The sequence below is a fragment of the Phoxinus phoxinus genome, assembly GCF_949152265.1.
Source record: "Phoxinus phoxinus genome assembly, chromosome: 13".
Taxonomy (NCBI): domain Eukaryota; kingdom Metazoa; phylum Chordata; class Actinopteri; order Cypriniformes; family Leuciscidae; genus Phoxinus; species Phoxinus phoxinus.
In genome coordinates this window covers 14162780-14649674 of record NC_136888.1, presented here as the reverse complement: position 1 = coordinate 14649674, position 486895 = coordinate 14162780, and the positions used below count along the sequence as shown (strand labels likewise).

General features: G+C 37.8%; 23 protein-coding genes across 56 annotated transcripts; 14 read left to right on the top strand and 9 right to left on the bottom strand.

The window, feature by feature from the left end:
* Window positions 1–1336: 1336 nt before the first annotated feature.
* pln2 (phospholamban 2) lies at window positions 1337–5554 on the bottom strand. Its single transcript, XM_079632093.1, has 2 exons — window positions 5092–5554; window positions 1337–2377 (listed from the first exon to the last, which is right to left on the bottom strand). Exon 2 carries the CDS (start codon window positions 2303–2305, stop codon window positions 2147–2149), a length of 159 nt encoding a protein of 52 aa, XP_079488219.1. The 5' UTR covers window positions 2306–2377; window positions 5092–5554; the 3' UTR covers window positions 1337–2146.
* Window positions 5555–6952: 1398 nt separating this feature from the next.
* ros1 (c-ros oncogene 1, receptor tyrosine kinase) lies at window positions 6953–29394 on the top strand (the record flags this gene model as incomplete). Its single annotated transcript, XM_079632151.1, has 31 exons — window positions 6953–7045; window positions 7404–7530; window positions 13036–13153; window positions 13302–13350; window positions 13437–13482; window positions 13597–13742; window positions 14365–14500; window positions 14593–14797; window positions 15443–15519; window positions 16958–17083; window positions 17888–18072; window positions 18660–18757; window positions 19287–19792; window positions 19947–20150; window positions 20229–20339; window positions 22860–23035; window positions 23148–23342; window positions 24192–24292; window positions 24431–24645; window positions 24729–24901; window positions 25045–25201; window positions 25365–25460; window positions 26693–26822; window positions 26912–27077; window positions 27224–27288; window positions 27484–27613; window positions 27690–27787; window positions 27982–28185; window positions 28271–28405; window positions 28543–28703; window positions 28873–29394. The coding sequence occupies 31 exons, from the start codon at window positions 6953–6955 to the stop codon at window positions 29025–29027; spliced, it is 4584 nt and encodes a 1527-aa protein (XP_079488277.1). The 3' UTR covers window positions 29028–29394.
* Window positions 29395–29814: 420 nt separating this feature from the next.
* Window positions 29815–38379, top strand: styx (serine/threonine/tyrosine interacting protein). 2 transcript variants are annotated; one of them, XM_079632129.1, is made up of 11 exons: window positions 29815–30087; window positions 30898–30930; window positions 31186–31239; window positions 31325–31422; window positions 31531–31591; window positions 31680–31716; window positions 31847–31886; window positions 32041–32091; window positions 32616–32688; window positions 32802–32895; window positions 37321–38379. In XM_079632129.1, exons 1-11 carry the CDS (start codon window positions 30028–30030, stop codon window positions 37392–37394), a joined length of 675 nt encoding a protein of 224 aa, XP_079488255.1. In that variant the 5' UTR covers window positions 29815–30027; the 3' UTR covers window positions 37395–38379. The 2 variants fall into 2 exon arrangements, with proteins under 2 accessions (XP_079488255.1, XP_079488256.1); XM_079632130.1 differs by lacking the exon at window positions 37321–38379 and adding an exon at window positions 34645–34730 and having other exon boundaries at window positions 29865–30087.
* A 397-nt stretch (window positions 38380–38776) lies between these two features.
* On the bottom strand, window positions 38777–49724 carry gnpnat1 (glucosamine-phosphate N-acetyltransferase 1). The gene is made up of 7 exons (XM_079632131.1): window positions 49699–49724; window positions 42075–42448; window positions 40010–40173; window positions 39866–39928; window positions 39321–39448; window positions 39174–39235; window positions 38777–39049 (listed from the first exon to the last, which is right to left on the bottom strand). The coding sequence occupies exons 2-7, from the start codon at window positions 42080–42082 to the stop codon at window positions 38902–38904; spliced, it is 573 nt and encodes a 190-aa protein (XP_079488257.1). The 5' UTR covers window positions 42083–42448; window positions 49699–49724; the 3' UTR covers window positions 38777–38901.
* Window positions 42452–74871, top strand: wdhd1 (WD repeat and HMG-box DNA binding protein 1). Of its 4 annotated transcripts, none has more exons than XM_079632107.1 (28): window positions 42452–42578; window positions 43110–43217; window positions 47770–47813; window positions 55731–55848; window positions 55954–56065; window positions 56236–56387; window positions 57373–57484; window positions 59271–59321; window positions 59439–59534; window positions 59741–59833; window positions 60048–60154; window positions 62068–62209; window positions 63068–63272; window positions 63362–63534; window positions 64573–64757; window positions 65633–65874; window positions 66299–66436; window positions 66902–67058; window positions 67517–67631; window positions 68026–68157; window positions 68411–68613; window positions 69435–69583; window positions 69824–69880; window positions 70170–70201; window positions 70327–70494; window positions 71420–71559; window positions 73352–73487; window positions 74316–74871. In XM_079632107.1, exons 2-28 carry the CDS (start codon window positions 43198–43200, stop codon window positions 74481–74483), a joined length of 3447 nt encoding a protein of 1148 aa, XP_079488233.1. In that variant the 5' UTR covers window positions 42452–42578; window positions 43110–43197; the 3' UTR covers window positions 74484–74871. The 4 variants fall into 4 exon arrangements, with proteins under 4 accessions (XP_079488233.1, XP_079488232.1, XP_079488235.1 ...); XM_079632106.1 differs by having other exon boundaries at window positions 55728–55848; XM_079632109.1 differs by lacking the exons at window positions 42452–42578; window positions 43110–43217; window positions 47770–47813 and adding an exon at window positions 54835–54951 and having other exon boundaries at window positions 55728–55848.
* On the top strand, window positions 50945–53778 carry socs4 (suppressor of cytokine signaling 4). Its single transcript, XM_079632136.1, is given in 3 exon segments — window positions 50945–51159; window positions 51162–51179; window positions 52054–53778. Coding segments are annotated over 3 exon segments (1272 nt in total). The 5' UTR covers window positions 50945–51062; the 3' UTR covers window positions 53211–53778.
* A 473-nt stretch (window positions 74872–75344) lies between the features above and the next one.
* gch1 (GTP cyclohydrolase 1) lies at window positions 75345–91278 on the top strand. Its single transcript, XM_079633861.1, has 6 exons — window positions 75345–75869; window positions 80322–80431; window positions 82330–82385; window positions 88297–88328; window positions 88439–88523; window positions 88601–91278. The coding sequence occupies exons 1-6, from the start codon at window positions 75524–75526 to the stop codon at window positions 88725–88727; spliced, it is 756 nt and encodes a 251-aa protein (XP_079489987.1). The 5' UTR covers window positions 75345–75523; the 3' UTR covers window positions 88728–91278.
* Window positions 90242–138775, bottom strand: samd4a (sterile alpha motif domain containing 4A). Of its 3 annotated transcripts, none has more exons than XM_079633859.1 (13): window positions 138036–138775; window positions 135766–136349; window positions 109770–110294; window positions 106890–107144; window positions 106557–106666; window positions 105663–105749; window positions 104795–105026; window positions 104397–104482; window positions 103310–103422; window positions 100688–100883; window positions 99665–99791; window positions 97637–97720; window positions 90242–95381 (listed from the first exon to the last, which is right to left on the bottom strand). In XM_079633859.1, the coding sequence occupies exons 2-13, from the start codon at window positions 135959–135961 to the stop codon at window positions 95353–95355; spliced, it is 2040 nt and encodes a 679-aa protein (XP_079489985.1). In that variant the 5' UTR covers window positions 135962–136349; window positions 138036–138775; the 3' UTR covers window positions 90242–95352. The 3 variants fall into 3 exon arrangements, with proteins under 3 accessions (XP_079489985.1, XP_079489984.1, XP_079489986.1); XM_079633858.1 differs by having other exon boundaries at window positions 100688–100886; window positions 138036–138773; XM_079633860.1 differs by lacking the exons at window positions 135766–136349; window positions 138036–138775 and adding an exon at window positions 129085–129132 and having other exon boundaries at window positions 100688–100886.
* Window positions 138776–139414: 639 nt separating this feature from the next.
* Window positions 139415–146831, top strand: ero1a (endoplasmic reticulum oxidoreductase 1 alpha). The gene is made up of 15 exons (XM_079633857.1): window positions 139415–139640; window positions 140420–140539; window positions 140618–140701; window positions 140785–140823; window positions 140894–140970; window positions 141076–141149; window positions 141298–141418; window positions 142526–142601; window positions 142842–142863; window positions 143266–143358; window positions 143438–143684; window positions 144753–144822; window positions 144920–145006; window positions 145081–145217; window positions 145302–146831. The coding sequence occupies exons 1-15, from the start codon at window positions 139554–139556 to the stop codon at window positions 145363–145365; spliced, it is 1398 nt and encodes a 465-aa protein (XP_079489983.1). The 5' UTR covers window positions 139415–139553; the 3' UTR covers window positions 145366–146831.
* On the bottom strand, window positions 146790–173401 carry gpr137c (G protein-coupled receptor 137c). 2 transcript variants are annotated; one of them, XM_079633855.1, is made up of 7 exons: window positions 172539–173401; window positions 158485–158534; window positions 154193–154421; window positions 153796–153945; window positions 150952–151077; window positions 150598–150722; window positions 146790–148747 (listed from the first exon to the last, which is right to left on the bottom strand). In XM_079633855.1, exons 1-7 carry the CDS (start codon window positions 173010–173012, stop codon window positions 148522–148524), a joined length of 1380 nt encoding a protein of 459 aa, XP_079489981.1. In that variant the 5' UTR covers window positions 173013–173401; the 3' UTR covers window positions 146790–148521. The 2 variants fall into 2 exon arrangements, with proteins under 2 accessions (XP_079489981.1, XP_079489982.1); XM_079633856.1 differs by having other exon boundaries at window positions 146790–148744; window positions 172539–173213.
* txndc16 (thioredoxin domain containing 16) lies at window positions 173372–194363 on the top strand. Of its 5 annotated transcripts, none has more exons than XM_079633852.1 (20): window positions 173372–173430; window positions 176360–176458; window positions 176632–176714; window positions 176876–176949; window positions 177528–177602; window positions 177717–177838; window positions 177930–178020; window positions 178552–178708; window positions 178839–179005; window positions 180052–180112; window positions 180184–180304; window positions 180396–180542; window positions 180623–180682; window positions 181513–181681; window positions 182059–182195; window positions 183568–183652; window positions 183809–183947; window positions 184786–184955; window positions 185051–185241; window positions 192971–194108. In XM_079633852.1, exons 2-20 carry the CDS (start codon window positions 176407–176409, stop codon window positions 193180–193182), a joined length of 2313 nt encoding a protein of 770 aa, XP_079489978.1. In that variant the 5' UTR covers window positions 173372–173430; window positions 176360–176406; the 3' UTR covers window positions 193183–194108. The 5 variants fall into 5 exon arrangements, with proteins under 5 accessions (XP_079489978.1, XP_079489979.1, XP_079489980.1 ...); XM_079633853.1 differs by lacking the exon at window positions 173372–173430 and adding an exon at window positions 173552–173588; XM_079633854.1 differs by lacking the exon at window positions 173372–173430 and adding an exon at window positions 175953–176281 and having other exon boundaries at window positions 176387–176458.
* A 16986-nt stretch (window positions 194364–211349) lies between these two features.
* On the bottom strand, window positions 211350–217579 carry ptger2a (prostaglandin E receptor 2a (subtype EP2)). Its single transcript, XM_079632746.1, has 2 exons — window positions 216424–217579; window positions 211350–213615 (listed from the first exon to the last, which is right to left on the bottom strand). The coding sequence occupies exons 1-2, from the start codon at window positions 217228–217230 to the stop codon at window positions 213322–213324; spliced, it is 1101 nt and encodes a 366-aa protein (XP_079488872.1). The 5' UTR covers window positions 217231–217579; the 3' UTR covers window positions 211350–213321.
* Window positions 217580–220895: 3316 nt separating this feature from the next.
* Window positions 220896–260571, top strand: nid2a (nidogen 2a (osteonidogen); the record flags this gene model as incomplete). Of its 3 annotated transcripts, XM_079632744.1 has the most annotated exons (25): window positions 220930–221211; window positions 222216–222518; window positions 227464–227705; window positions 228376–228857; window positions 229696–229845; window positions 231133–231378; window positions 231785–231985; window positions 233507–233734; window positions 240502–240648; window positions 242997–243125; window positions 244632–244757; window positions 245572–245799; window positions 246638–246865; window positions 248198–248425; window positions 250099–250326; window positions 250640–250867; window positions 252549–252776; window positions 254427–254657; window positions 254899–255068; window positions 255154–255283; window positions 255358–255529; window positions 257466–257623; window positions 257802–257925; window positions 258308–258417; window positions 260391–260529. In XM_079632744.1, exons 1-24 carry the CDS (start codon window positions 221008–221010, stop codon window positions 258414–258416), a joined length of 4920 nt encoding a protein of 1639 aa, XP_079488870.1. In that variant the 5' UTR covers window positions 220930–221007. The 3 variants fall into 3 exon arrangements, with proteins under 3 accessions (XP_079488871.1, XP_079488869.1, XP_079488870.1); XM_079632743.1 differs by lacking the exon at window positions 258308–258417 and having other exon boundaries at window positions 220898–221211; window positions 260391–260571; XM_079632745.1 differs by lacking the exons at window positions 250640–250867; window positions 252549–252776; window positions 258308–258417 and having other exon boundaries at window positions 220896–221211; window positions 260391–260571.
* Window positions 260572–260825: 254 nt separating this feature from the next.
* rtraf (RNA transcription, translation and transport factor) lies at window positions 260826–265540 on the bottom strand. The gene is made up of 8 exons (XM_079632747.1): window positions 265235–265540; window positions 264933–265057; window positions 264707–264806; window positions 262737–262817; window positions 262198–262286; window positions 262039–262107; window positions 261516–261564; window positions 260826–261425 (listed from the first exon to the last, which is right to left on the bottom strand). The coding sequence occupies exons 1-8, from the start codon at window positions 265293–265295 to the stop codon at window positions 261271–261273; spliced, it is 729 nt and encodes a 242-aa protein (XP_079488873.1). The 5' UTR covers window positions 265296–265540; the 3' UTR covers window positions 260826–261270.
* Window positions 265541–267683: 2143 nt separating this feature from the next.
* On the top strand, window positions 267684–311311 carry LOC307008852 (zinc finger MYM-type protein 4). Of its 4 annotated transcripts, none has more exons than XM_079632104.1 (31): window positions 267684–268393; window positions 268663–268801; window positions 269341–269427; window positions 275029–275077; window positions 275416–275628; window positions 275859–275960; window positions 276128–276183; window positions 276506–276670; window positions 276752–276827; window positions 289677–290085; window positions 290568–290730; window positions 291563–291769; window positions 291891–292038; window positions 292674–292789; window positions 293314–293655; window positions 293846–293996; window positions 294866–295038; window positions 295246–295390; window positions 297762–297878; window positions 297966–298009; window positions 298808–298964; window positions 299081–299211; window positions 299291–299423; window positions 299517–299708; window positions 302507–302601; window positions 306540–306684; window positions 306855–307006; window positions 307146–307260; window positions 309102–309350; window positions 309467–309590; window positions 310773–311311. In XM_079632104.1, exons 1-31 carry the CDS (start codon window positions 268329–268331, stop codon window positions 310981–310983), a joined length of 4671 nt encoding a protein of 1556 aa, XP_079488230.1. In that variant the 5' UTR covers window positions 267684–268328; the 3' UTR covers window positions 310984–311311. The 4 variants fall into 4 exon arrangements, with proteins under 4 accessions (XP_079488230.1, XP_079488229.1, XP_079488231.1 ...); XM_079632103.1 differs by having other exon boundaries at window positions 267688–268393; window positions 269341–269442; XM_079632102.1 differs by lacking the exons at window positions 267684–268393; window positions 268663–268801; window positions 269341–269427 and adding exons at window positions 270733–270895; window positions 273210–273867.
* Window positions 311312–319051: 7740 nt separating this feature from the next.
* Window positions 319052–327331, bottom strand: gjb9a (gap junction protein beta 9a). Its single transcript, XM_079633474.1, has 2 exons — window positions 327171–327331; window positions 319052–320558 (listed from the first exon to the last, which is right to left on the bottom strand). The coding sequence occupies exon 2, from the start codon at window positions 320536–320538 to the stop codon at window positions 319783–319785; it is 756 nt and encodes a 251-aa protein (XP_079489600.1). The 5' UTR covers window positions 320539–320558; window positions 327171–327331; the 3' UTR covers window positions 319052–319782.
* A 656-nt stretch (window positions 327332–327987) lies between these two features.
* Window positions 327988–331731, top strand: ptp4a2a (protein tyrosine phosphatase 4A2a). 4 transcript variants are annotated; one of them, XM_079632133.1, is made up of 8 exons: window positions 327988–328128; window positions 329242–329318; window positions 329603–329870; window positions 330043–330204; window positions 330297–330389; window positions 330493–330623; window positions 330854–330928; window positions 331017–331731. In XM_079632133.1, exons 4-8 carry the CDS (start codon window positions 330109–330111, stop codon window positions 331126–331128), a joined length of 507 nt encoding a protein of 168 aa, XP_079488259.1. In that variant the 5' UTR covers window positions 327988–328128; window positions 329242–329318; window positions 329603–329870; window positions 330043–330108; the 3' UTR covers window positions 331129–331731. The 4 variants fall into 4 exon arrangements, with proteins under 4 accessions (XP_079488259.1, XP_079488258.1, XP_079488261.1 ...); XM_079632132.1 differs by having other exon boundaries at window positions 329973–330204; XM_079632135.1 differs by having other exon boundaries at window positions 328005–328132.
* Window positions 331732–335058: 3327 nt separating this feature from the next.
* On the top strand, window positions 335059–375618 carry ppp1r13ba (protein phosphatase 1, regulatory subunit 13Ba). Of its 10 annotated transcripts, none has more exons than XM_079632113.1 (18): window positions 335106–335298; window positions 347880–348027; window positions 350176–350295; window positions 353122–353189; window positions 364549–364650; window positions 366367–366541; window positions 368365–368561; window positions 369159–369299; window positions 369605–369797; window positions 370486–370617; window positions 371624–371733; window positions 371826–372258; window positions 372369–373114; window positions 373402–373539; window positions 373655–373788; window positions 373945–374111; window positions 374221–374420; window positions 374585–375618. In XM_079632113.1, exons 1-18 carry the CDS (start codon window positions 335290–335292, stop codon window positions 374624–374626), a joined length of 3255 nt encoding a protein of 1084 aa, XP_079488239.1. In that variant the 5' UTR covers window positions 335106–335289; the 3' UTR covers window positions 374627–375618. The 10 variants fall into 10 exon arrangements, with proteins under 10 accessions (XP_079488244.1, XP_079488243.1, XP_079488239.1 ...); XM_079632114.1 differs by lacking the exon at window positions 335106–335298 and adding an exon at window positions 341836–341946 and having other exon boundaries at window positions 353119–353189; XM_079632110.1 differs by lacking the exon at window positions 335106–335298 and adding an exon at window positions 344462–344716 and having other exon boundaries at window positions 353119–353189.
* A 259-nt stretch (window positions 375619–375877) lies between these two features.
* On the top strand, window positions 375878–378976 carry sdsl (serine dehydratase-like). Of its 2 annotated transcripts, none has more exons than XM_079632127.1 (8): window positions 375878–376094; window positions 376302–376469; window positions 376720–376762; window positions 376859–376998; window positions 377116–377204; window positions 377324–377551; window positions 377638–377762; window positions 377847–378976. In XM_079632127.1, exons 2-8 carry the CDS (start codon window positions 376317–376319, stop codon window positions 378035–378037), a joined length of 969 nt encoding a protein of 322 aa, XP_079488253.1. In that variant the 5' UTR covers window positions 375878–376094; window positions 376302–376316; the 3' UTR covers window positions 378038–378976. The 2 variants fall into 2 exon arrangements, with proteins under 2 accessions (XP_079488253.1, XP_079488254.1); XM_079632128.1 differs by having other exon boundaries at window positions 375965–376094; window positions 377834–377966.
* Window positions 378977–384029: 5053 nt separating this feature from the next.
* On the top strand, window positions 384030–442315 carry daam1a (dishevelled associated activator of morphogenesis 1a). Of its 5 annotated transcripts, none has more exons than XM_079633190.1 (26): window positions 388661–388781; window positions 416134–416367; window positions 419515–419604; window positions 421753–421824; window positions 422160–422254; window positions 425500–425833; window positions 426077–426187; window positions 426274–426377; window positions 426468–426534; window positions 426620–426737; window positions 427506–427644; window positions 428561–428619; window positions 428807–428994; window positions 429553–429831; window positions 429974–430081; window positions 430309–430335; window positions 433135–433232; window positions 434868–434952; window positions 435798–435904; window positions 437242–437330; window positions 437657–437825; window positions 437914–438021; window positions 439035–439095; window positions 439431–439562; window positions 441067–441237; window positions 441826–442315. In XM_079633190.1, exons 2-26 carry the CDS (start codon window positions 416182–416184, stop codon window positions 442033–442035), a joined length of 3207 nt encoding a protein of 1068 aa, XP_079489316.1. In that variant the 5' UTR covers window positions 388661–388781; window positions 416134–416181; the 3' UTR covers window positions 442036–442315. The 5 variants fall into 5 exon arrangements, with proteins under 5 accessions (XP_079489319.1, XP_079489318.1, XP_079489316.1 ...); XM_079633191.1 differs by lacking the exon at window positions 388661–388781 and adding an exon at window positions 399259–399596; XM_079633193.1 differs by lacking the exons at window positions 388661–388781; window positions 430309–430335 and adding an exon at window positions 384030–384233.
* Window positions 442316–443331: 1016 nt separating this feature from the next.
* On the bottom strand, window positions 443332–448620 carry gpr135 (G protein-coupled receptor 135). The gene has a single exon (XM_079633195.1). It carries the CDS (start codon window positions 448464–448466, stop codon window positions 447135–447137), a length of 1332 nt encoding a protein of 443 aa, XP_079489321.1. The 5' UTR covers window positions 448467–448620; the 3' UTR covers window positions 443332–447134.
* Window positions 448621–451217: 2597 nt separating this feature from the next.
* jkamp (jnk1/mapk8 associated membrane protein) lies at window positions 451218–456570 on the top strand. The gene is made up of 7 exons (XM_079633751.1): window positions 451218–451427; window positions 451598–451677; window positions 453147–453301; window positions 453440–453646; window positions 454806–454987; window positions 455076–455152; window positions 455264–456570. The coding sequence occupies exons 1-7, from the start codon at window positions 451424–451426 to the stop codon at window positions 455480–455482; spliced, it is 924 nt and encodes a 307-aa protein (XP_079489877.1). The 5' UTR covers window positions 451218–451423; the 3' UTR covers window positions 455483–456570.
* Window positions 456563–472184, bottom strand: ccdc175 (coiled-coil domain containing 175). The gene is made up of 19 exons (XM_079633750.1): window positions 472020–472184; window positions 471735–471820; window positions 470992–471103; window positions 470728–470863; window positions 468971–469199; window positions 468770–468892; window positions 468574–468683; window positions 468408–468489; window positions 466531–466667; window positions 466331–466441; window positions 466171–466242; window positions 464905–465040; window positions 464697–464825; window positions 464427–464565; window positions 463956–464035; window positions 457704–457856; window positions 457513–457615; window positions 457378–457421; window positions 456563–457063 (listed from the first exon to the last, which is right to left on the bottom strand). Exons 1-19 carry the CDS (start codon window positions 472084–472086, stop codon window positions 456914–456916), a joined length of 2199 nt encoding a protein of 732 aa, XP_079489876.1. The 5' UTR covers window positions 472087–472184; the 3' UTR covers window positions 456563–456913.
* Between the last annotated feature and the right edge of the window lie 14711 nt (window positions 472185–486895).

Genomic DNA, 486895 nt, shown 5'->3' with positions numbered 1-486895 from the left:
TTCGAACCCGAATGAAGAAGACGTTTAAAAGAACGTCCCATCTGCTTTGATGTTGTTGATCTACTAGCCTCTGGTATCTGAGTCTCCAACGAGTTTTTACAATAGTGTTGCCAAATATCTTTTCCGAAGCTGTAGGGGGAGATCTATAGAGAAACCTGCGGGCAAAAAGCCAGAGTACAGCGAAGAAATTGCCAAAACTGCATAGCTCCGCTTTAAACAATTTTGCTGTAGATCATTAAACTGTTACGCTGCCTCAGAAGTTTGTCCGAAATCAGTTTCACGAGGAACCTTTGTGCGCAGACGCTGCCTGCAAAGTCATTGCCTGATAGAGCAGCGAGGCAGCAAGTCTGTTTTGATTATTGTGCTGAATCCAAACCAGACGTAGTCTTTGACAAAAACGACATTTTCTCAAGTTTTGATCAAAAAAAAGAATGAAGCTTGAATAAAATGTTTTGTTCGTTTGTTCACCTTTTTCCCCGCCTGCGTTTAAAAAAAAAGTTAGCATTTTTGATAATTTTCATTTAATGAAAATCATGGCCTGGTTTCTGGTTTCATGGCCCCCAGAATATTTTGTTGTATTAGTATCTGACCACGCAATATATCAAAAGAAAGAACAGACCCTCTGCTTTTAAACAAACAAACAAAAAAAAAGTTTTATTCTCGCTTCACACATTCTTTTTTTATCAACACTTGAATGTGGGTAAGTCTGGGTAAGCAACGATTTGAACAAAAAGCTGAGAAAATATGCGCATAAGCAATGCTTTTATCGCTTGTTTCTGATTATTTTTGACCTGTTTTGATACAGAGAATTCTGTACTTTTTCAGAAGATGCCTAATAGCGCCTCCTACCGTATAACAGTGAAAACACAGAAAGCTGGAAAATTTCGTCATTGGCAGGTAAAGAGTTAAAAGCAGAGGCTCCGTTCTTTAGATATGTTGGATGTTCAAATATTCATATGACAAAATATCCTGGGGGTGATGAAAAGTTTGTGAAAATAATCAAAATGCTGGTGCTGGCTGGCAACTTTTTTTCACAACAACAACAAAGTTTTGCCAGGAAAAGAGTTAATGGATAGTTTACCAAAAAATAACGTATTTATCTTTATAATTTTCTTTTTCTTTTTTCTATACCAGCATTGTTCATGGTGACAGACTGTCAAATAGGCCAAAATTCATAATATTTGCATTGTATTTCAAGTCTTCTAAAGTTATGGGAACAGATTAACTATCTGTGCATTGGGAAACGTTTTTTTTTTAACTCTTTTTTTGTGTGTTCGTGTGTGTCTCAAGTCATTTAGTCAAGTCACAGGTTTGTAAGGAGGGAGAGTATAAAGACTTAAATCATTTTATTGTGTAGGTGAACTATCCGTTTAAATGCACTTTAAATACTTTATACATCCCTTTTTATGGTTTTCCACTGTACTTTCAGTGACTTCAACATGGCTTATTTCTCACAACTTTTGTTTAAAAAATTCAGTCAGTTAGAACATTTAAAACAAACATCCTCTTTATTGGTTGTCCACATTTAAAAACATCCTTAAAATACCCCTTTTTATCTCTCTCTCTCTCTCTCTCTCTCTCTCTCTCTCTCTCTATCTCTCTATCTCTCTCTCTCTCTCAGATCATGTTCACAGGAAGTGTAAACAAACAGAGCGTTTAAGTGTAATTTACCTCGGTGCCAACATGCTCTCTGCATGTGAATAATATATGATTTTCTGGGACTGACCTATAAATGTTGCATTTCAACACAACGATTACGAAAATTTTGTTTTTTTATGGGGATATTTACATAAATGACTGAGGAGTTGCTGTCCTCTTGTAGCCCACCATTGGGAACAACTTAAGCCAGTAAATTCTTTGTGTCTTCTTGAACAGTTCAGATAACTGCTTCCTTATGGGAGGTCTACATTCATGTACAAAACATGAATCTGAATTTACCTAATTTTGTATTGGTCAAATATATGCTTATTGATGTAGGAAGAATGCAACAAACATAAATGGAAAGAAAAAAAAGACAAGTGCCCTCATATCATCAGGAAATTGACATGCGTTGCATCGTCATCGGTAGGACATTTTCAATTCCCTAAAATCGTCCCAAGATCTTGTACAGCTCATCTCGTGATTGGCCGGTTGTCATCTTTTGGTGTCACATGAGCAAGACGATGATGTAGATGAGCAGCAGGCAGATGAGGATGAGGGAGAAGTTGATGATGAGATCTTGTAGGTTGCGCTTGGTCTGCGGGTTCACTTCGATGTTGGACGCCCTCCGAATCGCTGAGCGCGTCATGTGCTGCACCCTCTCCATCCTGATGTAAAGACGGCAGAGTAGTGGAAGATGGACGGATGGAGATGGTGGCGCTGTGGGGTTCTTGTGGTGCTTTATGGGAAAAGAAAGAAATTCTATTTTGAGAGGATGATACACGTTATAAAAATAACAATATAACAGCTGATTAGACTTGTGAGTGTTATCTGTGTCCTAATGGGAGGCTCAATCTTTATTTAATCTTCTGATGCTTGATGTTCACTACAGTGGACATCACAAGCTTTTTGTAACCTTTCAGGTTGTGTTATACAATTCTATATCACTATCCAAATACTTTTTGTATTTTAAACCCTCATCCTCTCCTCGGGTCATTTTGTCCCGAAATGAAATAAAAATAAAAATAATGTTAATAGAGTGTTCATCGCAGTGGTCCAAGACACCTCACACGCTTTTTGTAACCTTTCAGGTTGTGATGTTACATAATTCTGTATCACTGTCCTCATGCTTTTTGTATTTTTTACCCTCTTCCTCCCCTCGGGTCCCGAAATGATTTTTTTTTTTTTTTAAATAGTGTTCATTGGAGTGGTCCAAGACCATAGGACTTTTGTCACACTTTTTTTGTAAAAAAAAATTCTGCTACAATCCAGAACAAACACACATACAAATGAAGGCACGAAACTATAAAACATCTCCATTGCAGAACACACTCGCATGCACACACAGACACACGTACATACACACACATACAATCAAAATGGCTGATGAAAGTGATGCATCATATATTTACTGCTATTTTTTGTGCAACTATTTTAAATACATAATTTTGGGGAAATACAGGGGAAACAATACTTTTATATAAAAACATGCATAAAATAAATAATCTTTCTGTATTTATTTATATAAGCATTAAGCTATTTTAAGATTAAAATACATATTTTTGGGAAGATAAAATCAAATTTATTTATCAAATAAAATTATTATTACATTTTTATCTTTATTAAATTATATTATAATAAATTTCATTTATTTATTTGTATAGAATTGTACTTTATTTATTTAAAACATCAAGGAATGTATTCCTATAATATCAAAATATATTTTTTAGCAAGAGAAAAGTAATATATATATAATTATTAAATAAACATACTGTAGCCTTTTATTTATTTTTCAAAACATAAAGCAATTATTTTTCCTTTTTATTTTCCTTCCTAATTTAACAATTCATAATTCATGTATGAGGGGGTAATGTAATTGATCTACAAATATATTAAAACTATTTTTTATTATATATGAAATATATTTTTAATAAATTAAAAATGCCATGTAGATGCCACAAATATATCTTTATTTATAAGGGATTCTTTAATAACAATAACAGTGGTAACCTTACAATCAGATTATGTAATTGTTTTTATTCAGATTTGTCTTGCATATTTGCCTGCAGTGATCTGATTAGCATGAACACTCGAAGTTTAAAGAGCATTCACTGCTGTACTCTTATACCCTCTTTAGGGCACTCGTGTTAAAAGCTGTGAAGGACATGTATCCGTCAGTGACAGCCACTTGTCTAACAGCTAACACTATTCTCTTATCGACTGTCTCCAGATAAATGTGCTCAATGATTACAAAATGCACTTGCTCTGGACTTCGCCAAAAGATCACATACAGTCAATCGCGTCACTTTAAATGTTGACACTTCTTTTAAATGATATTACAGTCAACCATTGATTCTTTCGGGTTCTCTTTCTCATTTACTGATGTACGGGCTGATTATATTCCAAGTAAAACAGTCCTGAATCATTTTCCAGGAACAACATTCCTATTAAAAAAGTTAATTGACCATTAAAAAGACAAGGTTGTCTTTCTCTATCTGCCTCTCTATATCCAGCCTCGGGGGGGGGGGAAAGCATTTCAGATGGAAAATTAGGATTGAACACAGGGACCCTGTATCAACATTGAGCCCTCAAGTGCAGTTCTTTGGAGAAACAACCATTACGATTCAAATATAAATATCACAACAAAAGCAGAGTGGGTCAAGAAGACTTAACTTGATCTCATTTTAAAGGCACCAAAAGTCAGTATTTATCAGGGGAGGGCTTGCATGCCAGTCCTGTGATCCAGAGACTATTATAACTGCTTAGCTGTAAAGTAAACACTGGCGCCTGTGATCTGACTGTATTGAAGTTGAATAAAAAGCAAATATTTATTAAATTTTAAAAGACTATACAAAAGTATACTGGTTGCGCATGTAAAATACATGTAAAAACGCACATTTGTATTCCCGTGAACCTACACTCTTTAAAACAAAGGTTATTTTTTGGCATCGATGGTTCCATAAAGACACTTTCATAAAAATGGTACCTTTCCACAAACGGTTCTTTATAGTGGAAAAAGATTCTTTAGATTATTAAAATGTTCTTCAGTTCACACTAATTAAAAACTGTTCACTGAGAGATTCTTTGGAGAATCAAAACGATTCTTCTATCCTTAAGGATCCTTTATTTTTAAGGGCGTATATTACAGTTATTGTTTGACTTTGACCGACTGTTTTCTGTTTACTGATTTGCATGCAAGCAAATTTTATGGAAGTGGTATATTCCAGTACAGGATGCAAATGTGTTCGGTGTTCTTGCTAGACGGATCATATGTCCTTCAGCATTGATCTTTTTCATCTCTTCCGCTATTTTCCGATGTTAACCACATGCAATGACTAGCAAATCTTCAGAATCTTAATATTTTAAATTTATACCTAATTTTTTTATATTATTTTAGCTGTGATATTGAATGGTTCAAGGGAAGATGTACTTGATTTAAAGTGTTTTTCTTACCCGTTAAATGGCAGCCAAAGGAAGAAGCAGTCCTTTTCAAATATAAGGAAAAGTGTGAACCAGCAGGAAAATGTTGGATGTCGAAACACAGGCTCTCAGGACACGCTCCAAAGTTTATAGGAGGAACTGAAAGGGGTGGGGAAAACAAACGGGAGGGCGGTAGATCTCAAGATCACAGGACGGGCCTGTTTGTAGCTCCATCCACTGTTTGTTGTGATGACACACGACTGATGAAGGAAGTCAATGCTGGACCTTCCAAACTCTAGTTTATAGTAAATAGAGAGGAGGGATTGAGCGGGACTCTTATATTTGGCTGTGAAACAAATAAAAATGTATATGTAATAAAACAGAATGACTAATATGACTAATACAAAGGTCATTTTAAGGCTCAAAGCTTTATCACTGTCTATAATAACATAAATATAAAAAAAATGATTTCTCCAAAAGTGCCTCTACTATGCTAATATTCCCCATTTCCTGCAGTGTGTAATACAGCTGTTCGTGAATGTCAAATGTCTGCAGTTTTAAAGATCAAAGTGCACCATAAATAAAGTTATTGTCTCCTAAAGGAAAGAATCGATTCTGAACTGCTGAAATGAGTTGTCATTAATTCCAGTCTCACTTCCTGTTACAAATCTACATAATACTGTAACAAATTTGCATAATGCCTGCCTGGTCTTCATTGGCTGCACGTGAACAACATACTTTGACCCTCAAACCTTGCAGCTGAGACGGGAAGAGTTTGGTTTCAGGTTGTCGACATGTTGAGAAGACGCTGTTTTCAGTCCTGTGAAGCCATTTGCAGGCACTTCTAAAGGATGAAGACTCGTGCTGGAATTGATACGGTAAAACCGACGCCATCATTCGTATCACTGTGTATCAAGCACTGAGGAAGCCTCCGGAGCTGAAATTCAGATATGGTAACGGGCTTTTCATTTCCGACATTTGGCGGTAGAATAATCACAACAGACTGGGTCATCTGACCAATCAGAGCAGAGTAGCTCTCAGAAAGGAGGGACTTAGAGAGACTGAATCTTCAAACAAACCGTTTTTTGGAATGATAAATGGGGTGATGTGAAATGAATATTAAAGTGTATTTAGATTTTTAATGCATGTAAATCAATTGTAGGAGATCTTCGAAACAAAATTAGGAACCTTTAAAATACCATAATAGGGGCACTTTAATTAATTTACTAATATATTTATTTATTTACTTATTCATCAAGTAATGAATTGAGCCAATTTTAGAAAATCTTAATCAATAAATTATTTAGATAATCAGTAACTTTGCTTAGTTTATACAGTGTGATCATAATGATATAACATCCTGAAAAAAATATTTTCATCACTAACTTACATAAACTATATATATATATATATATATATATATATATATATATATATATATATATATATTCCTTTTAGCCTATTTAGTGGTCCTCATATGAATATATTATATAACAATACTAACAAGAGGGGAAAATGATCCTACCACCCAAAGAAACAATGTAAATGTTATGTAACAAAAGTGTAAGTGCATAACATGCAAATGTAAAGAAAGTTCCTCATATGTAAATGATAATGTTTGTTCACATTTACTCTGGGTTTCAATGCTGTTTGCTCGAGTTATTTTATGCAAAACCTTTGGGGCTAATGTACCAATTTCAACAGCAAATATATTTATAAAATTGCCGTAGGGGATACGAAACTAAGATTGTTGATGCTGAAGAATAAAACAACAACAATAGGGCCGTCCGGAGACTCCTTTGTGTTGAGGAGCTTTACAGGCTTTGGAGAACCTAAATCAAGCATAAATATTTGAATACTGCTCTTATCTAACAGCCGAGGGATGCGTACAGGAATGTGTGCTGGTTGTGTTTTCCCTGGACTTGACTTTGCTGTCTTTGGCATGCCTCCACGTCTCCTGCTGCCCATCAGCTATGCCGGGGCACAAGTGTGCGATTCCACCGCGTAAGCCCTGCTAGCACCGCGGCCTCTTCTACAATAAAACTACGGTAATGAACGAGGAGGTGTCAGTGCAATGATGAGTCATCACAGATGGATGAATTAAGCTCAGGATAAGGCCGACTTTTATCCCATACTGCGTAACGCACTATAAAACCCGAAACACCTCTAGAGTATTTATCAATCACTCTCGGTGGATTTACTTGAAGCTTGCTTTAAATTTAGGGAATGATTGGCGGTTAAACATAGTTTTAAAAAGGAACAGGGCGCAGGATGCGCAAGAGATCATGGTACTTGTTGTTTGTTTTTGCTCTCGATTTTTCAAAGCTTCATCTGTTTTCTCACAGCTGCAGAGAGCAGAAAGTGTGTCAGTCGACAGTGAAGATGCAGAGGACCCATCATCATCCAGCGCTGTCAACACCTCTTGGTTATGGCAGATGGATGGCTCTGAACAGAAATGTCAGGTCAAGGAAGGTGCAGCTTTTCCACCGGATAAGGGATGAGGCCTGCGTCGCATGTCTGACACGTAGCAATGACATTCTGCAAAGGTGGCGTCTGAAGAGGCCAAAAGATTAAGTTCTGGGTGTTTACACGGGTTATTTCAATAGGGGTCTGAAGCAAAAATGCTGAAGTGCTGATTTATTAGAGCTTTGTTGGTATTAAAAACCCATGTTTAAGACTAATGCTTTGCTTCAGGTTCTAGAATTTATACAAAAGCTAAAACAAACTTCATATATTTAATTATAACTTATTTTGCTTCAAATTTTCCAACCCATTATGACCCAAAAAATGATATTATAGTACTATATGCACTGTTCACACGTTTTAAGAAATTCATATTTTTATTTAGCATGCAAGGGTGTTAAATTGTTCAATAGATATTTATAATGTTACAAAATTGTATATATAATTGCTGTTCTTTTCAACTTTCTATTCATTAAAGAATCTTGAAAAAAAAGATTAATCCATGGTTTCTACAAAAACATTAAGCAGCAAGATTGTTTTCATCGTTGATAATAATAATAAGAAATGTTTATTTTTAAATGTTTCACTGGTACTGAAGAATGGAGTAATAGCTTGTGAAACCTGGCTTGGTTACACTTTATTTCGATGGTCCACATTAGATATTCTCCTAACTACCAGTAACTACATGTCAACTAACTCTCTTTAGAGTAGCAGAGTAGACTGTTCGGTTAGGGTTAGGCGTTACGTTTCGGGTTAACAGTTATTTAAAATTGTAATACATTTTCGACAGTATTGCTGTTTTTACTGTATTTTGCATGAAAAACATCTTACCCCAAACTTTTGAACCATATAATATAATACTTCATGTTTTCTTCATCATAGTGTTGTTATTTTTAACTTTACAGTTTGAATCTCACATTGTGGGACCCATTTAAGGATTCAAGTTGTATTAATATGGCCATAAACTGATCCAAATTATGAACATAAACTGATCCAAATTATGAACATAACGTCTGAACAGAAACATTTAGCTTTTTTGGTTACACTTTATTTTTAGGTGACAGTACTTACTCAAGTAATATTAATTAACGTTACGGTTAGTTTGGTTTAGAGTTAGCTACTTGTAATTATGCATAATTTACTGTTACTATAGTAAGTACATATCATGTAATACGACATCTTAAAATAAACTGTTACACAGTTTTTTAAGGTTTTTAAAAAGATGTTTTTAAATGTAATTCTTGTCCTCCGCAAGTCCATAATTTAATGCATACAAGTCATTTGAAACCATGTTTATTCTCGCTGCAAGTGAATGTCTGAGTCATTTCCTGTTTTATTATGTTTATGGATTTTAAGAATGAACCTTCTACCACGTAAAATGGTATGATGATGTTTAACTAAAATAGATGCACAGCCTTTGTTATAAACATCAGAAGATATGGGAAGCGTGTTCTCGTCCCTTTTAAAAAATTGATGAGCCTATTTATTTTCCATCGCTATACATAATAATGTGATTTGTTTCATTTTATTATTTGCATTTAGCGTTGTTTTTCCCCCTGCCGTTTCATCCTGTAGTGGCACTAGAAAGTGAATTATTATATCCAGGCCGAAATTGGAATAGGATGAGATATGTGATGAACACGAAGAAGTGAATATCTTTATGGGTTTTCAGGGACACAAGCAGACAGATTAACACACCAATCAACTGAAGACAGGCGCTTCCCTCAGCTCTGTAAATTAAAAAGCTCTCGGGAGGGATTTGGAGTGAATGGAGAATGCCTTGAACTATTTTTATACACATGCACATTCACGTCTGCCCTTATATGAGCTGAGACACAGCTGGACACAATATTTTACTAACCAAGAGATTGCAAAAAAGCATTTCTTCATGATTATATTGCTCTACTTATTGCTTACTTTTAATCAGTTGCGGTAAGATGTTTGTCAAAGCCCCGTGAGTCATATTCTAGGGATTTTCTTCGACCGCATGTTGGATGTTGCAAACAAGGGTCTCCCAGAATAAACTTCCTTTGTTCCCACAAATCCTCCGCGCTCTAAATAAAACTTGCACAGCGATCTTAGCATGGTTGTGGTGGGCTGATCCTGGGAGAATCTCCCTAACCAAACTTTCACTGCGGTCCCACAGCTCTGCAAGCACTCCCAGTCTTACGTGTTAAAGCAGGTGTGAGGGATTCTCTAACATTTGCAGAAGCATGACAGACCTAGCTTTAAACGTGTTTAGAAAATGACCTCACGGATACATGATTACAACAACTTCCGTGAAAGTGTTTGTTGCCAGTACATTTTTGTTACATCAAAATATGATTATAAGGATGGCCTGTCAAAAAGCAGGGCCCTGTGATGATAGGAATGTATAGTATACACTTCTCATGTGCCACTCATAAAGATGTTTTCCCCAGGCCTGTGAAACACTGTGGAATGAGTGTCATGCTGAAGGGATTGGCCTTGGCTCAGAGTAAATCCAGATTATTAATCCATTGATACTCGGTCTGGACAGTGCTGTCGTCGTCCTGTCTTGGATTGTATATAGTTTAGAGTCAGTAAAAAAAAGGGAAAAAAAGAATCTATACTTTTATTTAGCATGGCCGCATTAAATAAATCAAAAGTGTTTTATTTTTCTATTTTAAATAAATGTTGATCTTTTGAACTTTCTATTCATCAAATAATCAAATATAAAAAGTGTATCATGTTTTCCACAGAAATATTAATCAGTTTTCAATATTGATAATAATTGGAAATGTATCTTGAGCTGTAAATCTGGGATATTAGAATGATTTCTGAAAATTTAGCTTTGGATCACAGTAACAAATTACATTTTAAAATATATTTCAGAAAACAGCTATTTTAAATTGTAATATTTTACAAAATTACTGTTTTTATGGTATTTTATCAAAGAAATGCAACCTTGGTGAGCTTAAGAGACTTCTTTCAAACATTAAGAAATCTTATATATATATATATTTAAGTTAACGTGAAACAGCATTCACAACCTATATCACTTTCATAATTCAATATGTTTATGAAAATATGCGAGGAACTTGATTTTATCCATCTGCATTGGGAATTGATTGGATTATAAAAAGTAGGTCTTACATAAAATGAAGTCGAATATGACTGCAAGTTTGACTATTGTGGACAATTAAAAAAAGCTTGACTAATATTTAATTTTATTTTACTATAGGTGACATCAGATAAAAACGAAAGTTCGTATTAAAAGGTAAATGGGGTCAATTCTTATTGACTTCTCATGCTCAGCTACGTACATCTATATGCATAAATCTTACCTGTAATTGACACCAAATGCATAAATGGCATAATATAGCATCATTGGGGTCTCAAATACCAAATATACAGTACATCACAATAACTCTAATATTCATGCTCTGCTCTTTTGATCTGCCCGTGTGATATTTTAAGCCTGGCGAGGAGACAACTTGGACAAAGACAGTGGAAAAACATTTCTGCTATTTATAAGGTCTGATTAAGGTTCAGTGCTTCTCATGTGATAAATACATAAACAAGTACATCTAGTTCATTGTCACATCACAGGGTCAGTCGCAGGGGGCTTTGTGGATTTAAAGAGCAGCCCCTTCTTAATTAGACACATCACTGAAAGTCCTCTTGTTTTCAGACATCGTGGTCCTCCTGCCTCATGTTTTGCATGCTGCATGCATTAACCCACAAAAGGCAAATCATCAAAACCACGGTCTCTATAATCAACATGAAGGGAGTCCTGGTCCTCAGAAAATGTCAGCTTGTTTTTTATAGATTATATAAGCAAATCTCTTCTGTAAACATGCAGCGTTTTTGAATCGGTAATGTTCTTTAAAATGGAGCTTGAGAAAAATGAGTAAAAGGAAAGTTTACCCAAAAATGAGGGACATAAAAGAAGATATTTTAGGATTGTTTTTCTTCAATGATGACCAGAACTGTTTGGTTAGCATTCTTCCAAATATCTTCTTTTGTGTTCCGCAGAAGGGGAAATGACGGCATAAGTTTTTTTGGGTGCGCTTTCCCTTTAAATAATGCCTAAAACACACAACTGAGGCTTCATCTGATATCGCATACTATCTTGGTACTTATTTTGAATAAGTAATTACTTCGCAGCCACTAAAAAAGTGTGTAAAAAGAATGTAAATACTACATCTGCCATGCTGCCATTATCATGTGATACAAGTGTCAGTTGCTTCGCTTCACTGCCATTCACAAATCCTCTCCCGTGGCCTCATGGGATAGTAAAGTGCATGCACACTTCAGAATCTTGCAGGAAGTAGCAGGTCATCCAGGTACTTTTTGCCTATACTTTTTACTAGTACTGTGAATTCGGACATACTTCCTTTGTCTTATACTTTTTTTCATACAGGGAAGTATGTGATTTTGGAAGAAAAAGTGTAAAACAAATTATATGATCAATAAGTCATGACAACATATGTTTTTACATTGCTTTAACTCTTCAAAATAAGTTAAGCAATTTTAAACTTTTGATAAGTTATACAAGATTCAGTTTATTCAAGAAGTCAGTTTAATGTAATTTAAGTTGAAATGGCCCAAACATCCAAGTTGATTATACTTAAAAATTTAAGGCAGCAACTTTTTTTACAATGTAGATCAGAGAGACATTTTTTCTTATTTATCTCCATTCTGGATGAGACTAGGAATATATACTTACTAAAAACAGATATATGTGTTGTTGGGACACAGGAAAGACTGTATTATCAGCATGTGTGGTGTTTAAGACAACAGTTTTTTACAATAAATGTACTGAGAAACTGACTTATGCATGTAAGCTTTAGCAAACTACAATTACAAGGGGTACTACTAATACTATAAAGATTGATGTATATGTCTTATAATGCATACAATTATTATATAATAACACACATGATATCTCTGACTTTAGTTAAAGCAAAGGTTTTGTGAAGCATCACCACCTAGAGGGAAAGTCAGGTAAAACACGGAATAGCTGAATGAAAAACATGCAGTTTGATAGCACTGAAAATCATTTAAACTACTTTAGTTTGTGAATATCATACTGTAAATGTGATTTTTGTTTGGTTTATAACTTGTTTTCAGCATTATGTCACAATGGTGTCGATAAACCCATTGCTTTAAGCTGAATAAACCTCATGCTGTAGAGTACAACCATTACTATTCTCAATATATATAAGTGGTTCTATACATTATCTTAGATATGGTAAACTGGCACTAAATACCTATAACTACAGTGAGTAAGACACCTAGTGTACTTTGTTATTGATCAAATTCACACTTTTCCTTCATTTGGATCTGATGGCAATTACACTTTAACCATTAAATAAACACTTCCTTGAATCCATCAACAACAACTGTAAAGATAAGAACTTCTATACTTTACAGCCAAGTGACCTTCAGTCTGCTTAATCTGTCTGCATGGTTATCCGCCAATGATATATGACTCATACTTCTTCGACGGTATTCTTACGAAACACCTGTTTCCGTCTGCTTTCTTGTTAGACACACCTGTGCCACACGGACCAGGTGACCACAAACTTGGAGGGACTGTTAAAGGGCCAGTGTCCAGCCATGATTGCGTGTTACTGATCGATATTTTAGGTTTTGGGAATACAGTCATGTGAACATTTAAGCTGTAGCTCCATGCAGGCTGTGTTTTGATTCCAGAAGTTCGGTGCATGTGAAATGGAAAAGATTTGTGGCAAAAGGAAGGAAATTACAGGTTTAAAGTTTGTTTCAAGACTACTATTTCTACTTATTTGTCTTAGAGCCTCATCATGTGATGAATGGCTTCTTGATGCCTCAGTTCACCCAAAGGTAAGATTCTTAAGATTTCTTCATAAGTAGTCTGGGCCAGTATTATTATTATTTTTTTGCTAATGTCTGAAATATTGTAATTGTAGACAGCCACAAGTGGCTTCAAACAGTGTACGGATGCCATTTGCCGAAGTGAGTAGGACTACTGCCAAGTTTTTGTAACCAGTTTACAACTTATTTGCTTCTTTCACTTCGGTTTCTGCTTACTTATTATTGGTTTACAAACATTTACATATTCCTGTCCAGATGTGTGTCAGCTCGCAGCTCCTTATTCAACCTGGATTGGATCTCATAACATAACTGTGAGCTGGGAGTCCCTGAATCAGTCTGATGTGGTGCAAATTCTTCAGTGGACCGGTCCTAGTCTGTCTGGGATTTGGGCACAAGCAGAGGTAATGAATGATTTTATGTTTACATGTGTAATATTGATGTCTAATAATTATTTGTTGCATTTGTACATCATACATTATTATTGAGTGAAATACAGCATCATACATTTGGATACAAAGAATATTCAGATTATATTTAATTTTAGAAACTAAAAGGAAAAAAACAAACATATTTTTGCATCTAGAAAATAAAGGCTATGTTATGACCATTAAGATATTTTACATTGTGACATTATTTTAATGACAATTTCTCCCAAATCTGCCCTTACTTATATATATACAACTAAAAAAAATGGTTTGGGCTCAGTAAGATTTGTATAATTTATCTTCATGGTCATAAAACAAAGTTGCTGCCTTCAATTTTTAAGTACTATCAACTCAGATGTTTACGTCATTTCAACTTAAATTACATTAAACTGACTTAAAACATTGTTGAATCTTGTACAACTCATAAAAAAAGTTGAGAATTGCTTAACTTATTTTGATGAGTTAAAGCAATGTAAAAAAAACATGTTGTCATAACTTATTGATCAGAACTTGGCATGAAATATCACCTATACTTTTCTTTACAGTTTGTTTGCATGATGAATCATTTTGGCAATGCTTTGTTTTTTTTCCCTCATAGAATGTGACAGAATCAACATACACCGTCAAACAGTTGGAACCTTTTACCTACTATAAGTTCAGGGTTTGGGCCGTGATAGCAGAAATACACGCGTGTTCTCCAGCAAGCCCTTGGTACCAAACAAAACCTTTTGGACGTAGGTTAAATCAACACTTGATTAAGTGTCTTTTTGCATTATGTTTCAAAATCAGTTGTTGGAAGCCATTTAAAATGTTTCTCTTCCAAAAGTGCCCTCCAGCCCGTCCATTGAGAGTATAGAGAGCGTGTCTGGACAGAGTGTGGAGGTTCGCTGGTCTCCACCTGAGAAACCAGGAGGACCCATCTTGGGCTTCAACCTCAATCTCACATCCAAGGAACACGTCATCAGTGTCGCAACGGGAGGAAATGTATTCTTCAACACATTCTACCCAACGATCCATAACACTACATATAGGTAGTGTGCATACACAGTCTCCTCATTTTTATAGTTATGATTTTTTTTACTTTAATGCAACATAGAATGCAATATACAATGCATTTAAAGGGTTAGTTCACCCAACCATGGAAATTCTGTAATTATACTCACCCTCATGTCGTTCCAAACCCATAAGACTTCGGTTCAAAATAATCTCCAAACGCGCATTCGTGCGTCAAATCACGTGTTGTGTTGACTCGAGAGCAGACGTTGTTGCGTGAACTCGCTAATAATTAGTAAATTATGTTTTTGTTTTTGCGCAAAAAAGCACTTGCGTCACTTCATAACAGTGTGGTTAAACCACTGGAGTCACGGTTACTTTAATGAAGTCTTCGCTAACCTTTCTGGGGCTTGGAAGAGGTAGTTGCGTATAGCTTTCAACGGAGGGACAGAAAGCTCTCAGATTTCATTAAAAAGATCTTCATTTGTGTTCCGAAGATGATCGAATGTCTTACGGGTTCGTAACAACATGAGGGTGAACTATCCCTTTGGGTAGGCCAATACATTTTTACATTTCTGTGCACCCTTTGGATTCCAAACCATGGGCTTGGTATTACTTGCAGTTTGATGTTATTATTTTTTGTTGATATAAAATCATACTTGTACTTACTGTGTCTTACACAGGATCTCAATAGCTGCTGTAAATCAAGACGGCCAGGGTTCAGTTGCTGAAGGCAGCATAACAACACCAGCAAAAGTTGGTTAGTTTTAAGCTTCCTGCAAAGATGACCCTAATCTTGCCAAGTATATGATGCTTTCTTGGATAAAATAAATAAATAAATAAAAGGTCCTGGAGCAACATTCCTTTTGCTAAAATTGTAAAAAATATATATATTCTAAAATATTTAGTGATATTTTTATTTCTACAATTTCTATAAATAATAATTATTAAAAAATAATAATTCATATATTCATTTATAATAAAGTATTATTTCACTGTAAATATACATTACCATTAAAAAGTTTGGGGACAGTACATTTTGTTTTAAAGAAATTAATACTTTTAATCAAAAGTGACAGTAGAGACCATTTATAATGTTACAACAGATTTCTGTTTCTAATACATCTTTTTGAACTTTCTATTCAACAAAGGATTTTTAAAAATCCGTTTTCCACAAAAATATAAGACAACACACTGTTTTCAACACTGATAATAATAAGAAATGTTTCCTGAGCAGCAAATCAGTACCATATTATTATATTATGTTATTATATTACTGTATATTATTACCTATATTAGCATGATCATGGTCATCAAGGATCATGTGACACTGAAGACTGGAGTAATGATGCTGAAAATACAGCTTTGTTTGCCATTTCAGGAATAAATTAAAATTTAAAATATATTAAAATAAAAACTGTTATTATTTAAAAATGTAGCAATATTTTACATTGTTAATCTTTAATGTATATTTGATCAAATAAATGCAGCCTTGGTAAGCATATTCTGCCATAATCATGTTTTTGGGGAACTATACTCAGAAGGTGAAGCACTGCTTCTGCGGAGTGATTTGCTTGCAGCGCCTGAGAAGCCCCGTGGTGAGGAGCAGAGAGTTCGCTCAGAGTGTTGCGCTAATCACTCCGCCCAAGTAGCAGTGCTTCGCCTTCTGAGAATATAGTTTACAGTATGTATACGGTTAGAAGATGGCTGTGTCTCATGTGACCTTGTTATTTGTACACGCTGTGACTATACAAATCACAACATGTAAATAGGAAAATGTTGGCGTTATTTTGTCACTTATTGGGAGCAGTATGCTAGCTGGAGCCGTTTACCTCCAGTCTTTGTGCTAAGCTAGGCTAGCGGTGGGTGCATCAAACAGAGTTACGGCACGCACGGAGACGAAAAGGGCATGTATACTATGGACTTATCTAACTCTGGGGGATACGGTGAATAAGCTGAAGTCCCAAAAAGTCGGTGTGTTCCTTTAAATATTGCCACCAACATTGAAAAAGCATATCAATTTCCTTTAAACCAAATTTAAAATCTGAGGATGTTAATCCAAGAACTAACTTGGCGAAATCACGGAAAGCTTCATGCAGCCGAAATACTTCAACTCTTCTGCTAATGTTTCTCAATGCATCGTGTTGGCAATGACTTGAAATAAACAATCTTATCGCTTCATCTGTGATGCTTTTCAGAGCAGAATGGAGGCCGCTGGGTCTTTGCGTCCAGATGGAACTCTCTAAGGATGAGAGAAGAGGATGCAGATTTCTTCACGACAGCACTGTGTCTCTCAGATAGTCTAATCCAGAGCAACATCACAGGTCCATTCCTCCTCATATCACATTTGATACACAGTTGATATTAAAGGGGTGGTTGAATATGATTTCACTTTTTTAACTTTAGTTAGTGTGTAATACTGCTGTTTGAGCTTAAACAACATCTGCAAGTTACAAAGTTCAAAGCAAAGGGAGATATTTGCTTTTAAAGAAATCGCTTTTTAAGGACTATAACAAACAGCTAGGGACTACACGACATTCCTCCTGGGTTAGTGACATCACTAACCCTAGAATTTACATAAACCCCGCCCCCAGAACACGATTTATAGATTTTCAAGACAGAATACGCTAATCAATGACTAGAAGATAACTACACAAAAGCTACATAAACTCACCAACTAACCATTCAGAAGTGTTGTCTACATGTTGTCACTTCTTCTTGAGTCTCTCCATCTTTCTGACATCGGTTTGAACAATTTTCAGTGCATGCCTGTGTGTGAGGTAAAAGGACACAAGCGGTTGAAGCTCCGCCCCCTGTGCTGAGAGCAGCAGTTCATTTGCATTTAAAGGGACAGACACAAAAACAGTGCGTTTTTGCTCACCCTCAAAAAGTGACAACTTTAACATGGTATATAAAAATATCTGTGGGATATTTTGAGCTAAAACTTCAAATATACACTCTGGGGACATCACAGACTTATTTTACATCTTGTGAAAAGGGCATTATACCACCCCTTTAAAATTGAAAGTAGCTTTGGAATAGCAACCTTTAAGGAATAAGATTTTCCTTTAGATAGATGGCTCTGGCTTCTCACTGTTTTTTTTTGTTTTGTTTTTTTTGTTTTACAGGGGTGGCAGTGCACTACACTTCCAACCATGTCTACTTCTCTGAAGGGACTCGTATCTGGTCGAAAGGGGCTGTAAATCTGACTGACCCCTCAGATCTCAAACTTCTGCACTCTGCCCCGCTGGAGGTCACAGCACTGACTGTAGACTGGCTTTATCAGAGGATTTACTATGTTTCCAGTGGAAGGGTGTGTATTTATTGTTAATTCTGGAATATATGATGATTTAAACAACTTTAAATTGTGTTTTCAAATCATTTGTTTTTGTACCAAATAATTAATATCAGCATGCACATTAAAAACAAGATTTAAATATTCTGGAACTCCTTGCCCTATATACTTCCATTGTAATAACATTAATGTAAACACTTTACTATGTTTCTAATTGTAGGGTGCATTTCCCTAAATTAGGGACCAAAATGACAACTTTAAATATGATATGTTTTTGTACTGAATAATTAATATGAGCACTTTAAATACAATTTTTAAATGTTCTTGACTGGAACATCTTACCCCATAGACTCCCATTGTGCATTACAATTTGTACATTGTGTGTATTTACCTTTAAATAGGGGCTAAAATGACAACTTTAAAGATTAAATATTATAAAATATTTTTTTTTTGTACAAAAAACCCTACTAAAAGCATATGATTTTACTTGTGTTTACAAACTGAAGGGCAGTTCGAAATGTAACAGATGCCATACAGAGAGATGAAATTGGCATTTTATTTAAATACTGTCATCATACTTTATTTCCCACAAAAATAAAATGCAGGTCTACTATTGTGGATTGGATGACTGTTCCTTTCCAGTGGATATAAATCTCAACCTTTCCAGTGACATTGTAAATATAATTGCAGATCCATATAATGGGTGAGAATCATAAACATTATTAAATACTGTTTGTTCAGTTTGAATGTAAAGCAATGTCTCTGCTTAATATAAAGCTATAAAACATTGTATAAACCCTCTGCATTATAGTATTTTTTTTATCATATCCATTAGAGACGAGATTTTAGTTTATTATTTCGTTGGTTTAATAGGGATAATTCATCCAAAAATGAACAATCTGTCATCATTTACTCACCCTCAGGTTGCTCCACGCCTGTATGAAGTTATTTCTTCTGTTGAACACAAAAGAAGATATTTTGAAGAATGTCGGTAACCAAACTGACTTACATTGTATTTTTTTTCCATACAGTGGAAGTCAATGGGGCCCGATCAACTGTTTGGTTACCCATATTCTACAAAATATCTTATTTTGTGCTCAACAGAAGAAAGAAACTCATACAGGTTTGAAACAACTTGAGAGTGAGTAAATTATGACAGAATTTTAATTTTTGGGTGAACTATCCCTTTAAGTAAAGAGTAATTTAATAAAATTTGAAAATTGTATTGTCAGATGGCTGTTCTTGTTGCTGAGCAGTGGAATATACCGTTGCCCTCTTCCAGACGCCTCTGGCCAACAACATGAGATAAGTCACATCGTTAAAACACATTCGGTCTCCAACTTTGTGGTCAGTTTCCCCAATAAGATACTGGTTTATCACGACAAAAGTGATCAAACGCTCAACGCCACATCTATGGATGGATCATTTCACATTACGCTGTACAAAAACATTAACTTTGAAGCAAACAGCATTGTTTATGAGGATGATTTCTTCATGCTCACCAATGGATATGCACTTTATAAACAAGTTGGCCAGAGTCAAGTGGCCACCTTCAATGAATTCCCTATGGACTGTGATGTCATCCATAGTCAAAATTATGGATTTGGTAATCTCTGTGATTTAAGCGCATCTGCGCAACCCTATCCTGTGCCACGAAAGCCAAGACATTTACAAGTCCTGTTTGGATCAGATAAAGCCAATGTCTATTGGGATCAACCTGAAAATATGATTGGAGCAAGTGAGTGATACCAAGACTATTAAAAAAAAAAAAAAAAAAAAAAAATCATATATATTTTTCATTCAGTTATTAAAGCCAGGTTTATTGGTTTAGATTTCATTGAGCTAAACCATAAAATTACTGTTGTCCATTAAATAATGTTTGTTCCACACAGGTCCATCTGCCTGGCAAAATTGGACTTATGCTATAAACTGCTCTATGAATGGTTTGGTCGTGATGAGATTTAGTGGGAAAACTGGCACACATGTTACCGTCCCAGATCTGCAGAGCTCACAGCAGTACAGCGTCACAGTCACGGCTTGTTCTCCTGCTGGATGCTCCAGATCAGTCTCATATGAAGGAACAACCCTTCAGCCTGGTGATTATATTGATGCACTTTACCATTCACTTTAATGTTTTTAAAATGGCCACTATATAAAAGTCATCTCTTTTTCAGCCGATGAGCTCCCATATATTGCTGCTGCAAGTGATGATGAAATATGGAAGCAAGATTTGGAGAGCATTGAATTAATGGAACCAATAGTGTCTCATATTGGAGATGTGAAAGGTAAGAAACCAGACAAATCATATATAGACCATAACTGTGGACCGAAAAGGTATTTGGACTCTTTTGAACAACTAAGTCACAGTTAAAACATTTTAATTTTCATGATCCTCTCAGATCTAACTTCACTTTCTGAGGCACTTTTTCCTATTATTTTTTTAACCTGTTGGTCCCACACAAGTGTGTTAGCAGAATAACCAGAGGTGTGTAGTTCATTATATTAACCATAAACGTTCCATAAACAGTGTTGGGGGCAACACATTACACATTCAGTAATGCAAATTGCCTTCTCAGATTACTTTTTTCAAGTAACTAGTAAAGTAACTTTTTCAAATAAGTAACTCAAGTTCAACCATATAAATAAGCAAAGATGACATTAGATAAAGTAAAGAGTGCTAACTTTCTTCTCCTGCATCTTATTCTTCTGCAATCCAGATCAGCCGCGCAACTAAAAGTTTAGTTTGAACGTTCAATTACAATGAAAAAATCAAAAGTAGTTTATTTTGTTTTTGTTTTTATTTATTTGGGCCAGATGAGGGGCTATGGAGCCCCTAAAGGGACAAAAAATATGAGATGGGAAGAAAACGTATCTTTCAATGCTTTTGCGTTCTCTCGCAAATGTTTTGTGTTCCTCCGAGAAACTTTGCTATTGATTGCAAAACTTTTCAGTTCTTTGCGAGCGAACTCAAAGTTTCTCGGGTGAACGCAACACAAAACTTTACTGATAGATTGCAAAAACATTGACATTTTTTTTCTCCCATTTCATATTTTTTCTATCACCATGTCTCTTTAGGGGCTCCGTAGGGGTCTGACTGTTTAAAGGAAATTGAAAATGGAAAGGGATGTTTGTAGTGTTTTATTGTGCTATTTTCTATTTCTTCAAATAAAAACACTTAAAGGGTTAGTTCACTCAAAAATGTGAAAATTCTGTCGGTAATTACTCACCCTCATGTTGTTCCAACCCCTTAAGACTTTCGTTCATCTTCGGATCACAAATTAAGATATTTTTTATGAAATCTGTGAGCTGGATCACTCCTCCTTTAGTGGCCCAGAAAAGTTATTAAAGACAATGTTTAAAGTAGTCCAAGTGACTACAGTGGCTCAATCTTAAGTTTATCAAGCGACGAGAATACTTTTTGTGCGCAAAAACAAACAAAAATAACGACTTAATTCAACTATTAATTTTCTTCTGTGTGGCTCTCTGTGGAGTAACAGTGTAACAGCGCAGCGCTTCTGTGTTGTACGTCGGCACGTAGGCTCACTATTGGCCGACGCTGGTCATGCGTGTGATGCATGTGACGTAGAACACAGAAGCGCTTCGCTGTTACAATCCATAGACAGTACTCGAGGCCCTTTTTTGAGGACTATTTTAACAATGTCTTTAATAACTTTTCTGGGCCGGTGTTGTGCCGAATAAGTTTCAATCCCATGGAAGCCTATGGAGGAGTGATCTATAGCTCTCAGATTTCATAAAAAATATGTGTTCCGAAGATGAATGAAAGTCTTACGGGGTTGGAACAACATGAGGGTGAGTAATTAACGTTACTGACTTTTCATTTTTTCAGAATTTAAAATTTTTGGGTAAACTAACCCTTTAAAGTGACCCCACATTACCTATTCTACCTGTTGTTTTTTTACATAGCAAGTAGCCTACGTTATGATATGTGATCTGAAATCTGAAAAATTCTGGGTGATCCAATCCAATTTTGCTTTGAAAAATTGGCACAAAAGTAATGGATTACCTTATCCTGGATAGAAATAATATGGGATTTCCAAATCCAGACAATTCTGATCCAGATTAAATTTTTTAACATCTGCACCCTGGTGTAAAGAGCCTTTACATTTGCCAAAAATAGAACTTTGTTGAGTTTTTTTATTTCATTTTTGTTTTTTAATGTTAATGTTTTAATGAGCCTTGTTGTTTTTTAAAACCAACAAGGCTCGAGCCCAGCCCAGGTGAGAAACGCAATACGCAAATGCTTTAGGGAGTAACTCAATTTTGTAATGCAATTTTAAAAGTTACTTTCCCCAACACTATCCATAAAGTTTGGCAATCAAAATGTGTCCAAGACCTTTTGCCTTCTTTTTAAACAATATATTTAATGTTTAATATTTTGAAACCTAACAAACATTTTGTTAAGAGTTCTTATTGATAAGTTGTGATACACTGCCGTTCAAAAGTCTGTAAATTTTAAGTCTCATGCATTTTTTGATATAACAAAATACAGTTACATTGTGAAATATTATCACAATTTAAAATAATTGTTTTCTATTTAATATATTTAAAATGTAATTATGTAAAAAGTTACTTAAAATAAAAATCTTTTGAAACATTATAAATGTCTTTACAGTCACTTTTGATCGATTTAATAGAGTATTTATTTAAAATACATTCCACGTTTTATATTGTACTTATATAATGCATTAAAAGCACTATAGAACATCATTATGCATCCCATATTTCACAATGCAACTCCCAAAAAAAACAAGGTCAATAGCATGTTCTTCTTTCGTGATGCGCAGACATGGATTGGTATAGCTCCACAATCTACTGGACTAACAATTCGGGCCACATTAACTGGATTGAACTGGGTAATGAGTCTCTGAGTGTGATGACAATGCCATCACCCATGAATGCTGAAGCGCTGGCCTTTGATTGGCTGGGACAGTATCTATACTGGAGCTGCAACTCAAATCAGGTATGCTTTTAAATGAAGTCATTCTTGAATAAGTGAAATATTGAAGACATAATAAGCAGAAGCTACTAATCCTTTATTGATTTTATATGAACTAATTGTGAGCTCTTATCAGATATGCCGAGGGTCTCCTACATCTGGTCATGGGGTTGAGATATTTCTTCAAGCAGAGCAGAAGATTCTCAGTTTGGTGATTGATTCATTGAATGCTGCCATCTACTGGACCACTGAAACATCAGTAGAAGGCTGTAGACTGGATGGAGAAGACTACCAACTCCTGGATAAACTGAGTGTGTTCTCAGGGAAGGAGGTGAGGACCTAATATATACACTGCTAATACACCATTCACAAGTTTAGGGTCTTTAAGATTTTTATTTTATTTTATTTTTTAATGATCTATTATTCTACCCGGGATATAGTGAAACTATATAATAGGAAACTAATAATATTTTGAAAGATTATTACAATTTAAAAAGCACTGGTATCTATTTAAAAAAGGTATTTATGCCTGTGATGGCAAAATTGAATTTTCCAGCATCATCACTCCAGTCTTCAGTGTCACATGATCCTTCAGAAATCATTCTAATATGATGATCTGCTGCTTAAGAAACATTTATTATTATTATCAATGTTGAAAACGGTTGTGCTGCTTAATATGTCTGTGAAAACCATGAAACAGTTTCTTCTGGATTATTTTATAAATAGAAACAGTTACACTTTGAAACCAAAGCCTAACATTGGTTACTAACATCGGTTACACTTTGTCTTTGTATTTATACTGTGTAATATTAATTAACTACATGTACTTACTATAGGGTTAGGATTAGGGTTTGGCTTGGTTTGGGGTTAGTTGTATGTGATTATGCATAATTTACTGTTATTACTTTAGTAACTGTAACATATCAATGACACTGTAAAATAAAGTGTTACCAAAAGTTTAAAAGAACAGCATTTATTTTGAAATAGAAATATTTTGTATTTAGTCTTTACTGTCTTTTTTCTAATCAATTTAATGTATAATTGCTGAACAAAAGTAATAATTTCTTCATCTTTTTATTAAAATCATACTGACCCCAAACTTTTGAACGCTAGTGTACCCATTTCACATACTGTACACACCCTGTAGACTCTTGAGTTCAGCAAAATCTCTAAATTATAGGTCGCTGGCATCACTTTGAATGTGATTGAAGGAAATCTGTATTGGTTGGTACAGGACGGCTCCCTGTTGAATCTTTACAGAGTCAACATCAGTCCTCTCAGGTTGGTACATATACAAATGTTAAACAGCTAGATATCATTAATGAATGACCAATTTGTCTCATAATAATATTTTCTTATTGAATAAATGTAGTTTATTAATGATTTGCATAAATTCATCCATTTGCTGCCACTTTAAAGGATGCAGAAGTCTAAAGTGGTGGAATTTGCAAGATGGACCACATCTCAAATCTCATATCATCAAGTGGGCTCCTATAGCGGGCGACTTGTTTGGTTGGATGAGAACAAACAGCTCAGGATTCAGGAGTTGAACCAAAACAACAGTGTCCTTATGTCTTCCAGCAAAACACTGACCGCTTTTTCTGTTGTACAGCAAATGCTGAAACCTCTACCAGGTCAGCACTGTGTGAACATATATATGTCATATTGCTGTATGTGATCATTATAATCATTCTGTGTATTTGTATTTGTATCCCAGATGGATTTGTATCTCCTCCTTTAGTTATTCCACCTGCAGTTTCCAAAATTGTTCTTGAAGGGAATGACACATTTTTTCAGATACACTGGGAACCCAGCAGTGTTGACTACGGGACAGTGATTTATTGTGTAGTGTCTAAGGAACTGTGGAAAAATGTGGAACAGCTTCAAAATGTACTACACCAAATTTTGTTTATTATTGTAAACTAGATATTGTAAATCCACCCCAAGTACTTTAAAAGGAAAACAATGTTTTATGTAACCATTATATTTGTGTATAATGTATTGATGATGTATTTCCACATGCATTTCTGCAGAAAGACCCCACCAGATATTGTCACCCTGCTAATACGTTTTCCGAAGCAGTCATAAATGTCACACGATTCAAACCAGGAACCAAATTTAACATCACCATTACCCCCTTTTCATATTGGGGTAAAGGGGAATCAACACAAACAACTTTCATTACTCCAGGTAAGAATGCTGCATCATTGAATATATATATATATATATAAGCAGATGATTAAGAAAAAACATATTGCATACCTTACATTTGAATGAAAGTTTTGCTTTCTGTGTATTTTATTGTGCTACCTAATACAAAAAAGCCATTTTAAATGCACTGTTGTCATCGCAGGTACTTCATTAGACACTGACATGACGTTGATTATTGTGATCGTATCAGTCGCTGCTGGTTTTACACTGATTATTCTCATCGTCGTCGCAGCAGTCAGTAAGTACACACATGACGCAATTCCCTTTTATAAAAGACTGTTTCATTCCTGTAAGACTGGAAAAAATGGAAGAACTGGAAGAGGGCTACACTTTGAAAACAAAGGAAATTAACATATAAACTCTCTCTTGAGAAACTAGCTTCCCTACAGAGAAACTAGCTTCATCCATAACCTCTGGTTATAGTTTGGGCTCTAACTAAGTTGTTAGATAGGCGAATGTATGGGGACTACAAGGTACCTTTTAATAATAGCAAGCGTGGGCGGCATTGTTAAATTGCTTTAGCCATAACCTCTGGTTATTGATCAGACTGGTGCGTTTTGTGATCGTGGGGCCGCATAAAATTAATGGCCGGTGTGAGGACCCTGTGCGACCTTGTCATCCGAGTGAACGAGGATAAGACTTAAATCAGAATAATCAAATGTGCTGCTAAACTATATGACCAAAAACCAATGGGCATTCCAACCTAAAAGACAGTACACGCAGTCAAGTCATCTTCATTTATATAGTGCTTTAACAATATAGATTGTTTCAAAGCAGCTTTACAGTGATAATGGGAAATTAAAGTAACAGAGATTGTTTTTGCTTTACAGCAGTTATTGTCCGGCTAAAGTTAGATTTGATCGATTCACTTCCGTCGCAACGATCATTAGTTATTAACTTAGGGTCCGCTAACACGACACTGCTCTAACAGAAAACCCTCAATGCGATCCGGCCGCTCATTTGCACAAAGCAGTGCCTGGTGGCTCGAAAACGCAAATAGGTTCCAAGGTACGAGCCTTGAAAAATTTATAATACCGAATTTTTTTGCGCTTCCGCGTAGCCACATGAACTGGAATTATCCCGACAACGTTTTATCTGTATAGAGGTAAAGGGAAGGAGGCCTTCACAGGGAGAGACTAGTTGACACTTCAGGACTGCGTTGTCGTCGTGTCCAGACGCAGGTCCTTTATCAGATCTGGATACGGCCTGGATACGGCGGATTGCGGTAAACCTCGGGATAAACAGAAAGACTAATATTAGCGTAGACGCCATCCTTCTTATGATGTAACAAGTACATCAGGATTTATGGGAAGTGTTCCCGCAGTAAACCTTCACCCACTTATCGGAAACTGACGTTGGACCGATTGAGCAGGCATATCAAAATGAATGATAGAATATGAAAGTACAACATTTACTTCTGTTTTGATGTAGATCTGTGCAACATTTGCTTCCCCTGCTGTTTTGATGTAGTTTGGTACAGACACCATAAGAAAAAGGATCATGGGACTGTAACACAAACGGGTGTGCACATCCATCCAGATGCGGAGTTGGAGTATATTCGAGGTTTAGTTGGTCTTGGGAACGCCTGCTTTGCCATCAGGTACTTACAAACTAAAACTTCATTTTAATATGATTTTGTTGCATCTACAAACCACAAAAGTGTGTTAATATTTGAACAACTTTCCCCAGTGCCATACCCGCCCAGGGAGAGATTGAGTCACTTCCTGTGTTTCCTAGAGAATGTCTGAAGCTCCAGAGGTTGTTGGGTAGTGGTGCTTTTGGAGAAGTTTATGAAGGCGTGACATTTGGCAACCAAATCACTGGAGTTGTGCCAGAGAGGAGAGTGGCTGTCAAGGTACATTTGGGTTAAACTGTTTAAATGTTCCACTTTACATAACATATATATATATACATACATGCATGCATACATACAGGTAGGTTGTTTCAGTGAATAGCCTACCAATGGCAATCATGATGTCTGACAAATCGATCTCTTCACAGACACTGAGGAAAGATGCCAGTGACTATGAGAAAAATGAATTCTTAAAAGAAGCTCATTTGATGAGGTAAAAGAAAAGTTTGCTCAAAGCATCACACTCAAAATATGATTATAATTGGGTACAATGGTGAGAAATATATGATGATGATGATGACGATGATGATGAGGCACCCTGGCCTAGAGAAAATGGCAATGGTATTGTGTTTATCCAATTATTTGGAGGACATTTATCATGCATGGTTTTGTGTTTGTGGCTCTCCAGCCAGTTTAATCATCCTAACATCCTGCGCTTGCTCGGAGTGTGTCTGCTAAACGGCCCACATTACCTCATCCTGGAGCTGATGGAAGGAGGAGACCTTCGCTCTTACCTGAGAGGAGCTCGTCCTACCAATGTCAGGCTTTGTTTTCAAATATACTGAATGAGATGCTTATTTACTGACAGGACTAACATGTTCTTATGTCTCATAGACCCACAAAGAGCTCCTAAACCTCACCAGTCTTCTGGACATCAGTTTGGATGCTGCCACTGGATGTGCTTATTTAGAAAGGATGCACTTTGTTCATAGGTAAAGATGTGCTCATATACTGCTAATGCATTCCTGTCAATGCCAAGGTCATGGGTTCAATTCCCAAGGAATGCATGAACACACACAATGTACACTTTGAATGCAATGCAAGTCACTTTGGATGAAAGTGCCTATACCAAATGCATAAAAGTAAACATATTTTAATGAAACTATATTCAATGCTTTATGTACAGGGATATTGCCGCAAGGAACTGTTTAGTGTCAGTAAGAAGCTACACAGACCCAGAAAGGGTCGTTAAAATTGGAGACTTCGGATTGGCCCGTGATGTGTATAAGAACGACTACTACAGGAAGAAGGGTGAAGGTCTGCTTCCTGTTCGCTGGATGTCACCAGAGAGTTTAACCGATGGCATTTTCAATAAATATTCTGATGTCTGGTCAGTATCTTGAGTATTAATGTTGCCTTATCTAGTAACATGCATATTCCAATAAATATGTTGTCCTATAATTTGCTTTTTCCAGGGCATTTGGTGTGCTCTTATGGGAGATTATGACTTTAGGAAAGCTACCGTATCCCACGTACACCAACCATGAAGTCTTAAGTTTTATCAGTACAGGTGGACGACTGCCTTCACCAGCAGGATGTCCTCAGAGATTGTAAGTGTTATTAGTAGATGATTTCTACAAATACATGTTATAAATTGGTTGAATGCGAAGACAAAGATATGACGTGCTTTGAATGAATATGGTAAAAAGCAAAGATTACATTTCCATTTTAATACTGCTTTTTGTAGGCATAATCTGATGATGGGCTGTTGGAGTAAAGAACCAACTGAGAGGCCAAACTTCCAGTACCTTGAGAAAACCCTGAGTAAATTGAGAGATTATGAGGAGGATAAAAGAGCAAACCAGAATGGAGCTGAAGGTCACGTGAACCAAGCCTACCAGGAAGACGGTGTGATTTTATATCAATATAAATATCAATATAATCAAAAATATTAGCTTTATTTCATCATATAAAAAGGAATCAATGTTATGAATCTGATTAATTTACTCAGTTACATCTTAATCAGATGTGCACAGATTTGTGACTCATTACATGTACCTCTTGCTGGTTTCTCCAGAGGAGGAGGTCTGCACTGGTGTCGATGAAGATGAAGTTCTGGAAACTGGACTGTCTCCTGTGCTCAGCAACGAAGGACTGAATTACTTGATGTATCGAGCTGAGAGCCCAGACAGTGTGCGAACAGACACATCGACACCCACTGAAGATAGATAAGACTATAATTGCCAATGTGCTTTTGAAGTCACTGGCACCTCAAGTTTGCACAAAGACCTGTGAGCTGGACCTCACTTTTGTAATCTTATTTCTTGTAAATACTGTTTTATAATAATACTAAATATTGTATTGTTTAATTTATAATGTTGAATGATTAATAAACTGATATCAATATTCTGCAAAACAGTTAGATCTGTATTTGCTTAAAGAAATACCAGTACTTGAAACTTTGCAACTGATTAAATTATCTGGTTAAGGTATGCAAACAGAATTTTTTTTGCAACTGATTAAATTGTTAAATTATGCAAACAGCAAATTAATAGTAATGATAATTGTATGCATAATGTATAAAGTGAATGAACAATAAAAAGGCATTATATCAACACTATAAAGAACGACTAGATTTGTATTTCCTAAAAAAGAAAAACTGGCAAAAACTTTTCATCCATCTGTCAATTTGGGGCATTTGGGTTTTCCCTAAAGTGTTTTTTTCAGACTAGTAGAAAGAAAACATCCAAAATACACTTTTAAGACCCTCTCACCTTTGACTAATATGTAAAAAAAAATTTGAACCTGGCTTTATTCAATGTTCAGATTTTTGTCCTAGAAATGTATGCAAATTAGTGCATATTAGATAATTATTAACATAATTAGATTTCTCATTTGCATATTTAAACATTTCCGAATATATATATATAAATGTTAATCTGTTGACATAAAAAAATATAATATTTATAATACATATATATATATATATATATATATATATATATATATATTTTTTTTTATGTCAACAGATTAACATTTAATTCACGACGCCGCCCCTTTCCGGCGTGTATGGTGCTCGCGTGTCACGTGACCGCCGTCGGTGGAAGCAGCATGGCGTGCGTGAGCGCGGAGCTCCTCCAAAAACTCTACTTTATTTGCACTTAGTTGGTCTTTATATTCAATCTATCAAAGGCGACGTGAACGTATTGAAAGCTGGAATAACACTCGCAGCATGGACGAAGGGAATAAACTCCAGTTCCCGTCCCTGCCCGCCGCCAAAGAAGAGCAGCTGGTATGTTATGAACATTAGCGCAGTGCTAACAACTGCTGGATCACAGTCACTCTTCAATATGTCTTTTTTTAAAGCATTGCCTGTCTTACTAGTATGTGACAATGCATGAATAAATACAGAGGTCTTTGCTGACATTTTAATGGATAATATAGCTCTTTAACTAACTATTTGCGGTGAGCGGTTAGCATGTACATCCAGTGGCAGTGTAACAGTTGCAAGAATAACAACAACTCAGAAATCTAGTCTACTCAGAAAGTCATATACTGCAACATATCTCATTAAAAATGACGGCCTGTGTAGTATTTATTATGATACGCTGAACAATGTGTGAATAATCCGATTAATGAAATGCATTACCTTTTATTTATACGTTAAAACCTACCAACCAAATTATTTGTCACTTATCTCCATTACGAGACTAATATTGAGTAGTCAACAACAACCAAAATTAACTGGCATTTTTAGTTATATAGTTATATATATTTATAGATTACCAATATATTTAATGAATCATATTTAATTGGCAATATAGCAAGCTTACTTCTAATACTTGTAGCTTACCTTTAAAAAAAATAAGTCTTCTGTGGAAGCATATTCTATGCAAACACAAAGACTTGGTCAATGCATTGCAAAGTATGATCCCTATTGTATGCACACTTAAAGTGCTTCCATGCTTTATTTAAATCTAACTTGAGAAATAAACCAGTGTAAACATGGTGCTGTGTTTATAGTGATACATTTTCTGTGTTTTATTACTGTAAGAATGCTTGTAAAAACTGATAATCTGATTTTTCAATCCCATTTCTGCAGGACTGGGCGTATCCAATGAGAAGAGAGATGCAGGTGATCATGAAAATAGACTTTGCACATGATTGTATATCATTATGTATTGTTATGGCTTTTGTACAGTACAGGATATTATATACACTTTTTATATATAATTTTTTTTTTCGTCTTGTGTCTTTACTGTCAGCACTCAGCACCTTCAATCTAATTGTTTTTTGTATATTTTGCGAGTCACAGTGTAAAATATGTTTCATATCTCATTCTCATCAAATGATCACTTTTACTGAAACTAAATCCGATGTAATGATTTAGGAAATCCTCCCAGGCTTGTTTCTTGGGCCCTATTCAGCTGCTATGAAGAGTAAGGTACTGTAGAGATGATCGGTTCTCATGCATCATGATGAAAATAATCTGTGCCTGGTTTCCTGTAATAATTCATCCTCTCTTTCAGCTCTCAATGCTGGAGAAGCAGGGCATTACTCACGTCGTGTGTGTCAGACAAGACATTGAGGCCAACTTTATAAAGCCAAACTTTCCCCATAAATTTAGGTATTTCGATTTCTGGTAGTCTTTTGTTCTATGCACATATGCAAGTTGTACTCCATATAAAGGTCTACTATTTCTAACAGCTGGTTTACTTTAATTCTTTGTTTGTAGGTACCTTGTTTTAGATATAGCAGATAACCCTGTGGAAAATATAATTAGATATTTCCCAATGGTAAGAAGGCCTTTCTTTATATATTTAGTTATAAATGCCTTTTATTTGGTGTGTGTCTAATTATGATTACCTGATTTTCTCTCTGTAGACTAAAGAATTTATTGATGGATGTTTAGAGACGGGGGGTAATGAATGTTTTTCCATATTAATCTTGTGTAGTAATGGCAGCATTGATACGAGTACAAACTTTATACTAAATAAATATACATTCAATACTAGATTTTCTCATCCATCTTGCACATTTTTGTGTTGCAGGAAAGGTACTTGTTCATGGAAATGCAGGGATATCAAGAAGGTATTTCATGATTATTAAACATTTTTTAATTTCTTTTGACTGTCTGTTTTTTGGATTTTTTAAAATAATTACTTTTGGGGATGTGGTTTGATTTTACTTAATACATCTAATATTGTATCTATATTATTATTAATTTTGTTATGTGTTTTTTCAGTGCTGCCTTAGTTATTGCCTACCTTATGGAGACATTTGGTGTAAAATACAGGTAATAGAATTTATTTTCATAAAATATTAATACATATTAAGCCAATTGTGGATGCACCGATATGAACATTTTGGCCAATACCGATAATTCTTAATATTTGAAAGCCGATAACTGATATATTGCCAGATAAATCAAAATTGTATATAATTTTTTCTGATTACAAAAACAAGTCTCATCATTAAATCCATATCCCAAGCACACAATTCTAATGATGATCTCATTATAATTTTATGTAGCCTATATGACAGACTTTCCCTGTACATGTTGCAATTAACTGTATTTTCCTTTTTGAAGTGATTTCAATCATATTTCAAGCAATTCAAAACCATCATGGTGAACAGTGCACATCTGAAGTGTCTCAGCTGAAGGAAATAATCCATTATTTATCGGCTTTAATATATTGGCCAAATTTTCTGATCGGGCAGATAACGATAATATTAAAAATGAGAATTTATCGGCCGATACCAATATGGTGGCCAATATATCATGCATCTCTAATTGTCATATTTTTTTTATCTTTACAGGGATGCCTTTAGTCATGTACAGGAGAGACGGTTTTGTATTAATCCCAATGTTGGCTTTGTTCATCAGCTACAGGTATGAGTTTAAAGTAATCTCAGCGTTAATAATTAATTCAACATTAAGTGCTATATAGCTGTTTTATATACATACATGCATAATAAATGGATGTTCTCTCTGTTTTCATCAAGGAATATGAAGCAATATATCTTGCAAAGCTAACCATCAAGATGATGTCACCCATTCAGTTGGGCAGGTCTTTCTCCATCCAAGCTGGGATGCCAGGTAAGAGAACAATATTTGATGGCCCAGTGGTCAGTTTGTAATAGTTGAATTATTTCTACTAGTGATGCATAGTATAACGGTACCGTATCCAGTCCCTCTAGGATTTAGCATTTCTGCGATCGCAGAATTAAACGCAAAATCAAGCAAAAAAAAATTGTCTAGCATGTTTCTAAATTGCTGCAGATTTTCGGCCTAGGCACGTCGTGTGACGCCATCATAGCGCACATTCAGCCGAAGCCCACTTCGAAGTAGGCTACATGCGTTAAATCGTTAAACTTCTGTTTGTGCCGTTGCTTTGGCAATGCATCTGTCACTACCAGTCAGTCAACCACTACAATAAGTGTTCACTCACTCACTCACTCACTCACTCACTCACTCACTCACTCACTCACTCACTCACTCACTCACACACACACACACACGCTCTGAGTGACATCGTTTCCATCAATCAGTTCAGTTTATGAACAGTGCTTGTATGCTGCATAAAAGTGTCTCGTGCACTCTGTAAACAACCCCAAAATGTAACGAGTGAGGGACACGCTGAATGAAAATGTAAATTCCCTCTCTGACAGTAGGTGGCGCTTATGGAGCAGCAGTAATATAGCGGTTTCCAGAATACTTAAAAGGATAGTTCACCCAAAATTGAATATTAGCCCATGATTTACTCACCCTGAAGCCATCCTAGGTGTACATGACATTCTTCTTTCAGACGAATACAATCGGAGTTATATAAAAAAATGTCCTGGCTCTTCCAAGCGTTATAATGGGGAGTCAATGGGTATATTTTTTTGGAAGTCCTTCAGAGCTTATCCATCCGTGATAAAAAGTGCTCAAAACTGCTCTGGGGGGTTAATGAAGGCCTTCTGAAGTGAAGCGATGCGTTCGTGTAAGAAAAATATCCATATTTAAAACTTTATCGACTAAAATAACTAGCTTCCGTCAGACGGCCGTACGCAAGCCGAGTTACGCTAAAAGAGTAACCCGTGACGCATGTAGGATTTGAGTCGATAAAGGTTTAAATATGGATATTTTTCTTATACAAATTTTTCCAGAAAAATTGCAATTAGATTCCCCCCCCCCCCCCCCCCCCTCCCCCAAATCGTGCAGCTCTAATCGGGTTGAAACATTTGTTTACTTTATACATTTAGTGTATTCTTCAAAAGTAGGCTACTGTTATGTTTAAGGTCCTTTTTGTTATATTATAAAATAGTAACATAACCTTGTAAAGCCTGAAATATTTTTTGTTATTTTTATTTTTTTACTTTTAGACAAAATATAAAAAAAAAAATTTTTTGCATGTTTTGTTTTGTCATATATTTGATACATCAGACTTTTATGGTCTGAATATAGTGAGAATATAGAGGGGGCAAACAGTTATATTGATTTTATTCAGAGGCCAAAACTGAGCAAAAATAGCGATTTGGTGCAGTTATTTAAATGGCCAAAAATGTAAATTTATGAGATCTTTAACAGTATAGTAGACTACTTGCATAAAATGCATATACATATAATTTGTCACTCTACATATCCTAATAATATGTCTTAGTAAGATTATATTTAAATTCTTAGTTTTACACATTTATAATTTTGCACTCTATAATTCTTATTGTGAAGGGCAAAACATAATGCAATAGGACTACAAGGACAAATTGAGAGATGAGCAAATAAACGTTGCTCAAAAGCCTGTTGTCTCACATTTGATACATAATATATACAAAATTGATTGATAATATACAACATTTTCTAAAGGGAGAGCAGTGTCCCCAGACCCCCCTAAAAAAAGATGCCAGCATCATTATTTTATTTTCACACAGAGATGAGGTAGGTGTATTAGTTCAATCTGTTTATCCAACAGTGAAAGTTTAAAAATGGGAAAAAGCACTTCTAGTGTTTTTTGCCCCAAGTTTGCATGCCTGTTACATTAAAACATATATCTTAATATTCTTTTAGAGTCTGGTTCTTAATAAACATTTATCTTGGTATCTTCATTTTAAAGGCCCTTTATGCTACAATGCCAGAGATATGGAGATCTTGGTAACACTTTACAATAAGGTTCATTAGTTAATGTATTAACTAACATGAACTAACCATGAGCAATACATTTGTTACTGTATTTGTTAATCTTTGTTAACGTTACTTAATAGAAATACAGCTGTTCATTGTGTGTTTATGTTAGTTCACACTGCATGAACTAATGTGCACAAGATTTTAATAAAGTATTAGTAAATGTTGAAATTAACATTAACAAAGATTAATAAATTCTGTATATGTGCAATTCATTATTAGTTCATGTTAACTAATGTAGTTAACTAATGTTAACTAACGAACCTTATTGTAAAGTGTTACCGAGATCTTAAAGGGATACTTTAAAATTAAAATTCTGTCATCATTTACTCACCCTCAAGTTGTTTCAAACCTGTATTCATTTATTTCTTCTGCTGAACACAAAGGAAGATATTTTGAAGAATGTCGGTAACCAAACAGTAGTCTGTACCCATTGACTTCCATAGTAGGAAGAAAAAAATACTATGGAAGTCAATGGGTACAGACTACTGTTTGGTTACCGACATTCTTCAAAATATCTTCCTTTGTGTTCAGCAGAAGAAATAAATGAATACAGGTTTGAAACAACTTGAGGGTGAGTAAATGATGACAGAATTTTAATTTTAATGTGAACTGTCCCTTTAATGTGGCTCCATGAGTAAATTGGTCAATTGCACACATTTTCAGTGTTCAAAAACAAAATGTGGGTCACTTTACATTGTTTTTTTAATTTATTTTTATTTTTTTAAGAGGAATATCTGAACAACAAATAATGTTGAAACTAGAAATGTATCAAGTCCCCCTGTGGTGTAAATCAAGCTTTCAATGTTGTTTATATGTCTGTGTTTTTTTTAATATGCTTTAAGACAAACCATGTGCAAATTTATGAGTCAACATCATTGCAGAGTATTTGCTCCTTAAAACTGCGGTGACAGTCTCAAAAATGCAGTTTGAAATCGCTGGTGTTGTCATGTCACAAACTACCTTGTAACCAATCACGTCACTGGGTGGATCTTTGAGCTGGTGTGAGTGGAGGCGGGGCTAATTAGCATATTTATAGAACCACGTATACTTAATGAGGCAAGGATGTAGAGTTACATTCAAGCTATTTAAGTCATGATGGATTTTTTTTTAAGGAAAAAACTTATAAATGTGTCGTTTTGGGGATCAAGGATGAGTTTTAAGGTATAAAATGATCGACTACATGGGGATTTTAACACAATTGCATATAATACCTGTCTGAGTGCCATAAATATATATATATATTTTTTTTCAAAGTTTGCATGCATGTAACTCAAAGTATTAAAGAGATCTCAATATCCTTCTAGGTTCTAATTCTTAATAAACTTTTATTTTGGTCTCTTCATATTTAAGGTCCTATAGGGTTCAATCACAGAGATATTATAAGTAAAGAGTGGCAAAAAAATGTTTCTGAAGTTTACATGTCTGTAACTTGAATTATATTAAGATAAATTTTTTAGATTCGTACTCCTTTGAAACTTTTCCTTTGGAATCTTTATTTGTAAGGCCCTATATGGTTCAATCCCAGAGATATTGGGATCGCTGTGTAATTGAACCCTTTAGGTAGCTTCAGAAGCTGTTTAAATGAACAACATCCTTTCTTTCAAATATCCCTAAAACTGATTCAAATATAGATTCTTATAAATGCATGTTTGAGAGCCAGTTAATGTGCCTTAACCATTTTTGGAACTCAGAGAGGCATGTTGTATGCAATTGTTTTGATAGAGGGGAACAAGACACATTTCTAGTTTCAACATTATTTATTCTTCAGACATTCCCCTTTAAATGCAACGGGTATCAGGTGTATGGTTTTTGACCATTGAAACTGTAAAATACAACAAATTCCACATTGAGATATATTTTTGAGCTGCATTGAGATCCCCATGTCTATGGGATTGAACCATAAAGGACCTTAAAAATGAAGAATTTAAAAGAAAAGTTTAAGCACCAGAATCTAAAATCATATTGAGATATCTTTAATACTTTTTGAGTGACAGGCACATCAACTTTGGAAGAAGAATATTTATGGAACTCAGGTTTGTTCTATACAATTGTGATAGATTGATGGTATATTTCTAGTTTCAACATCATTTGGTGTTCCGATATTTCTCTTTAACAGAAAAAAAATATCAACTGTTTGCAAACTGACCCATATTCATATTACTAATAAAATAATGATGCTGCCATCTATCTAAAAATATTAGCAAAATAAATAGAGCTGGTTTATTTGACACTGAATGACCCAATTATATTCCACAGCTCTATTAATTTGTACATATTCGTGATATATGAAACTACATTATTCTTAAATGCATTTGTTCACACTGACTGCCTATTATCTTTTTTTTTTTTTTCCTGCAGGAAGCTTAAAACGAACATTAGAAGAGGATGAAGATTTTGGGAGTATGCAAGTTACAGCAGCACAAAATGGATAGGCTTTACTAAAGTGCTTTACCACAGTGGACTTTTCTTTTTACATTTTTATTGGGATTAAAAATGTAAATATTTGTACAGAGGTTGGGAGGGAGAGACTGCTCCTCGTGACCCTTGGAGCTGGGGATGGTTTGATATTTTTTTTCTTCTTTTTCTTTTTTTGAGCTGTATGCACTGAAATTTTTTGCAGTTTTATAGTATTTAAAGCATTTTGCATTTGCAGCGGGACAGTATTGCAATAATGCACTTTTGATACTTGAATTACTGTTATGTTTATGGACAGATTTGGGTTGGGGAGAGGGGGTATCAAAGGAAAGCGACTCACTGCCATAGAAATGAAATGGTAGGATGAATCCGTCGTTGTGTAAGGAATGAATAAGGAAAGACATTTTGCCATAGAATTAACATCCCACTGCTCAATAAAAGATGGCTACTTACACCATGAGTTTTCAATGTTATAATTCCCTGGTGGAAAGATATGTGACTGCTTATGATACAAATGTTGGGTGTGGATAGATTTCAAATGATAATTCAACTTCATTGAAATGCAATATAAACTTCATATTTTATTGTTTCTAACCCTTCACCCACTTGTCATTCAATGGTTTGACATCAATTATAAAAGGAAATACAACATCACTGCCACATATTTAGTTGTTGACCGACAGATGACAAAGTATTTAGATGCCCTTTATTTGTCGGCTTTTAGTGCAAGTACAAAAATAAAGGCATTTAGCGTACAAAGATGTGCTTTCATTATATCAGGATATATTTCTAAATAATTTATTTACGTTTGACACAACTAATGATTCGGCATCACCAGAGGCTAAGACAAGCAAAAACTGAGAAAATACATGAGCATAATAAATAAATGTAAACCATTTTTTTATATTAACGATCTTTACGTTGAAGATGAGTACCTGCAAGAGAAATTGAAATAAGATCAAATAAATTCAATACCGGACTCACTCCTTGCATGAAAACTGTGATTTGAGTTTTTTTTTTTTTTTTTTAAAGCATAAAGCACAAACAGCAGCATTAGCATGAAGTAAAAGAGGGAAATATGCCTTAAACGGTTTTGTAAATTGTTTGAAACCGTTTCTGTAATTAAAAATGCTTTCCCTCTAACAAAAACACATGTATAGAAATCTTTACATTAGAAAATATTCAAGTACATAAGCCCTTCTTCTTTAAAACAAAACACCGTGTAAACCACATATTCTGTATATGATCAGATCTATAGCTTTCTCTACAAGTGCTTGATGTTGACTTTTAGAAAGAACGTTCATGAATATGCTCATTGTTCTGTCTTGTAGTGAATTCAAAATGCTTTTTTCACAATATTTTGTTATTGTTACTTGTCACCAAATCATCAAGTTTAATGTTTTTCTTTTTTTTTGCTGGCTAAAAGTGAAATCTTGGAGGTAGTCTGATCTAAGATTCTCATAGAATAGAAAAGATCAAGAGTTCTAAAGCAAACATTCTGTTATGTTCAAGATTCTTTTGGATTCAGTCAAAGAACCGGCACTGCATGTAAGCCTCATCTGAAGAGGAGTAGCCAAACTTTTTATAAAATTCCACATTTTTCGGCGCACACTCCAGTGTTACTTTGTAGCACTGCAATTTTTTGCTGAGGAGAGTCAATGTTGATACCAACCTACAAAACAAACAAAATACGATATTCAAACATTCACTTTTCATACAGATGAGTTGAAAAAATACAGTATTCCTTAATCATGCAAAATTAGTGTTGTAATAGTGTTTTTAAAACCCAAACTCACAGTTTTCCCAGCTGTTTTCCTCTGCACACGTCACTCACAACCACTTCTTCCACACGACCCCTCTGCCAGGACAAAAAAAAACTAAATTATATGTGTTCTATGAATATATGCACTCTGAAAATACAAATTTATAATGTATTAAAGTACCTTTGCACAAGCATGGATGAATTTGTGCTCTATGATAAGTGTTGCTGTGGCAACAATTTGTCCAAGATTCGTGTCTTCCACCACTATGACATAATAGTCTCCAGATTTCTTCATATGTTCAAAATTTGCTGAAATGTTTTTAGAAAGTGAGTTTTTATAATTTATAAAAAAAAACAAAAAAACATATAGACCTTATGTAGCCCGCCCGCTTTTCAGTACTGCGCTCGTTGTGTTCTGTCTTCCGGTTCATATTCCCACAGTATGAAGGTAAGATCTTACGGATTTATGAATGAACCGCTCATTTTAAAATCTTCCCGGTCTACTGACTCTTCAAACATAACAATGCTCATGATAACTTTTGTTAACTCTACAATACGTAAATGCACTCTTCGACAGTGATGCCATAGAAATATACAGAGCTACAGCAAAAACGGACGTTCAAACAACCAAAAAAAAAAAGATGCTTAAGCTTAACGCTTGTTTCTCTGGCATATAAGGTCTGTATGAAGAACTGTGAGATGTTTAGAGTTAGAAACTTGCAGAACCTTTGAACTGTTCTTCTGTGACATCCCCAGCCACTGTGAGCTGTGATAAGACCTTGTAGAAGCCTAAAAAAAGGCATAAAAGACAAACATATAACATGATAGTTTGTGTACTAAAGTACTAAACATGAGTGGGCAGACCAGTACCTCTGTCTAGGTCAGCAGTACAGAGAGGACGGAGGACCAGACCTTCTCCAGGCTGAGACGGAGAAATGGGAGGCGAGAAGGACACGGTGTTGCTGCTCCAGTCCAGCTCTTGGATTAGAGAAGGATCGAACAGGGGCGTCTCGTCAAGCAACATTCCAGACGCCCTATAATATAATGACATGTTAGACAAATTTATCACGGATCAGGACTCCCTGTCAATAAACGTGTTACTGGTAACATTTTATTTGGACTTTGATCATCCAAACATTTACAATCCAAAGTCAAACTTGTGTACAGCTGCAGGTGCCCGTGTATGAAATCATTTTGTAATAAAATGGAGTTGACTAAAACCATAAATAATAAATGTGTGTTACTTTTTAAATAACGTTCACTAAAATAGTCATTTAAATAAATCAATATCATAATCAATAAAATAAGATTTAATTTTAAGATCCTAGTTGCCAAAGGAAACAATTCTCATTTAGTTGAACTTGAACTGAAATAATTAAAATGAAACTATAAATAAATATAACAAAAACGCTAAAGATTAATTTTAAACTTTAAAATTAAAACGGAAAATATAAAAATAAACACTCAAAATCATTAATCAAAACTATGATAGTATCTGAATGGTAAGAAGATACCTTATCTCGATCTTTCTTTTAGAAGTGTGTTGTGTAAAGTGTTTGAGTAAATATAATTACTGTACTTAAAGGCTTAGTTCACCTAAAAATAAAAATTCTGACATCATTTACTCACCCTGAAGTTGTTCCAAACCTGTATGAGTTTCTTTCTTCTGCTGAACACAAAGAAGATATTTTGAAGAATGTTGGTAATCAAACAATTAATGGTAGCCATTGACTTAAATAGTATGGACCAAAAAAAAAAAAAACACACTATGGAAGTCAATGGGGCCCATTAACTGTCTGGTTACTGGCATTCTTCAAAATATCCTCTTTTGTGTTCAGCAGAAGAAAGAAACTCATATAGGTTTGGAACAATTTCAGGGTGAATAAATGATGACAGAATTTTCATTTTTAGGCGAACTATCCCTTTAAAAAATCCAGACCAGTGAAATTATGGCATCGTGAACTATCCGTTTAACTGAAACTTGAGAGTCTGTAAGAGGCTGTTGTGTCGACCTTGAATTATTACAATATTGAGGCGTTCAGTTTTATTTCGATTTTAGAAAATAAACGTGATTGCTCTCGTCCTCTCAAATCAAGTTTCTTGTTTTTCACTGGCATGTCTCTTAGGTGTTCAGTGTTAATCATCTTTAAACCTACATTCATTACGAGTACAACACTTAAGTACTGTTAAAATCAAATACTCTAACCTCTACTCTATACTCTAAGTCTTAAATCTAATCCCAGACAAAAATGCCTGTTTTAGCTGTTTTAACTGAAAGCAACTGATATCTTAAAATATGTCAGTGCCATTGTTTTGTCTCAAGATACACGAGTAATTTTTTAAGGCACGTTTATAAAAGCTATTTAAATGTCCTAATTAAATCTTAATCTAAGCCATGAAACCAGGTCAATAAGACTTTTTTTTGGAATTGGTCACATGTAACTTGTAATGGTGTCATTTTGTCTGTAAGGTACCTGAACTTTTACTCAAGTATAGTTTTCAGGTACACTTTACACCTGTTACAAACCAAAAATCTATGTCATCTTGTACAACATCCTTAAGTCTGTAGTCTAAGTTGTGTTCTCTTCATTTTCAAGAAAAGACAATATTTCAAGTAATGAACCAAAATAATAATCTCAAAGCAGTTTATGGCAGCCCCTAATAAATTAACATTTAAATGACAAAGGTCACAATTCAGTGTTGAATAGAAAGTATTACGTCCAGGAAGTGATCAGATTAATTTCATATGCCTTTCATTAAAAAAAAAAAAAACCCTACTGTTTTCTGGGGACGAAATCATCCCACATTCCCAATCTGTAACCAATATGTTCTGATGGTACCTGTAATACCATCCATGTTCAATTAAATGATAAAAGAGCTCGCGATCAAACTGCTTTAGATTCGTGTATCTGACCTCGATTTGTCATTTACTTACGGAGACATTCGGATATTGACAGCTTTTGCTTTTCTAAAATGTTTGAATGAATCCTGGCACCTCGATTCCAGTTACAGTGATCCTCAATGTTCCAGCATGACATACACTTCCTCCTGCGTTATTATTTTCCCCCACACGTATTCTAACGAGCCCCGCTTGTCACCCAATCACTGTTTGCTGTGGTTGGTCCGGTTTATAATCGACTTCTCAATTGTCCAATCGCAAACTTGCTGCAAGTACATCTGACCAATCATCGCAAATACTGATCAGATAAAGGGCGGGACCTGTGCGTCTCACTCCCTCTGTCTGCGTGCGTGGAAAATGACGTGGCGCGGGGTTGAACGAGGGCGTGGTGCAATGACGTTCATATCCGTCTAGGAAAAAAAAGAAAGATGTTTAGCAGGATAAACGTAAAGTGTATAAACTGGTTCTGTGAACTTAGACGTGTTGAAAATGAAAACTGACACCGTCTGGTTCGACAAGACTCAAGATTGAAATGAAAAGGTTTAACGTTATGTATTTACTACCCACCGTGTAACCCGTGTTCGAACGAACATCTACAAATATTACTGTGGTAACGTTAGATAATTTTAAGTTATGGCCTAAATACCTCACGGTGAATACCGACACACTGATTTAGTTATGTAATACATGCTCTTTACAGTGTGATATTGACTATAGTATAATGACATTGTCAATTTATATGTTACTTGCATAAATATTATTCCAGTCAGAATACACAGCTAATTTTGAATGGTTTTCAGTTGGAAAGAATGCAGAATGGTCTAACGTTATAAGTAGTTTTAAATGACTGCTTTGTTGTAATATATATCTACCATCTAAGCTGTGCTAACCAGCACAACGTGTCTTTGACCCCTGGCCTGCCCTAGGTCTTGTCTTGACTTCTAAGGACAGGCTGTGTAAACTGCATACTCAGCAGCAGTTACTGGAATTCATCTCTCTTCCTTCGCTTATTGATTTTCTCAAGTGTCTAAACAAAAATAAATATTAATCATCTTTTCAAATGTTTTAAAGCAGATATCTTCTGTTGGATGCGACTGTACAGAAAGGACCAACCTGAAATTTGAGAAGGAAACACCTACCATTGATCGCAAATCCTTCCATGTGCCTGCACTATGTAAGGTATAATATCAAAACAGACCACAAAGCAATCAATAATTCTAATAATTTGCCTCAGTATTCCTTATGAAGGATATTTAAAAAATGTAATACCTATAAACCAACCATTCTGCTCATTTAATATTTGGAAATTCCATTTTTTCCAATCCAAAAAAAAATGTATCCATTCTTGCAATACCATATCGAACATTTTAAAAATATTTTTCAAAGAAATTAGCAAATAAGGCTTAATGGTGTGGCTTGTCAATATGGTGCACACATTTAATGAAATAATGATGGTACAGATATAGACAAAGCACTTGTGACAACAGTGATTCCATAATGCGTCTCCAATTACTGCTTAAAAATGCTGCAGGCATACTTAATAAGCTCAATAACTTGCATGAAAAGGGAAGCCGAGAGACAGCAGGTATTGAATGAACCTTGCGGGAAATAGGGAGGCTGAGAGCACAAAAAATGCTTGCAGAAAGCTGATATACTAGTTCACATGACTATACCATGGATCATTACATTGAGTGAGATACAAATCATTGAAATACAGTCTGTTTGTCTTTAACCCCTTATCAAGCGCCCCTATTTTTGAGAATTTTCTGAAAACGGCATACCCAAATACAAATGTCTGTAGCTCTTAAACCCTATGGTCCACATTCATAATTCTTGTCTTTTTTAAAACTAGACAATTGAAACTTTGTTACCCAAGAGTCAATTTTAACTCAAAGTTGAATAGGAAAAGAGTAAAACAAGGTAAATTGACATGAAAGTGACTTACGATTTCTTTGAATGAACTTAACTTAGGGAAAAATTGATCAGACTTTTATGTCAAAGGCATGAAAACACCATAAAGATAAAATTGAATGTCTGGACATGTTTTGAGTCAAATTTGAGATTGATACTGCCAAAAATGTAGTTTCTGTAAGCTTTTATTGATGAAAAGTATAGGCGTCCTTTCCAAAAACCTATTTGGAGACTCCAATAGACACCTGATAACCAAATGACATAAGAGTAAACAGTACATACTACATGCATGTATATCAATTCAAGACTGTTTTGCCCATCAAACCACACAATAAAAAACTATTTCAGCAAAACATTTTAACATTTTAACAAAATACCCTTTATTTTGATCAATTCTAATAGCAAAAACAGTGAAATAAAACGTCTATCATTAAATGTATAGCCTAGACATTCCAGAAGTGACCGTTTTCCAACTAATGTATAATATATATATATATATATAAAAAATAGTTTTAGAACATTTGTAATTAGAACAGTGTTTTTTACTCAAATAAATTACAGTAAACGGATTATTATAATGGATATCCTATTACTTTCTGCTGCTCTTCGTCGCTTCTCCTCTCCACCTTCTTCAAAACACCACCAAAGTATTCTGTAGTCGACGATCAATGGTAGAGATGTTCAGATATAAGCTTTGGATTAAATCCGTGTGTTTATATACTGTCTATGGTTTATTCGAACTCCGTGGGCAAAACAATGCTATGTGTGTGTATGTGTCGGCGCACTATGTGTGTGCGCTCTTGCGTGTGGAATGGCGAAAGCGCACGTGTGAATGAAAAGTTTGCGCTTTGTTCTTGTATTACACGTTTCATGCAAGCAGATTCGTCAATCACTGCATCGATGTTGGTTGGTCAATACTCCCATCAATCAAAACTTTGCTGACTAGACATTGGCTGGCTTTATCCAGGCTTTTATCCAGTTGAAAACCGAGGAGCGCGATTGACAGTTCGCGCATCCGGTAAAATGCTCTCTTTTTGTTTCAGTCAATAACAAAGCCTGTGATTGAAGGATAGACACGAGGGAGGGCTCAATTTACCCGGAAGATTCCAAACTACGGGGGAGATATGGCTTTTGAACGTTGGAATCGATATTTCATTGAAAATGAACATGATGGATTACTCTAACTCAAAACGCTCATGTAAACAAAGGAGGATATTTCGTTTTTTTCCCTATTTTGTTGTTGTTTTGGATTAAACAGTGGGATGCATTTTGAAGAGTAGACCCTTACATTGAAATGTATGCTGGTGTTTCTTGGATTCGTCCGAACTGATCTGAACCATACGCGATCAAAGATAAGTATTGCCGTTCATTGTGTTCATGTTTACAAGGTCAGTCAGTCAGCATTTAATTTAACCCTTTCCTCTCTGGTGTATTGATTGCAAAAACAAGCTCAGAACATGATTCTTGAGTGTTTTAGCTTTCAAATGATGCATAGTTTATGATAGTTGATTGAATATTTGTTATAAAACAAAGCCGATAAAAAGTAATAAAAGTTTAGCCACGCCCCTTCGGCCCGCCCGCGGGCCGGTGCTTGATAAGGAGTTAATGCCTGTACATGGCCAACAAAAATTATATTTTGTATGTGATTTATTAAAACAGAACAATGTAACATTGTCACCCTATTTATTGTGTGTACATAAAATAATTTATGATGATATATTAGTAAATCTTATAGTAATTTTGGTCACACTTTAGATTGGGATACAATTCTCACTATTCACCAACTATTAACAATAACATTTGCCTCAATTAACTCCTAATTACTGCTTATTAATAGAGGTAGTTTAGGTAAGGTAGTTTAAGTCTAGGTATTGGGTAAGAAGTAGGGATGTAGAATATGGTCATGCAGAATAAAGCATTAATATTTGCTTTATAAGAACTAATATACAGCCAATATCCAAGGAATATGCATGCTAATAAGCAACTATTGATCCTAAACTAAAGTGTTACCAGAATTGTCTGTTCACTCTTGTAATATGACCATATGAGTAAAATGCAATTTTTATAGACAAACTTCTGGTGAAACTTATAATAACTGTATATTTTAAATTAATTATAGAATTATATTATGCCCCCAAAATTTATATCAAACTAATTCAGTAGATAAAAAGGACCCTGGTAAGTTATTTAATGCATTTACAAGTGCAAAAGTAACCTTGAAATAAAAATGGATAATTCTAGCTTTTAATGGATTATTAAAACTCACACAAGATCGACCAATAGAAAACAACAACCATCCAACTAATTCCTACATTTTTTCTAGTTTGAGAAGCCGTTTCACTCAGATATTTGTCACAATAGGGAAGAAAAACAACTTTCCATTTCCAGCCGACTTTAATCAGTTGTTATGCAAAGCAGTTGCTGAGTTGTTTTGTTTGGATGTTTTTAATGTGTTGCTATGTGATTGCTAACTGGTTCGAATCAAACGTGCAAAAATCTCTATTATATTTAAGTACTAACAATGTTTGTCTTTAAACAGGTTTTCCAAACACATCGCCATCTGCTATTGGTCGGTCAAATAGATAATCCTGTCCTCAAACTCACGCCACTGGTTGAGTCAGCGTTGCCATTTTGGGCTTGTCGGAATGCTTAAACAAATACATCAAAGTTTTATAGCGCCAAAGAGACAAATCCATCTGCAGATGCTTTACTTTCTTGTATCTGCATATTAGAAAGTATTTTAATACGAAAAAACACACACTTTGTTTTTAAAATAGCATCAGACAATTAGATTTTTCTCAAAGCACCTTTGCTAGCCCATAACACAGACACCCAGAGCACCTCAGCCGTTACAGAAGCCGTCCAGATACTGATACAGATCAATGGAGAGAACATGAACACAAGAGCCATGGAGCCAGAGACTTCCCGCTGATTTAATTACAGACTTTCCATCACTCAAAGAGCCACCGTTCTGAAGCAACATCAGTAGCATCTACACTTGAATGATGGTCATGCGATATTATCGGCCAGACATGTTGTGAACCGGTGCAGACAACGGAATCATTATGACTGCAGGAGTCTTTTACTGAGAGCCTTAAACTTCCTTATTACCATAAACAAGTCTTGGGGGAGGTGTTAAGACTGTACACTGAAAAAAAAGTGCTCATAAAATGAGGGTAAGGCTTGTATGGCTTATGTCTTACAGTTTGACAACACAATCAAATGAAAAATTCATGATGTCCATGGTTGCTCTGCTGTGCATCAGATCGATAGCACAGTAATAGCTGGCATATCTGAGACTTGCTGGGCAAGATTCCCTCTCTTTGATAAACTGTGCCATGTTAATGGGCATACTGAGTTACTGTCCTCTTTGTGCAGGGAGATGATTTTTCACTAGCATACAGATAAAGAGTACAGATTTGTGCACATTTGTGATACAGGAGCTTGTTCTCCCAGTTGTCTGATCCTGTTACTTCTTCCAGCTAAACATGCTTCACTTCTGCATTGTGCGGTCTGGTGGGAATCCAAATTTAGTCCAAGTATTTGATAAAGCAGTAACATTCTTGTAATTCATGGGGCAGGAGGTTTAGAGGTGAATAAATGATGCTGCTCAACAATTTATGATTCAAAATTCACTATAAGAATACATTTTGATAATGATAATTTAAAATAGTAGTTAATGCTAAAAAAAAAAAAAAAGTAAATTATTTATTATAGTTTTCTGGAATGAAACTAATGCATCTCATCGCAGCCTTTTATTCTAACATACTGTTTTGTTTGTTTGTTTGTTTGTTTGTTTGTTTGTTTGTTTGTTTTTTAGGTCAAGCCATCAACGGCAGATAAACTTCTCATCAGTAGCCTACTGTAAGTTTATTTTATTTTTTTGCTCAAATGGGCTTACAAATGGTTTTGTAATCCTTTTCATCCGCTTCCCAGCATGCATTGGGGCATGAATAATTATGGTTGTATTGTTTAACAGTTTTCCAGGCTATTTTGTTGTCATCTTGTGTTACCTATTAGTATTGTGATTACTTTAAAAAAATTATAAGTTAGGTTATTGTTAAGGCCCTTTCAAACCTGGAACGATAACTATAAAGATAACTTTAAAGGAACACTCCACTTTTTTGGAAATAGGCTCATTTTCCAACTCCGCTAGAGTTAAACAGTTGAGTTTTACTGTTTTCGAATCCATTCACCCGATCTCCGGGTCTGGTAGTAGCACTTTTAGCATAGCTTAGCATAGATCATTGAATCTGATTAGACCGTTTGCATCTCTCTCAAAAAAATGACCAAAGAAAGAGTGTTGATATTTTCCTATTCAAAACGTGACTCTTCAGTAGTTACATCGTGTACTAAGACAGAAAAGTACAGAAAATGAAAAGTTGCGATTTTCTAGACCAATATGACTAGGAACTATACTCTCATTCCTGCGTAATAATCAAGGAACTGTGCTGCCGTACCAGCAGGCCCAATGATATTACAAACTTTGTGCCGGTCACGTTGGAAGTTTCCTAGCTGGGGACTATTTTCAGGCGCTGTGTAATATCATTGCGCCTGCTGCACCCATGGTACGTTCTGGGCGGTAACACGGATGTGCGGCCATTATGGAGGCACTCGGATGTAAACAACAGCATGGATTCCACTGTTATGTACTACTGAACACATTGTTACACTAATAAACCACGGAAAAAACATGTGGAAGCTACAAAATCATAGAAGGACTTAGTAAGCAGGAAAGAGCGTGAAATTTTGACAAACTAAAGTTAATATGTGGTAAAGATCTGAACGAGCTAGCTTCTCTAGGCCTTACTGCAATTCCTCCTTCTAGTTATTATCCCGACATAGGCTACGTTCAGATTGTCAGTCCAAAAAAGCAGATGAAATCTGTTTCAAGCTACATCCATATGTGGTTTGAAATCCTATTCAAATCACATATCAGCACATCAGCTTCAGTCTGAACGCTTTGATCGGATTTTCCGTGGTATGTGACTCTCACGCCACGTAAAATGTAAACGTCAGACGTTGTTATAGGAAACATGCTGAAAGTCGCTGCCGAAACAATGCTGTGTTGTTGCAAAGTGCCGGACAAGCAGAATTTTTTTTTTTTTTAACCGGCGCAGACAAGAGCGTGGAAAAAAAGCTGTACACAACAGCCTCCTACAGTTCTGCCGCAGGCTTAAGACGCAGCAGTTCAGCGTGGCGGCTACACATTTCCATGTTGTAAAATTTGAATAAGACAACATGTCTATTGCAAATGCAAACCCCTCCATCAACTCAACGTCATGGCCATATTCCAAAGAGCTGCATGGACACACAAATCGGATCTGAACAGTTGCGATACACAGTGTGGACATCATTTTAGATCAGATTCCAATCGGATACAAAGATAATCGGATTTGGACTGACGTTGTGAATGTAGCCATAGTTAACTACGTCAATATTTTAGCCATAGTCAACACTACACATGTGGCTGATGATGTACCTCTCTCAACCACAAACTCCTTCTTTCATCAGTTTTTTGCACTCTTCTCTTTAACTTTTGACAGTCTATAGAACTCGAAATGTTTTTTCCCGATGCGACTGATTAGTACAGACCAAAACTCGACCATTTTTCAGCAGCAATAATCAGCCAAATTTCCGAGTCCATTCAGTTCAGTGGCATTGTTTACGTTCAGTGCCTCCAAAATGGCCGACTTCCGGATTGATGACATGTAGTGAAAACCCTCTATTAGCATCCTCACCAACGTACAATATTGTTCTGTTTATTCTGAGCGCGCTGCAGTTCTGTCGACTGCCGCTTTAAATGCTCGAGCTCTTTAAAGCAGCATGGATTCTGATTGGCTCGTTCATCAGCTGGAAAATATTATTTCAACATTTATAATTCTCATTAGAAGTTTTTATTTATCCCTTAAGACTGAACAAATTAAACATGTAAATAAACAGAACAATTTACATACATCTCCTAAATTCATATTCACTTAAAATTAAAAAATACTTTCATAACATCTACTCGCACTGTAAAAATACATGCAAAATGTTGCCTTTATTTTTTAAGTTCTACAACCAGAAGGGAAAATAATATTATAAGAGAAAGGACCGAACGCATAACAGTTCTTCCTTGTTCTTACATGTGTAAGATATGAAGAGCCTCTACACATTGATCTGATCAACATCTTTTAACAGATCACAAGAGAATTCATCACTCCATCTCTTGCGTGCCGTCCTGCTGGCCTCACACGTGTGTGTGTGTGTGTGTGTGTGTGTGTAGAGTGAAAAAGAGAGAGACAGATTACAGTGAAAATGAATGAAAACAAGATGCACAGGATGCTCTGCTGAATAATTCATTGCTACAGTAGCCTGCCTGTGATATTAAACAAAAGAGAGTAAAATATTTTAATACTTGAGAAATGACATCATCTAATGACTTCACGGCCATAATGAATTATTGAATTTATTTTGTAATCCATTTAGCAGGCCGGAACTGCATGCCTCTGATATTACTCTTGATATTTGATACTTTCGGGGTGGATGTGGACCCCTGGCCTGACCACCATCTGAAATGGGTGTCAAAAATTGCTTTTGCGCCAGGCAAATGTTTGCCGGATGTTCCCAAATTAAAGCAGGGCACATATCAATCAATAAATCAATGAAGTAGAGCTCTCAGTGTCTGTTAGGAAATTTCCCATTTCCTTCCTAACAAGGTTGCTCTCGTAAATAGACGTCCATTATTATTGACTAATTACATTTAGCTCATTGATTCATTGATGGTCAGTCAAAGTTCATGCTAAGAAGAACTAATACATATTAAAATATTTGAATGTTGTGGGATTGTGGCTTATTTAAGAGATAGACATGTTTCTGCCTATGATAATATAGCAGGTATTATATATATATATATATAATGGAATATTATATATGATAGTTTAAAACTGATATTGATTATACATCCTATTGCCTACTCATTTAAAATTCTCAATGTCATTTCTTCAGGACAGCGTATTCATCGTTGTATATGATAGGTTAACTGTCCATTGACAAAAGTACCTCTTCCGTCCAGTGAAGGGCAAGTATGCCTCTGAGGAATTGATACTTGAGAGGTTTTAAATAGGAGGGATGCACTTCCTCCCTTCAGTTCATGCCGAGCTCTCACTGCACGAACTTCAGGCATGGAAAAATTCATCACTCCTCTGTGAGGACATACGATTTTCCAGCCTGCATTTTATTCTGAAGGTAGGATTTGATTTAGATTTTTTTTTTCATTTTAAAGATACCGGTTGAACAGGTTAAAGTTTTCAGTTATTAGTTGTATGAGCGTATGTTACTTGTATGTATGTTATATGCATATATATGTATAAAATAACACATATCCTGAGTGGAGATGATCTTTATATGATGTAGGCTTTTTCATGTTTTTTAAATTAATGTAGGAATGATAAAATGTTGGAGACTTAAACTGCTTTACGGTGCCCATTACAGTTTTCCAAAAATATGTCATTTATTTTATCAAATGTAAAAAAAAACTTTTTTATAACAAATTAAAGATATAAAAAGATATATTATTTTAAATTAATTAATAATTACATAATAATAGCATGTATATATATATATATATGTGTGTGTGTATAATGTATTTCATGTTTTGTAAGTTAATGTATAATGATAAAACTGCTTTAAAGTGCCCGAAAACATTTAATAGTTTTCCTAAATATATATATAAAAAAAGTTAAATATTGTTTTTAAACTATGTAAAATAGTTTTTATCTAAATGTTTAAAAAATATATATTTAAAAATTATATTCTATTATTTCTATAATATGAATTATTATGTCTATTATTTTAAGTGTTTTTATATAAATGTGAATAGAATCCTGTTTATTTTCTGATAACTCACCACAAAAAAAGTTATTTGGGACTGTAGTTGGATATGAATCATGTGTCTGTGCATAAATATACAGTGCATTCATTAATCTCGTAATATTTTATGCCTTTCAGTATGGACACCTTAAATTAGATTATTAGCCTCGTAGTTGTAGCATTATTCCTCATATTTTTCTTTGCCAATCGTAATTGATTTTCAAATTCTGTGCAGCACTTTTCTGAAAAGGGCCTGCAGCAATGTCAGAGAGGAAGCCCAAAAACTCGGACACGCGTCCCAAGAACCTGCGGAGCTGGAGTGCTGATAGTTACATCCGCAGCATTAAAAAACGCTCCCGAGGGTCACGCCATGAGACAGCGCCCAGAGGGGAAGATGGGGAAGGAACAGACGACCAGGGCGTACGCTCTGCCTCCTGTCCTCGGAGACGCCGAGAGCGAAAGTGCAGCTGCACGATCCCTGGAGAACCAGATTCAGACTCCCCTTGCAGGAAAGGTCTGTCCCGTCGTTCCCTGAGGCAGAAGTTTCAGGATGCCGTTGGCCAGTGCCTTCCTCTTCGCATCCACCACCACCACCACCATCATCACCAGTCCGGGTCCTCACGCCCCTTCTCTGTCCTCCTTTGGTCCAAACGGAAGATTCATGTGTCCGAGCTCATGGAGGACAAGTGTCCGTTCTCTCCGAAATCCGAACTGGCTCAGTGTTGGCATCTGATCAAGAGACACGGCGGTCACACCAAACCCGCTTTAAGTATCGAAACCGAACCCAAGGGTCCCTTGTTATCCTCCTCACCTCCAGCGCTCATTTCCTGGGAGGAGATCAACTCATCCGGGGCTTCTAGTCTGGATGACTGGGATCCGTCTTTTGCACACAGGGGCGCCCAGTGCTGCGCCCACACTGACTACATCCTGGTTCCAGATCTGCTTCAGATCAACAACAGCCCCTGTTATTGGGGGGTCCTGGATCGCTTCGAAGCCGAGCAGCTTTTGGAAGGGCAACCAGAAGGAACCTTTCTGCTACGAGACTCTGCCCAGGACGAATACCTCTTCTCGGTTAGCTTCAGGCGCTATAGCCGCTCCCTCCACGCTCGGATAGAGCAAAACGGGAAGCGCTTTAGCTTTGATGGCCGTGACCCTTGTATGTACAGAGATTCCAGCGTCACGGGCCTACTAAAGCACTACAGTGACCCTGCCAGCTGCCTGTTTTTCGAGCCTCTTCTCTCTCGCCCTCTACCTAGGAACTTTCCGTTCTCTCTGCAGCACATGTGCAGGGCGGTCATCTGTAGCTGTACAACGTATCAGGGCATCGATGCTTTGCCATTACCCTACACTTTGAGACACTTCCTTAGGGAATACCACTATCGGTGCAATGGAGCTTGTGCTGTTTAAAAACGGACAGAAATGGGACGAAACTACATGTTGCTTGATTTGACGGATTGAAAGGCACAGTAAATGTATTCAACACAGCATGGTGGACGTAGTTACCATGCAGCACAAAAAAAACTGTTCATGTTTCTAATGAAATCTTGTGCAAACCAAAGATATGCAGGACATTGGTTCACATATTAAGTATATTTTGCAGGTTTTCTACTATATAAATTTAATTTCCTTCTTGTTTATCATCTGTTATCATCATTTACTTTTTGTATGCAGTTTTGTACCCTAGATCTTCATGATAAAACATGAAATGAATCACTTTTGTTTCATTTATTGGACGTTTTTCCTATTGTAGTACTTACCAGATTCCACTAGATGGCAGACTTGTTAAACTGACTTGACAATTTCTGACTACTACTACTACTACTATCTATTCATCTTGTATTTTAGAACTAAACAGGGCCTAAACCATATTTGTTTGAGTTGCAAAACCATGTCAGTATATTATTTGCTAAATATGTCCCGTATAACCACAGTCTTGAAGCAATTGTAGCTAGACATTTTCAATAAAACAAGCAATAGAATCAACAAATAAATTAAGACTGTTTTGTTTCGCTGTGCTATGGTTTACATCAAATCTCCTTTCAGATTATGTTTTATCATACAAGATTTCACTGGGTAGTTCATATGTGAAATTAACTGCTATTTATGAATCTGGGTGCATTGATGTAGGCTACAGGGAGAAAACCAGAAAGCTGAGGGGCTTATATTGATGAAAAGATCAATAATATTCTCACTTTTTACAAAATGTGATATAATTTTCTCTTAGAAAACTGATTCACTCATGATCTGCCAAACTCATTCATGTTAAATATTTATGTTCCTCAGATTATGAAATCTATTAATTTAAAGTGAAGGATCTTTATCATGAACTCATACCTTTATAGCTCATATATACCATTGTGAAATATGAGAAGAACCGCTATACAGACAAAACAACAAATGTTGCATTCATAATTAGGAAAATAGTACAGACACAATTCTCTACTTTTAACTTCATTGTAGGAGGATATTTGCTGATCACCATTTTTAAATGTCTCAAAGATCCTTCTGGGTACAATTGGTCTTTAAATTGTAGGAAAATGCGGACACATGACCACAAACAAAAAAGACAGGAACTAAATCATGCAGAAATGACATGCCCTAATGTGACCATTAATCTTATCATAATATTTGGTATTGCATTTCATTCTACAAGCAGATACAAGAGCTGCTTCCTGGAGTATCAAATTATTCAACAAACAGACAATGAGGATAATTTGTCTATTCTCTTGAAGAGGATTAAACGTTCAACCCTAGGCTGTATTACATTATTGATGCTTAAGCCTTATACCAGACAGTTTTGCTGCAGGCAGATCCCATTGCTGTTTGCCTGTCTTTCTTTGTTCTAAGAACGATGACATTGTTTTTACATGCAGCTCAGGCATTTTAAAATAATAGTAACTACGAGAAATGATTGACTGATTCATTTATAACAATAAATAATTATTTTTTTAAATACTTTTAATGTAGAACTAATATATCTGGAACGTCACTAAACGTCACACTTTGGGTGGGGTCAATATTCTGATTCAGCCAATGACATTTGGTAAAAATCAACGGCCCGTCCCACTTTTACACGTCACTGGTGTCAGCGCGGGAGATGTGAGCGAGTGTGGCGCTGAATACTGAGAATTACCGCCAAGCTAAAGCTGTAAGTACTGCGTGTTGTTTAAAACATTTATGCAGCATATATATCGATGTATTGTTATTCGATCATAGTCGTTTACTTTGACACGTCCATTCTTTCAGGATATTTTGGTTTTATTCCGCGTTTGTTGATCATTTTGTATGTAAAGTGTCTTAGTGGCACATTTGCACTTCTTTGTTTTCCAAAAGAATATGTTTTTTTGTCTAAACTTGAGAAAAAAAATTAACTTTCTTTTAGTAAAGGCTGTTTATGTTTGCATCTCAAGACATCTGCTGTCTTGTCAAATGACATTATTTCAATTTGTGATTTGTATATGTGATCGTAGTCAGTCTGTGTTCCTAGAGAGATCAAGTAGGGAAGTTAAATTAATACAAACAATATAATTTGTCACAAGTGCCAGCAGTTACAGATAATAGAAAAAAAGTTAATTAAGTACATATTTGATTATAGAAGTAAGTTAGTATGCTGTAAGTATTAGTATATCTGTTATATAAGCAAAAGTGTGTATCAATGTGTGCAAGTTACATTAGACTATATAAGACTTGACACAGAGTATCAATGTATTGCATGAGCATTGAGGATAAATTAAATTATGCATTATTTCTGTATATGAAATGCTTAATTCCAAATATAAAATGATGTATGTGTATATACATATATATATGTGTGTGTATATATATATATATATATATATATATATATATATATATATATATATATATATATATATATATATGAATATATGTAATACTAATATATATTATAACACATATTACCAGCAGACATTGCCTGTCCTGTATCTGATTGTCCTCCTGAGAGCATCATGCCGTGTGAAAGGAAGCCCATGCGTTACGGTCACTCAGAAGGCCACACTGATGTCTGCTTTGATGATGAGGGAAAGTAAGTAACATATTTTGTAATCGCTCAAACTATGTACATTTGATTTCAGACTTAACAAATTGGCAATTTTAAGATGCCTGTAATCCACTATATGATCTTTCCCAGGTGTATTGTGACTTGTGGGAGTGATGGTGATGTCCGCATATGGGAAAGTCTAGATGACGACGATCCCAAGTCTATAAATGTCGGGGAGAAGGTCTATTCTGTAGCCTTGAAGGTAAGTTAACATTTGTTTTGGTGTGTTCTTTCACAGTTTATTCTAAAAGCATAATTACATTAATAATGCTACGGAGGCTTTTCTCGTAAAACACCTGAAAACGGTCTATTAAATTTGAATCCTGTTCATTTTACTGCTATTTAAATGTCAGTGTTTATTTTTCCCTACAGAATGGAAAGCTGGTTACAGCAGTTTCCAACAACACGGTTCAGATTCACACTTTCCCAGAGGGAGATCCAGATGGCATACTCACTCGATTCACCACCAACGCAAACCACGTCGCCTTCAACGCCAGCGGGTCAAGAGTGGCTGCCGGCTCAAGGTACGAGTTGCTTTCATTCCTTTACATGATACATACATGTTCTTAAAGGGATAATTCACCCCAAAATTTTAATTGGCAAGTCAACAATTACTCACCCTCATGTTTTTAAACCCATAAGACTTTCGTTAATCTTCGTAACGCAACTGAAGAACTTTTTAATGAAATCTGAGAGATTTCTTTGTCTCCTTTGAAAGTCTATTTACCCAAAACTTAGACGGTTTAAAATGTTCATAAAGCGATTGTAAAAGAAATCAATGAACAGCTCAACAGTATTTGCTTGACAGTCTAGAAAAAAACTTGGTTCTTGTGCAGCAAGCAAACATGTTTGAGCTTCTGTTTACCAAAATTAAATCTGTTCATCATATAAAGCGATCGTGTCTCTTCAGAAGGCTTGGATTAAACTGCCTGATTTATAGGGATTTACTTTCTTCGAAAGACTTACGGGTTTGGAGGTTGATTAAATGATGACCGTATTAACATTTTTGGGTGAACTATCCCTTTAAGCATGTTTGTCTTACTTCCATGTTTTGTTTTATATGTATTTTTAGTAGCAGTTCTATGTTTTAGTTCAAATTGGTGAAATAAAAATCATTCAAATCTCATGGGTCATTTAATATTTGAGTTCTCCCATCTCCGTGCTTTTGTGGAGAGGAAACCACTTCGATTGTTGTATGATTAGTTACAAATGGCCGTTTGCCGGACATATGGATTGGTTTAAGTGGCTGCATCACGGATGAAGGCAGAGAGCATGTCACAGCATTGATTGAGCGGTTTTATCCCGCTGCCGATGCTTGAATATTGATGTACGGGCAGCTGAGCTCCAAACAGGTTATTTGATTTTTTTTTTTCTTCCTATAGAGGTCGGAAATGAGTTTTCATTTATTTCCCCACTTCAGATCAAAAGATCTACAGTGCCAATATGAGTCTCTGTTGAGCTGAAAATGGTGGAGGATGAAGGGGCTAATTTTGGCGTTCTGTTTTCCAGCGACTTCCTGGTGAAGATAGTGGAGGTGGCGGACAGCAGTCAGCAGAAGACCCTACGTGGGCATGACGCTCCCGTCCTCAGTGTGGCTCTTGATCCTTCTGATGAGTTCCTTGTGAGTGTTGAGAGTGCCTTTTTTAATGGTCAACAGTGTTATTTTTTAAATGTGCCTAATTTAAGAATGACTCGTGAATCAGTTATCACTGTCATGTTTGTCGCATACATTACTGTTGAAAAGTTTGGGGTCAGTAAGATGTAGAATTTTTTTTTTTTTTTTGAAAGAATGCATTAAATTGATAAAAATAGTAAAGACATTAATAATATTACTAAATATTTATATTTCAAATAAATGCTGTTCTTTTGATCTTTCTATTCAAAGAATCCTGAAAAAAAGTCATGGTTTTCTTTCCACAAAATATGAAGCAGCACAACTGGTTTCAACATTGATGCACCGATTGATCGACTGGTGACCGGAATTGGCCGATTTTCACGTGATCGGCCATGACCGGCAACCGGCTGGTCAGTCTGACATATGCCGATTTTATGCCGGTCAAATGCACTCGGGCGCCGCATGATTAACCTTGTGAGCAGTACAGTCCCATATATAGGATTATTATTTCTGTGCCCCTGAGAGTACGGTCACGGTGCCACATATGGGATTTAGAATGTTCAGTGACGTCGCATAGATTCAAACTGCTTTCGTGCGTGTCTGGCGCTGAGCCGGAGTCGGGCGCGCTCAGCGCTGTCATATATCACAATTTTGCAGTGTTTTCAACCACATAATGTTTATTTTAGGTTTCAGACATTTAAATACACATAAGCACGAGTAAAACAATACATTTGGAGTTTGTAAAATACACACTGATGTCTGTGGAAGCAGCAATAACAATCTATTCAAATATAATTTGCCGACGTGTTATTAATTTCAGACAAACATTGTGGAAATAACTATAAAGTTTACTCCATTCTTCTCACAGTTCACCGGCAAATGTATTGCATGTATTTCGGGAGAAATTGTTGAATTCACGTGCTGTAAATCCGACTGACAGGACAACATGGCGGCGCCCATCTCGCGTTATAGATCAAGATTATTTATAAAGGTTTTTAAACGACCAAACACACTCACTTGCACGTATTTGAGAATCGAATATCAGATAGTTGATGACAAGGTAAGCAAGTTTGTGAATATTTTGAATAAAAAAAGAAAAACTAAATAAAAGCGACACATCTGTCATACAGTTTTATGGCTGCGGTGTGATGCGTCGCCATGGAAATATTAAAGGGAACGTTCTAAAATAACGGTCGCCTTGAAAAAACTCGCTCTGGGGGGTCAGTTGTTAGAATAATTTAAACTTACGCGTGAAAGGGTTAAAAAAAAAGAAAATAAATATTTGTGTGTGCTGTAAAGTGGTTAGAAAAAAACAAAATCAGAATCGGCTAAAATAGGTATCGGCAGGTCAAACTCAATGAAAAATTGGAAATCGGCCTAGAAAATTGTAATCGGTGCATCTAATAATAAATGTTTTATGAGCAGCAAAACAGCATATTAAAATAATTTCTAAAGGATCATGTGACACTGAAGACTGGAGTAATGATGCCTAAAATTCAGCTTTGCCATCACAAAAAGAAATAACAGTTTAAATTTTAAATATTTGAAAATGTAATTGTAATTGTAATAAAATGACATAGTAATTAATTTTTTATTAAATTCATTTAAAAAAAAAACTGCTTTGGTGAGCATAAGAGACACTTTCAAAAGCATTAAAAATCTTACCGATCCCAGGCTTGTGAACTGTCCTGTGTGTTGTTTGTGAAATTGAACATGTTCTGATGAGTATTTATGTATTAAAAATGACTGTTGGGCCAGTATTGGTAATTTTGCTGTGCTGATGTAACTACAGGCTTCCTCCAGCTGTGATGGATCAGTCACTGTGTGGTCTATTGAGTCACAGGTGAGGCCCTATCAGCTCTTCATACAACGACATGCATGTACAACAGATCTCAGTTTGGATCTCATTCTGGACCCTTCTGTATTTTGATGTAAAGCTAATCCCTGTTGTGTGTTTTAGACTCAAGTAGCTCAATGGAAAGTTCTCCAGAAGTCAAGTGATGTTAGCAATGCCAAGTCTCTCTGTAGACTTGCTTGGCAGCCTCGTTCTGGAAAGGTATTGAAAATGTCACGTTTATATAAGCTTTTTTAAAATTCACTTAACATTTTCAGGATTCTCTCTTCGGTGGCTTCATATATAACTGTTTGATGAGCACATCAGTCAATCTGTCACTCTTGTAAACGACTCCTATTACCAGTTTCTTACAACAGTTGTGACATTAAGACACATTTTCTTTTTTTCATTGTTGTATGTACTTGCAGCTGCTTGCCGTACCGGTGGACTTGACCATTCAGCTGTATGACAAAAACACATGGACGAACGTTAGCACGCTATCTGATGAACTCATCACGCAGGTCAGTAGAAAACCATCCAGTAGTTTACAGTGGAACAGTTACATATGAGAGGAATATAATTAGAAAAGGTCATTTGTGGGTGGTGGAAACCTTTATTAGCGTTACAATTGCGTATTAACCTTTCCCTTACTGTATCAGATGTTGTGTGTTATATTGCAATGCATTTTAATGTTGTCATGACATTAAATTCTTTCCAATTCGTTCTCCTCCCCAGGTTTTTAATGTTGTGGTCTGGTCGCCGTGTGGGAAGTTTCTGGCTGCAGGAACGGTTGGCGGAAACCTGTTGATTTGGGATGTAGAGGCCAAACTGTGTATCGAGAGGTTATAGTCATATCGATCTTAATATTATTGATAATTTTGGATGTTGAAACCCAGTGTTGGAGGTAATGCTTTACAAGTAATGTGAGTTACGCAATCAGATTACTTTTTTCCCCAAGGAATTAGTGAAGCAACGCAATACTTTTAAATGAAAAAAGTTCTTTAAAAGTACCATAATGCATTTCTTTATATAAAAAGTAATTAAGTAGCGTTACTTTTTAAGGGAGTAACACAATGTTGTAACGCATTACTTTTAGAGCCCGACCGATAAAGGATTTTGAAGGCCGATACCGATACAAATATTTGTTGGTTTTAAAATCCGATATTCCGATATATCGGCTGATATTTTTTTTTTTTTTTTTTTTTATATGAAACGCGCAACAAAACATTAACAGATTTCCCTAACATTAGTTAGTAGTAGTTGCAGTTTCTTACCCCATTGGCAGATAATTTTGCTTGTTTTAAGCAAAAAATACTTAAATTACTTTCTTTTTATCTTAAAACAAAATAGAATTTCTTATGTCATTTTACTTCTCTAGTAAATGCTTCTTGATTTAATAATTTTTAGATATTTGGACTGGAAACAAAACAAAAATACTAAGTAAGAAAAGCATTTTCAATCATCAGTTGCTGCCTGCCTTCTAAAACCTACTATTTAGCGATCTAAATCCATTGTGACTCGTTAATGCTGCGGCTGAATGACAGTCTGCAACGCACACTTGGCGTTATTGGATTTCACACACGTGTAAAAGAAAAGCTAACTTTTATGCACAAGCTACGTTTGATACTTTTTCTCTGTCTAAATGTTCACTCCTCGCAAGTCTATAACTTACATTTTACAATGCAGGGACTGTAACTAGAGATATGCTAGTTATAAATACATTAATCATTACTTTATTTAGGCAGAATAAGTTTGTTGTGGTTTCCAAGCTCGTAACGTTAGCGGTCTTCCACTGATAGTGGCATTGATTAGCTAGTCTATGATGAGCCATAATTTAGCAATGGATAACGTCATACTGCAAATTGTAAAACATACATTTTCAATATAACAGGCCAAGGAGAGATGATACGTCTCATTGCTATAACTGTCACGCTATTAAAGAAATACTTCAGTCACATTGTCAAAAGTTAAAAGGACAGTCAGTCAACTACACTGTAACAACGTAACGTTACTAGCTAATTCCGCTTCACTCTCGGCTTATTTAACAGCAGCAAAACTGGACATGATAGTCACAAATTTTGTCATGCTTATTTGAGTTAAGACAACTGATGGTGATGTTATTTTAATTGTTATTCAAGCAATGAATGTATATGTTTCGTGACCAACTCACCACGAACTCAGTAATAACCAGTGCCGCTGCTCCCACCACGCGCATCACGCGCTGTCCGTAAGGCATCAATAGCTGAGGGAGCACCAAAAAAATTGCCTCCCGGAAGTTCTGGGACTCTCCCGCATATTGATAGCGGCTCACTGATGCCCGCGAATTAGTTAAAATCTCCGGAATCTAGAGCGAGCGCGCCCGCGAGACAGAGACTGTGCTTCCAAACCGTGTAGCGCGTGCACGGCAGAGAGGGAGAGAGAGCAAGAGACCGCGCGCGTGTGTGCCTGTAATATCCCTGAAGCCTGTTTCGTCCGTTTTTTTTTTTTTTTTTTTTTTTTTTTGAAATATTCATTTATCGGCCATTATAAATGCCGATACCGATAGTTTGGAAAATGCCTAATATCGGCCGATAATATCGGCCTGCCGATATATCGGTCGGGCTCTAATTACTTTTAAAAGTAACTTTCCCCAACACTGTTGAACTGACAGTGTAAATATTGTATTGACCTTGCATTGAATATAACTGTACACAATATTGGTTGTATTTGGATGTTTCTAGTGGTGATGGTGTTTGTTAATCTTGTACCATTGCAGACAGAAACACGAGAAAGGGTTCACTGTGTGTGGGATGGCGTGGCATCCCTCAGGGGGCCGGATCGCTTACACGGACACAGAGGGCTGCCTCGGGCTCCTGGAAGACGTGTCCTCCGCTTCCTCTACTATCCAGAACACCAAGGTCAGCTGTACCCTCAGGCTCTCGCCTTTTTTCCCTGAACGTACTGCATCAGAAATAGCATCGCCAAAGTAAAGTCATGCTGAGTGTTTAATAAGGGTTTAACAATACATTGTTATATCAAGATATAGCCATATAAAAATGCGACTCTATGCATCATTGATGTAAACGATATGACTCCCGATACAGAGTTAGTTTTATCCAAGACTCGGCTTACTGTATTTGTATAGTATAATTCACCAAATAATGTTCATTCTGTCATGTACTCACCCTTATGTCGTTTCAAACATAGGATTTTCGTACAACTTCCAAACACAAATGAAGATATTTCTGTCCCTCCATTTAAAGTAATTCCTTTAAAACTTCTAAAAAAGTTTTTAAGATCTAAAAAAACATAAATGCATCGTAAAAATAATCAATTGAGTGGTCTTATTCATATCTGAGTCTTCTGAAGAGACAGGATGACTTTGTATGATGGACAGATTTACAACTCACATACTGTAGTAAACACGGACGTTCGAATGCTGGGTCCATTTATAGTTTGGGAATATCATTTTGTCACGCTTTCTTGTGATTAGATCTGTCATTGATCATCTGAAGAGCATATGCTCCTCGAAGTGAAAGCATAATTTAACTTGTGTGTTTTTTGTTTCGGTAGTATGGTGATGCAAAGGATTTTAGATTGTTTATTATTATTACATCAGTTCATGTAGTTAGAAATGTTAACACATTTTCATATTCATACTGAAATATGCATGAAGTACTGATTATATAATGTCTGTACATAAATGTTAATTTAAACGTGCTCCTTTTTTAACTCATGTAAATGAATGTATAATGTTTTTTTACACTGATATTTAGGCCACTGCAGTTAAAGAAACCAATGACTACGATGACCTGTTTGATGAGGATGATGACCGGATGCTGGACGAGGGCACGACTGACTCGCGGTCTCCAGTGAAGAAACCCATCATGGATGACGACGACGACGATGATGACCTCATGCCTGCCACGGGCAGACCGCGGAACAGAGGGTCCTTCTTGGATGACGATGACAATTCTCAAGGTATGAGACATCACCGCAAAGCAAACAGTGTAGGAAGATGCTTCGAGTAAAGCGCTTTAATTAAAGGTCTGATGTTTTGGCATCTCAAGATCCAGGCTCTGTAAAACTGGATGGACTTCCAGAGGAGGATGGCAGCAGTGCTGTTCTTCCTGCGGTGGGTCCTGCAGTGTCCCGTCCCATGTACGAGGGTCCCATGCCATCACAACCCCAAAGGGCTTTCCAGCCGGGATCTACCCCAGTGCATCTCATGCATCGCTTTATGGTGAGGAGAAATCATACCCGTTTTCAACTCGAATAGAGATTGATTGAGACGGTTTTGTGACCATGGAAATTATTTCCTGATTTGCAGAGAGTTTTTCATTTTGGGTTTTGAACACAATGACATCATTATTAGACAACAATTAGGGCTGGGTCGAGAAACGGACAAATACACATGAGATTATGTCAAAATATCCTTATAAACACAGTTGGTTTTGTCTTAGGAGAATGTAAACAAAAGAAAACATGTGTACAGTAATTTGCATTAGGTCTTAAAGTGACAGCACCCTAATAAACCTGCAGCCATCTGTGTCGTCAATTTGAAGGACAAAAGAAAAAAAAAAAATAATAATTTTGGGGAAAAACTGCCCTTGACTGAATAACTTTTAAGGATTAATCTATATTTTATTTATAATATAAAACTATGCAGTGTTATTTTACATTTGATTTAAATTTCCATACCTGAACTTTGTTCCGTGGTATTTATTTGTGCTATTGCTAATTTGTTTATTTGTTCTTATTTTGTCACTGACTGTTTACTTGTCTTTAATAATGTCTGAAATTTATATTAGTTAAGTCTAGTTGTTTTTGCTGTGGTGTTTTTGTTAAAATCATAGGCAAAAGTTCCTAGTGTAAGTGTTCTTTAGGCTACTGATTTTTGTTCATGGTTTTCAGCTGCAACAGAATGTTTTGCAAAAAGACACAGATTAAATGTGTATATCTAAATGTTTGACTTAAATATTTTTTTTTACCTTGGAATTGGAATTGAAACTGGGAATCGATAAGAATTGGAATCGCTAAAATTCAAGCGATACGGTACCGGCCCTTACTACAACAGCATAAACATACAGTAATATGCATTACAAATATTTAATAATAATAATTCATTATTTTAAAAACACAATGTGCAAACAACAAACACCGTACAACAACTTTAAGTGATTATGCTGATTTACTGTTAAATCAAATGTAGTGAAAGTAAACATTTTTGTTTTTATTTAAAATGAGAAGATCTTTTAAAGCTCCCTATGTTCCTTCTCAGATGTGGAACTCCGTGGGCATCGTCCGTGGCTATAATGATGATCAGGACAACGCCATTGATGTGGAGTTTCACGATACTGCGATCCATCATGCCATGCATCTCACCAACTCCCTGGGCCACACCATGGCTGATCTTTCCCAGGAGGCCGTGCTGCTGGCCTGTGAGGGAACTGATGAGCTCGCCAGGTACAAGATCTTAGTAATCATAGTTGACTCGATTTCTTTAAGTTTAGACATTAAGGCTTTCATCTCTTTAATTTAGACATTTGCTGAATTGAATTTGGAGTTCTTTTTTTATCCAACAGGTCAGCTATTACAGTAAGTTAGATTACAGTCAGGAGAAGCTGGTGTGAACCTTGCTCTGTAGACCCATTTCCCCTTTGTCCTTAATTGCTTGTCCATGTTTGCGAAGCAAATTTGCACTTTGCCTCCATTTTTATTTGCATAACTTCTAATCCAGTAGAAATCTGGTAGTGAATTATCTGTCGGTGAATTGCAAACTACTGCCTATCTGTGAAATGCACTTTTTAAATGAATAATTAATTGCAAGTGTTCGAGTGGAACGGGTTACACATTATTTTAAGATGTTTTTGTTAGTGTAATTATACATTTAAGTACTGAGTAATATTAAGAACATATACTTGAAATAGCATAAGGGTTATGATTAAGGCTTGGTTTAGGGTTAGTTGCATTTAATTATGCATAATTTACTGTTATTATTACATTAATTGTATTTAACAAATCTAACAAGGACACTCACTGTAAGATAGTGTTACTGGAAAATGTAACAATGGTACCAGTGCTGTAACATAATCGTGCTGTAACATAATCATACCCTGAAACTCCTTAAACATAATGACAGAAAGATATTTACATGTAAAAAGAATATGAAAACTGATATATATATACATAGAGAGAGTAAACATTTTGGTATAAAGAACAAGTAACATCATAGGAAACAATAGATATTATGTCATAAATATTTTAATAGAAAATCTGCATCTTTTCGTTCATTTTTCAAATGTCTAATTTTCACTATATTTCTCTCTCTTTCTCAACAGTAAGATCCAGTGTTTGCACTTCTCGTGCTGGGACACTCAAAAGGACTGGATGGTGGATCTTCCTAAAGGCGAGGACGTGCGTGCCTTGTGTTTGGGTCAGGGCTGGGCGGCAGTGGCCACCAGTGCTCTGATGGTCAGGCTGTTCTCCATCGGTGGTGTGCAGAAGGAGATCTTCAGTCTGCCAGGAGCTGTGGTCTGCATGGCAGGACACGGAGAGCAGCTCCTCGTAGTGTATCACAGAGGTACTTATGCATATCGCCTGGTTCAAATAAGTGAGCAAGTGACAAATATGTGTATCGGCCAATAGTTGTTTGTTAAAATCTGTATTGCATTGGCACAAAAAAAAATCCTAATTGTGTATCCCTAATGCTAGTGTTTGTTATTTATGTCTGAATTGCAAACAAACTGGTTCCTTTTAATGATTAATTTAAAATGTTTGGCACAGCAGTTGTAAATTAGAATTTTTTTAATTTACTCAAAAAGAAAGTAGTAATTTGTGAAATGCCACATCTGCAATTGACTCAAATGGAATAAATCCTTTCTTTAACCATTAAATTAACAATATGAATTTGGAGAATCCGAACAGATTCTCCAAAAATGAATCTGACTTTGCTTGTGCTTTGTGTCTTCAAATTGGTTGAGCTTGATTGTCATGTATGCCGTCAGGTACTGGGTTTGATGGAGACCAGGCCCTTGGCGTACAGCTGCTCCAGCTCGGGCGGAAGAGAAGGCAGGTCATCCACGGAGAACCGTTGCCTCTCTCACGGAAGTCCTACCTGGCATGGATGGGCTTCACTGGAGAGGGTGAGTCACCTTCTCCGGTTGAGCAGGAGTACACACACACACACACACACACACACATATTTGCTTAAGCTCTATTGTATTCACTTCCTGCTGTTTGAATTATTTTCTTTAAGGAAATTGAGAAAAATAAACAACTGCCTAGAGAATTATGTAATCTTGACTTTAGCTTCAATTTCCTGATAGTTGTCACATGCTATGCACAATACCCTTCAAAAGTAAAGTGTAATAATATTTCTCAATTTTATTGTTTTTGCTGTATTTTGATCAAATAAATGCAGCCTTGGTGAGCATAAGAGACTTTTCAAAAACATAAAAAAAATTACAGACCCCCAACTTTTGAACAGTAGTGTATGCATACAGAGCCTCAATCAAATGGACTAAAAGCCACAAAACTGATTTAAAGGGGTTCTGTGGTTTCTTTAGTTTACCTATTTGAGGAGTGAATGATCATAACTCTTTTTGCAGGAACCCCGTGCTGTATTGACTCGGAGGGTGTTGCACGTATGCTGAACCGGACCCTGGGGAACACCTGGGCTCCTGTCTGCAACACCAGAGACACCTGCAAGAGCAAATCAGACCATTGTTGGGTTGTTGGGGTTCATGAGAATCCACAGCAGATCAGGTGCGTCATTTTCCTTTATTCACAAATGTCAGATCTATATGGAAGCTTGTTTCGACCACAAAATAAAGCATTTTAAAAGATAATTGCAACTTTTTATCTCAGGATTGTGTGATATAAAATCGCGATTGCGTGATATAGCATCAGAATTGTATGATATTAAATCTCAATTGCGTGATTTAAAGTCAGAAAAACTTGCTATTCTGACTTTAAGAATTGCAATTGTGAATTTATATCAGGCAATTGCGACTATATCATGAAATTCTGACTTTATTTCTTGCAATTGCAAGCTTATATAATGTAATTCTAAAGTTATATCTCACAATCCTGAGATTTGCGAGATGGAAACTCACAATTGTGGGGGACAAAGTCAGAATTATGAGATAAACAAGCTTCCTTAGATCTGTGACCCACTGTGTCCATAGTGAGTGAAACTGGGAATCCTCCTCATTTTGTCTCAGGTGTATCCCATGTAAAGGCTCACGTTTCCCACCCACCCTGCCCCGCCCTGCTGTGGCCGTCCTGCCCTTTAACCTGCCTTATTGCCAGACCACTACAGAGAAAGGCCAAATGGAGGTATGGCCTAAAATTGAGTCTTGTCAAATTCATTTTAACTATAGTGTCATGTAGAGGTCTCTACTTATATTTGTTTTATTTATTTATACATTTTAAATTGTTGGTCTGACATCATGTTCAGAATGATGTCTTAGCAGTGTTTCTTGCTGTTTTTTGCTCCAGAATTTTGTGAAATGAATGTGTCTTTATAAAATAGGTCAGCTTATAAAAACATACATTGTTTCATTCTATTTTTATGTTTATTTTATTTTATTTCCAGTGTTGCTGACCTGGACTAAAAGTCAGTTGTAGCCATCCCTGTCTTGCTAGTGCATTACTTATCTGACACTTAATGTGGATCCTGAAATATACAATATGTTTTTTTTTTTAAACTGTGTATTTGTTTGTTTTCTAGGAGCAGTACTGGCGGTCTATGCTCTTTCATAACCACTTTGGCTTTCTGTCATCCAATGATTATGAAATTGACAGCGAGGGTCAGTCTCAGGCTGAGAAAGAGCAGCAGGAACTGCTTATGAAGATGTTCGCTGTAAGTCATTCATGTGGCCAGAACAGGAAGTTAAAGCCTGGTTAAATTCAATTGCTTATGCCTGGATTGAATTTCACTGTGATTTCTGTAAAACAATTGTGGAATGTCATAAATCAGAACTCTGCTTTGACATGTGTATGTCTTATTTTCAGGCTTGGCTTGCACATTTGATCAGATTTGTTTTAACGGTCCTTCCAGACATCTCACCATGTTTTATGCTGTTTGTTGTCTGTTTGTGTGTGTGCCCGGGCAGCTGTCGTGTAAACTGGAGCGTGAGTTCCGGTGTGTGGAGCTGGCTGAGCTGATGACTCACAGCGTTGTGACGCTCGCCATCCGTTACGCATCTCGTTCCAGACGCATGGCCCTGGCACAGAGACTCAGTGAACTCGCCCTGGAAAAGGCCAATCAGCTGCAGGAGGAGGAGCAGGAAGAAGATGATGAGCCGGCCTATCAGAGGTTAGCACGGAAATCCGGTTGTTATATTTATATTAATTCAAATTCTTTCAGTTCTACTCCTGGAGATTAGAACTGGAAATTGTTGGGTTGGTTGCAGTTTCTTAGAAACTAGTATTTCTTCTTGTTTTTAAGCAGGAAAATGTTAATGAACTGTGGGATCAGTATTATGCCTATTATCTTATTGATTCTCTTCTTAAGTTCATAAAACCTAGAAACAACCTAAGAAAATTTTGTTTGTTTGTTTGTTTCCAGGCCTAGAAAAGTTTTTAAAAAGTGATATTTCTACAGTGAATACTTTTTGTAGTCATGTTTAGCTCAGTTGCGATAGTCTTTTCTTCCATATTGTGACGTATATCCGAGTAAAACGGCTTCTTGAACAAGAAAAAATGTTGGGCGTGGCTTGATTTTGTTCATGGGGAATGGATTGGGTGGTTGTCGTTTGCTAATGCTGTGATCTCATGTGAGTGACAGGTTGTCCCGCTTTTGCGCTAGTAAACACTTCATCGAAGAAGAGGAGATGTCGTTCATCATTTATCATTTATCACTTATAATAAATACTGCATGTTCCATAATAAGATGAAATGGGATTAGAATTGTCAATTTGGATTTCATGGTGATTTACGTAATCTGATTTACGAAATACATAATCTGCTTTGTGAGTGCAATGTCTTCAAAATGATTTAAAAATTACTTTCTGTAGTCCCTTTCAATAGACATAGTAGGAATTGACCAAAAATGTTGGAAACTCTGAATCAAATAACTTAAAAATAGTTGAAAATTGTGATGCTGTCATGCCAAATGTTTTGTTTCTGTGTATTTAGACACACCAGTAGAGAATATAGAGGATCCAATAAGATGAGCAGCAGACAAGCAGAAGTTGAGAATGGCTGTGAGGAGGAGGAAGAGCAGGAAGAATATCCACAGGAAGAGCAAATGGATGCAGAGGAATCAACAGAGACCAGGAAACCATGTAAATATGCAGTTTTTTCTCCATACACATCTGAAAAGTAGTATATTAAACCAAATGCCCCATGCATTTCAGCTGTGTGTTTCTTGATGTTTGAAATGGAGGCTTTCTTGATCATTCACATGACTTGTTTCAGCACGAGTCTCAAATACTGCAGTAGACAGCTTTAAGATTAAGAAATGCCTTGTTCTTTTTTAACCTGATTTAATTGGTTTTTGACATGAAGACATTTTGACTTGCCAGGTTTGAATCCATTCAAAAAAGGAGGAAAATCACCTGAAAGGCCCTCTCCCAAACCAGGTGAGTAGAATATTAAACCATTTCTATAAATGGAAATTACTCAAATGAATATGTAAAGTAGTTAAAAACTGAGCATTTATTTCGGATTAACTGTCAACTGCCAAATTCAACATTTTATTTTCAGTGTAGAAATACACTTTTTTTATTTTCAAATTGCTACTTTTTTCTACATGAAATCTTTATCTTTCTAATTGATTTAACAATTTTTCAAATGACTTTGAGTGGCATAAATGGCTGCCATGAGAGATGAGTGTCTGGTGACAATAAAAATTGTGCTTGTGTGTCACAGTGAGCAGAGAAGGACGCGTGAACCCTTTCAAGGTAAGACGTGCACATTGTTAGTGAAAGTAAGCAAGCTCCATATAAGTGTTGTGTTTCAAGAACACTTGACGTGCATTTTTACATTTGCAGTATATATATTTAAAAAAATACATTTAAACTTAAAGGTGTCTGGTGCAGAAAAGTCCTCAAGTTCTCCAGCTGGTCAGCCCAGAACGACTAATGTTTTGGACAGCATGACGATGGCCAGCAGAAAACCTGCAACTCTCAGCGGAACATCAAAACAGGGCAAAGCCCCAGTCCTGAAGCCCCTGGCACCCAAACCAAAGTCCAAGGTACAGTGTATTGCTCAAATACAAATGTTCTCCATCCCCGTGGGGTCACACAACCTGTCTGACCCCATAAAACTCACTCTTAGCTCTGTCTGCAAGGGATGACCTGGTTATCTTTTCCTCTAACAAATGTTCTGCTATCAGAACTAAACAATCTTAGAGTAAAATGTCAGAGGTGTTTCAATTGGAATATAAGCAACATTATGATATTTTTGTCAATATACTGGACACAAAAATCTCATCTTGTTCAAAAATTATCTTTAGATAACAAAGGCGACACACAGTACACTGTCATATGGAAGTAAACACAGCTGAATTGAAAGCATGGGGGATTATTATTAGGAGGCCGAGATTGATAAAGGCCAATGGAGGGAATTCGGCCAGGACACCACGATTACACCCTTACTCTTTACAAGATTTGCCATGGGATTTTTAACGACCACAGAGAGTCAGGACCTCAGTGCAACGTCAAGTCAAATCAAGTCACCTTTATTTATGTAGCGCTTTTTACAATGCAGATTGTTTCAAAGCAGCTTTGAACGTCTCATCCGTAGGACTAGTATATGAGTAAAACCTCTCACTATCCCTCCACTGACTAACTTTGCTGCCAACTTTCATGCTCAATGAGTGACCAAAGAACTACCAGAATGTAAAATCTTTGGAGTGACTACCATCAGCGCAGAATTGTGACGAATATTGATCTAGAGTGCCGTAAAAGTCACATGAGTTCTGATGATGACTGAGGTCACATTACAAAACATCAGACCTGTATCTGATTTAGGACCACATATAGAAGTGGCTCAAATCAGAAAGGAAAATATCAGATTCCATGTGGTTTGTGCTGTTCACACTGTTATGGAACACTTTTTTTTCTTTTTTCTTTCTGCTGTCTGAATGTAACTGGGTTTTTTTTCTCCTTCTTTTTAAGACCCAGGCCACACTGCTGCAGATGAGTGCCTCTAAAGCAAGCCGGAAGAAACAGGAGGACAGCCAATCAGGAGCAGAGAAAATAAAACCAGTTCCTGCGGCTACACCTCCAGTATCAGCGGAGAATATCGAAAACAGAAAGTAAGAGCAGCACCTTTAATTGTAATGATCCAAGGACAACCTCTGTTTTTTGGAAAAAAAAATTGCTTTACATTTTTGAAAGTAAAAGTATTCTTGGGCAGTGTTGGGTATAGTTACTTTGGAAAGTAGTTAATTAGGTTACAACGTTACCATCAATTAAAAGTAATCAGTTACGTTACTGCGTTATCTATTCATAAAAGTAACGCGTTAGAGTACTCATGCGTTACCAAAAATTAAAAGCCGTTTGCAGCGCCTCACACATGCTGCAGCTTAATTGACAGACACGGCCCCCTTTAAATGCACCTAGAAGTCGTGACTCCTGGCAATGAATAACGTCAGTCATCCGACTAAATTAACACTGCAGGATAACAATAACAGGAAAGACAGTCATAGGCTATTCCACATAGCGTTTTATTTATTTATTATCACAGAACATATTAATCAAAATTCACACCTTCCCAGCCCGGGTAATAGAGATGCGCGGATGGGCTATTATTTCAATAAAAAAATCAATAATTATAATGGCGATATTATTTCAGTATAGAAATGCAGACATCCCAAGTCTATCGGAAATTCCGGGAGTCTCCCGCATATTGATAGCGGCTCACTGATGCCCGCGAATTAGTTAAAATCTCCCGGAATCTAGAGCGAGCGCGCCCGCGAGACAGAGACTGTGCTCCAAACCGCGCAGCGCGTGCATGGCAGAGCGGGAGAGAGAGAGAGCAAGAGACCGTGCGCGTGTGCCTTAATGAAGCTGGAGGGTGGTGGGGTATTGAAGCGCAGAAACACTGTCTTGATCCTGGGGAATTTTTTTTATTCGGGATTTTCCTTTCCTTAAAATAACGGATTACTTTTTAAAAAAAATAACGAAGTTACTGATTACTTAACGCACAAAACTAACGCGTTAAGTTACACATTTCACGAAAAAGGTAATTAGAGTACTCTAACGCGTTACTTTATAACGCGTTACCCACAACACTGTTCTTGGGCAACAATGACATCTGACATAGAATACTTTTACTTTCATTATTAAAAGATAATTTTAATTTAATAGCAAACTCTTCATCTATGCCAGATTCTGAAGGTTCTTATATTTTATACTATACAGGATTTAAATTTAGACTGGCACACGGTACCTTTTATAATTATTTTTATGGCTGTTAAAATGTGAGGGCAAGGGCAATAGTGTAAATCTGTTTTTAAAGATAAAAGGTGCCGTGTGCCAGTCTAAATTTAAATCCTGTATAGTATAAAATATAAGAACCTTCAGAATCTGGCATAGATGAAGATTTTGCTATTAAATTAAAATTTTCTATTAATAAAAAAAACCCATGATATCGTGTTCCAATATTAGTTCAATCAGATTGATGCAGATAATTAACACTGTTGATTGTGGTTGATCGATATTTAATTTCAGTAATTGTATACATTTTATTTGCTTTTGTGTGTGTGTGTGTGTGTGTGTGTGTGTGTGTGTGTGTGTAAATGTATTTACATCCCACAATTGCTCAAATGAAATTATAGTAAGTCATATGTCATTATTACTTATAATCAGTATTCATTTTAATTTCTTTTTTCTTAAATAACAAATCAATCGATATTGTTATCTGATGTCGAAAATCGCAAAATATTTCCAGATGAATCAGCCTTTCGCTATTTGTTTTGTCTTGACACCAGTGTGTTCATCTGTATGCTGTGCTTCCCTAATCAAGTAGCAGATGATTGATTAAGGAACTGTCAGTCCTTTTTAGTGCTTTGTTTACACTTGTCTGTAACCATTTACTTTCTTTAGGCCAAAAACCGGCTTTCAGTTGTGGCTTGAGGAGAATAGGAAGAGCATTCTCACAGACAATCCTGACTTTGAAGAAATGGATATTATCAAAGAAGGCATGGGGCGTTTTCGCATTCTCTCAGCAGAGGAAAGACTGGTAAGACATTTCATGCATGGGACATGTATTTTATCCAAAAACGGTTTATTAATTTCTCAAGCAAATCCTTCAACCTGTTCAATTAAATCCAGGAAGGTTACTTGGGAATTTCCCTGTTTAATTTTCCTTGCATGTGTCCTTGTTATTATGTAACACAGATTTCATTCATGCACTCGTGTATTTTTTTTTTTTTCTAGTTCAATTTCCTCCCAATTTTTTTAATGCTCTAACTCAATTTATCCATGACAACACTGTTCATTAGCAAGCATCCTCCTGTTTTCTGATCTCCACTTACCTGTGTATATGTGTGGGCTTTCCAAACACTCATGCTCTCCGCCTGTATGAACAATCTGTTCGTGACCCCGCACCCACAGGGCCACTCAGTGCAGGACCGAATGACTCTTCACACACTCCAGCCTGGAGGGCGAATGGTTGGTATGCCTGTTGCTCTGGAAACTCAGGCTGGGGGTGTGTGTGTCTTACTCATTGATCTTATGTTAATGACATGAGGGTGGCATTAGGCGGTGAAAGAGTGCGTTACAATGGTGAATGGCGTACATTGGGAGGGGGAAGGGGAGGGAACGTGCAGAAAGAGTCCCGGTGCTCATATGTGAAATGGGTCCGGTGATTCATCACGGTCATCTGTAAACGTTCACTGCCTTTGTTTACACCAACCGTGAACAAATGTGTCTGGGTTGGCAGTGGTGTTTCAGTCATTTTTAATTACAATCACTGAGGCTTATTTGAACGATGCAGTTTATTGCTTGTGTGATTGCATATCAAATATTATATGATTGCATATAAAAATCCTGTATATTTTTCCTTCAGAACTGGACGGAGAGAGCAAAGGGCGACTCGGACCCCAAGAAAAGAAAGCGCGAAGATGAAGCAGGACAAGTAGATGAACGTATGGAGTCAGATGAGGGCAGTGCTAAAAAGAAAAAGCCACTGGATGCTTCTGCTAAACTTTCTGCATTTGCATTTAACAAAGAATAGTACTTAACATAATTTAGTTTAATGCTTATATATTTTTACATTTATATTTTAATATTGATTTGGGGGACTTTTAAACGTTTTTTTTTTTCATTGCTTACTGTGATTCTCTGTCCTCTCATTTTGTCTAATAGATTAGCTGCTCATTTGTGATCCACTTGTTCTCCATAAATTTTCTCAAGTTGGAGCTCTTTTGAAAGCAGTACACGTCTCTTCATTTGCATTTGAAATGAAGCAAAGGCTCTTTGTTAAACAATTTGCAAGGTGGTTGATAACTGAATGCTGTGGTCTCCTACTTTATTTTTGGCTGCTTTGTACATAAGTTTTTGTGTGTGAAATTTTGTACTGTATGTAAAACAATCATAATAAAAGCTAAAATGTTTGTATTTTGATTCTTGTCTGCTGTATTTTCTTTATTCTAAAGGTTCTCTTGGCAAATCTGTAAGTTGAAAGTACATAATGTTGCTTGTTGCACACCAGTGATGTAATGACGGGCATCCTTTAGATGTGAAATGATGGTTTTCTGATGTTCATCTGAGCTCACTGAACTTTGATTTTGCAACCAGACTGACATGAAATGAAACTGATCTGAACTGACATGTTACCAGCAGTACAACCTCTTGTTTGCCTAATGCATTTCACTTTAAAAACACTGATTTTATTTGTATTCATAAGAACAACCTCACCCAAAGGTCTAGTCAATCCCCTTAGGTGGTTTGATCTGCCCCAAGACATCACTTTAATGTGTAGAAGAGATCTCATCCTCTTACTAGATACAGGTGGCCTGACGCAAGCACGCCTCTCGGCCAATAGGAATCAGGCTCCCTGACGCAGTCTCTCCTGTGGACCAATAGGAACGCGTACGGATTAGCTCATGTTAATAAAACCCCCGCTGCCTCTGCAAGAGCACCGAGTTTGACAAGAGTATAATAACCGTTGAACTTCACTCAAGTTTTTTCCGTTAGACCTTAAGCAGTGTTTTAAAAACAGATAGTAGCATTAAACCGACTTTGAGGCACCCAAGCTGTTACTTTCAGGTAATCATGGAGCGCCCCAAACAGAAACAAATGAATAAAAGTGAAAATGAAACAGATGCCGCGATCAATGGACACTTTGACAGCCGGGTGAAGATGCCCGGATGGAGCGCCGGTGGTGCCGCCGGGGACCCGAGCACCGTGTCGTCTCCCAGCGTGATGGAGAGCTGGCGGGAAGAGCGCACTCGCAGTCTGGAAGACAACGAAATGAGCCTGCCGAGCATCGCCGCAGCTTACACCACCATCCTCAGGGGTCTCGGGGAAGACCCGCAGCGACAGGGGCTGCTCAAAACTCCGTGGAGAGCCGCCACAGCCATGCAGTTCTTCACCAAGGGGTATCAGGAAAAAATCATTGGTGAGTTGCGAAAATGACTGACAGATGAAAAGCCGTGTTTTTCACTTTATTTGTGTACACTTTTTGTGGTTTACATTTGTTTGTAAGCACAATTCCTTTTATTTTCTGAAGTTGAGATATTCTGAAGTGTCAGGGTGTTTTATTTTATTATTGAAGAGAAATAAACATGATAAAACGTTAACATATAAGTTAACATTCTGTTTTACAGTAGGCAACTTTACTTTTTTTTATTACACTGACTAAGGTTCACAGATGCGTTCTTGGATTCAAAACCAACTTAGACAGAGCGCGAGACAATCGGGACAACAGGGGTTTAAAAGTTGTTTTTACAAATGTTTACAAGTAGTCAAGTTCATTGAGTCAGATTCTTATTAATAAATCAGTTGATTTAGTTAAAAAAATGGTCTGAACTTACTCAATGTAGATCTGGTCATGGTTAACATCACACTGGAGGTTAAGAATGTTAGTGGATATTTTCAGTAAAAACTTAATTTAAAATTAAAAAGTTACTCATATAAAATTATCATATGGCATCAGAAGAATTGGAATATAATGCACAAGTCATATGGACCACTTTTATGGTGTTTTGAGAACTTTTTGAGACATCATACTCATTTTATGGAAAACATCTGCCAGTGTATTCTTCAAAATCATGTCATTTTCATAATGAAATACGTATTTTCAACACAATTTCATGGCAGTTTTTGTCATATTTTGGAATTGGTGGCTATGTACAAACTCATTTCGTACATGTCATTGACGGTTAGGTTCCAAGTGGACCTTCATGCTTATGTTTTTACAAATTCATACGAAATTTACCTCCTAAAAAAGTTTTTTTTTTAAATGAGATGCTTTCACCTAATTATGATACAGAGAGTTTTATAGCCCACAGACAATTTTTTTTTAGACCACTTTACAGACTCAAGCAGTGTCAAGCATTTCCGGTTAAAAGTATTTCCTCAAACACTTCCATGTGTCATCAATATAAATAACTGGCTCAACAGGTACTCCAACTCAAAGCAAAGGTTTATCTTGCGTAATTGTTCACTGGTCACTCTCAGGCTGTTGTTTAAGTGGTTGAGCCAGGGTGCTGCCCACCGTCACAACACCAATAACATCCCCACATAGAAAACAGCACATCTGGAGATGGTTTGTGTAGCATTTTTAGGGCCCATGCATATGGAATATATTAATGTTGCTTTTTTACCTAAAAAAAACTCCCCGTTAAATCGGACTGCCCTCAATGACCTCAAATTTACTTACATATGCATTGCTTGAAGATGGTCCAGTTCATAGATGGTAGAACATGCAATGTCACGGTGAATCGTGCATTTGGTAAGACATTTCTAGAGGAATGTCTTCGTCTTCGATGAGATTGGCTAAAGTTTGCACCACCCCTACCCCGCTTCTTGAATTGTTCTGGAGTAGTTATTTTTGTTTCCAACAGAAAGTCATTTGCATTGTTGGGACAGCTTTGAGGCAGAAAACTAGCGAGCTCAGTGGGTTTGTGTGAGGCTGTGTTGCATTTTCATGTTTTTTGGGTGGTGGTGGGTGACTCATGAGTTAATGCTCTGAGAAAAGGAAGCTGTTGGTGCTTGAATGTTTTTAAGGAAAATAAGGGATGCGCGATATATCGGCCACCATATCGGTATCGGCCGATATATGTACATTTTTAATGTTATCTTTATAATGTTATCATTATAATTGTGTGCTTCGGACATGGCTTTTAATGGTGAGACTTTTGTTTTTGTAATCAGGCTTTTAAAAATTATATAAAAAATTTGGATTTAGATTTATCTGGCAATAATATATCGGTTATCAACTTTCAAATATAAAGAAATCGGTTATCGTTATCGGCAATTTTTTTTTATATCGGTGCATCCCTAAAAAACTTAATTTTTGTTAAGCCATTTGTCGATATGCAATGTATCACATTCTCAATGTTTTCAATCATTTCGACCCTAACAGCCATTGTAGACAAATAGGTTCAAAATGTTAAATGTAAGCAGTAAAATACAAATAAATCTAGTGTAAAATAACTTTTTTATATGTAAAAAAAATATTTATATAATAATATAATAATTTATACACAAATATATATAAATATAAAAAACAAACATCAATGTTTACATATATTTTTACTCAAACATTTTAATATATAAGATGTAATAATGCCACACCTATAAACATTTTTATGATTAATATGAATAGTTGAATCCTTTTTGAGCACCATTTTGCTTCTTGAATTTATATCAGATTGCAATAAAATAAGCTGGAACTAACGATTATTTTTCCTATCAATTATTTTTCCGATTAATCGGATTATTTAACGAGAACGAGGTAGTATGCTACATTTGAGCCTACTATAAATATTTTGATGATGGAAATTAATAGTTGAATCCATTTTGAGTACATTTTGCAACTTAAATTTATATTAGTCGGCAATAAAATAGGGCTGGAACTAACATATTCTTTTTTCGATTAATCGAGTCTCGCACCCACGGCAGCTCGTATAAAACTGAATGCTGTATAAATGCAGCCGCATTAAGCACAAAATATAGGACTGACATCCATATTCTAGTGCTGTGTAAAAATTCACTGTACTAGTCCAAATACTTACGCTGCCGTCTCGTCGTTTTGAGGTAGGAGAGCTCTGGGGTGTTTTCTTTTCAGATGCGTTTACATAGAAGTTGTGCTGCTGTTGTTTGCCATTTCAGTTTAACAGAGCGTGCAGAGCACCATTTTATTCGGTCTCTGTTAAAAAAAATTCCACACTTCATATCTGTATAATAACGGTTGATTTTCAGCATGCCCGGGAGCCGCCATCATTGGGGAACATGCGTGACGAATCGACGCATTCAAAATTACTAATTTACTTAATCGAAGTAATCGGTTACGTTGACACGTCGTTCCAGCCCTACAATAAAACATATCTGTCGTTATGCTACTCATGAGTCACAGACAAAAAGGAAGGAAGGATTGTGAAATGAAGGAATTATTATGGCATTATTATTATGCATTATGTGATTATGTTTCCTTACAGTTTATGGTTTTGTCATGGTCTCATGTCCCATAAAACCATTAAAGGTCATAGAGACGAGTGATATTGCTCTATTTACAGCGGTTACGCAGCTCAGTACGGTTTCTTTCCTGCATTACCCATCATTATGCTGCGTTGTCCCCTGCCCCCACTGGCTGGACGGATGCCTGTCTCTTATCTCGAGACTCAACAGCACTAACATTACCCATAACCACTAACCAGAGCTCTGCTTGTTGACATCTTCACAATTTCAATGGGTTTCTATGGTTACTTATTGTATTTCAAGTGTATGTTTGCTTAGTGTGTAAGCAAGTTTGTGTTTAATTGAGTGTGTGTGTGACGGTGGCAGCGAGGCTGAAAGATGACTTCGATGAGATGCTGATTTGATTTCCTGTTCTTTTTTCCGGTGCCACCACCGTCATATGTGAGACCTTTCCGTGTGTTGTGCCTGTGCATTTGATAGCAGGTGTTTGTTTAGGACGAGCCTGATGACAGTTCTCTCTCGTAACAGCTGCTGCCCCCAGGTTAAATTCAACAGAGATGCTCAGATCAGCTACAACCTTTACACAACACCGCATGCGTATACGCTCGCTTTCTGTAAAGCAGGCTGGTTAGTGGTGACCAGAATCAGTTTAAATATTAACAAAAGTTCTGGGAACCATGAAACAACATGGAAATAACTTGTTCAACCACTTTTATGAGGGATACTATCAGTTTGTCAGTGGTGGTTGCATAACTATTATTACTACTGCTCATTATCAGTTTTTTCCACCCTACAGACATTAATGTTACCTCAAATCATGCAGCTTTCTATGTGATCTGACTTGTGATTTTGGGAAATCTGTCAAATAATTCCCAGGAGCTTAAATTTAAAGGAACTTAGTCACATCTAGTCACCAGAATATCACAGATGCTCTTTTGAGACCCATAACACCCTTGGCAACACCCTAACAACCAGCCACAACATGATGACGGGTTTTGTACGAGCGAGCAATGCTCATTTTTTTCATAAAATGTACAAATATTTGTTAGATTTAAGTAGTCATACCTGTCCTGTGGTCATAAACAGCCTGAAAAATGATTGCTTTCTGCCGTTTTCAATCACACAGTGACTGCACAAAAGTGGCAACAAAATATGGGAGTCACATCTCAACAAAAGCCTGAAGCTTCGCCATCAGTTTGCCACGTTTCCACGGAAACCTTCCCCTAGATAGGCAGCCAGGAAATTAAAAAGCCCCACAGGAAAAGACAGTGCATTCTCAATAGATAAAATGGGATATGTTTGAACAATGATTGAAGCTAAGAGAAATGACACAGGGCCGCAACAGGAAGAGCGCATGGGGTGAGATATAAGGATTTCATGATGTCATATCGCTCACCTCATCTTGATTTGTTGTTGTACCTTCTTGTAGATGTCCTGAATGACGCAATCTTTGATGAAGACCACGACGAGATGGTGATCGTGAAGGACATCGACATGTTTTCCATGTGTGAACACCATTTAGTTCCCATTTTTGGCCGGGTAAGACTAATCATTTCCCTTTTACCTTCATTAGCATATGTCACCCTTGCAGTGCAGTTTTTATGACCATAATTGAACATTTGCACTGAAAATGTAGTTTAAAAAAATAATTTGTCACACCTCTATCCTACAAGGCTTTTAGGATAAGCTATTTAAGGACTTTATTTAATCTTTTTCAATTCAAATGTTATTTTATGATCAATTTATTCAAGTAAAATGTTTAATTTTTAATATATTGTAAAAAATATTTTTATTTGATTTATTTATTATTATTACTTTTTTGCTTTTATTATTTATTTTTCATTATTTATTTAATATACAGGTCATATTCCACCCCATAATCAAAAGAATAAAATATAGAAATGATAGAATTATATAAATTATTATTAAGAATTTATATTTTGGCAAAGAAATGAATATATTTGGAACTATTGATTTTTTGCATTATGACACTATTTTCATAAAGCTTATTGTAAGTCAAAAAATAGCATTCTCATTACTGTAATGTGGAATCAATACTAATATATTATTAAAATGGTTAAGTATATTGAGAAGCACCGTTGCTCAAGGAAGTAGTGTTGTAAGTCCATTTATGCTGACTGAAAATCAGAATGATTTTTATTAAACTTTGCATTGCAATGAATTGCAATGAGAATTTGGTGGCAAATGTGCTTAATTATCATGACAATAAAATATATTTTTTGTGTGTAATTGTGGGGTGAAATATGATCTGGACTTTTTTTGAGAGTGATTCACCCAGTTGAAGGCAGAAACAGTTTTTTTTTTTTTTATGTACCTGAAAAAACCGTGATGTGTAATCTGCCAATAACCAAGTTAATTAGCTATAATTAAATCTGGAAGCAGGTAACGAGAACAAGCTGAAATATCAGATCTGAGTTCCACTGAAAAACAATGGCCACTTTTTATCCTCCAGGTTTGACATTTAGTACCTCCCTCCAGCTCACAGCACCGCAGGTGTCTGCCATTTAAGACAAAAGAGACGCCGTCGATCCTGTCACGCCACAAATGGCTACTGATGATAGACCGAGCCATTGATCAAGCGCACTGAACGCTTTTTTTTTTTTTTTCCACCACTTGCAATTTTGTTTGTCAGATGCTGTTGTAGGGCCGTGGTTTCCGCTGCGTCCCCCCCGCTGATAGCTCCCTATTCCTTCTCATCTATTTACCTCGCCTCTCTCTCCGCATCTGCAACAAGATAATGACTCACCAATTTCTTTCAAAGAGGCGTGCGCCCGTTCTCTTTCATTTTTGGCCCTCTTGCTTGCGCTTCAGCGTCCTCCATCTCCATGATTGTCCTCACAACACTCTTAGTGTCCATCAAGAACACCGAGCCGATCAAGTGCGCTCTCTTACACTAGAAACATATCCGCCGTACAGCCGCCACATGTCTTACCTGTTGGTCTAAAGTGGATTTCGCCACAAAAAGCGCGTTGCTCATCTCTCAGGTGCTCTGTGGTTGTTGGTAAAGTTCGATTGATGCATTTCAGAGGAAGTCGAGAGGAGTCAAGGCCAAGAGGTTTCAGTGACGCGCGGGATTATCGCATCAGAGAAGAAAAAAGAGAAAATTCTTGCATGTCTGTTGATGCTGCCCTTTCTCTGGGCCGCTTCGTCAAATTGTTGGTGACATTTGAGTTTGATGGCGGAGAGGAGGTTAGGAAGGGGGGGTGCACAGATACGGCTCTCTCCAGCCACTGTTTTACTGTCCGCATGTTTTACTTTTCGTCTGATTCTGTGACATGTTGCTTGCTAGTGCCAACATACAGTTTTGCAACAGGTAATCATGTAAAAAAAAACTTGTTCTGGAAGAATTGTGTATATCTCCCATGTTTTGCAGTTATATCTTTCTGTTGTCAGTTAATGTGTTGTGTTTTTCACAGGTGCATATAGGTTACCTTCCAAACAAGAGGGTTCTTGGTCTGAGTAAATTAGCACGGTAGGTCAGATACTCCCAGTGGCCGGTTGCATAAACTGCTTAGACTAGTCTCAAGTTAGCCATAAAAATTTTTTCTTTCAAGACGTGTCAGTTACTTGAAATGGTAGATTGGACTCATAACTCATTTGAATCCGAAAAGTAAGACTGATTAGCCCAAACTATTTGCTAGTTGGTCAGACTAGTTCTTGAGACTGAGTTAGCGGGTATGTTTATGCAACTGGCCCCAGGTTTCTCACACAAAATGAATGTAAAATCTGTTTTAGAGTCGCCATGAAATCCAAATTGACCATTCTTTTTTTTTTTTAATGAAACATTTGTTTATTACAAATGTTTCATCTGTGCACATTATTATTTTTAATCAAACTAACTTCCTCTCGACATCTGTTCACTGGCACGAGGGCGGGACAACCTGTCACTCACATGACATCACAGATATAGCAAACCACAACCATCCAATCAATTTCCAGTGGACAAAATCAAGCTCCGCCCTAAATTGTTTCTTGTTCGAGAAGCAATTTCACTCTGATATACATCACAATAGAGAAGAAAAGACATAACTTCCGTTTCATGCCTACTTTAATGATTTTTTAAAATGTTTTGCTCGTTTACATTCTCAGTTTGTGTTTTTTCTCAAACGGTGGACTCAAAAAGTATTTGGACTCTTAAGCCACTTCCATCTTCCACCAGTCATTGCATTAGATAACAAAATACAGTCCTCGCAGACTAACCACAAGTGTAGGTTATTACTTTTAACTCTGGATATGTTCTACTAATGTTTGACAACCAGAAAGTATTATAAATAATTAATTATTTTTGCCTTTATTTTTTTGAACAATAAAGTTTTCAAATAATTATTAATTATATTATTATTTACACATTATGTACACATTATTAATATCAACAATTATATGACCCCTAACTTTTGACCAGTAGTATGTGTATATAATATATACAGGGGCGCTCTGCAGCTTCTGTTTTCACAGGTTTATAAACGCAATTAAACTCTTTTAATCTTACATAATTTACCCTCTCAAAATGGGAATAGTCTATTATTTTATTTCTCATGGATCTTGATTGACGCAAACCAGAGTGAAATTAACAGGGCCTTGTGGCAAAAATGCCTCCAAAATTAACAAAAATGCCCCTGAAAATTTGTGGGGGGAAAAATGCCCCAATAAATATTTCCTGTTTTCATATTTATAACAATGTAGTTAATAACAATAAGTTAATATTAAGTAATTAACATTTTAGCCACATATTGTCTATTTTTGCTCCTTCAACGAGTTTCAAACAAAGCCACATCAGAACCGTTGCACGCGTCCTGCAACCCGTTTCGTTCCTGAAAGAATCAGTGTTTTTAATCGAATTGATTTGAATGAATGATTCAATGACTCATTAAGACAGTAATTTGGCGCCACCTACTGTCGGGTTTCTATGGGATTAATATCCTGCCATGATTCAAAACTGAAAATAAAGTTCTGAAAGGTTGAAACTAAGTGTTCGAAAACTCAAAATCTTAAAAAAAAAAGTTTTGCAAGATCGAAAAATAAGATTTACAAGCTTGCAAAATGTAAAAAAATAAGAATATCTCTGCAAACATTATGTTGTTTTTGAGATTTCCTTCTTCAGAACTGCAAAACATTTTTTACGATGTTGCGCAATTTTTTTTCCAGAGTTTCAGATTTGTCAGTGTTCTCCCACTGTATAGTTTGTTTTCCAGATTTGAAACCTTGAAACCCGTGATCTGAAAACGGGTGTGCGAATAGGTGAAAAAAAGTTTTGAAACTCTGAAAACTGAGGTTCGAAAGGGCGAAACTTATTACATTACATTAAATTTGCGCTCCTTTGCAGACTATTTTTTCAGAGCTGAGTTTACAACACCCACTTTGCGGAGATACGCGCACACAGTTGCGAGCTTGCGACTCGCGTGATTGTTGGCAGCGTTGTCACGCAGCTCTGCTCTGAAACTCTGAAACTCTGACTGAGCGCAAATGAAGCTTCACAACCTCGCAACTTAAAAAAAAAGCCTGGAGGGAGGGCCTTTCTGCTCTTGGCCAATGCTTTTCTGTCTGCTGACGTACAGTCCAATCACAAGTCGTATTTACTGGAAAGGTGGCTTCTGCACTGGTTCTTTGCATGCGTCCGGCAGATTGACCGTGACGATTGCTTCTGTAAAGAGTGCAAATCCTTCCTCTCATTACCATGATTTACCTTTTTCTAGTATGATTTATCATGATTTACCATGACTTACCATGTTCCAGTATGATTTACCATGATTCTAGTATGATTTACCATGTACTAGGATGGTTTACCATGATTTACCACGTTCTAGTACAATTTACCACAGTTGACCATACATTTAGCATGATTTACCATAGTTTACCATTATTTATCAAAGTTTACCATGATTTACCCTGTTCTATATGATGTATAATTATTTATTATGTTCTAGTATATGATTCACCATGATTTACCATGAATCTAGCATGATTTACCATAGTTTACCATGATATACCAAGTTCTAGTATGATTCAGCATGTTACAAGTCTGAAAGCTGATAAAAAGATTACAAATATAATCCTGCTGCTCTTAAATGGATTTTTTTTTACTTTCAGTTTTAGGATTCCCATTTCTCAATGTGACACAATTGTCAATAGTAATACTCCAATAGATGAATTTTGACAAAATGTGATTGTAAATGTTAAAATAATGATTTTATAAAGTCTAAATATGAATTATATAACAATATTAGGGAGTGGTATGATGAAGAGACAGCAGGGGGCAGTATAATACCACTTAAAATACTGGTAAAAATCAAGACTTGTAAAAATGAAAGTGAGCCAATAAGTGGTCTTCTACTGCCCTCTGCTGGACAATCTACAATTTAATAGTCTTTTCACATGTGCTTTTGCATTCATATATTTAGACACTAAAAATTCCTTACATAACAATTACTATTATAACACAATCATATTTTGTCAGAGTTTATCACTTCATTTGTTCTGATGCGTCACATAATTGCTATCATGGTAAATAACGCTAGAAACATGGTAAATCATAGTAAATAAGGTGAATCATGCTAGAATCCTGGTAAATTATTCTAGAATGTGGTATATCATGGTAAATCATCCTGTAACATGGCAAATCAAGGTAAACTAAGATAAATCATGGTAAACTATGGTAAATCATGCTAGAATCATATTAAATTATACTAGAATGTGTTCAATTGTTGTAAACCATGCTAGAACAGGGTAAAGCATGCTGAATCATACTAGAACTTGGTATATCATGGTAAACTATGGTAAATCATGCTAGATTCATGGTAAATCATACTGGAACATGGTAAGTCATGGTAAATCATGGTGAATCATACTAGAACATAGTAAATAATTATACATCATCCTAGAAAAAGGTAAATCATGGTAATGAGAGGAAGCAATCGTCACGGTCAATCTGCCGGACGCATGCAAAGAACCAGTGCAGAAGCCACCTTTCCAGTAAATACGACTTGTGATTGGACTGTACGTCAGCAGACAGAAAAGCATTGGCCAAGAGCAGAAAGGCCCTCCCTCCAGGCTTTTTTTTAAGTTGCGAGGTTGCGAAGCTTCATTTGCGCTCAGTCAGAGTTTCAGAGTTTCAGAGCTGCGTGACAACGCTGCCAACAATCACGCGAGTCGCAAGCTCGCAACTGTGTGCGCGTATCTCCGCAAAGTGGGTGTTGTAAACTCAGCTCTGAAAAAATAGTCTGCAAAGGAGCTCAAATTTAATGTAATGTAATAAGTTTCGCCCTTTCGAACCTCAGTTTTCAGAGTTTCAAAACTTTTTTTCACCTATTCGCACACCCGTTTTCAGATCACGGGTTTCAAGGTTTCAAATCTGGAAAACAAACTATACAGTGGGAGAACACTGACAAATCTGAAACTCTGGAAAAAAAATTGCGCAACATCGTAAAAAATGTTTTGCAGTTCTGAAGAAGGAAATCTCAAAAACAACATAATGTTTGCAGAGATATTCTTATTTTTTTTACATTTTGCAAGCTTGTAAATCTTATTTTTCGATCTTGCAAAACTTTTTTTTTTAAGATTTTGAGTTTTCGAACACTTAGTTTCAACCTTTCAGAACTTTATTTTCAGTTTTGAATCATGGCAGGATATTAATCCCATTGGTTTCTGCCGCACAAGTTTAGGAGGCTCGTATATTACCTGCAGAAATACCTCAGTAGCCCGTTCTCAGGGATTGCTTGTTATGCTTCGTGGCATCGACAAGTTTAATTATATCTTTATATACTATTTCTATATACTTTTCTCCCAATCCCACCACCCCCCTTTCAGCACTCCCAACCCAAAACATCTCCCCACGTCCCATATATGTATTTGTGTGTGTGTTTATATATATTATATATTTATTTGAAACTTGTTATCCTTCTTTAAAATATATGTTATATTTTGTTATATTACACATTCTCTTGGGCCCATAATTTGCAGGTGAATTTATGTTTTTCTGGTGCAGTATTGAATCTTAATGGATCCCTTCAGGAGTATGCAAATTAGTCCGGCCACAATGCAGTGTTTTTCAGTGAAATCAGCAGCATTCGCTCGAGTGAAGGAGATTAGTGGCTCTTTTCGCCTCAGGAATGTTGTACGTCTGTGAAATCAAGATGCACGTGCGTGTGTGTGTTTGTGTTTGAAGCAGTGAGAGTGTAAGTGTCTGTAAGAGGATTAGACACAATGTGTGAGTGACAAAGAGAAGCTTGATCCAATTTGACCCCAATACCTGTGGCTTATCCATCTCACGATGTACCAACCGTAATACTACACTCCACTAATGAAGACACGTCAACAGCAGTCATATAACTCTTAGCAGTACCACACACACACTTAATCACACACGCAGTCACGCGCACACACACACACAGTTGCATTTCTGATTTCTAAAAGTGGTTATTGTTTCATTTTTATGGCTGTGGCTTGTAGACTTTTCCATTTGCCTTGTAGTTGTTTAACGGATCACTGCTGATCAAATGGTCAAAGATGAAACAGAGTTTTCGATATTAAGTTATATTTGAGATTACGTTCCAGCTGGAAAAAATATTTTGATTGTGTTTGTTCTACTCATTAGTATTAAATAGTTATATTTAAATGTACTAAAAAATTTGACGTGTTTGGTGTCGCCGCTACGATTTTTTAAATCGTTTTTGAAAGTCTCTTATGCTCACCAAAGCTGCATTTATTTGATAAAAAAAAAGAAAACAGTGAAATATTTACAATACTATTTACAAATTATTTAATTTTATTCTATTATTTCAATTATGTTCTATTTTAAAATTAAATCAGCATCATTACTCGAGTCTTCAGTGTCACATGATCCTTCAGAAATCATTCTAATATCCTGATTTGCTGCTTAAGAAACATTTATTATCATTATCAATGTTGAAAACAGTTGTGTTGCTTCATATTTTTGTGGAAATTTTTATTTTTAAATATTCCTTTGAATAGAAGGTTCAAAAGGACAACATGTATTTGAAACAATTAATAATGTTACAAATATTTTTGATCGGTTTAAAAATATGCAATTTTGAACGGTAATGTATTATTATGTTACAAATGTATATATTACAATTATGTATATTTATATGAATACAAATGTTTTAATTAAGAACTTCAATTAACTTGCTTAAGTGTCTAAATTGAGTTCATTGTTAGTTTACATTGTGTTTGAATAAAAACATACTTAAAAACATACTAAAAATCCACCTATCCCCAGGTCTTATTATTATATCATTACCACAACAAGTGAAATCTCTGAGCAATAAAGTTCATGTAATCAAACCACGATTACATTCAATGGTGGTATATTGTGTATAAATGCCGCTTAATTATTAACTATGTTTATGCTTTTTGTTTTTCACCAGGATTGTTGAGATATACAGCAGGAGATTGCAAGGTAATGCTCTCCCCCCCTCCAAACAAATAATTCTACTATGGAATATTATTCATACACCTTCCAAATCCTTGTTTGTTTCACTAAGTTCACATTGACATTTGTTATTTCAGTTCAAGAGCGTCTAACTAAACAGATTGCGGTCGCCATCACTGAAGCTTTACAGCCTGCTGGTGTCGGAGTGGTTGTTGAAGCCACGTATGTGAAACTTTATTTTACAATGCTATGCCTGACTATAAACTCGAGATTCATTTCCTCTCCTCTCTGTTCTCCAGTCACATGTGTATGGTTATGCGAGGCGTCCAGAAGATGAACAGCAAGACCGTGACCAGCACCATGCTGGGCGTTTTCCGCGAGGACCCCAAGACACGGGACGAGTTCCTGACCCTGATCCGGAGCTGATCTCTCCACTGCCAAAGCTCAGACCAGCCCTCTTCTCAAACGCCTCCGGACGAGGCCCTGCTGCTGTGTGACATAGTGTCCCACCCGCCTCGGTAACACCGTCTCTTCTCTATCGCCTGTGTGTGTGTGTGTGTGTGTTTCATTGATTAAGGTTTAGCCAGTCGAGCTGCGGGAGCCTCTGTTGACGGGACTGTGGCTGTTGCTGTTACATGGAAGCATTGTGTTTTGAAGGACGTTCTAGATTAGCACAATTTAACCTCTCTAAACTAACAAGCACCAAACCCACCAAAATTTGTTTACGTCTCTTTCCGGTCGGGTCACTTTTGCGCTCTATTAAACGCAATTGAGTTGCCAGACATACACAACAAAGCAGTTTTATTTTCACGCTTTTGAACAGGGAGGTACGTGCCGTTCCGAATACTCAATTTTACTGATATAAAAAGCACTGTCGATGTACAGTAATGGTAATGGAAATCACCATGGTACTAAATTATTACCAAAATTCCTATTCCTTGATATTTACAAGGTACTTGATTAGACCAGGTAAAGATTATCTTGGTATTATAATGGTACATGTCCCAAAAAACATAGTATTACAATAGCACCACTTTTTTTTATGAATAATCCCAGACAGGTTGTATTGTTGTTTTACTATGTGCTGAAAATATATTATGTCTACGCTGTCTTATAATGTAATATTTAATATAATGTGTCCTGTGCATCAGTCAATATTTGTGCCCAAACCCAAAGAAAAAAAAAACTTCTGTTCTTAAAGGGATAGTTTAAGAAAATAAAAAATAAAACTTATATCCTCTTTTACTCACACTTATTTTGTCTTAACCCCTTAAAGCCTGACATTTGAAAGAGTGGTACAAAAATAGCACTAAACTAATTTTTTTTCCAATGGAACCGTTTTTTAGACAAAAATCGAAAGGACATCTAAAAAAAATTATTAAAAGTTTGTATATGTTGAGCATCCTATTTGATATTAATAGGCTTTATTGGCTCATATACACTAGTATGATATAGTAAGAATATGAAACTCAGACTCAAGGAGGGGAAAAAACCCTACATTAGTCAAAAATGAGCAAAAGTTTGCAATTTAATGCAGTTTCTGATTTTTATATGGCCAAAAAGAAGATAAGATTCTGATAGGTTGTAATGTAAATCAGTGAGATCTTTATAACAGTATAACAAAACATAAATGCATATAAATATAACTTATAATGGGCACATCAGGATATCCATGCTAAAACGATATATCGTGCAGCCCTATAGTTTAAAACTGATGATTGAATGATGACAGAAGTTTCATTTTTGGGGTGAACTATCCCTTTAAGTGTTCATTATTGCTAGTATTTACAGGTTTCGTGCAACACTATTATTTTTCTGTTTCAAATCAACTGTTGAGTCTGATGTGTTGAAGTGATAACCAGGTCCAGCCTTTTGAATATCCTATCTGTATGGCCATCGATGTTGTTTACACTCTGAAGGTTGTTTTTTATTTCTTGGGGTGGAGGGAAAAGACCAAAGGTGAAAGGTCCAGTGGAGGTCAACATAGTATCTGATTTTGCACATTGTGGGATTCATGGAAAATACCGAACATACCTGTACTGATAAATGTGATCTTTGTAATTAAAATATGATTTAAAAAAAATATGGAAACCAACTAAAAGATATTTTAAGATTCTACATTTGTAGAACATATTTTGTACATTTACTCTGATGCATGTTTACCTGTCCTTGGGTATGTGTAATGTGTTTTGAGCATTATTGTTAGGATTTCAATTATATACTATGTATCATTGTAGAACATTATATTAACCTCAAAAACGACAGATGCTGTGGATTTACTGACACTGTTGTATTGCCTGTGACTTTCTTTGAGTGATGTTCTGCATTTATGAGCTCGGATGAAATTCGGAGTCGTGATGCTTCTGAAGACGCTATGAGATGTTCAATGTCACATCAGTGGAGTCATTAAGAAAATGAGAACTAGTGTTATTCATGTGGCCTTCTCTAAACGAAAGACTGTCTTTCAAATAATTTACTATTGATGTTCATCATAATTTTCAGCTTAAAATAATAAATCTTATGTAAAATATGTTAGGATGTTCTTGTTATTTGTAAAAGTTTTTTTTTTATATGAATTTTTATTTTTTTTATGGGTTAGATTTATTATTATTATTTTTCCTTGAATGAATTTGGACTTCTGGGCACAGGAAAAGTGTGCATATCGTGAGGCGACTGCATAATAACTAAATGCAAATAAAAAAATAATGTAGATAAGGCTTTATTTCATTTAGGCATAATATCCTATCTTGTATCATTTCCCCCCTTTTTGATGTGAAAATAAATACCATTTTCTTCTGCCCTAAAAGTAGTCAAGTCCAGTAGCCTACTGAGTGATTTGTACAAAGTTAAGATTTTCAGTATTTTTATTTCATCTATGTATTAAAACAGCCAATTTTACTTTCTAATCGTTCAACATGGTTTGTGTGACCAGCACTGCCCACCCATGTGACCCTTTCATTTGCACATCATAAATGAGTTCATAATAAAGCTGAGAGTGACTCAGTCTTTTTCACAGAAAGCCCCGCCTCTTGGCAATATAAACCCGTCTCGAGCTCTCTGATTGGTTGAGATCGAGGAGGCAGTAAATTCCTCACAGACTCGTGGTTATGCTGCCCTTAATATGAGCAAACTCAAAGCAAATCATAACATAAACCAGCTTGTTTGAAATCAGAGAAACACGTGAAGTCCTTTTCAAAGGTTACTCTTTAATACTTTTCGTCTGTGGTTATTACAAAAATGTCAAGCATTTAACACAGACCCAATGATACACATTCAGTTGGCGGACAGAACATTACACATACACACAGTATAGTCTCCCATTAACACACAAGGCCACGAACCAAAGAGGGAAAGATATTTCCAAAATCCCAATTTTTTTTTCTTGACTGAAGTCGTTAATTTCAGTAAAGATGTAAAGTAAAGTGTGTGCTGCGCTGTGACGCCTCACAGGTAAGTGGTGGAACAAACACCTTCCGATGATGTCATCCACGTTATGACGCAACATTTTCTAAGAGGGTATGTACAAAAAAAATTACAAGACAATCCGGTTTCTCACCTGGATACACAGTGTCACACTCGCACAAGTACAAACAAAAATATATACACATCTGCGTGTTGTACAGACAGATATAATTCATAACTTCATAACAGCACTGAAGTACCTAAAGCATACAGATTTCCAGCACGCTCCTTCTGAGCCTCATGGAAACGAGAATCAGCTTGTATGGACTTTGTATGATTTAAAGTTTCCACCATCAATGCGTCTGGCTTATCTCTATATTTTAGAGCCATATAAAATCATTTACATTTGGGGGTAAATGTCTGAATACAAAAAAAAAAAAAAAAAAGGCACTGCCATTTGTTATTCTAGATATGACTTCCCAGCCTCTTGCATGCATCTCTAAAATATAAATTACATTTTTTGTTCGTTTTTTTTTCGCACTTTTTTTTATTTGGTTTTACCTTTTCATAAACATAAGAATCTTTTAAAATATATATTTTATATATATATATATACGCATATGTACGTCAGCCTGCAGTCAATACAGGACATCGGCTCTTGAACATAACGAAAACAGAATAAACAACGGAAAAAGAGCGTAGTAAAGCAAAAAAAAAAAAATACTCGTTTCAGAATAAATGCAACACAAAAATTATAATAATAATAAAAAATAAAATCAGCATTAGATACGTTCTAATTTACTAACGCGCCCAAACCAAACAATGAAGGCTTCGTCAACGTAATACCAAGGTAGCATGTAAAATGTTTTAACACCGTTACAGCATCTGCAATTCTGCTGCATCATCGCACTGAAGAAACCAATTTTCTTCCAGCTCGTCGCGTGATGAACATTTTTTAACAAATCAGAGTAGAATTCGCGCCATACTCCGCTATCCAATCGCGAGCGAGCAGCATTCTTCGTAAACAACTACGCAATGACGCTACACATTTAAACACTGTAACAGCCGAGGTGAAAATCAGCAACAGAATAACGGTGAAAAATAAAACAACTAAAACCAAAAAACGATTCTTATGAAAAAAATATTTAACCACATTTTAAAGAAAGAAAAACTGGCTCTTTGTTTACGACGTGACAATAACACTTTCTTTAAAATACACCATCCGGGAAGGGTTAGCAAAATAGAAGCATTTAGAGATACTCACAAGAAAGGAAAAATAAAAGAAAAAATCAATATTTAAAAAAAAGAAAAAAAGCCATGACTATCACTTAGCCTGTGTTTTTTTTTAGATAAAAAAACGCAAATTGGGAAAACAAAACGTCCAAAAGAAAAATAACTAGGTTGTTATTTGAGATGTACTTATGGTTACCAGCCATAGCAAAAGTTAATACACAAGATATCTTAAATAATACATCTAATGAATACAATAACCTCTGCATCAATAATAGAAAAGAATAAATAATCATTTGAATCTGCTAATTGTTTTCAAATGGCAGTGATGAGTGGCTTAATACACACAAACAAATGCACCTCTATAAACAAGATGCACAAGATGCCACATGATGGTTTGCTAACATGCTTTGTAAAACACTGGCTACCATTTTGTTTAAGGCATTTCATGCACTTTAAAAGCTCTAGTTTGGAGGCACCAAGTCTCTTATGAAGCTGAAACACTGCATAGTCAACATTCTCTCTTTTAGGCAGCTTTAGAACCGCGTCGGATGTGAAAGTGCCTCTTTACTGTGTTTACTGTCATGATCCGTTTCTTTGGATGAGCCGAAAAGCATTTAACACTTGAGGTGTGGGTAGGTGCATCAGGTTGCAGGCCGGCGACACGCGCACAACAGGGTACAACAGTCCTGTGGTGTGGGAATTGGGGGGATTTGGCGGGAGGGCGATGCGAATCCAGTTCTTCCCCCCCCCCCCCGCTGCCCTTGATTCACACCGTGTTGCTGATGAGAGTCTATTGCACATTTTTGCAAATTCACTTTTGACGGTTTCAGCAAGGATTCACAGCACCAACGGCACGAAAAGCAAAGTTATTATAGCAAAAACTCAAAATAATATACATTAACAATCACTGAACACCCTCATAAAGGGACTTTAATGTCCTGGATTACAACAGTTAAAGCAACAACAACAAAAAGACCCTTCCCATGCAGAAAATCTTCACTTGTAAGAGTCCAAAACTAAAAGCTCATTTCTTATTGTAAACTTTCTACTTTTTATACCTGGCATGATTAACTAATGGCTGATATTAAGACAATACTGTAAAAAAAAAGAAAAAAGAAAGCCTCATTTATTGGTAACTATTGCACAGTGTCACCACAAGGCGGCGCTCTGTACTAATAACTGGTGCATTAGTGTTATTTCCTTATACATTTCAATGTGACATATCTCTCCCTGTTGCTCCAACAGTCTATGTCCTGCTGACCAAGTGTACCACGCATGTGATATCCCAAATACACAGACACAAGATCAAAAAGATCACTACACGTCACTCCACGGCTGTGCATTTACAGAAAAGAATTCAATGCATAAAACTGATCTGTAAAAATGTGAATATATCTCTAGGCCCAGACAGAATCTGAACAAACATCATTCATGAAGTACACATCTCCCAAGTCTAGCGTTTATGCTTTAAGCCACCAATAAAAGGTATATTATATAAAAATATAACATATATCAAATATTTCTGCCCGGACCTGTACACCTCTGACCTACATGTTCACCTGCTCCACTTCAACCTTTCCATCTACTTGCATTTGCTGGCATTTCTCCCATATTCCCCTCCTCTGACCTCCTGATCTCCCTCAACCTCTGTCCCTCATGTCAGAATCCCCCGCTCCCTCCACAGACATCACTTCCTGTTTCCTTTCACACGTTCCCTCTCTTTCTTCGGAGTACCATCCGTAGCTCTGACTGTCTTTGTAGTGCTGTAAATCAGCTTTCCTGCTGGCACATAAGAAAACTAGAACAACGTTCAGTAAATGCGAACACAATTGTAAACTATGAAGCCGTTTAGGAACCTAAAGCTGTACACCCGTCCTCGGATTTGAACAGTTACTGTTTTGATATCCTTGACAGTATTATGTGTAAACATACTGTGACGTAATATTCGTAGCATCTGCACAGAGGTGCAGAAATCTAATGTTACTACATGTCATCTGGTTTCGTCTGCTGGTTGGGTTTGGATTTTGTGACGTCCCAGACAGCCACCTGAACGCTTCCGGTTGTCTCCGTTGCTTTACGGACCCCCTCTAGTGGCCTGCCTTCACGAAGACCCTTTGCTGCGTTCTTCTATGGAAGTGTTGAAGATGTGATTTTCTCCCAGAATCGAATGTAAACACGCTGAAGTAGTCATGGTGACAGAACTTGCTTGTGTTAAGCCTTTCAGTAAACGGTGAATGGCACTGTGTAGGCCACGCCCCCACCTCTCCTATTGGCTATTGAGTTGGTAGGTGAGCAGGTGGAGAGGGGGGAGTTTATAGACAGAGGGGCTCGTGACCTCTTGATGACCTTTCCCCCGCCGCCAGGCATGCCGTCTCCCCGTGCGCCGCCGTCTCCCCGTGCGCCCTCGTCTCTTCTCTCAGATGGTTGAGGTTCGATCAACGCCATCTATGGAAACAAGTGACATCACAGTTTTTTGAATACTAGCACAGTGCAACTGACAAACACTTCTGGAAACGTTCACTCAAAAATATGTGACATCATCTTTTATTCAATCACACGTTCCATTCAAAAGATTGGGATTTTTAATGCTTTAACAGAGGTCTTTTATGCTCACCAAGGCTGCATTTATTTAATGAAAAATACAGTGAAAACAGTGACATGTTATTACAATTTCAACAAACTGTTTTCTATTTGAATATATTTTAAAATGTTATTTATTTCTGTGATGCGAATCTGAATTTTCAGCATCATTACTCCAGTCTTCAGTGTCACATGATCCTTCAGAAACTATTATGCTGATTTGCTGCTCATGAAAAATGTCTTATTATTATCAATGTTGAAAACAGTTGTGCTGCTTCATATACTTTTGAGGAAACTGTGATACATTTTTTCAGGATTCTTTGACGAATAGAAAGTGCAAAAGAACAGCATTTATTTCAAATAGAAATCTTTTGTGACAGTCACTTTTGATCAATTTGATGCATCCTTGCTGAATAAAAGTAACAATTTCTTCCTAAAACAACTTTTGAACGGTAGTGTAAATGATATAACTAAGAAAATATGAAGCACGGGACTTCTGGGAATCCACTCCGAGTGACTCAAATGACTCAATGAATCAGTTTCATCTAAACTGAACTGGACTTTCACCCAGCCGTGCAGTTTCACAGAGCAAGCAGTGTCATTCTGCGTAATGAGGGCACCAAAAACTCCCAGGCAGGGTGCTGACCAGAGGAGCTGGAGGTCCTGAGGGGGGGGGGAGTCGAGGGGTACGCTGCCACATGAACACTACGGGCTCTGTTGGCAGCTGTGGAGCGAGCGGGGCATTCCTGAGCTCACCGCATGCGCTGCCCACTGCTTCTGCCCGTCTCCCTGATTCAGCCTGTCTGCCTCTCTCCTGTCTGTCTCCCTGCACTCCCCCAACACAAAGCTGTGCTTGTCCAGCGCCAAGCCCACTGCACTGAAAGCCTCTGTGTCAGCTCTGAGAGAAAAAACTCTCTTTATGCAAAGAAAACCTCCACTTCACACGGGAATGCTCACTGCATTGATCCCGCGACGTGTGGATACAAAGTAACGCTCCTTCCCGTCTGGGACTGATAGTCACAATATTATACAAGATTGTTGTGTCTGATGCGTCTTCGCCCACAGGAACACCTCAAAAAGTTCAATTAAATGTCGTGGAGAAGAAAAAAACACTTCCACTTGAACATTTTCAAAGGGAAAAAGAGCACTTGGGTTTACTTCAGAAGGGTTTTTGACCTTTTAAATGAGTGTCAGAGGGGATGATCCCGACAGAAACGTTTTCCTGTGGGGTTTCGTGATACTGTCGTAGTCAGCATGGACCCAATCCGTTTCCTCAAATTCCATTCTCATGGATTAAATCAGAGACTAATGTCACACGGATTGGTAAACAAACATTATGAAGTATAAATAACATCCTTATTCATAAGCTTGCACCAAAAGACGAGTAAATATCTTTAAAAAAAACATACCGACAGACTGCTTAGCTACTACTAGACAAGTACTTCCTGCTTTCAGAGATGGATATGTCAATATCTTAACAAGTAGACAAGTAGTTCAAGGTTTTTTTAAAGGTGGATATGTCAATGTCATTAAAGAAATGGTAAAAAAATATATATATATAAACTATTGTTACGTTTTCGAACTGCTAACTTGTTCAAATCCATTGTCATTTATTGAAGATATTAACAAAAATAATCTCTGATAACATGTTTATTGTAGGATATCTGCATGCCCAACTCTTAAGATGTTAAACTACACCATGGGTATCTCTTATATCTCAATATCTCTTAGTCTCTTAAGCTCACAAAGGCTGCATTTACTTGACAAAATACACTAAAAAACGTAATATTGTGATATATTATTACAATTGAAAATAAAGTTTGTTTTAATATATTTTAAAATGTAATTTATTCTTGTCCTGGCAAAGCTGCTTTTGTGAAAATCAGTAAAGTAAAAAACAACAACAACAAAAAACAGCATTTATTAAAAAAATTAACATTATAATGTCACTTCAACTTTTTATCAAATTGTCCTTCCTAAATAAAAGTATTAATTTCCTTCCCCCAAAAAATAAAAACTGATCTTACGGACCTAAAAATGAATGGCAGTGTAATTGTCATTTTGACGAACTATTACTTTAAGTGCAGTATTTGTAAACTGAACAAGAAGTGGACACGTACCTCCCAGAGCGTGTTCGGTCATGCTGAGACACAGAGACTCCAAACGATTATTGATGTCTGGCTCAGTCACAGGCACATGTAAATCTGCAAAACCATAAACAAACTGTGTAAACTTTAACAAACTACAACAATAAACAACACATTACAAGCCAAGTGAGGTCTCCATGACACAGACTGATGTCTTGACATAACATGTATAGAAAAAGTGGTTATTTGTGCTTTTTGCCACATGTTAAAGACAGGAAGATAAGGAACAGAACAGATAGAAAATCAGTAAATAGCTTCGGCACACAATGCAGGTCAGATTTGAAACTTCATCCATGCAAAAGCATCACAGATCATTTTTATCAGACACTTTCCACTTACAGTACATTTAGTACATGAAGTGTTGCCCTTGCATCAAACAAGGGTTAAGTGTTTTGCTCAAAAGCACAATAGATTCAGGTCACCCCTTGTCAAATTCAAACCTTTAACCTTGAAGTTATTAGCCCAGACCTTAGACCATAAGTTTAAGATAAAGCTAAAGCATAGATGAAAACAGGCTCTAATAATCTGACCAATATTTCATTCTTTCTTTTGTACGATTAACCCACTCAGACCTTTACCAGCAAGAGAAAAAAAGCCAAACAAAGGTCTATTTCAAACTTCTCAAAGTGTCCTATTCACATTCTAGTCATTATGCCTCCTACAATTGATCAATAGCTCCAAATTGCGACCTCAATTTTCTAAATTCACAGCCATTATGCTTGCAAATTGCACTGAACTGACTGTGAACCGATTGTGTTCATAGTTCCCTCTGTAGTACACTGGACTATACTGGGATCTCTGTTGTAAAAGAGTTGATTCAGTCTCGATGGGGCGGACTCTGGTTGCTCAGGACTCCTGCAGCGCTGCTTGGCTTGGCCTGGCCTTTACAGTGCTCGTCTTTAGCTGAGTCAACAGCAAACGGGCCTTTGAAAATCCCTTGTGGGAAGGAAGAGCTGAGTTAGGCAACCACTGGCTGGACGGAACAGGCAACCTGCTATTTTTAAGCATTAAATCCTGTAACGCCCCTCAAGTCTCTCTCACAGTGCTCCCGCTTTGATGCCTTTGAATGAATCAAGGCGTTAATATGAACACATTGGGATGGGCGGCAATGAGACAGAGAAGGGGAAGAGTCAGAGAGAGAAAGTGTTAGGCACAAAGAAAGTCATTGTAGCGTGCAACCTAGCACACGAAAAACACTGTACACACTCCCGTGCACAGCCCCTCTTTCTTCTTCGAGTATTTCTGCAAATCCACGAGAACGGAGCAAAAGGAAGTGAGTTTCAGCTGCAGTCGGAGTGGAGCCACGGGCAGAGAGGAGGATCTGTCTGCTCTGAATGTGTGTCAGTGGAGCACACAGCACAACGCTTGCGAGGATGGAGCCGATGTGTGAAGAACATGGAAAACCTTCCCTTTAAATGTGATGCGGTTTCAGTCAGAAGAAAGAAACTCTGATCACTAGCAAATATTTGATAATATTTTTTACTAGACAAGAGCCTTATTTTAGATACAGAAATGTACAAAATGTATTTATTTATATATTTATATATATATATACTGTATGTATATATATAAATATATAAATACCGTAAATACATTTTGTTCATTTCTGTTTGTAATATCTTTATTTATTTTAGCTTTTTGATCATATTAATTAGTTAGCACAAAAATGTAGTCTAGAAACAATGATGATGCCTTCACACAGACTTTTTAAATACAGCACAGAGTAATGCACACTTGAAAGTTGATTATTAATTTTCATGCACAGCCAAAAAGAAAAAAGAAGCAGCAGCAGCAGAATGACCAATCGAAGAGGCAATGGTTAAAATGGCTCGGTTGGCACTTCATTTACAAGCTTTTTTTAACCTCAGAGCTCCTTAAGTGGAGGCAAACTATTTCAAACTGTTGCCTCTCTTAAGTCATCTGGGTTTTTTGTGTCAGAGATGAAGGAACTCCAGACTGTGAGTTGCACATGATCAGTGTGTTTGAGTTCCTGTCTCTTACCTGTTTGCTGGAACATGGCCATGGTGTGTGGGTTGGTGTGGACGGGTAGTGACCGAGTCCTCTGAACTGAGCTGTGTGTGCGGCTGGGCATGCTGTTACTGCCCCCTGGGTTGGCAAACCACAAACCCTATCAAAACAACAACAACAACAACAACACACGTCAATTCCCATCATACTACAATCTGTGCTCATGTGAATGTTGGGACTGACATAACAGACTTGGAGAATAATAACAAATGTAACGGAATCAGAATAATACATGAAAAACAGTTTCACCAATTATAAAGCCTTTTATTGTTCTGAACATAAAGTGTCTAGTTATAAAAGCACATCCTTTCTCATTCATTCAGTGTGAAACATAGGAACAAATTTAATGTCACACTGGGTAAATATAGGGTAAAATAGTATTTCTTCTGATTTTGGGATGAAATTTGTAACTGATTGTCTTGTAAGATTCATCCATTCATGGAGTGATTTGAAGTGAATAAGCCTTTCTAACCGGCCTATCCTACTTTCATTCACTCTCTCACTCCCTTCATTTGACTCCCTCTCCCCCCTTTCCTGGCCCTCCCGTTCAGAGGAGCAGGGAAAAACAGGAAATGCCTGTGCACTGTTCTCACTGCCTCTGACTAGCTCACTCTCTCTTTCTTTTTCTCCTCTCCTCTTCTTTTCTCCCCTCCCTCCAGTCGCACTTCTCCCCACACATGACTCATCGCTATTTCGCGCACCTAACCCCACCGTCCACAGACTCTAAGCAGGGAGGGCAGTTGGAACTTCCTCCCATTGTAAGCGTGCCTAGAAAAATGTTTGAGCAGACACGCAAGAATGCCAGGTTATCGCTACGCTTCCAAAACCCAATCCTCAGTTGTTCCATTCAACAGTGATGTTGGAATTCTGGAATGCTGTAAATTGCCTCCAGCTCCATCCACTTCAAAAACTAGTGCTCCCTTCAGTTCGAAGTGGTAATAGAGTCGTTTACGCTTTGGGTTTGGTGTTGTTGAAAGCCACTGTGAAATGACAAACCTGTCTGCCCTGTTTCAGGCCGGTAGGGGTGCTGCTGCTGCTCCGGGGGGTTGGTCCGAACAGGCCGGTGGTACCCAAAAGGCCAGGTCTTATACCAGGCAAACTCCGCATCTGATACTGGCGCAAGTTTCTCCGTGTGGGAACGCCGCTGCCTACACAGCCCGTGGTTGGGAGGGAGTTGGACTGACCGTAGCGGCTGCTGGAATGAAACAGGCAGACAGCGTCGTAAATATATAGAAAAATTATATATATAAAAACAGAAAATTATATATAAAAATATTTAAAACAAATTGAATATTAAAATATTATACATTATTAATATATACACATGTATGTGTGTGTACATATATATATATATATATATATATATATATATATATATATGTGTGTATATATTAAGATATACATCTTAATAATAATAATATTTTATCAATTTTAAAAAGAAACGTCCTGTCATTTTCAGCTGCTTTTTTCCCTAGCAATTATTTTAACGTGTAAACATTTGTATAAACATAAAAAGATTTAACAACCGAGACATAAACTGACCAATTATCACAGGCATCTGATGAACAGAAATGGAATAATGAGTCCCTGAACAGAGCTGAGGTCAATATCAAAAGTAGCCGTCAGTATGTGGTGTGTCCACCAGCTGCACTACTGTACATCTCATCCTCATGGACCGCAGCAGATTTGCTAGTCCTTGTTACTCCACCCTTCACTTTTTAAAGCTCTCGAACACGTCCGAGGGGACATGTGGTCACCGTGCTTTGACACTGCAGGGATGACCAGCTGTCCTTCCTGTCTCCCTGTAACACTGTCTTAGGTGTCTTACATTACAGACATTGCAGTTTATTGCTCTGGCCACATCTGCAGTCCTCATGCCTCCTGCAGCAGGACTATGGCATGTTCAGCAAGGACCCTGGGCATCTTTCTTCTGGTCAGTAGAGTCAGTAGAAAGGTCTCTTTAATGTCCTACATTATTGGAAATGTAACAATTTACAGGCAGTAGACAATTAATGTCAGTGTCTTAAGGTCTGTTCCAGAGGTGCATGTGCAATAATTGTTTATAGTTCACTGAACAAGCATGAAAAACATTGTTTAAATTGTTTAAGAGAGAGAGAGAGAGAGAGAGAGAGAGAGAGAGAGAGAGAGAGAGAGAGAGAGAGAGAATTAAATAATAATAATATAAAAAAATATTAAAATATTATAAAAAATACTTATATTTGTTTACAATGCTTTAAAAGGAACAAAATTTACACACACAATGTATATACATATATATATATATATATATATATAATGATATGTTATGCAATGATATGTTAATTTTAAGGCACCGTAAACAAATAAAAAGAGTTTGTACACTGCACTTAAAAAAAAAAAAAAAAGAGTGTACAGTTTAATTGATTCATTACTTTAATGTATTTGACTGTCCTACTTTGTATTAAAAAAGACTGAAAACAAGCGAGTGTTTTTGGTATAATTTAGATTTTGGCAGAATTACAAGACGAAAAACCAGAGTCTGTGTAGGAGGGCCTTCCAGTACTAACTTTGACAATGGGGACCATAAAGTTACAAAGGTTGTGAACCACTAATGTAGAAGTCTGTAATGCTTCACACTGAGACATAAAATCGGAGATTCATAAGCTCTATTTTCAGACCCTGATGCAATCCAGTAGGGAGTGACGGCATACCGTGACTCATAGTCCCAAACACTTCTGTGTGGTTTGTGGTATCCGATCATCATTAAAGTCTTAGTCCAATAAATAAAAACACAGATGTCAATTCTGCCCTAAATCAATCAACAAATCTGACAGGGTAAACCTCAAAAGTACTGTTCTTGGCTAAAGTCTGCTCTCAGTCTCTGTATGATATCATTTGGTAAAACTTGAGCAACAAAACTGTTTTTTAATCAGATGACAGATGTCATGATCAAAATCTTCCACTGAAATGTACTCAATCATATCAAGTCACTGATAATGTACAGTTAACCTTTCAGTTTATTACAATAATGATGGTGCAATAATGATCTGCTTAAAGGGAAAGTTCATATCCTTCAAAATATCTTCTTTTGTGTTCAGCAGAAGAAATAAGTTCATACAGGTTTGAAACAACTTGAGGGTGAGTATATGATGACGACATTTTCATATTTGGGTGAACTATCCCTTTAAGACACAGCTACTTACCAAATTAAATTGCCCAAAAATATTTAATGAAAACTGACAATTTCCACATCTAAAATATCCTCAATTTATTTTGTCCTCCAGAGAGGCATTTAAACATCCGATGGATTTTTACATGCTAAAACTATCTGGTAGATGTAGAAGTACCCGTTTATTTTATTTGTATTTGTTTTATTGTATTTTTCCACAGCATGTTTTGGCTTGGGTCAAACTAACCCCAAATGAAAATCCTGAATAACAATGACTTTTTGAAGGGTTCATTTTAGGATACAACAGAGGGTTAAAACTTCAGTAATGTCAGTCTAAAGGGTTTTAATATGTCGGAGGGACATGACGCTTTTCAGTATCAGGGTTTCTAGGACCCCAGACAGAAGGAAAGAAAATCTCAAGAGAAACAAAAGGTTAAAATGCGTGCCATGACCCCCAAAATTCACTCTACCTTCGTCTCTGTCCTGTTAAGTCCAGTAAAGTTTTCCGTGAAATTGACCGGAACTGCACCTGCACCTGCTGTTTCCATGACAACAACCTCTTCTTCTGCGTCTCTGTGAAGGCCTGCGAGGGGTGCGAGACGTCAGAGCAGTGAGGCGTGGGACAGAGAGACTCAACACTGCTCACTATGAACATTACACCTCATAACTCCAAAACCGTGCCTAATGGGACTATGTCTGCTTATTCTTTAATTGTTTGTAATTTGTTCAGTAGCTTCAATGATAAGAATAATACAAACCAATAAAAAGAACTGTATGCTCACCATTTGCTGACCATGACAGTCTTACACAAGAAACTAAAGCAGTTTTGTATTTTGATTTGGATAAATACACCTAATATGTAAATGCCTTAAACAACATGAAAATGAAATTGTTTATTGACTTTAAGATCATGTTTATTAGCTTTGACACCTAAAAAAATTATATTTTTTATCAGATTAATTATTCTGCAGTCTTCCTGATAAGACCATAAATATTGATGAAAATATAAAAATTGTATCCAATCAAACGCTCTCTAGAATGATAATGTCCCATGCCATCTGTCTAAATCAGAGAAGCAAATCATGATTTTAATTATTTAAAATTAGATTTTAAAATTAAGAATTAGATTTTATTTTTCATATCATGTTCTTTTGTCTTTTTTATTAGTTTTAAAAAAATATATAGCTTTAATTAATTTTTTATTTCTGTTTAAGTCATTTTAATGTTTCAACTTAAACTTATTTCAGTTAGTTGCCAAGGCAACACATTTTTATCTATTCAAATTTTTTATAATTTTTTTGTATTTTTTGTAAACATTTAATTATTTTTATTTAATTTAAGATTTTTATTTAATTTAATATTTATTTTACTTTATTTTTTATTTTATTTCATTTTTAGCTCAACTTTAATTGCAGATTTTTTTTTGTGTAATATTTTCAGCACTGGTTACCTAACCATTTTACTAAATAACGTGACATATTGAATAATAAAAAAACGGATTAATATTTCACAATAAGACCCAAAACTTTCATATTTTAAGAAATAAATGTTGCTTACCTCATGAATTAGGCACTTATCAATAAGCTGTAGGTAGGAACTAATGTTCTCCTCATCCGACCCGGAGACGAGGAGTTGTGTGCAAACTGTCATAAAGAAAGACAAAAAGAGTCACATATTTATTCAAAATAAAAATAAAATCTTTTTCCATGATGCCAAAACTGCTGCTGCTATGTTTCAGTATGAGTTTAATCTGACTTTCAGTCTCATTTGTTTATGGAAAGCTTAGCAAAAGTTAAGGAAAGTAAATTACATCATCTCTGTCTGACAACCTCTGACCCATTTTTCTGTCTGTGAGATAAAGACGTGTGGAAATGGAAAGTAATGGATATGATTTAAACAATCCTAAAAGCCTGAAATGATTCTCAGATTACAGGAAGGAAGAACTATGCGTGAACCTTTGCCCATGACGCGAGTGAACTGAGCAGGGATGTCTCCCTCGGCTATGAGCGTGGAGTTTCCCTCCGTCTCTCCTCCGCCCAGGTGTGAGCTGGCGATGCTGCTCTTCCCCTCTGCGCTCAGCAGGTGGCGCTGCGAGGAATCCTCTGTGCTGCTGGTTTTAATGGGCGTCTGGATGATCTGGTGAAGCTCTTGCAAAGGAGCACGTAGATTCCCTCCCTCCAAAATATCCTGAAAGAGAAAGCGAGAGAGAGAGATGACAAATGAATGGATGCAAGTTATTCAAGGTTGCGGTGCAGCATTATTTTGGACACTTCCATAAATTCAATACGGGCAACTGTCAGGTGTCGGGATATTTCAGACATGTAATGAGGCGGAAAATGACATGTGAGGACAAAATAAAGGTCTACCAAAAATACGTGCGTGTTTGTTTCCCCGTCGCACGGTGCGACTCTAACAGGGCCGACACATGCGGGACATTAAAACTTTAAATGGATCCGGCTATCAGGAGGAGGTGTCTTATTTCTGATGCTACAAATGCTCCGAGATGGAAAGCTCGACGAAAAGGTTGCTCTGAAATTAGACATATGGCTCCTTCCTGTCTCTTGTTGTTTCAAATATTGTCCTTGAATTAAATAGATGATAATTAACACATATAAAAACTGCATGTGAAAATGATATTAGCAGAGGTTTGGGATCCAGAGTTATTGTGACACTGCAGTTAAAGATCAAGGCTGGAAACTGAAAGATTGAAGGTGGAAGCTAAAAGTGTCTGATGTACAAATGAATGCAAATGTGAAGTTTGTGATCAATAGAACAAAGTTTCTGGGTTGAAATAAACCGAGATGGGAAAAGAGAGGCTCTGACCTTCTCCAAACAGCGCAGCATGTTATGTCTGTCTTTCAGCTTCTGAATACTGATGATGATCTTGTGCCGTGCCCCTTTAGTGACTTGCTATATCAGAGGAAAACAATGTTTAAAACACAATCTGACATCCTACATGACATAAAAACAGATTGGTTTTATCTTGCCTGATACTATGCAACAATGCTACAACATATACAATTTACAAAGCTATAAATGTAGGTACAAGATGGACACATTATATAAGATTCACCTACAATAATAGCCAATCAATAGCCAAATTTCACACACAAAAACATACAATTTCCATTAAGGTCCCATATGTGTTATTCCACAAGCGATGTCTTTATATGTTTTGTATGCATTGTTACCACAGTAACTAACTGTGCCAAAAATACAGTAGGCTACAACTAGTTGTGGGCACAAAGTATTTGGAGCTAAATGCACAACATTGCTAGCTAAATCAAGATACTATAATTGTGAGTCTCTCCTGTATCACATAAATGACAAGTAATTAAGTCTTGTGTTTGGCTCAGCATGTCACGATCTTGTACATGCTAGAACCTCTCTGGCCATGTTACTTTGTAACTTTAAACTATTAAACCGTTTGGAGGTGATCTGCAGTATTTTTGACTTATTTTCCGATATAAATACCTAAACATTATTAAAACAAGATACATTTAGTTGAGAAAGAAAATGTAATTATATATGAAGTCTGCTTTTAGAGATTATAAAAAAGTGAGATTTATGCTTAAATTGGAAAAAAAGTGCCAATGGGGTAAGAAATATAAATTGAAAGGCAAAACAAATGTGTATATATATACATTGGAAAATAAGACAAAAATTAAGAAAACTATTTTTTTAAGAGTAACAATGAAGAGCAATGAAAGCACCAACCTGAGCTTCCAGCTGATGCTCCGACAGTGACATCATCTCATCATATGTCATGGTGGAGAAGAGCCCAGCGTACTTATGTAGACGTAGACTCTTCAGCCATGCCGGCACATCTGAGAGTGACATCACATTATTTCAGATGAAAAGCAATGCAACAGCAATGTGAAAAGCAATGTGAGTGACCTTCATTTTTAAAGGTCTGGGCTCATCTTAATGACTCATTAGACCAATTATTTGTTTCCAAGATCTGTTTACTTGTACAAAAAAATGGGTTTAACGCAGTTAGTCACATCCCTGTTTCTTTAATAAATTTGCATGAACACATTTGTGGCTCACCCCTCATTCCGCTGCCGTCCTCATGGAATGTACTTCGGACAGCGGCGTGTTCCTCCAGGTGCTCGCTGCCGCCGCTGCCCGAGGACGCCACGCTGCTCTGGGGAGAGATGGGGGCGTGGTCGGGGGCCGGCCCGCGGGGACGCAGGTCCTCCTGAGAGAGCCATCCGTGCCCCAGAGGCTGGTTAGATCCGCCGCTCATCGGAGGGGTCAGAGACACAGAACGCCTCAGAGGACTGTGCTGCCCACCCGACAGGACTGCGAGAAGAAAGAAAGAAAATAGACATGCGCCGTGAGATCGTGAACAAGTCAGGACCGTTATATTTACAGAAACTTCTATCAAAAGCTTCAAATTTACAAGCTACGTTTAGTAGCTCAGCTGTTACCAAGCAGACATAAGGATTAACTTTTTAAAACACACTTTTGTGTCTAGTCAGTGTGGACAATCTGAGGGTCAAATAGTACAGGGGCTTTCAGTTGCTTTAAGTATGCAAAATTATTTTGGACTGCAATGAATATGAGCAACAGGATATGATTTCATGCTCCAGAGGTATTCTGAATAATTAATTAATAATAATGAATTCAAAATATAACAATGTACCATCTACTCCATATTCCTGTGACACTGCACACCTTATTTTAAACTGAAACTTTTTTTATGTGACCAAAACACCAAAATAAGAGTTTCTTAAGTGTTTAATTATTACATTAAATACAATACATTAGAATTGGATTTTATACATTCCAGTTTCATTTTAATTTTAAGGTTAAGTTTTTGTCATTTTAATAAAAAATTTGTATTCATTTATATTTATTTCAGTTTTAGTTTTACTAATATTAGTACTTGAAATTAAATGTTTATTTTTCTTAAATTTAGGCTTTTCATCTAATTAAATTATATATATGTATATATAAATTCAGCTTTATTTCAATTAATTATTTTTTATATAGTTTTCGATTTAGTTATCAATAACACTATCAATAACTTTGTTGAGGCGCATAAAACTATATATTAAATCACAATACTATGCTCATTTGTTCTTTTTTTACAACTTACTACTGACCAACATCATAATATGCAACTTTAATGACATGTTATGAACATGCAGTTAGTAACTACACTGATTTAAGTCTCACAACATAACATAAGAAGTTGTAAAGGGTTAAGTATGTATGTTTTTGATTCAATGAAAAAAACAACTCATAAGAGTAATTCATTTGGGAATCAGATTACACTGTTTTTGATTCACTGAAAAGAACCGACTCATAAGAGTCTGAAAGATTTAGAACCTGTTCTAAATAAAAGTTTCCTTTCCCTAAAGACGGGCAAATTATATGTTATCAATAACGGATAATCAACTCAAATTACAGTAGGTACACATGAACCGTACCCCAGACCCCATTTTCGAGCAGACTTGTGTGCGTTTCACTCCAACCAAACAAACCTAAATCTGATGTCAAAGAGATTCAGATTTACAGCACAAATCTGAGACAAGTCTGACTAACAGCTTCTGTAGCACTGCATTGCTTTAGCCAGAACAACCAACACAAGTTTATTTGTTTCCTCCGAGGGGGGAAAACCTGGCAAACCGAACAAGCTGCGAGTCTTTTCCATTGCACCTACTAAACAGGTGAGCCTGTCTTCTTCTTCTGGAACATTCAACCCCGTCACGGGTGAGGGGAAAGAGGAAACAAACAGAGACTGAGATGGAGAAGATACGTTATATGCCGTGTGGAGCCCGTCCTCTCCTCCTATATGCGGCTGTAAATGTTTGGACTATGTATAGGTCTTCGCGGGCTGGTTTAAAATAGGTGCCCAGCTAACATTTCAAGTTCCAGTCCCTAAATATTAGCCATTTTCCCTAAATACAAACCTCCACAAAGGATACCTTACAAGGAAAGAGCTGGGATGGTATGTGGTACTTAGTTGGGGAGGTGAGAGGGTGTTTGTGTGTGTGAAGGAGGACACAGGATGCTCTTCTAATTCAATTTACCAATGTTCCATGGTGATTATGAGGAGAACATTGACAATGTTTAAAAAGGGTCTTACATATGGTTACATTTTATTCTTTGTCAAGGTGACAGTGATGTTTTTTTACTCTTACTTCACAATAATAACTAAGGTAAATTTTCACCTAAAAAGTAAATTTGCACCCATTTCACTTTGTTGACCTGATACTCTACATGACTGAAACAGTCATTATAAAGTATTATATTTTATAATATTACTAAAGTATGTAGATAAAGCAGTAATTTTGTGCCTGTGTCACTTTTGGTTGACATACACGGACCAAAATCATGATGACTTTATGTTTTAAAAGCCTACATCCTGAGGTTGCTGGAGAAGAGTTGTGAAACCAGTCCTTTGTGCTGTTGAAACTAAGTAGTCAAAAAATAAAGAGGATCTGGTAGAGCAGTGCTTTAAATGTGCCCTTATTTATATCCTCAGCTGTCTCCTTCATCAGAAAAAAAGACCCTAGCATTCTTAGCTGGAAATATCATGCTCTGACCACAGATATGTTCAATCTGAATATCTTTGTTACGCCCATAGCACGGCAGTGCCGCATGTACACATTTTTGCTCTCGTTTTGTGGGCCTCTGACGTTGCTGGGCTATCGTAGTTCTGAATGCTCCTACATGCGAGATCAAATTGAAGTCTTAAGTACAGCATCTGAATTGTCCAGGAGGAAATGGGTAAGGATTTTAGAGGGTCCCTCACAATATTGTCATTTTTGAAAGAGTCTGCAGCTGTTTTAATCTAACTTGTTAAAGACAAAATAGCAGATAGCTTATATGAAAAACACCTGTGGTTATAGACAGACTAAGCAACAGGAGACAAAGAGTGTCCCGGGCTAAGCCAAAAGTGAAGAATAGCCCACTCACTTGTGTTGGTCCCACTGCCTGTTCCTACAGCATTGATAGTGGAGGGCACAGAGGATGCTGGGTACAGTGAGAGGTGGCCGTTTTCACAGCCCTGTTGCTGATGCTGCTGCCAACTCCCGAGCCCAGAGTCCCTCGAGCTCTGCCAGCCATTGAGACGGTCATCCGACCCGTAGCGCTGGTGGTGGGGGTAGAGGTGCGGAGGCTGCCCGTGGTGAGATGAAGACACACGCTCAAGGGAGTCTCCTGCTCCTCGGGCAGCCGCCCGCTCCTCCAGGTGGTTGAGCCAGAGGGCGAGGTTGGCCCGGTCCTCGAGGGAGGTTGCAGGGTGAATGAGGGCGTAGGACAGAAGCTGCCTGCTTTCCTCCAAGTGCCGGCCATGTTCGATAGTGTGACTCAAGATCTTTGGCAGGAGACTCATGTACTCCACCTTGGCCTCGACGTTGCCTGGTTTAAGGAGAGGCAGGTGGGTCAGAACCAGAGAGATGACCCGTTCCTTCGTCTCACTCTGCCACTGACTGATCAATACTGCAAAACAAAAAAAGAGAGTAAATAGCATTAAGTTAGGAAAAGGTTAGCATGAGTTAACAGAAAAGGCAGTTTAAAATAAAGAATGAATTCAAAGGAATTCAAAGAATAGGATAAGTTTACACCTTAATAAAATTAAATAAAAATGTTTACAGAGCAACATATATATATATATATATATATATATATATATATATATATATATATATACACACACACACACACACATATATACAGATTTTAATAAATATAATTTAAAAAGCTAAATGAGTTTAGCACAAGTTCACATAAAAGGGCACATTAAAAATAAGAAATAAAATAAAACTAATTCAAGGTTAATAAAATAAAATATGAGATTAACTTGAGGATATTCATCCCTGTTTTTCACTCTTCCTTTAAAATAGCTGCCACATTTTAAATATTTTTTTGAGAGCACTACTCATAACCAGGGCCACGCAGCCTATTTTAACATGCCTCAGAATCTAAAGGAACTATAGATATTTAGAGGTCACGACAGAGGCTTTTGTCCACCACCAATAATAGAGAACGTTGACCACGGAGTGAACTTCTGGCCGCTTCCAGATCAGGTCTATGACTCATTTATTCTCTTGGTCTGCCTTTTATGTATAGCCACAAATGGGATCCAGGAATGTCTTCTTGTATGATCACAATCTCATGAAAGCTGTCAAGAACATGTCTCACTCACATTTTTAGGATGACTAGGATTGTTTTTCATAACCATATTTTTATGTAAATTAAAAAAGAATTATCATTACCATAATGCGAGAAAATAATGATATATATTATTTAAATTATAAAATAATGAAACATCATTGTAGTATGTGCTACTACCTTTAATGCGGACTTAAAGAAATCATTATTTTAAATTGTGAGTCACAACTGAAAATAATGGGAATTACAAAAAGTAACTTTATAAGATGATGATCTACACTCAAATACTCTTTAACTTGCCTTTATTAAATAGTTTCAGTGGGACATAAAAATATAATTCTTCCTCAGTGTACAAAATAATTACAAAAATGATCACATCCGGATACATTATGGTAATGAGAATTTGCGCTTAGTCCCAAAAAAGTTCTAAAAATAAGTCATATTTGTTATGCAAAACTTTTCCCTGTTTGATTTTGGGACAAAATGAGAACCTGACACGTTTGGACCAGTATGTAAATATAGAAAATAATCATTACCATACGATCAAGAGACATGTTTTGCACTTCAAAAAGACAACAATGATTGTAGCGTTAATGAAACAGGATCATAAATGACTGTCTCATCAGTGTGTGCATGAGTAGAGATGTTTCAGAGGTCTTCTGTCATGTTTAGCAGGGAGCTATTTGACACACAGACTTGAGGACAACTGGGGACCAATGATTAAGTGTCTCTCTGGAAGTCTTTTTCAGGCACTTCCATTTTTACTGATGGGCCAACGGGCTTCCAGAGGGCAAGGAGACAAACCCAGTTCGCACCTCCTGGTGGTCCTTTATCTGAGACTTTTAAAGCTGCAGTCGGCAAGTCTGGCAGATTGAGGGGACTTAGCCAAAATGTTGAATGTTTACAACTCTCGTGCCCCTCCCCCGTTACCACCGAGCACGCGAGCTCGTCTCTGCGTGTGCACTTTTTCTCTCCGCCATCACGCTTCGTACAATCCAACACACCTGCGAACTTTAGGCGTGTGTATGTGATATTGTAACGTGCGCGAGGGGGGAGGGGGAATCTGTGGCGTGTGTACGAACTGTGATTGACAGTCAGATCTGTGCTGATTGGACCAGAAGAACCGGGAGCGGTGGATTTTTGCAAACCTCCAGAATCTGTTATTAGCCTGGAGGTAGAAGCGCAGGTTTTTTTCTAAAACCGGCTGATTAATGTTGTTCTGTCGGAGCATAGTGTCGGTTTCAGTGAATATGATCAAAAAAATCTTGCCGACTTCAGCTTTGAGCAACATTCAGTATTCAAACCCGCAACTTATCAGTTACTAAGCCAGACTTTAAGGCAAAACCCATTTGTTATATAAAACACAAAACAAAAAGTGTTTGATGGAAACATTTAGTTAAGTTCATGTATTCAGTACTAAATAAGACCATGTGTGTGCAACCGCAATCACAAACCACTAAAAACATGTCATGTTAAGGGGTGACTTTTGCAAGATGTGACAATGTAAAAAAAGAAAGATTGTAAAATCAACATTAGACAAAAGCGCCAATTCAGAAACAGAGGAAAATCCAATGTGTGGTGAGAGAAGGTTATTCGTCCACCACAACGTGTCACCACTCAGCCCGGTTCAGTTTGTGCTTGCCAAAGGTTGTGATGAGTTTATCTGGTAATAAAGTCCTCATGACCCTCAGTAACACTCCTCTACTAAAATTAGAGCCCAGCATTCAACTTGGCCAGCGTCCTGCTCTACCTCAGTGGTTGCCAGCTCCTCTATGGCTCCCACACTCCTCCATCATTACACAGTTCTTCTTCCTTCGCTCCACCCATCCAGCTGGATATAGAGGGAGTGCTGCTGCTAAAACAATGCAACCTACTCATCTCAAGGATTCTGACTTCCTCTGCCACCATCCCCCCGTTCACTTCCTTCAGGATCCGATCACAGAGCTTCCAGAGAGATGGTAGCCCTCTTTCTCACACGCTCCCTTTTCCATGCGTCTCACTGTTCTTGCAAAATCTCCAATGCAGGATTCAGCAGACTCACCAGATATAGTAAAACCCATCTCATGTGTGAGCTATACATGTAAGTTTAATAAATAATCTGAGTTCAGTCAGTTTTTTGCATACTTGCATTACGTTCTGACACATTTCTGGAACAGAACACATACCGATAGGCCGTTCATTAGTAACCAATAAATTGTTTATATTAAAATTCTATATTATCAAGTTATATTATTATAGTATTTTGAATTAGCTTTTTTTTATGTGCTTTTGTAATTTGTATTAGTTTTTTTATTTCTATATAGCTTTGATTTATTTTTATTTCAGTTTTCATTATAGTAATTTTAGTACTACAACTTATTTCAACTTCATTCAGTTGCCAAAGCAACATTTATTTTGTTCAACATGTCATTTTAATTTTTCATGTAATGTTGATATTTTATTTCAGCTTTATTTGAATTACTGAAAATTAATTTTAATAGTTTTAGTTAACAATAACACTGCTTCTCAATAAAATAAAAATAACTAAACTAAAAAATAAACACTAAAATATTTTCGTACTACTAGCTACATGTAAATGTAGGTATCACAACATTATAATATAGCCTACAGTATGACACATGGTTATGCATTTTGAGATTAGCTAGAGATTACATCTTATTAAATAATTTTTTATACTGTTCTTAAAGATTAACTTTAGGCGAGCATTAGATGATATTCAAAGGTAATCTAAATGTAAAATTATCCAATATTAAAGGTATAGCGGAGGATTTTCTTTTTCCGGGTGGGTAGTCTATACTATTGGTCCACCTAGTTGTCAATCATTCTGGTGATATGTTTACGTAAGGCAGTCGTACGTGCTCGTCTCCTCGTCCCTATGTAGTTTTCGCTTTCTGCGCATGCGCACTTTCAGGTGTATTATGTGTGATGAGTTACGGTTTCAGCCATTCCTTTGAAAATGGCTTAGGTTCGAAAGAGAAAAAATGTATACGAAGTGTATGATAAGAAGAGAAAGGCCGCAGAATATAGAAATAAGACCAGAGTGATTTTGGGTGAATATTCCACACGCTGGCGTGCGCTAAAAGCACAGGTTGGGCTTCCCATTGATGCCGCAGTTGCGAAGATTCTACTAGACAGGTAAAGTTTGTCATGCTATTTGGAGAAATCCATTTAAAATCACTGCTAGTAAAAGTTAATGTAAGCTATGATTAGCGATGCTAGCCCTGCCTCTCGGGAGCAAATAGAGTGTTGCGCATGTGCATTTTTAAAAAAATTGGAGAGGGCGGGTCTTTTCTAAAATTAGGAAAGATCCTCCGCTATACCTTTAATAAATATAAATTCATAGTGACTACTATGGTACAGTGAATCTCTAACTTATAGATATAAAAGACAAATTTATCATAAACCCTGAGATTATAACAGAAAAGTAAATGCTTTTGTAGACACCATGAGCAGGGGCGTCGGACAGGGAACTGATAGTGGAACTGAGTAACAGGGGCCCTTGGCGAGGGGGGTCCCACAAAGATATATTGATAATCCATAATATTAAAATGACAAAATCACGTTATAATACGCTATTGGTAGGAATAAGATTCACAAGACTCAATTTTCCATCCACAGAACTGAGAAATGTTCTTTATTTGCCTAGCAGCTTGTGCCCTCCCATGTTAGCGATCCCCCTATCAAAAGCAGAAATGGTTTGGTCTTGTAGTCCAGCGGTTAAATTCAGCTTGTGGCATGGAAAGGAGCCTCGCACTACAAAAAGCTCAAAATATTTGAAGGCTATATTTTTTTTAATGTAGCTATTATTTACATTTATTATTAATGTTATTAATTCACTTATTTAATAATTTTTTTGTTTTATAATAAATAAAAAAGTTAAATAGTTCAAATTAGTCTGTTTTAAAATTTCTTGTTATAGAGGGTTTTCACTACATGTCATCAATCCGGAAGTCGGCCATTTTGGAGGCACTGAATGTAAACAATGCCACTGAACTGAATGGACTCGGAAATTTGGCTGATTATTGCTGCTGAAAAATGGTCGAGTTTTGGTCTGTACTAATCAGTCGCATCGGGAAAAAACATTTCGAGTTCTATAGACTGTCAAAAGTTAAAGAGAAGAGTGCAAAAAACTGATGAAAGAAGGAGCTTGTGGTTGAGAGAGGTACAGCATCAGCCACATGTGTAAGTAGTGTTGACTATGGCTAAAATATTGACGTAGTTAACTATGGCTATATTCACAACGTCAGTCCAAATCCGATTATCTTTGTATCCGATTGGAATCTGATCTAAAATGATGTCCACACTGTGTATCGCAACTGTTCAGATCCGATTTGTGTGTCCATGCAGCTCTTTGGCAATATGGCCATGACGTTGAGTTGATGGAGGGGTTTGCATTTGCAATAGACATGTTGTCTTATTCAAATTTTACAACATGGAAATGTGTAGCCGCCGTGCTGGACTACTGCGTCTTAAGCCTGCGGCAGAACTGTAGGAGGCTGTTGTGTACAGCTTTTTTTCTGCGCTCTTGTCTGCACCGGTTTAAAAAATAATAATTTTCTGCTTGTCCGGCACTTTGCAACAACACAGCATTGTTTCGGCAGCGACTTTCAGCATGTTTCCTATAACAACGTCTGACGTTTACATTTTACGTGGCGTGAGAGTCACATACCACGCGAAATCCGATCAAAGCGTTCAGACTGAAGCTGTTGTGCTGATATGTGATTTGAATAGGATTTCAAACCACATATGGATGTAGCTTGAAACAGATTTCATCTGCTTTTTTGGACTGACAATCTGAACGTAGCCAATGTCGGGATAAGAACTAGAAGGAAGAATTGCAGTAAGGCCTAGAGAAGCTAGCTCGTTCAGATCTTTACCACATATTAACTTTAGTTTGTCAAAATTTTGCGCTCTTTCCTGCTTACTAAGTCCTACTCTATATGATTTCGCAGCTTCCACGTGTTTTTTCCGTGGTTTATTCGTGTAACAATGTGTTCAGTAGTACATAACAGTGGAATCCATGCTGTTGTTTACATCCGAGTGCCTCCATAATGGCTGCGCATCCGGGTTACCGCCCAGAACGTGACGTTGGTGAAAACCCTCTATGTTATTGCAATTGGTACTCTGAATTTAACCTTGTGAAAATAAAAAAAAAGTTTTAAATAATAGTTAAAATAAAGAAGTGTTGGGTGTTGTAAGGGGCCCATTCCTTGGTTCTGTGACCGAGGCCCAACATTTGGTGCTAGGCCCCTGGCCATGAGTTATACGATTTTAATTTAACTGGTTTAAGATTTATTTTGGTCTTCCAGGCCAACCAACTTGGCCGGTTGCATAAACCGCCAAGACTAGTCTTACAAGTAAGACATAACTTTTTTTCTTAGACTGTTCATAACTTTTTAAAATTAGTTACAATTTTTTTTAGATTGGCCTGTTCTGGTACCGAAAAGTAAGACTGGCTGCCCCTTGACAGTTAGTGGGTCATACAAGATCTTAAGACACTGTCTTAACATAATGGCTGTGTTTATGCAACTGGCCCAATGTTTATGTTTATGCAACTGAAAAATGTTGGCAAAATGGTCTAGTGACTTAGCCAGCAGTTAAATTCCCAAAAAAACTTTAAAACCAGCTTGACCAGGCTAGGAGAGCACACACAGGACGAGCAAACCTGGATTAAGCTTTTTTGATCTGTAATCCAGTGAAAGGTACTTAAAACATACTAATTCATATCTCATAGCTAAGTAGTCGGTTCATAGTTATTGTGGAACGTAACCCTCACAGGAATGCGTTTCTCTCTGACTCTCCTTCTGTGCCCACAACTCTCTCCTTTTTTAAACTCTTCTTTTGACTTATCCACCAAACTGCCCTCATTTTACATTATTTAAAGTGTTTACAACTATAAACTAAAGCATTGGAACGAAAAAGTCGGATGTGACTCAAAGAAAGAGAGAGAAAGAGGCCGAAACGGAGTGAAAGCAACATTGTGGAGGGAGTCTGTGAATCACAGTTGATTCACAGCGGTCAGTCTGAGGAAAGCCCTTCTTTAAGGCTTCACTGAGTCATTTTTAGACAGTAAAACAATGTGTTCCAGTGAACTCCACGTGGCGCCCGCTCTCAGGGAACTGAGCTTCCAAACATCCCTGAGTTCGGCCGTAATTTGTTTTTTTCACCACCCCTTGCACTTAACCTTCCAATTGGCTTAAATTAGAAGCTGCTCTTCAATGGCACAATGTTCGAGTGCACAAGCTACTCTAGAGGAGCAAGGCCAGAGCAAAAACACTGACTGAAACTATTCCTTTTGAGTGAGCCTCACTAAACACATTATGAGCAGGTCAATGAATCATTCAACCAACTGATTTGTTCAAGAACGAAACGACTGACTGGCTGAATTTGGGATATCATGCTCATTCTACTCCTAATTTTAACATACAAAGGTCTGACAGATATAGTAAGGGTAGCAATTCAAATTCAGCCACTGTGTTTATGAGTGAGACAATCATAAATCGACTTCAGAACCAATCACAGACATATCCGATGAGTGCGTGAACACAATGGTCAATCAGGTGTTTACGATTCCGCTCAACAGCACTCAAAGCGTCACAATTAAAAGATTTCAATACCGACTTGGTACCGAAGTTGATACTTACTTGGTACTTTTTGACAACTCTATTCAGGAATAAAACAAGACTGCTGAATTTGGAATGTGATACAATCATCCTACTTCTAATTTTACATATAAAATATGAAATAGAAAAAAATATAGTATGCTACTAGTATGCTTTTTTGAATTCAGCCATTGTTTTTATGAGAGTCTGAATCATTAATTTAACATTACCGATTCAATCTCATACACACAATAATACTAATAATCAATGTCAATATCGAAGTGTATCTCCTGGCATAGGGTGTCAGAGAGATATTAGTCGCTATGTTGCACATGAAGCAAAGTAGCCAGTGTGATGAAGACTGTACATCGACAGACCTTTAACAAACAAACAAACAGAACTTAGACAGACATGCTGTTCACCAGACGGAGAAGGGTGGTTAAACCCAAGCGGTGCACATTAGAGACCATTCAGCCGACCGTACGCAGACAGACATTTTCTCCTTTTAATTAGATGAACTTTGAGTCACTTATAATGAGAGACTGAATATAAACCCCCTGCAGGCCGGTCACAGCATCAGTGCCCCTCCTGAACCTGGATAGATACACGCCTGGATATCATGCAACCCCCTCATCATATGTCATCAGATGCTCCATTAACACCAGGGACACAATTGGCGGCTGATAAAAACACATGCACAGTCATACAAACAGTCACGCACATGCCTACGTCTGCATGGGAGGAGATGTGTTTGTCAGACACATGATTCTCTCAAGCTAAAAATAGGATGGCCACAACACCGAATCCAAACACCAGGGGACTGGTGATAACACCCTATTTATACGAGACCATCAGAGACGGCATCAACTGAAACCACACACACCATGTGCTGACACACTGCACACAGTAAGAAGGTCACTGAAATGTGGTTTTGTGACCTCATTTTCACCTTTGTCTCTTAAAAAAAAAAGTACTATGGTATCAGATTTCCATAGTAAACCCATAGGCCTAGTACAGTCTTACATTTCTAATATAAATATACACTCACTAGCCACTTTATTTGGTACACTTTAATACCGGGTTGGACCCCCTTTTGCCTTCAGAACTGCCTTAATTCTTCGTTGCACATATTCAACAAGGTGCTCAGTGTGGCAAGAAAATATACCCGAGACCATTACACCACCAACAGCCTGAACCATTGATACAAGGCAGGATGGATCCATGCTTCATGTTGTTTAATGACAAATTCTGACCCAACCATCTGAATGACACAACAGAAAATCGAGACTCATCAGACCAAGCAACCCTTTTTCAATCTTCTATTGTCCAATTTTGGTCAGCCCATGCCAATTGTAGCCACAGTTTCCTGTTATTAGCTGACAGGATTGGCACCCGGTGTGATCCTCTGCTGCTGTGGCCCATCTGCTTTAAGCTTTGACGTGATGTGCATGCAGAGATGCTCTTCTGCAGACCTCGGTTGTAACTAGTGGTAATTTGAGTTACTGTTGCTTTTCTATCAGCTCGAACCAGTCTGGCCATTCTCCTCTAACCTCTGGCATCAACAAGACATTTTTGCCCAAAGAACTGCTACTCACTGGATATTTCCTCTTTTTCAGACAATTATCGGTAAACCCTAGAGATGATTGTGCGTGAAAATCCCAGTAGATCAGCAGTTTCTGAAATACTCAGACCAGCCCGTCTGGCACCAACAATCATGCCATGTTCAAAGTCACTTAAATCACCTTTCTTCCCCATTCTGATGCTTAGTTTGAACTTCAGCAGATCGTCCTGACCATGTCTACATGCCTAAAAGCATTGAGTTGCTGCCATTCATTTCATTGGCTGATCTTTCTGAGCCCAAACTTTTGTACATACTAAAAGGTACTTCAACAGCACCAATAAAAGAAAACAGTAATAAAAAAAAACATTAGGGTAATACAATTCATAATGTGGCTGCATCCACGGTGATCCTGGGCTCAACTATTGTCCAATATTTGTCTTGTTAGCACAACAAACACAGCAAGAGTTGGTTTAGAACAGGATCATTCCTTTTTTTATAGTTGTTGAGTCAACAACGTAAGGACACAATGTGTTCCTGGGAGGATGATGCACCACTTTTTAATCTCTTCGGAGGGAGACAGTGGACACACAACCTCAGGTTCAGGAATAATGCCAATACACACCAGACGCAGCTGTAAAATAACCAAACCTGCTGTATAACACATCAGAAGATCTAAAAATTAGGTCTGTCTGTACTTTTTTTTTTTCCACTTATGAGGGAAAAAACAACAACACTGGAATTGGTCTGTGGACACAGTACGAACTTGCAACGAGGAGATTTTTCCAATAGGGAAAGAGGGGAAAGGAAAAATGGCCTATTTGGAAAAAGTGGCGAGCGAGAGAGAGAGAGAGAGAGAGCGGAGAGAGAGAGTGCGAGCGAGGATGCCCCACCCATCCCTCTGGCTGCTTGCTCCAGCTCAGCAGTGCGGAATGTTCTGGCATACCACAGGTCTAACAGAAGAATGCACAGTTTCCGACTGGGGTGCGTTGCATCCGAAAGGACGCTGGTTAGACACATACCTTCTTTTTGAGATCATCCCCCTCAACGCTACTTTAGCAAACACTTCCTTAAACGGGCTCCCCAAGATCTAATGCATTCACCAGAGTTGTCTGTGGAGAGAAATATGGAGCATCATTGATATAGAGAAAGGAAAGGGAGGGAAAGAGAAAGAAAAAAAAGTAAGGAGAATTACCGTATGGCTAAACCAAACACCATTCCACCTAATGACCAGTGGAAACACTTCCATGTGAAGGACAGAGGCCCATTGAAAAGATTCCCAGGAGTCCGGAATAAGACACTCCTGTGAGTGGGAAGGCTGGGAGGAAAGCCTCAGATGACACTCCAAGAAGTAACAGAGGAAAGAATGAAAAAAATGACAGAATCGATGTGTGGTATCCTGAAATGACACCCACGGGGAGTGTGCGTGAAGCTCTGGAGAGGCTGACGCTTTAGTTGGCAGAGAAAGAAAGAATGTAAAAGAGGCCCCTGTTGAACTTTAGTGGCCCCACCTTTCTTCAACAGCAGTTTTAACAGGCAATGGCTCGATCTCTACAGGTCTCCACAGGCCCGGACCCCACCGGCACCCTGTCTGGGCCTTATAGTGCACCTAAATTTCAGTATGTACAGTAGCTGGGCCAAGCCATACAGATAACAAATTGGCACTGCCCATTGGGAATGAAATCGGTTTCTGTGAATATATTACAAGTTCTTGATGGCACAAATTTATTGCATTCTCAAAACTGGGAATAAACTTGTATGCAAAGACCATGTTTGTTTGTGGGCATGTTATGTTGTAACAGTCAGTTACGCCATTATTCAGCTCTCAGGCGAGTTGAATTTGTGAAGGTTTGCCAACCATATTTGATTGAAATAAGGCATGGCCATCTTCCTCTGTCTGCCTCAAAGGTCCTGACCTTCTGACTCCTACACAGACAGAGTTGCCCTTGGTCAGCTGAATTAATTACCCAGAGGGTGTAAACATGCAACTTCAGGTCATCCGCCCCCTCAGTTCCTCTTCGCGCACAAATCGCCAAATGTTACGTCTGCTGTAGAAATTAGAGAATGAGGCCGACAGTTCTAATTTTGGCTTGGCAGGCGCATTGTACTGAGAGTTTGTCTGTACTCGCGCATACACTTTCTTCCTCTCTTCCTTTGAGCCAGTGATATTTATGGCCGCTAATCCTGTTCGATGTTGGAAATAGCAGCTCAGGCTAACTAACCATTGAGCTCAGCTGGACAGACAACAAAGTGGGAAACACCTGCCTCTGTCAGTAGACACAGCAGTCACAGTGGCTCCGAGTCATCTGTGCGTGTCTCTATTGTTCAGAACGGATGATGAGCTCTCGCTCTCAAATGCAGGAAGCTCGTCACGTCCCACATGTGAACCCCATTCACTGACCCCGAAGCGTTTTTTTCTATCTGATCTTTAAGATGTTGAATGAAAGCCCCGACAAGCTTCCAACCTGTGCAAATGAGTAATGCTGTTTTCATCTTGATCCAAATGTGCTGCAGTGCAAAAACAGGTTTGGCCTGATCCTAAAAAAAGGGACATTCCGATATTTTGATTATCTGTGATAATCGCTGAAACGACAACCGCAAAAATATGTTGACTATGAACGATTCCTCCATAATCACAATAATGAATGGCCTAGTCGTTGCATTTTTCTTTTGATATGAAGGATTATGATTGTTTTGCTAAAGAGTGCTAATATTTCTCCTCATCAGCAGTCAGTGAGGAAAATATGAGCCCTCAGACTTTGGCCCCAAAAACCTGCTCCATTCATACCCCCCCCCCCCCCCCCCCCCCCCCATACCACAGAAGTGTAGTCCGAGCCTTGTGCTTTGTTCGAGCCATTTTGAAGACGATTGCTTTACCAACTTAAATGCAATCAAACTTGGATTCGCGAGTCGGCTGATATTGAAGGAAGGTTCAGTTCCAAGTGTATTTGCATCAGCTTCCTCCTCCGTATCACAACCTGTAAGTGTTATTATTAATAATTTTTGCTTTTATATTTTATGTAGCATGCTTAATAATTATTTTGTTTGTTGTGTAAGCACCGTTTAGCTTCTAGGTCTTCAATGGCAATTGTATTGAGATATGTGAAGTGTTTGTCGTTGTTTTCGGAGTTGTCTTAAAGAATAGAATAATACCTCGTAGTAACGTAACTGCATTTTTTTTGTGTAAAAACGTTTTGTTTATGCATCGGGCTAATGCAAACAAAGACTGATTGTGCTTTTACAATATGAACTCTGGGCTATGCTCGCTAACATAACATTAAATTCTTTATCTTATTTTTCGTTTTTTTACTACAAACTATAAAGCAGTGGACTATAATCATTATTATAACACAATTTAATTGATAAAAGCATCATTGTACTCCGTGTTAAAAATAAGTATTATCTCTGTAAACACTGCTGGGTCATCTGACCAATCGCAGATTAGCGTCGCGCAGAGGAGGGGTTTGGGAAAACGAGTCGTTGAACGAATCATTTGGGAGTCGGTGAGCAAATCAGGAAAAATAAATGCATATTATACGACAACAAAAGTGTTTTTTGTCATTGCATGCATGTAAAACTGTTGTTGGGGACTCCCTAAACAACATTAGGAACATTTTAAATGTCATAATAGGTGCCCTTTAACAATTGTCATTTGACTTTAAAGTCCCTTCATGTAATTTGTATTATCTAAATACATTGAAAAGCTAGAATAATTTTGGTTAGAATAACAGAAATAAGAGTGTCAGACACCTCAGAATTGTAAAATGTAAATGAATAATAATGATAACATGATTGATGAATGGTGGATAACTACAAATCCTATTCCTTTTTATGAAAAAGTAACTAAAATCTGCTTAAAAATTGTAGTACTTATGACAATTTCCATATAAAATAAAACAATTGTATACTTCAAGAAAGAACTTAAAAATAATAAATGCCTACCGGTAAATTGTTGCTGTTCATCAATAAATGGATGATGTTAAAATAGTATATTTAAGTAAATTTGAAGTAAATTACAAATCAAAATAAAAAATAAAAAACTTTTTAATGAACAGTCTCAAAAATGGGAAATCATTTTCTAAAGATTAAACTGTTTTATCAAATTATTGGTGTTTTTAAAGATTAGCGTTAGATGACAACAAAGGTTTTGTACTTTTTTTTTTAAATAAAGAAAATGGGCATGCACAATTAATACCATGCACAAATGGTGAAATTGTTCAGCAAAAATCTAAAATTATATTTAAAAAAATTATACCTTTAAAGGGGAGGTTTACTGCTTTTTTTCTTTGCATGATTGTGTTTATGGGGTGCAATATAACATGTCTTCGTTTTTTTTTTTTTTTTAAGCCTTGTTTTTCATAAATTTCATCTTTATTGTAAGCCGCTTTCTCCTCTGTCATTTGAACGTCCGGTTGACTTCCTGATTCTATGAAACCACTCCCTCAGAAACAGGCAATGGGCTCAGATTGGTTAGTTGGGCCGGTGTGTTGTAATTGGCTAAACTGCGTAGTGCACGTTGTCCGGAAACTTCACGCCCATCACCTTTACGGGCGAAAGTCGCATATGCTCCGGTCAAATGTAAATAAAGTTTTCAATACTGCCGTCAGTTTGAGCCAGAATCAGACCCAGAAAGCAGCAATGAAGAGAGTCAAGCAGAACCTCCCCAAACACGGCTCTTACAAAACGTTTCTGAATGGTAATTTTTTTATATATTATTATTCTATTCTATTCTATAATAATTTCGATACTTGAAAATCGAAAATGCCACTGCTGTTTTTTAGCTTTTGAGATACGGTTTTCTCCTGATTCAACATTTAATATAACTGAATAAATGATTGAGTAATACCGCAGCTGAAGTTTGCTGTTGCGATTACATATAATTTTTTAAACTTTATACACGTGTGTCTTATACACACAAAATAGCATCGAACTAACTGGCTAGTGGCTACTATAAACAAACTAGCGTTGGCATTGGTTTACGTTCTTGATCAAATCGAAAAATTACGTCATAAAGTATACATGGAAAATACATTTACAAAATTAGTACATAATTACAAATTCAGGTCCAAAATGTTTGTACAAGTTTGTCAGACACACGAAATTGCGGCTACTAACGCCAGCGCTGGCATTTGTTTACGTCCCTGATAAAACTAAAACATTACGTCTGAAATTATACATCCAAATAAATTTAAAATGATTAAGTCTTACTTACAGGTTGTGGTCCAACAACGGATGCCTCTGGTTTTAAAGTTGGAACTGCATGCTTCATGTTTTAGTAACAGTTTTTTGTTTAATCCGGCATTGAATTTGTGGAGATTCTGGAAGCTGTCTTCCGTAAAATGCGCAGCACAGAGAGCTAAATTACGATTGTAATTTTCAGGAACATAATCAAACATAAATTTTAGCCATTCTTGACGAACTACAGCGTCCGTAGGAAGCCCAAACACAGAAGACCTGACTAAAAAGAACAAACTTTAGACGGCATGGCTACAGCTCTCCAATATGACTCTTCCTCTTCGACAAAGCCGCAGAAATATGGCCATGCCCCTTTTTTTTTCCATATTCCGTAGGGAGGGTTGATGTAAATGTATGGGTTAGTTACGTATAAAACCCGGGAAGTATCTCGTTGTAGTCCCATTCGAGTCGTTTTTGTAGGCATTAAACTTCCTGATTTTTAAAAGATGATATCTCTGCTTATGTTGAACTTTCAGCGCAGCAACTTTGCAGATACTGTTCATTTACTAACAGCAACATTACACACTATTTAAAATGAAAAAGTGAAATCGCAATCAACCACCCCTTTAATTATCAAGTTAAAACAGATTTTGTTTTGTCAAATAATAAAAATACAACTTTTGAGCAAGTCCCAAGTCAAACCTGATGTGTTCCTATAAAGATTGAACATAAAATAAATAAATAAATAAAAATCAGGCTTTATAGATTTTTTTTTTCTCAAGGAAATTTTGGGGACAAACTCTGGCACAATGCGCCACTGTAACCAGATGGATGTAACATCTATAAAAGCCTTGACTGATGGAACATCAATTTAGTCTACCTGTAGACGTTCCAGGGGTTTGTGTGTGTGTGTTCGTGTGGCGCAGAATGTCACAGCTGGAGCTATTCCTGGAATGTGAGCCTCAAGTCTGCGGATTTGAGCTCGGAGAGCTCTATTTAAGGAAATGTCTGGGCCTCTGTGCTACTTGAACCCCCTCCTCATTCACCGATCATTATTTTCCTATTCGGAAGAAATCTTTATTTCCGTACCTGCAGGAGAGAGAACAGAGCTTCTTTTGCGAGCTGATCTGTTCCATTTAGGGCAACTGAAAAGAACACATCCTCAAACTCAAATACAAACTGGGAGCTGAACGGAGGAGTGGTGGGAGGGGGAGAGTCTCAGCCTGACCTCTTAAAAGCGCAATCAGCACTTTTGAACAAAGTCTGCATTGTGGCACCGCGATGCAGCTGCCTGCACTATGTATTGCAGCTGCAGAATAACGCATACTAAACAGTAGCCACAAAGAGACATGACACCAGCCTCACCAAAGACACACTCAAGACCGAGTAAAGCAAAGAGAACTACTAGGTATGTGAAGAGCGAGTGTCTCGATGCATTGTTCTCTGCTGCAGTCAAGCGTGCACTGACAGCTCAACCGAAGTGTGGCACGAGCTACAGAACCGGTCGGACGGTGCGGGAGACATGACCGAGAGAAGCATGAGGCAGGACACAGGAGGTGGAGAGGAGACCAGTAGAGAACCTCGCCAGTAGATTTCACCATCTTTTCAGCAAAGACACATTCAATTCATCAAAAGTGACAGTAAATACATTTAGGCTATAAAGTATTTCAAATAAATGCTGTTTTTTAACATTCTAATCATCAAGGAATCCTAAAAAAAAGTGTATCACAGTTTCTACAATAATATTAAGCAGCACAACAGTTTTTAACATTGATGATATTAAGAAATGTTTCTTGTGGAGCAAATCAGCATATCAGAATGATTTCTGGAGGATCACGTGACACTGAAGACTGGAGTAATGATGCTGAAAATTCAGCTTTGCATTTACCGGAAGACATTACTTAATTTTAAAATATATTAAAATATAAAACTGTTATTTTAAATTATAATAATATTTCACAATATTACTGTTTTTTTATTATCAAAGCCTAAATATTTTTTTTAACAGTAGTGCATATTATATCAAAGTATACACATTTACAACACAGTTACAACTAACTACATTAGTTAACATGAAATAATGAAAAATACTTGCAAAAAAAAGCATTTAGTAATCTTAGTTAATATTAATTTCAACATTTATTAATACATTATTAAAATTTAAAGTTGTATTGGTTAATATTATTTAATAGACCTGAGCTAACATGAAATAACAACAAACAGTTAACTAACATTAAGATGAAAAAATATTGTAAACAAATGTATTGCTCATTGTTAAGTATGGGATAATGTATAGTGAGGCGGTTGTTATAGCGAATACAACCCCGACAGTCTGATGTCTTGAATCAGCCTGAAGGGGTTGTATTCGCTATAACAACCGCCTCGCTCTACATTATCGCGCTTATTACATGGCTACCTACCTAATTTGACACAAAATATTGATTTAAAAAGGAGTTTATTGATTTAAAAATGATTGTATTGCTTCCGTTAAAGAACACCGTGTCCATGGCAACGCACTGTTTTTCATGGCAACGGTGTGTTATCAAGAAATAACGGACCGCATTCTACATTAGAATTTAACCAAGCCATGTAATAATGTTATTTAATGCATTAACATAACAAATGGAACCTTTTTGTAAGGTGTTAGCCACATTTTCATAGAAAATTAGTTTTAAAACAACTACTAAAAAAATCAGTCGTATTGTCTTATATCATCATCATCTTATTTATATGTTTTATCTAAACAGACATATTCATTGCAATACATTAAAATTGCAATTTTATCCATAAATAAATTACTTAAAAATAATAAACTACTTGTTTCATCGGTACCAGCTCAACATTTTTTTTTTAATGCAAGCAATGCATGTCTATGTCTAATGGTATATCATATAAAACAGGTATATCGCTCAACTCTCCTGGCCTGGCCATGGTAAAAATGAATAATTGGATGTGTTATAGCCGAATCATCATTATGTCCTGGGAAGACTCAAGATCAAACTCAAGACAACATAAGACACAAGAATCTCCCAAATGACAAAATGCCACATGCGTGAAAACGGCCTGTAACCAACATAAAAGAGGACTAAACTATTCCTGTCTCTAATCAAACCGATTTGCAGTTGAGCACAATAGACAAAACCGCAAATAAAACACAGTCTCCTTCAACAGCAGCAGAGATGCCATAAGGAAAGCAACTGTACTCAGTAAGGAGAAAGGGTGATATATCTTATGCCTTTCAAGTACCTGCATGTCATCCATTCCTTTTCGCTGAGATGAGCATATTTTGCCGTTCATTAAGATGAGAAACAGGTGATGTGTAAGTTATCACCCAGACTGACTCGAGTGCTGATGTCATCCAAGCTCAGCATTTTTCTGAGACACCTTAACAAAGTTAACATCGGCGCCACGATTTACACAACTTTAAACGTGAAAAACGAGAAGTGGTAACAAAGAAAAGTGTGTCTGAGAGGGCAAAGTTAATGCTAATTACACTACATTGAGCTTCTCCTGAAAGATTTTCAGTTCAATTTTGATATTTTTTTGGCAAATGTTCAAGGTCTTCTGTATACAACACATTAATAGCTAGCTAATGTTTTATATTCAATTAAAAAAAATGCTAATACATAAATACATGGTTTTGCCAAAAAAGTTCGTTGAATGGCTTTGTACGATGTAAAATTTGGGTAAACTATCCCTTTAAGTAGGCTATTTTGTGTTTTACTAGCAACAAGTCATAAAATCACTATAGAGCCAAAAAAGACCTGCTGAACAAGAAGAAGAGAGTCTTCAGGTCTGGAGATTGAGAGAGATAAAGCAAGTGCAGGTATTGCAAAAAAAAGACAACTCTACTATATAAGGGGAAACCAGTCCAGCAGAATAATGTGAGAGAGATGGTATATTGATGTTTTATCCAAAGCAACATACAGCACACTTAATCAAAGAAAATTTGACATCTTACTCAAGGGCTCATTTGGACAACATGTGGATGATGGTTTAATTTTACACTCCAAGCTGACGTCAAAGAACTACTGTATAGCAAAGCTGAAAGCTTACTGTTGTTGCCTCTCATCGGCTGCGTCTCGGCCAAAAAGCTGCGCTTGAACACACCAAAAGGACTAAAGGCGACAGTCAACTAGCATGTCCGTTCTGCACCTTTGTATAAGTAAATACCTGTATACCCCTGTGAAGGCTTTCTTCCCTTTACCTCTATTCAGATAAAACGTTGTCGGGATAATTCCGGTTCGCGTGGCTACGCAGATGCGACAAAAGTTTCTGAATTATACATTTTTAAGGCCTAACAAGTAGTTTGTTGAGGGTTGATTTGTGAAGGACTACACGCCTGCGCACATATATATATTCAAACGCGCATACGACCGAACACCTGATGCGCATGTTTGCGTTTTTTGAGGTTTGCGCAGAGAAAACGGATAATTGCTTGCACCTTCGAACATATTTCAGGGAGTGCGTTCTCGAGACACCAGGCATTTTTTGTGCGGATGGGCGGCCGGAGCGCGTTAAGGGTTTTCTGTTAGAACGGTGTCGTGTTAGCGGACCCTAAGTTAATGACTAATGATCTTCGCAACTTCACTGTTACACTCCTTTCTATTATCACTGTAAAGCTCCTTTGAAACAATCCATACTGTTAAAAGCGCTATATAAATGAAGGTGACTTGACTTGTATATCAGCAGGTATCAATAGTCTATTTTTGTCATTCAAAAAGGGAAACCAATAACTAGGACTACAGATAAACAAACCGTAAACAAAGTAGCGCTTGCTTACCATTTTGAATATCAATCATGGTCACATTCTTCATTCCAGTCGGCTCATGTTATTGCATTCGAAAGCTCAAGTAAGATGACGTAAAATTATAACAGCCTTCTGTCTGTACCGTCTTGACTTCTTTGCTTGCTTTCATAACTCGTTTGCTAATCAGAGATCTCTCTCTCACATTCGGCTCAAAATGCAAAATCGGCCCAAAAACTCCGGCGTAGGACTAGAGACTTGGTGTGCCCCTGTCTTTACACCAGCAATATTGGTGATACTGGGACTATTAGTGACTCCAACAGACCAGTAATCTGATAGTGCTGGAGAACTTCCCAGGAAATTGCCCTAGTATCCTTTCTGTTCTACATGACAGACAACATCAGCTCACATGAAGTGTACTGTATGTCCTACCTATCAACGTCACCACTTTAAAATGGTTAAGCCAACACAGAAGACAAGGGGAGGACTTTCACACTGACTCAACTCATCTCATACTTTCAAAAAGGGCTGACACTATAAAAAAGGAGAGTTTGATTCAGAGCAAAAAGGAATATTTTGGCAGGTTCTCCATGGCTCTCCCTAGGGTTGCGTATGAGTTCACGGAACACACCGAGGGCCAGAAATAAACTGTTTGCTCATGCGTGGGTGCGATGTAACAGTTCGACACCCAAACCAGAAACAAGCACTCTTTCTTTTCCAAGCAGCTCATTGACGTTCTCCGAAAGGCAGAAGAGGAAAACAAAAACAAAAAAAACAGGCCGGACAGGAGAAGGGTCTGGACACTGGTCACTAGGGGAGGTGCGTCTCAAGGTCAGTGGATGAAGGCAGTCAAGCACACAAACTCACAATCATAGAGCAGCATTATTCTCAATGTAGCCTAATTATCTTCCTTCCCAAATGTAATACTTACTCGTAATGTGTTCAGTTCCACTTTTAAGAAAAGAATCAAAATCAAATGTAAAAAGAAGCTGTAGAAAACTCATACACTAAAGTAAAAATAGTTTTAAATATATTAGTAATGTTAGAAAAGACAGCATTTCTTTTTTTAAAATCTTTTTTAAAAACATTTGAAGGTATAATTAGCAGTCCTAAATTAACTATTATACTTTCAAACCTGTATGGCATTGCTGTCTATTGTACAGCAATAGAAAAAGCTACATTTTAAACATTGCAAATAAGTCTACATTTTCTGTTGTGTGCATGTTTCCAAATAAAATAAAATAATACAATTTTGCCTCTTTCCTTAAAGGGGTCATGACATGAGATATCAAATTTGCCTTGATCTTTTGACATATAAGAGGGCTTTGTACAATTAAATCATCCTGCAAGTTTCAGAGCTTAAAACGTTCTCCAGATTATAAACAAAGCATTTATTTAATCAAGCTCCAAAAGTGGCTCGCTTGGATGTTGGGGGACTTTTGATGTCACACGGGCAAAAGCATTTGCATATGCCTGCCTCCAGAGCAAGACATCGACCAATAGTTTTACATCACACCTGTTAAAACAGCTCATTTGCGTCTCTGTACAGACTTGCAGGAACAAGTGGACAGTTTATTTTTAATGGCGTCCTGGATCGCGTTGGAGGATTATAGACCTTATGTAGCCCCACCCCTTTTCAGAGCTGCGCTTGTTTTGTTCTGTCTTCCGGTTGGTATTCCCACAGCATGAAGGTAAGGTCTTACGAATGAACCGCTCGTTTTAAAATCTTCTGTCTACTGGCACGCATGACGTGGGAGGAAGTGCCGACCCAGTGTTTACAAAGCGAACGTGCAGAGAGTAAGTCAAACACCCTTTACAAAAAAAAGGTAAAACGATGGCGGACGATTTTGATGTTGAAGGAGAAAATTAAATAGAGTTTTCCGCCCTATTCCTCGGCTGGGATCGTGTAGAGCCATTAGAAGCAGCATTGAAAATGCAATTTGGACCCTCAACCCATTGGTCCCCATTGAAGTCCACTATATGGAGAAAAATACTGGAATGTTTTCCACAAAAACCTTAATTTCTTTTCGACTGAAGGAAGAAAGACATTGACATCTTGGATGATGTGGGGGTGAGTAAATTATCAGGAAATGTTTAATTCTAGATGGAACTAATCCTTTAAGACTGACCATTACATTACACATTACATTAAAAATGAAATGTCCTGTACCTCAAACTGTAAAGCATAGTGCCAAGTTACAACAGCAAGGTCATGGGTACGATTCCCATTAAATGCATTAACTGATAAACAAAAATCTACACATTCAATGCAATGTAAGTTGCTTTGAATAAAGGTGTCTGTGAAATCAAATTAATGCATAATTGTCAAATTAACCATATTCAGGGTACCCCCAGGATCCTCCAGCTTAAATTCAAGGCTTTTTAAGACCTTTTTAATACCATTTCAAATGAAATTCAATGCCAACTTCGTACCGATTCCAACATAAGTATGAGGGGAAAATGTCAAATCTGTATAAATTTTAAACCCTAGAAAATAATTATGTACATGTAGGCTACTTGAATTAAATAAAACATTTTATTTAAATGATCAGTCATATTTAATACATACGCAACACCGTTGTAGTGAGCACGTGTGTGTAGGCCAGTGTTAATTTTGGCAGCCATTCTTGATTCAGTAAGTCTTCATCTTCAGACGAAAATGCTTATTAATGCAAACTTTTAGTCATTACTTTTAGTCAAACTGCAGTTACTTTAGGTAGCTATTTTATATGTAGTCTTTAGACAGAAAATGTCATAATTATTCTCTCTAGGCCATTCAATTAAGCTTATGAGAAATTGACACTGCACTCTTTAGCAGTAGCACTTGTGCAATTCTACACATCCCTTTTCCTAAGTTCCGTGGTTCTCTTATGTTTTTTAGTGCCGTACCCCCTGGTACCCCCTCTCTTCCACTTAGACTGCAGTCACACCTTTTCCATTAAGGGACAATATTTGCCCCCTTTAATACATTTTTCCATTAAATTTTTAACCTTTATAATACCCTTTAAACATAAATAATGCTTTAAATAAAACAATGTTCAATAAATATGCAATGTTAAAAAACGTTTAATATTAATAAAAATAGTATATTAAAATAGCCAGTAGGTGGCGGTAACTCACTGTCTTTATGAGCGAGTCATCGAGTCGTTCATTCATTGAATCTCACGATTCGTTCAAAGCCACAGATTTCGTTGCAAAATAGAGCAATACGCCTGACTACTGTTTTATGCAGTAAATCACTTAATGTTACCCTTTTGTTGTTTTTTAACTGTTGTATAAAATCAATGTCACATTTGAAATCGTGTGGATATTCGGGAAACATTGCATTCTTGCTCGTATAATATGATCTACATTAAAAACACTTTTGATCGCAGATTTAGTCGCACAAACAGCGCAAGCGGCTCGTGACAGAACACAGACCGACTGAATGACACTTTAATTTAAGTAGAAAATCTCAAATAAAGATCGCAGAACTCCAGCTTGTCTGTGTTTTCAGATAATCCGCGCTTCTTCAGCAGTAGAGCGCGTGCGCGCGCATGGTTGCCAGATACTATTGAAAAGACCGTGTAGAAAATATGTTCTTTTAACAGAAAAGCTCTGATTTGGGGTTTGAATGAATAGTATCTGGCAACCATGCGCGCGCTCTACACTGCTGAAGAAGCGCGGATGAAGGTGCACTCAACGCTGCATTAATTTTTAATTAGCCTACATTAGTAACAGTTAATTTTGTTACGGTATGAACTTAATCGTAGGAAAAGCAAAAAAATATAAGACCTTTGTAACGAAATCCAAGACTTTGTTTACCAAATTCAAGGCTTTTAAGGCCTTAATTTGAGATGATCAAATTTAAGACTTTTTCAATGCTTTTAAGACCCCGCGGGTACCCTGCATATTATGCTATGATTATGAGTACTTGCCAATGTCTAGGCTATATCTATAGGGCCCCAACCATCACTGGTTAATCAATTATTCACAGACAAATACCAAAGCAAAACCAAAAGACACATAAACAAACTGATTTATGGGACAGGGACATTGAAAACCCGTAACATTTCAGCTCTAACTGTAGATTCGCTACATACCATAGTTCAACAGTGTGAATGGAGGACAACGTTCATTTAGAAATATCAGTGTGTCAACACAAATACTCTCCAGTCACATTACCCGTCACAATGGGGAATGTCACTTCAGTCCAGCTGCTTTGGTTAATACAGTATATACTGTATGGGTGTTTGACATTTCCGAAGGTACATTGCAGCATCTCAGAGAGGCCACCATGTTGGAAAAACAACTCCGACAGCCTTCATCATCTCACACACACACACGCGCACACGCGCGCACACACACACACACACACACGTATGAAGTCGGTCATTCATAACAACAGTGCCCCTCCTGTCCGGGCTCTACTCTGCCTCTGGGCTGTGAGGTGGAGGGGTGGAAAAAGGGCCAAGGGTTAAACACCAGCTCAGACAGGAATAATATTCCGACAAACATGTACCCTCTCTTGTTTACGCACATGGATTTACACACACTCTCTGTTTTATCTGACGTCCACACTGGATGGAACGGTCGAAAAATTCAAACAACAACAAAACCTAGGCCAGGGCTGTGTAGCTTTGTGTGTTTTGGCTTCATAGATACTTAATTGCACATATGCCAAGTTAAACCACTGTACTGATGGTGTCTAAGTCTAATATAACTAGATGAAGGTATCGTGACCAAGTAAATGTAAACTCTACTCCACAAAAACAGCCTTTTTAGCATTTAAAGTGTAAGATATGAAACTGAATACAACATATGCAATTTTACCTGTGACTAACACACAAAACACACATGCATTTTGTTAATGTGTACGATACGGAGATGAGAGGCAAATAAGTTGCATCATTTGGGTCAGGGGAACAAGGCAGCTCCTTCACAGAGGGAAATAAGTAGGTCATTGTGGATTCCTCTCATTGGCACAGTTCTTTCCAAATAGTTGCATCTTTCCACTCAACTTCCAGCTGGGAGTTAACTCCGAATACACCATTCTAATTAACAGGGATGTCTTAAAGTGGTCATTTACAGGTTTGTAAAAAAGAAAGAAAGAAAATTGGACTTTGATTTGAGGATAGATGAGAATAAAATTCAACATGACTAATCAAAATTACAATTTATATGTAATAGTAATATAATTATATGTAAGTATATATATATGTGTGTGTGTGTGTATATTATATGAACAAAAAACATTTATGTTATATGCGATTATTTGACACAGCACTAATATATTGTTAACAGATTGATTAATGATCTAATAAAATTATTTAAAAAAAAAAAAAATATATATATATATATATATAATATACACACGTATATGTATATATGTATATATACATAACATATACGGTCAAATTTACTATAATTATTTAATATGCCGACTATATTATATAGAAATCGTATACCGGTATATATTATATATTTCTGCATAGATAATAAATTAATATTAAAAAATTATTAATGTTTATTAATCAATTTTTATCAGTCACGTTTCTAATTTGCCATCTTAAATACAATATATTTTCTGCGCACTTTATTTTAAAAATCCTTTAATAACCAAGTAGATTAAAAACCACACCCAAGTCAGAAAATTAAAAAACTCTGTAAATTATCAACGTTCAAATTTTGCTGATCTAAACAAGTCAAAACATAACCTTCATACAGGAAAACAGACAACTAAACCGTCTGAAGTGAGATAGTTAATGAGGGCCCAGGCTAAACCAGACGTCTGCTTGAATGAAAGAAAATATGCTGATTAACTAAAGAATCCCTGCCGTCTGGTGAGTAATAGGAAGCTGACATGAGCTTTGGGCTGACATAGGCAGGACTGCGTAATACTGCCCTTAGGTGAATCGCACAGGTACAGTAGGCATGCACAGACAGTCACATTTGGAGTGCGTTCATTCAAAAGGTCACCACCACATACAGTAAAAGCATGCAAATCCACCATCTGCAATAACAAACCAGAAACTCATCATCAACGTATATGATTCCAACAGCATACACCAGAAATACACCATCCAGAAGAGTTTCAGATGGGCTGCACCCCGTCAGCTGGTTTTAATGTCAGTGGACACACCAGGGTGAGGACCACTTTAAAAACTTCATGAGTTTGATGTCTTCATCTTGAAGTTTTAGAATAACAATGACAGAGCTGCACTAAAATCCCTCATATAAAATACAACACGCACCACTGCAAGGAGGCTCTTTATGAGCCTCAGCCCACTATAAACTCTGATGGGAATCCCATGTTTGAGTTTTAGAGCATGTATGTGTGCAAGAAAGAAAATATACAATAGTTCTTTCTTACGGTACATTTGTCTTTACGTATGAAATACCCTCAGGTCATGCCTTCAGCTCAGCATGTTGGTCTTGTGCATAAATGAATGTGCTCTTTCGTCATTTGGCAATTTTCCATGGTCACATGCACACGTCCTCAAATTTAGCCTAACACTATGGATACAAAATCACATATTAAGCTTTTTAAATACAGATTGGAGATTACACGAATCTGGAAGTTGTACCAATGTCTAATGGGTAGGTTAAAGACACCAAGAAACCTCTACATGAACCAAAAGACCTGGGTGCACCTGTTCTTAACAGGTACAGCTCAACACCACGCGCTCGCATACGGTTAGCAGTACTGGCAGAAAAGGTGGTAGCTTCTGTACTGACCTGGATTATTGGCCTCCCTTTCCAGAACATGCAGCTCAGTGCAGTCAGCCAAGGAATGCTCCAGACAGAGCTGAAGGAAGCGTGCTTGGGTCCGACTGACCCGCTTGAGGAGAGATAGTAACGCCACTGTCTGTTCGCACTCGTTCCAACCCTTAAACCAGCCGGCGAGGACTCCCACCTGGTCACGAAACATCATGATCTGGTGGGCAGGCTCACAGTACCAAGAATTGGAAATCGGGTTCGTCGAGAGGGGGAGAGAGAGATGGCCACGACCCAATGATGTTGCTTTGCTCACCACACAAAAACACACTTGCTTTTGCCCTCACTTGAGGTTTGACAGAGAATAGCCCTTTGAGATTTGATTTGCTAGTGGGTACCAACGTATTGCATCTTTGTTCTTGGGTTTTGGGAGTTAGGCTTGGTGGTAGGAAATCCCTGTTTGAAGCTTTTGATGTGGTATTCGTCAGAGCTCTCCTGCCCTCTGGGCACTTCGGGCTTACAAAACGTTCCTCAGCTTTCCTCCAGCATACAGTGACTGTCCAGCTTTAGTCTTGATGGCATTTTCCACAGAGAACATCTCCTTTCTGTAAAAGTAAAGAGTAGAGATTGTACAGTCTATACTTCTGAAGAAAAACATACACAAAAAGGCAAGCCCTGGTAAAAAAAAATGTCATCTTTAAGCTGGGAATTGTATTTTGGAAGCTACTTTATAAACCAAGCTGGTCTTTTAGCTGTTCAACCAGTTCCAAAAAAAGCATGACTACCTTATGCTGGTTTGGCCAGATGATAGTCTACTTGCTATTAGTCTACCAGCTATTAGTCTACCAGCTATTAGTCTACCATTGCTGGTTTCCGAACCGTTTGGAATCTGTTGGTTGACTCTTTCAGACTGACAATGACATGTACATAAAATTTCTTCCAAGAAACACAAACAGGGTAACCATTTATAACAAGTTGGCAAATATCAATGGTTTCAGTCCATGAAACAACACTACTTTCCTTTCCAGTCATTTAAGAGAATGAATAATGTGTTCATTTCAATGCACAGACTTCTAGTTTTCTGACTATAGTACACGAAATTAGCATTAGTTCATTAACTAAATGAAAAAAGAAAAGAAGAACAAGAACAACAGCAACGGCATCTCGTTCACGAACGAAAGGAATAAACAAGCGTTTTTGATCGTTAAATTCTGCACGTCACAATTACAAAAAGGACAGAAAAGAGGAGAAAAAAAAAGATCTTTCACAAATTAAGAATAATGAATAAATGTCATACTACTTAGGCCTATTCTATGGGGACAAATGTCTATATTAAAAATACCTTTTTCTGTGGATTAAATTACACAGATTAATTGTTCACCACAAGATATATGTGCTAACTAAGTTAATACAGCCTATTCAATTTTTATGAATGCAGACTTAAACACACTTATGTTAGCAAAAACCTGTTTTGGACTAAGCGACTGCCTTTTAATGAATCATTTGACGATTCAATGACTCAATCACACAAAAGAGACTCGCTGATCGCCACCTACTGGCATAACGATGGATCCTGCAAAGAGAACAAATCCTTTTTAGTGATAAGATTCGAGTCTGAGGCGAGATTAATTCAAATTTAAGTATTTCTGAGGGGCTAGTTGACACAATAGCGGTCGCGAGCGAGTTTATAAAAATGCTGTTATTTTGTGAGCATCTATTAAAAGCACACGCTGACGACGTTACACACAGATGAACTGTAAAAGGGAACTCCGCAAGAATAATGCAGCCTCAATATCTTTTCTGAGTCCTGTATGGTAACCTAAATTACACACTCCAAAAGCCTCACATGTGGACAAATAAAAATAAACAGGCTTTCAGTTTCTATTCGCGTCCATGCGGTATAGGCTACTCAAGCGATCGTCTAGTTTAGCTTTAACGAACTGAATCGCAGACTGTCCAGAACATTCCCAAAAATTGTTGCTCGACTGTCCCTACTGTAAGTCTGTACAGCCCTCATTTTCACAACTCTTTACATCCGAAGCAATTCCCCACTCTTAAATCAGCAGTGTGGTTGGTTACCCTGCCTAAACCTCTTTATTAAGTATAATTAATGAACAATCCAAAACTTTTAATAAAACAGACGCGTTGTGATTTCCATTTTTCATACCCAAAGAGTTCCCATAGAAAGCTACTGTTGTAGCAAAAAGAGCTGGGACGAGAGATGTTGCAACCCAAGTTTATACAGTAAAAGGCTTGATATGCTCTAGTAAAAACCCTCAGAAGTGGCTTACCTAAAGGCGCAGTTGCATTGGTGCTGGTCGCAGGACGGGACGGGGAGCGGTGCCCCTTCACTCTGGGTCAGTGTGTTTGTCCATCTTGACGAGGTTTTTCTCCCCGCAGTCAGTCGCTCTTGTTTAAGCAGCAGAGGAGAGTCTCGGCATCGCTTCCCACATGCTAATAATTAACACGGAGCATTACGTCAGGGGCTTGGCAGCACAAGGAAGCACAAAAATAGAGAATGGAGTTAGGGAGCAGATCGTATTGCTTATCCTACAGGAGACGACTGACCGGGAATCAGTTTTTTTTTTTTTTTTTTTTTTTTTTAGGGAAAAAAGTGTCCGAGAGGTGTCCGCATCAAACTGGACGATGTTACAGCAGGAGTGGAAGTTTTGTTTGAACTGTTTAGAGGGGAGGGGTAGCTAGATAAAAAGTTCTGTTCGTCGAAGTCTGAGGACGTTTGTTTTAGAATGGAATTTTGTAAATTTGACCTACTGTGACGCGCTGAATGTGGGTTACAAAGTGTCGAAAAAGGAAACTTGGACACATTCGATTCCGCCCTTGAATTCTTCAACTACAGCGAGGCTCGTTGCAGTAGCGGATTCCGTCCATGAGATGGCGCTGCTCTACCACAGTTTGAAATCAGGAGATAGATAGATAGATAGATAGATAGATAGATAGATAGATAGATAGATAGATAGATAGATAGATAGATAGATAGATAGATAGATAGATAGATAGATAGAAACTTTACAAAAATGTAGTAGGCTTAAATGGTAGGCTATAAATCAAATAAATAAATAAATAATATTTTAAGAAAAGATATATATCTGATTAATTAAATTCATATTATAATATATAATTGATAAATGTAATATTACAAGAAAATAAATATAGCGGCTGAAATAAATAAATAAATCTAAAACATGTTGCTGCATTACACTTGAAAAAAAAAGTTTCTTGATTTTTAACAGAATTATAAAAATATGTACTGTAAGTTCTGCCTGTTTAAGAGGAGAACATCACTACAAGATACATTAAAGGAAACTGGATTTAAGCATACTTACATTTCACCATCAGAAAATATCTGATTCTGTACAGTTGACAGACTGTAACACCGGCTAATACTGAACTTAGTATTTGGCGACATCATGTGGAGAACTGCATGTCGTGCAATTTTCATCCAAAGGAAGGCGTTCCTAGTTCAGTCCAACGATATTAGAAGAGCTGGTTTTACAGTTCAACCCGACAGATTTACTGAGACAGTTATATGAGAATAAAATAAAGCATATTTTACGATACAATGCTGTGTGAATGCGCGTTAGCTCCAATCATTCATTGTATCGGGTGTCGTGTCGCAGCCTGGTCGCAGCAGTAGTCGTTAGGTCACGTACTTCACGTAGCGGCTGATTCAATCGGAAGTGAACGTGTCTTTACGTGTTATTTACTTGAACTACGCATTACACAAACACCGTAGCGAGTGAGCAGCAGTGTGAAGAAGACCCGTTTATGCCGAACTCGGTTCAGTGACAATGAAATCTTTCATTCGGTTGGCGGTTTTACTCACTAGCGTTCACGTGACGACAGCTGGATCCGCTGCTCACAGGTGCTTCTGTCAGGTGAGACGCACAATATACAACATCACTGATGTTGTTTCATCGCTTTGGAAACAGATTTGAATTAAGTATCGAATATGTGTCAGTAACCTAAAAAAATACAATAGTGTTGGTTTATTTTATCTGAAACGTACCATATGGTAGGCTAATCACTCACCGTGTTCCCACTGTCATGTACGGTAGGCTACTATAGATTCGATTCATATTTTGTTGTATTAGGCTATATTTTATATTTTCCGTCTTGATTTTAATTTTAGTAAAAATATTAGTAATTGTGTTGTGTGTTTTCTTTTTTTTATTTCAGCTTCATTTATTTTAGTTAAATGAGACAATATGGCATTGGCAACTAGTTGAAAATATTGTACTTTATTTCAGTTCATTTATTTTGTTTTAAGTAAACATATTTTTTTATGGTTTTAGTCTTAGTGAACTATAATACTCCTGTTTTGAAATTGTGATTTAGTGGCCTAAAAAGTCATTTATATATATATTTTTGTAATTATAATCAGCTCACGATTAATAGCTCTTTGTGGTGTGTGATTAAATAATTTTATTTTGAAATGTCCATATACAGTTATCCACAAACATCTTGGATGAAAAGGTGTAGTGATATATAAAGTACTATAGTACTACAATTTGCAACCATCACCACACCATGGTACCATCACAGTACTTTTATTTGTAAAGCGTGTTCTGTCATTTTGCAAATAAACCTAATATTAACCAATTAATGTCGAAATGTGTCACTTTTGATTGATTAACTGGTTGCATTTTGGTTGTAGGTCACTGGGGACCTTGATGATTGTGCTTGTGATGTTGAGACCATCGACAGTTTCAACAACAAAGAAATCTTTCCCAAACTACAGAAACTACTATCATCTGATTATTTCCGGTTTTACCAGGTGCATTTATTGTTGACAATACACAGTGAAAATATCTATTCATTGTTCATCTCTAATATTCAATAGTCTGCTCCTCAGGTCAATCTGAACAACCCCTGTCCGTTCTGGACAGACCACAGCCAGTGTGGACTCAAATCCTGTGCTGTGAAACCGTGCGCACCGGTGAGCTTTGCAAAGTTCATTCAGATGATTTTGTCTCGAGGGATTTTGTGAAATTTAAAGACTCCTTGTGTCTTTCTGAGCAGGGTGAAGTACCAGAGGGCCTTAAATCCAGCAGTTATAAGGTATTAGAAAGTCATATAGTTTATATCACGCATATTGGTGTTGTTGAATGTTAATCATTTTTCCCTGTAGTATTCAGAAGAAGCTAGTCAGGATATAGAGAAATGTGAGAAGGTAGAGAAACTTGGAGCTGTCAACAGTTCTCTAAGGTTTGTTTAAAAAGTGTCGCACCTTCTGAGAGTCAAGAATACCCAAGATTTCTTAACTTTTTGACCTTGTTTGTGTGAGTTCTCACTCAGTGTTTCTCTGTGTAGTGATGAGACACTTCGGGCTCTTCAAGAGTGGAAGAAACACGATGATGAATCAGATCGTTTCTGCATGTTGGATGGTAGTTTGTTAGTTTGATCAAGTAACCTGCTTTTTATTTGAGGTGCCTGATAATATGCCAGCTCACATTGGGCTACAAGACCAGCATGCTTTACAGCTTTAGTCATCCTCCACAGGCTGCATCATTGATTTATTTTCTCTTTTCTCAGATGAGGACTCACCTGAATCAAAGTATGTCGATCTCCTGCTCAACCCAGAGCGTTTCACCGGCTATAAAGGACCAGAGGCCTGGCGGATCTGGAACAGCATATATGAGGAGAACTGCTTCAAGTAAAGAGTCCACTTTATTCTGATCAGTGTGCACACTATTCAGTTGACCTTCAGGAGCTCAACTTTCTAAAGGAAGTCTCACGCTTCCAAATGGACCTTTTATAAGAATATTAAGCCCAAAGTATACTTTGGCCGTTTGTGTCCCACGGCGGTCCACAGACTGTCCGGTTGGCGTAATTTTCGTCATCAGGAGGGTCTGCGCACACTGTCCGCGTGCAGCCCAATATTTGTGTCTGTGTGGACAGTGCGCCGTACAACAGTGTGAGTGCTTGAAAGTCCACTAGATAGAGCGCTTGCACCAAACGTGTCTTTCCACGCTCATGGCCAAAGGAGTATACTTTGAAAGGCTCGCATGCTCAACTGTGTTGATCAAAAGTGACAGTAAAGACATTTATAATGATGCAAAATAAATTACATTTTGAAACATAATAAAATAGAAAACAGTTATTTTAAATTGTAATCATATTTCACAATATTACTGCTTTTACTGTATATAATAATAAATGAAACCTTGGTGAACATACGACTTCTTGTTAAAAACGTCAAAAATGTTTTACCGACCTTTACTTTACACATACCTTTTGTATGATAGTGGATACTTATTGTAATAAAAAGAATACATACTTTTAAGACCCCCTTTCAAAAGGTTCATGCCTTAATAAGTTGATTCATGCCTGCAGAACCCACCCATAATGTTTACCCTAAATCTGATTTGAATATTTTTATTGACTATTTTTGAGTACTGTTGGAAATCTCAGAAGTGAAGACCAGGAGACTTGGTTGAATCTTCAGCAGGATTCTTTATTGAGAACACGATCTGTTGGTAGCTGCAGTCATCAAGTCCCACTAGTGTACATTGTAGTTTATATATATTTTAGGGGGCAGGGGAGACAAAGCAAATGGGTGACGACCTTAAACAAAGCAAGCAAATAAAGTATCCAGGTATAGGAACCCCCCCATACAATAAAGAGAAAAGGGCTGGCAGAAACCTCTTGCTAGAAACTATGTCAAGACAGGATCAGCAGATCTTAAAATATTCTTAAATTTGTAATGCCACAGTACTCATAATGTTGTAACAACTGCCATCCTTTTCTGTTACTTTTTCAGACCGTATTCAGTTAAGCGACCGCTGAACCCTTTGGTGTCTAACAGTGGTGAGCATTTATTGCAAATGCATTGTTTTGTGTTTTCAAGTCTAAAATGTGTCAGTTTTAAAGCACATAGATTTTTCAGTACACCGAGTAGATCAAATAGTGATGCTCATTACCTATAATCCTCTCTCTCTCTCTCTCTCTCTCTCTCTCTCTCTCTCTCTCTCTCTCTTTCCACTTTAGGAGATGATGGTAAGGTCATGTTCTTCAGATACATTTAACCCAATTTGATTATCTAGATAATGACAAGTCTATTTCTTATTAAAGGTCAGGGGTTCTATCGCTGGCTGGAGGGTAAGTGGCTCTTAAAGGGAAAGTTCAGCCAAAACTGAAAATTCAGTTACTCGCCCTCAAGTTGTTTCAAACCTGTATGAATTTCTTTCTTCTGCTGAACACAAAATAAGATATTTGGAAGAATGTCGGTGGATGGACCCCATTGACTTCATAGTATGTTTTTTTCCCCTCCATACTATGGAAGTCAATGGGGCCCATCAACTGTTTGGTTACCGACATTCTTCAAAATATCATCTTTTGTGTTCAGCAGAAGAAAAAAATTCATACAGGTTTGGAACAACTTAAGGATGATTAAATGATGACAAATGTATTTTTCTGGGTGAAATATCCCCTTATCTTATAAGTACTTCTGTATATTTAAATTGACATTTTCCTTACATGTTCCTCTTGTTGTTTCCCCAGGCTTGTGTGTGGAGAAACGAGCTTTCTTCAGGCTGATCTCAGGCCTGCATTGCAGTATAAACATACACCTGAGTGCCAGGTACCTCCTCAATGGTGAGTACTAGCTGTTTGTTTCTTTATAATTATTAACATTATCTGGCACTCTTTAAACTTCTCTGATTTGATTGGTCAGAAAACTGGTTCGAAATGAAGTGGGGTCACAATGTGTCCGAGTTCCAGCTGAGGTTTGACGAGGTGCTGACAGAAGGGGAGGGGCCAAAGAGGCTACGCAACCTCTACTTCCTGTACCTCATTGAGCTGCGTGCTCTGGCCAAAATTCTACCGTATTTTGAACGTCACACCTTCCATTTGTACACCGGCCAGCCGACACAAGACACCGAGAACAAGAAACTGCTTTTAGAGCTCCTCCATGTGGCCAAGTAAGATCATTGCAGTGGTTGCATCAAAAATGTAACCAACCCATTTAGAGTGGTTAAAATATTGGGTTATTAACATTTTTATGTAGCTGAAGGCTTGATTTTTGCTCAGATCTGCTCTGATTTGCAGAAGAAGAGTAGGCAATAGTTGCCAAAAGTCAGAGCAAGCCTGCAGATTTTAGGCAGTCAGTTGACTTGAAATTGCGTAGTGTATAAACAAATTTATTTTTATTAGGATAAACCCCTTGAGATGCATCATCTCGTTTTCAAGGGGGTCCTAAAAGGGGTGTATGATGGTCACTTATTTTTTTTTTTTTTAGCTTCAGACTATGATTCCATACAATCGGATGATACAAACATGTTTGAAAATTTGAGCCGATGGACCCTTTTCACATTCTCAGAAGCGGAAGTCGTCATAGTCGGGTAAACTTCTCTAGCTGTGAATGGGAGACGACAGCAAATATCATTTTTGTATTTCCATTTGCTCCAATAGAAAAAGAAAAAATCCATGATTGAGTTTCCATGTCTTTCCAAAAGAGGTTGATAACAGTAACAGCAGTCAGAAGAGAGAATGACGTGAAATTTGCCGTCACTCCATCAGCTGTTGTATTATTTAGAAACGCCCTTTGTTTTTTCTCATTGACTGAAACGGTAATTTAACACAAAGTATAGCATTATAAATGTGTATTCAATTATTTTTAAAATGAAAATATGAATAGCTACTAGATTTGCAATGTTAACTGGAAACGTGTCATCAGTCTGTGAAAAGGGTCCATTTAAGAACACATTATTTTGTCATTTGTCAATTTTTATTATAAAAAAAAATGAGTACATTTAACAGTACATTATTATAGTGACTACAATATATATACTGTAATAATGTAACTTACAGTAATAGAAAATAATTTTAGATTTAGAATATTAATTTTATAAATTGGGTGTTTATAAAAGAAAGATGCCTGCATTTTAAGATGGGGTCCCTCACACAAGGATGATGATATGTGGGGGTCCGTGGGAAACTTCTGGTGTAGTGTATTCCAGCCGTAATATAACTTAATTCTTTATTTGCAGATCCTTTCCATTGCATTTTGATGAGACTGCTCTGTTTGCTGGAAATAAGAAGGAAGCCATGAAACTAAAGGCCAGTGGCTCTTTTCCAAGTTTGCTATAACAACAATGTTACAGAAATGTAAGTTTTTAGAGAAATAATACATAAATTGGTTCTTCCCTGACTATAGGAAGACTTCAAGCTCACCTTTAAGAACATCTCGCGTATCATGGATTGTGTTGAATGCTTTAAATGCAGACTTTGGGGCAAATTGCAGGTAATACAACAAAGATTATGACGGGTAATCAGATGATGTGTTGATACGTGAAATTCAATAAATGTCTCTCACAGACCCAGGGCCTGGGAACCGCACTGAAAATCCTGTTCTCAGAAAGGCAAATCGAGGCCATGCCCAACACAAGCAACACCAATCCATCATTTCAGCTCAGCCGGCAGGAAATTGTGTCTTTGTTCAATGCTTTTGGAAGGCAAGTCATTCAAAAGAAATTTCTATATCTATTTATGTCCAAATATCTTTAGTTGAAATGGGTGTTAATTTTTTTTTTTTTCAGGATCTCAACAAGTGTTAGAGAGTTGAAGAACTTCCGGTCGCTGTTGTCAAAGCTCAAACAGTGACAAAGTGCAATTGGCAACAGTCAAGACCTTGATGTCTATAATCACATGAAATGACAAAATTATATCCTTTTGGGTTGATAAATTACCGTTTTCAGAATGATGTTTTATACCAGCTGTTGATAAATACAGTTTAACAGCTCTGCACTGTTTCAACCCATAAGAACTGAGAACTTTAGTCTCAAAACTGTAATGTTAGGGCTAATTTTGCACTATTAAGTGTTTTTGTATTACAAGTGACAATGGAAACTCAATGGAAATACAAAAATTTACTTTTTTTTTGTAAATGTAACTTACAAGAGGGACATATTTTGCATAATATGAAGTCAAGGAGGCATTTATTTATAGGTGAAGAAGGGGAAGGGGGAGGGGTGACAATATTATTATTTTTTTTTTGGGGGGGGGGGGTGCCATTCAAAGCAGTGGTAATAATTATTGTGTAGTCATTTTTGAATATATGCACCTTAGCACCTGGATTTTGTGAGCATATTGACTACATTTAAAAAGATCAATGTTTTATTGTGAACATTGTTCTTTTTAATTTTGAGTTAAGCAAGCACATGTGCTTTCCCTTTATTTTGTGATGAATGTTAATGTGCCTCTTGGGGAGGTTTAAATATGTTTTATACATTTGCATTTCATTTGACACTTCAGTGCATTCAATGTGTAGACTTGATCAATATATAGGTTCCTTGGCAATCAAACCCTTGATATTATTAGTTCCATGATCTTCCAGATGAGCTACAAGATAACATGTAATGTCAGTTGCATTACATGACTGCTGAATATGCAAAGTGCTGAATCAAACACTGAATACACGGCTGGTGATCTTAGAGGTGGACCCGAGATTCGCAGGCTCCTAATTTAAGCTGTACCGTGAGACTCAGAGAGATCTAACCACTACAAATTCAATTGTGGCCTGCAGTTCAGCCAAGAAATGAAAACACAATTATGTTAGACATTTATCAAGAGAAATGAATGCTACTATTTTGAATGGAAAACACTGAGGGTAAGAAAGAAACACTTTAGATCTGGAGTTGAAAAACATGTATGCATATATATACACTCCTGGGCAAATAAAAAGAAAAGAAAACAGGCCAAGCCAAAAATGGCTGAACACCAAGTTTTTAATTGCCTTATACAAATTATTTAATAATTTACAAATTAGCAAAATGTTAGCAAATTCACTACTTGAAAAACATATTGCTGCCTCAGAAAAACATCAAAGACAGAATTAAGTTTTTGGTAGAATATGAGAAATTGACCAGTGTTTCGTGATTAAAATGGTTAAAACCATAAAAAGGCATTTTTGGCTTGGTCCTTTTTCTCTCTCTCTCTCTCTTTTTTTGCCCAGGATTGTGCAATAGACAACACATTAATTCTCTGTAATCTTCTTTACACCAAATGACCCAGACTTCACACCAAACCTGCTTTTAAAACAGTGCAATAAAACTTTTATTTTTTTATGGTAGTGCTTGTGTACATCTTTAATGATCTATGAACATGGGTAAACAAGTTACATTCATTGGCCTCAAACAAAAAAATAAAAGGCTTTACTTGCTCTTTTGCTAGATTCAAGAGTTGATAAGACAGATTTCACAGTAACATTTTACAGACCAGACTCACATTTATAAATTAATCAAAAATAAAAACAAACCTACAACTCATACACGTCCCCATCCTTTCTGTGGTTTGTCAGGAAATGAACTCGATCAGCATTCAATTTAACGCTCAACCTTTCCATCAATTAACGCTCATGTTCGCTAATATGTGAAAAGCTTTGCTACACGTCAGCTGGCAGAAAGCGAGGAAGCAGGCCGACTTAAAATGTCCAAATCAATGAAAATCATCCACTTGTTTAGTACAGCATATTTTTTTTGTACAGCATACAAAAAAAAATTGCGAGATGCAATTTAAAATAACACATTTTAAAAATAAATCCAATAGAGCAGGTGGGAATGGCGTTTCAACCATACAGCTGCACATTCATCATATTTACACCACATTCGGTGATTGCTTCAGACAAATGATTGTTGATATCTTATACACAGCTCGTTACATACGCAGCAGCAAATTAGGGGATAAAAAAATAAGCTTCATTTTTTTTTGCTAAAACACAAAACAATTACATTTCAGGGAAATGGAAAGGGCCGCTTCATTTAAGCTGGATATGGGGGCACTGATAGCTGGCCAATCACGCTCCTGAAATACAATTATACAGGAATGATGATATAAAGCTTATGAAACATGTTCAATACAAACGTTAAATTTGTGCAACAAGTTTTCGTCTAGGAAAACCATACGACGGCACCATTTCTGGCTTCCCTGGAGAATGATATACTAGATTTCGACTACTGATATACGCGGGTAAATTCACCCACAAGCCCTCAGAGTGTCCTTCAGAAGCCAAGTACCCAAAAAATTAGAGGATGTAAGTAGAGTTAGTCACACTTGGTACATATGAATACACTAGAGCTCAATCGTCGTTCTAGGGATTGTGGGAATCGGGTGTCTTTTTGTCTTTGGGAAGCATGGAAATCTACTACCGTAGAGGCTCAGGGGTCAAGCCTGGATTTAAGCACGGGCTCTTTGGCAACAGAATAAAAACGTTTAAGGAAATCAAGAAAGAGACACGTGGATTTCATGAATGACCGTGCACGTTTGGTCCTAGTACCAACGGGCCCAGATTCCTCTTTCACTCGCATGTCTCGGATGGACTAGGGGGTCGTGCTGTTTCTCAAGAGACGAAGAAATATAAAAAGTATACTCCCCAAAAATGTAAATCCTCACCACCATCACATTCTGGCCTACACCTATTCCAACTGATCCCAATATGAAATGTAGGCCCACAGTAAGTGCAAAAAATACATCCCAACTCACAGAGGGGAGTCCATGTGCTGAAGTCTCCTAAGAGTTAATTGTGACAACATTCTGAACCCAAGGAAAGGTGATGGGATGAATGGTTTTCGGAAATGAGAACATCGAAGAAAGAAGAAAATTTGGTCCAAATAAAGCCCCCCCCCAATCACCTTTGAATTGTCCCTTTAAATTTTCTGCCACATGGATGTGAGCAGATAAATCGACTGAGGGGGAAGACAACCATAAAACACTGCTCAGTGATGTCCTGGCTGAGCCAAACCTCACACTATCGATCCCACATTAGTTCTGAGGGGTGGTGTAGTGTGTCTGAGAGGTTGAGTAGTAGTTTTGAGGGGTGGAATAGTAATTGTGGTGTTGGTTGGTCTGATTGTTGCCATAGGCAAAGAGAAGAGGTGCGGTTGATGTTTGGCCGTTCAGCAGATGAGGGATCGGCGTAAGGCTACCATTCCTCTGGATAGAGCCGTACCAACTTGGGCCCGTCTGTGGCGTGGACGACAGGATACTGCTGGAAAACAGAACCGTAAGATGTAAGGCCCGTTCACACTAAGGATGATAACTATACTATAACAATAGAGATATCGTTCTAAATATAAAAGAATAGCAGAGTCCACACATCACAACTATAATGAAGACATCACAGAGAAACAATATTGTTGAAATAACTTGCAGAACGATTATTTTCCAGCTAATGAACGATAAAAACATTGACAGCCAATCAGAATCCACCTTTTTTTACAGAGCTCAAACTGCAGCGCACGCTCAGAATAAACAGAACAATATCATCAACATTAAAAACCATATACGGTAAATCAAAACTGCCTAATGTTATTGAATGAAATGTCGACCCAGGACGAGCTATAATATAACCATGCAAGCTTTGGAAGTTCAAGTTTTGTCTTTGACAAAAACTTTATTTTCTCAGCTTTTTTTTGCTCAAAATGTTGCTTTTTTAAATTAAACTTACCAACATACAAGTGTTAATAAAAGAATAATGCATTGATTTCTTTTGATTTATTGCATGTTCAGATATTCATACAACAAAATATTCTGGGGACTATGACATTTTTGGGGCAAATTATCAAAAAATGTTGGCGGTGGCTGGCATCTTTTTTCAAAAACGCTGGCGGGGAAAGAGTAAAAAGAATAGTTAACTAAAAACAGAAAGTCATAGAGGTTTGGAAAGACGTGAAGGTGCGTCGGGGCCCCAAGACTGAAACTAAAATGGTCGCAAATGCAACAAAAAAACAAAAACATTTGCGAGTCATCATTGCTGTTCGCAAACAAATGACTTATGAACTGGTTCGGTTACACTTTATTTTAAGGTGTCCTTGTTACAGTGTAATTATTACTGAGTAATATTAATTAAACATGTAGAGTACTTACTATAGGGTTATGGTTAGGAGGATTAGGATTTGGTTTAGGGTTAGTTACATGTAACTATTATAACTAGTAGTTACCAATAGTAACTACATGTAACAAGAACACTAAAATAAAGTGTAACCACTGGTCATGAGTTATTCATGAAACCGCCTTGAACTCGCTCATGAGTCAGAGGTTCAAAAGTTTGGGGTCAGTAAAAATTATTAGTTTTCGTTTTTAGAAATTAACACTTTTATTTAGCAAGGAATTAAATTGATGAAAAGTAACAGTAAAGTTATATTAAATAAATGCTGTTCTTTCTATTAATCAAAGAATTCTGGAAAAAAAATGCATCATGGTTTCCACAGTAATATTAAGCAGCACAACCGTTTTCAACTGATAATAATAAGAAATATTTCTTGAGCACCAAATTGGCATATTTGACACTGTAATTGTTGCTGATAACCAAGCTTTGCCATCACAGGAATAAATGACATTTTAAAATATATGAACATACTGTACAAAACAGTCATTTTAAATTATAATATTTCACAATATAACCGCTATACTGTATTTTTTATCAAATAAATGCAGTCTTGGTTTAAAAAATAAAACACATTTTGTTTTATAAAGTCTCTATGCTCACCAACCCCTAACTTTAAACGGCAGTGTATGTCAGATTCAAAAACGCTTTAGGTCTGTGAGACTTGCATTAATCTATCTTACTGACCACTTGTTATTAAAAGCTATATAAGACACTTTCAATGCACTTAGTGAAGCACTTCTGAACAACAATGTTTATTAAGAAATTCTGTAAACTCAGTCAAAAAAAAGAAAAGCCATTTGGTTTATAAATGTTTCATTTCAGGGGCCGATGGCTCCCGTACTGTGCAAATACTTTTTAGATGAACCTTCCTTTAATAGCGTCATAACCCTTAACTGCAAGTAACTATAACACTCCTATCTTTTTAAAAGATAAAATTTGACTAAACACACCTGCATCTCTCTCCTCTGGAAGTTGAGTTTCTAGACAGATCATCGTCACTATCATAGCGCCGTGGGTTGTCAAAGAAATACGCCCTGGAACTAAAGCTGTGACTGTTGATCATGCCGCCCGGTGTCTGCGGAAACAATGTATACAAAATATAAATAAAACCATATGATCAGCAGCAATGCAGCATGTGATGTTGTTTTCAGTGGGGCAGACGTATGAGTGATTAATTCTCTCTGACAGGAAAACAGCTCTCCATTGGGGCTTAAAAAGCCAATGTTGGGCTCTCGTCATTGAGTAAGTGTCCAGCTGTGATATTGACAGACGGATTTAGAAGTGAGACAGGATTAGACTTTCACCAGGTTCTGATTGGGCCGCTGCACTCTGAAGAACAACACCATCAGACTGGTGGGCAGCAACTCCCAGAAGAACAGGATGATCCCAAAGACCACATAGGCTTCCCCATTGATCTTCTCTGCATCCGCCTGGAGACACAAACACAATGCAAGACAAATTTAAACACTGAGAACCATATTGATGTATTGATACACTGTAAAGGCCAATAGACCTTAGTCAGAGTCGACACTGGGGTTGTTCTTGCTAGCTAAAATTTAAAGTTTTCCTACACTGGAATTAAGAAATAAAATAAAATATAAATATTAGATGGAAAAATTCCTAATGTTGGCTTGGCAACTAACTTAAATAAAATAAGTTTAATATTAAATAAAAAAAAATGACTAGCACTAAAATAAATATTAAATTAAAATAACTAAATTGCTAAAACTAGACAAACAAAAATATATATGCTATTGTGTTTCTAAGCAATCTGACTTATACCAATTTTTATTTTTTTATGTATTTTTATTTTTACAAAAACAACATTATCAAGATGTGTTTTCTTGTTCGAGCTAACCAGTTATGAATCAGAACTGAACAAATTATAATGTACATTTGTGAACGCAACATCTTCCCAAACTTGTAATGACAAGTGTCAACAAAAAGAGCTTCCTGTGGTTTTGCGTCAAAATAAAAGTTTTTTTTTTTTTTGCTTTTTTTTTTCAAATATTTTTTTTTGCTTTCTTTCTTCTTCTCTTTCCTTACTGTCTTGTCGATATATTTAGCTGTATTGTCCCTATTTTTTTTGTGTGATGTTGTTGGGCTGTGTATGTAATATGTGCTAAATTGTGAATAAAAAAAATAAAATAAAAGCTCAATGTTTTACGTAGAAATTAAGAAAGCCATACATTTTAGCACTGCAATTTTACATTTGTACTTAAAATAAATTATTAGTATTATTATATTTTTCTTAAATACTTAAATCTTTATGATTATAACATAATAATAATTATTAAGTATTTAATATCAACATTTTTGGCCATATCGTGCAGCCCATCAAACAAGCACAGCATTTTAAATCTGAATCGTAATTTATATCAGAAAAATCGCAGTCCGGTTTTCCCCAAAAAGCGTGCCAACCTAGAAGAGATTCCCCTTGCACATACTCCACTACCATTAAAAATGACAACAACACGGCACAGCTAGTGGCCTACAAAAAAAAACAAAAGCACAAACATCATGGACCCAAATATCTGCAAAAAAACAACAGGATGTATACAATCCCAGAATTAGATGCCTAACAGCGAAAAACAAATCCTGACAACAGCTTTGCATGGGACAGACAAAGTGGCTTCATGAAGAATAAGCAAGCAGACAGCCACCCAAACATATGCAGCTGAGTCAGAGAAGGGGAACCTCGGCCTCCTGTCGGCCCGTCTCAGAGGTGAACCCAAACTAGGTCACCAGCAGGCAGCAGTCCTTTCTGCACAGCAGCCTTGCCCGGGCTATTTATAGCAAAACAAAGACCTTTCCCCCACAGAGCCCATATCCGTCTAAATCCCCTCAAATGGATTGTTTCTGCAGTGCGCAAAGAAGCATAATCCATGTTGAATTACTTTATTTTGAATGAATGAAGACATCTCTTTTATAAAACACCAAATCTGCATTTGTAAATATGCAACAAAAAGCATTATCTCCAATTCATTACGCAGCGTGTATTGTACTTCAAATCTACCACACGCACAACAGACTGACTTGAACCCTTGAAGGATACAGTACTAAATCAGGACACACAAGAATTAGCAACCATGACAGACATAAACGCATAACAACTTAATCAATGTAGTTTTCACCTTAATATGAGATTTATGATTAACTCAAACAGCTGAGCAGCAGGGAGCTCTCTGAGACTTGTTTATCTGGGACAGTTAAAGTTCAATGAGGGTTTATCAGTGTTATGCTTTCTACATACACTTCCGTTCAAAAGTTTGGGGTCGGTAAGGTTTTAGAAAAAATATTTTATGCTCACCAACTTTCATCGATTTATTAGATGAAAAATACAGTAAAAACAGTAATTTTGTGAAATATTATTAATTTTTTTCTATTTTAATGCATTTTAAAAATGCCATTTATTCCTTTGATGGCAGTCTTCAGTGTCACATGATCCTTCAGAAATCATTCTAATATGATGATTTGCTGATCAAGAAACAGTTCTTATTATTATCAATGCTGCAAACAGTTGTGCTGCTTAATATTTTTGTGGAAACTTTTTTTTTAATTATTCTTAGATGATTAGAAAGTTAAAAATAACAGCATTTTTAAAAATAGAAATATTTTCTAACAATATAAATGTCTTTACTGTCACTTTTGATCAATTTAATGCATCCTTGCTGAATAGAAGAAAACATGCTGACCCCAGTACAAACTTTTGAACAGCAGTGTATAAGTGAAGAGGCACAATTTGCATTCTTTAGTTTATAACTATTAAAGGGTTCATTTCATACATTGTTTTTATCCTTCTTTTTTTTTCAATAAATATACACTAAAATGTTGGCCTCTGTATCACCATCTGTTTAAAACATGTCACTTGAAGAGTAGTTATTTTACAGCTGTTCTTTGTATGAATCTGATACTGTGATGAATCTGCATGGTTATCAGTAATCATAATAGAGCGGTTGCAACTGCATCAAGACCCACAGATAGTAAGAATATCTATCTATCCATCTATCTATCTATCATGGAATTTCTTTCATTTTTAAGCTTTAACAGTCATAATTGAGTTTATCCCCCCCCCCCCCCCCTCCCCCTCCCTCCTCACTCTGACCCTTGGAATTAAAAATAATAATATACAGTTATGTTGAATGTACCTGGTCAGATACATTGTACCAGCCGTAATTGAACGGGCTGGGCCGATCTTCAGGAGAAAGAGCCACCACAACCAGGTTATAACAGGCTCTGGAAGTGTAGAGGAGTATAACTGCCGCCCCGATGGCTGTGGCCTGGCATACTGACGTCCCCTAGATCGCAATCACAAAAGATCACCGCATTTATACAGAACAGTAAATACTTTTTCAACACCGTTCGTAAGCAATCGGCTGTTATTGCGCTGAAAACACTGCACTGTTGTTCTGAACCCCAATCGCATACTTCTAAGTATAAGTACGTACTAACAACATGTTTTAAGTATGAAGCAAGCCATTATCCAAATACAAAAACACGTTTGATATGAATCTCAAAAACCAACAGCATCCCTTGTTCACGTACCTTTGACTCCAGGTAGACGTTTGCAGAAGACATTTTAGCGATCTTGAAGATGCATACGGCGAGTGAGATCGCACAGAGAACGAAGAGGCTGTCGTTAACCAGCACGCGTGCCAGAACGGCATCCTTCACCTGACCCTCAGCCGCATCACCCTGAACCAGCATGGCACACGTCATGTTCACCACCAAGAAGAAAACACCGGCCAGCAGAAATCCTAGACACAGGGGCACCCTATTGAGAGTGGAGGGAAAAAGTATTTTACAGAAAGAAAGAACTAAAAAAAAAAACATGTCTTGAACAACCTAAGCATCTCAATTTTATTAGATTTAAATGAATTCATTTTGTCCTGACTAAACAACATCCCTACTCACATTGGACACAATTCATCAGTGCACTTTATCCTAAAGAATTTATTTTTGATAATCGAATCAAAATGTAATGCATTACTTTCATCTTTTTTTTTGTTTACATGGAAAAATAACATTAAGATACTAATATTATTAATAATTCAATTCACCCTCTTATGTGGAATAAAATCAAGCCCCGACCTATAATTCTTCATGCTCAATATTTTGCTTCCCTCAAAAAAATACAAAATACAAGGTGAAAGCTCAAAGACATTAACGTGATGAGCGCAGTCAAGCCGTTGCTTAGCTCAGTCTGGGCCATGTGTCAATCCTCTCCTCCACCACATGCCTCTGGGACGGGACAAGGTGGGAGGATTTGATCTCCAAGCTTTTCACTCGGCATCAGACTCGAATCACCTGATCAAAGCCCCATTTGTACAGATCAGATTAATGCTCCAAAAGAAAAAAAAAGAAAAAACGAAAGTCTGTTTAAAGTTGGCTCAAACTTCTTTAAGTCTTTTGATATTTTCAACCAAAGAAAAAAGGCTTCTAAGTCCTTCTAATTTCACCCCCAAAAAATAAACGTTCACTTTTCTGTGGTTCCAAAGCTGTGTGATTTATTTTCTTGTGTGGAAGATGAGTAAATAAGTAGTGGGGCTGTCAAAATAAACAAAAAAGGCTACATAAAAAGTACCATCAAATATCTTATTATTTGCTTTATTCCAAAACATCTGAAGCCATATGATTAGAATCAGTGTAAATAAAAAGAAACACTTCACCCTTAACCTGTTTGTTGAAATTAAAAGTGACAGTAAAAACAATTAGGCAACACTTTACAAATGTCTCATTTGTTAACATTAACAGATGCTCGTATAGATTTGTACATCAATTACTAACCATTGTTAATGTTCATGTTAATTCACAGTGCATTTACTAATGTAAATGTCAAATTTCGGCTATAAATTTCATTGTGAATTTGAAGCTTGACAGGCTCAGTATTCCTTCATTGTATGGAAAATATAAACATGAATATTCTGCTAATGTTCCACAGAAGAAATCATACAGGTTTGAAATGGGTGATAAATTATTATTATTATATATATTTTTTAACTATCTCTTTAAATTAATGTAGTGTATAGACAACAGTTTGCCAGTAGAGTGGTGCAGGGATGACGTACTTTTGTAGGCCAAAACCGGAAACGAGTTATCATTTTAGCAAGTCTGGTTCCATAATCTCCGTTCCTTTTTTTAATGGGTTTTTGGTTAAAGGTAGGGTAGGTAGGATTTATATAAAAACTTTTTACCAAATTTGATTAAACTTTCTATATATATCAATGCATAATTAAAATGTAAGTACTCTGATAAAAAGAGTATAAAAATCGAGTGACTCTAGACCGTTTAATCTTCATTAAACACAGCTCATTATTTCCTTTCGGGACGAATCACAGGATTGGCTTGCGCGACTGTCACTCTCCGTCGCCATGACTACCGCCGTTATTACTGGCTCTGCCCACGTGCGCGCAGTCGCGCACCCGTTTTTAGGTGGGAGTGAATGGAATTAATGAGCTATGTTTATTGAAGATTAAATACACTAGAGTCACTCGGTTTTTTATACTCTCTATTTCAGAGTACTTGCATTTTAATTATGCATTGGTATATAAAGACAGTTTAAACAAATTTGAATAAAATTATTTTTTAGACAATTCTGACCTACCCTACCTTTAAATGCCTGAAATAAGGTCTGTGGTTATCACAAGTTCAAGATGTTTTATTCTATGACATAAAATGCATTTTATGTACACAAATACACTATTGTGATTTTTTTAAAAGCTTTTACTCTGTCTTTTAAAAGGCAGTTGCTAACATGTGGCATGTAACATGTAAGAGGGACTTACAGAGGTTGTCGGGGACATTAAACATCATCAGCCGAACAGTTAAATGAATTTACTTTGACAACTCTTTTAGTCTTTGTTTAAAAACATTTCCCCTGAAAGTTTGAGTTCAAACTGTTTGCAAGAGTGTGATTATAAACCTTATAAAATTCAAAGGCTTAATGATAGTGATGACGCTGAAGTCGAGCGACTGCGATGTAGTTCGTTTATAGCCTACCTTTAGCTTTTGACTTTGGCCGATTGTATTCAGGCTTCAAAATTCATAAAAGTTGTGTTCATTTGTGAAGATTGTCATGATGAATAAAATGAATAAGAATCATAGGGCCAGATTTACCAAACAGGGCAAATTAGCGTGTGAGCGCAATTCCAAAATAGCGCCAATGGGAGTGGAAAGTTCTGCGCGTGATCTACTGACGACGCGCAAATTAAAGATCACAGACACAGCCGGATCATTTCCACGATGACCAACATAATCGATCAAGAGCAGCACAAATTACCGTCTGGTGTAAGACGTCTGGTTGGTATGCTTTTTTTAGCATTAAATAATGGCGCAAATACCAGTAAACCGACTAGCGCAAACCTTAGTAAACCACCTTGTTGATTCATTTAAAGGGGTCATGACATGAGAAACCAAATTTGCCTTGATCTTTTGGTATATAAGAGGTCTTTGTACCATTAAAACGTCCTGCAAGTTTCATAGCTTAAGATGTCCTCCACATTATAAACGAATCATTTATTTAATCAAGCTCTAAATACAGCTCGTTCTGGATCCATGGTAAGAAGTGACGTCACGGTACGAAGTGACGTACCAGCGTTTGCATATGACCGCCTCCAGCACAAGACAACTCCGCTTTAAGCGCAAAGGCACTACGCTCATTTCGTATCATTGTCGCGCCCGCGCGCTCGCTGCGTGCCTCACAAGTGTTCAGTCGACGCCGGACAGCGAGTGGGTCTGTCTGTGTACAGGGAAATTACGATGCCACGCAGATGTGCTGTTCCTGGCTGTGGACAAACAACATCTTTGAATACGCTGCGAAAGATCCAGACATCAGGGAGAAATGGATGCACTTTATTTTTTGCGGACGTCTCAGTCACGGCGGTGTTAATTTAAGCGTTTGTTCTATACATTTGAAGGATGACTGTTTTGAGAAAAAATCCCAAAATGATGTTGGCTTTGCCAGAAAACTGTTGCTCAAAGACCGACTATTCTGGGCTCAACAACGACGACGCAAACTGTAAGTAATGTATTTAAAACTTTAAACTACTTTTTAAATACACTGAATCCGCAAATCCTCTGGCTGGGGGCGTTAATAATTGATGCATAGGCACTGACGTTAGCCAATCATAACAGTGGGCGTTAACACTGAACTCTTAAAGGGGAAACACCCCCAAAACAGACTGTTTGAATCAGAGGATGAGAAACAGGGTGGGAAAAGGTCATAAATCACTACATTTTAAAAGTTTTTTGTAAAAAAAACTATAGTAATACTATAATTGCACCTAAGGGAACATAATAATAAAATAAAAAAACCCATGTCATGACCCCTTTAAATACTCTCCTCCCATAAATTGTGTGTCTGAAAGGGAAACTCTTATATATGCAATAAGGTGAGCCGCGAAAATTCCTTTTCAACGCTAATTTTTCACTCTGCGTCTTTATTAAATTGTGACGGTACTTTTTTAACGCCAAAAGAGGGTTTGCGCAAGCTGTTAGTAATCAACCCATCAACTTTTGTTAGTCACAGAGCTTATTTCTGCAATAATCCAAAAGCCAATGGAAAAATCCTTTTGGGTTTTTGTTGAGGCAACCAGAGTGATGTAATATCCGTGTTGGCCTAGAAATATACGTAATTCCTAAACCGCTCTATACTAAACAGCACTCTATAATAATAATAAAAAAAACTGAGTGAAAGTTGTGTGCAAGATTTCAGGGGTGACAACAGTTTAAAAAGCACTTGAAAATGTAAATAAAGAGCATACTGTTCATACGGGTGCTTTCTCACTAAGCAACCAATTGATTCACAGCACTTACAGCTAAGAAAGAAAGTCTCTTACTTGTACTTGTTGAGTTCTGGGGAATACTTCGCTTTGGCTTTGAAAATCACCTGTGGAAGAGGACATAGTAAGATTTTATTACATGACCAGGGCAAACTCTAGCTTAGATCTTTGGTTATTTGAGGAGAGATATGATCAGTACAAAACTTGCTTTCACCAAGAAACTTCTGCCATCTACTTCAAGCCTGCTCACAGGCCAAGTGACGACTAGGTTGTGCTAAAGCACAGATAAGGGTGACCAGGCTGTACAACAGAAACATCTCCTGGTTAAGCAAACATCCTCATAGCTCAATAACCACTGAAAGTTATTGGTTTTATCTAAGGTCTTTGCAACTCGAACTCTAATGTCAACCCAAGGCAAGCACAACTAGGCTTGCACAACCTTCATTGATAAGTGTTCACGGACAGTTTTCACTCTGACCTGGCCTTCATGTATTTCACAATAAGTGTTTTTTCCCGTTATGACAATTCATGACACTATCCAAAAACAACCATGGCACCCCATGTAGTCGAATAGTTGACTCAACTACTGCTGCTATCAGCACTCCAAAGATTTAAATATAGATCTGTAAGATTCTGGATGAATTGAGAAATCACCATTTTGATTTTTTTTTTAAGTTTAAATAGAGATCACGATTCTCCCACAATTCTGAACAGACAACTTAAAATAAATGTATATTATTATGAGAGGTTCTGACAAAATGTTAATTGCAGCAGTCTATTTGAAAATATTACGTCTGTGATGACTGAATTATTAAGAAAGAAATGATACGGTGTGGTTGAAAAGACTGTTTGTGAAGCTTTTCCATTCCTATACATGACAACTGCTCTCTCTGGATCAGCAGCAGCGTCCAACACAGATCTAATTGTTCGCTGTGATCGTACTTGTCAAAGGTTTAATCGAATCGTTGTTATTTGGGAATAAGATCGAGATTGCGATCTTTTAACGATTTATTGTGCAGCTCTAGTTGAATATAATTACCCATTAAAGTCGAAATGAAAAGGAAGTTGCGGTAAACTTTTCCTCCCTATTGTGACGTTTATCAGAGTGAAACGGCAAACTCGAACAAGAAAACATATTTAAAGGAACACTCCGACTTTTTGGGACTTTAGCCTATTCAACTTATCCCCCAGAGTTAGATAAATCCATACATACCTTTTTCATCTCCGTGCGTGCTATAAGTCTGTTTGACGCACCCACCGCTAGCCTAGCTTAGCACAAAGACTGGATGTAAATGGTTGCAGCTAGCATACTAATCCAAATAAGTGACAAAATAACGCAAACATTTTCCTATTTACATGTTGTGATTTGTATAGTCACAGAGTGTACAAAAAACAAAGTCATATGAGACACAGACATATTTTAACCGTATAAATACTGGGAACTATATTCTCTGAAGGCGAAGCACTGCTACTTGGGCGGAGTAATAACCGCAGCACCTGAGACGCGCCGTGGTGAGGAGCAGAGAGTTCGTTCAGAGCGCGTCTCAGGTGCTGCGGTTATCACTCCGCCCTATATTCAGGGGATATAGTTCCCAGTATTTATACGGTTAAAATATGTCTGTGTCTCATGTGACTTTGTTTTTTGTACACTCTGTGACTATACAAATCACAACATGTAAATAGGAAAATGTTTGCGTTATTTTGTCACTTATTTGGATTAGTATGCTAGCTGCAACCATTTACATCCAGTCTTTGTGCTAAGCTAGGCTAGCGGTGGGTGCGTCAAACAGACTTATAGCACGCACGGAGATGAAAAAGGTATGTATGGACTTATCTAACACTGGGGGATAAGGTGAATAGCCTAAAGTCCCAAAAAGTCGGAGTGTTCCTTTAACATATTTACAAGAACATATTTACAAATCTCACTTTGCTTTAAATCATTACAAAGACTCCACTCAAGATGGTGACCTGTACACTTCTGTGATTTACAATCTATGGCACTTTCACAAAACATTCGAAGAAGAAATGCTTCCAATTGGGTCATAAAATGTTTATATTTGTGACACAAAACACAAGTACCATGCTTGGAATGATCTTGGACAGGACACGGTGACAATAAGGCAAGGGATAATGGGAATTTACTAGGTTCCTTCATTTAAGAAACAACAGTGAAAACTCACACGTCATGTCTACATTCCTGATCACACACATGTAGGATCCAAGTCCTGACTCCCCTCTTCTCTAGAAGATACATGACTGATGAACATGCAACAAAGGAATCACAGATTGTAGACCAGATTGAGAAGGACAAGTGCCAAATGATCTCAGATTGTAGACCACAATGAGTGCCAAATTATCTCTGTAAAATCCCTGAAGTCTTACGGCAAACCAGCAAGAGTTACAGAATTTTTTTTTTTTTTAAAGGATGTCTGTGTAACCAAAGCAGCATTGCTCATTACTATCAAGAGAAGTCGGGTGTAAAACAGCTGAACACACCAGGACAGTGCAAACGCCTCCATTCACTGGACTACGACACCCGTCCGACAGGCTGCGCTTGACACCCATCAGTGGCACATGAGCAAATCGAGAACAGATGCGGTGTTGTTTGTATATGCACAACTGCAATGACTTAGAATGAATTTGAAGGTTTCATGAAGAAATAATAAACTTACTACAAAATTAATAATATATTCAATCATTACCACTGAATTAAAATGTACAAATATCCTATTAAAATGGAAGTCAAATTAAAAGGGGCAAAAGTAAACAAGATTTCCCTACTCTTTTAAAATAAAAGTACTATTCAGACTTGCTAATGTTCATATCGCAAAGCTCCCACTCGCTCCCTTCCACCTATATAATTTAGCTACAGAAATGGGTCATTCAGAAATCATGGTTACGTCATCACAACAATAAAGCACATTAACATCTGGACGTCCACTTTTACATATCTACATCTTTTTATAGTTTTTAGCAACTATCCTGTGTGAAACACGCTGGTGCAGAGGTTTAAAAGTTTGGGGTCAGTAAGATTTTTTAATGTTTTTAAGGCTCTTATTTTATCAAAAATAGTGAAAATAATAATATAAAAATATGATTACATTAAATAACTTAACATATTAATTAATTTTAATATATTTTAAAATGTAATTTATTTCTGTGATGGCAAAGCTGGATTTTCAGCATCATTACTCCAGTCTTCAGTGATCACATGATCCCTCAGAAATCATAATAATATGACATTTTTCTGCTCAAGTATTTCTGACTATCAATGTTGAAAATAGTTGTGCTGCTTAATATTTTTGTGGAAACCATTAGGCTATTCATATTTGAAATAGAAATCTTTTGTAACTTTTATTGCTGAATAAAAGTATTATTTATTTATTTTTTAACGCTAGTGTAAATCTTAAACGTACAGTATCAAAAACAGCCAAAGAGGGTGGAAAATGTCACAATTTAGGGTTTAAGCTTTAAATTTTGACTGACCTTCATAAAAAAAAATTAAAAATAAAATGCTCAAAGTGCAAAATATGACTAATTTAACAAAGAAATCAGAAGAGACTAAAGTTGCAGTAGTCAATACTTGTGTTGTGTATGAATTGTGCATGTTGATGCGTGTCATCCTCGTGTCTCCCTGACAGCAGACGCACCGCAGACTCCACAGCACAGCATGATTCTGAGATAGAAGAAAGACTTCCAAAAATAAACACACAAACTGCACCTCATGTTTCGTCATCTCACGAGAGAGCGATAGGCTCAAGGGACCCGTGTTGCCCCGAGCGCAGTGCTTTCACAGAGAAAAGGCAGCATTAAAAGCTCCTATCTTTCTGCTCTCAGCACCCCACCCCAAAGCACAGTCTTACATGCAAAAACAAGGTCAGCACACTCCGCACTGCCTGCAAAGTGCAAACAGATTTGATATTGCAATTTGTTTGTCACAAGGTGGAGTAAGGTACAAGTCATGAAAAAAATAATAACTAAAACAAGTAGATTTTTTACATTCTCAGAAAGAAAATCCAGTGTAAAAGTAATAATCACAATGCCCCAATATTGCAATGCAGTTGCTAGGGTGATTAAGTGGTTGTTAATGTGCTGCTATGGGTTGCTAAGATGTTGCTGGATGGTTGCCAGTTAATTGCTTATTTATGGGGTTAGAATTGTTGCATTACTCCAAATAAATAAAGAATTAAGATTCACAAACATAATGTAAAGAGATTCACAGAAATTCATTTAATTTACAAATAAACAGATTAAGATCCACAAATGAATGTAAAGAGTTTCACACAACAATTATAAAATTCACAAATAAATAAAATGAGATTTGCCAATGAAATAAAATGTTTACAAATGTGCTTTGTCAAAAACATAACTCTCCCTGGCATTCATTTGTGGATCCCTGCAAGAATTTGTGGATTTTGAAACACAAAAATCCATTAATAAGTGGACTCTGCCCACGGTTTACAGTTTACTCAAGCCAATCAGATAACGGCCACATTGTGCTGACCAATCATGGCACGTTCTTGCTACAACCAATCACGATTTGCTTTACAATCAGATTCACAGGAACAGATTCATTTTGCACCCCTGAAAGGCTACAAAATATATAGGACATAATATCATGTATAATACCAAATATGAGGCCAAATGACCATCAGTGATGTAACCGTATACGAGTATACATCTTTGCATTTATTTTGGATGCTGTCAGGAACTTACAGTAAATTATTAAGTCTGATTCATATGTAATATTTGTGAGATCAAAGGTTTTAATCGAAAAAAGAATTAAGCATATATATATATATATATATATATATATATATATATATATATATATCTTCTCTACAAACAAAGGGAATCGTATTACACGTACAGTATTTCATGTTTAAAATGTATAATGCTCTAAATTGTTAGATCCACGGAGCAGGTCATGGGCTCACATGCGTCATTAAAACTGCTTAAATGCAGAAGTGGGAAGCGCTGTTGTATAGGACAGTAATTTCACCTATTACACAAACTCACATGTTCATCATGAGGTTGAATCCAGTTATTCATTAGTCAGCTACTTATTGATGCTTTTCTGTTCTATCTTGAATAATGTGACGCTTCCATAACACGTTGTTGCCATAACACAGATGTAAAGCACTCATAGGCTCATAAAATATAATACTGCGGCTTGGCTTGATACACAGTCTAATGGTCTAACGAAACCCAAACTTTTACTGTACCAATTTTATGGGCCTTAATATGCCAGGCTGAGTTGTGTTTGTGACATTAAACACATTTGTAGAAAAAAAAAAAACGCATTTGCAAATCTAATTTTATTTATTTGTGATTTTTTTTGTGTGTGTGTGAGAAACTCTTTACATGTATTCTTAATCTATCTATTTATTTGTGAATTTGATTAATTTTGGCAACATGTAGGGCCAGTATTCACTCTCATTTTATTTATTTATTACAAAAACAGTCACTGGGGCAGTACCCTTTCAAAAGGAACACCTTTGTACCTTATTTAACCCTTAAGGGTGAATATTAGTAGGCTACCTAAAATAACAATTATGTACCTAAAGCGTACATTTTACGTGCACATTTTAGTACCTAAATTAGCTTGGTACTTTTTGAAAGCGTAATGCCCCAGCGATAGCTTTTGTACTTTTTTTTCCCCTTAGAGTGTTCTGTTCAATAAAAGATTTTTATAATGATTTCTATTATTTATTAAAATAAAATTGTAAAAAAAGTTGAACAAAAAAGTGAAAAAGTAAAGTAAGGGAGCAAACAAATAAGGATAGGCCTGTATTCTGAGCTAAGACAGACATGTTTTGTTTGGTATAAAATGTGAACTCATGACTTCTAAGCACATGCACACACACGGCAGCGACATTCGGCCAGTCACATAAAAAGGAAAACAAAAAAAGGAAGCAGGCAGTCTTCTCAGAGGACTGATATTTAAGCCCTTTTTGTGACCCACAAGCAGACATTTGTCAGTTCCTTAAATGTATTTTTACCATGAGACGTCCACATCAGACTGAGTCATGCTTTTGAACATGCATAATGCTGCGGTTCGGTGTCATGAGACTTTGTGACTTCTTCCTCTTACTTTTACTGATGGTGTGAAATGTCATCGCTACGCATGATGCTTCAGAAGTAAAAGCAAGATTTAATCCACAATTAAGCAAACTTTTCTAGGCAAGAATACAGTACACTTTATAATGTATTATCCAACATAAAATTAACAAGTAAAAATAGCTTGCTTTAAGAATAATATTAAATGTCCTTTTTTCATTTTATACATTTTTATATTTAATTTTGATATTTATTTCTGAGCCTATTGCTCCAAAAATCAATCAATCAATCACACACACACACACACGCACACGCACACGCACACAAAGAGAATGAAAAATTTCATCTCAATGGACACTGAGGACGTCTGACATGTTTACATGTTCGAACACATAATTTCCTGTTTTCCTCCTCAGTAATCAGAACACAACCCTGCAAACACACACTTTCCCCTTCAGGCTCATGTCAAGAGGGCCCCGAGGAAGTTTAAAACCAGTGATTCATCCACCTACACTGGGAAACAAATCAGGAACGCTCCCCTCTGATCCGTTTAATGCTTGTTTTTGTACAAGATTGCTACGTAGAGCCCTCACTGAGCACATGAGAGTGATGGAGGTTCTATATCCTGTGCAAAGTCAAAGCGGGTCAAAATAAATAAATAGCCTAGGCCTACACACTCAGACTCATCGGGATGGTTAATAGTCAACCAAACTAATCCATTCAGTATCAACAATTTCTGAGCCAGGCTGGATAAGTTCAGGATCGTGCCAGGAAAAAGTAGGTTTTTAAGCTGCTACAAGTCAAGGACTGCTTCTGAAAAATAACTATCATTATCATATATTATCAAAATTTAAAGATATTCAAAAGCTTTATTTGAAACATTTAGCAACAACAAGTAATAATAATAATAATAATAATAATAATAATTCATTACATTTATATAGCGCTTTTCTGGACACCCAAAGCGCTTTACATAGAAGGGGGGAATCTCCTCAACCACCACCAATGTGCAGCATCCACCTGGATGATGCGACGGCAGCCATATTGCGCCAGAACGCCCACCACACACCAGCTTACTGGTGGAGAGGAGACAGTGATGAAGCCAATTAGTATAGGAGGATTATTAGGAGGCCATGATGGACAGAGGCCACTGGGCAAATTTGGCCAGGATGCCGGGGTTACACCCCTACTCTTTCGAAAGACATCCTGGGATTTTTAGTGACCACAGAGAGTCAAGGCCTCGGTTTAACGCCTCATCCGAAAGACGGCGCTCTTTTGGCAGTATAGTGTCCCCATCACTACACTGGGGCGTTAGGACCCACACAGACCACAGGGTGAGCGCCCCCTGCTGGCCACACTAACACCTCTACCAGCAGCAACCTGGTTTTCTCAGGAGGTCTCCCATCCAAGTACTAACCAGGCTCAACCCTGCTTAGCTTCAGTGGGAAACCAGTCTTGGGCTACAGGGTGATATGCCTGCTGGTAAATGTTCTACTCTCAGAGTTATGTCCAATTTCTATGGAAAGCAATTATGTACATACATAATAATGACATAAGTCAAAATTATGAGATAGGCCTACTAAGTCATAACTATGACATAAAAACCAGACATTGATTTGTGTAATAATTACTTTTTGTGATAAATCCGACTTAAGTAATAATCAATCATGATTTACCAATGCATTTTATTGTCTTTAGATTTTCCCATCCTGTGATGGCGAACTGTATAGCTGGCCACTTTCAACGTCAGACAGCCTTTAAGTGGGACCAGATACGCTGACAGTCAAACTTCAGGCTACAGGACAACAGAAGTGCAAACAGCTTTCAGGTTAAGGCACGCCAACTTCATTTCCAGACTGCACATGCATGCTTTACCAATGCACACCCAATACCACAATAAAAGCAGCACAAAACCACTGGACTTATTGAACAGCATGACCACACTCAAGCCCAGATAATAACACAAAAACACTATGGACCTTCAAATCAGTCTTACAGAATCCTGTTTGGCAACCCTTGGGACAATCATTCCCCCCTATCTATTTGATTCTGATTAGCTTGCGACCGTTCAAGCGGGAAAGTGCGTGTTTGGGGAGCAGAAATGATGCGAGTTTGAAGCCCATGCCAAGTGAGTCATACTTTACATGTCCAGAACACAAACCCTTGTATAACATCTGTACCCAGCAAACACACACTTTCACAGAAAAAGCAAAAAGTGTGAACAACAATGCTGTGGTAACTGAAATCATAAGGGTTACGCTAGCACGTGATTTCATGCTAGCTTTGTCAACACAAGGCAAAAAAAATATTCAGAATAACTTGATAATAGCTATACTGTTATAACACCACATGAAATAAAAAAAGGAGTTTTGTACCTTGTAATCCCTGAATAGCTTTCAGGTTATTTAATATGCTAATGTCGTTCTAAAATGTACATTTTATTCATTTAGCGGACCATGTTGCCCAGAATGACATACAAATGTGAGATTGCACTACTGTTCAAACGTTTGGGGTGAGGATGTTTTATTTTATTTATTAATACTCTTTTTAGGATGCATTAAATTACTTTTTTAAATTCCTATTCAAATCATTTTTAAAAATGCATCACAAAACAAATGAATCAGCATAACTGTTTAACATAATAAGAAATGTTTCTTGAGCATCAAATCAGCATATTAGATTGATTTCTGAAGGATCATGTGACACCCTTTTAAAAATATTGAAATAGAAAAAAAGTTTGTTTAAATCATCATGAAATTTCACAATACTTCTGCATTTTTTTATCAAACAAATGCAGCACTGGTGGGCATAAGAGACTCCTAAAAATGTATCCAACCCCAAACTGTTGCATGGTAGTGTACATAAATAGTTGTGCAAAAAGAAGTTAACTTTGTTACAACAAGACACCTTGGCTAACTAGTGGGCGTCAGGGAAAAACACTGCAAAAAGTACGACATGGCCCCTTTAAGATACTGACTAATATAAGAGTCAAATTCAGCCCACTTATGTAGACACACAACAACTGTATTTATCAGGAACAAACAAGCGGCTAATTTAGGGAGCAGGAGGATTAAACGACTGTTTTACTTCAACGCTCTTGTGGACTGTCCTCGCCATCCACATCTTCCCTTTACAAGACAAGCAGGTCTACAGAAAAGATCCCTGCCAAAGAAACTGTGGCCTAGTTACAGATTAACAACAGCCGTCCTAAACCTCTCCTGACACAACAGCACAACTGCTAAAATCATTAGGGGAAAACAAATTCCAGCATAAACCTCTCCAAGTCAGCTGTCAAAGGGCAAAATGTGATTCATTCCAATGAGGAGCAGCCAATGAACAACTCAAACAGGTGCTTAAGTTTGTTGAACAAATAATGTGGCACGGTTCTGTTACCGATCCCGATCACGTGACTTCATCCCAAACATGAGTTTAAAGAAGCACTGGAGGAGTGTACACAGCAGTCCGCCTAATATCATAATGATCTATACCAAACTTGCATATCTAGGGATGGTTTACAAGGACAAAGAGGGTGTGTGGGGAATAAGAAAACAACATTCCAGTAAGCTGTAATGGAGCTGCGCGGGGGCGATGCCAACATTTGGCTGACCATTATAAAGATTCCTTAGCAAACTGAATTAATAAGACTCTCCGGGATGATACGGCTGCAGAAACAGGCCGTCAATAAGTGGTTTGACGTGATAAATGTCATGCTTTAACAACTTGTATGGTCAAGAGATGACAGACAGATATTGAGTAAGGTCTGACATTAGCAACGGCAAGGATAAGACATTCTTTCAAAACTGGATTGGTTTGGAAAATTGGATTAAATCAGCAAACTTATGCAATTGTATTAAAAACATTGCACTGTTTTATAACTACTTTTTTTGTTTTAGTTGTGACTGAAATATACTGTATAGCCGTGTGTGTATATATATATAATCACAATAATCATTTTAAGTAATCAGTGTTGAGTACTACAATAAGGTTAACCCTGCCTGGTTTAAATGTTTGAAAATGATTAACAGTTGAAAACATCCGTTAGAAATTTAGAAAAGATATCAAAAAAGTAATCAGTTATATAACTTTAATAAAGTACTTGAAATGGGCCTAGTTACACTATTATTACATTTTAAATAGGGTAACTTGTAATCTGTAACCCATTACTTTTCCAAAGTATCTTTCCCAACACTATACACATATTGCATCAAATAAAAGCAGCCTTGGTGAGCATAAAACATTTCTTTCAAAAGAGCCAATTTTTTTTGACTGATTGCATATAGAAAAATCAGCGTTCAGAAGTGTTAATGCCAGAAGTGCTATTATTAAATAGAAAAACTAAGATATGTGCTTAAAACAAAACTACAGGCTGCACATTTCTGTTTTTAAATCCTCCAGGATGCCTTGACCCATATACTTTTATTGTCTCTCAAGGGCATTACCCTCAACAGGACTTTTGGTCATTTTTATAAAACGAGGGACAAGTCAAAATTATTGTCTCAAGTAATCGAAAGCATGTCACAGATACAGATGTCAATTGTCCTTTTTCTTTACCTGGAACATTCTTGTGAAATAATGTTTAAAATAACACCCGGGCAGCACCAAAAACTGCCGACAGTGTGCCACCAACTGCATCAACAGCAAAAAACATACAAGGGTGACAAATGGGCCCATCTCTTCTCTTTTGCAGAGCTTTGCTGATGAGGTCTCATGTGATGCATTACTCTCACACACCTACATGCGGAAATCACACATGCTTTTCACGAGGGAGTTTCTGCTTCAAGTAAACAGTTGGTGTTGACGGCACACACGCCTTTAATGCGTTTCCTCCACGCACGAGAGTTGCTGAAAGTGTAATTTGAAAAATTTAATTGGTCATCACATTGGTACCACCTCAGGGGAACAGGATGACAGAGGAAGAACAGAAGTGAAAACTGTGAAATATCACAATACTTGCAAAGGATATCATGCATTATTTACAGTGTTGCAATTTTTAAGTCCCCTAAAGAGCTCGCATTTTCTCTACATTCTGGCTGTGAAAAACAACTGCCGACATTGAGTTCCAGCACACTTTTTTTTTTTTTTAAACATATGTTTGCAAATACGTGTATCAAATGGGTCAATGTGATTTCACCAAGTCAAACATGTTTCCTGGAACAACATCCTTGTTGATCCTGGAACAACATTCTAATCAACCAATCAGATTTGAGGGATAGGTTTACAGTTTCTGTCAAGTTTAGGCTTACAGCCATGGTTAAGGGCTTATACACCATTCGCATTCACCTTTCATTTCCGTCTGATTTTAGGGATAAGTTATGAGTAGGGTTAGCTTTACACTAACCTAACACTAACGGAAAAAAAAAGGTAAACAAATGCTGTCACTGGGGCAGTACCTTTTCAAAAGGTACACTTGTGTACCTATATTATAAGGGTGCATATTGGTACCTAAAAGGAACAAAAGGGTTCTGCCCCAGTGACAGCTTTTGTACTTTTTTTTCTGAGAGTGAGGCAGGGATATGGTTAAGGACTATGTTTTTAAACCGGAATGTCGTTCCAGGATTAACAAAAGATGTTGATCCAGGATGTCTTACTTGGCAAAATCACGGTGACCATATGAAATTACTGTTTTTTTTCACAGCACCGATATACAGTATAATATACTGTAATGCTGCATTTCCCTTCCAAATCAGTGATTGAATGAGGTAACCTTCCAATTGCATACAGCTAACCCGTTTTTGCAGCGACTAACATCAAATCGCACTATAGTGACCACTAATAGTGGTCATTAGGTCATTGCCGTGTCTGTCGTGCACAAACTACCCACTCGGACACGTACCCCGTGCGGGGTACAGTACCCCACTGATGGGATTTTTTGTTTTTGGGAGACATTTGGAAGTCAGGGTGCTTGCCGTCTTTGTCTGTGCGTTGGCTGTTCTTAGAGCAGAATGCTGCACACCCCTTTTGTTGTGCCTGGAATAGCACAGGATTGAGCAGGGTGATGTAATGCTCTTGCAGCAGGTGCCTTCTGATTGGCTCGCACCTTCAAATGCCAACTCGCAGCGTTCAGGCAGTGTCTGTACGATGCCCACATCTCAAATAGCTCCCGAGTAATACGCACAAAGGCCAGCTCTCTCAAGCAACCCTCTGCAACTTAATGTGGGTGTAAGGGGAAAGGCTGCAGACACGCATAAATGGTGGTTGCATAAAACAAAGCTGTCAATAAATCTAACGGGACTGCAGGGCTTGTCAGTCAGGTTTGATTGTGCCACCGCTCTTTGTGCTGACTACGGGTGAAATAAAATGCAATATAAGCAAGGTTAGATTCATATCAGCCGGGGTCATGTCGGACAGAACGGAAAGGGCAAAGCACGCTTTTGTTGAGTTTGGGACATGAATAATAATGAGAATCCAATATACACCTTGCAAATTAGAGTAAAACAAATATTTCACCATAACAGGGCTGTTTCTGTGTCAAAGAGTGCTTTACCAGAATTTTGATTTGCACAGAGGAAAAAATTAATACAAAAATTAGAAGGTGATTTAATTCCTTCAAAGGGCGTATTAATAACATTCTCAGACATATTAAATAAACTTTCAGCCTTGATCTTTTAAAGTGAAACGAGACCTCCAGAGCACTTTATAAAAACGTACCTCTGCTTCATGAGATAGGCTATTTAAAGGGATAGTTCACCCAATAATGAAAATTGTGTCATCATTTACTCATGAGATTCTCGATGAGTTTCTTTTTTCTGTTGGTTTCCGACATTCTTCAAAATACCATCTTTTGTGTTTCAGCAGAAGAAATAAACTCATGCAGGTTTGGAACAACGATATTTTACATGAACAATAATTTCATTTTTGGGTGAACTATCCCTTTAAATTACTGTATTTTAAAGGAACAGTTCACCTTCAAGTAATTCCAAAACTGCTTCTTATTTTCACGGGGAGAAAAAGGAGAAGTTTAACAGAATGACACTTCTCTTTTTCATAAATAGAAAATGAAGGAAAAACACAATAAAATCACCATAAATGTATTTAATACAACTTGTATGCAAGTCTCAGTCACATTTGTGCCTATTCAAATACGGTGCTTCAAGACATCTCATGTCTGATTTTGAAAAATCTCGAGATTTGAGAGATAAAGCGGAGGATAAATATTTAGTATAAAACGGACTTAAATTTATATTTATGCATTTGGCAGACACTTATCGAAAGCTGGTCTGTTTCTATCATAAATCCATCATATGCCATCAGAAGACTTGAGATATAGCACGCACGCTGTACTCATACTGACTGACGTCACCATTCAATTTCTCTGTATGGAAAAGAGCAGTGTGGACACACTTCTAAACATCTCTTTTTGTGGTCTACAGAATAAAAAAAACATAATAAAAACAGCTTTGGACTGACATGAAGATGCAAATTATGAATAGTGTTAGTGTAATTGTTGTGTGAACCAAGTAGTTGTTATTTTTCCAGCATAGAATAAGGACCTGTAATGTTCTGTCCTCCAGTGCACAAAGCTTCGGAGAGGAGATGAACAATATTTCATCCCCTGCGTGATAAGGTTATGCATTCACAGACGGCCAAGACTTCACAAAGGGTGGAAGGATGGACCAAAAGTGGCAATAATAGACCTCATTCAGAGTGTCCTGTGAACTGCTCTGTTGTGGCCAAGCAGAGGGACTTGAACAGAAACTGATGACCTCCAGCTGCGCTCTTGTCCCAGTATCATGAACATGATGAATGTCTCTGATTTTTTTTTTTTATACCATAATATGCCTGTATGACAGTATGACGATGCTTTCAATCGCAACAGCATGAAGTCAGTCAGATGAAGTAAACACATTTGGTGGGAGGGACCCACTTAGATGTGAGTTGCATGGAAATTGCATTCAACATGAATGCAAAAGGATTCATATCATCTCTGTATAACAGATTACATTGATGTATATGCTAATTAGATCATCAGCCCACATAAAGACGCATTTAAATGTTGTGTAATACATTGCAAAACAACAGTTCAATGGGAAACGGTAAAAAGTAGGACTTACCTGAGCAAAATAAAGGTTGAGCAGACACAATGTGAAGAACTGCAGGCAGACTGGAAAACAATACAGGAGCCAGAACGGCAAAGGCTGAAGCTGGTTTGCTTGAACAACATTTTTAAAGTAGAAAGAGAAGAGTGTCGTCCTCAAAGCCGACCAGAGCAAACACAGAAAGAGAAAAACACTCTGGTAGCTGAAGCGCTTGTATCCGTAGCGCAGAATCAACCAGAGCTGCAGGTAAACAAACACGAAGAGCAGCGAATACAAAACTGTGTAAAGAACCGTGAGACCGAGCTCCACGGACGGGGGAACCGCAGCCTGGATAAGCTCGGCGGAGGAGGATGATGATGAAGAGGAGGAGGAGGATGAGTCCGTCCAAACACTGACACTGACCTGGTTTTCTAGTAAAAACAACATATCGCCTGGATGCTCGCTATCACGCCGACTTATCCAAAACGTGCTACCGTTTTCCTTTTCCATGAAACTTTTCGTGCAGACGTTTAGAAATCATAAGAAATTTAAAAACGTCAAACTTAATTACAAATGACATATAAGCTGACAATGAAAAACTAGAGACTGCCCTGAGTTGTTAACCTATGGAATAAACTTTAGCGTAAATTCTTGGATGTTCACAAGCAAGATGTGGAAAACAAATTATTTAAAAAAACGGCAGAGTCCCCCAATCTCTGCAAAGCAGCTCCCTCCGAGCTAAGAAAAGCAAACTCTAGAGCTAGAAAAAAGCGATCAGCTGGCTAGCGTTGCAGCTCGGGCCCCGCCTACTGACCAATGGGAAAGAACTAGAATCTGACGCACTTATGTCGCCATGTTGGCTCTCAGTTGAATTGAGCTGAATGGAAAATTTCTGTCGCATTCGAGCCAAAATGACTTGACTTTTCTAGTACGTTGGCCAAAGAGCGATTAGCGCTCCGCCTATTTTTTTTTGAGAAACCAATCATTTGTCTTTTCAGGTGTCCTGCCTCTGGTCCTCTAACGTTCTTAATTTTCTAAGTATCGACGTTATTATTTTCAGTACCATCAATTTGCTTGGACGTTTGCGTATGTTGCTTTTAATGTCTACAGTAATAATGAATTTGTAAGACTGGATTGAATTTGTAATCGGTAACGTAAAATGTAAAATAATTGCATACTTTATTTTTCATTGATGGATGTACAATCTGTTAAGCTGTGGATTATGCATGCAATATATTATTGGACGTTTTGTAAGCATGGTATGGAAAAAATAGTATAATATATATTTTTTTAAATCTCTGCAAGGCAGCTCCCTCCAAGCTAAGAAAAACAACTCGATTATCAAATGTAGGGAGCGATCACGCTCGGGCCCCACCTTCTGGAAACTCACGCGCTTAGTCGCCATGTTGGATCTCATTAGAATAGAGCATCACAGTCCCGCCCACAGCCCGAGAGAGCTCTGGTGCCGGAAGTAAATTTCCCATTCATTTCTCCCATTGACTTTTGGAAAAATCCGTATCTAAAGAGTTTTAGAGCATGTCTGAGGATAACCAGCGATGGCTGAACTCATAAGCATACAACATATCATTTCGAGTGAAAAAACGAAGAGAAAATCCAAAAAAAGGCAAAGGTACAAGACTGTGTACATATTTTCATTTCCGAGCGGAGGAACTACTCATCCCATAAACCACCGCGCCTCACTGAAGTCGACTGAAGCCAACCGCGAAAGAGCCTTTTGAGTGAATTTTATATAGTAAATGTGTCGTTAATAGCAGTTCTTTCAGTAATAATCGTGTAAATAAAAATAATAATATATTGTGTGCGTGTGTGAAAGCGGTTAACCAAAACGTTAGCAACATAGTGCAGCTCAGTCATCAACACACGTGTGTTCAGTCAGTGTGTAACGTTAGTTTGTGTGTTTATTTCAGAGCCCTTTATGACACAGGACACTCTGCTGACAGGACAGGTTGAGGTCCATGCTCATTTTCATGATGTTATAGTTAATTCTTAATTGTAATAACATTTAATGTATTTTCTTAATATCCACAACAAGTGAAAATTAAAAAGTGATGGTCAGCAAACCAGAAAGTGCACAGCGCCACCGGTCTGATGCATGGACCGGTGCATGGTCTGCTCTTGAACATTATTCAGTTTATTAACTTGCCATGAATTATTACACAAATGTTCAGTAAATGCATGAAGAGGTATGCCTAGGCTTAATATTGTTTTGACAGTGGCATCATAAAATGCTTGATATGACTCATACCATATGAAGGCTACAGTAGCCTATCTAAAGTGAACGATAAGTAATGGATAATGTAAAGGTTGTTATAGCGAATACAACTCGCGAAAGGCTGATTATGAGCCCCCCGAAGCCTGAAGGGAGTTGTATTCGCTATAACAACCAACTCGCTATACATTATCCCGCTTATTACATGGCTACCTACCAAATAAATAAATAATTTGACACAAAATATTAATTTAAAAAGGAATGTATTGATTTAAAAACTATTTATATGGCTTCCGCTAAAGAAAACAGTCCGTTCAGATACTGTTAGAATCCTGCTTCCATGGCAACGCTCTCCGGACCTTCGCGGGGTTTACACGACATCCACCAATCAGATGCATCACTGTGGGATTGTGGGATTGTTTAGGATTGTGGGTAATGAAGTACTTATCCAAGACATCGCGAATAAAAGGCATTTATCTCAAATCAAGGTTAGTGCCCCATGAACTTTTGGCGTTTATATGAGCATATACAATCGCTTAGTACAGCCGTTGCTGGTTTTAAGTCTACCATGTATGGTTACGTTTTTATGGCTTATACCCCAAATGTCTATGGAGAAATTGTATTGAATTTTTACTTCCGGCACCGGCTGTGGGCGGGACTGTGATGCTCTATAGTGGTGTATTGAAAATACTGTTCGTTCGAGCCAAAATGACTTCTTCTTCTTTGTCGGTTTTATGGCAGGTAGCACCAACATTAAGGTGCATTATCGCCACCTACTGTATTGGAGTGTGGTCCAGAGTTTAAAATAAATAAAACAACTAAAATATAAAACCATAATACTTCTCTATATTCTCTTAATCAGCTCTGTTCTCTTAAGATATAAAAATAAGCTCTCTAATCCATACGTAATTAAATGTTTAAGCTTTACTTCTTCCCTTCGCTTCATTTTAAGTTCATTTTTCATTAATTCTCTCTCATTTATATACTTTTGACAATCACAAATAACATGTTCTACTGATTCCTCCTCCCCACAATACTCACATAATCCTGTTGGATGTTTATTTATTATTTTTAATGTTTTATTCAGCATCGTATGTCCCACCCTTATTCTTGTTAAAATGAGCCAAAATGACATTCACCGATGATCCATGATATATCCGCCTACTTCATTCTCATTGGTTTTCTCATTGGTATTATGAGCCTTCTGATTGGTGTTCAACACACCGTTAAACCCTCCCCAAACATTTGATTGGACAACATTTGCGCATGTTGTTGTTGCAGTCAGTTACAGTTGTGTTTTGAGGATGTACGCTTGCCTTCCCCTTGCAGTGGTTAAGTTTTGTTAACAATGGCCCGGAATCATTAACCTAAAGGATTTGCAAAAGGGTCATATCGTTTTTTTTTATAGGTTGACCTTAAACGTGCAATATAAACTATGAATGATGCATTCAGTTGCAGCACCGGCGAGTTGTTTTGATTGGATATGGATTCTTTGAGTACCAGTTGTTATTGATGGGTTCATCCCTAATATGAACTAATGTAAATAGATGTAAGTTAGAGGTCCATAAAGTGGAAAAGGGCACCATGTGCATCTTCTATTTGTTTGCGTTTCTGTTTGGCCTGACAGCAGAACAATGTTCCTCCGAACTGATAGAAGATTCCAGCCAGAGCTTCATGGAGAGGATGCACACAGGGAAGACTTCCTTTATATACTTTGGAAATCATGGTGAGACTTTGTTTACTGGTTTGAAAATGAATGAAGAGCAGTTGTCATCATTTGTCAGATCAGCACTTTAGCGTATTTCAATGAATTTGAGGTGTCAAAACAATGTTAAAGGTACATTTTAAAGTAAAAAAAAAACACATAGGTAATTACATAAGCTCTATTTTTACTTGCAGTCAATCCAACCATCAAATTGTTCATGGAGCAGCTCGAGATGTCAGCAGATGCCCTAGAGGACTATGGGATATCTGTTGTAAAGGTGAGAAAAATCTCATTTGATCTCACCAGACCAGAGAGATGCATCAGAATGTAAGCACAAGCAGCTTTGGTGTGTAGTTATGTTATGTTAGTATAACTTGGTAAATTAAATTGGCTATGCTGCAATAAAGCGAGACCGCTTGAATATAACTGTTTTTACAGGTGAACTGTTCAAAAGATTCTATAGAAAATTACTGCACTGGAGAAAAGCTCATGACCAAGGCATACTTGTTCAGGTACAGGTTTATATAATTTACCCTCATCTAATTATATAAATCATTTTGTTTAAAAGTTTGGGGTAAGTAAAATTTAAGGCTGTTTCAAAGAAAGCAAGGGTATATTCAATTGACAGCAAAGTGACAATACAGACATTTATACTGTTAAAAACGATATATATATTTATATATATTCCGAAGGATCATGCTGAAAATTCAGCTTTGATCACAGGAACAAATTGCATTTTAAAATATTATAATACAAAACTGTTATTTTAATTTGTTAATGTATGTTACGATATTACTGTTTATACTGTATTTTTGATCAAATGTAGCATTGGTGAGCATAAGAGACTTATTTCAGAGAAAATCTTACTGACCCCAAACCTTTGAACGGCAGTGTATAGAGTAGACCCATATGATTTGTTTTATCCATGGAACACAGAAGGATATGTCTGCCATACCATGAAGGTGAATGAGTTCAGCATAAAAAATGATAAGAAAGTGCTGTAAAAATTGTCAATATTGTTGAATATTGCAAGTCATGCAGGTCTAGAAACAACATTAATCCCAGTTTTTTTTGTCTTTTATCATTCCAGAGGCTCTGAGGTCCTTAGAAGTTTTGACATCGATACCGTATTTGACGTCAACGCGATAGTTTCTCATGTCCTTTTGTGAGTTCTTATTTAAAACGTACAGTAGCAACATAGATCTTTAAAGATCTTCATATTTTGCCTGATGGAACTACAGTGACTGCCTTTGAATGTGTCCTTTTATCGTCCTTCCAGCTCGGTCCTCTTCAATGAAGTCCGTTACGTGCACACGCCTGCTGAGCTGCTGCGCGTGGAGAGTGCGGCCAAACAAAACACTGACGTTGTGGTCGGTCACATACCGGTACTTGGCCTTCCAGGTATTAGCTATTCTCTATGTATTTTGCTTTTAGAGGCTGTTTTCTTGATTGGAATGAAGCAATAACATCTCTTGTTTATTTGTCCGAACAGAGCACCGAGCTTTGATGGAGTCAGCATTTGTGTATGGAACCAAGTACCAGTTTGTCCAGACAACTGGCTCTTTAGTCCTGAAACACATGGGGTGAGCTTAACATTACTCTAAAGAGTGATATACTTTACAGCCCTCTTGAAGTATTGAAAAAATGGCACAATGTCGTTCTAAAGCTCTCATCAGATGTTTGCATATCCAACAACCATAATATAGTCAGCTAACATTTTAATAAAATGCCCCTATTATGCTTTTTTTGTATATTACCCGTCATATAGTGTGTAATATAGCTGTATATGAATGGAAAAGGTCTCCAAAGTTTCAAAGAGTTACTGTCTCTGGAGCTAAAATTCAGATACGGTAATAGGCATTTTGTTTCCGACATGTGCTGTAACCGGTAGACCAATCAAAACAGACTGGGGCATCTGACCAATCAGAGCAGAGTAGCTCTCAGAGAGGAGAGATTTAGAGAGACTGAATCCTCAATCAAACTTGAGAATGAGAAATGAAGAGATGTGTATTATGAGAAAGTCTAGTAACTAGTAACCTTTAAAATAGCATAATGGGGCATTTTAATAGATATTGCTTCTTTAGTGTCCCTCAAATGTATCTTGTTCTGCACAGGGTCGTCGATTCCTCTTCCTCACAAGCACGACTGTGGTTTTTGCACTGTAAAGGTGTGTCCAGCCAGTCTGATCCATGCCCCAGCATTCCCATGAGGAAACCACTCAAAACCATCCACATACACACCTTCCTCCAGCTGATGGAGGTACCTCTAGTGGTGAGTAAGCATCTTCTACTTCCTGACATTTATGCCATTTATGATGAAAAGGAGTTTTTCTGATTCTCAAGTCTCTTGCACAAGTTCATTATCCATTCTGTTTTGATCCGATTCTGGACTTTTCTGGCAGACAGAGGCCGAGGTGGACCCCTCTGAGGTAGATGTGGTTCATATCCACCTCGGTGTGCCCGTGCTGTTTCTGTTCTCTCAGACCCAAACCCAGCACCTGGACCGGGCCACCGCTCAAACTCTCGCCCTGCAGCTCCGCGGGGAGGTTGGCGTAGTGCTCATTTCCAGGTACTGATGATGACAATAAAAACAATAGGGCAATTCATACAACTTCAATATTTATATAACAAGATTCTAATGGCCAACACTTTACAATAAGTAATAAGCTAATGCATTAAATATCATGAACTAACAATATTTTTTACAGTGTTTTAATATTGTCTTGGTTAATGATTATATATATATATATAATATTTAATGTATTATTTTAAATAAGTACAAAGTTTATAAAAATCCTATAATATCTTATAATCTTGTATTTTAAAATGTTATTTATTCCCGTGATGGCAAAGCTGAAGCATTATTACTCCAGTCTTCAGTGTCACATGATCCTTCAGAAATCATTCTAATATGATGATTTGATGATAATAATAAATGTTTCTTGAGCAGCAATGTTGTGCTGCTTAATATTTTTGCTATCTTGTTTTATAGGTTCAAAACCATTCTAAAAAAAAAATTAAGGATTCTTTGCTGAATAGAAAGTTCAAAAGATCAGCATTTTATTTGAAATGTAAACGTCTTTACTATCACTTGATTAATTTAATGCATCTTTGCTGAATAAAAACATGCATTTCTGTCCAGAAAAAATCTTACTAATTATAAAATAATCGCAAAATAATTGATCGATGTTTTAATATTTACTAATTGTTTATGTTAACAATGCATTAGTGTACACAAAAATAAGCATTATCCAAGATTACTAATAATAAAAGTATTATTTATTGTTAGACATGTTAACTATCACATTAACTACATTAATGTGATATACATCTTATTTTATGTTGGTTTTATCTGTCTGGATTTGAGGAATATGATATAATTGGTCATATAAATCAGCTAAAAACACAAGTTGGAAGCATAGAAAGTTCTTAGATTTTGGTGAATATTATGATAAACGTTTCTTGGCATAGGATGTACAAATGAATCATGCACAATAAGAGTAAAAGGAAACGGGGCCAGTTTTGTTATATCCATACAGCATCCAAATACACATCTCCAAATCACCTTCTTCAGATCTTATTTTCTAGTCAACACGGTCTCTTTTCATTTTTCAGGGAAAGTCCAAACGTGAAAACTCCACTGAAATATAACGCTGCTTACAGACTCCCACAGGAGGTCAGTTTAACCTTTGAATGTGGCTGTGATTATCTGAAAAATCTGTTTCTAACAAGAACTTTTGTCAACAGGATGTGAAATATTTTACCCTGAATAGTGCAGAGGAGGTTATGAAACTTTTCAAAGAAGAACTTTTGCAAGAACACAAGATTGAAGATGAAGAGGGAGATGAGGAACAGTGGCCAGATCTCGGTAGGATGCCACATATGCGGTCATTGCTGACTAGTTCCAGGTCTTAGAATGGTTTTAAACTGGTTCTAAAGATCTTGTTGACTTCATCCAGATATCCTTGATGACGAGGTGTCAGAGTCTGTGTACAGAGACCGTGATCATATGCCGGATTTGGAGTCTGTTGCTGAACTCACATCAGACACTTTTCAAACTACAGTCACGCAGAATGATATCACGGTGGTGCTGTTCTATTTAAAATGTAAGTTTTAATATTTGTCTCACTATATTTGCTGTATTAGAGGAATCTATGAACCTGATGTATCCACTTTTGTCCTCTAGGGGACGCTGTCTGTATGGCTTTCATTCAGTCATATATAGAAGTGGCGGATGCACTTGAAGGTAAAAGCATTTCAATGATGAACACAATTGCCAGAGTAGCAGAATGTAGAAATGCTGTAAATTGAGTTATGTCTTTGTTTTTTTTGTTTTTTAAAGATTAATTTGATGGAATCCATTTTCAGCCAATGTTAAAGAAAAATCATTCTCTGATCTCCACATAATAAATAGTTTTGCTTTTACAGTGGCCTCAAAAACTATTTGGACATTTAAGTCATTGCATTAGATAATAAAATAACAACCAAAGTGGAATCTGCGAACAAATAATGTTGAACTTTTTCCTCAGAACCGACATCCCTTTTCTGAGCATTTTCGTAATGATTTTTAACCGACTGGTCTGTGATTTTAGTTGATCTATGCAGTTATTTACTTAATTTTTTTATTTCATCATCTTTCTTGAAATAATTTGATTTAATACAACTCAATAAAATCCTGTCATGATTTACTCTCGTCATTTAATACTTGTATGACTTTCTCTCTTTTGTGTAATGAAAAAATAATGCATTTTGGGGTCCAAACAATATTAGAATTTTATTGATTCAAATTGTATCATATTGTTGTATAGACAAAAACAGACATTTATCAAAATATTATCTTTTGTGTTCCACTTAAAGTCATACAGGTTTGGATCAACATACACATATGTATGTACCCCATATACACATATATATGGGGCAAATACTTTTTCACACCTGAAGATTGCATAATTCAAACATCAAGGGATTTAAAGATGCACCATATTTGTGTCCATTTTATCAAATGACACCACATGCTATGTTAAAAAAATTCCACTAATGTTAGTTAGTATTCACTAGATGCATTATCATGTTCAGGTATGAGCGGGGTGGAGTTGGCAGCTGTAGACTGTGGAGAATTGACTGATATTTGCAGTGATCAGAACGTCACTTCCTTCCCCACCGTTATGATCTACCGCCCCATGGCTCCTGCTCAGCCGTACAGAGGCATGCTGGGAACCACGAGCCTACACAAGTTCATACTACTGTGAGTTTCACGTCCTCTTTCTCACACAAGTCCGATCCTCTGGGTGTGATTTAGTCTGTCACTCAGGATTACCCTGAAAGCGGGCGTCTTTTTTATACTAGCGGCCTGATGATTGTGTGCAAGAGTCGAGTGCATTTGCAGTTTGCCTTCTATTATATGTTCTTATATGTTTGAGCTGATAATGGCAATTGTGGTGTCTTATCTGTAGAGCACCATCAAAAATCAATTAATAGTTAATCCCAAGACAACAGTGCAGTGATAGTAAATGCACTGCCTACATTCCGACCCGAAAAACCAATAGTCTTTAATAAAGACATCGCAGTTGAACATTGCACACCTCAGTAATGTTTATTAATGAGTTAATTTTGTTCTTGCAGGAGTCTGGTCTCCAGTCCTTCCCATCTATCCTCCTCTGCTGAGGTGACGTCATTCTTAGAGGGAGATTTGTACAGTAAACATGTATATTTGTCCGCTGTCAGAGTGCTGGGCCTCTTCAGTTCAACGCAAGACACCGGTAAGCTCTCTTTTCCCAGGAATCACTGCTATGTGATAGATACAGGATAGATATACTGTGGAGAATTAAAGAATTAGTTCACCTAAAGTCCAGCCAATAATAAAGAAAAAACATTCTCTGATCTCCAAATGATAAATTGTTTTACTTTTACAGTACATGATTTGGACATTTAAGTCATTGCATTAGATCAAATCACAAAGTGGAATCAACATCCCTTTTCTGTGCTTTTTTTTTGTAATGATTTTTAACCGACTGGTCTGTGATTTTAGTTGCTGTATGCATCATTTCCTCTTTCCTTTATTTCGTCATCTTTCAAAGTGATTTATTTAATTTTCTAAAAAGTTGTTTGTTGCCAGTAAGATTATTTTATTGCAGGTAGGGTAGGCAATTTCAGAGAGGCTAGCAATAGCAAGCTAGCTTTGAAATCATTTTATGCATTTATGAATGCATAAAAAAAATACTTGACAAATGCATTCACAACCTTGCAACTATGTTATTGTTATTGTCAATGTTTGGCCCGCAACAATAGAATAATATATATATTTTAAATAGTTCAGCTTTTAACACCTTTTACATGACACTATTTCTTTTCATGGCCATAGGTTAAAATAGAATAAAACATCTACTACACTATTTCAGTAAAAAACTATTTAAATTTTATATAAGTGCATTCTGCTTTACACGGATCCCGACCGAAACGAAAACACTGGAATTTTCTCTGTAAATCATCTGTGAATTTACATTTGGGCTTTTTTTTACGCTGTTAGCTACATACATCTTATCTCGCACTTGACCGTAAACTGAAGCGTCGAGTCACGCTGCTAAAATTCTGTGAACATAAAGTCCGCCTACTTTGATTTGATTTTTCATTTAAAATATTCTGACATTGACGAGCAGTGACAGGTCAATGAGGCTGAGATGAACACACACACACACACACACACACACACACACACACACACAGGCCTCTGTTTTCTGACGCAATCTCTGCTTGTCACTGCGGATTGAGGAACGTGCTGATTATAACAAGACGGGCCGAAGCCGGTTTCATGTTTTGTGTGCAAAGCCAAGCGCCAGTCAATTTAAAGTATACGCTTAATGGTCCCATGAAAAACAGTGAAAACCGGACATTTTCATAAATATATATATTTTTTAAAACGGATGCCCCGGACAGTACGTAAAAAGTGGACATGTCCGGGCAAAAGAGGACGTTTGGTCACCATAACCAACCTCTTAAAATGTTATTCTACTTGTATGTTGCATTCTTCATTTTATATCATGGCAACCAAAAAAGTATTTTATTGGGTGCAGCATGTATTGCATAACTTGATATGCCCATGAATCTCTCAATCAGGTGCTCTTTATGTTTCAGGTGTGACCTCATTTGAAGAAGCTGCAAGACTCCTCAGAGGAGAGACAATTCTTGGGCTATTTGCCAACAAAGAGGCGGAGCAATGGTATCTGACAGTTTTACTGCAACTATTTTAATGATGTAATCAACTTTAGATTATATCTTTCAAAAGATGTTAAGCGCCTTAACAAGATGATACATGTGTGGACCTTTCTTTGTAGTGTAAGAAAACATTCCAGCTGACTGCTCTGTATTTGATCAGGGTAGAGGGACTGTCAGTGAACCTGCCTGCTTTACTGGTATCCCGCGGCCCTGGAGTTCCTCATGAAGTCTATTCTATCCCATCATCATCACCAACGGAGCAGGTCTTACTCATAAAACGAGTGGAACTGGATCATTTTGTAAGTTGTTTTGGTAGCATAGTTGCAAATTCACTCTAGTCTCTAAATATGCTTAACAGTTGCTCAATGGTACGTTATATTGAAATCACATGTGTTTTAGTGGAATTTAAGTCATTTGAATTGACTGTCTCTCCCCATTGGCGTAGTTAAAGGAACACTCCACTTTTTTTGGAAATAGGCTCATTTTCCAACTTTTACCAATTTTCCGTTTTCGAATCCATTCAGCCGATCTCCGGGTCTGGCGGTAGCACTTTTAGCATAGCTTAGCATAGATCATTGAATCTGATTAGACCGTTAGCATCTCTCTAAAAAAAATTACCAAAGAGTCATATTTAAAACTTGACTCTTCTGTAGTTACATTGTGTACTAAGACCAACAGAAAATTAAAAGTTGTGATTTTCTAGGCCAATATGACTAGGAACTATACTCTCATTCCTGCGTAATAATCAAGGATCTGTGCTTCCGTACCAGCAGGCGCAATGATATTGCAAAGTTAGTGCCGGTCACGTTGGAAGTTACCGAGCTGGGGACTATTTTCAGGCGCTGTGTAATATCATTGCGCCTGCTGGTACCTAAATATCGAAACTCTTTGGTCATTTTTTTTGAGAGAGATGCTAACGGTCTAATCAGATTCAATGATCTATGCTAAGCTATGCTAAAAGTGCTACCGCCAGACCCGGAGATCGGCTGAATGGATTCGAAAATGGTAAAACTCAACTGTTTAACTCTAGGGGAGTTGGAAAATAAGCCTATTTCCAAAAAAGTGGTTCCTTTAACAGTGCTTTTATTACTAAACTAAAAACTCACTAACAAGATGAAAATATCTTTTGCATTAAAGCCTGAACTGACAGTGGAGAATCTTCCCTGGTATTTGGATCTTGGGAAACCTTTGCTGCTGCTTTTTATCGGAAAGGAGGACGGTACAGAGAGTACGAAGTCTTTAGCAGAGATAAAGCGTCCACTGAGCTCTGGACAGCTGGATTCCTTCCTGCCATGTTGGATCCATCTGTAAGCAACATGATCTGTTAGACTCATTAATCAAAATGCATTCACTTTAAGCAAACCCTTTGTTAGTTGTCAACAATGTGGTTTCATTGTTCTAGGGGTCGGACACCTGTTGGCAGGTCCGTCCTGGAGACGTATCTTGGCTTTGTACCTCCACTTCCTGCTTTGGTGATTTCAAAGTTAAGAACTGGAGGAGAGGTGTTCCTTTTTCCCCGAGAGCGCCCCCTAATGGCTAAGAACATCCTGCAGTGGATTCATGATGTGGAAAACGGACAGGAACAACCAGCAGGTGAATTTTATGCATTTATTTCAAGGATAGCCCCTTGAGATGAACCATCTAATTTTCGAGGGAGTCCTTACAGTACAAAGAAACCAACACCATAATAGAAAATCATAATTAAAGTAAATACAACACAGGACTATAACAAACATTTAGATACATTGACATTCACATTCATACACATGCACCTGTATGTTTATACACACATTCATACACATGCAGGTGAGTCCCTGTATCTTTTAATTAAAGGTTTTTAATAATAAAAAACCTGCAAAATATGATTGAGCAGTTCTAACGCATAAATCTCATTTTTATCTTATTTAATGGCATCTATATGTACACTGTCTGTGACTTTGTCAGTAGTTCACTTTCATTCATGATAGAAACACTACTCGTAATTGGCTTTGCCTTTTTGCCAAAATTGAGGAGATTTTGCACAAATTTCACAAGAATATTAGTGTGGAAACATGAAGGATATGAATGCCTTCACACCTCCTCTTTAGCTGCTGTTCACATTACTTAATATTTGATGTCTTCAAATGTGTGTCCTTGTATGGTTATCGATGTCAGTTACATGCCCTCGGTTCCAGGAATCGGTCATTGTACGGCCCTGAAAAGGCTGGCACAAAGTAAAGATGTTTATGAGATCACACCCTGTCCATTCAGAACTTCATCAACACTTTTCCCCGAATACAATCACTATTGTTGCCGGTGGTAAAAAAACAAACCCAATCACTCAGATCCAGCACTCAGCTCTGTTGATGCCCTTCCAAAATGTGCTCTCACTCGGATGTCCCCAAAGACACGCCACTCCATTCCTGCTGATGGTCTCAGAGCGGGTCTTGCTTTTGTCAGCGTCAAAACCTGGACTGGTTTTATACCCACATCTCAGCATCTCCCATCTGCTTCCTACGAAGCTGAGAGGAAACTGTATCCCTTAATTGTGTCTGATTGTTACAAGTTATTTCCCTGAAACCTTCTGCAGGACTCCTGGGGCCTGGGGACTTTTTTGGCAGCTTTTTGCACTTGGCTTCATCCGTCTGTCGGTTAAAATGTGTGTTTTATGAGGATGGATGAAGCACTTTATCCATCGGAAGATATTTATTAAATTTCATATGCCAGTCAGATGCAGAGCAAATACAATTGTCTACACATCATCTGAATTTTATCCTTGAAGCATTAGTGTAATTATAATGAAATGTCCTTTGTATTGCTGTTAAAAGAACCACAGTATACGTGCCTGTTTTGTGACTCTTGGTAGTTGGGAAAACAATAGTTGTTTCCTTTCTGCTTTATGGCCCAATAGATTTTATTAGGCTGTTTGTATTTTGTCTCACTGCGGATGACTGTAATGTAAGTGTTTTAGCTTCTTATACTGCGAGTGTGACTGGGTGGTAGTGTGATCTTTCCCGTTACACATTCATGGGTTTGTCCTTCTATGAGCACAAGCAAGATTCTTTTTTTATTTTCGCATAGAAACTTCCTCAATAACAGTCTGTATCATCAACACATTCAAGTTACACTAGTTTAGATGCGCCAAGACTTACCTCCATTGCGTTCAGGGGAGGCGACAAGAGTTTGAATTCTGGTTTATAGATATGGCTTGTGTCCCTCTATGGCTGTTTTATAGTCCACCTGTCGAATCATAAGTTGGATTCAAAGGATAAGTAATATGACGCCTTTTCTCAACAAACTGTATTATTTGAGGTATGGGAAAAATCTCTAACTGTAAGTATGAGCAATTTTAATAGTGACGCTTGTCTTAGAAAAAAAAACACACCAAAAATGTGTTTGGAATCAATATCATTTTGCCAACAGCCAACATTTTGTTTGGTCGGTTACTATGCATTTCGCGAGAGCGGTAAAACATTTGCGCTGGCTGATTAATCCCACCGCACCACAGACATTAGTGATAGCTGGAGAGTCATGAGCAGAGGAGTCATACTGATAGTCCGTCAATCTCCTGATATGTAGAAGCATGGCGGTCGTCCAGCATTTTACGGTAGAAACCACCACATCTGTTGATCCATGTCCACAGAGTGTGATGAGTGCTGATGTTCTGGCTCAAAAATCCTGCAGTTCTAGTTCTTATCCAAGTTGAATATACTCCAACGTTCAAAAGAAATCACATTTTCCTTGATCTTTTGACATATAAGATGGCATTGTACTATAAATAATATCCTGAAAGTCAAAACCTCCTTAGTCCAAAAACAGCTTTAAATGAAACCAAGCTCAGAAAACGACTAATTTCGGATTGTCACATTATTATGTCATTATAGTGTGACAAAAGACCATCTCTGCAGAAGAAGATCGACGTCTACTTGTACAACATTGCTTCTTTAGTAGTAAATAGTGGTGTAAGAAAATATCGATACACGTGAATATCACAATATTATGTGTGGCGATTCTGTATCGATTCTGAAAAACACTGTATCTTGAATGCGGCACGCCCATCAAAACAGTGTGTTTGAAAGAGAGGGTCAAAAACAAGATAGAAAATAGCTTATTACTTCTAAATGAGGATGTTTTTTGATGTAGAAATCTTGATAACATTATACGGTAAGTGGACCTCACCTCATTGAACATTATTTTTAAAAATGCGTCAAGTCATCTTCATTTATATAGCGCTTTTAACAATGTAGATTGTTTCAAAGAAGCTTTACATAGATAAACATATAATTTAAGGTAACAGAGATTGTTTTGGCTTCATAGCGGTTCTTGAATAATGTTATTTTCCAGCTAAAGTTAGTTTTGATTGATTCACTTCCGTCGAAATGATAATTTGTTATTAAATTAGGCGCCGCTAAGACGACACCATTCTCTCTACACAGACTTTAAACGCGTGAGAAACGCTGATGGCGCTCACGTGCGCATCAAGAATTAATTCTAGTTATGTGCGTTTGAATATATGTGCGCAGGTTTGTAATTCCCTACAAACCATGCCTAAACAAAATACTTGTCTTGCCTATAAATTTTGATACAAATTTTTTATTTTTTTATTTTATCTCTTAAGGGTAGGTACACGAACCGAATTTTCCACAATGCTTTATCTGTAGACTGGTAAAGGGATCCTCCATAGGGAGAGGCTAGTTGGCACTTCAGCACTGCGTTGTCATCAGGTCCAGGCGAAGGTCCTTCGTCAGATCTGGATACGGCCTGGATCCGGCAGGCTGTGGGAAAACCTTGGGATAAACAAAGACACTAAAATTAGCGTAGATGCCATTCTACGAACACACCCAGGTTCCTAACCGACAAAGAAGACTTAACAGAGCAGCCATCAAGTGTTAGACAGTACTCTAGGTTATTACGTGTGGAAATTTTTTGTCCAATAATTAGAATCTCTGTTTTTTCAGAATTTAGTAGGAGGAAATTATTAGTCATCCAATTTTTTATATCAGCTATGCATTCCATTAATTTTGTGATTTGGTAGGTTTCGTAAGAAATATACAGCTGAGTATCGTCGGCATAACAGTGAAAGCTAATTTCCATGTTTTCTAATGATATCTCCTAATGGTAGCATGTACAGAGTGAACAGCAGCGGTCCCAGTACTGAGCATTGTGGTACGCCATACTGAACTTGTGATCGATAAGACATCTCTTCATTTAGAAACTGATAACGGTCAGATAAGTATGATTTAAACCATGCTAGTGCAATTCCACTCATGCCAAAATAGTTTTCGAGTCTATTTAAAATAATGTTGTGGTCAATAGTGTCAAATGCAGCATTAAGATCGAGTAACACTAAAAGAGAGATACAACCACAATCGGATGATAAGAGCAAATCATTTGTGACTCTAACGAGAGCTGTTTCTTTCAGTAGCTTAGTCGGTATAGGGTCTAACATACAAGCTGTCGATTTAGATGAATTAACGAATTTGCAAAATTCTTCCTCTCCTATAGCAACAAATGAATAAAAATTTTCCTCAGGGAGACTACAATGCTCTCGCTGATGCGATACTGTAGTAGACGGTTGCATAGTTATATTTTTGTCCCTGATATTATCGATCTTATAAGTGAAGAAGTTCATAAAGTCATTACTTCTGTGTTGCTTGGAAACTTCTGGGCTTGAAGCTTTCTTTTTCATTAGTTTAGCCACTGTTTCAAATAAATACCTAGGATTATGTTTATTTTCTTCTAATAGGGTTGAAAAATAAGCAGATCTAGCAGCTTTTAAAGCCTCTCTGTAAGCAATCGAGCTCTCCTTCCATGAAATCCGAAATACCTCTAGTTTTGTTTTCTTCCAGTTGCACTCCATTTTTCTGGCTGCTCTCTTAAGGGCCTGGGTGGACTATTTTCTTTAATCTTCTTTAAGTGCAACGAGAGAGAGTTAAAAGTTGCTGTTGCAATATCAAGTTCTTCTAAGCTATCTGGGATGCTGAGATGATGAAACTGATTAGAAAGATTATTGATAAAGCAATCTTTAGTGGCAGAAGTGATAGGTCTAACATATTTATAACACGGAGTCGGCTTTGCAGCCTTGGCTAAATGTAATTTACATGAGACTAGATAATGATCTGTAATGATGTCATCACTCTGCTGCAGTATTTCAACGGCATCAACATCTATTCCATGTGATAGTATTAGATCTAGAGTATGATTACGACAATGAGTAGGTCCTGACACGTGTTGTCTAACTCCAATTGAGTTTACAATGTATTTAAATGCCAATCCCAATGCATCTTTTTCATTATCTATGTGTATATTAAAATAAAGTCTGTATGGTGCCCTGGTGGCCTGTATACAGTAGCCAGCAGAATTCTCAAACGTGATTTATCGTTTACACTATATATTTTTACATTAAGTACCAACACTTCAAAATAAGTATATTTAAAACTAGATTTCTTAGTGGTTTTGAAAATATTACTATAAATTACAGCAACACCTCCTTTGCGTTTCAGACGAGGTTCATGTTTATAACCGTAATCTTGTGGGGTTGATCATTTAAAGCAATGTAATCGTTTGATTTTAGCCAGGTTTCTGTCAAACACAGCACATCTAGGTTATAATCTGAAATCATATCATTAACTATTAGTGCTTTTGAAGTAAGGGATTGAATATTCAGCAACCCAAGCTTTATCATTTGCTCATCTGTATTATATCTGTTTTGTATTTGTTGAACAGCAATTACATTTTTAACCTTAGATGGGTTTGGACTTTTTTTGGATTTCAAAATTCGGGGAACAGACATAGTCTCTATATGATGATATCTAGGTGAAAGAGGCTCTATGTGATGGGATTTATCTGACCTTGGTGCAGAGGCCGCTAGCAGACGGTCGGTTAAGCCAGTCTGTCTGCTTCTTGACCTGGTGTCCAATTTGTCATGTTTTATCTCTAAGACTATGAGCCAAATTACTAGAGAGAAGAGCAGCACCATCCCAGGAGGGATGAATACCATCTCTTTTCAACAGGTCAGGTTTGCCCTAAAAACTTTTCCAATTGTCTATGAATTCTATATTATTAAGCGGACACCACTTCGACAGCCAGCCATTGAGTGAACACAATCTTCTAACTATCTCATCACTCCGGCGAACAGGAAGGGGGCCAGAGCAAATTACAGTGCTAGACATCGTACTTGCGAGTTCACACTCCTCTTTAATATTCATTTTGGTGATCTCCGACTGGCGGAGTCGAACATCAATAGTGCCGACATGAATAATGATCTTAGAGAATTTACGATTAGCATTAGCCAGCACTTTTAAATTTGCTTTGATGTCAGGCGCTCTGGCTCCCGGCAAACATGTGACTATGGTGGCTGGTGTCTCTATTTTCACGTTCCGTGTGATTGAATCACTAATTACCCAGGCACAATCAACAGAATTCTCATTGGGTATTTCACTGAGCGCGGCAAATCGGTTTGTTATGGTAATCGGAACGGGAAAACGTTTTTTTGATCCGCGACTAGAGCGATCCCTCACTGTCACCCATTTGCCCTGCTGCACGGGCTCTACTTCAGCCGGAACCGAATCATGTAAAGAGTTCATGCTAGGCGCATCCAAAATAGTAGCTATCTAAAGCTCTAGTACTCTTACTATTCTCAATTAAAGTTTGGATGCGTCTCTAGTTCTGAAATCTTCTCCGTCAGCCTGACTGTCTGCTTGCATTTATCACATATAAATCCGATGTTGCCGACAGAGAAGGCTATGCTAAACATGTGCCATGAAGTGCAGGTGATAATAACAGGACAAGACATTACTCACTGTGTTTGTTGACTGATTCTTACTCACCTGGGCTTTTTATGAACTCAAAGGCGCGGGCGCGCGAGAGAAAAATAAATAAATAAATAACTGAGCGCACGGGTGTCAGAAAAGACATTTATAATTTTACAAAAGATTCCTATTTAAAATAAATGTTGTTCTTTTGTACTTTCTGTTCATCAAAGAATCCTGCAAAATTAGACAACTGTTATTTTAAATTATAATAATATTTCACAATATTACGGTATTTGGTGAGCTTAGAGTCTTCTTTCAAAAAACATTTAAAAAATCTTACTAACCCCAAACTTGTAAACGACGGTGTACACATTTATTTATTCGGCAGTTGTTTTGATCCAAAATGACTCAAACACTCTTCCAGTTATGCTTGTTCTGGGTGTCAGGGGTGCACAGGTTTTTAATCAGTGTGCTGAAAAAATGTTTGCAAAGTAATATCCATGAAATAGCCTGCAATTATTTCTTTTGGATGGAAGGAAATACTAAGGTCTACACATATTTTCCACGTCTTCAGTGTTGTCTATGCGCCCATTTCAGTGGAGACAGCAAAGGCAATGTTTGGTCTTCCAGTTTGCCGTGTGTCAGATTGTTTTAGCATCTCCATGACACTGTAAAACTATTTTGAATTTGAATTACCTGTGAACGCATGACTTATAATTCAAGGAACCCTTTTCTGTAGAAATTAACAGTAAATTTCAAAAGTTAGTGGTTCCAAAAGATTTTATTTTTTTAAATATTCAACAAGGCTGCATTTATTTGATCAAAAATACAGTTCAAACTGAAATTGTTATAATATTTCACAATATATAAGTGTTTTCTATTTTAATATGTTAAGCTGAAATTTTCAGCATCATTAGCCTTCAGTGTCACACAATCCTTAAGAAATGAGGATCACAAAACATCTCATTATGTTAAAAACAACTGTTTTGCTTAATGTTTTTGTGGAAATACTGTTTATCAATTTAATCCATCATTGCTGAATAAAAGTATTACTATTTTTTTATTTTTTAAATCTTACTGACTCCAAACTTTTAAACAGTGCTATTATTTTGACCAATATTAAGTTTAGAGAACATTTTGATCTAAACGTTTGGTCGATTTAATTGGCTCTTTTTGGATTGTGTAAATTCAGATGAGTTAATTTCACAAATACTAAGAATAAACTGCCTAACCCCCAGTATTTAGTGATTTGCATTGATTTATAAATAGTTTTATTTCAGTCTGTCATAGCATGCAGGCAGCTATGTTTTCACAGGGATTGTAGTAGATCAGTTTACATTTACATAGTTTCCACACCAAGACATCTGGAAACAGTTGTCACTCTCCATTAGTAAACTCCTCCACTTCAGATTTCCAGGTATCAAGCATCATTTACTCCCTAAGTGCTGTTTTGTTGTCACAAGTAGCGTGTGCGCAGAGTAGTTAGTGTTAAGTTACGCTAGCTGTTCTTCATCAACATTCATGAAACAATGAGTTTGACAGACGTCACCAACAACAACAATCTGTTTTTTTTCTCTGTTGTTTTTTAGGCTTGATCCCAGATGGGAAATGGGGCCCTCCTGTACCGTTCTTTGACTTTTTGGCAATAATGGACCAAGAAGCACCAACTTACGCAACCCAGAGGGGTCCTAAAATGAAGAATGGGGGCAGGGAAGGCAACAGAGAGCAGAAGCCTAACCAAAAGCAAACTCCACATTCATCACCAAACCCCCAAGCACCCCGTCAGCACTCTGAACTATAAAGTCAAGTCCTCTCATGGCACAGAGGGTTATGTAAACATTTCACATGACTGTTTGACATCTGCCAGATTTCACGTTGCGTGTGCTGTTAATGTCTTCAGTGCTATTAGCAGAAATGTTTCTCAGAATGTTAGGATTGCACATTTTCCAACTTTTTTTTTTTTTAAATCAAATGGACTTTTCCAGAAATTAAATCAAGCACTCGCAAGATAGTTTACATTTTAGTGCTGTAACTTTATCTATAAAGAATGAGGTATTTAAAGTCTACGACACTATTTATCAAAAGCATTAATGTAAAACATTTTGGGAAAAATGTATTATTCTTATTCTTACTGTATGTGCCTGTTTGATAATGCTTTTATACAAATACAGAGCTTCACATGTGGATGACATTTGCGATTTGTACACTGCACATTGTTTCAGTCACGGAAGAACAGCAACTGTTTTTTTGTTTTGTTTTTTTAACCATACCGTGCTTCTTCCATGATGGAAAGACTAACGTCAAACCGGAAAGTGGGTGCGTCTTTGGTTGATTGCATTGTTAAAGTAAATTAGCATCACATTTTACAAGGGAAGAACTACTTTTTAATTCAAACCAAAGTTACCAAACAAGCTCCCTATCTTTTGTGAGTGTTGCTGGAATACGAGTCCAGTATTTAAACCCTAATGCAGATGTTTTCGGGAACATCTTAAATACCATTTTTGGGAAATGCAATGTGATCCAATGTGTGGTTGCATGCACATGTGATGTTCATAATGTACACATAGCCATGTGAAGGTCATTATACAGTATAAGTCTGCATGGAAACTCCATAAGCACAGTTATTTAGACCTCTGTTTATCTGTACTACGTCTCATGAGCTCCCTGACTTCTCTAATGGACATTGTTTCAACAGTTAACAGTATTAAAAGTTGAGTCTTAATTGTTTATCTTTTTTCCAAAACCTATAGATCCATCTTGCTGTCTAACAAATGTAATACTCTTAATAATAGGCAAAAACAAATACATACTATACACAAATATTGACTTATTTGATGCAGGGGCGTACCTACCCAGTGCCAGAGGGGTATGCAGCAAAATGTTTGGTGCCCCCACCCAAAAATCATTATGTAATGAGCGAGTAGGAACGAGAGAGAGTTGACAGAATACATAAGTACAAAATTATCATGTATTAATACGAGCGAAAAAAAAAAAAAAGCTATAAGCTGCATTGGCATAGCAATACCAGACAGTGTTTCTCACAGGATTTTTTGGTAAAGCTGTGGTGAGTGGACCTCTGTCCCTCTAGGGGGGTTTGGGCAATGATCTAGGACAAATTCACATGAGCATTAGAGACCATGTGGATATCTAACATCGCATATGGATCATTTAAGGCAAAACTCCTGACTAAGTCACTCAGATTTTGGATCAGAGCTCATATGTTTATCCACAGCTAAATTAACTAAAATCGATGAACTCTGCAGAGTTTAAATGGAAAATCTTGGTGTTAAATATGACTATTTAAAGAAACCCTTCAAAATTGTGTAAACCTATAATGAACCACTACTATTTGTGTATACAATACCATTCAAAAGTCTGGGGTCAGTAAGTTTGAAAGAAGTCTCTACACTCACCAAGAACAGCAATATGGTGAAATATTATTACAATTTAAGATAATTATTTTATTTAAATAGTATTTATATAAAATTACAGTTTTCTATTTTTAAATGTATTCTTGTGTTGTCAAAGCTGAATTTTCAGCATCATTACTTCACAAATCATTCTAATATGCTTTTTGTGCTCAAGAAACATTTCTGACCCTAAACTTTTTATCAGTAGTGTGCATTCTTGAAATCATTGGTTTTGGTTGTGCCCCGTTTCTTGCAGTCCCATTATGGTAAAATCTTAAAGGTTGAACTATACTCATTATGACATCATGATAGCCATTAGTGGAATGGTCTTGCAGTGTCTGGTAAGAAAGGACCGCAGACGTTAGCTGGCAGTGCAGTTACTAACGAAATGCACTAGGGACCAATCATATCATTTTATTGATTTTGACTTGAAGCTCTTATTCTCCTATCGATCTTAAGACAAATTCTTCGGAACTAAGATGAAATCCACACTAAGCAACTTATTATTAGATTTCCAGATAGTCACATGGTCTTGGCGTAATTTTGATTTTAAAAATCAATGGGAAGCTTTTATGGAGTTCATGGAGGTTTTGTGAGGTAAAGCTGGGTGTTGGTTATGACATGGAGGGTTTATGTTTTATTCATTTACTCTGGTCTAGAACACATGTACCTTTTAAAGAGTCCGGAGGATGTGATGCATCTCTTATTTAGCCCTCTGACCTCATGAGAGAAAATGTGTACAAAAAGCATGTTTTTGAGATCGATAAATATGAAAGGGTTTACCGAATTTCCTGAAAATATAGAGTAGTGGCTCTGTAATGGTTCTACTGTGGTCTGCACAGTAAATTATAAAACAGATGGTAAGTTTCGATTGCTAATAGATGCTTTTTTGGTTTTGAATTCTGACTTGAGATGCCTGGTGGGGATATAGTATTGGTAAGATTTTATGCCTAAAGTATTTGCATGTTTACATCTGGGGATTTTTGCTGAAATACAGATCTGTAGACACAAATATTTCCTGTGCCTGAAATCGCAAAGGCCCGATATACTTGTCTGATGTAATTTCAGACAAACTCAGGCCAAAACAAAGTTGGAGTTTGTTTCAGGTGTTCAAACAACTTGCCAAATCAAACTTTGCATACGTCACAGCAGTCTCAGGACAATCCTTTTCAAAGATTTCAATAAATAAGTTGAGGAGCTACATCATACGGCGGGTCAGAGGTCACCCTTCCGCCGGAACTTGACAACAGGCTTACGTTGTCGTAGCCGTTGCCGTAAGCCAGTGATTATAGTTTATAGACGAGGTTAGACGATCGGCAGCTCCACCCTAACTTCCGGTCTGAGGCTGCTGGCCTGGCGCTGCTGTTCTGAAACTGCTGTCACGTACACTACAGCTCTAGGGTTCTGCAGTTAGACATATCTCAAAGTTTGCTCAGGCTGGCAAACACCTTCATTCCACAATTGGTCCATGGTGATTATGTAATAGGAAGTCGTGGCTCCGCCTTCTTTGACGTGGAAATCATCTCCGGTTAATTTCTTCTGTTTGGTCCTTCGAGTACAGACTTCAGCAAGGAAAAACATGATCACAACACTGACACGGTTCCTTCATGTTTAATACTGTAAAGCTGCTTGATTTAATGCAATACATTGTATGAAATGCTAAATAAATAAACGTTATGTGACTTGACTGCAGTGCTGAATTGCAGAGCTGGTGCAAACATATCCACATTGCTATGATCAGATGCTTTCATAACTGCTGTTTTCTCACCGCTGTCATTTTTGTGGTGTGTTTAATTTGTTGTTTGCAGCACATATTTTGACATATTCACCTAACCGTTGCTCTCAGCCGCGTAGGTGGCATCAGGATGTCCGCTAGCAGTATACTTCTGCTCGCGTATTTAGGTCTTTTCATACCTGAGCAAAGAACGAAAAAGAACTTTGCCTTGAGCACATCTGGGCTTTAAGAGTATGTATTTACTACTGACCTTATTATTGACTTTTGACCCTTATGTTCTTCAACCTGTGATGGACCAAGATGGACTGCAAAACTTACTTAGTACCTTAGTAGCCTACCTACTTGAACCATTTTGGATTTTGTTTTTTATTCTTGAATCTGACTGCTCCATTGTCCTCAAGCCTGTTTAATGATATAGTTGGAGTGGCAGGGATTAAATGCCAAAGCTAATCAGCCAAACCTTGACCCTCAAGGTGGTGCTGGTGATGTCTTTTCACAAGCCAAGAAAATTATTCTCATTTATATTTGTGTCATTCAGCTGTATTCTTGCATTAGCCTTATCATAACATCTGACCCCAAAAGGTTGCATTCTCTCAGTTTTAAAAGTTGCTTCTGCAGATTCATTTCTACCCACATGAGGCCACCAAGTAGGTTGAGTTTCAGAATGACTGCTAGTTTATCATTTTATCAGTTTATTAAGACTTTGAACTTATTCATGCAGGTTTCTTGAAATGAGCGAAGCTCGACTAAACTTGGGTAGCTCTAGGTAAGAAATGCGCGTGCATGATCGTTTTTTTTTTTCATGATGCACGAAACGGGAGGGAGGGGCGAGTTAACTTGGTTTGTTTGGGATCTTGCTTCGGAGTTCGAAACAGCTTGCCAAATCAAACTTTCTGGAAAAGTTGGCTGATACATACTTTTGTTCCTTAATTGGTCCACGGTGATTATGCAGGTAGTTGTGGTCTGAGGCTCCGCCTTCTTTGTCATCATATAGCATATAATTATAATTGTTCTTATTTACATACTCAAAAGTTTGTTAAGATCAACTCAAAGAGTTGATAAGATAGTGATTTTGAAAGAAATCTCCTATACTCACCAAAGATGCATTTATTTGATAAAAATACAATAAAACCAGTAATATTTTGAAATAATACAATTTAAAGTAACTTTTTTAATTTAATATTTAAAAAAAAGTTAAAAAATAATTAATGTGATGTCAAAGCTGAATTTTCAGCATGTATTTCAGTGTCACATGATCCTTCAGAATCATTCTAATATGACGATTTACTGCTCAAGAAATATGTCTTATGAATATCAATGTTGAGAACAGTTGCGCTGCCTGATATTTTTGAGCTATACTTAATTATTTTTTCAGGATAGTTTGATGAATAGAAAGTTCAAAAGAACAGCATTTATTTGTGACAGAAATCTTTTATGACATTATAAATGTCTTTTCTCTCACTTTTGACCAATTGAATGTGTCCTATAACAAAAAAAAAAACCTTTAGCCTACAAAATCATAAACTTTTGAATGGTAGTATATGTAGCTGTGCAGTCTATTTAAAAAAGGAGATATTTTGTTGAATAAGCATTATATATAGGCCTAGATTCCCGTCTGTTTTATTGATTTAGTAATTAAACAGGACACCAAATTAATAAATTGCCATTTCTGACACCTCCGATTAGCCTGAAGGACAGACACAGACATTTTATCGACAAAATACCCTCTAAGTATTTATAATGAATTTGACATTTAACATTTTGTAATCAACTCTCAGCGCTTCTGCCTCAAGCAGCCAATTTGATTTAACGTAAGGTGTGATTGATTGCTGTCACGCTTTCAACAAAATGATCACTTTTTTTAAAGGTGGAAGTTCCACCACAGTTCCACTTTTGCTCGTTTATAGGACAATGTTACATTTGCATTTACAAACTAAAGTTCAGACAATGAATATTCTTTGTGATATGCATATATCCAGTCCAGTGAGTATGTAACCACTAAAGCCATTTATTTACAAAGAGTACAAATGAACCAAACGTGTATTATTTGATGAGGTACAGGAAAGTACTTCACGTTAATGAGATGTTAAGTGTGAAATTAATTCATGTATGGCGAGTCACAACAGAATGAGGATATTCATTCTTGCAACAGGATTCATGTACAATACTTTGATTTCAGTGAGCTATGTGATTAAGTAAAATTTAAAGGGACAGTTCACCCTAAAATAAAAATGTCTGTTATTTTCTAGCCATTAAATCACGCAAGAATCTTGTCCTTGTATAACTAAACTTGGCAAGTTCAGAAAATCTTTCTTTTGAAACACAAAAGATGTTTTTTTTTTCATATAATGAAAGTGAATGGAGACTGGGGTTTTAGAGGAACAAAACAGCAACATAATGGCTTAAATGTCAATCTTTTCCTCATGCAAAGCTATCATGTGGTTTCAAAAGTCTTGAAGCAATAGTGCATGAGTGTGAATACATATGGACCACGTTTATCATGCATTTAGGGTGTTTTTTTTAGAGCTTGGCAGCTCCAGTCCCCATTCACTTTCATTAAATGGAAAAAAAAAACATCCTAGATATTCTCAAAAAAAAAGACACAAAGAAAGAAGAAGTCGTCATACAGGTTTGAAACAAATTGAGGGTGAATAAACAATGAGAGAGTAGTATTCATTTTTGGGTGAACTAATTTTTTTAAGCAACACGCCATTTCTAAAACTGACAGGTAGAACGACGGGAACCATGCATGATTTTTAAGTGGACGCAAGTAAAAACATGTATGAACTCTTCTCTAGACACATGCTGAAGAGAGATCTTTTTTTTTTTTATTACAGCCAGGTGTGTGTTCCACAACAAAGCCCTTAATCTTTAACCCACGGCTCATTACAAAACATTAAGCTTGTCATCAATATTGAATTGATATTCGCTAACTCAATTTGCGTGTTGACGTTATTAAAAAATGATACTTTGAACTAATACGATCAGAGAGGAAGGGTGCACAGCAGATGAGTAACAGAATGCCATAATCACTTCACAATAAATATAAATGCATGCAGGGAAATGCAGATGTGCTAATCAATAACAGTAATTAGACGGTAAGCTTCTGTTATGTGATCAGTTGCTAAATAGATAAAAAAAAACATTAAGAATGGCTTAGCGTACGTTTTGCATGGGCAAACAACTCATATTTTCTTCAGAAAACGTTAAAATCTCTTAAAAATTGTGCTCTGCAGTCACTGAATGAATTTATCGGAGAGATCTGTTGATATTTCAATCATTTTTGGCCCTGCATAAACATGCACATCTCAGACATAAAACTGCACGTACGTCCTTGAGCAATACTCTTCAGCTAGCAGATAAAATCCTATAAATAAGCCAGTGGATAAATTAACTTGGCCCAACTTTTGATTGTATCTTCTGCTGAATGTTAGCCCACATCCATCACAGATGAAATATAGGCCCGATATGCTGCATTGAAGGTGATGCTATAGGCATTAATCTCCAGATCTTTCTAGTATGGGCAATTGACTCCGATTGGCCATTTACGTATAGCCTAGTTTATGCTTGGCTGTGTGTGTTTTGTTGCAGCACAAGCTGTAACCTGATCCACTTCTTGTTAACTGGATGACATACAAGTGATTATTAAAGTGATATATTTGGTCCCAAAAAGTTTGGATGCTCTGTTTATAACCCAAGTAATTGATTTTGAGTTCAATATATCTTTCTGAATCACTAAATCTATTTAGTAGTTAGGAATATTTACTTAAAAATGGTTCATATATTCAGAATCAGGTTCATACAATTTTAATTCAAATCCTTTTGCTTTGAGAAAATAATAAAAACTGGAAAAACCTGACAATTTATAATAATTTATTCACTTTTTTTTCCTTTTTTTTATTTACATATGCACTATGATTAAAAAGTTTAGGGTCGGTAAGATTTCTGTCTCACCAAGTCTACCAAGACTACTCACCGAGGCTGCATTTTATTTAACCAAAAATACAGTAAAATAGTTTATTATTGTGAAGTATTATTACCATTTAAAATAACAGTTTTCTATTTTTTATATATTTTAAAATATATAGATTTATATAGAACTTTCAACGTGATTACGTAATGTGTGGCGCATCACAGCTAGTGGAGCATCTGTGGTTAAAAAGTTATTTTTAGAAAATGGCCGATCGTTTGACTAGATAAGACCCGTATTCCTCGGCTGGGGTCGTGTAGAGCCCTTAGAAGCTGCATTGAAACTGCAATTTGAACCTTCAACCCGTGGAAGTAATATAACTATGGAGAAAAATCCTGGAATGTTTCCCTCCCAATACCTTCATTTCTTTTCGACTGAAGAGAGAAAGACGTGAACCTCGTGGATGACGTGGGGGTGAGTAAATTATCAGGACATTTTATTTCTGAAGTGAATCCTTTAATGGAGTGATGTCTAACCTTTATGTCTATCTGGCATAAGCCGGCTTCAGGTGGTAGGTCTTTCTTCCCAACAAACAAACATTGTCTGGTCCATGATCGGAGTATACTGGGTGAAGAGTTACATCCACTTTCTGAGACCCCTCGGGGAAAGGAAGAAAGCAGTTTTCAAAGAACAGAACAAAACAAACAAAAGCATGCGCCCTGCAACACTTCCTCCATGTGCACGCAACTGGCTGTTTCTGCTCGGCTGTCGCCATCCCTGGAGACCAATGAAAGGGAGGTATTTACAAGGCCTGAGAGACTGTTCCTGATGTCTAAGTCAAATGTGAACATATTCCGCATGGGAAATGTGTCGTGACTTTCAAAGCTAACCAATATAAGAGACAGTGACTGACATTTACGATTAACTTTAAACAAAAAAAGCAGATGAGGCTAATAGTAAATGTCAATCACTGTCTCCATTTGTTAGGCATGAACATTTGTTAGGACACATTTGTCATACTAAGTAGGTTTGCATTTTGATGTTGTCATAGTCTTGCATCGCTAAGTGGTTGTAGGTTTTACTTTTTCATATAAAAAACAATCATATAAAGTGATCGTCTCTCTTCAAGACTTGGATTAAACTACTCGATTCATATGCATTTATTTCACGATCTCTTTATGAACATTCTGAAGTGTCAAGAGTTTGAACAGACTTTCAATGGAGAGACAGAAAAAAATATCTTTGTTTGTGTTTCCAAGATGAACAAAAGTCTTATGGGTTTGGAACAACATGAGAGTAAGTAAATGATGACAAAGCTTGTTAGCTTGTTGAGGACCGCTCAGCAAACTGAATGTTTTTTTTCTGTTTCAGGATGTGTGAAGAGAGACATTCCCCGTTTATCCATGAGGTTACATTTCATTCAGTAGCTGGTAGACGCTTCAGACTTCAAGCCAACAGTGTACAGAAGCCAGTGTGCCATCAGGCCTTTCAGAGTTTTAGCCCATGGTCCAATTCTATCTTACTGCACAAAGGTCACAGACTGTTAAAAATAACAATGGGTTGTGTATTATTATCAGACACATGACGCCCATAGTGATAGAAGAAGGGTCATCCTACATATGTTGTTCACAGCAACAGTTGGAGTCTTGACGTATTGTTTAGACACTTGACACTACACAGGCAGTTGTTGACGTGCCCAGAGGAAATTCAGTGTAAGTTGGTTTAATATTCTTGCATCTGTGAAGTAACAGGAATTTAGTGAGCTAAAAGGACCTGTCTCTTTTTCATATGAGAACGATTATAGTTAAACATGCCAGAAAGAACTAAAACGATGTAATATTCCAATATAACAATGCACAAAATCCCCCTCTCTACTCTTTGGGAATATAAAGTATTGGGACTTCCATTTAAAAGATTTGAGGTGAGATTGTATAAACATTTTTTGAAAGAGATTAATACTTTTCTTCAACAAAGGTGCATTAAATTTATCAACAACTAAAAAAACATTTATGATGTTACAAAAGATTTCAAACAGTTATTTAAAATGTATTTTGATCAAATAAATACAGCCTTGGTAAGAGACTATTTTTATTGTTTTTGAAAAAAGTCTCTTATGCTCACCAAGCCTGCATTTATTTGATCAAGATACAGGAAAATATTTATTTATGCAGGACAAGTGCAGGACTTGCTATGCCAATACATACACACTGGTGTGAACAAGTTAGATGCTGCTGCTGCTGCTGTTGCTGCTGCCCAAAATGGAGTACATTTACCCGTAGCAGATCTATACAGGTGGAGCTGGGGAAGGTGGAGGGTTTCTGAAAGCACGCTGCACTGCAACTGTAAATGCTAACCAAGTATTTGAAGGTTGAGCATGCAAGCTCATTGACTGCTGATACAGCAGGAACCAATCAGCCTGCGCCATCTAGAATTTCGTGACAGAATTTTGTTATTACAATACTTCATACAAATGGAGTTCATTCCCTCATAAAGGATTTCAATACCCAATCTTGTACTTTTTTATCCAATTTTATAATGTTCTTTAGTGTCATATAGAAGTTTATAATGTTGTGATTCATCTTGGAGCTTGTTTATTTGGTTCATGGGTTTTATTTTAATGAGAAAAAAACGTCCAAATCCTAGGCCACAGAAAAATAGTGGTCCATCAATGTTGTGCACAGTAAGCACTGATCTTCGTTGGAATGCACTGCACACGAAGAAGATGTTATTTCAGCTCCACTCCTGCTGCTTCAGATTGTAAAAACAAATCACGTTAATCAGTCCAAGCAGACTTAAAGTGCTTCCATCTTGAATTAACAACGGTGCTATAGGTTTATTGTTTTCATTACCTTTGCTAGTAGTTCCTTTGGAGTAAATGATTAGCCTACTTAAGCTTGGCTGTAAATTATTTAACATGAAACCGTTGATAGAATCCCTGGTTTTTAAGTGGAAGCCAGGCCTCTCAGTGAAAACTGTATAAGAACATAATTCTGAGTAATCATCTTTTAGAATCATTCTGTCACGTAGTTCATGGTCCTCCGCCAATCGTATCTCAGCAGAGGTTCTCATGAACATTGAGGCTGAGCTGTTCTCTCCTGAGGTTTCTGTCATATGGCCCATCCCAGAAAGTAATATATAAATTATTTTTGGGCTGGGAAGTCCACGCCATCGGTTACATGCTTGGCCGAGCCCTTCGGAAGCGAGGATGACCAGTGCGATGAGATTACGTGTTTTCCCGTATGCCCAACCCCTGGCATCCACCATAGACGGGACATGAATGTTATGCCTAATTAGTCCAGCCTCAGTTCTACTAATCAAAAGCAGAGGGGCAAATAAAAACCATCCAAATGCATGAGCTAGTTAATAATTGCCTGTTCTGAGAGTTTTCTTCATAACGGAAAGCACACTTTCTTGTGTGGAGGATATTGTGGCTATGACATGAACTTAAAAAAATAAGATCATTGTGTGGTTGCCTCTCAGACCAAAAAAATAATCATTTCTGCAGTCAGTGTTGCCAAGTCCGTGGTTTTCCCGTGGAATTGGGCTACGTTTACACTGTTGCCACGGGTTGTTTTATAAGTCTGCGGGTTGAAGTGATTTTACCCCCTTTAACACGTTTTCTACTGGGGCACGTGTCTGTTTTGGTTTAATTTTCACTGTGTTCCTTTCCTGTTTTACCTGCCTGAGTTTCTAGTTAGTTTCCTTGATTGTTAAGTAGTCCCTCACACCTGTTTCTCTTCAGTTTGATTACCCTCTCGATGTATTTAAGCCCTGACTTTCATTCTGTTCCTTTATCCGGAATCGTTTATGGTTATGTGGTTGTTATATTCTCCTTGTGAGAATATAACTCCTGCGCATTGCTTGAGTTTTGATTATTGAATTACAGGTTTTTTTCAGCTGCTTACACATAAATTCCTTGTCACACAATTTCTGAAACCTGACACTCAAACACCAGAACCACACACCAAATTTGCAAAACCATAAACTAATTCCCGGCTTTCGACTCAGTTTTCAATTTCATAAAACACTTTTTGCAAACCACAACACACAATTCTCTATGTAACACACAAAAATCTAACAGGAAGTATCTTGATTTCCTTGATTACTTTACTTAGCACCAACCAATCATGGCTTTAGAATAGGCCAAAGGTCAAGTTATAGTTTTTTTCAGACTGTGTAATACTGTATTCACAACCACAAATGCTTACTGTAAAAAAATTAATAGTTTGGTTTCAATCTTGCTTTCGTGTTTACCGTGAATTTTTCAACATCTCTCTGCCAATTACTTTCAATGTTGAACAGAAATGTACAGAGGAGCTCATGAAAGATAAGCTTTAGGTTTTGAATAACTGTATGCATATATCCAAAAATATTATATTATGGCAAAGACGTTTGCGACGTAAGATAAATGTTTGCTTTTGAGTGTTTGTGATATTTTGAATGTAGTGCTTAATTTTGCAAGAAATGTGAGGCATTTTGTGTGTATTTCTTGGATTTGTGTTTTAAGTTTTGAAAAAAAAGAGGCAAAGTTTTGAAAATGTGTGCAGTTGAAAAAAACTGTAACGTCTGTTTTTTGTTATCTCCGATCGTCGTGCACACATTACAGCTATACGTGACACCTAGTATGCGGTTGGGATAGTTTCGGCCGTGATTGGGCGGGTTTTGAATAGCAATTGTTTTGTTACCCAAACCTGGCAACCCTGTCTGCACTGTTTTTTTATTATTTCCCATTGGGACCAAGTGATCACATTAAGTAAAAACATTGGTCATGCATTCCATGTCTAGAGTCTTATATTATTAAATTTATTGGACAAATCAAGTAAGGCTGAAATCCATCAACAAAATCCTTTTTTTAAATCTGCTTTATGAAATATTGATTTTTCGAGACCCTAAGAAATTAAAAATGGTGTCTTATGGAAGTGGGTCCATATCTTTTAGCTGTATGACCACATTTTATATATATATAGCCTGTAATCAAAAGGAAATACGTACCAACAATACTGGTTATTAAATTGTGTTTTACAATCTACCTGTGTTTCATAGTGTCTTGCTGTTGTCCTTGTTTTAAAAGCATAATGTCTCAATCAAAGCACTAGCCTTGTGTAGGCTACAGCATTTCAGTAAATGCGTTGAACGGAAATGAGTGTTTCTTTTCCAAGTAGAGCAATTTAACAGATGCCAAAAGAAGCAAAAATATTTGAAGGAATAATTCTCCCCATTGGATCCCATTTTCACTGTATGAAAAAAAAAAAAAAAAAAAACCTGAATGCTGGCTTGGAAATTGAGTAAATGATGGAAGAATGTTTATTTTTTGGTGAACTATCCTTTTATGGTCTAAGGTTATCAAGCAAGGCTGTTGAGCCCAGCAAATAGCTTTATTTCACACCACATAAAACTTCACAGAGGAGCACCAGTAATGACAGGACCGGTATTGACCACTTTTCCCAGAGTGAGAAATGTAGGAATGAGTGTTCGGGGGACTGAGAAAAATAAAAGTGAGATGAAAAGGGAGGGAAATGTATGAGCCATGTTCATTACAGAGTCTTGTGATGTCAGTGTGTGCTTGTAATCCATGATGATGGGTCTCCACAGATGTGTGGCATCGACTATCTCCCAAGAGATGAGCAGCTGTTTCCTGCTGTTTCCTGCTAGTCATCCGCTGGTGCTCTGGCCGGGGCTCGTAGATAACCTCACAGATCATTGCAGTCAACAGAGATGCGTCCTCCCTTTGCCTCAGAAAACAAATAAGCATTTAAACACAGTTAGATCAGCTTTATGTGATTACAATGAAAGCTTCCATGAGATTAAACAGGCCACTGCGCCACACAGTCCTTCATGAGTCTCCAATCTCCATTACCATCGTTGACGCTAATTGGATGGCATTCATTAGCATTGGTGTAATTGGGTAAATCTCATGGCAACATTTCCAGCTCACATTTCAACCCAAAATCAAAAGAAAAAAAATAAGACATTGCATTTTTCATAACTAAATTGAGCCTATTTTAGAACCATTAATGAGATTATGTTTAGGACCTTTTAATTTTGAGGTTTAGTGTAATTCTGATTAAGAATGGTGTTTTCTTTTTATTTGATTCTCACTACTCTCATTATTATTTTTATAAATAATAATTTTATAATAAATTATAGTTTATTTTAGGTTATGTAAATATGTACAGTGTGTGTATGTATATATATTATAGTAAATATTATAATTATAAAGTATAAAAATAAATATATTTGATTTGATTATAATTAAAATGTGTATTATGTAGCCTACACTATATTGCCAGACATATTGGGACACCCCTCCAAATCATTGAATTCAGGTGTTCCAATCACTTCCATGGCCACAGTTGTATAAAATCAAGCACATAGGCATGCAGACTGCTTCTACAAACGTTTGTGAAAGAATGGGTGGCTCTCAGGAGCTCAGTGAATTCAAGCGTGGTGCTTTTAGTAGTGAAATTTCCTCACTACTAAATATTCCACGGTCAACAGTTAGTGGTATTATATCAAAGTGGAAGCAATTGGGAACAACAGCAGCTCAGCCACGTAGAGGTAGGCCACGTAAAATCACAGAGCAGGGTCAGCGCATGCTGTTCGTGTGGCCTTCAGATTAGCTCAAGTGCGTAGAGAGCTTCGTGGAATGGGTTTCCTTGGCTGAGCAGCTGTATCCAAGCCAAGTGCAATGCAAAGTGTCGGATGCAGTGTTGTAAAGCACGCCGCCACTGGACTCTAGAGCAGACGTGTTCTCTGGAGTGACGAATCGCACTTCTCTCTCTGGCAATCCGATGGATGAGTCTGGGTTTGGCGGTTGCCAGGAGAACGGTACTTGCCTGACTGCATTGTGCCAAGTGTAAAGTTTGGTGGAGGGGGGATTATGGTGTGGGGTTGTTTTTCAGGGGTTGGGCTTGGCCCTTCGTTCCAGTGAAAGGAACTCTTAAAGGGTTAGTTCACCCAAAAATGAAAATTAAGTCAGTAATTACTCGCCCTCATGTTGTTCCAACCATGTAAGTCTTTCATTCGTGAGACTGCCTTCAGATTTCATCAAAAATATCTTAATTTGTGATCCGAAGATGAACGAAAGACTTACATGGTTGGAACAACATGAGGGTGAGTAATTACTGACAGAATTTTCATTTTTGGGTGAACTAACCCTTTAATGCTCCAGCATACCAAAGACATTTTGGATGGCCCCTTCCTGTTCTAACATGACTGCACACCTGTGCACAAAACAAGGCCCATAAATACATGGATGAGCAAGTTTGGTGTGGAGGTACTTGACAGGCCTGCACAGAGTCCTGACCTCAACCCGATAGAACACCTTTGGGATGAATTAGAGCAGAGAATGCGAGCCGGGCCCTCTCGTCCAACATCAGTGCCTGACCTCACAAATGCGCTTCTAGAAGAATGGTCAAAAATTCCCATACACACACTCCTAAACCTTGTGGAAAGCCTTCCCAGAAGAGTTGACACTGTTATAGCTGCAAATGGTTGTCACAGGTGGAATAATGGTGAAGCGATGATTCAAGTGCGAGAAATGAAGAATCTTTAATTAATAATAAAAAGGAAACAAAAGCTCCCCGTAGGGGAAACCAAGACAGGCATCTGGTGTAACAGGAAACACAAGGGAACATAGAACAACAAACCAGCACAGGACTGGAAACACAGGGAGACTAACTGGAAGCAAACAAAAGAGAATAACGAGGAAGGCAGGCGGGGCAAATTAATCAATAATCAGGTAACAAGATGGGAGGGGTCAGACAATTGACAGCAGAGCACATGAACAACGAATTACAAGACAAGCCATGTGCTCACAACAAACCAGACTAACACAAACACTTGACAAACCAGGAAATGTCAGAGCGTCACCAAACCATACCTAGAAACCTGACAGAAACCTGACAGAACCCTGACAAGGGTGGGCCAACTCCATATTAAACCCTACGGATTAAGAATGGGATGTCATTAAAGTTCATGTGCATGTAAAGGCAGACGTCCCAAAACTTTTGACAATATAGTTTATATATATTGTTATATATTTATACATTGTGAAATAAAAAAATGTTTTGACAGGTTGTGTATACAATTAAGACTCAACAGTCTTTTTGTTTCAGTCGTAAACTGATGTTTAACATGCTATTATCTTAAAATACATAATGGACAATTAATCATGACCAGACACTTATGCAAATTGTTGTGTAAATGGTTGACTACACACTGACACTACACAGGTATAATAAACAAGCCGAAGCGGCTCATGTAGCGATTTTAATGAGATCTTAAGTCTGTGAATTCATATATCATTCTGAATCAATGGGCTGAATCAATAGATTTTCACACAATGGTGTAAAGACCCTGCAGAGGCGGGAGACAAAGGCATCAGGCATCATGGGAATCACTTAAAGGTATTTTACAACAAATCAAGTTGACACTTCATTGCCTCTGTATACAGAGAATCAAAAAGTGGTTGAGGACTGATAAATCAAATTTTATCTCATCAGCGACGCAGTAAATGTTCTGACCACTTTTATGAATTCTCACGTGTAGAATTAACCACAGGAAATTCTAGCTCTCGAGACAGCCTCAGGCACCTGAGATGTGGTTTGCTATAGAAACGTTACCATGACGTCTGAGGCGAGGTTTGCTTGAGCTGAAGGGAAGCGACCAAGATCTGACTGTGTCCTTCTTCCCACACTCCCCATGGGTGCACCGTGTCACGAGCATCAGACCCCGCGCTGTTATCTAAATATTCGCATATTTTCACATTTGTCTTGTGAAAAACTCAAGTTCCCACAACCAGGCTGAAGCTAAGTCATTTCAACTTTTAGTAACTGAAATGATCTTTCAGATAAAATAAACAGAATTATTTTTGTGAGGTTGATCTCTGATATCCATATCCTCATCTGCCGAAAGATTAATAGACTTATGGGGCGCTCTGTTCCACTTATCAGATGTGTAAACTGCAGGGGTTTTTCCTTTGAGCCATGAGAACTGATTATGACTGCAGATGCCTTTGTGCTGAATTCACACTAATCTACTTAACCTGCAATCTAGTTCATGTAAATTGGGCTATTACATATTTAATTTTGCCAAAAATGTGCCTACGACTGCCTACGTCAAAAATGTTTGGTACAACCAATGTTGCACTTTTTCTGCCCACAGAATTAACTGGCATATTTTTGTATTGATTTGCCCACCAGTCAGTTTGTACAATTAATTCATAGTGAATTTCCTCTACTCAAATGCTTTGAATCCATTGATTTTAAATACATTCATTTTTTTTTTATTCAATATTTATTATAAATGATTTGCTGACAATCATGATGACATGCTCATCATTCTTTTTTTTATAAATTCGTGTGACCTGGTAATCCTTCAAATCAAAATAACTTCCCCTTCCTATTACAGCGACATCTCTTCTCTGATGATGTGTTCACTGACTCAAGGGCGGAGCAACCTGTCACTCACATGACATCACAGCTATAGCAAACAACAACCATCCAATCAATTCCCAATGGACAAAATCGAGAGCAGCCCTACATTTTTTATTGTTCGAGATGGCATTCACTCGGACATATGTCAGGGAAGAAAAGTCTATCGCAAATTCTGTTTCATGTCAACTTTAATAAGTAGGCTATGGTTTGAGTTTATGAGAAGTTGTCCGTTATGCCTGGCACAGATTTATGTTTCTGCTGGTGGATGCTCACACTGATACGCAACAAATGTCCCTTAAAATATTTTAACATGAAATCACTCAATACTTGTTATCAATACTTGGTGTTAGTTTTTTTTTTCTTTCAAAGAGTACAATCTTTATCTCCATGCGATGGTGCACTTGATGAATTCATTACACAAAAGATATTCGTGTCTTGCAAAGAATTTGCGTACAATTCGTGAACCAACCAAACATAAACAGTGCTGTTGTGAGTCACTCACTAGCTGATATGATCATTTTGCATTGAATTACTTAAAAAGCCATTTATCAAAGTGCAAAAAGCAGAAAGCTTTTATGTCAGGTTGTCATGTCCTACCGCTATATGGTAAAAGTAGACCTGTGTGTGCATTACCACCCTCCGGGACAAGATGTGCTATCCACCAATCAGAGAGGCTCCTGAATTTCAATAGATTTTTTGATTGGAGAATATCTGGCATTTTTCCATGGTTGCTTGAGCCCCTATGATGCCAGAGATTCCCAAACTTTTTTTTGTCAGCTGAACCCCTTTGACCTCAAATATTTACTTGAATACACCTTGAGATTTGAGAAGTTAATATTTCAATAATTAAACAGTACATTTGCATGTTCTCAGTTATTGGTAAATGGTCACTTGACATGCAGGCAAACAAATAAAATAGTAAGTTTTTTCATTATTTTTATTAAAAAATTGTTTACATTTTCATGATTTAATTAATTGTTAGTTTTTCACTTCCTGCAGTTCCCTCACAAACCGACAAGTGTTTGCAACCCCTGGTTTAGGAAACTCAGCATTATGCGAGCAGAACGTGACGCAGGCATCTGAAAATGTTGATTTCAAACTGGCATGGCTCCTTTCACACCTTCAAACACGTAAGACATTCCTGTCTGTCAGAGAGTTCTCTATAGGCAGCCCAAGGCTTAAAACGCAAACTTTAGCTTCACATATTTTCACGCATAATTGCATTCAGAAATAAATCATTGCAATGTTTTTTTCTTTCTATAGTCAGTTCAGGCCAGTTACTGTCATGGCAGAGCAGCAGTTTGTGCTAAGCAAGTTAGTTAAAGTTTGTTAAACATGCCGAGGAACTACTTGGAATAAAACACATGGCAAGGCTATCCCCCCCTTGAGTCACATGGTTTATCACAGCACTGTAATGCAAGAACATTAAATATGTACAACATGACCATGTGCAAGCAATGCGCTCGACACGTTTTTGAGTGTTCGCATACTTATTTATGGCCTCAGGGAAAGTATGCATGCTTTATTTATTTCTTTGTAAAGAGACATGAGTCCTGAGCAGGTTTGGGCAAAAATTCATGATTGAAAAATGGTCTCCCTTTTTATTCACGAGTTGGAATTAAAACATTGTTTTCTCTGTCCATACGGCCTTTAAACCTTCAAGCGTAAAGGCTTTTTCAACTACACACAACAAGATTTTGTCTTGACATACTTTTCTTGTTGAAAATGACAGATACTTCCTTACATTCAAATTCAAAAATGCATCTCTTATCTTATCAGTCTCTTATTGATTTGCTATGTTTTGAAGTGCATCTCAATATAGCTATGACTTGCTTAGAATATGTTACATTTAACTGACAATTTCACAACACTTCAACATAAATTACATGCATACGTAGATAACACATTATTTCACAAGTACATTCAAGACCTTCAAAGGCACAGAAAAACAAGTATCTTGACACAAAGTACAGGTCTGTAGCTACTGAACGGCACCACGCATGTTGTCATGCTTACAGTATATACATATACTATAATTATGTACAATTATGTACAATCGGAATCTCTCACATGAAAGAAATGACTGATTCATGTCAGCCGATACACATGAAGACACATATATGTCATTGACTTGTAGTTGTATTACCGTAACATAAATTAAAGCACAATAAATATGTTGAGATTATAAATACAAGACAGCTTTCATATGTAACATTTGAAGAACTGAAATACTTGAAATGCAAACTACGTCATATAAGTCACTTGACAACAAACGTGTCCAAAGTGACAGACTGCGTAGGAGAACGTGACGTTTTTCCCTTTAAGCTGGAATGCACAAGCCTGTTTTGGATGAGTAATGGCATGGAATGACAGTTTCTCTGTTTTCAAACAGTCCAATCACAGAATATCCCCGGCAAAACTGTAAAAATCCTCCATGATTGAACTCCCACTGAACATGCCTTAAATATTTTTCAAGTTCTTCAGGTGATTGCAGTTAACAGGGCTCCTGGTCTCAAAACGATTAGTGGTTGAGGGAACATAACGTATCCCTTTGACCTCACATTTGGCGTTATCTCACTCAGTTTCTGAATCTCTTTTTAGATCAACAAACAAACCAGATCGTCATTAGCCTGGGAAAATCCAGACCACTTCCGGCAAATTTAGATTTGCTCTGCAAGTGGGTCTGGGAAAGAGCCCATTGAAACCCATTTCCAATCCGTCGAAATCGCGGCACCAATCAGAAACGTTGGGGCGGGCTTTACGCGATGACGACAGAGCAGAGACGGTGATGCAGATTTTGTACATTACAAAGATGGATGCCGCCGTGGAACATCACAACATCACTCGTTCGAATCAGCTATCGCGTCTGTTTCAAGCGATTTCAAATTAACACGAACAGAGAATTGCTGAGAGTCTCGAGATGTTTCTCCGTCGCTCTGCATACGTCATACCTGTGGAAATTAATTGTCTATGGAGCTTTGCCAGACCCTAACTCAGTTACAACTGAGAGTGGTCTGGGTTTTCCCAGGCTAGATCGTCATTGGAATGGCATGACAAATCAGTTAAGGATGGATGGATGGATGGATGGATGGATGGATGGATGGATGGATGGATGGATGGATGGATGGATGGATGGATAGATAGATAGATAGATAGATAGATAGATAGATAGATAGATAGATAGATAGATAGATAGATAGATAGATAGATAGATAGATCAGTTATGTGGAATTGTCAAGTTCACATAACTTAATTTTTTCAAGTACACGTGAAGTTTATTCACTTAATAATTTTAAGGCAACGGTTTTCCTCAATTTGTTTAAGTTGTCAACGATCCTGGAATTTTGAAATACTATCAAAGAACTTTAAACCTCGATGAGCCTTGCCTTCCAAATCATACAGATTTTTAGATGGAATCATCCAGTCCATCGCCATTGTCCTCATCACTTCAGATCATCTGAACAGACTTGTTGAGGTGTGTGGTCTCCACACAGGTGGAGCTGGGTTGGTACAGCTCGATTTGGCCTGCTGGATTCTTGGAAATGGACGTTTTGAACAAGGAGTTCCTGGAGGGCATTAAGGTGGTCTTACACAGCGCCCCCCAGAGGAAGCGCAGAACCGAGGGGCTGAGGATGATGAACACCCACGGGTCAATGATGGAGTTGACCGAGAGGAACCGCAGAGCTATTAGATCAGTCTGGCTTTTTTCAGGGTTGAATATGGAGTTGATGTACACACGGATCTAGAGAGAAGAAGGTAATGCAGAGATGTTACTGAACATTAACCACAGATGATGATGTCAGGAAACAATTATTTATTACGAGCACAACACTGTGAGACTTACCAAAGAAACCAAGCATGAAGATGCATATCTATTTTCAAAAATACTGTATCAAATGTCAAGAACCAAGAATCTATCAATATCAATCAATCTATCTATCTATCTATCTATCTATCTATCTATCTATCTATCTATCTATCTATCTATCTATCTATCTATCTATCTATCTATCTATCTATCTATCTATCTATCATCTATCTATCTATCTATCTATCTATCTATCTATCTATCTATCTATCTAATAAAAAAATAGACTCAATGTATTCATAATTAATCACAGTTGGTTACATATCACCATGTAAATTTAGCATGTAGTGTGTCAGCTGCTAGCAATAGTTGTAATGAAAGCATTGTGGTGAGATATGCGGAGCCACTGTACACTGTCTGGTCCAAAGTATAATTTAGCATTTTATGGTTTTAATAATTCATGTTACTTTTCCACATCCCACAAATTATATCTAATCCGGAGAAACCATTATCATTGTTGACAAGCTTATAAGACACCAGCTCGTTGATCAATATTAATGACGACGACGTGGATGTGTTTCATCTCACGCACAAGATAATGCGCTTAAATAGCTTTACTTTCATCAGCGTCCACGTTAACATGTTATTACTCTAAAATTACAGATAGGAATTTAAAAGGCAAGAGGCTTATCAGTCATTTTCCCCATTGATTCATATGTAAGGAGCTTTTGCTTTGACTGGGATTTCAGCAAACACAGAAGGTCTTGTAAGATTTTGTGCATAAAACAACTCAAAAATATAAACATATGCAAGGCACAGTGTCAAAACTTTGCTCTTTCTGTCACCCATAGCAGTTATGTAAAAATATAATCCCCTCTCTATGTCTTCATCCTGGAGTTCCCATCAATGACTCACAAGATCACTGTAAAAACTTCATTTCACAATTTGATCTCCTAAACAGAGCAAAATAGAAAAAATTATTTTCCTATGTTTGCTTACCTCTGCTCATAGTTTGTATTGTTACATAAGCCTTTGTTTTGTTTTTCCTTTATCACACACAAAAGCAATGATACACATAGAAGTTATATTTTTCCTAAAAGGATTGTTTGGTCTTGAGAATTATTTTTTCACAGACCATGAAGTATGATGAAAGTAGGCTATTACGAAATTCTCATGCACTGCATTTCATCAAACTGGAGTCTTAAAATAAAGTGGGTCATCTCTTTGTATGTTAAAATACTTTCTTTCTATCTATCCCATTTTAATATGCAGAAACCATGCCATTCATATATGTTATTTTCCCCGACAAGTGTAAACCAATGGAGGTTTACACCTCCAATCATTTCAAAATTGCGTATTTGGTGGTGACTAATGGTTTGAAAAGATCCACAAGTTTATCAGTGCAAATATACATTTAAAAATCATGTTTTTACTAAACATTTCTATGGATCAAGTAAAAGATTCCTTGTTGTTATGAAATCTAATGGTTCTGGTTATGCATGATCATTCCCCAGACAGGAGCCCATCATTACATTTACCTAGTCGCCCATCCCACAAATTTAGTCGGGTTGCTGGGATCTCAAATTATATTACTTGTAATTTATGCTGAAATTCAGTTGTCCTTAATAAACTCAATTCAAACCAGTGAATCAGCAATATGTTTGCAGAAGGAGCCACAAATACTAAACTGTAATACTTTAATGTCATTTCACCCACTGTTAATATAGTTTTTAAATAATTAGCATTGTTCCAGGTGACTGAAGAGCTGGATTCGCTTTTCACAAGAATGAATAATACACTCCAAGAAAAAATAAGCTCCAGCTATCTAAATATCATACTGTCAGTTATATTATTGTCGGTACAAAAGCTCTGATGGAGGTGAGATGATTTTGAAAGTAGCTCCATAACATGATCTTGGGTTTGATCAAGATCTCAGTAAGCCGTCCTTCTACTAGAAATACTAAATGCTTTCATGCACTTATGTTTCCGTGGCAATACCAGCTTCTCCAAGACAGGTCAAAACCTTTTCCATTTTTCTAACCATTCCTTTCGGTCAATAAATCAGCAAGAAAATATGTGGTTACTTAGAAACCATAACATCCCCATGCCCAGTAACCTGAACTATAATATGGAAGCATCCGTCCATGAAACCATGTTGTTTGCTTTTAAATTACTTTGTCCAAATCTAACCAGACTTAATCTGCAAAAGACAGTTAAGTGATAATGTATCTTTTCTATAACCTCAAATCGAGTGAAAGAAACATTGAATATAAATGACAGCTACATTATAAATGAAGACAAGAAAAAAAATACTTCTTCAACTTCAAAAAAAAAAAAAAAAAATCATGATAGTGTAATTTATCTCCAAATGAATGTCTCTGTAGTACATAAGCAAGACCGTTTGCAGTTATATTATATTATATTATACCATATTTTTATATCTATTAATATAGTTTCTTATTCATCTTGTCTCTTTTGAAACTTCTGATATTGTTGTTAATATGAATCTCTAGGGATAAGTAAGAAGGTTTCCAATTTCATTAATATTAATATTATTATTTTATTTTTTTAAATCTGTTTTACCCTCTTTTTTACATCATATATTTTAAAAATAACATGTGTTTAATTTTTCTTCTCTTTATAAAGTAGTTTATTGATGCCTGAAGGACTTTTTAAGAAATATTTTAGAGAATTTACAACAAATCACTTTCCTTCACCCTAATAAGATACTGTAAGTCTTACCATTAATGGCATGGAACAAATGACGAATATGACTGTCATGAAGATCAGAAGAATGAGATGTTCCATCTCCTCTGCCCATGAGAAGTGCCTCCTGTCTCTTTTACTCCGGGTGTGCACCGATCCTCGGTTCATTTTGCGCCTCCGGTACATCAACACCAGATGATAAACTACAAAACAGTTGCATGCCACTATAACTACAACAATAAGCAGCAACACGGTGGCATAAACGTTGGCATAAGCCTGGTCCTCGGGCTTCTCTGGATCCATGGCAATAAAACACCACGTCCCTGGACAGTATTGCACGTATTCCCCGAAGCCTGCAAACGGCATCAAGCAGAATAGAAAGCAGACTAGATAAATGCAAGGGATGGTGATGTATCCACAGCGCTTGGTGACGTGCCTCCCATAGTGGTACGGGTACCCGATGGAGATGCACCTCTCCAGTGCCATGGCGAGGAGGATGGAATGTGTCGCCAGACTGAAGAAAGTCATTGCGAATCCAAAATATTGACACACCGCAGAAGACTCGGTCATCCCAACTAGTGTGGTATTAGTTAAGTATGCAATCTGCACTAGGGGACTGATCAAGCAGGTGCCCATTAGATCCGTAATGACCAACGTGGTCACCAACAAATGGAACAGAGATTGCCGCTGCCGGTTCCTCTCTTTCCTCCTGCGGAACTCCAGGAGAACCAGCGCAACCAGGTTCCCGAGCACTCCAGCTGCGAACATCATCGCGCTGATGGCCGGGCCCCCGTTCTCCTCCACGCTCAGACTGTCACGACAGGTATTGTTCTCTTTGTCCATTCCTGCAGTGGATATACCAGACTCTCCTCTTGTAGATCTTCTTGGAACCTCAAAGTTCTTCAAGTGAAAAGCTTCCTTGAATTAGTTCAGGTTGGCATGTTTGAGAGGACCCCAACTTTACTTCAGAAAAACCGCATTCAATTTAGAATCTCAAGCGCTTAAAGCATGGTAAAAGCATGGAGTTCATCAATCTAAGCATGGTGTGCACCACATTGCAGAACCATAGCCGTATTTCAATGCCTCTGGAGTCAGACAGACTCGCCTCTTTGTCTGCCCCATGCTCTCGAAGGCAAAGAGGCAGTGGTGGGAGAATGTAGTGTGAGCCATGAGTTCCTCTGCTGAGTGAGCTGTTGACTGGTGAAACAACGTCACTTTCTTGACTCCACCCTCAACACACACACACACACACACACACACACACACACACACACACACACACACACACACACACACACACACACACACACACACTGGTCCAGACACAGGACTGAGAAATTCAAGCTTCCTTAAAACCTCATGTGCCGTTGAGACTCTACTTCCTGACAGTTTTGGGTCCCAAAGAGCCCTGTGCTGTATTTTTACAAATAATAATAAACAAATAGCTATTCTAGATTTTTTTTTAAATGGCCTTGAAAGAGTCTCTTGTTAAGGGTTACAATCGATTAAAGCTACTAAATGTGCCTTTAGGAAAGAATGATTGTCAAAATTACCACTGATTAAATAATGGCTATCCTTGAAATTACAACGAAACATCATACCACCAAAGACTAGATGACAAGAAGGGTCCTTAAAATAACTGGTGTATAAATTTGACAGATTTGTTAAAGATGTACGACAATAAATGAAATAAAACAAACAAATAAATACATTTGTCCTCCAAATTGCTAAGTGCTCGTTGGATCTTATTCTAGAATCGACCTGTTTAAAACCTTTTGAAAACGCCCCGAAACATTAATCGTTGGACCCAGAAACAGTTCAATTGGCTTCTTTTCCAACAATAATCTCTTTTCTTTATTTTCAGATAATTAAATCTACTTTCTCTAGAAGATAACCAAATGTTTATAAATGCTGAGAGATGTTACAGAACCTTCCGTGGCTTTAAGGTTGGGCTGTACAGACCTGAGCTCACTCAACGTGCTGCTACGTGTTTAATTGTCTTGCCAGAAGGAATTTTTGTACTCTTTTTACTTTAGGGCTTCCTGGTATTTTTTTTCTTAATTTTATGTTTTATGTTGTAATAAAACAACATTTACACATTTCCCATTACAATTGTATGTATACTGCTGTGTTTTAAAATGTTTTGTTCATATTATTAGCTGTAGGCATATATCCAAGAAACAAAACACTTTTTTGGTAACACTTTATTTTGCAGTGTCTCTGTTACACATTTTACATGTAGTTATTACTACAGTATTAACAGTCAATTATGCATAGGCTATAGTTACATGCTACTAACCCTAACCCCAATTATGTGCATGTAGTTAATTAATCTACTAGCCTACTAATTACACTGTAACAAAGGCCCCTTAAATTAAAGTGTAACCCTTTTCTTTTTCTTTCTTTTTTTACCTTAAATGTGGATCTTGAATTTGTGTTAGGCAATGATGTTTGGATTCGCAGAGCTCTTCTCATGTCTGGCCATCATAATGCTTGTTGTTGCCCACACACTGCATGTGTTACAGTACAAATAGCTCGGGTTATGCTCGTGTTGACAAACCAAACACAGTTATGAACAAAGCACACTGTCCTGAAACTTGAAACGTCTGGATCAGATCCAGTGAAAACGGGGAACATCTCACGTACATCAGGAGACGATCAAATTTCACTTAGCCAACGTTAAGCAGACAAAAGACACACGTCACTAAAATAATAGAGGCCTAAAGGAAACCTTATTGTGCAATTTATGATTGTTGTAGGATGAATAAATGAGCCAAAGTAGGCTAATGTAAAACCAATAATAAATTAATTTGCGTTGTTGAGGTGTGATAACACAAGTTTATTTGCAACACAAAAATCTAAAATCGTTTAACATGTTTACAGGTTACAACTTACAAGCCAATTCAGCGTTAGGTTTAGTGTTTTTGTTTTCATTTGGCGCCCTCTACAGGCTAATATATAAGGTAAGGCTAAAAAAATGTATGGTTACTAAAATAAACGATTTTTTAAAATAAAGATAACAATACTTTTATTCAGCAAGGACGAATTAAACGTATCAAAAGTGAAAAGTAAAGACATTTATAATGTTACTAAAGATTTCTATTTCAAATAGAGGCTGTTCTTTTGCTGTTCATCAAAAAAAAAAAAAAAAAAAAAAAAATTCCTCATCCTAGTGTATCAAATCAAATTCAAATTTGACCTCAAATCTTTTGTCAGTTCTTGCAATGACACATGGAACAGGACGGGTTCTCAGTATTTAGAAAACAAACAGGTGTTTAGGAAAATGCTGTGGCCATTCACCCTGAGGGGCCTTTTGCCCTGTTGGACACTAAAGATCTATTAATAGATAATCAAGTTTGTGTCCTTGTATACGATCAGAACTAAATGCAAACCTTTTTATTGGTTTGAAGACACAGATAAAACAAATATAAGACCGTAATCAACATTGCATGGTTTAATTTAACTTTGTTGTGACTTACAAAACTCTGACCTGTGCTACAGTCAATGAGTGATCATTTCTCTAAGCAGCAAAAAGTCATTCAGTTACATTTCATTTTCATGCGTTGTAAACACATTTTGTTTACAGACGAAGTTGTTACTACGAGACAAGAAAAAAGTTCAAGCCACGGCACAAATCAAAAACATGATCTTGTTCTAGACATTATGGTTTGTGCCATAGTCCTGCAAAATTACTATTTCTTATTTTTTGTCCCATTTCCAGCTTTGATGTGTCCCCACTCTCCAATAGTGTCTAGTATTTCAATAGGAATGGCCACTAGATGGCATCAAAAACAAAGAAGACATGATCAGTTCTCAAGATGAATGAACAGCACAAGCACAATACAAGAACATTTTAAATACAAATACAGCACTGTTGTCACACATAAATAAAAAATTTTTTTACACAATATGTGCAATATACGGAAATGACAGAAAGTATGTATTGTGTATTATTCACAATGCAAATACAAACATGATAGTAACAGAACGTCACTGTCATACTGCAGTCTTTGATGAGCCTCAGCCGTGATTAGATTAGTGACACTCATCCATTTGTTATTGATATACACTCCTTAAGTTGATTAAAGACTCTTTCAGATTGAATAATTGGATTAAAGCAGTCTTAATGCAATTATCATTAAACTCTCAGGTAAAAGCGTAGGTAAAAGAGGGGAACAAACACATGAGAGGTTATGAAAAAGCTGGATATTTAACATAATAAAATATATTATTATATAATTTCACTAGAAAATAAAAAAGTTATATAATGCATTAACATTTAGATATAGTTATTATTATTTTTTAATGCTAATATTATTATATTTTATAATATAATAGAAATAATTATTTAAGAAGACCATACATTAAAAAAAATATTTCTAATAAATTTTACCTTTCCCCAGTCTCTTTTCTTGTAAATGTAATGAAATGCAGACGGTGTCCCGAGTGTCACCCGTTAGCCAATCAACGTCCGCGTGACCTCCCACAATCCCTCCCGTCCCGTGGAGTGCCTGTCGCCTGGATCACTAACTTCCCACCTTCATGCCCAACATCATCATCAGCGCGCACTCAAACTCATTCAATCTGAGTGTGCCGCATGTGTACTAGCTGTTCTTTAAAATGACGTGGGGCAAAACAACGCTGTTCTTTTTACAACTTTTCTGGACAGTTCACCATGTCACAGCTGTCCACAGACATGACATCTATCCATATGGGATGTTTTACGGCGATGTAACTCTGCAAGAGGGGGACGATGAGACTTCTGAAGTGATCACGCTAACCAAACCCATGTACTTCTATGAGGCGTCGTTCAATATCTTATATGTGAGTAACGTTACATCAAACGTATGATAATGTGTTGTTGTTGTTGTTGTTGTTGTTGTTGTCTTGCCTAAAGAATTAGCGTATCTCGTACTGTAACAAGTAGCCTATAGGCTATAATATATACATATCAATAGATCAGGCTTTGATTTTGATTAAGCAAAGTCTAAGATTTCCAAAAATCTAAAAATAATAATAAAAATGATTATGCTGTAATATTAAAAAGATTTGTTGTTATTTTGAGATGAGCATGTCCCTGGCCTGTAGACTGTAAAACAATTTTATCATTATGTTACATGACATTTTTATTTCTATCTGTACTTATCACAATAATGTTTGTAATTTCTTCTCAGTTTAAAAAAAAATGTTTTCAGAACTAAATGTTTTTAAAAGCTTTGGTAACACTTTATTTTAAGGTGACTTAATTACACGTTACTACATGTACTACTTACTATAGTAATAACAGCAAATTATGCATAATTAACCCTAACCCTAAACCAAACCCTAACCATAACTCTATAGTAAGTTAATTAATATTACTCAGTACTTACTTGAGTAATTACAATGTAACTACGTCACCTTAAAATAAAGGGTTAACACTTTATTTTAAGGTGTCATTGTTACAGTGTAATTATATATTTAAGTACTGAGTAAATATTAATTAACATGTACTTACTATAGAGTTACAGTTATGGTTTGGTTTAGGGTTAGTTATTTGTAATTGTACATCATTTGCTGTTATTACTATGGTAAGTACAGTACATGTAACATGTAACACGGACACTGTAAAATAAAGTGTTACCAAATAAACTGTAACAAAAGTTTTGTTTTATTGAAAACTTTACCATTTTATAGTAATTTTTAAATTTAAATCCAAAGTGGTTCAAAATGACCATATCACTGTATGATTTTACTCCAAAAATTATAATAAGAAGAACATGACCCCAGAATAAGATCATCATGTTCAGTTTTCATTTTGTTTTGTGTCTTTAAATGTCTCGTTCCAGGTGGCCACCAATGGAATCATCTCAACCCAGGATCTTCCCATGGAGAAGCAGTACGTGGATGACGGCTTCCCCACCGACTTCCCTGTCATCGCCCCCTTCCTGGCTGACATTGACACCAGCAAAGGAAAAGGATCCATCTTCTACCGGCAGACGGAGTCTCCTACCGTGCTGAAGCGGGCGGAAGCGGATGTCAGGAGAGGCTTTCCAGACGCCACGTTCACCCCTACCCATGCCTTCATCGCCACCTGGGAGAACGTCTCAGCGTATGAGGAGCTCACCCGCAGCTCCGGCCCATCCAATCGGGTAAGAGACCTGCTTAAAGTGGTGCTTCACCTGAGCTCCTTTTAGGCAGAGGTTATCAAAGCTGGTCATCTGTCCTAATCTCAGGCCTAGAGGGGGGGCTGCGCACACAATAGCGTCTCTCAGGACCCGCTAATCTATCCCAGAGCCCTTCAGCCTTTCATTTTACCTGCAATTCACTGGAACAATTGGTGGGATTGAATTGCTCCTAATTGTCCCCGTCGCTTCAGTGATTAGGTCTTATCAACACCTCGCATACCACAGAAATGCTGAGTAATGACTTGGAAGGTTTTAGATTGTCAGAGCCACATTGTTTCTCAGGGGGTCTGACGGGCTTATTAAAGCTACACTGTGTAGGAATTTCTTAGCCTGGCTCCGCCCTCCTACGTAGTTCTGCTCAATTTTCATTTTCCTTCAGAACTACGTCTGGGATTGTGGTGTATTCTTGGGTTTTCTCCAGTCAATTTTTTACCTGTCCAATCAGCGAACAGAGGGAGTGGCTGAGAACGATGACGTTGAGGTCGTGCGCTAGTTTGAGTCGTTATACGTCACGATCAAACGTTAGTGATTGGTTATGGCAGATCCAGAGTGACTCCAGGCAGATCCAATAGTTTTAAACTTCAACAGAGGACCCGCCTTCAAGGAAGTCAACGCTTGTCAATGGAGAGAGGCCTGACTCTCTGTACAAATGAAATGTACGAGAGTCTGGTAGAACCAGGCTAGGAATTACTCCCATCTAGCGGTGAAATTGTATATGACTACCAACTGAATAGGCTAGAAAGTAAGGTAATACTTTCTAACCCCTCCCATTCCGAGGGCGTTTTCACTCTTATGGTGGCCGTATTATTTAAAATCTGTCGGCAGTCGCGAGTAATCTCCCACTCGCATTCGTCACGGTGCCACTGAGTGTAAAAACGCGAAAGGCTAAGCTTGTATTTTCAGGTATGTCCCTCTTTGGCTAATGTATTTTCAAGATGGAGGCGCAACATGGCTTCCGCCATTCGAGCGACTCACTCGTATGTATTATAAATGGCAGATTCTACGCTTACGAGAATATTTACTTAGTTCGTAGAAGTAATTATACATTAATGAGCACATATAATTTTGAAAGAACAAAATGTTTTTTGCTAAGAATCAACTTAAAAAATGACACAGTGCAGCTTTAAGTTTGCAGTGGTTCCCAGCTGGCTTTGCTTCTAGGGTCAAATTTTACATTAGACATCAAGCAGAGTACCAGAATAGTTTATTGTACAAAAGCAAACAAAAATGCAATTAAATTCACACATGGAAATGTATAGATTTAATAATCCGTTAACTTAATAAAATATTGTAACGTATAATAAAATCTGAGAATATGTATTAATATAATAAAATAGATTATTTGTATCAATATTATAACATTAATTAAAAAAAACAATTGGTAAGCCTTTTTTTTTTTTTGCTATGCCAACTATACACAAAATGGTAAGTTGTGTTTATTATTTGCATTTAGCATTGGTTTTCCCTATTGTCCATTAAAACATCTCTGATCCATTTAAAGTAAATCATCAAGTGTACACTATACTATTAAAGTTTTTTTTTTAAAGAAATTAATACTTTTATTCAGCAAGGACACATTAAATTGATCAAAAGTGACAGCAAAAATATTTATAAAGTTACAAAAGTTCTTTTGAACTTTCTATTCATCAAAGAATCTTGACAAAATCACGGGTTTTACTTTTTTTCTTCAGAAGCAAATCAGCATATTAGAATAATTTCTGAAGGATCATGTCACACTGAAGACTGGAGCGATGATGCTGAAAATTCAGCGTTGCATCACATTAATAAATGATATTTTAAAATATATTAAAATAGAAAACTTTTTATTTATTGTAATAACATTTCACAATATTATTGTTTTATCAAATAAATGCAGCCGTGGTGAGCATAGAAGATTTCTTTCAAAAACATGAAATCTTACCAACCCCAAACTTTTACACAGTAATGTTTCTGCTGAACCACAATTACACACACAAAATCCAGTTTTATATTATTTATTGGTGAATTTCTCAGTAGACTGGTCATATCCTAAATGTATCTCTCACATTCAGACCATATGTAAAAGTTGTTGGTCAATCTCCTGATGTGTAAGTGAAGTGATTTTAGGGGTGAAAGGGAACTGAATTCTGAGTGTTTTCAGTGTTTTATTCAAATGGCCATTAATGAGCGGGTCCTTCTTTAAGCCTCTAGTCACTAGAATGTTTGTTTCTCTTGTCCAGACTGCTGAGCAGAAACAGCTGTTCTGCTCATAAAATACTAGCATTTGTTATTCATTGGTTCCGGAAGCAGCATTTCTTCTCTTGTTGAGGTTGCACGAGGCCATGTTCATATTCATATTCATATCCTCAGAGTGAATATCCCCAGGAGTTCCACTGGGTTCTGTTCAGCAGAAAAAAAAAACAATGCTAAATGCAAATAATAAATGAACTAAGCATATTTAGAATTGTATTTTTTAACATAAAATGCAGTGCATCCAATCAAACTCTGGTATTTTGGCCCAGATTCATCTGTCACTGCAGAGATACTGGGTGGAAAGTCAAACTGCAGTCATCTTTCCTGACTGAAAGCTTGCATGCTTTTAGAACTGTTTACTATCTTAAGCAATGTTTGCTTACTAAATTTGACTGGATTGCAATTGAATAGCTGTAGGCCATAGGGCTTGTTTGAAGAAAGCACATCCTTGAGTTGATTTACTACGCTTCCGCTCGGTCTCTCTGCAGTTTGCTGAAGCTCAGGGGGACTACATGGTGGAAATCTCGGGATGATATCTTGTTTTCCTTTGGGATTTAAACCACTATATCTAGTCCTGTGCCCTCTCCAGATGTCAGTCAGTGCAGAAGGACCTGAGCTCCTCAACTCCACAAATGTTGGAATTTATACAAATAACAACAAATAATGACAAAAAAAAGAAATACAGTATACAATATAACAAATAACAATCATTGTAAGTGTAAATTGTAAAAAGCGCTATATACATAAAGGTGACTTGACTATAGTCACTATATATATAAGACTTAATGAAGAAAAATACTGTAATGGTATTGATGTTATGATGGTGATGATGATTACTGTATTGATAATATTGATGTAGTGCATCTCAAGCTCATAAACCCCTACATTGTGGGGGTCTAATATCTTTTTCGCACCATAACATCTTTAAACGATCTTGTTTATGGGTGTTTCTGCACTGCTCAGAGGCAGTGTGGTCCTGCAATTAGGAGTTTGAAGCTGAAGGCTGCAGGGCTGGGTGAGGGGATCGAGGAGGGATGCATGCTGGGGAATGAAGCAGCCCGAGGCTCTCTGAAAGCCAGATGCAGCATTGTCTCTCTGGAATTGGGGGTTGTTTTGTGGAGGTGATAGCTCTACTCGGGGACAGCTTGGATTACTAAACAGAGGAGAGGAATTTCACACACAACCTCTGTGTGTGTGTACGTACGTGAGAGGCTGGAAAGGGGGAAGGGCATCTTAATATCTGGGTTGAATATCATTAGGATGTCTTGCTTAAAGGGGTGGTTGATTATGATTTAACTTTTTTTAACTTTAGCTATTGTGTAATGTTGCTGTTTGAGCATAAACAACATCTGCAAAGTTACAATGCTCAAAGTTCAAGGCAAAGGGAGATATTTGCTTTTAAAGAAATTGCTTGTTAAGAACTACAACAAACGGCTGGTATGGATTTTTTTTGTTTGTTTTACGGCTGGTATGGACTACACGACATTCCTCCCGGGTTAGTGACATCACCAACCCTAGAATTTGCATAAAACCTGCCCCCTGAACATGATTTATAGATTATCAAGACAGAATATGCTAATCAATGACTAGAAGATAACTACACATAAGCTACATAAATTCATCAACTAACCATACAGAAATGTCCTGTTGCTTCTACATGTCACTTCTTCTTGAGTCTCTCCATCATTGTCTGACTCCGGTTTGAACATAAAAGGCTAAAAGTTTTTGAAATTTTCAGTGCATGTGGGTGTGAGGTAAAAGGAAAAGAGTGTGTCGGGAGCATCAGCTCATTTGCATTTAAAGGAACAGACACAAAACCGTGCGTTTTTTTGTTCACCCTCAAAAAGTGACAATTTTAACATGCTGTATAAATATATCTGTGGGGTATTTTGAGCTTAAACTTAGCATACACACTCTGGGGACATCAGAGACTTATTTTACATCTTGTGATGTAAGAGATACCACCTCTTACAAAAATAGATCCAGTATATTTTCATAATACACATTCCTTACGTTATTGGGAACAGCTCATCTTTGCAAGTTATTCAGAAGAAAAATACTCGCTTTCACAATCTTTGATGAAAATATAACTAATGTTACTCATGCACCAATAATTGTATATTAAGGCTCTTTTGGAATTATTTTACATTATGAATGTAAAATGGATTGCAAACTGCCTTTGATGTTGATTCTTACATGTAAGTGTTGCAGTCACAATTGAGAGGCTAGTTGGGCAGTGAACTATTAAAAACTGTTAATTGAACTAAAGCTGGAATAAAATGAGAGAGAAATGTGAAATGTTGTTTTGTCAACTAACTGAAATAAAATAAGTATAAGATGAAGTACTAAAATTTATAAAAAGTACACGCATTTGGTGGGTCACTTGGCTTGTAAAATCAGTGAAGCTGTTAGAAACACCATATTTGGGTTACGGCTGAAGTTCTAGATGGTTGAGATTTCCAGAACCAATTGATGTACACAGAAAGCAAATCTCTTTGAGATCACTTTGTCCAAAAGTAAGGAAAAAGAAGCTCTTAAGTTAAACATGTTAGATAGATTTACAGTACATAATGGAATATTTACAGGTGATATGTTTTGAAAGTCTTTTTTATTACCTTCTAAAGTGCTGCAAAGAATTCTGGAGCCCTGAGTAATGGCCATCTCTTCTTTCTTTTAGATAAACACGTTCCAAGTGGTGCTCGCGTACAATGAGAAGGATACTTATGCGCTCTTTCTATACCCTGAGGATGGCCTGCAGTTTTTTGGGACACGGCCCAAAGAATCGTACAATGTCGAAATCGAGCTTCCAGCACGTGTGGGCTTTACCAGAGGAGAGCTGTCCTACTTCTTCTTTTCTCGGACAGAGGGGCCTTACTACAGCGTCACCAGCAACGAGCAGTCCGTCAAGAACCTTTACCAGTAAGCTTACCATAAAATAAAATTACTTTTTCTTTTAGAATTAATACAGAAAATTATTTGAAAATAAAACAAACTGTTATTAATTAGTGTTCATAAATAACATTTATTTATAGAAAGTTTTGGGTTGGTAATATTATTTTTTGTGTTTTTGAAAGAGGTCTCTTATGCTCACCTGCCTTTATGTAATCAAAAACACAGTAAAAACAGCATCATTGTAAAATATGATTAAATAACTGTTTTCTATTTTAATTTTTAAAATGTTATTTATTCCTGTGATGGAAAAGCAGAATTTTCAGCTGCTGTTACTCCAGTCAATATATATTATTATTTTCAGTGTTGAAAGCAGTAGTTCTGCTTAATATTTTAGTCATTTTTGATCAATTTAATGCATCCTTGCTAAATAAAATTATTAATTTCATTAAAAAAATACATACAGACCCCAAACTTTTGAACGGTGTATATCTCCCCAAATTTTAAAACAGGTAAAGCAGAACAAACATTAAAGGATTCTTTGAAATCCATTTATTATTATTATTTTATTATATTATATTAATATAGTACAATAAAAGCATTAATACAAAAAAAAAATCTTAGTTTGATTATTTTTTACTTGATAAATTGCCATGATAAAAATGATAATATTTTCATTTAATATTATAATTCTCCTCAGAAAGGGAAACATAGGAGAGCCTGGAGTTTGGCTTTTCCACGTTGGAAACAGAAATTCCTTCCAGAATGTGGTTCCTGCACAGCAGGAGGCTGTTTTAACCAAAGCTCCCCCAGTCCTGGACGCTGTGTTTCCTGATGAAGACTACACAGATCCAGACGAGGATGAGTACTCCATCGATCCAGACTTCCAGGATCCCACCACAACAGAGTTCCTTGAGCCAGAGGACTCCTCCCTACTGGAGCGTCTCAACCAGGAGGAACCTCTTGGTCAATCTCCACTTCAGCCCTCAGTGTCAGATCCAGGCGAATTCCCTCATCCGGATCCCCGTAATCTCCCCCCGGAGGATGTGACCCAGCCCCAGCGGCCATTACCAAAGCACGCAATTCTGCAGGTGTACCCCAACCGTGTGAAGGACGTCCCACCTCACCCCTCTGGTGGCCAAGTGTTCAGTGTTGAGGAGAAAGTGAACTTTGACTCTGGAGGTGAGAGTTTAATGATTGTGATCCATAACCAATTACTGATATATACAGATGGAACCTTTGCTAATTTAACCTTCACTAAGCCCCGCCCTAAACATGTTACTGACCAATCCTTTCCTGGAATTTTGTCGAAAGTAGTCGATCTCCGAATGCAACCTAATGAACGGACCCCATATGAGGAAATGTCATGTAACACTTGTAATTCCAATGAAAAGCATTGATAACTTAGACACTTAGAATTTATATGGAAACAAGCTTTAGGAGCTTTCCACCTTTACTCTCCTCATGTTACGTTGCATTCGGAGATCGACAAAGTTTGACTCGGGTAGATTAACAAAAAGAGCCTAGGTTCAATTTTGGCGGCAGTTATCCTTTAAAGCCGATAAATAATGGATTATTTCCTTCAGATGCGCACTGTTCGCCGTGATGGTTTGTAATTGCTTAAAATAGGATTGGAATCACTTTGAAAAGGAAAACAGAGTTAAGTGCAACATGCAAGTCTGTCATATACAGTAGGCTACATAAAAGTATAATGAGAACATCATTATAATTGTGGGCTTGGGATATGATGAAACTTTGTTTTTTGTAATCAGGCTCTCAAAAATTATATAAAAATTTGGATTTAGATCTATCGGACAATATATCGGTTATCGGCTTTCAATTATAAAGAATTATCGGTTATCGGTATCAGGCAAAATTGATATATTGGTGGATTCCTAATTAACAAAACAATACAGAGAGAATTAAAGATTGTGTAGGAATTAAACTTGTCACTTAAACAGTGGATAAGTTTGACTTTACTAGCCTATTTACAAGCAGTCTTTGCATCTCTCTCCTGCAGTGATCCATTACTCCACCGATAATAAAGAGACGTGCGAGCGCTTCCAGCAGCAGTGCAGTCAGAACGCACACTGCACCGACTATTCCACTGGCTTCTGCTGCCACTGCAACTCAGGATTCTACGGCAACGGCCGCCACTGCCTGCCAAACGGTAAGACTGGAGTGGGAATGTTGTAAAAAGAGCCGTTGTAAAATCCACACATAACATGACCTTGTTCTGAAAGTATGAACAACATTTGCAGTACACCTCTGGGGACATATTACCAGTGTTTCTCTTTCCAACACAGTATTTTTAGGGGTAAAAACATCTATTTTTGTAATGCAAAGGAATTTGTAGATACAATTTCGATTTGGTTAGGTATGCAAAGTCCATGCTGTTGTTTCCTGTCAAATCTAGCCACGTCTTCTAGCATAAACATTTACTAACAGCTTAACTTGTGTGCTAATTGTCTGTAATTGACGAACACTTGCGTTAAGTGGCTGCGGTAATACCCACAACTTATTCCACAGTCTCTTTCGTAATAGTTGTGGCTGCCATGCCAAATTTGTGGGAGGTTTTATGTCGGAAACACTTGATCTTTTGGAAAAACCTGACAGGAATTCCCTAGTGAATCATTCTGCGGCTCTCATGGGGCTTGAGTAACGGGATCTTTTCAAGACAATGACATCACATTGGCCTTGTATGACTGTAATCTACCTGTGAACATCCACTACGAGCCTAAGTGTGAACGAAAACTTGAGCCCCGTTTCAAAGCGGCACGTCTGGCTTGTGCTGAATGACAGACATTTGTTTCTGAGAGAAAATATTCAGTGGAAAAGCTTCCTCAGCTGTTGGATATGCGTGTGAACAGTAGGAGCTTTGTGTGGCCGGAGAGGGAGGTGGTGGAGAGGGAAAACCTCCCAAAACCACTCCGAAACAGCTGAGTAACTGGAGAAATTAGAGCTTTTGAGGGCAATAATCCATAAGCCAATGGAAAAAAAAACTATTGGCTTTTTGTTGAGGGTTGGTGATAATGGTGCATTCAAGTCATGTTGTGTGTGTTTACAGGTTGAACAAACTTGAACACCAGCACAAAGTCGTAATTACAAGTGGGAAACTCAGAACTTTCAGAGTTGGGGGCATGTATTGTTGGTAAATGTGTTGAAATAAATAATTTTATTGTAAATCGATAGTATTGTACAATTACAAAAAAATATACAATGATTCTCTTTACTGCATCTTCATAAATTGAACAAAAACTGAAAAGTTATTCTTTATTCATCATTTTTATTCATCATTTTGTGTGCATCTTGCTCAAACCAAAGTGACCTGAACGCATCCGACGTCATAATTACGACTCAACACGTAGTTCTTGACTTTACAGGAATTAGATAGATTTGCCACATAGATTTGCAAAAGATTGTCATTTTCATGATTTGGTCTTGACCTTGTCCTCAGGTGCACCTCATCGTGTGAATGGAAAGGTCAGAGGGACCGTGCTGGTGGGTGGCACAGCAGTGCAGCTGGACAGCATCGACCTGCACGCCTACATCGTGGTTGGCGATGGGAGAGCGTACACTGCCATCAGTGAGGTCCCGGAGCCGGTGGGCTGGGCCCTTATGCCCGTGGCCCCCATCGGAGGTCTGTTTGGTTGGCTGTTTGCCCTAGAGCTGCCAAACAGCCTTAATGGCTTCAGTATCACCGGTGAGCCCGCCATGATCTCATTTTCTACCTCTTTTATGGTGTTGCATGTTTGTTAAAACATATGGCCTCCTGCTGTGAGATTTTAGGCTTAGCGGTTTTGTTCTCACTAATAGAGTCCCACTAGGGCTTTGCAAGTCTGATATCTGAGGCATGTAGAACAACCCTTTCCCCCTAATTTAAGTCAGGTGCTCCATTGTATGATAATATGTTTTCACTTTGCATGAAAAAGCCTGTTTTTTTCTTTCCGAAAAAATGTTCATCAAGCACCATTATAAGGGTCACAACCCCCATCTGGATCTTATTTCTTGACTTGATATTTGTTTGCAGTAAAATGAGTGAGCCGCAACACTGCTTTTTAACGACCTTTAAAACAGTTATGTTGAAAAGGAACATTTCTGTTTCACAGGTGCCGAATTCACTCGCCGTGCCGATGTGACCTTCTATCCCGGTAACCAGCGTCTCAGCATCGTCCAGACAGCTACGGGTTTGGATACCCAGAACTACCTCAATGTGGACACTCATTTACAAGGCAGTGTTCCCTTCATTCCTCCTGGTGCCACAGTGCAGATGGAGCCATTTAAGGACACTTACCAGTATTATCCTTCATGTAAGTTCTGAAGGGAGTAAATATATCTGTCCACCTTTGTTTGATCCAATTTCTGAGCATTTTTCCTGATGGAATTTTCTTTAAAAAATATTGTTTTATATGTACCATGACTGTCAATGGAATAAACTTAAATAGATCAAACGAATTGCACAATATGCATGAATTAATCAAATGAATCACATACCGGTACTGTATATACTACCGTTCAAAAGTTTAGGGTCAGTAAGATTTTTTAAAAGTAAATTAATATTTTTATTCACCAAGGACTCAGTTGATCAGAAGTGACAGTCAGGACATTTATAATGTAATATTAGTTTTGCTTAATTCTGTTTTCTATGCAGCACAACTGTTTTCAGCATTGATGATAATAATAATAAATGTTTCTTGAGCGCAAAATCAGCATATTAGAATGATTTCTGAAGGATCATGTGACACTGAAGACTGAAGTAAAATTAGAGCTTTGCCATCACAGGAATAAATTATATATTTTAAATATATTACAATAAAACATTATTTTAAGTTTTAATAATCTTTCACAATATTACAGTTTTACTGTATTTTTGATAAAATAAATGCATCCTTTGTGAGCATAATAGACTTATTTTAAAAACATTTAAAAAATGTACTGACCCAAACCTTTTGAATTATTTAAGATTTGTGAAGAGTTGTGGCCTTTTGAAAATGGTTTAGTTAAATAAAAAATAAAATAAAGTCACAAATTCAGTATAAAACAAAAGGGGGAAAATATAAGCTAAAAAAATAGATCTTGTGACGTCTCCTGTCTCCTCCATTTCCTTTCAAAGGAAGCTCTGTCTGATCTTGCACCCTAAATAAAAGCAGTTCTCATGTTGCTGAACACGAGGATGCTTAACAATCAAATCCTTTGGGATTTTGGGTCTAGAATTGAAGAGCCAAAGTTTGTTGTGAATTGCTTTCCTCTAGTCAGGTCAAGTCACCTTCATTTATATAGCGCTTTTAACAATATGTGACCCTGGACCTCAAAACCAGTCACAAGTCGCACGGGTATATTTGTGGCAATAGCCAAGGTTGTATGGGTCAAAATTATTTATTTTTCTTTTATGCCAAAAATCATTAGGATATTAAGTAAAGATCATGTTCCGTGAAGATATTTAGTACATTTCCAACCGTAAATATATATATTTTTTGAGTCAATGCAGCAAAATCGTGAACATAAATTTTAAAGGTGATTTTCTTAATGTTTAGATTAATTTGCACCCTCAGATTCCAAATATTGTCCTATCCTAACATCAATGGAAAACTTATTTATTCAGTTTCAGATGATGTATACATCTCAATGAAAAAATGTTTTACCCATGTGACTGGTTTTGTGGTCCAGGGTCACATATAGATCAAATAGTTTCAAAGCAACTTTACAGTGATAATGAGAAATTCAACAGAGATTGTTTTGGCTTTAAAGTAGCTCTAGAATCAAGTTATTGTCTAAGCTAAAGTTAGTTTTGATTGAACTCTCTGAACGCTTATATTTTTTCTTCTTCTCAGTGATTACCTCATCATCAGCGCGTGAGTTTACAGTCGTGTCAGCTGAAAACGGAGCAGAGACCTTCACTTTCCAGGTCAAACAGAACATCACATACAGGGACTGCAGTCACGGGCACCGCAGCGGACTGGAGACGCAGGAGCTGAGAATGGAGCGCATATTTGTTATGTACGTCAAAGAGGAGCGCATCCTTCGATACGCCATCACCAACAAGATCGGCCCTCTCGGAGGTAGGCTGCCAGCACTGTCACAGGGTATGAAGAAGACCCTGTGAAAACACCAGATCATCATTGTATGTTGTAGTCCTGATGCGAATGTGTTGATGTCCCAGCCAGGTTTGTTAAAGTAGCGAAGAAACTGAAGTAGCGACAGATCATTTTTTCCATTTAGTGATGTACATCCAAGTGTAACAGATTACAGATATAGAAAACTTGTTGATTGGATTGTGATATGTGGGCGTCGCACTGAAAAGAGGAAGCAGATGAATGTGATCTAAGCAGTCTAAATGATTGGAGAAGTCCTACATACATCACCTGAGAGAAGTCTGTTGTTTGCACCTGAAGGTCACGTTATTTTGGTTAAACTCAGGGTTTAGAATGACATTGGCTTACAAAGTTTCAAGTGTAAAAAGCCTATCAGTTGATTGTTTTGCTATCTTCTTCTCATTTTCTGTAGAAAAACCTTCCTAATCTAAGAGAAACCGAGTCTCTTTGTATATGGCCTCCTCCTCATCCTTCGTTTAGACCGACCCTCATTTTTGGCATAGTTTCTTTATTAACGTGCTGACTGATGTGGCAATGAGACGTCTGGCTCTCACACAGGACTTACACTGGCTTGCTTTCAGCTGCCTTCCCATCATGCAAAATAGGAGGTCTAAGATAACCACTCCGAACCACCTGCTGCTTTCTACCACGGCCCGGCATTAGACAGCAGACCCAGGGGCTGGAGAGAGAGGTCTGCACTTTAAAATGAACTATGTCTGTGAAGTGAGCCTGTAGCATTTTGTTGGGCTTTGCGTGTGCGGTTTGTTACAAATCCCTTTATCCAGCGAGTTCCCTCAAGGAATAAATCAAATGTTCTTTTTTGACCTTGTAAGGCTGTGTTGTTCCCGAGAGAGGTTTTAGTGGGACAAAGGCACATCACATTATGCTTTGTATGGCCCTGTAGTTCCTGGCTGGTGCTGTAGATGCTGACTTTAGGATGATAAGTGGGGCTGGGATGAGCGTATCTCCAGCTGTGTTGTATCTAGTCTGTGGGTCGAAAAAGATCCAGTTTCTTAGAGTTGCTCAATCGGCAAAACCTAATATGACCTTCTTTCGCTTGCTATGGATTGCAAGTTCATACATGAAGAAGATACAACATTGCGTTATAATGAATGTTATCTTACCATTAGATGATAAACACATGAACTAAGCCTCATTTATGCAAGAGCGTATCATCAGAGATAGGGATGTGCGTTTTGGTCATTTTGACTGCTTTGAACCCTGTGTTCAAGTTAGATTGTCCAATATATCATCATATATCATATATAATTATCAGTCAAAATTGAATATATATATATATGTTGACCAATACTGTATATTGCTCATTTCATTTCCCCTATTTTTACATTTACCGGTAGATTAATTACCTTTATCCTCATCTAATGCTAAATGCCTAAATCCCGTCTTGTAGCATTTAAAATGCTTGATTTAGTGTTTTATTTAAATTTACCGGTATTTAGACCAAATAGGGTAGGATTTTAATGTCCATTTATCAGCCATTGTATATCGTCCAGAAAAGTGCTATTTGTGCATCCCTAGTTGGAAAGCCACACAATTATTGTTTTTTCATAATTGATCATCGCTGTCACTGTGAAAGCTGAAATCACAGGACCTAGTTGCTGGGTTTTCTGTAATAAATAATAAGATGTGGTTGGTCAAATTATAAATCATTTCATATTTAAATATTGAATAGCTTTATTTATGCAATTGCAAATTAAGTGTAAATATAGTAATGCCAGTTCGGATGCCGCTTCTGTGTCACCTCTGCACTGCAAGGATGGATTTTAATTTAATTATTTAATTTGACAGTGGTACTGTGTTATTCTAATAGAATTTAATTTGAATGTTAGAATTTGACATAAAAGGTGATACATACCTCTAAATACGTTTAGAAATAATTTCCATATTTAGGTGAAAATGCCCCTGGAAATCAATTTAAGGTGGCAAATATTGCCCCCTAATAAAAATTTTAATTTCAGTCACTACTGTAAACTGACCACTGCATAGAATATGTTACATATGAATATCTTCGTGAGTCTGCTGTCAACAATGTAAATGTAAATGTAAACAACAGGCCTAAACCAGCCATGGTACCAGTACAAAATCAGTAAAATATCATCTAATTATTATCAACAAAACTTTGAAAATATCGAGATATATTTTTGTTAATATTGCACACCCCTAATGTACGGTATTCATTTTGATTTCCTCAGGTCTTAAAAAGGTCTTAAAAAGCCTTAAATTTGACTTTAAAAAATGTGTAGATACCCTGCTGTGAGAGTATTTAGTGTTCGGGGAGTACAGTCTCCTCCAGATGTTGATATATAACCTAAATAGTGATAAGTTTCATACTGCTGTTATTGTTGTGTTAACGGGCGCCGGGTTGAGGAATAGTTGCAGAGTGATGTTGTGGGAACAGAAGGACACCCCGGAATCCCTGTACCCAAGAGAGCCATGCATGGACTCAGGCCGAGGCTGGAAAACACAGCTGCCACTGTCTGTCCAGTTTGTTCGGCACGACTGACGTGTAGTAATTAGACCAGTGCTGACACATGATCAGATCTGATCTGACTAAAAGCATATTAGATTAGACTGAGGTGGATTCACACGCTTGTGTGACCGTATAACGTGTCATTATGGTCCTGCTGACTGTGAACATGAAGAGGTATGTGGCTGGATCTCGGTTCTCAGTCATTTCAGACCAGCTGTTAGAGTTTCATGTGGTTGATGATGTTTAAAGCAGTCGTTTTTTTCCCACAACCGGGGCTGGTGGAATTTGTTCAGGGTCCCTTTAAGGGAAGTCCGTTCACTCGGTGGCCATCTTGGCAACACCCTGGAAGCTTTTTTTCTTGTCATGCAAAACAGCTCTTATCTACATTTTTGCATTTGGTAGACACTTTTGCTGAAAGTTAGATTACATTGTACATGTACAATTTATCAGTTCATGGATTCTCTGGGAATCAAATGATGACCTTGTTCATGTTATTGAATGGTGCAGTTTATTCATTTAAAATTATTTAATACATTATTAATACACTCTCTCTTAAATAAAATAAAATATTATATAAATAGATTTGAAAGACATTTTTACAAACATTTCTTAAGATTAATTCACCTTGGACTTCTCAAATGTAGAACCATATTTTTAACTTAACTAAAGCAAGCATTGGCTTATGCTTTAACTAACTTTTTTGGTTGCATGGGTGGATGTTGGTCCAGAAACATGTCCTAATTGTGTAAATCAAGTTTTGGGTTTGTTTAGATGAATTTGTAGAAAAGTGATGGTCAGTGTTTTATGTCTGTCAATTACTTTAAGCTAGTGCATTGGGTTCTGTTTCTTCTGGCATAAGCTCAGTCCTCCAGAAGCCCCCATCACACAGTTTAGTTGTGTGAACTACACAATGAGTGTTTCTCTCCCACTTGCGACAACAGTTTCCCACCTGGTGCATCCACCCCCTTCGTTTTCCTCAAAGTCTTGTGTTAACCAGCGCTCCGCCCCACTGGTCTGCCCCTGTCCCTTTAATTAGCACAAAGTTAAAAGAACCCCCTGACCAACTTTTGGCAACGTTTGTCCTGTAGTTTCTCTCCACTTTTCCCCCTCCCCTGTGGAGTCACTTTAAAGGGGACCGTCTTTCTCATTCTCTCTCACTTCAAACAAAAGTCTTCCTGTCTGGCTTTGATAATTGGCCAAATTGGTCCCTGGCCCGGGGTGAGGAAATCAAGCTGTTTTTAATGCGTGATGAGTAGGCGTTGGGTGGGGGTGAAGGTAGTCCGCATGGCCCAAGGGTCCCAACAATGGGTCCCTCATGGTATGCCGAATGGGTAAGAGCACAACGAAGTCCTGTTGTCTTGGTCTAAAGGGGTTTGGTAATGTCACTTGTAGTTTTAGTAATGGTGTGTGAACCACCCTGTGTTTTAAGACCCTTTTAAAGGTGTTGTGTTTTCCAGGTCAGGGACTTTGACCCCCAAGGTCAAATTTAAATAACATACGGACCATTTGAAATTGTGTTGGTTTGGCGGGAAGCAAAGTGTTCACACCTCTCCATGTGTTAACACCTTTTAATGCACATGTATCACAAAGACTCTCATTACTCAAGGTCTGTGGTCATTTAACATTACTAAAAATAAAGTAATTTCCGGCGCGGACGTCCCAGCATTCCCAGTGGCTGTGATGGCTGTAATAGCAAAGTTCTATCAATAATTTTTTATTTACTTATTTTTTTAAGAAACCTCTTCTCAGGATGCTGATTTTGGCTGGAGGTTTTAAGACATCTGAAGTGACTCGTGTCATGCATCTATGAGTTACATTTCCAGTCTGTGTTCCCCATCCAAATGAATTAGTTTGGTATCTTGAACAAACAGCAGTATAATCAATCAATATTATAAACTGGCACAAAAAAAGCTCAATATAGAGCTACTCAGTGGGGTTCTGGGAGTAAACATTCATTTCAGAAATCTCCATTTGAGTATTGTCTATTTGTCTGAAAATCTGAAAATGCTACAATAAATGTAATTAAAAAAAATCTCCATGAGTGTTTTATGACATAGTTCATCAAATTGACTTTTTTACTTGCCATAGTCATGTTTGGCACAATTTTCTTTTTTTTAAAGCCGCTTTTAAACCTACTTTTCGGTAAATTTAGGGGATATTTCACACAAAAATGTCATAAATTTCTCGCCCTCATATTTTTGCAAAACTGTATGACTTTCTTTATTTTGCGGAACACAAAAGAATATATTTTGAGCAATGTATCCGTTTTTTTATCCATACAGTGAAAGTCAACGGGCTACAATATTGTTTGGACCCAAATGTTCTTCAAAAGATGTTATTTTGTGTTGCGAAGAAGAAAAGTCATACATACACCAGTGACGAAATCAATAACTTAGCGTTTTTTGATAATAGTTCTGATTTACTATGTAAATAGCAAAGACATTGACATTTTCCAGTTTAGAGGTCATTTGTGAAACAGAGCTGTTGTCAAAATACTGGTAATTAACATTGCCGGAGAAGTATGTCTAAGTGTGAACAAAGCCATGAGATTAAAGTAGCGATGAATATAGCAACAGATCTTTTCTTCCGTATTGTGATGTACATCTGAATGTAACGAATTATTGAAAAAGAAAAAAGTATTGATTCAATATATCGATGGAAGTAGGCAGAAATGAATCTGAGTTTGCAGTCGATTGTAAGAAAGGGGTGAGATTTATATATGGATGGAAATTTGCTCGTTATTTTTTGTTTGTTTGTTTGTTTGTTTGTGCTTTGCTTTGAATCATATTTTGTATTTTGTAATGCTTTGAGTCGTTTCAATGCCTAAAAGTCTTGATTGAAGAGTTTTCTGAAATGTCAGTGGAGAATGATGGAGAAATACGCACCAATGGACAATAATGTTGTGTGCGCAATAAAGCGTGCGCTGCATTTCTCTCGTCTGACGCTTTAAGCGTTCAAGCTCTTTAAAGCAGGATGGATTCTAATTGTCAGTGTTTTTTTGTTTGTCAGCTGAAATTATTTTTTTCTGAAAGTGAATATTTAAATTAGTCCCATCTCCATGCAATCACGCAAGCTTAGAAGACCTAATCCACTCTCTCAACTTTACTGTATAAAAGCGGAAATACTGGTTTAATTTAACCATATATGTTTGAACTAGTAACTGATTCAGAAGAAGTGGAAGAGTGAATTATACAGGGTCGTTTACAAGTCAATGTAGATTGGTAATGCGTGTTATGTATTTCTCTCTACAATGTCGGACGGACACATAACTGTAATTAATATGATTAGCCTTTTGCTTGGATATGCGATTTTTCATACAGAATAATATACCGGGGTAACCTGGCTTTTCTTGAGACTCCCCTGCTTCACAGCATAGTTAATGATATGCTAAAGCCCACCTGCATGTTGTCGTGATTGGTTACAAGGTCGTTTGTTATGGAAGAAACACAGGACGATTTTTGGTTCACTGCAGTTTTAAGGAGAAAATAATCAGCAATGGTGTTGACTTATGAATTTGCACATGGTTTGTCTTAAAGCATATTAAAAAGACCGCATAAACAACATTAAAAACTTGATTTTCACCACAGGGTGTTCTTTAAAGCTATATACTTATAGTTATCGTCCTTGGTGTGAAAGAGCCTTAAAGCTGCACTGTGTAATTTTTTTAAGTTGATTCTTATCAAAAAACACTTTGTTCTTTCAAAATTATATGTGCTCATTAATGTATTACTTCTACCAACTAAGCAAATATTCTCGTAAGCGTAGAATCTGCTATTTATAATACATATGGGTGAGCTGCTCGAATGGCGGAAACCAAGTTGCGCCTCCATCTTGAAAATAAATTAGCCAAAGAGGGACATACCTGGAAATTCAAGCTTCGCCTTTCGCGGTTTTACACTCAGTGGCACCGTGACGAATGCGAGTGGGAAATTACTCGCGACTGCCGGCAGATTCGAAATAATACGGCCACCGTAGGAGTTAAAACGCCCTCGGGGGGCGGGGCTAGAAAGTAATATTCAGTTGGTAGTCATATACAATTTCACCGCTAGATGGGAGAAAATCCTACACAATGTAGCTTTAACTATTGACCTCTTTTGACCCCCTTTTATAGAAGTGTTTCCCTTTGCTAAGTTTTCAATGGGACCGATTCAGTTGATATTACATAAGAAGTTATTTGTTGTGATATTAGCTCACTTTGTTGTGTTCCTATTTATAGTTTTGTTGCCTTCACATCTTTTCTCAGCTGGAGAACCCGAGCCAGAAAATGTGAACCCCTGTTACTCCGGAAATCATGACTGTGACACAACTGCACAGTGCGTGCCGGGCGAGGGACAGCTGTTCTTGTGCCAGTGCGCCACAGGTTACAGTGGAGACGGCCGCAACTGTTATGGTAAGAGAAGTTCTATGGAGACATCTCCTCCGCCTTGTGCAAACACACACGTTTGAGCCGTAAATTCAATTCCAGGCCCTTGACACTCTGTTTAATCAGTCGAGGGGTCTGGAATACTTCGACAATAACCCAAAACGTTCGTCTTCCTTCATTAGAGCAATGCGTCTGCGTAACATCAACACTACAGGTCGTCCAGAAGTGGGGTCGTCACCACTGTAGTACATTAGCACGACCAGACGTTTCCTATCCGATGAGTCAGACGCAGAGCAGAGGAAACCCTCAGTGAATCATGAACGTGCCTGGGGTCTTTCCCCCCGTTCCTCTCTCATCTTCTTCCTCCCACTGTTACCAAGTCAAACAACAGAAAGACTAAACACTCTTTAGGTGGAATGTGGGAGATCTGTGGGGTTGCGGTGAGTCTGGGGAAGATTTGTAAGCAAAGGCACATTGCTGTGGCATTTCTCTTTGAGCTGCACATGCAGATGCCACATCCTCAGCTTCAAGCTATTTGGGGGGGCTGAGACCACCTAATATTTCCTCGTTTGAAGAGGGGTGAGAGCAAATCGCACCTCCCCTCCCGATGTACCCACACAGATGTGCACTTTGTTCCTTGCGAACCCCTATTCCAGATGATATTTGATTTTGAGACAAGAATTTGATGTCTGAATTGCGATCAAATTGATTCTGGTTCAATGATTTGGTTGAACTGATTCACAAAGCAAAAGAGAGGTTGGGCTGCGCAACTGAGATGTATTGCTAGTGGGGAAAAAATATTTCATTCTATAAAGAATCAGCTTTCTTGCACCTAAAAAATGATTGGAAAGTGTTATAGAAAATATTACAGCACTATATTAAATAATATCACAAATAAAATGTTTCAAAATTATAATTATGCTGACAGTTTCTAAAAAATAAATAGTTTATGCATATTTTTATAATGCTTGTTTGAATACAGTTAAACTTTTCTCAGCTGTGTCGCATCGCTGGATACACCCATAAAGCATCAAGCAATTCTCATTGAAATGTAATGACCAATCACTGTATGCGAACATACCAACAGGGATGATTTTGTTCAGTTGGTTAGAATAATTTTAGTATTATTAAATATATCATTATTAATGAATATTAATATTGGCAACAATGTTGTGTATTTTGTTGTGGAGAATTACCTGACGCATCTTATATTTTCTAATCAGAAACACAGTGATAAATGTATTTAGGTGTATGATTCTTTTTTTCTTTTCTTTTTTGATTTAGTGAATCATTTATTTTAGAACTGGCTCTTTGGAACAAACCATCTCAACAAACTGAACAATGAATAATCTTTCTTGCACTTAAACTAACATTTCGGGTGGGAAAGTGTTATGGAATATATAAAGTCCTGCAGTGTATATTGCATAATATCACAAATGATATAATTAAAACAAGTAATAAACTGTCCATGCATAATATTGTTTACGCTGACAGTTTCTAAAAATGAAACGGTCCATACATCATGTCCATAAAGCTCATTTGCATAAAGTTAAACTTCACATCACTTCACATAAAGTTAAGCTGGACACACCCATAAAACACTGCAACAAAAGTGAATGACTTATTGCTGTTTTGTGACTTTAAATCAGTGCACATGTGTACACCTCTTAAGGGATCTTTTAAACAGTAATATTGTGTAATAATTATTAACACTATTGTAATTATAAATTCATTAATTTTGTTGTTAAAAATGATCTAACAACCTCATTCACATAATTTGATTCACTGACTCGTTTCTTAGAACTGGTTCTTTGGAACAAACCATCCGAATGAACTGATTCACCAGAATGAATCAGATTTCCCAGTGTTACTCTGAAGGCACTGTCTGCGCTTGATTATGTGTGCGTGAGTGTGTATGGGTGTGTTTTCAGGCATCGTGTTCCTATTAGAGGAACATTTTATCACCTGTTTGAACTCTTCACTCTAGAGTAGATAATAAGGGGGTCAAGAAAAGAGAGCCGAGAATAATCAAGAGAGAGAGAGGGGGACCGTGGGTTCCTTATCCTCCCTGTAATTAGCAGTGATCAAAACCAGGTCTCCTGCTGACCAGCTCTAAACCCACCCAGAGCCTCAGGCCTGTTCCCACGCGCTCCGACAGGGACGAGATCCCCTTCTGTCTTCCTCTGTCATCACAAACGTCAGGATCTCAGGGCATGCTTTATCTCTCCAGCGCCTCACTGACATGTTTGACGCACACCAAGGCATCTCTCACAGCTTTCTAGACACCTATCTTCCAAGAAAATTTATCTTGTAGTCTGGTTGGGTCAAACGAGAGCATTATGGCTTGCAATTGAGCAGTTTCTTTCTCCCTGTAGATGTGGATGAGTGTGCAGAAGGTCTGAGCTCCTGTGGTGCTCACTCTCACTGTGTGAACCTGCCCGGAAGCCATCGCTGTCAGTGTGAGAGCGGATTTGAGTTTGGATTTGATGGACGCACATGTCAGGGTAAGAAACTTTTTTTGTTTCCCTTGCCTTGATTTTACAAAACTCTACCAACCACATTGGATATTATTACTTATCATTCAAAGACCATTGTATACCTGATGTGTTAGTGTAATTGACTTTATTGACTTTGAATAAAAAAATGGTAATTTCATTCAATTAGGAGTTTAAGTATATATATATTACTAAATGAAAATTAAACTTCCAAATAGCCACATTTATTTATTTATTATAATTTTTTATCACCACAACTACAACATTTGCACTTGACTTGACCTTCTGATTCCAGTGTGATAAATGAATAAGAAAAAAATAACTACAAACCTTTTCTTGACTCATTACTTGTTTTGACTGAAATTAATTGAATTTAATATAAATTATTACAATATTTTAAATATTAATATTTTCTAAATTAAAGTGAGAGAAAAAATGCAAAGTTTGGGGTCAGAAAGATTTTCTTTTTTGAAAGGAGTGAATTCTTTTATTTTGGAAGAATGCATGAAATTGATTAAAAGTGACAGTAAAAATGTTTATAATGCTACAAAAATATTCAAATAAATTCTGTTCTTTTGAACGTTCTATTCATCAAAAATCCTGAAGGAAATGTAGCACGGTGTCTACAAATACATTAGGCAGCACAACGGTTTTCAACATTTTTAATAATATTAAATGTTCGTTGAGCAGCATATCAGAATGATTTCTGAAGGATCATGTGACACTGAAGACTGGAGTAATGATGCTGAAAATTCAGCTTTGCCATCACAGGAATAAATTACATTCTAAAATATTTTAAAATAGAACATAGTTATTATAAATTGTAATAATATTACTGTTTTCACTGTATTTTTGTTCAAACAAATGCAACCTTGGTGAGAAGAAGAGACTTCTTTTTAAAAACATACAACATTTTTTTATAGTAGTGTAACTATATTTGTCCAGGTAAAAACTCAATGCTTCTCGTGGCATTAAACGTGCATAATGTGACAATGTTTAATGTTTTAAATGTTCATTGATATACTGTACAGTGTACTATTTCACATACTATGCTGCACAGTATGCAGTAAGCAACATCTCATCTATATTAGCTTTTAAGAACATGGTCAGCAAGTGTGCTGTCAGTTGGATTTGTTGTGTTACGGAGGTTGAATGTTGGTAAGATCACAGGCTCATTCTCTCAGCTGAATGCTGAAGGTGAAGGGTTTGCAGTGTGGAGAGAGGCAGGGGTAACCAGAGACGCTGTGGAAGGGAGGGTATTTTGAAACAATGACCCAATGTCCTCACTCAGGGAATGTGCGTAGGAGACTCGCAGCTGAAGAACACAAGGGGGTCAGAGGACAGTTCACTCTTCTCCTTCCTGTTCAGCGCTCTCTGGTCTTTGACGGGATGGTGGGAGTTTGGAGCTTTTGGGCAACAGCTAGAATGACTCAGACTAACATCCTGAGGAATGTGGTTAATGTTGTATTTGTTGAATTATGGAGTGAGTGTTTTTGCGTTTTGTGGTGTGTGCAGATGTAGACGAGTGCCGTGACCAGCCGTGTCACGCCCAGGCCTTGTGCTCCAACGGTCCGGGATCTTTCCAGTGCCAGTGCCAACCAGGATACCATGGAGATGGTTTCCAGTGCCAACCTCAAAATGGTAGTTGTTTGCGTATTTGTTTTTTGATGTTGTTATTTAAAAAGAAAGCTCTGTCATCAATTACCAAACCCATTTCCAAACCCATAAGACTTTCGTTCATCTTCTGAACACAAATTCAGTTGTTTTTAATGAAATCGGAGATATTGCTTTCAATCTCCATTGAAAGTCTATTCACCCAAAACCAAAACTTTTATAAAGAGATCATAAAATAATATGAATCAAGTGGTAAATCCAAGTCTTCTGAAGACACAATCGCTTTATATGATGAACAGATTTAATATAGAGTTTTATTCACATATAAACATTGATCAGTGAACATAAACAGAAGCTTGATTGACAGAAGTTGCTTGATGCGCAAGAACAAACCTCATTTGTGAGTCACTCACACAGCCTGTGTCGCGCGAATTAACCTCATTGGTTCTCGCATGTTAAGCAAGCATGCTTGAGCTTCCGTTTACCGTATTTGAGCGCTTTAAACATGTTTGCTGATCACTGTTTATAGGTGAATAAAAGCTCAATTAAATCTGTTCATCGTATCAAGCAATCGTTATTCTTCAGAAGACTTGGAATAAACCGCTCGATTCATATATTAATTTATTTTACGATCTCTTTATGAATGTTTTGAACCGTCAGAGTTTTGGGTTAACAGGCTTTCAGTGGAGGGGCAGATATATCTCAGATTTTATACTTTTTTTTATTTGTGTTTAAGTTGAACGAAAGTCATGAGGGGGACTTATTGATGACAGAATTTTAATTTTTTGGAGAACTAACCCTCCAAGTAAATTCTATAATCTCTGGTACGTTTATCTTGAAGGTCGTCCTAAGACCCAATGTGAGCATCACAGAGACAGTCTTCAGAGCGAAAACGGTGGTGTTCCTCTGGTGGGAGGCTTCATCCCTCAGTGTGATGAGGAGGGTCAGTACAGGTCTCAGCAGTGCCACGGGTCCACAGGTCACTGCTGGTGTGTGGACAGTAGGGGGCAGGAGAGAGCGGGAACCCGAACTCCACCTGGAACCCCGAGAATGAACTGTGACGAGTCTGGTAAGAGTGCGGCCACCCCGTCCTAACAAGTCCTAAGTTTCTAGTGTTAAGCATTTTTTCAGGCTTGAATAAAACCAGAATGAACTGTGACGAGTCTGGTAAGCATGTCTACCTAAACTTTACGTTTTTTTTTTTTTGTCATAGTCCTCTCTCAATAGGTCCTATTTTTAAATACCATTTCTAATGTTTTTTTTACTTGTGATGCAAAGCTGAATATTCAGCATTATTACTCCAGTCTTCAGTGTCACATGATCCTTCAGAAATCATTCTAATATGCTGATTTGATTATTTTCTGAATAGAAAGTTTAAAAGACCAGCATTTATTTGAAACATAACATAACAGTGTAAAGCTATGTAAAAGCCTTTACTGTTACTTTTGATCAATTTTATGCATCTTTGCTGAATGCAAGTATTACATTCTTTCAAAAAAATCTTACTGATTTGAAACTTTTGAATGATAGTGAATATCCTCGGTACAAACTCCAGATTCCACTCTTCTGAAGGTAGTCTGGGAAAACAGGCCCTGACCCTTAGAGTTTAAGGAGGATAGGATAAAAAATGTGAGGAGATACAACTTTTTCTGTTGTAGACACATTAAATTACTCTCTGATAAATATAGGATTTTAGGGAAGATCAAGGGTTGTCAAAACCACCTGTGTTTACATGGACAGTATTAACATCTGCAATATTACTATCAAAACAGATAATTCTTTAACTTTATTGGACTTTAGAGTTAGGCAGCTCTTAAACTTGCACAAAACCTTTCATTTCTTATAAACAAAGTGGTGTGTGGAGTGTAATGGGGGAATAACAATCCCTTGTGTATCTGTGCGTCCAGGTCGTCCCAAGACCCAGTGTGAGCAACACAAAGACAGTCTTCAGAGCGGAAACGGTGGTGTTCCTCTGGTGGGAGGCTTCATCCCTCAGTGTGATGAGGAGGGTCAGTACAGGTCTCAGCAGTGCCACGGGTCCACAGGTCACTGCTGGTGTGTGGACAGTAGGGGGCAGGAGAGAGCGGGAACCCGAACTCCACCTGGAACCCCGAGAATGAACTGTGACGAGCCTGGTAAGAGTGCTGTACGCGGCCACCCCATCCTAACAAGTCCTTAGTTTCCAGTGTCAAGCTTTTTTTCAGGCTTGAATAAAACCAAAATATTGTATTAAAGGGGTCATATGATGCGATTTCTTGTTTTCTTTTTCTTTAGTGTGTAGCTGTTTGTGCATATATACAATCTGCAGAGTTACAGAGCTTAAAGTCTCAAACCTAAAGAGATATTCTTTGTAAAAGTTAAGGCTCAGCCATGCCTTCCTAAAACGTTCAAACACGCCCCCACAAATATACATCAGTGTGTGGGGGCAGAGTTTCATAACACCGCCCAAATGTATACGCAAAGAAACAAGGCATAGCTTGTATTCTCGCTGTATTATTGTTGCCGCCAGCGCCGCCATGTCGTGGAGACGTTGTGTTTTTCATTGCGAAAGCCAAACTACTTAGTTTGGCCTTCCAAAAGAGGACCCAATTAGAAAGCTTAATTTACAACACTGTTCCAGAACAGTACAACCAAAATATTTGACTGTGTGCTGCACATTTTTTGGAGGACTGTTTCCAGAACCTGTAAGTATGTCATATTTTAAGAATTTGCTACTGACTATTCAAACGCGAGTTTTGAGCAGTATAGAGTAGCGCTTGTTTGTCGTTTCTACGATCACAAATGCAGACATGGTTTCATGTTTAGCTACATAGTGTTCTCCCCTCCGTAGCGTGACGCGGTAAAAAGACAGTATAAGTCATTATAATCTGTAATTATGTCCACAATGAAATAAAACCTTACCAATCTGATACGTTCAGGTCCAGTCGTGCTGACAAAGTTGATCGATCAGTTGGGTCATCTGCATTTTCTGGATAAGATTCAGGTTTAAATTGATAAGGTAGTGCCGACATTATCACCTGTCATCATTGCTTTGGGAGCTGATGTTCCAAATATGGTAAGGGACGTGACATTTCCGTCACACGCTTAAGGTATTTTGGGCCAATCACAATGCACTGGATTGCTGGCCAATCAGAGCACACCGCACTTTTCAGAACGATGAGCTTTGTAAAAACCGACGCGTTTCAGAAAGGCAGGGCATAGAGGAGCAACAATAATGTATGGTATGTGTAAAATAATGACTTTTTTAACCTAAAACCGTGTAAACACATTGCATTAAACCAAATACCGGTACACAAAATAATGTTCTTTTTAGAACCATCATATGACCCCTTTAAGAGATAAAAGTTACGTCACGCGGACTGTGCGAGGACCGTCACGAAACATGTACGGCCGAAGTTAACTGTATTTTGGGCTTTAGCCATATCTAGAGAGCAGAATAACAATCCCTTGTGTATCTGTGTGTCCAGGTCGTCCCAAGACCCAGTGTGAGGAGCACAGATACAGTCTTCAGAGTGGAAACGGTGGTGTTCCTCTGGTGGGAGGCTTCATCCCTCAGTGTGATGAGGAGGGTCAGTACAGGTCTCAGCAGTGCCACGGGTCCACAGGTCACTGCTGGTGTGTGGACAGTAGGGGGCAGGAGAGAGCGGGAACCCGAACTCCACCTGGAACCCCGAGAATGAACTGTGACGAGCCTGGTAAGAGTGCTGTACGCGGCCACCCCGTCCTAAATTTCCAATGTCAAGTAATTTTTCGGGCTTGAATAAAACCAAATATTGTTTTAAGCAATAAAATCACAGCCAATTGAATATACAGCTATGGAGTGGGATTTTGGTCTAATGGGATTATGCTGTGTGGATGGGGCTGCTTCTCTAAGCAATCGATCTTACAAGTTGGTACTTGGTGAATGATTTAAAAGATAATAATAAATCCTCATAGACTTTCATTACAGTCTTAAAGGGATACTTCAGCATTTAGCATTAAGCTTTGTATCAGTAGAAAATCTGTAGTATTTTTGAATTACCATGCTTCCCTCCCTCATGTCCCCCTGAGACGAGAGATTTAGCCTATGTATTTTGTGTCTGGAAAAAATCCTCAGATGACGCAAAAATCACCATTTTGCGTCATCTGAGGATTTTTTGGCCAGAGGCTAGAGACTACAGCCAGTAGTAGTTGCTAGTTCCGCATGTTTTCAGCCCGCCCATAGAGGGTGGGATCTCACTCACAGAATGTAAAAATAGTGTCAGCCATCTTTTTTTGGAAGCTAAGCTAACAGGCTCTTGTTCTGTGGAGAAAGCTGAGTAGTAGGGGTTACCATACATCCTTTTTCCCGGACATGTCCGGCCGTCGAGAACGTCCAAAATGTCCGGGATTCGGCTTTTGCTTTCTACAGTTGCCATTCATTGTTTACATGCACACCTTTTGTTTCATTCTAACTGAATTCATTCCGATTGGTGAATCTGAATGTATTGTTTACATGAACGCTAAACAAGGGATGGGTTAATGTGCGTTTTAGCATTGCTAAGAAAATTCCCGCTCCTCCCTGAGAGATACGAGACCGGTGCGTCTCACAGTTGCCTCTCATCAGTAATCACGGAACCGGCCTCGCGTCGTTCTCCCGCGGCCCTAGCCTTGTCCTGCTCGCCACAGTAAACATAATGAATGGCTACTGTAGAACGCAAAAGCCGAATCCCGGACATTTTGGGCCAATTCCGTACAATCCCGGGCAGACTTGTCACGGAGACTCACAATAAAACGTCGTCTTTTAAGTTTCGAGTCAACTAGTAGCCTAGCCTAGTTGTTTAACTGCGCTCTTACCGGTAGGCGTGGCTTGGGAGTGGCCTCCTAGGGCAGCGAAGCAAGTGCATTCTGGGAGTTGTTGTCTTTCATTCACATGAGCCAAAAATACATTTTCTGGCCTTTCTCAGTCTAGAAGGCTCCAAATTCAAAAATAATTTCACATTTCTACTACATAAATGACCCATTTTAAATACACATTCATCTTTCCAGAGGTGAAGTATCCCTTTATGGCCCGGGTATACTTCATTTTCCACGTTTCGATCCATCTTTAAAGTATACAGTACTCCTTTGGCCACGAGCACAGAAAGACAAGTTCAGCGTGTGTGCACTATCTAGTGGTTTTCAAACACATAAGTCACTCACATATTCGCTGTTGTATGCACACTGTCCGCGCGGTCACTAAGATTGGGTTGCACGTGGACAGTGTGCGCAGACATCCACGGACCCTCCTGATGATGAAAGTTACGTCACCCAGACTGTGCGGACATGAACGACCGAAGTTAACTTTACTTTGGGCTTTAGCCATATCTAGAGAGCAGAATAACAATCCCTTGTGTATCTGTGCATCCAGGTCGTCCCAAGACCCAGTGTGAGCAACACAAAGACAGTCTTCAGAGTGGAAACGGTGGTGTTCCTCTGGAAGGAGCTTTTGTCCCTCAGTGTGATGAGGAGGGTCAGTACAGGTCTCAGCAGTGCCATGGGTCCACAGGTCACTGCTGGTGTGTGGACAGTAGGGGGCAGGAGAGAGCGGGAACCCGAACTCCACCTGGAACCCCGAGAATGAACTGTGACGAGCCTGGTAAGAGTGCTGTACGCGGCCACCCCGTCTTAACAAGTCCTAAGTTTTTAGTGTCTTGCAATTTTTCAGGCTTGAATAAAACCAAAACATGGGATAAAATCACAGCCAATTGAATATACAGCTATGGAGTGGGATTTTGGTCCAATGGGATTAAGCATTGGATGGGGCTGCTTCTCTAAGCTATCAAACTTACAAGTTGGTGCCTGGTGAAAATAAAAGCTAATAAAATCCCATAGACTTACATCACAGATGGGCTCTTTGCCATATCTAGAGAGCAGAATAACAATCCCTTGTGTATCTCATGTGTTTCCAGGTCGTCCCAAGACCCATTGTGAGCAGCACAGGGACAGTCTTCAGAGTGGAAACGGTGGTGTTCCTCTGGTGGGAGGCTTCATCCCTCAGTGTGATGAGGAGGGTCAGTACAGGTCTCAGCAGTGCCACGGGTCCACAGGTCACTGCTGGTGTGTGGACAGTAGGGGGCAGGAGAGAGCGGGAACCCGAACTCCACCTGGAACCCCGAGAATGAACTGTGACGAGTCTGGTAAGAGTGCTGTACGCGGCCACCCCGTCCTAAATTTCCAATGTCAAGCAATTTTTCGGACTTGAATAAAACCAAATATTGTTTTAAGCAATAAAATCACAGCCAATTGAATATACAGCTATGGAGTGGGATTTTGGTCTAATGGGATTATGCTGTGTGGATGGGGCTGCTTCTCCAAGCAATCGATCTTACAAGTTGGTACTTGGTGAATGATTTAAAAGATAATAATAAATCCTCATAGACTTTCATTACAGTCTTAAAGGGATACTTCAGCATTTAGCATTAAGCTTTGTATCAGTAGAAAACCTGTAGTATTTTTGAATTACCATGCTTCCCTCCCTCATGTCCCCCTGAGACGAGAGATTTAGCCTATGTATTTTGTGTCTGGAAAAAATCCTCAGATGACACAAAAATCACCATTTTGCGTCATCTGAGGATTTTTTGGCCAGAGGCTAGAGACTACAGCCAGTAGTAGTTGCTAGTTCCGCATGTTTTCAGCCCGCCCATAGAGGGTGGGATCTCACTCACAGAATGTAAAAATAGTGTCAGCCATCTTTTTTGGAAGCTAAGCTAACAGGCTCTTGTTCTGTGGAGAAAGCTGAGTAGTAGGGGTTACCATACATCCTTTTTCCCGGACATGTCCGGCCGTCGAGAACGTCCAAAATGTCCGGGATTCGGCTTTTGCTTTCTACAGTTGCCATTCATTGTTTACATGCACACCTTTTGTTTCATTCTAACTGAATTCATTCCGATTGGTGAATCTGAATGTATTGTTTACATGAACGCTAAACAAGGGATGGGTTAATGTGCGTTTTAGCATTGCTAAGAAAATTCCCGCTCCTCCCTGAGAGATACGAGACCGGTGCGTCTCACAGTTGCCTCTCATCAGTAATCACGGAACCGGCCTCGTGTCGTTCTCCCGCGGCCCTAGCCTTGTCCTGCTCGCCACAGTAAACATAATGAATGGCGACTGTAGAACGCAAAAGCCGAATCCCGGACATTTTGGGCCAATTCCGTACAATCCCGGGCAGACTTGTCACGGAGATTTAAGATAAAACGTCATCTTTTAAGTTTCGACTCAACTAGTAGCCTAGCCTAGTTGTTTAACTGCCCTGTTACCGGTAGGCGTGACTTGGGAGTGGCCTCCTAGGGCAGCGAAGCAAGTGCATTCTGGGAGTTGTTGTCTTTCATTCACATGAGCCAAAAATACATTTTCTGGCCTTTCTCAGTCTAGAAGGCTCCAAATTCAAAAATAATTTCACATTTCTACTACATAAATGACCCATTTTAAATACACATTCATCTTTCCAGAGGTGAAGTATCCCTTTAAGGCCCGGGTATACTTCATTTTCCACGTTTCGATCCATCTTTAAAGTATACAGTACTCCTTTGGCCACGAGCACAGAAAGACAAGTTCAGCGTGTGTGCACTATCTAGTGGTTTTCAAACACGTAAGTCACTCACATATTCGCTGTTGTATGCACACTGTCCGCGCGGTCACTAAGATTGGGTTGCACGTGGACAGTGTGCGCAGACATCCACGGACCCTCCTGATGATGAAAGTTACGTCACCCGGATTGTGCGAGGACCGTCACGGAACATGAACGGCCAAAGTTATGGGCTTTAGCCTCATCTAGAGAGTAGAATAACAATCCCTTGTGTATCTCATGTGTGTGTCCAGGTCGTCCCAAGACCCATTGTGAGCAGCACAGAGACAGTCTTCAGAGCGGAAACGGTGGTGTTCCTCTGGTGGGAGGCTTCATCCCTCAGTGTGATGAGGAGGGTCAGTACAGGTCTCAGCAGTGCCATGGGTCCACAGGTCACTGCTGGTGTGTGGACAGTAGGGGGCAGGAGAGAGCGGGAACCCGAACTCCACCTGGAACCCTGAGAATGAACTGTGACGAGCCTGGTAAGAGTGCTGTACGCGGTCACCTCATCCTAACAAGTCTTTAGTTTCCAGTGTCAAGCTATTTTTCAGGCCTGAATAAAACCTCTAATTTGTAATATACAGCTATGGAGTGGGATTTTGGTGTAATGGGGTTATACTGTGGAAAGTTCTGCTTCTCTAAGCAATCAAACCTACTAGTTGGTAGCTGGTGAATGATATGATAGCTAACAAAATCCCATAGACTTGAATGACAGATGGGGCCTTAGCCATATCAGCAGTTGCATTAAACACAGCAGCATTAACTAGTTTTCTGAAATGTAATGCCAAGATAATGTAACACAAAGTATAGTTCTATAAATGTACGGTACATCAAATTTTTTTTTTTTTAAATAGAACAACTGCATAGCAATGTCCTGGCAACCATCCCCCATAAACTAGCATCATGTCGCCAACTTTTGCATAGGTAAAATATCTGAAACACATTTGACATGGTCTCCCATCCAGTGTCTGTTGTTAGAATTGTTGTGAATTATGGGCTTTCTATTTTGCTAAGTAGTTTCTTATCATGTGTAAGCAATTACTCTAATCTGTAGCGGAGCTCACTGAGTCCAGTCTGTGTTCATCGAGATTGCAGAGCACAAGGAAAATATGTGCATTTTCGTCCATGTCAACACTTAATAGGTCCTGCAGTCCAAATTCAAAATATCAGAGATCGTTGTTTCCCCCGCCCCCTCCTCCTCAGACTCGACGCTCACGCGGGTTGCCAGTTTGAGAACTCGCAACAGGAACGAGCACTGTAGACAATGAAAGCCGAGGAGACTTGATAGATGAGAGTTGATGAGTTGATTTATCCACGTTTTAATATGCTCTCGTTCATAGAGATTTTTAGATGGATACCGAGGTTTTTAGGGTTGGGTAGAATCTGCAATCTCTGACCAGTTTGTTTGCTGGCTGCAATACGCTGTGTTTCCTACCGATGTGTCGAAAATATGGGGTGTCGAAATACTATTGGGTGAACTGGCAGTGGGCGAGATCACTCAGACCAAAACAAAAACAGACATTCCAATACGGAACGCACATTTCAAAGTAAAATAACTGGCTGTGGAAGTGTTTATCAGAGAAACGAGTATGTGAACTCAGCATGTTTCCTAAATATCTGCAAACATGTTATGGTATTTTTATGCTTTAATAGAGTGAAAACGTTACATACAGCACCTTTAAATATAAGTGTAAAAATATTTTAATTATTTTTCAATTAGTGAAATAGTGAATAAGTTACATACAGCACCTTTAAATATTAATTATATATTTTTTTATTTCAAAATAATATATATACAATATATATATATATATATATATATATATATATATATATATATATATGTAAAAATATTGTAATTATTATTTTTCAATTATTTAAATATATTATTATTATTATTAATAGAATGAACAATAACAACAATAATACTTAAAAGTAATTATCATAAAATCCATTCAGTACTTTAAAACTTTTAAATATCTGTTAAACATTTTATGTGTTTTTTTCTTGATCATGCTGGATAAAATGTTTGCTATTATCATTGTTCACCTGATAAAACGTGGTGTGGTGCTTGAAATGTATAGATATTTTGTGCAGCATCAGTAATATGTTTGTGGTTTCCCCTCTGATAGTGATAGTGGCTCCAACCCAGCGTCCAGAGACCGTCTGTGAGCGCTGGAGAGCCAGTCTGATGCAGCAATATGGAGGCCAGCCGAATTCCCAGCACTATCTACCTCAGTGTGACTCTTCCGGCGAGTTCAGCCCGGTTCAGTGCTATGGAGACAGCAGCTACTGCTGGTGTGTGGACCGAAACGGACGGGAAGTAGCAGGAACCCGCTCACAAGACGCTGTGAAACCTGCCTGTGAGTGTCGCTCGCTCGCTGTGAAATGTACATGTTTCTACAAATGACCAATTAAGTGTCTCCATGCTTGAACAAGAACAGTTATGATGCTTCTGTAGTGGTTGAATATATTATTATTATTATGAATAATCTGTTTTATTTCATTTCTATTTTTCTTATCACCTCATGTTCATATTCATAACAAGAGGCAGCAAAATGATTTATTTTTCAAAGCTAAAACAATCAATTTTCGACCGTCTAGGTATACCTACTGTGGCCCCTCCCACCATGCGGCCTCTGCCACGCCCAGATGTGACCCCGCCTCCAGCAGGCACGTTCTTGCTCTACGCCCAGGGTCAACAGATTGGAGTCTTGCCTCTCAATGGCACGCAGATGGACAAGCAGAGATCTTCAGTGCTGCTTGCTCTACATGTGAGACGTGCACAATATTGATTGAAATACTGAAGTCTGTGGCTTTGAGAAAAGTATACTAATTCAGTCCTGTTTACACTTTCAGGGCTCTATAGTGGTCGGCATTGATTACGACTGCAGAGAAAGGAAAGTTTACTGGACAGATCTGGCAGGACGGACAATCAATCGAGCCAGTCTGGAGCCAGGATCAGAATCTGAGATCATCATCAATACAGGTATGTTTATTTTGCTAGAAAAAATCTATGATTTATGGAATGGAATATCTTTTATATTATATAATCTTTTCCAGCTCTGACGAGTCCAGAAGGTCTTGCTGTAGATGTGGCCCGTAGGAGACTGTTTTGGGTGGACAGCACACCAGACAAGATCGAAACAGCAAACCTTGATGGAAGTGACAGACGTGTTCTGTTTGAGAAAGACTTAGTCAATCCCAGAGCCATCATTGTGGATTCCCCTACAGGGTATGTGCTAATCTTGCTTAAAGATGATCTTAAAGATATCTAAAACCAATACCAGAAGAAAACTAATGCTTCTCATTTAATTAAGTGTATGTGTGTGTGTGTGTGTGTGTGTGTGTGTGTGTGTGTGTATACAGTACTGGGTCAAAAGTTTGGAAACATTACAATTTTTTTATGTTTTTGAAAAAAGTTTCTTATGCTCACCAAGGCTGCATTTATTGGATCAAAAATACAAAAAAAAAACAGTAATATTGTGAAATATTATTACAATTTAAAATAATGGTTAATATACTTTCAAATGTAATTTATTTCTGTGATGGCAAAGCTGAATTTTCCGCATCATTACTCCAGTCTGTAATATTGATTTATTATCAATGTTGGAAACAGTTGTGCTGCTAAATATTCGTATTTATAACCCGAGATACTTTTTTCAGGATTCTTTTAATAATAAAAAGTTGAAAACGAACAGCAATTATTTAAAATATAAATCTTTTGTAACAATATAGACAATACCCTTCAAACGTTTGGGGTCAGTGATTTTTTTATTTCTTTTTTTGAAAGAAATCAACACTTTTATTCAGCAAGGATGTGTTAAATTGATAAACAATGACAGAAAAGATTTCCATTTTGAATAAATGCTGTTCTTTTCCACTTTTGTTGTTGTTGAGCGTGCTGGATCATTCAGACTGCATCATTACCAGGGGCATCTCTGCTTAATTAATCCAATAATTGGCTGATTTAATGAACCCTCCATCTCCAACTTCCCATGTTTCCTTAACAAGAATGCTCCAAAACCAAAAATCTGTTATCTGCTATTGTGAAAGTGCGATTGAGGGGAAGCGAGAGAACAGCACAAGAAGCGAGAGAGGGAGGAGGTCAGGACGTGTATGGGAGGCAGAGAAAATAAGAGGGCAAGGCTACAAATTGGCCCAGATGTTAGTGTTGCTTCAGTGTCTGGGCTGGCTCTCGGGTCTCAGGGGAGGCAGGCAGCGTGTGGGCCAGCAACTCCACAAACACAGCCATCTGCAACATCTGGAGCAACTGAACTGGTGTGGAGGACAGGAGATATAACACAAACCTCACGGGCCTTGAGAATAGCTGCAAATGTTTGTCAGTGCTGCCATTCGCGCTACGTGGTAGTTTGTTTTTGCCGTAACGCATAACGTCTGCATGCGTGTGATGGTTCCGATTAACATGCTATCTGGGTTGAAGTCTGATGCATCAGTTGAGAATTTTACAAAACAAATATTTAATCATACAAGCAGTGTGAAAAGCTGCGTTGTTTGCTGCTCCTCTTATAAATATCCCTTAAATCATTTTTTACCACACATGCTGTGAAATTGTGATTTGATGCTTAAATATCCTCAGGGAGGGACATAAGTAACATCCTTTACGGTTAGAAATCTTTTTTGCCCAGTGAGTGATTCAGCATTAAAAATAGTGCAGGCTAGTTTTTATTAGTTTCATAGGCCATGATTTAAAACATCTTGTTTAAAACATCTTGTTTAAATCAATGCTAAATAGAGCAGAACGGTTTGTATGTTTCCTGATTTAGCAAACCATGAATTGCAACTCTTGAAAAATCTCAAACTGTCTGTGAGCCATTTTGCCTCCCATGTCAAAAGTCTCAATCTAATGCAAATTATTTCAAGCTTTGACTTTACTAATTTGATCAAACTGTTAAACCTATATGGTTAAATATGAGATAATTAGACTTGCACATGCAAGCAAGCTCAATTATTAGTAATAGTTATTATTATTATCAATGATGCTGCTGAATATTTTTGTGGAAACCGTAATACAAGTTTACGTTTTTAACACAGACACACACACACATTTACAAACATTTATGTATCGCGATTAATCGATTTGACAGGACTAAACAAAAGTTCCACCATTGCCATAATGTCCTGACAAGTAAAACGTGATCTTTTCACAGAACCCTCTACTGGACTGACTGGAACCGAGAAGCTCCTAAAATCGAGAGCTCCTCGGTGGATGGACAAAACCGAAGAATCCTGGTACAGGATGGCATTGGACTGCCCAATGCTTTGGCCTACGACTCCACTACACGCCAGGTCTGCTGGGCCGATGCAGGTATGCGCTAAAGCACATGTAGGCTAGTTTTTGTACTGCAATATTTTGGGGTTTTGACATAAAGTCTGGTCCACTTTGATCTTATTCTGACCATGTAAATCTGAATTAGATACCACAATAACAGACTGGGACTGAAAAACTCATTCAAAATACGTTGATAACCTCTTTTTTTGGGCAGGAACCAAGCGCCTAGAGTGTATATCGCCTAACGGGACAGGGAGACGTGTGCTCCAGAGTAACCTGAACTACCCCTTCAGCATGGTCTCCTTCGCCAATCACTACTATTACACAGACTGGAGGAGGTAAAGCATAGCACATGCATGTCCTACACAAAATGACCAATTGAATCTTAACAACCTATCAGATAGTTCCATTCATTTTCCATTAAAAAAATGCCATGTTGGCAAGTCCTTCATGCTTGTTTCACTTCACATTCTGTAGACTTTGTGCTCCATTAACTTCCATTCATACTAAATATAAGCATTAGAGAAACAGGGTAGATAATATAGGTTTATACCTTTATAAAGTTTATTATTATTATTTACAATTGATTAAAAACAGAAGCCCTGAAGCTTCATCATATTTGTTGTGAGGTCCAGTTTGTCAAGTGTGACTGTACCTTCGTCCATTAAATTATTATAAAATAACTGATCTCATTTTATATTTTGTTCTGTGATGTTGTAGAGATGGGGTCATCGCTCTCAGTCGAGATAACCAGTCAACAGACGAGTACTTGCCTGATCAGAGATCTCATTTGTATGGAATTACAGTTGCTCCTCCACACTGTTTATAAGGTGTACAGATTTCTGTGGTAAAGTATATCATCTTTTTAGTTTTGCTAATATTTTTTCCATTATATATATATACTCTTTACACTTTAATGATTTCTGCTCAAAATTATTCAACCCCTTTCATGGCAAGCATCTTTAGTACTTAGTAGAACACCCTTTTGCTGTTAACGAGATGTACCAGACACCAGCTTCTGGCAGCGTTTCTGAGGAAGCTTAGACCATTCCTCATGAGCAATAGCCTCCAGTTCAGTAATATTCTTGGGTTTGTGTGCAGCCGCCTTCTTCAAATCCCACCAGAGATTTCTATGGTGTTAAAAGTCAGGTGACTGTGATGGCCACTGTAGAATCTTACAGGACTTCTTCTGCAACCAAGCCTTGGTGGAATTTGAGTTGTGCTTGGAATCTTTGTCCTGTTGGAAGGTCCAATGACCGCATGACGGTCATTGGACCGTTTTTTTCTCATCTTAATGTAGGTAATCAACTGGGAAGGTTTCATGGTGATATCTACTAGTTACATTTTTCACCCTATTCACCTGTAGTGTCTCGCCTTAACTGTAGGGAGTGTTCTTTTTAGCATATGCTTCATTCTTCTTCCTTCAGACATACCGCTGATCCTAAGGGCCAAAAGTTTAGTTTCATCGCTCCACAAAACAGAATCCCAAAACTTCTGTGGCTTATATTGAGCACTTTTCTTGTGCTTTTGGGTCAGTAGTGGTGTACGTTTTGGAGTTCTGGCATGGAAACCGCAAGCGTTTAATACGCGCCTTACTGTGCAAGCTGAAACAGCTCAGTGCCTGTTGCCACCAAGTCTTACTGCAGGTCTTTAGCAGTCACTTTAAACTTGAGAACGATGCTTCCAACAGTGTCTCTAGTAGGGATGTTAACCGATGACCGTTTGACCGATGGTTGACCGTATCAACGTTAACCGATCAAAGTTGTTGGTAGTCGGTTAAAAAAAAAAAAAAAGTGATCTCTAAATTAGTCTATTATAGACCGTGGACTAAACGCTACTACAGTTAGCCGTCTCATTCCAAGATATTTTTGTGTGAAGTGAACAAATCCCTCTCACTCAATTTTTCATAACTCGCCCATTTGTACTTAATAAACCAATAAAAACATTTGCCGCAAGGTCACAGCGTTTGGGTTCACGCACTCACAAGGTTTGTGAACAGTAAAGGCTACAGGCTAACACACTCGAGGTTAGAGCCAGGGCAGACGACAGGAGGAAGCGCGCAAAGAAAAGTAGTGTTTGGGACCATTTCACCAAACAGATTGACACAGATGTAAGTTGCAACTTGTGTGATACAGCGCTTAAATATGAAAATACATTACATCTACATTTCAGTGGTAACAGATAAGGTGATGATCATCATCTTTCTTTATTATTGTTAGCACCACCTCAAACTAAAGCGGCGTCTCTTCGGAGCTGTCATTTTCTTAAATGAGCCGCAGCAATGTTTCAAATGAGCTTCTAACGCTAGACAAACACCTTTATTTTCAACGCGATCACCTTGTACCCAAACCATTTAGAAACTAAGGAGCCATTTGACAGCACTAATATATAGTAAAGCACTCTGTAAATGGGATTCTGCTAGTGTAGTTTAATAACCTCAAGCAAACGTTTACCATGTAGCAAAATGTAAGTGACCTCTTTTCAAGCAAATAACAGGATAACATTTTTCAGACATGAGCTGTCAACTACAGGCACTTAAGAGAAAAGTACAAGGCACCTGCCTCCAAATCACTGTAGTTTTGACAGAGGCGATGAAACACTGGTGTTGCACCGGTACTTCAAAGCATTTCGGTTCTTTACAGACCAGAAAAAAGTCAAACAAGATTAGAGTAAGAGTTTGTATATCTGTACTAGCATATGAAAGCAGGCAATTTCTCCAGCTAGAAAATTAAATGTTTTCGCATTTGTCCAAACTTGGCTTTCTGTGAAGGATTTCCGACAAGCGTCCTGTTTTGTGTTATAGGGAGACACTAATAACAGAGCCAGCATTACATGGTGCTATTTTGGGCGAGCGTTTGGAGAGCTGGTGCTGTGGGAATCGCGGCAGAGTCGTGGACCAGGAGAGAGCCGATCGCGGAACCCGCAAGTCTCGACAAACGTCACCGTCAATACCAAAGTGCAAATTTACAAACATGAAAGCGTGAATATTTTCTCAAAATAGTTTTGTAAATTTGTTTTATACCTCATTTCATTCTACTGTACTTTTGTATGTGACTTTTTGTTATAAAAAAAAAAAACCTAACAAATAATAATAAAAATACCTTCAGAGTTTAGTTAATTTGTATGTTAATAAAAACACTATAACAGTATTTGGCGGGAAAAAAGTAAAAAAATGTAATTGCTTTGAACAACCAAAGTGGTCTTTTACCAATCTTAATTTTTTAATCCTTTTTATCTTTTGTAAGATGTGATATTTATAACAATAAAATGTGATTGAGAACTTTAACATGTCTGCTTTCATTATTTTTTGGCTCTGCAGAAGTTATTTTCTTGAATACAGTATACAGGTATGCACAGTTGGATGTATAAAGTTGAATTTCTTTCTCCAGGGGTAAAACAAACAGAGTCTGGCCTTAAAACTTTGCTGCGTTGCATTAAGGTTTATTATGCAACAACAAAAAAATAGTCCCGCTTTTTATTGTAGGCCATGTAAATTTTCATAAGTGCATTTTTTTATTTTTTTATTACAGGGGAAAGCAAATGCATAATAAAAATAAAAAAATCCAGTTTGGATTTCCCACAAAAATGCCTAGAATTCAAACAAAATATCTGTGGTGTGGTTAAAGAAAACAAAGCATGTCTCGTGAAGAACGTCTCTGCAGCAAGGTCCTGGCAGGACGTTTTTATCTGCCCACCTTTCCGAGGCGGTGATCTGTCTTGGGGTCAGCGATGATGGCCTGAACTGCCACGATAGCCTCGTTGATCTTTGTTTGTAAATCTCTGAGCTCCTCGATGTGAAGCAAGCGAAGAATTCTGGCCGCTTCGTTCAGAGACGCATCTGGAACGATCAAACATTCTTTGTGCTTACAATTCCTCCGAAAAGTCAACAGCATATGAAATTAAATGCAGAATGTGCGTGCGAACCTACCTCCGGTATCAAAGCCTAAAAGATGCTTGTCAAGAGCGACTGGTAAACCCTACGAAAGAACAAATAAGCTATTTTAATAAGCAAAATTCAGCAAGGATGCATAAACAGCTCAAAAAGTGACAGTAAAGACATTTATAATGATACAAAAGAACTTTAACTTTATAACATGAACTTTAAATTTAGCAAAGAATCCTAAAAAATTAAATGTATCAGTTTCCACAAAAATATTAAGCAGCATAACAGTTTTCAAAATTGATAATAATAAGAAATGTTTCTTGAACATCAAATCAGCATATATAGAATGATTTCTGAGGAATCATGTGACACTGAAGACTGGAGTAATGATGCTGAAAAGTCAGCTTTACAATCACAGGAATAAATGACACTATATAATATAATCGTTTTTACTGTTTTTTTGTATCAAATAAATGCAGCCATGGTAACCATAAGAGATTTCTTTCAACAACATGAAACAATCTTCCTGACTGGCCTTTTTCATTTCAGAAGAACATTGAATGCTCACCTCTTTTGCTTGACTGGCCTTTGCAATGGCATCAGGGCTCAGGCGTTCCTGAATCAGGATCCTAATGGCCTGTGATGACAAACATCAGAATAACTTGAGCTTAATTGCACTGGATTCAGACAAATATTTCATACCATCAACAAAACAAACCATACTTACTTTAAGCATTACCAAATAGTCATCATGCCGCTGAATTTTGAGAAGATTGGCGAGAGCTGAGACACCAGCCTTAAAATCTGGATTATTAACTAAAGAGAGAAATCACATTAAATATCAGTCCAACATATCCTTTAAATGCAAAACTTGTTTGACTTGGTTTAATTACTAATGACAAGAAAACATGACCATAAAAATGCTTGATAAGTGATTAGTGGAATGAAACCAACCACTCAGACCAAGACTTAATAAAGAAAAGAAAACAACAACAGCAGAGCCCAATATTTTCCACTCAGTGAACCCCGTCCTCCCGGTGTGTCATTATTTAGAGGACATCTGGAGGTTTCCTCCAGCTGTGGGACACTGGCTCGGTTCAGCCCACTCATTGTGGGTTGTGGAGAGTGGTGGGTGTGTAATCAGTTTGTTCAGACATGCTTGGAAAGCCACTTTAGCGATTGAGTTGGTTTCTTTAATCAGCCTCCTCCGTCTCATAACAACAGGACTGGAGACTGGAAAGACGTTTGGGGGGAGGGAATACTCACTGTCCAGATTAATTAATGGGTCAGCAGACTTTTGAGCATCATTGGCCTCTGTCGCAGGTTTGCAGTTGCGATATTTCTCGACTGTGGGATGAAAAAATAACATAAGTGGTCAGTGCGATGGAAACCAGAGGTTTCAAGTTAGCATATCTAGGGACATCTTGCTCTAAACATAAATGGAATCAAGATTGTGCAATCGAATGTGTGGGACAGCCGCAAGCTTTACATTTTATAAAAAAAAAACTTTGCAAATGCAGCCATCTAGTGGTTTGAGATTGAACATAATTGCTAAACAGCTTTCAATGGGGAAGTCTCACCAATAAAAGAACTAAATAGGTATGTTACGACTAGTGAAATACCAATATACAGTAGTCAACATTTGAAGTGGATCAAAAAAAGTTACTCAAAGTTGTCCTAAGACAAGAACGGGTATTGTTCCAAATTCATGTACCGGTATAACTTTGATGACAGGTTTTGATCCACTTCGAATGTTGACTACTGTATAATCATGGAAGTTAAGTGCCTAATAATTGGCCATTTTGTGCTTACTTAGCAAATTAAAGGCACAGTGTGTAAGTTTTGCGCTAGAGGTTGCTTATACAAAACAATAACAAAGGTGTAGCTTGATGAGTGAATAATGGCAGGTGTCGACTGGACTCAGGCAGATGTTCACGGATGAGTTAATGTATTAAAGTTTTATTAATTACTGTGGTATGAAGCAGGGCGGGACGATAGCCTGGGACTTTTTACTTTGTTGTTTTTATTTTGCTTATATGCCGCATTTCACTCTGTGGCTGTACGAGACACTTGTTGATGCACACCGCAGTAAGGTAGATCGATATAAGAAAATCATACATTAATTAATAAAAGCTAGATGACTTGTGTTGCTAAATGGCATGTAATTCATTTAAAAACATGAGATTAAAACAATAAGACTAACTTTGTTGGGCTATATAACAATGATTAGTTTTCTGTGGATAAATGTATCCGTACAGTTGCTCACCCGTTTAAAAAAACCCCCCACATATTAAAGTGTCTTGGTGTTTCAATGGTTTCTATGGAAATCAAGGGTTGTGTGGATATGACGTCATTGACAGGTGACGCAATGAGACGGGCCATTACACTGTACACTACTTTTTTTTATAATTATTATATGTCTATTTGTTTATCTGTCTATTATACGTCTATACGGCAACATGTAGTCCACAACAAATTTCCTTTCGAGGACAATAAAGTATACTACTACTACACTGGTTAAAATAGACTTCTCTGGATTTAAACATTGTTGGGAACATTTGGGAGAACGTAATTACACAAGTCAACAAAATACAGAACATTTTTCTAGTGTTTTTTTGGGGATATTTTAATCCAAAAATCTGACACATTGTGCCTTTAACTTAAGTTTTGAGCTTCTTCACTGTGACATGGATAAACACTGCTTTTTGAAAGTAAATAATGCATAAGTGTTCCTCTTATAAACTACCATTCAAAAGTTTGGGGTTAGTAATTTGAAAGAAGTCTCTTATGTTCATCAAGACATCATATAGATAAAAAAAATTAAATGTAATTTATCAATGCCGAATTTACAGCATCATTACTCCAGTCTTCAGGGTCACATGATCCTTCAGAAATCATTCCAATATGCTGATTTGATGCTCAAACTTTTCTTATTATCATCAATGTTGAAAAGAGTTGCATAATATTTTTGTGGAAAACAGTCAAACTTTTATCAGGATTTTTTTGACTGAGTAGAAAGTTCAAAAGAAAAGCATTTATTTGAAATAATCTTTTGTAATATTATAAATGTCTTTAATGGCACCTTATTATTATTTTAAAAACTACAACTTTTGAGTGGTAGTGTATATAGTTTAAATCATGCAAACGGCTCTCTAGATATTGATTGGTCTTTTAAAAAATAAAAATAAAACGATATTGGTCGACCACTGGTTTTAATCTCAAATAAATAATCATACCATTGTCTCCATATTCAAAACGAACAGCAAGACCCAGTAGCCAGTCAACGCTCTCTGGTCTTTCTTGAACACCGAATGGACAGTTCACATCTTGAAGGTACTACAAACATACAACACCAATTAATACATAATATATATAATAATAACGGTATAAATGACTTTAGGCCTACATATACACTAAACACATACATATGAAAATAAGTCTGTTGATATATATTAGTTTCACCTTTTCAAAATATTTAGGCCAGTCTGAGCTGGGAATATTCCTGAGATTTCCCCGGTCTTCAATTTTGTAGTGTCTGATTTTTTGATCTTCCAGCCAAACTATGAAATTTCTGAATTCCGTTTCATCTGGGTGAAGTAAAGAGCACACACAATATTAATAATACAATTAACATAGATTAAACCTAGTTGTGAACGATGAATAATCTCTATTAAACTCTGTTGGTTGGTTTTCTCCTGCATGGACATGATCAGTATTAGGAGCATGAGGTGACAACACGTCTTTCATTTCTGACAGATTCCTACCTTTACAGTCAAATCCAGTTGGGTTGTGATACTCTAAAGCTGAAAGCTTCCTACGAAACATCCCTCTCACTTGCTAAAACTATTTAAAGAAGTTAACAGATGTATGATTTAGCTAAGGAAGGCACAACCTGCTACAGCCTTCAAATGGCACTGGAACACCGGAAGTAAAATAACCCATATTATCTGTTTTCAAAATAAAGGTTTGTATTGAGGGAGGCGATGTAAATTAACTTATTTTCTGTACAACGACCAGATTTGATCTTTATCCTTATCACCACCATCTTTATCGTCATCATCATCATCATCATCATCATCATCATCATCTTCTTCTTCTTCTTCTTCTTTTTCTTCTTCTTCTTCTTCTTCTTCTTCTTCTTCTTCTTAATTTGAGGGCACATTTCTCCTGAAATATAATTTTGATATCAGTAAAATTCCAAATAAATTAAGATGCATAAACTTTCCTAAACTGGTTCTATTCTGCTGGTGGTTCGTTTATAAAATATAGAATGCATAATGTAAATTAATAGACATATAACTGAGTAAATGAGAAGTGTTTGTTCTGTGGTGTTAATTGAGAATGTGTACCTGCATACACAGCTTTTCTTCCTAGATAGGCTACAAGATTAATTAATGCTAAATAACACACAGCAGTATTTGAAAACATTCACTATTAAAAGGGAGTATTCTGTATGGATACTTTATGCAATGAAAAGGAATTCATAATATTGATATTCATATGAGTTGAGTTACTTATTGGTTTAAAAAAAAAAAAACTTTAAGTATCTTTAAGTAACATTTAAATTATTAATTGTATTGTTTTCTCATACCTTTCCCACATATTTCCTCTCCACATTTTGTAATTTGATATTCATTGTGTATTGCATAAAAATGATCGTGTGACAACATTGATAAAATAATTTAAAAAATAATAAAATTGCGACTTTTGTCTCTCAATTCTGACTTTTTTTCTTAGAATTGCGAGTTCATATCTCGCAATTCTGACTTTGTAACACGCAACTGCGACTTTATCACGCGACAACTTTAACTCACAATTGCAAGTTTATACAAAGCAATTCTGAGAAAAAAGTCAGAATTGTAAGATGTAAACTCGCAATTGCGAAAAGAAAAAAAGTTGCAATTATCTTTTTTTTAATCAGTGGCGGAAACAAGCTTCCAAAAATATAATATTGCGTCTCAAATTTATCTCAAACTCAAACTTATACTAACTATACGCCCTCAAAGTATGTACTATTTTTGTGCAGACAAAGTACATACTTTTGAATGTGTAGCAGAAGAGTAGACATGCTTTGGAACACACGTCATACCATCTTTAACGGTTACTCTTTGTCGCTTAGTTACATCCAACATTATTTGTAGTATTCGGAACAATTTTTAACTTGTGTTTGTAGTTCTGAACTCCAAAGCACAATGGGTTGTGGGCAATATTAGCTGTTATAGGCTGCATTCCAGTCCACTTTTAGACACGCACTTGCGAACTTCCCTAAGCACTTCTAGGTCTAGACAGAGGTCTAGACAGAGACCCTCTCTGTCTCTGTCGCCATTTTGAAGTGTGTTCCACTTCGCGAAGTGGACGAGGGAAGTTTATATGGGCAGACCCTCTTTCCCTCGATTTTGACAGAGGGAGCGAGTCTACTTCATATGTACACTTCAGGCAGCTCAATATACCACAATGCAACACGATTGTGACGTCAACGCATATTGCGTTTAATTTACCCCACCACAAACAACTATGATATATATATATATATATATATATATATATATATATATATATATATATATTAAACAACTCAAATACACATATAGAATGCTGCATTAAACAATATCGTAAGGGAAAAAAATTATCTCGATTTACTAAATCATGTGCACGATTTACTATTTCGTTTCCTTGATTTGCTATATCGTGTGCACGATTTATAAATCGAAGGAACAAATTAGTAAATCGTCCACACAATTTGCAAATCGAGGGAACGAAATTGTAAATCGTGCGCACGGTTTAAATCAAGGGAACGAATTAGTAAATCGTGCACACAATTTACTTTTTCTTCTTCTTGCGTTTCATGTGTGGGGCTCAGCAAAATAGTGTGTAATATATTTATTTTGAGATTTAATAGCATAATACTTGTAGCTACCTTATGTTCACAGTCAAAGTTTATAGCCTACTATTGATTTTTTTTTTCGTTCGTGTATAAGTGAATTTTTCTCCAATATAGCCTACCTATAGGATTTTATATATTTTCTCCAATATCCATATAGAATGGTGCATAAAACAACTTGATAGGTAAAAAGGGGTTTAAATAATAAATCAGCTCAATAGTGAATTCCAAGTGATCAAGGGCTCCATTTAGTGCGTTCCATTTAAACCTTATTTACGAGTTCTGCCAGTAGTGGGCACTCATGCAACGTAAGCAATGACGCACATCCGAGTGAACGAGACGGAGGGAAACAATTGAGTGGAATGCAGCCAGTGATCACGGATCCACACTCCGATAATCCATAGGATAGTAGACCATCCGGGGACTTCTGGCATACTTATTTCAACATACTATGCTTTGGGACACACTTGTTTGAATCTTACAAACTTAGGATGGAAAGTATGGATATTGAGACGCAGGTCTAGTTTATTCTATCCTGATCAATCTGCAACCTTCCGGTCTCTCTTGTATCCAACACGGATGTGACTTAAACTGCAATTCATCGACTGGCCGCTAGAGACAGGCTCCGAAAGAGAGTCCATCCCATAGACCACCCATGTTAAAATGCCCTACTTTACAGCAGAAAATAATACGTTTACAGCCTGGTACAAAAAGTGGTTTTGGTATATATAGCTAATTTTGCCCTTCATGACAACTGTGGGGGGGCTGATTTTGTTTTATTATATAACTCATTAGTTTAAATTATATTTAGCCTTAAAGTTCTGCATAAATAAGGCTGGCCACTTGTGTGACAGGAGGATTGCCGGCCGGCCGCTGATGTCACCACTGCTGTCTGTTAGACGTCACGTCACCTCAGCATTTGGCATCTTTGCCGTTTGTACTTTTCTCGGGATAATTTCAAACAATTTTCAAATAATATGGCTTGCTCTGCGATCAATTGTACTAGCAGATCGTCCAAGAAGTCTGGGGTCCATTTTTTCCGGTGAGTGAAATTCTAATAATAAATTAGGCCTATATACTTTATATAGTTATATACTAAATTATGTAATTAAATTAATAAATATGCCTAAGTACTCAAGAATAGTTGGTGCAGCGGAACAGAATGAGGACTGTGATGTCTATCTACCACCTTTTTTTAAGATAAAATATATGTATTATGACCTTTTTGACACTAGTAATTAAAGTTGTATTGTTTGCATGTAAAGTAGCCTGTGAAGGAGGTTACTATCTAAGTTATATGTCTGTGTAAAGTTTTCCTCTAGGTGATTCAGACTATTCCAGGCTGGACCAGTGGGTGCTCAAGGTTAGACGACTGAATTGGACCCCTAACAAGGATTCTCGTCTGTGCAGTGAACACTTCGAGAGTCATCACTTCACCACTGACTCCAGGGTACAGAGACCTTACATTACAAAAAGTCAAGCAACTTATTGGTTGAAATTGGTGAAAACCGTGAAGTATTGACCACCATACATGAATTGACATTATATCACGAAGTATTTGATTAGGTCACTGTTAAGGTGAAATTAGTGACACACCAGTGAAGTTTAGTGTTTCACTGACGCAAAAATCCAAATGAAGATTTTAGCAATCAAGCAGCATGACCACTTTTTGCCAACCCTTACATTTCATTTAATGCAAATACCCTATCACAGAGTGAGAATTGCTAAACTAATTCTATCTGTGAAATTCATGTTGGAAAAATTATTCTCCAAGTGAGACAGCAGAACACAGCATGATTCTAAGTGACAGTTATTGATAAAAGTTACATATTCTTTTATTAGCAATAATAATTTGAATGTGTAATCTGTACTTTCATACTAGCGATAGACCAATTAATGAAACATAAACACATACATCTTTGTTATTAATAACAGCCATTTACTCTGCAATAATGTCATGTTTTTTATGTTTCTTGTCATTTTTATTAGGGAAGGACATGCCTGAAGAACACTGCTGTGCCTACCATTTTCTCTTACTACAAGGGGGAAGAACAAAAGCCAAAAAGAAGACGCTTGGTAAGTATTAATGAGGTAGTAAGTGGCATCCCTATTTCTGCTGTAAATATGAGGAGGTTGCATATGTAGACAATGGGAGTAGTGCCAACAGCCAATCAGAGCAATGTCATGATGATGGACAAGTCGTCATGCATGATGACATTGCTCTGACAGTGAATGTGTGTGAGGATGTTGGTTTGGGTAGCAGCGTTCAACACACAAATCGGAGTGGAAAACTAGCACACTCAGCATCAGGTCACTCTTACACTATGCCTAGCAGCTCTCTGAGTGATCGCTGCTACTATATTTCAGAATCTTTCCAAAAACACATAAAAGGAAAGCTTATGAAGTAAAGGACAAGCTGTGTAGCTCGCCAAAGGCTGAGGTTGAAAAGGCAACAGACAAGGAGACCAAAGGCAAGAGTTTCTTCATTGAAAGGTGTAGTCAAAGTGCTTAAGAAGAAACTTATAATTTCAACTGAATGTGCCTCTCTTCTTGAAATTCTGGATGATGTTCCCCGAGACATCGTTCGGAGAATCCAAAAGAAGAAAAAGTCAGTGTTTTCCGAAAACTTGAAGCAATTAGCAAGTTCGCAACTACACTGCACTTCTACTCTCAAAAACCTTTTGACTATGTGAGAGAGAAGTTTCTCTTGGCTTTGGTACAGTAGCATTTCTACAGAACCTGGATTTACTGTTGCTTCATTCACAATCACAGCTTTAAAATGTCATGTTGCTGAGCAGAAGAAAGTCGGAAAAGACACAGTTTGCTCATTGATAATGGATGAACATTCATAATCAAACTGAGTTTGGCGGGGACCAAATTCATGGCTATGTTGACATCAGTGATGGTGAGACAGAAAATGGTGTGGCAACACCAGCACTGGTCTTCATGGTTGTTGCAATCAATGAGTCTTGGAAGATTCCCATTGCTTATACTTTATCAATAGCATGACAGGACCAGAGAGAGCAAGCATCATCCGAGAGCGCTTCATCCAATCGGAGTAAGGGTTGTCTTCTTGACGTGTGATGGACCCTCTCAAAACTTAGCAATGATCAGGGAGCTTGGTGGAAACTTGGAGCATCATGGACATGAGACCTTACTTTCTCCATCCTGAGGAACACACACAAAAATCCACGTCCACTTGGTTTATTGCTTAATGCATGGCAGCTTTATAACAAAATAAAACACTTAGTTCCTTTATAATAATACATTTAATACTATAAATGGGATTGTTAAATGATTGCTATTATCGCACATGAATAAATGATTCGCATTTGGAAGAGTTGATGTGCTTCTGGGCCTGCGTTTCCCCTCCCGGACACCAGGGTGCAGGAGAACACATTGAGCTTGTTGGGAAGCAGCAGGAGCTCGAATCGCGTTGTTGCTTTGGCAAAAGGCTTTGTACGTACAATACTACAGCGAAGACGTTTAAAACATCAAGAGAACGCATGAAAGCCCCCGTTTGACAGCTGATCTTTATCTCTTCGTAAGTATATAATTAAACGCACACAACTCTTTAAATTTAAAGCATAATTTCCTCTCTGTTCCCTCTCACAAACATGTAGCCTGCTAGCACGCATGCGAATGCATATCGCAGGTCTGCGAGTACGATGCTGATGATCAATAGGTTTAAGCTCAGATTTTATAGTAAACCATTAATAAGCGCGTGTGTGCACGTGGGGTCGCTGTTATTAAATATATTGTGTTGCATTATTAACATGGCGGAAAATGCAGTGCATGCAGGGGGTCTGCAGCAGCAGGCATCTCTCAATGCATTTCTCAAAAGTCGTTAGCTTGTGTGGCTCGGGTTCCATTGCAATGCTGGTGACACCTGTATTGAAATACATGTGAATATGCACCGATAATGTTCATCATAGTTTATTTTCAGGTGGGTATGTGTTCTAGCTGCAGACCTGCGCCTTCAGCACTATTATGACGTCACGCGCACTCTCAGTCAGGGAACCGGAAATACGTAATTGGTTGGTTTAGCCCTGGCACCTCTCATTGAAGAATTTTGCCCCCGAAACTTTTTGCCTCTCCCTCTACAGATTCGCTGTATAATTCCAATTAATCACTATTGATCTGCTAAAGTATTTAGAATTACAGATCGAGTAAATATCGATATCAGTGTCAAAAGGGTCCTTTCTACTACGCTGTTCATGTTCATGTCTCTATCATATGGATAAAAGTTTTAAAAAATACTAATGAAATGGTAATAGCAATAGGTTTTTCTTCTGAAATGTGTCTTACGTCGGAGTTTAACGGTTTATTGAAAATGAAAAAGTGTGTCCCACCCTCTTTTTCAGCGGCCTTCTTGGTTCTGGAAGTATTTTTTTCCATTCATTTTTCCCATAGGGATTGTTTATAAATAGTCTTAGGCTGTGTCTGAAATCACCCCCTATATCCTTAAAAAGGGCACTATTTTAGGGGACAGCCATTTGTAGTGGTGTCCGAAACCATAGTGGACGTTATCAAGTGCACTCATTCAATCCCACATTTGACACCTGATATTTTACTTTCAGGTGCTGGTATATTTTACTCTTTGAATCTTTCAAAAACACTTTAAATATTTAAATAAAAAACATTACCTACCCCAAACTTTTAACCAGTTTTAACCAATATTTTTGTAGTGCCACTGTGGGTCAGCTCAAATATCACATAAATGGACACACATTTAATCAGAATTCATGAGGTAAATGGGGGAAAGAGTTAAAGATGACAAAGCTATAATTTCTTAGTCAGATGAAAAAAGAAAGAAGGAAAAGCATTAATTTAATTGAGGGATGGAATAAATTAATTAAATGAAATAGTTAAAGCTGCAGTCCGTAGCTTTTTTGGGTTAAAAATGATCCAAAATAATATTTTGAGCAAGTACATATCCAGCCAGTGTTCAAAACTATCTGCTTGCCTTAGCTCGATTCAAAACGGTAAGCTTGTTATAATGTTTTTAATTTCAGTGGTACTAGTGGATTTCCGAGGGAAATTCAAGCATGTCTTTGCGTCAGTACGTCACATCTGTTCACATAAAGGAGTCTCGGCTAGTTGGCTATATTGCGTGTGAGGATGTTGGAGGTGGACATTTATAGCCTTTTCTCACAGCACTTGATATAATTAAACGTATCAATTTGATGGCGGATCCAGAAAGGTTCAAACGACAATCACCAGTGACAACTGGAGATTCACCCGTTGCAAAATGCAAAAGACTTCGTACTTCGGAATGGCTACAGGAAAAAAAGAGACTGCAACCGGACCCATGCGAAAACGAGGATAAAAACTGGAAGGACATTAAATGTAGTCACGCAATGCTGATGTTGTTAACATTAACAATTTGAGAACAAAGTATAATTTGCACGGTTTGACGTGATATGATAAGCGACCGTTAGATTTAATCTGCGCGATTTACTGCAATGCTTTTCCCCCTAGTTGGTCAGAACCAGAACAAAAGTGGATGTTTCTTATTCAGATGACATTTTCCGGTGAAAATTCTTATGTTGGTCATACTTCCAAAAAGTATAATCTGTGATTATGAATGACAGTATCCACACCGGAGCGGTGATTGACAGTCCACACTCTCCTCAAAACGTTGGATTCATCCGCGCTGTGCCGTGTCGAGGCACGTAAAGTTGATAATTCCGCGAATAACTGCAATTGCAGATTTCGAACAGAGATGGCGACAAAGAGGAAAAACTGCGGACTCCAGCTTTAAATTAATAGTATGTCAATTAATGTGCTTAAATGTTGAAAATCTTTTTCTTTTCTTTTTCTTTTCATGTCTACATCTCTACATACGTTCTGAATAGGTAGCTGGAGATTCTCTGTCTATCGCTCATCCAAACTCGCAAACTCACTTTTTACGCGTTCGTTGCCAGCTCTAATTTAGTTTTGCTATTTATTTGTGCCCATTTAGATGCCTTTATTGAAATACATGAAAGTTTAACATAAATGCAGGTGTTACATTTTACAGTTACCGTGTTTTCATAGTTTGGCTGGTCCTGCGACTTGAACACAAACAAAATGCCCCAAAAAAGAAAATCCTATTCTGCAGATTACAAACTGAAGGCAGTAAAATATGCCGCCGAAAACGGTAATCGAGCAGCAGAAAGAAAGTTTGGAGTGAGTGAGAAACTTGTGAGGGACTGGCGAAAAGCAGAGGTTACTCTATCTGTAATGAAGAAAACAAAGAAAGCTAATCGCGGGCTGAAAGCAAGATGGCCAGAGCTGGAGGGACGAGTCCACAGATGGGTGCTTGAACAGCGTGCTGCCGGGAGAGGCTTGTCAGCGGTGCAGTTACGTCTCCACGCCCTGGTAGTTGCCAAGGAGATGAATATAAATGAATTTGCAGGCGGGCCTTCTTGGTGTCACCGCTTCATGCAACGCAACCGCCTCTCTATCAGAGAACGGACAACGTTGTGTCAGAAACTGCCAGCAGACTTCCAAGCCAAGTTCGTTGAAAAGCAGGTAACTGAACACAACGTGTCACCGGATCATGTTATCAACATGGACGACGAGGTCCCCCTCACGTTTGACATTCAGCCTGTTCTGTGTGCTATTGTGTAGTTCAATAACTTGCCTTTCCAGATTAAATGTCTGTTCTTGGTCTGGGATTTTGTGAAATAATTTTCTAAATGCGAATTATAGTCCAGTGTGATTTGTATGTTTTTTTTCCTCCTCATGACCCATTTTTTGACTGATACTCTGGAGCGATTTATAGTCCAGAAAATACAAACAACCAAAAACTGTTTTAATTGACCCTTCGCAGGGAGATTGACTGACAGGTGATCTGACCAATCATACTTCGCCATCTGCCATTTTGTCGGACAAAGCAGTCAGGAGAGATAGTAGATTAACATGGGAGGATTTGAACTTGAGAAACTGAGTGTACCGACGCCTTTCCGCGGTTAAAACAACATTCCTTATGTTCATTCATGTTTATTTGATGCTATAAATGAACTAGAGGGAAGAGATGATCGGTTCACGAGCAGCTTTAACTGGGGCTCTACAGCGATATGTCAGACACATTAAAGAGCCACAAAACGGTATTTATTGTTTACATTTCTGACCAAATTTGAAAGGTGAGAAAGTAACCCAAAAGTAAGCTGGTCTGTCCTGTTTGTCAGCGCTTTGTCAGTGTCCTCTCTGCTCCGCGATGTATTTTTCACTGCGTGAGAACATGGTGTGGCGTGAGAGCGGTTTAGCTTGTCGGACTAAACCGACATAGCAACAGTAACTAAAGGGGGCGGGTCTTTGCGAACGGTCAATTCACATTTGAATGGTCTCAACGTTTAATTCTGTACAAATGTGTCTTTTATTTCATTGTATGTTTTTTTTTTAATATATATAATTGCTGTAAAAAAAATTATCCTTGACGCGTCTTTTTCCCCTCTCTTTATTATGCCAGTGTTCCTATTCTATATGGAATGTTTTGTAAAGAAATTTGACTTGTAAGAGAATTAAAGAGTCTGCATTTTTCTGCATGAGAATGTCAATTTCATGCTGCAGTCACAATGAAAAAAGTTCATGTATGTCAACTGCCCTTTTCTGTCTTAAATTATATTTGCTTTATCCAATATGTTGATACCAAAACTAAAAGTTTCACTCTTTCTGTCTTTTGAACTCTAGCAAATCAGCACTCTGCCAGCGGATCTGGGCCAGATGGACCAGTCATCAGGTACGAAACCAAACACCTTGAATTTGAATTTATTGAAGGATAGCCTCTTGAGATGCAACATCTCATTTTCAAGAGGTTCCTATAAACACACAAACAGAATACCAAAAATAAAACATAAACAAAAATAATAAATAACAACATTGCAAATACACATATTAATTAATTCATACACACCACATTCATACACAAATTCTCACCAACCTACATCCACCTACCCATCTCACTCACCAAAATATTTTTAAATAGAAAAGATGCGCAAAAAGTTGGGATTAACTTAAAATTTAAACTTAAAATTTGCTGATATATTGAACCTTATTTGTCTTTTCTATCTCCTTTAGAGCTTGAGGTTAAAGCTTCTGCTGATCAGGGTGAGAGCAGCAGTGGTCTGCCAGTGGAGGATGAGCTTGATGGACTTCCAGTCTTTGGAACTGATGAAGATGATTGGGAAATAGACAGTAGCTTCGCTCAGAAGGCTTTCTCTCAGGTGGATGGGAACAGCAATGATAAAAATGAAAGTCAAGATGGACTGCCAACTAGTGTTGCTGAAGCAGGTGAGTTTGAAAATTTTAAATGATTTACTAAGAAAGATTTCATATGCTAAATAGTTTCTACAGTGACATCGGGTCTCGTTTACTAAGCATGCATATGCAAAAATTTGCGCATGAAATCTGGGTTCAAACTAATGATTCACCAATAACAAAAATGTTCAGGTTGTCAGCGAATTGTAAATCAGAATGTAGTTGAACTATTCTGGACTAATTGGGCTCCTCTCTGACTACAGAAGAGAATAGCTCCTCTACCAATGGAACCTCAGAAATGGATGTGGAGAGAGCGAAGGTTTCTGAAGCCACCCCTGTCACCCCCTCATCAGACACCATTATAGGTAAAAGATAATGAAATGATGCTTTATACAATATACTTCAGTAATTCTGCCTCTCCCAGAATAATTGACTCTGCTATAAGTACACTGTTTTTATGATGAGCTGATGCTTTAAGAAAAGTATGGAGCTGCATATTTGTGAAAATGCTACTTTTGTCCTCCTGTGTCAGATATCCAAGACGTACAGTCTGAGCTCAGGATTGAGTCATCGCGAAGTGATGCCAACGTAAGTTTGGGTTAAAAACAGTGACCGATATTGGGTGTTAATAGAAACACATGCTCTGGGGCCACTTCTTTAGTTATATAATACTTTATAGGACCCACTTTTTCTCTCCAAAACATCCTAAATTCTTCATAGCATGGTTCAGCAAGGTGATTGGATATTTGATTAACAAGAAGGTGCACATGTGCGCCTTATGAAGTGGCCGCTGAATGTATGTGGTTTAAGGATTGTTTTATTCCTTTTGCACATTTTCTTTCTGCTTGTTGTTGTTTGTGTTAAATGGGCCTGTGTATTTGATAATTGTGCCTTTCATTCCCATTTACAGCCGGAGATTCCTTCGGAATCCACAGATAGGGAAACCGATTACTCGCCTGTAATAAGAATTAAGGATGAGCCTATTGATGAAGACTATGATAAAGCATTAATGCCCCAGTCTGACATGAGTCGTATTAAACAGGAGCTCGACGGTTCTGAAAATAATGAGAATGAGGTAAGATTTGGTCTTGTTCTGTTCAGCGGTGCTGTTCAATCTGTTGTATAAATGTATTAAATGGCGTTTGACTCATTGCAGGCCTCCTCTGCATCTGATGAACTGAGGATTAGCTCGGTTTTCTCTGTCAGTGGAAGCAGCAGTGATGCAGTTTCGGGTGAGAGCACAAAGATTTCTCTTTGTACGTGCAGGACGTCACTGTTTGTCATCGGCTTTAATGTTACTACCTTACATGAGGGCTGCATGGTGTTGCTAAAATGATGTCAGTAATTTTTGACACAAGTTGATATAGATCTTAACATTTATGTATTTGCTTCGAAATGGCTTTTTTGTCCATTCAGAGAAACCATAACTTCACCATACAGCCAAAAACGGAAATAGATTAACGTCTAAAGCAGAATGTTTAATAAAAAACAACTTTTAACACAGTAAAAAAAAAACACTACTGTTTAAAAGTTTGGGTCCAGTAATTTTTTTTAAATGAATACTTTTATTTAGCAAGGATACATTAAATTGATCAAAATTGATCGTAAAGACATATAATATTACAAAAGATGGTAAAACTTTACAATAAGTTTTCAATTGTTGACTGCATTAGTTAACATGAACTAACAATTAACATTATTTCTACTGCAGTTATTACTCTTAATTATTGTTAATCTCAACATTTACTAATACATTTTTAAGATCAAAAGTTGTATTTGTGAACATTAGTTAATGCACTTGAACATGGACGTTTTTATTAACTAACATTAATAAAGGTTAATAAATTATGTAAAATGTATTGCTCATAGTTAAAGGATAATTCCGGTATTTAACACCTTGAGTCTATATTGTAGTTTGTTTTGGATGAACAAGAGTGGTGGACAACATTTTTTTGACAATGGTTCCTCTCTCGAGTTTTTGACTATAATAGAATTGGCCATGGACCCATTTAACATTGGAGTCAATGGGCATTTCCGAAAATGTCATTAAAACAACCTTTAACATTAGTTTTCAAAACTGTGCAACTCACCGAGTGATTAGTGATGTTAGTTGATGTTCCAGAAACAAAAAGTGTTGCGAAATACAGTTTCTGTCGTGTTTTATTCGTCATTTTGTAAAATCCCATTGAATTCTGTTGAAGGACTGAGTGCTCGTTAATATAAATGCGCTACCGGAAACTGAAAGGGGGCTGTTTACATTTGGTCGATGTAGTCTTTTTGCTCGCTTCCGTTTCTCATAAGGCTAGCGAGCAGAGCAACTGTGCTCCGGGAGAGTAAGCGAAATAAACAAACAAAACCTTGAAAATATTGAAATACGTGACCACTGACCAGTGCAATATGAAGTTGAACTCGACTGTGACCGTGAGTGTCCCGCGAGACATAAACATCGGTTATCGCCATCAAGTGGTCGGGAGTGTGCTAACGCTTCAGATTCAAATATTGAGCGGAAGTTACACGGTTGTGACAAACTACAATATAGACTCAAGGTGTCAAGGTGTGTGCACACTACAAGCGACAAAGCGACACGTTACCATTCATTTTAATGGGGAGCGGGCGTTTTCCAGCGACACGCGCGATCGCGGCCGTTGGCGACCTGATGGGGCGTGTCTGGCGACGCGACAAAGTTGAGATGTGTTTAACTTTATGCAAATGAAGAGCGACTTTCAAGAGCGACAACCAATAGGAGTGAAGTCAGTGGAGCGCGTGATCATCCGTCACTCTCTGACAGAGGCAAGTTGAACGAGAAGCTTATTTTAGCCGTCAGAAACTGTCCTATAAGTTGTGATATATCTCCGTGTACATACAGTGTTCACAGTACTGACTCAGAGCCTGATTAGTTTCGTGGACCCATATAGACCGGTATTTGCCCGTTTGCTGCAGTTAAATAGCCGCGATGGCAAAAAACACTCACATTTTCTCGTTCATCTTTAATATTATGCATGTTATGAACTGATTCCATTTATATTTCGAATTTTCCTTCCAAAATGTTTGTTTGTAGTGGCAAGAAAACGGATTTGTTGTCTACAACATGGAGAAACATCCGTGAATGTCACTCACAAACATTACTAGGCAACCAGTTGCGGGAACGCCCACTAGCGACCTCACCGCCAGCCACTGGCGACCTGCAGCGACAAAGTCGCTTGTAGTGTGCACGCACCTTAAAATACCGGAATTATCCTTTAATGTATGTTAGTTAACTTAATGCATTAATGAGTGTTAACCAATGAAACCTTATTTCAAAGTGTTTCCACATTTACGTTTGAACTAGGGTGGTACGATTTGGGGAAAATGTCATATTGCAATTATTGAGGTCAATATTGTGATATGCGATTGCGATATAATAAACAAATGGTTTCATGAGTCAACTTGCTTGGTTCTCAAGTAAAATGCACACGCAGATTAGTGATAATGCTGAAATTCTATTTTTCAACTCAAATTAGCAACTACAACTAAATGATTGATAGCACCTATAATGATCAATAAGCCATTGATGTCTGGATGAAAATGACACACACACACACACACAATTTTAAACATGAATTATAGCCATCCAACATTACAGTGATTATGTCATTACATTTGAAAGCTATCAATTAAAAAAAAATTTTTTATTGGGCTTCAAAAAATAGAACAACTTTTAATTTAAGTGAACTTCAAACAATCCTCACATAAATCAACCCATAAAATATTTACCTGTGCCCTTCCTGTCTAACAACAGGACATTGAATAAAGTTATCCAACTGTCTGCGCTGCATAAATTATATATAGACTAATCCCTATTAAAGTTACAAAAGTTCTTTAGTCAAGAGCAGTAAGTGTTTTTCTCTGTTCCCTTTGTTATTTGATTAACTTTAACGACAGAGATAATTAGTGGCTTCTATTACCAATAATTAGTGTACTGCCCCTTTAAGCCCAGCCGCTGCTGGCAGAGACGCTGATCTCACACGCGCGACGCGCCTCATTCTTTCACGAGGCACAACTCCGTACGTTCATCGTAAGACAGCTCTTATTTTATGAAGATATTCGACAAAAATACATTTTGGCATAATTAGGGGCCAAGCACTGAAGGTGCGGGCACCTATTGTATCTGTTCCGGTTCTTTTTAGGGGCCAAGCACTGAAAGTGCGGAGGCACCTATTGTTTTTGTTGGCGTTCCTATTATTAGGGGCCAAGCACTGAAGGTGCGGGCACCTATTGTATCTGTTCCCGTTCTTATTCTTCTTCTTTTTCTTTTTTTTCTTTTTTTTCTTCCGACTGGGCGTCTATGGCAGCCTATAGAACCGTTTGCGGGAAACTTATACAAATTGGCACAGTGATAGAGGACAGCCTGAACTATCACCATAGCAAATTTGGAGTCTCCAACTCATTCCCTCTAGCGCCACCAGCTGTCCAAAGTTTCACTCATGTTTATGCTAATAACTTTTGAACCACAAGGGCTAGAAACAAAATTCTTTTTTCCTCTGATTCCTGAGCTCATGACGATTCGACTGCACCATATGACGTCATTTTCCGTCATAATAGTTTTCCCGCCATTTTGAATTTTTCGAAAAACCTACTTTTTCGAACTCCTCCTAGGCCGTTGCTCCGAATTTCACGAAAAATTAACCAGATCATCTCCAGACCTTGCCGACAAAAAGTTATGGAATTCAAGTTGATTCGAATAACCGTTCTCGAATACCGTGCAAATACATTTTACGTAGCGCTTGCGAAAACAGACGTAAGGCCGTATCTCCACAACGCTTTATCGGATTCAGACCAAATTTGGTACATGTCATCACAAGCATGACTTGAGGCTACATGCTGCGTTTCGGCACAGCGCCACCTACTGGTCCGGAGATATGAAGAATTTATGTTTTTGCTTATAACTTCTGAACGGTTTGTCCAAAAATCATAAAAGTGGTCTCGTTAGATTCAGGGCGTCATGCTGAGTTGACTGATATCCAATTTTCCCATATCGGCCATTTTGGCTGTCGGCCATTTTGAATTATGTGCTAAAATGCTGTATTTTATGAACGCATGAACGTATCGTTACGAAACTCAGTATGGGTCATCAGTACAACGCCCTAAAGGTACTCAAAAATTTATGAGACAGCGCCACCTTTTGGTCAAAAGTTATAATGAAATTTCCAAAAATGCTAATAACTTTTGAATAAATTTGCCTATAGTAATGACACTGATCTCAATAGATTCCTTGGGTTATGCTGAAAACATAGATACCAATTTTGCCATAGTCAGCCAAACTTCCTGTCCGCCATATTTATTTTCTTTTAAAACCTACTTTTTCGAACTCCTCCTAGACCAAACGTCCGATTTTCACCAAAATCGGATCGTGTCATCTCCAGACCATGCCGAGTAAAAGTTATGGATTTCGTGTCGATAGACGAAACCGTTTTCATATACCGCAGTGGCAAAGTTGAGGCATGATGCCAAAATGACTATTCAGGCTTTAATATATGCAATGCCTTGACATATTGACACAAAACTTTGTATGTGTCATTGTCACTTCACTCTGACCACATCACATTAGTTTCGTAACTGCGCCACCTATTGGTCGAAAGTGATAATCATATTTTTTGTTATTGTATGTGATTTTTCAACCATTTTGCCAAAATTCATCTTTAAATGTCTTCAATTGCTCCTTGCTGCAGTTGGTCTCTCACTTCCAGCCACTTTGGCATGTCTTGTCGTCTTGCTTGCGCTTGGCCCCGGTGATTGCTGCTTGCAGCTATATTTATTATTCTTCTTCTTCCGCCATTGAAGTCTATGGCAGCCCTATGAACCGCTTGCGGGAAAGTTGATTTTATTTGACATTCTGATAGAGGACAGTCCCAACATTAAATACACCAATTTTGGTGTCTCCAACTCATTCCCTCTAGCGCCACCAACAGTCCAAAGTTTCACTCATGTCTATGCTGATAACTTTTGAACCGTAAGGGCTAGAATCAAAATTCTTTTTTCCTCTGATTCCTGAGCTCACGACGATTCGATTGCACCCTATGACGTCATTTTCCGTCATAATAGTTTTCCCGCCATTTTGAATTTTCCAAAAAACCTACTTTTTCGAACTCCTCCTAGGCCGTTGCTCCGAATTTCACGAAAATTGAACCAGATCAACTCCAGACCATGACGACAAAAAGTTATGGAATTCAAGTTGATTCGAATTACCGTTCTTGAATACCGCGCAAATAAATTTTACGTAGCGCTTGCAAAAACAGACGTAAGGCCGTATCTCCACAACGCTTTATCGGATTCAGACCAAATTTGGTACATGTCATCACAAGCATGACCTGAGGCTACATGCTGCGTTTCGGCGCAGCGCCACCTACTGGTCCGGAGATATGAAGAATTTATATTTTTGCTTATAACTTCTGAACGGTTTGTCCAAAAATCACAAAAGTGGTCTCGTTAGATTCAGGGCATCGTGCTGAGTCGACTGATATCCAATTTTCCCATATCGGCCATTTTGGCTGTCGGCCATTTTGAATTATGTGCTAAAATGCTGTATTTTATGAACGCATGAACGTATCGTTACGAAACTCAGTATGGGTCATCAGTACAACGCCCTAAAAGTACTCAAAAATTTATGAGACAGCGCCACCTTTTGGTCAAAAGTTATAATGACATTTCCAAAAATGCTAATAACTTTTGAATAAATTTGCCTATAGTAATGACACTGATCTCAATAGATTCCTTGGGTTATGCTGAAAACATAGATACCAATTTTGCCATAGTCAATCAAAGTTCCTGTCCGCCATCTTTATTTTCTTTTAAAACCTACTTTTTCGAACTCCTCCTAGACCGAACGTCCGATTTTCACCAAAATCGGATCGTGTCATCTCCAGACTGTGCCGAGTAAAAGTTATGGATTTCGTGTCGATAGACAAAACCGTTTTCGTATACCGCAGTGGCAAAGTTGAGGCATGATGCCAAAATGACTATTCAGGCTTTATATCTGCAATGCCTTGACATATTGACACCAAACTTTGTATGTGTCATTGTCACTTCACTCTGACCACATCACATCAGTTTCGTAACTGCGCCACCTATTGGTCGAAAGTGATAATCATATTTTTAGTTATTGTATGTGATTTTTCAACCATTTTGCCAAAATTCATCTTCAAATGTCTTTAATTGCTCCTTGCTGCAGTGGGTCTCACACTCCCAGCCACTTTGGCATGTCTTGTCGTCTTGCTTGCGCTTGGCCCCGGTGATTGCTGCTTGCAGCTATATTTAGGGGCCAAGCACTGAAGGTGCGGGCACCTATTGTATCTGTTCTGGTTCTTATTCTGCTTCTTTTTCTTTTTCTTTTTCTTTTTCTTTTTCTTTTTCTTTTTCTTTTTCTTTTTCTTTTTTTTCTTCCGACTGGGCGTCTATGGCAGCCTATAGAACCGTTTGCGGGAAACTTATGAAAATTGGCACAGTGATAGAGGACAGCCTGAACTATCACCATAGCAAATTTGGAGTCTCCAACTCATTCCCTCTAGCGCCACCAGCTGTCCAAAGTTGCACTCATGTTTATGCTAATAACTTTTGAACCACACGGGCTAGAAACAAAATTCTTTTTTCCTCTGATTCCTGAGCTCATGACGACTTGCCTGGACCCTATGACGTCATTTTCCGTCATAATAGTTTTCCCGCCATTTTGAATTTTCCGAAAAACCTACTTTTTCGAACTCGTCCTAGACGGTTTGTCCGATTCTCACCAAAATTGCACCAGATCATCTTCAGGGAGTGCCGACAAAAAGTTATGGAATTCAAGTTGTTTCGCTTAACCGTTTTTGATAAACGTACAAACAAATTTTACATAGCACTTGCGAAAACAGACGTAAGGCTGTATCTCCGCAACGCTTTATTGTATTCAGACCAAACTTGGTACATGTCATCATAAGCATGACTTGAGGCTACATGCAGCGTTTCGGCGCAGCGCCACCTACTGGTCCGGAGATATGAAGAATTTATATTTTTGCTTATAACTTCTGAACGGTTTGTCCAAAAATCACAAAAGTGGTCTCGTTAGATTCAGGGCATCGTGCTGAGTCGACTGATATCCAATTTTCCCATATCGGCCATTTTGGCTGTCGGCCATTTTGAATTATGTGCTAAAATGCTGTATTTTATGAACGCATGAACGTATCGTTACGAAACTCAGTATGGGTCATCAGTACAACGCCCTAAAAGTACTCAAAAATTTATGAGACAGCGCCACCTTTTGGTCAAAAGTTATAATGAAATTTCCAAAAATGCTAATAACTTTTGATTAAATTTGCCTATAGTAATGACACTGATCTCAATAGATTCCTTGGGTTATGCTGAAAACATAGATACCAATTTTGCCATAGTCAGCCAAACTTCCTGTCCGCCATATTTATTTTCTTTTAAAACCTACTTTTTCGAACTCCTCCTAGACCGAACGTCCGATTTTCACCAAAATCGGATCGTGTCATCTCCAGACCGTGCCGAGTAAAAGTTATGGATTTCGTGTCGATAGACGAAACCGTTTTCGTATACCGCTGTGGCAAAGTTGAGGCATGATGCCAAAATGACTATTCAGGCTTTATATCTGCAATGCCTTGACATATTGACACCAAACTTTGTATGTGTCATTGTCACTTCACTCTGACCACATCACATCAGTTTCGTAACTGCGCCACCTATTGGTCGAAAGTGATAATCATATTTTTAGTTATTGTATGTGATTTTTCAACCATTTTGCCAAAATTCATCTTCAAATGTCTTTAATTGCTCCTTGCTGCAGTGGGTCTCACACTCCCAGCCACTTTGGCATGTCTTGTCGTCTTGCTTGCGCTTGGCCCCGGTGATTGCTGCTTGCAGCTATATTTCTTCTTCTTTTTCTTTTTCTTCCGACTGGGCGTCTATGGCAGCCTATAGAACCGTTTGCGGGAAACTTATGAAAATTGGCACAGTGATAGAGGACAGCCTGAAATATCACCATAGCAAATTTGGAGTCTCCAACTCATTCCCTCTAGCGCCACCAGCTGTCCAAAGTTTCACTCATATTTATGCTAATAACTTTTGAACCACTTGGGCTAGAAACAAAATTCTTTTTTCCTCTGATTCCTGAGCTCATGGCGATTCGATTGCACCCTATGACGTCATTTTCCGTCATAATAGTTTTCCCGCCATTTTGAATTTTCTGAAAAACCTACTTTTTCGAACTCCTCCTAGGCCGTTGCTCCGAATTTCATGAAAATTGAACCAGATCATCGCCGGACCATGACGACAAAAAGTTATGGAAATCAAGTTGATTCGAATAACCGTTCTCGAATACCGCGCAAATAAATTTTACGTAGCGCTTGCGAAAACAGACGTAAGGCCGTATCTCCACAACGCTTTATCGTATTCAGACCAAATTTGGTACATGTCATCACAAGCATGACATGAGATTACATGCTGCGTTTCGGCGCAGCGCCACCTACTGGTCCGGAGATATGAAGAATTTATGTTTTTGCTTATAACTTCTGAACGGTTTGTCCAAAAATCACAAAAGTGGTCTCGTTAGATTCAGGGCGTCGTGCTGAGTTGACTGATATCCAATTTTCCCATATCGGCCATTTTGGCTGTCGGCCATTTTGAATTATGTGCTAAAATGCTGTATTTTATGAACCCATGAACGTATCGTTACGAAACTCAGTATGGGTCATCAGTACAAGGCCCTAAAGGTACGCAAAAGATTATGAGACAGCGCCACCTTTTGGTCAAAAGTTATAATGAAATTTCCAAAAATGCTAATAACTTTTGAATAAATTTGCCTATAGTAATGACACTGATCTCAAAAGATTCCTTGGGTTATGCTGAAAACATAGATACCAATTTTGCCATAGTCAGTCAAACTTCCTGTCCGCCATCTTTATTTTCTTTTAAAACATACTTTTTCGAACTCCTCCTAGACCGAACGTCCGATTTTCACCAAAATCGGATCGTGTCATCTCCAGACCGTGCCGAGTAAAAGTTATGGATTTCGTGTCAATAGACAAAACCGTTTTCGTATACCGCAGTGGCAAAGTTGAGGCATGATGCCAAAATGACTATTCAGGCTTTATATCTGCAATGCCTTGACATATTGACACCAAAACTTTGTATGTGTCATTGTCACTTCACTCTGACCACATCACATCAGTTTCGTAATTGCGCCACCTATTGATCGAAAGTGATAATCTTATTTTTAGTTAATGTATGTGATTTTTCAACAATTTTCCCAAAATTCATCTTTAATGTCTTCAATTGCTCCTTGCTGCAGTTGGTCTCTCACTCCCAGCCACTTTGGCATGTCTTGTCGTCTTGCTTGCGCTTGGCCCCGGTGATTGCTGCTTGCAGCTATATTTATTATTAGGGGCCAAGCACTGAAGGTGCGGGCACCTATTGTATCTGTTCCCGTTCTTATTCTTCTTCTTTTTCTTTTTTTTCTTTTTTTTCTTCCGACTGGGCGTCTATGGCAGCCTATAGAACCGTTTGCGGGAAACTTATACAAATTGGCACAGTGATAGAGGACAGCCTGAACTATCACCATAGCAAATTTGGAGTCTCCAACTCATTCCCTCTAGCGCCACCAGCTGTCCAAAGTTTCACTCATGTTTATGCTAATAACTTTTGAACCACAAGGGCTAGAAACAAAATTCTTTTTTCCTCTGATTCCTGAGCTCATGACGATTCGACTGCACCCTATGACGTCAGTTTCCGTCATAATAGTTTTCCCGCCATTTTGAATTTTCCGAAAAACCTACTTTTTCGAACTCCTCCTAGGCCGTTGCTCCGAATTTCACGAAAAATGAACCAGATCATCTCCAGACCTTGACGACCAAAAGTTATGGAATTCAAGTTGATTCGAATTACCGTTCTCGAATACCGCGCAAATAAATTTTACGTAGCGCTTGCGAAAACAGACGTAAGGCCGTATCTCCACAACGCTTTATCGGATTCAGACCAAATTTGGTACATGTCATCACAAGCATGACTTGAGGCTACATGCTGCGTTTCGGCACAGCGCCACCTACTGGTCCGGAGATATGAAGAATTTATATTTTTGCTTATAACTTCTGAACGGTTTGTCCAAAAATCACAAAAGTGGTCTCGTTAGATTCAGGGCATCGTGCTGAGTCGACTGATATCCAATTTTCCCATATCGGCCATTTTGGCTTTCGGCCATTTTGAATTATGTGCTAAAATGCTGTATTTTATGAACGCATGAACGTATCGTTACGAAACTCAGTATGGGTTATCAGTACAACGCCCTAAAAGTACTCAAAATATTATGAGACAGCGCCACCTTTTGGTCAAAAGTTATAATGAAATTTCCAAAAATGCTAATAACTTTTGAATAAATTTGCCTATAGTAATGACACTGATCTCAATAGATTCCTTGGGTTATGCTGAAAACATAGATACCAATTTTGCCATAGTCAGCCAAAGTTCCTGTCCGCCATCTTTATTTTCTTTTAAAACCTACTTTTTCGAACTCCTCCTAGACCGAACGTCCGATTTTCACCAAAATCGGATCGTGTCATCTCCAGACCGTGCCGAGTAAAAGTTATGGATTTCGTGTCGATAGACGAAAACGTTTTCATATACCGCAGTGGCAAAGTTGAGGCATGATGCCAAAATGACTATTCAGGCTTTATATCTGCAATGCCTTGACATATTGACACCAAACTTTGTATGTGTTATTGTCACTTCACTCTGACCACATCACATCAGTTTCGTAATTGCGCCACCTATTGGTCGAAAGTGATAATTTTATTTTTAGTTAATGTATGTGATTTTTCAACCATTTTGCCAAAATTCATCTTTAAATGTCTTTAATTGCTCCTAGCTGCAGTTGGTCTCACACTCCCAGCCACTTTGGCATGTCTTGTCGTCTTGCTTGCGCTTGGCCCCGGTGATTGCTGCTTGCAGCTATATTTATTATTCTGCTTCTTCCGACTGGGCGTCTATGGCAGCCCATAGAAGCGTATGCGGGAAAGTTGTTCCGGTTTGACATTCTGATAGAGGACATTCCCAACAGTAATTGCACCAATTTTGGTGTCTCTAACTCATTCCCTCTAGCGCCACCACCTGTCCAAAGTTTCACTTATATTATGCTAATAACTTTTAAACCGTAAGGCCTATCAACAAAATTCTTTTTTCCTCTGATTCCTGAGCTCACGACGATTCGACTGGACCCTATGACGTCATTTTCCGTCATAAAAATATGGCCGCCATTTTGAATTGTCCAAAAAACCTTCTTTTGCGAACTCGTCCTAGACGGTTTGTCCGATTTGCACCAAAATTGCACCAGATCATCTTCAGGCTGTGGGGACAAAAAGTTATGGAATTCAAGTTGATTCGTCAAACCGTTTTCGATAAACGCGCAAACAAATTTTACGTAGCGCTTGCAAAAACAGACATAAGGCTGTATCTCCGCATCGCTTAATCGTATTCAAACCAAACTTCCTACATGTCATCACAAGCATGACTTGAGGCTACATGCTGCGTTTCGGCGCAGCGCCACCTACTGGTCTGGAGATATGAAAAAAGGCTATTTTTGCTTATAACTTCTGAACGGTTTGTCCAAAAATCACAAAAGTGGTCTCGTTAGATTCAGGGCGTCATGTTGAGTTGACTGATATCCAATTTTTCCATATCGGCCATTTTGGCTGTCGGCCATTTTGAATTATGTGCTAAAATGCTGTATTTTATGAACGCATGAACGTATCGTTACGAAACTCAGTATGGGTCATCAGTACAAAGCCCTAAAGGTACTCAAAAGATTATGAGACAGCGCCACCTTTTGGTCAAAAGTTATAATGAAATTTCCAAAAATGCTAATAACTTTTGAATAAATTTGCCTATAGTAATGACACTGATCTCAATAGATTCCTTGGGTTATGCTGAAATCATAGATACCAATTTTGCCATAGTCAGCCAAACTTCCTGTCCGCCATCTTTATTTTCTTTTAAAACCTACTTTTTCGAACTCCTCCTAGACCGAACGTCCGATTTTCACCAAAATCGGATCGTGTCATCTCCAGACCGTGCCGAGTAAAAGTTATGGATTTCGTGTCGATAGACAAAACCGTTTTTGTATACCGCAGTGGCAAAGTTGAGGCATGATGCCAAAATGACTATTCAGGCTTTATATCTGCAATGCCTTGACAGATTGACACCAAACTTTGTATGTGTCATTGTCACTTCACTCTGACATTATCACATCAGTTTCGTAACTGCGCCACCTATTGGTCGAAAGTGATAATCATATTTTTAGTTAATGTATCAACCATTGTGCCAAAATTCATCTTTAAATGTCTTCAATTGCTCCTTGCTGCAGTGGGTCTCACACTCCCAGCCACTTTGGCATGTCTTGTCGTCTTGCTTGCGCTTGGCCCCGGTGATTGCTGCTTGCAGCTATATTTGTGTGTGTTATTGTTCGTTCAAGCGCGAAAGAGAACTGTATTTTTGCGTGCTGTCATGTGCGCACGCACGATAACGTTACTAGCGCGAGTCTTTCTCTGTGTGTCAGTCAGGACATTCACAGGCAACGCGCTCTTTTTTGTCTTGTCGTGCATGATTTAAAAGCATTTGCATGAAAAAGCGCGGGATGATGTATGTAACTAGCTAAAGGATGACAAAAAATTACAGATGCTGCGTTAATTGCGTATTTCATATAAAATCGCAGCATTTTGCGTCATATAACGTTAATCGCATAACGTTAGGCTTGACATCGCGATTGCGATATGATTAATCGTGCAGCACTAGTTTGAACTTTCTATTCATCAAAGAATCCTAAACAAATCTAAAATGGTTCCTAAAATATTACGCAGCACAACTTTTTACATAAAACCTATTTTTTTTTGGTACAAGAAGCGTCGACTAAAGTTTTAGGCACAGGACGTTACAAGTGTACTGCAGGGGTGGAAAGGAATAATGCTAAAACAGAGTAGAATATGGCCTTTCTTGCCATAAGAACTAGAATGGTGAACATCTTTTAGCTTATTTGTGTTTTTTCTAATGGGTTTGTTTTCATGCAGCTTCTGTGGCACACTCCCAGCCGACATTCTCAGTAATGTCCCAGAACACTGCTTCACTCAGAGGGACCACTATACTTATGCCTGCCCAATCCCAAACTCAGCTTCAGCTCCGACTGCAGCCCAAGACCCAGATACATCCTCAAATCCAGACCCACGCCCGAATGCAGCCGCCGATGATGCCGCAAACCCACCTGCAGCCCCAGCCGCCCCAGGTCCACGCTCCTCCACCCACAGTGAGGATCTGCTGCTCGGGCTGTTCTAAAGTCCTCCAGAAGGGGCAAACGGCGTTCCAGCGGAAAGGCTCCAACCAGTTGTTTTGTTCCACTGTTTGTCTAACTAGTTTTAGTTTACCCTCGGTTCAGTTTACCCCCATTATCGCTCCTAAGAAAACCTGCCACCTTTGCCTTAAGTGAGTACTTTAGGTTGTGTACTATATAATTGTTTTCCATCTTTTGTCAGTTTATTGTGTTTGCAAATAACTGAAAAAGTGTGTTAAATGGATAGTTTTCCTAAAGACCTGTGGCTTTCTTTCATTGAACTCAAAGGAAGTTCACCTGAAAACCTTTACTCTTTGCTGTACAACAAAAATATATTGGGATCTTGAGGCTGTTAGGCTGTCATTTTTGGAGCTAATTTTGTTGTATGGAAAAAAGCTTCTAAAAAATAACTTTTGTTATTAAGGCTTTCAAATAAAGAGTGACCGGTATCGGCCAAGATTTTCATATCGGTACATCGCTACTTTTTAAATGTAGAAAATAATTATATACCTGGTAATGATTCAAATATTTAATTTGATCATGCAAATTAAATTAATTATGCAAAGTTAATACAATTTATACAAATGGTATGTGGAATTGATCATTTTTATTAAACTTCTTTTTTGTTCCAAAGGGTCATTGTCAATCTAAAGGACTTAATAACCATCCCCGTTGGCTCCATGAACACACTAAAGGAATTTTGCAGCCAAGCTTGTCTGAGTATTTATAAAGACAGGTATGAAGATGCACCTGTGGATCTATTTACACACTGCAGCGTGTGTAAGTTGGTCAAAGAGGTAAGGCTCAAATGCTGCAATTTCGTCGTTGTGGTTTTTGCATATACAAATTTGTCACTCCCTTATGGGCTGAGTTGTTTTGGTTAACGCACATTATGAAGTAGATTATTTGTATGTACAGTACGATGCAATGCATGTTGTAAGCATAAACTTGAATTCAGTTTCCCAAATAAACCGTACAAGATGTTATGTTCACAAAAATTCCAACATGGTGTTACCGTACTCGGCTCGAGGGTGCAATTATCTTGAAAGGCTTGTTTTCTCTGTTATCTTGCATTATGAGCTAATGAGACACTTGCACAATTTCTTAACATTTGGAGAAGTCAGGAGTCTTGTTTTACCATTTCATTTTTACCATCTTAACAATCATAAATGTACATAGTTTGTTAATTTGAAAAATAAACTCGCCAGGGAAGTGTAATTAAACCACAGAGAGTAAAATAAATATTTTATATTTGTCCTCAGCCTGACATTGTCTTAAAAACGTAACGCTTATGGTGTGCTGTTGCCGTAATTTTGCCAAGACATGATCCTGGAACAACATTTTTGTCCGAAAACATAATCCTCCTATCACCCTAAACCTACCCATAACCTGTTTATAAAATCAGAGGGAAATGATAGGTGAATAACACTAGTGTAGAAGCACCTAAACCTGGTTGTAAGCCTTAACTTGACAGAAACGGTGAATGTCCCCTCAAATCTGATTGGTTGATTGGAATGTTGCTCTTGTTGTACTTGGTGAAATCACGTTCCTTTAGCCCACTGCAAGGTCATAGAACATCAGTGCAACTTGGCTTATCTGTTTTATTTGTTGTTGTTTTTTGCATTACAGATTCAGCATGAAGTGACTCATCTGGGTGCCATACACAAGCTGTGCAGCGATGAATGCTTTGCACGCTTCAGATCCTCCAGAAACCTCTACATGAGCTACTGTGAGAACTGTGGCAACTGTACAGCCTCAGGAAACTATCACCTGGTTCAGATAGAGGATAGTATTAAAAAGTTCTGCTGCACCGAATGCATCAGCAATTACAAACAGGTACGCCGACATTAAACGACTGAACTCCCTTCTCTGCTCAAGCTGTGTTTGGCATGGCCTAAATCGTTCATTTTAATAATTCAGTGGGGTTAAAGCTGTTGTCTTTCTCACTGTGTTGCAGAAGAGTGGCAAGCGGCTTCACTGTCCCTACTGCCAAGAAATCAAAAATATTGAACAAATGATGGAGGGGACAAACATACAGGGTGTCACGGAATTCTTCTGCTCTCAGAGATGTGTGGCCCTGAGTCAAGCGTCTCCCAGTTTGACAGGTAAATATTGTGTTGTAATACAGCACCATGACAAATATTCACTTTTGTGTGTCCACGGCACTTTTCAACAAACATTATATTTTTCATAAAGACATTAAAGCCTATTTAAGATCATTGACATCTTTTGCTCTGACATAATGATAACAATTAAGCATATTTTCACTGTAATATAAAAAAAGCCAATGTCTTTATAGTGGTTTTAAAAAATGTAATCATTTATTTAGCAGATGCTTTTATCCAAAGCGGCTTACAAAATGAGAACAATAGAAGCAATCAAACCAACAATAGGGCAACAGTATGTAAGTGCTGTGACAAGTCCCAGTTAGCACAGTACATGATATAGCAAGTTTTTTTTTCTTTCTTAAAAAAAATAATATATAAATCGATATATAGAATAGTAAGTATTAGTATTAATGGGTCAAGTGTTTATGAAAAGGTTTCTTGAAAATGGCTAAAGACTAGGGTTAGGCAGGTCATTCCATCAGCTTGAAACAGTCAAAGTAAAGGTCTGTGAAAGTGATCTCAAAAACAGGCTTTTGTTCAGTGAAAGTAAAATATTTGCTTTTAGAATTTTTTTTTTTAAGAGATGAGTTTTTCTTTTCTTCTTGTGCTGATCCATCTTGCTTTCCTCTTAGGCACCTCTTTCCCATGCACAACTTGCAAGAAGTTAGCTGTTCCTCAGTATCACCTTGCCATTTCTGATGGGTCCATCAGGAATTTCTGCTCATTAGACTGTGTCGGCAAATTCCAGGTGTTGCTTTATTTCTCTATTTACAGTATTTTGTGTTGTGCTTTTTTTTTTGGAACTAGTTTAAATAATGTAATGGACAATATTTCATTAAATAATCTAGTTAGGATTTATCTTATTTCCTATCTTGTTTGTGTGACTTAGACTAATATTGTATTTTATATAATACACACTAGCTTTCAGTAGTTTTGAGCAGTTAGAATCGAAGTCTCTTATGCTCACCAAGGCTCCATTTGATCAAAAATACAGTAAGAATAATAATGTAATATTATTACAATTTAAAATAATTGTTTTCTTATTTAATATTTGAAAATGAAATGCATTCCTCTGATGGCATGTTCAGCATCATTACTCCAGTCTTCAGTGTCACACGATCCTTTAGAAATCATTCTAATATGCTGATTTGGAGCTCAAAAAAACATTTCTTCAATGTTGACAACAGCTTAAAAGTGCAGATAAACAGCATTTATTTGAAAGAGATCTTTTGTAACATTTAATGTCATTTTTCTTTTATTCTCTCTCTTTAGGAGAAACTGAATGCATCTGTTCCTCATAACCAGATGAATGGAAACTCTCATGGACCTCAGCCTCAGAGCGCTGCACCACCTCGGCCCAACACCGACCATCTCCAGCCCATCCAAACGTCATCCAATGTGCCTGGCCCAAGCCACAACCCTCCGCCACCTTTTGTACCACCCTCAAATCAAAATCCAGTTCCAACTTATGTGCCGGCTCCTGGTGTGGTAAATTCACAAGACGCCCAGCAGCAATGGCCAAACAAGCTTCCCTCGTCTTCTGACACAATACGACTCGTGTGCAAGCAATGTCAGAATCCGTTTAGTTCAAAGCCTGAGGTTTTCCAGTTTAAGGTATGACTTCCAAAAGTGGTCACATGAGCAAAAGTTATATTACTGGGGCTGAATTACAGACATTGATGTTCAGAACAACAGTGCAATTGCAAGTGTGATAAAACACCTCTATAATAAGCTTCAGACAAAATTGGAAAGGTTTTTGTTCTTCAAAAATTGTTGTTAAAGCACCTTCTTTTTCTTCTCTTAGGGTCACGCAGGGTTGTTCTGTTCTCGAGCGTGTTGCGACACATATAAGAGGGAAAGCAACGTGAAGGCTGTGTGCGAGTACTGCAAACTAGAGAAAGTAGTCAAAGACATCATCACATATGAAAAGCAGCCTAGATCTTTCTGTTGTGAAGGTTTGTCCAATCTCTTTACTTGATTCTTGATTATATCAGTGGTTCTCAAATGAAAACAAAAAATGGAATGGCAGTCGTCCTATTCAGCCCATGTGATGCTTATTATTGGGCCTATGCCATTCAGGTTAACATTAGGGGCTTTCGCATCAGGTAGTTAAAGGAATTTTCACTTTCATTTTTGGGAGAACTATCCCTTCAACAACGTCAACAACTATATAGCGCAAAGGTTGAGAAGTGCCTGGACTTCAGCGTCTGCCCATCTATCTCTGTTTTCCATATTCATGGAGTAAGTTTATGTAAAATTTAAATATGTAAAACCCTACTCTGAAGTAGGAGATCATTTAGTCCCCCCAAAAGGTGTTCCTATAACTAAAATCGGTCTCACTTTAGTTAAGGGTCCATTTCTCATTATTAACTAACTATTAACTAGAACTTTTGCCTCAATTAACTCAATTACTGCTTATTAATAGTTAGTAAGGTAGTTAAGTTTAGGTTTTGGGTAGGATGTTGGTGTAGAATATGGTCGTGCAAAAAAAATGCAACATGCGCTTCATAAGTACTAATAAACAGCAAATATCCTAGTAAATTGCATGCTACTAAGCAACTAGTTAATAGTGAGAATTGGACCCTAAACTAAAGTCTTACCCTAAAATCATTCCCAGTTCCTGTGGTAGGAACATGCCTAAAATCGGGTGTTGGATCTTAAGGAAACTTGCATTTACTTGCATAAATAAACAATTTAGTTCATGCTTTTGGTGGCCACTTGATGCGCAAAGAAAAAAAGTTTTTCTAAATAAGATTATTTTTATGCCTAACTTTTTATTTATTTAATATTTTTACTTCTTTAATTCTTTGTCTTCTTTTTCTAGGTTGTAAGCTGCTTTTTAAGCATGACCTTGCCAAACGACATGGAGGTCAGTGCAGGGTTTGTGCCTACTGTCAAAACATGACCCATAAAACCATTCAGAACTTCTTTGGGGGCAAACTGGAGGAGTTTTGCACAGAAGAGTGCATGTCTCTCTACACTGTGCTCTTTTATGAGGTTAGAGATGGCATTTATTTTTTTCTTCTTTTAGCGGTAGTTGTCCTTTTATTTATTTTTTTAAAGAAAGCCTCTCAATTTTTAGTTGGGGTTAAAATTACATTTTGCTTTTTGTATTTAGATGCACTTGTTAAATTCTTCATATTGGCAGCACTTTTTAATTGCTACTTCTTTTTGCATCATTCTTGCATGAATTTGCTGTGTCAGATGGCCAAGTGTCACTGCTGTAAGAATCAGGGCTCACTAAAGGAAAGCCTCGTCTGGGATGGAACAACAAGGCACTTCTGTAACCTGTCCTGTTTGCTGCAGTTCTTTTCAAAGCATATTTCCCCTCATCATCCAGCAAGCAACGGTAGGTCACCACGTAGTTTAAGTGAAACCTATTCATAAAAACCTTTAACAAATGTGCAAAGTTTCTGCTGTGAAATGTAATTTTCAAAACTGGTTTTATTATAGTCAAGTCAAGTCACCTTTATTTATATAGCGCTTTTTACAATACAGATTGTATCAAAGCAGCTTCACAGTGATAGCATGAAAATAATACAAAAAACAATTTCATCATGGTCCACCTTTAAGGCAGATCTATAATATTGTTGAATATTAAATGTCCCCAACTAAGCAAGCCAGAAGGTAAGGCAACAGCGGCAAGGAACCAAAACTCCATCAGGTGACAGAATGGAGAAAAAAAACCTTGGGAGAACCCAGGCTCAGTCGGGGGCCAGTTCTCATCTGGCCAATGAGTGAACAGTGTATGAAAGTTCAGAATGAATCAGAGTATTTGTCCAGTTCCGGTTGGTTGAAGTCGGAGTGGAGAGGAGGAGAGACTGGTTGACACTTCAGGACTGCATTGTCGTCGTGTCCTGGCGCTGGTCCTTAATCAGATCTGGATACGGCCTGGTTCCGGTGGACAGCGGTAAACCTCGGGATAGACAGAGAGACTAATATTAACGTAGACGCCATCCTTCTTATGATGTACCAAGTACATCATGATTTATGGGAAGTGTTCCCGGTCCCGGCTGTTCTAAACTATGCAGCCTAACATTGAATTATATAAGTCTATAATGTGTTATGTGTATGCTAGGCCGAAGAGATGTGTTTTTAGTCTAGATTTGAACTGACAGAGTGTGTCTGCTTCCCGGACAATGTTAGGAAGACTGTTCCAAAGTTTTGGTGCTAAGTAGGAAAAGGATCTACCGCCAGCAGTCGATTTTGATATTCTAGGTATTATTAACTGGTCGAAATTTTGAGATCGCAGTAGACGTGAAGGACTATAATGCGTTAAGAGCTCGCTCAAGTACTGCGGAGCTAAACCATTTAGTGCTTTGTAAGTGATCAGCAATATTTTAAAATTTATACGATGTTTAATAGGCAGCCAATGCAGTGTTGACAGAACGGGGCTAATATGGGCATACTTCCTGGTTCTGGTAAGAACTCGAGCTGCTGCGTTTTGGACCAGCTGTAGTTTGTTTATTAAGCGTGCAGGGCAGCCACCCAGTAGAGCATTACAATAATCTAGCCTTGAGGTCATAAACGCATGAACTAATTGTTCTGCATTATTCATTGAGAGCATATGACGTAATTTAGATATATTTTTAAGATGGAAAAATACGAAAAGACGGTTTTACAGATACTAGACACATGACTTTCAAATGAAAGATTGGTATCAAAGAGCACACCCAGGTTCCTAACCGACGACGAAGACTTAACAGAGCAGCCATCAAGTGTTAGACAGTATTCTAGGTTATTACGTGTGGAAGTTTTTTGTCCAATAATTAGAATCTCTGTTTTTTCTGAATTTAGTAGTAGGAAATTACTAGTCATCCAATTTTTTATATCAGCTATGCATTCCGTTAATTTTGTGAATTGGTAGGTTTCGTTAGGTTTTGAAGAAATATACAGCCGAGTATCGTCGGCATAACAGTGAAAGCTAATTTCCATGTTTCCTAATGATATCTCCTAATGGTAGCATGTACAGAGTGAACAGCAGCGGTCCTAGTACTGAGCCTTGTGGTACACCATACTGAACTTGTGATTGATAAGACATCTCACCATTTACTGCTACAAACTGATAACGGTCAGATAAGTATGATTTAAACCATGCTAGTGCAATTCCACTAATGCCAACATAATGTTCGAGTCTATTTAAAAGGATGTTGTGGTCAATGGTGTCAAATGCAGCACTAAGATCAAGTAATACTAATAGAGAGATACAACCACGATCGGATGATAAGAGCAAATCATTTGTGACTCTAACGAGAGCTGTCTCGGTACTATGGGACGGTCTAAATCCGGACTGAAAATCCTCGCAGATATCATTTCTTTCAAGAAAGGAACACAGTTGTGAGGATACTGCTTTTTCTAATATCTTTGACAGAAATGGCAGATTAGAGATCGGCCTGTAATTGACTAGTTTTGTAGGATCAAGTTGCTGTTTTTTAACAATCGGTTTAATCATAGCTAGCTTAAAGGTTTTTGGTACGTATCCTAGCGACAAAGATGAATTAATGATATTAAGAAGAGGATCTATGACATCTGGAAGCATCTCTTTCAGCAGCTTAGTCGGTATAGGGTCTAACATACACGTTGTCGATTTAGATGATTTGACGAGTTTGCAAAATTCTTCCTCCTATAGCAATGAATTAATCAAATTTTCCCTCAGGGAGACTACAATGCACTTCCTGATGCTATTAAAAGGACTCACTCTTGTTTCTTTATCATTGAAGGTACTGTGTCTAATACCACTACAGTCCAAGCTCCGTTATCTTTATCGAAGGACATGCCTGTTATTGGTGGTGTGGTGTCTCTGGCCTCCACGTTACCTGGAAATACTGCTCTCACAGGTATTCATTTGTCATGTTTTACAATTTTGAATGAAAGATTTTGCTGTTTAATTCCATTTGTTTTAATGTAATTAATTTTCTTTGTAGGAGCACTACCTACCTCAAATGCCAGTTCAAAAAACATTGGGGAAGTAAGTAGTGATACAACACTTTGTAACACGATGTATGTGTGCATTAAACACACGCTACTGTTCAAACGTTTGGGGTAAGATTGCTTTTTAAAGGAAATTAATACTTTTATTCAGTAAGGATGACAATAAAAGACATTTATAATGTTACAAAATATGTAATTTTGAACTGTATCAAAGAATAAAAAAAGTGTATCATGGTTTCCACACAAATATTGAGCAGCAAATCAGAATATTAGAATGATTTGTGATGGATCATGTGACATTGACGACTGGATTAATGATGCTGAAAATTGTTTTACCATCACAGGAATAATTGTACATTTGTATTTTATATATTTTTTAATTCTTATTAAAATGTTGCCGTTTTTACTGTATTTTTTATCAAATTAAATGCAGCCTTGGTGAGCATAAGAGACTTCTTTCAGAAACATTATAAAATCTTACTTGATTTACCTTGAATCTTACCCAAACTTTGAACGGTAGTGTATGTAAAGATGCAAGTATCAAAGGAGACTCATGTAAAAGTTTAAGTAACTGAGAACACTTTTCTTTAGTATTATAATACAAATAAAACAAAAATAATAACAAACAAAAGACATAAATAAAAATAAAATTTGAATGTATCATTTTTTGATTCAGTTTTGCTATTAAAATTAGATTTTGGCTACTAAAATTTTGGTTATATATTTTTTTTCCTCTAGCTTTTTTCAAAACATGCAGTTTTATTTTATTTTTCCAAAATGTGATCTATTTATTTTTTTACCCTTATATGTAATGTTTTTTTTTTTCTTCCAATAGGCCAGCACTCAAACCGATGCTTCAGTGGCTGGTATTCCATATCGAAGAATGTTGAAGAACAAAGCTCTCATGTGCAGACCTATTACTGAAGAGCAGGGCGTCCAGTGTGAGCCACAGCCTCCAGTACCCCCAGTACCTCCAAATATGTCTGAAAAAGGTTGGCCTTCCTCACTTTCACCATCACCCCTGCTAGAAGTCGTTATGCCGTACTCTCATAAGCATTGCAAAATATGTTGCAATGAAATATCGTATTTACACTTTCTCCGTCCACAGTGATTAATGAAAATGGAGAGACTGTGAGGTATGTGCCTGTGCCGGTGCCCATTCCGATGCCTGTCTACATCCCAGTGCCAATGCATCTATACACCCAGTACACACCTTTTCCACTGGGGCTACCTCTACCGGTATGTCATCTTGATTTTCTAATCATTTATTCTGTGCTATAGTTTAGAGCTCTTTTATAATCATGCTGTTACCATCCAGGTGCCTGTTCCTATGGTCATCCCCGGATATCAAGACACTGCTGAAAAGAAAGACACTAAATGTAGCCTGCCTGCCCAGAGCTCAGTGGAAGACGATGAGGTGGAGAAAGGAAAAGACAAGCCTGCGTTACTTGGTGCATAAACATTTTGTTACTATTGGACCCGTTTGTTTATCCAAACCAAAGTACTTCAGTATTTGATTGTATTGGGATTATTGCCTTGCACAGACCAGGGCAGCACTTACAGTGGCGATCTAGAGTCAGAGGCCAGATCAACACCCTTCAGCTGGGCAGATGCTGAGGATCCTGGAGCCAACGTGAAGCCACAGGTGGCATCGTCGGAACGAGAGGAGCCGATAGCTGCCCCTACCACGTCTTTGCCATCAGAACAGCCAGATCTGGAAAACGATTTTCCTCGCGGTAAGTTAAGATTTAAAGCTACACTGTCATTTTTTAAGTTGATTCTTAGCGAAAAACACTTTGTTCTTTCAAAATTATATATGCTCATTTATGTATAATTACTTATACCAACTAATCGAGTATTCTCGTAAGCGTAGAATCTGCCATTTATAATACATACGGGTGAGTCGGTTGAATGGCGGAAGCCATGTTGCGCCTCCATCTTGAAAATACGTTAGCCAAAGAGGGACATACCTGGAAATTCAAGCTTCACTTTTTGCGTTTTTACACTCAGTGGCACCGTGACGAATGCGAGTGGGAGATTACTCGTGACTGCCGGCAGAAATAATACGGCCACCGTAGGAGTTAAAACGCCCTCGGAATGGGAGGGGCTAGAAAGTAATATTCAGTTGGTAGTCATATACAATTTCACCGCTAGATGGGAGTAATTCAAACAGTGTAGCTTTAAGAAATTACTTTTCACACTTGAAATGGTTAACCCTGGGTCATTCTAAACCCCGGGTAAACTGAATCCTGGGTTATCGTTTTTCACGTTTCACACTATACCTGGGGTTAACTATTAATCCTGGGTATTTTATAAGCTGACGTTTCACACTGTACATTCCTAAACCCTGGGTTAAAATTCTTATTTGCGGGCTCAGTGTCATTTGGATTGGATGAACGCAGCACGCGACCTGTTTACATAAAAGCTCTAGCATTGCGCATCGAGTTTATACTGAATGGATACTTCGGACTATAAAGGTAAAAATAAAACGAGCTGCTCTTCACTCAAATTTTCGCGTTTTCTGTCAGCATTTGACATTTTTCCTCTCAAATGCGGAATTTATACTGTTTATATACAACGTGTTGCAGTGTTTTTGTGACTGTCCAAATCCTGCAAATATGTACGCTATTGGTTGTCTGTTGCTAAGCATCTAGCTTTAACATTCTAGCATCGTTTCACTCTGTACAAGTTTGGCACCGCAATATGGGGTTAACAGTGCAAGAGCGGTGCTAACCCTGCTCCGGAGCAGGGTGTAATAACCCCGGGTAAAAATCGGTGCTAACCCAACTTCTAAATTACAAGTGTGCAAAGACCCAGGGTTAAAAGCTGTGTTTAGAACGACGATAACTCGGGGTTATGCGCAGTGTGAAAAGCCCTACTGATAACAAGAATGGAATTTTCAGTTTTCCCTCACTTTATGGACTTAGCCTTAATTTATCATTTTTGTTCTGTCATCCTTTTCATTCATGTCTGTACAGATGTGAGTAGTATTTAATTCTTGTTGAGCTTTGATGATAATCAATTAAAAAAGCAAATATTTTATTTTTGGATGCAGTACATAAAATGTCTCTGCTATAGTGCTGTAGCGGCACGTCGACACTTTATTTATTTTTTGCACCTTTCCCAGAGGTACAGCTCGCCACACACACGTGGGAGACCGAAACATTGCAGAATGGAGGACGAAACAGCAACCTCTTCACAGAATTCCCAATAGTGTTGTCAAAGTACCGGTCGGTACTGAAAATGTGACAAAACCGGAATTTCTGTAGTACCGGGTATATTCGGTACCCACTAATAGGCGCTGCTTTCTGTCGCTTCTGTGTTTATCTAAGCGCGGGGCTCCAGACTAACTTTTTTACTATGAGCACTGTAGCCTATACCATGATATAGTGTCTGTGTGTATTAAACTGCAAAAAGACTATTTAAATATTAACCCTGCATGTTCTGCTTGTCTCTGTGTGAATGGATGGCGTAGACATGGTTTCATTTACCACACACACACACTGAAAAACGAGTGACGCTCGCGCTGTTTTCAGTCTCTGCTGCTTCACGATATGATGAAATTCATCTCCAGGACCACTCTGAGACACTTCATGAGCATACACACACACAGAAACTCAAAAGGTCTTAACGGCAACCCGTCAAAATAAAAGTTCGGTTTAACTTTGAAAAAATTGACAAATAATGATATTAGTCTACTGTACAATAGATTTAGCTACATCTCCATGTATTAAAAATACTACTACTAATAATAATGTGTGCATAGAAGGTTGCTTATTTTTAAGCAATATTTCTCAATATTTGCGTTTTACAGCATGTAGCCTTCAATGTATTATTTACTTATGATTACTGTCATAAATAATAAAGTAATTGAATTGAATGTTTTTTTTTTTTCAAAAAGTTAAATAAAATAGTTCCAACAGATTTTGAACTAATGTGAACAGTAGCTACTAACCTAGCACGAACAAACTGCACAGAGCTAAGATGCCTTAGTTAGCCCAGCACCACCAAAGTGCACAGCTGCTAGATCTAGGTAACAGTAGCAAGCAGATTGCAGTAGCTTTTAACGTTATCTGTCTAACGTTAGCTAACTCACGAGTCACGACTTAACGTAAGTTAGCGTTAACTCATGCTGTGGTCGTTTACGAGTCAAATACATAACGTTAGACTAACGTTAGCCAGCTTATAGTATCATGATTCAGTACGCTAGTTCACCAATGTCAATTAACGGAGCCAAGCAATGTCCAGGCCAGGGTTTTTATTAATCGAGCAACAGAAAAATAATTGTTATATTAATCGTCCAATTAGTTTTTAGATTAGTCGACCAGTCGATAAAATAATCGCCCAACTAATCGTTTTATGAATAATCGTTTACCCCAGCCCTACTCTGCTACGACTAATACATACATTTTTTTAACAAACCATTGCGTTAACTTTTTTGTTTCTTGCATACAGATTTAGCAGCTTTTGACAGCTTTTCTGTTTTATAATTTGTAAAATCCCCCAAAATATTAACACTCGTGTCATTTCACAGCACCAACTGACCCTGGATCAGCTAAAGAGAACAGACTGGTATTGACGCTGAAGAGACGTAAGAGGGGTAGAGACAGCCACCCTCCCAGAAAAAGGGTATGTAATCTGAACGAATCAGATTCCTGGCTTGTTGGAAAGACACTTGGTGACAGAACAAGTGACGGAACAACAGAGAGTCCGCCACAGTCTTTTTGCAGTTCAGAAGGTTGAATTGGGAAGTCTGTTGAAGTGGGTTGTTTCCCAACTTTTAAATGAATGATAAAGACTTAGTGTTTCCAAAGTAAAAAATGAAGTGTTCCCCAAAGGTTTAGAGAGGTTTTAAATGTCTTGTTTTTTTACTTAAGTAGTTATTTTTATTAAGTAGGAAAGATTCTTGTAAATAGTTTTTATAATTGACAGCATTCTAACTACAGATAGACTATTCTATCTAGAAAGCCTAATTGTTTTTTAAAGTTTTTAACATTTCAGATAATTTTGGCTGTATTTATTATTTTTTATTTTCAAGATGCAGGATTTTTAAATGCTCCAAAGCATTTTGCGTTGGCCTCCATTGGTAGTGTACAGTTTTGATCGTTTAAAAAAAAACTATTTGTTAATGGCTGATATAGGTATTGATGATGTTTTTTCATTTGTCAATGGAAAAATCACAAGGTTTTTTTTACTGTTTAGCTTTGTATTGTTCTAGAAAAGTTATCGAAAGAGAGATGTACCTTTAGTTAATCAAGAGGTATGTACAATAAATCATTTTTGAGTTTACATGGAGATGAACAAATGTAATTGTTGTTGAGAATTGGACTAATTTGTGGGTTCTGGACATGAACAAAAAAGTTAACATTAAATTTTGGAAAATAAATGTTGTGGAGTCCGTGTACACCTGGCTAAATTAATAAAATAAAATATCATTATTATTCCTGAAATTAAGCAGTATGCCATATTGGCTTCAATGACAAAATAATAATAAAAAAACTTGAAGAAAAATATGAATCCAGTCCTGGTTTTGGATGTGTTAAGAAAAAGAAGAAGAGTAAAACAGGCTGTGAAGCTAAATTACACTGCATTATAGAGGATAGTTCACTCAGAAATGACAATTCTGCCATAAATGACATTTACTTACCGTCATATAGTTCTAAACCTGTATGATTTCTTTCTTCTTTGAAACGGATGAACTCTAATAACATTTAATTTGTGGGTGAGATGTGTGTGTGCTGAAATTAAACATGTAGATGCCCTCTGCAGACTGTCGCTCATTACAGAACTTTACTAGGTTACTGACAGAAATAACTCATTTTTAAAAGCTTAAAATACCGGCTCCAATTTCTGTGTGAGCTTAGCTGAATTTATAAAGAATTGGTCATATTCATATTCTTATTGTGTAGGGTTTTGGTAGCCCACAAGTAAAAAATTGGAAAAGAAACAACTAGAGCTGCACGATTAATCTTTAAAAAATTGTGATCTCCATTCAAACACCCACGCGTCATTCCAGTCTATCAAAACTTTGACAAAATCACACTAGAACATTCAAATCTGCACTCTCACTAACCCTAACCCATGTATAAGTATAAAAAGGTTCATAAACAGTCTTTTCAAATACACAATATCCTTATTTCTGTGTTACAAATATTCAAGTACTGGGATAAAAGTTTATAGTTCGGATATGAACACTGATGTATACGGAAGCAATCAAAATAGAGCAAACCGCGTTTTGAAAGTAACTTGGCGCTTCAAGTAACGATTATATCAGTTGCAACGTTACACCAGTATCTGGCTAAATGTGACTTAAAAATATGTATTCGTCATTTGAATAATGAATTCAAGAGATTTGTTCAAAAACACTGAAAACTATATCCAGTAATGAAATGGGTAAAGTCAGAACCTCTGGTAAATTACATCTTATTTTGTTTAGTTGTCTGTTTAGAATCATATGATCTCTGTTTGGTACAATTTTTTTTACATTTTTTTTTTTCAGTTTTTGCAGAATCGTGGAGTTCTAGAAAAACTGAACTGAATAGATTAATATCAAATCTGTCCCAAAATGTAAAGATTTGTATGAACTTTAGGAGTTTGGAAAGGTAAATATTTTTTGTTAAATCTAGAGGTAAATTTACAGCATGCAGTAAATTAAAAGTGCAAATTAAGTGTTGGTGGCACTAGAGAAGAAATCAGATGGAGACTTTAAAATTGGCACCAGAAATCTTCAGGAATGTTGTTCTAACTGGAAATTGAAAAAGAAAGGGTGCAGTGAGAAGAAGTGTGAAGCCGTCAGATGGCAGTTAGGAAGGTTCATAATATCCCTTCGGAGGAAACCTGGCATATAGGACGGAGTAGCTCGTTTAAAGTGTGAAGCTGAAACGCTTCAGGAACTTTGTACATAATGCAACAAAGCCAAATACAATGAGACTGAATGCAGGCCAGATGGGGACCGAAGAAGCTGAAAGAGAGGGAGATGATGATGATGATGATGGAGGAGTGGTTGCCATGGAGTCTGCTGCAGTTGAAGAAAGTCGCCATAAAAGGAGATGAATGTGTCGGCATCTGTCAAAATGGTTGTTACATTCTGAAGTGTCTGTGCCTGCTTTACAAGAATCGGATGTTATTCTTTAGCTTTGTCATGCAAACTGGCATTTATTTCAGTATTATACCTCTTTGTCTTCATTCATTCAGTCTAAAATACATTTGATCTGTAATTGTTTATTTACATATTTAGTAAGAATTCAGTATAAGCCTTCATTTATATTGTCATCATTATTTATGTTGTTGTTTTTTATATGATAATTTTTCTGTTGCTTCTGATGAGGAAATCATCAGAAGTTATTTGGATAATTTTTTTCTAGCTTGAATAAAAGAGAAAGTGAATCAACAATAATTGTGGACCATGGAGGTGTCTTGTATCACCCTGAAGTGGTTTATTTTTTCCGATAACGACTGGCTTACTGTACATTTATCATGATTATTACACAACTGCTTACCAATAAAGTAAATGCATGGAGATGAAATACTGATTTGAGTGTTTTTTTCTTGTAGCTGAAACAAAACAATAATCATAAGATGAACACTGAAACAATATTATTAAAATATAATTTATTATCTGCACTGCAAGTTACTTTTTCTATGGACTAGTAAGCTATTGGAGCTGCATGATTCTGGATAAATAAATAAAAACTCAATAAAGACTCAAATTGTTTCATTATTGGATGATTCAGCGTTTTTGACCAAATCTTTTGAATGCTTCAATGACAAATACATTTTGTCACTTGTCGCTACCTACTGGTGTAACTATGTAATTTATACAATCTTTATTTGAAGCAGGTTACTTTCAAACCGTGATTTACTTTTATTTTGATCGCTACTGTAAACATTGTTTATATCCAAACTATACACTTTTATCCCAGCACTTCTGTGTTAATTTGAATTATTGTCACAGAAATAATGATACTGTGTAGTTGAAAAGACTGTTTGTGAAGCCGTTTCATTCCTATACATGGCGACTGCTCTTTTGGTGAACGGCAGCGTCCAACACAGATCTGAATGTTTGCTGTGATCGTACTTGCCAGAGGTTTAATAGACACAGCCGAATCCTCGTCATTTAGGAATAAGATTGCGCGGGTGTTTGAATCGAGATTGCGATCTTTTAACAATTTATCGTGCCGCTCTATCAGCTCTCAGTTTTTTATCTACAATTTAATGTCTTTCACTATTTTAAAGGGATAGTATTATTTTAGTGTTACTTAAATATTCTTATAGTATTTGTTAATATTTTTAATTAGCTTTCATTTAAATTTAATGAGATTTTAGCAATTTTTTTGGTAATTTGTATTACTTTTTTAAAATATTATCAATTAGCTTCATTTTAGCACCATTTGAGCATTTAAACACATTTTATTTCAGTTAGTATTCTAAAGAGCTGTTTAACAACATATTTTCAGATATCGCGTGCACTCCATTGGTTTTATTGGGCTTGATCTTTTGTAAGTTTCCTTTCATAATGTCCTGTTTTGTTGTGTAGTAATAAAACTAGTGTTTTATGTCTCATTCAGGGACGTAAGCGATCTGGAACGGATACAGCGGGCAGTGTTTGGCTTAGTACGTCCTGCTCGAAGCTTAACCAAATGTACGGAGTCGAAGCTTGGGCCAGCTGGGTGAAAATGAAAACAGGACAAAGTGAACAGGAGCAGGAGTCCGGTAAGTTGACACATATGGGTCAGAACATGGAGCCGTTCCCTCTCCGTCTGCCTCACGACTCACGCAGCTTGTGTCATTAGTAAAGGTCATCGTCACAGTTGGAGCGTGACATTGCGCTGACCCACCGTGTGTTTTAGCAACTTTTTCTTCTCCCGCTGTGTCTTATTCAGAGGGCCCCATGACTGTGAAGGAGGATTTGTTGCAGTGCACTCCTGCAGATCTCAGTTTTGGTCTGTGCCGTTTCATCAAGGAGGTCCGCAGGCCGAACGGCAAGGCGTATGAACCCGACAGCATCTACTACCTGTGCCTGGGCATTCAGCAGGTTTGAGAATAAATTAAATCATTTGCCTTTAAATCCAGAACCTTTGCTTCAAATGAATGTAATTACATGTACACATTTTTTTTTTTTTTTGGATACATTGTATATTTTTTAACATACTCTGTCTTCTCTTAATTCTTAGTGCCTGCTTGAAAATGAGCGTCTTGAGAACATCTTCACGGATTCACTCTATAGTCAGTTCATCACTGACATCACCACACTGCTGAAGGACTGGGGGAATGCATTGCCGCCTGGAGGTAAATCTCTTTTTTCCAAAACGACCTTGTTCTGTCACCTGCTCCAAAAATAATCATCACCTTTTTTTTTGTCATATATACTATATATATATATGGCCTGTTTACATAACCAAAGCATACCACCCAACAAATCTAGACTAACTACTGACACCATGTAAATAGCTCCACATCTCACTCAAATGCCATTTCTGGACATTTGACCAAAAAAGTATATATATTAGATGTTTACAGCATTAATAAGCATACAATAAACCTTTGATTATTTGTATGGAAGTCTAACCGTTTACTTGTAAAGCTGATTAGCTTAATTCTTTGAAATGTCATGCGTGTTATTTTTATATTCCATATAAAAAGTCAAGCATTTTTGTAATTGTATTATTGTACATGCAGTTTGACATCATTTTAATTGAGAGAATACATGGAATATTTGTTCTTTTAAAACTTTAATATATTTTAAATGATCTGATTATGTAAATCAGATAAAAAGATAATTAATCTGAAATGTATAAGATAAAAAAAAGTGATATTCTTTTTCAGCAAAGATGTATTTAATTGATTAAAAGTGACAGTAAAGACATGTATAATGATACAAAAATGTTTTATTTCAAATAAATTGTTTTTTAAACTTTCTATTCATCAAAGTATCCCGAGAAAAAAAAAATCATGGTCAAAAGTATGAAGCAGCACAACTGTTTTGAACATTGATAATATTCAGAAATGTTTCTTGAGCAGCAAATCAGCATATTCGTTTCTGAAGGATCATGTGACACTGAAGACTGGAGTAATGATGCTGAAAATTCAGCTTTACCATCACAGGAATACATTATTTTAAAATATATTAATATAGCAGTTATTTTAAATTGTAATTATTTTTTAATCTGTATTACTGTTTATACTGTGTAAAAAAAAAAAAAAAAAGTACCCTTGATGAGCAGAGGAGACTTCTTTCAAAACCATAAAAAGACAATACTAGCCCTGAACTTGTTGTGTACAAGACAAAAGTTTCTTCTTCACTAGGAGAATTTTGTTCTCTGGTACAAAATGTAAAATCCCCTTGCGTTGTGAACAGTGATGGGAATAACGGCGTTATAAATAGCGCCGTTACTAACGGCATTACTTTTTCCAGTAACGAGTAATCTAATATATTACTCTTCTCATCTTAATAACGCAGTTACCGTTACTGCCAAAAAATGCGGCGCGTTACTATAACTGATGAAGCTGTTTTTTCACCTAAAAGAGTCGGCTCATTCGCGAATCGCGAACGACCCATCAAAAGCTCATTCGCGAACGAGTCGATCCATCATCACTAATGCTCATGAATTGCAAACGACCCATCATAACGCATAGTCGGACAGGACAGGACACACAAGGAACAACACAAGCCAGTCAGTCAACGAGAGACAGGTATGGCGACGAGCCCAAATAATCCAAGTTCCCCACAGCAACAATAATCCAAGTAGTTCCCCACAGCAACTTTTTTTTTTTTTAGATGTGTGTACAATGTTTCATGTTTCTGTTAATAATGTATTGTATTAAGTGTCCATTTCATTATAATATTCAGATTTATCATAAATAATTGAACATGCACATGTATTTTAAGTTCCGTTAAAGAGGGGTAGAGGTGGGGTCACATTTGAGCATTTAAAATTAAATTTTACTTGAAAGTAACGCTATAGTTACTTTCTTAAGTAACTAGTTACTTTTAAAATTTGTAACTGAGTAACTAATTTAGTTACTTTTTGGAAGAAGTAACTAGTAACTGTAACTAATTACTTTTTAAAAGTAACTTGCCCAACACTGGTTGTGAATAGGCTTTTAAGATGATCATGATGTTTCCACAGGATATATACACTCGCGGGTTGAGGAGGAGTACCTTTGGGAATGCAAGCAGTTGGGCGCTCTATCTCCTATTGTTCTGCTCAACACGCTGCTGTTTTTTGGGGCCAAGCTGCTCAACCTCAAATCGATTGAAGAGCATCGACGCCTTGCATTCGCCAATGTCACCCACTCCTCGAAGACCACCAAAAATGTCACGACCTCGTATCTTCGGTTCAGACTGCCTAGCAAGGAAGAGGAAAAGGACAAGAAATGTAAGGGCTGCGCTGAAGATGCAATGACCACAATGTGTTTGAATCTTTACAGAGCTCCTAGTCATGTGAGCGTGCATCTGTGCTCATAATATTTCTTGTGTTTATTGAACATCCAGCACCGGCTGTTAAAAGGAGGAAAGAGGAAGAGATGGTGGAAGAGGAGTTTTTGGAGATGCCTGAGAACGTGGAGAACCCCTTACGCTGTCCTGTCAGACTCTACGAGTTCTATCTCTCGAAATGGTGAGTGTTATTTTAAAGGTTAAAATGGTGAGTGTTATTTTATAATTGATTCACCATCATGTCGTTCCAACCCTGTAGATGACGATTTTTTTACTGCCAAATCTTATTGTTGGTTAAAACTATTAAAGGGATAATTAAACAAAACAATTAAAATGTTGTCATCATTTACTCAACCTCATTTTGTTCCAAACCTGTATGACTTTCTTTATTCTGCTGAACACAAAAGAAGATATTTTGAAGAATATGGGTAACCAAACAGTTGGGCCCATTGACTTCCATTTTATGGGGAAAAAAATACTATGGAAGTCATTGGGGCCCAACTGTTTGGTTACCCAAATTATTCAAAATATCTTCTTTTGTGTTCAGCAGAATAAAGTAACTCATACAGGTTTGGAACAACATGAGGTTGAGTAAATGATGACAAAATGTAAATGTTGGGGTTAAATATCACTTTAAAAATAGTTAATTGAAATAAAATAAAACAGATATTATATGAAAAACTTGACATACTAAAATGACTACAACTAAAATAATAAAATTGAAGTTTATAGAAATATTTTAAAAAGCATATAAAATAAACTAATATTAAAATTTAAACTAAAATAAAAAAATCACAATAAAAGCTAATTCAAAATATTAGTAAATACTATAACTGTATAAAAAAAATGACTCAAATAAAACTGCTGCTGAAGCTTTTAAATTACATACGCTGAATATGGCTCAGGTTGGACTCTGGTTACAAGAAATCAAGTTTAGCACTAAATTTGCATACATTTTAATCTCATAATGGTTTTGTGTGGCATCGGAAGGAATATAATGGCAAATAATAATTACTTTTAATAATAAAATGAACTACTTATAATGCTTTTTTTTCTTTTCTTTTTTGCATGCAAAAGAGTAGTTTGGATTTTCACATCTCATTTTGTTTCACAGAATGAAAATGACACGCATTTTAAATTTTTGAGTGAACTATAATGTGTTATATTACTCTCTACAATCTTGAGACTGAATTTTGAATCACAATTCTGCAGGTTCTTGAATGAAGCAGCTTGAGTTCTGCACACAAAATGAGCTTCATTCAAATTGCTCTTGCTTGAAGGAGAAGTCGCTTGTTTGGTCTTTTTCTGGTGCTTTTATTAAAGAGACATCCTTTGTAATGTTCATTCTGTTTTATATCCACAGCTCAAACTCCGTGAAGCAGCGTCCAGATCTTTTCTACCTGCAGCCCGAGGCGTCCTGCCACCCCAGCAGCCCTGTGTGGTACTCAGCCCAGCCATTGGATAGCACCATGATGGAGAGCATGCTCACACGAATCCTAGCTATACGGGACATTCATCTGGACTCTAAGCATCAGCAAAAGTACCTGGACTCGTCAGATGAAGAGAGCTCTTAATTAGAACCTACAAACTTTGAGACCTTGCTTTGAAAAAGAACTAAAAAAAAACATTTAATGACATCTACGTATTACTTTTATTCAGACGGGAATGGGATGAAAGCAGAAATGAAATTGTGCACAAGCTCAACTGACATTCCTTAAGTCATCTGTTCTATCATGAATGTTATAGACCTTTAAAATGAAATTTGGAGGGACTTGTTTGGTTTTTAGTCACAGTAGATATTGTTTCTCAGTATTTAGTATTATTTAGTGAAAGTTTTTTAAGTTTAAACATTCATCATGTCATTGTTGGTAACCTTTGAAAATATATGAATTCTCAGATGAATGGCTGGCTTACTTCTGGTAAGATTTGTTTGGGTTTCCGTTGATCTTAACATGTTTTCTGGACAATTGCTACTTTGTACACTTATTGACATGTAAAGGAACATTCACTCTGAAAATGTTCACAACCAGAAGTCATTTGTTTTCATTGAGAATTGGTGAATTGAGCACACTCTTGGTGATGCTACAGATTTATGGGAACACTCAGATACGTGACACAGTAAAGTTATAAATCTCATTTTGAGGGCATTTTAATGGACAAAAATTTATATATTCCCATGTGTGCAAGATGCAAAAAAAGACGTACTGGTACAGACGGCCTCGAAAGCTAATAGATGTACTAAAAGCTCCAATTCTGAACTCAGCTGGTCTTTAAGAAATATATATTTTAGATGTATCGCTTCTAGAAAAGATGTTAAAGCAACACGAATGAGTGCGATGCATTCATGGAGTCAAAGTGTCATGTCTCAGTCAATAGAGGGCAGTCCTGCTTTGTTAGTTCAAGTGACAGGACTTTGACATGGCAACAATGGGAATCAAATAAGCAATGTTTAGCCACATGATTATGCTGATATTTGCACAGATAGATGCAGCGCCAGCCTACGATGTAAAGCCAATTGTCATTCGCTACCATGGTAACAGAGACAAGAGCTGTTGCATGTGCTTCACACTGGATTCTGAATGTGCTGCTGCTTTTGAAATCGTGCAACACATGAAAAGCACTTATATACATGCATCAGCCTCCTTCAATAATGAAATGATTGTTAACCAGAACGTCCCACATCAGGACCTTTAATTTAACCTGCACTGACTTTAAGCATTGCCGGGATAATGTAAGGGGAACAATATATAAGTGAGGCAGCTGAACTAGATACAGTTGTAAAAGGGCAAGTGCTGTTTGTCTGATCACTACATCTCCTACCAATTGTTTGCACATTTACAGTTGGGTATGGCGGACAGAAAGATGGATCTCAGGGACAGATCACGTTTATATTGCCTGTTCAAAAAGAGTGTGTGGGCGTGCTCCGGGCAGATGAGGTGTGATTCAAGAGGGTTCGAGAATGAGAGGAGAGTGTGTGGGAGAGAGAAGTACAACAAAGACAGACAATCTGGCAGTGTATGACTGAATTGCCATTTGAAAAATGCAAAAACAATTTCAGACTTTGGTTTTTTAAACCCATGTAATTGGTGTAATGTGCTAAATGTTTCATTTAGATGAGGTTTTTATAAAAAAAATAAATAAAAAAAAGACAAGGATACTGGCAAATGCAGATAAGGTCTGATGAAAATCTAAGCCATCTTATTAGAGGTCGAACCAAATTGAGATAAAAGTGACTGAAAGGAAATGAAATGAGCGAGGCAAAAAAAAAAAAGTCCTAAGCTCTTGATAAGTGCTAAAGCCCTGAAGCTGCCTCAAAACTCAGGGGAGGGAACTGAGAGAGTGATAGTGAGGCAGTAAGAGAAAGGAGGGAGAGAGAGAGAGAGAGCTGCCGTTGGTGTTGATATAAGAGGCTATTTATCAAACCAACTGTGTTTCTGTATGACGAAGGACAAGACTGAGAGCTGCAAGATAATGCTGGAATACAGACTGGATTCCTGGACACTCACACTTCACACCTGGACCACCGGCGCACAAGGAACTTGGACTGTCCATCTGTCATCCTGCGATGCTATGATTGCCAGTTACGTCAGTGATTAACAACATGAAGAGAGGCAATGCAAAGAGACCATGGAGAAGTGTTATGTCACATTTGAATGAGGAAAAGAAGTGAGTTTTTGCTCTAATACTGCATTTTCGAAGTGTAAAGATGCTGCCTCAGGAGACTGGGAGCTCTAAATTTGGAACAGAACTACTTATATCTGACTAAACCAAGGGGATAGAAAGACCGCTTTTTTGTCAGTTTATAAATGAAAAGCTACTCTTTACATGGATATGTAAAGTGTACTGTCTCACAAAGTTGCTTCCTTCCCACTTTATGTTGCTGTCGAGCTATACATTTAAGGGAAGTATGCTTTATTTTTTGTATTTCCAGTGGAGGTACTGAAGCCATTTCTTGACTAACCACTTACCGTCACCTGAAGACTAGTAAGTTTCAGTTTTTTACCATCATCTGAAGACTAGTAAGTTTTTATTTTCAGTTTTTAACTAAATGAAAAATGTCTGTCTCCAATCATTTCTAAGAAGACTTGGTACACATGCTCTGGCAGCATCATACAATAGACTTCTGGAGGATTGTATTGGAGGTTGTGTAGAAGGCCATTGTCAAGAAGTGACACAATGGGGAAGCCATTAAGTCGTCCAGGCTGCTTACGGCAGAGCCCTTGTTGTTCAAAAAAAGTTGATGACAGGGAGGGCTACAACGAAGATGGGTACATACCTCAACGCTCCATTTATGACACAATGTGCATCAATGAACAGATCGACCACAGTTCAGCACACAGCACTCTGGGTTCGAGAAGGGGCCGAGAAACTGACTTCTCCAGTAATGGTTCCCTGGGAGCAGGTGGAGACATGTTTGACACAAGGTCTTCTGTGCTAGTCAGCAGTGGCAAAAAACTGGACGAGAGGTTCATATTTGATTCTCTGAAATTAGCAAATGATGAACTAAGCAAGTCGCCAAGAGGGTTTGTTAGGTCGGCATCCCCCAGCGTATCCTGCAGTTCGGCTCCAAGTGGATCCATGAACAAGCGGCTTCATCACCAGGAGAGTGGCAAGAAGGACAACCTCTGCCGTCACTCCTGGAAGGTTCTGTCTCCGCCAAAGTTCCCAGAAACTTTTGAACTCTCCCCAGGGGAAAAGACCTACTTAAACCCAGGAGTTGCCTTCTTTCCAAACAGCGTCACCTCCCCACAAATTTCACCCTTCTCTGGATCCCCTTTCTCCACTGGTACGCATACACCTTCTGTGTTCTTCTCTCCCTCCCCCTTGCCCTATCAGCAGTTCAACAGGCAATCTATACCTACCCAACCATCTTCACCAAGACCACCTCTGTCAGAGTTATCAGTCAGTGCCCTAATGTGTGGCCAAGAAGACCACAACAAACTAGAGATTGGCCAAGGTATGAGGGATGATGGGTGCATGGCAAAAGATAATCTGTTTCTGACTTTTAAACCTCAGAACATTGAACCTGAAAAAGAGCCGCTGCCGGCCACCCCAGAACCTGAAACTGACACAACGCCCCTTCTGCGCTCCCAAACATCAAAAAGACCTGCCGTATCCCCCACTCCAATGGAGTCCACCTGGCCCCGGCGACTGATTGGAAGGAGAAGGACTGTAAGACAAGGTGGTGCAGTTCACAACCTTCCAATTCTTCCCCCACTACCCTCTCTGCTAATGCGGAGTATCTCAGATAAAAAGACCATTCCTCGTCTTTCACCGTTCCCCGAACACCAGGGAAATGTGGATGGACATCGTGACAAGTCTACATTGACTAGAGATTTGAAGGATTGCTCACTTCAAGAATGGAAGATCTTGCGAGAACAAGAGGAGCGTAAAGCTGAAGCATCCAAAAATGAGAGTGTGATTGAGGAAGCTTTAGAAGAAGAGAGAAAAATGGTGCTTATACAGGAGAGCGCTGAGCCAGGCATTGATGAAAATACCACTCCCGAATGTGTGGAAGAAAACTGGGAGGCTGTGTTGGAGATGGTTAATTCACTTTGGGATGAGACATGGAATGAAGATTTGCAAAATGTTGGCTCTCTAAGGCGCTGGCCTCTTTTACATCCTCCATCGGGGTTTGGGGGCTCACAGGCTCCTTCTGGTACAAGCTCAGAACTGGGTGCTGAAGATATGTTGGAGATTGAGAAAATGAACCGAGAGGTTGTGGAAAGCCAGGATGATGACGAACCAATATTTCAGTACAATTTGCAAACATGTAAAGGTAAAAGTAATGTTATTGTTATTCAGCCAGGGGGCCATAAACTTGTTCATGCAAAGATCCCAACCAGTTTAGATCTTGCCACCATTGACGCTCAAATGGGTAACAAATACGACCATAGCGAATCACCAGATTCCCACCTGACGCTAGACTCGGATTCAAGTGGTGTCTACATGTCAAATCCCAGCCAAACGAGTAGAGAGGACATCACTTCAGATAATGACAGACCCATGTCAGATCTTGGAAGTATTACTTCACTCATTCAAGAGGAAGAGGGTAAGGACAATGTCCGAATTACTGGAGCATACTCTTCAATTCCAAAAGCAAATAAATTGGCAACTTTCAGCAAAAAAGATCCCTCTGGGCTGAGAGCTAAAAGCGTAGAGCTAGGAAGGCAAGCATTTTGTAAAGAGATTACAAGCAAAGCTACAGAAATAAAAGCACGCTTGAAACCTGTTGACAAAGGATCTCTAACCCAAGAGATTCATAACACTGTGAACACATCGACTGATTTACCTTTACCACTTTCCCCATCCAAACATGAGGCTAAAGAAACTGTATTAGTCAAGAGCGACACTGATCCATTTGTTACCACAGATAGTTTTGTCTACCTGGCAGTATCAGTGCTGCCCCCACCCCAGGAAAGCGTGACCAAACCTGCACTGGAGGAGCCATTGCCTCCTACTTCCTTTGCCAAACCTTGCCCTTACCCTGATGAATGTGACTTCCTCTCGACAGATAGTTTTGTTTACCTGGCTGCTCCTGACTGCCACCTGCTGGTTACAGGGGGACATTCAGTATATGGTGACTCAAAAGATTCAGAATCAGAGGACAGTGGTTCTAGGGCAGACTTTGTTACGGCCTCTGCGGTAGGAGGAGATAGCGATTGGGACTCAGACCTGACTGATTCTGATCCCGAGCCAAACTCTTCCAAGGCTGCGTGGGACTACTGGGAGGAGCTAGAGCAGGGGGTGCTGCAGGAGCTATTCAGCGACGACCAATCAGATGCAGACAAACTGCTCTATGGCAACCAAGCTCAGCAGTTTTCCTGCCAGCGTGGGGAGTTGGCTGCTATTGTTGTACAGGAGCTGGAAGAGGTGTCCTCACAGTACACACAGGGGGCAGAGGCACACACTGAGGTGAAGTCTGTATCCTAACTCTCATTACTGCACTGGCAAACCTATTGTATTAGAGCCCATTTAATAATTCTATTGCTAAACAAACATCATAAACAGGTATTTTCTTTTTGTTTTCCTCTATTTCTCATTATTTAATAATGTATATTTTATTTCAAAGTTGTGACGCCAACATCTACCAGTATTCACAATAAAATGTGGATGTGTTCTTGATAGCAATTTTGTTGAAGCACAGTTTAAGTCTTTCTTTTAAGCTACCTTTCTGTTTTAAAGTTTGTGTCATAGTGGACAGCTTTATGGGTTTATTGAGTTGTTATTTCAATGTTATGTTGACCAGTAAGTATTTGTTAACTGATAGGTTTGGCTATTAATAGGTGATCGTGGATGCAATGTGACTATCAGAGATCAAGCATAGGAGCTATAAATCTATTGCAGACTAATGTTAGATCAATAATAGATACACTATATGCTGTGTGCTCTGTATAACAATAATTAATGTTATATGTTACCGGGATCATTTTAAAAAACTGACTGTGAAAGGCAAATAGGCTGATTTTGACATTTAGACATATAAAGGAGCACAGTTTATAGCACAAATAATGCTTAATATGCAGTAAAATGTGTGTACTTAGCTCAGTTTATAAAGTTAAAATTCAGCAGGGAGAGTTGTTCCACTTTTTAACACATTGCAAAGGAAATGCATTCTGCCTGGGTTGTCAATAAATGAAATGTGAAGGATCTAAGTCTTCATTACTTCACTTAATTTCTTTTCATTCTTAGATTTTTACTTAGCATGCTGTTGGATTTTTACTTAGCATGCCCCCCCCCCCCCCCCCCCCCCCCCCCCCCCACCCCCAGCATCCTTTCCATTGCACCATCTGTCTCATGGCCTATATATATATGATTTCTCATGTGAATTATTTGGGATCAGAGTGAAGGAGCCTGAAATTCTGGTGGTTTTGTAGAGGCCAAAGGGGCTATTTTTAGTTAAATTAATTAGTTCAGTGTGAATGAGGCCAAACTGAATGCATTGTGTGCCAAGATAATACATAAGTGGGTCGTGTGCATGAGATTTTACTGCCGCCCATCGTTGTTCCTCAGTAACCTACATTATGCTTGTTTTGTTCCATCTGTTATGCTATGCATCAACAGTGTCACTGTTGTATCTGGGTCCAACCTGAATCTTTTGGCTTTGACCGAATATCCTGTAGCCAGACATGACATGCATTCCCATCACTGTGATGTCTCTATTATAGGTCTCATGAAAGACATGGTTTTAAGATATTTTCACCAGGTCAGAGTTAGTTAATGTGGAATGGTTTCAAACTACTCTAGAGGCAGTCGTGGCCTGACTGGTATCCCAAAGGTTGCTCGTTCGATTTCAGTACCGACTGAGGTGCCCTTGAGCAAGGCACCAAACTCCTAATCGCTCCCTGGGCGCCACAGCATAATGGCTGCCCACTGCTCCGGGTGTGTATCACGGTTTGCAGTGTGTGCATGTGTGTGTGTTCACTAACTTGGATGGGTTAAATGCAGAGGACAAATTCCGAGTATGGGTTGGCCTTCACATGTCACTTTCACTTACTCCTAATCGTACTATTTCTCCCTGTAACTTTATATGATTGGATACAGGAAAGGGGAACTCAACAGTTACACAACAACAAAATGGGCAAGAACAGAAAAGTTGGTGTAAGCTGCTTGTAAACTTGTATAAGCTGCTTCATGTTGTTTGAATCCATTTTGAAGATTTAGGGGTAAACTGAAGCATTCTCGGAAATAAATACACTTTCACCATGGTCAATGGACTAAATTTTATATTGTTTATATATATATATATATATATATATATATATAATAAAATGTATTTACTTCAACTCAAAGGTTTGGGGTCAGTAGTCGGTAGGGATTCAGAAGTCTCTTATGCACACCGAAGCTGCATTTATTTGTTTAAAAATATAGTAAAAACGATATTGTGAAATATGTTTACATAATTATAATGTAAAATAAGTTTTCTATTTCAAAATATTTTAAAATATAATTTATTAGAGTTTTTGATGATTGTAAAGTTCAAAAGAACATTCATTTGAAATAAAAATGTACTGTCACTTTTGGTTAATATATATACAGTATATACTATATATATACAGTATATACTATACATATATATATATATAAATACATTTACATACATACATACATACATACAGTATAGCAGAACATGTATAAGCAAGAATGTTGTGGTATTTCTAAAAGAGTGTGTGTGTGTGTGGGTGTGTTCTCGTGTGTGTGTGTGTTCTCGTGTGTGTGTGTGTGTGTGTGGGATGGATTGTTTGCTGTGTGCACTGAGTCGAAGCCAGGGCACATGTGTAGGAGGAGCAGCACAGAGTGAGTGAATCATACATTAGGACATTTGCTGTATTCTTTCTGGTCAATGTACCGAAGATTGAAAGATTATCTGCAGGTTAGCAACATGCACTGATGCTGTGAAAATTTTCAAGTCGGAAAGGATGAAAGAATCGCGTTTTTTCCCCTCACGTTATCATTGAAACATATTCAAATAAAGACCTACTCAATCTGTTTTTTTTTGCCCTTGGTGTGCAGTGTTGTACATTTGTGTGTGGTGCGTGAGTGAGATAGAAAAGGTAGGAGGCATGTAATCATTGGTTGCTGAAGGCAAAAGATCAAGAGTTGCTTCTTATGTAACATGTAAATGAAAGTGCACTGGGCACTGTGTGCTAAAAGATTTTATTTTTAAATGCATTCTAGGTACAAAAAGCAGTGTAGGCTGACTGAAATTTGGACAGAAAAGATCCAGAGAGCGTCAGATGAATTATACGGAGAGTTAGAAATGCTGTTAAGAGATTTGATGTGACATATTTGGCCTTAATGTAAGACATTTTAAAGGGATAGTAAACCAAAAACTGTAATTCTGCCTTCATTTACTCAAAGTATGACGTTCTTGATTCTGTGGAACACAAAATGAGTAGTTCATATTAGAACTGCTGTTGATGAAAGTGGGCCAAAAAAACACACACAATAAAACTCTGTTCCATGTCTTCTTAAGCCATATAATAGATTTGTGTGAGGGAAAAGAAAAGAACATGGAAACTCTTCTGAAAGAACACTCTTCTGGAGGCATGTAAATGTTCAGGTCGATACCATATTTGCATAGAGCAAGCTGACATTGATTGTGAAATATTTAGAGTCTAGCTAACCTCACCCAGCTTTTTTCCCTATTTTTAAATGCATTGTGCTTTTAAAGTTCATTCTAAAGTGCATATAAATTCTAACAAAAATCAATCAATCTATCTATCTATCTATCTATCTATCTATCTATCTATCTATCTATCTATCTATCTATCTATCTATCTATCTATCTATCTATCTATCTATCTATCTATCTATCTATCTATCTCCCAATCTCAATGAGGTTGTAAAGGTTTTTCAACATACCGCTGTCATTAAAGAGCAGTCTTGTCTATTTTAGTGTCCTTTAATTTTTGTGAACTCAGATTTTGGCTGCTGGAGAGAGTGGGATCCGGCCTTTTAGATCGTTGCGGTGGTGACTGTGACATTACACAGTATTTCAGTATACGCTTTCCAATGAGATAAACTATTTCGCAGATACACATGAAGATGCAGAGAACAGAGGAGGCCACCATGAAGAGGGTGAAGATTTTCTTCTCTGTAGGGCGCGAGATGAAACAATCCACCGTATTTGGACAAGGGTCCAGCGAGCACTTGGTGATGCGGGGGAGGTCATAGCCTTCATAGATGTGATGAAGAATATAGAGAAAAGCAGCATCAAACACCGCTTTAAAGATCAGGCTAAGCAGGTAGGTCCACCAAAGACCCCCGCGTTTTTTTCCAGGGTTGGCGTATAAGTGGTTGCCCTGGTGAACGGCGATGTACTTCTGGTCTTTTTCCTCTCTGTATGTGACGTGGGCCACGACCATGAGCGACGGACATGTGACAAAGATGAGCTGTAAGGCCCACAGACGGACGTGAGAGATGGGGAACGTGCTGTCGTAGCAGACGGTGGTGCAGCCGGGCTGCCTGGTGTTGCACACGAAGGTCTCGTCGCCCCAAACGCGCTGAGCCGCCACCACAAACACCAGGACACGGAACACAAACACCATGGACAGCCACACTCGACCAAACACTGTCGAATATTTATTTGCCCCGCTAAGAAGGGACTCCAGTCCTGACCAGTTCATCCCTGATCACCAACACTGTCCTGCAATAAACACAGTTATACATGATTAATCATAACACTCAAAAGAGACACTTTTGCATAATATAGGGCATTTTAGTTTGGGTCAACGAATCTCTTGACAACTGGTGTCATGAATTTATGATCTAAATTTAACCAAAAAACTTAATGGGGTTTTTTTTTTTGGTCATTTTTTTGTGTTGCTGATTATCTTTTTAATTAGCCAGTGGAGATTTGGTCTTCGATTAATATTTAAACTCCAGAGGCATTTAGTCACGCATAACAGGTTCTTCAGATTGTTTCTAAAAATCTCATCAGAAAGTTGGTAAAAAACTGATTCTGTTCCAAGCACTTTAAATGTAAGTTATGACAGGTAACTTTTTTTTCTTTTTTTCTATAATAAGGTTTTTTTGTCACAAGGATGACACATTTCAATATAACAAGCCAGAGTTGACACGTTTTACCAAACAGGTTTTCACATGCTCATTATAAATTATTGCTGTTTTGATTTTGCTGGCAGAAATGTGGATTTGTCATAATGCTGGATCACACCATGGGTTTGAGGTCTCAGCTGCTCCCACGTGTTTTTAGCATTTTTGTCATAAATTGTATGTATGTATGCTTGTATATATATATATACACTTACCAGCCACTTTAGGTTAGGTACACCTGTTCAACTGCTTGTTAGCACAAATATCTAACCAGCCAATCACATGACAGCAACTCAATGCATTTAGGCATGTATGGTCAAGACAATCTGAGCATCAGAATGCAGAGGAAAGGTGATTTAAGTGACTTTGAACCTGACATGGTTGTTGGTGCCAGACGGACTGGTCTGAATATTTCAGAAAATGTTCACGCACAGTCATCTCTAGGGTTTACAGAGAATGATAAAAAAAAAAAAAACATATCCAGAGAGCGGCAGTTCTGTGGGCGAAAATGCCTTGGTGATGCCTTAGATCAGAGGAGAATGGCCAGACTAAACGAGATAAGCAACAGTAACTCAAATAACACATATTTATTTATAATATATGAAGACTTTTTATGCTCACCAAGGCGGCATTTAGTTAATTAAAAATACAGTAAAAGCAGCAATATTGTGAAACGTTATTACAATTTAATGCAAGTTAATAATTTATAACAATTGTTTTCTATTGTAATATTAAAATGTAATTTATTCCTGTGATGGAAAAGCTGAATTTTCAGCATAATTTCTTTAGTCTTCAGTGTCACATGATCCTTCAGAAATCATTCTAATATGCTTAATATTTTTGTGGCAACTGATACTTTTTTTCAGGATACTTTGATGAATATATAAATAGTAGGGCCTAAAATTAACACTCGGCAAGCACCAAATGCGAGTAAAACTCGGTGTTGGCGAGTGTATTAAACGGTGTCAATCGCCAGTTGGCCAGTAACGTTTATGAATTCTAGCAGTGCAATGTTGTGAGAACATGAACGTGAACAGACGTAAACGACGCTCGGGACAGTTGACTGGCTAGTGCTGCATCGTCACGAAAGTTGAAGCCTTGTCAATTTAAATATTCAAGGACAAGAAGACGCAAAAGGGAACTCAATTCGTTAGTCATGTCCTGTATGTCCAATTCACAAATAGTGAATTGAGCTCTCTTTCTTCTTGCACTTGAACAGACAAATTCACGCAAAAATGCCCATCTTTGCAAGTATAGTAAACATAGTCAGTTATGGCTTAAGTGAACATAAACAGTCGAGAAAGAAAACGCATATCAGAATTTTGGATCCGTGCATTAGTCTTAAAGGGACAGCAGCCTAATAAACAACAAAAAGAAATAAGAAATCACTCACTGCTCTTGACTAAATAACTTTTGTACCTTCGATAAGGATTAAACAATGTTTATTTATAAGACTGTCCAGTGTCATTTTAAATTTGATTAATTTATTCAATGTCTCTACTGAAAGCTACTGTCTGTTACTTGTCCTTAATAATGTTTTTTAATTTATATTAGTTACTTAGGCTAATAGTTTTGGCTGTGGTTTCGTAGTTTTATGTGTGTGTATAGTTGTGGTCAGAATTATTGGCACCCCTGGTAAATATGATTGAAGATGGCTATAAAAAATAAATCTGCATCCTTTTGATCTTTCGTTCAAAAAATTAGCAAACATTTAACCTTTCATTGACTCTCAGATCCATGTTGGTGCTTCTTCTCTTAAGTTCACCCCACTCATGTTCTATATGGTTCAGTTTAGGGTACTGGGACGGTCATGGCCGAAGCTTCATTTTGTGCTCAGTGACACATTTTTGTGTTGATTTGATGTTTGTTTTGGATCGTTGTCCTGATGGATGATCCAACCACGGTCTATTATAAGATTTAGCAGAAGGCGTCAGGTTTTGATTTTTTATCTGTTGGTATTTGCTGGAATCCATGATACCATGCCTCTGAACAAGACGTCCAGGACCTCCAGCAAAAAAATAGACCAACAACATTAAAGATCCACCAGAATATTTAACTGTGGTCATGGGGTACTTTGTATCCCTGTTTGTTGCACCAAACACATCTGGTACGTTTGCTGCCAAAAAGCGATTTTTTAGTTTCATCTGACCATTAAATCTGGTCCAATTTAAAGTTCCAGTCGTGTCTGACAACTGAATATGGAGTTTGTTTTTGGATGAGCGAGGAGGATTTTTCTTGAAACCCTCCCAAACAACATGTGTTGATGTAGGGGCTGTTCGATTTTTTTTGGGCTTTCTGACACCAAGACTCAATTAATCTCTGTAAATCTCCATCTTTGATCCTTGGAGAGTCTTTGGCCACTCAAACCATCCTCATCACCGTGCATTGAGAAAATATAGACACACGTCCTCTTCAGGCAGATTCATAACATCTTTAGTTGAACAACGCATATTTATTTTTTCAGCCATCTTTAAACATATTTACCAGGGGTGCCAATAATTCTGACCACAACAACACACACACACACACACACACACACACACACACACACACACACACACACACACACACACACACACACACACACACACACACACACACACACACACACACACACACACACACACACACACACACACACACACACACGGATTTGTTTGTGTGTGTGTGTGTGTGAGTATATATATATATTTGCCTGAAAAAAAGTTTAAAAAAAAATCTCAAATGTAAGTCATGGAAATCATTGAGTTATATTCTACCAACTCTTATATTTCCAAATATATATGTGGTCTTGAAGATATTATCCTGAAATTTACATTTATTCACTATTAGTAGTGACTAAAATTGTCATATGATGTGACATAAATGTTATTGTGTATTAAAATAAAAAGGGGTATAATGTGATAATGTAAGTCAATTTATCTTGATTCTTTATCATTACTATATAAAGTATAGCATTTCTTATAAGCAAATATGTTACATTTTGCATTATCAACATATTTCAATATACTTCAAATTAATTTGGGAATACCTTGTTATATAAAAGTACCAAAATGCTTGTAACCTTTGCTGTCACTATTCCCCATCTGTCACATTGATGATTTTATGATTAATAACCAAAAAGCCTTAATTTTTTTCAAAATTCTGAATGTCACACCAATTGACATGGTGTCACGCCATATGATGAATCACACAATCTGTATGCAAAAATCTGTATTAGCTGCATTTAACAAACAACCAAACTTAGTTTGACGAGTAAATCATTGTTTACAGCAAAATCACAAAATTGTTTAAAACAGTGAGTTCTACTCAAAGTAGCAAAGAATTATGTTTATAACACATTAATTAATACAGTTACTGTATGTTCGATGTTGCACTTTTTATTTTAATCTGCTGAATATTAACTACATGAATTCTGATAATCTTTAGTGAATCATTGAACATTTTTTTTAATTTAATGCATAATAAATGAATTTCAAAATGATTTAATCTCTCCCTGTATTTCCTTGTTCTGTCTGTACTAGCCATCTCTCCCATCTACTGAAATCTACCTCAAACTGAAAAATAAATAAATAAAGGGAAACATTTGAGTGACAAAATGCTGTAGTTTAACATGGATTCAGCTTGAAAATGGGATAGTAGGGAAGTAGGGATTCACCAAATTGAGTTGGTGTATATATATTAAATATGTGAATAATATAGTATCAAAATGTGTTAAAAGGATGAAATATTCAATAAACTTAACTAATAGCTATAAAGTATCTAAGACCATTATTTATGTATTTAAATGCAATTCATATCATATAGTGTGACAAAATAATCATATGGTGTGACAAGAAAATACTGTCACACCTTATGATGTTGTGTCACACCTAATGAGGTTTCATGTACTTAGCATGACATTAAAGCCACACCGTGGACTTTGTGACCTAAAGAGTTAACGCATACAAGTTATTTTAAATGATTCCTCAGGCCAATATACAGCGTTTGACACTATTAATGCTCCGAGCGGGGCTGCCCTCTTGAAATACCGCCTATGTAAGTTTGGAGAAGACGGACCGTCGTTGGCCAGGTCATGTGACCTGGAGAACGTATCGCTTTACGGCCGTCCATTTATTAAGTGGGGCTGCGTCCCAATTCGCATACTATCCGTCCTAAATAGTATTCGAAAGTAGAATTAGTACGTCCCAAATCGAAGTATGTTGAAATAAGTGTTCCAAAGAGACCCGGATGGTCAACTATTTCCGGTCAGAATCCGAAGTGCAGATCGATGCACACTCTAACGGCGAATATTGCCCACAACCCATCGCGTGTTGGGCGAGGATTCGGTTAGAACTACAAACACGAGTGAAAAGTGTTAAAAAACTACAGACCTGGAGGACGCGCGAGTCCGGCGTTATGTAGAGAGGTTTAGATAAAGGGGTTTGAGTGATTAATTATCAGTATCTAACCTGACGAAAATGTATTTATTCAATATTGTCCACAATATATTGCATCTGCAGCAGCATTGTGAACTTTTGTAAAGACACGTTTAGCCATTAACTTTTAAATGCATCATTATATTCAAATTGCAAACACATGAGGAGAGTCTCCGCATGAAAGACACGAGACTGGCCGATGAACGTGCTACTACATTTCTCTCCAAAACGGTAGGAAATTTAATTAGATTGAATGGAGGATTTTAACTGTGACAAGATGATTGACAGGGCAGTTTACAGTGACAGAATGCACGCGACAGATCTGTCCGTTAAAGATGACGAAGTAGTATGTCTCAAAGCTTGCCTACTTTTTTGCTACACACTCAAAAGTATATACTTTTTCTTCACAAAAAGAGTACATACTTTTAGGTCGTAGTATAAGTAGGCGAATTGGGACCCAGCCTGGATGTCTTTTAGACTTTTGCGACAGTGCTGCGGAGCTTGTGGCCTCTAGGGGCGCTAGACGTGAAAGTTCTGCAAAAGTTCCGCGGTGTGGCTTTAAGCAATGTGCTTTTATGCTAACATGCTAAAACCATGCTAAATACAATATGACAATATAGTTTTAAAGTTTCAATATTGACTGAAAAGTAATTTAATTTGGGCATTTTTGTGTAAAATGCGTCACACCAAAAGACACACAAAAGGGAACTGAAGCAGGAGTGCCGGATATACTTGTTTTTTTTTAAAAACACGAAGAGAGAAAACTCATCTTGTAACTTTCAGTGTCCTTCTGAGGTGTTGTTCTTCCTCCTGAAAGAAGGAGGACCCCCACTCCCCAAAGGTCTCCAAACAATTGCCCGTTTAAATTTTTTGGGACAAAATGTTTTAGTTAAGGGTGGCTTCAAAATATTATGCCTGAACTTTTAGTCAAGCAGACTCACAAGTAGACATCCGGGTTATCAATATATGATTGAATAAACAGAAAATTTATTAATTTTCTTGTTTTTATTTAAAATCAAATTTTGTGAAATGTGCTTGGGACAGTCACGCCATATGAGCTTTTTCTGGTTTGGCTGAAAATTGTGAAAAATGGAAGATTAATCCCATGAATGCTGTATGTTCATATAAAACAGCACTTTATAAACAATATCACCACAGTTTTTTACATATTTTTCTATCATTTACTTAACTTTGACACATTGGACCACAAAAAGGCCATGTCATGTCAACCACCCAACATGCGCAATAATACAAAATTTTACTAAATAAATTACTCAATAATGTATCAATTTAATTTGTGATTCTAAGCCTAAACAATGGTCTTTTTTACTGAATAAATAAGCTTTCCATTGATGTATGGGTTGTTAGGATAGGACAATATTTGGCTGAGATAAAACTATTTGAAAATCTGGAATCTGGGCCGGGGTGCAAAAAAATCTAAACATTGAGAAAATCACCTTTAAAGTTGTCAATTTATGTTCGCGATTTTGCGGCATCCACTCACAAAAATATATATTTTCACATATTTACGGTAGGAAATGTATTAAAAAAATATCTTCATGGAGCATTTTTTTGGCATACAAGAAAAATCTATACCGGTAATTTTGACCCATAGCTACAATGTACAATGTGACCCGTGCTACGTGTGTCAAGTTTTCTGGTCCAGGGTCACATATAAGCATAACTAAACTTGTGTAGGCCTATTTCATACAGCTTACAATGTTGATATAAGACCTATCTTTGTAATTACTCAGTAATAATAAATAATACATAGAAGAAGAACTTACCGTGTTTTACAGCAAAACGGGGATGCATTGAAACAGGAACCGCAAAAAAAAGGAGGATAAGGTAAAACTAAAATCCCCAAACAATCCTGTCCAACCTGATATGGGGACTCGCCGCGATACCTGCCCGTAAGTGTGTTGTTCACAGACGAGACACCTGTGGTGATGAAGCAGCTTCACCTGGAGGGTGTGGAGCTGCTGGACTGTGGGTGGTACTGGTGCATCATGGTATTATTCATTAGATATTATCTTACAGACGGGACTGTAATGTGAGTAGGCCTATTACTAGTGTCCGTATTTGCAACAAGCCTTGCTGCCTTCTTGTCATGTGTCATCACTGCCACACCCAGCAAACAGCAAACATTATAACATACAGGAAAACATACATTACATTTTTCACTAAGACCATTTTAATCATAATATGTTAATACTAGTACAAACTGACACTGCATGGATATAATGTTATCGTTTGGCTGTGAATTGAAAAAAATAAATGAATTCATGCTATAACTCTTTCACACCAGGAGATGGTGTCATAAACTCATCTTTAAAAATCTGTGCAACTTCCAAGCTGTATGGGCAGGTCTTGCTTAACGTAAATATTGCATCTCCAATGTTTCAATTAGATGTTTATTTTAATAACCAGGTCAAAAATAAATAAATAAAAATAATATTAACAAACAATGATAACTAACAACCATTAAAATGTACAGGGCATGTCTTCATAAGAAGAATAAACGTGATTGGTCGAGATTAAATATGATAAAAATGTAACATTCGAGTGTAAAGGTGTGGGTTTATTGGCCACGTGACTGCGGCCAGCCAATCAGCGGTCATCTGTGCTGACCGGAATTGTCGCCTGGTTACGGGAGCTCTACGGTAGAGGAGAGCTAGCCGGCTAGCAGCGTCTCTCAATCCGCTTTCTCTTTGTCACGGTATTCATATCTACCGTCAGCTTTCTGTAAGTATGTATATGATATCATATTTATATTTTCCTGTTATTTATAAACATCTAGATGAATGATGAATTATTAACTTGTGCGTGTATGTATTTAAACATATACGCATTTAGCAGCTAAAACACATATGCTAGCAGAACAAGACCGAACTAATCTCGTAAAAAAACATTTGGTTATTTTTTGAACAATGTTTACCATTCTAATGTATTTATAATATGTTTCTTATAGTATAAATATGTATTAATTATTTACTAAACAAGGCTGTTCATTGATGTTACCGACTTCTGTTTTTATGAAATCATATTCACACAATGATGCAGTGAGTGTTAAGTGCATTGTGGTGATCTTGTAGAGATTAACAAAATAAGTCTATTATTTTGAATTAAATGGTTGTTTAATTTGTCTTCAACAACATGTGTGGTCAGCAAATGTGGAAACCCATTGTGTTCCATGCACACATATTTCTTTGTCTTAAAGGGATAGTTCAACCAAAATTGCATTTTGTTTGTGTTTGTAATTTGCTGTCCCTCATGTCGTTCCAATCCAAAGTATGATTTTATTTCTTCCGTGGAACACAACACAAAGGAGGATGTTAGATAGAACGACATCCTCAGTCACCATTCACTTTCATTGTGTAGGGGGAAACATGCAAAGGAAGTCAATGATGACTGAGGCTGTCACTCTGCATAACATTTCCCTTTGTTTTCCACAGCAGAAAAAACAATTCTATGGGTTTGGAAGAAGGTTGGTCAATGACAGATTTTTCCAATTTTTGTGTGAACTATCTCTTTAAGAATGAGATAATGGTCAAAAATAGACTTGGCCAGTGGATGCAGTGAGTGAGATATAAATGTGTAGATTGGCTTTAGCATTTTTGCTCCTTTATATGTACCATTTTAAGATTCATCTGATGGCGTATTCATATTTGAATGCAATGTCAAATGTCTCTGTTAAATGTTATAAAAGATAAGCTTTTATAACATACATCTGTACTAACACAAATAGACGAGCACTAGCTGTTTTCCTTTTTTTCCCATTCCTGACTTGTTGGAGCTCATTCTGGAATGAAGAAAAGTCTTGTTTAGTGCTTGTTTTATGTTGATTATCTTTTCTAGGTGCAAAGTAGAGACAGTCACGAATGGTGAAGATAGAATGCTGAGTTCTCAACTTGTTTTCTGTTCACTTATTGAAAGTAAGTGCCTGATAGGAGATAATAATTACAACAACTGCTAAACATTTTCCATGTAGACCACCATGTTAGGATGGCCGGTATGCTTTTATGATGAGAGAGTTTATAATCCATCGAATGGGTAAAGTCAATATCAACTGCAGTGGAATGAGGTCTCTCTTCAGCTGTAGGCTACATCCAGTAACCATTTGGTGTTAATGGTGACATGTTTTGATTGACTGCACTTGCTGGTTGTGATGGTTTAGGATTCACTGCCCTGGTTATTCACTGTCATTTTCTTATTCCAGGCTGCACATTTATGGCGTTTGTCAGTGTGAGTGGAGACTTCTGCCAGGCACAGCACCTGGTCATTGTGGACAAGTGAACAGAGGGCCTGCCATATGAAGATTATACTACCTGACTGCCCGTCTTACATTCTGCACTTTCGGGGAGCATCCTTTTTTTTTGTCCAAAGTTGAAGTGTATGAATTGGTTCGAGCCAATCCAGGTACTAGAGAGCGAATCGTTTTTCCCTCTCTCTAGTGCCAACTGATCATCTCTCTTCTCCTGAATGGGGTAATTATAAATTGCGAATCAGAAGGATCGTCCCCTTCTTTAGTATTTATTTTAAAACCGTGGGAGCGTGAAAGTGGTTCTTCTCCTGTTCCCCTTTTTTAGAGCATTCAGAGATTTGCCTAAAAGTCAAAAGTGCTTAGATATTTTGAAATCATTACTTCTACCCCTGTAGAAGATTCGGAAGTTGTTGGGTTCTCCCAAAAGTCAAGTACTATTAAAACTTCATTCGAGTGTCAAAATGAATCGCCCTGCTCCTGTTGAGATCACTTACGAATGCATGAGGTTTCTCATCACCCACAATCCCACCAATTCACAACTGACCAAGTTTACAGAGGTAAGTCTCTAGATGGTTGAGGTTAACAGGAATACCAATATTAACGTGAGTGGCAAAGCTGAATATTTCTTTTATTTGTCTCTGTCTATTAGGAACTGAAGAGCTTTGGAGTGCAGACGCTCGTCCGGGTTTGTGATGCAACTTATGACAAGGCACCAGTGGAAAAAGAAGGCATTGAAGTTTTGGTGAGATTTGCTATTAACCCCTAAAGAGTGATTGTTGCATATGTTTTATGTACTTCTCTCCACTCTCATGATCGCACTTAAATTGAAATGTGTTTTTCTTTAGGATTGGCCTTTTGATGATGGTTGTTCGCCCCCTGAACAAATTGTCGATGACTGGTTGAACCTTCTCAAATGTAAATTCAAGGATGAACCAGGCTGTTGCATTGCAGTACATTGTGTTGCTGGATTGGGACGGTACGTATTATCAGGACAAATGTAAATCACATTTACAGATATGAAATGTTGCTCACTGATCTTACACTGTCATTTTTTTAGTTATCTTGGACCAAATGTGCAGTAACACGTTCTTTTGGAACATTTTGTGATGTGATGTGAACTTCAACATGTATCTAGATCAGTTAGTGACCTGACTTGTGCCTTATTTCAAATAGTTTTAAATGACACAGCATTTTTTTTGTGTGCAGAGCTCCTGTCTTGGTGGCCATAGCCTTAATCGAATGCGGGATGATGTACGAAGATGCCGTCGAGTTTATTCGTCAGTGAGTCACAAACAAAGTTTCTTTTCTCCTTTTCTGTAGGATATGATTTTGTTGGTCTTTTTGTGACGTTGATGATCATTTCTTTTAGGAAAAGGCGTGGGGCTTTTAATGCCAAACAACTAATGTACCTTGAAAAATACAAACCCAAGATGCGCCTGCGCTTCAAGGATGCCAATGGTCAAAACTGCTGCGTTCAGTAGAGCAACATTCGTCCAAAGGATCTTTGGAAACTATTGACATTTTTATTGTTAGTGTTGTTACGATCAGTTTTTGTTTGATTATTATCTTGACTTAGACCAGGATTTTGCTGTATTACAGTGCCAAGCACACAAACAGGTTACACAGCATTAGTGTTGTGTTTTTTTTTTTGACCGAACAGTCTAGCCAATCATGTAAACTCACAGGCAAAGTGGGGTATCACTAGTGATGTTTTTCATTGTGGCAAACATATTGGTATAACGATTGACTGCAGTTGTTAGTGTTTTATGCCCTCTTTAAAACTAGGTGTCCCCTGTTGTCTGGATTGTGTAACAATATCCTGCAGTACCTACATGAACAAATCACTTTGGTGGTGAATATCTGTCAGCTTCTCCAAAGTTACATGGGCACAACTACTGTATCTAATGTTAAAGATATTAAACATTCCAAGATATATTCACAGCACTGTTGGACACTAGATTGTGGTGGTCAGTAAAATGGACATGATGCAGATCCTAGATAATCCAATCAACAAAAGAATGAGATAAACTCTAAACTGATTGAAATGAGTCATTCAAATAATAACAATAAAAAAAAACAATTTTATTTTTGTTGTCATGTGTTTTTTCTTCTTCTCTAATACACTAATTTGGCCATAATGCAGGTGGAAAATAAATTGTAAGTGTCAGATTGTAAAACTATATATCGTTTTTATCGTGGTATTGAATTATTTCAATATTGATGTAGAATGTAAAGCATTTTAAACAATGCCATTGTGCTACATTAGGACGTTTAAAAATGATAATATCATGGTAGGCCTACTTTTGTAAAGGATGTATCTTGTATTATTACACGTAATCGACTGAACTGCATTACTCTTTCCTCTTTAAAAGAAAAAGTGATGAATGGAATCCTTTTTTTAAAGAATTATTTTTTTAATCGATAACAAACGCGGAGAATATTCGTGTAATTTAGAGCATGTGGACTTCACTCTCGGTAGTGTTTTCTTACCTTGACCACGAGTCGGTGCAATGCAGATTTACTGGACAGACAGTCAATGCATGTTGTCTCGACCGGAAACTTACTATGGTGAGGGAATGGCTCATGCATATTAATTACTTTGCGTGTCTGGACGGTTTGGGAAAGTTTTACCCGTCATCGTCAGTATGGCATATTTAATATTCATGAGCTAAACCTTCACATTAGTAGGATTCGTTATTTCGTTGTCCGGACCGCTTAAGACCTATGGCAAGCCGTTTTAACATTATTCTTTAAAAAACTTTTTTTTGTTTTGTTACTAATAATTATTTAATTTCTAGTAGCCTATCACATTAATGGTAATGACTAGGAATACTTGTTTCTCACATGCTTTAACATATTCCTTTGCTACATGTCCCAATGTAGGCCTACCTATTTCATTCTTAGTGCAAAATAATTTTCTCAGTTTAATTTTATTTTGATCTGTGGTTCACATATTAAGGCTCTGTGTCCACCAAAGCGTCCCCCGGGAAGCTTTGTTTCTGGAGGATGGATTACCCCCTTGGTCATGCATAGGGAGCATGTGAAACCCGAGGGAGGGGTTCTAGCAGACCAATCACAGCGCTTGCGTCCGTGTAGATTTGAAGCGTTGTTAAATTTTTTGGAGAGGTGCACGTCAGAGTGTGCCGAAGGTTACGCGCGCTACACACAGCCTACGTAAGGCTGATTTATACTTCTGCGTCGAACTGACGCCGTAGCTACGCCGTAGGCTGTGTGTAGCGCGCAGAAGTATAAATCAGCCTGTACCCTGAACCCCTCCCTCGGGTTTCACACGCTCCCTCTGCATGTGTAATTGTGCGTCAACGCGGACAACGACGCAGAAGTATAAACGAAAACCAACGCGTTGCCTACAGCGTAGTGGCTCCGGCGTAGGTCCGACGCAGAAGTATAAATCAGCCTTACGGCGTAGCTACGCCGTGAGTTCGACGCAGAAGTATAAATTGGGCTTAGCGTCTATTTTTACTGGCCACCGAGAGTTGAAGAATGTTCAACTTGAGGTAAAACGCAGATCTCATCACTGTCACTTTTCACCCAGCCGTCCAATCACAGTGGAGGAGGGGCGGGAAAAATACAACATTGACCAACTGTTACATTATATCAACGTCAACAGATGACAACAAGCAGAATAATATTAAAACAGGAGCCAGAGCAAATAGCCTACTTTACACTGTATAGCCATTGTTATATAGAAACAATACAGAAACAAACTATCTGTGAAATTAGATGCTATAACACTTCCATGGATATTCTGTATCATCCGGAAAAAAAGCTGCACTGCCGAAACGCTTTCAAGCGCCCACAGCTAGGCGTTTTCAGCAGAGCATCTAGCGTTTTCAGCTGGCTAAAAATGCTTGGTGGACACACGGCCTAACTGTTGACTTCTAATAGGTAGGTCTACCTGTTTCAGTCATTACTACTTATTATTTAGGTAACATTCAGATATTTATATTGACTAATCTTTTGTTTAAATTAGGGGTGTGACGAGATCTCGTGCCACGAGATCTCGCGAGACTAAAGTGTGACGAGATTTCTCGTCGAGTGAAAAGCTGTCTCGCAATATCGCCATAATTAACATAGAATATGCCATAGCTACATTCACATTGCATTACGTTGTACTCCGCGGCACCGGCCGCCTCCACTGTTGTTTTGCTATTGTAAACGTCTCCTCTGCTCATCCAGCACGAGTTGCATTCGCACACAGACTGTGACAGTGCAGCAGGAATCAGTTCACTGATCGCGTTACGATGGTGGACGATTTGTTGCGCATCAGCAGTGAGTCGATCTGAGATGTCTTATAGGGCGGTTAACACAGAACGTGTTTTCCATTCCAGTGCGGTACTTTCCATTGTTTTTCTATGTAAGCGTCTCGCGCATGACACAGTATTCTAAAAACGCGGCGCTCAAGTTAAAATCAGCTCCCCCATTTCACTGCCAGCGTATCGCATTTTACAAAGCAAAAACGCATTCTGTGTGAATGGCCCCTTATCTTGTAGAACGCGCGTTCAGCACCGCCACTACGGAGTGAAAATGAAAGTAAAACACGATGCGCGCAAATTAGACTGCATACATACAATAGCCCGTCTCCCAATATCAAACCTATCTCTGGTCTCTGTTTTGGTCTCTGTTTGCACTTTGAATACAGAGAGAGTTGGCCTACTTTGATTATGGTTGCACTTGCACTTAATTATCGTTTGAACTAATAAGAAAAACTGTTGTTTTATAGGCTACTGTCTGTTTTTATTTGTATTTTCAATTTGTGGAAAGTAGTTTCAGTTGGAGGTCACACACAGCCTCAATCAGAAGTTCTGGAAGCTCATAATGTACAGTAAGGTCTGAAGAGACCCGTGTGAAATCATACTTGAGAGAAGCCAGTCAGTTGAGTTTGTGGTAAAACCTTTACAGTGCTTCTATATTGTTGTATTTTAATGTATTTTGATAATTCATACTCAAAGTAGAACTGAAAAAACATTCATTACAAGATGATTTAGTTACAACATTTCAAAATGCACCTGCAGACTATTTTTCCAGTCATGAATTTTGTCATTGAGGATTTCTATCAAATATTGTGCAAAAATCTCGTCTCGTCTCGTTCTCGTGAACCCAATCTCGTCTTTGTCTTGTCTCGTGAGATAAGGGTCTCGTCACACCCCTAGTTTAAATAGTACAAAGTTTTCATTGATGAGTTTTTGGACACTGCATATCCCATTATTATCATATATAGCCATATAATCTAATGAATAGTTTGTATACATTAAACAACAACAACAACAAACAAACAAACATGTAATCTAGCCTACTAGTAGCATAAAAATGGATAAAAAAAAAAAAAGATTTGTGCAAATGAATGTTAAACCGGCTTGCCATAAAAACCTGCGCAAACCATCGAAGCCACTGGATTGGGACGCCGCTGTGACGTAGGCCTAAATGACCCAGTTCAGATGGCGCATCCTTTCACTACACTCACAGGACCAAACTCATAACAGGCAAAGGGCTTGAATAACAGAATTTATCACTGAACTGTTTGTCTTCACTTCTGTGGGAGTTAAAACAGGCGGGTTTTTTTTTTTCTTCTTTAAAAAAAAAAAAATCCAGATCTCCCTGTTTGATTTCGCCTTTCTGCAATCATGATGCCGGTAAGTTTGTGACAGCTGATGGTACTTTACTAGCGCTCAAACTCGAACTGTCATTCAGGATCATGACTGACAGCTCTGTCAACATTCATTCATAACTTGTGTATACATTGCGTTGGACTGCGGGTTTCCGTTAGAGTTAGACTATCATGAAGGAATGCGGCTCTTATGTCTTGTCAATCATAGTTAGGGAACAGTCATGCTGTATTTTGTCAAGTGGGTAGTGTGGATTTTAATATTAAATTGTAGGTGGCGTTTTATGACTAGGCCTATCTGTAATAACAATCACTGGTAGGGGTGAATTCAGGGACACTTTTTCCAAGTCATCTCAATGGCAAAAAGTGTCCCAATCACTCTGAACTCACCCTATACATTTTTAAGACAACAGTAAAGGTATTAGGCTTCTCAGATTTTGATTTAAATCAGTGAATTGCTTACTCTAAATAATCCTAGAGTAAATTAAATGCATTTCAGGATCTCTTTATACATAAATGGCCCCAAAACGTATTTAGACACTTTATCCACTCGTTTCGACATATTGGACACCTTATCCACTCTGTATTTTTGTCCTATTACAATAGTTATTTGTTCAAGTTCAATTTGGATTCTGGATTCTTCAAATCCAAATTCTGAACAAATACCTATTTTAATGGGACAAAAATACAGAGTTATGTATTTTGTTCCTATACTTAAAGCTTTATAATCTAGCATCACTTTGCTTTATTTGATACTTTGCATACTTGGTTTGATATTGTGTGTTTGTGTGTGTGTGTGTGTGTGTGTGTGTGTGTGTACCATTATAGTAATGAAAGCAATTTTCCACGTGCAGTTGACAGATAAACTGTGCCCTTTCAGTGTTGTTGTTGAGTATATTTTCAGCAAGCAGTTTGCTTCGTACATTCAGATTAACAGCATTAAAGAGGGCAAATGTTATCACTCAACTGAACTTTATATGCATTGTAATCACGTTATGTTCATCGTCTATAAAGGCATTAAATGCAAGTCCCCGAATGAGCGCGGTTCTGTAGCGTATTTAATTCAACTGCTCGGGTAATATTAATTGTATGATCCGTTTCAGGGGTGGCCAAAATTTTGATTTAAATTCAGTCAGAGCATGAAATGTATCTTCATATTTTTCCCAATATTGGATTATTTTCCTTTATGTTCCTTGCATTTATAAGGATTGTCCCACCAATTTAGAAAACATTGTGTCTTTTACTGCTTTTTATTATACATTCTTCATTTCTACCTTTCTTGTTGTCATAGTTTCTGAGTGAGAGTGATGCAGTTGTCGCTGTGTTGAATGAAAGCTTAGCCTGCGGGGAGCATTTTAGGGCGCTGTGCGGTGAGCTGTGGAAAAGTTGTCAGAATTCCTAAATTGTGACACACTCAGGGTTGTGTGCTTTTAAATCCCTCACACCCTAAATCCCGGAGCACTTGTTCCAGCCATTGCACCGAATATTGTTAGAGAATATAGTCATTTTATCGTCCATCTCCATGAGGCAGCAGACAGCGTCCCTCAACAGGAGACATTAGAGCACAGATTACAGGGAGAGCAAGATGGGGTCAAAGATCAAAGTTGAAAGAAAAGAGCATCCTCTGTACTGAAGTTAACCCTTTTCACCTTTGCACGAGCACTCACATTTAGAGTTAATGGACTGCACATGTCCCCTTTAGTGAATTACACAGTCAAGCGATTCCCTCACTTTTGACTTGCCCTGTTTGCTTTCATTAGACCAGCGGAAAAATGCAGTGACATGTTAGACTCCAACACAGACATGTGCGATTAACCTCAGGTCTTCAGATTGACATGTAACTAGAAAAGTACTGGAGCTTAGATGTCCTTATATATTGCCAGAGCTTAAGAATTGATCTCCCAAACACAACCAGATCAGCTTTTTTATTTATTTTCAGAGCGGTGGTTTTTGTTGACTTACTACTGTGCGTATGAATATTTATAACTCTAGAACTGCTGGATGGGGAAATGCAGAAGTAATTTCTTCCTTTGGGACAAGATAAATAAAATATCAAATATGAGCAAGCAGAAATATCTGTCCTCATGTTGAGTTAAAGTCTTTTCAGAAGTTTGCCACTTACAATAAGCGAGAGATATTTTGTTTTGCTATGTAAAATTGCTCACAGCATTTTGAATATTCATGAACAAACGCCAGACAGCTATATTCTGTGACAAGTGTTAGTTTAATTTTGCATATTGAGGCAGTAAATATGGAGATGTGATCTGTTTACTTCACATCTTGTTCTTTTCCTGTAGAACTGATTTTATTTGTTTACCTGCATGTCATGTGACCATTAAGCGAACTTAATTTTATTATTATATATTATTATTATTATTGACTTTATTATTGACCCATCTTAAATTCTCAGGGGGTGCTTCAAGTAAATACATTAGGCCAAAGAGGTTTAGCTGACGAGAAATATCCCTTCATTGCATGTAAATATGAAATGTCGTGAATTTGTACATTTTAATGTGTTTTTTTAATGTGAAAGACCAAAGCCTTTAAAAGACAGAAATACATGGTTAAATTACTCACCTGGTGATTATTCAATAATTAATGCATTCATCAGGAGCAATTCTGAGAAAACACTTCATTTCTGAGAAAATCACAACATTTCTGTAAATCTGCAGTGTTCAAATGCTGTGTGTGTGTGTGTGTGTGTCAGTTTTTCAGTGATAGGCATATGACTAGTGGCTGGTCTCTGTGTGCAATTCCACAAACCTTTAGTCTGATTACGAGTATTTTAAAACATAGTATAATCTTCTTATTACAAGTACTTCATTTTTGGGAATCTAATTTACGTAATCCAGATAACATGTAATCAGTTACTACTCAGCACTGAGAATATAGTACATAGTATTTATAAATATAGAAGTATAAATCGGATACTGGCTTAAACATTAAAATATATAGCCTCCTTTTAAATTTTAGGATGGGGTCTGTCGCATGAGGATGATCGTATTTGGGGGTGTGTGGTGGCATCTAAAAGATAAAAAAAATACTGCCCCAAGTGAATGCTAGCGAATGCTATGCTAGTGTGTTTTGGCCTGTCCTTTGCACTGTGGCAGGCAGCGTTCAGGCTGTGAGATTACAACTTCATCTGCACTCAGAACAGAGAGTGTTGGCAGCTCAGGATCTTTAATACGTCCCACATCCCTGTTGTAGGCAGCTGAGCCAGAGTGTGCTTTAGCTATTAGAGTCCACGCTAGTGTCGCTCACATCTCCCCAGAGCCTCATTATTGAAATTGCGACCTCATGGCATTGCCACAGTATTGCTGAATCTCTAAGCCTGCTGAGGGAATTGACTCCTGCGCTTCACCTTTGCATTGATGGTTACTTTGATTATTTTGTGACTAGTTTTGTTCATTTAGTATCAGTCAGAGATGGTGGTACATTTATGATCCGAACATGTCTTATACGTCATAGCTGTTATGTACAACAGTTGAGTTCCGGAAGTAAAAACTCCATTCATTTTCTCCATAAGGAAATTGATTTTGAACCTTTAAAGATAGTTTTATGAGGTTGTTAATCAATGGTATTTGCTTCCGCTGAAGCCATCAGCTCGCATTCTGGTTATTTTTGAAAATAATTGTGTTTAACAGTGTAATTCCTGGTGAAAAACTACATTACCCATGATGCTGTACGGAAAATTACAGAGAGTCGAAAAAAGCAAAAGGCCCCAAAATAGCTCTTTAGCTTTTTTTTGGCTTCAAATCAAAGTTTGTAGTGTTATGATACACCTCGTGGCTGATTGTCTTGGTAACCTTCACCAGAGCGAGGACGCTCTGAAGCGTTTTTTTTTTTTAATAGTTCAAAGTTACTATCAGATTTAATGTTATTACCTTGACAAACTATACATCATTAAAAATATATAAGTCTCACGTTTCAGTATTTGACCACTATTGTATTCTGAGAAACTTATAAGTGACAGTTATGTCTTAATTTGTGTCAGGATTTATGTAATGAAAAAATGAGTCGATACCTTTAATATGAATTATGAGCGTCAGCTGCTCCATTCAGAAAAAAACTCCGGTGCTGTTGTCTTGAGAACGCGTGACAAAACAACGTTCCCCAGGGCTTTTGGCTCAAAAATGTGCAGATTTGGAGAAATATTGATATATTATCATAGGTTTACATCATATTTCTATAGACAGGAATAATATTTATTGAATTTATATCCAAATGCGTCGATGTATACATAAAGAGCGCTGGATACTCTGATGTACTGTGTTTTCAATCCATACAGCAGGCTGAGGGCGCCATTTGCACAGTTTTTTCCAAATATGAAAGCTCACGAAGAAGAAATAACCTGTGACCTTCCAGGACGTCACTGACATAAACAGCTAACGTTAGCTTTCAGAGATCGCTATAACATGCAGATAAAGATGTTTTGAAGACAATAAACATGATTGCAATGATATTTGATTTACCTGTGTTCTTCGAGCCATGTCAGGTATTTTTATAATAATAGATTATATGTATAATGTAGCAGTGCTAATCGGTATAGACTTTACAATAGTGCAGAATAATATCAAATCATATATTTTCTGTCTGATTTTCTTTTCTGAAGCCAAATAAGCTCATAGAAGATTATTTAAAACACTCGACTTGTACTATAAAGTAAGTTTGGAGCTCAAACAGGGTTTTAATCTCATAAATTGTCGTGTATTGATGGTGTGCTAAGCTAACATGCTAGCTAGCTCTCTAGTTGCACCTGCCATCTAGCTGTTATTTTTTATGATTTTTTTTCTAAATCGGAATGCTTACTGAAATATTTCTTTATTTAAGAAAGGCATTTGATACAGTTTCAAATGTGAAGTGAAGATTATGAAAGAAATTAGGGGGTGAAACACCGTGATTAGCCAGTCGTTAGCGATTATAATGGAGACAAAGGAAAATAATATTTATGGCCATAAGCCGGCTGGAAAGGTGTAAATGTGTGCAGGAGAGAGTGACACTGAATGGGGCTCGTTTGCACCACAAAACAATAGAGACAATAGACTGAATAGATGCTAATAGATGACAATAAACACAAGTTTGCATTTTAGAGTCAATTCAAAATAAAGTCATTTGAGATGATCTTGAAAAACATTTAACAAAATACAGAGTTTTAGACTTATCACCTTCAAATTTTAAATATAACATGGTCAGACATGTGTCTTTAGCTGGAGTGCATTTCTAGAGTGCTGACGGGCCAACTTCAATTTAATTTTCATGAAGATGTTTCATAAAAATAAATTTCTAATAACTTACACAACTTTGAAGCTATTCATAATTTTTTTTTCATTATGACAATAATTCATTCTACATTTCCAATAAAGTGCCAGGTGTCAGCTTTCAAATGAGACCATACTTGAGCTTTTAGGACCAAGGGTCAATTAATTGAATCTTTTTTAGGTTGGGTATGCTATTTCTGGGGATTTTTCAAAAGTGGCGCTGAAGGCTAACAGGTTAATGGCTTATAACTCTTTAACAAAGACTATTTTAAAATCCTCATGAAAAGAAAAAAAAACAACTTCCGGAACCAGCGCTGCTGAAAAAAGGGTTGGACGCTATAATGGTAATGCTAATATTGTGAATTTCAACATGGCTGAAGCACTGTATTGACCAATCAGAAGCCAGTACTGAAACTACATTTTATAATTGATATTATTAACAAACATTATTACTTAATATAATTCTAGGCAGACCATTAGTCAATGTAATTGAAATATTTATGTCATATTTATTTACAGTAAAATTTACAGCAAAAATACAGTGAAAACGGCAATATTATGAAATGTTAACTGTTTCCTATTTTAGTATAGCCTACAGTATTTTAAAATGTATTACTCCAGCCTTTACTGTCACATCGTGAATCATTCTAATATGCTGATTTGCTGCTCAAGAAACATTTCTTATTATTATCAAAGTTGAAAACTGTTTTTAAACCATGATGCATGTTTTTCATGATTATTTGATGAATAGAAAGTTCAAAGGAACAGCAATCTTATATACAAATCTTTGTGCTACTTTTGATCAATTTAATGCATCTTTGCTGAATAAAAGTGTAAATGTCTTTCAAAAACACGTTTGAACCATACAGTAAATATAGTTATATAAAGTTATATGAATAAAAATATATTGTTTGTTCGTTGCCTCTTCCATTTTCATCGGACTCTTTTCCAGCCTCCGAGTTCATAACCTCATAACGCCAACCAATGTTGTTGTATATATATAATAAAACTGCGACTAATGATTATCGATTATGAGTAATAGGCTGGAGAGTGCTATGCATGCTCTCTTCAAACTTGGAGTTATTTATGAATTCTTTCTTGAATTTATGATGCTTTATTAAAATTTTTCCAGTTTCCTTTTAGTGCTTTTCCATGCCTTTAAATCTCAAACTGAAATGTGAAATCCAAACTTGCTCTCTCTTCTGTTTTCAAGCTCACTGGGTCCAGGTGTCGGCCATGAGAGCGAGGAGCTGTCAGGGCCGTTAAATGCTCAGAGATTGAGTGTGCTGTTTACTGCTGTTAACTGCACTTAACTATGCAAGTCTTCCAGTTGCGGTGTAGTGAGAGGAACTGACATGTTTCCGTGGATGCAGTCGTTGCTATGGACACCCTATTGATGGCACTGTACAGTAAATTAGGTGACGTCCACAGTGTCAACAATCCCACGATGCTTTAGCTAGGCCGCATGTCCCATCTGCATCAAATGAATAAAAAACGCTTATATGTTGAGAAATGTGGGTATTTAGCTGATTGACAGTATTATATATTTAGCGTTTCACAAAAGTGTTTAGTTGTCTTTTTTGTTTGTTTGGGATTTTCCATACAGAAGCATCTTATTTAATGACATGTTGTTACAAACTAAAGGAAGCATTAACAGTTTTTACAGTGGAAACTGGGCAGCTATACCCAGCCAGAGCTCTATTTGTCAGGACCGCCCGACTCGAGACGCACAGTGACAAGGCCTGCCTGTGTCCTGAGATTTATTATTGACAAAGCATTGAGTGCTGCGACTTCACCTCCTTCTTTGGAATCAGAAAACCTTCTTCCCTGACTTAGATACTGTACATCCGTCATGGAGAGAGATGCTCAGCCAGTGTTTCAGAGCAAGAGGTTGTTGGTTATTAGTGGTTATAATTATTACTCTCACATTTTTGGTTAGGTCTTTTTTTCCACAGCTTACCTAAACTGACAGATATTTGACATTTTTTGTTGAGAATATTCATCTAGCAGACAATAATAACAAATCCTCTTTAAGGAGGGATTTAATTCATATCTAGAGACCGGAATATTATAGATATTTTTGGGGGAGAGCTAGTAATCACATAGAACATGCTAGCAAACACCTAGGCTGAATCCGAAATCGCCCTCTAAACCCTCACTCACTATTCCATATGTTAATCCACTAATACTGTTCACTTGAAGGAGTGAATGAAAACGAGCGAGTGAATTCGGACAGCCGTTCAGTGTACATCGGTTGTACACTCGTTATTGCGGTGCATTGTGGGAATAACGTTCACTATGGTTTCTGACACCAGTACAAATGGCTGTCCCCTGAAATAGCGCCCTATTTGAGGATATAGGGGGCGATTTCGGATTCAGCCCTAGTCTCAGCCTCAGACGGCCCACGGACCGCTGGCTGAACGTCTGATGCTTATGGTACACTTAACTGGAAACACTTCCTAAGTCGTCATCTGATTGGTTAAATTCTTTAATGGTCCGCCTGGAAACAAAGATGCCGTGAAGCCAAACCCCCTCATGGAAGAAGAAAGCCGTCGTGTTTACAACTGTGGCAATGAGCGCTTATCCGGATCAACTAAATGCTGGATTTTCAAAAGTGTGAAGTATGTAAAATTCGAGGTATAGACTCTTTAAAATACGTCCAAGAGTTTTACACAACGGTCTGTTATTGTAGTAACGCAACCACTTAGTAACACTCTGGCAACCATCCAGAACACCCTTCTTAGCAATGCCAGAACACCCTTGGAACTATTTAGCAACACTCTGGAAACCATCAATAGAGTGCAACAGTTAGGTTCCGGAAGTAAAAACTCCATAAAGGAAATAGATTTTTGAGCTGCGAGGTTGTTAATTGATGGTTTTTGCTTCTGTTAAAAAAAATCGTGTTTAACAGTGGAATTCCTGATGAAAAACTGCATTACCCATGATGCTCTACAAAAAATTACACCAGAGAGTCGGAAAAAGTTAAACACACCAAAATAGCTCTTTAGCTCCGCCCACTCCCATGATGCACTGCGAATGACGTAATCGAGTAATTCATCTCTCTACGCTCTCAAAATACTGAAATGTTTGTATATGCATATTTTGCAGTAAACTTAAAATATATTGTTTTTATACATGTAATCAACATTTTTAAATGAGTAGTTTTGTTTCTCCATCGTTTTCAATTTGATTATGCTGTTCGCAATGCTTCATGGGATTGTAGTTCTTTCCCTCACTAAAACCATTAGGTACACAGTCTTGTACCTTTGTCTTTTTGTCCGATTTTCTAAAACTTTTCTGCTTCAAATCAAAGTTTGTAGTGTTGTGATACACCTTGTAGCTGATTGGCTTGGTTCATGGCTTATCCCTATGGGAAAAATTAATGGAAAAAATACTTCCGGAACCAGCGCCGCTGAAAAAAGGGCCGGACGCTATTGCACTCTATAGGACACCCTAACAACTGCTTAGCAATGCTCTGGCAACCATCCAGAACATGCTAGAAACTGCTTCACAATGCCCTGGAACACCCTAGCAAAGATTTTCTACAAAAGATTTAGATTTGTCTATAATTTCAATGGATGATCAGCAAATTCTAAAGCTGATGTATACGTCATGTTCATGGTGTCAATCTTTTCCGCACGCTTCTTAGTTGGATAACGTAAGTGGAACGAGCATGACTTCCTATGGCGACCTCGGTTCATGGAAGTGTGTGTTTTACTCTGAGTGAGTTTGATCCCCTCTATCAGTGACATGTCACAGGACTGTCTGTGTTTTGTCATCAGATACTTCTTATCTGCCCCTGGCACCTCTGCTTGTTCCAGGAGGGAATGCAATTTGGGAGAGAAAGCTTGCCCACCCTCCCCTTTTCCAAATGCCCCCATATCCCCCCTCCCCTTCCTTGACCACTCTATAGTATCTACACTCACTCACACACTCAGTCAGACAGACAGTCAGGCACCCAGAGAGAGAGAGAGAGAGAGAGTGAGAGAGAGAGACACTCCAGCTCCCCAGCGCCTGGGCTGCCCGGCTCCTCCAATCCATCAAGCTTGGGGCTCCATGAGGAGGTTCATCAGGATGGTTCTGCGCAGCCTGGTCAGCGCCTCCAAGGGCAGGCCGTGGCTGCAGAAGAGAGCGCGGGCGCAGGAGAAGGAAGACCGGAAGCTGAAGGCCCCACACAGGCTGACTAAGGTGAAGATCCGGAGGGCTTAAAGACGAGCAAGATGTAGGGGCAGACAAGGAGACGCTGAGTATAGAAGTTCAGGCACTTGTGTACGGCTTAAAATAGCGAGACATGTCTGGGACATGGATTTCAGAAGACTGACATGTGTTCATGTGCATGTGTGAGAGCTAAATGGAGTCTTGCTATAGTTGGAATGGATGGCGGATATGATAAATCAAAGGTTGCTATTTTGCGCACATGATTGTGGCATGCTGGGATATGCTTGTTTGTTTATTGCACGCTAGCATTGGACAAGTTGTGGTAATTCTGTTGGTTATGACAGAATAATTATCTTCTCTCAATTTGTAAAAACAAACAAGAAATATGTATGGAATGGAAGTCTAAGCATTTTGGGGTACGTTGCCTCCTTCCATTGTAAGTACATATCTGTCCATGCTTTTTGTTTGTTTGTTTATACAAATTGAGGGATGAGTTGAAATTATTTTCTGTGGTAATAAAAATGCTATAATTGTATAGAATCTGGAATATTCATTTCTGTTACGTCAGTGTTTCCCAGGATACACATACACTTTGTGAATATTAATACTAACAATGAACTAAATGATTTTTACATCATGTGTTACATTTTTAGTTGATAAAAAAAAAATTTGTTTAATGTTTGTTCATGTTAGTTCGCAGTGCATTAACTAACTTTTGACTTAAAAAAATTATTGGTAAATGTTGAAATTAACATTAACTAAGACTGTAAAAGTATTGCTTTTAATTTTTTTACTTATGTTAACAAAAGAACCCTTAGTGTAAAATGTTACATGTCAATCACCTTTTTTCATAATTTAAAGGTATAGTTCACCCCAAAATAAAAATCCTGTCACCATTTACTCACTGTCATGTCGTTCCAAACCTGTATGGCTTTTCTTTTATTCTGTGAAACACAAGATATTTTGAGAAGTGTGTTTTTTTTGTGTTTTTTTGTCCATACAGTATAATCAAAGACATATTGGTTTAGACTCATTCTATCGACTAAAATTTCTTGGTTTGTGTTCCACAAAATACAGAAAGTCATACAGGTTTTGAATGACATGAGGTCGACAAAATAATGAGATGATTAACATTTTTGGAAGGGAATTTCCCCTTCAATTCTGTTTGATTTACAATGTTTGTCTTTACTAATGGCTAGAGTCCAGTTATTGAATTGTTCATATGGAGTGTTAGCATGATTTGACAATTTTTTGGCCCTGGGCTATTTTAATATGAAATCATGTGACGATAAAATTCCAGGCAGCTGTCCAGGTCGGGATTATCCGCTGTCTTCACAGATCACAGCAGCATTTCCCTTTCTGGATTTGTTTGGCTTCAGCCAGCGAAACAGTTTCCTTAGCTCTCTGTAGCCACACGCTCGCATGTTTGCACCCCGTCCTAATCAGATTATTATAGCTCTGCCCTGTAATCCAACCCTCACAGAATTTCCCTTTCAATCTGGGTCTTGCTTGTTTGGAGGGATTGTGTTACACTTTAGAAGTAAAGCCTTCATTCCTGCCCGGGGTGGGAATTGAATTCAGAAGGATTTATAAAATGTACAGTATTTAAATGTTTGAGTGAAGTGAAGGGAAACTGGATGAAGGATACATCTATGTGTTTACATTTTATTGGTGTCTTGCGTAATAAAATAAAATACACACATTACCCAAAAATGCCTGGTATACCTAAAACTATTTATTTATTATAATCCTTTAAAAAATTACAGATGAGTTTTTAAAAAATATTTTACATATTAGATTTGTTTTAATTAATATTATTTTATTTTATGGGTGCTTTCTGTCTATCTATCCTCTGTCTATTTATCTGTCTGTTTATCTATATATTTATCTGTCTGTCTGTCTCTCTGTCTGTCTGTCTGTCTATCGTCTGTCTGTCTAATTCTGTCTATCTATCTGTCTGTTTGTCTATCGTCTGTCTGTCTAATTCTGTCTGTCTGTCTTTCTGTCTATTGTCTATCTGTCTGTCTGTCTATCTGTCTGTTTATCGTCTGTCTGTCTATCTGTCTGTTTATCGTCTGTCTGTCTGTCTAATTCTGTCAGTCTGTCTAATTCTGTCTGTCTGTCTGTCTGTCTAATTCTGTCTGTCTGTCTGTCTGTGTCTATCTATCTATCTATCTATCTATCTATCTATCTATCTATCTATCTATCTATCTATCTATCTATCTATCTATCTATCTATCTATCTATCTATCTATCTATCTATCTATCTATCTGTCTGTCTGTCTGTCTAATTCTGCCTGTCTGTCTGTCTGTCTGCCTCTGTCTGTCTCTCTATCTGTCTGTCTGTCTATCGTCTGTCTGTCTGCCTGTCTGTCTGTCTGTCTGCCTCTGTCTGTCTATCTGTCTGTCTGTCTGTCTGTCTGTCTGTCTGTCTGTCTGTCTGTCTGTCTGTCTGTCTGTCTATCGTCTGTCTGTCTGTCTGTCTATCGTCTGTCTGTCTGTCTGTCTGTCTGTCTGTCTAATTCTGTCTGTCTGTCTATCGTCTGTCTAATTCTGTCCGTCTATCGCCTGTCTGTCTGTCTATCGTCTGTCTGTCGTCTGTCTGTCTGTCTATCGTCTGTCTGTCGTCTGTCTGTCTGTCTAATTCTGTTTGTCTATCGTCTGTCTGTCTGTCTGTCTGTCTGTCTAATTCTGTCTGTCTGTCTATCGTCTGTCTAATTCTGTCTGTCTATCGCCTGTCTGTCTGTCTGTCTATCGTCTGTCTGTCGTCTGTCTGTCTGTCTAATTCTGTTTGTCTATCGTCTGTCTGTCTTTCTGTCTGTCTATCGTCTGTCTGTCTGTCTGTCTGTCTGTCTGTCTGTCTACTGGCTGTGTTGTCCTTCCTGAAGAGTCTTATGTTTTGGTATGTGGGAGATAATAGAACAGGCATAATGATAATTGGCAGTGTATAGAATAAACAGGCAATTCCCTTGATTTCAGCTCAAATTTTGAATGTCTTTTATTTAGCTCTCATCCGTCTTTGCAACTGACACTCATTTGATGAGACGGTTGTGGTGCAGACCACTGGGAAAGTTCATGTAAACAGTTTGAGAATAATAGCAAGGCAAGGAAAGATTAAGGAGAAGCCCACACAGTCATAAATGAGAGGCTACGAGTTTACTAAAAGACATATATTATTGTTTCCTCTTTACAGATGATCCTGACTGTATTTCTGAGTGATAATCAACAGTTGCTGACTGAGGTGCCCATTACTCCAGAGACGCTCTGTAAGGATGTGGTGGAGTTCTGTAAGGAGGCTGGGGAGAGCGGCTGCCACCTCGCCGAGGTCTGGAGAGGCAAAGGTACGAGTCTGCAGCACATAAAAGCTTTTTTAAATAAAGGAATATTTGTTTTATTCAGCAAGGATGCATTCAATTGACCAAAAGTGACATAAGACATTTATAATGTTACAAAATTATATTTCTATTTCAAATAAACACTGTTCTTTTGAACTTTGTATTCTTCAAAGAAAAGAGTGAAATAATGTATCACGTTTTCCACATTATTAATACAAATATTAAGCAGCACAACTGTTTTCAATAATATGAAATGTTCCTTGAGCAGCAAATCAGCATTTTAGAATGATTTCTGAAGGATCATGTGACTGAAAACTGAAGTAATGATGCTGAAAATTCAGCTTTGATCACAGGAATTAAAATAAAAAACTGTTATAAGGATATTTCACAGTTTACTGTGTTTTTTTAATCAAATGAATGCAGCCTTGATGAGAATAAGAGTTTTTCAAAAACAAAATCTTACTGACCCCAAAAGTTTGAACAGTGGGGTATTTTACCTCAAATACCAAGTTGAAATATATTCGTCTATGTGGCTTTTGGTTGACTTTAAGTCTTTAGGCAATATAAAACAATCAGCATAAAGTCTGGTCCACTTTTCATATTTTTCTGTCCAAGAACCACTTTAATAATGCAGAAAGAAGTCATCTGGACTGTACTGTTTATAAGTGTTAGCATCTGGCTAAAAAAATTACATTCAAATGCATTAATTCAATCCGAAAAAGTTGAAAGAGAACCGCAACAAACTCCTCTTATGAAGCGCAATGCGTTGTGGCCTATATTAGCTGAAAGAACATATATTAATGCATACTTGGAAAATCCACAGGAATTACTTTACCATCCAGGCACATTCTATTTTCAATTTACATTAATCTCAGGATTTTGGATGGATAATATGCAAATCTGGATACAGCGTTTTTCAACAATGTAATGCTGTAAATTAAATATCGAGTGCCTAGTTCTTTATATTAATTGCTTATTTTTAGAAACATGGTTCAACTTTGTTTCCCTGATTTAAAAAAAAAATCTATGGACCCTGAATCCCATAAAAATGGCTGAAGACCATCCAATCAGATTGGAGCTTGCCATTTTGGACAACTATTTTTGTCTGAACTATGAACTAGTGTTATTTTAGTTTTATTTATATGTTATTATAGCATTTATTAGTATTTTGAGTTAAGTTTCATTTTATATTTAGTTTTAGCAATTTTGTAATGTGCCTTTGTCACCGTTATTAGTTAAAAAAAAAATCTATTTAGCTTTACATGTATGTTTATTTCAGTTTTAGATTTTAGTACTTTAACTTAAACATGTTATGTCAGTTAGTTGCCAAGGCAACATTTATAACTTGTAAACGTTTTTTAAGTTTTAGGTTTTTGGTCTTATACTTTATTTACTTTTGACTTTTCATCTAATATTTGATTTATGCTTTATATGCTTTTATTTTCGTTTATAGAGGGGTCTGTTGGCGTGCCGTCTGAGGCTGAGACTATGTTGATTCAACATTACACAGTACTGTAAAATGATATAGTACTTTTCAAACGTCTCATGTTTTCAACTCTTTTGAAAATCAAGGATTGTTCTACAGTCAGTGGAAACAGACTCATGCCATATGTGCTGCGCAGGTTTTCTACATGCTCTGCTCAATATGGCTGACAGATACAGATGTATTGCTCAGCTCATTTACATCACTAAATAGCACTGAATGGAAACGTTCATGGACCAGATCCCACAGAGAAAAGCAACGCTGTCCGTCACATAACAATGACACCCTTGTCAGAGTTTGTCCTAGACAGTGGGTGGTAGCATGTGGGACAGAACGTCTCAGGGTCTGGGCTGCAGCCTCTAGGTTTGTTTACATGGCTCTTGTGGGCCTGTTATTCCAGTGTCCTACAGATGGCACGCGGCCCGCGCTGTCAAAGACACGAAAGATAGCCTTCAGCAAGGATAGCCAGACCTTTTTCATCTGGACGTGACACCATGCTTTGCTACGGGGCTGTTGTGTAATTTTCCTTTTGAAGTTTTCATACCATGTGGACTAGATTAAAATAGAGATGTATTGTAACAGTTTTGACATTGGCATCCTCTCTGCTAAGTGTAGAGCACAGGGTTTTACAGCCTGCCTGAGACAAAGAGTGTCTGTGTTCTTATTCACAGAGAGAGCGATCCCTTTTGATCAGCTGATGTTCGAGCACCTCCACAAATGGGGTCAGAGGAGACAGGAAGTGAAGTTCTACCTGCGGCACGAGGAGTCTCTCATTGCAAACTTTTCTCAAGGTGCGTAAAAGTGACGCAAGCCTGGCCACGACCACTCATTTTGTTGAGTGCATGGTTTCTATTAGCATTAAAAACTTTGTGGTTTTTAACATGCTTTTATGGTTTCAAAATAAGTCTCTAACTGCACCCACACACCGGACGCGAATAGCGCGTCAGGCGCGAGTGATTTCAATGTTAAGTCAATGCAAAGACGCGTTACACGCACCATTATGCTCACTAAGGTTGCAATTATTTGATCAATATGCAGTAATATTGTGAAATAATATTACTATTTAATATTATTGTTAATTGAATATATTTTAAAATTGATTTTATTCCTGGGATGGTAAAGCTGAATTTTCAGCATCTTTACTCTAGGCTTTAGTGTCACATGATCCTTCAGAAATCATTCTAATATGCTGATTTGATGCTCAAGAAACATTTCTTATTATCAATCTTGAAAACAGTTGTGCTGCTTAATATTTTTGTGGAAATCGTGATGCATTTATTTGAGGATTCTTTGATGAATAAAAGTTCAAAATAACTTTTGTAATGTTATAAATATATTTACTGTCACTTTAAATTATTTAATGTGTCATTGCTGGATACAATTATTCATTTGTTTAAAAAAAATCTTACTGACCCCAAACTTTTAAACAGTAGTTTATACTAATATCAAACTATTATATCATATTATATCAAATATGGTCTAATTGGCTATAATTGTGTCAAGTTTCGCAGCATTATTGATTTCAGGACAGACAAGTTACTTGTTGCCTGGCATAAATATAAGATTTAGCTTTAGAACCAGTTATCAGATACTTGTTAAATTATATTTCTTATCTGTAGCTTAAGCTAAATGTATTTACTCGCTATGTGATCAGTGAATCATTCAATCAATCAAGTTTAGAGGAGCATGTTTGCTTATAACCTATTAAAGTTGCGATAGTCAGTCTTTTCTTCCCTTTTGTGATATATATTGGAGTGAAACGGCTTCTTGAACAAGAACAAATGATTGGATGGTTGGTGGCTTGCTATTGGCTGATCTAATGTGAGCGACAGGTTGTCCCATCCTCACGCCAGTGAACACATCATCAGAGAAGAGAAGAGATGTTGCCGAAAGAGGGAGGGGAAGTTATTTTGATTAAAGATTATGAGATTAGATTACACACGGATAAATAATTTACAATAAATAATGCAATATTCCATTAATTTTTTTTTAATACTTTAATTTTTTTGTCAAATTTGACTTCATGGTGCCTTTAGCTATAAGACATTTATGTTTGTGATGAATAACTTTCTATTAAATCTAGTGTTCAAACTCTGATACTTTCCGTTCTTTTAAGTGAGAGTCCTGTCAGCTATGGGCTTTGCAGAGTTTTGCCTCTGCAGTTATCTGCAGTTACGTAACTAATCCTCTTTGTGTGGAATTGGTCTCCCGCCTTCTTGCGCTCATTTCTGCACCTGAGACGGACCACAGCTCCATCAGACGAGAGACGGCGATGGTCCGGAGCATGCATTACCTTAACAGAGAAATACAGACTTTGAGTTTTAATGTGGGAGAAAGCACCATTATTAATGTTGCTCATACATAGGGTAGTGATTTGAACTAGGGTTGCATGAGATCAAAATAATATGATATTGCAATATTTGGCATTTCTGCAATATGAAAAAATACAGGAATTTTCATCAAATTTCTTGAAGCTCTATTTGGAAATAATTTGGATTGATTTTGTTGGTGTCACAGTGCAGGCAAGGTGACGTCATACACGTGTGTATTACGTGTTCAGTCCATAGTGTTTCTTTATTAAAGTGACATTGCCAACTACTGGCCTGGCATGCATAATACAGTGTTTTTATTCATATTCGCTGATCCTTGTGACGAATGGGATCGTTTTGACAACGTTGTTGTCTGTACTCGAACATTATCAAAAACGCAAAGGAAATACATTTCCATTTTTAGTACATCGTTGTCGTGTGAATGTATACTCTCAAATACTAAACGAGGAACCAAACAGGACTCAATAATTAAACATATTGAAATATTGAACATAATCAATTAACCAATGAGTAGCAATAGAAACCAACTAGCAACTGGAACAAAGGGAACAGGAACTAAACACTGGAAGGAAACATCGGAACCAAAGAAACAACAACATAAGAGTCCACACATAGAACATAACCTTTACAATCTTTGCATCTGCATAGAAAACAGGAAAAACACTCAAAATTATAAAATGGAATTTCATAATTTTTCAGTGCAAACCATCCTTAAGGACTGATTTTTAATTTTTTTTTATAAATGTAGTTCATCGTACCACTACATTCTAAATTAGTCTGTGAGAGCAGAGGGCGGTCAGTGGGATTGTGTACAGACCTATCAGAGGCGGCGCGGTCCAAGAAGGTCTAGGTATTTCCAGAGCCTCTGACAGGATTACACATAATAACACAGCCCTGGATTTAGAGAATTAAGCCTCTGCTTATTTATAGATGGCAGAGCTGAGAGTGCTGGTGAAACAAAGACTCACAAAAGAGAAATGACTGGATTGGTAAACGGTTGTCAAACAACCTACAGTCTCGGCAAAGAGTAATCAGGGTTAATATGCCAGCCAAAATCCCACTGCTGGATTACATGCTCATTAGATGGAAAGGTATCCTTTTCCTTCCTGTTTCAGCCATACGTATGAGCGACGTTTTATTATTTGAATGTTTTGTTGATATAAAAATGCCCCCGGTCCAGTAGCACTGTATATGGTTGACCACAGCTGGGAGTTTTTGCACTCTGCAACCGTTTCGACTTTGTTCAAGTGCACGGGTGATGATGTAATCTTGTTTTATTCCCAGCAGGAAGTCAGACTTCAGATCAGGCCGACAGGAAGAGCAGGGGGAACTCGGACAAGCCCTGCGAGAATGGGGTACGTTCACATTCACGCTGTTCTCAGTCACACGTCCCTTCTGCGCTGTTTAAGGCTCGAAATGAGGGCTACTCACTGATGCTTTACATAATTACGGTGAAACCGTCTAGTCAAAACACAAGTTCGGCACTTAAGTGAGCAATGCTCTCAGTGTGTGTTTCTCTGTGATGTTCATGCTTCAAGCCGTAAAAAACACTCTTTTGATGTAAATCTGCATTAGTTTTTTCTTTTTTTTAGAGTGAAAGAACAGAAAATGTTTTAAAAAGCTAATGGACCTTACGTCTGTTGCCCTTTTTTGAGCAAATTATACACTAATTTGTGCATGTGCTTTCTTCGAACGTGTTGACAAGACAATGAATTTTGGATGCATTATCTATTGTCATATTGTCCTTGATGTTGAAAGCACAGGCATTTCACTGCAAACTGTAATAGACTTTCACCCTTTACATAACATGGGCTCATTATAAAATGTAATTATGGAAAACTTTGAATACTAGTCTTTAATTTACATTCACTCAACGCTAATACGACACTTTCGTATGTTAAGCATGTGTGCGGCCACATCTCAAAGCTCAAAGTTTTCTATCTCTTCAAATTTCACTTGCATAATGTTTTTCGACTAGTATAATTTCAGTTGGACTGAAGACAAAATATTGTTTAATCCAAATGGTTACATTTTTAAATTGCGTGTAAATGTACATTTACAAGTGCGAGAATAATAGCTTGAAGAGCAAGATTTTTAGTAAATGTTGGTCTTTTCCTCACATATGGCTTTAGAACCGTCTTATTTTAGTATTGTTTATATATATTATTATAGTTTTTTATTCATATTTTGAATTGGCTTTTATTTTTCTATTTTCAGTTTTCATAATAATTTACTCAAATTTTATTTGATTCATGTTGTTATGGTATTTGTTATTTGTATTAGTTGTAATATTTCTATATAGTTTTTATTTTATTTTAGTACTTCAACCAGCCTATTTTATTTTATTTCACATTTTCGTTTAAGTTTTTTAATGGTTTCATAATCTGAAACATTTTCAATAGATTCAGGTTTGGTTTCAGTTAAAGTCGTCATGAAATCAAAATCGACCCTATTTACTTTGTTAGCGCACATTACTAGTCTTGTGGTGAACAATTAATCCATGCAAGTTAATACACTGTAAAAAATAGTTTGTCAGGGTTTTATCAAAATCCGAAAATTTGCTTCAGCTCTGAATGGCGTTCCATTTCAAATGAATGGGGTTTGAATATCCTTAACCACTCCCCTTCAACCAATCAGTCTGCTATGAGCGAGGGATGGAGAGGAGATGCGCTAAAATAAAACCCTGTCCTCTATTCAATATTCCGTTTCACTTGGAAAAACATCACAACACTGAAATAAAGTCGGTTGCAACTTCCAGTTCACGGGGACTTTAACAATAACAACACTGCTTCAAAAGATTTGGAACATAGTGTATGAAAGTGTAGGCTAAAGAAAGTTTTCAGTATTGGAACAGTTGAGTAAATTCTGACACAATTTACATTTTTAGGTGAACTGTTCCTTTTAGGAATCAGTTCTGACTGTTGCCATTCAATTGTGGTCCACATGAGAGGCTCCAGTTGGAAGTTAGAAGTTGAAAGCTTCGCAGCAGGGATCTTGTGTGCAATGTGCTGATAAGCTCCAGTCCCACACCACAGTCATTTGCAGCGGATTGGTTCACGTGGCGGACACAGGAAGTGTTCGAGAAACAGAATACATAGGTTTCCCTGTTTCCAAAAGAGCACTCGACTACATAACGCTACCAAGTTTCCGTTTGCTTGCCATTCGACTCCATATGTCTGTCTTTGATACTGATAATGCTTTTAAAAAAGAGGTGTTCTTTTTTTCCGAGCTTAAATACGCATTCCTCTGTAAGTATCCATGTCAGTATTTTAAAGAGGCCATATTATGCCCTTAAAGTCTTGATTTAGTTTTTCGGGGTTTACTAGAATAGGTTTTCCCGCTTGAATGTTTAAAAAAACGCATTACTTTTCATATATTTTTTTAATCGTTGCCGCACCTCTCTTCCCTGTCTCTCTGCAATGCTTTAGTTCCGGTCTCTATGAAGTCCCACCTTCCAAAAAGTGCAATGTGCTCTGATTGGTCAGCTGGACCCAGTGAGTTGTGATTGGTCAACTGCTTTGAGCGTGTTTTAGAAATGTCACGCCCTTTCCATAACCACGACTTTACACTAACACCTAGATATGGCGACAATACAACTCAACCATGCCTCAAACCTTTTTTCTTTTCGTATGCCTTAAGCGAATATTGTGATGTGTACGTTCAAGAAAAAGCGACTACAATCGAAGCGTTTCAGGAAGTTCCGAAACAGTGCTTACTGATATAGACATTAAAGGCCCTTGCACACTGAGTGCGAAATTCGTATCCGAAATTTTCGCACGTTAAAAAATAAATACCTCACGTTATGTCAATCACACTTGCACACTGCCTCCGAAACTTTCGTCCGTCATAAAAAAAATTGTAACAGGTTCGATTTTCTGCGTTTTTTTGCATCCGTAACAAGCAGTTTGAATGGTGCTTTGACAATTCAGAGCCACCGAATCACGAATACGAAAAAAACGCATACGAAAATTTCGGACTCAGTGTGCAAGGACCTTAACTCCTTTTGGAGTGAACTTTGTGCTTGTAACTTTACAGACATTTTTCATGCTCAAATAGCATCATTACACACTAAAGAAAATGTAAAAATGCATGATAGTTCCTTTTTAAGAAAAAGGAAATTGATGTAGCCTATGTATAAATGATTGCTTAACATTCCACAAGGTTGTAATCATAAAACGCTTAAAGGCGCACAGCTATTGAACAGGTGGTCATTGGGAGCTTCCCAGCATCACCGGTTATGTTATAAATGAGTGACACACTCACTGCGGCATCCTGATATGCGTCCCTCCCCGCGTCCCATAATGCAGCTGTTATTAGAGATAATCCAGGCAGCGGGGCTTCTCTTTCAGGCAGTATCATATGATGATATTTGAATTACATCCGGCCAATAAACTTTAGGACTTCTGAACTCCTGCGCTGGCCTGATTGTATATTCTTACTCTAAAACTGTCAGCGTAATATGCAAGTCTGCTCCACTTTAAACCAGGTCAAAGGGCCAGAAGGCAAAATATATAGCTGCATGTTCAGCACACCAAAAATCTCTCCCTCCTCTTGATAATACAGGCGAGCAGCTGAGAATGACTGTGTACATTGTACATTTGACAGTCATGTATTATCTTGATATAGTCTGATGCTGTTTCTTTCAGGGCTTATTCAGGATGTCTCAGGTCATTATGCACATGTCAACAGCATGTAAACCACATATTTGGCATTGCTTGCATCTATTTGCAGAGAGCTGTACACAACCGTTCAAATGTTTGGGATTGGTATGATTTTTAATGTTTTTTTTTCCAGGATTCTTTGATGTATATAATTTTTTATGCTTTTTAATTTTAGATAACCCATCCGCGAATGGCATCTAACAACGAAACGAACTGTGGTTGGTCTCTTTTTCATTTACTTGAAGTTAATCTCTGACTGACTAAGTGGGCGATTCTTGGCCAGAATAAGCTGCAATCTGGACAAGACATTTATGCTGTTAGTTAAAAGTCTGGCTATGCAGGAATAGAAAGAGATCTTTCATCAAGCACGTTGTTGGTTATCAGGCTTGGTTTTAAGCTTTGTCTCTGAGCTCACAGACCTTGCCCCACTCTGATATCACTAGCATTGACCTTCACTCGCTCCTTTTCTGCCTCTAGATGCTCCTGTAACGTTCCCTGTGATGGTGCCATTTCGGTCGCGCTGTGCTTCCTGCACCCGGCAGATAAAACTTTATTAGATAATCAAAATTCACCGTAAAATGCGATTAGGAGTTCTGCGGGAATGCAAATGCTTCGTCCGTAGAGATGAATGCTTAGCCTTTGAAAGTTCCCAAAGATCTGTGCCTGTTGTCCCTAAGGGTGCTCTGCATAGTCATGAAAGAGCAATGTGTTTCTGCCTAAACGCAGAAGAAAAAATAAATTGCATTTGAGGACAGCATTATGAGCATGTTCTAAGGGTGTTCTCACACTTGGCAGGTTTGGACTCTGGTGTGATTGCTCTTAGTGCGATTCATTTCAATTAAGTGTGAATGCTCCCATCCGAACACTGGTGTGCTGCAAACAAGTGAACCGAGACCCTGAAGCGAATCAGGATTAAGGGTGTGTTCACACTTGTAGTCTGGTTCTCTTTTGGTCCGAACCAAAAAGATAGGCTATATTAGTCCTGCTTATCTTGGCGTTCACAGCACACTGTCAATTTTAAGACTGAACCTAAAGATACAAAACAAATTAGGCTTTTATGACGTATATTTTGCGACGGAACTTGTCGAACATCCAAAACAATGCTGTGTGCTTGGCTAAATGCAGAATATGTGCATACATATGGTGGTATATGAATATGATGACGCCGATAACTCGTGATGAGCTTATAAAATGTGTAAAGGAGTCAAAACAGTGGCAGGAATCCCTCCGTCACACACACACAAACAGATCCGCTGCAAGGAGACACAGTTTTGATACCTGTACCAAACTGTGAAGAGCAACGTAGCTCCTATGAAGTGAAAAAAACAGGTATGCTTGAACATTCTTGTCCTTTCGCATCTTGTGACATCATGTCCTGTTTTTGGTTCGTTTAGATGTCTTTGGTCCGTGTTGCATTGATATTTCAGTCAAACTACACCAGAGATTGTTTGGAAGAGGACTGAGACTCATCTTTTCAGGGGTCTCGGTCTCGGTCCCCTTGTTTGATGCGCGCCAGGGTTCAGTTGGAAGCGTTCACACTTATTCAAATTAACCGCACTAACAGAGCAATAGTACCAGGGTTTGTTTTAATCGAACCAAACATGTGTGAACACACCCTAAATGTACATTTTTTGGGGGGCCCATAAAGAAAACTAAGAGAACCGTACTACAAGTGTGTGAACAACCTAATTTTCATTTGGTGCTTGTCATGTAGCTATGGACCTAGATTTTACATTGTTTGAACTGAAATCGTATAAATTTGAACAGAAAGTCCTCATATTTAAGTTAATTTATGTAATTATGCACAGTTATATGCTTTGTTGCATTTTATGCTTTGCATTTTAAAATGACAGCTTTCCATGATCCTATATCAGAGCAGACCTGCAACCCAATTTTTGTCATAACCCGCCCGTTGATACAACCACTTATTTAGTGGACACTTTTATCTAGAACAAATCACAGTGCATTAACTGTAGGAACAATCCCACTGCTGAAACCTTAGATGCTTTGTTCAGAACAATTATTATGCATCTTATGGATTGCACATTTTTGTCCGGTTGTTCTCTCCCAAACGTCTGTTTTGGCTGAACAAAATCATTGCTCTAAAGAACATGGCTGATGCATATTGTTCTGTGTGTACGCTGAAGTTGAGAGCACAGATTTTGGCCTGTGGCACTAACTGTGTTTTTCAGCATATGGACATATGAAGGTCAGTCATGACGAGTGACCGTGGTCAGTAAGAGCTATTAAAATACTGAGGGAGCTAAATGGCTTGCTCAGCGTTATTATAGCACTTATCGACTGTGCCCATTTATGTCCAAGATACCTCATCCTACTGGCACAAAAATGTCTTGTTAAATTGCTCGTCGCTGTTGGAATACTAATATGGATTTGCCACATTGCCCACATCATCACATCCTGCCGAAAAACATGCAGTTTTAGAATGTTGCATTTTAACTCATTGTTGCTTTCCTATTGAGATATGCCAGCATTTTAATTTTAATGACAAAAACTTTATTACAAAATATGCACCTTTATGATATGTATGCATGACATTATATTGGATGTGTACCATGGTATTTTTTGAAATGACAGTATAGTGCACCTCTTTGGAGGAGTAAAATGTAGCATGCAATGTTCTATGGTAATTTATGTAAGATAAATTGACGTTTTTGTTAAATATCCATTTCATCAGCGTCCTCTTGTGCACTGTAATGCATGGCGTATTTTAAACACACATGCCTGCTGTAAAGTTGTGTCGCAAAGCTGCAAACATTATTGTCAGGTTCTCTGGAGAGTCACGCATCTGGGAGTGAGTGAGTGCGGGGCAGCTGTGGCGCAGCACGGGCAGTCTGACAGCGGCGCTCCGGGGAGAGGAGGGGTCTCTCTGCGTGTGTGTGTGTGTGTGTGTGTGCGTGCGTGCGTGCGCTGACTGATGTCCGATTCGCGAACGAATCTTTTTTTTTTTATCCGCTTGACTCGGATCATTTGAGCCGAATCACATTGCTGTGGTAAATTACTTGTACATTAAATGATTGGTGGTAGAAAATTGAAGTAGGCTAGGCCTAGATGCCATGTTGAAATCATAATCTTAGGCCTACAATGTATTTTTTCAAGTTGCATTGATTAGTTCAGAATTTAATTGAATCATTTATGCGGTTCGCTTGAAGTTAATCAGAATTCTCCTCGTTAAATGATTATTTATTTATTTTGCTTTTTTTAATATGTGCAACATAAAAAAATAAATATATTTTTTTTAACAGTGACAGTTGGTTTTTACCCCAACTTAATCATCACCCCATTACACCGCCAGCATAGTGCAGTATCTCTTAGTTTAAGTCTAGCCAATCTGCCTGGAGTGGAGTCCACTCCAGCATCAGGACCATTTTTAAGAGTTGCACGGAAACAAATAAAAAGAAGTTTAAAGTCTTATTTGGAGGTATTTCCAAAAGTCAGTGTTTGATAGTTTGTAATGAGACCACATGTTTCTCAGCTGTAAGTGTGATGTATCGTTTAAATGAATCGCTTAGACCGGGTTTGTGAATTTGTTCAACCGATTCTTTGAAAAGATCCGACTCAAAAGAACAATTCATTCAGGAATCAGACATCACCACTGCAGTCTACTCCGGGCAGGAGAAACACGCACACACATTAAGAGCAAGAGAAGTGCTTGCACGTCAAAATTGAGCCTGAGGGGGGAAAAAAAACTTACGCAGTCATCACAGATTCACGTTAACATTTTACAAAGGTCACGCCTTTCTTTCCAACATATTAGTGTTTAATGTACTGTAATTGCTCGTCAGAGTCACGAGACTAACTATGTATAGTAAGCAAAAACACGCAAAGTCAGTCGCGCGGAGTGGGGATGACAGCCTGACTCATCGCTAATGTGCTGGATGACTTCACTCCTGCTTTTTGGAGAGAGGATTGCGGCTGTGTTAGTGTGACTCTGGGGTCTCATAACGAGCACAACACCGCAGATACTACAGCTGCACTGCATCCGTCCACACAGTGCCGATGCTTTTCTCGGAAACGCGCACCTGACTGCTAGAAATGGAGTGGAACCACGTCGAGACTGTGCAGGAATTCACTGCTGAAGGACAATGCAGCAAAATTAAGGTCCGATCATGCAGAATAACCTGGGACTCTCACCAGGTAATTTCCGCGCCCCCTTTTTTTAAGTGTGTTCTTAAGATTTGGTCTGTGTAGCATTGATCTGGGAAGCACAGAACTGGTTTACTCAAATTTTCAGACCGTTAGTTTGTTGGAAGAAGGATTGACCAGTTGTGACAAGTGTCAAAGTGTTGGATAATACTTTGCTGTAGTTATATTCGAGCTTATCGATCACAGTATAAGGGAAGGGATGCTCTCACCTTCTTACCTGACGTAGGCTAATAATAGGGTATTATTTGACATGACATTTCAGACAGTGAGTGGCGAAATGCTTTCTACAAGCTACTTTAGGCATTTTTCGGCATTTTTCTAATATGTATAATTATTATAAATGCAGTTTTTGTGATCTCATATTAGTGGAGTGACTAAATTGAACGATTTCTGTAAGCTTCAAAAAGGTAAAAATTGAACAAAAAAGCAAAACAAAAAAAATTAAAATATAGCCTATGTCTTATACATATATATAAAAAACCCTACTAAAATCTTGATGTTGGGAAAAAAAGTTAATGTAGAGTAGTGCCACAGAAATGTGATAGAGGTAACCCTAATATGGAAAATTATATTTTAGGATTTCTCCTATTACCTTATATCAGGCAAAATATTTGAATATTGAATGTCATCGTTTTGCAATTGCAGCCATTTTGTAATATTTGTAATATCAAAGCTCATTATCACTATTTGTTGAAAAATCATCACTTTTCCCTATAGCTGGGGAAATGCTTCATAATAATTTATGATTTATAATTTGCATGGTTTTATCGGCAATGCACCAACATTGAATGTATATTTAGATAAAATATGATTATATATATAATTATTTGACAATAAATTCATATTACCTGCTCCAAATAATAATTTATTTATTTTATATATATATTTATTATTTTATATTTATTTATAATCACAAAATATGTTGCAAAATAAATAAATCTTTCTATCTTTAACTTTTCTCTTGCATCTCTCAATCTCATGCAGCTGATGATTGGCCCTTTGTGAATGTATATGATTATGTTAAAAAAATTTGTGCTTACGATCTGAAACTTATTAAATCACATGTTATTTGTCAACTATCCATTTTTACAGGTTTGCCAGAATTCTCTCTCTCTGTAGTAATTGTGATGAACTAAGTGTGATGAATTGAAGCTTTTGATACACACTGTCATTTTCAGCAGTTGCTGCATGTCAGACCTCTAAAAGAGCATTTGTGAGAATTGTTCTTGTGACAGGAGGAACTGAAAGTACTCTAATTATGGCTCATTTGTCAGGCGAGATATGAATAGCTGTGGGCAGGCGATGACCTAATGGACTATGTCATATATATGTGAAAAAAGGGTGACAAGGAGAGGAAAAGGGAGAATAGATAATATTGTTGTAGATAAATTTAATTTAATATGCTTTAGTTACAAAAGCGCAAATTTTGCTGTAAGGTATTTAAAACATTCCTCGTGCTTCAGTTTATGGAGGGTGGGCTGATAAAGTAATAGGTGAGTGTGTTTAATACTTTGTGAGCGATCTCATCCTAAAAAGAGGTCCTGTTCCATCAGAAGCACCAGGTGTTCACCAACACCAGAGCGGCCCCAGGGGTGACCTCATTTTCTGTGGCTAGTACCACATTTCAGGCGAAATCCTTTCAAAGAGGAAACATCCAAGATCCCACAAACGTCACTCTCTGAAATAATTTGATTTTTCCATGAAATAATGTTTCCCTGAATGTTTATATTGCAGAGAAAAAGCCTGTTTTATCTGTAATGTTGCCTGACTCTTTAAGTGTTTCCCAGTATGTCCTTAGGCTTCATTTAATCAAGTAATTAATCACATGGTATTTACAGCTCAAGGTGATTGGCTTCAACTTGACTGCAGTACTGAGCGCCAATCTGCAAAAATGGCTCATTTCAAGTCACCTGCGTTATTCAGTCAGTCAACGGCCATTGAGATGAATGTGAATATTAACAGATAGCTTTTTCCTATTAGTCACCAGTGCAGATGACTTTCAGAGTCGAGTATTTCTGCTTTATCTGACACCACAGAGACCTCTAGGAGGATATCTAGTGCCGGTTCTAGCCAGCCCTAATTTGAACATAGATTTGCCATATTGACTTTTCTTTTAAAATCTCAGTGATGCCTCAATGAGATCATTTAGATAAATGTACCCTCCACAGATAAATGAGGTTTTCGCAGTACTGCTCTGACTCAGATGTTTTAGTCATTATAAGTATAACGTGTGCAGTGAGCCATGGGAATTGAGAGAAGCCAATTACTCAATTATTTTGAACGTGTGCAATACTGATATGTCAGACAGAAAGACTTTCCCAGTTCTGTTTATGAAATTTAGGAATATTAGAATAAATAGGCTCTCGTTAATTGTTCTTTTGAGTGTCGGCGTATACATTGTGTTTTGAGTGTGCCTATATTGTTAAGTATGAGTGAATGAATGTTATGGTGTGTGTATATAGGTGAGTTTACACAATTGCAGGACATGGCATAACTGTAAGCATCCTGTTCAGTCTCTCTAGACATTTCCTCGTGATTCTATGGTGATTAATTTTTTAGTTTGATTGTACCTGTTGAGTTGTTGTTTTCTGCCAATATTTATTTTGCTCAATGCCACACATCTGTCTACCCTGCTGAAGTCAACAGCTTGGACCAGTTTAAATTCTAAACTTGTTTTAGATGGACAATGGTGGTCAGTTGCTGGCAGAAACTAGTTTGAAAATGCAAAAAACATATATCAAGCGTAGCGTCAGTTCTGGCAGGTCACGTTAGTCAAGCTGGCATCATGACTCTCAGCTGATCCACGTCTACCTATAGGAATGCGACGCCTATCACCGTATACATATAAGCTCCTTCAGTATTATCAGCAGCTATCGCATTTCTCAGGAGCGAATTACCCTCCTCCATCCCCAGCTCCTCTCGTCAGTCAGGATTTGGCATTCTGGAACCGCAGAAACTAACATTTTCTAATTATGTTGTGCATTAAAATTAATTAATAATATCTGCAATACAAGTTGGTTCTGTTCTGTTAACCCTGAGGGGGTTATTGCTGCTCTCTTATCCATGCTAGGCTGCATGGATGCGCAAGGAGTTCTTGCTCAGAACGGAACCATACCGCCAATCCAAACTGTATGCATATTGTCAATCGTAATCTGACGATAGTGGTCCTGACAGAAATGGTAATTTAAGGTCCCTACCTGCTCAACTCGTCTAATATGCTTTACACGACAACAATGTACTAAAAACAAGTTTGCATTTTCAGGCCCCCAAAATGCTGTTCTTTAAAAAGGACGACCAAAATGCATTTTTTTGTTTTTAGTTGAAAACGGTGTTGTGTAAACGGCCCCTAGGTCAGACATACAGAACAGCACCAGTATAACCAGTATAAAATGTATCTAAAAATAAATATAATTACATTTTTGATTTAGTTTATGTTAGATATTGCCTGTGACAATGAATACAAAATACCTAAGAATAGTTTGCATTTGATTTGACCTAGTTATAAACCAATATAATAATTAAGCAGCCAATATTTGGCCTATTTAAATATTATTTTATGTTTTCTAATATTTTTGAGTAAATCAAAGTAAATATTGGTTTCTTTTTTTAATACATTTTGTGCACACCTCATTTTGTCACCATTAATTTGTTTTACATATATTGTGAGATGAATATCAGCATTGGGTAATATACAGTCTGTTGACTACTAATTTGAAACTAATTGATTCTAAAGACGGCGGATCATTTTTATTTTATTGGAAAAATTTCATTAAAAAAACAAAATGTAGTTTTTATTTGAACAAGTGAAGTTCAGCCTGTTTGTTTGCAAAAATGATTTTACGTTACTTTGTGTGTGTGTGTGTGTGTGTGTGTGCGTGCTTGTATGTAGGTGGGGAATCCACGTGTGGAGTTAACGCTGTCAGAGCTGCAGGAGATGGCAATGCGACAGCAACAGCAGATCGAAACACAGCAGCAGATGCTGATAGCTAAGGTAGGATCCACCATATGAAGCCTCTTATCTCTTTATTTATTCATACGTCTACAATCTTTTTTCTCTTCTTTTGTCTGGACTGCTAAATTGAAAAGAAATGGCCTGTCCTATGCCAAACAAGTCCAGTATTAGATATGTATCTTTTATTTTAGAGTCATTTTCAGATCTGTTAATGGTGCTCTGTTGGTCTGCTGACTTCTGCTTATTAAAACGAAGACCCCTGTGGTTCGCCATAAGCAGGTGTACACACATGCATAAGGGGCATATGTGAACACATGGTCATATCATCTGGGGAGTGCATGAACTGTCATGTTTGATTAATTGTACTAGCTTGGTTCCATGCGGCCATGTCAGGAATTTTCTAAAAGCCTGAATGATTTGCATTTTAAATTTGCTGCAGTGCACTTGAGCCTGACGTCATTCGGTTAATTCGGCTCTTTTGATATTGTCTTTTGAGAATTGTTTGTCTCTGCGATGGAGATATTGTCTTGAGGTCAACGTGTGATGGTTGAATATCACACTTAGGGTTAGCACTGGAGGGAATATGCGTGTTGCATATATGGTCGCAAAGTTATTTTCCTTAAACAACAACAGGAAAGAGACTCCATTCACATAGGAAATGAGATCAGCATGGAACCGCAGCTGTCAGGAAGAGGGTGGACGTTAAGACCACTGGAGATTGAGTGTGGATGCCATGTACGTGTGCTCGTGAAGGTGTAGTCAGTTCTCGGGAAAAAAACTACCAGAATGCTTGGGAAATCGCAGACAAGAGGGCCTAGCTATGATCTCTGAAGTATATGGGATTGTGTATTTCATGAAAAAGTATCAAGAAGCCATCAAGTTAACGCACCTGTTGTAAGGTAAACAAATGCATGTCTGTTTAAAACTTTTCAGGTAGATTGAAAACAGGTGGTTGTTGAATTGCTCATTTATTTATTGCATTTTTATTGGTTTTATATTGCTAATACAACTTGTTTGTGAATAGATAATGCAGATTTGAGGCAATTTTCATCATGTCAGACAACGTTAAACATTGTATAGAGATAAAAACTCAAATAAATGAAAGAATACAAAAAAAAGTGCTTGAATATTTCAAACAAACATGTTGTATGTAACTAAAGGTATTAGCCCTGTGGTTAAAAACACGCTTTGTTTGTTTGTCCGTTCATTTAACACTGGATTGTGTCGAGTCAACACTCTGGGACTGTTAGGCCTGGCTTTGTATTTGCTCATTCTGAAGCAGACCTGAAAGTGCTTGTCAGCACGAATGCCTGTGCTTCCCTCCACTTTCTATTTCAGTCTCATTCATCATACATTCACTTTTTGGGTGTGTTATGTTGTAATATGCCACATAACGGAATCTTTCATATTCAGTTGGAGTAATTACAGTATGATTCTCTTGCATTTTTTACATTTTACATGTAATAGCTTCTCTGCTAACACTAAATCTGAATTGGCACTTAAATTAAGTTGATGTTATTTTATTTCCTGTCTCTTTTCTCTCTCTGTTTTATCATCTTACCTGGTCCTTCCTTATTGTTTCCATCCAATTCTCTCGCAGCTCTCCACTGTGCGTAGTGAGGTGTGAGAAAGGGCTTTTGTTGATCTGTTACGTGTCTGTTTTAATGATATGTGGAGCATGCCCCCCCCCCCCCCATTTTGAAATTGACCGTTTCCCTCTCCTGTCCTTCCGTTTCCTCTCCTCTCCACGTTTAGGAGCAACGATTGCGGTATCTGAAGCAACAGGACCCACGTCAGGGTCAGTCCGTGTCTGAAAGTGAGAAGCTCCAGAGGTTGAGGGAAAGAGTGGACAGTCAAGAAGCCAAACTCAAGAAGGTCCGTGCCATGAGGGGCCAAGTGGACTACAGCAAACTCATCAACGGCAACCTGTGTATGTACAGCCATGTTAACAGACTTGAAAACGCGTTTGATTGCTCACTTTATAAACAGATTTTACTTATATATGTTCTCTGAAACATTAAAATGCTATATGATGACCGACTATAATATTGAGTACAATATCTATTTGTTATTGAAGTATCTTATATGTCCTATCTTATAGGACTGTGTTTTTATGGTGATGTGGCACAGTGGTTAAAGTCAACATGAAATCAAAATTTACACGCTATGCAGTTTACATTGTTGAAAAAAACGTCAAAGTATCTTCAAACAATGTTTACCACAGGCTTTATTTTACTTATGAATTGAAAAACAGGAAATCGCTGGCCAATTAGACTTCGGGGTTTTGACGTCATCCCTGCACCACTCTATTGTGCCCTTGAGCAGGGGCACAACTACCCAGTGTCAGAGGGGTATGCAGCAACAATTTGAGGAAAATTTAATAAAAATAATGAGTGAGTAGGAACGAGTGATTAAAATTAATACAATTGAACTATACTCCGTGATAAATCCCCCCAAAAAGCTATAAGCTGCATTGGCATAGCAATGGCAGTGTTTCTCACAGGGTTTTTGGTAAAGCTGTGGTAAGTGGACCTCTGTCCCTCTTGTTGGGTTCGGGGGCATGCCCCCCCGTAAGAAAATTTTGTGATTTTAATGTTAAATTCATCAATCTGGTGCACTTTGATAGTTCAAAAATCAAAGCTCCAACCCATATTCAGTGTGTAAATTAAACAAAGAAAAATTCAAATCTCTTTTAGTTTCAGTGTCTATCGGCGCAAGAAGCACGTCGGAATCGCCCGGTAGTCGTGATGGCCAGTAGCCTACATGCCTGGACGTCACACTTTAAATCCTAATTGCCTTTCACCATCCACTTATTTAGCTGCTGTCGCATCAATTGACATGCCATCTGCTTTTCCCTCTTTCTTTTTCTAGCCCCCGACAGCTTTTTTGCTTTATCCAGCTTTTTCGACGACAACGAACTCACTACTCGTACCTGCTCGCTCAGCGCTCACGGCGCCCCCGCCGCTCGTGATATTACCCCCCCCCCCCTCTATGTCAAAGTTCTATGATGGAATCTTATTGTGAGGGTGCCTACTCTAGCCTGTTAGTACTCTAAAATGTTATATAACATTGGATGAATGCTTTAGAAACGCACAACAGCAGCTACATATAGAAAATACCAAAAATATATATTAATTTATTTTTTTTACCACCGCTTTGGCGCCCCTATGCGCCGCATATAGCACATACCCACTTTTTGCGCCACTGCCCTTGAGCAAGGAACTTAACCTCAGATTCCTCCAGGTTCATTGTCCCAGTAATACGTTCATATTGCCATTCTAAGGCAATTGTGCACAAAAGAAATCAAACTTCTAGGTCTGAAGCTAACGGTTATTACTATTGTTAGAGGACACAGTGGAATTTCATCCCTTGCTCCAGTTGCTTTTGCCGTCCACTCCATCTCTGTTCCTGGCAGTGGATCAGTTAATAACAGCATTTCTGAACTTTGAAACTGGGAGTTCTATTTGGGGTGTGGAAGAGCCTGGGGAAGATTTCACCCCCTCATGACATTCATGAGATAAAAACCAAGATCACAATACCATTCCTCTCTATTGAGAATTTGTCTTATGGCATGTGGACTTGGGGAGTGGACAACTGCACTGGACCTCACTCCCACACTTGCTCGAACACACCCACACTTGAAAAATCCACAGACACTAACATATAGTATATGAAGCGTATCAACAATCGTGCATCCATTTGCACACTACGATAGTGTATTTATAATTGGAATGCTTTGTGTGTGTCTTTCAGCTGCAGAAATTGAGCATGTTAGCAGCCTGTTCCAGGAAAAGCAGGCAGAGCTGCAGTCGGCCATGGTCAAGGTGGACCATCTCACGCAGCAGCTAGACGATCTGCGACGGGGGCGTCTCAATGGTCTGCAGCCTCTGGGGGGACCAGTGACCAGCAATGCTGCACTGGAACTCCGCAAACTCTACCAGGAACTGCAGGTAGGCTACATGATGTAGGCATTGTACTGTACAGAGACTACAGTATGTAACTTTTTTTTTGTTAACTTTGATTGAATACACAAAGAAAGAGAGAAAGAGTGAGACCATGTGTTGGTGGTTGGGATGCTGTTTGTTGTTTTTGTTCAAGTGCAGCAACTCATGACAACTCGAATAGCCATCGGCACCAAACCAGCCACTAAGTCAAACTGTTTATCTGAAATATATTGGACTCACTTGGGAAAAGTAATAGGAAATAGACTTTCTTTTAATCCGTTAACGCAGTTTGATCATCAAAAACTTTTTTATTCCCCTCCCCAGTGAATTTTTTTAAAGACTTTGAATTTAATGCGCTTTCCTGTTTTGCCACACTTGTTTATTCTTTCCTAAATCTTCTCTGAAGTGTTTTGTGGTACAGTTTGCGCCCCAGAGTGATATTGCATAAAATATTCAGATTATAGCGTGTTTTCAAATTCCAAAGATATTAGTTGCATAAACATGTGACATTTGATGAGATGGGGAAAATATTGAGATGTAGTAACATAATCATCAGTTCTGTATGCGTGTGTATGACGCATGTATGATTGTATTAACATTTAGATCCGGAACAAGCTAAATCAGGAACAGAACAGCAAGCTACAGCAACACAAGGATATGCTTAACAAGCGTAACATGGAGGTGACCATGATGGACAAGCGTATTGGGGACCTCAGAGAGCGTCTCTACAAGAAAAAAGCAGAGGCAAGTGATAAAGAACCAGCCTGCAACTGCAGTGCCACATGCAGATTAGTACACCAGGTCTGTAATATTACATCAAGCTGCATTGTAAATCATTACTTAATGGTTTTTAAAGAGACCCTGGAATTAGTTAAACCCAGCATTTTAAGCTCAAAGCATTTTGAAGCAAAGTTTTTGACCTCTCATATGCATACAAATTGCATTCAAGGGTGTTTGTTTATACACGCTGCATATATTTTAGGTGTTAACACTAGTACTGTATTGACTTGTCTCTATGGGGTTTGATTAACCATTCTTCTTCTCTACAGCTTGGCCGAATGAGTGGTCCTCCCTCCCCTCAGCCCACCCCAGGCAGTTCTGGGCGGGTGGCAGCAGTCTGTCCCTACATCCAGATACCGGTGCCTGGGCGACAGGAAGGAGGGTACACTTTACCTCCTGATCCCCTGAAGCCACAGTCTCTCGCCACTTCTGCTACAGTCAACCATGCTCGTTCCAAGTCAGGTAAGTCTTTCCTCTTATTCCTTGACATAATTTTGTAACCATAAACTGCTACAGGAATTCTGTATATTTGTCCAGGGATTAATGCATCATTGAGAAAAGTCTCGGTGCTCTCACACAGAAAATGTCCAAATAAAAGCTCTCTGTGGTAAAACGATGAGCATCATATGGGTATACATGGTTCATGACCCCAATCAGCAAGATAGTACTACATAAATGATGATAGATATATCATCTCATTATGCTTGCCTCTTGAAGGCTGTGTGTATCAATCACTCAACAGGAGAAATCTGCTCACTGGCTTTCCTTGTTAAAGTGATTCTTCATTCTCACAACTACTGTAAAATCATTCATTCAGCTCAGTTCAGATTTCTTTCTGTGCTTCACTTATTTTCCTGACATGTCACAATAGAAAGTCTTTATCATTCTTGGCATCATAGTGCTAACAATACAGTTGGATGAAGAATTGCAGTATCTCTTCCCATCTAAAAGGGGAGCTCTTAAGCACCAAGTTTCGAAATGTATCTTTATTCAGATATTCTCATCAATGTCATACTAAAACATCTTTATGTTTGTTTTTTCCAGCCTTTATCGCTAACATGCTTTTTCATTTTCTCATGTCTGTCACCTTTTATCTCCTCCCCTATTCGTTTGTCATGCTTGTGTGTCACATTTGGGGGCGGCGGGACAGAGGAAGAGAGGGTGAGGATGCCTGCAGGCCCATGGAAGGTCTCAGACTTAGACATCATAGTGGACCCTCTGGTGCAATCCTCAGAGCCTAGAGATGGGCCAGAGGCCCCCACAGACTCCGACTGTACTTCTAGTGAGTTTTTCGGGCATGATATCGAGAAGAAATATTTGATCAGAGTGCATAAAACAGGATTGCACTATTACTTACAAGACAGATATTTGCCTTTATAAGACATTTAAAAACCATGTTTGATTTTATGTTGTAGATAAATAATATATAAAGACACTGTGCATTGATTTGATTATAAATTATTCACACACACTGACATAATAAAAATACAAAAAACACTAGCTTGCACTTAGTTTGTCAGTACCCATGAGGTAAGTCCTATGCATAATGTGTTACCTCGTGGGTACTGACAAACAAAGTTCATAAAATGGCAATGTAATCCCCACCCTTTATTTATCTTAAAAAGCACACTTAAAAGTACACTTATTGTTCCATATCCCAGTAGTCACTAAAGCTAGATCCACAGGACTCCTAAAACCCTGAACTGAACTGGTGAAAAAAAGTAGCTATTATGTAACAACTTTATTTTTATAAGTAGTCATGAAGATGTCAGGCTGGCTTTAAGAATACATAACAAAGGACTGTATTCAACCTTTAGCATATTTAATTCCTGGAAGAATTTGACCTATTTCGAGAAAAGAAACCCCCATATGTGTTAGAGTTTAGTCATTTGCTTCACTGCATTTCTCCTTTGTGGGACTTGGCAGTCGACTGCCAGTGAGTTTGATGGCGTGTCTGTCAGACGGATGGGATAAACATGCGTCATCGCCCATGGCTTTGACAAGCAGAGCAGTGGACTTGGACACTTAGGCTTAGTAATCCATTTAACCCAAAGAGAGCTGGATCTGTGCAGAGGACAGGACAGAAATATACCACACTCAAGCCACTGATTAGAAGTGTCCTGATGTCACAGGGGTCAGAGATGTGAGTGTAGTCCCATTTGAGACTCATCTCCTGCTTTAATGACCTGATGAGCAGGTCAGTCTGTGTCATAATGAGGCTGACTGGAGAAAGAGCATACACGTCTTTGTCTGTTTCAGTCTAACTCATACTGCTGTGCTCCCTACAGCCAATGATGCAATCTGGCCCTCCTTCAGCAATAATAGGGTTCCTCTAAAACCTCCAGACTGGAAGGACACAAGTCAAGATCATAGCAGCAAGATGGGTACCTCAGACAAGGTGAGATTAAACAGTCCTCCGTAGCACAAGTTCTACTGAAAGACATCTTTTGAGTCTTGCTTAACTCGTGTTTTTTTTTTTTTTTTTACTAGGAAGCCCCTAAGCTGTTAGGGACAGTAACAGCATTGTCTAAGCAGCCTCCACCCATCTATGGAACCTATCCCAGTGCAGGCCATCACTCCACAGTCTGTGCCACCAGCTCTTTGCCCCGCTCTGCTCCTGGCAACTTAGGCTGGCAGAGAACACCCCCTGCCTCTGGTTCCTCATCACAGCAGATCCAACAGCGGATAACAGTGCCTCCCAGTCCTACGCCTCAGTCTGGATCAGCCCTCTTTTCTCAGAGTGAGAGGACAGAGCCTCCTCTTGCTGTGGCAGTGCGTCCCTTTATTCCAGATAGAGGGTCCCGGCCCCAGTCTCCAAGGAAGGGTCCTGCCACTATGAACTCCAGCTCAATATACAATATGTACCTGCAGCAGCCTACAGCCAAAAATTACTCCAGCAGCAGTAGAGCTGCTGTTAAAGCAGGTAAGAAGCAGTTGCATTGGTTCCACAAACAGGTATGGAAATTAGCTTTCCATATTATAATTATGCCTGTTCCCTTCTATTAAATATGCTTTCTTTTCATTTGCTTCCAGTATACGGAAAACCAGTTCTACCAGGCTCCACCTCTCCCTCTCCAGTTCCACTCTACCAGCAGTCCTTCACAGATGAGGTTGACAGAGAGGCCCAAGAGAGCACTCCCTTACCTCCACCCAATGTGGAGAACATCCCTCGCCCTCTCAGCCCTACCAAACTGACCCCTGTGGCCCACTCCCCTCTCCGTTACCAAAGTGACATTGATCTGGAGGTGCTGAGACGGAAATTATCCAATGCTCCCCGACCTTTGAAGAAGCGAAGCTCCATAACAGAACCAGAAGGACCCAGTGGGCCTAACATCCAGAAGCTCTTATATCAGCGCTTCAACACCCTTGCAGGGGGCATTGAGAATGGAGTGGGTGGTACACCTTTCTACCAGCCTGACAGTCCTTTGAACTACATGGCCACAGCCCTGGGTGATGTGGACACTGCCAATGGCAACCTGATGGAGTCAAGCATGTTAGCTGAGCCTTCAGCAGAGCCACCAATCTCAATCCCTCCTCCCACCTCTTCTGTGTCACCTACAGCTGATGACAATGAGAACCAGCTGACACATCTATGTAGTGACTCAAGGGGGGCCCAGGCGGATGGTGCCTCAGACCCTTCTCATAAGGACAACCATGAGGACAATCATAACAACAACTACACAAACGTGGACACACAATCTAGTCCAGTACCAGAAGCCCATTCCCCTGAAGAGCAGGACACTACAGCACAGTCAGGCACTCCACCTGGTGCATCTACAGTGAGTTGGCACTAGCTTGTTGGTTAGGGTCATGTCTAGATGTAGCCCTCATTCTGCAAAAGGTTTTGTGAGACTCACAAGCAACATTCATACACAGAGTCCTGCTGCAATCCTTTAACCCTAACCATGGTAGCAGAATGAGTTTATCATACTGTTGGCTATATCAATTAGCATAGCTCTGATATATATTTATTTTGTTTTGTTTCTTCTTCTTCAAAAGATGTGGCTTAAAAGACAAGATGTTAGTCTTTGAAATATGAAAACTAATAGATTTTTTCACATTGCAGGACAAGCGCACCAACTTGAAGAAGCCTGGCTCTGAGAGGACAGGTCATGGCTTGAGGGTCAAGTTCAATCCTCTTGCATTGCTTTTGGATGCATCTTTGGAGGGCGAGTTTGATTTGGTGCAAAGGATTATCTACGAGGTACTATTCAGTTGCCATACGCCCCTTACACCTATGTGGTATGCTTGAACTAGTCTCAGTAGTAGCTTGTCAACTGTTTCCTTCTCAAATTGTGTTTGTTTTACTCCATCCTCAGGTGAACAATCCTAGCACTCCAAATGATGAGGGTATTACCCCTCTCCATAATGCGGTATGTGCAGGTCACCACCATATTGTAAAATTCTTGCTGGACTTTGGGGTCAATGTCAATGCAGCAGATAGTGATGGATGGTGAGGACTATCACTTTTGTCTGATAGTTTATCTTTTGACATTTGTCTGTATTAGAGAATATTGGACATCTGTTGTCATTTCATATTGTACAGATATGAAATTCTCACTCATAAAGTGATGTTAGCTGTTGCTAACTCTATCTCACTTGTGATCAGGACGCCCCTACACTGTGCAGCTTCATGCAACAATGTTCATCTTTGCAAGTTGCTGGTGGAGTCTGGAGCTGCCATTTTTGCCACTACTATCAGTGATGTGGAGACGGCAGCAGACAAGTGCGAAGAGATGGAGGAGGGCTATGTCCAATGCTCTCAGTTTCTATATGGTAATATCAAACACATTTTCTGGTGTTGTTATTTTTACTATAAAGTGAGTTTCTAGAGTAGGGGCTGTACATGATTTTGAAAGCCAATTCTTCTTTATTTCCCTTCCAGGTGTACAGGAGAAGCTGGGCGTAATGAATAAAGGGTCGGTTTATGCCCTGTGGGACTATGAAGCTCAGAGTGCAGATGAGGTGTCCTTCCATGAGGGCGATGCTCTTACCATCATGAGTCGTAGGGATGACAGCGAGACAGAGTGGTGGTGGGCCAGACTTAATGACAAGGAGGGCTACGTACCACGCAACTTGTTAGGGGTACGATATCTGCATAGGCATGCATTTATTTCTTAAATGGCACTGTAATGCATTACAATATTTTGTTACAATGTGAGGCATAAAATGAGAAAGAATCAACCCTGTAAATTTGTTTAAAAGGCAGGTTCTCCATCAGTAATTGTTGTTCACTGTTGCCATTTTAGCTGTACCCAAGGATCAAACCCAGGCAACGTTCCTTGGCATAGGTGGCCAGAAGAGACAGCGCAAGCTCCTGTAACAGCAGTTGGCATGAAGCTGCGGGATGGCGCCCTGTCTTTGCCATCACCCCAACACAGAACTCAAAGATGATGGAGAACGTCTGATGCAGGACAAGAGGGAATAGCCGAAGAGTGGGGGATTCAGTCGTCTTCCGTTTGCATCCCAGATTTTATTCGTCACTTTGATGTGTTGTTTTTGCAGTATCCCTCTTACCCATATATCTGTTGAGGAACATGTTAGCTTTTCTGACCTCTTCCACAGTGTAAACCTCCTGAGTATATGTGTGTGTGAGAGAGTTTAAGAATGGGATGTTACTGTCAGAACGGGACGTGGATGTGATGATAAGAGTTGGTGACAGTGTATGCAGTCTTGGATTCCAGTGTTTTGTGCTCTGTGGTTATTATCAGGCGAAGAGGAAACTGAAGGGACTGATGTTTCATTTCCCACGGTTAAGAAGTTGCTGATTCAGGGAAAAGGAAGGAAAGTGCTGGAAAGTGTTTAGAAGAGACCTTGAGGCTGGTCAAGCTTCTGATGGATAATAAGGAAGTGGCCTGGTATGGAAACATGTATATTTTTATGTGTGGAGAATTATGTGGGCTGATGGAGGTGAAATTGTGTAGTTATCTTTGAGGAACTGAGTTTTAAAAGGATACTGTAAGAAAACGGATGCCATAAAAATGAATGCAGTGGCTGTTTTCCCATCAACCAGGGGATATTGACAACACATCACATAAAACCTATATTTCCATGCTTTATTTAAGTTGGGCTGGATTTTTTTTTATGCTACATGAACTTTTCCCTTTTTAAAGGTTGTTTATTTAATTGAAATGGAAAAAAAACTCTTTAAACAGCTTGATATAGACTTTTATGGCTGTCAAAACAGGCAGGATCTGCCTTGTGTTTGTGCTGCCATACAACAGCCATTAATGCAATGTCATGTATATGTGCACAATAAAATTTCCACATTGGGACAAAGTCACATGTTGTATTGACTGGACTTTTTCACAGCCTCCTCTATGCAGGAGTATGATGCTGTGTACTCTTTGGGGTTTCGATCTTGAAATATTAACATATATGCATTTGTTGTGAAGTTTGATATGTCCGAAGTATTTTTTACTTGCTTTATTTTACTTCATTACTTATTTAGCTTGAAAATAAATGCTTATCGTAATTAGAAAAATTTACTATTGGCAAGCAGTTGTGAAGTATCATAAAAATGGGCTATGTTTTTCAATTTCAGGAAATCATTGCACGGTACTCCCATGAATGAGTAACTTAGTTTAACCTGACATTACATAATTACGCAAGCTGTCATGGTTTATCTAGCGGTCTTGGACATTAGTTCATTAGTGCTCGATTCCTTTATTGCCAGTAAGAACTTTGAACGGCTAGGCAATAGCTAGGCCACTCCTGTTCAAGAGAATTATAGCAGGCTACAACACCACGACGCAATAGGTGAGTTACTAACTGTCAGTAGGCTATATTTTATGTTTAAAACTTAACATCAGTGCATGACTTAAGAAAACCCAGGTTAACCTGTATAGGCTACTGAAAATGCGGGAAATCTCACATTTCTCAAAATGTTCGTCACAGTTTGTGCACTGAGGTCATTTAATTACCCACCATAACCGGTTGTCCACTTCCACCCGTATTGTATTTCAGAAAATTATTAGCAAAATGTCAAAGCAAAATGGATTTCATGTCGTCACCCCACTTCTCGAGAGCGCGGGCATGTCTAAGCGGATGGGGACTACCGTGTTTCTGAAGATGGAGAGCTCACAACCCACCGGTTCCTTCAAAATCCGTGGAATAGGACACATGTGTCAAAATGTGAGGAAATATATCGGTGCATTTCATACAATCAAGCACCACAATATTTGTTTGACTAAACGCATAAAGCTGTTAAATGTTAACGATGTTGCAATTGCAAAATCGTTCACCGAATCAAACGTTTACTTTCCGCACACGTAGTAGGCTAGTGCCTACAGTGCGCGTTCACACTGCCCTCTAGAGTTTTTTAAAGGAACGATTGCATATAGCCTATGATTCTGATAAACATATTTTTTTCTTCCTTTATAAGGTTGCAAGTTCAAACAAGTCCAGAGGTGTAATTTGTTCTTCTGGTGAGTGTACCATTTAATTGTATTTCCCAGTCATATGGGCACCATGAACATATTAAATCATGTATTCTATCTCTCTGTCTCTGTGCGTACATGTAGGTGGTAATGCTGGTATGGCCACAGCATATGCAGCAAGAAAACTCAACCTGCCAGCCACCATTGTTTTGCCCTCGTCGACACCCCAACTGGTAGCTCAAAAACTTAAGGACCAGGGAGCTACAGTCAAAGTTGTGGGCAAGGCAAGAGCAAAGTAACATCACAGTTATCTTAAATACCTTTTATTCCCGATATGATGCAGTTACGTTGTCTTATCCTATCTTAAATCATTTACATGACAATTTTATGTCATGTTGTAGGTATGGGATGATGCAAATGCTGAGGCCCTACGATTGGCGGAAAGTGAAGGTCTTACTGTAATACACCCGTTCAACCATCCTCTGGTCTGGTGAGTTTATATATAAATAAAATGAACTTAAGGAATCTGATCATGTACAGCCCTTAATTTATTTCATAGTTTAAGTTTTCACACATGAAAAGCTGTAAAAACAACAACCTGTCTCTTAGGAAAGGTCATTCCAGCATTGTGCATGAACTCAAGGCCTCACTTCCATCCAAACCTGGAGCTATAGTACTCTCCGTAGGGGGTGGTGGTCTGTTGTGTGGGGTGATGGAAGGCCTGGATGAGGTAGGCTGGGGAAATGTGCCTGTCCTATGCATGGAGACCGTGGGTGCCGATTGTCTAAATGTTGCTGTGAAAGCCAGAGATCTGGTTATGCTGCCTGACATAACAAGGTATAAATTAACAAATCATCTTGAATTCATGAACAATCTTTTTTTGTTCGCATAACTGAATCTTTCTGATATTGACTGCTTGCAAGTGAAGCAACGTGTTTGGGAGCAAAAATGGCATGCCAGCAGGCGTTTGAGTACAGCAAACGTCCCAATGTCATTTCAGAGGTGGTGACAGATCTACAGGCCCTGGAGGCAGTGGAACTGTTCCTGGGTAAGTTCATTGCTATGATTAAGGCCGTCAAACAGCTCAATAACAACAAAGCTTGCTTTACTATCGATTAGCTACTGTATGCAGATGAGGAGCGTGTGTTGGTGGAGTTAGCCTGCGGAGCATCATTGGCTGCTGTATACAGCGGACTCATTCAGAGGCTACAGGAGGAGGGACGTCTTCCTAAACTGCTCGACCCGCTGGTTATGATTGTGTGTGGGGGTGGCAGTGTGAACCTGCCTCAGCTTCGGCATCTACAGGCAGTCATACGGAAATGACCACCACATCTTTACATTCTCACATCAATGGTGCTTTTGAGTAGCACTGACATGTTGTGTTGCATAAATCAAAAGATAACGATAATCTGCTGTATTTCAAACCAATATTCTTTGGATTTTCTGTAACCTTGCTTTAGTGAAATGCTATTTGTGTGATAAAATCATTTGAAGGAGTAGAATGTTGTCATTTACCACATGTAACCAGCAGGTGGTGCTAACGTTTGTCGTTTTGATATACATGTTGCATTAAGGCAAGACACTTCTGGCAAAAAAATGTTTTCATGCTCTGATCAATTTTGAGATATTGGGCTATTGGTATAATGTTTCAGACTAGTGTAAATAAAAATATCCAAAATATAAATTTTAGTGTTTATTTTACTGCACTTTATCTATTTGCATGCACTTTCCAAAAATAGGGATTTTTTTTCCCTTCTGGCTGTTGACAGTATTTTCTGATTTATGGAGTGTTAAAAAAAGATATTCAAAATCTCTCATGTAAAATCTTGGAATCTAAAATGTGAGCAAAATAACACAAGAATTTCAAACCTGGCTTTATTCAGTGTTCAGATTTCTGTTCTGAAAATGTATGCAAATTAGTGCAAATTTAATTATATAATGCCATATTTAAACAATATTTTAGAAAAGTTGTAGTACAAATTTCTTTTTTGTGCAATTAATCACAATTAATGTTTTTTTTAAAATCACATTCACCTGTAGTATCTTGCTTTAAATAATTACCAGTGTTTTTTGGTTTGTTTGACAGTGTAAAAGCAACCAAATATGATAATGATAATAATAGAAGAGAAGAGAAGCATTCTTAAGGTTTTAACAGTTTTCTTAATGTAAATTCTTTGAAATAGCCACTGTCTGTTTTCAGCTTAGTGATTTTAAAGATGAAAATCACTAAAATAAAAAAAAGACGACTTTCGTTTTATACACACTCACCAGCCACTTTATTGCATTTTTACATGTATTCATTTAGCAGACGCTTTTATCCAAAGCGACGTACAAATGAAAACAATAGAAGCGGTTAAACTAACAATAGGACAACAATATGCAAGTGCTATTACCCTTCCCAGTTTAATCTAACGCAGTAGGCCCTACTACGTGTACTTTTTCTATTTTTTTATAAAGATAATAGATATAGCATATAGATAAAGTGTCAGTGGATCAAGTGTTGCCGAAAAAGATGCGTAGCCGTTTCTTGAAAACGGCCACGGACTCAGCAGCTCTGGTTGAGTTGGGCAGGTCATTCCACCAGCAGAGAACAGACAGAAAAAGGTCAGAGAAAGAGATTTTGTGCCTCTTTGAGATGGCACCACAAGATGGCGTTTACTTGCAGAGCGCAAGCTTCTGGATGGCAAATAAGTCTGAATGAGTTTAGGTAGGAGGGATCAGAGCCAGTTGTTGTTCTGTAGGCAAAAGTCAGTGGCAACCAGTGCAATTTTGTGAGGAGAGGAGTGACATGTGCTCTCTTCGGCTTGTTAAAGACCATTAGCTGCAGCATTTTGGATCAGTTGCAGAGGTTTGCCAGTGCAAGCTGGAAGACCTGCCAGGAGAGCATTACAATTAGTCCATTACAATAGTTATTACAGTTGTAATCGAAATGATTCAACCTCCATTGCAAATCAGGTTGATTGGCTAAATTTACTGACTTTCAGCTGTATGCAATAACAAATCGAACAAAAGTAATTGAAATAGCTCAACACAAATTAAGTGGCTTCCCCAAATTCAACTGAAAATGCTACTTTTAATGACTTCCGCAGTCTCAAAATTATTCAACCCATTGAATAGAATCCCTCACAACAGCTCAAATCTGCAAAATAGGTGTAGTCTCAAACACACCTGCAAGTAACCAAGGGCTTCATTAGTTGCACCAGGTAGGTGTGCTTTAGCTAGAACACATGAACAATCTGAACTGGCTAAGTTTGTTGAGTGTCATTTATGTTAAAAATATGGATAAGTCAAAAGAATGGTCCAAAAAGTTAAGAGAAGATACTATCATAGCCCTTCACAAACATGGAACTGGAAACAAATAGATAGCGAAGAAGGCACTAAATGTTCGTAGAAACACCGTTGAAAGCATTGTTAGCAAGTTTAGAGTTAAAGGAACAGTGATTACACTACCTGGATAGGGCAGAAAAGGGAAGCTATCAACAGCTGCAACCCTATTTATGAGGAGGCAGGTTCAGAAAAACCCTCGAGTGACTGCACAAAACCTGCTGCTTTGTGACTTTGTGGCAACAGGCACTGAGGTTTCAGCTTGCACAGTAAGTACTAAACGCATGCGGTTTCCATGCCAGAACTCCAAGACGTACACCACTACTATCCCAAAAGCACAAGAAAAGTGCTCAAAATCAAAGAAATAAGCCACAGAAGTTTCGGGATTATGTTCTTCTGTGGAGCGATGAAACTTTTTCTGCCCTATGGATCAGTGGTATGACTAGACTAGAGGAAGAAGAATGAAGCATAATGCTGAAAAGAACACTGCCTACAGTTAAGCATGGTGGTGGCTTGGAAACCTGCAGTGGAAGGCAAGATGGATTCATTGAAGTATCAGGAAAACATCATTCCGTCAGCTTGGCTGACATTGGACCTTCTAACAGGACAATGATCCCAGGCACACCTCAGATTCCACCAAGACTGGGTTGCAGAAGAAGTCCTGCAAGATTCTAAAGTGGCCATCAGTCACCTGACTTGAGAAAATCTCTGGTCATATTTGAAGAAGGCGGTTGTATCACGCAAAACTAAGAATATTACTGAACTGGAGGCCATTGCTCATGAGAAATGGGCTAAGATTCCTCAGAAACACTGCCAGAAGCTGGTGTCTGGTAGCTACATCTCGTTTACAGCATGTTATAACAGCAAAAGGGTGTTCTACTAAGTACTAAAGATGCTTGCCATGAAGGGGTTGAATAATTTTGAGACTGCCGAAGTCATTAAAAGTTGCATTTTCAGTTGAATTTGGGAAAACCACTTGAAACATTAGTTGTGTTGAGCTATTTTAATTATTTTTGTTTGATTGGTTTATCGCAAAGAGCTGAAAGTATGTACATTTTGTCAATAAACCTGATTTGCAATGGGGGTTGAATTATTTTGATTACAACTGTAGGTACACATTTCTAGTACCAGGTTGGACCCCCCTTTGCCTTCAGAACTGCCTTAATTCTTCGTGGCATAGTTTTAAAAAGGTGCTGAAAATATTCCTTAGAAATGTTGGTCCATATTGACATGAAAGCATCACGCACTTGCTGCAAATTTGTCAGCTGCACATCCATGACGAGAATCTCCAGTTCCACCTGTTGGAAACTTCAGAAGCGAAGACCAGGAGACTTGGTTGAATCTTCAGCAGGATTCTTTATTGAGAACACGATCTGTTGGTAGCTGCAGTCATCAAGTCTCACTAGTGTACATTGAAGTTTAGATTTTAGGGGCAGTGCTTAGAAATGGAGATAAAGCACCTGGCTGACGACCTTAACAAATCATGCAAATGAAGTATATGAACCCACCCCAGACTCTAGAGTGTTGCAAGTCCTAATTCTATCAGCATAACTAATTCAAAGATTGGGACAGGGGCTCCAAGAGCCAATAAAGACAAAAGGTCAAACTCGCAGTAATCTGGCTCATTTGACTTACAATAAAGAGAACAGGACTGGCAGGAATCTCTTGCAGGAAACTTTCCTTAGCAGAATCATTCATCTGATGTAATCATCTTTACCTTAAAATGCTAAATACAATGTACTCCACCTTAGTTTTTCATGTTATGTAAGGACAAGATCAGCAGATCTTAAACAGATTCTTAAATGTGTAACCCCACACACCACATCCCAGAGATGCGCTATTGGATTGAGATCTGGTGACTTTGGAGGCCATTTGAGTATTGTCAACTCATTGTCATGTTCAAGACTCATCAGACCAACGTTTTTCCAATCTTCTTTTGTCTAATTTTGGTGAGCTTGTGTGAATTGTAGCCTCAGTTTCCTGTTCGTGACACTCGGTGTGTCTTCGGCTGCTGTAGCCCATCTGATTCAAGTTTCGACGTCTTGTGTGTTCAGAGATGCTCTTCCGCAGACCTTGGTTGTAACAAGTGTTATTTGAGTTACTGTTGTCTTTCAATCAGCTCTAACCAGTCTGGTCATTTTCCTCTGACCCCTGGCAACAACAAGGCATTTTCACTCACAGAACTGCAGCTCACTGGATTTTTTTTTTTTTTTCAGACCATTCTCTGTAAACCCTAGAGATGATTGTGCTGGAAAATCCCAGTAGATCAGCAGTTTCTGCAATACTTCCAGCCCGTCTGGCACCAACAACCACACCACGTTCAAAGTCACTTAAATCACCTTTCTTCCCCATTCTGATGCTCAGTTTGAACTTCAGCAGATTGTCTGGACCATGTCCACATGCCTAAATATATTGAGTGGCTGCCATGTGATTGGCTTAGATATTTGCATTATCAAGCAGTTGAATAGATGTACCCAATAAAGTGTCTGGTGAGTCTATTTTCTCATTTATTTTTTCTTGTGCACACACAAAGTCTTCTGGTATTGGAACTAGGCCTACAGAAAAAAATAAATAAATGTGAGAGTATAATGTAAACCACTTCGCTGTAACTCAGGAGCTGCTTTGTTTCCTAAGGCTGTTATAAATGGACTTCATGATCCATGTAAATAACGATGAAATTACCAAGTGCTTTATCATGTGATTGGGAAAAGGCAGGTAATTGTGTTAGAACAGAGACTGTGGTTGTAGTACATTACAGGCTTTATGCTGCACTGAATGCCGGGCAGCATACAAGATACTTCACTGTGGTTAAGATATTGTCCTGCTTCTGACATGAGCAACGTTCTTTTTGCATTGATTGATTGTTTGAAATGACTGATACATGAGAATGTTTATCTATAGTTATACATTGAAACTTTTTAGGGAACCAACTCTTTGTTGGTATTAAAGTTTCTGCCAAGATTGAAAAGACCTAAATGGCTTTACAATGAGAGTGTTTTTTAAACTTCTCACAGTTTTCAGTCCTAAGGGTTAAATGCAAATCAAAGACGAGAGACTGATTTTTTGAGCCCCACAGATAATAATGTTCCAGAGGGACATACCTGGAAATTCAAGCTTCGCCTTTTGCGTTTTTACACTCAGTGTCAACTTGACGAATGCAAGAGATTACTCGCGACTGCCGGCAGATTTGAAATAATACGGCCACCGTAAGAGTGAAAATGCACTCAGAATGGGAGGGGCTAGAAAGTAATATTCAGTTGGTAGTCATATACAATTTCACTGCTAGATGGGAGTAATTCAAAGACAGTGTAGCTTTAAATACACAAGGCAATGATATGCTGGAAGTTAATGCTTGAAGTTGATGTCTTAGTAAAGAATATCTGTTAAAGGAATTAAAGGAACAGCTATACCACAAAATTAAATGTTCTTCCCAAACCACATGACTTTATTTCTTCTGTGGAAAAGCAGAAAGTCCTAGCGGCTCATTTCCACATGAAAGTGATCAGGGACAGTACCCCAGGTTTGATTTCATCATGTCTCATCAATAACATCAAACTCTGATTTAACTTGTCTTGATGTACCTTAATTCAATGTGGAAGGGCAAGCTGCAGAGGGGACGTTTGAGCAAATAATGTGTTTTTGTTTTACACAAACCTATTGAATGGCTTCAGAACACATGAAATATAACAATAAATGTATGTTTCTGTAATGATGTAATCCTGGAGGCAAATTGAAGTGATCCCAAATGCAACTTTAATTAACAAAACGTGAACAAACATAAAATAAAGGCATGACAAGGCATGAAAACTCAACTAAAACAGAAAGAAGAACAGGAACTTGGACATGGAGCAACCAAACATTCAATACAAAGACACAGGGCAAACATGAGGGCTGAAATACGCAGACTAATTACAAGACAAGGAACACCTGTGAACAATGATCAGACGATTAGCCAATGACAACATGACAAGGGAACACATGGCAGGATCACATGACTAGAACAGGGGATCACATGACATGACAGACAAGAACAAGGAACAAGAAACAAAACCCAAACCATGACAGTTTCATTTAAACATTTTTATTGTGCTTATTGTCATTTTTGGAGCTCAACAGTCCCCTTTCACATTATTCTATGGAAATGAGCAGATTGAACATTCTGCTAAATATTACAAGGGGTTGTAACAACTCAAAGGTGAGTAATGTCAGAGTGAACTATTGCCTTACCTATCTAGTATCTTGATAGAAAAGTTTTATAATCGGTTCTTTTAGAAAATGTTTCATATATCAAAAGATTGAGGCTGCAAAAATAAAACAAAAATCCTTTAATTTATCAAAGACACATTAAAGGTAGGGTAGGTCAGAATTGTCTAAAAAAACTTTTATTCAAATTTGTTTAAACTGTCTTTATATACCAATACATAATTAAAATGCAAGTACTCTGAAATAGAGAGTATAAAAAACTGAGTGACTCTAGTGTATTTAATCTTCAATAAACACAGCTCATTAATTCCATTCAGTCCCACCTAAAAACGGGTGCGCGAGTGCGCGCATGTCGGCAGAGCCAGTAATAGCGGCGGTAGTCATGGCGACGGAGAGTGACAGTCGCGCAAGCCAATCACTTGTTTCGTCCCGGTAGGAATTAATGAGCTGTGTTTTTTGAAGATTAAATACACTAGAGTCACTCAATTTTTATACTCTCTTTTTCAAAGTACTTACATTTTAATTATGTATTGGTATATAAAGACAGTTTAAGCCAATTTGAAAAAAAGTTCTTTAGACAATTCTTACCTATACAACCTTTAAATTAAGCAAAAGTGGCATTAAAAATCTTTACAATGTTACAAAAGATTTCCATTTAAAAAAAAAATGCTGTATTTTGAATGTTATATTCTATTTTCATTAAAGAACCCTGAAAAAATATTAAGCAGTTTTCAACACTGATAATAGTAACAAAGGTTTCTTGAACAGCAAATAAGCATAACAGAATGATTTCTGAAGGATCACGTGACACTGAAGACTGGAGTAATGATGCTGAAAAATCAGCTTTACATCACAGGAATAAATGAAAGTTTAAAATATATGAATATAGCAAACAGTTATTTTAAATTGTAACAAATTTCATAAATTGTCAATTTTTACTGCATTTGTATTCTGATCAAATAAATGTAGCCTTGGTGAGCATAAGAGAACATCTTTCAAACACATTATTGATGCCACATTTTTGAATGATAGTGTATGCATTTGCATTGACTCGTGTCTCAGTGTAATTCATTGTAATCTACAGGGATTCCCTAACGAATTATGGACAGAATCTGTAATTACGGTGTTATTTTAAGGGTCGAACAGGCGTTATGGATAAGTCATGTAATCCAGATAAAATCCTTCTGGCTTAAGCAGTTTTAAAGAGCTGGTTTTTTTAGCCTCTTAAGAGAGCACAGCCTCATTCCTATTAGTTCCTGTATAACAATATGCAGACCTGTTTAAATATTTACACACCTCTAAAACTCTCGGCCCAGTCCTTAGAAGCCCTCTATACATTAAACAGACTGTCCTTCCAACCATGACGGCTCTAGTCTGGCATACTGACTCTGAGGATACAGCTTTGGCTTCTGAAAAGACATTTACTGACTGCCAAGACAATGAGGCATGTTGAAAGCCAGGTTGTCCTTAGTGAGTTTTCGGACTAAAGATCTGTTGCCAAAATAACTGAAGGAGAGATAGTGATCATGTACAGTTGTACAGACAGAAATAGTGAAAAAAAAAAAAAAAAAGAAGTAATAATAGCTATAAGTACTAGATGTGAAAAGTGCATGATAACAGAGGGCATAGTCACCAACACCATTGTCAAGGCAGTAAGCTAATCATAATTACTTGGATGCTAATTACGATTAATTAATGTGAAAGCAATAGACCTTATTCTAGCCTAGAGTCTAGACACTAGGCTGTATGCTTACAGGGTAAAAAAATTATTAACGATATTGATATATGAGATATTCGTATGAAACTTTAGGGCGTTTCACACTTAAAATAGTTAACATGGGTAAATTGAATCCTGTGTTATCTTGCTTTAAATTTTACATTGCTCATAATTTACCCAGGGTTAACAATTAATCCTGGGTATTTAAACTGCCGTTTCAAATTCCTAAACCCTGGGTTAACGTTCTTATTTGGTGTCAATGTCGCTGATTGGACGAACGATACATTGTGTTGTCATGCAGGCCAACTATAAAGTTTATCCTGAATGGACATTTTGGACTGTAAGAATGAAATGGAATCTTCTCCGCTAATTGTCACGTTTTCTGTCACCATATTATATTCCCCCCCTTAAATCTGTTTATACAGCGCAAGGTCATTTCCGTTACTTACTGTCCAACTGCAATGTGGAGATGACACTGTAAAAACGGTTTTAACCCTCCTCTGAAAGGTTTCATAACCCCGGGTAAAAAGCGGTGCTAACCCTACTTAAATTACACGTGTGAAAAGTTCCTAAACTGGGGTTAAAAATCACAATAATCTGGGGTTAAAGGCCCACTTAAGTGCCTCTGAACGCACAGCTTTGTATGATTTCCACTGAAACAGGAAGCTAAGGCGGGACATTTTGAATAGCTCCTCCCCCATTTCAAATAGCAATAGCGTTTAGTTTACCTCACAGACTGCAAACCGTACTTGACAGCACCAATGGGAGGGAATCTGAGTGCTGATGATACACTGGATTCAATAGTAGAGGTGTGAATAAATTCTAGCCATTTTATTCTTAACCAGCGTACAGTGAAAACATAATAAAACTCGAGCGTTTGAGCAACCGAACACACATCTCGACTCCAACCCATATTGCTCCGTGACGTGTCAACGGTTGCTCTGGCCAGGTGGTATTTATAGGATATAGGGGGCGGGACGCTTTAGATTCTGAGCATTTGATTGGACAGAAGATGTGATGAGAAGCTGAAGTCCGCGATGATGTCATAAAAATCTGTGATCTATTTTAGCGGAAGTGAGGGACTGTACATTTTTTTATGCTTGTATCTCCTAAATGTGAATTTTGTCATTGTTTTGGAACACACCAGCTTATTCATAACCGTAAGGCTAACATATTCAAATTAAAAGCTAAAAAAACAGGGGGGCATTTAAGCTCAGTGTGAAAAGCCCTATACTTTTATTGCAGTATTTGCCACAAAACACTAAAAATATATTACACAAAAAAAAAACATAATATATAATAACATATACACACACTGTATGTTATATCAGTTACAGAGTCAATAATAATAATAATAGCCTATTAATGATCAATTCAAAATTCAGACTCATGTTCAGAGAGTCAGGAGAGAGTCCTAATTTTTTGACTAACATTCATTTCTGGAAATAATTTAGAGCAGGCAGTATGCAGTTTTGGGAATTACAATTTGATCATGGGTTAGTGTAGCCCCATGGCCCGTCTCCATCACCAGCTGCTGCCATGCCTGTAATTCCACCAGACAGCCCACCAAATCATTCCCATAATCCCGTGTAAGTCTGTCTGTGGCCTGCTTTTGCCTTAATAAATCGTATGGATCTCTTCCTTGAGTTGCTTTTAAGTGAAATGAGTGCTACGTTAAACATCACGTGACTTACTGCATACAGAAGTATTTTGGGAAAGTCTTTTATGATCTTTACATATTGACTCATTGCACTGCCATGCTTCTGATCATTGCAAATGACTTTACATCTTACTGTAAAAATACTTTTAATAGCTACGTCTTGTACAATAAAAAGTACTCAACTGTAATGAACAAATAAATAAATAATAAAATGCCATTGGAGTGGGATATTTATCCAGCCCTATCAAATTTGCCTAAAATTTCAGATTTGCTTTGCTAACTAGTGCTCATTTGATGTTAATTATCCTTTAAGCTAATTTGGTGTTTATCTACTCAAATCAATCCTTAAAATTTGGCAAGATTTCCACCAATGAAGGGTTTTTATCTATTATAACAGAAATTATTGTAGTGATTCAGTGTTACAGAACGGAAAATAATGCTTATTTCTTTTTACACGTATATTTCTAAAAATAAGCACAGAAGATTGGGTTATTTCATTGATCTTTGATTTAACATTTCATATAGCAAAATAAAATATACTTTGAGTAGAGCTTTAAGTTTGTATTAGTAAAATGAACAAATTATAGTTCATGTACCATAAAAAAAGTGTCTTATAGTGTAATATTTAATTAATTATATTAACATGTAATTGCATTTTTATTAATAGGCCAGTCATAATTTACAGGCTTGCAACTGTCAACCGTCAACTGTCTGTCTGGTTACCGATATTCTTCAAAATATCCTATTTTGTGTTCAGCAGAAGAAAGAAACTCATACAGGTTTGGAACAACTTGAGAGTAAATGATAAGGGTAAACTTGAGGGTAAATGATGAGTGTAAACTTGAGGGTAAATGATGAGGGTAAACTTGAGGGTAAATGATGAGTGTAAACTTGAGGGTAAATGAGTAAATGATTACTTTTTTTTTTTTTGAGCGAACTTTCCCTTTAAGACATAGCCTACTTCAGAAAAAGAAGTATGCCTACTACACCTCCCATATAAACATGCGCCCCTAACGGTTGCGCATGCGCACTAATTGTCAATCGCAAAGCCAAAAGGGATGACGTCAACTGCCTGTCGGGTCGTGCTGTATTGTTGCACAGGGGAGTGAGAGCGCAGCGCACGAGCTCAGAGCGTTCGCGGGGAGGATGGGACTGTTTACAAGGTAAGTTAAGTTCTCAATCTCAGACGTCAAACTGACAGCTACATGAGACGTTCAGAAAAACACATAGTGTAAATGTAGCCGACTTTGGACTTCTTTTTAAGTGATTTGTCTTTAAAGGGTGGGACATAGAGATCGGCGGTTCAATGGGCGAGTGATTCTCGTCAGATTTATAAAACAAATGAAACTCGCTTGTTTCCATTTTCAATACATTTGTTTGCATTCAAACGCTGCCTGTTTGTAATTATTTAACTTCTTTGATCTATTTCACGTTAGAAACTGCACTTTATACAGTGTTTATCTCACTAACTCATGACAGTTTGATATATGTTGCCATTTAAAACTCCTTTACTCGCAAGATTTACTTGAGAGTTTAATTCAGACAGTAGTTGTCACTGTTTTGCCAGCTGTTTTTGCTACTTTTCTTGAAGGACAAAGGAAAGTTAATGATTAATCAAATGGAAATCTACTTTTCATACGTTACACTGCAGTAGAAATGTTGGTATCAGAAAGTTTCTTTTGATGCGAGTTGTGTTTTGATAATGAAATGTTTTACGAAGTACGATGAAATGTTTTACGAAGTATGAAGTAAAACCCCACAGATAAAATATTTACAGTGTAAGAAAAATGTTGCTGCTGTAAATTAAGTAGCCTAATTTCAACTTGGATGTTTAAGTCATTTCAACTTAGGCTATACATTAAACTTATTTAAAAAGTAGATGAATCTTGCATAACTTATAAAAAAGGTGTAAATTGCCTAACTTATTTTGATGAGTTAAAGCAATGTAAAAACATGTTGTCATAACTTATTGATCACATAATATTTGAGAAAGATATTGTTAGTTCACAACACAGCATAACTGTTAACGTTACTACACTAACTTATGGTCTGGACAGAGTAGGCAATGCATTGGTTTTTAGCACATTTGTTGTAGTTTTTCCTGTATTTATAAGCATTGATATGTTGTTGTGACTTCTATAACTGAGGTCAAAAATGAGGATGTTCTTTTGAATAAGTTTGAAAAGGTTTGAAAACCCGATTTTTTTGTGGCATTTTAGTCTGTTAGATTTGAGGTCATGTATGTTTGTGTGCTAGACACAATTAACATTTAGTAGATGCATCTATCAGTATTTACTTCTTTTCCAATCATATTGATCATATCCAAATTGTTTGTCCTCCCCTGATTCCACCTGCCAGTAGATACTACATCCCTTCAATATGTCCTTCACAAACTGACAAAGACTGCTTGTCAAGGGTCTTTCACATTACATGCAGTAGCTTTACCAAAAAGATCTTGGGACTGATATGCTGCTGTGTATGAGGTCTGTTTTCTGATTGTTTGGATGAATAAAATAATGCGCCTGGGACTAATATTTTCTCCTTTGTCGTTAATTTGACACAAAGTGGAATGATTAATATGTCTGCACGCGATCCACCTCAGCATTTTGAATGATTGCAATGGCAAGCAGTTATAGCGTTCTTCTGTGATCAAGCTCGCAAGCACAGACTTGCAGTGACAATGTAAGCATTAAAGCAAAGAGTCTGAAGCGACCGAAATTGCTGCTCGCTCATGGATGTAATGCAGGTTTGTTCACATCGAAAATCATTGCCACATTCCTTTTATATCCGCGACTGCTCATCCAGGGCCGTCTGACCTTATTAATTTGTTGCACCGTGCAGTGTTCAGCGTCTCTCATTTAGTCACATCTCTAGTACTTAACATGCTGGGCGATAAGCCAAATCCCTCCAGCAGGGCCCAGAATTCCTGCCTGCAGTCCCAGCACTTCGTCTATTTTTTTTTTTGGGAGAGGGTTGATGGTTTATGTGAAGGGTGTGTGTGCTTGTTCATGGTCCTGCACAGCAACGAGAGTTTGTTTTGGCCTAATTGAGGAGGTTGGTAGAGATGCTGACATTAGACGTGTGGGAGATGTCTTTAATTACAGAGGTGGGGTCACATCGAGACATCTTCACTATCTCAGGGCGAGAGAATGTCAAAATAGCGCCAAGATATGATACCGGTACTTCTTTCAGAGTGCAACCGATACCAGACGAAAGACTCCACCCTCCTGTGGGCTCATCCTCTGAGCTAATCTGGTTAAGGAGTTTTTTTTTAGGTTTTAAGTGTTATGTGTAGTTTTTGTGTCTTGAATACGTAATGTATGACGCTATGTGTTGCAAATAGAAAGATGTGTAATGTGTGCTTTTGTGGGATTTGGAGATGGTTTACTTTTGCTGTGCAAGTGTGCTTACTGAGTTGAAAGAGAAGGACACGTTGGTTTGGATATTCTGGTCTCGTAATCACATTCTCGTGTTTCTTTGATAAGATAGGGAAATTTTAATCTAGTTTCAAGTTTAAAGACAACAACACCCAAAGCCTTCAGCTGTATCCATGGGAACAGAGATGTCTTTAAAGCATTGTGAGGGATGTCTCTTGTTTGCCTAAAGTACTAGGCTGTGCACCTTTATTGTTTTGACATTCTTAGTTCACATCTACAGTAGATGACTTTTAAAGATAGAATGATAAATCTGTCGAAAACATGCTGTCGGGTCACATTTCACCTCAATCAAAGGAAAAAGGTATTTCATTTAAAGAAAATGTTATCTAAAATCTTATTTTTAGGACCACTGTTTGTATTGTGACCTGCAAAACATTGCAAAAAATATTTGTCTTAAAAATATAATGTATATTTATATTATAGTTGAATATATCCATGATGTTCAATTTTCTAATTACAATTTATACAATACAATGATTATTACACCATTTTATTGTCAATGTCACAATGGTATCCTTTTCTTTATACAACTATTTTTTTTATAGTTAGTTATAGTACAAAAGATAATGAAAATAATAATAGTAATAATGATACAAGAAAATAAAATAAAAATTATGCAATAGTTAAATAATGACAAAAATGATGATAAGGCAAAGAGTAGTTGGATAGTACTCCAATGGACACCACAATCAAAAGGTACACAACAGTGTCACTTCACTGTAATGAACAACATAAACACATTTTGACATATGTAATGGTACCTGCTACGGATCAAACAAAACAAGATTAGCATATAGAGAGGTGTGTGAAAAAGAACAAGTAACAATAACAAACAATGTAAATCCCATTACTCCACAGGATGTATTTATGGCAGAGAATTATGATAATAAGGGTTACCAGACATAAGACAGTTTGCGAGAACCTCTAATTGAATATTTAATCTTTTCCAAGTGTAGGTATAACATCAAATCCTAAAGCCAATGCGATGCTTTAGGCGGGTTCGTAGATTTGTAATAAAACCCGCCTGTGAGCCAATAAGGATGCAGAGGCAATAATGTTTAGGCTAGTTGCCTTTAAATCAGACTCGATTCATCACCCGGTACCAAACATAGTAAATTCAGCACATGGCTTCAGTTGTACTTAACACACTTCAGAAAGTGTATCGAATATGGTTGACCAGTAAACAGTCAGTGTGGCATCTTATACAGGTCTTTTCAAAAATAGGATTAAAAGAAGAATCAATCTGTTTTCTGCTTGGGCGCATACGGTGCAAAACCTCAAACTGTATTAAACTCGATGAAGGAGCTGGAGCGAGAGGTACTACCATTCAGTTTCTCTTTTGATCTGTTTTTTTTTTTTTTCAATGGTGGCATGCTTTGATGGTGCCATCCTCTTCTTCATCAGGTTGTATTTGAATTGTACTGCACTGCACAAGCCTGTAGAAGGAGTCGTGTGAGTGTGTGTGTTGATGTGCCTCAGGGTTTGTGTGTCTCGGATAAAGGAGGTGTTCTAGGAGGCCTATCCCAGCTCTGTCCAGTGTAGTGGAACAAAAGCCCAGTGTAGCTGTTTAAATTTGCCATTCTCTCCTGGATAAAGCTCGGACAATGCTCTGATCTCATGTTATTCATATTACGGTCTTGCTTGGCACCCCAGTGCTCCAAAAAGCACTGCACCTCTAACCACCCAAAGGCATGGGTGGTTAGCATGGGCAGGGGACACAAATACCATTGAGCTGATCTGTCCTTTCTACAGGATCCTGTAGTATCCATCATTGCCACAGCCCATGGCATCCTGTTGCAACATACAACTGACGAAAGAGCCCAAGTGGCATTCCTTAATGGAGATCAACTAAAGGTTTGCTTCTGTGACTCCTCTTAGTTAACACCATTCTACTTTGACAGTGCAATTGTGATTCACTGGTATTCATGACGGCTTCTTGCTGGATAAGTATTCCCAGATACAGTATCTAGATTTTACGCTTGACTGTGGGTGGACACGTGCCAGTTTAGATAAACAAAATCCAAAGCCATTTCCAAATGAGGTAAAAATTGCAAGAGTCGATCTAATGTTTACACGGGACAGGTGTGGAACATATGCTGTATGCGTTTTCAAGGCATGTAATATCTCATTATTTTATACAAGCCAAGCCATGGAAACATTCAAAGCATTTAGCCTTTATAACCAACTAGTAGGGTTTTGAAAAGTGTTGATGCCACAAATCCTCAAATATGATGATCCCCTTGAGATGGACCCCCTAAAATATACAGCTTTAGCCTATATTTTTATAAAGGCCCATTGATACCATTTATTTGATTTTTATTTTTAATCTTCTGTGGAAGCAGCTGAAAGTGAGATATTATATTTTTATCTCTTCCTTTTCTTTTATAACCCGTTTTGATAAGCCGAAAGTAAGAGTTTTTTTTTAAATTTTATTTAAAAAAATTCTCCAGCTTGAACCCCCCTATCCTCAGTGACACATGGTATCACATGGCGTGACGGTGCTTCTACATGGAGTGGGTTTTAAATGATGGATTCACCAGATGGAGAAGGTGGTGGCCAGCAGCCATTGTCCATTGAATCCACATCAGAGGCTCATATAATTTACCGAGGCGGCAGAAACGGCGTAGCCTTGAACTCTACTTGCACCAGGAAGACAGGCCGACAATTAATACGCTTGGGGATTGAAACAAAGATGTTTTGGAGGTCATTGTATTCGAGAGCTGAGGGCACTAGCTAGCATTGCAGAAGGGAATGCCTGCGACCTGCCAGCGTTAACTAAACATTTCAGTGGGCCATGAAATGTGTGCAAATGTGGGTTTAACATAAGTGGAAATGCAAGTTCCCAACAAGACCGCTGAGGCTGAAAATGCAATCAAGTCTGAAGGTCTCTAATTGGCTCTGGATTGTTGCCGGCACATGCGGTAGGGTGTTTCCAAACAGTAGCCAGTGGCAATGTGATTCTCGGGGGGAATTTTATTGCCCTTTTTGTCACCAGGGTGAACCAGTATGCTTCTGGTTTGGCAATGACTAGAAGCCCTTCGGGCACACATTAGAGCAATAATGGTGGGGAAAACTGACTACATTTATCCTGCGGCGTGGAAGAAAGGCCACAGAGCTCTCAGCTTCATCCCCTAGACTACGGACAAAAGCAAGACTGTTTGTGCCACCAGTCTTGCCAGAACTATTTCTGAAAAAACGAACTATTTATTCACTTTTTGCTATATTTAATGAGGAGGATAATAGTTGCGGTCGGGTTAGGGAATGCCAGGTCATGTCTCGGACTTAATTATTTCCATGTTAGCTACCACTAGTTGTCAGACTTGATGGTTAATTGGTGCTTGTCGACACTGGCTGTCATATGCAGCTATATGTTTAAGTGCAATTCAATTACAGGTTGTTTCTTAAGGGCGAGTCTCTGAGTCGTCACACCTTGAGTTCATCCGCCTGTGTATGACACACCTATAATGGGCAAAACAAATTCTTTCATGGACCCTAAACATTGACATAGACTTTTAATGTAAAAAAGGGCGGGATTTATTCAAGCAGAACGCTCAGATTGTTTTGAACTGCTGTGTATTAGATTTAGTTCCTATCAAATAAAGAGCAAAGGAGGACACTGTCCCCCGATTTGGACTGACTGCTGTGTTTTCAAGATCTTTCTGGCACATTTTACTATTACAATTTTGCTTTGTTTGGACAGTGACTTGAAGAAACAGGATATCCCTTCTTTTATGGCCACAAAAGAGTCTTTTTTTGCTGTGTAACGAGTGGGTGTGTTGCTGTGTTGATGCGACTCTTGTGTGAATGAAATGAGTGATTTCTGCTGGCCTTTTGTAACCCCATACTTTTTCTATGCATCCAGTTCTGATTGATTGGAGCCAGGTTTTTATCCATTCCATCGTAAGAGGATTTCGGCCAAAGGGAAAGTCTCCATTTCTTCACTTTGTTATAGTATTTTATAAAGAGCAGATTGTTCTGTGATAATCCGGGTGAAGGTCAGTGCTGGGTGGTGGAATAGCCCTCCGCAGATAGTGTGTGGTCATGCTATAAACTCTTTCCCATAGGCCCATGGGTCTACAAGATGCACATCCTGTCATCAGTTACACCCACTTCCCACACCCGTCTCTTTACCTGACAGTGTAAGGGTGTGAGAAATCCCTCAGAGAGGATTCGGCTGTATGTTCTGAATAAATCTGTTTACTCGAGACACACCTCACAACCTGAAGAATCAGATCACGTTCTTTCACTCATACTTGCGTTTGTATCTGATTAAATGATTTGCGTTTTGTGCTGTACTGATTGAAGAAACAAAGTGAACATTTTGAATGGTTTCCTCCTTTCACAGACGGGTGTTCAGATATGTTGAGGCGTAATTAAAAGCTGGTGCTGTAATGGACTAAGCTGTAAGCGACGGAAGTTCCCTGCTGTTTGCCTTTCATAAAGAAGACTTGCTTGACATCTTTTTTTTTCCAATGTGAGATCTACACAATAACTGGCCATCAGTGATTTTAATTTAGTCATCAGAAAATGAAAGTGCAAAAGTAGGCTAATGTGTTTTCTGTGGAATTAGCATCATTAAAGGGATGGTTGATTATGATTTCACTTTTTTAACTTTAGTTAGTGTAATGTTGCTGTTTGAGGGACTACATGACATTCCTCCTAGGACATCACCAACCCTAAAATGTATATGAACCCCGCCCCCTGAACACGATTTATAGATTATCAAGACAGAATATGCTAATCAATGACTAGAAGATAACTACACATACGCTACATAAATTCATCAACAAACCATACAGAGATGTCATGTTGCTTCTACATGTCACTTCTTCTTGAGTCTCTCCATCATTGTCTGAATCCGGTTTGAACATAAAAGGCTAAAAGTTTTTGACATTTTCGGTGCATGTCTGAGTGTGTGCAAGCTCTCGAAGCTCAGCCCTCTGTGCCACTAGCAGCAGCTCATTTGCATTTAAAGGAACAGACACAAAATCGTGCATTTTTGCTCACCCTCAAAAAGTGACAATTTTAACATGCTATATAAATATATCTGTGGGGTATTTTGAGCTAAAACTTCACATACACACTCTGGGGACATCAAATACTTATTTTACATCTTGTGAAAAGGGCATTATACCACGCCTTTAAACCAGAATACATTTCTACACTTTATGGGAGCAGTCAATGTTTTATTTTATTTTTTATTTATTGTGTTTTATTTTATTATTTAGCCATGCATAAAGATTTGATGCAGATATGGAAATACCACTGATCTATATAATGCCATGTCATTCTATATAGATCAGTGGGCAATACACATAGTGAAATTACAGCATGCGAGGCGACATACAGGCGAGCATGTAAAAACATATGCATTTGTATTGCAAAAATCTACAAATTTTACATCTGTAATGACATTTTTGTTTTAAACTGGGTTGATTAAATTTTGGAAAGTCAGCGTTCAATACCAGAATGGAGCCAGACCTGGACGAGAATTTGCTGTCGATATTGGTTGTTGACATTGTCTAATTACCAGTTGATTAACATTGACCAGCTGAAAAGGAACGTTGTTTCAAAGACCGAACAAGTTACAACATTGATGTTGACTCGAGTTGTCTGACACTCAGACAGCAGACATCTGATCACATTATAAACACTGATTGATCATTCAGTTTGCATCAGACCATATCACTCCAGCGACTGATTAATCACTAATTTACGTCACTCCATTGATCTCCATCAACCAATCAGATATTGATTTTATCATATATTTTTTTGTACATGTAAACGCACAAAAATATTATATTTAGACTTGTGTGTTTTTAATAACTCAAATGAATACGAGTAATATTTTTCCAAATCCTGTATTGTTAGAATATTTTTTTAATCAAAATGTTACACACAACAATGATGTCAGTGTAATATTGCTTTCTTTATTGCAATTGGTCTCTCTTACATTTATTTGTTTACTGAATCTCATTTACACTGCGAAGGCTCAAAAAAACTGATTCACAAATTTCAACCATAGCTAAAATCTGAACTTACCCAAAAAACTTTAACAACTATTTTTTTGCTGCCTTGCCAATAAAGCTGTTTCCATCAGGAAAATGTAATTGTAGTTGGTAGAGAATGAGATAGTCCAAGATATAACCAAGATATGGCAGTTAGATATTCTATTCTATTCTAAAAAGTTCTTCATGTTAACAAAATTGGCATATCTCGGACCTCAGATGGTAGCTGTTGTTATGCTGATGCAGTGAAGTGAATGTATTTGTTCACTCCACTGATGCAAAGGAGCAAAGTTCATGATCAATAATTGCTGTTGACAGACATGCATCCCCATTAGCAGTACCCACACTTCCTGACGATGACCCTAACCTGACCTCTGTGACCCGTGCTCCGCACAGGAGAGGAAAGAGCCAGATGCACTCTGGTTCGTGTTCTTTAAACAGAGGAAATTTGATCTGCGCTTGGAAACCAAGGCTTTCATTATTGCTTCCAAGTGGTATTCTGGGAAAATAATGGCATTTCATATCTGAAGCAGATTGCTCAAGTAAGGCAACCAGACACTGTGTACGTGTTTTTGTGTCCATGTAAGAGCACAGCTGATTGGTTGATGGAGATCAATGGAGTGACGTGAATCAGTGATTAATCAGTCGCTGGAGTGATATGGTCTGATGCAAACTGAATGATCAATCAGTGTTTATAATGTGATCAGATGTCTGCTGTCTGAGTGTCAGACAACTCTTTGAGTCAACATCAATATGTTGTAACTTGTTTGGTCTCTGAAACGACTTTCCTTTTCAGCTGGTCAATGTTAACCAACTGGTCAGTGTTAAACAATGTCAACAACCAATATCGACAGCAAATTCTCATCCAAGGTCTGGCTCCATTGGTATTGAACCCTTCTTTCAATTCAGATTAACACAAAAATGTCATTACGGATGTAAAATTAGTTGCAGATGCCGTGCGATGTTGAATCGATTGAATTTAAAACTAATAACAAAAAAACGTTTTAAGATTTAATCATAGTCTATGCAAACAGTATTTCCAGAAGTATGTATTCCACCAGATATGATTTGCGTGATATGCCTGAAAGCTGGGTAGTGCTTTGCTACAGAACCAAAAATGGAAATAATCACTAATATTTCTGCAGTAAAGTTGTTCTGTGACAGCTGTTCGGCTTTTTAATCGTCCTCTCCAGCTGTGTTTCTAAGCTAAAGGTTTGTAAACTGGAGTTAATAGACAGAAGGCATTCACAATTGTGATAATTTCAAATCAAGTCTTGCATAATCTGCTTTAACTTGTTTACTATCCTCACTGAACCCACTTTGACAAAAGCAGGCTTTATTTGTAGGCATGTAGGGAAAGCTAGTAACGAAAACATCTTTATTTGTGAGGATGAGTGCATTGTTGGCAGTCTAAACCAGTTTAATATGTTTATAAAGAGTTTAAACCGTTGTAGTTTTTTTGTTTTCCCAAAGAAAACGTGCAGTGCTTGTTTACGCTAAAACTTGCCGACACAATGTTAGTGTGTTGTTGTGTGGCTTCTAAGGTTGTTGTCTATTAGCCCGAGTCTTAAAGAGCCCCCTAGTCTTTAAGATATTCATGATAATGGTATCGTTTTGCTCATTTTATGGCCGCTAAATTGAAAATCCTAAATCTTGCTTAGAAAAATAATAGCACAACTCCCCTGTAAACCTCATGATTTGAGGTATTAATCATGTCCGTTACATTAACAGTTCAGCAATCGTGACACTTTCCTTAGCTACAGTGTAATTTTAGTATTAGCCTATATAGTATTTCTTTTATATTTTAAATGAGCTTTATTTTAAGGTTTAGTAATTTGTGCTTTTGTCATTTTTTTAAAATGATCTGTTATTTATTTTTGTTTTAGTAAATTTAGTACTTCAACAAACTTTTTCGTTTGTTTATTTTAAGTTATATAAAAAAATCATTTAGTATTTATGTTGTATTTCATTTCAGCTTTATTTCAAAAATGGAAACTTTTTATTTATTTATTGTTTTAGGTATATAATTATCAACACTGCCTAGCACACAATGTGTGTTCATGTTTTTTTTCTCCTCGTTTGTGTTCACTGTAACCTCTTAGATCTCACTCTTTTTCACTTTACACTTGTCAGCTCTCCCACTGGACAGTGCAGAGAGGAGGTGTGGAATATACAGGAAGAGGGCGGTCTCAGTTAGACCGGGAACATCTGTCTGACTGTGTGGACGGAGCACTTATTCAGCCTCTGAGCTCAAGCTTACAGTTGTAGTCAGATATTATAATATGCAGACTGCTTATACTGTAAATCCAGTGGAGGCTGTGTTGTTTTGAAGAGTGCTTTTTTGTGTTGATCTTGTGGAGTAGAGGGAGTTTCACCAGCTATTTCAGGACCAGTTCTCTGACTTGATGGCGAGAGATGTATGAGCCGCTGCGGTCTGCATGCTTCCCACACCGCAGCATTCAGGGCTGAGATCAACAGCTCTCGCTGCCTGGATTTCATGCGACAATGTTCTCTTGATGTGCCTTTCTGTGAGGTGAGCATGCTGCCTTTGATTTAGAGAAATCACTTGTGAAGTCACTTTAACGTTGACATTTAGGGTGTTTGTTTCTGTATTTCTCAGCTAGTGTAGCTCAGCTAGAGTTTGTTGTGTGGGTTGCCATGTGACGATACATGGATCACTGTAGAAAGATAAGCTTTATGCATACTTACCCTTTGGCCCTAGGTTAGGGTTGCACCAGCCATTCGTAATTTCTTAAATTGGAACATAATATAGTTCACACTATAGGCTTAGTAACTACTAGCTAGATTGTAACTTACTCAGGACTTTATTCAGTTGCACCATTTGTTCTTAAAAGCAGAACGTTGCTAGTAGGTCGTAAGCTTTTTGTAAAGTAATGCATAGAATTATCTTCAATTATCCAATAGAAGCCTTCAAATACGTGAGCAGATGTTTGATTAAATGCTGCAGTTTATCCTTCATTCTAACTTCTTTTGCCTCACGTTACTAACAGTAAAAATACGTTTCTGTCATGACTCTCTGAGAGATTGGCATGGTAATGGATGTGGCAATGTTAATGTATTTGGACGTGGCGGAATAGATTTGCTACGCTGCTGCTGCAGGGCAAGTACTGAGACTTGCTACTGCCAGTACATTCACAGACGTTGCTGTGAGCTTGTAGACTTGCTGCGGCTGCATTAGTAACATACATGAATTAGGCTAACCCCTGTAGCAGATCTATACAGGTGGAGCTGGGGAAGGTGGAGGGTTTCTGAAAGCGTGCTGCTAAATGCTAACAGCAAACACTACCAGTACTTGAATGTTGAGCCACAGCTCATTGGCTGCTAATGCAACAGCAACCAATCAGCTGTGTGGTGGGCGTTCTGGCGCAATATGGCTGCCGTCGCATCATCCAGGTGGATGCTGCACATTGGTGGTGGTTGAGGAGATTCCCCCCTTCTATGTAAAGCGCTTTGAGTGTCCAGAAAGGCGCTATATAAATGTAATTAATTATTATTATTATAAAATTAGGCTTAAGTTGTAATTTACGCACAATGCAACAAGCGTGTGCTTGTCATTTTTTTGTCCCGTGCCTATAGGTAAGTGACTCAGGAGTATAGTTTTGACCTCACCTGAGGAACTATTTTGAATGGAATGAGACTGGTGTGCATTTTTCCTGTGGGTGTGCCAAGTGACAATGCTTAATCAGCTAACAGCCTGCCTATTGATGGTTTATTTATCTAAAATGTTAGTGTCCTTTTTGATTTATGTTTGTCCATTGTACTGATCTGTTTTTGTTGGATGAGGATCACAATTTGGACATCTGTGTGTTTGTGTATACATGTTCAGTACACTCTTAAAAATAAAGGTTCATTATTGGCACAAAAAGGTTCTATATAGTGGAAGAGGATTATTTTTTAAAGAATTATAAAAATGTCTTTTTTGTGTGGAATTTTCTTCTCATAAAAGAAAGAAATAGTTCTTATTAGAACTGTTCACTGAAATGGTCCTTTTATGGCTTCAATGTGAAAACAAATGCAACCTATATTTTTGAGACTTGTAGCATTTTACATTACATTCACCATGGTGACATTTGGACTGTGCTTTTGGTGATGACCCTCTAATATCAATAAATATCCAGTATCAGCATGTGCCATTTTGGTATTTGCTTGTCCAATCACAGTTGAGCTTGAGGAAACTCATTATATACTCAGTTTGACCGCAATCCCCAGTATTGAAGCCACGGGATTAGCACATATAATACGGCCTGCCGAATCACAAACACGCCTGGCAAAAACAGACAGTGTGCGTGTGCTGGATAATACTGGCTCTCAGGACTCTGGAGGAGTCTGACCCTGGGGAATCAGGCTTAAATGTGGCTGTGGAATGAAGTTAATGTGGGTCAAGGGTCTGTATTTTTAAAACTATTTGGCTCGTCATCTGCCTGATGGACAGCATTTTTGCATCTTTCCTCCTTCCTTGTTTTGTCTAAGTGCTCAGGTCCCTGAGGGGTAGTGCCTATGACCCCCGTGGGACGCCTCTGCTACTGTCCTGATGTTATTGATTACACATAGCCTAGTCCCATTGAGATTAAATGTGGCCATACGGTGTCCGGTACACTCAACAACCTTACTATCTCTGACTTAACAGGGACATAGATAATGTTCATGTGTGCGTGCTTGACATGACTTGTTTTTGGACATTTATCTTACATGAATGTATACATAAAGAGATAAGATGGATACGGTCTTAATATTTTTTTTCTGTTAAAATGTGAATAAAATCTAGAAAATGTAAAACCTAATGTACAAAATACATTTGAAGTTCTAGCATTGATTTAAAATCATTTTTATTTGTTTCAAAGTCCATGCAATATGAGTTTATCTAAATAACTACACAACTGTATTAAATGTAAATAAATAACTACACAACAATTACATAATTTTTTATTGTTTTATTTAATTTAATTAATTAAAATAAAACATATAAGAATTTATTAATGTATTACTTTGTCCATTTATACTTATTGTAAATTAAGTTTATGTAAATATATATATATATATATATATATATATATATATATATATATATATATATATATATATATAAATAAATAACGCACTCACATGTATGAATGTATACATTTTATATAGTTTTTTTTGTATCTTTATCTTTATTTGTATCTTCATTTTCGGTTTGCTTTCTTGCTTCCCATGTTTTATTTCATATATGTTTAATATTATTCATTTCATACATATAATTTAATTCATTTTTTTTTTCTTTTTCACCTTGTTTTCTCGCATGACAGCAGCGGATAAATCTCATGGTTGCATATGCCAATGACAGACTTAACATTGCTTTGATTAGTTCAGTAGGGATCAATACTGTAACTTGCCATTAGGAAAATTGGCTTGTGACTGCTGGATGAGAGACCAAAGGCCAGGGTTTGTTTTCTAGTCGATCCTAGACTGGCCCGAGAGCTGCACTGGCTGACCTCCATTATGTAAACTCTAAAATGGAAACCCATCCGCTCTTCTGCAGCCCCACTGATCAAGGCTTCTAGAGTAATGGATTAGCTTTTAATGAGAGAGGCAGAAAAATTACAGACAATGTCGCAAGCCTGCGGAGCTGTTGGTTTAGTGTTAGTTTCATGACTGCATTTGATATCAGAGCACTGATGATGATGGATTTTTTTCCATGCAGATGACACGGGCACTACATAAATGGCGCAGGGAGAGAAAATGTCACAGAGCAAATAAGGAAAGACAGACTAACAGCCACACATTCATTAGATTGTTCAGTGAGGTCTGGTGTTGATGTGCTGTTGTCTTTCCCAGGGTAAAAGCTTTTTAGGTCATATCCTGGAAGAGATATGACTGCTGACTACATCATGGGACCTCAAAATCCTGCCTCATCTGTTCATACAATTGCTGTGCAATTATGCTGTTATGAAGCGCCAGGGCTTGAGTGATGTTTGCTCTGGGATGTATGCATTAGTGTTGGTTTGGTTTAAAGGCACAGTATCTTAGGACTGTCTACGGAGGTCTTTACTGCTCTTTGCAATCAATCTGTATTAGAACACAACTGTTCAACAATATGGTGTTGTAATTTTGTGAAGTATTTTTTCAATTTTACTAATATTTTCCAAAATATAATGTATTCCTGTGATGGCAAACCTGGATTGTCAGCATTATTATTCCAGTCTTCAGGGTCACATGATTCTTCAAAAATCATTTTTATATGCTGATTTGCTGCTTAAGAAACTTATTATCTTATTAACTTCTTATCAGTTGTAAACTGTTGTGCTGCTTAATATTTTTGTGGAAACCGTGATACATTTTTTAAATGACTTTTTGACAATTTAAAGTTTAAAAGAACAGCATTTATTTGAAATATTTTGTTATAGTAATGTAAAAGTATTTGTCACTTTTTAATCAATTTAATGCATACTTGCTGATAGGGCTGCACGATGTATATCGGAATGATAAAAATATCGCAAATGTACATATCACAATATTCATATTGCAGCGGCTTGCGATGACTGAATGATTTTAATACTTTAAAAAGTTACGAAAAGTTAAATTTTTAGGTAGCCTCAGATAGCAGACTAGACTGGACACGACTGTTACGTGTGACACGCATAATGTTTAAAACGGTTATTGCTACAAAAAAGCCACAGAAGAAAACTCAATGTGGCGCTCGCACACACAAAAAGCCGCCTCTTGGACAGATAGTGTATTTAAAGTTGACATTTTAAAATGCATTACTATAACTGGTACTGTTGTTTAAAATATGAACAGTTTTACACTTTTAAGCCAAGCTAAAATATTTCTTAGTAAAATAAGATATAATAAAATGCAAAAAAATTGTTTCCAATTATTGGCGTAATTTAAAATTAAGACTACTTATCCAAATATCTTGTTCATGTCACAACCGTTTCACCCGAAATAAAGAAAATGCAAATAGCCCATAAGTAGTGCATTTCCCATGACATCACTTGAGTTGTGTGCCTCTTTGAGAACTCTCTCCTTTATAAATCCAACTGCCCAAACTCTTTAGACGGTGCCTAAATGTGGTCAGACTTTTAATGAAACTGATTACAACTGTTTAGTTTGAGTACACAAAGCTGAAACAGGCACACTTGTCTTCCCATGGATTTGAGTATGTTTTATTTATTAATCTTTAAAATGCTTATCTTTGCTCTTTGTCTTTCACTTTATATCTCTTAAGATCTGTCTGTGGAATGAGGATAATAAGAATGTTTTTCATTTTACAACTCTTAAAGGAAAATCAGACCCTTCTGTCAGAGCATATAAAAAGAGAATTAACATCCTGCCATTTAGGGGTAAGCGGTAGACACAATTAACTGGTTGAAATTTGTCAACCGGTAGAAGTTTTGTCTTTATCGTGGTTATGCGATTGTGTGTCTCTACTAATAGTGAAACTGTTTATCTGCTTCGCCGTTATTACCCCTCTAGTTAGAAATGTCATGCAACTTTGTAAGTTGCTAAACTATTTTACCAATACAATCATCAGAGTAGCGCTGACAACACGTTTCTGTGTGAGTCTGTACTGTATGTGTGTGCGTTTGAGTGGAAGAGAGCAGGAGAAAGAGTATGTGCTTTTCCTACAGAAATAAATGTAATTTTGTTGCAAAAACGTGGAAATAATGTATTTTTATCCTATTGTTTACTATATTAATTTGCTTGGTCAGTGTCATTGTGGGTTTTGGTTCTTTTGCTGTTGTAGTCTGTAAGGACCTTTTGATATAACTGAAATCATTTGGTGAAGTGATATGGACATGTAATGCGGTCAAGACCTGCCTGGGACTTCTTTAGCCGTGCGTTTCCTAAAAATACTTGCACACCTTAACTAGCATTCAACAGACCATTAGTAACATTAGTATAATGTTAATCCAACAACAGAAAAGAGAAAATCTCCCATTGCTATTGACTGAATCACTTTTGAAACTTCATTAAGATTTAAGACTAAGCAGTGTTTTTTAGTCATTTGATTACTTTTATACACTTTATTTCTGGTGCTTGAAGCTTCTTTAGGTATACTTCATTTGTGTCTTTGTTCTTTTGAAATTAGTTTTGTTCTTATTTTATCACTGTTGTTTACTTGCCTATAAGCTTGAGAGTATTCTTTATACTTAGGCTAGAATTAGTATTTGGTGAGAAGAATTATGCAATTTCAATGTCTAATTTTTTTTAAATATATATCCTAACCTTATTTAAAGCAAAAATATCTATATGGTGATTATGTAGTTATTGTGAAATAAAATGACTCATATCGTGATATAAGATTTTGCTCTCAACGCCCACCCCTACTGCATTTGTTCAAGTTCTAGTCACCAGATGTCCTCGACTGAATGACTGTTTGTATATGAGCAGCATGCAGCTCTACAGATGCTCTCAACATGCCAAAATGCGTTTCAGAGAAAAGATCAAATGTACAGTGACCACTGTACACTGAAGTGACGTTTAAAATGTCTGAATGTCATTGCATCAGAAAACCAAGTGGCTTTTACAAACAAATCACTTTTCTGAGACATTTTTTTCTTCTAATAACTGTAACCAAATGGTCTCACGTTGATGATAGTGGTTGTGAAGTTATCAATATAAATATCGACATTTGACAAGCCGAATATAAATATGGACATTTGATAAGCAGAATGTGTCCAAATTATCTTATTTTTGAATAGTTTATCTATTGTTTTTTAACATAACTTCACAAAAATCTTTTTGCTAAATGTTTTGGTTGAAAATATGATTTATCTTTAATACAAATGCTATATAATGCATACATTTCCTTTTATTTGATGTGAACTTAATTGAGCTGAATAATGGCACTATATACTGTTTTCTGCAGAGCTGCTAGCCAATTCGACTTTGTTTCATAATTGACGATTTTTGCAACATCGACAGTTATTAAAGTGAACTGAATTGAATTAACATTGAACTGACTGCAGCAGAATTTTAAATTTGTCTCATTTTTGATGAAGTTTGCATCATTGATTATGTTTTGTTTATTACTATGAAGCTGCTATTAGCTGCTATCTGTAGGGCTAGCTATATCATATTTTCTCATGACTTTCATTCTGAAACCATTAATCTGAGCAGGAGTGCATACAGTTCTTCACGATGCACTCTAAAAAATGCTGGGTTGTTTCAACCCAATTTTGGGTCAAATATGGACAAACCCCAAATGTTGGGTTAAAAATGTAATTAAAAAATTTAACCCAATGGCTGGGTTGGTCCATATTTGACCCAAAATTGGGTTGAAACAACCCAGCATTTTTGTGTAAACATGCTCCATGATTTTGGTGTATTCCTTCCCATAATACATTGACTCCTGATCCAGCATGAATGGGAATTGCTTCCGGAAGAAGGATCAATACAGCCGTTGATAAAGATAGAACTTTGCTTACATAAATGAGGCCTGGTGAATCAGATCAGAGATGGTGTGAACGTTAACACACACCCTGCTGAAGTGCGGTCACCAGGGTGGGGCATTGAGATACACAGGCTGGGCTGTCATGGATTAGCTCCACTGGTGTATGACAGAGAGAGGGAGAGATTTCATAAGACGAGCGTGTCATTTTCATGCCAGTCGCTGCACAGACATGCACATCACTTGAGATTTACCTTCCTTGGTGTTCCCTCCCAATTCTTTTATGTGCTTGTTGTCAGTATTCCCGTTTATACTCATAACTGTTGTGTGCATGTTTTTTGTAGTGAAATATCAGTCTTGTCTTGGATAGGCCTTGATTTATTTTTGTATTGAGTCTCTAGAGACCGAACAAGGTTTGCAGAAATGTATACTATTCCCCTCCAATAATTAATCTGTATTACTTTAGAAGAGGATGGTAAGAGTATCTGGACAAGTATTTAATGTGTAACTATTTTCAATCTACTTTGTATTGTTACAATGTCGATACTAGTAGCTATATGTAAATAAACAGTGTTTACTCGTTGTTGGATGATCCAAAACAGGTCATCCGTAGGGGTGTGCTAAAAAATCGATACAGCGATACATCGCGATTTTTATATTCATGATACACAACATCGATTTCCAGCTCAAAAAATCGATGTTAAAAAAAATAAAAAAATTATAATTTAAATCACGTTTTAAACGGGGTGTGACCTGGTGAACTACAACCTCCGTTCCTGCAACGTTAGATGTCGCAGTATGGCGGCTTTATGTTCTTGTCGTGGACAAGAAACATATCAGACTACACACGTTGCTTTCCGACCAGTCATCGCGTGCCGTCTCACACACACATTCACTCGCACACATACACACACTCGCTTGCGCTCACTCACACACACACACACTCTCACACACACGCACTCTCTAACGCTCACTCACTCACACAAACACACACACACACTCTCGCGCTCACTCACGCACACAAACGCACGCTCACTCAGTAGCGCACACACACTCTCTCGCTCACTCACTCACACAAACGCACATTCACTCACACAAACGCACATTCACTCACACACGCACTCTCTCGCGCTCACTCACTCACACAACGCACATTCACTCACACAAATGCACATTCACTCACACACACAAACGCACGCTCACTCAGTAGCGCACACACACTCTCAATTTCGGTAGTGAAAGCTGCATATTTCACTTCATTGTTTACATGGACAGTACCTGAGTATCTGCACTTTATTTCCATGTTTGTTTGTTTTTAATTCAAGCTCAGCCCCACATAACCTCAGTGAGTTAACTTACCGTAACTGTGCACTACACTTTAATTTAGTTTTAAATATCTAATGCACTTTATTTTAACGTTTTTAATGTGTCCATTGTTAAAAGTTCAAGTCTATTTTGTTATGGCAGCTAAAAAAATTAATTGGAAAGGAAATTTTGTAATATAGGCCTATTGCTTTGACTCAATTCTTCTGCTGATTTATCAATGTGATCTGATGTAAGACTACTCAGATGGCACACACCGTAACTTGTATTTTATTTTGGTTTTACATTTTTAGTTAACTGTGTGGAATATCGCAATATTTATCGTATCGTGATGAAATCGTATCGTGATCCATGTATCGTGATGCGTATCGTATCGTGAAGTCCTTGCCAATACCCACCCCTAGTCATCCGGCGGCCTTTTGACAGCTCCATGCCGCACTTTTATATCCCTGCCCACAGACAGTCGGATCAACAGAGGGTTATTATTAACAGAACAGTTATTGCTAGGGTAAGTTTGTCACTGAAAATTGTATCATCATTATGTTAAAGGAACACTCCGACTTTTTGGGACTTTAGCCTATTCACCTTATCCCCCAGAGTTAGATAAGTCCATACATACCTTTTTCACCTCCGTGCGTGCTATAAGTCTGTTTGACGCACCCACCGCTAGCCTAGCTTAGCACAAAGACTGGATGTGAATGGTTGCAGCTAGCATACTAATCCAAATAAGTGACAAAATAAAACAAACATTTTCCTATTTACATGTTGTGATTTGGATAGTCACAGAGTGTACAAAAAACAAAGTCACATGAGACACAGACATATTTTAACCGTATAAATACTGGGAACTATATTCTCTGAAGGCGAAGCACAGCTACTTGGGCGGAGTGATAACCGCAGCACCTGAGACGCGCCGTTGTTTCTTCTGTCAACAAAACCACGTGAGTGACTCTAGCTCCGCTCAAGTGTTACTGGGACGACAGAGCGCGTTCGAGGCAACAATACTAACATTGCAGGGGATACATGGAGCCCGTAAACAACTGCAATAGTAGTTACCACCCTATTCATATAATAGTGTCACTAACGTTACATTAGATCTAAGTTAGCTAATGGCACTGTTACAGTAACGTTAGGCTAAACATTTAAAAAATATAACGGAACACTTACCGCAGCCGCTCACTTTGTCCTGTAACTTATGTGATATCGATGGGATGGCTGTATCCTTCAGCACACGTTTCATGGTCCTTGTGGCAAATTCAATTTTTTGAAAATAGTCGTCCTCAGTGAAATGTACCGAGCAAACATAATGTCCCTTGATAATCTCATTAGGTGTGTTTTGATCAATATCCAGAGCAAGTAACTTAGCCATTTCTTCATCCGGTCAGCGTTTTTAGTTGGAATTCTATGAAACATCATGGTATTACCTGGTCTCCCCTGTTTATTGTCACAGTTCTATACAATACAGCGAAAATCCATGATTGTAAACTACGCTTTTACTATTTATAAATTGCTGACTCTGTTACCCAAACTCTGAACGAACTCTCTGCTCCTCACCACGGCGCGTCTCAGGTGCTGCGGTTATCACTCCGCCCAAGTAGCAGTGCTTCGCCTTCAGAGAATATAGTTCCCAGTATTTATACGGTTAAAATATGTCTGTGTCTCATGTGACTTTGTTTTTTGTACACTCTGTGACTATACAAATCACAACATGTAAATAGGAAAATGTTTGCGTTATTTTGTCACTTATTTGGATTAGTATGCTAGCTGCAACCATTCACATCCAGTCTTTGTGCTAAGCTAGGCTAGCGGTGGGTGCGTCAAACAGACTTATAGCACGCACGGAGATGAAAAAGGTATGTATGGACTTATCTAACTCTGGGGGATAAGGTGAATAGGCTAAAGTCCCAAAAAGTCGGAGTGTTCCTTTAAAAAAGGAACACTATAGACCTTATGAAAGCGAGGCTGTGAGGGATAAACTTACTTTGTTTTCAATGGCATCCGCTGTAAAAAGCTGTTTAAAGCTCCAAGATCTCTTATTGTTTTTCACAACTCATGTTGTCTGGAGTTTTTTGTCTACTGAAACTTCTTGGAAATCTATTTTTGCAGTGTTCGGTCAGCAGAACAATCCAAAAATACATTAAATAACAGTACAACCCACTGAAGAGATGTACGTCTATCCCTCACAGCCTCGCTTTCATTCCAGTTTAAAATCAAAGATGATGCGGCTGTGAATAAGGTCTACCAGATGCTCAGGAATACAACAAACGTTGCACTTTTATTATGTGCTTTTGTGATTTGTAGTACCATTTAGGCTATTTTTATTTAATTTTTTTCTTTGACTTATTTCAGTTATTTGCCAGGGCCAGTTATTTTTTCATCTAATATTTATATTTTATTTAAACTTTATTTTAAATCACAATTTAAAAAAAGACAAGTTTAGTAAACAATAACAAGACTTTCAATGATGCTTGTCAAAGGAAATAGACTTGTGACAAATTTTTAGGACATGCTTCTTTTTTTCAGTTAACAGTCGTCCATTCAGAAAAGACAAGCTTATATTTAAAATGGTTGTTTTATGTGTTTTACAAGCACAGCGAGAGCGAGACTCTTATTTCATTTGGGCTTTGGGAAAGACGTCATTTTTTATTAGGGATAAAATGTTACGCTCCGTTCATAGCACATGTTTGCTTTCATTTAGGCTAGCTGCTGATTCTTTTACTATTTTAGTTGTAAATATTTTAGTCACCTGTCTCTGTACAGACTGCGGTATCCCATAAGCCTGTGAGCTGAAAGATGAGGAGCAGACGATCTTTTTTTTTTTTTTTTTTTTTTTTTTTTTTACATCCACACATTTGTAGGTTTTGTAATAATAACTTTCCTGTTCTAGCATAGTCTTTTTAAATTTTTACATTTTAGGGGTTTCCCAGGATGCAAAGATTATTTTGCTCCCAGGCGATCCCAATGCTTTGTTTGGACAAGATGTGGAGATTTGGATTAGCCGTTTTTATTTTTACATTTGTCAGATAAGCTCCTGCATTGTATCGTGTTTGAATTACAAAAGAAGAGAATATTTGCTTTGCGGTGTTTGCTTGTGGGTCATAGTTTGGATCAGACCTTGCGAACAAGGACATCCAGCAGTGGCACGTGGGATTAAAATCTGCCGCTTTTGAATGATTTACAGTGGCATACTGTGTGCTGCTTGCATTATTCACTTGGTTTATCGGATATTGCTCACAAGAACACTGAAATTAATTTTACTCTGTATTTTTAGTTGATGCAGTCCAACCTTACAATATAGCCTACATATCATCTTTTGGCTTTGAGTCAAACATTTATATATATTTGTAATGTTATATATATATTTTTTTAATATATTTATATTGTCATGTACTTATCAGGTAGCCTGGCTCCGCCCTCCTACGTACTTCCGTTCAATTTTCATTTTCCTTCAGAACTACGTCTGGGATTGTGGTATATTCTTCTTCTTCTTTTTTTACCGGTCCAATCAGCGAACGGAGGGAGTGGCTGAGAACGATGACGTTGAGGTTGTGCGCTAGTTTGAGTCATCATACGTCACGACCAAACGTTAGCGATTGGTTATGGCAGATCCAGAGTGACTCTGGGCCGATCCAATAGTTTTAAACTTCAACGGAGTACCCGCCTTCAAGAAAGTTAACGCTTGTCAATGGAGAGAGGCCAGACTCTCTGTACAAATGAAATGAACGAGAGTCTGGTAGAACCAGGAGTATTTAAGTAGTGTTTGTTGTACTGGCTTTAATTTAATTAATACTGAGAATGTAATTGTCAGGTTTATGTTCTGTTTTCATGATTTTTTTTTTTGTAGCATCTTGTTTTCCTGTGTTCTGTTCCTGTTTCCTTTGTTCCCCCCTTTCCTGGGGCAAATTCCAATCGGAAGTGAGATGGGCAGAGCCCTTGAAGGGTGACTTTAGACGGAGCAGGGCACTTGTGTGTCATAATGAAGCTGTTTGGAACGCACTTGGCGAAGGGAGCATTGAAAGACAGGTCAATTTTCTCATTAGCTTGCCTTCACAAGCTTACCACGACAAAGCTAGACCGCGACAACAGAAATGTCCTGTTAATATGATACAAATAAATGTATATTTTATAATTAAGTTTTTAAAATATGCTTTATATGTTTGTGTGCGTGTTCCCAATCTGCTTTTAAGTTTATAAGTTAACCATTAAACACATTTCTTACTACTTTTTTTTCAAACTTAACATGAAATTCATGACGGAAATGTGTGTAATAGCCTATATTTTGTTAATATATATAAAAAAACAATTTGAATAAATCTGTTAACTTCGCTCCAACTCCCGCCATTTCTAGATTTAAAATGAGTCGTGCATGAGGACTTGTCACCCTGGGTCACATGACCATAAACGATTAAATTACTTCCTTGAAGTGACCATCGCATGTTCCCTTCACTAACGGACTTGTGGAAGTGCCCTTCGTGAAAGGATTCAGTTTTTCACTTTCGTTCGGAACACCCCTATAAATGGCGTCCCCTTCCCGAAGTGCCCTTCAAGGGGACACAAATGCCATTTGGAATTCGCCCCTGGTCTTCATTTGTTTCCATGGTTACTGATTTAGTTGCGCACCTGTTTCTAGTCTGCTTGGTTAACCTATGTATATGTCGCCTTTAGTTGTTGTAGTTCTGTGACAGTAATGAGAAATGAGAATTTTCAGTACAATGGGTATTACAAAATAAATCTCAATCAAATTCACTAAATGCATTACAGTAATGAGAGTTTGGGGGGAAATGTGCTTAGATGTGCTTCTTTTTTTATTTTTAATGTCATCATGCAAAACAAATGGTCCTAAAAATAGGCTTCATTATCATTATACAAAATGTTGATGTTTTTGTGAGATTTACCCATCTTCTAAATGAATAAATGTCATGTCGTTGTGATATGTGTCTGAAAAAGTGGAATCCATTTTTATAGTGTGAAGTGTGTGGTCTTTGCCCACCGATCATTTGACCAGCTAGCCAGGCCGGAGCTATTTTCACACCATGGAATAAACCCAGCGGTGAGAAAATTCCCAGCCTTGCTCAGCGGAACAGCTGTGTCTGCTCTGCTGGGTTATCGCTGCTAAATGGTTACAGTGTGAGAATCGAGATACTCTTCCTTGTTGGGAAATTACTCAAGGCCGTGTTAGTGTGAACATCCAGGTTGTTGACATGGCAGAGTGAATCATTCGTTTCAAGCCTCAGAAAAAAACTCAGGAGAGTTTCCTTTGCAATTTAGCTTTCTCTTTGCCTCTCTGCTTCCTTCCTTCCTTCCTTCCTTTTTTTATCCTTCTCATCTGGATGTGACTTTTTAGGTCCTGCAGTGCATAGGCCTACAGACAAAAGCCTACTGTAGTTCTACATTTCTATCTATATCTTGAACCGAATTCTATGAGAGATGCTGCTTACTTTAATTCATGGTTTGAAATCCTGGTCTTCACTGAAACAATAAGTATTCAAACAAGGGGTTTCCTTCATTTTGAGAAAATAGTTGAGGATTAACTAAACTAAAAGTTGCATCCGTAGTAATTTAACACAATTTTTCAGTCAGTCTTATTTTCGACTGTAGCTTTTTCAGCATCATTCTGTTTTCAGAAGTTGTGTGTAGCATAACAAAATGCTTACAAATGACACATACATTTGAATGCCATGTTATACTGTGCATGTAGCTTAATAACCAAATAAGCATAGGCAATATCAAACACACTCACAATAGCCGTCCTCCATTTCAAGAAGCATTTGGAAGTCCTATTGGTTTTAGATTCATGTTAAAGAATCAGTTGAAAGAAAGGATTCACATATTCATTATAATAATCTCAATGGGGTTACACAGATGCCCCTGCATGAAATAACTACTTTTTTGTAATACGCATTCAGTTAGGCTAAATACTGTTTTTAATTTAGTTCGATAAATTGTGTTTTTTAGTTGTAGTGGTTTTGTCTAAATATAATTTAGCTATTTTTTCACCCAGATTTTGAGTCTGGCTTGGGTCATTTCTTGGTGCATCCCTCCTTTTTCCTGTCAATTCTCCACCATCTTCTAAATAAAAATGACAATAGCCTCCAAAAATAGCTTTTATATTCTGATTCTGATGCATGGTTGATGGTCTGATAATTAAAAAAACTGCGATTTTGGGCAGTTTCTTTTCTCAGATAAGCTGCAGACAAACATTCAGAGGTCAAACTGGATAGCGGATCATGTTTGGCATCACCATTTAAGTCTGTGTTTGTGTATGATGGCACTATAAACTTGCCCTGCAGGGTCAAGTACACTGAGCAGATTTTACACAAACACACGTGCTATAAACTGCAGTCGAATCCTGAAGCCATTTAAGCATTTATGTCCCTGTTCTTCTAAAGGGAAACATCTGGTCACTTTGAGCTTCTGGGTCTGATCATAAATTCAGAGTGAAGTTTACGGGTCATGATGATGGCTTTAGCGCTGGAGCTCAGGCCGGTGTACTCATTAAAGCAGGACTGGATGAAGATAAAGTTGGGCATGGTAACTTTCTCTGTTATTCCTTATATGGAGAAAGGGAAGATGAACACGGTTTAGTCTATTGAGAGGTGAGGGCTAGTTTCACTGTGTGAGGTCTGGGTATATATAGACTACAGCCAGACAAATCTTTGTGTATGTGTACCTTTTTGTGTTTTATGAAATCTGGGACTTCAAACAAGGGGACATCTAGGGACATCTAGACCAAACAAGGTGATGATGTGATTAAGTAGTCATTTGGCAGACACTCTTTATCATGAAGAGACGCAAAGGGAGTAACCATGGGTCTCATGTATAAAACTTTCTGTGGATTTCATTTCATCCTAAAATTGTGCGTATGCAAAAAAGCTAAATTTTGCATTTTGCACAAATCTATGCAATTTTTTTCCTATAAGGTAAACATATATTTTATGATGTTTATATATATATATATATATATATATATATATATATATATATATATATATATATATATATATATATATATATATATATATAATGCCAATTTTGTGCATATGCAATGTTTATACATCAGGCCCCTGGTGTTGAAGGTATTCAAAGAAAGTTTATCCAAATTTCTTTTAATTTCAGTCATCATTTACTCACCCTCATGACGTTTCAAATCTGTTTAAAAAGAATAAGGTTTGAAGAAAGTTCATTCAACCCAAAAAAGGATATAAAAAGCACCCTGAAGTTAGTTTATGCACTATATTTCAAGTCTTCTAAAGTCATACGATAGCTTTGTGTGAAGAACAGACCAAAATTTTATCTTGATGCGCGATACAATTTTACACTGGTTTGTTCCTTACACAAAGCTATCATATGGCTTCAGAAGACCTGCAGAAGAAAAACACCAAATAGTGTAATATGAGCGCTTATTGCTTTTATGGCTATATTTTATCTGTCTACATGACAATCTGCGTGTCGAATCATGTCAGAGTTTATGAGGATTATGTGATTGTTGTGATGGGATGTAAGATCATACATTGCTGCATATGAGTATCACTGCACAGAGACACAAACAGTCAATCCCATTTCTCGTTTTTTGTACATAACTACCGTTCGGTAAGTCTCTTATCTTCACGTAGGCTGCATTTATTTGCTCGCTCAATATTGTAAAAATGTTTTTGCAATTTAAAATATATAAAAAAATATATATTTTAAAATATAATTTATTCATGTGCTGGCAAAATCTGTATTTTCACTTTTCAGCATCATTACTCCAGTCTTCAGTGTCACATGATCCTTCAGAAATCATTCTGATATGCTGATTTGCTGCTCAAGAAACATTTCTTATTATTATCAAGTTTGAAAACAGTTTTTTGATGAATAGACAGTTTAAAAGAACAGAATTTATAGGAAATTTTTCATAGAAATGTGTCTCTTTTAAACAATGTAATGATCAATGAGTGCTGCATATAAAGTATGAATTTCTTTAAAAAAAAAGTTAATTGGCTCAAAACTGTGTACCTTTGCAGAACATGAAGTACAATCAAAGCCTTGATTTTGTTTCAATGCAGTAAGATTTTATCCACCAATACTGATATTTTCCGTATTGCTACTGGTCTACAGTGGGAGGTCCAATGTAACCTGTTAGTCAAGAGTGTATACTCAATACATTTTAGTTTCAGTATATCACACTTCTCATGTAACATATGACTGCAAATAGCCCTGGGTGAGGGTATGATTTTCAACCTTGTTGTTCTGTTTTGCATTTAGCTGCGTCCTAGCACATTTTCAGTGAACTAAAAAATTATTCCCAGTATCATTTTTTTGCAGCTTTGATATAACCCCTCCTCATTGTCTCTCTTTGCTTTCTCTTGGACAGGGTGTCGTAGCTGAAGCGAGACACATTTGACTGGCTGGGCCTCTGGCCATGATGGCCCCACGTAAGCGAGGAGGACGGGGCCTGTCATTCCTCTGCTGCTGTCTAAAGGGACGGGACCAGCCTGAGATCACCTACCGCCTCCGCCATGACAGCAACTTCACACTGCAAACCATGGAGCCCACCCTGCCCATGCCCCCCACTGAGGAACTGGATGCCATGTTCACTGAACTGGTGGTATGTGCTGTTCCATGACCACAGACTCTTTCTTTTGTTTTCATTCTTTTATTTATTTCCCATACTCTCAGTTGACCCTTCGCAGGGAGCTAGATTGACAGGTGATCTGACCAATCATACTTTGGCATCCGCCATTTTGTCCGACAAAGCAGTCAGGAGAGTTAGTAGATTAACATGGGAAGATTTACCGACGCCTTTTCGCGGTTAAAACAACATTCCTTCTTATGTTCATTCATGATTATTTGATGCTAATGAACTAGAGGGAAGAGATGATCGGTTCACGAGCAGCTTTAACTGAGGCTCTACAGCGATCTGTCAGACACATTAAAGAGGCACAAAACGGAATTTATTGTTTAAATTTTGTTAAAAAAATTACCACATTTGAAAGATGAGACTTTGTTTAATGTTTAATATCAAAAGTAACCCAAAAGTAAGCTGGTCTGTCCTGTTTTTTCAGTGCGTTGTCAGTGTCCCCTCTGCTCCGCGATATATTTTTCACTGCGTGAGAACATGGTGTGGCGTGAGAAAAAATGTGGCTTGTCGGACATAGCGACAGTAACTAAGGGGGGCGGGTCTTTGCGAACGGTCAATTGGATGGATGGATGGATGGATAGGTAGGATCTTTGGAAACAGTCCACTTTGAAAGTCAAATCTGGTCTTTGGTTTTGTCAAACATTATATTGGCAGGCATGTAAAGGATAACTTCTTAAAACAGTGAGGAACTTGACTGTATCCCATGATGATTTTTTTGGATGGATGGAAGGATGAGTGAATAGATGCTAGATGGATCGATGGGTGGGTAGACGGACGGATGGATAGATGGAGCACTCATTGTAGTCCAATTTTCTTTTAGTTTGCTATACGTTTTATTCAACTTTCTATTTAGGGCCTGATACTTTAGATCTTTGGACACAGGCCACTTTGAAAGTCAAATCTGGTTGTTGGTTTTGTCAAACATTTATTGGCAGGCATGTAAAGGATAACTTATTTAAACCGAGAGGAAGGTTTCTTTGTATCCCATGATGAATTTTTAGATGGATGGAAGGATGAGTGAATAGATGCTAGATGGATCGATGGGTGGGTAGACGGATGGATGGATAGATGGAGCACTCATGTTTTTTACTTTTTTTTTTACTTTTGGACACAGGCCACTTTGAAAGTCAAATCTGGTCTTTGGTTTTGTCAAATATTATAGTGATAGGCATGTTAAGGATAACTTATTAAAACAGAAGGAACTTGTCTTTGCATCCCATGATAGATTTTCACCATTACATTTTTTTGCTAAGACAGAACATGCAAAGTTTGTTAGCTTGCATGCCCACATGGCCAAAAATCACAAACAGAGCCTGTTAGCTGTGTTCATTCTAAAGAATCCCATCAGAATAGTTAGAAAAAGCTTATTCTTTATTAAAGCACTGCTTTGCTCTACCATTCCTCCATTTGTGGAGTGAATCAATGCTTGTCTTGGATTCCTTAATATGGGGAATCCAAGCATTCCCTGCTAATGGTCCAGTAAAGAGTATGTTAGACAATGCACGTCCCCTCATTAGCTCTGCAGACTCCATTGAGTAGAGTTACGTCTGTATGTCTCATGCCCACCAGCGCATGACCAGCAGGCATTTGGCACAGATGGGCTCATGGATGACTTGCATGCGCCAGACTCCCATCTCTTACGCAGCCTGTCCCCTGCTGAGCCTTTGAGCTCTCACAGAGAGGCACAACTGAGATGTCAATCAGTGTCATGTTAAGTTGATTTAACAGGAAAATACTTCCCGCAGACTTCTGTTTCTGCATCGATTTGAGGTGAGAAAACCGTCCTCCTCATGAAGAAATACTGAACTTTATCTGTGAACTTTTTTTTTTTTTTTTTGTCGAGTCTGCTTTCACTGAAGCTGCAACTCAAACAGAAAACTGGTCTCATAATTTAACACTGTCACAACCAGACGCAATGCTAGATGTCGCAAGTACACTGCTGTCCCTGCTTGAAAGCATCCAGTTATCACTTGTTGCTGCTTCTAAATGACTTTCAGTGAACAAAGTCTCAGGTTCAGTTTTTTCCCCATAGAGAAATAGAGGGAATTGTATGAGAGAACGATCTGGAGAAGATCAGATTTTGACCTGCCTGCCTTTACAATAGATGTGGTGTCTGGATGTGATGTTCTCTCTCTGGAATCTCTGCTCAAATATACATGAGTACTTACGAGTTGGATTATACGATTTCCCTGTATTTTTCATCCTTTTTATCCTCATTATTTCCTTATGCAGCCTGTTAAAGTGGTCTCTGGACCTGCTTGTTGTATGTGTCTCTCACATGATGTTAATTAACTTGTGCCCGAACATCTGGACTGAATATGACCAACTTAGTCCAGGACTGCATCATGGGAATGCACAGAGGTCACGGGAGCGTGCAGGCATTAATTGATGGTTTACATGACTAAATAATTTCTTTGCTGTGAGGAAACAAGAAGTCTCTCCCTCACACAGAATTGTGGGAAATTAACCCCCGCTCCAGGGTCATTGATATCCAGATACTGATGTCAGACTTTAAGTCATGTTGGTTTTGTCAGGCCTCGTGGCCGACTTGATAGGACGCCTGTGTGTGTCACTGCCAAGTACATTTGACATTTATTATGTACATGTTATTATGTTTTTTCCCCTTTTGCCCAATCATTTTAGTTTGTTTATTTAGTGTACATTTTACATTTCATAGTTTAAATGAATATTCATGAATATAAATATCCTAAATATAATATATTTTTGTGCAATCCTTGTAATTTGTAAGGTATCTATTTATTTATTGTCAACTTTAAATGTATTTATATATATAAATAATTGTGCAGCCATTGTTTGTAAGATATGTATTTACTTATTTGCATAAATGTAATAAATATCCAGTACCCTATTCTATTCTATTCTATTCTATTCTATTCTATTCTATTCTATTCTATTCTATTCTATTCTATTCTATTCTATTCTATTCTATTCTATTCTAATGTATATTCTATTGAAATCAAAGGGACCTAGAGTCTTAATTTTAAGTATTTAACCTTATGAGAATGTGACTTATGAGAATTCAACATCCTTTATTGGGCTTGAAATTTTATAGTATACACTTGAAACCTCTCATCGTGTCTCCTTCTCCTACAGGATGAGCTGGATCTCTCGGAGAAACATAGAGAGGCCATGTTTGCCCTTCCTGCTGAGAAGAAATGGCAAATCTACTGTAGCAAGAAGAAGGTAAGACATTGCCACTTGATGGGACTGGGCAAGGACCTTTTCCTTTTTTTTTTTTAGAAGGACTAAGTGCTTTGTCTGGCTTTGAACATCCATAGCAGTTTCCTAAAAAACAATTTAATCTGACTTGACCGTAGAGTTTGAAACTAAGCAGCTAAATGTGTGAACACATCACAGTCTTACTGTACATCCAAAAAAGGACGTAATGTAAACGGTGCTTCTCTAGCACAGGCTTGGCTTCGGGACAGAGAAGTGGTGTTGAGTGCGAGGGTTTATTTTCACAGTATGTGTGATTTGGGTCTGAGGAGTGAGAGGTAACAGAACCCAGGCTGCCCTGACACACTCTGTAAACCGTCATTTATAAGAGGCATTTACACCAGTGGAACTAAAGAGCAAACCACACAGCGGTGGCCTGGGGATTGTCTACGGCTGCTGGAGTTCATGACCAGTTACCTGGTCACGACCCACCAGGGGATCGATCTTCAGCTGCTGACCTGTTGTCCTCCAAAAACACTTAAAAAAGAATACTGTCAATCATTATGGTGTTAGGAATGAAGTTTATTCTCATTCATATATTAAAGCAAACATTTATGTTGGTGTTCTGTATGAGGGATCAAAGCTTTGTAAGCTTATACACTAGTAGAGATGGAATTTCAGTTGGAACATTTTTTAGCTTATGCCTGTCAGCTCTCAACTTGAAGGGATAGTTCATCCAAAAATGAAAATTCTGCCAATTACTCAACGTCATGTCGTTCCAAACTCGTTTGAATTTTTCTTCTTATATAAAACAAAAAAAGAAGATGGTTTCAGTATTTTTAGTATGATCTTTTTTGGCCATACAGAAAAAGAGTCAGTGGGGTCCCACAAATGTTGTTTTCCTCCCCATATTTTCTTTTGAGTTCCCCAGAGGAAATACAGGCAGAAAATAAACCGACATAAAAATATTGTATTTATTTATTTTTCATTTACTCCATTTTTTTTATTCCGTAAAACTATATATTTTATTTTATTTTAGAACTACAGATTTGAAGAAATTTGCAGAAATGCTTCAACCAAAACTGTCTTAGAAAAATGTGTATGCGGTGTAATCCCAGCTCAATAAAACACTGAATGCAGTGTTTCAGCCAACTACACCTGCAAGGCCTGGATCAAATCTCCTCCCAGTGGAGTTTTGGGGTCTGAGCAACATGTGGAACCAACACCGTGCAATATAATGAGTGCTAAAACTACTGTCAAGATGTTGAGGCAAAGGAACTTGTGAATGTCTGGTACGAAGTATTTGTGTTCATAATAACTATAATGAGAACTTTCTCACCCTTCGTTTTGGTTTCAAGCTATCTTTTTATTAATCTCTAAGGCCCTATGGTCCAAAATAGTTTAGTTAAATTGTATAATTGCAGAATGTGATAATAAAACAATGGGTGGACTTGTTAAATAAGATTCCTGGAAGCTTATCGGCTCATGTGGTGCGCGAACCCCCCCAAAACAACCCCAATTCCCAATTCCAAACTTACCCTGGCCAGCAAAAGTCAATCTCAGTCTGAAAGAGCAAGCAGCTGCTATATTATAGACACTTGAGCATAGCACAAAACACTGTGGTATTGTTTCCAAACCCCAGGCTTTGTATTGAAAGCTTTAAAGAATAAGTTACTATGGGAAAAGGCATGTTTTGGACTGAATCGTAGCCTTTTAGCACTCTGCCAGAGCGTTTAACTCAAAATTGGGAGTGGAGTAGTGCCGAAGTGCTGAGTCTGTGTCTGCTTTCAGGTAACAAGAAGCATCTCAAAGAAGGTGTCAGCTGTGGAGACACACACACACACACACACACACACACACACACACACACACACACACACACACACACACACACACACACACACACACACACACACACACACACACATAACATATCCGTTCACAAACACTTTTGGATTGTTGGATGCGATTTTCTGGGAATTGTAATGGTTAGATAAGCCATGTTCTCACACATCATAGCTGTTGAAGTACATGAGAATGTGGCAGTACAAAAAGATCTCTGTTGGTGTGGAGGACAGTACGTTGACATTTTTGTGTCAGATGTTTTCTGTCTGTTGGTCGAATGTGCGTTTGTTTGATTCCAGTATGCAGGCTAATCTTTTAGTTTTTCCATAGGAACAGGAAGAGATCAAGGGGGCGACCAGCTGGCCTGAATTCTACATTGATCAGATAAATTCGATGGCTGCTGTAAGTATGACTCGCAAGCTAGACAGCAAACACTGAACATTTCCCTGACCATGCTAATTTCCATCTTATCCCTGAGGACATAAGTCTTAGTCAAGAGGGAGTCATTAAACTCACATATGCTGCCCTTGAGGAAGTTGTTGGGGATGTAACAGTGGTAAACAACTGTAAATATTTAATAGGGCGATGAGCGCTCCTACTCATCAAAATGAGATAATTGGTGAAGCTATAAATTCCGTCACACATTTTTTTAAATGAAGTACTTTAACAAAACTTTGACTTGGCAAACTTGGGTCAGTCCATTAATTATTTGCCTTTACGTTAAATATCACCACCAGAGGAAGTCCCTGCTGGCCCTGGACAAGGAGGATGAGGAGGAGAGGAATAAGACCATAGAGAGCTTGAAAACAGCTCTCCGCACACAGCCCATGAGGTACTGCCTTTAGCACACACACTCACTATGGGTCATTTAATTTCTCTTGATTAAGCACATTACCTTACAATTGAGTCCTTACCTTACAATTACACCTTACCTTACCAAAAAGTGCTTCAACAGTAGTTTGTCTTGCAGAGTATTATATCTACTTTTGAAATCTTCATGTATACTGTGTGTGTGTGTGTATATATATATATATATATATATATATATATATATTGACGATAAACAATATTATATCAAGATATATGGAAGTAAAATAATGCCAAATGTTTTTGAAATAAAAAAGCCTGTTGAATTGCACTACTTGAAAAAAATGTGCATTGCATTAACCATGCTTGCATTTTAATGCATTGTATTTTTAGGGCTTGCATTTTTATGGGCTGAAATTCAACATGGTTGTATATTTAAGCTGTGAATATTTCAATTCAAAACATTTCAAACACATTTTCATTAATAAAAATTCAATAATCCATATTCACCTTTCATATTTCACTTCCAAAATATTCAAACTGTTTAAAAATACAACCTATAATATTCAACAGGCAATTTTTCAGTCCATTTTATTTCGCTTTATAAATTCGCTTCCACAAATTCAGTGGTTTAAATTCGACAGTAAATTCAACATTGACATCCAGGAACTGCAGGAAAAGCAGTAGATTACCGAGCATAATCTCCATCTGCTGTTAATCAACCTCACCAGCAGGGGGTGCAAGCGCGTGTTGTTGATGAAGATCAGAGCAACAGTTAGAGCAAGCCATTTATTCATAAAAACTGATTTATAGAAATGTAAGTGTATTTGTGATTATTGTGAGGGCTGTTTTTGAGTTTAATTCAGTGTCTTCACAGTCCCTGCAGCATACATTCATCTTTCTCTACCGTGAACGAGATTATAATGAGATTATAATTATTCCCCCGATGCTGATGTACTGGACAAATGTTACATTTGAGGGAGACATATATTTCTCTTGGTTGTTTAGTTGCCTTAACTTTATATCACGGCGATGTGCTGCAGTACTGGGGTTTCAATAATTATCAATAATTCAGGATTGCTGGACATAATAAAACGCTTAGCTTAATGGACTAATACAGATATAAAAGACCAAACTCGCACCTTATTGAGAAGGCTGTACTATATGGCTACAGGCAAGCAGATGAACTCAGAATATGAACTTAACGCGCAAAGTTTCACAGTAAGCGTTTCCCAGCAGTGATATACTGGTTATGAAGTTGGCTTGACGTTGGACATTCGCACATTTAGGGACCGTCTCTAAAGTTTCATACATTGGTACACGTTTCTAACTTCAATATCAAACTTCAATTTATTTTAATAAATATAAAACATGTAAAAGGTGTGCATCATGCCTCACACCTACATGAACCCTTTACAGTTGTTTTTATGACTGCAAGTCATTCTCTTCCAATGCTATTGAAGTTAGAAATGTGTATACCAATTTCGTATGTAACTTACGGTCCCTAAATGTGCGAATAAATGGCTTGCTCTAACTGTTGCTCTGATCTTCATCAACAACACGCGCTTGCACCCCCTGCTGGTGAGGTTGATTAACAGCAGATGGAGATTATGCTCGGTAATCTACTGCTTTTCCTGCAGTTCCTGGATGTCAATGTTGAATTTACTGTCGAATTTCAACCACTGAATTTGTGGAAGCGAATTTATAAAGCGAAATAATGCAATGCATATTTTTTTCAAGTAGTGCAATTCAACAGGCTTTTTTAAAAAACATTTGGCATTATTTTACTTCCATAAAGATAGCCCTAACATTTAGGTTGATACCGCTGATAAGCTATGGACATTTGTACTCTATATGGATTCATCTCACAGCGGAAATAAACAGTCAGTGCACGTCGCTAATAAGTGATTTCTGTGTGAATGAACGGCACAGTTTCGTCTGATACACAAACTCGCACACACTGTGTTTTCAGCATCTTCCGTCTAATATATGAGGACATGAACACATGAACTGCTTTGAGTCACTTCACAAGCTTTTCACTGTTTCATTGAGGAAAAAAAACATCAAATACAAACTGAAACTAAAACAGAAAGACATTCACAGCAAACAGAAATCGATCACTACTAAATACTAAAGTGTACTTCTCAAAGTAATAATAATGTTATTATTTCTAAGAAATATCATACAGGTTTTACATTTATAAAGTTCTATTGTGCAGCATCTTATTTGATAAAAAATAAAAATGCAATGTTAGGTGTAAATTAATAATTATAATTTCATTTAAAAAGTTTATATAAATTTGTATTAAATCATAAAATACAGACCCCCCAAATAAAATTAATTTCATGGGGCCCTACATTTAAAGTTAGCTACTCTGTGGAGTTTAATTGTGAACAAGCAAGCTTACATGTCTACATTCAGACTCAAGGTCTAACAAATATGTGGAAAGCATTTTCTTCCCCTTTAATTAATATCAGGATAAATCTCGATATCGTATGATAATGGAAAAAAAAAAGGTCGCGTTAGACTTCCGCATTGTCATTTTGACGGACGGTCGTAAAATCATTTTAATTTTCATATTTTAAGGATAAAAAGCCATCGCTTTTTCATTTTTATTCACAAACTTACAGGACAATCATATAGGCTAGATTGTGCATTTATTTATTTATGAAGAGAAAGTTGAACTGAGACTGTGGGTCACTTTTCAGGCTTCGACATGAATGTTTGTCCAATAAATCGCAATTAGCTTTGTTACTTTTTATATGAAACAAAGTCAAATTCTGTCCATTTTATCACAACATTCAAACAATAAATACCATTTTGACACTCTTTAATGTGGCGCGAGAGATCACTGTAGCGCCTCAGTTCAAGCGGAGCGTTAGTGAAGGTGATAATTTCTTCCTTTTTACTATGCTACAGAATGAAATAAACATGAATGAACATCAGAAAATATGTTGAAAGATACAGTCCAACTTACAGAAATCCGTATCATGTCTCCCGTGTGACTGCTCAGTGTTTCATCCGCAAAAAGACGCCAATAAAACAGCCCAGTTTTATAAAAAAAACACACACACGTGTATTTAAATGCAAATGCAAAAATTACTAGGAATTTGTATTGCCGTCCCCCAGAAAAAGGGCCAGCAACCGTCTCTAAGCTAAAACAGGAAATGCACTTAAAATTCAGGACATTAAGTTTTTCATGTGTTCTCCTACCTATGAGTTGAAATGTCTTTTCATGCACTTGGCCTGACCTTTATCTTGCTCCTCAAGGTTTGTGACGCGCTTCATAGACCTCGATGGACTGACGTGCGTCTTGAACTTCCTGAAAACGATGGACTACGAGACCACCGAATCTCAGATCCACACCTCACTGATTGGCTGCATTAAAGCCCTGATGAACAACTCTCAGGGACGTGCCCATGTGCTCGCACATTCAGAAAGCATCAACATCATCGCGCAGAGCTTGGCCACCGAGAACATCAAGACCAAAGTGGCCGTTCTGGAGATCATGGGTGCTGTTTGCTTGGTGCCCGGAGGACACAAGAAAATCCTGGAAGCCATGTTGCACTATCAGAAGTTCGCCTGTGAACGGACGCGATTTCAGGTGGGCGGGAAAATTCAAGGCTTTTCACTCATAGCCACATTGGGCCTCATTATTCAAACACGAATCATTCATAAAAAACAGTTGTACATAAATTGTCCCTTTGAATCGAATGCTACAATTAACACAGAGAAATTCGTTCTGCTTGTGTTTCATGACTGTTGAGACTTATGAATGAAATATTAAGAGGTCTTTCTCCTTTGTTGTTCTCATTCTTTCTCCCCAATCTTCTCGGTTTACACATAGACCCTTCTAAATGACTTGGACAGGAGTACGGGCCGCTACAGAGACGAGGTGAACCTCAAGACGGCAATCATGTCCTTCATCAACGCGGTCCTCAGTCAAGGAGCAGGGGAGGTAAGCGCTACTTTCTCCACATCTGCATCTCATTAGATTCAAATCATCCAAGAGTTTCTCCCTGACTTCCAACGTTTCATTTACAGACCAGTTTGGAGTTCAGAATTCATTTGCGGTATGAATTTCTAATGCTGGGAATCCAACCAGTGATTGATAAATTACGGTCCCATGAAAACTCCACGTTAGATCGGTAAGTGCTGTATTTTGAGACGCGCTGTCCTCAAGTACTTGGCCGAGTTCTGTTGAGCTTAACATGCAGTCGTCTTTTATTACTCTTCAGGCATTTGGACTTCTTTGAGATGCTACGAAATGAAGATGAATTAGCCCTCGCTAAGCGGTTTGAAAATGTACGCTCTGTGTCTTAATTCGTTTTTGAATATAGCCACTTTGTTTTCAGTAGTAATTTCAACATTGTCTCTTTGTTTGGTTCAGGTTCATATAGACACTAAAAGTGCCACTCAAGTGTTTGATCTCATCCGGAAGAGGATAAACCACACGGACGCCTTCCCGCACTTTATGTCCGTCTTACAGCACTGTCTTCATATGCCTTGTGAGTGATGTCACTTCCCTTCCATAACAGTGTGAACAAATAAACCTCCTAATATTACCTCATCATAAATAATTCCGCTTACAAAAGAATACCATGGTATATAGTTTTGGACATGCCACCATGGTAATACCATGTTTTATGAACATGAACAATGTTTTTTCATCATGTACACTCCCTTCTAAAAGTTTGGGGTCATTAAAAAAATGATATATATATATATATATATATATATATATATAATATTTTAAAGAAATTAATTAAATTGTTCAGCCAGGACATTAAATTGATCATAGGTGACAGTAAAACATTTACACCAAATATTTCTATTTCAAATAAATGCTGTTCTTTAAACTTTCTATTCATCAGAGATGTACAAACTGTTTTCAACATTGATAATAATAAGAATTTTGAGCAGAAATCTGCATATTAGAATAATTTCTGGACAATCATGTAACTGGAGTAATGATGAAATCTGAAATTTCAATACTGTATACTGTAATAATATTTCACACTAGTATGGTTTTCACTGTATTTTTAATCAAATAAATGCAGCCTGGGTGTGAATAAGATACTTTCAAAACCATGAAAAACTCTAACAGACCCCAAACTTTTGAACAGTAGTGTATATATTTGCATGGTATTGGCCACTGAGCACTTTGCTCTCTGCATATCGGCATCAGCCCTTAAAAACATATTAGTTGATCACTGTAGTGAGCATTGTGTTGTTTGCTTGGAAGTGTTGACATCATGTTTGCTCTTTGCTCACAGACAAAAGAACTGGGACCACTGTGCAGTACTGGCTCCTTCTCGATCGAATTGTCCAGCAGATTGTCCTACAGAACGACAAGGGTCATGACCCCGATGTGGCTCCCCTTGAGAACTTCGACGTGAAGAACGTGGTGCGAATGTAAGTGAGGGACAGTCCAAGAATGTGTGTATCCAAAGAAGTAGTTGTACCCTTTATGTCCTCAATTCCTCTCATTTATTAATATCCTGAGCTTTTAATGCCCTCTAAAACTGCCTGCAATTTGGTAAATTTTGCAATTTCAATTATTTAGCTCTGAAAATTATAATCCCAGAGACATAATCCAGTCTCAGTCAATGTGTTGCAAGCCAGCCATCCACCTGTATCTCCTCACATTTTAGGAAAGCGCCAGGCCATAGATTTTTCAAGATATGACTGAACATGATAATCTTAGAACTGTGTACAGACTGAAAAGTTGGTACAAAAGTTAAAATGAACACATCTTTGTGTCATCTTTCTGCATGGGATTAATTAGAAGTGAGACACAACTTCACTCTAGTTCAAACAAGACGGTCTGGGACAGTTTCAGTCAAATAAAAACAAATATGCAGAATGCATATGGAAAACATTTGGTGGTTTGATCAAATGTTACAGAACTGAAATTTGAGACTCGTTTTAAGGCAACAGGGGCTTCTCTAATTTCTTAACATTTCGCACCGATGTTCCTTGGTTTCCTGCTGGTCCTACCCGACTAATAGGAAGCCATCTTTGTGCTTTTTTAAGAATTATGAATGCCAAGTTTTGTGGTTTAGGGTCACATGGTGATACTTAAAACTATAGTTCACCCAAAAATGAAAATTGTGATCGTTTACTCTCCCTCATGTCTTTCCAAAACTATATGACTTTCTTTCTTGAGTGGAACACGACATTCAACATTCCTTTTATGTTCTGTAGTAGAAACAAAATTATATGGGTTTATAATGATATGAAGGTGAGTAAATAATGAGAGGATTTTGTGTGAACTATCCATTTAGCCATTCATAAGTGCCCAACACTGCTCTCTTGTTCAAATTCACAGGTTGGTCAACGAGAACGAGGTGAAACAATGGAAAGAACAAGCGGAAAAAATGAGAAAAGGTACATGACCTCTTTATTAGACGGATATTGATCTAAGTGAGTGTTTAGCCTCACGAGGCCTTGAATGTGTTTACATGTACCTTCGTCAGCATGGGAAACAGCGATGACATTGCTGATGTTGTCAAATACTGAAGCATTTGTGCATTTTGACTTCAGTTTTTTTTTTCTTTTCTGGCTTGAATCTTAGAGCATAATGAACTTCAGCAGAAGCTGGAAAAGAAAGAAAGAGAGTGTGATGCAAAAGGCCAAGAGAAGGATGAAATGATGCAAACGCTCAATAAGATGAAAGAGAAGCTGGAGAAGGAAAGCAGTGAACATAAGCTTGTTAAGCAGCAAGTGGCTGACCTTTCTGCCCGGCTACATGAGATGAGTAATGTATGTTACATACGCACATAAGCACAAAGTACCTCTTCCAAAACCTAGTTTTCTCTCTGTTGGCAGCTACATTTTAAGGCAACAGCCTAACTGAAATGAAACCTTATATGTGACTGAATTGGAACAAGCTCTTAGTTCCTTGCCAAAATAAAAAAAAAGTATGATGGTTTGCTGGCCGGTTTTGGCTGCAAGTTGTTCTGGTGTGAAAAGAGACCAGATAATCCAGAATCATAATCCCAAATACTGTAGTTCTAGAATGGTATTGAATGATTGCCATATTCAAGTACTATTGTATTTCCAAAATAAACTAAGTTACTTCAGAGAATACTATGGTAATGTCATGTCCAAAATAATCATGGCAGTTCCAGTGGTGCTTGTTTGTTTGTGTATAAGCCAGCAGAACTGAAACAGCCTGGAGCCGTCGTTGCCTAAAAAAATGCAGTGTCAACAGCACACTGGGGTTTGGAACAGACCAAAATGTTTTGATTCATAATTACAACAGATTCAAAGCCTCAACACTTTTGCTTCATGTTTTTACTGTATCTTGTTTTTTTTTAGAGGACAAATATCCCAGGTGGCCCCCCACTCGTCACGTTGGCCCCTGGTAGCATCCCACCTCCACCACCAGGTCTAGCTGGCATTCCTCCTCCACCACCACCTCCAGGTGGAGTACCCCCACCCCCTCCCCCTCCTCCTGGCGGACCGCCACCTCCACCAGGCCTGCCCGGCTTTGGTCCTCCTCCCCTAGGAGGTCTTCTGGGCTCCACGCTGACGAAGAAAAACATCCCTCAGCCGTCCAATCCGCTTAAGTCTTTCAACTGGACCAAACTTGGTGAAGTGAGTTAATAAACGTTTGAGTTTATATAACTGTTTTTTTTAATTGTTTTTTTTTAAATCTATTTGATTCTTATTTATTGTTTAGCTAAGTCCTTTAATGTGTATTCATAGTTTATTCATTATTCATCTCGGTCTCTCTCAGAATAAACTGGAAGGGACATTGTGGCTGGATTTGGATGAAATCAGAGTTTACAAACAATTGGACTTGGAGGATATTGAAAAAACATTCTCCGCTTACCAGAGACAGCAGGTATAAGAATTCTTTGAGAATTTGTCCCCGTCTGTTCCTGTATTGATATCGTACACATTGTTCCAAATGCATTCTATGAATAAGTGTCAAACTAAATTTAAAAACTCACTCTTTTCATTTCTGTACCTCCCTCTGTATTCTCGATTTTTCTGCCTGATATTTACACCTGCCCTTTTATATATTTTCTGATCTAACTAACACTTTCCTGCTCCCTGCTTGCCATAAAGGACTTTCTGTTCAATAACTTTAGACAGGTAAGTGGTCTCTGGTCCTGTCTCTTTAGTTTGGTGATAATACCATGGTACTGACAAATTATATATTTTTTGGACATGTTTTAGTTTGATGGTACTCTCTGAAGTACTTTGGGGTACCATATGAATGGTTAAATCTCACAAATAAATGTCCTGGTTACATTCCACCCCCAAAATCACTGAAAAGTAATTATATTTGGCATAAAGATAATGTTTTGTTGCATTGTGACATTATTTTCAGAGCAATTAAGCACATTTTGCTGGTTACCATTCTTATACAGTACTCTTTACTGTATTACAATAAAAAATAAATGATTTTAAAAATTAAAATAAGCATATAACCAGGGGTGCACATAACTGGTACGCAGGTACGCATGCGCGACAAAAATCAGGAATGCGTAATGCCACTTGTGTTACTACGCGCCTTTGCGTACTTTAAGGGTAACTGTCGCCAAAATGCAACCTAGGCAGTGTTAATATAATTTTTTCACAGACGAAAACTAAATAAAACCCAGTTTTAAATGACGACCACGTCAACGAATAAAAACTAGACGGAAATTAGGGAGGGACGATTGGGGATCCAGTCAGAACTGATTTGCGTTTGTGGAAGATGCGCACATTTGAATTGTAATGTGCTGATCTACCCGGCGGCTCACGTATGCCGAGTTGGCATACGCTTGATGCATGTCTCAAATCGTTAAAAAATATAAACGTCTGGGATAAAGAGAAGAGCAGATATGGATAGATCTGAATAAGAGTGACGACGAGAGCTTTATTCGGTATGTTTTTCTGTGCGAACACACACAGAGACACACACGCGCGCGCGCGACCAGAAGCGTGCAGTTCTGCAGACAGCGCGCTGCGCGCAAGGACTGAATTGAGCTCTCTTTCGCGTGTGAATGGACAAATACACACAACATTATGTCTAAATGTCAGTTTTGGAGAGTATTCACGTAAACACAGTCGGTTATGTCTTTACAGTATGTACAGTGCATCAGTGCAATTGGATCTGCACACTCGGTCTTAAAGTGACAGTGCGTAATAAACCTAATACCTTCTGTACACTTAATATTGATCAAACAACAAAATAAAAAGAGAAAATTCACTGCTCTTTAATATCTTTGATAAGGATTCATTATATTTAATTTATACAAATAAATATATCTGAACAATCAAATAATACTTTAAATACATTTTTTCCAAAGGTGTTTTTTATCATTTTAGGTCAGGGTTTTTTTCACGCTGATGTAAATTTAAGTGTTAAATTAGTTTGGTTTTAGTTAGTTATTTTATGCTATAAAAATGGGAATGTGACGTCATGATTGACAGCTGTGGCCACGCTACATATGGGGTGAGTACCAAACACCATCTCCTGGTACTCATCTGAGTAACTCACTGAAAAAGTTATGTGCACCCCTGCATATAACAGTACAACAAATAATACAATGATAAATATAAATGGATCTTAGTCAGGTTTTCAGTACAGATTTTTTGATCAAGTAATTTTCACAACTCGCAACTTTCAAAACTGTTTAATGGAGTTTTTGTCTACTGATTTTTTTTTTTGCAGAAAGACGTTTTGTAAGCTGAACAATGTTGTTAAACAAAAGTGCAGTCCACTGAAAGGACTGTATTCAATTTTTATTAATCACAGCCTAGTTTTCATTCCTGTCAAAAATTAAATGACGCTACCCTGACTAAGGTCTACACCTTAAAATTCAAATAATATATGGAAAAAAAATAAAATTATGTTAATGAAATAAAAAATGAGAGTTTTTGCATTAAAATGTTTTATGTAAAATGTAAACGTAAAAATAATTAATGTAAAAACATTTATTAATCTTAATTGTCCTAAAATAAATTTAATTTTGTAAGAACAGAACATAAAATCTATTTTATTAAATAGCTTATTTTGATTTTGGAATTAAATATGACATTTTCTTAAAAGGTTTTCACGAGATTCACCCAAATACCATATATAAAAATAGTAATTAATAAATACATTGGTGTATATCAAAGTACCGTCTGATACTATCACGGTACCACCATAGTACTTTTTATGTAATATTCACAGCATTCTTTATGCAGATAATCATCAAATTGTTGTATTTTGTAGCATTGCTTAAAAACACGATGAACCAAATGACCTACTTCAGTTTATTAGTGAGCATTTCAAGATGTCTCTGTTCGTAATTAGCCAAGTTGGATATGAGGCATGCAGTTGGTTTTGCATGCATCTGGAGTTTATGCAAGAGTGAAGGAGACAGATTTCCACCAACTAAAAAACAAATATCCCCGCCTCGTTTTTGGACAGATTCCTTTCCACTCCTTTCACCCACTCCCTCCCTCAAATAAAACCCGGCGTGCCATCATCTAAACACGCAATTTCTTGCTGTCTGCTCCCCAGCTGACACTAAAGTGGAGGAGATGACTGTTTTCAGCCTCTGTTGTTGTGGATGTCTGGTGTGTTCGGTCATGGATATGTCATTAGCTTGAAAAATGACTGTTTGGATTTTACTTTAGAGGCAATTTAAGACAACAGGTGCCCAAAACTGCATTTTAATTGTTTCTAATCACTGTGGTTTTGCTTTTAAACTATGTTATGATGTTCAGAACCACACTGCAAAATGCTTTAGTATCATCCCATACATGACAAGTACACCAACTTAGAGGACAATCAAACACTAATTTCACCAAAACCTCAAATGTGAAATCAACTTTAACCTGCTCTCTCATAGTCCCTCCCCCCTTCATTTTAATGTGATATTGATGCTGACCATAACTCCATTTGTCTTTCTGCAGAAAGAGACAGAGGATGACGCGGTCATTTCTAAAAAGGTCAGAGAATTGTCTGTCATTGATGGTCGGCGTGCGCAAAACTGCAACATCCTTCTCACCAAGTGAGTCTGTAGTTTAGAAACCCATAGACACCATCTTTGACCATTTAAGATTCGTTCACAGTAATAAACATTCCTGCATGACTCACTATCGAACAATTCTCTGTTTACTTAAGCCATTTTGGATGATCCTAGCATCACTAGTCACCATAGCAGTGGTGATAAACATATCTCCCATAAGCTCATTTCATGTTTGATTTAATTATATAGCTGTGAACGAAGCCTGGAATTCAGCTATTTTAAACATGTACTGCATCAATTTTTTTATTGAGGTCCTGTTTACTTTACACCTGGTATTAAGATGCGTTTTGGTTGATCGGATCGCATGTAGATGAGGGAGACATATTCCCATTTACAATTGGTTTTTTAATCTCTCTTTTGTCCACTTTCAACCACTTCTGTCCTGATTTCTTCTAAGGGAGGGTTTATTGGTGGGTAAATGTATGGGTTTTTTCAGATCTTTCGATCTAATGGACAAAATAAGCTTGTGCAATTTACATATGAACGTGCCAGGAGATGACGAAAAAACACACGGAATCAGGAATGGTGAGAGAACATTGTGTTTGGTACGTTTTTCATCTTCAAACCAAACTTGGGTCTCCAGCCGACAAAGTTTAAATCCCGTCCGGCTAGCGCGCTTCCCATAATGTTTACGCGTTAGGTCAGTAGGCGGAGAGTAGGCTTTTTGTGGCTGTTCGAACACATTCGACCACATGAATATCTACAATATGAAAGCAATCTGGTTGAACGCGGTTTTGACTACCTATGGAAGTGGTCAAAAGTGGACTAGCTCGAAACATTTTACACCCAGTTTACACCTGTATTTAGCGACGTCCACTTGCGATCCGATCGACCAAAAAGCATATTAAAGGCCCACTGAAGTGCCTTGGAACGCGCAACTTTGTATGATGCGTTGTCGTAATTTCCACAGGAAGCTAAGGGGGGACATATTTAATGTCTCCTCCCCCTTTTCAAATAGCAATAGCGTTTAGTTTACGCTAAACATATGTGTTCTGTGGTTATGTTCTATATTAGACTTCTCACAGACTGCAAGTCACACTTGACAGCACCATGGAAGCGAATCCGAGCGCTGATGATACACTGGATTCAATAGTAGAGGTTTGAATAAATTCTAGCCATTTTATTCTTAACCAACGTACAGTGAAAACTAAATAAAACTCGAGCGTTTGAGCAACCGAACACACATCTCCAACCCATATTGCTCCATGACGTGTCAACGGCTGCTTTGGCCTGCTGGTATTTATAGCATAGGGGGCGGGACGCTTTAGATTCTGAGCATTTGATTGGACAGAAGATGTGATGAGAAGCTCAAGTCCGCGGTGATGTCATAAATATCCGTGATCCATTTTAGCGGTAGTGAGAGACTAAGTTTTGAATACTTGTATCTCCTAAATGTACATCTTGTCATTGTTTTGGAACACACCAGCTTATTCATAACCTTAAGGCTAACATATTCATAATAAAAGCTAAAAAACTAACATTTTGATTTCAGGGGGCCTTTAATACAGGTGTAAACAGGGCCTCAGATTTTTTTTTTGTGATTATAGGAATATGACTCTGATATTACTTCAATCAAGAAGGCCACACCAGTGATTTACTTAAATCTTTTTCTTGCAGGTTAAAACTCTCCAACGAGGAGATCAAGAGAGCCATACTGGCCATGGATGAGCAGGAAGACCTACCTAAGGATATGTTGGAGCAGGTGAGATCCATCGCCACATACTCCATCAATTAGCTCACACTTTACCTCGTAATTCCTCATGGCTTCTGTCCAAAACAAACCCGTTTTACTGCAGTGGATTGACGTCAAACATTTCAGATCTGTGATTAGCAGATACAGCGTCTGCACAGGCGGCCAGTTTAATTGCATAACCCCGGCAGTCCAAGCCAGGATGTAATTATTGTTTTGCAGGAAATTTTTTGGCAAGACACCATATCGTCCTTGCATTTTTGTCATTCTGAATGACGGGGAAATTTGTTGTAGTTGGTAAAAATATAAACCATACTGAAGCCTTTCCACATGCCTAAATTCAATCTGTTGTGTATATCCTGCTAGTGGAGGCTCAAATCAAGCACATTTATGGTTTAATTAAAACCCGTTCAAGCCATGTTGCCATTTTGGTAATAAAATGCAGCTTTGTATACAGTACCTCACCCTGTTTAACCTTTAAAGCAAATCACCAAATAAGAGCAGCAAGTAAATAGTTGTAACATTTTCCAATCGGACTTATAAAACCTGATTGCCATTATATTGCTTTTCAAGTCCACTGATTGCTGTTGTTTTAATCTGAACCGTAATCAAACAGTTATTATAGTGTGACGGGAATGCATGTTCACGTAATGGATATGTGTTTGATTGCACACATTGCATTAAAGCACTTAAAAAGACTATAATATACTAAATTGTATATTGCTTTATCTTTACATTTTATTTCATGAATAAACAGGCTTTTTTTGCTACTGTATCTTTAAGACTTCTCTTTCAAAACGACCTCTGATTGGTTGGCCCAATTTAGTCATTATAATTCTTTCTTTCCTTCCCTGCAGCTGTTGAAGTTTGTGCCAGAAAAAAGTGACGTGGACCTTCTGGAGGAACACAAACATGAGCTGGAGCGGATGGCGAAGGCAGACCGCTTCCTCTATGAGATGAGCAGGTAACGGTCAATTTAGGTCACTTAGTTTAGGGTGTAATAAATAATGTTCATCAGACTGGACAGAGCTGTCAAAACACAATATCTCCTAAATGGTGCTGCCGCACAACAGCTACAGGTGATGTAGAGGTCAGCATGTGGAAAATAAACTCTTTCACAGGATGACGTTCTTATCTTGGTCTGTCTAGTCTCTCGCTATAATAATCTTTGACTTCAGTTACCAAATGCAGTTTCCCTCAATTTGGCAGTCCGAAATTGTCTGGAAACATGTCGTCATTTTTCTGACCTCTTCAATGTGCGGTTCTTAATGTCATTAATTTTTGTGGAATGTCAGCCAGCAAAGACATGAATATAAAAGCTATGAAGAATGGGCGGCTCCATCAATTAATAAAATATAAACAAGTTGCAGGTGTTACTTTTTAATTATTATTTTAATATGGGAAACAGGACCCGTGTCTCACGAACAGGCGTGCTTTAACAGAACAATGAAAAACCACAGAAGAATATTTGGCTGTTAATGTTACAGATGTTTTGTAGCAATGCATGATGGGTACACCTCTTGTAAATAAATGTTTTTTTTTTTTTTTACAGTCAGTTTTTAAGGTCTATTATTCTATTCTAGTATGCATTTATTTTTTATGTCATATACACTACCATTTATTCTTTATTTTGACTATTTTCCACATTTAGAATAACATTAAAGTCATCCAAACTGTGAAACAAATGTTACACACAAATGTTAAACAAATCTAAACTTATATTTGATCATCCAAACTGTTAAACAAATGTTACACACAAATGTTAAACAAATCTAAACTTATATTTGATCATCCAAACTGTGAAACAAATGTTACACACAAATGTTAAACAAATCTAAACTTATATTTGATCATCCAAACTGTTAAACAAATGTTACACACAAATGTTAAACAAATCTAAACTTATATTTGATCATCCAAACTGTTAAACAAATGTTACACACAAATGTTAAACAAATCTAAACTTATATTTGATCAGTTTAGCAGTAGAAATTCAAACATAGACTAACTAATGTTGACATAAGCAGAAGCCTTTAGATCAAAATGTTTTCGTTAGACACGTGTTCTTTAAAATAAGTAATAAAAAATGGGAAATAATGCCAATGTTAAATCGATAAATCAAAACTTATATTTGATGAATTTAGATTCGATCAATTGTCTACATTCAAAAGACAATTTATAATTGTCACCTAAACTAATTTCAAGCATTAAAGCATTTTTTTTTAAGAGGATAAAATCTGGTTGTGTAAATGAGATCTCAAATATTTGTTGTTTTGTTTCAATTCTCCTTTTAAACTGCAGAATCAACCACTACCAGCAAAGACTGCAGTCTCTTTACTTCAAGAAGAAGTTTACAGAAAGAATAGCAGAAATCAAGCCGAAAGTGGAAGGTAAATTCTGATACATCTATCAATCATATGTGTTCTGTGGTTATGTTCTATAATAGACTTATCAATCATATGTGTTATGTTCTATACTAGACTTCTCAATCATATGTGTTCTGTGGTTATGTTCTATACTAGACTTATCAATCATATGTGTTCTGTGGTTATGTTCTATACTAGACATCAATCATATGTGTTATGTTCTATACTAGACTTCTCAATCATATGTGTTCTGTGGTTATGTTCTATACTAGACTTGTGTGAAATAAAGCATACAAACGCCTTGTATGTTATGTAAGGTGCAATGTAAAAATGCAATTTGCCTCCCACAGCTCTCAATAAAGCATCTAAGGAGGTTCTCCAGAGCAGGAATCTTCGGCAGCTTCTGGAGGTGGTGCTGGCCTTCGGGAACTACATGAACAAGGGCCAGAGGGGCAATGCCTATGGCTTCAAAGTGTCCTCTCTCAACAAGATCGCTGACACCAAGTCCAGCATCGACAAGTAAGTCAGCGCTTCGGTTTGTGCAAGTACTGCATATTAAACTCCAACCAGCCATGCACTTACACAAGCTGTGTGCGTTTCTCAATAGAAACATCAGTCTTCTGCACTACCTGATTACTATTCTTGAGCAGAAGTACCCTAAAGTCAGCCTGATTCATGAGGATCTGCACAACGTTCCAGAAGCGGCCAAAGTCCAGTAAGCACTAAAACAATCAAGTCTCACTATTGCACCCACTTAAGTGGTTTTAAAGAGTGTGTGTAATGAAATGAGAATGTAGGAAGATGCTTAGGATTCGGCTAAGTAGGATCAATGCCATTGTTAGTCCAGGAACAACATTTTAAAAAGATATTCCTGGTTTATTACAAGTTAAGCTTACCGTAATCGACAGCACTTTGTGGCACAAGTTGATTACCACGATTTTCCACTTATTATCCTTTATTTTCATTAAAGGGGTGGTAAAGTATGATTTCACTTTAGTTAGTCAAAGAAATGCTGTTTTTTTGCATTTTCTATTCATCATGAAAATCGTGGGGGGAAAAAAATCAAAATTGATTTCAACATTGATAATAATACATATTTCTTGAGCAGCAAATCAGCATATCAGAATTTCTGAAGGATCATGTGAGTAACGAGTAATGATGATGCAGATAATTCAGCTTTGCCGTCACAGGAATAAATTCCATTTTAAAATGTTATAATTATTTCACAATATTACTGTACTGTATTTTTGTTCAAATAAATGTGGCCTTGTAAACACAAAAGACTTCTTTGAAAACATTTTTAAAATCCTACCAACCCTCGAAACGACTTTTTAAGTGTTGTGTACAATATATGAGAAACCAGGAGCAAGTTTGTCCTGAATAGTAGTGTGTATTAAACCCCAAATATTGCTTTAACAACAAATCAGATGTTAGGGATAAGGCATGAACAGTATCAGCCTATCATTTCACTCAGATTTTGGGGTAGATTATAGTTCGGGATAGGGTTAGCACTTTGTTAGACCGGAATGTTGTTCCAGGACCAACAAAAGTTGTTGATCCGGGAACATTTCCTATTTGGCAAAACCATAGTCACTGTGTGAAGATAATGTTTGATGTGATTCATTCCTCAGCCATTCGAAATGAGATTAAAGGGTCTGCAAATTGTCCAGTGAAACATTATCTCTCATTATCTCCCTCTCCAACTTATTTTTCTTCCTTTTTTCCCAGCATGACTGAACTGGAGAAAGACATTAACAATATGCGCACTGGCTTAAAAAGCGTGGAGACGGTGAGCGACATTCTCTCGTTTTGTCTACAATTACAACGAGCTCTAGTCCAGAGCTTATGAGGTCATCCAGTGTAGCAAATGTATCTATTTATAAACCGCTGTGCAATATAATTGATTAAAACATTATTTATGGGTTAAACGCTTAACTAGAACTTTTGAAGTTTGAAGGCCTTTCTAGATTGCTAAGGTGTTTTGAGGGATCACTAATGGCTGGGTATTTGGGATGAATTGTCATTTTGCTCTAAATTGAATGCACTTTTTCAATTCTTTAAGTCATGGCCTTACTTGTGTCCATTCCTTCATCTTGATAGCAGTCTCTCTCTCTTTCTCAACAGGAGCTGGAGTACCAGAGGGGTCAGCCTCAGATCCACGGCGACAAGTTTGTGTCTGTTGTGAGTCAGTTCATCACCGTTGCTGGTTTCAGTTTCTCTGAAGTGGAAGACTCTCTTCAGGATGCCAAGGAACTGGTAAGATCGAAAGCACACCACAGTTCACTGAACCTAAGGAGATAATAGATGTTAAAGGTTTATGAGGTTTGAACATAGCAAGGCCTGTCACTTTATCTGGCCGCTTAAATGTGAAAGCTCGCATAAAGTCGCTCCGCTGCAGCTTTGAAGACGCTGTTAAACGTCTGAAATGACAGATGTTTCTGGCACACGTAACTCCGAACTCAGACTTGCAGAAGGCAAATCGCTGTTTTCGTTGGAGTTTATCGGGTTTCTGACCGTCTGTGTGGACATTGGAACCGCTGGAAACATGGGCCGTAATCTTTAACGGCTATAGGCTGAAGATCAGTTTCAAAGGCAGGCTGGTTCAGTCTGATGGTGCTCATGAAGCTGCACATGGACTTGATGCTATTGCAGCTGTCCACTTCTCTAGCTGCTTTTCTAAAGGGTTGGCAAAGGGACACATGAAAGCTTGATCTTAGTGAGAAGTTGAGGATCTAATTCTGCCATATCTGGATACCGGTTTCAAATTTCATTTAAAAAATAAATAAAAGTAATAGCCTACTTTTATTCAATAAGGATGCATTAAATTGATCAAAAGTGACAGTAAAGACACTATATAAAGACTTTTATTTCTTTCTATCATGAAAGAATTGAAAAAAAAATCCGTTCCCACAAAAATATAAAGCAGCACAGCTGTTTTCAACATTTATACTTATAAATGTTTCTTGAGCATCATATCAAAATGATTTCTGGAGCATCATATCAAAATGATTTCTGAATGATCAGGTGACTCTCTAAAGAGTAATGATGCTAAAAATTCAGCTTTGCCATCACGGGAATAAATTATATTTAAAAGTATATTAAAATAGAAAATATATATTTTAAATTGTAATAATTTTTTACAATATTGCTGTTTTTAATCAAATAGATGCAACATGAACATAATAGACATCGTTCGGTCAAGAACATTAAAAAAACCTTATCGACCCCAAACTTTTCAATATGTTTTTGAAAGAAGGCTCATCATGCCTGCATTTATTTGATCAAAAATACAGGAAAAACAGTAATATTGTACAATATTATTACAATTTAAATTAATAGGCTAGTCTTCTATTTTAATATACTTTTTAAATTGTATTTATTTTTGTGATGCAAAGCTGTATTTCCAGCATCATTACTCCAGTGTCACACGATCCTTCAGAAATCATATAAAAAAAATGATATATATATAAAGTTGTTTTAAAATGATATTTCACAATATTACAGTTTTTAGTGTATTTTTGATTAAATAAATGCAACATGAACATAAAAGACTGAAAATATACAAAATCTTACTGACCCCAAACTTTTAAACAGTAGTGTATATGGGAAGGAGATCACTAGCGGCCTGGACCTGATCGATTTATTACGCCTGTTTTTTTTATTACTCGCTAAGTTCAAGTGCCAAAGAATCCTGCATAAAATAATGATTATATGACATGAAGAATCACCCTGCAATGTCCTTGTCTTTCATTCCACACAGTTTGAGAAGGCCGTGAAGCACTTTGGGGAGGACGTCACACGCATGCAGCCCGATGAGTTCTTTGGCATCTTCGATCAGTTCCTACAGGCCTTCAGTGAAGCTAAACAGGACAATGAGAACATGCAACGACGCAAGGAGGAAGAGGAGCGCAGAGCCCGCATGGAGGTGCAGGTAATGTGTCCGTTGCAAAGCCCTCTTAAAAGTGTTGGACTAACTTGTGTTGGTCACTTTAGTGCAAAAGTATACAAAAAAGTATCAGAAGTTTACTTTAGTCAAGATGCACCAGCTTACTTGATTTTAGGGGAACTAATGATTTCACTTGTAGCCACAATCACTACTTGTCTGTCAGACGGTCGTTTTTAGTCATTGTGTCAGGTTCAAAATAGTTAATCTCCAAAAATAAAATGCATCTCAAGAGCTTTTTTTATCAAAAAGAGCAAGAACATGTTATATGTAATGTAAATCCTAAAATATTTTATAAATTAATAGACAAAGTGCAGAGCTGTGCATTTCCCCCCCAGTAAAGATCCTCATCATTCAGCAAACTCAACATAAAGACATGGGACAAACATAGGGAAGGGGGTTATGAAGAATATGTCCCTATTTAACAAAAAAATAGTATCTTGCCTATAGTATACCCTGTGTAGTATGTTGTACTGCACTATTCTAATTAAGCAAACTAAACACCTCCACAATGACAGCCATTAAGACAAAAGGAGAACTTTCAGTCGTGATTAATGGTAATATGTCTGTCGACAGCTCAAGGAACAGCGTGAGAAGGAAAGAAAATCCAGAAACGCCAAAGAGAACTGCGAGGAGGATGGAGAATTCGACGACCTGGTGTCTGCACTCCGGTCCGGGGAGGTGTTCGACAAAGATCTGTCGAAGATGAAGCACAACCGCAAACGTCCCGTCAAACCGAGCGCAGAGAGCAGCAGAGAGAGGCCCATCACCAAACTCAACTTCTGAGGAGCGCCGCCTCCTGCTGGTAGAGCTGAGACATTACACCCCGTGTGCACAATGCTCTACCACCGTTTGTTATCCAGGCCCCATTCGTGCTGACTGCCAAAATACTTCTGGAAGATTTATAGAGGCTTTTCTAAACATGTAAATCAGTTGACAGTGTTTGTGTTGAAGATGACTGGAGTTGCGCACCAAGGACACCACAGTTCTCCCCAGGGAAAGAACCAACAGAAAGGGCTACATGCTTTATAAAGCATCATAAAAATAAATAAAAATAAAAAACGTGCACCCATTTTCATAGTTTTGCTTCCCTGACAACCAGAAACTCTGTTTATTTCTGTCAGCTCAGATACTGCATAGGTTTTTGTTGAATTTTTGGTAGTGTTCAACCTGGACTATCAAGAAACAGGCCTCGTTTTGCAATACGTGGTGATGTAAACACTAAAAGTCAGTGTTTTCGGAAGCAAAAGTGATGTTTGCCAAGTCAAGGGATTTGAATGATAAAACCAGTGATGCTTGTATGGTGTGATTGGCCTTTTTGTAATAAGTATTTTCCATTTAACTCGAGCACAAGTGATTTTTTTGGTATAAAAAAACAACGAAAAAACTGTCCATTCCAGACCTGTTAAAGCACAATGCACAACTTTAGAGAAAACGACCTCTTGTATAAAATTTCATTGAAATTAAAGTGTTTATTATAATCTACCGATGCCATGTATTACATGTACTGAAAGGAATTATAGTGGAAATATGCTGAGGTATTGTAGAGAGACAAAAACGACATGCACAATATACTTTTTTTTGCGGTTACCAAAAAAGAACATTCATTTAATAGAGCTGTGGATGCAAAACCTGCGTCTTAAGCAAACCAAACTGTCTGCCGTGCATGTATATTCTTGTAATTTCTGTGTTTAAGGTTGTATATATGTACATATACCCAGTGTTAACTCTTCTGACCAAGGCTTTTTCTTAGTCCTTGACACAATTCTGTGCTAATAATTTTTCCTGTTGATCAGATGCCATTAAATCTTTTTCACTAATAGTTCTTTGTAATACTTTGTAATAGTTTCCTTTGTTGGCGGGATTGTTTCATTTTCTTTATTTATAGAATTCATTTGGATGTAAGATATGTAATCAATAAACAAAACCCTGAGGGTCATTCCATTGGTGTATGACTGCTGATTTGCGTGAATGATCTGAATTCATTCTTGAACTCAACAAGATTTAAGTGAAAATGAATGAAATGAGTGTCAATGAAGAGTAATCAATCACAGTCATTACTTAAAGGAAGCAAAAATGGATAAAACATATTCAAACTTTATTTCAGGCAGAATGCTTTCAAAGAAATATGGCAATGTTTAATAGCTAAAGTGTCTTAAAAAATTATAATTTGAGTATTTAAAAATGATTATGCATCTCTTCACTGTTATTGAAAAGAACATGGTAAGCTTGTTTAAATGGTAAAAAAAAAACACATTTAATATGATAATTTATGCCTGCTAATACCATCTCAAAAATACATCCATTTCAAGGAAGGTTTCACATATAAAAGACCCTGCAGTGCTTTTGTAAGGTTGGATTCTCAACACAATATACCTCTCTCTAAATCTCTTAAGACGGGTCTTACATTCACATAAATCCTGATAAATGTTTCAAGAAAAAGTCAGATTTTCATCAAATAAAAAATATTTAGAAGCACTGATATATAGAAACATGAATGCTGGTTTAACCCCTCACATCAAACTAATAAATGGCAGTCTGATGCTACAGTCATATACATTTATAAAATTCATAATTTGATCAATTCATGCTCCAACGTGACGGACTGAAACAATGGAAATTGTTTCAAATATTTAAAAACCGATATTAATGCATTCTGTGTTCTGTAAACCATGCTACATTCAACATTTAAGGCAGTTTGTTGTTTATACAGGTTTGATGTTGATCTTCCAAAATGGCATACTTCAGAAAATATTTAATCTACTTTTTCTGTCAAAAAATGCTGCATTTTTGTCAGTAATATAATATAATATGCTTTTTTGTGTTACAGGTTATTAAACGGAAATTATATCCCATCCCATTTTATTTTATTTGTCTATAAATGCAGTGTGATTAGGAGATCTTGTTACTACATTATATAATGGTTTTGGATGCCACAGCATGTTTTGGAAATGTATGTGTAAAAGGTGTGTATAAACAAGTAAAGAAATACATTTCACAATGATGAAATGAAAATGTTATAGCCCTATTTCTTAAAGACCATGTCAATATGACTGATCGGTTAGTTAGTTACAAAACTCTCAACTCTTTTAAGTTTGGCTGATAAAGGGGCTATATACAAATTTTCATGTGTCAATCACTTTTTGATTGCCAATGTGTCTGCACAAGCTTATAACGAAATGTAAATACCGAGACCTTCTCCGACTTCCTAGATTGTCTATGAAAGCCTGCGTAGACTGATTTTTACGTGAATGACGCGAGACGTTTTTGGCGGCAAATAAAAAGAATGTGACGCTTCATGTGATGTGTTCGTTCGGTAGCCTATGACGTCGCGTGGTGGGCCAAACGGCCGTTAGCTGGTTCCCTCGACAAAACCCCAACATGATTTTCCCATAGGCTTTTGAATAAAAACAAGCACTGAGATCAACAAAAGTTTATGATACTTGCACGTTTCTTCCATCAAGATAGTAATCACAGATGAACATAACTTCTATTCATTTTGAAACCTAAATGCAATCGGCAGAAGTAAAAAGCTAAAGGTAGGCTAAACGAATTCGGTCCCACGCATTCAACGTTCGGCGTGATGACGTTAAAAATGCAGAAAAAGCGCGTGTGTCATACAAAGAAAATGGATTTATTCAGACTATGGTCTCAAATCGCCAGATCTGAATTGTTTCCATAATATATAATCAAAGTGGGCTACAACAGTGTCTCATGTTCGATACGTGTGCACGAGAGCGAAGATGAGGAGTACGTTTCTGGCTGCAGTTCACTTAATGGCCACCGGTGTCGCTAAAAACAAGGTTTTTTGGAATTCTACATACCGGTATATAGCCCCTTTAATACTCCAGGTCAGCATGAACACCTCAGAGCAGAAGATGAAGATGGTTTTAGGCTATGAGAGATTTATGTAATCATTCGGCAATCGGTTCTTTCACAGTGTTGTAAAGCATTTGCATTAGGCTCAAGATGGACTTTCATCTTGGCACTTCACACACACATACACTAGTCTACACAATATGCTGATTCATTACAATGATTCAGTTATACTTGGAGAGTTTGGTTGGTGGTAGCAAAAGTGTTAAAAAACACAGCGACACTTTATAATGACTTATAAGTAAATCATAAACATTATTAGAGTATATAATGCATAACAAATCTTAAATTCATGTACCGGTACATTGAAATAGTCATAACATTTATTTAATTTTATAGGCCTATTTATATTTAAAGCTGAAGAATATAACTTTTTACCACTGTGTCGCTAATCGCTATGAGTCGTCCTGTTTGTTTTGAGCGACACAGTATAGCCTACAGTGGCTGCATCTGAAATCGTATACTTCCCTACTATATAGTAGGTGAAAAACAGTATGTGACAAAATAAGTATGTCTGAATTCGCAAAAAACACTCGGTTGACCTGCTACTTCCGGTGAGATTCTGAAGTGTGCATATGATGGACACTTTACTATCCCATGAGGCCATGGGAGAGGATTTATGAATGGCAGTGAAGCGACATAACCCTATGGACGTAACTGACACTGGTAGGTCACATGATAATGACAACATGGTAAATGTAGTGTGTCCAGATTACATTCATACTACACACATTTATAAAGAAACATACTTTTTAGTGATTGTGAAATAATTTAAAACAAGTACCTACTCAAGAGACTATGCGATTTCGGACGCAGCCACTGAATCGACCAATGGCGTGAGTTGGGGGCGGGGTTATCTGTTTCTTCACTAAGCTCCACTTTTTACATTTCCACTAGGTGGCGCTAGTGACATAGAAATGACATACTTCAGCTTTTTAAAAAAAACAGGCAAAATAATGCTCTTTTAAACATTATATAATGCAATAATGTTAGTTAATTTACATTCAAATAGTTGGAACTGGCATGAAACTGATTCATACACTTCCATTTATTTGAATGCACATGATTTTCTGAAATCTGAAGGGAGGTAGGCTACAGGTGAATTTTTCTAAGTCAGCAAAATGAAAAGTTTTTTTTTTTTGTGCATCGTGACTTTATACCTAATAAATAAAATCTGCAAATTAAACTTGTTAAATATGTACACATTTGCATTGCCAATTGCAAAATGATATACACCCTACAGAAAATAGCCTATAACAAATTATTTTTTTATTTAAAGTGATTTGATTAGTGATTGTCAGCTCCTTTAGTCAAAATCTTAATTGTTTAACTAAATATTTAGTAATACACTTTTCATGTATAAATATATGTTACATAAATAGCATTATGTTTTTATGGTCTTTAAATATAGAATGACCCATAGGAAAGAAAGACACTGACCATTACCAGTATAAATATAATTTAAGGAGACAATCTGATATTAAGGGTTTCTAGCTCATATGTTCATTATGTTTACTGTATGAGCAAAATATCAAGAAACGGCCTCTGGTATATGCAAACATTGTGAATGTGATATGCAATCATACAAAAAAGTTGGGTATTATGTTGCATGTTTCCACTAGTTAAAGTTAAGGTAGGCTGCAAAAATGTATTTGTTGAATCCTTCCAAAATTAATTTCTTTCAGCTTAAAAATGTATATAGCCTATGACATTGCATTAGAAAAGAAAATCAAACCACGTGGAATCTGAGACTCCACTAATGTCCAAATCCAAACTTGTTTGTTAAAATCTAAAGCCTAACAAACTTCTCTTTGTTTGTGCTGCTGCTATATGTTTGGTTAAAATAAATTCCACCTGATTTGATTTTGTTATTCAATGCAATAAATGTCATTTTAGATTTTTAACTGTGACCCAAGTAAATTGTTGGGCCCACCTGTAGCACCTCCCTTCGTTAAAGTGACAAAGTTACTTAATATAAAATTACAAAGTCATCATAAAGTGTTAGCGCATTACAAACTGGTGTCAGCAGTCTCAACTTTGGGCACCGCGGGTTCAGTGATTGTATCCGGATGCGCGTCTCTGCAGAAGAACACCGCCGGGTTTTTACAGGCCCACATGGCCACATCTCCCCCATTGGCCGGGCTGGAGGAAGACAGGCGGCTGTTTGCCCCGTGCCGGCTCACGTACCGGTCCCGAATCCGGTCGGCCCGAGTCCGGACCGTGTCCCTGCGCTGCGTCTGCGTGGACAGGTACGCAGCGATGTTTCTAGTCCTGTATCCCTCCTCTCTGCTCCGGCCCAACAGCATGGATATATTCGGGTTCCTTATGGCATAAATCAGCGGGTTGATGGCACCGTTTGCCCAAGCCATCCAAATGGCCAAAGTATCCATAGCGGGGTTGAAAGAGTATCTCCCGAGCGCGGTGATGATACCCATCAGACAGTAAGGGCCCCAGCAGAAGATGCTGAACACGATCATGATGAGCACGGTGGTGGCGGTGCGCATCTCGCTGTAGAAGCGCAACAGGTGCGCGTAAGTGGTCACCGGCCGCACCCTGATCTCCGACAGCCGGACGGTTTTACAGATGTTATAGTGGCAGAAGCACATGAGGGCGAAGGGAAGCAGGTAACACACTACTATTAAAGCGATACTGTAGGTGGTGCCCATCCTGGAAGTGCCCGAGTGGAACACATACATGCAATGGTAAAAGCCCTGTTTGTGCACCACCAAGCGCCCGGAGGTCTCCATAAGCAGGTACCAAGGAAACGAGAAGAGCACAGCGGAGAACCAAACGGCCACCAGGAGCTGGATCGCTCTCCTCCGGCCGATTTTGGCTTGCGGCTGCCTGACAATAGCGTAATACCTGTCAAATGAGATGAGAGTCATGGTCAATGTGGAGATAATGCCGAAGCAGGTGTTAAAAAACCCGTTGGCGATGCAGAAGGGCTCCCCAAACATCCAACTGCCATCCTTGCTGAAGAGCATCATGAAGGAGAAGGGTAAACAAAGAACGGCCGTGAGGAAATCAGAGAGGGAGAGGGACATGATGAAAGCGTTAGTGACCGTTCTCAACTGCCTGTGTTTGATTATAACCACCACGACCGCTGAATTACCCAGACTGGACAGTAAGAAGATGGCCAGGAGGAGCAGCGCCTGCGCGGCCACCGCGATGCCCTGGAGAACCGAGTTCCCCTCCGAACTCCACACTGGGGGGTTGCGGTTCATCTCGCCCCCGGCTGTATAGCTGCTGTTTGCAACGGGTTTGATGCTCACAATCTCTAAAATGAAGCCCGAACCTGACATGTTGTCCACGGTCGTGTTGCTGATGCCGGGGAGATCCATTGGACACGGTTAGGGCGCATCCACAGGGGGGAAGAGAATTCATCCCTTGTCAGTATCTCCCGTGTCCGTATCACAGTAAAATGAGTATGCGTTACGATGTCACGGATGGTCCCTATGTAGTTCTTTGATGCCATACACTGTGCTTGGAGTAAATAATGCTACCCCGTGCCCTCCCCTGTCACAGATTGAGCGGACAATGCTGCTCTCTTACTGTTAATGCGAGAGAGACGAGGCGAAATGAAGTCCTTCCGCTAGGGGGCGCTGGGAGGCCCAGAAAGCCAACTCACCATTGAGATGCATTCAGATTTTACGACAGTTTGTGTTTTACTGGAAAAATGTTTGCTCTAAAGTGTATCATCTTTAAAAAAAAATTAGATTGAATGGATTGATATCGGAAATGGACACGGATATCGGTAGTATAAATGTCTATTAAATGTATTTGTAAAACACTTAATCGAATGTGCACCAGCATCTGTGATTGGTCAATTCTGACAAGCGCTGAGAAAAGTAATAGACACCGCTGATAAAGCATCGTTTGCTCCAGTTGTTGGGAGCTAACATGTCAACCGGATTGAACCAAATTCTCAATTGAATCAAAGTACTCATTGTCAGACGAACTAGGATTAATTTACCAGAGGCGTAGGTTTGATTTTGAGATTGGTGGGGACATTCCCGGAAGCTGAGGATTCAGGAAATTAATAGTATAACAAATAATGACAAGGAGGCAGTTTGGCTGACTTATTAACTTTACTCCGCTTATAGTGTAATGCAATAATTAATTATGTAATGTTACAGGTAACAAATAATGACAAGAAAGCCGTTTAACAGACTTACTAACATGTCAACATCATGTCAAAACTTGACCTCACCTGTGACCCTGCCTCTCCACTTGCCTCTCTTCCTGAGCAACTACCTAGCAGGACTGTTTCTGTCACCTCAGCTGGCAAAACAACACATTGACGGAATTAACAGGGAGAGAAAACGTAGAAAAAATTGTTGATGACTCTACACTTTAGCAATTGAGAAAATATTTTAAATGACTTACTTGTATTTGTTTTAAAGTAGCTCCTAATGTCTACCTTTCTTTTTTTAGCTGCCATCCTGACTCAGCACATAAAAAAAAAAGCCTAATTGACAAACACATTTGTTTCACTATATTAGTAAGCTCAGGTCAGGACATTGCAGACTTCCACTTTTTGTATCAAGTTCAAAATTCATATTTTACACAACCCTTACAGAAACTTGTGCAAAACACTAGACTTAAATAGAAACATGATTTGTCAGATTTATAAATCTTTTTAAATAGCAAGCACATATAAAATAGTTGTCATGATCTTTTAGTGTAAGTGCCCATCACAAAGTGTACACACACACACACGCACACATTTTTTGTACTGTACAAACTGTGTAAAAAAAGTCTACACGAACCCTACCCATCACAGAAAACTTTTTTGCATTTTTACATTTTCAAAAACATCAGTTAGATAATTTATAAGCTGTTTTCCTCATGTGAATCAAAAAATCCTTGTCCACATAAGGATTTCAAATATTGCCATCGTTGTGGGGCATTTACCCCCACAAGGGTTTACCAGGACATACAGAGACAGAAAGACACACGCACACACACACACACACACACACACACACACACACACACACACACACAACACCCAACCAGACACACACACAGTTTGGGTTGGCTACTTATCCGCGATTGTCATACATTGAAAAAAAACTGCACTGGCCCAGAATCAATATTTGACGCGATTATTTTTGTTCACAGAGCTGTTGATTTCTTTCTCCCTCACTTACCGCATCTAGGTTTCGGAGGAATTTTGCCGCTTCTCACGACCGAATTAAGCTACAGCCTCTCACAACAAGTTAGAAAGAAAAAGCACAGCCAATCGGATTAGCAATGTGGGTTTGCGAGGCGCGGGACTTCTACGAGATCTATTAACCAATTGTTGTGTACCAGGAATTGCGCTTTTTTCACAGAACGCTCTTGTAAGAGTGGTTTTATATATACATATATTTTAATTTATATATAATGTTCGTTTTATATAAATATATATATTTTAAAAATCTAAATTATTGCAAGGGACAAATCAGTGGTCATTGGATATTGGTAGGGACACGTCCCTAGCGTCCCTACTAAATTCTACGCCCCTGTAATTTACTTGCATACCAGTCTACGACTACGGATTCATTTCTGTCTAATAAACAAAAACAACAGCAATAGCGTCCTAGAAAATATTCTTCACTTCAATAAATTGACACAATTTAAAAAAATAATTAAATTAAATAATTATGATTAAGGTGTTTAATTTTTTTCCTGAATCTGACCAACGCCAGCCCATTTTTATAGAGGTTTCATTGTAATCGCCGCTCTACATGCTTGTTTTATTTCTACTATACAGATGCAGGACTCTGCACCTCCCCGTGACGTTTGAAGCCGTTGCTATGACACCGGACCAGACTTTTTTTCCAGCTGAATTACGCACTTTCTCATGAAGATTGGTTGTATTTGTTGTGCTGTCTGGCTGTCTGATCGTCTTGGGTGTGTTTATAAACAGCCATTGAATATGCTGCTTGAACCCTTTCAATAATTATAATGTCCTGCACCCAATAGTAAAAACAACAACAACCAAACATTATATCTAGTGTCTGAATCATTTTTGGTTTGACTAACTTATATCATATGGATCTGAATGACTGTCAAGTGCATTTACACACATACCTACTATCTATTTTACACATACTATCTAGTAGTGTACATCTGACCAGTGAGTGGCGCTGTCAAACAATTCACATTTTAGCAACACTTCCGACATTCACTTGAAGAAGAAGAGTGTGTTTATTCTTCCGGTTTCTGTTGCGTCGTTTAGACCATCGTTGCGGTTTAAAATCACTAACCAACAAACTGGGCCCATCGATAGTTTTGTAATGCTGCATATGACATGGGTATGTTAAACGAAAAATATTTATTGCAAACAACTAATGACAATATCTTATTTGTTTTCTGCTGTTGATCGAATCGCTAGTTTACTGCCATAACAACACACTGCAAATGACATGTCTATATTTTGAATTAAAGGGTGTTTTTTAATGATATTTCTCTGGATGTAATGCAGCTGTATCAATGAGCTCCACTTGTCCTGGGCTGTACTGTGGAAGGACCATCATAAATGAATCTATTGAAGGAGAATGTGGGGTAAGTGCATCATATTCATGTAATCGGTCCGAATAAAACACACAGATTGTGTAACTGCCTGATTATAATGTGTAACGTACGTTACTCATGCAAAAGGTCAAACTGACAGCACAGTTGTGTATATATGCACCCTGATGTGCATTTTACTAGTTCACACTTGTGTATTTCTGTAACACTCTATTAAGGTTTCATTTATTAACATTAGTTAAAGACTAGCTGAAAAATCAAGCTTTTAATGTTGTTTATATGTGGTATTTTTAATATGCTTTAAGACAAACCATGTACAAATTCATGAATCAACACCATTGCTGATGAGTATAAAACTGTGGTTCACAGATGAGTATAAAACTGTGAACCAAAGACAGTCTCAAAAACTCGGTCAGAAATCACTGTTGTTTCTGACGTCACAAACTACCTTGTAACCAATCAGGTTAACGTGTGATGATCATCGAGTTGATCCCTGAGCTGTTGAGTGAGTGGAGGCGGGGCTAATTAGCATATTCATAGATCTGCATATACAAAACGAGGCAAGGGTGTAGAGTTATATTCAAGATTTTTTTGTCCAGGAAAAAACATTTGAATACATGTACGGTAACGTTAGCTAATTTTGGTGATCAATGAGGAGTTTTAAGGGATACAACGACTACTTCAGGGGGACTTTAACTAAATGAGTTTACATGCACTAACAATGAACAATACTTCTACAGCTTTGATTAAACTTAATGTTAATTTCAACATTTACTAATATGTTATGAAATCAAAAAGTTGTATCTGTAAATATTAGTTGATGCACTGTGAACCAACACAAACATACAATTAATAATTGTATTTCTATTAACTAGTCTAGCATTAATTAACCAATATTTATAAATGCTTCAAATATTATATATTGCTCATTGTAACTTTGCTAGATCAGGGTTTTTTAAACTGGGGTCACAAGGGAGTGACGGGGTCCATTGAAAAGTCTAGAGAAAAACTGTTCTAAATAAATAATAAAATAAAAATAAATTACTATTAGATAAAAAATATACAATACATTACCAGTACATTCTTAATAGTGAGTAGAACGAAAAAATGATAATGTAACTTAATAAAACATTTTTTTTTTAAACATTTTTTATTTATTTATAATATACTTTTTCTAGTACCGTATATAAATTGTGTGTTTATAAAAGATATATGCCTTTTTTACACAAGGATGATCATATTTATGGGTCCATGGGATCTAAAATGTTGAAAACCTATGTTAGATAATGCATTTGCTAATGTTAACAAATGAGACCTTTTTGGAAAGTGTTACCTTTCTTCCTTTGTAAGTCCATTAGTTATTCCTAACCGCAGCAGCGGTCACCTGACCTGGCCATTCGAGAACAGTTCTGCTTGTACTGATATGTATGATTGCACAGTTAGTGGTGTTTTTGCGGACTGTATATAATGTATTCATAACCTTTACCATTCTCATTATAAAGGTCTGTCCTCGGGGCCAAAGGACAAACCTAGAGAAGATCTGCATGAGATGCACTGGCTCTCCTGAGCTGTATGACTGGCTGTACCTGGGCTTCATGGCGATGCTGCCTCTGGTCCTGCACTGGTTCTTCATCGAGTGGTATTCTGGGAAGAAAAGGTAGTTGGCGAAATTTCTTGTGCTAAACAATATTAAGATATGTCAGGTAACATTACTGTGTGGATCTGATTTTGTTTAGCAAAACTTTGAGACTGCATCTTTCCAAACCAACCGATGCTCTCCTAATGTCATCTCCAGTTCTAGTGCCCTTTTCCAGCATATCACGGCCCTGTTCGAGTGCACGGCAGCTGCCGTAGTGACTCTGCTGCTCAACGACCCCGTCGGCCAGCTGTCTATTCGTTCCTGTGAGGTTAAGATGCTTTCTGACTGGTACACCATGTTGTATAACCCCAGTCCCGACTACGTCACCACGCTGCACTGCACGCAGGAGGCTGTGTTCCCTCTGTGAGTGCCCTTTACATTAGATTTGAGGCTCCAGTTATTTCTGTTGGTGTCCAGGGGTGTAACTAGAGCTGCATGACTCTGGATGGATCAGTTTTTTAGTTCGATTTGTTTAAGGCAAATCGCGATTCTGAATAGATAACTAAACAATAACATAATTTACTGGAGATTGTGACGAAATTGCTGCAGTCTATTTACATTTTTTTAAATTAATTTGAATTATTATTATTTTTAAATCAGTCTGAATGAATTATCCATTTGCAGAATTAATTTGCTTCATTACTGGATGAATCAGTGTTTTTGAACAAATCTCTTGAATGAGTGATTCAATTAAATACGCCACCTACTGGTGTAACGGTGTAATTGATACAATCTTTTTACAGAAACATCAAGTTAATTTTAAGGGTGATTTACTCTATTTTGATCTCTACCGTAGACATATTTCCAAACTATAACTTTTATCCGAGTCATTCTGTGCTAATGTGAATTATTGTCATAGAAATAATGATACTGTATGGCAGTTTGTGAAGTGGTTTCATTCCTATACATGGCCACTGCACTCTCTGACTCCGAGGCGGCGCCGTACTTGTGAAAGGTTTAATAGACGTGGACAAATTGTTGTCATTTAGGAATAAGATTGTGTGGGTGTTTGAATTGAGATTGAGATCTTTTAGCGATTAATCGCGCAGCTCTACGTGTAACGGTTCACTCATGTCAAGATTCGGTTTGATACAATACTGATCTCATGATACTTTAAACAAAGCCAAATTAGTTAAAATATTTTTTTTTCAAAGACATGATAAACGGTTAAGTAAAAGTACTGTTCATTATGTTAGACACATATTCTGTCCCTGACTGCATATACTTAAAAAGTTGTAAATATTGTATATCAAGTAATGTATTTAAATTTTAATTTAATAATAATAATTTATAAATATGTAAGCTCAAATAAGTGACCTTCTGTTTTGCATATTGTCTGACACCCCCCTCAAATTATATCTTGGATATAACTTGAGGGCATCAGGCAGAAGCTTTAAATATGCGGGAGACTCCCGGCAGAGCTTTTTTTTTTTGTTGTTGTTATGAATTTGTGACTCATTGTGACACAATACATGGTTACAACCCTATTTTTTTCTGATTCCGTTTTTTTCTTTTCTTGCAGGTACACCATTGTGTTGATCTACTACGCCTTCTGTCTGGTTTTCATGATGCTTCTGCGGCCACTTTTGGTTAAGAAGATTGCGTGTGGCTTAGGCAAGACGGATCGTTTCAAGAGCATCTACGCAGCGCTGTACTTCTTCCCCATCCTCACGGTCCTGCAGGCGGTTGGAGGAGGACTTCTTTGTGAGTGTTTTTGTTCTTTTTTTAATGAACATTTGAAAATGTACCTAGTTGACATTTGTGTTTTTATATCTCCCTCTTATGTTATCAGACTATGCATTTCCATATATTATTTTGGTGTTATCGTTGGTCACGTTGGCAGTTTACATGTCAGCTTCAGAGATACAGGTAAATATATATATATATATGCACTATATGTTTTTTATTTATGTCGCAGTGCTTTTTATTTCATGTTCTAAGACAAATGTGTTCAACATTTTTGTGGCTTGTCTCCCGCAGTCTTTCAAAAACCTTGTGGCTAAGAAGAAACGCCTCGTGGTTCTCTTCAGCCATTGGCTCCTCCATGCATACGGTATCATTTCCATATCCCGACTGGATAAACTAGGGCAGGATTTGCCTTTGTTGGCCCTGGTGCCCGGACCCGCTCTCTTCTACCTGCTAACGGCCAAGTTCACAGAGCCGAACAGAATTCTGTCGGAGGGTGGGAATGGACACTGATGTCACTTCCTTTTGTAGGAGAATCAACTTCCCCACAAACCTGCACGTTAGAGCTGTGGAGCAACTTTTTATTTAGTAACACCTTTGGCATGGACACCAAAAAGCCATAAACAAAACATGTAGTTACTACTCATGATATATTGCCATAAAGTTTTCTGTTACGTCTATGAATATGCTTCTCTTTTTTTTTTTTGGTTGCTTGATTGACCGGAGATCAAATGAAATGCTTTGTAAAGAATGTTCTTTTTCTTTACTGGTTTCCTTTGAATCCTGAAAGCGAGTTTTGGAAAGTAGTCAGTTTTTTGTAAATTGATTGTAACCCAAGTATATATTATTCATTATAATTTGCAATTTGTATCTATTGTCAAGAATAGGTACAAATCAACAATTTGCTGTAATGTACAATGTATTTTTGTGTGTGATATATATATATATGAAACAGCTGGTCTGTGAATTTCTTGAGTGCCCTGAAGTAATGTTAACCATTTTCGTATGACAAACTTTCTTGTGCCAAATATAATTGTTTTCCCGTTTTCTTTTCATGTGCGGTTAAATCATAGCTTAACACTATAAAAGGAATATCTTGACAAATCATATTAGCATGTTATGAATGTTTTGCTGCTGAATATGTAAATCTGCACACGTATTGTGAGAATAATTCTATGTAGTTTTCAATGTTCTCAGACACTCATCCTCACCACTTGACTAAAGATTTTTTAAACGTATATTTATAAGTTCTACAGGTATGTGAGGAATATAACAAACTGATTAGAGACATTAATGTTTTAAACAGTTTTATTGAACATGTAATATGTTTAATATGTAATAATGTTTTACATGTTGGTGGTAAGTTATGTTCATGGCCATCAGATCTATGAAAATGAACATTTGTCAACGGTGTTTGACTTGTTGAATAAATTATTGTGACAGATTTTTGCATAGATGTGATATTTTTTTAACTACTAACAAAGCAAGTGTTCATTTTTTCAGCTTTCAGAATCATTTTTGGTATAAGTTACGTTCCATTTGTTAGGTAAGGTAAATACACTAGTTAACATGAACTAACAATAAACAATACAGTTTTTTTCATATTAGTTGATGTCATGCATTTAACAGTACATTTTTTAAATCAAAAGTTGCATTTGTTAACATAAGTCAATGCATTGTGAGCTAAAATGAACCCGATGAACGATGGTATTTTATTAATTATCATTATCAAGAATTAATATGTGCTGTAAAAACTATTTTGCTCATTGCCCAACCTATTGCAGAGACAAGTCATTACTAAAAATCAATATAAATGTTTCTAGTAAGACTCTGTTCTAAAATATTTCAAATCAGCTAGAAGCTGCTCGTAAAGATTGAAATCTCGGTTTGAAAAAATGCTGTTCCATATGAATATAAAGTGTAAATGTTTATTTCCTGGCTTTTCTAGCTTGGCTTCGCTAACATGGAACTCAAACCCACTAACTCTTTCTCCAGCCTGCTGTTGATGTCACTGATGTGGTGTTTTCTTTCTTGAATCCTTACTTTGAGACTGTATATGCTCTCCACAATCTTCTGGTCTTGATCTGCAGATTCCTAATATAAAAGACTCCTGATTAGTTCATTTATTGTAAAGAAAAGTTCATCAAAACATCAAGGTCAGAAAAGACTTTTCAATAGCCACAACATAAAACATGCAAGTTCATCAGTTAAAGGAACATTCCAGCATCTGTCGCCGTCCTTCAGTTTCCAGGAGAGCTCAAATGCAGGAATGTGCAGCTCTTCCATTAGACTTTCACTGCAAGTGCATTACTTTAAACACAATTTTGTATTTTTGTAACAAATGGAGGTAGAAATCGAGTATAATCGACAGCATACCAACAGTATTGATTTGTATACTTTGCTTGTACCTCAGTAAGCAGGATATCTGTGGTCCAGGTGTCTATTAGACTCTCTAGGGATGGAAAAGACACATGATTGGTCCTGGATCATTATACTAAGAGCACAATGCTTTAAAATGGCTGAGTGATTGTCAAAACACTCACTAAAGAGGGACTGTTTTCCCTCCGTCATCCACTTGGCCTCCTGCGTATACTTTTCCTTGTCTTTCTCTGCATCCAATATTTCCTCCTTCATTTGTTCAATGCGCTGCAAGTACAGAGCTGTTAGAAAGCACTGTTAAAAACATCCCGAGCGATGTGCTGATGTGTCTGTGCTGATGAGCGCAAGTTCTCACCATATGCAGACGACTGTTTTCCATCTGAACTTGCTCGAGCATGACCCTGTTCTCATAGATGCTTTTTTCGACTGCACTGATCTCTGCAGCGTTAGAAGTTAACGTCTCCATATGCTTGGCCCTCAAAGTCATCAATTTTTTCTTCAGATCATCCTACATGACAGCAAACATACAAATAGACTCGAAGGCTACGTCTACATACACTAATCGGATACATTTGAAAACGCATATTTTTCCTCTACGCTTTAGCCTTCCGTACGCTGAGATGTTGTTTATGTCCTGCGAAAACTTTTTGAAAATGCTTTCCCAAGTGGATACATTTTAGCGTTAGTGTGAAAACAATTACGTGTTTAGCCATGTGAAGCACACCGATAGATATGTCTGTTTATACCAGTATGTGCCTGCTATCCCAGACTGCAATATCGGCCCAGATCTGGTACATGTGGAATCCACAAAACATACTGTTCCCTTTCGAAGGGAACTCGACAATACGTCATCGACGCTTTGGGGAACGCCTCAGGCGTGACAGGTGTCTGAAATCACAATCAAATCACGGCAATCACATTGACCGGCGACAGCCCGTGAATCATTACGTGAATGATTAACGTGCGACCTGGAAGTATATAAGGGCGCCTTGCAAACATGACAAATCATCTTTTCGTCTTCAGGGACTGTTTTGTCTGTAACCGCTTTTGAAAATCAGGTATTTATGAAATGCACTGAGAAGGCTGAGTGTTTTCAACTGTGCTTTTTCTGTCTGGAGGAAGAGCGCGCACAGGCAGTTCTTGAGGGAACTGCCTGTACAATTGCGAGCGTTTTTCTTTGAGAACGCTCCGATCTCGTCTGACCCTCTCCTTGAGAGAAGAGGGCTCAGCATCTGGGTGAAAAAAAAAAAAAAAAAAAGGGATCCCAGATGAAGCCCGCCGATCGCCTTGAGAGGGGTATAATCCTCTCAAGCGATGCGGCGGCTGACGAGATTAAGCAGTGAGTGCTTTTCCGGACAAACAGGAGATGGCTGATGAGGTTGGTGATAATCAATCTTCTCAGCCACCCTGCCCCGTGTATGCTGAACTGGTGGTTTTATGGTAACGTTGGGGGAAAATCGCTCACTATGAGAGCGTTTTTTCCTCAGTCATAAAACCACTAGCTCAGGTGAGCCTTTCATTTCTTCCCGATCTCATACTGAGATCGAGAGGACATGGAAGAACCCATACTCTGCCCGTGTCCACCGACATCAGCGGGCTAGTCTCACTGATGTTGAGGTGATAGGAGAGCATGGGTATGTGTCGATGCCGCCCATTGACGAGACGTTTGCAACTATCTCGTGTCTGGACAGGCGTCTACACTGAGAGCTCAAACCCTGCCAGTTGAATGGCAGAGCATACACGCCAGCGGGTCAGGCCGGTGCTACCCTGCACATCATGGTGGTGTTGCAGGTACACCAGGCCAATCTGCTGGGGGATCTCGTCCAGGGGGTGGGGCCCCTGAGGCGGTTACTGAGCTGCGCCACGGAGTGAACCTGGCCGACATCGGGGAGAAGAGAGAAAGAAGAGAAAAAATCTTTCTCCTCGATTCGCCCTCGCCCTCTGAGCTTTTTGGCACCTCCGTGTAGGCGGTGGCTGGAAAGTTCAGAGAGGCGAGGGCGCGCTCAGCTGTATTAGGACAAATACATACCGCTGAGATCCGTATCCACACCCAGACAGACGGGAGGGCCTGGCCCATCATGGTCCGGGGACCTTAGACAGGGCCAGAGAGCCAGTGTCGCCTCTCGGGCGCCTCCTCCGTGGAGGAGTAGATCGCTGTAGAGGTGCAACTCCCGCAAGAAGAGGGATCTGAGGGAGGTGATCCAGCACGATTGCACACAGCATTGGCATGGATCACCTCCCCCTGAGGGCGTGATTATATCTTAGCCCTCTCCTCTCTTCCCCGACTCCCCAGACACTTTCTACATCAGGCCTGAGGCTGGGCTCATGGTTAGAACAATGTTCTGTTGGCCTGCCTCTGCTTGGTTAGGAGAGTGCCTCTTTCAGGCATGTATAGGTGGTAGACCCCATGTTCATAAAGAACTGTCTGGTAAGTCTTCACTTCGCACGCCGCAGGTGAGCTGAGTGGTCTTCTTTAAGAGTAATTTGTGTGCAACTAACACTAAAATTTATCTCTCTACAGACCTCGTTCCCTGTATAGAGCTATGGGGTCATGTAAGGTACATTTTTGGATTATTAGGGCCCTGAAGTCCCCCTTTAGGTGGCTAGAACGACTATCTTAGCCCTCGGGCTGTTAGCCACCTCAGGGTAGAGTAGTTGGTCTCCCTCCCATAGGATTTTTATCTTGGAGTATAGACTGACGCTAGTGCTTCAGATAGATCTTATGTCCGGTCCATGGGACCGTCTGACTTCCTTCCTGAGTACATCGCCCCCTTGAGCTCTGTTTGGGTTTTCAGTGGGCTGAGCGATTCTGCAGCCAGTTGTATGAAATAATAACTATTTTTCTAGTAAGGCTGTGGCTCCTCCGAGCCCTCAGGTAGATCTATGCTTGCAGGCTGGCCCTCACCAGGGCCGCCTCTGTAGCTGGCCTAGGCTGTGCCAGGGATAGTGGAGGCGCTCTGCTTAAGCATTTCTGCCTCTGAGCCTTCACTGTGTGAATATAGGTTCCTAGCATCCCTGTATGACAGCCTCCTCCAATGGGAGTCGTTAGGCCAAGGCCCGCCCCCTTCTCTGCATTCTGGGGCGACAATTGTAATGCAGCGTGGTGCAGAGGCATGGTTTATAAAGATCCTGGGTTAGGCCTCAAATAGGCCTCCCCGGTACAATGTGTCTTTATTGAGCAGGGTTAGGCCGCCTTTCGCCTCACGAAGAGGCTGGGTCTGTCTGCCCGACCCTGCCGTGCAGAACTAGCATACGGATATGGGCTGCCAGTATAGGCTTTACTCACCTCGCTGAGCTACTGCTCAAGCGTCGGGTTGTAGGTGGTTGGCTCACAAACAAGCCCCACTCCCCTAGGTTGGGCACAGATACTTTTTCTGTCACCCCTAGAGCCACTGGCGGGCCCGCACCCTGGTAAACCTCAGGGTGAGGTGGAGAGTATTCCCCTGTGATACAGGGCAGGTCTGAGTCCTTCACTTTCAGTTCTGTATTATCCTACCTCGCACCACTATGGCTCGGGTTGAGCGGAAAGTTCTAGCCTTCACTTCTTTTTTGGTCGAAGTACGCTCCCCTGAAGCCAGAGCATTGCCATGAGCTGACGCCCATGCTTACAGATGGTAGGCCCCTGGCTCTGGGGCCTCCATTGAGGCAGAGTGGCGTATGTTGTACTCCCCTTGCTCAAAGGGTGCTAGCGCTTTTGCTGAGTACACTGCCATGGGCAATGTGATTAGGTACCAGAATGCTGTAGGCGCTGTGTAAACAGCTTATCTGCCAACGAAGGCTGCGCCATTAGGTAGTAGGCCTCAGCAGGCCTCCTGTATGGGCAGCCCCCAAGTGGGCGCTGTAGGCCAGCTCACTTCAAAAAAGTGTTGCTGGCCTTGGTGGTTCGGGCAGTTGACTCACTGATGGGTAGTAGGCCCTAAACAGGCCTCCTCGGAAGTGAGTCCCAACATTGTGGGACTTACTTGTTGGTGTGGTATGATTCCCAACAGTGTACCTTTGGAGCAGATTGACTTGCTGTCAGCTAGTAGGCCCAACCAGGCCTCCCTGATAGGCGAGTCCCCAGTGGGCTGGCCTTAGCAGGCCGCCTTCGAACCGTCACCCAGATTCAGGGCTCTTAGCTACCAGTTGTTTAAGATTACTTTCAGGTAGTAGGCCTCCTCAGGCCTCCCTGAAGGTGAATTCCCACTTACGGTGGCTATCAGGTAGTAGGCCTTACCAGGCCTCCCTGTAGGCAAGCCCAAAGGACAGGCAACTGGACAGCTAGCCTGACCTACTATCAGGTAGTAGGCCTCACCGGGCCTCCCTGAAGGCATGTTCTCACGTAATGTGATTATCAGGTGGTAGGCCGCTAACCGGGCCTCCCTGAATGTGAGCTCCCAAGTATTGTGGCTGTCAGGTAGTAGGCCTCACCAGGCCTCCCTGAAGGTAGTTCCCACATACTGTGGTTATCAGGTTACAGGCCTCACCAGGCCTTCCTGGTCATGAGCTCCCACATGCTGGGGTTATCAGGTAGTAGGCCTCACCAGGCCTCCCTGAAGGTGAGTTCCCTCATACTGTGGTTATCAGGTTACAGGCCTCACCAGGCCTTCCTGGTTATGAGTCTCCACATGTCAGGTTACGGGCCTCACTCGGCCTTCCTGAATGTGGGCTCCCACATATTGTGGTTATTAGGTTACAGGCCTCATCCGGCCTTCCTGGTTTTGAGCTCCCACACACTGTGGTCGCTAGGTTACAGGCCTCACCAGGCCTTCCTGGTCATGAGAGCTCCCACATACTGGGGTTATCAGGTGACAGGCCTCACCAGGCCTTCCTGGTTATGAGCTCCCACATACTGTGGTTATCAGGTTACAGGCCTCACCAGGCCTTCCTGGTTATGAGCTCCCACATACTGTGGTTATCAGGTTACAGGCCTCACTAGGCCTTCCTGGTCATGAGAGCTCCCACATACTGGAGTTATCAGGTTACAGGCCTCACCAGGCCTTCCTGGTTATGAGCTCCCACATACTGGGGTTATCAGGTTACAGGCCTCACCAGGCCTTCCTGGTTATGAGCTCCCACATACTGTGGTTATCAGGTTACAGGCCTCACCAGGCCTTCCTGGTTATGAGCTCCCACATACTGTGGTTATCAGGTAGTAGGCCTCCAGGCCTCCCTGTGAGTGGTTCCCCAACCATGCTGGGTTCTGGAAGCTAGTGGCCGCCTGCTATCAGTTCAGCTGGCCTTATTAGGCCGTTGCTAAAAGCAAGCTCGTGCCCTGGCTCAACTAAAGTGTTCATCCTCTGCTTCTGGTTCCCTCCGGGAACTTCTTTCTCTGCCTACAGCCTGGTTCCTACCAGTCGGTCCATTGCTCCCCTCACTAAGGGTCTCTATGAGTGTTTGGACTCCTGAGTCTGGTCAGACGGTCGTAGGCCTCTCGTGAGGCCTCCCAGTTAGATCAGCCCCTAGGCCTTCACAGGCCTCCTCAGTGTTTCAAACACAAACACTGGGTAGATCCATGGATCGAGTAGAGAAACTCCCCTCTCTAGCAAGGGTTGTAAAGCACTATGCTGAGTCATACTCTCCGGGATATCCCGTCTCTGAGATCCGGGCTGAGGGTTCACTGCCAGCTTCGCAGTCCCTCGGGTTGGATGCCTTACCTAAGGCAAATGTCCAGAGGCTCTGTCTCCAGACAGACAGGAATTTGGCCAGACTGAAGTGTCCGACGTAGTGACACCAGGTCAGGCCGTCCTGGTGGCATTTCGGGTGGTATATTCCCCCGAATAGTGACTGGCTGGGGTTCCCTCGGGTTCCCTAGCCACATTCCCTAGAAGGGACCCCTTCTAAATTGAAGTTGTGGTCCTAGGCCTTTGAGCAGGCCCAGGTAGGCCTTCGGATTACATATTTGGAGTTCCTCCTGTTAGGCTTATAGCTTGGGCTATGACCGTAGGGAATGCTGTCACTGACAGCCCAGTGTGACCTGAGGGTGAGTGGTTCTTGCATTTCATTTGAATTTGCTGGTTCTGACAGTTGTCACTGCCTCCTGGCATGCACTCCCCTCAGCATGGCGGAGTGGGTATTTCGTTCCCCAAAGCGTCGATGACGTATTGTCGAGTTCCCTTCGAAAGGGAACGTCTCAGGTTACAACTGTAACCTTTGTTCCCTGAGAACAGGGAACGAGACAATACGTCTCCCTGCCATGCCTCGGGGCCTGCCTACCAATCAGTCCCTTCAGACGAAGGATGATTTGTCATGTTTGCAAGGCGCCCTTATATACTTCCAGGTCGCACGTTAATCATTCACGTAATGATTCACGGGCTGTCGCCGGTCAATGTGATTGCCGTGATTTGATTGTGATTTCAGACACCTGTCACGCCTGAGGCGTTCCCCAAAGCGTCGATGACGTATTGTCTCGTTCCCTGTTCTCAGGGAACAAAGGTTACAGTTGTAACCTGAGACGTTTTTTGCCTACTATATAGTATGGAAGGCATGGAAGGCGTAGTAGGCATAATTTTTTAAGCGAAAACAGTTTTCAAATCCATTTAAAATCTATCCGGATTTATGTAGACGTAGCCTAAACCCATCAATTTAGCACACATTTGGGAAATGTGAATGCTGAGTAAATATTAACCTTTGGTTGTAGGAGAGCCGCAGTCTGCTTTGTGACCTTCTGAATAGAGAGCTCAAGATTTTTCTTTTGGTTTTCCAACTCTGGTAAAAGAGGAAAAAACACAAAATCCTTTAAAAAAAAAAAAAAACTGAGTTAACCTACAAGTGCCATTCAATTTGACCAAACATCAATTTATTGTGCGATGTTAATCTCTATTCTTTCTCATTTCAATAATTTGCAATAATAGACCAAGACAGCAACATACTGTCCGGGCCAAATATATGTGGATTCATCGTCTACCAGATATGGGTCGGATCTGGGCCGACACTACGTTGCTTTTTGGGGAATGACAGAGTATTGTAAATAATATCTCATAAAGAAACTGACATTTGAAACACAACACTAGCTGTGAAACAACAGGTGGCCGGTTCATGACTCCATAGTTCAGTGAAGTGTTGAGCTACATGAGAAGAATAGAAATGAAGCCTGTACCTGTTATGTGGTTCTTTAAAGTCAGATGTTTGAGTTGGTCAATGTCTAACTGAGACTCCACTGCCTCTAAGACTGACTCCTTGACCTTGAGCTCCTGCTCTTTCTCCATATGAGCTTGAGCGATTGGTTCTGCGTCCCTCTTTTGAATCACAACAAAACATACATTTTTAGTTTGCAGATGCAGTTAAGCACGCTTAGCTAAACCACATCCATCTTAAAATGTTTCAGTGAGCTTATAATAAGTATACAAATATGGATTTTCTCTTGTACAGTAAGCTGTATAATTTCAGGCTGGTAGTTCATTTCCAGTTGTTTTCCCTCTTCCTCAGTGTTGGACAGCTCTTCTGTAAGATCCTTTATCACTGAATTCAATAATATATGGTCTTGGAGTTTCTTTTCCTGCAAAAACAACAGCATGTTTAGATACAACGATGTCTGTTTGTATTGCCACCACTACTGGATAGTGATTCTATCAGACCTCCTCGAGAAGCTCTCCATATCTCTTCTCTGTTTGTTCGATGGATGCATTCATCTTCTTGACATACTCCTCGTGTTCCTCTTTTAGAGTTTTGAGAGACTGACTTATTTTCTCTCTTTCAGCTTCAATTACTGACCTGGGTACAAATATGAATGTCATAATAATGGCCATGTTAAGTCTTTCCCTGCCATTGATGGAATTTCCGGCAATACATGCTTTCACTGTAGGGGGCGCTATTACACATCTTCTAAACGAGTACAGAATCTCCGGATCAAAACACAGACGAAGAAGAAGCATGTGTTGTAGTCTTTGGAACGTGATATTCTCATATTTTATTCATAAAAACGCTGGTGGGGAAAATGTTAAAGTCCGCGTGAACCGGAAGTTGCAAACGACTTTTCTCAAGTGTTGTGACGCATTTCCGAGTGAAACGGAATATTGAACAGAGGGCAGGGTTTTACTTTAGCGCTCCTCCTCTCCATCTCTCGTCCATAGCAGAGTAACGGTTTGAGGGGAGTGGTTAAGCGTTTAACCAACCCAAGTAGTCAAGCCTATGTCATCAGAAAAGAACGCCATTCCAGACCCGGAAGTAACTTTTCAGACTTTGATTAAAGATAACTTCGGCAAATTATTTTTTCCCGTGTAATAACTGGCACGGATTAATTGTTCACCACAAGACTAGTAATATCCGCTAACAAAGTAAATAGGGTCAATTTTGATTTCATGCCGACTTTAATGATTTGAGGAGATAATTTATTGATTTCTCATGGTCAGCTGTCTAATGACATTTAACTAAATTTGCAGATCATATTAAACATGTTTTTAAAAAAAATGAAAATTTATTTAACCACATATTAAACATGAATTAAACCATTTGAAATGGTATTTTAATTACTTGTTAATTGAACTTTTGCTGTAGTATTGTTGTCTTTTATTCGTCCCAGTTAAAATACCTAAATATCCTTAAGATAAACTGACGTGAGAAGCAAAATAAGAATGCAGAAATTAATTTATAAACTCCAGATAAATGAAAAACACACAAACAAAACACTGCCAATTGCATAATAAAGAGATGTTTTACTCAGGATAAACGGCTTCTTCTTTTCAGAGAATATATCAAGTTTCTCTTTATTATGGAATTAACAAATTTACCTGGGGTTTCTCAAGTATGTTTTTCAGGTTAGTCTTCAATAGAAGATAGATATTATAAGTATATATGAAGTATATATCATCATAAGTAAAATTAAAATAACATGTTAGACAGACCTGATCATATTCTGTTTGGCCAATTGACCTTCCTGTTCCTCAAGAGTTTTTCTGAACATATCTGCACTGATTCTGAGAGACAACCATTCAAATAAAGGTATGAAACAATTTAGTTGTAATGTAGTAAGACAAAACCATAAAACAAAAGACAGGGCCATACATGTTAGCGTCATGAAGCTGTCTCGTCTCTTCTTTCATTTTTTTCATTTCAAATCTACATTTGGCAATGCATATAATGTCTTCATCATGTCTCAGTTTATTCTCCTCTAACCTGGAACAAAACAATCATTTTAAATATACATTTCAAGCTAGTCATCAGGATGAAGCAAAGAAGAAAGAGAACTAAAGAGACAAATGTACCGTTTGGACATACTGTGTTTTTCAGCAATCATGTCATCTTCCTTTTTCCTCTGAGTGCTGAAGATGTCTGACAGTTTAGCGTGGCGCTCTGACAGACCAATTTTCACTTCCTGTTCCTCCTTGATCTCATTTTCAATCTGAGGAGAAATCACAGCTCCTTACTCTGTCCCAGACTTCACCCTGCTCTTTACAGATGGCTTAGATGGGCAATCCAAGTCACCCCAAAATCAAACGTATTGAAGATCTTTTATATAAAAATAATATATTAAATAATATCATATACATGAAAACATTATATATTAATATATATATATATATATATATATATATATATATATATATATATATATATATATATATATATATACACAATTAAAAAATAAACAATACTTATATCATATTTTTGCATGACAATCAAGCATCCCACCACTAAAATATCTGTTTTATTACTGTAAAATTCAGTATGCACCTTATTGATGATGTATACTATATACACGAGCAGATGAGCCCATAATATGAACGCAGCAGTTAAATGGCTAAGCGTTTTCTTTATAATGGTTTTCTATGGAAAAATGCTTAACGAAAAATGATGTGTTGCATTTATATTCAGAGTTCATCTGCTTGCCTGTACATAGTATGCTTCATCAATAAGGTGTATATTGAATTTGGTCTTTTAATATCACTGTCTTACCATTATACTTAGCTCAAACCTGGAAAAATGTATGGCAGGCAATGAAGGAAAGCTTTGAGGTTGGTGTTACTATAAGGGGGACGTCATGTGAAAACTAGGAATGCGTTACTTAAGAACTGTTTTTATCAAGCAAGTTTTATTCATAATGTTTCCACCTTTTACCAAATATAAAATTTCACACAGGTAAAAGGTCTGGGTTAGGGCCGGATTTACCAACAGCTTGCGCCAGCGCAAACCCGTTTTGGCGTTAAAAAACTACTGTCAGGATTTACTAAAGACGTGCAGTGAGAAATTAGCGCTGAAAAGGCGTGGACAGTAATTTTTGTGGCTGACCTTATTGCATATGCATTTGTAGGAGTTTCCCTTTCAGACGCCACATTTATGTGAGGACAGTATTTAAATGAATCACACAACTCGATTTAATAAGGTTTGCGCAAGTCAGTTCACTGGTCTCTGTACTATTATTTACCGCCCAAAAAGATCATGTCTTAAACCAGACTCTAATTTGTGCTGCTCTTGGTAGATTGCGTTGGTCATTATGGAAATTATCTGGGTTGCGTCTGTGTTCTTTAATTTGCGTGTCGTCAGTAGATCACGCGCAGAACTTTCCACTCCCATCGACGCTTTATGCTCACACGCTAATGTGCCCTGTTTAGTAAATCTGGCCCTTAGTGTTGTTTATATACTATTTATTAATATTTTTAATTTGCTTGCTTTTTGTTTTCAATTTTAATTTTAAATTTGAGCAATTTTGTTACATGCTCAATTAATGAAAGGTTTCGTTTTAGTTAAAAACACTACACTGACAGCCTCTTGCATAACCAGTGTCACCATACACCGTAGCAAGGTAGATAGATAGATGGATAGACAGATGGATGTTCATATATCCAGATCAGGCGCACACCTATTGACTGCTTGAACTATATAACATCTAAGGGCAGTCCAGCACTCAGCTGTATTAAAGGTCATCTATGCACATTGTGTCTTTGAAGAAAAGCATTATAAAAAGCTCAATGTGATGGCTGCTCAGCGGGACCTGCCAGAGGCAGGAAATCGATGCTTCAGATCTGACATCTAAAGACTGAGATTTGAGGGTTTTGATCCCTTTACGAAAAGAGTGCATTAAACACGGAGCAGCCATTCGTTTATTGTCAGGAGTTTTACAAAGATGTCTGCCTCTACTTACCTCTAACATCTGCTCCTGAATGGCCTGAACTTTCTGTTCAAATGCTTCTGCCAATTCAAGCAGTTCTCGCTCATTAAACGCCCTGTTGATTATTAATAACAAAGCTGATTTCTGTTGACCAGAGGTGAAGAAAACAGAAAAAGACAACTGTTTTGCAGTAAGTTACTTTTGTCGATCAAGTTCTTCCGTCTTACTGCTCTCCTCATGAAGCCATTCTTTGCACTTTATTTTAGATGCATTCAGTCTAGCAATGTTCTTCTCCAAGTGGGCGATATGCTGAAACCAAATAAACGAATAAAGCATCCCATACCAACATTATTGTATTATTGTTTTGGCATTTTACAACATGTGTAGATTCTTACGTTTTCACACTGCGTGACTGTCTCCTCCTTGTCTTGGAGTTCTGATGTAATGATATCCAATTCCCTGCGTGTTTCTGCATTGATTTTTCTTTGTCCTTTAATCTTAAGAACAGTTTCCTCTATCTAAACAAGGAAAATATGAATTAAATCCCAGCTTTTGAGTGAAAATCTATCCTGTTTGAAAAAACAAGCTCAGTCTACCTCCTTTCCTACAGTGTGTTTGCTTTCAGCAGATGTTTTCCTCTTCTGAATCATGTTTTCTTTTAGGCCCCGTTGGGCTGTTTCCACCTGGACAATTTTGTCCTTCAATGACTGGATCTCATTCTGTTTTTCCGTAAGCAGTATCTTTGTACCAGCTTTTTTTGACAGCTGCTGATTCATCTGATCAACAGCATCTCCATAGTTTCCTTGAATGTTTTCTCTCTCCTGACTGAAATATAATAACAAGAGAAAAGTGACATGTGAAGGCCAAGTATGGTAACCCATACTCGGAATTTGTCCTCTGCGTTTAACCCATTCAAGTTAGTAAACATGCATTTTGTCATTTGTCAGAGTTATTAATGCTAAAGTCACAAGTGTGTCATTTCTATAGCACCAAAAAGAATTGTGACTGTTTTCAAACAGGCTTCCTCAAATGCTCATCATTGGTCAGATAAAAAAGATAGCCCCGCCTTGAACGTCCTTAGGTGTGTTCGACTTTATATGTCTTATTAACAAAGTTCGGGAGAAGCACGTTCAGAAAATGAATCTAATCGTTATGGGAGGAGCTCATCCAGTCATCTCAATTAACATCAAGATTTTACCGCTGTTCTATGACAGTTTTCCAGCATCCCTCCACCACCCCATCTCCTCACTTACTAATCCTATCCCAAACCTGGGATGGGGGAGAACTCTGGGTTCGGGCCAAATTCCGGGCTCAGAGCCCTCTCCCGGACAGCACACCAAATACGCATTAATTCCTACATCTGATTTCATGTTTGAACTCGTGAAGTGTCACTTCGCAGAACAATTGACTTTCTTGAAATTTTGTCAGACTTAGAGGGATAGTTCACCCAAAAATCTAATTACTTGAGTTTGAGTAAATGTCATAATTTACTCACACTCAAGTTATTTCAAACCTGTATGAATTTCTGTCTTCTGCTGAACACAAAAGAAGATATTTTGAAGAATGCCGGTAACCAAACAGTTGATGGGCCCAGTAAATGGGGTCCATAAACAGTTTGGTTACCCATATTGAATACCCATTTAAATTTTTTGGTGAACTATTCCTTTAAGATGGTGCAGACGCCATGTGACAATAACATATATATCATCAAAGTAACGCAAGAGCGATTCGAGAGCAATTCTGCACCGATTCTCCAGAGCGGCTGCACAAGCTCTGAAGACGACACAGCCATTTCATGATTGGTCGGATTCACAACGATCACGTGTTTTGTGTTTATTCTGATACATTCAGGTCAGGTGATGCTCCAAATTTGTGTGTAAAAACTATTTTCATGTAACCATAATGTTTTATTTTGTCTTGTCTATCAAAATAAAACCGATACAAATATATAGACCCACTTTATTAGTATTTTAATAGTATAGGCTCAGGCTTATGTTGAACTTTATTCTTGTATATGGCGCTTAAGCAGTAAAAAGTACTGGATGAACCGTTTCTGCTTCATGAAAACACCCAAAAAGGCTGTGTATTTGACAAATATTATATCTTATCCACTTTCTCTGCGCAAGCACCACTTTCCGACTGTTCGACTTTATTTCTCTGTTTTCAACTCCTCCCCGACTGCAAGCGATCGGTTACATGCAGCCACAGCTGACGTCGAACACACCTATTACCTTTACAAAAAGTTAATGTTGAAAGAAATGTACACATGCACTTCAGCTTTAAAAATGGTACAAATAATAATGGAAACTACATTTCCCATGATCCCCATGGGTCAACATGTTTAAAGACTCACAGCAGAACAGCATTTTCTTGTTCAAAGATGTGTTGCTTCTCCTCCATGGATTGAATGTCATCTACTACAGATTTCAGCTCAGATTGAAGTTGATTCAACACTGCAGCATTGTCTTCTCTTGCTGCAGCTACACAAGCTTCAAAAACATCAACAAACATCTTTAGGAAGTTACAGTTTCCCATTAACCATGAGTTGTTGCCACAGCATTTAGACTTTTATTTCATGGATTCAACAGGTTTTCCAAAGATTTGTGGACGAACTCACCTGCTATTTCATTCTTGATTTCATCCTGTAGGTTAATTTTTTGATGTCGAAGCTTGCTCGTCTCAATGGTTTCAACCTCAAGTTTCTCACGTGCTGTTTTTCTAGATGATTCCTAAATAAGATTGCCACAGTGATATGAACACATATTTCATTGATCATTCCTGTAATACAGTATCTGAATTCGGTAATGTGTAACTTTAACAGGATGGAAAATTATATTGAGGTTTGATTGATTACTAATTAAAATTATTTGTTTTGTTTGAAGCATTTTGATTAGAGAAAGAAAAATAAGAAGAATATAAGAATAGGAAAAATAAGAAGAAACACTTCTATACAATACGGTATGAATAGCCTACATTTCCCAATTTTTCATGTTAGAAGGTAACGTTATGATGGCACTTAAAATTCCAACATCACAAACTAGTCATACAATTATTTGAATTCACCCCTATGTTGACTCAATTTTGACAAAAGAAAACATCTGTTATGAATTCCATCTCTAAAAACTGTGAATTTGATAATGTATGCTATGTTAAGAAAATGATTAACTTACAGGGCATTGAAATGTAACATTACGTTAGCTGCTAACGTTAACGTAAGTTAAGTTACTGCAAAACAGAAATGACACATCGGATATGAGCCGAGTATTGATATTGACCCTTTTTTGAAAACCACAGTAATGGACTAGTTTAGACGAGCATTCCGTTAAATATAAGTTATGTAATAATTATACTTGTAAATACCAGCTCTTTAATGGCTTCAGCTGTCTCTCTCAGGTGGTGACTTGCTTCTTGACTAAAAGAAACGCCTTCTTCCCTCAGTCGTGTATCTGTAAGGTGTTTAACATTATTTCACTGAACAAATAAAACTCGATTCTTAATATGTATTATATAAAGACAGGACATATTGAAATTGGTGTGTTTGAAGCGATTCTAGTATTTGCCACTACGTTAACTGTTGGAGTAACGTTATGAATTTGTGTGCGTAAAAATAGTTTTTTTTTCTCCCTTACAAAGACAATTTCTTACCTAACTCGCCCAAATGTTCTAAGGCAATCCTTACAGCAGGGAAATCCGGTACCAAACAAGCCGCCATATTAGTAAATATAATTTTATTTTTAAACGGGAAAAGGACGACAAGATTGGCAGAAGAGTTTAAAACAGCAGTTTGACTCGCAGTTCATCTGTGTAGTGTGTAGTGTGTACTGCACATGTTGGCATGACGACCGTCACTCACAGCAAGTGCACGAGACCCCCGTGTGATTGCATTTTCCTAACAAAATTGCAGCTTTGGAGTAGGCTATAGAAAGATTATGAGGTAAGCAGATCTCAAAGTCTTACCCTGAGGGGTGTGTTCTACATGAAATCGCTTTACTATTCCTTATTTATTTATTTGAAGGAATATGTTCAATTTGTAGTATACTATTTCAAGAAAGATCATCGATATACCACATGTGGCCAACTTTACTTTTTCATTTTGTTATTTATTGCAAAACATCCTGTTTTAATCAGTATTTCTTTGTTATTTTCTTTAAAAATAATAAATAAATAGTATTTTTGTAATTTATTTATCTAAATTAAAAAAAAAGATTTAAAGTCTTACAGAACGTACAGTTCTTACAGTGCACACAGAACATGTTTTTTTTTTTACTGCTATTTTACCATTGTTTTTCAATGTAAACACACAAAAGTGAAGGCCTAGGTGTGAAATGCACGGCCCGCCACTGCAATAGACGGTGCTCAAGTAAAAAAAAAAATCAACTTTTAAAGTCCGTATGAAATTAAAATTGAATTTTTTTGGCTTTTAGTATGAAGCGTACCACCCACATTTTAAATATGGCACCTAGTGCACTATATGGGGATTGGGAACGATTCAGACATCGCATGCTTTGCATTATGAATGGTTTCACGTTAGTGTCACGCAAACACGCTGGTCCAGAGACAAGATAGCACAGAGCGGATCATGTGCTCGAGTTGGCACAGACCACAAAACGTATCAGACCCATTTGAATTCTGCACAGAATGCTGTATTTTAAAGCGACATGGGGGAGATCAGAAGAAGAAACGGTTAGAGATTAGGAGGAAACTGCGGCTTTACCAAGCTCAACAACTCTGGCCAAGCTGTTATATAAACAAAATACTATTGGCTATTTAAAAAAAGGGGAGGAGCTGATCAACATGTCAAGTCAAGTCACCTTTATTTATATAGCGCTTTTTACAATACAGATTGTTTCAAAGTAGCTTTCCAGTGATAACAGGAAAACAATTGCAACAAAGTTTTTTTCTGCTGCATATACAGCAGATCTAGAAGAAAAGTTCAGTGATGGTTAATTTTTGTTGTAAAAAGGTTATTACTTCATTTATAGCCGCTCTGGAGAAAACAGTGATGTCATCGTCCAGCTCAGTTTAGTTCTCATATAATGGAGTCAATGTCCCACATGTCTTCCTATTTCAGTGGAAATTACGTCAACACATTGAATAATGCTGCGTGTTTCAAGGCACTTCAGTGGGCCTTTAAAAAAACGTGTCTCTAGACCTTGTGCTTTCTTTTCATTCCACTGACCTGCATCTCTCGTTTTTAACAGCAAAAACGCATTCTGTGTGAACCGGCCCTTGGAGAATTGAAAAAAAAAAAAAAAAAGTATTGTGGCAACCATAGTTTCCACCAAAATACTATTGGTGCTATTGTAAAATACATCTACTGTCTACAATAAACAGACTATTGGCTAAAACTATGGTTATATGGTACATTTTTGTATTTTCTTTCTTCTCATGTGGAAGCTGGTCAGGATATCAGTCAAAGCACCATCATTGATATGATTGCTAATCCTTTGTATTACAGCACTGTAGACAGGAAGTGCTTTGATGGATCACAGAAGTAGCTGAAGCAGTGCTTCTTCTGAGCTCCTGTCTGAACCTGATACCCTTTTGTAATCTTCTGAGACAGTGAAAGGAAAGGAGTTTGATGTGGTTCACCAACTCTCGGAGAGTCTGTCCTTTTTAAAATGTCCATTAGAGAGCACTGTTGGTCCTTGTAAAACAGTAGACAGTGAGCCCAATGTCCCTGGCTTGAAATGCAATTAAAATGGGCTGGAACTGCAGTGTTGCTTGCTATTGATTTCCTTACCACAGCATCTAGAAAATATTGTGTGTATTTTTTTATTTCTTTTCACAATATAAGGAGTATGTCTCCGTGCAAGGCTGTGGATTTGAGTCCCTGAGTTCATACGCTTGGGCCAGAATACTATCAGCAAAAGTCTATTAAGCTTACACCTATAATTGATTTTCACAAGATAATGTTTGTATTAGTGCTGAGATGGCAATCCACAAGTTGCAACCACAGTTTTTACAATGTAAAAAAAAGAGAAAAGTTGCTGCCTTAAATTAAGTACAATCAACTTGGATTTATAAGTAATTTCAACTTAAATTACATTAAACTGACTTAAAAATTAGTTGTATAAAAATTGCTTAACTTATTTTTATGAGCAATGTAAAATCAAATGTTGTCATAACTTATTTTTTACTTTTTTACGAGAGTACCAACAAAGGATGATATTCAAAAACATACTCTGAATCGTGCAAATAATTTGTTTCTGGACAGACGAGTGCTTTGTAATGATCTTCACCTTTCAAATCAAAAAAAAAAAAAAAGTAGAAACATCAATAATGCTAGTCTGGCTGAATGAGATTGCACTCGTTTTCATCTTTCCCGGTCTGAAAGTTGGTGCTCCCTGCCAGCTGAACTGGGAAACGGTCCAAGCAGAGTGATTTTAATTGGACAGAGGTTCAGTAGACAACATACTAGCTGATGTGGGCAGCAGAGTGATCGAAGGGAAGAGCCGAGGCCCATAGTTTAGCTTGTGATGGGAGTCTGCTGCCTCTTCACAGCAATAGTAGCCTCTTTGGAGGACTTTAAAAGGGATCACTGAGGTCTTGAGTAAAGCTCTGACTCGTAATAAAGCCTATCTGGTGGAACATATAAAATCTTCCTTTTTGATTCTGACCCCATGGGGCCACAAAAAGCCTCTAAAGGGCCCCAACCTGTAATTTCTGACAGCCGCAGCAGTGTCAAAATGGACCAGGCCTGCTTCTAGCTTGCTTTTTTTCGCTGGTTCAAGCACTTCAACACATCTCTCAAATTACAGTCATCCCTCCACATACTTGTTCAGATAGGCCTATGCCACGCTGTTAGGATCGAGTGTGTCCTTTCCTTTTGTCCTTGTATACATCGCTGGGGTGCCACATCCAGGCCAAAGAGTGTTTGGTGTCACACGTGGCTGTCTCCTATGTTGTTTGCAGACAGGCCCATTATGTGGCTTGATTGTGCATAATGGAACAGGTATAGCCTATAGTGCTGTTAAGAAGTACTTGGCTTTGCTTCAGACCAGGGTCGGGTTACGATTCGCGTGCATAATTTATCTATGATTCAAGGTCAAAAGCCACCGCAATGGTATGACATCTAACATACCATACGTGAAGTGGGTTTAATGTTTCTCATTCCGGAAGTGTGCGCAGACGATTCATTTCCAAAATTGTTTTGTCTTATTGTTTTGTGAAAAATCATCAGTTCTTGTTTGGGGGAGGAAATAGGGAAAAATAGATTACGGTGTAACGGTTGCATACTGTATAATGGGGCTTAATTCTCTGCCTGATAATGTAGAAGGGGGATTAACTCGATGGTACAGTAGGCTGTATTAAAACACATGACTCATATTGCATAATCCACTTATTCAGTATTTGCACATTCTGTTTTTATAAAAGCATTTAGATTTTCTTGAATCAGCATGCAAACAGTCACACAAAGTAATTTATGAACTAGGGTTTGCTGTCATTTCTGAATATAATGATTTTTGAATTTCCTGAGTAAACAGAATGAAAAATGGCATTTTCAAGTTTATTGTTTTTGTCAGCATTTTATATCAACATTCTTTAAATACAATTTTTTTTGGTAGAATTAAATAATTTCAATTTTAAACAACGTTTTCCATGTTAATGTATTTTAAAATGTAATTCATTTCTGTTCTGGAAAGGTGAATTTTCAGTAGCATCATTACTCCAGTCTTTAGTGTCACTGTCACTCTTGGTAGAAATAAAGATGAAAAAAGAGCACAATCTACTCGCAGCAGTTGTAGATTTGTTCAATTCAAACTCAAAACAAAACATCAACAAAACAACCTTATACTGTGAAGGGAACGGACAATGAACTGAAAGAAACACAGAGCTTTAATACAGGAGGCAAACCATTCAACAAAATAGAGAACAGGTGCAAAACTTAATCAATCAATGAGAAACCATATACCAATTGAAACACACGAAACTGAACAATACGTTTATACGACAATACAATCACTTATACCAGTCACATTGTCCTTCAGAAATCATTCATTTGCTTGTTAGGTACTCAGGTATTTCTTATTATTAATGCTAAAAAACAGCTTTGTGGAAACTGTCATGCATTTTTATGGGTCTTTGATAAAACCAAAGTTCAAATGAACAGCCTTTATTTGAAATGTAGATCTTGGCTTTACAGTCATTTTCGATTGAATGTCATTCCAATTCAACATCCAGTGGGGCATTCAATTCAAATGTATACTAATGGTTCGAAAGAAAGCCATTTCTTAAATTCTGAATTTGCCCAGTCCTATCATGCTCAATGTGCATTGCATTGTATCTGACACATATTATTTGTGACTGATGTGAATAAAAGATTACAACACGACCACGTCTCTGATGCAGACAGTATAGACTAGAGAGCTGAGACTGTACAGGGATCTTGAACTGTCATCGTCTCCCATCTGCTGTGCCACGGTGCTGCAGGCAAATTAGAAAACCCTTCCCTCTCTGTATTGACTTCTATACAGCTATACAAATGAGATACTTAATGAGATTGTGGGGAAGAGTTGGTTGTTGAAATCAGATTCTGTGTGAAAGGATGTGTGGAGAGGTTATGTATACTAATTTTGAAATCATTACGATAGGAATAATTACACTGAACTATAGGATGTTTAAAACACATGGCACACGAAGATGTTTTGGGAACACAGAAGTGTTTGCCAGTAACCTTTTTGCTTTAGTAATTTCTATTGCTCCACAGATGGGATCAAACAATTAGCATAAATGTCAGTGCACCGGTGCTTTCGTCACTGTGCTGTGTGTTCTCTACAGCTCTCAGTGTGTGTTGTTGTTTTCACATGATAGGCACTTTAAAGGCTTCCTTTATCAAGAACACACAGAACACAGACTGATGCAGCATGCATGTGTACCCGCCTTTTGTATAGGCCTACTGAACTTTTTATAAATGTCAAGTTCCTTAATTAATTGTGCAGCTTTATCAATTATCAACAAACCTAAAAAGGTTCAGTAATATAGCTTTATTTTTCTGTTTTCTAAAACAATGTGAGTGGTGCCTTCAATCTTTTGGATAGGCATTTATGAGGATGTTGCCAGTCCGTTGCAATGCGGTTGCTAGGGTGTTTTGTGCAGTCACCAGGGTGTAGCTAAGCGGTTGCTAAGGTTTTTAGCAAGGTCATTGTGATATACAAATGCTGATCTGATATTCGCCACTGTAATGATGATGAACGTTTTAATAAGCAGGGGAAATTCCCGACTTTAAACAAATGATTATTTAAATGTTTAGGTTCGTTCGCATTGCAAGAATATACAGGGAGACTTCAAATATAAAAAACACATTACTTAAGACTCAAAAATCAGATGATTTCCTATTAATTCCTATTAATAATGTGAGGGAATAGGCTACTAGGGAATACCAATATGGCAGTCGGCTTTTTTTACGAAGTCGTGAGCAATCCAGTCAATTAGATCAGTGGTTGTTGCAATGGCATACTGTATAAGGGGTGTTAGAGTGTTTTGAATAAGGATAATTACTTACTAGTCCAAAGTCAATATTCTATTGATATGAAACGACTTATTTTGGTGACATATGTCGTACTTCTCCAATCGTTTCATCCACAAAGACAAACAACAGTCCCTCTCCTACATTTTTTCTTCTTCGATAATACGTTTCACTAGGTTGTACATCACAATATGGAATAAATAATCTTTTGTTTCATTGTGATTAAGTATGAGCAATAGTAATAATGTCACTTGCAGCCATATAAAGAAAAAGAGTCTCAGAATCCAGTGTGTGGTATGCATCAGTTGGCATGTCAAATTGCTAATTTGTTTTTCATGAATGAACTACTTCACGTTTGCTTGAGGCTTCTACCAGGAGAGAGAAGTAACCCTTGTAGACTTGTTTATCTGCTTCGGTTTCAGATGCATGCCATGTGCAAATGTGGTTCTGGGAAAGTTAGACATACACAAGATTGTCTTTATGACATCAGACACTACTATGATCACGAGTTCCGCTTTCCGCAGTCACCGGGAATGGCTATGTGGGCTTTTGCCGTTTGCTACCAGATATGCTGTTCACTTGATACATTATTGAGCCTCTTTCTAGAAATGGGGCCTGCATAATGCATGATGTAGTAATAAATACCACACTTCACATAAACTGCAGATTCCTTGCTGAAGAGACACTCTAGTCCGTGGGGAATGGCGAGTCATTTCGTGATCTGTTTGGTGAAAGGGAACGAGAGGCGACGACCGGGGAAAGAGTGATTGCGAACGATGGAGTGAGACGACACGTGAATGAGTGGACAGATTGGGGAGTGAGGGATTGACACAAAGCTTTGTGTGCGTTTCGAGATGGCAGAAGCTTAAAATGGAAAAACCCCCTGCATGGCAAGAGACGCTCCCAAATTGTAATTGGTGCTGGAGGGGGTGTTGGAAGTCTCTGTGTGCCTGTTGCCAGTCTAACCCAAGCACCAGAGGTAATACATCACCATGTCTCTCGCTCGGGTAGCAGAGCTTATGCGTGTAAAAGCCTTTCGTCCGATGTCCCGTCTGATCAGAGCTGGTTTCGTCCCTTCGGCCAAGTCCTACTTCACCTTCCCGGGGAAGATCACAGGACTTTGACATATACCACAAAATCACAACTCAATTTAGTCCTTAACGAGTTTGTTTGACACGCTTTTCTTCACGGTGCATGGTCGAGATTTATGAAACGTCTTGTATAAGTGAGGAAGTACTTGCTGACAGTGAGGTTTTGCCTACTAGTGTTAGTACAGCAGCTAAATCAGACATGTTTTAGGACTTTTTCTGTCAGGACACCCTGTCACACCGAGGCATAATAAATGACCCGCTATGGGAAGGAAAGAACAAAGTTGTCTTCCTCTTTGAACACACTTTGTGCCCTCACCTTACCTTGACCACATTCTGCGCCGGTCTTATTTGCTGATGCTTGCTCTTCGGTGGCCCAAAAAACACATTTATCATGTTGCAGATGGTCTCCCTTGCCAGATCGAAAAACCAACTGTTCGGTTGTCCTGCGAATATCCGTGCTAGAGTACTCCTCAAATCAAGGGAGTCTTTACCTCGGACATCTGTTCATCTGTTTTTTTCAGTGTTTTGATGGACAGCAAAGTACAACAAACTCCAAGCGGCATGTTAATGTCATCTTGTGGGTAACGCAAAATCAGCACCAAATTGATTTTCCGTCCTTCTGGGAGCAGACCTTGAATACACCTGGTTGTCAGAGCTCAACTAACAATAGTCGAATGACTGGAGAGACAGCACATAGGCCATAATCGATGTCTTACACTTCTGTGCCTGCGCAACTGAAAGCCTGTTACAAGCAAACAATGGCGCTCTGAGGGAAAAGCTTGGGCCGTCAAAAGTGAACTGTCAAGCTAGTTGTCCTCAGGAGCGTAGCCATAACAGTTCTGCCAAGTCTAATCCTGTTTGTGTTTACCTGTTATACAGCCAAGTGTGCAGCTGCTGTCTGATTGCGCTAATAGCCTCACAGAACAACTGCACAGCCTGAGAGACTGAGAGAGAACGAGAGAGCGATTGTGTTCGAGAGAGAGGTTTTAAAGGGTGGCAGAGAAAGCAGATCAAATCCTGTTCGTTTAAAGCCTCCGTACACGTTCTTACCTTCGGTCCACCGTGTGCTGTTAAAAATCGATCGTCTACCTGATTCCAGCTCTACAAATCCACCTCAAATGAATTCCTTTTGTCATTCTCAGAGTTGCCATTTTGTGTTGAAAGGAGATGAAGAAAATAATTGTTCACATAGGGATTTCATGTGGGAGTTTTGACCGTGATGTGCGTGAAACCAAAGGTTTATTAGGAACTAATGGCCTCGATATGCCTCCCCATCGTTTTATTACGTTTGGCGCCACAGTACATGAAAAGTGACTGTATGGAACCATTTTCAAGGGAACAAGCACATTATTTAACCCTCACGTGGCTGGGTTGGTTAGATGAGAAGATATTGTGTTGGCTTGAACCATTTTCACTGTATTTTGTTGAGGAGTCTAAAATGTGTCATGCTTGTAAGACTTTCTATATATCATCTTCATCATTGTTTATGAAAATAGGTATTTGAGCCATCACATGATGTATGATATAATATTTTATTGCACTTATACATTCATTCAAAAGTTTGGGGTCAGTAAAATATTTACTTTTATTCAGCAAGTGACAGTATAAGACATTTATAATGTTACAAAACATTTCAGTCACACTTTAGATTCTCACCAATTCTCACTATTAACTAACTATTAACTACGACTTTTGCCTCAATAAACTCCTAATTACTGGTTATTAATAGACCGTAAGGTAGTTGTTACGTTTAGGTATAGGGTAGAATTAGGGATATAGAATATGATCTTGCAGAATGAGGCATTAATAGGTGCTTTATAAGTATTATTAAACAGCCATAGTAATATACATGCTAATAAGTAACTAGTTAATAGTCAAAATTGGACCCCAAAGTGTTAACAAGATTTCTATTCCAAATAAATGTTGTTCTACTCAAAGAATCCTTTAAATATGTATCATGGTTTCCACAAAAATATTAAGCACAACAGCATTCACCATTGATCATAATAGGAAATTTTACTAAGCACCAAATCAACATATTCAACACAATCCAGCTGTTTAATCAGATGGTTGCTTGTAAAATATCCACAGTTGCCCACCAGCTAAAATTGCCTGAGTAAATGGAGATGAATTTCCCTCTCCTATGATTAATTATCCAACTTTTTTTATAACAGCTGATCCAATGTGGGAAAAAATTTAAATCAGAACTGCAGGTGCGCATCAGTACAAATGCAGAGTGCCGCATGATTTTACCATGAACAGTTTTTGTAGACTTCTTGTCAGTGAAGTCACCAGATCTTGCAGAAAGTAATGCTTGTTATAACTGGGCCTATACATTTTCAGATAGTTCTTCCTGAAACATTTCTCAACCCTGCTCAGCTGAGTTTGTGTTGGCTGCTGTTTCCTCTCTTGGTTATGGACCAGGTTTTTATTAGATTTTTCCGCTCATAAGGTCCTCACCAGTGCAGCGTTAGATTTAAAACCTTACTCTGAGTGTCTCCGAAGACACAACCTGTGGAGAATGTAGATGAAAAAGCTCAGAGCTGCAGCTGCACATGAAATAAAAGATGTGCTGTTACAATCTTTTTGGCAGTGTATTCAGTCTATGCAGTTCACTCTTTGGGTAGATTGGTAACACCTCCGGGCAACTATTTTCTGTGTAGGTGTGGTTGTACAAGCTCATATGTACTTGAATGGATAAAGATGGAAGTCTAGAAAACAACTTGTCAAGATTGTGTTTCAATAAAAAGTAGTTTAGCTTCTTGAGAGCTCAAATCATGTTACAAAACAGATCGTTTTTGATGGCTTATTCATTCAGTATATTCAATAACAATTTGTTTTTCACATTATGTTCTCAATGTCCTTAAAAAACAGTTTTTATTCAATGATATTTTCTTTATAAGTAAATCAATACCTTAAACATACTGACCTCAGTGGGATATTGACTATGAGCTGGGCTTTGTATCCCATAAGTAATGAACAGAAACTTCTCTCTGTGCAGCACATTTTTACTTTGCTTCTGTCTAAACTTGCCCAAATCATCCTTCTCCCAGCAAGAACATGTCACGCACTCCATTGAGATCTGCTTAACCTGGAGAAACAATGGCCTCTTTGTTTACCCAACAGTAACAATTCTGTTAACAAAGGTTCCCAGGGTAATGGTGAGCCGGTGTTGGATTTACAACAGGTCGTCTGTTTGACCCAGAGTGAAACTAGATTGGACTTTGTTCTCAAAAATATATGGTAATGAATAATGATGTGGATTTTTGGTACCTTGGTAATTCCATGAGAAACTTTTGAAGAATAATTGAAATAATGTGGCAATCGTTCCGTGGCATGCATATTTCAAAAATACCCTTTGTACGGTCTTCTGATACCACCACTTTTCTTTTTCTTTTTTTGGTAAGGGCCACATGCACAGATACAATTAGCTATTACTCAAGTTAAATATTTATTGATGTTTACTTATGAAAGCATATTCATCTCCGCCATGTGCAGTCTCCTACGATGATTTAGAATACTGTTATTCATATGGAACGTGAGCTGACTCAGGTTAGGGGTAATTCTACCACATGGGGGCAGAAGAACATTAATTAATAGTGTGTGAGTGTGTGTGTGTGATAATGGTGAGAAGCTTTAGAGATGAAATCTTTCTTTCTGGAGATCCATTACGGTTTTGTAATGAAGGGAAACTCTGTTTTGCTTTAGCACATCATTATGGGATCTTGTACAATAAACCATAATTAATTCCAGAAAATGTAATCATATTTAACTTCGTTTGGACGGTACATGGCAATAGAGCAAAGACCCTTTTTTTATGTGTCTGACTAGTCATTCTTTAAACTGCCTGAGAACAAATAACAATGTGTGCAAAATGAATCTGGCAATATCTGCTGTGGTGCATTAGGAGGTATAATATAACAATCTTAAGAGTTGAGATTTTTGCCGATGGCATTTTGTACAGATGAACAAAACATCTGACAGGCGGTGTTAGCATCTGCTAAGGAGATGTTTGCCTCTGTGCGATATTGACAGCAGCAACATTTTCTGCTTGAGTCCTGTTGTCATGAACAGTGTGCATTTTACACGCATGTAAAACGATGAGGTACCATTAAGAATTGCTGACAGGCAAATCCATCAGGTCGAATGACACGATGGTAGCAGAAAGGTGTCAAGGTCTATTACAGAGTGCGAGTCAGGGATGGAAAGGCTGTCAGTGCGCTTGAATGAAAATCTGATAACCAGTATTAGCTGATCTTACATCTTCATGAAAGTTTTTGTCTTTCAGTTTGTGTTAAATGGCTTTGATGCCGCTCTGTGCTGATGTTCTTGCTGTACCGATGCTGAGGTGACTCAAGTAGCTGACTTTTCATGTCACCTGAGTCCCTGAGCTTCATCTCGGCCTCCAGCTGTGCTGACGGGGGCCTGTGGTTAAAAGCCCAGGCCCGCCAGTGCTGAATAATGAATAGATAATACGGTGTCACCGAACACCTGTGCTGAGCCTGGGTGATGCCACCTTGTCACTCTGAGGAAGAGGTCTGATGGCCGTTCTGATTTACTCTGCCATGGCTGTTGATAGAAGCGTGTATGTGCGCTTGTGTGCGTTTGTGTGCGAGGAGGACACAAACTTTTGACCATAACTGCCAACCTCATGCTGGCTGAACATGTGGCAAATGGTTTACCATCTCATCACATGTCTATAGCAACTTTAGTTTAGTTTACTTTTCCTTCCAGTGTTGCTTTTGACTTAATGCTTAATTGTTCATTGCTTGTAATCATCCACAATTATGTAAGAAATAGCATAATATATAGAGTCTGAAAGTCTCAGACCACATTAAGTGACCCATTTAAACCTTAAAAATAAATCTAGTTATTGGTTTAAAAATGTAAAGCATAAAACTAATGACAGAACATAAAAAAGGTCATAATTAATTTATTTGTAATTGTTTTATTTATTTGTTTTGTAATTATTTGCTTGTATGTATTTGTTTTTATTTATTCACATCACATTCAAATTATTGCTTTTTTAAAATTAATTTCTCATGTTTGAAATTATTAAAAATGTAAATTATTTAATGTGATTTTAATGATTTTATGTATTCATTTTTAATTAATTAAGGTTCCTAAAGGGACATGTGAAGAAAAAATAATGAAATGGGAGGAAAATGTTCGGAATGAACACAAAAGTTTTGGGAGGGAACTTAAAAATGTTTGTGAGCGAACACAAAGTTTCTCGGGAGAACGCAACACATTTGCATGAGAATGCAAAAGCATTGACTTACTATTTTCCCTATATCTCATATCCCCCCACCATGTCCCCCTAGAGGGTTCGTAGTTTATATTTGTTTAAATATATATATATATATATATATTTTTTAACTTGTTTTTAACGTTTACACATTTTTTTAAATGGTTTTATTATTTCAATTTATTTTCTATTTTGCATTTTTAGGAAATAAAATTTGGATTACAATTAGCGATTTCAACCTTTTGGATCCCACTGTACAAAAAAGTTTGTGTATCATTACGTCTGTTTGATTCTGCAATAACCATATTTCTAAAGCTAGACTTTTCAACACTACTTTTATCGCCTATGCTATCATATTCCCTTTAATAGCTGAGCTTTTTTGTTCTCTGTTTTGATCAGTAAATCCTGTGTTGTGTTGACTCATATCCACCCTCTTGCATTTGGATTCCTGTTGATGTTTGTTTGTACGTCTTAGCTTGTGAAACAGCATAAAGGTGTCGAGAAGTTATTTGGCCACAAATGAGGGTAAATACACAACCAGTAGTGGAAATGTTTGCCAAATGAAGCCACTGGTCTCGTGTGAGAGGACATGTATATCCGTCAGGACATAAATTGTTTATTCAAACCAGTTTGTGGCCTTTCAATCATACCTCATGCAGAAGAGCATCACTTTGAAGCTCTCGGGGTTCAGAAACAGTAAAATCGAAATCCACAGGCAGTACGACGCATTACAGAAAAAGACAGAAAGCCTGGCACATCCAAAGCAAAAGTTTGTGACTTCCATTTGATTTGCCAAGCCTCCCATGAGGAAAAGCAGCCCACATGATCTGTAGTCATCTATTTATCCGTCTGTGGGAAGTGAGAGGTAGACTCATTAAATCCTACGCTGCTTGATGTTCTAATTCCGTTCTATCATTTAAGTCGATGATTCAAATTTTGGACAGACTTCAAGTGTATCTGTAAATGTGGCAGTTGAGGCCATTAGTAGTAGCCTACTGGAGTAACAATCCCTTGCAAACAGTAGCCCTCAATTCTTCTTCTTTTAAAGAAGCACACACATTAGAACATAAGAATTTGAATCTAGGTTCACAATATCTATTCACATAAAAACAATCTCACTGCTATACACAAATGACTCATCTTGGATTGTATTAAATGTATTCGATGTGCAGTATTGCACTGCTTGCTTGAGCACTTATTATTTGTTCATGTTGGAATGGCGTATCTGTGGGTGGACGCTGCAAATTGATATTCTTAATCAGATATTTTAACTGAAAAACAAGACAAAGATAGTATCTATAGATAAATCTACCAACAAAGGAATTTAGACTTGTTTTCAGAGAATGTGTCTTGAATAACTTGGATAAAATTGACACAAAATATTTTTTGGCATGTGAGAAATATTGAGGGGTGGCATAATTCTGGGTCATTGAACATCAAGATGAAAAAAATGTGAATTCAAGAAATTTGTACAAATAGGTTGATTTTATTAAATATATTAGGTCATATAGTATGTGTATTATTATTTTTTTACCTTAATAAATCAATAAATATATTTTTCTAACCAGTTCTACTCGACCCGCTTCAAGCGGGATTTGAACCGGCCTCTCCAGCATGGGAGACAAGCACGCTAACAAGGACGCTTAAATACTGCAGTCTCTAGTGTGCTTCTTGAGGCCAGGGGAGTGAGGTTTACGTTTACTAGCTTGCCCCCCTTACACTCACCCCCCTAAACCTCACTCCCATCCGGGTCACGGCACCAAATGTAACCTCCCCGGTTCTACTTGCACCGCTCTGAGCTGGATTCAGGCGGGTGCGCTAACAAGAATGCTAAAGTCTAAATCTTACGGAGTACCCTGGTCGACTAAAATATCTCCTCATCCTATTATAAACTGTATAGATTCCAGTATGGCTTCTAGAGGTATTGTGAGAATAATTTATAAATCACTTGTGGTACGACAGTACTCAAACATTCTGACTTAGGACTTCTGGGAGAGACAACTTTACACCATGATTGATTGGGAAACTGTCTGGGCTACCTCAAAAAATCCAGCTCACCGGATTTATTATATGTTAATTTATAAGGCATATGCCACTCCCTGTTTACTATATAAAATGAAAAGGAAGTCTGATCCTTTTTGCCACCTGTGTAGCAGCGCAAGTTTAGGTACATATGCATATGTTCTGGGACTGTTCTCGAATTGAGCCGTTCTGGTCTTCAGTCCAGGACTTACTGACAGATCTTCTGAGGACTCCGATCCAAAAGAACCCTCTGATTTTTCTTTTGCTGGATGATTCCTCACTGTCACTGTCTGTCAATCAAAGGAGGATTCTGTCCGCTGCACTTACTGATGCTTAAAGGGTTATCCTAAAACTGTGGTTGGAACCAACTACCCTTTTGGAATGTACCATAGCTTTTGGGACTTTGAAATCCTTCTATATATTGTTTTGGTCACAGTTTTTTTTTATTTTCTTGTCATATTATTTATTTATTTATTTAATTTATTTAGTCTTATGATTGTGGGCGGATCTTGGGCTTTGTTGTAAATATAGTTATACATATAATTAAAAAAAAAAAGTTTTCAACATTGATAATAAGAAATGTTTCTTGAGCACCAAATCAGCATATTATAATGATTTCTGATGGATCATGTGACACTGAAATTCAACTTTTTCATCACAGGAATAAATAGCAATACTAAATACAAAAATA

Coding starts and splice junctions, on each gene's coding strand:
- pln2 (XM_079632093.1), bottom strand. CDS start 2,305: ATGGAGAGGGTGCAGCACATGACGCGCTCAGCGATTCGGAGGGCGTCC.
- ppp1r13ba (XM_079632110.1), top strand. CDS start 344,585: ATGAGGAGGTTCATCAGGATGGTTCTGCGCAGCCTGGTCAGCGCCTCC. Junction 350,296..353,118: donor CATTGCAAACTTTTCTCAAG/GTGCGTAAAAGT, acceptor TTTTATTCCCAG/CAGGAAGTCAGACTTCAGAT. Junction 373,115..373,401: donor CTCCACCTGGTGCATCTACA/GTGAGTTGGCAC, acceptor TTCACATTGCAG/GACAAGCGCACCAACTTGAA.
- gnpnat1 (XM_079632131.1), bottom strand. Junction 39,929..40,009: donor TACTGCTGACCTAGACAGAG/GTACTGGTCTGC, acceptor GCCTTTTTTTAG/GCTTCTACAAGGTCTTATCA. Junction 39,050..39,173: donor GGAAAACAGCTGGGAAAACT/GTGAGTTTGGGT, acceptor TTTGTTTTGTAG/GTTGGTATCAACATTGACTC.
- wdhd1 (XM_079632106.1), top strand. CDS start 43,198: ATGTGCCTGCACTATGTAAG. Junction 69,584..69,823: donor AACAGAGACCAGGAAACCAT/GTAAATATGCAG, acceptor TTGACTTGCCAG/GTTTGAATCCATTCAAAAAA. Junction 73,488..74,315: donor TCTCAGCAGAGGAAAGACTG/GTAAGACATTTC, acceptor TTTTTCCTTCAG/AACTGGACGGAGAGAGCAAA.
- daam1a (XM_079633190.1), top strand. CDS start 416,182: ATGATGGCCCCACGTAAGCGAGGAGGACGGGGCCTGTCATTCCTCTGC. Junction 439,563..441,066: donor TTCAGGATGCCAAGGAACTG/GTAAGATCGAAA, acceptor CATTCCACACAG/TTTGAGAAGGCCGTGAAGCA. Junction 441,238..441,825: donor GAGCCCGCATGGAGGTGCAG/GTAATGTGTCCG, acceptor GTCTGTCGACAG/CTCAAGGAACAGCGTGAGAA.
- rtraf (XM_079632747.1), bottom strand. CDS start 265,295: ATGTTTCGTAGGAAGCTTTCAGCTTTAGAGTATCACAACCCAACTGGA. Junction 265,058..265,234: donor AACTGGATTTGACTGTAAAG/GTAGGAATCTGT, acceptor TACTTCACCCAG/ATGAAACGGAATTCAGAAAT. Junction 262,818..264,706: donor TTTTGAATATGGAGACAATG/GTATGATTATTT, acceptor TTCATCCCACAG/TCGAGAAATATCGCAACTGC.
- ccdc175 (XM_079633750.1), bottom strand. CDS start 472,086: ATGGCGGCTTGTTTGGTACCGGATTTCCCTGCTGTAAGGATTGCCTTA. Junction 470,864..470,991: donor AATCAAGAATGAAATAGCAG/GTGAGTTCGTCC, acceptor ATGTTTTTGAAG/CTTGTGTAGCTGCAGCAAGA. Junction 468,684..468,769: donor CAGTCACGCAGTGTGAAAAC/GTAAGAATCTAC, acceptor ATTTGGTTTCAG/CATATCGCCCACTTGGAGAA.
- ptp4a2a (XM_079632133.1), top strand. CDS start 330,109: ATGAATCGCCCTGCTCCTGTTGAGATCACTTACGAATGCATGAGGTTT. Junction 330,205..330,296: donor AACTGACCAAGTTTACAGAG/GTAAGTCTCTAG, acceptor TCTGTCTATTAG/GAACTGAAGAGCTTTGGAGT. Junction 330,624..330,853: donor TGTGTTGCTGGATTGGGACG/GTACGTATTATC, acceptor TTTTGTGTGCAG/AGCTCCTGTCTTGGTGGCCA.
- sdsl (XM_079632127.1), top strand. CDS start 376,317: ATGTCAAAGCAAAATGGATTTCATGTCGTCACCCCACTTCTCGAGAGC. Junction 377,552..377,637: donor ATGCTGCCTGACATAACAAG/GTATAAATTAAC, acceptor ACTGCTTGCAAG/TGAAGCAACGTGTTTGGGAG. Junction 377,763..377,846: donor GGCAGTGGAACTGTTCCTGG/GTAAGTTCATTG, acceptor TACTGTATGCAG/ATGAGGAGCGTGTGTTGGTG.
- gpr137c (XM_079633855.1), bottom strand. CDS start 173,012: ATGGAAAAGGAAAACGGTAGCACGTTTTGGATAAGTCGGCGTGATAGC. Junction 158,535..172,538: donor TCAACCTTTATTTTGCTCAG/GTAAGTCCTACT, acceptor CCTCTTCCACAG/GTGATTTTCAAAGCCAAAGC. Junction 150,723..150,951: donor AGCGGCCCAATCAGAACCTG/GTGAAAGTCTAA, acceptor TTGTTTCCGCAG/ACACCGGGCGGCATGATCAA.
- samd4a (XM_079633858.1), bottom strand. CDS start 135,961: ATGATGTTTCGTGACCAGGTGGGAGTCCTCGCCGGCTGGTTTAAGGGT. Junction 105,750..106,556: donor AGCATCAGCTGGAAGCTCAG/GTTGGTGCTTTC, acceptor CCTCTGATATAG/CAAGTCACTAAAGGGGCACG. Junction 97,721..99,664: donor GGCCATGTTCCAGCAAACAG/GTAAGAGACAGG, acceptor ATGGTTTTGCAG/ATTTACATGTGCCTGTGACT.
- txndc16 (XM_079633850.1), top strand. CDS start 176,317: ATGTGCATCTTCTATTTGTTTGCGTTTCTGTTTGGCCTGACAGCAGAA. Junction 178,021..178,551: donor TTAGTCCTGAAACACATGGG/GTGAGCTTAACA, acceptor TGTTCTGCACAG/GGTCGTCGATTCCTCTTCCT. Junction 181,682..182,058: donor CTACACAAGTTCATACTACT/GTGAGTTTCACG, acceptor TTGTTCTTGCAG/GAGTCTGGTCTCCAGTCCTT.
- gch1 (XM_079633861.1), top strand. CDS start 75,524: ATGGAGCGCCCCAAACAGAAACAAATGAATAAAAGTGAAAATGAAACA. Junction 82,386..88,296: donor GGTCTGAGTAAATTAGCACG/GTAGGTCAGATA, acceptor GTTTTTCACCAG/GATTGTTGAGATATACAGCA. Junction 88,329..88,438: donor ATACAGCAGGAGATTGCAAG/GTAATGCTCTCC, acceptor TTGTTATTTCAG/TTCAAGAGCGTCTAACTAAA.
- gjb9a (XM_079633474.1), bottom strand. CDS start 320,538: ATGAACTGGTCAGGACTGGAGTCCCTTCTTAGCGGGGCAAATAAATAT.
- ptger2a (XM_079632746.1), bottom strand. CDS start 217,230: ATGGACAAAGAGAACAATACCTGTCGTGACAGTCTGAGCGTGGAGGAG. Junction 213,616..216,423: donor TTTGTTCCATGCCATTAATG/GTAAGACTTACA, acceptor TCTTCTCTCTAG/ATCCGTGTGTACATCAACTC.
- gpr135 (XM_079633195.1), bottom strand. CDS start 448,466: ATGGATCTCCCCGGCATCAGCAACACGACCGTGGACAACATGTCAGGT.
- styx (XM_079632129.1), top strand. CDS start 30,028: ATGGACGAAGGGAATAAACTCCAGTTCCCGTCCCTGCCCGCCGCCAAA. Junction 32,689..32,801: donor GCTTTGTTCATCAGCTACAG/GTATGAGTTTAA, acceptor GTTTTCATCAAG/GAATATGAAGCAATATATCT. Junction 32,896..37,320: donor CATCCAAGCTGGGATGCCAG/GTAAGAGAACAA, acceptor TTTTTCCTGCAG/GAAGCTTAAAACGAACATTA.
- ero1a (XM_079633857.1), top strand. CDS start 139,554: ATGAAATCTTTCATTCGGTTGGCGGTTTTACTCACTAGCGTTCACGTG. Junction 145,007..145,080: donor GACTTTGGGGCAAATTGCAG/GTAATACAACAA, acceptor TGTCTCTCACAG/ACCCAGGGCCTGGGAACCGC. Junction 145,218..145,301: donor TTGTTCAATGCTTTTGGAAG/GCAAGTCATTCA, acceptor TTTTTTTTTCAG/GATCTCAACAAGTGTTAGAG.
- jkamp (XM_079633751.1), top strand. Junction 454,988..455,075: donor GGTTGGAGGAGGACTTCTTT/GTGAGTGTTTTT, acceptor TTATGTTATCAG/ACTATGCATTTCCATATATT. Junction 455,153..455,263: donor TGTCAGCTTCAGAGATACAG/GTAAATATATAT, acceptor TGTCTCCCGCAG/TCTTTCAAAAACCTTGTGGC.
- LOC307008852 (XM_079632102.1), top strand. CDS start 273,424: ATGCCCCAAAAAAGAAAATCCTATTCTGCAGATTACAAACTGAAGGCA. Junction 276,828..289,676: donor CAGCAGTGATGCAGTTTCGG/GTGAGAGCACAA, acceptor GTTTTCATGCAG/CTTCTGTGGCACACTCCCAG. Junction 299,709..302,506: donor GGAAAACGATTTTCCTCGCG/GTAAGTTAAGAT, acceptor GTCATTTCACAG/CACCAACTGACCCTGGATCA.